Source organism: Carassius gibelio, chromosome B14 (assembly GCF_023724105.1).
Source record: "Carassius gibelio isolate Cgi1373 ecotype wild population from Czech Republic chromosome B14, carGib1.2-hapl.c, whole genome shotgun sequence".
NCBI classification, from domain to species: Eukaryota; Metazoa; Chordata; class Actinopteri; order Cypriniformes; family Cyprinidae; genus Carassius; species Carassius gibelio.
The window spans coordinates 9,265,467-9,772,839 of record NC_068409.1 but is presented as its reverse complement, the minus strand read 5'-3'; the positions used below and the strand labels follow the sequence as shown (position 1 = coordinate 9,772,839).

Here is a 507,373-nt window from a genome sequence, read left to right as displayed (position 1 = left end):
GCTTTTACTTTCATATTACAATACAATATGAACACAGTAAGTACGTTGTGCATATTTTTTTTATGTCATTACATTGTAGTTAAGGTCACTATAAATTGAGTTTTTACAGTTTACAGAATTTTACAGTGAAATATTACAAAATAAATAGCCATTTGCCATTTATTCATTTTTTATTTAGTAATAATAATAATAACTGATATTATTTAATTATTTTTTAAATATTATTTTTTACTCTATATATATATATATATATATATATATATATATATATATATTTTTTACTATATATATATATATATATATATATATATATATATATATATATATATATATATATATATATATATATATATATATATATATATATAATTCAAACATGGCTTTGACAAATGATTCCAGAAACTTTCCAGTGGTCATTTTGGTCTTTCACAACCTGATTATAATTGTATCAAAATAAATTTGATCTACATTCACTGAGGTCCATGCTAGGTCAAAGAACATCCACATATTCTGTTTGACTACTATTTATAATGTGCTATATGATTTGGCATGCACACATCCTAATCTTGCAACCTATTTAGGACAGATAGTATGCAAATGAAGATGAAGCTGGTGTTGGTGTGTCTGTTTTAAGGCTGTTCATTAATAAACACACATCTGCCATGTCATGACCCCACACACACTCTTGACTCCTCCATGAAAGACACACACAGACAGACTCACACAAAGAGACAGAGACACACCCTGTGCCCAACACTCACAAACACACAATATCACTTCATAGAGCCCAAACACCCACAGAGAAACACACAGTGTGCCAGATGTCCACAAAACACACAGACACACACACCTCTTATGTCCAGCTCACAAACATTGAGGCAGGACGCACCCTCTGACCATCCAGCCAAAAGAGCAACACACACACACACACACACACACACACTGATGCTGCTGGAGGAACAAAACCACACACACTTAATCATGTTAGACACACACACAGCAATCACATGCTCTGCCTCCAGACACTGTGTGAAGACTAGCTTATTTTAAGTTTCATTACCCTTATGATAATTATCTCACCCAGGCAGTTTGAATCTCTCACACACACAGCAGCAATAAAAAGTGTGATGAAATTGCATTTAAATTTAGCTTTGCATTGGAACAACAGAATGATCCTAAGGAAGCAAAGGAGGATGCAAAAGAGCAAAAAGATGAAAGCCGGGAGAATGCAGAGGCGGTTCAGATGAGAATCTGTCATTATGTGGCCCGTTTATATAATGTTTACGGTCTCTTGTTCATTCTCCTCTAATTAAAGAAGTTAATTAAACCACACAGCTGCTCATGTGACATGTCTCAAAGGAAACACGTCATCTTCAGATATTCTTTTATGGATGCATATGAGTTTGAGATGCATTCATGATCCTAATGATCCATCAGAAGACTCAGTCTTTTATTTATTTATCTATTTATTTAAGTTATTACGTTAGTATGACAGTGGTGGTCAACAATGACCAAGTGAATCTATTCCACTACCAAGGTTTTTTTTTGTTTCGTTTGTTTTGTTTATTTGTTTTGTCTTAACATTATTAAAAGAATTGTTATTTAATATTTTGCCTTATTTTCCATTGCAAATTTCAAAACATTATTAAATCAAGATTTATATAATTGAGATGCAAAATGCCCAAATGAATTATTTTCTGAAGAAAAAAAAGAAATTAGAATTAAAAAAAAAAAAACATCTGAATTTTGATACATTACAATAAAGTAATCATGCATTTAATGTAAATGCATCCTGATTTAAAACATTTTAGATATTTGACCTGAAAAATTAGTCAAAAATACTGAGGTGAAACAATGAACTATAACTAATTGAGTAAAATGAGTCAAAACTACCAATCTATTTTTTTCTGTCTTAACCAACACTATTAAAAGTAATGTTCTTTAATATTTTCTTATTTTTAATTACAAATATCAAAGCATGCTTAAATTAAGATATACATAGATATGCAAAATGTCTTAAGACTTATTTTATTTTTATTTGTTTACCTTTTTATTTATTTATTTATTTATTGACTAAATAAAAAACTTTATATTTTAATACATTTTATATTTTAATATAATATTTGATAATACTATTTAATTATTATTACTATTGTTGTTATTTAGAATGTATATTTTTCAGACCACACTGGCAGATATTCCAGCTTTTTAAAGAGGATCTCTCCTAATTTTTGATACATTACTTTCACACAGAAGCTAAAACAACACGTCTAATCATTTTGCATCTCGAAGTAAATGCATCCTGATTTAAAAAGGTTTAGATATTTGACCTGGAAAACTAGACAAAAATAGGTTAAAAATTGTGACAAATGACTGACTTTTTCGTGTTGTCTATTTATGATTCATATTATTCTGCAGTGAAATGTCATTGGTCCGAAATCCACGACTGTATATTAAACATCACACATTTTCCGATAAACTGTGATCTTCTTGTGCCTTTTAAATAAGAAACAACCAAACAAAAAATACTTATTTTTGGTAAACCTGTTTAGACTCGGTGTAGTAATAGAAAGTGGCCCTCATTTTAAAGCAGAAACAAGCCTTGTAAATTTTTATAGGGTCCCATCTGTCTGACACTGACAAACCAAAGCTACAAACACACCCATAACGACTTTTTCTCCCTAACAGACTCGGTGCTGTCCTTATCACAGCTTACACTGGACACCTGCTTGGTAATGTGTGTGTGTGTGTGTGTGTGTGTGTGTGTTCTCTAAAGCTCCGCATGCTTCATTACAGATGTTTGCGCAGAGATCGTTATCAGTGGCATTTGGGATTCTGCGTGTGTGATCACGGTTTCCTCTGCATGGTCTTGTTTTGCATACAGCCTGGAGAATAAGAATGGAATATTCTCCGACAATATTTTCCTATGAATGTGGCACCACAGGAGATTTGTTCTGCAGCTGTTACTGGAGTGTTTAACTTGCGTGTAAACTCTCGACTCTCTCATGATGTCCTAAATGTACCAACATAACTGCCAGCGCACGTATCTGAAGTTACGCAGCTGTCTCTTATGTCAGGATATCAGTCTGATGGTGTTCACAGGAATATTCCAGGTTATTTTCAACTTTAATGTGTGTGAATAGCATGTGCGGCACGCTTTAGATTATTACAGACAATGACTTCAACTCATCCCTCAGTTGTAAAACACATTCAGAGTAAAACAATTACAATAATACAACTGAAATTTTCGCATTTATGCTTTTAAACCTTTCATTCCATAAGCTTATTTTGGATTGTAAAATGTGTTCTGTTTTTCTAATTGAGAATATAACCTGGTATATTCATATAAACATGTAAGTTGTTGGTAGTTTTTGACTGCAGTGATTTAAACAATGACCTTTGAACTCTAACACCTGTGTCTGACCTCCCAGTGCTTTCCAGCTTGATGTTTGAATATCTTTTTAATTGCCCTTTCATTTATTATTTCACTTTCCGTTTCAGCCAACAATCGGAGAGGAGCCGGTCACGCCGTGACAAACATTCTCGCCAAAGAGCTTCTTCAAGATGACACCCCTCGCAGTGCCATGAAAAAGACCCGGTCAGAAGCAGAGGACAGGAAGGAGTCCACTCCGGAAGACACGGGCTCGCTGGAGGACCTCTTAGATGACGCTCCGTTACGATCAAATTAAGGACTTCCTCTTCTGATCCCAACAGTTAAAAGACATACTGTGTTTGGGGACCAAGTCTGCGAGGGCGGGGCTCTCGCTAAACCACACCCCTTGAGTAAGCCCACACTGCTTCCTATTGGCCATCACACTGGAGGAGCGGCCTCATCTCATCACTGTCACAGCCGTTTTCTAGCACTCTTTCTCTAAACACAGGGTTTCATCTGTCCGTTATCTCTATTGTCTGCATTTAAAACGATTCCAAAGATTTGCATATAGATTCCAGAACATTTTGTTCCATTCCAAGTTCATGTGAACATCCTCTTCTGGTTTTAAAACAAACATCTGTTCCTCTTTGAACATTTAGCTTTTTTCTTTTGCTCTTTGACTTTAAAACACATCACATGGCTGAAATAAGTTACATTGTTGTACTTGTAAGGCAACGTGCCAATAATGTCGATCCCATAAATGCATTTTCAATTACGTAAGGTGTTCTCACTTAGGTTCTGTAGCCATCACAAGGAGGTCTGGTACCTGTCCACAAGATTATTTCTCTCTCCTGTCCCCTTCTTTTTCTGGGTATGTCATTCTGTCCTTTTAAGTGAATGGTGTTGTTTAAATCTCAGAAATACTTTTTACAATAATTGAGCCTCATTCATAAAACCATTCTTGTATAAATCATTGCATGGAATTAAATGTGACAATTTATGCAAAAAAAATTCAAATAAAATTGATAAAACATAAGTAAAAAAAAAAAAGTGCATTGAATTAAATGCAAAAATCTACTTGACAATGGTTTTATGAATAATTTGTGTGTTGACTGCTGAACTTCCAAAATTTTCTGTACAATGATGATCCAATCTGTTGATGCATACATCACACAATTTACAGTAGAGTTTCATTGTCGCAAGATAAATAATTTTTCATTTTCTATCAGACATTAAGTAAAAAGTCGCTGTGAACTGGGCAAAAGTAACATTGACAAGTCCTTTGGCATTCATTCCTCTGATAAATGGTTTGATCAAGATACATCTGAGGGACTAAAGCAGCTGAAATGTCTGCACATAGATTTATTAATCTTTACTATTTTTCATTGCAGTCTTTAAAAGACAGTGAGCAAATGTCCCTGCCTTTATGTCGACTGATCACCAGCATATACTGTTTAACCTGTCGACTGTTGAGATTGTTCTCTAGGTTGTGTCAGTGATGCAGGCAAAATATGACCTCAAGAGTTTCAGCTTTTAAATATGACTTACCTGAATGTTGATGTTGGCTGAAAGTTTGAGGGTAGAGATCACTGTTTAAAGCAATAGCTCGGACTGCATTTGTCAAGGAATCCTGAGAACTTGTCTTCCGGATTGAACTATATTAAAATATATATGCATTTATGTAATGTGTGTAAAATGACATCAATGTTTTAGCAGTGGTCCAGGTCTCTAAATGCTGCCTAGAAACCAGCAAGTCCGAAAGAGCTTGAAAAAATGTTCAGTTTTTGAAGCCAAATTTCCAATTTTTGACATTTTAGAATTTCTGAGGGAATCAACAGATTCTGCTTCAAAGCTGATTGATCGTACTGATGGTTGTGCAAGTCAGTTTCACTTTATTAAAAAAAAAGTCTGGGTAAAGATCACTGGAAAAACAGACACTTTTTTTTTTTTTTTTTAAGAACACCATTTTTCATTGTCAATTTTTATTGTTGATCATTTTATTGTGATAATATAGAGATTGTATTGGTGGGATCCATTTGGTCAAATTGTGTACATTGCGTTTTGACTGTAGAGATGTTTATTATGGTTGTCTCTAAAACTACACCATTAAAATATCATGTTTAATACTTATTCCATATGGACTTTGTGTGTGTGTGTGTGTGCATGTATGTTTGTTTGACATATTTTTGCTATTATTAGATTAATGGAATATTTTTAAAATGCCCACAATATCAAAAGGTATGGATCTTGTAGTAACTGAAATTTACTTATGGAGCCCAAAGTATTTGGACACTTACAATAAACAGTATTAAATATAAAAAAAAAAAAAAATCATTAAAACACATTTGGAGAAATGTAGAATTAAATCACTTGCTCAGCAGTGGATCTTCTGCAGTGAATGGGTGCCGTCAGAATGAGAGTCCAAACAGATAATCAACACATCACAATAATCCACACGACTGCAGTCCATCAGTTAATGTCTTGTGAAGCCCAAATCTGTATGTACGAATCAAATCCATCATTAAAATATTTTTAAACATCGAACCATTGCTTCAGGCAAAATACAAGTCTTCAATGCTTAATAATGCTTCCTCTAGTAAAAACATCTGAATCAGGAGAGAAATATGCACAGATCAAGCCAAAACACTTCGTAACAAATATAGTGGTGGATTTTGCTATGAAAGGACAACTTTTTCATGAAAGCAAGCATTATTTTGGCTATTATATCTGGACTCATATTTTTGGCTAGAAGCAACAGTTTGAACTTCAAACACCATGATTGATTTGTTTCTTACAAACATGCAGCTTTTTTATGCACAAGACGCATTAGTTGATGGACTGGAGTGGTGTGGATTATTGTGATGTTTTTATCAGCTGTTTGGACTCTCAGTCTGACGGCACCCATTCACTGCAGAGGATCCATTGGTAACATGATCAATTTCTCCAAATCTCTTTCCATGAGAAACTAACTCCTCTTCATCTTAAAAGTCCTGACGGTGAGCGGGTTTTCAGCACATTTCTGGCTGAAATATTCTTGTAATGTGACATACATTTACAATTTATTTCAGTTGAAGAAGTACAGTTTAAGTACAGTATTGTTCAAAATAATAGCAGTACAATGTGACTAACCAGAATAATCAAGGTTTGTAGTATATTTTTTATTGCTACGTGGCAAACAAGTTACCAGTAGGTTCAGTAGATTGTCAGAAAACAAACAAGACCCAGCATTCATGATATGCATGCTCTTAAGGCTGTGCAATTGGGCAATTAGTTGAAAGGGGTGTGTTCAAAAAAATAGCAGTGTCTACCTTTGACTGTACAAACTCAAAACTATTTTGTACAAACATTTTTTTTTTTCTGGGATTTAGCAATCCTGTGAATCACTAAACTAATATTTAGTTGTATGACCACAGTTTTTTAAAACTGCTTGACATCTGTGTGGCATGGAGTCAACCAACTTGTGGCACCTCTCAGCTGTTATTCCACTCCATGATTCTTTAACAACATTCCACAATTCATTCACATTTCTTGGTTTTGCTTCAGAAACAGCATTTTTGATATCACCCCACAAGTTCTCAATTGGATTAAGGTCTGGAGATTGGGCTGGCCACTCCATAACATTAATTTTGTTGGTTTGGAACCAAGACTTTGCCCGTTTACTAGTGTGTTTTGGGTCATTGTCTTGTTGAAACAACCATTTCAAGGGCATGTCCTCTTCAGCATAGGGCAACATGACCTCTTCAAGTATTTTAACATATGCAAACTGATCCATGATCCCTGGTATGCGATAAATAGGCCCAACACCATAGTAGGAGAAACATGCCCATATCATGATGCTTGCACCTCCATGCTTCACTGTCTTCACTGTGTACTGTGGCTTGAATTCAGAGTTTGGGGGTCGTCTCACAAACTGCCTGTGGCCCTTGGACCCAAAAAGAACAATTTTACTCTCATCAGTCCACAAAATGTTCCTCCATTTCTCTTTAGGCCAGTTGATGTGTTCTTTGGCAAATTGTAACCTCTTCTGCACATGCCTTTTTTTTAACAGAGGGACTTTGCGGGGGATTCTTGAAAATAGATTAGCTTCACACAGACGTCTTCTAACTGTCACAGTACTTACAGGTAACTCCAGACTGTCTTTGATCATCCTGGAGGTGATCATTGGCTGAGCCTTTGCCATTCTGGTTATTCTTCTATCCATTTTGATGGTTGTCTTCCGTTTTCTTCCACGTCTCTCTGGTTTTGCTCTCCATTTTAAGGCATTGGAGATCATTTTAGCTGAACAGCCTATCATTTTTTGCACCTCTTTATAGGTTTTCCCCTCTCTAATCAACTTTTTAATCAAAGTACGCTGTTCTTCTGAACAATGTCTTGAACGACCCATTTTCCTCAGCTTTCAAATGCATGTTCAACAAGTGTTGGCTTCATCCTTAAATAGGGGCCACCTGATTCACACCTGTTTCTTCACAAAATTGATGACCTCAGTGATTGAATGCCACACTGCTATTTTTTTGAACACACCCCTTTCAACTAATTCAACTAATTGCCCAATTGCACAGCCTTAAGAGCGTGCATATCATGAATGCTGGGTCTCATTTGTTTTCTGAGAATCTACTGAACCTACTGGTAACTTGTTTGCCACGTAGCAATAAAAAAATATACGAAAAACCTTGATTATTCTGGTTAGTCACATTGTACTGCTATTATTTTGAACAATACTGTACCTCCAAAAAAGTGTGATATTTTACAGAATACCATAGTAAATTGCCATCATCGTGTTATCAATATGGTAAACTTTTATAGAAACACATGATAATATACCATGTTATTATTATTAGATTTTTTTTTGTCTGAGATATATGTATAAGAGAGAACATGCACAAAGTTATTATGACTGTACAGAACACAAATGTGTGGTAACGTTCATGGAACTTGTCTTGTGTAATTTGGTATGACTCGTACAGCATTTATTTGACATTCCAGTGTGTGCATCTGTGCGCTGGTTTTATGTCTCATGAGTGCAAAAAAATGCAGCTATGATTTGGAATTTCCTCTCAGCAAATCCCAGACTAACACACACACACACACACACTTCTCTGTTTTAGCTAATACAGACACAGGGAGAAATGTCTCTTACATTAAACACACAAAACATGAAGGTCACACAAAGTCTGATTTCCTGTTTGTGAGTTGTTTGGCACAGGGTGTAATTGGGTTAACAGTTTCTGCCGTGTGCTCTGACGTCCATCTGTCTTTCTCAGTGGTTTAATATGTGGGGGTTTTTAAGAGATGTTCAATGAGACGAGGAGTTGGGAGAAGGGTGGAATGTTTGCTTTGGAATCCCTCCATTCCCTGTAACCACGGTGATTTTTCCTCCAAGAATAGAATCAGACTCATCCACAGAAGCAGCTCTTGCAGGATGTGTTTCACTCACAGACTCCTGAAAACATATATGTGCTTGTTTGTTTTGTGCATCATTACTATCGTTTATTCTTGCCGTTAGGGGTTCGTTTAAATCACTAACCCTAAATATAAAGACCAATAATAGTGAATGTTGTTTTGTGAATTACAGTTGTTTAATGGAGTGTTTGATGTGCCAGCTGTCAGACAGAGTTTGACTCAGGTGCCTCTGTTTGCATCTTTAGAGATAGAGAGGGAGAGTGTGTGTGTGTGTGTGTGTGTGTGTGTGTGTGTTGAAGCATGTCATTGTTTCATGTCTCTGCCTTTGTGGCAGGTTTTTATTAAAGCTTGACCTCTGACCCCTGAGGGAGTTCATAAAACAGCAGCTCTCCGCATTCTTGCATCCTAACATCAGGCTTTGCGTCAGTGTTAAGTAAAACTAAAAAAATATTGACAACTGTTAAATGAAATACATCTGAATTAAAATATACAAATTAAAAACTTTAATAGATATTGCAAATGTTAGCTTGGCAACTAACGAAATAGAATAAAGTACTAAAATTACACTTTACAATAAGGTGTGATTTTGTTATAATAATGTTTTTACAGCATTTATTAACCTGAAGTTCAGTGCATTAGCTCATGTTAATAGAAACAACTTTTGATATTATAAATGTAGAAATTAATATTAAACTAAAATTAATAAATGCTGTTGAAGCTCATTGAATGCCCATTGTTCAGTTGTTCAACTAATGAAGTTAATTAATTAAAAAATATTTTTTAACTAATAAAACTGTAAAATGCACATAACAAAATTATTAAAACTTACAATAAAATTAAAATAGCCTGAAAATCTAAAAATTAAAATGAAATATTAATATCTACTGTGATAGTATTTAACTTATACAGAAATAAAACTGTGCCAAAATCACTCACATTTACTTCAATTTTTTTTTTAAAGGACAAGTGGAGCATGAATTTTAAATTAAATTAAATTAAATTAAATTAAATTAAATTAAATTAAATTAAATTAAATTAAATTAAATTAAATTAAATTAAATTAAATTAAATTAAATTAGAAATTTAAAACAATTATTAGAAAGACAATGAATGAAAAATGACTATTTTATTCAGTGTAAAAACCTAGATTTTCAACAGATAGAAAGTGAAGTGAAAGACGAAGAGAAAAATAAACATGATGAACTGATTAGAGGTCTTAAAGAAGATAAAAGCAGCTCAGAGTTCTTTTGTTCATGATGAGATGCTGTGTGTGTGTGTGTGTGTGTGTTGACAATGCGCATTTGCTTTCATTTAAAAACAGTTTAAATATAAATGCAAACAGCTCTTTGTTTATGTGTGTTTCTCATTACAGATCCTCTTTGTTTCTCGTTACATGGCTCTTGTTATATTTCACCCTCTGCTTTGCTTCATTATCTGGTTGTTTGTGTTCTTCAGGACAGACTCTTGGCCAGTTGGCTCGCTTGTGGCCAGACGGCACAATGACGGCCGCGTTGATGCTGAGAGCTGGAGCGGCCGGCCAATGGGAAGGCAGAAGTTGAGTTCTCAGGCAGCTGATTGGCTGGCTCAGTGTCATGGTGTCTCCAGGTAGCGAGTGAATGTGGGAGAGTATGTGGCTGTTTGTGGAGGGTGGAGTCAGAGAGAGAGAAGGATGGACTGCTAATTCAGCAGTCTTCATTAAGACTTTGGCAGGGAATTTGGACCATACATCCCAAAACATAATGTCTAAGAGTCTCTCATGCTCTCAGCAATAGTTCTGGCATCTCTTCCTATCTCTTAGCAAATGTCAGTGTCAACTTCAAAGTGCTCTGAATCTGTTTTACTCAAAATATTGCCAAATGATTGAGTTTCTCTGTACAGGAGATAAATGAAGATGATCAAAATGATTAGGCGTTATGATTGGTCAGGTCATCTGTCAGTCATTCTCCCTCCAAAGGGTCAATTGCGAGTAAATTTTGGAATGTCGTTTCAAAACTAGCATTTAACTTGAACAAGAGCAGTATAAGCATAGATATCCAGGTAGGTACAATATGCATCACATAACTAAATGTGTCATTATTTTAAAAAGATCTCTTTCAGTCCTGTGTGAGAGATGCTGATTATAAGAGACAGAGATGCTTTGATTACAGCTGATCTGAAGATAAGAAACTGACCTCAATCAGTCCTGCTGCTCTTCAGAGAGAAAGAGAAATTCTCTCCCATTAGTTAGATGTCCTCGATGTTGACATTCCTCTCTTTTTACAGGAAATAAATAGCAGACGGGACTTGATTTTGTCTATGAGGAACTGATGGATGCATTGTGAGTTCATGTTGACTTAAGTGAAAATGCTCTTCAGAATGGAACTTCAGTATATAACTAGAGGTCAGTATTTTTTTAACAATCATATATTTTTGTCAGTAAAAGTGTATTAAAATTTATCAAATGTGACATCAAATAAATGTATATTGATGTTACAAAAGACTTTGATTTCAAATAAATGCTCTCTCTTTTTTTCTCTCTCTCTCAGTGAGGGAGGGAGCGAGAGAGAGAGAGAGAGAGAGAGAGAGAGAGAGCCATGCTGCTGTGAGCCTCATCAGACTGTAGGTCATCTAAGCAGAGGGTAATTGCCTGAGGACATGACATGTCATGAGAATAACAAGTGACTTTTTGGTTGACTGATAAAGACGCATTGTTTCTTCTGTCTTAAAAGTGTCTGAACGATCTATACTGATCTATAGAAATGAACTTTCATATGCTGAAACTTTGAATTTAGACTCCTTGTCATTTTATTTTATTTTATATTATTTTATTACCATTTTTTTAATTAGTATTATTATTATTACTTTTTCTTTTTTTTGGAACAGGCTAGTTTCAATAAATGTTTGGGGTGGACTGGAGAGTGAGTTTTAAGTCAGGAATGTTATTTCATCAATAGTTTTCCATGATGTTACCCCTTTAGTCTGAGATGAGGTGACTTTTGCAACAGTCAGACAGTGTGATTAAGCTTATTACACACACAGACTTTTGCATGAGGAGTTTTGGTGACTAAAGGTGAAAATTCTGCAATAATTACATCATTCCTCCTCCAAAAACTCACAAGAAACTCTTTAGATCAGTGTGAATCACTTGTTTGCTCATGGCTGTGTGTGTGTGTGTTTCATGGGACCTGACACGTGTACAACAGAGTCACTCTTACATCCTGCTTTATTTATGATCCTGGTAACTGGGACAACTTTTTTTCCTGCACAGTCATTGTTCAAAACACAGATTTCCCTCATATTGTCTTCCTACAGCAGTTGGGAGGGACTGTGGCTATGTTTAGAATTGCATATCTACTACTTATACTATTTTTGAAGTAATTGTTGTGGTATTGATGGTTACCCAGCATGCAATTGTGGCTGGTGCCAAGTCAGAGTGATTTTGGTCTCTTAGTGCACTATACTTAGTATAGCATTACAAAGTATTTTGTGAGTAATTAATATTTAAAATGTGCCTTTTATTCCGGCTCACTTTTCCTAAGTTCTTTAGTCTTTCTGGACAGACTCAGAGGGAAGGATGTTGGCAGAGGGAATGTGGGTAAAGTAGGGCAGTAGATCTGTGATGACTTGACACTGTGAAGGAATTTTCTCTGCAGTTGGACTTCCTGCTGTTATTAAAGGAAGCTTTTGTTGCTGAATTGCTGGACTGTGTTCAGTCACTGTCAGAGTTCATTTGGGAAGAACACGGTCCAAAATAATCAGTGCAGCACAACCACATAACCCTCCTTCCCTCGGTCTGTTTTCACCATAAACATGCACCAGACCATTAAAGACATTTTGTATGTTTATATATAGAGCCAAATGCGCCAACACAACAGCATCAGTGTGTCTGTTCCTCTCTGGGATTTTAGAATATTCTGTATGTCTCATTCTTAGATTATTCCCATCCTGATCTTTGACTTGACAGAATGTTCCCACGGTTCTTTTTTAAAATTTAGAGAGCCAAACACCCTCAGCAATGTTTACCATGAGTCCTAATGAGTTTGTTGTTGATATATTTAGTAATGTTGAGCACACATTACTTACAGCTGTTGTGTCATTTCTGCAGCACTAGTGAATCCAGAGTTATTCCACTGTAAAACCTAAAAATGTTGTTAATAAAATATTTTAGTACCTTACTCAGCCTGCAGCAGTTATAGAAATCATTCACACAGTACTGTATGCCTAAGTTATTCAGAAAACCTTAGTTGAGTGAGAACTATTTTATATACTACAGTTGTTGTGTCACATGATGCAGTTTTAAGAGTTTTTTTTTTTTTTAGACAAGAATGTATTTGTTTAGACTTAAATATGTGGTTTGCTAATATAGATTGAAAATGTGCTTCAATGGTCTCGGAGATGTGAGCTCCAGGGCGTCAGTGGCTGTTCAGCACTCATGAGCTCTCTAAGAGTGTAATTCATTTTGGTAAATCTAACAGGCAGCTTTTGGTCTCATTTATCTATTATTTGTTTCAGAGCAAACAGTTTTGGCTGAGGGCAAAGTTTCATAACTTTATATTTTTGTATATCTTTAATGCTGGATAATTGAGCTGTCTTTGCACTTTTGAATGAGTTGCCTAGCAACTTTTGAAATGGTGGTTGTGGTTTATTAAATGTAATGATATTAAATAAATAATATATTTTACAAATGATAGAAGTAATAGTATTTGGTATTGAGAAGCTGTCTGTGTGTTAGTGATGGTGATTTTGTGATTTGTGATTTTGACAAGAGTCTGTCTTTATGAATCATGAGCAAAGACTAAAAAAAAAAAAATGACCTTGAGAAACCTCTTGTGTATTGACCACATTATCATGGTAAATTCCTGTAACAGTTTAAAGGATACTAAGACAAAGATATCGCTTTCCTCATTGGAAATTCAAAGTAATGTTTTGTTTTGAATATGTGATTTGATGCTGTATAAGATAAAGGTAATCTCGCTCAGGCCATCTCTCTCTACATAAAATAAGCTTTCAAGTTACTCAACATTCCTTCTATTTCTAAGGTGTTTTTTTTAATTAGCAGTGAGGCTTGGGCTCATCTGTCAACTTCAGATTTGAACCCGTTGCAGAAGGAAGTAGTTCCGAACACAAAATGTTTTTTTTTGGTTGTATCTTATTTACGTACCATGTGACATTGTTCTATATCAGCACTGCTTTTATTACAGCACTCGGATCACAGCTGTGCTAACACATCACTCATTTAATAGGATATTCATAAGTATTTTAATAATTGTATATATAGTTAAGGCAGTATGTTTGGGTGAAAATCAGACTGAAGCGGGGTTGCTCAGCACGATTATCAGATGATTTGTGACTGGATGTTTGTTGCATTCCTCACAATTCTATGTCAAACAATTTGGGAAACAGTATGAGGGCAACATCCCAGAATATCCTAAGCAGCTGCTTTATTGCCTTGACAACACCTGTCACCATGGTGCTGAAGTCTGAGTCTGCGTGTCTAATATACTTCGGCCGTCACGCTTTCACACACACACACACACACACACACACACACACAAACACATTCACTCACACGTGATGGTTCTTAAATCAAATTATCTGGTTATTCACTCTCTGTGTGACTTTAATATCGTAGTTTTTACAGACTTTAATCTGTCCTCCAGATGCTGTTCACTGCAAGACTCTAAAATTCAACTCATATCAGACAAAAAAATATAGAAAAAAAAAAAAAAAAAGATTTTTTTTATTTTATTTTATTTTTTTTACATTGGGTAAGAAGTAATCTTATATAAATAAATAATTGTTTGGACAAAGCATGGGGAATTATGAGGATGTGTACATAATGTTTATTTAATATAAAAAGATATTTGAGATAAACTTTGTGTTTTTCTTTTTTTATATATATTTTTTAATTATTTTTTCGGTCAGGTGCAACTATGAATGTTAGTTTATACTTGCACTTAAATGTGTAGATATATAAATGTGGATCAAAAGATCTGTATTTAAGGTTTAAAACTAGATTATTCTTTTTTTCTTTTTTTTTATAAAGGTGCCCAAAGAAGCATTTTTGAGTTTTGATGTTAACTTTTTATCTCCCACTTCTAATAAGGTTAACTCCTGTCTCTATAGTTGTTGGTTACTATCTTTACATGACATTGGCCGTTTTTAATAGTTTTCAGTTTTAGCAGTGGAGTGAATTATTACATTGTGATGAAAGATTATGAAGGCAGTATGGTGCATAGTTGAATGGTTCAGTATAACATCAGGAACATACGAAGAAAGTAAAAGATTTGACTTTGATATTTATTTGAAAGAGTTTGATAGATTTAACTTTAGTCACTGCAGTTTAAAATTTGTCATAGCAAATAAACATATTTAAATTGAACTGAAGAGTAATAATGTGTAGATTGTGGCCTCTTTAATCTACTTTGTGACCCAAGTAGTGATCAAACTGTTAAAAAGAGGATTTCCTCTGATTTGTATTCCTGATAATCCTTCAGGAAAAGCTTCAAGTGTGTCCTCTTCTCTGATCGGTGTATTTCAGTCCTTCCCCCACATCTTCACTTCTCCACATGTCTGCATGTGTTTTGTTGGTCTGTCCTCTTTTTTTCTTTTTTTGCTCTGTTTGGATTCTAAGCACTCCTTCTATTCGACTCTCTTGGAAAAGGAAGGTGTTCCCTTGGTAACGCCAGCTGAAGTGGAAAATAGTTTTTCTGTAATGGTGCTGATGCAGTGTGTGTGTGTGTGTGTGTCTCTGTGTGTGTGTTGGGTTCACAGATGGCCTTCCGTGTGTATTCTTTTTGTGCTTGACAACAGAGTGATTTTCCCTAGGGTTTTATGACAGAGAAAATGAAGCACACTTTTCTTTTTTTCTCTGCTGGATTTTTATTGCCATCTGTTAATTGTTTCGGGCTAAAATCTGTGACCCTAATCAAGCAGACTGTAGCAAAACAACTTTGACCTTTGACCCCTGCCGCTCTCCACATCTCCTACATCAGATCTGATCCTGATCACCTGTTTGAAACCAGGTGAACGTTCAGATGTTCATTAATGCAAATCAAACCCTCAAGTGACTATTGCGTTTTTCTTTTTTTTCTATTCATTTTTACTTATTTCTCACTCTTTTAATGCTTTGGGGTTTAACAGAACATTTATTATGCAAACTATTTAATTTACAAAGCTGGTGGGAAAACCATTTATGAAAAAGTCTTACATGAAAAAAATAAATATATATATATATATATTAGGGGTGTAACGGTTCACAAAATTCACGGTTCGGTTCGATACGATACACTGATGTCACGGTTCGGTTCGGTTCGGTTCGATACGTTTTAGATACAGCAAAATGTAAAAACATCTCAACTTTTCAGAATGCCGCAAGCGCACCGCGGGTCATGTGACAAGAACCAACCAATCAGCTTCATCCTTTCCCGTAACAACGTTGAGAGCTCAGCCAAGATGAAGGAACAGCTGATCATAGTTGTATATGGATTGCAATTTTGAAATAAATTTAGTAGCAGAGCTACTGCAAGCGATTTTTAGAGCTGCAAATCCATTTATCCTTCGCTGAAATTTCCGCGTCTCATGGAGAGAGCACGTCATTGTTGCTTAGCAAAGACAGACGCCTCATGAGCGCTTCTGCCCAAGCGCTTTGGAAAGGAGGAGAAAGACGCGCTTAGCGTTTTCCATGCGTTTTTAGGCACGATATGTGAACGGCCCCTAAGGCGCTCGCTCACTCAGCACGCGCTGAAGGCTCGTTGCAAAATGTCTAATGCATTTAACAGACCAGAAATATAAGATCCTAAAATAACCAACAGGTCTGGTGTTTGGGTTGGATTCCCTGTAAGCTATTCACCTTATTTTCCATGGCAACAACGGTGCCGCCATTGCGCTCGTTTTGTCATCTTACTTCCGGCTGAGGGACCGGATGTAACGTACCTAAGCTAGTGGCTGGCTAGATAACAGAACGCAGAACGAACAGAAGTATGATATATGCTCAGTTAGGGGCTGCATAACAATTGTATTAAAAAATAATTGCACCAACGATGTAGCGAACACATTGTGACGCGGTCGGAGTGCTGTGGTGCACTTTACAATTTACACCCACCACCTAAAGAAGAGAAGCACCTGAGGAAATGGATGAAGGCGCTAAATTTGAAGCGCCCACCCAAGCGCTCTTATGTGTGTTCGTACCATTTCATGGACGGGAAGGCGACTGACGAACACTTTTACCCCGAGAAATGGCTCGACTACGATGTCCCGTTAAAGAGGTCACGCCGGGGATGGAAAGGTTATCAGATTCGGGTAAGCTAACCTTAACTAGCTATGTGTTTGCTCGCCTAACGTTAGATTTATGAAGTCCGTTCTATGAATACATTTATGATCAGTAACAGGCAGTTAACAAAGTACAACGAATGTTCCATGATGACCATTGTCCACCCATTTATTTAATATTTAGGGTAGTACAAGATATTATAGTACATTACAATAGCTCACATTATTCCTGCTACAGAGATTGCAGGTGATAGCAGGCCAGCTAGCCTCATTTCTCATTCAGATACTGACCTACGTTTGAACACTACAGTTAATAGTGTGTATACTGTTTTGTCTCTAATGCATCTCTCTCTCACACACATACACACAGTTCTAAGTTCGGGTCACATAATATATTAATTTTCATGATATATTGTAAGTTCTAATGTAAAAATGTTGAATTATTTCCACAGATGTATCGATGACCGCCAGTGATGCAGTGGACAGCTGTGAGGGTGATCAGATCCACATGCCCCTGATCTTGCTGAAAGTCACCAGAAGTTACCTGCTGTGATAGTTATTTTTTATGAACCTTTACAAAGTCACCAAAAGTTACCTGCTGTAATAGTTATTATTAACCTTTACAGTGTCACCTGACATTACCTGCTGTAAATAGTTTTTATTTATTTATCTTAATTTGATCTTTTTTTCATCTTTAATCTCTGATTTGAAGGAATAACTCATGTCAAGTTTGCAAGTTAATTCCATCTTGGTTTATTACATATGGAAATTAAATGTTGAAATTTTATAGGATGGTCAGTAGAAGGTGTCTCTTGCTTCCTGAAAACAACAAACACTGATCAATACATCACAAATGATTTTATACAACTTATATTAAATGATCCATGTTCTAAAAAACAAATCACAGTCTGTCTCTTGTTTAACACAACTGATTTAAAACAACTTATTTGATATAGTTCTTCACCCACACCCTCTACACCCCACCCCAATTACCTAATATCCTATCCTTAACCTAATTATTCTCATTCCTGCTTATTTACAAAGTTGCAACTATCTTGTTGAAAGCAGCAGGTCGCCTGCCTGAAACTCATCTGACACGAGGAAGCATACACTTAAAATAAAAGGTTTGTAGTCTAGCTACAGTCTTGGCACAGAATTGCTGATTGTGCGGCACATGTAACTTGCTGTGATGGAACCCAGATGAGCAGCTTACAGGCCCTCAGCCCTGTACAGAACATGGCAAACCTAAAATACATTTCAAAGATTTCACAGTTGTCTTATTTCAGAATCATTCATTATTATTACACTTGACGTTTACCTTATTCATTGATTAGACTTGACGTACACCAACCAAATCTTACCTTTACCTTACCTTTTGCATATACACCGCAGAATTAAGAGGCAAGCTGATTTTCTGATCATATTTTTTTGGTAAAATGTACCAATTCCAAACCAATCTTAACTATTAATTTTGCATTTAATCTTTTATAAGTGATATATAATCTTTTTTTGGCTTGTTTTATCTGTAAAATAAAATCTGCCTAATAATTATGCATACCTGGATATAAGGCGTTTTTCACTTCCAAGTTCCAGCCTCCTCCTTTTCTAATGTGTAATTGATAAACGGTCACTTACCTTACTCCACTGTGCAATTAAGTTATTAGACAAAATACTTAGTCTGATGATGGTCATCAAACACGTTATTATACTTTTAAACATTTATAACTTCGTGTATATTAACATCACACACACACAAAACTAACCAGCACCACGCTGAGAGGTTTGGACTGCTCGACTGGCTGGTTGCACGTTCAATTTTAAAAAGACGAAAAAACCCTCGCTGTGTAACAGTACACGACCAACTGTCTCACTATGTAAATACTGGTAAGCCTCGGTACATTTTTTTTTAAAATCATTTTTCCTTGCTGCTCCATCAACTCCTCCTGACAGGGCAGTTAAATATATAGGTTAACTCTGGCCATTTCTTCATATCGTCTAACATTACCCACGTTAACAGCGACGATGGATGGGACAATTTGAGACCATTTGATCGTCGTAAGACGTTTTCATCGTGCTCCCAATTTATAAAATAACGTTCTTTGTCATTTCTCCACAGTTATAGCAAACTATAAACAATCGTACAACTACTAAACTAGTAACCGGACGTGCCGTATCGGTTTAGCGGAAGTCGGATGACAAAATGCGGAAATGCGAAGTATTAAAAGTGGGCGGGGCGGAATAAGGTGAATAATAGTGTCTAAATGCTGCAGGGATAGTTTGCTGCGTGCATGTTTCTCCTTTTTTTCGTCTTTTCCCAGATAGTACTGACGCATATATCCCAGATATTCCCGCTGGTTTTTTTTTTTTTTTTTTTGTAATCCCGCTGGTGTACCCTGTCATGTTGCAGATGCGACATACCGTTGTTTTTTTATCCACCACTCTCTTGCCATCACCATTATAGCTTAAAGGGAACCCAAAGTGCACCCAAACACCAGACCTGTTGGTTATTGGAGGATCTTCTCATTTCTAGTCTGTTAAACGCATTGGCTATTTTGCAACGAGCCTTCAGCGTGTACTGAGTGAGCGAGCGCCTGCTGAGTAGCCTAACATAAACATATAAGATGGTGTTTTTTTCTTCTTCGGGAGTGTCAGGGGCGTTGCCTGTTACGTTGTTTGGGTTATTGGGCTACCTTGTTGAACGCATATCATTATATTTCTTTCTCTCTCTTTTTTTTTTTTTTTTTCAAATATAATTAATTACTCCAACGAACCGTTCGGTATACATAATGCGTACCGCGTACCGAACCGAAAGCGTCGTACCGAACGGTTCAATACGAATACGCGCATCGTTACACCCCTAATATATATATATATTAATAGCATAATATAAGTGTATATATATGTGTGTGTGTACATATATACGTATGCATTAAAATTGCTGTTTAAACAGTTTTATTTCATGTGAAACTATAACTACTATTCACCCTTATACAGCTGTGCTTTGGTGTATAAATTCTGAAAAAAAAAAAAATTTCAACTGGACAAAAAAAGAAAAAGACAATTAATGATTTGAGAACTTTTTATTTGAAATGTCAGTGTTCAAGAAAAGAAAAAAGAAAAAAAAAAATAATAACACAGCAATATAAATATTAGCATAGAAAATGCAAGTAGCACACAGGGGCCGGGACTCAAAGCGTCTTATCAGAGATGTTACTGCAGGATTACAGCATCAGCACACACACAGATAATAGATCTATTTAGATTCTTCATATAGACATTAAGAAGCTTTTTTTACATGTGAGCACGACAAAGAGCACAAAATTAATGACGGAGGATTTTAGGTCTATTTGCCCTCCGTTTTGTGTCTTTTCATGGAAAAGTGACAGGAAAAGAAGACGACGAACACAAAAATATATGCATAACATCACAACTTCTAGACTAAGAGTGTGTCACTATTTATTTTTGTAAGTAAGTTAAACTCTTTATTTACAGGTGCGTTAGTTAGTTGGCCTTCATAGTACTAAAGAACTACAGAGTGTCAAAAGTGTTTTTTTTTTCTTCTTTTTCACAATTTTTATATTTTTGTGCATTTCTTTCTGTAAAATAAAATGACATTCCAGTAGTAAGCCATTCCTTTTGAGCTGAATATCTTGGGTTTTAAGGGCAAATTTCTATTTACAAAGGAACGCCATGCCAATTGTACGAGAATTGTTGTATTCAGAGGGAAAGTCAGCATTTGGATGGAATTTTAGCACTATAAGTATTTTCTAGAACCAGCTTTCAAAGATCTAATAACTGACTCTCTTTTGACCGTTACTGTGCTTGTTGTACATTCAATGAGTGCAAGTTGCCTCCTAAAACAGCATCAATCCTAACTGGTATTGGATTTTAACAGCATTCATATTCCATCTGTAATAACTTGAGCTAGATTGCTGCCTAGATCAGCAACTCACAAAGTCAGGAGGTTTTTGTGACCATCAAAACACCAGATGCTTACTGAAGGTATCATAACTAACCCATCTAATTACAACCAGCACTGATAAAGAGCTTCAACACCTAGGATAACCTGGAAATACTGAATACTAAGGACGATATGCCACTGCGGGAACTTGAGGACTTGTAACTGATTTTACAACGCTCCCATTATGGCTCGGACTTCACTAATGCTCCATGAACTTTGTTAACATTAAAAAAGCAACAACAACCAATCTCTGGCTCAGTGATACACAGGGGGGATCCGTTTCTTTAAAAGCAAATACAAATCATCATAAAAGCGGATGGTTTAACTGCTTAACCTCCACTGTGAGAGGGTTACATCGGTGTTTATAGATTTCAGGTGATATGGAGATTATCTATAGCGCAAAAAACAGCATGCAGCAATAATCACCTGACTTGCATCTACATCAACACTTCTTCTAAAAGGATCAATTAAAAAGAGTCCATAGTGGTATTTTAGCAAACAATAATAAAAGGTAGAGTAATCACCATGATGCATTTTACAAACATTGCGACAGCCACAGCACTGGACACTGTGTCTTTGTAGAAACGTGAATGTGATTGTTATAAGAAAGAGTACATTTCCTCTTTCTGTCCAGATGTCTGTTAAACATGATCACGGTAAAGTACTGTGTTAAATACATTATTGGCTTGATATACGCAGGAGTATAGTGTCACTTAGAAGTTGCATAAAGTTGGCAAACACAAGAATGAAAATCTGAAATATCTGAGCGTCCAATGAATCAGATTTTTTTTTTTTTTTTTTTTTTTTTTTACAGTACTTAAAACAAAATGCATGTGTGAAATGGACAAAGCGGTTAGAAGGGGGTTTACATTGACATACTGTCTTATTTTTACCCTAAATTTCTTTCTCTAAAGAAATACAGAATTCCAGCAAACCTCAAAAACAGCATAAAATGGAGTCGCCCAGCTATTTCAACCTCCCTAAACCTACGACTCTCTACTTCTTCTCTTTCTTGGTGGATTTCTTCTTGCTGGCGGGCGTCTGGGCGGCTTTGGGCGGCTCAGATTGGGCAGCGGCAGCAGCTATGGCGGCCTGTGGAGGCGGCAGGGCCTGCTGGGGTTGCTGCTGGTTGGAGGTCAGGGTGGCGGTGCTGCCGGGGATGTAGACGTTCTGCCGGTAATCAGGGACGTGCTGCAGGGTGAACTGAGGGCTGTAGCGGGTGCTCAGACCCATGGTGCCCGGACCCAGAGTGTTGGTCGCCTCGCTGACTTCTGCAGAGAGAAGAGAGGCTTCTGTTAGGTGATTCTGAGAGGATCTCACACAGCTCCTGAACTCTCTTTCAAAAGATTTGTTTCAATATTTTATGGTGAGAGGTAATATAATAGGAAATCACCAACAAAAAAAAAGGAAGTCACTTTGTTTGAAAGCATTTACTAAAAGAATAAACTGTTACTGCAAAAAATATTTATGTTCTTACTAATTATTTTGTCTTGTTCAAAATTACGTAGATATAAACATATCTCAACATTCTTAAATCAAGATAGCAAATTAATTGAAAATATTAAGGACTGTTTTCTGAAAACTGTTTTCTGAGTTCGTGCTTAAAATATATATTAAAAATATTGGAGCTATGGGGTCAGAAAAAATAAACTTAAACACTGAAAAAAAGGTATGTTTTGTCTTGTTTCCCAGTAAAAATATTTAAACATACTTAAATAAAGATATACAATCACATACTTTTTGGACCACAAAACAGTCTTAAGTAGCACAGGATATGTGTAGCAATAGTCCAAAATACATCGTATGGTTTTTTTTTTAAGGATTTTTCTTTAATGCCAAAAATCATTAGGATATACCATTACTGTATTACTGTATTACTGTTTTACTCTACCATGAAGATATTTTGTAAATTTCCTACTGTAAATATCAAAACAATTTTTGATTCATAATATGCATTGCTAAGAACTTTATTTGGACAGCTTGCTCAATGTTTAGATTATTTTTTTTGCTCCCTCAGATTCCAGATTTTCAAATAGTTGTATCTCAGCCAAATATTGTCGAATCCTAACAAACCATACATCAATGGAAAGCCCATTTATATGAAAAAAAGTCGACCCTTATAACTGGTTTCGTGGTCCAGGGTAACACATTAACTCCCAATAAACCATCTATGAAACAAAGCTTATTCTACAAGATTTCAACCTACAAAAAAGAACAATGTTAATGGAAAACTGCTGAATGTCTGATCTCAGAACAGTGCTGGACAGAACAGTGGAAACAGTGACGCTCTCCAGTGGGAAACACATAACTCAATAATGTCTGTCTCAGAGTCTTTGTGAACAAATATAAAATGATTTCACTTGTTCTCATGTGTCTGTGTGAATGCCTTTAGGATCTGGCCAAAACAATCTGCTCTAATTTGCTTTTACATAAGCTGATGGACACAGTTCAACAGTTAGGGGCAGAAATATTTCTTTCCCCTTTATTCAGCAAGAATGAAGTTCCAAAGGGAAAAGAGACAAGGACTTTTATAATGTTACAAAAAGAAAAAGCAGCACAACTGTTTTCAGCATTGAAAATCAGAAATGTTCTTCAGCACAAATCAGCAAATTAGAAGGATTTCTGAAGGATCATCTGACACCGAGTAATGATGCTGAAACATGTATTCTCATAGAATATTTCACAATATTAATGTTTTACTGTATTTTTGAGACTTTTTTTTGAGACCCCAACCCCAATCTTTTGTAATGCATGTGGTTTTCAGGCTACATACCAGTAAACATTTAGAGTTAGTCCGTGGTCGTAATTAGCTTTATGTAACTGGAGCATCCATCAAAATGATTAAGAAATACCACAGCAACTAAATGAATGTGTGGTGAGTCACTTTCTTTTCATTCCTGCTCAGTCACAGCAGCAGTGAAAATAAAGGGAAACATGAGATAGGCTGACGTCATGCTGCTGTGTGTCAACAGCTTTGATGTGCTTTGTTTAGATATGGGCCACTGAACTGTGTGTGTGTGTGTGTGTGTTCCCACATGGACATCTGTGACTGTGCATGAGCTCATTCAACATGATTGTCAATCATGCATGCAAGACAAACATATATGCAAAAATTCATCTGATAAAGATGTAAAGGACTGATTATTCAGATAGCATTGAAATAAAGTCAATGTTTGTCATGTTTTCTACAATACATATGCACATAGTGATGCTTGACACCATTAAAGTGCAAGTGAGAGATTCTCACCATTAGCAGCGGCCATCAGAGCCTGGAGTTGCTCGGCCTCGGTTGGGGGGTTGGGCCAAGGTCCTGTTCCCACGGCAACCTCAGGAGTGGCAGCAGCCCTGCAGAGAGGAAAAGGAAATCGAGTCAGCAAAACAGAGGCCGTTCTGTACTGCTGCTATCAGCAACAGCTGCAGTGAGTGTGAGGCGCTTTGTGCCCTAATTTAACACACACACACACACACACACACACACACAAAATCCTCCATGTTACTTTTAGCTATGTTGGAAAACATAAACGAGTGGAGAATGAGCAGTAACGGCTGCTGAAAACTACAGCACATGCACACCACACCACTGAACACTTCCATGTGCTGCTACTTGATCATCAAAGGCTTGCTTAAAAACATTGCAATTTGCATCCACGGTGAACAAAAGTCCTGGTCGCACTAAAATTCACCTCATTACACGCCAAAGCTTGCTTTGCTGTCGGTAACCAGGAAGAGCAATAAATACGCTTCCAATTTACCTCCATTAATTCCCCACGAACACAGGAGTTTACTTTTGAAGATTACAGCGCCACAAACAGCACATAATGTGTTAATTAAAACATTCAGAACTTTCCTTAATTAGTAAAGGCCACGTGAACAAAGGACAGAATCGCCGTTCCTCATAAAAAACATCCCGGATGTCTTTTCTCTGCGTGTGGGAAGAATAATGGAGGTTCTTCATCCTGTTCCCAGAAACATCAGGAAACACACTTCCCCTTCAGAATCAAGGATTAAATAAATATGTAATAATAATAATTAATATAAATGTTTGTGGAAGAAATGTCTTCTGCTCATTAAGGCTGCAATGAGCAGAAGACAGTAAACACTGTAATATTAAGAAATATATATATGTTTTAATAAAAAATATCCATGTTCTATTTGAATATAATATACTTTATTCCTGTGATACAAAGTTGAATTTTCAGCATCATTACTCCAGTCCTCAGTGTCTCAATTCTTAGAAATGAATCTAATATACTGATTTCCTGCTTAAGAAACATTTCCTATTATTAATTTCAAAAATAGTTCATATATAAAGTTATTGTTTGATTAATAGAACATTCAAAATAACATATTTTTTTTTTTGTAATATCATAAATGTCTTTACTGTCGCATTTGATCAATTTGATGCAATCTTGCTGAATAAAAGTATAGATTTCTTTAAAAAATAGTGATAATAATTAAAATCTTAAAGAAGCTTCGGTGTGAGAAAATTTAGGTCAGTTCCAATTGGGGAACAAATTACAGGAACTTAAAACTTAAAATGCATAACAATGCTTAACCGTTACAGTTATTTACAATAAACAAGCAATTAATAAATCACTAAGCTGAATAATTAGCTTATTACTGCTGCCTGTTTACTGTTCTGAAGCCTTTTATTTGGTTGAAAGAAAATTAACCCAGATGCTGGAAAAATCAGGTCGCAATGTACAGGAAAAATCACTGAACCCAAAATCTCAGTCTGTATGGATAAAATTCAAATCAGTATGAATTACTAACAAGCTTCTCTAGCACAGCGAAAGAATGAGATGCTAATGCTAAAAGCCATCTGTCTCTGAAGTCGGGGTCTCGTGGGGTCTCACTTCCTGTCTTAAATGAGCCCAGCGGCTGTAAAACCGTCTATCACCACAGACACCAGACAATCAACCGCAGCGGCACAGCACAACATCTGCATACAAGACACGACCACAGGACGGCTGGGAGAGGAGGATAAAACAGACTCAAAGACAGGAAAAGAAAGAAAGAAAGAAAGACAAAAAAGTGGAATTTAAGCATGTGGAGGAAAAATTGACAGAAAGAATGAAGGGCAGAAACACATTTGAAGAGGGAAAGACACTGTTTTTGCCAAGTATTTCAAAAGAGATGAACCCACAGTGCCAAGATGAGGGAAAAACAGGGTGATGTTGTTTAGGAGCGAACAACCCTAATGAGAAGCAGAGCAGTGATTTATTCAGTTCATACTGACAGTACTGAGATCAAACTCTCTTGAGACATGGGCCACCAGTTCAGATCCTCAACCACTTAACCCATGGCACTTTTAAACACAGAACAAAGCAAACTGGGTTAACTCGCCATATCCCGGCACAACACTTCAGGACAAAAGACAAGATTTCCTGTTTAGTAGCATGGCAATTAGACGCCTCATTTCTCCACAATCAGCGTCTCATTACACTCGCAGGAAATCAGACTTCCTGTGGTCAGCATTATCACATCCTGTGATCAGATAATCACTTACTACGGACCAGATTGTGAGCTGTATAAAAAATGAGAAAGTTATAGTCCAAGACTTCATTGTTTGAAGCTGTTCATTCATAAAACCCCTTACAAATGTTTACACAAAGGACATTGTGCAATACCCTTCACGAATCTAAAACCGTGGGATGCGCTGCAACAAGGTCGAAGCTACTAACCTACACCACTCTACACACTGTTTTCTATTCTATTCTATGAGCAGAACAGCCCCAGGGTCACTACTGGACACTAATGTAGCACCAGTAGTCTCAGAGGAGGAACCTGGACCTACGGGAACGAGCAGGGACTCTAGCTACACTTCAATACCTCAGCCTGCTCGGCGGCGTCCATCTCACATGTGTAGGCTGGAGCCTGAAGGAACTGAAACAAAAGACTGATATTAACTAATATTATGTGTTTTTTTGGCAGAAACTAGGGTTCAATAAGTTTAAAACTGAAGCACTGTGTTATTTGAGTATCTTTGAGATACTATTATTTTTTTATTCGTATTTAAAATGAGTTTTTATTTTATTTTTAGCTTACATTTTAGTATTTTATTTTTGTAGTTATTTATTAGTTTTATCTATCTATCTATCTATCTATCTATCTATCTATCTATCTATCTATCTATCTATCTATCTATCTTTTGTAATGATATTTATGTATTTAGATTTATATGAATTTATAATTTATATTTATGTAATTTTTACTTATTTAAGTCAAATGAAAATGAGAAATGCTACATTTTTAACTTGGTGGGTTCTTTTAATATTTTTTTTTTTTATTTCAGTATTTATTTCACTATTAAACTAAGTGGTTTTTTTATGGTTTTAGATTTAGTTGCCTATACCCTGAAACTTTGGAACGATTTTCAGTAAAAAAAAATTGCAAGAAAATACCCAAATAATTATAAAAATGACAAGCACGTAGGCTTCAAAAAGAACATTTTAAAGCATAAAGACTGACAAACTATTTTATTGTAAAACATACACCATTCCTTATTTGATACTGCAAAAAATTATTTTTTACAGTATCATAACCTTGCTAACAACACACAGATCTTTGGCCTGTGTGAAATATGTAGCGCTGCCAGTTTAAACTAAAGAAAAATATTTAATTTCTTCCAAATGGATTCTTTCAAACTGGGTCCTGTCAGGCTGGAATGTGTTGTGTAAGGTGTTGTGTTTATGGAAACCGATGAATCTGGACCCTATTGGCTGCCTGTAGCCCCTCCCCCTAAAGAGCATCTGATTGGACGAGTCGCTGTCAATCACACTGAAATAGTTAAAGCTCTTTGGCATCTTAATAGTACCAATCAGTTTCAGCACAATGCATGACTATAACAGGCATTAGCATGGCAATAAACCCCACTGTCCCGCTCTTTTTCTCTTTCTGGCCTCTCTCTCTTTCTCTTGGCAGATTGAAGGTTTGGGGGTGGAGGGGAAAGCGCTTGAGAAACAGCAGCCATTTTGTTAAGAGGAGAAGAACATTAAGATTCAGCACAGCTAGATTCTTTCTCTTTTGCCTTCTCTCTTTCTCTTTGGAATTGCATTAAACCAGTCTTACATATAAATCAACAGCCTTCTCATACACAAGCAAATCATCATGCAAATTCATTTCTGTATTTCTTCTATTACTCTATACACACACACACACACACATATATATATATAACGCACCTCATTTATTCAATGCAAATGTTTCTGCTCTCAAAAGAGGTGACTTTCTGCCTTTACATAATGCAAATCTTCATGAACGCGTGTGTGTGTGAGTGTGTTGCTCACCCGCTGGGCCCGGGCCTCTGGTTCTGGGTGAAACGCCAGTCAGCGCTGGGTGGTTTTTGCTGTAACGAGACAAAAGGAAAGCATGAGTAATGACATATAAAAAGAAAAGAAAAAGTCCAGCACCATTCATTTGCGAGTCTATTTGTGAGAGCTCGCTCTTGCCATGAGGACAGAGAAGTGATGTAAGAGCGTATCCTGTATGCGGTGACGGCCGTCAGTTTGACCTTGAGGACGCAGCATGTGACCAAACCACAAGAACGAGAGACTTGTTCACTTTATTACATAGTGCCAAAGGAAACATGAGTACGAAAAAGTCTAAATGCATGTCAGAAGCAGCTTTGACAAATGACTTCTAGAGAGGTTTCATTTGAAATGGACTGGTGCTCTACATGGTTATTCACAAATATACAGAGCAATTAATAATGATAGTGCGTCTGAAACAAGGCTGGGATGAGCAGGAATTCTAGTGTTTCAGTCTGAACACACACACACACACACACACAGAGAGAGAGAGTTCAGGTTGTTTCAGTGAGCGAGAAACAAGCTCTGTGACTAATTGGGCCAAAGACAGAAAGACCATTGTGATTCCATCCTCAAGACAGCACTCCTCACACACACACACCGCATTTTATCTCTTTTAACACATCACAATACCCCGAAATAAAAATACTTATATGATTAAAAAAACACCAATGATAAAAGCCTTTTCAGTTCTATAATTTTTGGATCCTTTTTCATCTGCATGCTCTTATTGTGCAGTGAAATGGAGCACTGCCAAATGAGCTAATCAAGATCAAATTAACCAACAAATGAAGTTTTACTTAAATTAATTAAATCACATTGAATTTAAAGCCCGTTTAGTTCCATATTCTCACATACTTCAACAAGAAAAAAAGGCCTGACCATGTACAAGAAACAAACAATACACGCACAGGAAATATTTGCATCAAAAGCAACACCCACAAATGCAAACATCAGCTGAGCTCAGAGAATACACACAACACACAACACACATATGCTTAATAAATTATATAAATGGGGGCTGACGGTTTTATATACATTTATACAAAATATTGTTTTATATAAAATGTTTATTTTTTTCTAAAAGTGCTAAATGTTCTCTCATACAGGTCATGTAATCTATTCATTTGTAAAATAATAATAATAATAATAATATAAAAACTGTTTAATTTACACAACTTTTATGGACAATTTTGGTTGCAAAGTAAACAAATAAACAAAACCTAATAACCTAATACCAACCCTGTATTTAAAGAAAAAAAAGTCTTTATCGTTTTAAGATTTTTTGTTATTTAAATTTTTTTTTTTTTACATTTGTAAACATCCTTACTTTTTTATTTTTTTTTCTGATTTAGACAACCTAACCTAACTAACCCGACCTGTATGAAACAAATAAAAAAAAAAAAAAAAAAATTTTAATGCATTTTCAGAAACAGAACACACACAAAACAACAACAAAAAAACTGTACTTCTGGGGACAATTGGGGTCAGAAAATATAGACAAGTAAACAACCTTAATTTCTTTGGTCTGATTTAGAAAACCTTATCTAATAACTACTAACCTAAACCCAAACTATATGAAAATGTATAAAACAAACCCCAATGAAAATTAAATAAATAAATAACACAGCTTACTCTCTCCAATTTAGACTATATAGCCAGGTAAACCAATGAACACACAATCATAAATGCAACAACTACAAGATTAACCTAAACTTACTTTATTTAGGTAATGTCTAACCAAAACGTATAGTTTATTTAAGTAACGCCTGTGTTCAACCACATCAGATTCATCAGAACAATCACAACATTAATCTGATTCAGGGTCAGAGTCTTTCAGACAGTAATGATTCCTGCATCTCCTCATGTGTACAAAACACTCATTCAGCAAGAAACAAAGAGTTCAGAGCGAGTGAGCATGAAGGTTACATCCGCCTGCAGGAATGTCAGAAACAAAGCCAAATCTTCCATAATGAGGTATTGACTCTCTTATGAGCATATGTTTGAAAACAGTATGCAGTTAAAACAATTAGGTTTCCAAACGGTACTGTTACATTGCTGCCGTAAGACTTCACAATGTTCCCTTTCTAATTCAAGCTTCACCACAGCCACGGTGATCAGAATGAGGTCACACAACTTGACCATGCCACATTAACACAAGGTCAAACCTGCAGGTGGGACGTGTCCCCTCACAAAATGATATTTACATACTGAATATTTATACAAATAACACAATAGATGTCACGCTCCCAAGCAAACACACACACACACACACACCAAAGGTCTGTGTGACATCTGTAAACATACTAATGCTCTGCACACACGCTGAAGCAGGATGAAGCACACCTACTGTATACATGAAAATATTTCAACTATTGCAAAACATGTGTGTATCAAATCATTCATGCTAAAACTTGAGCAGCAACAACAACAAAAAGTATAATAATAAAAGAATCATACTTATTCTCATTTCTAATTGAATGAGCCACATTCAAAGCCACTGGACTGTGGTAAAATCACACATTCAGTTTTGACCAATATAAGCTTTCATAGATGAATATACCTATAATTCATAACCCTTTAGTTTTAATATGTAGCTTTACATCTGGCACACACGTATGAACCAGAAGATCTGTGTCAGTATCAACTCTGAAAGATCCTGTGAGTTATCAAACTGGATTTATATAAGACATCCGTCCTCATAGATCACATGGAAAACATCTGTATGTGACATATATCCTGACCACACAATAGAAACATCCTCAACCACGCGTTTCTACACACTGGACAGGAATCTACCTGATTCCAGAAAGATCTATTTTTCTTTGTATAGCTTGTAAACACTTTGCAGGCCGCTCTCTGTATAAAGTGTACACACATTATCACTAGAAACAGAAGGGCAGATGCATATGTCTAGAAACCCTGAAAGACCTAATGTGTATCCTAATGTGCAACCACCCAAAACTTCCTAGTATAGCAACCACACAGCAAAACTAAAACCACTTAGTCCAACCAACCAGAGTCTGATTGCACTGATCAGGATGGTCACAGATGCATAGAATAAAAGTAGCACACTACAAGAGCTTCAGAGAAAAGCAATGGCAACACGATCAAAGTGAAATGGGTTTAACTAAAAACATGGACAGATTTGGCAGAAAGTCATGAAATATGTTTCCTGTCAGAAAGCAACAGAAAGACAACAACTACAGAAAGTAACAAATCTTTACACAGAGTGTTGGTCAGTGGGAGTTTAGGGCCTTTTCCAACAGATTAAGCTTAGAAAATTGTCTGGTATATATTCAGTTGGGGTTTTAACATAAACATAGCCATATAAACAGATTAATTTCCCATAAATTTGTCCAGGGCACATTACACCTTCAAACCAAAAGGTAAACATTTTTACATGAAACTTATTTCCAGCAGATTTATCATTACTGTCATATGTTTTGGATATTTTAATAGTGATTATTCTTATTTAATTCCAAATCAATATTTAATAAATAATAATACATTTCATGCAAAAAAAAAAAATGTGCATTACAATAATGAGAACTTGTAGATTATGCATTAATTATAATGAAAATGCAAGAGATTTTTGATTTCTAAAGAATTAGAGTCTAATTTTTCAAATTGGAACAAAAAGGTAAAAATAATGAATTGTGAATATTTAGGAACATTTTATATTTTTACAAATACAAATTACTGTAACTAAAATTCTGAGCTGAACTGAGTCATTGTCATTAGATTCTTATTCAATATTTTGAACTTAAAATTGAATTTACCTCATGTTTTAAGCAATACAATAATACAAAATGTGATGTAGACTGCACAATTGTCAAGAAAAGGAAAGGAATTCTTATTTCTTAAGCACAATATGATCTAGACATTTTTGACAGATTATGTGAGATTCACTCTTTAAAAGGTTAGAAAGAAAGTTGCTCAAAGGAAAATGAAAGTCAAAATATATTTTTGACAGGGTGAAAAAGAAAAGGCAAGAATCCATGAAAAGTAACTATCGCAGGATTACCAAAATCATTCTTGTAGGTGGGTCAAAGACGAAAAAGGGTTTAAGCATCAATCAATCAATTGAAAAACAATCAAATTTAATATGTGACCTTGAATTGTTTTATATATTTTAATTTACACATAAGAATAAGTATGTTGTTTAAATTTTTAAATACATTTAGCATTACAAATTTTGACATTTTATTCTCCAAAAACATATTTTAAACCTTAAAAGTAGACACTTTACTTACATTTATTGTGCTTTCTATGGACATAAAATCACTTTTGTAAATGTCTTTTTGATGCGGACATCTTAATGTCTTTGACCCAGGTATAGACTATGCTATGGACCAAGAGGACCACACACCCCGTCTCTCTGTCCTCAGGTCCATTAGTGATTCTTCCATCTCTATTGAAACTCACATGTCCGCCTCACACACACACACACACACACACACACAAACACACACAAACACACACAGAGAGCACGTGTCATGATAGCAGAGGCAGATGGCAGCCCAGCAACCCAAGAGACAGAACGACTCTCAAGAGACTTAGAGATGGGACATTAGGTCCTGAATGGAGAGAATGAGAGAAAGAAAGAGGAAAAACTAAATGTTTGTATAACATTTGACTAAAACTCTACAAATAACTGCTTGCCATGTTAAAGAAACACAGGGGAAACTGGCGATAAGAAACTGGCAAATGCTACACAAGCGCTCGTGTAAATGAGAACTGACTCAGTATGGGATATCCCAGATGAGGTCACGTGACTCAGACGTGTGGAATCAATAACATGAGTTCAGCACAACAGGAAGTCAGGGGTCAATGCATGACCTCGGGAATCCTGTTGCTCCTCCACATCTTTCTTCCACTACCTACTTCCTATTTCTCTCTCTCTCTCTCTCCATCCATCATATTGCCGCCTTTTCCTTCCCCCATTCAAATCTTCCTTTCTGTCTGTTGGTCTGTTCCTTTTCCTGTCCATCTGCTATCCATGTCTCTTTCAACCTCGCTTCAGAGTTTCTGTTCTGTGCACTCACAATGTCTGCTCCATATTTCTGTTCATATCTTTCATCTTAACCAGTGCACTCCAAAACTGTTTTTTTTGTTTTTTGTCTTGTTTTCCAGTACAAAGTAATTTATGTTTACTTGTGTACAATAAACAATTATGGTGTATCCACTTGATGGTGAATGTAAAATCTGGGTCTTGAAGCAAAAAAAAAGTTGAGAACCACTAATCTAGATGTTTTTCTCTCTGACAACCATGTTTCCAAGTCTAAAATCCCAAAGTTCATGTTATTCCAATACTCTCTAAGCCTCTTTCCTTACTGTGACTTAATTTTCTCCTCCCTTCTTGTCTGACACCATCCAGACTCGAAATGCTTTTATTTTTGTTCTTAATATATCTGCAGCCTTCTCCTCACATCTTCTTCCTCCCTCTTCCTGTTTAGTCACAGGACTCACACCCTGACAGTCTCTCGCTGCTTTTGGAAGCCAGTTACTAAATCATAAAAATGGCAGTATGATGTACACTTGAAACATATTTAACAAATCACCCAGCTGCTTCATATGAAACAAAACTATGCTCATAAAATATCAACAAACTCAGAGAACCCAGAGAAAACACAAAATAGGCTTCGACATGTGTGATAACCAGCTCTGAGGCTGAAACATTACCTGTACTACCGGTCAAAAGTTTGGATTAACAAACAAATGTTTAATGTATTTGAGAAATATCTCTTATGCTCACCAATGCAGTATATATTTAATAAAAAATGCAGTAAAAAGTAAATTCTTGTGATATGATGCTGAATTTTCAGCATTACTCAAGTCATCAGTGTCACAAGATCCTTCAGAAATAATTCTGATATCTGATTTGCTGGTCATGAAACATCTTTGATTTTTATCAGTATTGCAATATTGCTGCTTGATATTTTTCTGGAAACCATGACACACTACCATTTAAATCTTTTGAGTATTTAAGATAAAAGAAAAGGACCATAAAGACATTTACAATGAGACAAAATATCTATATTTCAAATAAATACTGTTATTTTGAATTTTCTTTTCATACAAGGATCCTGTAAAAAAATGATTTACACACAGATCAACACGATAATACAGCACCAAATCAGCATATTAGAATGATTTCTGAAGGATAATGTGACACTGAAGACTGGAGTAATAATTTAGAAAATTCTGCTTTGCATCAAAGGAATAAATGATATTTTAAAATAATAAAAAAAGTAATTTTTATTTAAATGAGTAAAAAAACGAACGGCAAAAAGCCTAATTAGATGAAATAAAAATCCAAACTTTTGAGAGGTAGTGAAAAAAATCCATTAGTGACTCCACAAGTGAAGAACCTGATTGGCTGTGGGGATGAGTATGCTCTCACCTCATTGGCTGAGTTCATTAAGTGCTTCCTAGTCAAAGTCATGTTTAGCGTGTTGTTATGACTCAATATGGGAGTCTTGACAAACACAAAGTCACTCCTGCTGGAGAGCGTTGAGTAGCAGGGCCTGTAGGTCCTCATGTGAGGTTCCTGAGGCCCTCCAACCACCTCCATATATCTAATGGGTCCATCAGTGTTAAGCTGGAGGTGAAGGTCCTTATGGGCTCTCTGCTGATAGGAGTGCCTGGAACGGAAGCCCGTTCTGGAGTAGCAGCACGTCGAACCGCCCTTGTGCCTGATGCACCGTACCAAGAACACTGTCATGGTCAAAAGTGACACCAACGTCACGCAGCCCAATGAGATGATGAGGTACAGAGTGACGTCCGTCATTCCCGTCCCCTTATGTGGCGTTATATGGAAGTCTGTAGATTTGTCCGGGCTTTTTTCTTCTATGGTAACCGTAACCGAAATGCTAGTGGACAGAGGTGGCTGGCCGTTGTCTCGCACAACCACTATGAAGTTATAAGCGGGGTGGGTTTTACCACCCTGTTCATCGTCCATGAGTTTCTGTGCGGTAAGCAGTTCACCCGTGTGCTGTTCGATGTGAAACAGTGATGAATCGTCTCCTGGAGCGATGCTGTAGAAGAGCCAAGCGTTGTGGCCACTGTCGGGGTCAACAGCGACGATCTTGTTAACACGATGGCCGACAGGGGCACCGTGTGGAACGGTTAGCTGGAGCCCTGCGTCTTCAGAGTGGGTTGGGTAAAGGATGACGGGTGGGTTGTCGTTCTGGTCGACCACAAAAACATGAACGGTGACGTTAGATGTCTGTGGTGGCGCTCCAGCATCACGTACCTGCACCTCGATCTTGAACGCGTTCATTTGTTCGTAATCCAAAGCTCGCATGGTGAAGATGTTCCCATTCTCAGGGCTGATGTAGACGTATGAGGAAATGGGGCTGCCGTGGATGATGGTCGGAAGGATGGAGTATGACAATCGGGCGTTGTCTCCGACGTCTGGGTCTGATGCCAAAACGGTTGCTATTGGAGTACCAGGAGCGTTATTTTCTGCTACATCTACTGAGTAGGAGTTCTGCGAGAACACAGGAGCATTATCATTAACATCTGATAAACGGACCGCAAAAGTCTTCTGAGAAGATCGTGGTGGCGAGCCGGAGTCCGTCGCAGTGACAACAACAGTGTACTCATCAATGACTTCTCGATCAAGACGTCCGTCTGTCACAAGTTTGTAGTGCTCTCCAAAGACTGACTTTAGTTTAAGTGGAAGCCCTTGGGATACTCTAAGTGTGAGTTTTCCATTATCTCCAGAATCTAAGTCTTTCGCACTGATTAATGCAATAACAGTGCCGGTTTCAGCATCCTCCCGGATGGGGCTGGTTAGGGAGGTCAATGTCACCTCTGGAGTGTTATCGTTCACATCGATTATTTCTACTTTAATGTTGCATGAGCCCTCCATGGCGGGAGAGCCTCCATCCCTGGCTTGAACTGTGATGTCATACTTATTGGCTTCCTCGTAATCCACATTCCCCACAACACGGATTTCCCCCGATTGAGAGTCCACACTGAACATTTTAAGTATTCTCTCTGGTGTATATTTACTGAATAAGTAAGATATTTTGCCGTTTACCCCAGAGTCCACATCAGTGGCATTCAGTTTAGTTACAAGCGTTCCCGGAGGAGAATTTTCCAAAAGGCTGATCCTCTTCACCGGCTCATCAAACACCGGCGCGTTGTCATTCACGTCCAGAATCTTAATGAGCAGGAGGGTGGTCCCGGATTTCTCCGGCTGTCCTCCGTCCACGGCCGTGAGCGAGAGGCGAAACGCGGCCTGCACCTCCCGGTCCAGAGCCTTTTCCAGGACGAGCTCTGGAAACTTACTACCATCGCTTTTAGTCTCCACTTTTAAAACAAAAAAGTCACTGCTGGAAAGGCTGTACGTGCGTAGGGAGTTAATGCCCACATCGGGATCGCGTGCGCTCTCCAGACGGAACCGCGTTCCCGGAGCGGCCGCCTCGGAAATCTCTAGTGATGAGTTCACGTTTGGAAACTGCGGCGCGTTGTCGTTTACATCCTCAATTTGAACAAGAACTCTGTGGATTTCTAAAGGATTCTGAAGAAGAATTTGAAGGTGCAACGAGCAAGCTGAACTTAAAGCGCAAATGCTCTCCCTGTCTATAGTCTCTTTAATAACTAAGAAACCGTTAGGATTTACCTCGAAATATTGCGAATTAGATCCCGACACGACTTCTAGGTTTCTTTCAGTAATCCTCAATGCGCTGAGACTCAAATCCCTCGCTATATTCCCAACGACAGACCCCGGTTTCTGTTCCTCCGGTACCGAATAATGGAGCTCACCGGACGCGATTGAGAGGTGCATGAGGTAGAGCGAGAGGCAGAGCGCGGGCCACGAGCGTCTCCTCTCCATTATGTGCGATCCGGGGAGGGGAAAAGTTTCAACGTTTTCGTCTTACAGAATCCATATTCCAATTAAAGTGGCGCTACGATGTCGCGCGTAACGCAATCCGATTTGCGCGGAGTGAAGGAAGAAGTTTAACACAATTCATGACGACTGTAAACCTTTCGGGAAACCACAAGAGAGGAAAAACAGTCCTCCATCTAGCTCTTCTCCAAAACTCCCTGAATTAGCTGCGCCTCTGCTGTGCAACAGGGCGGAGACTGAGTCACATAGAGGTCCGTCCTAGTGCTCGCACATACACACACACACACACACACACACATACACGGATCACACACACAGAGCGAGAGACACCCACACACTTCTCCTAGCGCTTGGAGAAACTTTCACAGCTCAGGTCGACCTGTTTCCAGCACACATGCCAGTGATCCCATGTGGTTTAAAACATTTACGACCCGAGATAAAGAACATTAGAGACTCAAAGGAACGCTGCCAATTTGTGAACACGGCCACAGGCCACAAAACCATTGAAAAATTCTGCTGACATCTCTGTCTGGTGATGTTGCATTACAAGGTAATTAGTATGCAATTGTATATTTTATAATGATACAATACTTAAGAGACAAAATACGTGAGCCATTTAAAATATACAATATTCTGTATTCAGTACTATTATACACACACACACACACACACACACACACACACACAAAATTCTACAAGTCGAAAGAAAATCACAACGATACGCCACTAGACGGCGCAGTTTCACCTTTTTACTATTTCAAAATATTTGAATAGTGCCCAAAATGTTTTAAATATTGCTTTTATTTCACGGCAGATTATTAGGATAAAAAAAAATGCATATTTCTTGGCTAAATCAAATTCCCACAATTTTAAATATGTTCTCAGGCTTTAAGACCTTAATACAGATGAATTACTCATCTGTCAAAACATTATATAATTCCAGTGGATCAAATACATTAAGCTTAGTGATATGGGTACCAATACTATATCTCATCCGCTGAAAAAACGCAAAAGGACCAAAAAACATGTATACTGATCATGTCTTTAAAGTCTGTGGTGCTGCTTGGACTTACGAAGGTGAATCTAGTGAATCCTCTGATAAAGTTCAAATCTGCCTGTATTTCATAAGACACAGAGGTACAACAACTACCCTGACAAGTATACAGAGATCTTTCACCAAAAATATATAAATATTTTTTACCCACTGCAGCTTCCTGTCTACAGATGTTACACAGAACAATGCAAATCATTATCTCTCCCTCTGACCAATGGTGAAAGGAAACTGGATGAATGTCTTGGTCTGTGCAGTTCTGCTGATTTGGAGTTATTATGAAAATGGCGCTGGTTGTATAAAATATTTTGCTATTATGTGTAGTCAATTATACCAACAAAAAAAAATTATAATAATGATAATGTAATAAAGACGAAATATTTGTATGTACCATACTTTTATACAGTTTCTGTATATGTAAATGGATGATAAAATTGCCTATTGTGCTATTGTTGCTATTGCTATTGCTATTGTGTAGTATTTATAACTATATACAATTATATGTATTTTATTATATTGATAATTATATTTATTTATAATGACAGCAATGTATTTATATGTATTAAAGATACAGAAGCTGCATAGTAGTCTAAAGGTTTTGCACTTTATCTTTCTATTTTAGAATGATGTAGATCACCTGTAACACATTTTTATTTGATTGTTGCTATTGTGTGTTTTTAAATGTGTTTTCTTTTTAAGATACAAAAACTGTATAAATATACTGCATGGTAACATTCCTTGTATTTGTCAATTATCATTATTATTATTAGTTTGGTGTTTTTTAAGTTTCTATAAATATAATGCCATATGCCATACTGATGCCATATGGTGTGAATAAATCTTTATTTGCGCATAGATGACATTTGTAGACCTCTTAAGAATGTATGCTAAATTATAGTCATGGTACTGACACCTGCACGTGTGTTTGTATGTTATCTTTACTGCCGGCCTGTGGTGAGTTTCATGAACTGCAGCTCTGATCGCACACCTTCAATAGCAGGAGGGGAGGGACGAGCGGAAAACACTGTACAGTACAACCGTATATACAGGCTTATGTATAAAGGACACAAAACAATACAAACTCTTTGTATTTGAACTTATTCAAAATACAAGGAAAAAAAAACAATGTTCTGAAATTAAAAAACGGATCTGAAATGTTGCTAACACAGACGCTGAGGAGGAGGGTGATGCAAGAGCCCGTTTCAGCACTAGAGCGGCGGACAGCGACACTCAGCTAAACGCCTGCTGCTGCACGCAGCCAATACACACACACACACACAGCCTCCATCTGTAATCCAATCAGCTCCCAGTAAACCAGTCAAGCAACCTCTTCATACAATGAAATTGAGTTCGATCCAGACAACAGTAGTCTTTTGGTATCACAACTATATAACATACTCAAACAGCTCTATCAACTGGAACAGCACCAGTCAAACTACAATGACGCTTAAAATCTTAAAGATACCACACATTTTCTAAAGTTAAATCAATTTCAGATGTAGGCTGGTCTACTTTATATACATCAGTACAGAATTCAAAAACACTCAGAAAAAAATATATACAAATGAATATAAGTGAATATAATGAGAAAATATGGCATGCTATAAGGTTTATAGGATTTGAGGTGTAATGAAACAGACCAGGTGATCTAGCCCATATAATTACTGTGAATATCATGTTTACTGCCAGTCAAATGTTTGGACATCCCTTATTATTGTTATTTTCTAAAACATTGAACAATACATTTCCTTAAGTATCCACTCAAGCAAACAAGCAACTAAACACAAATGTTTTGTAAAGACAATACATAGACCATTTGTCTACAAAACAAATTGCATGCTTTTAAGTAGAATTTTTTAGAAAATAATGATTGTAAGATAGAAAGAAACTTTGTGTACCCAAAGTGTACCCATTTAATCAACCCATTGACTAGCATCATATATTAAAGAATACAAAATACAATGCAAAATATGCGTGGCTATAGAAAACCGATCTATGTTTTTACCTTTAAAAGAGGAATAATACAATTTGTGTATGATTAGACTATTTAATAAAATAAACATAAATAAAACACAGCTTGGATGAGAAATGTGTGTGTGTGTGTGTCTGTGTGTTCTCCAATGTTTTCTTACCTTGATTTGCAGACACAGGTATGGATCAGACACATGAGCAGGAGGAGAAGATACCACAGCATCAGCAGCAACATGAACATGAAAAAGAAAAAGAAGAACAAGAAAAAAAAAATATTTCATTAGAGTGATGCAACAGCAGTGTGCAGGACCCTCATACTTACCAAACCCTTCAGTCTGTGACCTTTACCCGGTCTCAAGACACTTCAGCAAGAACAGAAATACATGATCATTTGTATGTTATTCAGAGATTGTAATGAAAGAAAAAAGAAAGAAAAGACAGAACATGTAAAGAAATACCTCTGATGAACAGCAGCTTCAGATATTAATAATTCAAACCTCCTTCATATTGCTTTCTTTATTTTTAACTCTCTCTCTCTCTCTCTCTCTTTCTCTCTCTCTCACACACACACACACACACACACACACAAATATCATCCTTCATAATTGCAGATGACATTGCAGAAAAAAAAGTATTGGAATGGCAAAGGTACTCAAAGTGTTCCGGAATTATCTCTAGTTATTTATTTGTAAAATGTAATTAGGCATGAAAATGTGAACAATGTAAGCAGATTTTCTTATTGTGAAAACATATGTTCAAAAAAATGAAACCAAGTAATTAAATAAATATATACTGTATTACACACCCACACACAATTTTCAAAATCACTATTTAAGTTTGCATTATGTTGATAAAATGGAAGTTAAGATATTATTAGAATTATTCAAAGAATCATAAAGAAAATACACTAGTTAATCAGAACAGAATTCCAACTCTCACTGAAACAATCAGGCTCTATATAAAAGCTCACACTTGTTCCTTCCCCCAACACATTAAGCCTAAAGCTCTGGCCATGTCATGTCTCCATCTATAACAGGGGTGTAAAAGGCCTTCAGCAGCACCTCACAACATCACATCCAGCTCTGAACCTTTCACTGCCCCCCTGTGGACTCAAGAATAATGGTACAGCCCTGCCCATGAGTCAGCCTGTTGCCGTGGCAACACCATCCCACCAAGGGATGGAAAATGGGCCAGAAGAGGAAAGGGAAAAAGAACCATGAGTGGAGCATTTATAAACATTTATAAACACAGAGCAAGGCATATTTATTCTCCACAAAAACAACAGAGGAAATGACCATCATCTCTCATTGAGGCACAAACATAAGCTCTCATATATCATACCAAACAAAGCTAGAAATATAATCAGTGTGACCAAGGCCAAAATATAAGGGCTTGTGGTGAAAAATATGTATGGTTCTGGTGTGTATTTTTTATTTATTTATTATTTTTTGCACACCGTCTGACCATCTGTGCATAAACCATAAATATATCAGACAAAGACTGCAGGGAGGTGCAGGCGGAGAGGGGGAGGGGAGAAATAAAAGACAGGAGGAGAGTAGGCGTGAAGGAAAGATAGCTTCCCATTTATAGGGATGATTCACTTGCTAAAAGTACACACATTATACATTAAGACATAAGATTACATTTAGTTTTTAGGTTTTTTTTTGTTTAATGTTAAGTAGTTTTATCTGAAATCAACAGAAAAAAAAGTCAAACATCAAAAATATGACCCACGTTCAGAAGTAACAGAACAAAAACAACTAGTATAAATGGCTTTGCGGCCATGTGGCTTTAATCTGTAGACACAGGTCACTATACATGTGTGTGTGTGTGTGTGTGTGTGTGTGTGAGTGTGTGTGTGTGTGTGTGTGTGTGTCCTACTGTCTCACTGGCCTTGATAAACCCTGTTTAATCCTCAGAGGATCAGTGTGCTGCAGGATGAGGACACACACATACACGAGGTGCAAAAACACACAAAACATTACACACATACTGATGCACATGGATGCCCCACACGAGCATGACTCTGTATGATCTGTGTGACGTATACCAAAGCATGTGCAGTTCAAATAACAGCATTCCTCTGGGAATCGACAGTCATCCTGTATTCATCTGTTCTGAGATCCACATCTCTTCACAAAGCACACGTGAGACAGATTTCTTAAGGAGAGATGCAGTGCTGCATCGAAGTGAGAAGTAAATAAAATAATTCATTTAAAGATGCTCAAGAAATAAACATAAAATGTTTTTCTAGCAAACAACAACAATATTAGATGCTTACCCTTCCCAAAAAAAAAATAAAGTAATTTTAAGATTTTAAACACCTGACTTTGATAGCTATACACTGTACTTTAGGAATAACACTTTCTAGATGAAGCCAAGTAAACATACATGGCGATTTTGACCATTTACATATAAAACAGTGTCCTTGAACTTTCATATTGACTTTTACACAATGGCGATGTGCCAATTAAGCATGCTTTGAAGCAAGAAGCCCATTTAAGAGATTTGTGAGGAAACAGCTCCCAAAGCTCAAGAGCATGTGGATTTATGATATACATTAAAGAAAAGGCACTAAGAAGTCCAGGAAATGAAGATTAGAGAAATGAGCGCCAGATGTGGGACACCCAAAGGCAAAGAGGGTAACAGTTCATACGGTCACAACCGATAAAAATGCAGATGTGCCCATCACACATAAACAACAAAAAAATGTCTGTGTGAATGATTGACTTTGCATATAATCATGCTAGACACTAAAGACATTTTTAGAGGCATTTTCATCTAAGAAAAATTACAGGGAAATATCACTAAAATGGTTATTTCAAGTAGCAACTTCCACTTTGCATACACAAGCCGTACATCTGACTACCACATGTCTGTTTTTTAATGTGCTGCAGAGAATAAAGGCTCCACAACAGATAATGAGTCTATTAAAGAGAAGTCAGTAGGTTACACTGGAAAATAAACTAAATTATACAAGCTTTAAAGTTGAAGTCAACCTGAAATGACTCCCGAGAAGCAAATTTACTTCCGTAATACGACGTATTTCAGAGTGAAACAGAACATTCATGTGAAGCTACAGCTAATTCATCATGTGCACGTCTGTTTACTCTAGAAACACATGGGTATTTCTAAGTCCCAAAGTGTGTTTCTGCATTTGTAATGGCTCATTTGAGATAGTTATGTTAAACAAGTTCAGCTATTTATTTTTTTTTTTTTTACATACATATAATATTTTACACATATAATAAAATGTACTCTTTTAAATAAGCTCTTACAAGCCAGTCACAATGTGTCATTTGTCATCATCTTCATATTCTAAACTGTGTCTGCATTGCCTGTAATCACAGGACTATGCAGCTTTATAGATGTTCTTAAAGTTGTTCTGTCTCAAAATGTCTACGTGCATCACAATACAGTGGTTTTATATAAAGATGCAGAGTGTCTCTCTGAATGCCTGCTTCAGCTGGTTTACCATTGAATATTTGGCTTTTCTCATGAAAATAACATACACTGTCTGTGAATAAGTATACATTTTAGTGCCACTGGGCAATAATAGGTGTGTGAAGCAGAAAATGGGTCAGTCAGGGAAAAAAAATAGTATGCCTTGTCCCTGTTCTTTCTGCAACACTAGTCCTCCTCTTCCTCCATCTCTCTCTCTCTCTCTCTCTCTCTCTCTCTCTCTCCTCTGTTTTGCTGCCCTTTGGACCATCTGAATGTCCTGCATGACACAAAATCTGATATATTTGAGAATGCAAAATATCAGAGCTGGCATTTAGATGCATGGCATGTTATTCTTTCCCTAATGAAAACAAAGATTCAGTTTGGATTTTGCTGCATTAGCCTCGACTCGCCTCTCAGCGCATAACCCCTCCCCCGCAACTCTGCAGTCTGTGAGATCAGAGCACATTTCCTGTTTTCTCCTCTTGACAACAGCTGACACATTCTAAAGGAGTGAGAGTGTTTATATGCCACTGAATTTTTAAATGAAAACACAGTTGCCACAGAAGCATTTAGTCACTAAAGTTCCACAAAAATCTATGAATGTCAATACACTTAATGACAAATATCATCATCTAAAAAAATAAAATAGCACCAGCACACTTTAAATCAGTAGAATTAACTGTTAAATACAACTTTGTGTTTGTGAAGCATTAGTGGATCATGTTCACAGTTAATGTGATTCTCTATTTCCGTGGTTCCTCTACTAGTACACCTGTGTGAACACGAGGAAAACCTACTTCTTACAACCATGCTAAAATGTGTCTAGTTGTAGTGTCAAACACACTAAGCAGACATAATGAAGAAGGGCAACTTAAGAAAGGAAAAAAAAAAAGATTCTGTATAAATATTTGGGGAAACTGTAAAGCAATACTGTAGCAGTCACATAAAGAAATCTCACCTCTGCACTAACGTCTTCTGTATTCCTGTTTTGCTTTGGCACAGTTCTTGTGCCACTCAAGTCAAAGTTTAAAACACTTTGACTAGAGGGCTGCAAAAACTTCAGATCACTCTTTCTGGAGTCAGTAGTGCCACACACCTCATAATTGTACACGTGCTGTAAAGTTCCTGTCCCCCCTACGTCTGCGTAAAGAGGTGGATAATAAGGAATAACTGGAAGATTCGCTCCAGATTTGTAAAACATCCGCTCGCGTCTCCATCTGTAGCATTTGACTGACAGTATGGCGATGATAGACACGATAAAGAGAAACGAAACTACAGCCAAGGCCAAGACCAGATAGAAAGTCAGGTTGTCGTTGTAGTCCTTGTCGTGTGTAAAGTCAGTGAACTCCGAGAGCACTTCAGGGAAGCTGTCTGCCACCGCCACGTTAACATTGACTGTAGCTGATCGAGAGGGCTGCCCGTTGTCCTCCACTACAACAGTGAGTCTCTGTTTCACAGCATCTTTATCTGTCACTTGGCGCACAGTTCTTATCTCTCCATTCTGTAAGCCCACTTCAAACAGCGCCCTGTCTGTGGCTTTCTGCAGTTTATATGAGAGCCAGGCATTCTGTCCAGAGTCCACATCAACAGCCACCACTTTAGTCACCAGATAACCCACATCTGCAGAACGAGGCACTATTTCAGCAACCACAGAAGCGCCTGACTGGACCGGATACAGAACCTGAGGCGCGTTGTCATTCTGGTCCTGAATCGTTATTTTCACGCTCACGTTGCTGCTGAGAGGAGGAGAGCCTCCGTCCTGCGCTTTCACTGTGATTGTAAAAGATTTTAATTGTTCATAATCAAACGATTTTGTTGCATAAACAGTCCCACTGTCAGAGTTGATAGAAACTAATGACGAAATTGGTGTGCCGTTCAAATCATTATCTGAAATAAAGTACGATACGCGTGCGTTCGCCCCCAAATCTGCGTCGTGCGCTTTAACGCTGAATAAAGACAGAGAAGGCGGATTATTCTCAATCACGTACGCATTATATGAATCCTGCTCAAACTGCGGAGCGTGATCATTTACATCAGTGATCTTTACTTTTAAAATATTTTTGCTAAACAATGAAGGACTGCCTCTGTCTTTGGCTGTGATGGTAATATTATACTCAGGAATGTCTTCTCTGTCCAGCTCGGAGTCCGTGACGATACTGTAATAATTAGTCAAAGATGATTCGATTTTAAACGGGAGGTCCCTATCAATAAAACAGGTAATCTTTCCATTTTCTTCAGAATCGCTGTCTTGTATATTTATCATGGCCACAACGGTTCCAAGAGGTGCATTTTCTGGTATATTGTTAGAAAAAGACATAAGCGTCATTTTTGGTGCGTTATCATTTACGTCTGTAACTTCTACAATCACCTCAGAGGAATCTGATAAGCCCCCCTGATCTTTAGCTTGAATTTGAAACTCATGAACAGCAGACTCCTCAAAATCAAGCTCACCAATCAGTCTTATTTCACCGCTGGATGGATCGACAGAAAACAGGTCTCGGATTTTGGGCGTGGTGTGCTCGAAATAATACCCAATTTGTGCATTTGAGACAGTATCCGCATCGGTTGCGTTAAGAGTAACAAGCAACGATCCCTTTGCGGTGTTTTCGGGGATAGATATTTTGTACGTGTCCTTTTGGAAAACCGGTGCATTGTCATTTATATCCAGAACAATTATGTGTATTTTCACCATGCCAGATCGCTTGGGGTTGCCTCCATCTGTAGCAGTTATAGTTAAATATAAATGTTCTTGTTTCTCTCTGTCTAAAGGTGTTTGCAAAACAAGCTCTACGTTTTTACTGCTGCCAGATCGAGTTTGTGTCTTTACAGTAAAATGATCAGTAGGATTAACTGAATAACTCTGAATACTGTTAATGCCGACATCAAGATCAACTGCGCTATCCACAGTAAAACGCGCCCCGGTTGAAGCAAACTCACTGATTTCTAATATAATTTCACCTCTTGGAAATGCAGGACTGTTGTCATTAACATCCAGTATTTCTATGGTGATGCGATAGAGCTCGATGGGGTTTTCTAAGATGACTTCAAAGCTCAGACTGCACGCGGATACAGCACCAGCGCACAAAAGCTCCCTGTCGATTCTCTCCTTAATAATGATGTGCCCTTTCTCCCGGTCCAGCGCAACATATTCGCGGCCACCAGCTGTAAAGGTCCGCGCTTTCCCCGTTGTCAGCCTTTTAAGCTCAAGACCTAAGTCTTTAACTATGTCTCCGACGAAGGAACCAGGTGTCATCTCCTCTGGCACGGAATAACGGACCTGTCCATACGCGCCACAGAGAAAGTGTACAAACAAAAGAAGAGCACACGGCGGCCATGCACAATGACAATCCTTCCTTCTCATGTTGATGGCGGTGCTTCGATTAATCTCTCAATAAAAATATATACAATATCCACTCGACAGCGCAGAAAAGACTTAAAAAATCTACAATATTAAAGTAAATATTAAATATGAGCCAGAGCAAGAACGCGGTGTCAAAAGCATAGTCCAGTTTTCGCGGTGCGCACGGCGTTGTACTAAATGCACAGCCCTTTCATGCGAAACTGGCACGGAAGGCGTGTATGATGCATAAAACCAGACAGATCTACCTTATCAACCAACAGCGACTCTTAGGGTTTAATCCAAGAACTGCAAAATGCTTGCCACAGGTGCTTTATTAGAGCTGTCTAAGAAAATGGTCGTACTGGAGTAGAGTGCAAGCCGCAACATCAACTTTTGCGCGCATCACTGTGAATTATTAGAACATTATTTCTTTTCAAAACACGTGAAATCATTATAATAACTTTTAAACAGACAAACGTATTTTGTGGAAATTTAAAGAAAAATGATCAAAACTCCACACACTCCTCTGCACTCGGTTCTCATTATGTGCGTATTTTTAAACAATAGTAAATAAGAGAATATTTCCAAATGCAGCATTGATAAAAAATAAATTAAGCAATTAAATTAAACACAATCTCATTCCACACACCTCACCTTATTTTCTGTATCTCTGGATATCTGTTTATGCTCCCGAATGTGTGTGAGTGTCTGCGTTCCATCGGCGTCCAAACTAATGATGCTCTGACTACATGGTCGGACAAATGTCAGATCACTCTTTCTTGAGTCAGTAGTGCCACACATTTCATAATTTAACACTTGCTTTAGAGTTCCTGTGCCCCCTACGTCTGCGTAAAGAGGCGGATAATACGGAATAACTGGAAGATTCGCTCCAGATTTGTAAAACATCCGCTCGCGTCTCCACCTGTAGCATTTGACTGACAGGATGGCGATGATAGACACGATAAAGAGAAACGAAACTACAGCCAAGGCCAAGACCAGATAGAAAGTCAGGTTGTCGTTGTAGTCCTTGTCGTGCGTAAAGTCAGTGAACTCCGAGAGCACTTCAGGGAAGCTGTCCGCCACCGCCACGTTAACATTGACTGTAGCGGATCGAGAGGGCTGCCCGTTGTCCTCCACTACAACAGTGAGTCTCTGTTTCACAGCATCTTTATCTGTCACTTGGCGCACAGTTCTTATTTCTCCATTCTGTAAGCCCACTTCAAACAGCGCCCTGTCTGTGGCTTTCTGCAGTTTATATGAGAGCCAGGCATTCTGTCCAGAGTCCACATCAACAGCCACCACTTTAGTCACCAGATAACCCACATCTGCAGAACGAGGCACTATTTCAGCCACCACAGAAGCGCCTGACTGGACCGGATACAGAACCTGAGGCGCGTTGTCATTCTGGTCCTGAATCATTATTTTCACGCTCACGTTGCTGCTGAGAGGAGGAGAGCCTCCGTCCTGCGCTTTTACGCGAATGTTAAATTCTTTTGTTTGTTCATAATCAAACGAACGAACAGCAATAATCTCTCCACTCTCTGCATTCACTGAAATAAACGTCGAGGCAGAGACACCATTCACAAGAATATCGTCTAGAAAATATGAAATACGCGCGTTATTGCCAGAGTCTTTGTCATGCGCTTTAACAGATAACACAGAGACTCCGGGTGAATTATTTTCCATCACATATGCGGTGTACGACTGACGCTGAAACACAGGGGTGTTGTCATTGACATCAGATATTTTCAGAGTCAGTGTTTTATTAGTAGAGTAAGAAGGCGAGCCCTCATCAATAGCTGTTATTGTGATATTATATTCAGGCATTTTTTCACGGTCTAAAATCTGATCAGTAACTAAAGTGTAGAAATTTGAGGAGGAAGATTTAATGCCAAATGGCACATCTGAATTAACTAAGCATTTAAATTGGCCGTTTCTACCGGAGTCTATATCTTTAATGTTCAGCATCGCTATTACTGTGTCTGGAGTGGAGTCCTCTGGAATGGGACTGGAAAATGAGATAATGCTGATAACAGGTGCGTTGTCATTAACATCAGACAATTCAATAAGCACTTTACTATTATCTGTTAGTCCGCCCTTATCTATGGCCTCGAGATTCAGTTCATATTGCTTCGACCTTTCATAGTCCAACAAGCCATTTACGCAGATTTCCCCAGTGTTCTGATCAATTCTAAAAAGGTCTAAGTCTTTCCCAGAGCTTTGTGAAAATGAATATGTTACCTCACCATTTGCTCCTTTGTCTTTGTCTGTAGCACGTACTGTTAGCACCCTTGTACCTATAGCTGCATTTTCTGCTAAAGAAACTCTGTACACTGACTGACTGAACACGGGTGTGTTGTCATTGACATCAATTACTGTGACATCTATTTTAATTGTACCAGATTTTTGAGGACTCCCTCCATCAAACGCGGTCAAGGTCAGTTTAAGTTCCTCTTCTCTCTCCCTGTCTAACGGCGATTGCAAAACCATTTCAACGTATTTTGTACCATCATTGCGCGATTGTTCTTTCAATGAAAAATAATCAGTTGGCATTAGAGTGTACCTTTGAAGTGTATTTAATCCAACATCAGGATCATGCGCACTGTCTAATGAAAAGCGAGCTCCGGGAACGGCAAACTCGCTAATTTGAAAGTTTATCTCTTTTCTATTAAAAACAGGTGCATGATCATTAATATCTAATATTTCTACATCGATTCTATGCAGCTCCATGGGGTTTTCTAGAATAATCTGAAAATGTAAGGAGCAGGGAGACACTTGGGCGCACAGCTCCTCTCTATCTATCCTCTCTTTCACTACCAGAGTCCCTTTATCTACATTCAGACCGATGTACTCACGACTGTCCTCCGTAAAGATCCGCGCTCGACCAGATTTCAACCTCTTTACATCCAAACCGAGATCCTGAATGATATTTCCCACCAGTGAGCCCTTAGTCATCTCCTCTGGAACAGAATAACGGACCTGCCCGCGCGCAACGCTCAGGACAAAGACGCACAGCACGAGAGGCTGCATTAGCCATGATGAAATCCGCGTCGAAGATGCGCCTCTTTGGGCGTAAGAATAACAAAGAACCCACATAATCCAAATCTTCTTTCACAAAAGGACTTCTTGGAAAATATGTAAAATATCAGTGATGTAAAAAGAAGAGTCAATCGATGGTTCAACCATCCAATTTGAGAAAGAGACCGTATGAAATGAAAGAGAGATTGTGCAGACTGTATGATGTCAGAAAGTGGAGGAGGATCTATGAAAGGCTGTTTAAAAAAGCTCCACATACTGACCAACAGCGGCACTTACAGTATGAAACAAACAATGCGTTGAACAATTGTTTGATATAGAGCAAATCATAATAAAAATGTAGATAAATAATAGCAATAATGACAATAATAATAATAATAATAATACAATTTTAACACAAATGTTTGATTGAATGACTTATTTACTTTATGACCTAAAAGTTCAGGTATGGCGTGATTCATTGGGACACACCTGTTTATAAACACAGACTTCCATATTAAGGAAATCAGAAAAAAGCTTAAATGAACGAAATGAATTAAAATAACGATTCTCTCGAGCTCACCTGATCAAAAGAATGCTCATCATTCAATTTTCCTCTCTGCGCATGTGTGAGTGTCTGTGTTCCGCTGGTGTCCAGACTAATGATGCTTTCACTGCAAGGTCTGCCGTATTTCAGATCACTCTTTCTGGAGTCAGTGGTTCTGCAAACCTCATAATTGTACACGTGCTGTAAAGTTCCTGTGCCCCCTACGTCTGCGTAAAGAGGCGGATAATACGGAATAACTGGAAGATTCGCTCCAGATTTGTAAAACATCCGCTCGCGTCTCCATCTGTAGCATTTGACTGACAGTATGGCGATGATAGACACGATAAAGAGAAACGAAACTACAGCCAAGGCCAAGACCAGATAGAAAGTCAGGTTGTCGTTGTAGTTCTTGTCGTGCGTAAAGTCAGTGAACTCCGAGATCACTTCAGGGAAGCTGTCCGCCACCGCCACGTTAACATTGACTGTAGCTGATCGAGAGGGCTGCCCGTTGTCCTCCACTACAACAGTGAGTCTCTGTTTCACAGCATCTTTATCTGTCACTTGGCGCACAGTTCTTATTTCTCCATTCTGTAAGCCCACTTCAAACAGCGCCCTGTCTGTGGCTTTCTGCAGTTTATATGAGAGCCAGGCATTCTGTCCAGAGTCCACATCAACAGCCACCACTTTAGTCACCAGATAACCCACATCTGCAGAACGAGGCACTATTTCAGCCACCACAGAAGCGCCTGACTGGACCGGATACAGAACCTGAGGCGCGTTGTCATTCTGGTCCTGAATCGTTATTTTCACGCTCACGTTGCTGCTGAGAGGAGGATTTCCTCCGTCCTGCGCTTTTACGCGAATGTTAAATTCTTTTGTTTGTTCATAATCAAACGAACGAACAGCAATAATCTCTCCACTCTCTGCATTAACTGAAATAAACGTCGAGGCAGAGACACCATTCACAAGAATATCTTCTAGATAATATGATATACGCGCGTTATTGCCAGAGTCTTTGTCATGCGCTTTAACAGATAACACAGAGACTCCGGGTGAATTATTTTCCATCACATATGCGGTGTATGACTGACGCTGAAACACAGGGGCGTTGTCATTGACATCAGATATTTTCAGAGTCAGTGTTTTATTAGTAGAGTAAGAAGGCGAGCCCTCATCACTAGCTGTTATTGTGATATTATACTCTGAGACCTTCTCTCGGTCCAAGAGCTCATCAGTGACTAAACTGTAAAAATTTGGGCTTGATGACTTTATTTTAAACGGTAAATTCTGAGCAATGTAGCACTTGACTATTCCGTTTTTCCCCGAATCTAAATCTTTGACATTCAGCATTGCTATTACAGTCTCTGGTGCTGAACTCTCCGCCACTGGGTTTGAAAACGAAATTATGCTTATTATAGGAGCATTGTCGTTTATATCAGTAATTTCAATATGTACTTTGCTAGTATCACTTAATCCCCCTTTGTCTGTTGCTTCAACGTATAATTCATATTTTTTTGATTTCTCGAAATCCAGCTGACCATTAACTATAAGATCTCCAGAACTGGAATCTATTTGGAAGAGGTTAGATAACCGTTCACTACTCTGTGAAAAAGAATAGGTAACATCACCATAAGATCCCACGTCTTTATCAGTTGCACTTACCCTTAGCACAGAGGATCCTTTAGGAAAATTCTCTGGAATAGATGCTTTATAGATTGACTGACTGAAAACAGGAGCGTTGTCATTTGCATCTAAAACAATAACGTTTATCTTGATAGTGCCTGTTTTTTGAGGGTTTCCGCCATCGAAGGCTGTTAAAGTCATTTGATGTTCTTCTCCAGTTTCTCTGTCAAGGGGTTTTTGCAAAATCATTTCTACGTATTTTGTATCATCGTGGTGAGCAGGTATTTTAACTGTGAAATGATCAGATGGGGTTAATTTATATGTCTGAATAGAATTTAGACCTACATCCGGATCATTAGCGCTATCGATTGAATATCGAGCTCCAGACAAAGCTGATTCGCTTATCTGAAAAGTAATCTCTTTTTTCATGAAAACAGGAGCATGATCGTTGATATCTAATATTTCGACATCAATTCTATGCAGCTCCATGGGGTTTTCTATAATGATCTGAAAATGTAAGGAGCAGGGAGACACTTGGGCGCACAGCTCCTCTCTATCTATCCTCTCTTTCACTACCAGAGTCCCTTTATCTACATTCAGACCGATGTACTCACGACTGTCCTCCGTAAAGATCCGCGCGCGGCCGGATTTCAACCTCTTTACATCCAAACCGAGATCCTGAACGATATTTCCCACCAGCGAGCCCTTTGTCATCTCCTCTGGAACAGAATAACGGACCTGCCCGCGCGCAACGCTCAGGACAAAGACGCACAGCACGAGAGGCTGCATTAGCCATGATGAAATCCGCGCCGAAGATGCGCCTCTTTGGGCATTAAAACCAGGAAGAACCGACATAATCCAAATGTTCCATTCAGAGAAGAAGAATATTTAAAAAGAACGAATGATTCAGAAAGGTTGTAAAACATAAAAGTTTATCCGAAAATACAAGGCAGAGAATGTCTCGATGCTTTAGTGAAAAGAGGAAAGAGATTCTGCAGAATGTGATGCCAGAAAGAAGAGGAGGATCTAAAAATTTATGTTTAAAGCCCCAACATACTGACAAACAGCGGCACTTAGTGCATCAGAGAAACATTACAACGAATGAAAGAATAAAAACTAATAAGCAATAAAAATAATGACATGCATTGAGACCATATTAATATACGTTGCGTTAAGGCAGAATTTTGCTAAAATATTAATTGATGCTTTCAAATGAACACTTAAAATATGATGTCAGGAAAATAATCAACAGCCAAGCAGAAAATATAATCTATCCCTCAATTAATCAGTTAAGTTTCAATGTGTACACAAATTAGCAAAATATAAAAGTTCTGAAAAAAATATATATAAAAAAGAAAGAACAAAAATAAAGTGCAACTGGCAAAATGAATATATATATATATATATATATATATATATATATATATATATATATATATATATATATATATATATGTATGTATAAAGCATAGAACGGTTACGGTTTTGATTTAAATTGTGATGTATAGTCACTTAAATATTATCGTAAATTTGATAAATAAATAAACTACAGTGCACAACCCTCTAAGCAATGAAGCCAGAAAGACAGCATTATATATAAATGGACACTAGAAAATCATATTCAGGGTCATTCACATCCGCTCACCTGATCAAAATAATGCTCATCATTCAGTTTTCCTCTCTGCGCATGCGTGAGTGTCTGTGTTCCGCTGCTGTCCAGACTAATGATGCTTTCACTGCAAGGTCTGCCGTATTTCAGATCACTCTTTCTGGAGTCAGTGGTTCTGCAAACCTCATAATTGTACACGTGCTGTAAAGTTCCTGTGCCCCCTACGTCTGCGTAAAGAGGCGGATAATACGGAATAACTGGAAGATTCGCTCCAGATTTGTAAAACATCCGCTCGCGTCTCCATCTGTAGCATTTGACTGACAGTATGGCGATGATAGACACGATAAAGAGAAACGAAACTACAGCCAAGGCCAAGACCAGATAGAAAGTCAGGTTGTCGTTGTAGTCCTTGTCGTGCGTAAAGTCAGTGAACTCCGAGAGCACTTCAGGGAAGCTGTCCGCCACCGCCACGTTAACATTGACTGTAGCGGATCGAGAGGGCTGCCCGTTGTCCTCCACTACAACAGTGAGTCTCTGTTTCACAGCATCTTTATCTGTCACTTGGCGCACAGTTCTTATTTCTCCATTCTGTAAGCCCACTTCAAACAGCGCCCTGTCTGTGGCTTTCTGCAGTTTATATGAGAGCCAGGCATTCTGTCCAGAGTCCACATCAACAGCCACCACTTTAGTCACCAGATAACCCACATCTGCAGAACGAGGCACTATTTCAGCCACCACAGAAGCGCCTGACTGGACCGGATACAGAACCTGAGGCGCGTTGTCATTCTGGTCCTGAATCGTTATTTTCACGCTCACGTTGCTGCTGAGAGGAGGATTTCCTCCGTCCTGCGCTTTTACGCGAATGACAAATTCTTTTGTCTGCTCATAATCAAACGAACGAACAGCAAGAATCTCTCCACTCTCTGCATTAACTGAAATAAACGTCGAGGCAGAGACACCATTCACAAGAATATCGTCTAGAAAATATGAAATACGCGCGTTATTACCAGAGTCTTTGTCATGCGCTTTAACAGATAACACAGAGACTCCGGGTGAATTATTTTCCATCACATATGCGGTGTACGACTGAAGCTGAAACACAGGGGCGTTGTCATTGACATCAGATATTTTCAGAGTCAGTGTTTTATTAGTAGAGTAAGAAGGCGAGCCCTCATCACTAGCTGTTATTGTGATATTATATTCAGACATTTTTTCACGGTCTAAAAGCTGATCAGTAACCAGACTGTAGAAATTTGAGGATGATTGTCTGATTTGAAAGGGTAAACTAGGATTAATAAAACATCTCACCTGTCCATTTTTCCCTGAATCTAAATCTTTGACATTCAGCATCGCTATCACAGTCTCGGGAGAGGAATTTTCTGGCAAAGGGTTTGAGAAAGATATTACATTAATTACAGGGGCATTGTCATTAACGTCTGTAATTTCCACCATCACTTTACAAGCATCTGTTAAGCCACCAATGTCTGTCGCCACCACATTCAGCTCATATTTCTTTGATTTTTCAAAGTCTAGTGGCCCAGTGAGTAATATATCACCGTTAGAAGGATCGACATTAAAAATATTTGAGATGCCTTTGCTACTTTGGGAAAATGAATAGGAAACTTGTTTATTTGTTCCCTGGTCTGCGTCAGTTGCGCTAACCTTTAATACTAATGTTCCCATCAGCGCATTTTCAGCTACGAGTGCTGTGTATACAGACTGACTAAAAACAGGCGCGTTGTCATTTACATCCAAGACAATAATGTTAATTTTCAAGGTTCCAGTTTTCTGAGGAGATCCACCGTCAAACGCGGTTAAAATCAGATTATACTCCTCCTGTTTTTCTCTGTCTAATGGAGTCTGTAAGACCATTTCGACATATTTAGTACCGTCAGTGTGAGACAAGGTTTTTAGTACAAAATGGTCGTTCGGATTTAATGTATAGGTCTGAAGCGAATTTAAACCCTCGTCAGCATCATAAGCGCTATCGATTGAATATCTGGCTCCAGGTAAAGCTAATTCACTAATTTGAAGATGTGTCTCTTTGTTTATGAAAACAGGAGCATGATCGTTGATATCTAATATTTCTACATCGATTCTATGCAGCTCCATGGGGTTTTCTAGAATAATCTGAAAATGTAAGGAGCAGGGAGACACTTGCGCGCACAGCTCCTCTCTATCTATCCTCTCTTTCACTACCAGAGTCCCTTTATCTACATTCAGACCGATGTACTCACGACTGTCCTCCGTAAAGATCCGCGCTCTTCCTGATTTCAGCCTCTTTACATCCAAACCGAGATCCTGAACGATATTTCCCACCAGCGAGCCCTTAGTCATCTCCTCTGGAACAGAATAACGGACCTGTCCGCGCGCAACGCTCAGGACAAAGACGCACAGCACGAGAGGCTGCATTAGCCATGATGAAATCCGCGTCGAAGATGCGCCTCTTTGTGCGTAAGAATTACAAACAACCCACATAATCCAAATCCTCTGTCCCAATACAGAAGAAAAGTCGAACAAACAAAAGATTCAGATAGGTTGAAAAATATCAAACTTCATTCGTGAACACAGGGAATGTCTCGATGCTTCAGTGTTAAACAGAGATCGTCTGAATGAAAGAGAGATTCTGGAGAATGTGATGTCAGAAAGTGGAGGAGGATCTAAAAACCAATGTTTAAATCCCAATCACACTGACCAACAGCGGCACTTAGTGCATCAGAGAAACATTACAAATATATATATTTTTTTGTTCGTTTAAGAGAAATAATAAAATAATAAATAAAAAAAAATCATTAACTGCAACTAAAGTATATGTTTTGAGTAAACGAATTTCCCCTTAAGTGCAAATAACAGCATGATATTAACCAAAGACCTTAATATGGCAAAAGGAAACAGTCGGAGGCAAAACAGAAATATAAAAATAGCCATTAAACAATGAAGGTACGATTTTTTGTTACTCCCTCATGCACGCACACGTGAGCACGCAAACACAGGCAAAACACACACACACGCACAGAGATAATTTTGTTTAAATATTATTAGTAAGTTTTATATGAAAACTGTGAAAAATGTATAGTCACAAAAATGCTATAGATACAGAAAATTCGTAAATCTCGCCAGTTTGCACTTTAATATATATATATAAAAAAAAAAAAAAAAAAACACAAATAAGTCAAAAAGAACTATTAAAATAAAACGACAAAGTCATATTCCTGCCCATTCTCTCGAGCTCACCTGATCAAAATAATGCTCATCATTCAGTTTTCCTCTCTGCGCATGCGTGAGTGTCTGTGTTCCGCTGCTGTCCAGACTAATGATGCTTTCACTGCAAGGTCTGCCGTATTTCAGATCACTCTTTCTGGAGTCAGTGGTTCTGCAAACCTCATAATTGTACACGTGCTGTAAAGTTCCTGTGCCGCCTACGTCTGCGTAAAGAGGCGGATAATACGGAATAACTGGAAGATTCGCTCCAGATTTGTAAAACATCCGCTCGCGTCTCCATCTGTAGCATTTGACTGACAGTATGGCGATGATAGACACGATAAAGAGAAACGAAACTACAGCCAAGGCCAAGACCAGATAGAAAGTCAGGTTGTCGTTGTAGTCCTTGTCTTGCGTAAAGTCAGTGAACTCCGAGAGCACTTCAGGGAAGCTGTCCGCCACCGCCACGTTAACATTGACTGTAGCTGATCGAGAGGGCTGCCCGTTGTCCTCCACTACAACAGTGAGTCTCTGTTTCACAGCATCTTTATCTGTCACTTGGCGCACAGTTCTTATTTCTCCATTCTGTAAGCCCACTTCAAACAGCGCCCTGTCTGTGGCTTTCTGCAGTTTATATGAGAGCCAGGCATTCTGTCCAGAGTCCACATCAACAGCCACCACTTTAGTCACCAGATAACCCACATCTGCAGAACGAGGCACTATTTCAGCCACCACAGAAGCGCCTGACTGGACCGGATACAGAACCTGAGGCGCGTTGTCATTCTGGTCCTGAATCATTATTTTCACGCTCACGTTGCTGCTGAGAGGAGGAGAGCCTCCGTCCTGCGCTTTTACGCGAATGTTAAATTCTTTTGTTTGTTCATAATCAAACGAACGGACAGCAAGAATATCTCCACTCTCTGCATTCACTGAAATAAACGTCGAGGCAGAGACACCATTCACAAGAATATCTTCCAGATAATATGAAATACGCGCGTTATTGCCAGAGTCTTTGTCATGCGCTTTAACAGATAACACAGAGACTCCGGGTGAATTATTTTCCATCAAATATGCGGTGTATGACTGACGCTGAAACACAGGGGCGTTGTCATTGACATCAGATATTTTCAGAGTCAGTGTTTTATTAGAAGAGAAAGAAGGCGACCCCTCATCACTAGCTGTTATTGTGATATTATATTCAGATAATTTTTCACGGTCCAGTAATTGATCGGTTGTTACACTATAAAAATTTGAGGCGGATGACTGTATTTTGAATGGCAAATTTGGACCAATATAACATTTAACCTGTCCATTTCTCCCTGAATCTAAATCTTTGACATTCAGCATCGCTATTACAGTCTCTGGCTCTGCGTCCTCGGGTATTGGGTTAGAAAAAGAAATTACGCTTATCAGGGGTGCATTGTCATTAACGTCAATTAATTCGATAACAACTTTACTGGAATCTGTTAAGCCACCTTTATCTGTTGCTTCAACATGCAATTGAAAACGTTTTGACTTCTCGAAATCCAGGTCACCGTTTACAATAATGTCACCAGTTTGTGAATCTATATTGAACAGTTCTAAAGCCTTTCCTGAGGTTTGTGAGAAGGAATACGTCAGTTCACCATTCGTGCCTTTGTCTTTATCAGTTGCAGTCACCCTCACAACATCAGTGCCCTTTGCTGAATTCTCTAATAAGGAGACTCTATACATGGGGAGACTAAACACCGGAGCATTGTCATTTGCGTCGATAACAAGAACACTTATTTTAATAGTGCCTGATTTCTGAGGACTGCCGCCGTCAAACGCCGTCAATACTAATTTATGCTCCTCTTGGTTTTCTCTATCTAGTGTTTTTTGTAGAATCATTTCAACATATTTCAATCCATCATCACCTAGCTGTTCTTTCAGTGAAAAATGATCAGTCGGATTGAGTGTGTATTTCTGAAGGGTATTTAAACCCACATCAAAATCTTGCGCATTATCTAAAGAAAATTTGGCTCCAGGAACAGCCAGCTCACTAATTTGAAAGCTTATTTCCTTTCTAACAAAAACAGGTGCATGATCATTAATATCTAATATTTCAACATCGATTCTATGCAGCTCCATGGGGTTTTCTAGAATGATCTGAAAATGTAAGGAGCAGGGAGACACTTGGGCGCACAGCTCCTCTCTATCTATCCTCTCTTTCACTACCAGAGTCCCTTTATCTACATTCAGACCGATGTACTCACGACTGTCCTCCGTAAAGATCCGCGCGCGACCAGATTTCAACCTCTTTACATCCAAACCGAGGTCCTGAACGATATTTCCCACCAGCGAGCCCTTTGTCATCTCCTCTGGAACAGAATAACGGACCTGCCCGCGCGCAACGCTCAGGACAAAGACGCACAGCACGAGAGGCTGCATTAGCCATGATGAAATCCGCGTCGAAGATGCGCCTCTTTGGGCGTAAGAATTACAAAGAACCCACATAATCCAAATCCTCTGTCCCAATACAGAAGAAAAGTCGAACAAACAAAAGATTCAGAAAGGTTGAAAAATATCAAACTTCATCCGAGAACACAAGGCAGAAAATTTCTCGATGCTTCAGTGTTAGCAGAGATTTTCCGAATGAAAGAGAGATTCTGCAGAATATGATGTCAAAAGGAAGAGGAGGATCTGAAAACAAAATGTTTAAAGCCAGAACATACTGACCAACAGCGGCACTTGGTGCATCAGATAAATATTACACCAAAAAAGGCTGTTAAAGAGTAATACAGAAAATGACATTAATTGCATCCAAAGTAGTTTATACTTTACATTAAGACGACTTTTGATGGAATATTAATACGATTATGTTCTGAATTGAACATCTAAGAATAAAAGCAAAGGAAATAGTCAAAAGCAAAAAAATAAATAAATAAATAAATAATAACTACAATATAGACCTAGTTATACAGACATGATTCAATGAGACTCGCTCATACGTGCAAACATACTCAGAACACAAATCTCTTAAAATAAAATTACTTTGTCTGCATGCAATTTCCTATAAAACATTTAAAAGTTAAGGTTTTAAAATGAAAAGTTTGAAAAAAGAATAGTGTAGACTGCTATCGGTACAGGAAATTCAAACTACTTTCATTATATATATATATATATATATATATGTATAATACAAATAAAACAACAATGCACTCCACATTGTTAAGCCAGAAAGGGATTAAATGAATGAAGATCAGAAGCAGAAGGTCATATTCATAGCCATTCACATCTGCTCACCTGATCAAAAGAATGCTCATCATTCAGTTTTCCTCTCTGCGCATGCGTGAGTGTCTGTGTTCCGCTGCTGTCCAGACTAATGATGCTTTCACTGCAAGGTCTGCCGTATTTCAGATCACTCTTTCTGGAGTCAGTGGTTCTGCAAACCTCATAATTGTACACGTGCTGTAAAGTTCCTGTGCCCCCTACGTCTGCGTAAAGAGGCGGATAATACGGAATAACTGGAAGATTCGCTCCAGATTTGTAAAACATCCGCTCGCGTCTCCATCTGTAGCATTTGACTGACAGGATGGCGATGATAGACACGATAAAGAGAAACGAAACTACAGCCAAGGCCAAGACCAGATAGAAAGTCAGGTTGTCGTTGTAGTCCTTGTCGTGCGTAAAGTCAGTGAACTCCGAGATCACTTCAGGGAAGCTGTCCGCCACCGCCACGTTAACATTGACTGTAGCTGATCGAGAGGGCTGCCCGTTGTCCTCCACTACAACAGTGAGTCTCTGTTTCACAGCATCTTTATCTGTCACTTGGCGCACAGTTCTTATTTCTCCATTCTGTAAGCCCACTTCAAACAGCGCCCTGTCTGTGGCTTTCTGCAGTTTATATGAGAGCCAGGCATTCTGTCCAGAGTCCACATCAACAGCCACCACTTTAGTCACCAGATAACCCACATCTGCAGAACGAGGCACTATTTCAGCCACCACAGAAGCGCCTGACTGGACCGGATACAGAACCTGAGGCGCGTTGTCATTCTGGTCCTGAATCGTTATTTTCACGCTCACGTTGCTGCTGAGAGGAGGAGAGCCTCCGTCCTGCGCTTTTACGCGAATGATAAATTCTTTTGTTTGTTCATAATCAAACGAACGAACAGCAAGAATCTCTCCACTCTCTGCATTCACTGAAATAAACGTCGAGGCAGAGACACCATTCACAAGAATATCTTCTAGATAATATGAAATACGCGCGTTATTGCCAGAGTCTTTGTCATGCGCTTTAACAGATAACACAGAGACTCCGGGTGAATTATTTTCCATCACATATGCGGTGTATGACTGACTCTGAAACACAGGGGCGTTGTCATTGACATCAGAGAGTTTCAGAGTCAGTGTTTTATTAGTAGAGTAAGAAGGCGAGCCCTCATCACTAGCTGTTATTGTGATATTATATTCAGACATTTTTTCACGGTCTAAAAGCTGATCAGTAACCAGACTGTAGAAATGTGAGGATGATTGTCTGATTTGAAAGGGTAAACTAGGATTAATAAAACATCTCACCTGTCCATTTTTCCCTGAATCTAAATCTTTGACATTCAGCATCGCTATCACAGTCTCGGGAGAGGAATTTTCTGGCAAAGGGTTTGAGAAAGATATTACATTAATTACAGGGGCATTGTCATTAACATCTGCAATTTCCACCATCACTTTACAAGCATCTGTTAAGCCACCAATGTCTGTCGCCACCACATTCAGCTCATATTTCTTTGATTTTTCAAAGTCGAGAGGACCAATAACTGTAATATCACCATTTGTTAGCTCAATATTGAATGTATCTAAGATACTGTCACTGCTTTCCGAGAATGAATAGGAAACTTGTTTATTTGTTCCCTGGTCTGCGTCAGTTGCGCTAACCTTTAATACTAATGTTCCCATCAGCGCATTTTCAGCTACGAGTGCTGTGTATACAGACTGACTAAAAACAGGCGCGTTGTCATTTGCATCCAAGACAATAATGTTAATTTTCAAGGTTCCAGTTTTCTGAGGAGATCCACCGTCAAACGCGGTTAAAATCAGATTATACTCCTCCTGTTTTTCTCTGTCTAATGGAGTCTGTAAGACCATTTCGACATATTTAGTACCGTCAGTGTGAGACAAGGTTTTTAGTACAAAATGGTCGTTCGGATTTAATGTATAGGTCTGAAGCGAATTTAAACCTACATCAGGATCTTTAGCGCTATCGATTGAATATCTGGCTCCGGGTATAGCTAATTCGCTAATTTGGAAGTTTATCTCTTTTTTTAAGAAAACAGGAGCATGATCATTAATATCTAATATTTCAACATCGATTCTATGCAGCTCCATGGGGTTTTCTAGAATGATCTGAAAATGTAAGGAGCAGGGAGACACTTGCGCGCACAGCTCCTCTCTATCTATCCTCTCTTTCACTACCAGAGTCCCTTTATCTACATTCAGACCGATGTACTCACGACTGTCCTCCGTAAAGATCCGCGCTCTTCCAGATTTCAGCCTCTTTACATCCAAACCGAGATCCTGAATGATATTTCCCACCAGCGAGCCCTTAGTCATCTCCTCTGGAACAGAATAACGGACCTGCCCGCGCGCAACGCTCAGGACAAAGACGCACAGCACGAGAGGCTGCATTAGCCATGATGAAATCCGCGTCGAAGATGCGCCTCTTTGGGCGTAAAAACAAAGAACCCACATAATCCAAATCCTCTGTCCCAATACAGAAGAAAAGTCAAACAAACAAAAGATTCAGAAAGGTTGAAAAATATCAAATTTCATTCGAAAACACAGGGGATGTCTCGATGCTTCAGTGTTAAACAGAGATCGTCTGAATGAAAGAGAGATTCTGCAGAATGTGATGTCAGAAAGTGGAGGAGGATCTAAAAACGTGTGCCTGTTACACAGAAACACTGACCAACAGCGGCACTTAGAGCATCAGACAACTATTACATTAATACAACTTTGTTAAACATAAATACAAAAACCCAATAAATAAATTACAAAAATATTTATCTTTGCTCAAATATATATATATATATATATATATATATATATATATATATATATAAGTTGTTAACCTTGGACCTCAAACATGATAAATGGAAACGTCAAAAAGCAAATAAGAAATAAAATATCCCTTTATGAAGCTATAGTGGGACTCATTGTGCACACACTCAACTATTGTAAAAAAAAGTTTGTAAATCCAACTATAAATTACCGTACAGCCTGATATATATAAACTCCCACGCAATTCAAATACACAATGGATCTGTATATTGTGCTTTGTTATTACAGATAATTATATTAAGATTGGCGGTAAAAACGGCACTTGGATGAGGGCAACATTTAGGTAAAATAAACAAATTGTCTGGTAACACTACTTTCTTCAAATCTGTTTGCAGAACATAAGGCTCGGAGATAATTTAAATAATCTTACACTGTTGTTGAAAATATTGAAAATAAATCTGGAAGATTTTCTATGCGTTCTTTTGTATAAATGTTTAGAACAGTTTGCAGCTCTGAATGATAAGACAACTCGTACCTGCAACCACAGGGTGCCATTTCGCTTTTTTCTTTCTTTCATCATTTTTCTTTCTTTCTTTCTACTTACAGATTGTTATAACAAATTTCTTACAGGGCGCACCAATACAAACGGGAAGACATGCTTAGAAAATAGCCGTTCAATACAAAACAATGTAACGATTGATTTAAAGATTTCATAGTATAGCAAAAACGTCATGACACTACCTTGGTAACATTTCAAACGAAAATAAAGACAACGAATATGAGGAACACTGAAGAATTTTGAATAATAAAAAAATGGCTATAAAATAATTCTCACCTGATCCTCACAATCATCGAAGTTCAGTCTCTCTCTCTGCGCATGCGTGAGTGTCTGTGTTCCGCTGCTGTCCAGACTAATGATGCTTTCACTGCAAGGTCTGCCGTATTTCAGATCACTCTTTCTGGAGTCAGTGGTTCTGCAAACCTCATAATTGTACACGTGCTGTAAAGTTCCTGTGCCCCCTACGTCTGCGTAAAGAGGTGGATAATAAGGAATAACTGGAAGATTCGCTCCTGATTTGTAAAACATCCGCTCGCGTCTCCATCTGTAGCATTTGACTGACAGTATGGCGATGATAGACACGATAAAGAGAAACGAAACTACAGCCAAGGCCAAGACCAGATAGAAAGTCAGGTTGTCGTTGTAGTCCTTGTCGTGCGTAAAGTCAGTGAACTCCGAGATCACTTCAGGGAAGCTGTCCGCCACCGCCACGTTAACATTGACTGTAGCTGATCGAGAGGGCTGCCCGTTGTCCTCCACTACAACAGTGAGTCTCTGTTTCACAGCATCTTTATCTGTCACTTGGCGCACAGTTCTTATTTCTCCATTCTGTAAGCCCACTTCAAACAGCGCCCTGTCTGTGGCTTTCTGCAGTTTATATGAGAGCCAGGCATTCTGTCCAGAGTCCACATCAACAGCCACCACTTTAGTCACCAGATAACCCACATCTGCAGAACGAGGCACTATTTCAGCCACCACAGAAGCGCCTGACTGGACCGGATACAGAACCTGAGGCGCGTTGTCATTCTGGTCCTGAATCGTTATTTTCACGCTCACGTTGCTGCTGAGAGGAGGAGAGCCTCCGTCCTGCGCTTTTACGCGGAACTGGAAATCTTTGATCTGCTCGTAATCGAAAGATCGCACTGCGTGTATGACTCCACTATCAGCACTAACGGACACTAACGAGGAGACAGGCACTCCGTTAACCGAAGAGTCCTCCAGTATGTAAGACACACGGGCATTCTGGTTAAAATCTGCATCTCTGGCTCTGACTGTGAATATGGAAAGACCCGGTGCGTTGTTTTCTTGAACAGAGGCCTCATATGAGCTCTTGTCAAAGACAGGCGCGTTATCATTCACATCTGATATCTGTAAGGAGAGAGTGACGCTGCTGGAGAGAGAGGGCACGCCTTCATCAGCGCACGTCACACTGATGTTATACTCAGACTCGCGCTCTCGGTCTAAATCACTGTCTGTCACAATACTGTAAAATCCATTAGTAGTTGATTTGATTGTAAAAGGAATGTTTTCATTTACACTGCAATGAACTTGTCCATTACTGTCAGAATCCGGATCGTTAACATTGACAATTGCAGTCACAGTACTCTGTGGAGAGTCTTCAGGTATTGCATTAGATTTGGACATAACTGTGATGACGGGAGCGTTATCATTTATATCAATCACGTCGACCATTATTTTGCTACACTCAAAAAAATGAATTTTCAGTTTTGTTCACTTTACCTGAACAATTCATGTTGAATTAATGCCATTTTGGCTATTTTTCATTTCAACATGATTGTGTCATGTTAAACTGACTTAAAACTGTCACTCGTTGGTTTAACATAAAGTTTTCATTTTGAAAGAACATGTTTCAATCAAGTACTTCAAAATAAGTTTTACGCTTCCCATCATGCTTTGCACAGGACTGGATATGGGGAGAGAAAATGTTGAAATAAAGTGTTATTTTATGCAGTTTTTAGTAAAATGTGATAATAAGGAGACTTTTTCATGTCTAATGCTCTATTATGTTGCCATTTTAAAAGACTTTATATTGGTGTATTTGGTGCGAGTTACCATTGTGGTGAAGTGTGGAGCTTGTGGTTGGGTTGAGGACCTGGTTAAAAGAAAGTCTAAAATACTTAATTTTAAAAAAGCAACTTTAATGAGAGTGCTAGTGTATGATGTACACATAGTAACATCCTTAAACTGCAAACAGCTAACATCATGTGTAAAGAAAAGTTATATCTTACTTGCTAATGTTTTTATAACTCTTTGGCTAAACTTGCATGGACAATGGTTCTACATGATGTAAACATATTATCTCTACTCAGATATTTCATGAAGGATGAACTAAAGCAAACTGAGTAAACTCAACTAAAAGTAGACATGTCCTTATAACTTGATTTATTCTTGTCCAAATAACATGGTACAAACATGTGGAACCACTGTCCATGAAAGAATCATGTTCAGCCAAAGAGTCATTTTTTTGAGTGTAGAATCAGACAGTCCGCCATTATCTACTGCTTCTATATCAATTTGGTAATGTTTAGATGTTTCAAAGTCAATTTTTCCGACTAACGTCACCAATCCATTTTCATCAATATGAAAAATGTCAGATACACCGTCACTGTTTGCAATTAAATAACTGACATCTCCATTTGTCCCTTTATCTGAATCAGAAGCACTAACAGTGATGAGTGGCGTGCCACTCTGGGAGTTTTCTGTAATTATCGCTTTATATATAGGCTTAGTAAAAACTGGAGCATTATCGTTTATATCAAGCACTGTGACATGAATCTGAACAGTTCCTGATTTCGGAGGTTCTCCGCCATCCATTGCAGTTAATATCAGAGACATGTTTTCTTGTTTTTCTCTGTCTAAAGGCTTTTGTAGAATCATTTCCACCTTTTTACTCCCATCACTCTGACCATGAAGTTTTAAATTAAAATGATCAGTAGGTTGTAGAAAATAGCTTTGTAGGTCATTTGCACCAATGTCTGCATCCATCGCTTTCTCCAGCATGAATTTTGATCCTACAATTGCTGATTCGCTTATCTCAAATCGTCTCTCATCTCTTTTAAAAACAGGAGAATTGTCATTTATGTCTGTAATTTCGACAGTTACCCTAAACAGTTCCATAGGATTGTCGAGAATAATCTGTAAATGTAGCGCGCAAGGCGTTGTCTGTCCGCATAGCGCCTCTCGATCTATTCTCTCTTTGATAAGGAGGACTCCTCTTTCTTTATTCAGCTCGATGTATTCAGAGCTGTCTCCTGTATAAATACGCGCTTTACCCGATTTCAGTCTCCTTAAATCTAAACCCAAATCCTGCGCTATGTTCCCGACTAAAGAGCCTTTGGCCATTTCCTCAGGAATGGAGTAACTGACCTGCCCGAGAGCCGAACTGAGAGAGACAAACCAAATAAACAGCAGTACTTGCCGCGCCATTGTTCTCTCCGACATTTTTCTTAAGTGCAAATAAACGAAGTCACGGTGTATCCAGTTCAGAGTCTCAGTATCTCCAGATTCCAAAAGGAATAAATCTAAATCTATTGGATAATTTCTAAGACAACGTCTAAACATGGATCCATAGGTGATTATATTATAGCGTCGACGTCTTCTGTGTTATGTCCCCGCATGTGCATTATGCAGGCTCCTCAGCCTCCTCCTCCTTAAACGTAGTTTGAGAGGGCGGTATTACTGGAATAATGCGCACTCAGTCGCATCTCCCTAACAAATAGCGGCACTCTGAGACCAATTTGAGCTACTGCAGAAATACACCTAATTTATATATAAAATGCAGATACTCAAAAGATATATACGCAGCGAGATAGAATAATAAAAACACAAAATTAAAACCTGAATTTCTATTTGTTTTATAATGAAAAAAAAATCTAAATTTGTCAATATATGTAACTGTAACAAAATCTGTTCAACAATCACAACGTGTTAGTTTGAGAATGATTAAAAAGTCCAGTATTTAATCAAACGGACAAAATTATCTATTGCCAGGCAAAAGCAATGCGAATTCAACAATACAAATTTTACACTACAGGACATCAGCATATTATTATTAAATAGCATTTGGTATGCCAGAGCACATGCTTGCTGAGAAGAAAGATGAAACGAAGGCAACAGATATTGATTCAGCACCTTGGACAGCGAAACGACTGCATCATTCATTTGAGAACGCTGACTGCTTATTTACAACTTGCTTAGAGATGTTGAATAACAACAACAATAATAACAAACAAAAGCATAAAACCGTTACTCTTTTCATAAATATGGGTATGAATTTCTTGAAAAAGAAAAATATCTAAAAGTCTGTTAAAAATATTCCTATAAAATGTAAAGAGGAGGTAAAAAAAGAAAAGAAGCAAAAAAGTTACACCTACTATACAAAAATAGTAAACCTCACCTTATCGGAATCATCAAAGTTCAGTGTCTCCATTTGCGCATGTGTGAGTGTCTGTGTTCCGCTGCTGTCCAGACTAATGATGCTTTCACTGCAAGGTCTGCCGTATTTCAGATCACTCTTTCTGGAGTCAGTGGTTCTGCAAACCTCATAATTGTACACGTGCTGTAAAGTTCCTGTGCCCCCTACGTCTGCGTAAAGAGGTGGATAATACGGAATAACTGGAAGATTCGCTCCAGATTTGTAAAACATCCGCTCACGTCTCCATCTGTAGCATTTGACTGACAGGATGGCGATGATAGACACGATAAAGAGAAACGAAACTACAGCCAAGGCCAAGACCAGATAGAAAGTCAGGTTGTCGTTGTAGTCCTTGTCGTGCGTAAAGTCAGTGAACTCCGAGATCACTTCAGGGAAGCTGTCCGCCACCGCCACGTTAACATTGACTGTAGCTGATCGAGAGGGCTGCCCGTTGTCCTCCACTACAACAGTGAGTCTCTGTTTCACAGCATCTTTATCTGTCACTTGGCGCACAGTTCTTATTTCTCCATTCTGTAAGCCCACTTCAAACAGCGCCCTGTCTGTGGCTTTCTGCAGTTTATACGAGAGCCAGGCATTCTGTCCAGAGTCCACATCAACAGCCACCACTTTAGTCACCAGATAACCCACATCTGCAGAACGAGGCACTATTTCAGCCACCACAGAAGCGCCTGACTGGACCGGATACAGAACCTGAGGCGCGTTGTCATTCTGGTCCTGAATCGTTATTTTCACGCTCACGTTGCTGCTGAGAGGAGGAGAGCCTCCGTCCTGCGCTTTTACGCGGAACTGGAAATCTTTGATTTGCTCATAATCGAAAGATCGCACTGCGTGTATGACTCCACTATCAGCACTAACGGACACTAACGAGGAGACGGGCACTCCGTTAAACGACGAGTCCTCCAGTATGTAAGACACACGGGCATTCTGGTTAAAATCTGCATCTCTGGCTCTGACTGTGAATATGGAAAGACCCGGTGTGTTGTTTTCTTGAACAGAGGCCTCATATGAGCTCTTGTCAAAGACAGGCGCGTTATCATTCACATCTGATATCTGTAAGGAGAGAGTGACGCTGCTGGAGAGAGAGGGCACGCCTTCATCAGCGCACGTCACACTGATGTTATACTCAGACTCGCGCTCTCGATCTAAATCACCATCTGTAAGGAGGCTGTAAAAGCCGTCAGATGAAGAATGGATGATAAAAGGAATGTTTTCATTTAAATCACATTTTACGATTCCATTTTGATTTGTGTCAGCGTCTTGTATGTTCATCATCGCTACAACTGTTCCTGGTGGGGAATTTTCTGAAATGTCATTTGATTTTGACATTATACTGATGACTGGCTTATTGTCGTTCGTATCTGTGACGTCAATAATTACTTTACAAGAATCAGTATGTCCTCCTTGATCACTAGCTTGAATCGCTATCTGATAATGTTTGTTTTTTTCGTAGTCAATATTACCAGTTAATCGGAGAACGCCGTCATATTGGCCAATGTCAAATAGAGTTGCGGACGCTGCTGAAGATAACGAATAAGTAACGACGCCATTAGAACCCTGATCTGCGTCTGACGCGCTGACTGTGGTCAACACGGTGCCTTTTGCGGAGTTCTCTGCTATACTGGCTTTGTATACCGACTGACTGCAAACAGGCGCATTGTCATTCGCATCTAAAACTGTAATGTGTATCAGCATTGTGCCTGACATTTGCACCTCGCCGCCATCGACTGCTGTTAACAATAAAGAAATATGGTCTTGTTTTTCACGATCAAGTGGTTTCTGTAAAACCATTTCTACAGCTTTACTACCATCGGCCAAACTTTGCGTTTTCACAACAAAATTGTCACTTGGTTTCAAAGTATATCTTTGAAGACCATTCAATCCCACATCGGTGTCAACTGCAGTCTCCAAATCAAATTTAGCTCCAGTCTGAGCCAGTTCGCTGATTTCAAATTTCATTTCATTAAGGCTGAAAATAGGGGCGTTATCGTTAATGTCTTGTATCTCAACTGTTACTCTGTATAGTTGCATCGGGTTTTCAAGAATAATCTGAAAATGTAGCGCGCAAGGCGTTGTCTGTCCGCATAGCGCCTCTCGGTCTATTCTCTCTTTGATAAGGAGGACTCCTCTTTCTTTATTCAGCTCGATGTATTCAGAGCTGTCTCCTGTGTAAATACGCGCTTTACCCGATTTCAGTCTCTTTAAATCTAAACCCAAATCCTGCGCTATGTTCCCGACTAAAGAGCCTTTGGCCATTTCCTCAGGAATGGAGTAACTGACCTGCCCGAGAGCCGAACTGAGAGAGACAAACCAAATAAACAGCAGTACTTGCCGCGCCATTGTTCTCTCCGACATTTTGCAGAAGGCCACGGAATGAAGATTCAAACAGAAAACAAATAAATCAATCCAAGAAGCTGCAGGAAATCATGTATAAATCCAAAGTGAAAAAAAAACGAAGAAAGTCTGTAATTCCAGAAGTATATTGAATACAGTATCTATGTGATTTGTCTTGTCTCTCTTCCTCAGACTGTGCTCTCAGCTTCTATCTCTCTCTAATAATATGGTGATGATGGGGGTGGAACTGCAGCAGATCTGATCTCTAAACTGACATATTGACCAACAGCGGCACTATGAGTCCAGTCTGATGAACTACAGAAATTTAAAAATAATAAACTTTTAATTTAGTAACAGATACATCCGAGAAAAGCAATTTTATTTTATTACATGCAAAGCATCCGGAAACTAATGAAAGAGTGTGTAGTTTAAATATAAACAGGACGAACAGCTACTGAAAGAAAAGAAAGAAAAAAATGAAAAAACACTTGAGGTAAAGAGATGCATTATTAGGGGACATGACCGCTTTGCTGTATTTCAGTCCCATGGACAGGGAAACCGAAGTTCTTTTTTACATGACAATGACACTTGAGTGAAAAAATAATAACAATGACATTATTATTAAATAAATATTCAATGATGATGATGATAATAATTGTTCGGAAAAAAATAAAGAAAATACAGAAAAATCTAATTCTACTTGACGTATCTAAGGGAAAAATGTCTGAATAAAAATACAAAATAGCGATCTGAGTAACGATATTGAAGAAAAGAAAACTACACAATGTGACCAAACCATACTAAAAGTAATAAATAAATAAATAAATAAATAAATAAATGTCCGTTTGTTAGATTTGCAGAAACAATTCGCTTCAGAAAAGTAATCAGCTCAACGGCTGAAGCAAAAATAACAAATCACGACAACCAACGTTTTAAATATATCATAAATTACCAAAAAAATAAATAAATAAATAAACAAATAAATCTCACCTGATCATCAAAGTCTTCATTAATTAATTTTCCTCTCTGCGCATGTGTGAGTGTCTGTGTTCCGCTGCTGTCCAGACTAATGATGCTTTCACTGCAAGGTCTGCCGTATTTCAGATCACTCTTTCTGGAGTCAGTGGTTCTGCAAACCTCATAATTGTACACGTGCTGTAAAGTTCCTGTGCCCCCTACGTCTGCGTAAAGAGGGGGATAATACGGAATAACTGGAAGATTCGCTCCAGATTTGTAAAACATCCGCTCGCGTCTCCATCTGTAGCATTTGACTGACAGTATGGCGATGATAGACACGATAAAGAGAAACGAAACTACAGCCAAGGCCAAGACCAGATAGAAAGTCAGGTTGTCGTTGTAGTCCTTGTCGTGCGTAAAGTCAGTGAACTCCGAGCGCACTTCAGGGAAGCTGTCCGCCACCGCCACGTTAACATTGACTGTAGCTGATCGAGAGGGCTGCCCGTTGTCCTCCACTACAACAGTGAGTCTCTGTTTCACAGCATCTTTATCTGTCACTTGGCGCACAGTTCTTATTTCTCCATTCTGTAAGCCCACTTCAAACAGCGCCCTGTCTGTGGCTTTCTGCAGTTTATATGATAGCCAGGCATTCTGTCCTGAGTCCACATCAACAGCCACCACTTTAGTTACCAGATAACCCACATCTGCAGAACGAGGCACTATTTCCGCCACCACAGAAGCGCCTGACTGGACCGGATACAGAACCTGAGGCGCGTTGTCATTCTGGTCCTGAATCGTTATTTTCACGCTCACGTTGCTGCTGAGAGGAGGAGAGCCTCCGTCCTGCGCTTTTACGCGGAACTGGAAATCTTTGATTTGCTCATAATCGAAAGATCGCACTGCGTGTATGACTCCACTATCAGCACTAACGGACACTAACGAGGAGACAGGCACTCCGTTAACCGACGAGTCCTCCAGTATGTAAGACACACGGGCATTCTGGTTAAAATCTGCGTCTCTGGCTCTGACTGTGAATATGGAAAGACCCGGTGCGTTGTTTTCTTGAACAGAGGCCTCATATGAGCTCTTGTCAAAGACAGGCGCGTTATCATTCACATCTGATATCTGTAAGGAGAGAGTGACGCTGCTGGAGAGAGAGGGCACGCCTTCATCAGCGCACGTCACACTGATGTTATACTCAGTCTCGCGCTCTCGGTCTAAATCACCATCTGTAAGGAGGCTGTAAAAGCCGTCAGATGAAGAATGGATGATAAAAGGAATGTTTTCATTTAAATCACATTTTACGATTCCATTTTGATTTGTGTCAGCGTCTTGTATGTTCATCATCGCTACAACTGTTCCTGGTGGGGAATTTTCTGAAATGTCATTTGATTTTGACATTATACTGATGACTGGCTTATTGTCGTTCGTATCTGTGACGTCAATAATTACTTTACAAGAATCAGTATGTCCTCCTTGATCACTAGCTTGAATCGCTATCTGATAATGTTTGTTTTTTTCGTAGTCAATATTACCAGTTAATCGGAGAACGCCGTCATATTGGCCAATGTCAAATAGAGTTGCGGACGCTGCTGAAGATAACGAATAAGTAACGACGCCATTAGAACCCTGATCTGCGTCTGACGCGCTGACTGTGGTCAACACGGTGCCTTTTGCGGAGTTCTCTGCTATACTGGCTTTGTATACCGACTGACTGCAAACAGGCGCATTGTCATTCGCATCTAAAACTGTAATGTGTATCAGCATTGTGCCTGACATTTGCACCTCGCCGCCATCGACTGCTGTTAACAATAAAGAAATATGGTCTTGTTTTTCACGATCTAGTGGTTTTTGTAAAACCATTTCTACAGCTTTACTACCATCGGCCAAACTTTGCGTTTTCACAACAAAATTGTCACTTGGTTTCAGTATGTACTTTTGAAGACCATTCAATCCCACATCGGTGTCAACTGCAGTCTCCAAATCGAATTTTGCTCCGGACAGAGCCATTTCGCTAATTTCAAATGTAATTTCTTTCAGGCTGAAAATAGGGGCGTTATCGTTAATGTCTTGTATCTCAACTGTTACTCTGTATAGTTGCATCGGGTTTTCAAGAATAATCTGAAAATGTAGCGCGCAAGGCGTTGTCTGTCCGCATAGCGCCTCTCGGTCTATTCTCTCTTTGATAAGGAGGACTCCTCTTTCTTTATTCAGCTCGATGTATTCAGAGCTGTCTCCTGTGTAAATACGCGCTTTACCCGATTTCAGTCTCTTTAAATCTAAACCCAAATCCTGCGCTATGTTCCCGACTAAAGAGCCTTTGGCCATTTCCTCAGGAATGGAGTAACTGACCTGCCCGAGAGCCGAACTGAGAGAGACAAACCAAATAAACAGCAGTACTTGCCGCGCCATTGTTCTGTCCGACATTTTGCAGAAGGCCACGGAATGAAGATTCAAACAGAAAACAAATAAATCAATCCAAGAAGCTGCAGGAAATCATGTATAAATCCAAAGTGAAAAAAAACGAAGAAAGTCTGTAATTCCAGAAGTATATTGAATACAGTATCTATGTGATTTGTCTTGTCTCTCTTCCTCAGACTGTGCTCTCAGCTTCTGTCTCTCTCTAATAATATGGTGATGATGGGGGTGGAACTGCAGCAGATCTGATCTCTAAACTGACATATTGACCAACAGCGGCACTATGAGTCCATTCTGATTAACTGCAGAAAACGTAAATATAATAAACTTTTAATTTAGTGACAGACACATCCGAGAAAAGCAATTTACTAAAAGTCGTATATATTTATAAATATATAAACTAGCAAATATCAATTGTAATTCAAATTTTTATTATATAAAACTATTGTACGCGTTTGTGTAAATAAGATTTTATAAAAATCTTGAAACAAATAAATGTATTGTTCCCTCAGTGTTTTGATCAGGTCTTACCTATGTGTTCTCTGATGAGAGAGACAGTGGGAAACATATAAAATACAATTAATCACATGCAAAGTAAACGAAATAGTAATGAAAGAATGGATAGTTTAAACATGAACAGGAAGACAGACCGATTAGCTGCTGAAAGAAAAAAAAAATAATAAATAAAAACACGAGGTAAAGAGATGCATCATGAGGGCAAATGAACGCTTTGCTGTATTTCAGGACCATGGTCAGGGAAACTGAAGTTCCATTTTACATGACAATGAGACTTGAGTGAAAAAAAAAAAATCACAATGACATTAATTATTAAATAAATATGCAATAATAATGACGATAATAACAATAGTTCGATTTTATAAGAAAATACAGAAAGTAACTCTACTTGACGTATCTAAAGGAAAAATGTATAAATAAAAAATACATAATTACCCGAGTAACAGAACTGCAGAAAACTACACAAAATTACCAAACCATACTAAAAGTAAAATAATAATAATAAGTCCGTTTGTCAGAATTGCAGAAACGATTCGTTTCAGAAAAGTAATCAGTTCAACAGTTGAAGCAAAAAGGACAAATCATGAGAAACAAACATTTTAAATGCCGATTAAATTAGTTAAAAAAAAAAAAAAATCTCACCTGATCATCAAAGTCTTCATTAATCAATTTTCCTCTCTGCGCATGCGTGAGTGTCTGTTTTCCGCTGCTTTCCAGACTAATGATGCTTTCACTGCAAGGTCTGCCGTATTTCAGATCACTCTTTCTGGAGTCAGTGGTTCTGCAAACCTCATAATTGTACACGTGCTGTAAAGTTCCTGTGCCCCCTACGTCTGCGTAAAGAGGCGGATAATACGGAATAACTGGAAGATTCGCTCCAGATTTGTAAAACATCCGCTCGCGTCTCCATCTGTAGCATTTGACTGACAGGATGGCGATGATAGACACGATAAAGAGAAACGAAACTACAGCCAAGGCCAAGACCAGATAGAAAGTCAGGTTGTCGTTGTAGTCCTTGTCGTGCGTAAAGTCAGTGAACTCCGAGAGCACTTCAGGGAAGCTGTCCGCCACCGCCACGTTAACATTGACTGTAGCTGATCGAGAGGGCTGACCGTTGTCCTCCACTACAACAGTGAGTCTCTGTTTCACAGCATCTTTATCTGTCACTTGGCGCACAGTTCTTATTTCTCCATTCTGTAAGCCCACTTCAAACAGCGCCCTGTCTGTGGCTTTCTGCAGTTTATATGATAGCCAGGCATTCTGTCCAGAGTCCACATCAACAGCCACCACTTTAGTCACCAGATAACCCACATCTGCAGAACGAGGCACTATTTCCGCCACCACAGAAGCGCCTGACTGGACCGGATACAGAACCTGAGGCGCGTTGTCATTCTGGTCCTGAATCGTTATTTTCACGCTCACGTTGCTGCTGAGAGGAGGAGAGCCTCCGTCCTGCGCTTTTACGCGGAATTGGAAATCTTTGATCTGCTCGTAATCGAAAGATCGCACTGCGTGTATGACTCCACTATCAGCACTAACGGACACTAACGAGGAGACAGGCACTCCGTTAACCGACGAGTCCTCCAGTATGTAAGACACACGGGCATTCTGGTTAAAATCTGCGTCTCTGGCTCTGACTGTGAATATGGAAAGACCCGGTGTGTTGTTCTCCTGAACAGAGGCCTCAAATGAGCTCTTGTCAAAGACAGGAGCGTTATCATTCACATCTGATAACTTTAAGGAGAGAGTGACGCTGCTGGAGAGAGAGGGCACGCCTTCATCAGCGCACGTCACACTGATGTTATACTCAGTCTCGCGCTCTCGGTCTAAATCACCATCTGTGACTAAACTGAAGAAATTGGCATTTGAGGACTTCAGCTTAAAAGGGATATCATCATTAATGGAGCATTGGACTTTTCCATTCTCACCAGAATCTGAGTCTTGGACATTCAGCATAGTCACAACGGTGTCTGGTTTTGAATCTTCGGAAAGAGTGTTTGATTTTGACATTATATTAATTACTGGTTTGTTGTCATTCACATCAATTACATCAACAATCACTTTACATGTGTCAGAGTGACGCCCAGGGTCTCTTGCTTGAACGTCAATTTGATAATGTTTAACTCTTTCATAGTCTAAATCGCCAGATAACTTTAAAACGCCATCATTTCCATCAATTTCAAAGAGGTTAGTGGTGCCACGAGAAGATTTCGAAATATGATATTCTATTTTACCATTCTGTCCTTGGTCAGCATCTGATGCTTGAACTGTAGTTAAAATTGCACCCTTTGGAGAGTTTTCTGCAACGCTCGTCTTATAAACAGACAGTAAGCAAACTGGCGCGTTATCATTTATGTCCTCAATTGTGATTATAATCGGAATTGTTCCAGACATCTGTGGGTCTCCCCCGTCCACAGCAGTGAGTAAAAGTGAAATGTGCTCTTGTTTTTCTCGATCTAAAGGTTTTTGTAAAATCATTTCAACATTTTTGCTACCATCCGGCATATCTTGAGTTTTTAAAATAAAATGATCCGCGGGATGTAATGAATAGCCCTGTACGCTGTTTAAGCCAACGTCATCATCCACTGCTGTCTCTAAAACAAATTTAGATCCTGTCGGAGATGATTCACTTATATCAAATTTTATCTCTTTGGCTGCAAAAACAGGAGCGTTGTCATTTACATCTATAATCTCAACTGTTATGCTATAAAACTCCATCGGGTTTTCCAAGGTAATCTGAAAATGTAGCGCGCAAGGCGTTGTCTGTCCGCATAGCGCCTCTCGGTCTATTCTCTCTTTGATAAGGAGGACTCCTCTTTCTTTATTCAGCTCGATGTATTCAGCGCTGTCTCCTGTGTAAATACGCGCTTTACCCGATTTCAGTCTCTTTAAATCTAAACCCAAATCCTGCGCTATGTTCCCGACTAAAGAGCCTTTGGCCATTTCCTCAGGAATGGAGTAACTGACCTGCCCGAGAGCCGAACTGAGAGAGACAAACCAAATAAACAGCAGTACTTGCCGCGCCATTGTTCTGTCCGACATTTTGCAGAAGACCACGGAATGAAGATTCACGCACAAAACAAATTAGTCCAAGAAGCTGTAGGAAATCATGTATATCCAAAGTGACGAGAACTAACAAAAAGTCTTCAAGTCAAAGAAAAGTATATTAAATACAGTATCTTTGTGATTTGTATTCTCTCTCCTTCCTCAGACTGTGCTCTCAGCTTCTGTCTCTCTCTAATAATATGGTGATGATGGGGGTGGAACTGCAGCAGATCTGCTCTCTAAACTGACATATTAACCAACAGCGGCACTATGAGTCCAGTCTGATGAAGTACAGAAAACTTAAAATGAATAAACATTTGTCTCTGTGTCAGACAAGTCTAAAAAAGCAATTTCCTTAACAAAGTACTTCAGTATAAAACTAGCAAATATCTATTACCATACAAACATCAAAGAGATAAAAATGATTGTATGAGTGTGTGTAAATAACATTTAAGGGCAAAAATTTAAGTAAATTCCTCCTTCCTTCAGTGTTTTGATCAGGCCCTATCCACGTGTCTATTGATCAGAGAGGAAGAAATATCTAAAATACAACTGAACACGTCTGAAAACTGTTGAAAACTGACACGTTGTATCGCTTAATTGTTAACAGGAGGACAGATTGACAGACTGCAGTAAAAAAACAAAACAAAAAAAAAACAAACAAACAAAAAAAAAAAAACTGCTGTAGATGCATCAGAATACATGGGTAAATTGTAAGCCTTGTTAGATTTCAGGACCATGGTCAGCGAAACTGTAGTTTTTCATTTCATGACAGTGTCAAGTATAACAGTCGTGCAAAAAATAAAATAAAATGAAATAAAATAAAAGTTAAGGTCAAATAACAAAACTGAAAATGCAATTGCATGTTAAATCGCTAGTCTATATATCAGTGACAGCGTGCCATTTTACACCGGCCGGACGAAAAATTAAACCAAATAAACAAAAGATAAAAACCAAATTATATAAAAAACTTATACTTAACGCACAATTTGTTCTTATTTTTTTCTTGCTAAAAAAAAAGAGATGTACAAAAGGATAAATAAGATAATTAAAAGAGAGTATAATAATTTGAGTAATAGAAAGGCAGAAAATAACAGACTCAGACTCTGTGTCACAAGTAAAAACTCTACCATCCACAAATTATCAAAACGAAGCGAAATATATCAAACTGCAACTGAGCTATGAAAGATAGACACATTGTCAACTACTAAAATGTATTAAATATATATATATATATATATATATATATATATATATATATATATATATATATATATATATATATATATATATATATATATATATATTTTTTTTTTTTTTTTTTATTATCATCAACTATACTTAATCACAGAAACTAATTATTTTCAGAAAACTAATCAGGGATACTATCAACAGGTAAAGCAAAAATAATAAATTATGAGATACAACGTTGCATATCCAATATATATCAAAATAAATTAGCCTTTAAAAATATTTCTTACCTTATCACAATCACCAAAGTTCAGTGTCTCTCTTTGCGCATGCGTGAGTGTCTGTGTTCCGCTGCTGTCCAGACTAATGATGCTTTCACTGCAAGGTCTGCCGTATTTCAGATCACTCTTTCTGGAGTCAGTGGTTCTGCAAACCTCATAATTGTACACGTGCTGTAAAGTTCCTGTGCCCCCTACGTCTGCGTAAAGAGGCGGATAATACGGAATAACTGGAAGATTCGCTCCTGATTTGTAAAACATCCGCTCGCGTCTCCATCTGTAGCATTTGACTGACAGGATGGCGATGATAGACACGATAAAGAGAAACGAAACTACAGCCAAGGCCAAGACCAGATAGAAAGTCAGGTTGTCGTTGTAGTCCTTGTCGTGCGTAAAGTCAGTGAACTCCGAGAGCACTTCAGGGAAGCTGTCCGCCACCGCCACGTTAACATTGACTGTAGCTGATCGAGAGGGCTGCCCGTTGTCCTCCACTACAACAGTGAGTCTCTGTTTCACAGCATCTTTATCTGTCACTTGGCGCACAGTTCTTATTTCTCCATTCTGTAAGCCCACTTCAAACAGCGCCCTGTCTGTGGCTTTCTGCAGTTTATATGAGAGCCAGGCATTCTGTCCAGAGTCCACATCAACAGCCACCACTTTAGTCACCAGATAACCCACATCTGCAGAACGAGGCACTATTTCAGCCACCACAGAAGCGCCTGACTGGACCGGATACAGAACCTGAGGCGCGTTGTCATTCTGGTCCTGAATCGTTATTTTCACGCTCACGTTACTGCTGAGAGGAGGAGAGCCTCCGTCCTGCGCTTTTACGCGGAATTGGAAATCTTTGATCTGCTCGTAATCGTAAGATCGCACTGCGTGTATGACTCCACTATCAGCACTAACGGACACTAACGAGGAGACAGGCACTCCGTTAACCGAAGAGTCCTCCAGTATGTAAGACACACGGGCATTCTGGTTAAAATCTGCGTCTCTGGCTCTGACTGTGAATATGGAAAGACCCGGTGTGTTGTTTTCTTGAACAGAGGCCTCATATGAGCTCTTGTCAAAGACAGGCGCGTTATCATTCACATCTGATATCTGTAAGGAGAGAGTGACGCTGCTGGAGAGAGATGGCACGCCTTCATCAGCGCACGTCACACTGATGTTATACTCAGACTCGCGCTCTCGGTCTAAATCACCATCTGTGACTAAACTGAAGAAATTGACATTTGACGACTTTAAAGTAAAAGGGATGTTCTCAATAACTGAACACTGAACTTTCCCATTTTCTCCTGAATCAAGATCCTGGACATTTATCATCGTTACCACCGTCTCAGATGCAGAATTTTCAGCTATCACGTTTGTTTTGGACATTATATTGATCAAGGGTTTATTATCATTGATATCAATTACATCAACTATAATCTTACACGAATCAGTAAAGCCTCCATGATCACTTGCTTGAACACGAATCTCAAAGTTCCGAGCTTGTTCATAATCAACTAGACCAATTAACCGTACTTTGCCATCAGTCTCGTTAATTTCAAATATATCTCGAACTTTATCTAACGTGTTTGTTATTGAGTAGATTATTTCACAGTTTACTCCTTGATCTGGATCCGACGCACTAACTGTCGTCACAATTGTTCCTCTTGGTGAATTTTCTGTTACAGACGTTTTATAAACTGACTGCGTGAAAACGGGAGCGTTATCATTCACATCTAAAACAATAATATGTATCTGAATATTACCAGACATTTGAGGATCTCCCCCGTCAATAGCTGTTAATGTTAAAGACATGTGCTCCTGCTTCTCGCGATCTAGAGGCTTTTGTAAAATCATTTCGACATTTTGTCCTCCCACTGGCTGGCTCTTGAATTTCAAGGCAAAATTGTCTGTCGGTTTTAATGTGTAGGTCTGCAAACCATTAATTCCAACGTCAAGATCTCTAGCAGGCTCTATCGTAAATTTGGTACCAGTTGATGCAGTTTCGCTAATTTTGAATAAAATTTCATTTTTTTCAAAAAATGGTGCGTTGTCATTTATATCAAGCACTTCAACATTTACACTGTAAAATTCCATCGGGTTTTCAAGAATGATCTGGAAATGTAGCGCGCAAGGCGTTGTCTGTCCGCATAGCGTCTCTCGGTCTATTCTCTCTTTGATAAGGAGGACTCCTCTTTCTTTATTCAGCTCGATGTATTCAGCGCTGTCTCCTGTATAAATACGCGCTTTACCCGATTTCAGTCTCTTTAAATCTAAACCCAAATCCTGCGCTATGTTCCCGACTAAAGAGCCTTTGGCCATTTCCTCAGGAATGGAGTAACTGACCTGCCCGAGAGCCGAACTAAGAGAGACAAACCAAATAAACAGCAGTACTTGCCGCGCCATTGTTCTCTCCGACATTTTGCAGAAGACCACGGAAGAGAAGATTCAAGTAGAAAACAAATCAATCAATCATTCCAAGAAGCTGGAGGAAATTATGTATATTTCCAAAGCGACAAGAATTAACACAAGTGTCTGTAATTCCAGAAAAAAGGGGATTATGAACTCAGTATTTCCGTGATTTGCCTTTTCTCTCTTCCTCAGACTGTGCTCTCAGCTTCTGTCTCTCTCTAATAATATGGTGATGATGGGGGTGGAACTGCAGCAGATCTGCTCTCTAAACTGACATATTAACCAACAGCGGCACTATGAGTCCAGTCTGATGAAGTACAGAAATCACCAAATAGATGCAGTTTTTTCTACTCTACAAGACGTTTTAGAATTATTCCACGTTGCAAAAATAATAAAAAATACTACCGCTGCAACTATCAATGAAAATACATTGATCTAACAATTAGTTATGATTGCACGATTTTCTTTAAACAAATTTAAAAGTAAATAATAATAATAATAAACGAAATAAAAAAAAGACTTGATATTGAATTAGCACAAACTTGTGTGTGCCCTTAACTGAATAATACAGAGAAACGTGAAATATATGAATGTGAACCAATATGAGACTTTTAATATTTTATAAAGGTATTGAGATACTGGAAGGACGTAGAAGTTGTATAATATACAGTACGCTTCAACAAACGGAGGTAGGGTAAAAAAGCAAGCAGCAAAACCCAAGACTGAAGCTTTCAGCACCATGGCCAGTTACCATGCATTTTAATTTGGTCATCACAAACATATATAAAAAAGACCCTCAAAGCAGGCTTAAAAACGCATTGTGATTTAAAACCGTAAAATATGTTTAAGGCAGATAAAACCACTTAACATTACAGCAGGAACACCTGAAATAATCATCCTTCCAAAGACTGCAAAAGGCCTTAACGTAGCAACACGAGAATCTTCAGTTAAAAAAAAAAAAAAAAAAAATAAACGATAAAAAAATCGATTTATATAATTAATGCAAATACACCTCACATAAAAATAACATTAACAGGAGAAAATAAAAAGCAGGGAAATAATTCAACCTACAGCTACGATTACATCATAAAAATAACAGTCTAATTAAGTGAGTATCAACAAGATCGAAAAATTATATGTAAAATTGGATATATGTGCAGACCAAAGTGTTGTATGCTGCTTCACAACGTGTAAATATAGAAATAAAAAACCTCACCTGATCATCAAAGTCTTCATTAATCAATTTTCCTCTTTGCGCATGTGTGAGTGTCTGTGTTCCGCTGCTGTCCAGACTAATGATGCTTTCACTGCAAGGTCTGCCGTATTTCAGATCACTCTTTCTGGAGTCAGTGGTTCTGCAAACCTCATAATTGTACACGTGCTGTAAAGTTCCTGTGCCCCCTACGTCTGCGTAAAGAGGCGGATAATACGGAATAACTGGAAGATTCGCTCCAGATTTGTAAAACATCCGCTCGCGTCTCCATCTGTAGCATTTGACTGACAGGATGGCGATGATAGACACGATAAAGAGAAACGAAACTACAGCCAAGGCCAAGACCAGATAGAAAGTCAGGTTGTCGTTGTAGTCCTTGTCGTGCGCAAAGTCAGTGAACTCCGAGATCACTTCAGGGAAGCTGTCCGCCACCGCCACGTTAACATTGACTGTAGCTGACCGAGAGGGCTGCCCGTTGTCCTCCACTACAACAGTGAGTCTCTGTTTCACAGCATCTTTATCTGTCACTTGGCGCACAGTTCTTATTTCTCCATTCTGTAAGCCCACTTCAAACAGCGCCCTGTCTGTGGCTTTCTGCAGTTTATATGAGAGCCAGGCATTCTGTCCAGAGTCCACATCAACAGCCACCACTTTAGTCACCAGATAACCCACATCTGCAGAACGAGGCACTATTTCAGCCACCACAGAAGCGCCTGACTGGACCGGATACAGAACCTGAGGCGCGTTGTCATTCTGGTCCTGAATAATTATTTTCACGCTCACGTTGCTGCTGAGAGGAGGAGAGCCTCCGTCCTGCGCTTTTACGCGGAACTGGAAATCTTTGATCTGCTCGTAATCGAAAGATCGCACTGCGTGTATGACTCCACTATCAGCACTAACGGACACTAACGAGGAGACAGGCACTCCGTTAACAGACGAGTCCTCCAGTAAGTAAGACACACGGGCATTCTGGTTAAAATCTGCATCTCTGGCTCTGACTGTGAATATGGAAAGACCCGGTGTGTTGTTTTCTTGAACAGAGGCCTCATATGAGCTCTTGTCAAATACAGGCGCGTTATCATTCACATCTGATATCTGTAAGGAGAGAGTGACGCTGCTGGAGAGAGAGGGCACGCCTTCATCAGCGCACGTCACACTGATGTTATACTCAGACTCGCGCTCTCGGTCTAAATCACTATCTGTGACTAAACTGTAGAACCCGTCTGGCGAAGATTGAATGACGAATGGAACATTTTCATTTAAGTGACAATTAACATTGCCGCTTTCATTCGAGTCTACATCTTGAATGTTTAATATAGCTAAAACAGTGCCAGATTTCGAATCCTCTGATATCTGGCTTGATTTTGAAATAATATTAATAGTGGGATTATTATCGTTTGTATCAATAACGTCAACAATGATTTTACACGAATCCGTATGACCGCCTTCATCTCGTGCCTGCACATCAATTTGATAATACTTGCTTATTTCGTAATCTAAAGACCCAATAAGCTTTACAACACCAGCATCAGGATCTATTTCAAAAATATCTGACGCTTTGTCCGCAGTACTTGAAATAGAGAATGATATTCTACTATTTGAACCTTGGTCAGCATCAGAAGCATCAACTGTAGTTAAAACTGTTCCTTTTGGAGAATTTTCAGATATGCTTGTTTTGTATACGGATTGTGAACACACAGGGGCGTTATCATTAGCATCTAAAACTTTAATATGTATCTTCATTGAACCAGACATCTGGGGCTCGCCTCCGTCGAATGCTGTTAAAAGTAAAGAGAGATGATCTCTTTTCTCTCGATCTAAGGGCGTTTGCAGAACCATTTCGATTGCTTTATTTCCGTCAGGGAGATTATGGAATTTCAAAACAAAATTATCTGTTGGTTCTAAAGAATAACTCTGCAGACCATTTCCACCGACGTCATGATCAACGGCACGCTCCAATATAAATCTGGCTCCTGCTAAAGACATTTCGTTTATTTCAAATGTCATCTCACTCTTACTAAACATCGGTGCATTGTCATTTATATCTGTGACCTCAACTGTAACGCGGTACAACTGCATAGGATTTTCGAGAATAATCTGAAAATGTAGCGCGCAAGGCGTTGTCTGTCCGCATAGCGCCTCTCGGTCTATTCTCTCTTTGATAAGGAGGACTCCTCTTTCTTTATTCAGCTCGATGTATTCAGAGCTGTCTCCTGTATAAATACGCGCTTTACCCGATTTCAGTCTCTTTAAATCTAAACCCAAATCCTGCGCTATGTTCCCGACTAAAGAGCCTTTGGCCATTTCCTCAGGAATGGAGTAACTGACCTGCCCGAGAGCCGAACTGAGAGAGACAAACCAAATAAACAGCAGTACTTGCCGCGCCATTGTTCTCTCCGACATTTTGCAGAAGACCACGGAAGAGAAGATCAAGGCAGGAAACGAATAATCAAAAAAAAAAAAAAAAAAAAACTGGAGGAAATCATGAAAATATCCAAAGTGAAAAGTAGCAATAAAAGTCTGTAAATCCTAAAAATTATACTCAATACATTATTTCTGGGATTTGCCTTCTTTCTTATCCTCAGACTGTGCTCTCAGCTTCTGTCTCTCTCTAATAATATGGTGATGATGGGGGTGGAACTGCAGCAGATCTGCTCTCTAAACTGACATATTAACCAACAGCGGCACTATGAGTCCAGACTGTTGAAGTACAGCAAAATATAACACGTAAACCTTTTTTATTATTATTTCAGAGGTCTAATGTTCCAATTGCGACAAATTAAAATAAAATCTAAAAATTAAAAATAAAAATACACAGATATAATAATAATATAATATATTAAATATATACACTAGAAATATATTAATTAACATACATTTGGACTGCAATAAACTTCTAAGAAATGTGCGGTTAGTCTTTAAATTGTCATGTTTGCCTTTAATGATAATTATTTTTTTATTTAAATATGAAAGATAAAAACATTTACGAAAAAATAAAATAACAAAATGTGTAAAATGAAAGCAACATAAGACAACTACACTGTAACGCTTTAAGGGAGAAAAGCGGACTGCCATAAGGAGGAACATCCAACTGACAGTGTTTCAGCACCATGGTCAGTGCATCAAGACATTTTCAACACAACGGTTTTAAACAATTAATATTACTAATATATCGTATGATAACTATCTAAAACGACAAAATGGGGTGTAGTGTCACTTTGTTGAGAATGACCTCACTTGGTACAAAAATAGCGTGTTTACAGAAAAGCACACAAACAACGCATGGACTTAACAATAGCCCCAGAAATATATGTCATATATGTACACACATGAACGAAAAAAAAAAAAAAAACTCTAACAAATACCAATATATAAATCTCACCTGATCAACGAAATCTTGATTGGTTAGTTTTCCTCTCTGCGCATGCGTGAGTGTCTGTGTTCCGCTGCTGTCCAGACTAATGATGCTTTCACTGCAAGGTCTGCCGTATTTCAGATCACTCTTTCTGGAGTCAGTGGTTCTGCAAACCTCATAATTGTACACGTGCTGTAAAGTTCCTGTGCCCCCTACGTCTGCGTAAAGAGGCGGATAATACGGAATAACTGGAAGATTCGCTCCAGATTTGTAAAACACTCGCTCGCGTCTCCACCTGTAGCATTTGACTGACAGGATGGCGATGATAGACACGATAAAGAGAAACGAAACTACAGCCAAGGCCAAGACCAGATAGAAAGTCAGGTTGTCGTTGTAGTCCTTGTCGTGCGTAAGGTCAGTGAACTCCGAGAGCACTTCAGGGAAGCTGTCTGCCACCGCCACGTTAACATTGACTGTAGCTGACCGAGAGGGCTGCCCGTTGTCCTCCACTACAACAGTGAGTCTCTGTTTCACAGCATCTTTATCTGTCACTTGGCGCACAGTTCTTATTTCTCCATTCTGTAAGCCCACTTCAAACAGCGCCCTGTCTGTGGCTTTCTGCAGTTTATATGAGAGCCAGGCATTCTGTCCAGAGTCCACATCAACAGCCACCACTTTAGTCACCAGATAACCCACATCTGCAGAACGAGGCACTATTTCAGCCACCACAGAAGCGCCTGATTGGACCGGATACAGAACCTGAGGCGCGTTGTCATTCTGGTCCTGAATCGTTATTTTCACGCTCACGTTGCTGCCGAGAGGAGGATTACCTCCATCCTGCGCTTTTATAGCGAAACTAAGCTGTTTAATTTGCTCATAATCAAATGAACGAACAGCATGTATTACACCATTCTCCGAGTTTATGGATACGTAAGAGGAGATCGGCGCTCCACCTATTTGAATATTTTCTAAAAAATACGACACTCTGGAGTTTTGATTCCAGTCAAAATCTCTCGCAGTTACACTACATATGGACAAACCTGGTTCGTTATTTTCAAGAAGGTATGTTGAATAGCTACTTCGATCGAAAACTGGTGCGTTATCATTGATGTCAGAAACCTTAAGGCGTAGTGTCGTTGAGCTCGACAGTGCAGGTGAACCTGAATCAGTTGCGGTCACTGTTATATTATATTCTGAGTGAGTTTCACGGTCAAGGAAATCATCTGATATCAAATTATAATAGTTAGAGAGGGATGATTTGATGCTAAATGGAAGGTTTTCATTAATAAAGCACGTAACCTGTCCATTTTTCCCAGAATCAAAATCTTTTATATTAACCACTGCAATTGTTGTACCTGGAGGCACATCCTCTGCTACAGGGCTCGAGAGGGACATGAGGTTGATTACGGGCACATTGTCATTTACATCCACTACTTCAATTACAAGCTTACTTGTACTAGTCAGCCCCCCTTGGTCTGTCGCTTTAACTCTAATTTCAAAACGTTTTTCTTTCTCAAAATCAATATTTCCTAAAACAGACACCAAGCCAGTGTTTTCATCAATGCCAAAGATATCTCTCGAATGTTCTTTCAGGTCAGAGAAGGAAAAGGTAATATGTCCGTTTGAGCCACTATCTGCGTCTGTGGCATTAACGGTAGTAATATAAGTGCCCTTCGGTGCATTTTCCATCACAGACGCTCGATAAATAGTCTGGTTAAACACGGGTGCATTATCATTCGCATCTAAAACGGTAACATCTATATTAACAGAACCAGATCTCTGCGGGTTTCCGCCATCAACAGCAATCAGCTTTAGAGACAGATTAGGATGCTCTTCCCGGTCTAAAGCTTTATCAAGAACCATTTCGACATACCTACTTCCGTCCGGATTTGAGTGTTGTTTTAAAACGAAATAATTGTTTCTTGTGAGGACATAATTTTGCAATGAATTCAATTCCACATCAGCATCATATGCACTCTCTAATGCAAAGCGTGAACCAGGAGTCGCAGATTCGCTTATTTCAAAATACATTTTGCTTTTCTCGAATACAGGAGAATTATCATTAACGTCTATGATTTCAACGGTTACCTGATGCAATTCAATTGGGTTCTCAAGAATGATCTCGAAGCTGAAGCTGCATGGCGTGACGTCGCCGCAAAGCTGTTCGCGGTCTATTCTCTCACTCACGACTAGAATCCCTTTGTCTGTTCTAAGCTCTGCGTACTGGGTGCTTTCTCCGGTAACGATACGCGCACGACCAGTTCGAAGCCTTTTCATATCGAGCCCCAGATCCTGTGCTACATTACCAATAATCGAGCCTTTACTCATTTCTTCAGGGATGGAATAGCGGATTTGAGAGATGGCAAAAGGAATGCAACACGAGATGAAAAACAATACTTGCCACTGCGTTTGGAAGAAAACAAGCCTTTGAGCGTATCCATTTCGATAAAAATCCTTAACAGCCATACTGATTAGCTAGCAAGTTTCCCATTAATATGCCTATATGACAGAAGAATATTCCAAGGCAGGATTACAAAAATGTTTTGTATTCGTTTGGAAGAAGAAAAAAAAAACAGTCACCCTCTCACCAACCAGTAACGAATGAAACAGAGGAGTCTGCTGCGTCACAGCACGCACTGATGGGGTGGTGCTATGGTTTACTGGGAGGCAAGCCCAGCACATAAAGTATTTCACTGACCAACAGCGGCCCTTAGAGTACAACATAAGCATTAACAGAACGCATATATTCAAATAAAAATAAAAATAAATAAATGATGTAAATCGACCACTGAGGAGGTGCTGAAATATATACAAACTCCACACACATGTAAAGACGAATGACTAAAACATTGCACAGGTCCAAATTTTATCACATTACCATTACCATACACAATAATAATTGGTATTGTTGTATTTTGTAAATATTTATAGTGTGCGGTAGATGCTGCGGATTGTATATATTGTTCTGTCTTTTTTTTTTTTTTTTTTTGGACCTTGAGTCTATAATAAAGATTGATGGATTAATTACTATATTACATTAACTGAGTACACAACAACAGCGACAACAACAAAAAAAATAATAATGATGATATCTCACCTCTACCGGCGAATCTAATTCATCCATTATGTTTTTCTCGCCGTGCTCGCGCTGCACTGTCAATGTAGAATTAGGATCCAACATCAGCACGTTCTGACTTGCAGGTCGGACAAACTTACTGTCACTCCTTCTGGAATCGGTCGTTCTGTAAACCTCATAATTATAGGCGTGCTGCAGAGCTCCACTGCCAATAGTGTCCGCGTAACGCGGTGGATAATACGGAATAACTGGAAGATTGGACTTGTAATACAGTCGCGATTGCCTCCACCTGTAGATTTTCACAGATATTATGACGACCAAACATGTTATGAGAAGAAATGAGACTGCAGCCAAGGCCAAGACCAGATAGAAAGTCAGGTTGTCGTTGTAGTCCTTGTCGTGCGTAAAGTCAGTGAACTCCGAGATCACTTCAGGGAAGCTGTCCGCCACCGCCACGTTAACATTGACTGTAGCTGATCGAGAGGGCTGCCCGTTGTCCTCCACTACAACAGTGAGTCTCTGTTTCACAGCATCTTTATCTGTCACTTGGCGCACAGTTCTTATTTCTCCATTCTGTAAGCCCACTTCAAACAGCGCCCTGTCTGGGGCTTTCTGCAGTTTATATGAGAGCCAGGCATTCTGTCCTGAGTCCACATCAACAGCCACCACTTTAGTCACCAGATAACCCACATCTGCAGAACGAGGCACTATTTCAGCAACCACAGAAGCGCCTGACTGGACCGGATACAGAACCTGAGGCGCATTATCATTCTGATCTTGGATGAAAATGTTCACGGTTACGTTGCTACAAAGAGGAGGAGAGCCGCCATCCTGAGCTTTAATTGTTATTTTAATGTTTTTGATCTGTTCATAATCAAAAGAGCGCACTGCGTGTACAACTCCGCTCTCAGCGTTAACAGAAACATACGTTCCTACAGGAGACCCGCCCAAGTCACTTTCTTCTAGAATGTAAGATATACGAGCATTCTGATTTTCGTCCGAGTCACGAGCTCTGATTGTAAGAATAGAAGCACCAGGCAAATTATTCTCTATCAAGTATGAATTATAAACACTCTCCTGAAAAACTGGGGCATTATCGTTAACATCAGTTACTTTCAAATAAAATGTTTTTCTGCTTGTTAGAGGCGGCTTTCCGGAATCAGTGGCGATGACAGTAATGTTATACTCTGACAACTTCTCACGATCTAAAATAGCATTTGTGACTAAAGAATAATAATTTCTTAAAGTTGATTTTATTATAAAATCTCCAGATCCGTCGATAAAACAATTGACTTTGCCGTTATCATCATTGTCTGAGTCCTTAATATTTAGTATTGCAATTGTGGTATCAGATGGAGCATTTTCTGATACTGTGCTCGAGAAAGACATTGAATTAATGACAGGCGCATTGTCGTTTACATCAACGACCTCTAATGCAATTTTACTCGAATCAGTTAACCCACCTTGATCCCTAGCCTCGACTGTAAGTTCAAATTTAGTATCTTTTTCATGATCAATTTCTCCAACAACAGAAACAATGCCAGTGTCGCTGTCAATATTAAATAACTGCGCAGCGGCTCCTTTTTGTTTGTAGAAATTGTACGTTATTCGTCCATTTAAACCAGCATCTGCATCTGTGGCATTAACTGTAGTTATGTAAGTGCCCTTCGGTACATTTTCCATCACAGACGCCCTATAAATAGTCTGGTCAAACACAGGTGCGTTGTCATTCGCATCTAAAACAGTAACATCTATATTAACAGAGCCAGATCTCTGCGGGTTTCCGCCATCTACAGCGATCAGCTTTAGAGATACATAAGGACGCTCTTCCCGGTCTAACGCTTTCTGTAAAACCATTTCCGCGTATTTACTGCCGTCAGGATTTGAGTGCTGCTTTATAACAAAATGATTATTTGGCGATAAAATATAACTCTGCAGTGAGTTCAAGCCTACATCGGGATCATCTGCGCTTTCCAATAAAAAGCGTGAACCCAGCGCTGCAGACTCGCTAATTTCGAATTGTAACTCTTTGTTCTGAAAGGACGGTGCGTGATCATTTTCATCCAATATTTCAATGGTAACTGGGTGCAGCTCCATTGGGTTCTCTAGAATGATTTCGAAGCTAAAGCTGCATGGCGTGACGTCGCCGCAAAGCTGTTCTCGGTCTATTCTTTCACTCACGACTAGAATCCCTTTGTCTGTTTTGAGTTCAGCGTGTTGAGTGCTTTCTCCGGTCACGATGCGCGCACGACCCGTTCGAAGCCTTTTCAAATCAAGCCCAAGATCTTGTGCTACATTACCTATGAGCGAGCCTTTCTTCATCTCTTCCGGAATCGAATATCGCATCTGTCCCCTTGTAGTGTAAATATAACAAGAAAAAAGCATCGACGACAGCCACATCATTTTCCATCGCCAAGTCCGATGACCCCACTGAACCATAATCACAAGGTTAACAAATTTTATATCCAATCAATTAAAAAGTTGAGATGTAGTCCAAGATGCCGTGAGGAACAATAAATACAATGAAAAAAAAAAAACGTATTCCAAACCTTCTTGCCTCGTGCACGCAACCCTGAATAAAAATGTCGCGGCAGCCTTGCCCTTATCTGCCACAATGCAAGAAAACGGCAGCAGCAGTCTCCAATGGGGAAGGGTGAAGACTGCTGAATGACAAATCACCTCATAGCATGTTTTACTGATCAACAGCGGCCCTTGGTGTTCAAAGTGAACCTTAGCACGTTGCGGAATATTTGCAGTATTACCAATTAATTTAATGACATCCTTATGTGTGTGTATGTGTGTGTTGCGTATATGTATACAGACACACACTTATACATATAAATCATATTCCTATCAAAGATAAGAATTATTGAAGCGAGGCTATACTTTTCAGCACCACGGACAGCGACACAGCAGTCGTTTAAACATCACTTTTAGCTATTTACAACATTGCAGACTACTAGTGTATGATGTCTGTGGGGGGGTTCACATTGTGCAGACTTACCAGTGTACTGCCAGCTTCGGTGCAATCGATGGTGCGGTTCTTCTTTGGAATTGTTTCGGTTCCACTTGCGTCAACTCTCATCAGACTTTGACCGATGGTTCCGAAATACTTAGCATCACTTTTCCTGGAGTCTGTTGTTCTGTAAATCTCATAATTATGCACGCCCTGCAGGGTTCCTGTGCCAACAGTGTCTGCGTAACGCGGCGGATAGTAGGGAATAACCGGGAGATTTGACTGAAAATACAAACGAGATTGTCTCCATCTGTAGATTTTAACAGATATTATGACAACTAAACACGTTATGAAAAGAAATGAGACTGCAGCCAAGGCCAAGACCAGATAGAAAGTCAGGTTGTCGTTGTAGTCCTTGTCTTGCGTAAAGTCAGTGAACTCCGAGAGCACTTCAGGGAAGCTGTCCGCCACCGCCACGTTAACATTGACTGTAGCTGATCGAGAGGGCTGCCCGTTGTCCTCCACTACAACAGTGAGTCTCTGTTTCACAGCATCTTTATCTGTCACTTGGCGCACAGTTCTTATTTCTCCATTCTGTAAACCCACTTCAAACAGCGCCCTGTCTGTGGCTTTCTGAAGTTTATATGAGAGCCAGGCATTCTGTCCAGAGTCCACATCAACAGCCACCACTTTAGTCACCAGATAACCCACATCTGCAGAACGAGGCACTATTTCAGCCACCACAGAAGCGCCTGACTGGACCGGATACAGAACCTGAGGCGCGTTGTCATTCTGGTCCTGAACGTTAATGAGAACTGTAGCATTTGAACCGAGAGGTGGAGACCCTCCATCTTGCGCTCTTACGTGTATTTTGAATTCTTTCATCTGTTCATAGTCCAAAGATCGCACCGCCTGGATAATTCCACTGTCTGCGTTAACAGAGAAATACGATGAGACAGGAGATCCGTTTACATCTGTATCTACCAGATAATACCCGATACGCGCGTTTTGCCCTGCGTCAGAATCTGTTGCTTCAAGAGACAGCAGAGAAACGCCGGGAGAATTATTCTCAAATATATATGCTTTATATTCATGTTGACTAAAGGCTGGAGCATTGTCGTTAATATCAGTAATATCTAAATTAATAGTTATTTTACTGAATAATGAGGGGCTGCCCTCGTCTGAAGCAACTAATGTAAGGTTAAAACTGGAAACCTTTTCTCGGTCTAGTGGTGCATCGCTGACCAAAGTGTAGTACTTACGCGGTGATGGTTTAATTGTAAAGGGAGACATTTGTTCTAAACTTAAGCGGACCTGTCCATTTTTACCGGAATCTAAATCTTGGATGCTTATTAAAGCTACAACTGTGCCGGGCGGAGAATCCTCTTGTATTTTACCCGAGAAAGATGTCATTGTTATAAACGGGCTGTTGTCATTAACATCTACAACATCAATGAGTAATCTACTCGCACCGGTTAGACCCCATGGATCTTTAGCCTGCAAATTAAGTTCATATTGCTGAACTGTTTCAAAGTCTAAATTGCCAGTGAGTGTTACGTCACCAGTGGCTGCACTGATCTGGAAGAGGTGCGCTGCGTCCTCTCCCATATGAGTAAATGAATACGTGACATTGCGATTGTAACCTTCGTCTGCATCAGATGCACTTACTTTAGTAATCAACGTACCTTTTACTGCGTTCTCAGCTACACTTGCTTTATATACTGTTTCGGTGAAAATGGGTGAATTATCATTGGCATCAAGGAGTTTAACGATTATTTTAACGGTCCCAGAACGCGGTGGGTCTCCACCATCAATAGCCGTTAAAATAAGTGAATGCTCGCTCTGTTTCTCTCTGTCCAGCACTGACTGCAACACAATCTCCGCATATTTACTGCCGTCTGAGCGACTGTGTTGCTTTAAATTAAAATTATCAGTAGGTTTCAGACTGTAGCTCTGAAGAGAATTCAAACCGACATCTGGATCAGTCGCTGTGTCTAACAAGAAAATAGTGCCTATAGGCGTGGACTCGCTAATCTCTAAAATTATTTCTTTCTTAGAAAAAACGGGCGCATTATCATTGATGTCTTGAATCTCGATTGTAATCGAAAAAAACTCGAGGGGATTTTCAAGCAAAATCTCAAGACCGAAACTACACGGAGATTTCTGTCCACAGAGCTGCTCTCGGTCTATTTTCTCTTTTACCACCAAATGTCCTTTGTTGCGGTTGAGCTCGACATATTGTCTACTATCATCAATAACGAGACGCGCACGGCCAGAAACCAACCTTTTTACATCCAAACCGAGATCCTTCGCCACATCTCCGACAAACAGTCCTGGTCTCATTTCCTCTGGAATCGAATAACGAATCTGCCCGGCCACGGTGTTCAGCACGAATAAAAGGAAAATGGAGAATTCTGCTTGCCATTTTACACACCGCCTCAACTGAAGTCCTTTGTTATCCTGCATCCTGCAAATTTAGTAATCCAAGCAAAATGCAGTCATACACGTCCAGTTTTCAAATATTCGAGCATTTAAACAATTCTCTTAAGTGTCGTTAAGATTCCAAACCGAGCCCTTCTAATTTACAAACAACAGCTCGACGTCTTTCTCTATGCCGTTTGATGCAATGCCTTCTGTACGTAGTTGATTTGCTTTGCTCACTGCTGTCTCCCTGTGCAACAGCACCTCTCACAGTGAATGAGCAGCAATGCCCTAGTGACAGCTTTTGTACTTTTATTTTTTGTTTCTGTTGGTTGTCATTGCTGATCAGAAATGCCATGCCTAGTAATTGGTGCTTCAAAAATCTTACATTGTGATTATCTCAGTGCAGGAATGAAGACATGAAATCAAATTACAATGCAAAATTACAGAGAGTGAATCCAACCAGAGTTTACCAAGTTAAGTTTATCGCCAACCAATAGTACCATTTCTATAGCATTTAACAAGATTTTAACAAGAATTTTAAGTGCATCATGCATCTAGTCCTGTACATTACACTAAAATCTCTTATTTAATCAAAATAATGGAATGTGTAAGATCAAGTCAGTTGTGATTCTAGTGTCTAAGCTAGCAGATGACCTACATTTGAAAGGATAAAAATAAGTGGAGTGTGATCTTCAAAGCGGACCGAGACAGAACAGTGTGCAGACAGATCTGATTGTCAAAGCCTTGTAGCAATCAAAAATAAATAAATTCATTAACACTATACAATATGGTTAAATCTGTCAACATTAGTTAATACACTGTATATACTGTATACAGTGGTGACCAGCACTTGGCATATTTATGAGGTTTCAGTTGTTTTTGTTGAATTGGCCAATACAAAACCTATTAAACAAACTATTGCTGGAACTACCTGAGAAGGAAGAAATCTGCTGGAACATTGAAATTGATGGGCTGGCCCTTTCAAAGTCAGGAACCTCAGCCCTATCAAGCAAGTTGGAAAATAAACAGGACAGATCTATTCTACACTAAAAGTAAAGACTTTGGCTTGCAGAAGGCATGGGATAACATTAGTGTTTAAGTTCTCAGGAAATATGTTTATACTATGCCAGAGAGATGTGCTGCTGCAATTGCTGCAAAAGTTAAAAGTGGATAAATATTTTGAGGATTTTCAGTATATTTTTAGATCTGTCAGGTGTTCTAACAATTTTGGCGATATATATATATATATATATATATATATATATATATATATATATATATATATATATATATATTCATACATACATATACACACACACACATACATACACTGTATATATAATCTAAAAATGCTGTAAAATTGTTAGTCCATTGTATCCAGTGCATTAACTATCTAAGCCTTATTAAAGTGTTACCAGAAACAGGATGTGTGTTATTGTGTCATATGTGGAATTGGACATTCCAGTTGATTTGAACACTTCAACTGTGTAAATGTATAAAACATGAGCAGCACTAAAGCTGCCATATATACTCAGTGTGATGAGATTGCATTATTCAGACCCTGTGTCCCATGATGCATTTTAATGCTGTAAAAGTGGGCCAGAGCCCAGCCTTAAAGCATAGTGACACACTACTGCAGCAGGAGAGGAGAGCCAGAGACCTATGTAGGGCACCCCCCCCACACACACACTCAACACACACACACAGTTTCAGCGAACCACCACAAGATGGAGCACAACACATACTGTATGATATCATGCAGTTACTGAACTATACATAACTAAACAGTTCATAAGAACCATGAAACTGTAAATGACAGAGAAATAGAAGCTCTCTGTGAATTGCCAACAACATTTTATTTAACAATACTAGTAAATAAAATATTTCTTACCTAAATGGAGATTGATTCGTTTCAATTCATTAGGATGGATATCAGTTGGTGGAGGGAAGAAAAGAGAAGAGAAAATAATTAAAAAAGTACATTTACATTTCCTGAAGAAAATGTGTTTTGTTTGAAGCACTTACACTGTACGGAATAGTAATACTGATGCTTTCTTTGGCACACAGCATTAATTAAAAAAAAAAAAAAAAAAAAAAGATAAATGAAAGAGAGACAAAAACAAAGTGCACATAAAACAGGTATAAAATACAGCTCAAACCAGAACTCTCTAACAACTGTATGACATAGCAACTGTCAGAATGGTGTCATCATGATCTCCATTTTGATCAAAACAGTGTGTACTGAGCATAGCAGGAGTATGTAGGGCATGTGAAGAGACACAGATTTCTCCCTCTGTCTTTAGCTTTTCATGAGGTCATCTCTGCCTTGTGTGTAAATCCACTAGCGTGACAATCAGGTTGGATTACAAAGCAAAACTGGATTTTAATATGGTCTGTGTATGTTTGAATATTTTGCTGTCCATTTTGTCTCATCCTCATACACAGAGAACCCTTCTTGCATGTGCAGCAGTGTACAGCAGAAGTAGGACTGCCTAAAGCAAAAATTGAACAACACATGGGTGAACATTAAATAGCATACAATCACTGGCTGGAAAATGTACAGTATTCTGTGGATACAGATCTGCAACACAGACTTGTATACCTAACATTTAAACACATACACTGTCAAAAAAAAAAAAAAAAAGGTACTTCAAGGTGGGGCTCGGCAAAGGGCCACACAATACAACTTAAGTCAACCAAATGCTTTACACATTGACTTAAATTAAATGAATCACGGGGTGTTAAATGAAAATGCTATTAAAGCGTCTTATATGTAAGTGTCAATGCATTTAAGAAAAGACAAAAAAAGACATTCATATCACTACTTTGCTACCTTTTGCTGAATTTTTGTATCAGAATGCATTTTGAAAATCTCACTGCATTTTGCTACAATTATCACACAGTATTATGATGAAAATGCAATCCCAATTTTTGCTTGGACATGTTAAACATATCTAATCAATCTGTGTAATATATTTTAATTTTAATTTTGCAAAGTATAAAGCATTCAAATATGTTTTATTTTGCATATTAAAACTAGTGTTTTAACAATTTGGGTAGTACATTTTAATTTTGCAACTCATAAAGTGTTAAAATATGTTTTTAATTTGCATATTAAAACTAGCGTAGAAAATGGCAAATGCAAATTATGTAACTGATTTTTCATTTTTTACAAAATTTTGGACACACGTATTGTAAAATGTTTCTGTAAAAATACAGAACTTCGTTGCCATTTGACATATTGCATTACCATTTTGCATATTTCAGATTGAACATTTCAAATGGAATTTTGCTACCTATAAGATTCCATATTTATCTACCATTAGGGTGTTCAATATTGACAAAAAAATAAGTAATTGAGTCATTTAATTGGTTGACTTTGTTATTGAAGTTGTGTAGGAAAGATTTAATCAATGTTTGGAGTGGCTTTCTGAATTTACAATGTTTTGTTCACAATTTCTTATTTGTATTGGTGATTCCAGATTGCTGTCAATCCAGAAGGTATCATTTCCTCCTCCATTGTGGCTGAGCTACACGTTCTCTTTGTTTTATTTTAAACATAAAACATCCAGAGGAGAATGGCACCTATGCTGGAATTCATACAAGCTTAAGGAACATATGTAATGAAACTATGTATGGAGCATTTTGTTATGTTGTGTTTAATTGAAAATAATCAAAGGGTTGGGTTATTCAAAATGTAAAATTCTGTCATTAATCACTCACCATCATGTCGTTCCAAACCATAAGACCTTCGTTCATCTTTGCATGAAGACGAAGGTCTTACAGGTTTGGAACGATATGACGTGAGTAATTAATGAAAGAATTTTAATTTTTGGGTTAACTTTCTCCTTAAGTGTTTTATAAAACATTGTTGACAAGATCACATGACAGATGCAATTGGAGACCACTGGAAATGCAAGTTTAGCAATTATAAACAATATTTGAACTTGAACTTAATAATTCAGTCCCAACCTGTTCTGCAAGTTACTCTATAATTCACTTTCAATCATTTAATTTGTGTAATTTACAGTCTTCCTGTGAAGTGAAGTGAACCTATGCTTTCAAGACTCATTTATGAACAACTTTAGAATCCATGTACAATTTAAGGTTTTATCAAATCTCAACATAGAACTTGGACTAAAACTACAGCAAAAGAAAAACAAAAGTAGTTTCTCCAAACTGGCACCTAGCAAGCCCTGCTCTTAATTTAGATTGTATAGTTCTATTATTTTCATATTGAAATGTCAGGCCTGAATGCATGGATCTTCGTTCTTCATTATATATACACACACACACACACACACACACACACACACACACACACACACACACATATATATATATATATATATATATATATATATATATGTGTGTGTGTGTGTGTGTGTGTGTGTGTGTGTGTGTGTGTGTGTGTGTGTGTGTGTCAATGGAGGGACAGAAAGCACAGAGATTTCATTAAAATATTATATATTTGTGTTCAAAAGATGAATGAAAATCTCATGGATACGGAATGGGTATGAGGGAGAGTAACTGATGACATTCACATCTTTGGATGATTTGTCATTTTAAATAATGTGTTCTCCTACATGAAAATGGTGTAAACATTGGAACATTTCACTTGAATATTGAATAGAAGTGAATAGAAGTGTAGCAGTTGTTATTAATGACAGCCCTGTCTTTTTATTATTTTCCCCATGTATTTGAAAATGTTTTTTTGACTGTTTCATAGTGAAGTTTATCTTTGTGACCACTGTTTGGTGCAACACCAATATTTTACAAGTGCCTTCTAATTTTTCTGCCTGTTGCGGTTTAAAACTAAAAAGTGTTCTACAATACACACATTTTCAATGGTGCTTTACACATTGTTAAATTAATTGATGCCATAATATTTATTTTGTCTTCATATGTTTAAGGCAAATAAAAGCTACTGAATGCTGTTAAGAATGTTAATGCGAGGTAAAAATAAACCATGTTTTTTTTTGTAAATATTGTGCTGGATTTATTTGCTACTAAAGATAGGCCTATGCTATCATTTTTTTTTTTTTTTTTTAATTTCTGCATAACGGATTGTCTGTTTATAGTACAGAAGAAAATTTAAATCTACCGAATTTTCAGTTTTAATGTTGAAGGAAGTGTCCATAAATTTAACAGAAAAAGAAACTCAGAGTGACACTTTGGGCAAATTATTTTGGGAATTCTTTACAGTCTCTCTTTTGTGGCCTTATTTTGGTGTAATATATGCTTATGTGTCAGTTGTTTATGGTCCAGTTAAATGCATGACATATGTCTCACATTGCAGATGAGCTCAAATGAGCACAAATGCACAAACATCTGGCAGTTTAAAGAAAACATTACTATCCATTTGAACTGCAGACATGCAGACCCGGCAAAAACCAATACACAGTTAACACGTGACCACACTAAATCATACTTTATCCTATATAAGAAGCTCAAATCATGAGCCTGGAGTCGAAAAAATATGGTTAGATGTTTGAGAATGATTCAAATCAATAATCAGCAATAAACTTCTACTTTTTAGGTAAATATCATGAATATTTTATGGCAAAGTATCTTAGTGCCAAATGCAATTTAAACAATTAAATTAAATTAAACGAATTCCCTGCATTAGACTTAACACTACGCTTAACACTAACCTAGACAATTTTACCCCCTGGGTTTAGCAAGTATTCAAAATAGTAATTTTAATCCTTGCAATGAGAATTCATGCTTTATAGCGAAACTGATGCTAACACCAAAGTATTACTAACTGAAGGCAGGTATGACGAGAGAAACTCTAGACTAGCCTTTAAAGGGAGGATACAATGGTGTTTCTTGTATTCAGAGTTGTTCACAGTGTTAAAGAGACGGAATCTCATGCTAAACATGGCCAAAGTTGTAAAAAATAATTAAGAAGAATGACTGACAATTTCTGCACTGAAAATCTTACTTCCGGGTTGGTACAAGTTTCGGCTGTTTTTTTCGATCTTGGATCTAATGACGTAGACAAGAGCGGAACTTAGAGCGAAACTCCTTATATGAGCATTTCTTTCGGAAAAGCGAACCCGTGTACTCGTTGGCCAGAGGAGAGCGAGACCGCTCACATCAACATGCTTCAAAATCGTCAACAACGCTGCGTAGGATTTGTTCGAGAATGCCTCCAAATAAGTGTGTTTTTGGATGTGAGGGAAAGTTTACCATGTTCAGCTTCCCCAAGAACCCAGCATTACATGAACAGTGGATGCAGATTGTTTTTTTCCGGGGCTGCAGAGACCCCATTCATGTAAGTACAATTGCATCAGATTTCTGTATTTTTTTGGAATTCCGCATATAAGTGAATATATGTTAATGGAAACAACACGAAACATCAGTATTATAGCTCCGCTCATGGGGGAGCTGAGCTTTTTCCAGAAAGAATCGGGAAAGCAGTATTTTTATTTTACAAATATGATAAAACTAAATACTTTATGGATATATGAAGGATGCAGTACTACTCTATAGGTACTCAAGATTAACATGGGATTAGGTGAAACTGTGTATGTTATGTACCCTTTAAAGTAATCCTTAAAATTTGAACAATTTGAAGATAAAAGGCCACATTACAATCTTATGTTACCAGGACTGAAAGTTAAGCATATGCATGAACACATCCTAACATCACACTGCTTATTAAAAGAGATAACATATCTGAGCCAAGACAAAATAAAAATCTCAAATTAAAAACCGGTCAGACATACTGGAACAGTGGGGAGGCTGTTGAATGTTGCATGTAGTACCTCCTTATTTCCCATTTAAAAGGTCCCCTTCTTCGTGATCCCATGTTTTAAACTTTAGTTAGTGTGTAATGTTGTTGTTAGAGTATAAATAATATCAGTAAAATTCTAAAGCTCAAAGTTCAATGCCAAGCGAGATATTTTATTTAACAGAATTCGCCTACAAAAAATGACACGTTTGGACTACATGCCTCTAGTTCCTGCAGTAATGACATCACTAAAACAGTTTTTTGACTAACCTCCGCCCACATGAATTCACAAAAAGGGGGGCGTGGTCTTGTTGCGCTCCAACGGAGAAGGAGGAAGAGCTATGTTTGTGTTTGTCGCCATGTCGTTTGAAACGCTGTTATTTTCATCTCCGAGTCCAATCATCTTTGTTTGGGCTTCCCAGGGACGCTGTACTTGGAGATTAATGGTTACAATTTATGTTTAAAGCGGTTCCGGAAAATTATAATCCACATGTAAAACTATGTGCAGCAAATTTTGCTGAGGACAACTTTCTCAATCAGTTTAATGCCGAATGCTGTCGAATCACAACACAGGAACCGCTGGCCCAATCAGAACTTGTTACGTATTTCTGAAGGAGGGATTTTATAGAACAAGGAAGACATCAGCCCGTTTTTATGACAGTGAAAACAGCGGTATACAGATGAATTGTGTGAAAAATACTGTGTTTTTTTACACGCGAAACATGAACACGTTATATTGCACACTGTAAACACAATCAAAGCTTCAAAAAAAGTGCGTAAAACGGGAAAAGGAAGACTCAGCGTGTGTTCCTTCTGATAAACTAATTTTATGACATAACTCCTTTTCTAGAACTGAAAGTCACTTTACAAAGCACATAATGCACATAAATAGCACTATTCAGAGAAAATGTTAAAAGAAATGGTAAAATGTATATCTGTATAAATAAGTACATGCATTGTTCATGTTATACTATGGTTCAAATGACATATTTATTATTTGAACTGTAAGTTTAAAGTCACCAGTAATAAACTGCACATACAATACTTAAATTTTACAATAACAGATAAAAATGGAGACAGCATGATACAAAAGCTTATGCATACCCCCCCCCCCCCCCCCCAAATGGATCTAGAGTACAGAAAGAGAATTGAAGATGAAACTAAATGTGATTAAAAGAGAGTGCTCATGTGAAAGTAGACATCCAAACAAACTGAAATGCTACTGATTTCTAAATAAAGTGATTAAATCTCCTTGCAAACTGTACACACACACACACACACACACACACACACACACACACACACACACACACACGTAGAGCAGATAAACATACAATAAAGTATCTTTTTAGCGTTTGTGTTTACAAGTGTAAAAAATCTTGTCACATGCTAAATTAAAGCGGAAAAGAACATACAACATTAAAGTGAGAAACGAATTGAAGACGTGCATTATAAGAATGAACATTTGTCATTTGTTTGATTAAAGGATTTTCAATACAATTTCTTGATAAGGTTTTTTTTTTTTATGTATGTCAGGGTCAAACCATCTGGGTTAGAGTTTATGTGGCACTAATAGCTTTGCACGTGTGGCGCTGTGGCCACCCACATGCAACAATGTCCCTCTTTTATTCATCATGTCCAAATCAACAAAGTCAGAGCCAAATCTGAAGTCCCCTTTCCATGAGCCTGTGGTTAAGAATGAATTAAATCGATCATCTTTCTGCAGAGTATTGAAGCGGCTCACGTCAGAGTAGCCCGGTGGTCCGTAGGTAGGAGGAAAAATGGGCAAGTTTGCAGTTGAACGGTACATGTATCGGTATCTACATAATCTCATATATACCACGGCGATGATGAGCACAAGGAAAAGACTCGACATGCCTGCAAGAGCCATTATTAAATATAAAGTAAGGTCACTGTGTCCATGTGACTTATCTGTGCCACGTGCAACAAGCTCATCGATGATAGGCAAGCCATCTTCTATCATAATATTGACAGTTGCAGTTGCAGACAAAGATTCAAGCCCATCATCACTTACAGAGATTATCAAGGTTTGTTTGATTTCTTCATCTTCTGCAAATGGCCTTAGTGTCCTAATTTCTCCACAGTGCAGTCCAATGGAAAACAAATTAGACTGTGTGGCTTTTAAAATTCGATAGGACAGCCATGCATTGTGCCCTGCATCTGCATCAATCGCAACAACTTTGGTGACCAGGTAATCTGCAGGAGCAGCTCGAGGCACAATGTCACGTGCAAGGTACCCATCCAGCTGAACTGGGTAAAGAACAACTGGAGCATTGTCGTTCTGATCTGCAATAAAAATCTGGACAGTGCATGTGCTAGTGAACGATGGCCTGCCTTCATCACATGCCATAACTTGAACATGAAAGTGAGTGGATGATTCGTAATCAAAGGGGCACAGAGTAAATATCTCACCAGTTTCTGCATTGATGGACAAATGAGAGGCTGCATCTTCTGAAATTGAATACAGAATTTTTGCATTCTGGCCTTCATCTGCATCATCAGCTCTGACCTTAATAAGCAGGGTTCCCTGAGGCTGATTCTCTTCAAATTTGATGCTGTAGTCACCGTGTCTAAAAATAGGAGGATTATCATTAACGTCTGTGACTGTTATGGCTACAGTTTTACTGCTGAATAAAGGGGGTGTGCCAGCATCCACAGCAGTTACGGTTATGTTATAGTGAGGACACTTTTCACGGTCTAAAACTCCATCAATCACAAGCATGAAGTAATTCTTTACCTCTGACACAAGTTTAAATGGCACGTCATCAGATATCTTACATGTTACCCGTCCACTAGTGCCAGTATCAAGGTCATAAATGTGCAGCAAAGCCACCATGGTTCCAGGTGAAGCATCTTCTGGCACAGTAGAAGTAGTTGATTTAACAGCAATAACAGGTAAATTGTCATTCACATCTATCACATCTATTATGAGTTTACAGTGAGATGACTGTCCGCCCCCATCTTTGGCTTGTACATCCAGCTCGTGAGAACTGGCCTCCTCATAATCCAATGCAACCATGACCTTTACCTCACCTGTCACGTGGTCGACCTCCACAACCCCCTTCGTCTTATCAGGCACGTGACTGAAAGAGTAACTAATTTCCCCATAAATCCCATTGTCTAAATCTGTTGCATTTAATTTAACCAACACAGTGCCTTGAGGTGAATTTTCCTGCGCACTGACTTTGTACACGCTTTGACCAAACACAGGAACATTATCATTGGCGTCCAACACGTGAATATGAATTGATGTTGTTCCAGAACGAAAAGGTCGGCCACCATCCACTCCACTTAGAGTCAGAAAATGATCTGCTTGGTTTTCTCGATCCAAAGGCTTTTTAAGAACCAGTTCTGGATATGCATTTCTGTCCAACTGGGTATTTACCTCCAAAGCAAAATATTCATTCTCACTGAGCTGGTAATGCTGAACTGAATTAACTCCTATGTCAGGATCGTGAGCACTTTCAAGTGGAAAACGCCTCCCCAGGACCGTTGACTCCAGTAGCTCCAGCTCAATCTGACCATTTTCAAATGTCGGACTGTTATCGTTGATGTCCTGGATGTCTAAGAGAAGACTGTACACTTTGAGCGGATTTTCCAGGAGCAGCTGGAATTGCTGGACACATGGCGCAGACTGCACACAAAGCTCCTCACGGTCCATTCTCTCAATCACCGACAGAGAGCCTGTTTCTGTGTTTAGCTCGCAAAACTGTCGGCTACCCTCAGCAACAACTCGAGCATTGCGCCTCACAAGCTCAGTCACATCAATCCCCAAATCTGTTGCCACATTGCCAATGACAGTGCCTCGCTGCATCTCCTCTGGAACTGAATAACACACTTCACCGAGAGAGCCGCACATGCAAATGAAGCAGAAATAAAGCTGAAGCCAGAAACTGGCCCAAACGCATTTTGTCAAACAAATCATGTTGTGAAAAATTAATGGCTATATTTAAATAAAAAAAAATAAAAAAATTATGTTGATCAAAGCAAATTCTGAACAGATCCTCAAATAGTTGGAGCAGACACTGCACTCTGATGACTGCTCCTGTCGGCTTAGATTTTTATTTTCATCTCTCCCTTCCCCTGCACGCCTACAACATTCCCCTCCCCATCTATCCCTCATTCCTCCCCTCCTCACTGTGTAACACTGATTACACTGAATCAGGGTACACAGCACAAATGAGATCACTTGCCAAGCTGTGTGTAACATAAGAGCGTCACCCAGAGACCAAAAGTGAGAGATGCAGAAACACCATCCACAAAATTGTGTTACCATGAAAAAAAAAAAAAAAAAAAAAAACACCACTAGATTTTTTTTTTCTTTTTAAATTAAGAACATATGGATATAACTAGTACTGAGATCTCAATATTTGATAAGTTATGGTTTAATTCAGGGGCCTGAGAAGTACTGGATATCAAGAACAAAACTTTTTTTCTGATACATTCTGAAAATGTATGTAACTAGCCACTATTTAGAATTTCAAATAAACTTCTAGGTAAAATGGATAGCTCAGTACATCACCTCATGACTAAGCCAGTTTTTTTTACCTTAACACATGATGATGATGATGATTTAACTAATAATAATAATCCATATAAACTTCATGATGAGTTGTAATTAGCAAAAATCAAGGAGACTGCTTTTCTAAAATTTACAATGCCATTAAACAAATATCTTAATCAGATTATATGGTGACAGCACTCATAAAACATGTGGAACTAATTTAATACCTTATTTTCAGAGGTAATGTCCCGCATTGCCTCTGCATCAAGCACTTCAAGATCATCCACAGCAGACTTTTTCAGAGTCAAGTCAGCAGTCAGCGTGTCTTCATTATAAGATCTGACGAACTTGAAGTCACTAGTGCGCGAGCCCGTGGTCAGGTACGCGTCATAATTGTAAGTGCTGCGGAGAGTTCCCGCGCCCTCCACATCTGCGTAATTTGGAGGCAGATACGCGCTGGGAATGGCTACAGCTCCATCAAACAACAGTCTGGGCTTTCTCCTGCGACAAAATCTCACGGCCAGGATGATGATGATGAAGGTCAGGAAGAAAGTGGAGACGGACACCAGCGCGATGATCAAATAAAACGTCAGTTTGGAGCTGCTCTCGTCACGAGACATGTCTTTCAGTTCTGGAACTTCAGCCAAGTTATCTGATATAAGTAAATACAATGCGCACGTGGCTGAGAGAGAGGGCTGTCCGTTATCTCTCACGGACACAATGAGGTTCTGTTTCATGTTGTCAGATTCAGAAATGTCCCGCTGCGTCCTGATCTCTCCGCTGTGGACACCGATAGTGAAAAGTCCCGGATCTGTGGCTTTAATAATGTGATACGAGAGCCACGCGTTCTGGCCAGAATCCGCGTCCACGGCGATCACCTTGGAGACCAGGGAGCGCGCCTGAGCAGCTTTGGGTACCATCTCGGTCATGAAGGAGTTTCCTTCCGGAGAGGGGTATAATATCTGAGGGGAGTTGTCATTCTCATCCGTTATGAAGACACTCACGGTCACGTTACTGCTCAGAGGAGGAGACCCGTTGTCTCTGGCTAACACGAGCACTTTGAAACTTTTCAGCTGTTCGTAATCAAACGACCTCACGGCATGAATGACTCCGGTGTCTCCGTTAATGGATAGAAAAGAGGACACCGGTGCGCCACTGAGATCAGAGGACAACAGAGAATAAACTACAGTGCCATTCTGTCTCCAGTCCGGGTCTGTAGCTGATACTGAACAAATAGAGGAGCCAGGTTTGTTATTTTCTTGAACATGAGCTCTGTAACTCTGCTCCTGAAATACAGGTGGATTATCATTCACGTCAGCTACAGTCAGGTGAATATTCTTAGTGGAAGATAAAGGCGGAGAGCCCTCATCAGTAGCAGTAATTGTAATATTATAATCAGAGAGCAGCTCGCGGTCTAATTCACCTGTGGTCACCAGAGAAAAGTAATTTTTGATTGAAGGTACGAGTTTAAATGGGACGTTTTGTTGAATGGAGCAGCGCACCTGTCCGTTATTCTCAGAGTCTCTGTCCTGCACATTAATGATGCCAACCTCTGTACCGGGTAACGCATTCTCAGGAATTGGGCTATTCAAAGACTTTACTATTATTATAGGGGCGTTATCATTAATGTCACTGACACTGATTATAACATTCGAGTAAGATGACAGACCCGATATATCTTTAGCTATTATTCGCAAACTAAACGTGGCTTCTTCCTCAAAATCTATTGGCCCCTTTATGCTGATTATACCGGTCTTTGAATCAAGGTAAAACGATTGTTTGTAGTTTTCCATAACGTGACTAAATTCATACATCACTTCTCCGTTTTGTCCCTCATCAGCATCAGTAGCACTCACTGTCACCACTACAGTATCTAGAGGAGAATTTTCAGGCAGACTGACTTTATAGACGGCCTGACTAAAGACTGGAGCATTATCATTAGCATCCAGCACAGTGACGTGTATGGCTACAGTACCTGATCTCGGTGGAGTCCCGCCGTCTACCGCAGTGAGAATCAATGTTACCTCCTGTTCGCGTTCGCGATCGAACTCTTTATTTAAAATGAGTTCGGCGTATTTCTCTCCAAGAGAGTTGCTTTGCACGGATAAAAGAAAATAACCATTACTTTGAATAGCATAGCTTTGTACAGAATTTTGCCCAATATCTGCATCATGTGCTTCAAGTAAGAAACGTTTGCCCTTATCTGCGGATTCTCTGATCTCCAAATTAATCCTATCTTTACCGAAATTAGGACTGTTGTCGTTCACATCTTGAACACGAAGACTGATACCATGTGATTCTAAAGGATTCTCCAGCACGAAGTCTTGATTTAAAACACATGAAGATTTCTTTCCGCATAGTCCCTCTCTGTCGATTCTCTCCGCTACGATCAGTTCTCCAGTATTCAGATTAATGTCACAGTATCGTTTTCTGTTACCTTCAGTATCGATTCGAGCCTTACGAGATGACAGTCTGCTCACATCGAGCCCGAGATCCTTTGCAATATTTCCAATCACAGATCCACGTTTAATCTCCTCTGGAAAAGAATAGCTCACGTCTCCATTAACAGCGTGCGCCATCAGCACGAAGAACAAAAGACCAAACATCTCACCAGCAATATAGAAGGTGTAGATTTTTTTTACGGAAACGAGAACTAATGTTACCAAGTTATCCACATGTAAAGAAAACCAAAACGACTCAATATGGCAGATAGACGAGGACAAAAGATAATGCTCTCACTGTTGGACAAGAAGATGAGACGTCAGTCCAGAATGACATCATGAACAGGGTGGAGAGAAACATCTACGTGAATGTCAACGACTAAACTGGTAAACAGCGACACTAAGAGTTGAGTTATGAAGCTGCAAGTACTATTATAACTCTAATATTAAATGGCTAAACTTGGATATAAGCACATTAAATTTCTTCATAACACAAAGAGCTCTGCACGAGGAAATATTCTCGTTAGATGTGAACAGAGAATAAGCTTAATTTTCTAGAGCATCCATGCATAAAATAAACAACTTGTACTTAGACAGACATACTAAAGCAAAAACCTCAAAAGCAACGGACACTGGCCCATGCAGCAGTGTGGAAATATTATAGAAATAGGCCGTCCCATTCTAAAACGTTTATTCGGTTAACTGAATTTTAAAATAAATACTGAAATACAAATGTCAAGAACTTCATGAACTTAGTTCAGACAACATGGTCAAATGTGCACGACTAATACTTAGGGACGGTTTCTCGTCGCGTTTTCTTAAAGGCATAATTGCAGCGGTAAGTGAAACTTTATTAAATTATTGAGAACCTCGGACGACTCTTTATACACGTGCAGTACTTTATTTATTTATTTATATAATCTCTTATTTACCAAAATGATTCGAAATAAACGATGTCAAAACGTTCAGATAGATCTCACATTGTCTTTAAGCTTGCTATAAAGTATTGGTAAAAAATAAAATAAAATAAAAAATAAAGAAGAAAAAAATAAAATAAAAGCTTCACATTTAAAATTATACCAAATAGTCTGTTTGTGGCTTTCTTTTTTCAATCAATGACTTCCTTTGTGAGTACAACCAACATAAGTCGAGGTATGAAGTTGTAAATTCTAAATGACGAAATTCAATTGAAAAATAAAAAATAAAAATTATAATAATAATCACTTTGCTTATGCGATAATTATCACTTATAATTCATATACATTTTAATGATCAATTAAGATATTTGAGCGTGTGTTGCATGACTACCATCCTCCGTTTCTCTCCTCCATATCTTGGTGCAAATATACGGAACAACCTAAACAGCGTAAAAGCTGATGCAGAACCATGGACAGCAACAGTAAAAAGTTACCATGTAATTTTCTAAACAGAATGTTGTTGGCTACACAATTAAATTTTCCTCATATGCTAAGTTCATAAAAGTGAGACATCAATAAGATAAAAACTAAAACAATGAAAGAAATAGGTTCGTAAAATATGATGATTTATGAATATATGACTATGTATGAAACACTTTAAATATAAGTACATTTCAGCCCTTATTCGTAGACCTGTGAATGTTTTAATGTCAATAGGCCCCGTTAATTTTATTTTTCTTTTCTTTTTTTTTTTTAGAAGACAGCCTGTCAAAACGTCCAAATGAGAACACAAATTCAAATTTAATTTCTAATCCCAGACCATCAACTATCTGTGGAAAACAGAGTTATTTAGTCCTACCTGAAACGAATCGCTAATTTCCGCATCAAGCCCTTCAAGATCATCCACAGCGGATTGAGTCTTTTTCAGAGTCAGGTCAGCAGTCAGTGTATCCTCATTATAAGATCTGATGAACTTGAAGTCACTAGTGCGCGAGCCCGTGGTCAGGTATGCGTCATAATTGTAAGTGCTGCGGAGAGTTCCCGCGCCCTCCACATCTGCGTAATTTGGAGGAAGATACGCGCTGGGAATGGCTACAGCTCCATCAAACAACAGTCTGGGCTTTCTCCTGCGACAAAATCTCACTGCCAGGATGATGATGATGAAGGTCAGAAAGAAAGTGGAGACGGACACCAGCGCGATGATCAAATAAAACGTCAGTTTGGAGCTGCTCTCGTCACGAGACATGTCTTTCAGTTCTGGAACTTCAGCCAAGTTATCTGATATAAGTAAATACAATGCGCACGTGGCTGAGAGAGAGGGCTGTCCGTTATCTCTCACGGACACAATGAGGTTCTGTTTCATGTTGTCAGATTCAGAAATGTCCCGCTGCGTCCTGATCTCTCCGCTGTGGACACCGATAGTGAAAAGTCCCGGATCTGTCGCTTTAATAATGTGATACGAGAGCCACGCGTTCTGGCCAGAATCCGCGTCCACGGCGATCACCTTGGAGACCAGGGAGCGCGCCTGCGCAGCTTTGGGTACCATCTCGGTCATGAAGGAGTTACCTTCCGGAGAGGGGTATAATATCTGAGGGGAGTTGTCATTCTCATCCGTTATGAAGACACTCACGGTCACGTTACTGCTCAGAGGAGGAGAACCGTTGTCTCTGGCCATCACGAGCACTTTGAAACTGTTCAGCTGTTCGTAATCAAACGACCTCACGGCATGAATGACCCCGGTGTCTCCGTTAATGGATAGAAAGGAGGACACCGGTGCGCCACTGAGATCAGAGGACAACAGAGAATAAACTACAGTGCCATTCTGTCTCCAGTCCGGGTCTGTAGCTGATACTGAACAAATAGAGGAGCCAGGTTTGTTATTTTCTTGAACATGAGCTCTGTAACTCTGCTCCTGAAATACAGGTGGATTATCATTCACGTCAGCTACAGTCAGGTGAATATTCTTAGTGGAAGATAAAGGCGGAGAGCCCTCATCAGTAGCAGTAATTGTAATATTATAATCAGAGAGCAGCTCGCGGTCTAATTCACCTGTGGTCACCAGAGAAAAGTAATTTTTGATTGAAGGAACGAGTTTAAATGGGACGTTTTGCTGAATGGAGCAGCGCACCTGTCCGTTATTCTCAGAGTCTCTGTCCTGCACATTAATGATGCCAACCTCTGTACCGGGTAACACATTCTCAGGAATTGGGCTATTCAAAGACTTTACTATTATTATAGGGTCGTTATCATTAATGTCACTGACATTAATTACAACATTCGAGTAAGATGTTTGACCTGAACCATCTTTAGCTATTATTCGCAGGTTAAATGTGGTTTCTTCCTCAAAATCTATTGGACCTTTTATGCTGATGACACCTGTCTTCCGATCAAGGTAAAACAATTGTTTGAAACCTTCCATAGCATGACTTAATTCATACATCACTTCTCCATTTTGTCCCTCGTCAGCATCAGTAGCACTTACTGTCACCACTACAGTATCTAGAGGGGAATTTTCAGGCAGACTGACTTTATAGACGGCCTGACTAAAGACTGGAGCATTATCATTAGCATCCAGCACAGTGACGTGTATGGCTACAGTACCTGATCTCGGCGGAGTCCCGCCGTCTACCGCAGTGAGAATTAATGTTACCTCTTTCTGCTGCTCACGGTCCAGCTCTTTATTTAAAATTATTTCGGCGTATTTCTCTCCAAGAGAGTTACTTTGCACTGACAAAACAAAATATTCATTATCTTCAATCGAATAGCTTTGTACAGAATTTTGCCCAATATCAGCGTCATTTGCTTCTTCAAGTAAGAATCGTTTGCCCTTATCGGCGGATTCACTGATTTCCATATCAATTACACCTTTACCAAAAAAAGGATTGTTATCATTTATATCTTGAACAAGTAGACTGATACGACGTAATTCTAAAGGATTCTCCAGCACGAAGTCTTGATTTAAAACACATGATGCTTTCTTTCCACAAAGCCCCTCTCTGTCGATTCTCTCCGCTACGATCAGTTCTCCATTATTCAGATTAATGTCACAGTATCGTTTTCTGTTACCTTCAGTATCAATTCGAGCCTTACGAGATGACAGTCTGTTCACATCGAGCCCGAGATCCTTTGCAATATTTCCAATCACAGATCCGCGTTTCATCTCTTCCGGAAAAGAATAGCTCACGTCTCCATAAGCGGTGTGCGCCACAAACAAGATGGAGAAGAAATGAAAGAACCTTTCCTGCATCATACTTGGGTGTGCACAAAAAGTCGGCTATTCGATAAAAAGGTCCGAGAAGTTGATAAGAACCAATAAATATCAGTTTGGACAGAATTCCATATTCTGCTCTTTCAACAAAGACTAGAGACCTTCTCTGTGCAGACACTGGACGAGCATCAAGCAAATAGCGCAAATGGGTGGAGATAACACAAATAAATGGGAAGCAAAGGTCAACAGCGACACCGTGAGGACTGAGTGAGATGTTAATTCATAGATTAATAAAACATATTGCCATATCTCATAAACACACCATACAATCTAAATCGTTCCTTTAATTAAATGAAAATAAGTAACTTCAGGTGTTGTCCAAGTACACTTAATACACGATTCGTGAATTGTGATAAAGTGAACGTTATAATGTTACACACTGAAACACAAAAACAAATCCAATGAGCAACCCAAAGAAAATCTTTCTTACAATACTTAACATGCTACAGTAGAGTAGATACTCCAACACATCAGCACCACGGACAGCGCCAGAGCTCTTAATTTAAAACACATGATGCTTTCTTTCCACAAAGCCCCTCTCTGTCATTCTCTCCGCTATGATCAGTTATAGTTATATATATATATATATATATATATATATATATATATATATATATAGAGAGAGAGAGAGAGAGAGAGAGAGAGAGAGAGAGAGATCGGATGCTATTGCTTCACATTAATGAATCAGTGGATAATAGATTACAGCCTTTCTAAATGTTAGTAAATCCAACAAGTGCATCAACAATAACTGTAAACAAAACCGGCAATGAACTTCTATCATAGTAATGATTCATGCCCCAATGCATGCAGTGAACACCAATATCTAAAATTAAGTAAAATAACGTATCTATACGAATATAGAAAAGCTTGATTAGCTGAGTTGAGCCAGTTATGAAAGTGAAAGTGAAGTGACATTCAGCCAATGGTGACCCATACTCAGAATTTGTGCTCTGCATTTAACCCATCCGAAGTGCACACACACAGAGCAGTGAACACACACATACACTGTGAACACACACCCGGAGCAGTGGGCAGCCATTTATGCTGCGGCGCCCGGGGAGCAGTTGGGGGTTCGATGCCTTGCTCAACGGCCCTTAAATCGTGGTATTGAAGGTGGAGAGAGAACTGTACATGCACTCCCCCCAACCCCCAATTCCTGCCAGCCCGGGACAACCCTTCGATTGGGAGTCTGACTCTCTAACCATTAGGCCACGACTTCCCTATGGTGTGTTTAAAGTGAACACATGACTGTACCGGGTCCATCTTACATTTTTACATACATTTCAGGATGTGATGCATCCTTTGAAATAATTACTTTGGATGTAAAATAAGCTGCTTTCAAAACATGGTTTTCCAAAAATAAATAAATAGAAGTTGTCTCTTGGCCCCAGTGATGGGTAAATTGAGCCTAGGTAGAGGGTAAGTTCCACCACATGGAGTTCAACAGTGCCACTGATTACAGTCATGGCCAAAAATATTGACTCCCTTGGTAAATATGATCAAAAAAGGTTGTGATTATCCATTCTTTTTTATTTTTTAATTCACAAAAGTGTATCCTTTCATTGGATAATAAGTATTTAAAACGGAGGGGGAAATAGCATTTTCAAATGAATGTTTTTCTCAAATACTCATTGGACACAATTATTGGCACCCCTAGAAATTATTATGAGTTCTCTGAAGTATATTTCCATTCATATTCACAATGTTGAGCACTCCAGCATGATTATAAGCATGAAATCATCCAGCTCTGGCTTCCTGTTTCACAGAAATATAGAGAGGAGGGAAAACAAAGCCCAAATTCCCTTAATCATCCATTACAATGAAAAAAACAACAACAACAAGATTATATTTCTGATGTGCAGCAAAAGATCATTGTGCTTCACAAATTGGTGAAGTGGCTTTAAGAAAAGAGCTAGAGCAGTGAAAATTCCCATTTCCACCATCAGGGCAATAATTAAGAATTTCCAGCCAACAGAAAATGTTACAAAACTGCCTGGAAGAGGATATGTGTCCATATTGTCCTAATACATGGTGAGAAGGAGAGTTTGAGTGACTAAAGATCCTCAAGAGTCACAGCTGGAGAATTGCAAAAAAAAAAAAAAGTTGAGTCTCTGACTCAGAAAACCTTTAAAAAAAAAAAAGTCAGACAGAACCTACATCAACACATCTTGTTTGGGAGGGTTACAAGAAATATTCTCCTAGCTCATTCAAAAACAAACTAAAGCATATTCAGTTATCAGCCATGACTAGAATTTTAAATGGGAATGGCTTCTATGATCAGATGAAACTAAAAAATGAGCTTTTTAGCAGCGAACACTCAAGATGGTTTTGGTGAACAGAGTAAAAAAGTACCCCATGTGTACAATGAAATATACTGCTGTATTTTTGATGTTGTGGGCCTATATTTCTGCTGGATGTCCTGGACATCTTTAAATACATGGCATCATGGATTCTATCAAATAACAACAGATAAAAAAATCTGTAAGTGACTGACTCTGTTAGAAATCTTATAAAGGGCTATGTTTGGATCTTCCAACCATACAATAACCCAAACACAAACCTCAAATGCTATGCTATAGCCATTCCAGTCCTCTGACCTGAACCCTACATAAAATGAGAGGATTGAACTGAAGAGGAGAAGCACCAACATGGAGCTGGGAATCTACAGGGTCTGGAGTGATTCTGGATGAAGAAATGGTCTCTGATCTCTTATCAGGTGTTCTCTAACCTCATCAGGGATTGTAGAAGAAAATGTAGACCTGTTAAACTGGCAAATGGAGGTTTGAAAAAGTATTGAATAAAAGGGTGCCATTACTTGTGGCCAATGTGTATTAGAGAAAAACATTTATTTCATGATATTTCACCCCATTTTAAATTCTTATTATCCAATGAAAGGACACATTTTTGTGAATTTTTTAAATAAAAGAACAAAAGGATTAACAATGCAGACAAATTTTCACAGCCTTCTTTGATCATATTTACCAAGGGTGCCGATATATTTGGCCACGACTGTATGCAGAATTAAAACGTTAAAATCTATGTATGAGCCTTGTGATGGACTGACCATCCATGTAGGGAGTTTTCCCACCTGTGGCTCAAGATGCTGGGTTAGGCTCCAGCAATACATTACCCTAATAAGGACAATAAAGTTTAAATAATATTATGGACGGATGGATGGATGACTGTTTAAAAGTTTTATTTAAAGACGTAGTTCACAACTATGAAGGCATTTTTCAAATTATGTAAAAATTTAAAAACAAAAAGTAAAAAAATATAAATATATAGACTACAATTGACCTTAAATTACTGGGCTAACAGTACTCAACATCCCACTTTCAAATGTGGCAGGGATATACAATTTCATAAAAAATTAAAATTGACAATTTTCATAAACAAGGCAAATTTAAACATTTTATGAACAAAATCTGGTTTAAAAAATATATATATATATTTAATGTGAATACAAAATAACATGAATAAAATAACACTTTACAATTATAAGAATGACTGGCCGCTGGCAAAATTACCCAACACTGTACTATTTAACCAACTTGTATCATCCAGCAGTTTAGAAAACATTGTGCTTATATTATAACATCCTAAAGCACAAAGACATGATTTTTTTTTTCAGATTTGACTCTAATTGTTCAGATGCAAGAAGCACGAGTCCTTGAACATAAAAAAATAAAAAAAATAAAATCACTTTGAACAGCAAAAAAAAATTTATTGAGAAAAAATATTCCGTGTTCCATATCTGTGCATTGCAAAAATTTGTGAATCTCTAGGATACATTGCTCATTTGAAGGTGAAATTAGAATCAATCTGTTAGGAGCTGTTTTTATTCAGTAGAATAATTATCAAAGTGTCAATGCCTTCCCAGTTGTATTTAAAGAACAGGGATCTATCAAAATCTGATCATGTTTGTGGAAATAAAAAATGGCAAAAACAAAGGAGATCTCCATGGACCTCAGACACCCCTGCATGTAAGAGTCTGCAAGGAATTCAGGGTATCCTCTCAGTAACTAAAGGCCTTTCTCTCATTGGCTAATGTTAATGTTCATGAGTCCATCATAAGGAGACTACTGAAAAGCAATGGTGTGCATGGCAGAATTGCAAGGAGAAACCCACTGCTCTCCAAAAAGAAAATTGCTCCCCGTCTGCATTTTTCCCACCGCATTCAAGCAGGTCCTGATAACCACACTGCTCACAAAACCTACATTAAACACAACAATTGCAGATAGCTACAGACCTGTCTCTCTCCTTCCATTCATAGCAAAAACACTTGAATTAATTGTTTACAACTCAACCTGGTAAAGACTGAGCTTCTTGTCTTCCCTGCCACTCCAACTCTACAGCATGATTTCACCATCCAGTTAGGTTCAACACCTCTCTTTATCTCCCTGCACTGGCTCCTGGTTGCAGATTGCATCAAATTCAAGACACTGAAGCTTGACCCCTCCACTCACTTTAAAGGGATCTACATCACTTCCAGAAACTGACATCTATGAGTGAGTAAAGCTTCGTGGTGTTATCACATAGTGGCACAAATTAACTTTCAAGAACTTTTTCATTTATCATTCCTGGCTGGTGGAATGAACTTCCCTCCCCTATCCAGAATGCTGAATCTCTTACAATTTTCAAGCGACACCGGAAAACTCATCTCTTTTGTCACTATTTGACTTCATCTTAAAATAATAATAATAATAATACTAATAATAATAATAATTAACTTTTCTTAATCGCTCCCTGTCTAGTTTAATCTGATGCATGAAACTTTATATTACAAGCACTTCCTGAATTTCTTTGCCTCTTTAATGACGAATCACTTATTGTATTCATCAATTGTAAGTCACTTTGGATAAATGCGTCTGTTGAACTGATAAATGTAAATGTAATGTAATGCCTGCAGCTTGCTAAAGATCAAGGGCTAGCCAGAGGTCTATTGGAGAAATATTTTGTGGACAGATGAGACCAAAAATATAACTTTTTGGTTTAGATGAGAAGTGTTATGTTTGGAAAAAGGAAAACACTGCATGCCAGCATATGAAACTCTGAAACATTGTGGTAGTATCATGGTTTGGCCCTGTTTTGCTGAATCTGGGACAGGACAACTTGCCATCATTGATGAAACATTGAATTCTGAATGCAGCAAATTCTAAAAGAAAACATCAAGACATCTATTTGAGAACTGAATCTCAAGAGAAAGCAGGTCATGTAACAAGATTTTTACCAGAGAATGATTAAAGAAGTTCATGTTTTGGAATGGCCAATTCAAAGTCCAAACCTCAATCCAACTGAAATGTTGTGGAAGGACCTGAAACAAGCAGCTCATATGAGGAAACCCACCAACATCACAGAGTTGAAGTGGTTCTGTACTGAGGGGCTAAAACTCCTACAAGATGTTGTGCAGGACTTAGGAGCAGTTACAATAAACTTTACCAGCAGTAATAGCTGCTAAATGGAGTCACACCAGATACTGAAAGCAAAGATGTGTAATAATGGATAGTTTTTCCTCAGTAAATGAATTACAAAATGTTTTTTTTTTTATGTTTTTTGCATATCTGATGATATTCTTCATAATTATGTAGAAATATCGAAAATTCTAAAGGCTTCACAAACTTAAGCAGCGCTGTAAATTTTTAGTCACATCATCAATTTTAAAGATGTCTAGAATCAAGTGGTTGCTCAACTTCCCCAGAGGCTATACTGCACATAAAGATTGAGCGAACTTAATGTAAACATTGCTAAATAGTTTCTGTTACATTTACTTAACCAAAGCCAAAGCAATAATACAAACAACTGCCGAAAAAAAGAACTGTTTGAAGATAAAAACATACCTGAGAAAGACACTCTATTTCCTCGGCAAAAGCATTAAGGTCATCGGCAGATTGAGACTTTTTCAGAGTCAGGTCAGCAGTCAGCGTGTCTTCATTATAAGTTCTGACGAACTTGAAGTCACTGGTGCGCGAGCCCGTGGTCAGGTATGCGTCATAATTGTAAGTGCTGCGGAGAGTTCCCGCGCCCTCCACATCTGCGTAATTTGGAGGCAGATACGCGCTGGGAATGGCTACAGCTCCATCAAACAACAGTCTGGGCTTTGTCCTGCGACAAAACCTCACTGACAGGATGATGATGATGAAGGTCAGGAAGAAAGTGGAAACGGACACCAGCGCGATGATCAAATAAAACGTCAGTTTGGAGCTGCTCTCGTCACGAGACAAGTCTTTCAGTTCTGGAACTTCAGCCAAGTTATCTGATATAAGTAAATACAATGCGCACGTGGCTGAGAGAGAGGGCTGTCCGTTATCTCTCACGGACACAATGAGGTTCTGTTTCATAGTGTCAGATTCAGAAATGTCCCGCTGCGTCCTGATCTCTCCGCTGTGGACACCGATAGTGAAAAGTCCCGGATCTGTCGCTTTAATAATGTGATACGAGAGCCACGCGTTCTGGCCAGAATCCGCGTCCACGGCGATCACCTTGGAGACCAGGGAGCGCGCCTGCGCAGCTTTGGGTACCATCTCGGTCATGAAGGAGTTTCCTTCCGGAGAGGGGTATAATATCTGAGGGGAGTTATCATTCTCATCTGTTACGAGGACACTCACGGTCACGTTACTGCTCAGAGGAGGAGAACCGTTGTCTCTGCCTAACACGAGCACTTTGAAACTTTTCAACTGTTCGTAATCAAACGACCTCACGGCATGAATGACCCCGGTGTCTCCGTTAATGGATAAAAAAGAGGACACCGGTGCGCCACTGAGATCAGAGGACAACAGAGAATAAACTACAGTGCCATTCTGTCTCCAGTCCGGGTCTGTAGCTGATACTGAACAAATAGAGGAGCCAGGTTTGTTATTTTCTTGAACATGAGCTCTGTAACTCTGCTCCTGAAATACAGGTGGATTATCATTCACGTCAGCTACAGTCAGGTGAATATTCTTAGTGGAAGATAAAGGCGGAGAGCCCTCATCAGTAGCAGTAATTGTAATATTATAATCAGAGAGCAGCTCGCGGTCTAATTCACCTGTGGTCACCAGAGAATAGTAATTTTTGATTGAAGGTACGAGTTTAAATGGGACGTTTTGCTGAATGGAGCAGCGCACCTGTCCGTTATTCTCAGAGTCTCTGTCCTGCACATTAATGATGCCAACCTCTGTACCGGGTAACACATTCTCAGGAATCGGGCTATTTAGTGACTTAATTAATATAACTGGGGCATTATCATTGATGTCAGAAATCTCAATAACAACAGTTGCATGAGATACCATTCCCAGTCCATCTGTGGCTTGAATTGGAAGCTCAAATGATGACTCGTTCTCAAAGTCAAGAGCCCCTGTTAATGTAATTTTGCCATTACCTGAGTCGATGGAAAAAACCATCATGTCACTTTCTGAAATATGGCCAAATTCATATGTCACTTCTCCATTTTGTCCCTCGTCAGCATCAGTAGCGCTCACTGTCACCACTACAGTATCTAGAGGAGAATTTTCAGGCAGACTGACTTTATAGACGGCCTGACTAAAGACTGGAGCATTATCATTAGCATCCAGCACAGTGACGTGTATGGCTACAGTACCTGATCTCGGTGGAGTCCCGCCGTCTACCGCAGTGAGAATTAATGTTACCTCCTGTTGTTGTTCACGATCTAATTCTTTATAAAGTACTAGCTCACCATACAACTTACCTATTGTTTTTGCAGCAACAGCCAATTCAAAATATTTATTCTGCCCTAAATTATACGTTTGAACAGAATTAGTCCCTATGTCTGCATCGTGAGCCTCCTCGAGCAAAAAACGAGCACCTTTTACAGCCGACTCTCTGATCTCAAATTTTATTATATCTTTTTTAAAGATAGGGGTATTGTCATTTACATCTTGAACGTTTACGTTAATGCGATGAGATTCAAGAGGATTTTCCAAAATCAGCTCCTGTTTTATTACACACAAAGCTTTCTTTCCACAAAGACTCTCTCTGTCGATTCTCTCCGCTACGATCAGTTCTCCAGTATTCAGATTAATGTCACAGTATCGTTTTCTGTTACCTTCAATATCAATGCGAGCCTTACGATATGACAGTCTGTTCACATCGAGCCCGAGATCCTTTGCTATATTTCCAATCACAGATCCTCGTTTCATCTCCTCCGGAAAAGAATAGCTCACGTCTCCATTAGCGGTGTGCAACACAATGGAGGCGAAGAGAAAAGCCCGCAGACTAAAAGAAACCAATAGCATCCAGTTGTTATTCATTTTCTCTTGAGAATGATGAATATGTTTGATTGAATATATCCTGTCCCACAAAATACTCCGAGGTTTCAGCACATAGATCTTCAAAACGAATACTCCCGAACATGTATACTGCGTCAATAATAAGTGGCAGTACAAAAGGGAATGGCAATAATTCAGGGTGGAGAAATAACAACCACTTTACTTTGCAGGTGCACAGCGACACCGTGAGGATAAAAATCTGTCAATTTGTATTTTATGCTACATTACATGAACAATACTGAAATTTTATGTAATACTTTTTAACATTATGCCTTTAAAATTGCCTAACTTTTTATCCCCCCCACAACACATTTTTATATTTTACCCTTTCAGAGAGACAATCTAGTTATCTAAAACATTCCCCCCATGTTTTATAGAGAAATACACTACCATTTCGAAATGATAGACACACTAAAAAGAAACGTCACATTTCAAGAGAACAATCGGCTAAAATTTACTAAACGACATGGGAGAAACAACTCTCTCTCACATTTTCCAAGTCATAAGCACTAGCTACAGTCAGTAAAGTGACATCATCATAGAGAACAGCTAGGCTACAGAGACAAGTAAAACAAACAAACACTTTAGTGGCTTAATTTACTGACAGTTGCACCGAAAGCCTAATTTAGCCTGTAAACTTACTGACAATAATAATAAAAAAAAACATCTACAAGATAACTGATGAGCCCAGACTCTAAGCTCAAAACGATAAAAGTTGTCTCTATTCTTTTTTTTCTATCAGAAAATGATAAATACAAGCAAAATTGGGTGTGAAAACAATATTGTGTTTATTCTCTGCAGCCCTTTATTTTAAACCTCAAACAAAGCTGACTATTCACTGAACCACAAATAACATTTTTTATTACCATGTGCCAAAATTATTGTCACCCCTTGAAATTCTTACCAGTAACGGAATTATATTGCTATTCTAGTTTTATTTTTTCTCTATGACTAGCCACAGTGATTAATGATGAGGTACACAAATCAGGAAATGGCTCTGTGAAAATAAAGGATGAAAATGCCCCATTTCTAATTCTGTTAATAAAAGCCAGTGAATAATTTAGGTCAACAAGTAAATTAAATAAGCTGAACATCAAATAGACGAAAAAAAAAAAAAAAAAAAAAAAAAAAAAAAAACTAAATATTGAATTATAATAATACATTTATTTTTCAAGTTTTTAATTTAAATGGCAAGGTTTGGGTTTTTTGTAAATATTTTGAATGAAAGAACAAGATATTAAACAGTAAAAAACTTCATCAATATTTAACAACTTAATTTAACTATGAAAAAAAAAAAAAATACAGATTAAGCACAGAACCAAAAGTAATCATTTAAAGACAAGCAGCCAAACACCTCAACCCCCCATCCCCCACCCAAATAAATAAATAACTCTACTCAATACTTTTTTTTTTCAGTTTGATAAATTTGTATTTCACTGTATCACTGCATATCTTTCGTGTTTTAGGGAAACACCTGCATATTTGAAGTAATCATGAATAAATAAATATAAACAGCAATCAGCTTTATAATGCACAATCATTATTTTAAGTGTACCTGGGAAGTTTCAGCTTCATTGCCAAGGTCATCCAGTATATTCTCAATAGACGGAGTCTTTTTCAGAGTCAGGTCAGCAGTCAATGTATCCTCATTATAAGATCGGACGAACTTGAAGTCACTAGTGCGCGAGCCCGTGGTCAGGTATGCGTCATAATTGTAAGTGCTGCGGAGAGTTCCCGCGCCCTCCACATCTGCGTAATTTGGAGGCAGATACGCGCTGGGAATGGCTACAGCTCCATCAAACAACAGTCTGGGCTTTCTCCTGCGACAAAACCTTATTGCGAGGATGATGATGATGAAGGTCAGGAAGAAAGTAGAGACGGACACCAGCGCGATGATCAAATAAAACGTCAGTTTGGAGCTGCTCTCGTCACGAGACATGTCTTTCAGTTCTGGAACTTCAGCCAAGTTATCTGATATAAGTAAATACAATGCGCACGTGGCTGAGAGAGAGGGCTGTCCGTTATCTCTCACGGACACAATGAGGTTCTGTTTCATGCTGTCAGATTCAGAAATGTCCCGCTGCGTCCTGATCTCACCGCTGTGGACACCGATAGTGAAAAGTCCCGGATCTGTGGCTTTAATAATGTGATACGAGAGCCACGCGTTCTGGCCAGAATCCGCGTCCACGGCGATCACCTTGGAGACCAGGGAGCGCGCCTGCGCAGCTTTGGGTACCATCTCGGTCATGAAGGAGTTTCCTTCCGGAGAGGGGTATAATATCTGAGGGGAGTTGTCGTTCTCATCCGTTATGAAGACACTCACGGTCACGTTACTGCTCAGAGGAGGAGACCCGTTGTCTCTGGCTAACACGAGCACTTTGAAACTTTTCAACTGTTCGTAATCAAACGACCTCACGGCATGAATGACCCCGGTGTCTCCGTTAATGGATAGAAAAGAGGACACCGGTGCGCCACTGAGATCAGAGGACAACAGAGAATAAACTACAGTGCCATTCTGTCTCCAGTCCGGGTCTGTAGCTGATACTGAACAAATAGAGGAGCCAGGTTTGTTATTTTCTTGCACATGAGCTCTGTAACTCTGCTCCTGAAATACAGGTGGATTATCATTCACGTCAGCTACAGTCAGGTGAATATTCTTAGTGGAAGATAAAGGCGGAGAGCCCTCATCAGTAGCAGTAATTGTAATATTATAATCAGAGAGCAGCTCGCGGTCTAATTCACCTGTGGTCACCAGAGAATAGTAATTTTTGATTGAAGGCACGAGTTTAAATGGGACGTTTTGCTGAATGGAGCAGCGCACCTGTCCGTTATTCTCAGAGTCTCTGTCCTGCACATTAATGATGCCAACCTCTGTACCGGGTAACACATTCTCGGGAATAGGGGTATTCAAAGATTTATTAAATATAACCGGTGCATTGTCATTAACATCTGTAATTTCTATTATAACCATTGAGTACGAAGTTAAACCTGCAGAATCTTTTGCTAAAACACGCAACTCATACACTGATTTTTCCTCAAAATCCGTTGATCCAATTAATGTTATATCTCCAGTGTTCCGATTCAGTAAGAATGAGGTCTTATCTTCTTCCGAAACATGACCAAATGCATACGTGACCTTTCCATTTTGTCCCTCGTCAGCATCAGTAGCACTCACTGTCACCACTACAGTATCTAGAGGGGAATTTTCAGGCAGACTGACTTTATAGACGGCCTGACTAAAGACTGGAGCATTATCATTAGCATCCAGCACAGTGACGTGTATGGCTACAGTACCTGATCTCGGTGGAGTCCCGCCGTCTACCGCAGTGAGAATCAATGTTACCTCTTTCTGCTGCTCACGATCCAGCTCTTTATTTAATACAAGTTCACAGTATTTCCCTGCTAAATCGGTAGATTTAACATATAAAACGAAATGATCATTGCTTTCCAATGTATAAGACTGAACTGCGTTGTTTCCTATATCTGGATCGTGCCCTTCCCCTAGTAAAAACCGTTCTCCTTTGTTCGCCGATTCCCTGATTTCCATTCTGATAACATCCTCGTCAAAATGCGGAGAGTTATCATTTATGTCATCAATGTGTAAACTAATTCGATGCAATTCTAAAGGATTCTCAAGCATAAGTTCTTGTTTCAGAACGCATGAGATTTTCTTTCCACAAAGCCCCTCTCTGTCGATTCTCTCCGCTACGATCAGTTCTCCAGTGTTCAGATTAATGTCACAGTATCGTTTTCTGTTACCTTCAGTATCAATGCGAGCCTTACGAGATGACAGTCTGTTCACATCGAGCCCGAGATCCTTTGCTATATTTCCAATCACAGATCCGCGTTTCATCTCCTCTGGAAAAGAATAGCTCACGTCTCCATAAGCGGTGTGCGCCATCATGACACAAAAGCAGAACGAAAGCTTTATAACAAATCCTGCGTTTCCCTTCATTCTTAAACGGTCTTATCCAGCGTTAAAAAAAAAAAAATATATATATATATATATACATATATATATATATATATATATATATATATAGTGCAGACCAAAAAGGTGCCAAAATCAGTGGAAAAACATCGAATTAGCAAAGAAATTAAATATACTATGTCGACTGGTCTCTCTTGTCTGCAACACACAGCATTTTATATATGAAAAAAGTGGGTGGGATAATAATATTGTCTTTGCTACAAAGGTATACAGCGACACCATGAGGCCGTAGGGAAGACTGACTGTATCTGTTAAAGCATTTCCTCTATAAATACATGGTGTGCGGTTTACAGAAAACATATTTATCGTAGACTCTAAAAAAATGTTTGGCAAAATACAACCCAACGCTGGGTAAAATATGGACAAACCTAGCTATTTGGTTGTTTTGTTTTGGGTTAAACATTTAACCCAACCGCTGGGTTTTTTACAGTATTATATATATATATTATATATATATATATATATTATATATATATATATATATATATATATATATATATATATATATATATATATATATATATATATATATATATATATATATATATATATATATATATATATATATATATCCAGAGCTACTATATGCAGTAATGGGGTAAGCAAGTACAGTATTTCAGACCCACAAACAGCAATATTAATGATTTTAACATAAGTTATTACAGAGAGGCATTAAAGGTCCAGGAGAAATAGATATTTTGATATTGCTTGAAATTCCATCACGGTGTAAGGATAAACTTAAATCCCTAATGGCAATCTCGCATACAAACAAAATGTATCATGAAAGGAAACAAAAGGCTACATTATATTTCTTTGCAAAACACCACTAATTTACTTTTATGGCTATATACCTGAACATGAACACAGAAGTCTGACAAGCACACATACTAGTTAAAAGAGAACCTATCACATTATGAAAAATAATATGTAAAAATAAAACGAAGAACTAAATTCAGCAAAGGCACTAAAATCTTAGAACAAATGGTAATTTAATGTTTATATTTCATTTTTGATGTCCATGTGTCAGGCAGGGCCCTTTATTATTCATTTATGTGTCTGGTGTAGAAGAATTTGACTGTAGTAGAACTTGACAATGACATCTAATGAAAAGTCTTCCCAGAAGAGCTGTTATTGCAGCAAAAGGAGGGAATAATTCTTTCAAAAATAAACTTTCAGCAAGACACAAAAGCATTACAGAGGTCATGCAGTGATGTTTGATGATGCTTGCAGATACACTGTTACAAAATGTATTGTTTCAGGTTTGGACTTTGTGAAGGCTAGGCAAGTTCTTCCCCACCAGAGTCTATAATGTCAATCTATGGTAAACTAAGATTTGTTTTCACTGTAATTACTATAGCATGACTAAACCTTTGTTTTCTGTTTTTTTTTTTTGTTTTTTTTTTGTTTTTTTTGGTAAGACATTTGTATGGTTGATTATTGAATTTGACTCATCTGATCTCATGAAATCTTGGAACTGTAATTCTTCAAAATATAAAACAGATTTATCACATGCCCTAAAATATTTTATGGGTAAAAAACAAAATGGATATAGCATGATGGACAATTAAATTAAATAATAATTTTCTCTGATCATGATTTTCAAATCCTAAAATTGAACAACATTTCTAACTTTTAACAAAAAGCAACTCTACTGCTCTGGCAAAAATGTGCACTGCTGTGTCTGTGATTTCTACTTTCTGATAACCTATATTGATTTGTTAATTACAAATTGCTAATATGAATACCATATTAATAGAAATATATATTTATTTTTTTCCAGGAAACAGTTCTTCAGGAAAAGTTTTCTTTTTTTTTCCCCTTACAAAATTAAAATAAACAAGAAAAAGAAAAGTTTGAGTAAACTAAAGATATAAGAGTAAAATTCTGACAAAAAACACTAATATGCTATTCACACTACAGGGGACTCTAAAAACAAAGACATTTAAGCAAAGACGCCCCCAAAAACATAAATCTATTAAGGACGAAATGAAAATGGCTACCTCTGAAAAAGGAATGCTCACACCATCAAGCCCTTCAAGATCATCCACAGCGGATTAAGTCTTTTTCAGAGTCAGGTCAGCAGTCAGTGTGCCCTCATTATAAGATCTGACGAACTTGAAGTCACTAGTGCGCGAGCCCGTGGTCAGGTATGCGTCATAATTGTAAGTGCTGCGGAAAGTTCCCGCGCCCTCCACATCTGCGTAATTTGGAGGCAGATACGCGCTGGGAATGGCTACAGCTCCATCAAACAACAGTCTGGGCTTTCTCTTTAATTTTGTTAACATACTATCTTGGAAGATAAAGAAAACCAGTTTTTAGCGCGACGTTACTCCTAAAACCCACTGCTTCAGAGTTACATGGAGAGAGAGAGAGGGAAACGCGATTCACACATTACTTGAGCAGCACCATGGACAGCAACATTGAAGAAAAAACACATTTCCATACGCAAGTGCACACCACACACGTTTCAAACGTTTGTGCAATGAAGTCTATACCCAAATGAAGATACTACATAAATAATTTCATATTAAGGCAACGAGAAACATTTGAAAATACTTGCTTTATCCTAAATATAAATATTTACAGATTTTCTCAATGATGTACTGAAAAATCTGAAAGAAACACAGAAATTAAAAGGACACTCAAATTTACATGCAAAGTTAAGATACAATCCACGATAGAAAAGTCATGAAAACTCTCTGAATGATATGCAAATGATTTTAATCTGTTTGAAAACGAGGCATTAATAACAAATGGAAAAAGTTTTCACCAAAAAAATCTTGCAACATTCTACATATATAACCCCTTTTACAAAGAAACATAAACCTAACCTCTAACACAGCTCATTTTTTATAATAATAATAGTAATAATAATAATAACAAAACAAAAAAAGTTAATTTATGAGAAAAATTCAAAAATAGTAAAAAACAAACAAACAAACAAACAAACAAACAAAAAAAATCCTTACAATTGAGTTCCACATCAGATCGGTAAAGGTCGCTGAATAGGGGCAAATTCTTATTTTAGGACAGTTTAGAATCAACTTGGCTTGCGATACGTGACATTTTTAAGAGCCTGCTGCAAATCAAAGCGATGAACTTTGAACAGAAATAGACATTTAATACGGAAGTCCACACCATTAACTAAACAATAAAACACTTTGTTAGCCCTACCTGAAACGGATCTTTCATTTCCTCATCGAGTCCTTCAAGATCATCCACAGCGGACTGATACTTTTTCAGAGTCAGGTCAGCAGTCAGTGTGCCCTCATTATAAGATCTGACGAACTTGAAGTCACTAGTGCGCGAGCCCGTGGTCAGGTATGCGTCATAATTGTAAGTACTGCGAAGAGTTCCCGCGCCCTCCACATCTGCGTAATTTGGAGGAAGATACGCGCTGGGAATGGCTACAGCTCCATCAAACAACAGTCTGGGCTTTCTCCTGCGACAAAACCTTACGGCCAGGATGATGATGATGAAGGTCAGGAAGAAAGTGGAGACGGACACCAGCGCGATGATCAAATAAAACGTCAGTTTGGAGCTGCTTTCCTCGCGAGACATGTCTTTCAGTTCTGGAACTTCAGCCAAGTTATCTGATATAAGTAAATACAATGCGCACGTGGCTGAGAGAGAGGGCTGTCCGTTATCTCTCACGGACACAATGAGGTTCTGTTTCATGCTATCAGATTCAGAAATGTCCCGATGCGTCCGGATCTCTCCGCTGTGGACACCGATAGTGAAAAGTCCCGGATCTGTGGCTTTAATAATGTGATACGAGAGCCACGCGTTCTGGCCAGAATCCGCGTCCACGGCGATCACCTTGGAGACCAGGGAGCGCGCCTGCGCAGCTTTGGGTACCATCTCGGTCATGAAGGAGTTTCCTTCCGGAGAGGGGTATAATATCTGAGGGGAGTTGTCGTTCTCATCCGTTATGAAGACACTCACGGTCACGTTACTGCTCAGAGGAGGAGAACCGTTGTCTCTGGCTAACACGAGAACTTTGAAACTTTTCAGCTGTTCGTAATCAAACGACCTCACGGCATGAATGACCCCGGTGTCTCCGTTAATGGATAGAAAGGAGGACACCGGTGCGCCACTGAGATCAGAGGACAACAGAGAATAAACTACAGTGCCATTCTGTCTCCAGTCCGGGTCTGTAGCTGATACTGAACAAATAGAGGAGCCAGGTTTATTATTTTCTTGCACATGAGCTCTGTAACTCTGCTCCTGAAATACAGGTGGATTATCATTCACGTCAGCTACAGTCAGGTGAATATTCTTAGTGGAAGATAAAGGCGGAGAGCCCTCATCAGTAGCAGTAATTGTAATATTATAATCAGAGAGCAGCTCGCGGTCTAATTCACCTGTGGTCACCAGAGAATAGTAATTTTTGATTGAAGGTACGAGTTTAAATGGGACGTTTTGCTGAATGGAGCAGCGCACCTGTCCGTTATTCTCAGAGTCTCTGTCCTGCACATTAATGACGCCAACCTCTGTACCGGGTAACACATTCTCAGGAACGGGGCTATTTAAAGACTTAATCAATATAATGGGGGCATTGTCATTAACATCTGTAATTTCTATGATTATTTTAGTGTCCGAAGAAAGACCAGAGCCATCCTTTCCCTCAACAAGCATTTCATACCTTATTGACAGCTCAAAATCAATGGGGCCTTTAACTTTAATCTCCCCATTGTTTTGATTTAGGGAAAATAGTACGTTGGCATTTTTCGATATTCGACTAAACTCATATGTGACTTCTCCGTTTTGTCCCTCGTCAGCATCAGTAGCGCTCACTGTCACCACTACAGTATCTAGAGGAGAATTTTCAGGCAGACTGACTTTATAGACGGCCTGACTAAAGACTGGAGCATTATCATTAGCATCCAGCACAGTGACGTGTATGGCTACACACCCGATTCGAACGTTATCACTCGATTGAATGGGGCGTTATCAGCGGTTATCAGCCCATAGAAATGGGCCAGGAGGGGCCTCCTGTGCCTACTAGTAGGCTCAGAAGGCCCTGATCATCCATCCAAATGGTTGATCACCCACAAATATACAAGAGAAGACTCCAGATCCAATCCCAGAATTCCTGCTCACCTGTAATCGGAAGTCTACTGGACGAATGCGGCAACGTTGCGATATTTCCTGCTTAATATTTTCAGGTAAGACTATTAAAATTATAAAACTGAGCATTTAAACTGTAATGGAAAACAATACATACACTCGTATTGCGTGTCATGATTGTTGACATGAGATAACCGTATTGCGATGTGTCTGCAAACGTTATCGCTAGATCATATTACGTTATTAGCGTGTCGTTATGTTAACGTTGCATGCTTTATGTGAGCATTAACGTTGCTAATATGAGTTTGTATTTACGTCTGAAGCTAATGGGGTAATTAAGTTTCTAGTTAAACTGTCAACATGACTTTTGCTATTGTGTATGCTCGATAACTCCTCACTGAAGCCAGATCATAGGCTTAATGTAACCCATATCGACTTCAGAGAAATATTAAACACAAGACGTATTTTACGACTGTTTGGAAACCTTGGGATCTTGACTAGAGTGTAAAATAAAGTTCTGTGGGTTTGAACAAAGCTTGGCTGGATTTGATCCCATATCAGGAAGCTTTGGATCTGTCTGTCTGTCTTTCTATCTATATACCTTCTCAAAAAAATAAAGGGAATACTTAACAACACAATATAACCCACAAGTGTTCCCTTTATTTTTTGAGCAGTTTATATATATAGCTAGCTAGCTGTGTATCTATCTATTTATATAATCTATCTATAGATATAGATCTATATATCTAGTTATCTAGCTAGCTGTATCTAACTATCGCACCAAATATCCCTCATCTGACTGCATCCCATTTTCACTCATGTGTTTCTGTCTTTTAGGCTGTGATAAGAAGTAGCCTACGGTATGGGTTGCACTTTGCTTTATGTAATAATTGTCAAATATTTGATTTCAGATATGGGAAAAGCTCTTAAGATGACCACACGTTTCAGGAACGTTAAAATTAAGTTGGTGAGGAGGTCTATCGCGGGCTCTGCAAATTTTTCTTACCTCGGTCAAGGTCTTCCCCAGCCCAGCTACAAACAGACCCACTCTTCAGACGCTTCTATTACATCTCAACCTTCTGAACCTGATGATGTGACACAGAGCTGTTCTGAGAGCGCATACAGTAAGGCAAAGAAGAGAGAGCTTCATGCCTGGGATGCAGTCAAGGATGAGATGCTTAAGGTGTCGTTTGAATGTTCGGCACCGATCACTACCCAGTGTGCTGTCTGCCGAGAACATGCTGATTATAGGTGCATTGAGTGCAGCTCCACTGCAGTGTTCTGTGAGGTTTGCCTGAAGAGGATTCACAGAAATTCACTGCATCTTCCTGAAAAGTGGAATGTAAGAACAATAGCATACCGTCTTACATTGCTATTGCTATACTTGCATACAGACAGCAAACTCACAGTAATCTCAACAGAATCATTAGATACTTCAAATTGTTTTAGCACTATGCAGTATCAACTGTTAGTGTCACAAGTTTGTTGTTTTAAAAACATTAGAGCTATCCATCTTTCTTACAGAATGTTTACTATGAGCCATCCTCCCTGGGGTTATTCTTATATTTACCTGAAGCCCATGGCACCCATGCTGTGTACACAAAGGACATGAAGGTCATTGTCAGCACAGGTTTGTCATTTTACCTGATACAAAATCTTAATGTATTTAATTTTATTGACAGGTTAAGGAATTCAATCCTATTACATGTGGAGTAATGATTTCCTTTAAGGAATTAATCAAATTTGTGATGCAATAAAAAAAAAAAAAGTTGTTTGTTGATTCCAATAATTACAAACATTAAGTTATATGTGACACACTCAAGTGATTTAGTCTATACTATATAAACTAAATGTATAGTTTTACTATCATGATGGCTAAAAATGTATAGCCTGAATCCACTGTAAGTTGCTTTGGATAAAAGCGTGTGCTAAATGCATACATTTAATTTAATTTAATTTATACTGATATGGTAGTCTCTATAGTAGTACTAGGTTATGTTTTTATGTTATTTTGCTCTTTATATTTGGCAGGACGGCTCTGCACCCTTACAGTGCGTGTGAACCAGAAACCTGTACTCTGCTGAGATATGGGCTCCGGCCAGCAACAGCCACAAGCCCCAGACAGCCTTCTCCATCCCTCTGCTAGAGCTTTCTGTTTCTCTGTCACTGGAGTGTCAGGTTTCTGTTGAGGGTTTTTGCAACACCCCATATCCCATTTTAGGCATCACCACTTCCGACAAAGAGGTTTGGTTGATATTTGCCCACAATTAAATGATGGAACCATATGCCCAGCATATCCAAAGGTTGGTTTTAATTCCAGCATGGTTCTTGTTTGATTAAACTAATGGCATAGAATTAAAATCTGAATTAATATCAAACTAAGTTAATTTGTGTATGTAGTATTATAATAGAAGTAATAGTATAAATGTATAAACCTGGTGCGGGTACAAAACCAGTGACTGTAAGTGTTTGTTTTCCAGGCAGATGGAGATATGATTGTAACATTGGATGCAAACTTTGGCCTTGTGAGGAAGCAAAGCTCTGGTACAAGTGCGGTTGATCAATTACACAGAACCCACATGTTTGTTGATAAAAAGGATGTAGAGGAATACCTGCTATCACATCTTGACAGCTCAAAGCCTCAAGAGGTTAATCATTGTTGCAGAATTTCATGGCCTGTGTCCATGAAATATTAATTAAACTTGTGAAAAAAGATCACTATTCCTCTCATAAATCTATCTTTTCCTTAAATCTTTAGGACTGCAATACGCTGCTCTCATTCAAGGTATCCAACAGATATATAATATAATATAATTATAAGGTCTGATCTATTTTAAAGCTTAGGCACTGTATTTAAGCATACATATCACCACTAGTCTGTCTGTATGAGTACAACATAAAAAAATAAACTGTCTATAATTGTTACTGTACAAGCACAGTAAAATATTTCTATAAAAATATTGCACTACTGTTATTTTGCATAGAATACATTGTTCAACAATATTTTTGCACACTCATCCAACTGCATTTATTACCACTGTTCTCACGTTCCTGCTGTTCATAATCTATATATAATCCTTCATTGCTCTGTTCATAATGTACATACAATCCCTACATTGCATTCATATTTATATTCTGTATATACTCTGATCAATATTGTATATAGCAACTCCACTGTACATTCTGTATATCATAGCTTTACTTACTCTGCACTTTTATGTATATAAAACACTATATTCTTGCACTTCTGGTTAGATGCTAACTGCATTTCATTAGCTCTGTACTTGTACTCTGCATAATGACAATAAAGTTGAATCTAATCTAATCTAATCTAATCTAATCTAATCTAATCTAATGTGTTTACCATAATGTAATATGTTATTTACTGTAATGTACAAATGTGGTCAATGTGTGGGAGGTGTTTTGTTTTTTGTGAGCTCACCATCAAAATCCCCTTCGACTGAGTTGAAATGAAAATAAATGATTGGATCTTGAATCCTCTGAAGCAACTATGAGTTTGTAAAAAAAATAAAATAAAAGGGAACATAGTATTGACTCTACGAGTTACAGACATGTTTTTAGCCATGGTGCTTTGCACTTATTCACAGCACATTTAAAGTCAATGAAAAGTAATTTACTTAATAAATAACATACAATGAATTTACAGTCATAATCCGTATGTGACAGTGTGCCACATTCAGTATGTTCCTACATAACTGTTATTGGCTTGATATTCTCCAGATCCAAGTCTATGTAATTGAACACATTTTTTCTCTTCTTCACATTGGCTGCTTTCATTTTATTTTCACTTTCTTCGTTCAGTGAATGTATATTACATTTAGTTTGTTCATTGTTCGTTGCCATAGTGGTTACGCTGCTATCGCTGAAACCACGTGGCTTGCATAATGTATTTCCGCCCAAAAGTATTTTATTCACAAGACACTTTTTTAAAATGATGAATTCAACATTTGTCCACGAAAAAACAACAACAAACAGATAACTCAACAATACGATATGTTAATATAACTTTTGCACATTTCTCCTTCGATTCAGAGAAACGCATTTTTGGTAGCAGAAGGTTACAGAAGTGCATTGTGTTGTGGGCGGGGTTTGCGGGTTCTACATTTCGGCTAAAAAGTCTTAAATAAACAAATATATTTAGATTTTCTTAACGTAAATCATCTAGATGCAGCGTAATTAATAGATTGGTTGTACTAGATATTTGATATATTCAGTAGATATATCTTTTTACAACCCTAATTCGCAAACCAGATAAACTACAACTTCAGTGCTTGATTTGTATCAAGCTGCACTGAGTAGCTATAGGGAATTGTAGTTTTTAACAAATTCGTGTATTTCTTAGAATTGGATATTGCAAATAGTGAGTTGAGAGTACAGTGTGGAGTTTGGGCGGATTGTAAACATATCTATGTAATCAGATTTTAAATGTCTAAATTTTAAATGGGTTCAAATTACTTTTAACCAGATTTGACAATATCCCAAGCTGTTGACTATATTCACATCATAAATGAGGACAAGAGCTCTCTACAACAGTTAGTCCCATGTGTGTAGCCCTTTTTATTGCTTAATTATAAGCCTTCAAATATGCACCAAGGTGATGTTTCAAAGGTCAGTATTTCAAAACAGGAGCCATGTAGAATCTTCATACTTACATATGTTACTCTCTGGGTCAAGACCTTTCTAACAATGTATGTGGTTTAGCTCTACGACAAAGTTTTAATTTTCTCATTTCACATGCACAAGCCATGTCGGGTTTCAGAGAGCTATTTGAAGGCTCAAAAGTCATAGCCTATATAAAAAGAAGCTATTTTCTTGTTTGTTTGTTTCTGACTTTGTAAACAGATTTATGGACCCACAACATGACAAATACCCTGTCCGCACACACACACACACACACACACACACACACACACACAGAGAGACTCATTTTGTATTTCTGTTTGGTACACACATGGCTTATATATATATATATATATATGCTAATTATGGGATGGTTCACCCAAAAATGAAAATTCTGTCATCATTTACTCACCCTCATGTCATTCCAAACCTGTATGAGTTGCTTTCTTATGTTGAACATAAAATAAGATAATTTGAAGATTGCTGGTAATGGCTGGTAAAAGTTAAAGTTTTTACAAGGTTTCTGAGCAGAACATGGTTAAATGTTTTCTCAGTCCATGTTACCAAAACTCATGTGTCATTTAAAAAGCATGTTTGAAAGCATGTCAATTAATTTCTTTGCATTCATCTAGATGCAATGTAATTAATAGTTTGGCTATACTAGATATTTTATATGTTCAGTAAATATATAATTTTACAACCCTAATTTGCAAACTAGATAAACTAATCAGATTTTAAATGTATAATTAATTATATATAATAAATATAATTGTGACCGACAGCACTTTGAATTGAAATGTAGTCTACCCACGGCAGACAACTGCAAACAAAAGTGGAACACACCAGTCCTCCCTCACATAAACTGACAATAAACTTTACTTATCTGAATCCAAGGAGAAACAATTGATATCCTTAACACAGATAAAATGATACCCTTCACATTTTCTCTTAAATGTTTATCATTAAAATAAAAGCGTAACAGTAATTGTGAAGAAAATACTTCAGAGTGGAAGTAAGCAATGCCATAGAAACCATTTAAATTTAAAATAAATAAATTGTAGTGTTCAGCTGTATACCAAAGTTTCTACAAGTACCAGTAACCATCTTTTCAATATATTTTTGTGCCAAGCATCTCCTAGTGACAGCAAAACTGTGAAAAAATGTAAACTTATGTGAAGCATCTAATCATAACATGAAATCATACTCTGACCCACTGTTGTGAATATTATGGTGAGGTCCTTGCTAAAACCCAGCCCTACTGAACCAATTTTGAAACAGGTGTATATATATATAAAAATAACATGTAGACTCAATTAAGTACAATTTAACTTTATTGGTCCCCACATAAGTCCTATATAAAGGAGACCACATTGATGGTGCCAACAAACAACAATAAATAAAAATTGGGGTGAATGAAAATAACAAAAAGATCACAATTTTCTTCTTATGTGTGAAGTGTGGTCATTACAATAAATTTGCAGCATATGTATGTATTGTGTGTGTGTGTGTGTGTGTGTGTGTTTGTATGGATGGGTTGGGGGCCGTCAACACAGTAAAACCAACCCAAACAAGTAACAGATAGACAGATAGATAAAGATACATCTTCAGGGTGTTAGCATGGTGTCTTCACATTGGCAGTGAACGCACATGTTCTTTTTAAAGCCACATGCTGTGTGTGACCATGATTGGCACACAGTGCACTGAGACCATGAATGCCACTTCTTTCTTGCATTCTTCTTCTTATCATCATGGACGTGGCAGACACAGCACAAACTGCCTCCATCTACCAAAGGAAAAACACAAATATTTTGAAAGTCAAGCCAGTTAGTTTAAATCATACTCATCACTATATTTAAAGCAACATCTCAAAGGCAGCGTGTTCATTTTTAACTGTTGCCAAAGGAACATGTGGGTATTGCACATCAATTGATCTCAGATCTTGCTGATAATAAATCATAAGATAAAAGCAGGTTTTCCTGAGTTCCATTTCAGAAAGTGGCTTTAGGAAAACTCTGGGTTTTTCGTTTCAGAAATGGATGTAAATCAAACCTGAGACAGAGGGGTAACTAAATTTTAATTTAAGAAATCTCATGACCACTTTGTTCTTCAGCTGCTTCCAGTTTGAGATGGTGGTATGAGTCTTTGACAATTTCTTCAATGTGAGAGAGAATATTTGATTGTTGATAGCCTTGGAATATTTTTGTAACAAACTCATTTGAAATTATGATAAAAACTAGACATAAACTATCCAGTTTTCTAACACAATGTTTTGCTCACACCACAATTGCTGTTGATCACCCTTCAATCTAATACTTTAAGAATACCACTAATGCTTAGCAAATGAATCCTGTTTCCAAACCTCTAACTTCAGCTTCTTTAAGTCCATTGTAATTTGGGCATCCCTCACCTCAGGGTTTAGGTCCCTCAGTGCTGCTGCCGCTTGAATGTATTTCTGCTTTGCATCTTCCCCCAATGTGGCGCACCTGCCCTTAATATCATTCATTGTGCCTGAGGAAAAAATAGATGCACAGAAAACTTTACCCATTAGAGTCAGCATCTCCTTTTTAAAGTAAATTCATACAACGCAATCAGTACTTGGGTTGTGAAAACCATTTATCTGTAAAAACTCTGTAAAAACAAGATAACGTGTAAAGTAGATTACCTGATGATTCTTTTCAATACACTCAGCATTCTTAAACTGATGAATGCAATTTGTGTGAGTGAAGTACTTCCCAAATACTATCATGAAAATCTGTTTCATGACGCTTCATGACCCTCATAAACCTTATGTCAACAAGGCCACCATGTATGAAAAGAAACAATTCAGTATAAAAAAAATAAAAACAGTCTTTAAATTTTGTTTCTCACCTTTGTTTTTGAATATGTCCCTATAAAAATGATTGTAATCCGACAGCTCTCTAATGTGAACTTTGGCCTTTGATGGACGGGCTCAGACGAAGCATTAGTCATTTGTGATCTTTTGTAATTACCAATCCAGTTCTGAAAAACAAAAAAATAGCAAAAGGGTATTACAGCAATTAAACCGAATATTAACAAAACACATCATTTATACAAACAGTGCAGCAGAATGATATATTTATTTGACATGATGTTTGTTAGTGTGGCACAAAAGTAAACCTTATTTCTACGACACCGGTGTCCAAACCAGTAGTTGATGCAGCTCTTGGTATTAATTCAGAACAAACTCATGTCATTCCATCCTCAAAAAATGATTTCAGGGTTTCCTTTTGATTCCCATTAATGGGAGTTCTCTCTTGTTGCATAACAACAAATAAAGAAATAGATAGTCAGTAATAAATCAGTAATAAAAAAAGACAGTGTTGCAGATCACACTCTTGCCTAATGCTTCTAGATCAGCAACTGTAAGGCTTATCTCTCTCGGCCATCTTCAACCTAAAACATAAACAGAGAGAAACTTGCACAAGACAGATTTGTGAACAATAAATTCTAAACAGCCCAAAACCAAATTTTGGATAGTTCAACAAAGACATAGTAATAAAAGTAATAAAGTTGCCACAGAAGTCCTTGCAACCAGCTGGAAATGTATGCTGTAAAGGGAAATGTATAAATGTATGCTGTATATATATATATATATATATATATATATATATATATATATATATATATATATATATATATATATATACACAGCTAGCAAGCTTTAGAGAGTGAGAGAGAAAGAGAGAGACAGACAGACAGACAGATAGACAGATCCTAAGCTTCCTGATATGGGATCAAATCCAGACAAGCTTTGTTCAAACCCACAGAACTTTATTTTACACTCTAGTCAAGATCCCAAGGTTTCCAAACAGTCGTAAAATACGTCTTGTGTTTAATATTTCTCTGAAGTCGATATGGGTTACATTAAGCCTATGATCTGGCTTCAGTGAGGAGTTATCGAGCATTCACAATAGCAAAAGTCATGTTGACAGTTTAACTAGAAACTTAATTCCCCCATTAGCTTCAGACGTAAATACAAACTCATATTAGCAACGTTCACATAAAGCATGCAACGTTAACATAACGACACGCTAATAACGTAATATGATCTAGCGATAACGTTTGCAGACACATCGCAATACGGTTATCTCATGTCAACAATCATGACACGCAATACGAGTGTATGTATTGTTTTCCATTACAGTTTAAATGCTCGGTTTTATAATTTTAATAGTCTTACCTGAAAATATTAAGCAGGAAATATCGCAACGTTGCCGCATTCGTCCAGTAGACTTCCGATTACAGGTGAGCAGGAATTCTGGGATTGGATCTGGAGTCTTCTCTTGTATATTTGTGGGTGATCAACCATTTGGATGGATGATCAGGGCCTTCTGAGCCTACTAGTAGGCACAGGAGGCCCCTCCTGGCCCATTTCTATGGGCTGATAACCGCTGATAACGCCCCATTCAATCGAGTGATAACGTTCGAATCGTGTATGGCTACAGTACCTGATCTCGGCGGAGTCCCGCCGTCTACCGCAGTGAGAATTAATGTTACCTCTTTCTGCTGCTCACGATCCAACTCTCTTTCCAACACTAACTCAATATTTTTTCCACCATCAGCCTTTGTACTTACAGATAAAATAAAATTTTCATTCTTTTCAATGGTATAGCTTTGTACTCCATTACTTCCTATGTCTGCATCATGAGCCTCATTCACGCGGAACCGAGCGCCTTTATCAGCACTCTCACTTATCTCAAGCTTTATTACATCTTTAGAAAATGCTGGTGTATTGTCATTAATATCTTCTATTTGTATCGTCACACGATGCATCGCCAACGGGTGTTCTAGAACTAATTCGAAATTAAGAGCACAGGAAAGCCCCTCACTACAAATCTCCTCTCTGTCGATTCTCTCCGCTACGATCAGTTCTCCAGTATTCAGATTAATGTCACAGTATCGTTTTCTGTTACCTTCAGTATCAATTCGAGCCTTACGAGATGACAGTCTGTTAACATCGAGCCCGAGATCCTTTGCTATATTTCCAATCACAGATCCGCGTTTCATCTCCTCTGGAAAAGAATAGCTCACGTCTCCATTAGCGGTGTGCGCCATCAGCACGAAGAACAAAAAGGCAAAAATCTGACGATTAAGCCAAAAGCTTTGAAAATCCATTTGGAAATATGCTTCAGAAACACAAGATGCAATGCAAACCGTATATCTGAATACGACAACTACAATAATACACAAAAGACTCGAAAAAACGTAGGCGTCGACAATTTTCCATGAAACGATCTAAAAGCACTGTTCATGACAGCACCAACAGGGTGGAGACAAGGAAAAAAAAATCCAATGATATTACAGGTGAACAGCGACTCTAAGTGTTTAAACAAGAAATTGCATATTCAGTGCTCTAGAAGGAATAAGTTACGGTAGCATGACTGAAGAACAGCGATCACAGTATGACTTCATAACACCAAGAGTCTTTAATTTTGTTAACATTCTATCTTGGAGGATAAAGAAAACCAGTTTTTAGGGTAACGTTACTCCTAAAACCCACTGCTTCAGAGTTACAGGGTATGAGAGAGGGAAACGCGATTCACACATTACTTGAGCAGCACCATGGACAGCAACATTAAAAAAATACATTTCCATACGCAAGTGCACACCACACACGTCTCAAACGTTTGTGCAATGAAGTCTATATACCCAAATGAAGATACTGAAATAATTTCATATTAAGGACACGACGAAACATATGTGAAAATACTTGCTTTATCCTAAATATTAATAATAACAGATTTTCTCACTGATTTACTGAAAAATCATAAAGAACCACAGAAATTAAACGGATACTCAAATTTACATGCAAAGTTAAAATAAGTTCCACGATAGAAAAGTTCTGAAAACTCTCTAAATTATATGCAAATTATTTAATCTGTTTGAAAACGAGGCATTAATAACAAATGGAAAAGTTTTCACCAAAAAAAATCTCGCAACATATATAACCCCTTTTACAAAGAAACATAAACGTAAACTCTAACACGGTATCATTTTGAAAAAAAGAAAAAAAAGAAATAAAAAGTAAATTTAATATATGAGAAAAAAAATCAAGAATAGTAAAAAGAAAAAAAAAAAAAAACAATGATAACATTACAATTTAGTTCCACATCAGATCGTTAAAGGTCACTGAATAGGAGAAAACGCATTACTTTCAAATACATTTAACAATAAATAAATAAATAAAGGGGCAAATTCTTATTTTAAGACAGTTTAGAATCAGCTTGGCTTACGATACGTGACATTTTTAAGAGCCTGTTGCAAATCAAAGTGGTAAACTTTGAAAACAAATAGACATTTAATAGGGAAGCCCACACCATTAACTAAACGATAAAACACTTTGTTAGCCCTACCTGAAACGGATCTTTCATTTCCTCATCGAGTCCTTCAAGATCATCCACAGCGGATTGAGTCTTTTTCAGAGTCAGGTCAGCAGTCAGTGTGCCCTCATTATAAGATCTGACGAACTTGAAGTCACTAGTGCGCGAGCCCGTGGTCAGGTATGCGTCATAATTGTAAGTGCTGCGGAGAGTTCCCGCGCCCTCAACATCTGCGTAATTTGGAGGAAGATACGCACTGGGAATGGCTACAGCTCCATCAAACATCAGTCTGGGCTTTCTCCTGCGACAAAACCTCACTGCCATGATGATGATGATGAAGGTCAGGAAGAAAGTGGAAACGGACACCAGCGCGATGATCAAATAAAACGTCAGTTTGGAGCTGCTTTCCTCGCGAGACATGTCTTTCAGTTCTGGAACTTCAGCCAAGTTATCTGATATAAGTAAATACAATGCGCACGTGGCTGAGAGAGAGGGCTGTCCGTTATCTCTCACGGACACAATGAGGTTCTGTTTCATGCTGTCAGATTCAGAAATGTCCCGCTGCGTCCTGATCTCTCCGCTGTGGACACCGATAGTGAAAAGTCCCGGATCTGTGGCTTTAATAATGTGATACGAGAGCCAAGCGTTTTGACCCGAATCCGCGTCCACGGCGATCACCTTGGAGACCAGGGAGCGCGCCTGAGCAGCTTTGGGTACCATCTCGGTCATGAAGGAGTTTCCTTCCGGAGAGGGGTATAATATCTGAGGGGAGTTGTCATTCTCATCCGTTATGAAGACACTCACGGTCACGTTACTGCTCAGAGGAGGAGAACCGTTGTCTCTGGCTAACACGAGCACTTTGAAACTTTTCAACTGTTCGTAATCAAACGACCTCACGGCATGAATTACCCCGGTGTCTCCGTTAATGGATAGAAAGGAGGACACCGGTGAGCCACTGAGATCAGAGGACAACAGAGAATAAACTACAGTGCCATTCTGTCTCCAGTCCGGGTCTGTAGCTGATACTGAACAAATAGAGGAGCCAGGTTTATTATTTTCTTGCACATGAGCTCTGTAACTCTGCTCCTGAAATACAGGTGGATTATCATTCACGTCAGCTACAGTCAGGTGAATATTCTTAGTGGAAGATAAAGGCGGAGAGCCCTCATCAGTAGCAGTAATTGTAATATTATAATCAGAGAGCAGCTCGCGGTCTAATTCACCTGTGGTCACTAGAGAATAGTAATTTTTGATTGAAGGTACGAGTTTAAATGGGACGTTTTGCTGAATGGAGCAGCGCACCTGTCCGTTATTCTCAGAGTCTCGGTCCTGTACATTAATGATGCCAACCTCTGTACCGGGTAACGCATTCTCAGGAATTGAGATTTTAACAGATTTACTCATTATTTTAGGTGCATTATCATTGACGTCAAAAATATCAATTAATACAGAACAATGACTGGCTAATCCTTGACCATCCTTGGCTTGAATTGGCAATTCAATCGAACTCTCATCCTCATAATCAATGAGCCCTGTTAATTTAATTTCTCCAGAAAACGAGTCGATAGAAAATGTGTCCATAAGGTGTTCTAATAAATTACCAAATTCATACGTCACTTCTCCATTTTGTCCCTCGTCAGCATCAGTAGCACTCACTGTCACCACTACAGTATCTAGAGGAGAATTTTCAGGCAGACTGACTTTATAGACGGCCTGACTAAAGACTGGAGCATTATCATTAGCATCCAGCACAGTGACGTGTATGGCTACAGTACCTGATCTCGGTGGAGTCCCGCCGTCTACCGCAGTGAGAATTAATGTCTCCTCCTGTTGTTGTTCACGATCCAACTCTTTATTAAGAACTAGCTCTCCATATTTTCTTCCATTTGCACGCGTTAGTACACTAAGAAGAAAGTGTTCGTTTTCTTGCAACATGTATGACTGCACTGCATTCATACTAATATCTGCATCATGAGCCTCATCTAATAAGTAACGAGAACCTTTAAGTGCCGATTCCCGTATTTCAAATTTGATAACACTTTGTTTAAACTGTGGTGAATGATCATTTATATCCTGGACATTGAGAATAAATCGATGCAGCTCTAACGGATTTTCCAGCACGAGTTCCTGTTTAATAACACATGAAGCTTTCTTTCCACAAATCTGCTCTCTGTCGATTCTCTCCACTACGGTCAGTTCTCCGGTGTTTAAATTAATATCACTGAATCGTTGTCGGTTATCTCCATTATCAATTCGTGCCTCTCGCCCTGATAGTTTGTCTACACTGAGCCCGAGATCTTTTGCTATATTTCCAATCACAGATCCGTGTTTCAGCTCCTCCGGGAAAGAATAGCTCATGTCTCCAGTAGCGGTGTGCGCCATCAGCACAACAAAGAAAAATCCAACCATTTCAGCAACAGCACAGAAGGTTTTGATATCTACGCGGAAACGAAGACAAAAGTAACCACGTTATACACGTGTAATACAGAACTGGAACGACTGAATCTAGTTCGTAGTCGATACAAGATAATTATAGATGAAGCAACGCCATTGACGATTTCCTACAGCGAGCTGAGATGTCAGAATGACATCATGAACAGGGTGGAGAGAAACAGTAATGTGAAGGTCAACGGTTGCACTGGTGAACAGCGACACTAAGAGTTCAATTTTAAAATTGCGAAAACTTTTCTGATATTTAATATCTAAACTTGGATTTATGATTTATCGTGCACATTAAATTGGACTAACATAACTAAATATTTACGTCGCCTTTTTGCTGTCTGTAGCCTAAAAGTTTTTATTCTGCTATTAATGTCCACCAGCCCATGGCCTCCCTCTTGTATGGGCAGATAAAACACCCATACTTTAGCCAATGCTGACCAGACCAGAAAAAAAAAATCACTAGATGCTTTTGAAAATTTTCTACCAGTTCCTTGGGAGGTTCTAAAACAGTAATTGTGTGCCAAACGGATGAGGCTACTAGATTGTTACAGACTAAAACTCTTCCCCTGTACGATAGCTTGGGGAGCAGCTAATGCCAGCGAGATAACAAGCACGCACCTTGTCCACCAGACCCTCCCAATTAAGCCTCTTATACTCTTCTTTTCCTAAAAACACCCCCAGATACTTTAGCCCAGAACTTCCCCATCTGTAATCTACCTAGTCTCGGACTACAATCTGAATCACACCATAGGGCATCACTTTTGTCCTAATTTACTTTGACAGTTTTTTATTTTGAAGCTTTCCCATATCTCTTCACAATATCTGTTAAAACTTGAACATCATTTTCATTTCTTAAAATTACAGTGATATCATCAGCATATGCTGAGATTTTTACATAATCATTACAGTTTGGACCATTTATCTGTAACCCCATTAACTTTTCTCTCAATTTACAAATAAGAGGTTCAATAGCCAAACCATTAAGCTATGAAGATATAATTTATGTCCAAAACCAAAAGCCTTTAAAACTCTAAAAGGAAACTGATGATCATCTCGATCAAATGCCTTTTCCTGATCTAAATATAAAATTCAAAATATTAATATTTTTTTAAGGCATGCAACAACATCACATACTAAATGCAACTTATTACTGATACAGCTATCCTTTATACAATATGATTGATCTTTGTGTATACATGTGTATAAACACTTTATTTAACTTATTAGCCAAACACTTTGCTATAAGTTTATAATCGGAACACAGAATAGCAACTGGTCTCCAATTCTTTATTAAAGTAAGATCACCTTTCTTGGGAAGTAGTGTTAAAACTAGTTTTTGATAATGTTTAGGAAGGAAACCTAAATGAAAACTTATTGTAGAACTTCATAGAGATCAGTTCAAATTAGGTCCAGAAGTGCTTATACAACTTCCCAGGAAGCCCATCAATACCTGGAGTATGACCTGAGGCAAGTTCTGATACTGCTGCACTTAATTCTCACCAAAAGTAATTGGCGAGTCCATAGTTTGTTTATCATTAGTGGTCAAATGAAGAGGTTTTTGCAAAAGTCAATTTTGGTTCTTCTCATCTTTGTTTTTAGTAGAATATAACTTATAATAAAAGTCAACTGCCAATCTGTGCATCTTTTTTTCAAGCTATACAATTTTTTTTTCTTGTACACGTTTGTTCTCCAAGTTTAAAAAGAATGAAGTAGGACTAACCATATATTTTTGTGATAAAAACCTACTTCTCACAAGAGCAACTTTCATTTTCTCACTTAGAATGGAACTCAACTTTGACTTTTTAAGACATTCCAAAGTCCATTTTAAACTCAAAGTTGAATAATACTTGTATGGTTGACAAAATTCCCGTATATGCGTTTTACCAATTTCCCACCAAAGAAATACATTTCTATATCAGGTTTTTTCACTCCTCCATGTTTCCCAAAAATGTTTAATCTTGGAATAGCTTTAGATTGAAATGCCATTAAGAACCCTTTTTTCTTCTAGATATCAATGTGCAGTCAATAGTAATAAGCTTGTAATCAGAAAAATATGTGGGGACAATAGCTGTATGTAAAACTCTGCTTTTCATTTTGTTTGATAAATACAATCTATCTAAACGTAGCTGGAATTCTCCCCTTATTCACCTTTACCCAGTAAATTGTTTTACAAAGACATTATTTTCTCTCCAAATATCTTTAAAATTAAAAGATTCAATAATATTAGCTAAAACAGCAGGTGAGCAGAAATTTGGTTCCTCTCCATTCGTATCAAAAGATGGATAAAGTGTACAGTTCCAATCCCATAATAAAACTATTAAATCTTTAGAATGGTTCTGTTTAAAAAAGTAATAATAATAAATGAAAATAAATGTATTAAAAGTATTAATCCTACCCAAACCACTATTTGGTGCATATATATTAACAAAAACAACAAAATGACCATTAATTTCAACTCTAACTGCCAATAACCATCCAGGTTCAATTTATTTTTTTAATCTTGGTGGCTGGAGAGAAAATAATTGCAACTCCTGCACTCAAGATTTTCCCACGACGAAGAACACACTCATCGCCACACCACATTCACCAGTCAATTTCATCGTTCACATCACTATGAGTCTCTTGCACAAAAGTCACATTTAAATTTTTTCAACCTGATAATTTGTGTAATTGTTTCTGCCTTCTCTCATCCCTTATCCCATTAACATTCAGGGATCCAACCTGTAACCTCTCCATAAGAGAGAAATATAAAAGAAAACAGACAAGAAAAAGGATATTAACCATTGTGACTAGTTAGTTTTCTCTCCTCGTTGGCCTAGTTTTTCTTTTGTCAGACTGCAGTAATATGTTTCTTCAGTCTAAAATCTTTCTCACCGTTTCTGCTGTTTAGCTGGTAAAAACTACACTGTGTGTACTTATAACTTTACTGTTGTCATATTTCCCTGTTTAAATAAACAGGACATACAAAAGGCTAAAAACAATAATAGATTGTATTTTTTACACTATGCAATATTCTGTTTATCAAAACAAATAAATCTTATCAAGTTACTGTTTTTAAATTGAAATTGATTTATATATATGATGATGCATTCTACATACCAACAAGCAGAGGAGCACCAAATTAAATCCTTATACAAAGCTGTGTGGCCAGAAAGTTCTCCAGCAGAAATGTTCACTTTTATATTTGGAAATATTTATTTTATTTTATTTATTTATTTATTTTTTTAAATGTTTTGAACAGAAATGGTTGATAAAGCAAAGTACAAAATCTTCACCAGATTTGAGGAAGAATGAGTCATCCCTCAGGATAATAAGTATTTCGTATTTATATTTTTGTTGTAGTATGTCAGTAAATATCAGTTTGCATTTCCAAACATTATTTTTTCCATTAATTGTAATAATCCAGTGAGATTTTTGTTTGTACAGAGATTATGACAACAGCCAGTGCTCCACAGAGAGATCTGATCTCACTATCATGCAGTCTGTCTGGAATAACAAAGAAACAGAACAAACTGAGACAGATTAAATCCAGAATAACTGTGGCAATGTCTCCTAAACACACCACTGCTTATGTGTGTTCTTTATGTGAGAATGCTTATGCAATTTATTGGGGTCATATTCTGATCGCATCTGCTTGCTGATATATAATATACATCATATATTTTATTTAAAAATAAAACCATGTAGTTTACAGCAGAAATGGCGACAAGCGATCATGACTCCTGGCATGAACTCTGACTGCTGATACATTAATAATACAATTGCGGGAACTTTGCATCATCATTGAAAAAATAAAAATAAAAAAATCACTGCACGCCACCAAGAACAGTTTAGTTTTTACCGAGAAAACAGAAGAAACGGCGAGAAAGACCGTGGCATCTGCCATGAGCTCTGGCAGCTGCGGAAGTGGTGCTGCGACCTGCCGCTGCCAGAGAGAGCGCCAGCCCCTGCTGCAAATTTCCACATTCAAAGCACTTGAGGTTGTTGGTACTTGCATACACCATGTAAGAATTTTCTCCATGACTCACGCAGAACGAGATATTTAACATATGCTCAGGTGAAGTAAGAAACATCAAAACTTACATCCTAATGGGATCATTCTTACTGGATTTTCCAAATCGTGTCAGCTCTTTAGTAATGGCGTTGTTTGATATGAATGGTGGCACATTGTATATTGTTACTTTAATAGCTGGAGTCGCTAAAGGAGTTACCGGCACAAACATTTTTTTAATCCAAATTCCACTCTCCGTCAACTGATTTACTAACTGTTCTGTTTTCAAAAACAATGCAATAGCCTTATTTTATTCGTGATGCTGAGAGAACGTTCTCAAAATCAACCGATTCTTACACCACCACAAGTACCTCCTCCATGCTAATGCCTGGTTCGGGCACACACCTGCACCAAATTCGCATCGACAGGTGAGGATTTACCTGTACAGGATCAGATGCCATTCCGTCACGAGACAAAAGCCACGTGCATTTGAGAATAATAATAACTGAGAAAAAAGGGGAAAAGAACAAAAAAATTATAAATGGGAAAAAAAGAACAGTTTTCCACGCTCCCTCTAACGAACATCTTCACACCACGCTCGCAGTCCAGTCCTTTCACTAAGTTCCTCTAAGCTCTTGGTCAAAATATGTCCCAGCTTTGTACATCCTGCAGCAGTGAAACATGCACGCAAGCTGGGCCCAGACACAAGTTTTGACGGTAGAAAGTCATTAAGAAAAAGTGGCTCTTCAAAAAGCCATAATCCAGCATGTGTGTTCGGTGTACATGAAATGGGGAACACCTTCCATGCTTCCGGACTGATAGAAAACAGTCAAATTCACACAGTCCTCATTCTGGAACGCCATTAAAAACAGATGTTAAAACCCATACCTCTGACCCTCCTGAGAAGAGCAGAAGCCGTCTTAATCCATGAAGCATCCGTGTGATACAACAGTCTCCGAGTTGCTTGCAAACGGAAAGCCATGATTCTGGATCTGATGTCATTCAATCCTTGGCCTCCCTCTTGAACTGGAAGGTATAACGCAGCAGCACAAATCCAGTGTTGCCCAGACCAAAAAAAATTCACAAATTGCCTTTGAATCTCCACAATAAGTCCAACAGGTGGCTGTAACAGTTATTTTATGCCACAGGGTAGAAGCAACCAAATTACTGGTGACTAAAATCCTCCCCCTATAGGACAACTGCCGCTGCAACCATTTCCATTTAGACAACTTGCTGCACACTTTCTCCTCTAGCCCCTCCCAATTTTTCTTTAGATAATCATTTGACCCCCAAAAAATGCCCAATAATTTGAGTCCCTCTCTGCCCCACTTTAGATCTCCAGGTAACTTTGGGAGACTCTCAAACTCCCCTTTGCCAGCCCCAAAAGCTCAACTTTTTGCCCAGTTCACTTTAGCTGATGAAGCTTTCTCATAAAGTCTAAGTACCTCAGATAGACAGTTAATATATTCAGCATTGTTTACAAAAACTGTAATATCATCAGCATAGGCAGAGAGAGACATTCTTGAATCTAAAGAGAGACCAGGCACATTAAAACCTGACAGTCTTTCTCGAAGTCTGAAAAGCAGGGGCTCAATTGCTTAACAGTATAGTTGGCCAGTCAATGGACAGCCTTGCCTAATACCCCTTAAAATAGGAATTGGCCGACCTCAACGTGCCCCTATCTTAACCATGCATGATGCACCATTATATAATAACTGAATCAAATTAAAAAAAAAGTTTCTCCAAAACCAAAAACCTTCAATACTTTAAAAGGTAATTGTAATCCACACGATCAAAAGCTTTTTCTTAATCCAAGTTAATAAACCCAACATTTACATTGAAACCATTACAAGTATCCACAATGTCTCGCACTAAAAACAAATGATCCATAATGGACCGTGTTGGAATGCAATATGACTGATCCTTGTGTACAATCAAACCTAAAACATTTTTTTAATCTATTTGCCAGACATTTTGAGAATATTTTATATTCTGTTGTAAGAAGGGCAACAGGACGCCAGTTCTTTAAAAGGGCTAAATCCCCCTTCTTTGGTAACAGTGATAAGACCGCATATTGACAGGAAGTTGGTAAAACACCTTCTCTTAAGGATTCACATAAAACCTCAAAAACTTTTATAAAGTCTGCTGGTAGTCCATCTAATCCAGGGGATCGTCCTGAATTAAGTTGTCGCACAGCAGCAGTAACTTCCTCAAATGTCATACCAGCATCCAGGACAGTTTAAGAACCAGAGTCCAGCTAAGGAAGACCCTGAAGAAGCTGTGTCATACAGTCACTGTTTTCACAGTTTTCTGCAGCATAAAGGCTTGAATTAAAATCCAAAGCATGGTTTCTCATTTCTACAGTCTTAGATGTTATCCTCCCATCAGGGAGTTTAAGACATGGCATTTGTTTTTGTTGAGCCGCCTTATATTCCAGGTTGAAGAAGAAAGAAGTTGGGGCATCCATTTCTGCTAATGACATGAAACGGGACCTTATCAAGGCTCCTTTAACTTTCTCATTTAAGACTAGACTAAGCTCTCTCTTTTTTGTTTGCGAATCATTGTACATTATAGAATTATGTGCATTAACCAACTGCAATGCCATTAAATTAATTTGCTTTTCAAGTGTTTCAATCACATTCTTTATTTTACTACTACGGTTAAATATTAAAAGCCTTAATCCATGTATACTGTCTCTCATTTGGGTATTCAATTCTCCAAATATCCAAAAGCTGGAAATCTTTAATAAGTTTTGACAATGCACTTGAGGACTGTATATGAGGTTCCTCAGTTCCTCAAACGAAAACGCTTCTTCTCACAAAGTTCATCAACTTCAACAGTCTTCTGATAGAAACTAACAGAGTGAACAAACTTGTCTACATCTGAGAATAAATATTTTGTTATTTTGTTTACCATACGTTTCGACCAAAAAATGATTGAAAACTCATGAAAAAACTGTCTGAGATTTATTAAATACACTACCATAATTTTCACACATAGAAACTCAGTATCATCAGACTGATCATCCTCCATTTCCTCATTATTCAAGACGGTGGAAAACAATTCATTTCCATCATTTACACTCTCCCCCGTTTTAGTAGGCCACCACTGTTACTAGCTACTTCTTTATTGTTAACATCAGAAACAACTAGATCAGTTATGCTAATCTCTGGGGCTACAATAAGCAACCACATCCTCATTTTCAGTGTCAACAGCCGATAACACAGCATTTGAATTAACATCACTCACCTCAACTAATGGAACAACCTCATCTTGGGCCGCATCAACGCTATTGTTTGCGCCCTCGTCATCTGCTCCTGCCGCGTTTTGTGCACCTGTTTTCTTATGTGGACACAACAGGCGTTTGTGTCCGCTGTCTCCACACACGAAACATATTATGCTGCCAGTAGTTGCATACACCATATATAATCTTCCCTCGTGTTGCACGCGAAAATTTATATACATTGTATTCTCAGGCGATTCAAGCACCATGTAAACGTCTAAAAGACGCGACGTGATTCACCGCCGGATGTTTACATCCAAGCGCAACAGTTTAAAAGGGACTAACAATTTTTCCAAAACGCGCTATCTCACGTTGCAAAACGTAATTTGATACGAAAGGCGGGATATTTTAAATTGTAACCTTTGTTGTGGATATATACATTGGAGAAAATTGCACGAAAGCATCTTTAACAGTAAGGCCATTTACAATTAAACGATTCCCTAAAATTGGTTCCTTCAAAAAACACCGACAGCCTGATTTAAGCAGATAGAATGTTCTCATGACCAATTTGATAGCCAACTGCAATTAACACATCCTCCACTGTGGCCTTATCATCAGGAACACATCCAAAACCATTGCGGAGTGATAATGGTAATCCTCGCCCGCTTCAAATGTCACAACCGCACACTATATTTACAATTTGTTTCCTTAACCATGTATTTTCTGGAAGGAAAAAAAGGAAATGTAAATAAGAAAACTCAAGAAAGTTCTCACCCATCACACAACAGCTCTCACCACCACCACACTATCCCCACCTCCCAGCATACATCAGAGAGAGAAAGAGAGAGTATATCCATAATTTTACTTGGATAGGAAATTTGAAAGATTAGTACTGACGTCTGTATCTGAATCTCTTTATACGCTAATTAAACAAATGCAACATATCGATAAAAATAAATGCAAAGCAATACGCAAACAACAAATAAGTCACGGATTGAAATACAAACTAGAATCGCCATGTTAACACAAACTGATGTGAGACACAATGTTGAATGAACTTAACAAAGAATCAATAGAATGAGACACATTTCGCAGTAATTTCCAAAAGACCACCACCACTCTTTAAACTCTTAAACAAATTAAAAACAACAACAACAACGAATTCCTGGTAGCATGTCACATGACTGAGAATAAGCAGAGATAGTAAGCAGAATTACATAAAAAAAAAAAAAAATTAAAAAAAAAATACCAGACTGACCTAGTCGTGGCCTAGTGATTAGATAGATTAGACAATTAGATAGAATTAGAGAGTTTGACTTCGAAGCCTATAAGGTTGTGGGTTCTAGCCTCGGCCGGCAATACCACGCCCTTGAGCAAGGCACTGAACCCCCAAATGCTTCCCCGGGCTCTTCAGCATAAATGGTTGCCCACTGCTCCGAATATGTGCGCACTTTGGAAGGGTTAAATGCAGAGCATGAATTCTGAGTTATGAGTGGGTCACCATGCTTGGCTGTATATATATATATATATATATATATATATATATATATATATATATATATATATATATATATATATACATATATATATATATATATATATATATATATATATATAACTCACATGTGTGTTTATTCATGTATTTTGCATATGATTTTGTTTGAAGTGGTTACATGACCTTTTAAAGAATATCTTGTTTCAAGCAGACAACTTACAACTTAAAAATCTAACTTGTAAACCAAGGCCATTCAATTATTTATTATTTATAGATAAAAAAAGAGTATATATATATATATACATACACACACACACACACAACAGTCCTACCTGAAAGGAATCACTCACTTCAGCATCAAGTCCTTCAAGATCATCCACAGCGGATTGAGTCTTTTTCAGAGTCAGGTCAGCAGTCAGTGTATCCTCATTATAAGATCTGACGAACTTGAAGTCACTAGTGCGCGAGCCCGTGGTCAGGTATGCGTCATAATTGTAAGTGCTGCGGAGAGTTCCCGCGCCCTCCACATCTGCGTAATTTGGAGGAAGATACGCGCTGGGAATGGCTACAGCTCCATCAAACAACAGTCTGGGCTTTCTCCTGCGACAAAACCTCACGGCCAGGATGATGATGATGAAGGTCAGGAAGAAAGTAGAGACGGACACCAGCGCGATGATCAAATAAAACGTCAGTTTGGAGCTGCTTTCCTCGCGAGACATGTCTTTCAGTTCTGGAACTTCAGCCAAGTTATCTGATATAAGTAAATACAATGCGCACGTGGCTGAGAGAGAGGACTGTCCGTTATCTCTCACGGACACAATGAGGTTCTGTTTCATGCTGTCAGATTCAGAAATGTCCCGCTGTGTCCTGATCTCTCCGCTGTGGACACCGATAGTGAAAAGTCCCGGATCTGTGGCTTTAATAATGTGATACGAGAGCCACGCGTTCTGGCCAGAATCCGCGTCCACGGCAATCACCTTGGAGACCAGGGAGCGCGCCTGCGCAGCTTTGGGTACCATCTCGGTCATGAAGGAGTTTCCTTCCGGAGAGGGGTATAATATCTGAGGGGAATTGTCATTCTCATCCGTTATGAAGACACTCACGGTCACGTTACTGCTCAGAGGAGGAGAACCGTTGTCTCTGGCTAACACGAACACTTTGAAACTTTTCAACTGTTCGTAATCAAACGACCTCACGGCATGAATGACCCCGGTGTCTCCGTTAATGGATAGAAAGGAGGACACCGGTGCGCCACTGAGATCAGAGGACAACAGAGAATAAACTACAGTGCCATTCTGTCTCCAGTCCGGGTCTGTAGCTGATACTGAACAAATAGAGGAGCCAGGTTTGTTATTTTCTTGCACATGAGCTCTGTAACTCTGCTCCTGAAATACAGGTGGATTATCATTCACGTCAGCTACAGTCAGGTGAATATTCTTAGTGGAAGATAAAGGCGGAGAGCCCTCATCAGTAGCAGTAATTGTAATATTATAATCAGAGAGCAGCTCGCGGTCTAATTCACCTGTGGTCACCAGAGAATAGTAATTTTTGATTGAAGGTACGAGTTTAAATGGGACGTTTTGCTGAATGGAGCAGCGCACCTGTCCGTTATTCTCAGAGTCTCGGTCCTGCACATTAATGATGCCAACCTCTGTACCGGGTAACACATTCTCAGGAACGGGACTGTTAAGAGAACTTACTACTAATATAGGGGTGTTATCATTGGCATCAATAACGTCTATTATTACTGTACAATGACTGGCCAGCCCTTGACCATCTTTAGCTTGAATCGGCAGTTCTATTGAACTCTCCTCCTCAAAATCAACGAGTCCCTTTAATTTAATTTGTCCAGACATTGCATCAAGGAAAAATAATTGCCGGACAATTTCAGATAAATGACTAAATGCATAAGACACTTCTCCGTTTTGTCCCTCGTCAGCATCAGTAGCGCTCACTGTCACCACTACAGTATCTAGAGGAGAATTTTCAGGCAGACTGACTTTATAGACGGCCTGACTAAAGACTGGAGCATTATCATTAGCATCCAGCACAGTGACGTGTATGGCTACAGTACCTGATCTCGGTGGAGTCCCGCCGTCTACCGCAGTGAGAATTAATGTTACCTCCTGTTGTTGTTCACGATCTAACTCTTTATTCAACACAAGCTCGCCATATTTTCTTCCAATTGCACCCGTTACTACACGAAGAAGAAAGTTTTCATTTTCTTGCAACACGTAAGACTGCACTGAATTCATACCTATATCTGCATCGTGGGCCTCATCTAATAAGTAATGAGATCCTTTTAGTGCTGACTCGCTTATTTCAAATTCAATAACACTCCCTGTGAACTGTGGTGAATTATCATTTATGTCTTCAACATTAAGAATAAAACGATGCAGTTCTAAAGGACTTTCAAGGACAAGCTGCTGATTTATGACACATGAAGCTTTCTTTCCACAAAGCCCCTCTCTGTCGATTCTCTCCGCCACGATCAGTTCTCCAGTATTCAGATTAATGTCACAGTATCGTTTTCTATTACCTTCGGTATCAGTCCGCGCTTTTCGAGATGACAGTCTGTTCAGATCAAGTCCGAGATCCTTTGCTATATTTCCAATCACAGATCCGCGTTTCATCTCCTCTGGAAAAGAATAGCTCACGTCTCCATTAACAGCGTGCGCCATCAGCACGAAGAACAAAAGACCAAACATCTCAGCAGCAGCACTGAACATTTGGAATGCTTCAGATATGAAGCAAAAATTGAATACAATAATATAACAATCTTAACGCACAAGAAACCAAGCATATATCACGATTTAGAATAACAGACGTAGATTACAGTTTGCAGTCAATGTCGACGATTTTCTATAAAGAGATGAGATGCAAGCCCTATATGACATCACAAGCAGGGTGGAGAGATGTGTACTGAAGACACACATTTTTTTGCAGGTAAACAGCGACACTGTGAGTTAAATGTAGAAACTGCATAATATTCCATTTGACAGGATTATGTGTGGGTTATAGCCAAAATCGTTTAAGCAAACCAATGGCCGGCAACAACATTGCCAGATGACTGGGAGATAAACACCACCACAATATTTATAACATTACCTGAATGAATGAATGAATGAATGAATAAGCAAGCACATAGCAAGATTGTGATCTACATCACATAAAAATACACTAAATATTTACCTGTCAGATCACAGACAGCAACAAGAAAACATGCTCTATGACAATTATAATCAGACTAAAATAACTTTTTAAAAGTTTATGATATGAGAAAATCCTTCTATAAGCCAATTTCACATAACTAATAAGTCGATGAAGAAAGATCACAAAACAGCTTCAAACGTAAAAATAATAATAATAATATAAATAATAATAATAAAAAGACAGTTCGCCTCCGTATTAAACCCTTCAAGATCATCCACGGCAGACTGAGCTTTTCTCAGAGTCAGGTTAGCAGTCAGCGTACCTTTATTATAAGATGTGACAGCTATATTGAAATTAGTCACAAGCTTTAAAAATCTATCTCACGGCAGATATAGTTCTTGTTGACAAGTAGTTAACAGATAAAATGTCAACTACTTCTAAAAAAATTATAAGGATTCCTTCAAATACGCATAAACAGCGACTCATGAAACACAGTTCATGACTTAAAATTCACGAACAACTCCTTAGACTTAAAAATCAACTTCAAAATCTGCCAGAGCCTATTGTCAGTGAAGGTAGTCTATTAAAATACCAATTGCATCTGTAAGGTTAGAATATTACTAATACACCAATGGTTAATTCGTCATAAAAAAAAGAAGCACTCATGTGACCAAGTCCAAAAATCACAAGACCACAATTGTGACCATTTTATAAACAGTCCTAATTCATAAGAAAACCTAAATTTGTGAATAAAGCTCATCCATAAACTCTTATTATATGTCAAAACATGAATATAACACTTTGTTGAAAATGAAATGAGGGCATAGAACAACCAAATATTATCTGGGAATTTGAAAAGAGAAACGGCTCAATTACTATAAAATTTGCTCCTTATATGTAAGTCTCAAGCAAAACGTCAGCAGCAACACACACGCCTGTTCAGCACCATGGACAGCTAATATAAATATACCCTTTTTACTAAAATCCAAGTAAACTGAGATTTAAAATTGAATAAGAATTTAAAGTAGTTCATGAAATAGTTTCAGGGAACAGTCAACGTGAGGGATGCGAGAAAGTTAGCATTAATAAAACCATTAGAAAGCAAGCTGTCAAGACAAGCAATCTGTAACCTCAAAATATTAAAAACATATTTTTTTAAAGAAAGACTTCTTCAGTCCTACCTGAAAGGAATCGTTCATTTCCGCATCAATTCCTTCAAGATCATCCACAGCGGATTTAATCTTTTTCAGAGTCAGGTCAGTGGTCAGTGTATCCTCATTATAAGATCTGACGAACTTGAAGTCACTAGTGCGCGAGCCCGTGGTCAGGTATGCGTCATAATTGTAAGTGCTGCGGAGAGTTCCCGCGCCCTCCACATCTGCGTAATTTGGAGGAAGATACGCGCTGGGAATGGCTACAGCTCCATCAAACAACAGTCTGGGCTTTCTCCTGCGACAAAACCTCACGGCCAGGATGATGATGATGAAGGTCAGGAAGAAAGTGGAGACGGACACCAGCGCGATGATCAAATAAAACGTCAGTTTGGAGCTGCTCTCGTCACGAGACATGTCTTTCAGTTCTGGAACTTCAGCCAAGTTATCTGATATAAGTAAATACAATGCGCACGTGGCTGAGAGAGAGGGCTGTCCGTTATCTCTCACGGACACAATGAGGTTCTGTTTCATGTTGTCAGATTCAGAAATGTCCCGCTGCGTCCTGATCTCTCCGCTGTGGACACCGATAGTGAATAGTCCCGGATCTGTCGCTTTAATAATGTGATACGAGAGCCACGCGTTCTGGCCAGAATCCGCGTCCACGGCGATCACCTTGGAGACCAGGGAGCGCGCCTGCGCAGCTTTGGGTACCATCTCGGTCATGAAGGAGTTTCCTTCCGGAGAGGGGTATAATATCTGAGGGGGGTTGTCATTCTCATCCGTTATGAAGACACTCACGGTCACGTTACTGCTCAGAGGAGGAGAACCGTTGTCTCTGGCCAACACGAGCACTTTGAAACTTTTCAACTGTTCGTAATCAAACGACCTCACGGCATGAATGACCCCGGTGTCTCCGTTAATGGATAGAAAGGAGGACACCGGTGCGCCACTGAGATCAGAGGACAACAGAGAATAAACTACAGTGCCATTCTGTCTCCAGTCCGGGTCTGTAGCTGATACTGAACAAATAGAGGAGCCAGGTTTGTTATTTTCTTGCACATGAGCTCTGTAACTCTGCTCCTGAAATACAGGTGGATTATCATTCACGTCAGCTACAGTCAGGTGAATATTCTTAGTGGAAGATAAAGGCGGAGAGCCCTCATCAGTAGCAGTAATTGTAATATTATAATCAGAGAGCAGCTCGCGGTCTAATTCACCTGTGGTCACCAGAGAAAAGTAATTTTTAATTGAAGGCACGAGTTTAAATGGGACGTTCTGCTGAATGGAGCAGCGCACCTGTCCGTTATTCTCAGAGTCTCTGTCCTGCACATTAATGATGCCAACCTCTGTACCGGGTAACGCATTCTCAGGAACAGGACTACGCAAAGATTTCACTCGTATCTCAGGAGCATTGTCATTAACATCTGCAAGTTCTATTACAACCTTAGCATCACTGGATAAACCAAATCCATCTTTCCCTTCAACTAGTATTTCGTAATTGGCTTCGTCCTCGAAATCAAGTGCACCTGTAACCCGAATTTCACCTGTACTTTTATTCAAGTAGAAAAGCTTTCTTGCTCTTTCAGAGATACGACTAAATTCATACGACACTTCTCCGTTTTGTCCCTCGTCAGCATCAGTAGCACTCACTGTCACCACTACAGTATCTAGAGGAGAATTTTCAGGCAGACTGACTTTATAGACGGCCTGACTAAAGACTGGAGCATTATCATTAGCATCCAGCACAGTGACGTGTATGGCTACAGTACCTGATCTCGGTGGAGTCCCGCCGTCTACCGCAGTGAGAATTAATGTTACCTCTTTCTGCTGCTCACGATCTAACTCTTTTTCTAGCAGTAATTCAAGTTTTTTTACTCCGTCTGCTTTTGAATTTATACTCAATTGAAAATTATCATTCTTCTGTAAACTGTAACCCTGAACTGCATTCTGTCCTATATCAGCATCATGAGCCGCATTCAAACGATAGCGTGTACCTCTAACAGCAGATTCCCTAATTTCAAATGTGATCAAATCCTTTGAGAAAATAGGCGAATTGTCGTTAATATCCTGAATTTGAACAGAAACATGATGCAGCTCTAATGGATCTTCTAGCATGAATTCAAATTTTAAAACGCATGAAAGCCTGTCCCCACAAATCTCCTCTCTGTCGATTCTCTCCGCTACGATCAGTTCTCCAGTATTCAGATTAATGTCACAGTATCGTTTTTTGTTACCTTCAGTATCAATTCGAGCCTTACGAGATGAGAGTCTGTTCACATCGAGCCCGAGATCCTTTGCTATATTTCCAATCACAGATCCACGTTTCATCTCCTCTGGAAAAGAATAGCTCACGTCTCCATTAACGGTGTCCGCCATCAGCACGAAGAACAAAAGACCAAACATCTCAGCAGCAGCACTGAACCTTTGGAATTCTTGAAATATTAACCAGAAATGTATTCATGTACTATGACAAATGCCATGTACGAGCAAACATGTATAAAATTCAATTTAGAATAACGGACGTAGCTTATATCAGGCAGTAAATCGGCGTCAAAGATTTTCTATGAAAAAAAAGACTAGATGAAAGCCCTATGTATGACATCACAGGCAGGGTGGAGAGATGTGTACTGAAGACCCACTGTTTTGCAGGTAAACAGCGACACTGTGAGTCAAAAGATGAAATCGCACAATGTTCATATATCTGACAGGGTTATTTCTGGGTTATACAGTTAATATAGTTTAGCGAAATTACAGCCGCAGCAACATTACCTGATGAGTGGGAGATAAACACGACTACAATATTTATAATATTCCGAGAGAGAGAGAGAGAGAGAGAGAGAGAGAGAGAGAGAGAGAGAGAGAGAGAGAGAGAGAGAGAGAGCGAATGACAGAGCAGCACAATGGACAGAAACGGGAAAACTTGCTTTATGACCGTTCTAAAATAAGTAAAGGGCGTTCAGAAACTTGCTGACATACGAAATTGCTTTTATAAACCAATTTCACAAAAATACCGATGAGGAGAACGTTAAATTACTTAGAAACACCATCGTTTGTTTCAGATCCCGTTACATTCTGATGTCGCAAAAATAAAATTAGTTTGAAATCACTATTAGACAATAGAACGAGATATCAGATTTCTTTCTTTAAGAGATCACCAAACAGCTTAAAACATTTACAATCTAACAAATTACTAAATACGTCACAGTATTTGGCATTTATCAAGGCAGACATAATTATCTAATTGACAATGTGGGGCAGTCACTTCAACATGATTTATATTAAGAATTCCTTAACTAGCAATGAAAAAAATAAAAATAAAAAACAGTAATAAACTCGTGAATCAGGATTTATAACTTTAGATTATTTAAAAAAAAAAATTTGGTATGGTCTTGTTTAAGCAATTTTAAGAGATAATATAAATAAAACATCTACTTATAAGCCTTCAAAATGAGCTTCAAAATCTTTAAGAGCCTGTTATTAGTGATGGCAGTCCATTAAAATAAGCACACTTATGTAATATTTAAGGTTAGATCATTAAATAAGTAAATAAGAAAAGATATGTTAAATCGCAGAGAAGCACCCATGTTAGCAAAAAGTCCTTCACAAAAAATAAATACATAAAAAAACAATGAATACAAAAACAATCACAAGATGCACAAATGTAACGATGTCATAAAGAATACAGCAGTAACAAACACGGCCTGTACAGCACCATGGACAGCTAATCTTAATATGTATTTTCTACTAAACTAGTGAACTGGGATTTAAAAATAAATATGAAATTGAATTAGTTAATAAATTGTTTCACAGAACAGACAAGGAGATGGATGCAAGGATGTTAGCATTCCTTAAACCATTAGAAAGTATGTTGCCAATAAAAGTAATTTGCAAACCCATAATATTAAAATTATTGCTTTGTCAATCCTACCTGAAAGGAATCGTTCATTTCCACACCAAGCCCTTCAAGATCATCCACAGCGGATTGAGTCTTTTTCAGAGTCAGGTCAGCAGTCAGTGTATCCTCATTATAAGATCTGACGAACTTGAAGTCACTAGTGCGCGAGCCCGTGGTCAGGTATGCGTCATAATTGTAAGTGCTGCGGAGAGTTCCCGCGCCCTCCACATCTGCGTAATTTGGAGGAAGATACGCGCTGGGAATGGCTACAGCTCCATCAAACAACAGTCTGGGCTTTCTCCTGCGACAAAACTTCACGGCCAGGATGATGATGATGAATGTCATAAAGAAAGTGGAAACGGACACCAGCGCGATGATCAAATAAAACGTCAGTTTGGAGCTGCTCTCGTCGCGAGACATGTCTTTCAGTTCTGGAACTTCAGCCAAGTTATCTGATATAAGTAAATACAATGCGCACGTGGCTGAGAGAGAGGGCTGTCCGTTATCTCTCACGGACACAATGAGGTTCTGTTTCATGCTGTCAGATTCAGAAATGTCCCGCTGCGTCCTGATCTCTCCGCTGTGGACACCGATAGTGAATAGTCCCGGATCTGTCGCTTTAATAATGTGATACGAGAGCCACGCGTTCTGGCCAGAATCCGCGTCCACGGCGATCACCTTGGAGACCAGGGAGCGCGCCTGCGCAGCTTTGGGTACCATCTCGGTCATGAAGGAGTTTCCTTCCGGAGAGGGGTATAATATCTGAGGGGAGTTGTCATTCTCATCCGTTATGAAGACACTCACGGTCACGTTACTGCTCAGAGGAGGAGAACCGTTGTCTCTGGCTAACACGAGCACTTTGAATTTTTTCAGCTGTTCGTAATCAAACGACCTCACGGCATGAATGACCCCGGTGTCTCCGTTAATGGATAGAAAGGAGGACACCGGTGAGCCACTGAGATCAGAGGACAACAGAGAATAAACTACAGTGCCATTCTGTCTCCAGTCCGGGTCTGTAGCTGATACTGAACAAATAGAGGAGCCAGGTTTGTTATTTTCTTGCACATGAGCTCTGTAACTCTGCTCCTGAAATACAGGTGGATTATCATTCACGTCAGCTACAGTCAGGTGAATATTCTTAGTGGAAGATAAAGGCGGAGAGCCCTCATCAGTAGCAGTAATTGTAATATTATAATCAGAGAGCAGCTCGCGGTCTAATTCACCTGTGGTCACCAAAGAATAGTAATTTTTAATTGAAGGTACGAGTTTAAATGGGACGTTTTGCTGAATGGAGCAGCGCACCTGTCCGTTATTCTCAGAGTCTCTGTCCTGCACATTAATGATGCCAACCTCTGTACCGGGTAACACATTCTCAGGAACAGGACTACGCAAAGATTTCACTCGTATCTCAGGAGCATTGTCATTAACATCTGCAAGTTCTATTACAACCTTAGCATCACTGGATAAACCAAATCCATCTTTCCCTTCAACTAGTATTTCGTAATTGGCTTCGTCCTCGAAATCAAGTGCACCTGTAACCCGAATTTCACCTGTACTTTTATTCAAGTAGAAAAGCTTTCTTGCTCTTTCAGATATTCGACTAAATTCGTACGACACTTCTCCGTTTTGTCCCTCGTCTGCATCAGTGGCACTCACTGTCACCACTACAGTATCTAGAGGAGAATTTTCAGGCAGACTGACTTTATAGACGGCCTGACTAAAGACTGGAGCATTATCATTAGCATCCAGCACAGTGACGTGTATGGCTACAGTACCTGATCTCGGTGGAGTCCCGCCGTCTACCGCAGTGAGAATTAATGTTACATCTTTCTGCTGCTCACGGTCTAACTCTTTTTCTAGCAGTAATTCCATTTTTTTTACGCCATCTACTTTTGAATGTATACTCAATTGAAAATTATCATTCTTCTGTAGACTGTATCCCTGAACTGCATTCTGTCCTATATCAGCATCATGAGCCGCATTCAAACGATAGCGTGTACCTCTAACAGCAGACTCACTAATTTCAAATGTGATCAAATCCTTTGAGAAAATAGGCGAATTGTCGTTAATATCCTGAATTTGAACAGAAACATGATGCAGCTCTAATGGATCTTCTAGCATGAATTCAAATTTTAAAACGCATGAAAGCCTGTCCCCACAAATCTCCTCTCTGTCGATTCTCTCCGCTAAGACCAGTTCTCCAGTATTCAGATTAATGTCACAGTATCGTTTTTTGTTACCTTCAGTATCAATTCGAGCCTTACGAGATGAGAGTCTGTTCACATCGAGCCCGAGATCCTTTGCTATATTTCCAATCACAGATCCACGTTTCATCTCCTCCGGAAAAGAATAGCTCACGTCTCCATTAACGGTGTGCGCCATCAGCACGAAGAACAAAAGACCAAACATCTCAGCAGCAGCACTGAACCTTTGGAATTCTTGAAATATTAACCAGAAATGTATTCCTGTACTATGACAAATGCCATGTACGAGCAAACATGAATAAAATTCAATTTAGAATAACGGACGTAGCTTGTATCAGGCAGTAAATCGGCGTCAAAGATTTTCTATGAAAAAAAAAGACTAGATGAAAGCCCTATGTATGACATCACAGGCAGGGTGGAGAGATGTGTACTGAAGACCCACTGTTTTGCAGGTAAACAGCGACACTGTGAGTCAAAAGATGAAATCGCACAATGTTCATATATCTGACAGGGTTATTTCTGGGTTATACGTTTAATATAGTTTAGCGAAATAACAGCCGCAGCAACATTACCTGATGAGTGGGAGATAAACACGACTACAATATTTATAATATTCCGAGATAGAGAGAGAGAGAGAGAGAGAGAGAGAGAGAGCGAATGACAGAGCAGCACAATGGACAGAAACGGGAAAACTTGCTTTATGACCGTTCTAAAATAAGTAAAGGGCTTTCAGAAACTTGCTGACATACGAAATTGCTTTTATAAACCAATTTTACAAAAATACAGATGAGGAGAACGTTAAATTACTTAGAAACAGCATCTTTTGTTTCAGATCCCGTTACATTCTGATGTCGCAAAAATAAAATTAGTTTGAAATCACTATTAGACAATAGAACGATATATCAGATTTCTTTCTTTAAGAGATCACCAAACAGCTTAAAACATTTACAATCTAACAAATTACTAAATACGTCACAGTATTTGGCATTTATCAAGGCAGACATAATTATCTAATTGACAATGTGGGGCAGTCACTTCAACATGATTTATATTAAGAATTCCTTAACTAGCAATGAAAAAAATTAAAATAAAAAACAGTAATAAACTCGTGAACCAGGATTTATAACTTTAGATTATTTAATTTTTTTTTTTTGGTATGGTCTTGTTTAAGCAATTTTAAGAGATAATATAAATAAAACATCTTCTTATAAGCCTTCAAAATGAGCTTCAAAATCTTTAAGAGCCTGTTATTAGTGAAGGCAGTCCATTAAAATAAGCACACTTATGTAATATTTAAGGTTAGATCATTAAATAAGTAAATAAGAAAAGATATGTTATATCGCAGAGAAGCACCCATGTTAGCAAAAAGTCCTTTACAAAAAATAAATACATAAAAAAACAATGAATACAAAAACAATCACAAGATGCACAAATGTAACGATGTCATAAAGAATACAGCAGTAACAAACACGGCCTGTACAGCACCATGGACAGCTAATCTTAATATGCATTTTCTACTAAACTAGTGAACTGGGATTTAAAAATAAATATGAAATTAAATTAGTTAATAAATTGTTTCACAGAACAGACAAGGAGATGGATGCAAGGATGTTAGCATTCCTTAAACCATTAGAAAGTATGTTGCCAATAAAAGTAATTTGCAAACCCATAATATTACAATTATTTCTTTGTCAATCCTACCTGAAAGGAATCGTTCATTTCCACACCAAGCCCTTCAAGGTCATCCACAGCGGACTGAGTCTTTTTCAGAGTCAGGTCAGTGGTCAGTGTATCCTCATTATAAGATCTGACGAACTTGAAGTCACTAGTGCGCGAGCCCGTGGTCAGGTATGCGTCATAATTGTAAGTGCTGCGGAGAGTTCCCGCGCCCTCCACATCTGCGTAATTTGGAGGCAGATACGCGCTGGGAATGGCTACAGCTCCATCAAACAACAGTCTGGGCTTTCTCCTGCGACAAAACTTCACGGCCAGGATGATGATGATGAATGTCAGGAAGAAAGTGGAAACGGACACCAGCGCGATGATCAAATAAAACGTCAGTTTGGAGCTGCTCTCGTCGCGAGACATGTCTTTCAGTTCTGGAACTTCAGCCAAGTTATCTGATATAAGTAAATACAATGCGCACGTGGCTGAGAGAGAGGGCTGTCCGTTATCTCTCACGGACACAATGAGGTTCTGTTTCATGTTGTCAGATTCAGAAATGTCCCGCTGCGTCCTGATCTCTCCGCTGTGGACACCGATAGTGAAAAGTCCCGGATCTGTGGCTTTAATAATGTGATACGAGAGCCACGCGTTCTGGCCAGAATCCGCGTCCACGGCGATCACCTTGGAGACCAGGGAGCGCGCCTGCGCAGCTTTGGGTACCATCTCGGTCATGAAGGAGTTTCCTTCCGGAGAGGGGTATAATATCTGAGGGGAGTTGTCATTCTCATCCGTTATGAAGACACTCACGGTCACGTTACTGCTCAGAGGAGGAGAACCGTTGTCTCTGGCTAACACGAGCACTTTGAAACTTTTCAGCTGTTCGTAATCAAACGACCTCACGGCATGAATGACCCCGGTGTCTCCGTTAATGGATAGAAAGGAGGACACCGGTGCGCCACTGAGATCAGAGGACAACAGAGAATAAACTACAGTGCCATTCTGTCTCCAGTCCGGGTCTGTAGCTGATACTGAACAAATAGAGGAGCCAGGTTTGTTATTTTCTTGCACATGAGCTCTGTAACTCTGCTCCTGAAATACAGGTGGATTATCATTCACGTCAGCTACAGTCAGGTGAATATTCTTAGTGGAAGATAAAGGCGGAGAGCCCTCATCAGTAGCAGTAATTGTAATATTATAATCAGAGAGCAGCTCGCGGTCTAATTCACCTGTGGTCACCAAAGAATAGTAATTTTTAATTGAAGGTACGAGTTTAAATGGGACGTTTTGCTGAATGGAGCAGCGCACCTGTCCGTTATTCTCAGAGTCTCTGTCCTGCACATTAATGATGCCAACCTCTGTACCGGGTAACGCATTCTCAGGAACAGGACTACGCAAAGATTTCACTCGTATCTCAGGAGCATTGTCATTAACATCTGCAAGTTCTATTACAACCTTAGCATCACTGGATAAACCAAATCCATCTTTCCCTTCAACTAGTATTTCGTAATTGGCTTCGTCCTCGAAATCAAGTGCACCTGTAACCCGAATTTCACCTGTACTTTTATTCAAGTAGAAAAGCTTTCTTGCTCTTTCAGATATTCGACTAAATTCGTAAGACACTTCTCCATTTTGTCCCTCGTCAGCATCAGTAGCACTCACTGTCACCACTACAGTATCTAGAGGAGAATTTTCAGGCAGACTGACTTTATAGACGGCCTGACTAAAGACTGGAGCATTATCATTAGCATCCAGCACAGTGACGTGTATGGCTACAGTACCTGATCTCGGTGGAGTCCCGCCGTCTACCGCAGTGAGAATTAATGTTACCTCTTTCTGCTGCTCACGGTCTAACTCTTTTTCTAGCAGTAATTCCATTTTTTTTACTCCATCTACTTTTGAATTTATACTCAATTGAAAATTATCATTTTTCTGTAGACTGTATCCCTGAACTGCATTCTGTCCTATATCAGCATCATGAGCCGCATTCAAACGATAGCGTGTACCTCTATCAGCAGACTCACTAATTTCAAATGTGATCAAATCCTTTGAGAAAATAGGCGAATTGTCGTTAATATCCTGAATTTGAACAGAAACATGATGCAGCTCTAATGGATCTTCAAGCATGAATTCAAATTTTAAAACGCATGAAAGCCTGTCCCCACAAATCTCCTCTCTGTCGATTCTCTCCGCTAAGATCAGTTCTCCAGTGTTCAGATTAATGTCACAGGATCGTTTTTTGTTACCTTCAGTATCAATTCGAGCCTTACGAGATGAGAGTCTGTTCACATCGAGCCCGAGATCCTTTGCTATATTTCCAATCACAGATCCACGTTTCATCTCCTCCGGAAAATAATAGCTCACGTCTCCATTAACGGTGTCCGCCATCAGCACGAAGAACAAAAGACCAAACATCTCAGCAGCAGCACTGAACCTTTGGAATTTTTGAAATATAAACCAGAAATCGGATCCACTACTATAATAATTGCCATGTACAAGAAAACATGTATAAAATCCAATTTAGAATAACGGACGTAGCTTATATCAGGCAGTAAATCGGCGTCAAAGATTTTCTATGAAAAAAAAAGACTAGATGAAAGCCCTATGTATGACATCACAGGCAGGGTGGAGAGATGTGTACTGAAGACCCACTGTTTTGCAGGTAAACAGCGACACTGTGAGTCAAAAGATGAAATCGCACAATGTTCATATATCTGACAGGGTTATTTCTGGGTTATACAGTTAATATAGTTTAGCGAAATTACAGCCGCAGCAACATTACCTGATGAGTGGGAGATAAACACGACTACAATATTTATAATATTCCGAGAGAGAGAGAGAGAGAGAGAGAGATTCAAAATCATTTATTACAAAAAACATTGTCCAGTCATTCAACACACTGTAAAAATAAAATCAGAACAGACAAGACACAATTATCTTAAGAGGGATGAAAAATGAAGATTATCATCAATAATTTCACACAAAGCCCCCTTATTGCACCAAATCTGATCAAAAGAAACAAGGTCATTCATAGTTTTAAAATATTGAAAATCAATTAAAATTCTAGATTTCACTGAATTAAAAAACACTGCCTCTAAATTATAACTTGTGTCTTGTTCAATCTTATGTTTCCTGGTATTATATATAGCCATTTTAGCTTGGCCTAACAAAAAATTCAGAAGTTGACACCGAAAACGGTGTTTCCTAACATACTTAAAACCACAAATAAAAACTCCAACAGAAAAGGATTCACCAAAACAAACAAATAAATTCTGTAAAACAATAAACAATGACTTCAGTCTTAAACATTGCATAAATGCATGGAACACAGTCTCTCTCATCAAACAAAAAGGACAACCATGACTAACACCAGGGTTTAAAACTGAAATAAAAGCATTAACTGCGACTGCCCCATGTAATATTCTCCACTGTAAATCGCCAATTTTCTTAGTTAATGGTGACTTGTACAGAGCTCTCCATTCTGGTTTTGTGCCTTCTCCCATCTGTAGGATGGTACGCCAGGGTGTATCTACTTTATTATCTAAAAACCTTTTATTCAAAGACTTGATACAACTTTTATACAAGGCTTTTCCAGAGGCCGGCTCTGAACCCATTAATGACACATTTTCAGAATACAAAAAAACACCTTTGCATTCTTCTAAATTAGGTGATAGCAGCAAATTAGGAAACGGATCCCTGCGATCCGGAATAATCAGTCCCTCAGAGTAGTCCTCCAGCAGTTTACATTCTTCTGTTGTAAGAGCAGATCTCCACTTTTCAAGGAGTTTAGTCACCACACGTGTGGATCGAATGCCCAGATGTTCTCCTACCAAATCAACATTCTTAAAGTTTGTTCCTGCGAGCTGTACTAGATGTCCAAGGGTTATCACACCAGAACGGAGTAAAATTCCTTCAAGTGCTGGGAAAGGTCCTTTACTTGATATGTCCAAACCAGAACCATGAATCAAGGGTTCTTGTAACAACCAGTGCAAGGAATCTGTATTACTCAGTCTTTGCACTATAAACAATGACCAAACTTTAAAAAAATTACGATAAAAAATGGGTAACTTGGACAAGTTCATCTTTTTATGATTAAACCAGAACAAAGCTTTGTCCAGGCCTAATCCTTCAAACTTCTGAAGAACTGCAAAAGCTATGGATTTCCAGCTTGAGTCCACTGGTCCAGTTAAAAGTCTCTGTGCAAACTGGAGTCTGAAAGCTGCTGTTCTGCTCTGTAAATGTATGAGTCCATGCCCTCCTTCTTCTTTTGGCAAATACAAAACAGCTTTTGTAACCCAGTGCAGCTTATCCCAAAAAAAAATCTATTAAAATTGACTGAATTTTTAACAAAAGATCAGGTGGAGGATCAACACAAATTAAGCGATGCCAGAGAGAAGATGCCACCAAGTTATTAATAATCAATGTGCGTCCTCTATATGACATTTTTGGAAGCAAATATTTCCATTTGTTGAGGCGACCTTTTATTTTTTCAACAACTCCTTCAAAGTTTTTTTGTACCATTATTTCACTTCCTAAAAACACTCCAAGGTATTTAAACCCTTCCTTAGTCCAGGTTAAACCATCTGGGAGGTTTGGTTCTCCCCTTAACCATCTCCCAACCAGTATCGCTTCACTTTTTAACCAATTTACCTTTGCAGAAGAACACTTTTTAAAATCTTTTAATATTTTGATCAACAAATCGACATCTTTCTGACAATTAATTAAAATAACAACATCATCAGCATATGCTGATAATTTAAGTACATTTAAACAATTTGAAATATACACTCCATGCAAATCTGTCCTTAACTTGTTTAAAAGAGGCTCTATTGACAAAGCATAGAGCATACCAGACAAGGCACACCCTTGTCTAACACCTCTAAAAACTTTAAAAGGAGCGCATAAGTCACCATTAACTTTCAATATACTTTCAACTTCACAGTACAAAACCTTTATCATAGAAACAAATTCAGGTTTAAAACCAAAAGCTGCTAAAACATTCCATAAATAATTATGCTCAACTCGCTCGAAAGCCTTTTCTTGATCTATTGACACTAGTCCAAAATCTAAATTGAGACTCCTACCTAAATCCAAAACATCTCTAATAAAAGAAATGTTATCAGAAATTCGTCTACCAGGCACACAATATGTCTGGTCAGGATGGATAACTTGTTCCAAAACATCACCCAATCTATTAGCCAAAACTTTTGAGAGCAATTTATAATCACTGCACAGCAAACTCACGGGTCTCCAGTTTTTAATATCATTTAAATCTCCCTTCTTTGGTAACAGAGTGAGAACCGCTCTACGGCAACTTATGGGTAGCCGCCCATTGGCTAAGCTTTCCCCAAGCACCTCCAACAAATCTGGACCCACCTCCGACCAGAAGGACTTGTAGAAGTCGACTGGTAGTCCATCTACTCCAGGTGCTTTGCCACACTCCATACTTTGGAGAGCTCTTTCCAACTCCTCCAATCTTAAAGCTTTACTGAGCCCAGCATTAGCTTCTTCGGATAGCTGAGGTAAATTATTAAGAAAGTCATTACCATCAGTTTGTTCATGTGTGAGTTCACTTTTGTACAGTTCTTTATAAAAACAAATTGCTCTTCTTCGAATATCAGAAGGATCTGACAGCAAGACTCCAGTTTCAGAGCGTAAGGCATGAATAAACCTTCTCTGTCCATTTTTTTTCTCCAAATTAAAGAAAAATTTTGAGGGTGCATCCATCAATTCTACGTTTTGGAAACGTGATCTGACCAGAGCTCCTTGTGTTACTGTGTCTAGAAGTTCAGCAAAAGAATTTTTCTTTTTATTAAAAATTTCAAAATGAGTCAAATTTCCTGTATCAACACCCCCCTGAAGTTCCATTAATTCATTCTCTAATATTTTCATTGAACTGGTTATGTCTCTCGTGAAATTGCAAGTATATTGTTGGCACAACTGCTTAATCTGAACTTTTGCAATGTCCCACCACTGCTGTAAGGACTTGAAAGAAGATTTTGTAGTTCTAAAAGAAATCCAGAATTCTTTAAAAATATCTTTAAAATGATTGTCACATAATAAATTATTATTAAAGTGCCAGTAAGCACTTTTTGGCTTAATGGAGCTCAAAGACACAACACACTGTATCAAGCTATGATCAGAAAAGCTTACTGGAACAATTGAACAGCTTCTGAAAAAATTAAGCTGGTGTTTGAAACCATAAAACCTATCCAACCTTGCTAAAGAAATTAAATTATCGTAAGCATGAGTCCATGTGTATTGCCTCTGATTACCATGAAAATTTCTCCAAACATCAACAATCTCATGTGATTTCAATAACTGAATGAGCCGCTTTCGTGAAAGCATATGCGGTTCAACATGATTTCTATCTAAAATGTGCTCTGTGCAATTAAAATCCCCTCCTAGAAATAATAAATCCTCAGAATTGCAATGACATAAAACATCACTCAGTGTCTCTAAAAAAATCATTCTTTCCAATGCATTATTTGGGACATACACACAAATAAAAACAAAAGAACGATTTTCAAAGGAAGCTATAACTTTTAAAAGTCTACCTTTTATAATTTCATCTACCAACAGGGAATAAAGTTCTTGGAGAATAAAATGGCAACTCCACCACTGGTTGTGGTCAAATGACTTAATACAGATAAACCATCAAATTCTCTTGCCCAATCAGAAGAATTTAATACGTCAGTATGCGTTTCTTGAGCAAACAAAACATCAATTTTCTTTTGTTTTATTATCTCAAATAATTGAAATCTTTTTCTTATATCTCTTGCCCCATTTATATTTAGAGAAGAAACACAAAATTATCCCATAAATATATAGAGAAAGAACCATAGCAGGAACAACAAAAAAACAACACACAGAGAAAGATGATATTTACGCATTTTCATTACTAACAATGAGTCCAGGTTGCGAATTAAGTTTTGCAAGAATTTTTTTCAGACGATACACTTCCTGATTAGTAAAACCTCCATCACTCTTAAAAGTCTTTGCTTTCTCAATAAACTGCATTACATCTGGGAAATATTCATCAACCCGAACTTTTCTCGCATTTTTTGTCACTTTGAGAAAATACTTTATATCTTCTACCTTATACGATCGGCTGGAAAATCCACTCTGAGGCAAACTGCAGGAAACACAACATTCAGAAAAATCGCTTTCACTCTCTGTATCAGTCTGACTCAAATCACAATCATCCATTTTTTTCGCTTGTTTGCCAACATCATGACATTGTTTTAGTCTTCTCTTTTGAGGCGTTTTAAATGTACAATCTTCTGAATCAATCACAGAACAGCGATCCTCCTCTATACTGGCTAAAAGTTGCTCAACTGCAGCGGCCGAGCCGTCGCTGTTTTGTGACTCATTCGCCTGACCCGCTGGAAGATCCCTCGCACGGGCGCGGATACTTCATCTTCCTCCGTATCAGCGGCACCTGCACTCTCCCCTGCAGTAGTCTTATCTATCAGTCCAAACTCTGGTACTTTTTCAACGTCTGCTACTGGTTTCTGAGCCATACTTGTTCCAGGCACCTCAGCATCAGTAGTCAAAACAGCGGAACCATTCTGCATTTCCTCATCACGCACAACGCTATTTTGCTCAACACTATCGACTGGTGGAGTCTTATTCAATCTGACTGGACACGCACGGATGAGATGATCTGTGCCACCGCAGCCGAAACATTTCATAGTATTTGTTGTGGCGAAAATTACATAGTTAAAATCATCATGACGAAAATTTAGAGACAAATCTAATTCGTCCAAATTGTCTTGGAGGACCATATAGACATAACGCCTAAATGACACAATATGCTTCAAAAGTGGTGACTTGCACCATATTGGATTCATTTTTATAGGAGAAACCAATTTTCCATAACGAGAAAGCATTCTGGTCAAAATTTCGTTTGAAATAAAAGGCGGCACATTAGAAAGAGTCACTTTTTTTGAAGGAGTAGAAAGAGGGAGCACTTGGGTAAAAATACCATTGAGCTCTACTCCAATTTCTACCAACTGATTCGCTAAATCAATTGTCTTCACAAACACAACAGCGCTGTTCATGCGAGAAGCAGACAGAATGTTCTCAGGCCCAATCACTTCTCCAACAGCCAGGCTACAGTCTTCTATACTAACCGCTGAGTCTATTTTTACACCATGACGGCGCGTCAAAAAATCAAACCTTCCGCTACCTGGGCCAGCCATGCTCCCAGTACAAAACCGGGAGCAGACGCCCTAGAGTATTCTTTATACCTCCTTACCCTCCCAAATAAATGATAAAAACAAAAACTAAATTTTAATCACCCCGAAAAATGATACAATAACATAAAGAAATAGAAAGATAGAAAAAAGATTACCTGACACACACCAAACACCCAGCTCACACTCAAAGCTCCGCCCACTCACTCAGTCAGCACATGCGCACAGAGAGAGAGAGAGAGAGAGAGAGAGAGAGAGAGAGAGAGAGCGAATGACAGAGCAGCACAATGGACAGAAACGGGAAAACTTGCTTTATGACCGTTCTAAAATAAGTAAAGGGCGTTCAGAAAATTGCTGACATACGAAACTGCTTTTATAAACCAATTTCACAAAAATACCGATGAGGAGAACGTTAAATTACTTAGAAACAGCATCGTTTGTTTCAGATCCCGTTACATTCTGATGTTGCAAAAATAAAATTAGTTTGAAATCACTATTAGACAATAGAACGAGATATCAGATTTCTTTCTTTAAGAGATCACCAAACAGCTTAAAACATTTACAATCTAACAAATTACTAAATACGTCACAGTATTTGGCATTTATCAAGGCAGACATAATTATATAATTGACAATGTGGGGCAGAAACTTCAACATGATTTATATTAAGAATTCCTTAACTAGCAATGAAAATAATAATAAAGAAACAGTAATAAACTCGTGAACCAGGATTTATGACTTTAGAATATTATTATTATTATTTTGGTATGGTCTTGTTTGAGCAATTTTAAGAGATAATATAAATAAAACATCTACTTATAAGCCTTCAAAATGAGCTTCAAAATCTTTAAGAGCCTGTTATTAGTGATGGCAGTCCATTAAAATAAGCACACTTATGTAATATTTAAGGTTAGAACATTAAATAAGTAAATAAGAAAAGATATGTTAAATCGCAGAGAAGCACCCATGTTAGCAAAAAGTCCTTCACAAAAAAAAAAAAATAGAAAAAAAAACAATGAAAAAAAAAAAAAAAAAAATCACAAGATGCACAAATGTAACGATGTCATAAAGAATACAACAGTAACAAACACGGCCTGTACAGCACCATGGACAGCTAATCTTAATATGCATTTTCTACTAAACTAGTGAACTGGGATTTAAAAATAAATACGAAATTAAATTAGTTAATAAAATTGTTTCACAGAACAGACAACGAGATGGATGCAAGGATGTTAGCATTCCTTAAATCATTAGAAAGTATGTTGCCAATAAAAGTAATTTGCAAACCCATAATATTAAAATTATTTTTTTTTGTCAATCCTACCTGAAAGGAATCGTTCATTTCCACACCAAGCCCTTCAAGGTCATCCACAGCGGACTGAGTCTTTTTCAGAGTCAGGTCAGTGGTCAGTGTATCCTCATTATAAGATCTGACGAACTTGAAGTCACTAGTGCGCGAGCCCGTGGTCAGGTATGCGTCATAATTGTAAGTGCTGCGGAGAGTTCCCGCGCCCTCCACATCTGCGTAATTTGGAGGAAGATACGCGCTGGGAATGGCTACAGCTCCATCAAACAACAGTCTGGGCTTTCTCCTGCGACAAAACCTCACGGCCAGGATGATGATGATGAAGGTCAGGAAGAAAGTGGAAACGGACACCAGCGCGATGATCAAATAAAACGTCAGTTTGGAGCTGCTCTCGTCACGAGACATGTCTTTCAGTTCTGGAACTTCAGCCAAGTTATCTGATATAACCAAATACAATGCGCACGTGGCTGAGAGAGAGGGCTGTCCGTTATCTCTCACGGACACAATGAGGTTCTGTTTCATGTTGTCAGATTCAGAAATGTCCCGCTGCGTCCTGATCTCTCCGCTGTGGACACCGATAGTGAAAAGTCCCGGATCTGTCGCTTTAATAATGTGATACGAGAGCCACGCGTTCTGGCCAGAATCCGCGTCCACGGCGATCACCTTGGAGACCAGGGAGCGCGCCTGCGCAGCTTTGGGTACCATCTCGGTCAGGAAGGAGTTTCCTTCCGGAGAGGGGTATAATATCTGAGGGGAATTGTCGTTCTCATCCGTTATGAAGACACTCACGGTCACGTTACTGCTCAGAGGAGGAGAACCGTTGTCTCTGGCCATCACGAGCACTTTGAAACTTTTCAGCTGTTCGTAATCAAACGACCTCACGGCATGAATGACCCCGGTGTCTCCGTTAATGGATAGAAAGGAGGACACCGGTGAGCCACTGAGATCAGAGGACAACAGAGAATAAACTACAGTGCCATTCTGTCTCCAGTCCGGGTCTGTAGCTGATACTGAACAAATAGAGGAGCCAGGTTTATTATTTTCTTGCACATGAGCTCTGTAACTCTGCTCCTGAAATACAGGTGGATTATCATTCACGTCAGCTACAGTCAGGTGAATATTCTTAGTGGAAGATAAAGGCGGAGAGCCCTCATCAGTAGCAGTAATTGTAATATTATAATCAGAGAGCAGCTCGCGGTCTAATTCACCTGTGGTCACCAGAGAAAAGTAATTTTTAATTGAAGGTACGAGTTTAAATGGGACGTTTTGCTGAATGGAGCAGCGCACCTGTCCGTTATTCTCAGAGTCTCTGTCCTGCACATTAATGATGCCAACCTCTGTACCGGGTAACACATTCTCAGGAACAGGACTGGTGAGAGATTTAAGTATTGTTATAGGGGCGTTATCATTGACATCAATAACATCTATTAATACGGTGGAGTAACTAGCTAAACCTTGACCATCTTTAGCTTGAATGGGAAGTTCAAATGTACTCTCTATCTCATGATCTATCTGCCCGGTTAATTTAATCTCGCCAGATACTAAATCGATGAAAAATAGTTGCTGGACCTTTTGAGGTAAATGACCAAACGCATACGTTACATCTCCGTTTTGTCCCTCGTCAGCATCAGTAGCGCTCACTGTCACCACTACAGTATCTAGAGGAGAATTTTCAGGCAGACTGACTTTATAGACGGCCTGACTAAAGACTGGAGCATTATCATTAGCATCCAGCACAGTGACGTGTATGGCTACAGTACCTGATCTCGGTGGAGTCCCGCCGTCTACCGCAGTGAGAATTAATGTTACCTCTTTCTGCTGCTCACGATCCAACTCTTTATTCAGCACGAGCTCACCATATTTTCTTCCATTCGCCCTGTTTAGTACATTAAGGCGAAAGTGTTCATTGTTTTGAAGTGTATATGACTGCACTGAATTCCGATCAATATCTGCATCATAAGCCTCTTCTAGTATGTATGGTGAACCTTTGTCTGCTGATTCTCCTATTTCGAATTTAATAACACTTTCTTTGAACTGAGGTGAATTGTCATTAATGTCCTCGACATTGAGAATGAAGTGATGTAGCTCTAAAGGATTTTCCAGTACAAACTCATTTTTAATTACGCAAGCAGCTTTCTTCCCGCAAATCTCCTCTCTGTCGATTCTCTCCGCTACGATCAGTTCTCCAGTATTCAGATTAATGTCACAGTATCGTTTTCTGTTACCTTCAGTATCAATCCGTGCTTTTCGATATGACAGTCTGTTCACATCAAGTCCGAGATCCTTTGCTATATTTCCAATCACAGATCCGCGTTTCATCTCCTCCGGAAAAGAATAGCTCACGTCTCCATTAACGGTGTGCGCCATCAACACGAAGAACAAAAGACCAAACATCTCAGCAGAAGCACTGAACCTTTGGAATTCTTGAAATATTAACCAGAAATCGGATCCAGTCATGTAATAATTACCGCGCACAAGAAAACATATAGAACCAAACTGAGAATAATAGACGTAGATTATATCATGCAGTCAATGTCGACGATTTTCTATAAAGAGATGAGATGCAAGCCCTGTATGACGTCACAAGCAGGGTAGACATATCTGTACTGAAGACACAAATTGTTTTGCAGGTAAACAGCGACACTGTGAGTTAAATGAAGAAACTACATAATGTTCATATATCTGACAGGATTATGTGTGGGTTATAATCATTTAGCAAAACAACAGCCTGCAGCAACATTCCCTGATGAGTGGAAGATAAACACGACCACAATATTATTTAAGTCAACAATTCAATACATACATACATATACACAAGCACAGCGCGAGAGCGTGATACAACACGTAGAAAAAAAGACAAAAAATGTGAATTGACAGTGCACCGACAGCAAAAGGAAAACTTGTTCTACGACATTTATAATCAAACTAAAAGAACGTTTAAAACGTTTTTGACATACGAAACTGATTTTATAAGCCAATTTCACGTAACTAAGTCAACGATGAAGAAGAAGAATCACCAAAAGGCTTTAAACTTTATGAATATTCAATAAATAAATAAATAAATGGGCAAGAATTCGTTCACTTCGGCATCAGTCACTTCAAGATGGCAAATTGGGTCTTTCTTGGAGTCAGGCTAGCAGTCAACCTACCTTCGTTATAAGATGTGACAAAGTTGTTTTTAAATTTGCCATAAGCTTATGACAATTTATATAAAGGATTATTTAGCAAGCGAAGAAAAAAATCAAATACGTAGACGATTCGTGCAACAGGATTATTAGAATTGCTCAAATATGAACAGCAAAATCTAAAGATACATTATAGAAAATAGAAAAACTACTCCTCAGACTTAGAAATGTCCGCATCAAGTCCAAAAATCACAAGACCACAAATATAACCAATATATAAAGAATTTATCTTTAAAAGTCTATTTAAATGTGTGTATATAGCTCGTCCATAAAGTCCTACATGTCTGACATTAAATGACAAAACATGAATATAACACCTTTGTTGAAAATAAAATGACTAGAAGGCCATGGAACAACCAAACATTATCTGCAGATGTGAAAAGAGAAACACATAAGTTATAACATTTACTCTTACTAGGTCTTCATCAAAACTTCAACAGCAACACACACGCCTGCACAGCACCATGGACAACTAATAGAAATATTCCCTTTTTACTAAACTGCAGTGAACTGGGATTTAAAATGAAATAGGAATTAAAAGTACTTTATAAAAATGTAAAACATCTGTAAACCAAACAACAACAAAAAAAAATTACAAACATTTATTAAAGAAAAACTTCGTTAGTCCTACCTGAAAGGATTCGTTCAATTCCGCATCAAGCCCTTCAAGATCATCCACAGCGGACTGAGTCTTTTTCAGAGTCAGGTCAGCAGTCAGTGTATCCTCATTATAAGATCTGATGAACTTGAAGTCACTAGTGCGCGAGCCCGTGGTCAGGTATGCGTCATAATTGTACGTGCTGCGGAGAGTTCCCGCGCCCTCCACATCTGCGTAATTTGGAGGAAGATACGCGCTGGGAATGGCTACAGCTCCATCAAACAACAGTCTGGGCTTTCTCCTGCGACAAAACCTCACGGCCAGGATGATGATGATGAAGGTCAGGAAGAAAGTGGAAACGGACACCAGCGCGATGATCAAATAAAACGTCAGTTTGGAGCTGCTCTCGTCACGAGATATGTCTTTCAGTTCTGGAACTTCAGCCAAGTTATCTGATATAAGTAAATACAATGCGCACGTGGCTGAGAGAGAGGACTGTCCGTTATCTCTCACGGACACAATGAGGTTCTGTTTCATGCTGTCAGATTCAGAAATGTCCCGCTGCGTCCTGATCTCTCCGCTGTGGACACCGATAGTGAAAAGTCCCGGATCTGTGGCTTTAATAATGTGATACGAGAGCCACGCGTTCTGGCCAGAATCCGCGTCCACGGCGATCACCTTGGAGACCAGGGAGCGTGCCTGCGCAGCTTTGGGTACCATCTCGGTCATGAAGGAGTTTCCTTCCGGAGAGGGGTATAATATCTGAGGGGAGTTGTCATTCTCATCCGTTATGAAGACACTCACGGTCACGTTACTGCTCAGAGGAGGAGAACCGTTGTCTCTGGCTAACACGAGCACTTTGAAACTTTTCAGCTGTTCGTAATCAAACGACCTCACGGCATGAATGACCCCGGTGTCTCCGTTAATGGATAGAAAGGAGGACACCGGTGCGCCACTGAGATCAGAGGACAACAGAGAATAAACTACAGTGCCATTCTGTCTCCAGTCCGGGTCTGTAGCTGATACTGAACAAATAGAGGAGCCAGGTTTATTATTTTCTTGCACATGAGCTCTGTAACTCTGCTCCTGAAATACAGGTGGATTATCATTCACGTCAGCTACAGTCAGGTGAATATTCTTAGTGGAAGATAAAGGCGGAGAGCCCTCATCAGTAGCAGTAATTGTAATATTATAATCAGAGAGCAGCTCGCGGTCTAATTCACCTGTGGTCACCAGAGAAAAGTAATTTTTGATTGAAGGTACGAGTTTAAATGGGACGTTTTGCTGAATGGAGCATCGCACCTGTCCGTTATTCTCAGAGTCTCTGTCCTGCACATTAATGATGCCAACCTCTGTACCGGGTAACGCATTCTCGGGAATGGAGATTTTTACAGATTTAGTCATTATGGTAGGGACGTTATCATTGATATCAGTAACATCTATTAACACAGTGCATCGACCTGCTAGACCTTGACTATCTTTAGCCTGAATCGGCAGTTCAATTGTACTCTCCTCCTCATAATCTATGATACCTGTTAGTTTAAGTTCACCAGACACTGCATCGAGATCAAATATTTCCAAAAGACTTTCTGATAAATGACTGAACTCATACATCACGTCCCCATTTTGTCCCTCGTCAGCATCAGTAGCACTCACTGTCACCACTACAGTATCTAGAGGAGAATTTTCAGGCAGACTGACTTTATAGACGGCCTGACTAAAGACTGGAGCATTATCATTAGCATCCAGCACAGTGACGTGTATGGCTACAGTACCTGATCTCGGTGGAGTCCCGCCGTCTACCGCAGTGAGAATTAATGTTACCTCTTTCTGCTGCTCACGATCCAGCTCTTTATTAAGAACTAGCTCTCCGTATTTTACTCCATTTACCCCCGTAAGAACACTGAGAAGAAAATGTTCGTTGTTTTCTATTGCATATGACTGCACTGAATTCACACCAATATCCGCGTCGTGGGCCTCATCTAATAAATAGCGGGATCCTTTGTATGCTGATTCACGTATTTCGAATTTGATTATATTTTGTTTGAACTGTGGTAAATTATCATTGATGTCCTGAATATTAAGAACAAATCGACGAAGCTCCAAAGGATTTTCTAGCACTAGCTCCTGTTTAATAACACATGAAGCTTTCTTCCCACAAATCTCCTCTCTGTCGATTTTCTCCGCTACAATCAGTTCTCCAGTATTCAGATTAATGTCACAGTACAGTTTTCTGTTACCTTCATTATCAATTCGTGCATCACGACTCGACAGACTCTTTACATCGAGGCCAAGATCCTTTGCTATATTTCCAATCACAGATCCTTGTTTCATCTCCTCTGGAAAAGAATAGCTCACGTCTCCATCAACGGTGTGCGCCATCAACACGAAGAACAAAAGACCAAACATCTCAGCAGCAACGCGTAAGGTTTTAATCTATCTATATTAAAATCAACAAAAAGTTATTGAAGTTATCAGCATGTATAGCCAGATAAAATTACTTAATTTAGTTCATGGTCGATATAAGAGAACAATAGAGGAATGCACGCTCGCCGTCGACGATTTACAGCGAGCTGAGAGGTCAGTTCTTAATATATGACATCATGAACAGGATGGAGAGAAACAATATGAACGTCAAATATTGCAATGGTGAACAGCGACACTATGAGTTCAATTATACAACTGCAGAAACTCTCATAAACCTTCTGACAAGTACAACTTGGATATTACACTTAAAGTGCACACAAAATGGCATGTTTATAGTTTAAAACTTACTTGTAGGATATCAAGAGAGAAGAAGCTAAAATTTAACATTTACAAGATACTTTATGGTTTGCCCATGGCATGAAAAATGTATTCTACATCACAGACAATAAGTTAAAATGCATCAAAGCCTACATTTGAATACTGTAGTCATGGTATGCCATCTTAAAATAAAAATACTAAATCCAGTTTGCAAGTCATATTATGCGAACTTATGGCAGTTTTCACAATTAAACAGAGAGCCCTTTTTTCGTTGTGAATTTTAAATGAGTAAATTTGTGTTTTCTGAGTACAATTCTTTCTCTTACTTTAATCCCTGTGTCAAATCCACTCCAGCCTCTGTAGTATGACATACTATAGTTAGTTATTCCCCAGTGTTTAGACCTCCAGTCAGACGCTCTAATAATTAACCAAATATTTGTTTTAAGTAATTAGTAAGAGCTCATTATTTGAGGGGAAAAACTGAAATACACTAACTTAACACACCTGAAATGTTTCAAAGCAACTGTGCAACTGGAAATATCACACTATTTTAAAATTGACCCAGGAGAAAATATTATATAATGTGCATGTTGAAGCACGCCTTGAACCACGAATGTTTATAAAAAAGTGCTTCGTGCTAAACGTCAGTCTTGAATTGCGCCATGGAAATGAAATTATCTCGATCATGAATAATTCACAAATTATTTTCTTACTTAATTCAGAAGCAGAAACGTTTAATGAAATGACAGGGTTACACAGGACTAAATTGAGAAAAAATAGAGAGATAGAAAAAAAAGAAACTATAACCGGCAAATGGGTCTCAGTATAACTTTTTTCTCACTGTCGATAATTTCATCATTTAAAAAGGCGAATCACTCTATATGTAAATTTTCAGAGCATAAAAATACACATATATCAGAGAAAGGCCTGCATGGTCTGTTTCATTAACAACAAATGGACTATAAACATGTACTTTCCTATTCCTTTCAAAATACATCAAATTCAAACATAACGTAAAACTACGAAGGAATAAAACAATCACAAAAACAGCCATAAATCATCCTACCAATTTCGATTAATCAATTTCCCTGCGGAGGCACAGAAACATGATCTCAATATTCATAGTATTTCGAAAATAGGACATAGATTACATTACTTATGTAGGAGCAACAATCCTCAGAACAGTAAAAACCAGTGCAGCACCATGGACAGCAACAGAAGAAAAATACGCTGTGCCATCTCCAATCTGACTGAAACGGATTTTTAAAGGATTTTGCTGGCCAAAATTGTACTGGTAAATGAGTTTAATTGACTTTATTAACTTCACATAAATGAAACGTAGATGAGAGAAATACAAAACACAGAGAGACACAAAAATGGAAGTTAGACAAAACGAAGACCCTGTAAGAACTATTATTTAGCACAAGACAGACTTTGATTACTATGCAAGGTCACCAAACAACAATTTGTGAAAGATTGCTTAAGTAATAATTGCTCCAACCTGACCATGCATATATAAAAATAAATGATAAAAGGTCCAGAACGCTTTCAGATTACAAATTGTCCTTTAAAAATGGTTTGTGTCTTAAATAAACATCTTATATGTGTCACGATTTTTTTTTACGAGAACAGAGTCTCTTTTTATTGAAAGTCTATTTACTACATGAACAAATTTAATCTGTAAACACACACATTATTTTAAAAAGCGATTTATTAGTCCTACCTGAAGCGAATCGATCACTTCCGCATCGAGTCCTTCAAGATCATCCACAGCGGATTGAGTCTTTTTCAGAGTCAGGTCAGCAGTCAGTGTATCCTCATTATAAGATCTGATGAACTTGAAGTCACTAGTGCGCGAGCCCGTGGTCAGGTATGCGTCATAATTGTACGTGCTGCGGAGAGTTCCCGCGCCCTCCACATCTGCGTAATTTGGAGGAAGATACGCGCTGGGAATGGCTACAGCTCCATCAAACAACAGTCTGGGCTTTCTCCTGCGACAAAACCTCACGGCCAGGATGATGATGATGAAGGTCAGGAAGAAAGTGGAAACGGACACCAGCGCGATGATCAAATAAAACGTCAGTTTGGAGCTGCTCTCGTCACGAGACATGTCTTTCAGTTCTGGAACTTCAGCCAAGTTATCTGATATAAGTAAATACAATGCGCACGTGGCTGAGAGAGAGGGCTGTCCGTTATCTCTCACGGACACAATGAGGTTCTGTTTCATGCTGTCAGATTCAGAAATGTCCCGCTGCGTCCTGATCTCTCCGCTGTGGACACCGATAGTGAAAAGTCCCGGATCTGTCGCTTTAATAATGTGATACGAGAGCCACGCGTTCTGGCCAGAATCCGCGTCCACGGCGATCACCTTGGAGACCAGGGAGCGCGCCTGCGCAGCTTTGGGTACCATCTCGGTCATGAAGGAGTTTCCTTCCGGAGAGGGGTATAATATCTGAGGGGAGTTGTCATTCTCATCCGTTATGAAGACACTCAAGGTCACGTTACTGCTCAGAGGAGGAGAACCGTTGTCTCTGGCTAACACGAGCACTTTGAAACTTTTCAACTGTTCGTAATCAAACGACCTCACGGCATGAATGACCCCGGTGTCTCCGTTAATGGATAGAAAGGAGGACACCGGTGCGCCACTGAGATCAGAGGACAGCAGAGAATAAACTACAGTGCCATTCTGTCTCCAGTCCGGGTCTGTAGCTGATACTGAACAAATAGAGGAGCCAGGTTTGTTATTTTCTTGCACATGAGCTCTGTAACTCTGCTCCTGAAATACAGGTGGATTATCATTCACGTCAGCTACAGTCAGGTGAATATTCTTAGTGGAAGATAAAGGCGGAGAGCCCTCATCAGTAGCAGTAATTGTAATATTATAATCAGAGAGCAGCTCGCGGTCTAATTCACCTGTGGTCACCAGAGAAAAGTAATTTTTGATTGAAGGTACGAGTTTAAATGGGACGTTTTGCTGAATGGAGCATCGCACCTGTCCGTTATTCTCAGAGTCTCTGTCCTGCACATTAATGATGCCAACTTCTGTACCGGGTAACACATTCTCAGGAACCGGACTGTTAACTGATTTAAGTATAAGAATTGGGGCATTGTCATTTATGTCAGTAATTTCTATTACAATTTTTGAGTCTGAGGAAAGACCATATCCGTCCTTAGCCTCAACAATAATTTCATACCTTGATTCGTCTTCAAAATCTATTGGGCCTTTCACGGCAATTTGTCCAGTTTGATGATCCAATGAAAATGTTTCTTTTGCAGATTCAGATAAATGCCCAAATTCATATGTGACTTCTCCGTTTTGTCCCTCGTCAGCATCAGTAGCACTCACTGTCACCACTACAGTATCTAGAGGAGAATTTTCAGGCAGACTGACTTTATAGACGGCCTGACTAAAGACTGGAGCATTATCATTAGCATCCAGCACAGTGACGTGTATGGCTACAGTACCTGATCTCGGTGGAGTCCCGCCGTCTACCGCAGTGAGAATTAATGTTACCTCTTTCTGCTGCTCACGATCCAACCCTTTATCAAGCAACAACTCGACATTCTTGCTTCCATCTGTTTTTGAATTCACCGCTAAAACAAAATTATAATTTTTTTCTAATATATATTTTTGTACTGAATTGCGGCCGACATCAGCATCTCGAGCCTCAATGATACGAAAGCGAGCACCTTTAATGGCATTTTCACTTATTTCAAGCTTGATTACATCTTTGGGAAATATTGGCGTATTGTCATTAATGTCTTGGATTTGTAAAACAACACGATGCAGTTCCAAAGGGTTTTCTAACACAAATTCGAAATTAAGCGTACAGGAAAGCTTCTCCTTACAAAGCACCTCTCTGTCTATCCGATCGGCCACTATCATTTCTCCCGTTCTCAAATTAATTTCGCAGAATCGTTTTTTGTTACCTTCAGCATCTATGCGAGCTTTACGAGATGTAAGTGTGTTCCCATCAAGCCCGAGATCCTTTGCTAAATTTCCAATTACAGATCCGCGATTCATTTCCTCCGGCAAAGAATAGCTCAAATCTCCATAAGCGGCGTGCGTAATGACTATAATCAGAGAAATGCCCACAATCAGACAATGCGTCGGAAAGAATCTGCGATCCATATTTCCTATGCAGGCTAATATTAAACAAAACCAGCATATATCCGAGCATTAAACGAAAGCAAAATGAGAATCTAGAAACCTCGCTGAGGCGGATACAATAGACGCGACCAGTAGCCAGAGTCGAATAACATTTCAGTAGAGCTGTTTTGTCTTTACAAGGAATGACATCATAAACAGGGTGGAGAAAAAAATAACATTATGTCTCAAATCCTCTGCAGGTAAACAGCGACTCTAGGCGTTAAAATGTGAAAACTGCAATTTATGATCTCAACAGATGTGGGCCATGCACAGGAAAGGCTCAACAAAAAGAGTACAATTAATGTGTCAGACAAACAATAAATAAATAATTGAACATTGAAACTGTAGTTATCGAAGTGTAAATGAATACAACGCTGAACAGAAACATCAGAAAACAAATATTAATTTCACAAAAAAAAAAAAAAAAAAAAAAAGTAACGAAGAGAAAAAAGATGCTACTATTATATTCTAATCTGACAAAATGTTAAATGCCAAGAATATAAAATGCTGAAAATGTAAATTATTTGCAAAAATAAAGACATTTGAAATAACGGATGATAAAAAGATATACAAGCTTACATATCACTGAACAAATAATGGTCTGCTCACATATCAACTGGAAAGGAAACCTCACTTAATTGATAAAAAAAAATAAAAAATAAAAAAATAAAAAACACTTCTGCTCTCAGTGAGTTAACATATGCGTTGGTGTCATTTTTAACAAAATATGTAAATAACAATACTGCAGAAAAGAAAATCCTGAGTTCAATGAATGCACATCTGGATTTACAGTGGTGGCCACAATAGTATAACACTAGTATTGAAAATAGTTTGAACTCAGTTATTTATATATTTTGCTTTAGTGAGTTGGCTGAAAATATCAGTTTACATTTCCAAACATTCCTTTTGTCATTAATTACAATAATCCAGTGAGATTTTTGTTTACATAAGGGGTCTGACAACAGCCAGTGCTCCACACAGAGATCTGATCTCAGCCTCATCCAGTCTGTCTAGAATGACAAGAGGAAACAGAATAAATTGAGAACTGTGGCAATGTCTCCAAGATGCATCAAGAAACTTGCAAAGCTACCTGAAAAACAATGCACAAGTGAACCAAAGGTTGCAAAGGATGGTCACACCAAATTTTCATTTAATTTAGTTAATATAAGTTAATTGATAAAAACAAATATTTCTGACATTATTTTTGACAGCATCCTAGTTTTACAGCATTTTTTACACAAATGCCTAAAACTTTTAACAGTACTGTAGCTTTGCAGGTTTCTTTAAACATCTTGGAAATGCTGCCACAGTTCTTCTGGATTTAGTCTGTCTCAGTTTGTTCTGTTTCTTCATGTCATTCGAGACAGACTGGATGAGGCTGAGATTAGAACTCTGTGTGGAGCACTAGCTGTTGTCAGACTCCTTGTGCAAAATAAAAATCTCACTGGATTATTACAATTAATGTCAAAATGAATGTTTGGAAGTGTAAAATGTTTATTTCCTACTGACAATACAGCAAAAGATGGAAATGACTGATGTATTTTTTATTTTTTATTTATTTATTTATTTTTTAGCTGGTGAGAATAATGTTTTAATAATTTTGTCCAGCAGTGTAAATCCATGCCTAATAAAAAGGAATACATTCAAAATAAATTAATATTAATCTTACCTCATTTGATTGTGCATCAAGTCCTTCAAGATCATATAAAGCTGTCTTTTTCAAAGTCAGGTCAGTGGTCAGTGTATCCTCATTATAAGATCTGACGAACTTGAAGTCACTAGTGCGCGAGCCCGTGGTCAGGTATGCGTCATAATTGTAAGTGCTGCGGAGAGTTCCCGCGCCCTCCACATCTGCGTAATTTGGAGGCAGATACGCGCTGGGAATGGCTACAGCTCCATCAAACAACAGTCTGGGCTTTCTCCTGCGACAAAACCTTACGGCCAGGATGATGATGATGAAGGTCAGAAAGAAAGTGGAGACGGACACCAGCGCGATGATCAAATAAAATGTCAGCTTGGAGCTGCTCTCGTCACGAGACATGTCTTTCAGTTCTGGAACTTCAGCCAAGTTATCTGATATAAGTAAATACAATGCGCACGTGGCTGAGAGAGAGGGCTGTCCGTTATCTCTCACGGACACAATGAGGTTCTGTTTCATGTTGTCAGATTCAGAAATGTCCCGCTGCGTCCTGATCTCTCCGCTGTGGACACCGATAGTGAAAAGTCCCGGATCTGTCGCTTTAATAATGTGATACGAGAGCCAAGCGTTCTGGCCAGAATCCGCGTCCACGGCGATCACCTTGGAGACCAGGGAGCGCGCCTGAGCAGCTTTGGGTACCATCTCGGTCATGAAGGAGTTTCCTTCCGGCGAGGGGTATAATATCTGAGGGGAGTTGTCATTCTCATCCGTTATGAAGACACTCACGGTCACGTTACTGCTCAGAGGAGGAGAACCGTTGTCTCTGGCCAACACGAGCATTTTGAAACTTTTCAGCTGTTCGTAATCAAACGACCTCACGGCATGAATGACCCCGGTGTCTCCGTTAATGGATAGAAAGGAGGACACCGGTGCGCCACTGAGATCAGAGGACAACAGAGAATAAACTACAGTGCCATTCTGTCTCCAGTCCGGGTCTGTAGCTGATACTGAACAAATAGAGGAGCCAGGTTTGTTATTTTCTTGCACATGAGCTCTGTAACTCTGCTCCTGAAATACAGGTGGATTATCATTCACGTCAGCTACAGTCAGGTGAATATTCTTAGTGGAAGATAAAGGCGGAGAGCCCTCATCAGTAGCAGTAATTGTAATATTATAATCAGAGAGCAGCTCGCGGTCTAATTCACCTGTGGTCACCAAAGAATAATATTTCTTAATTGAAGGCACGAGTTTAAATGGGACGTTTTGCTGAATGGAGCAGCGCACCTGTCCGTTATTCTCAGAGTCTCTGTCCTGCACATTAATGATGCCAACCTCTGTACCGGGTAACACATTCTCGGGAACAGGACTGCTAAGGGAATTAATCACTATTATAGGGGCGTTATCATTGATATCTATAACATCTATTATTACTGTACAATGGCTGGCTAGTCCCTGACCATCTTTAGCTTGAATCGGCAGTTCTATTGAACTCTCCTCCTCAAAATCCACGTGTCCCTTTAGTTTAATCTCTCCAGACACTGTATCAAGAAAAAACAATTGCCGGACAATCTCGGATAAATGACTAAATGCATATGTCACTTCTCCATTTTGTCCCTCGTCAGCATCAGTAGCACTCACTGTCACCACTACAGTATCTAGAGGGGAATTTTCAGGCAGACTGACTTTATAGACGGCCTGACTAAAGACTGGAGCATTATCATTAGCATCCAGCACAGTGACGTGTATGGCTACAGTACCTGATCTCGGTGGAGTCCCGCCGTCTACCGCAGTGAGAATTAATGTTACCTCTTTCTGCTGCTCACGATCCAACTCTTTATTCAGCACGAGCTCACCATATTTTCTTCCATTTTCCCTGGTTAGTACATTAAGAATAAAGTGTTCACTATCTTGAAGCGTATATGATTGCACATAATTCCGACCAATATCGGCATCATGAGCCTCATCTAATAAGTAACGAGATCCTTTGTCTGCTGATTCTTGTATTTCGAATTTAACGACACTCTCTGTGAACTGTGGTGAATTATCATTTATGTCTTCAATATTTAGAAGGAAGCGATGAAGTTCTAGAGGGCTTTCAAGGACAAGCTCCTGGTTTATGACACATGAAGCTTTCTTTCCACAAAGCCCCTCTCTGTCGATTCTCTCCGCCACGATCAGCTCTCCAGTGTTCAAATTAATGTCGCAGTATCGTTTTCTGTTACCTTCAGTATCAATTCGAGCCTTACGAGATGACAGTCTGTTCACATCGAGTCCGAGATCCTTTGCAATATTTCCAATCACAGATCCGCGTTTCATCTCCTCTGGAAAAGAATAGCTCACGTCTCCATTAACGGTGTGCGCCATCAGCACGAAGAACAAAAGGCCAAACATCTCGCAAGCAACGCGGAACCTTTGGAATTCTTCAGATATTAAGCATTAATTAAGCCCAACAACAAAACGACAAATGTAAAATCAAAATAAGACAAATCGAAAGGAGTACACCATAAGACGATCAGTCACTTTCGACGATTTTCTACAACGAAAAGAGCTTGAAGCCATGTGTATGACATCATGAACTGGGCGGAAAATGTGTGTTAAAGACACACATTGTTTCGCAGGTAAACAGCGACACCATGAGTTAAAATAAGAAACTGCATTACGTTCTTGTCCAATATAATTGAATGCCATCACACACACAAAGGGTATTCTTAGCAAATAATTTTATTGTTATGCAACTGTGTAGCAAAACTAAAGCCAGCAGCAACATCCTTTTAAAAGATTAATTCACCCAGTAATGAAATTTTCTTGTCATTTACGCACCCATATGTCGTCCCAAACCTGTATAAGTTTCTGTCTTATGCTGAACACAAGAGAAGATATTTTGAAGAATTGTTAAGTGCCAAACAGTTGTTGATCCTTACTGACTTGCATAGGCAAAGAAATATCACGGAAATCAATGGGGTCCATCAGCTGTTTGATTACCAGTATTCTTAAAAATATATTCTATCATGTTTTACATGAGAAAGAAAATCATACAGGTTTGGAACGACATGAGGGTGTGTAAATGATGACAAAAAAAAAAAAGGGTGAACTATTAAAGTGCGAGAGATAAAGAAGACTTCACTATGTATGGTATTAAAATCAAACAAACAAACAAATATAGAGGGATAGAGAGCTATACATACAAAATACACAAAACCAATAGTAAATAGCAGTGCAGAACCATGGACAGCAATACTGGAAACCTGTGCTATGTTATTTCCTATCAGATTAAAAACAAGTTTAAAAGATTTAGCTCAAGGGAACGTTACTAACATATGAACTTAATTCTCGTTCTAAAGTAACTGCATATAAAAATGACAAAGACACAAGTAAAACCATTTAAATAGCAATGTCTTATCACAGACAATCACAAATTGAAGACTCTATAAGGACACCCATACTGATGACTGACATGTTTCTGCTAAGGCATTCGTCAACGGAATGAGACGGAAGTCCCTGAAATCATTTAAAGACGACTAACAAACTACTTTTACAGCTTGACTTCAAAAGAAGTCAAAACAAGTGGCAAAAAAGAACTACCGCATTCATGACCAGATGAAGGGTAAAAAAATTCACTTATACCATCAATATGTTGTAACTACAAACTGACCCTATTCACGTGTCTACAATCAAGCATTTGACAGAGCCATGTAAACCCCTAATAAATAAATAAATAAATAAATAAATAAATAAATAAATAAATAAATAAATAAATAAATAAAGCTTGCTAAAGAAATCAGTTAGATGAAAACACAAATATAAAAAAAAAAAAAAATCCACCCAATTATTTTTAAAGAAATATTCAAGTCCTACCTGAAACGAAGCGCTAATATCCGCATCGAGTCCTTCAAGATCATCCACAGCGGATTGAGTCTTTTTCAGAGTCAGGTCAGCAGTCAGTGTGCCCTCATTATAAGATCTGACGAACTTGAAGTCACTAGTGCGCGAGCCCGTGGTCAGGTATGCGTCATAATTGTAAGTGCTGCGGAGAGTTCCCGCGCCCTCCACATCTGCGTAATTTGGAGGCAGATACGCGCTGGGAATGGCTACAGCTCCATCAAACAACAGTCTGGGCTTTCTCCTGCGACAAAACCTCACGGCCAGGATGATGATGATGAAGGTCAGGAAGAAAGTGGAAACGGACACCAGCGCGATGATCAAATAAAACGTCAGTTTGGAGCTGCTCTCGTCACGAGACATGTCTTTCAGTTCTGGAACTTCAGCCAAGTTATCTGATATAAGTAAATACAATGCGCACGTGGCTGAGAGAGAGGACTGTCCGTTATCTCTCACGGACACAATGAGGTTCTGTTTCATGTTGTCAGATTCAGAAATGTCCCGCTGCGTCCTGATCTCTCCGCTGTGGACACCGATAATGAAAAGTCCCGGATCTGTGGCTTTAATAATGTGATACGAGAGCCAAGCGTTCTGGCCAGAATCCGCGTCCACGGCGATCACCTTGGAGACCAGGGAGCGCGCCTGCGCAGCTTTGGGTACCATCTCGGTCATGAAGGAGTTTCCTTCCGGAGAGGGGTATAATATCTGAGGGGAGTTGTCATTCTCATCCGTTATGAAGACACTCACGGTCACGTTACTGCTCAGAGGAGGAGAACCGTTGTCTCTGGCTAACACGAGCACTTTGAAACTTTTCAGTTGTTCGTAATCAAACGACCTCACGGCATGAATGACCCCGGTGTCTCCGTTAATGGATAGAAAGGAGGACACCGGTGAGCCACTGAGATCAGAGGACGACAGAGAATAAACTACAGTGCCATTCTGTCTCCAGTCCGGGTCTGTAGCTGATACTGAACAAATAGAGGAGCCAGGTTTGTTATTTTCTTGCACATGAGCTCTGTAACTCTGCTCCTGAAATACAGGTGGATTATCATTCACGTCAGCTACAGTCAGGTGAATATTCTTAGTGGAAGATAAAGGCGGAGAGCCCTCATCAGTAGCAGTAATTGTAATATTATAATCAGAGAGCAGCTCTCGGTCTAATTCACCTGTGGTCACCAAAGAATAGTAATTTTTGATTGAAGGCACGAGTTTAAATGGGACGTTTTGCTGAATGGAGCAGCGCACCTGTCCGTTATTCTCAGAGTCTCTGTCCTGCACATTAATGATGCCAACCTCTGTACCGGGTAACGCATTCTCAGGAACAGGGATTTTGAGAGATTTGATCATAATTATAGGGACATTGTCGTTGATATCAACAACATCAATAACCACAGCAGAATAACTGGCTAAACCTTGGCCATCTTTAGCTTGAATTGGCAGTTCAATTGAGCTTTCTTCCTCATAATCAAGGAGACCTGTTAGTTTAATTTCACCAGACAATGAATCCAGCGAAAATGTTTTCATATGGGTTTCAGGCAGATGTCCAAATTCATATATCACTTCTCCATTATGTCCTTCGTCAATATCGGTTGCAATTACTGTCACCACTACAGTATCTAGAGGAGAATTTTCAGGCAGACTGACTTTATAGACGGCCTGACTAAAGACTGGAGCATTATCATTAGCATCCAGCACAGTGACGTGTATGGCTACAGTACCTGATCTCGGTGGAGTCCCGCCGTCTACCGCAGTGAGAATTAATGTTACCTCTTTCTGCTGCTCACGATCCAACTCTTTATTAAGCATGAGTTCGCCATATTTTCTTCCATTTTCCCGAGTAACTACGTTTAAAATAAAGTGGTCATTGTTTTGAAGTATATATGTTTGCACCGAATTCACACCAATATCCGCATCATGGGCCTCATCTAATAAGTAACGAGATCCTTTGACTGCAGATTCCCTCATTTCGAGATTGATTAAAGTTTGTTTGAATAAAGGTGAATTATCATTTATATCTTGAATATTAAGAATAAAGCGATGCAGCTCCAAAGGATTTTCCAACACGAGCTCCTGTTTCATAACGCATGAAGCTTTCTTTCCACAAAGCCCCTCTCTGTCGATTCTCTCCGCTACGATCAGTTCTCCAGTGTTCAAATTAATGTCACAGTATCGTATTCTGTTTCCTTCCGTGTCAATGCGAGCATTACCAGTTGAAAGTCTGTTCACATCGAGACCGAGATCTTTTGCTATATTTCCAATCACAGATCCGCGTTTCATCTCCTCTGGAAAAGAATAGCTCACGTCTCCATTAGCGGTGTGCGCCATCAGCACGAAGAACAAAAGACCAAACATCTCAGCAGCAGCGCGTAAGATTTTATGTCTCTCTATGTAAATGAACGAAACAACTATTCGAAGGTTAACCACATGTAAAGGACAGATGACAGTACAAAATCTAGTTCATGTTCGGTATAAGAAGACAAAAGAGCAAGGCACCGCTCACCATTGACGATTTTTACAGCCAGCTATGTCAGTCTTGAATATGACATCATGAACAGGGTGGAGAGAAACAGTAATGCCATGGTCAACGGTTGCACTGGTGAACAGCGACACTAAGAGTTCAATTATGAAACTGCATAAACTCATGCCTCTCATATGCAAAACATGGATATAATACTAACAATGCATAGGCTTATAAAATGACATATCTGTAGTTTCATACATACTTTTAGGATGTTACAAGGGAAGAAGATAAAAATTCACATTTACAAGATACTTCGTAGTCTGCCCATGGCATGAAAAAAAAAATCTTACATGACAGACAATAAGTTAAAATGCATCAATGCTTACCTCCAACGTATGGTATGACATTTTTAAATCTAAATCGCGAAATCCAGTTAACAAGACATGTGTGACCATGTGACAGTCTTTACAGATAAACAGATATAATATGCTCCAGCCTCTGTAGCATTAAATACTATAGTTAGCTATAGAACAGTGTTTATATCTCCAACCAGACGCTCTAAGAATTAACCAAATATTTATTTGTATGCTTACGTTATAATTATAAGACATCATTAAATGAAAAAAACAAAACAAAACAAAACAGCTTGACTGGTATAGCCTACAGGAGTTTAATAACAGAACTGAAATGTTTCAAAGTGGAAAATATCACATTTCAAATTTAACAAAGAAGTAAATAAAATATAATTTGCATGCTGATGCACACCTTGCACCACGAATGCTTGGAGAAATGTACTAAGTGCCAAACCACAAATGTCCAACAAAGTTCAACAACACTGCACTGCATGATCCGTCAATCTTTAAGTGCCATGGAAGGGATGATCTCAATGGTAAATAATTCACAGACTATTTTCTGATTTCATAAATAAATAATGCTCGAGCGGTTAATGAAACAGGGGTTACACAGGACAAAAAAAAAAATAAATAAATAAAAAACTAATGCTAAAAAAAGGGGACATAAACATTATCTCAATATTAATAGCATTTCGAAAATAAGAAACATAATACAGATTACATTTCTTATGTAGGACCAACAATCCACAGAACAGTACATCCCAGTGCAGCACCATGGACAGCAACAGGGTAAACCTAAGCTGCCATTACCAATATGTCTTAAAAAGAGTTTTAAAAGATTTCGCTGGCCAAAATATTATTGGTTTCTGGATTTAATTTACTGAATTGGTTAACTTCACATAAGTGATGCATCGATAAGCGAAACTACATAAATACACCACAATCAATTACAAACGGCAGAAACTAGAAAGACACACAAATTGATGTTAGAAAAACAATTAAGGATGATCCAGTAAAGGGAATTAGTTTATCTGAAGGCAGATTTCGATAACTGTGCAAGCTCAGCAAAAAAAAAAAAAAAAAAAAAAAAATCGTGAAAGATAACAACTAACAATTGCTCCAAAATGACCATACACATCAAGAAATAAATGATAAAAATACCAAAGTAGGACTACTTTTAGATTACAAATTGGCCCTTAAATGTTAATTGTATAAAATAGTAAATTTAGTACATAACCACATTTGATGTAACTTACATTATGGTATACTTTTTAAAAAGTGATTTTTAGTCTTACCTGAAACGAATCTTTCATTTCCGCATCGAGTCCTTCAAGATCATCCACAGCGGACTGAGTGTTTTTCAGAGTCAGGTCAGCGGTCAGTGTATCCTCATTATAAGATCTGACGAACTTGAAGTCACTAGTGCGCGAGCCCGTGGTCAGGTATGCGTCATAATTGTAAGTACTGCGGAGAGTTCCCGCGCCCTCCACATCTGCGTAATTTGGAGGCAGATACGCGCTGGGAATGGCTACAGCTCCATCAAACAACAGTCTGGGCTTTCTCCTGCGACAAAACCTCACGGCCAGGATGATGATGATGAAGGTCAGGAAGAAAGTGGAGACGGACACCAGCGCGATGATCAAATAAAACGTCAGTTTGGAGCTGCTCTCGTCACGAGACATGTCTTTCAGTTCTGGAACTTCAGCCAAGTTATCTGATATAAGTAAATACAATGCGCACGTGGCTGAGAGAGAGGACTGTCCGTTATCTCTCACGGACACAATGAGGTTCTGTTTCATGTTGTCAGATTCAGAAATGTCCCGCTGTGTCCTGATCTCTCCGCTGTGGACACCGATAGTGAAAAGTCCCGGGTCTGTCGCTTTAATAATGTGATACGAGAGCCACGCGTTCTGGCCAGAATCCGCGTCCACGGCGATCACCTTGGAGACCAGGGAGCGCGCCTGCGCAGCTTTGGGTACCATCTCGGTCATGAAGGAGTTTCCTTCCGGCGAGGGGTATAATATCTGAGGGGAGTTGTCATTCTCATCCGTTATGAAGACACTCACGGTCACGTTACTGCTCAGAGGAGGAGAACCGTTGTCTCTGGCCATCACGAGCACTTTGAAACTTTTCAGCTGTTCGTAATCAAACGACCTCACGGCATGAATGACCCCGGTGTCTCCGTTAATGGATAGAAAGGAGGACACCGGTGCGCCACTGAGATCAGAGGACAACAGAGAATAAACTACAGTGCCATTCTGTCTCCAGTCCGGGTCTGTAGCTGATACTGAACAAATAGAGGAGCCAGGTTTATTATTTTCTTGCACATGAGCTCTGTAACTCTGCTCCTGAAATACAGGTGGATTATCATTCACGTCAGCTACAGTCAGGTGAATATTCTTAGTGGAAGATAAAGGCGGAGAGCCCTCATCAGTAGCAGTAATTGTAATATTATAATCAGAGAGCAGCTCGCGGTCTAATTCACCTGTGGTCACCAGAGAATAATATTTCTTAATTGAAGGCACGAGTTTAAATGGGACGTTTTGCTGAATGGAGCAGCGCACCTGTCCGTTATTCTCAGAGTCTCTGTCCTGCACATTAATGATGCCAACCTCTGTACCGGGTAACACATTCTCGGGAACAGGACTGCTAAGGGAATTAATCGCTATTATAGGGGCGTTATCATTGATATCTATAACATCTATTATTACTGTGCAATGGCTGGCTAGTCCCTGACCATCTTTAGCTTGAATCGGCAGTTCTATTGAACTCTCCTCCTCAAAATCCACGAGTCCCTTTAGTTTAATCTCTCCAGACACTGTATCAAGAAAAAACAATTGCCGGACAATCTCGGATAAATGACTAAATGCATATGTCACTTCTCCATTTTGTCCCTCGTCAGCATCAGTAGCACTCACTGTCACCACTACAGTATCTAGAGGGGAATTTTCAGGCAGACTGACTTTATAGACGGCCTGACTAAAGACTGGAGCATTATCATTAGCATCCAGCACAGTGACGTGTATGGCTACAGTACCTGATCTCGGTGGAGTCCCGCCGTCTACCGCAGTGAGAATTAATGTTACCTCTTTCTGCTGCTCACGATCCAACTCTTTATTCAGCACGAGCTCGCCATATTTTCTTCCATTTTCCCTGGTTAGTACATTAAGAATAAAATGTTCACTATCTTGAAGCGTATATGATTGCACATAATTCCGACCAATATCGGCATCATGAGCCTCATCTAATAAGTAACGAGATCCTTTGTCTGCTGATTCTCGTATTTCGAATTTAACGACACTATCTGTGAACTGTGGTGAATTATCATTTATGTCTTCAATATTTAGAAGGAAGCGATGAAGTTCTAGAGGGCTTTCAAGGACAAGCTCCTGGTTTATGACACATGTAGCTTTCTTTCACCCGATTCGAACGTTATCACTCGATTGAATGGGGCGTTATCAGCGGTTATCAGCCCATAGAAATGGGCCAGGAGGGGCCTCCTGCGCCTACTAGTAGGCTCAGAAGGCCGTGATCATCCATCCAAATGGTTGATCACCCACAAATATACAAGAGAGGACTCCAGATCCAATCCCAGAATTCCTGCTCACCGGTAATCGGAAGTCTACTGGACGAATGCGGCAACGTTGCGATATTTCCTGCTTAATATTTTCAGGTAAGACTATTAAAATGATAAAACCGAGCATTTAAACTGTTATGGAAAACAATAAGCACACTCGTATTGCGTGTCATGATTGTTGACATGAGATAACCGTATTGCGATGTATCTGCAAACGTTATCGCTAGACAATATTACGTTATTAGCGTGTCGTTATGTTAACGTTGCATGCTTTATGTGAGCATTAACGTTGCTAATATGAGTGTGTATTTATGTCTGAAGCTAATGGGGGAATTAAGTTTCTAGTTAAACTGTCAACATGACTTTTTACACTCTTACAAGCTATTGTGTATGCTCGATATCTCCTCACTGAAGCCGGATCATAGGCTTAATGTAGCCCATATTGACTTGAGAGAAATATTAAACACAAGACGTATTTTACGACTGTTTGGAATCCTTGGGATCTTGACTAGAATGTAAAATAAAGTTCTGTGGGTTTGAACAAAGCTTGTCTGGATTTGATCCTATATCAGGAAGTTTAGCATCTGTCAATCTGTCTGTCTGTCTTTCTATCTATATACCTTCTCAAAAAAATAAAGGGAATACTTAACAACACAATATAACCCACAAGTGTTCCCTTTATTTTTTGAGCAGTTTATATATATATATATATATAGCTAGCTAGCTGTGTATCTATCTATTTATATAATCTATCTTGCAATCTATATATCTAGTTATCTAAGCTAGCTGTATCTAACTATCACACCAAATATCCCTCATCTGACTGCATCCCATTTTCACTCATGTGTTTCTGTCTTTTAGGCTGTGATAAGAAGTACGGTACGGGTTGCACTTTGCTTTATGTAATAATTGCCAAATATTTTGATTTCAGATATGGGAAAAAGCTCTTAAGATGACCACACTTTTCAGGAACGTTAAAATTAAGTTGGTGAGGAGGTCTATCGCTGGCCATGCAAAGTTTTCTTACCTCAGTCAAGGTCTTCCCCAGCCCAGCTACAAACAGACCCACCCTTCAGACGCTTCTATTACATCTCAACTGACTGAACCTGATGATGCGACACCGAGCTGTTCTGAGAGTGCATACAGTAAGGCAAAGAAGAGAGAGCTTCATGCCTGGGATGCAGTCAAGGATGAGATGCTTAAGGTGTCGTTTGAATGTTCAGCACCGATCACTACCCAGTGTGCTGTCTGCCGAGAACATGCTGATTATAGGTGCATTGAGTGCAGCTCCACTACAGTGTTTTGTGAGGTTTGCCTGAAGAGGATTCACAGAAATTCACTGCATCTTCCTGAAAAGTGGAATGTAAGAACAATAACATACAGTCTTACATTGCTATTGCTATACTTGTATACAGACAGCAAACTCACAGTAATGTCAACAGATTCATTAGATACTTCAAATTGTTTTAGCACTATGCAGTATCAACTGTTAGTGTCACAAGTTTGTTGTTTTAAAAACATCAGAGCTATCCATCTTTCTTACAGAGTGTTTACTATGAGCCATCCTCCCTGGGGTTATTCTTATATTTACCTGAAGCCCATGGCACCCATGCTGTGTACACAAAGGACATGAAGATCATTGTCAGCACAGGTTTGTCATTTTACCTGATACAAACTCTTAATGTATTTAATTTTATTGACAGGTTAAGGAATTCAATCCTATTACATGTGGAGTAATGATTTCCTTTAAGGAATTAATCAAATTTGTGATGCAATTAAAAAAAAAAAAGTTGTTTGTTGATTCCAATAATTACAAACATGAAGTTATATGTGACACACTCAAGTGATTTAGTCTATACTATATAAACTAAATGTATAGTTTATATACTATCATGATGGGTAAAAATGTATAGCCTGAATCCACTGTAAGTCGCTTTGGATAAAAGCGTCTGCTAAATGCATACATTTAATTTAATTTATACTGATATGGTAGTCTCTATAGTAGTACTAGGTTATGTTTTAATGTTATTTTCCTCTTTATATTTGGCAGGACGGCTCTGCACCATTACAGTCTAGATGTGTGCGTGTGAACCAGAAGCCTGCACTCTGCTAAGATATGGGCTCTGATTAGACAGCCTTCTCCATCCCTCTGCTAGAGCTTTCTGTTTCTCTGTCACTGGAGTGTCAGGTTTCTGTTGAGGGTTTTTGCAACACCCCATATCCCATTTTAGGCATCACCACTTCCGACAAAGAAGTTTGGTTGATATTTGCCCACAATTAAATGATGGAACCATATGCCCAGCATGTCCAAAGGTTGGTTATAATTCCAGCATGGTTCTTGTTTGATTAAACTAATGGCATAGAATTAAAATCTGAATTAATATCAAACTAAGTTAATTTGTGTATGTAGTATTATAATAGAAGTAATAGTATAAATGTATAAACCTGGTGCGGGTACAAAACCAATGTTACTGTAAGTGTTTGTTTTCCAGGCAGATGGAGATATGATTGTCACATTGGATGCTAACTTTGGCCTTGTGAGGAATCAAAGCTCTGGTACAAGTGCGGTTGATCCATTACACTGAACCCGCATGAGTAATACCTGCTATCACATCTTAACAGCTCAAAGCCTCAAGAGGTTAATCATTGTTGCAGAATTTCATGGCCTGTGTACATGAAATATTAATTAAACTTGTGAAAAAAGATCACTATTCCTCTCATAAATCTATGTTTTCCTTAAATCTTTAGGACTGCAGTAAGCTGCTCTCATTCAAGGTATCCAACAGATACATAATATAATATAATATAATTACTTTACTGCATTACTTGTGCAGACATGTTGTTTTACTAGGTCTGATCTCTTTTAAAACTTAGGCACTGTATTTAAGCATACATATCACCACTAGTCTGTCTGTATGAGTACAAAATTAAAAAATAAACGGTCTATAATTGTTACTGTACAAGCAGAGTAAAATATTTCTATAAAAAATATTGCACTACTTTTATTTTGCATAGAATACATTGTTCAGCAATATTTTTGCACACTCATCCAACTGCATTTATTACCACTCATACTGTTTATATAATCCTTCATTGCTCTGTTCACAATGTACATACAATCCCTACATTACATTCATATTTATATTCTGTATATACTCTGATCAATATTGTATATAGCAACTCCACTGTACATTCTGTATATCATAGCTTTACTTACTCTGCACTTTTATGTATATAAAACACTATATTCTTGCACTTCTGGTTAGATGCTAAATGCATTTCATTAGCTCTGTACTTGTACTCTGCATAATGACAATAAAGTTGAATCTAATCTAATCTAAAAAAAAATGTGTTTACCATAATGTAATATGTTATTTACTGTAATGTACAAATGTGGTCAATGTGTGGGAGGTGTTTTGTTTTTTGTGAGCTCACCATCAAAATCCCCTTCGACTGAGTTGAAATGAAAATAAATTATTGGATCTTGAATCCTCTGAACCAACTATGAGTTTGTAAAAAAATAAAATAAAAGGGAACATAGTATTGACTCTACGAGTTACAGCCATGTTTTAGCCATGGTGCTCTGCACTTATTCACAGCACATTTAAAATCAATGAAAAGTTATTTACTTAATAAATAACATACAATGAATTTACAGTCATAATCCGTATGTGACAGTGTGCCACATACAGTAGGTTCCTACATAACTGTTATTTGCTTGAAATTCTCCAGATCCAAGCCTATGTAATTGAACAATTTTTTTCTCTTCTTCAAATTGGCTGCTTTCATTTTATTTTCACTTTCTTCTTTCAGTGAATGTATATTACATTTAGTTTGTTCGTTGTTAGTTGCCATGGTGGTTACGCTGCTATCGCTGAAACCACGTGGCTTGCATAACGTAGTTCCGCCCAAAAGTATTTTATTCACAAGACACTTTTTTTTTAAATGATGAATTCAACATATGTCCACGAAAAAACAACAACAAACACATAACTCAACAATACGATATATTAATATAACTTTTGCACATTTCCCCTTCGATTCAGAGAAACACATTTTTGGTAGCAGAAGGTTACGGAAGTGCATTGTGTTGTGGGCGGGGTTTGCGGTTTCTACATTTCGGTTAAAAAGTCTTAAATAAACAAATATATTTAGATTTTCTTAACGTAAATCATCTAGATGCAGTGTAATTAATAGATTGGTTGTACTAGATATTTGATATATTCAGTAGATATATCTTTTTACAACCCTAATTTCCAACCCTAATTCGCAAACCAGATAAACTACAGCTGCAGTGCTTGATTTGTATCAAGCTGCACTGAGTAGCTATAGGGAATTGTAGTTTTTAACAAATTTGTGTATTTCTTAGAATTGGATATTGCAAATAGTGAGTTGAGAGTACAGTGTCGAGTTTAGGCGGATTGTAAACATATCTATGTAATCAGATTTTAAATGTCTAAATTTTAAATGGGTTCAAATTACTTTTAACCAGATTTGACAATATCCCAAGCTGTTGACATCATAAATGAGGACAAGAGCTCTCTATAACAGTTAGTCCCACGTGTGTAGCCCTTTTTATTGCTTAATTATAAGCCTTCAAATATGCACCAAGGTGATGTTTCAAAGGTCAGTATTTCAAAACAGGAGCCATGTAGAATCTTCATACTTACATATCATGGGTCAAGACCTTTCTAACAATGTATGTGGTTTAGCTCTACGCCAAATTTTTAATTTTCTCATTTCACATGCACAAGCCATCTCGGGTGTAGTTTCAGATAGCTATTTGAAGGCTCAACAGCCATAGCCTATATAAAAAGAAGCTATTTGCTTGTTTGTTTGTTTCTGACTTTGTAAACAGATTTATGAACCCACAACATGACAAATACCCTGTCCGCACACACACACACACACACAGAGACTCATTTTGCATTTCTGTTTGGTACACACATGGCTTATATATATATATATATATGTGCAATCTAATTATGGGATGGTTCACCCAAAAATGAAAATTCTGTCATCTACTCACCCTCATGTCGTTCCAAACCTGTATGAGTAGCTTTCTTATGTTGAACATAAAATAAGATAATTTGAAGATTGCTGGTAATTGCTGGTAAAAGTTAAAGTTTTTATAAGGTTTCTGAGCAGAAGATGGTTAAATGTTTTCTCAGTCCATGTTACCAAAACTCATGTGTCATTTAAAAAGCATGTTTGAAAGCATTGAAATTAATTCCTTTGCATTCATCTAAATGCAATGTAATTAATAGTTTGGCTATACTAGATATTTTATATGTTCAGTAAATATATAATTTTACAACCCTAATTTGCAAACCAGATAAATTGACCGACAGCACTTTGAATTGAAATGTAGTCTACCCTCGGCAGACAACTGCAAACAAAAGTGGAACACACCAGTCCTCCCTCACATAAACTGACAATAAACTTTATTTATCTGAATCCAAGGAGAAACAATTGATATCCTTAACACAGATAAAATGATACCCTTCACATTTTCTCTTAAATGTTTATCATTAAAATAAAAGCGTAACAGTAATTGTGAAGAAAATACTTCAGAGTGGAAGTAAGCAATGCCACAGAAACCATTTAAATTTAAAATAAATAAATTGTAGTGTTCAGCTGTATACCAAAGTTTCTACAAGTACCAGTAACCATCTTTTCAATATATTTTTTGCCAAGTATCTCCTAGTGACAGCAAAACTGTGAAACATGTTAAGTTATGTGAAGCATCTAATCATAACATGAAATCATACTCTGACCCACTGTTGTGAATATTATGGTGAGGTCCTTGCTAAAACCCAGCCCTACTGAACCAATGATGAAACAGGTGTGTATATATATATATATATATATATATATATATATATATAAAAACATGTAGACTCAATTCAGTACAATATAACTTTATTGGTCCCCACATAAGTCCTGTATAAAGGAGACCACATTGATGGTGCCAACAAACAACAATAAATAAAAATTGGGGTGAATGAAAATAACAAAAAGATCACAATTTTCTTCTTACGTGTGAAGTATGGTCATTACAATGAATTTGCAGCATATGTATGTATTGTGTGTGTGTGTTTGTATGGATGGGTTGGGGGCCGTCAACACAGTAAAAACAACTCAAACAAGTAACAAGATACATCTTCAGGGTGTTAGCATGGTGTCTTGACCCTGACAGTGAAGGCACATGTTCTTTTTAAAGCCACATGCTGTGTGTGACCATGATTGGCACACTGTGCACTGAGACCATGAACGCCACTTCTTTCTTGCATTCTTCTTCTTATCATCAAAATGGACGCAGCAGACACAGCACAAATTGCCTCTATCTACCAAAGAAAATACAGATATTTTGAAAGTCAAGCGAGTTAGTTTAAATCATACTCATCACTATATTTAAAGCAACATCTCAAAGGCAGCGTGTTCATTGTTAACTGTTGCCAAAGGAATATGTGGGTATTGCACATCAATTGATCTCAGATCTTGCTGATAATAAATCATAAGATAAAAGCAGGTTTTCCTGGGTTCCATTTCAGACAGCGGCTTTAGGAAAACTCTGGGTTTTTCGTTTCAGAAATGGATGTAAATCAAACCTGAGACAGAGGGGTAACTAAATTTTAATTTAAGAAATCTCATGACCACTTTGTTCTTCAGCTGCTTCCAGTTTGAGATGGTGGTATGAGTCTTTGACAATTTCTTCAATGTGAGAATATTTGATGTTGATAGCCTTGGAATATTTTTGTAACAAACTCATTTGAAATTATGATAAAAACTAGAGATAAACTATCCGGTTGTCTAACACGATGTCTTGCTCACACCACAATTGCTGTTGATCATCCTTCCATCTAATACTTTAAGAATACCACTAATGCTTAGCAAATGAATCCTGTTTCCAAACATCTAACTTCAGCTTCTTTAAGTGCATTTTAATTCGGGCATCCCTCACCTCAAGGTTTAGGTCCTGTGACTGCCCATGTGCCCTCAGTACTGTACTTGAATGTATTTCTGCTTTGCATCTTCACCCAATGTGGCGCACCTGCACTTAATATCATTCATTGTGCCTGAGGAAAAACTTAACGCATTAGAGTCAGCATCTCCTTTCTAAAGTAAATTCATACAACGACAATCAGTACTTGGGTTGTGAAAACCATTTATCTGTAACAACTCTGTAAAAACAAGATAACGTGCAAAGTAGATGACCTGATGATTCTTTTCAATACACTCAGCATTCTTAAACTGATGAATGCAATTTGTGTGAGTGAAGTACTTCCCAAATACTATCATGAAAATCTGTTTCATGACACTTCATGACCCTCATAAACCTTATGTCAAAAAGGCCACCATGTATGAAAAGAAACTATTTAGTATAAAAAAAATAAAAACAGTCTTTAAATTTTGTTTCTCACCTTTGTTTTTGAATATGTCCCTACAAAAAAGATTGTAAGGTGACAGCTCTCTAATGTGAACTTTGGCCTTTGATGGCCTGGGCCCAGACGAAGCATCGGTCATTTGTGATCACCAATCCAGTTCTGAAAAACAAAAAAAATAGCAAAAAGGGTATTACACCAATTAAACCGAATGTTAACAAAACACTTCATTTATACAAGCAGTGAAGCAGAATGATTTATTTATTTGACATGTTGTTTGTTAGTGTGGCACAAAAGTAAACCTTATTTCTATGACACTGGTGTCCAAACCAGTAGCTGATGCAGCTCTTGGTATTAATTCTGAACCAACTCGTGTCATTCCATCCTTAAAACATGATTTCAGGGTTTCCTTTTGATTCCCATTAATGGGAGTTCTCTCTTGTTGAATAACAACAAAGAAAGAAATAGATAGTCAGTAATAAATCAGTAATAAAAAAAGACAGTGTTGCAGATCATACCATCGTTCTCAGAAAACTCTTGCCTAATGCTTCTAGATCAGCAACTGTACAGCTTACCTCTCTCGGCCATCTTCAACCTAAAACACAAACAGAGAGAAACTTGCACAAGACAGATTTGTGAACAATAAATTCTAAACAGCCAAAATAGTTCAACAAAGACAGAGCATGGAAGTAATAAAACAAACTTGCCACAGAAGTCCTTGCAACCAGCTGGAAATGTATGCTGTAAAGGGAGACAAAAAAGTTAGGTAAAGAGACATTAATGTAACACAGGCAGGCAGACAGACAGCTAAACAGACAGACAGACCTTTGGGTTTTATTTTTCAAGTTCAAGTTCAAGATATATATACATATATATAAATATATATATATATATATATATATATATATATATATATATATATATATATATATATATATATATATATATATACATATATATAAATATATATATATATATATATATATATATATATATATATATATATATATATATAAATATATATATATATATATATATATATATATATATATATAGATAGATAAATTCTATAAATATATACACAGCTAGCAAGCTTTAGAGAGAGAGTGAGAGAGAAAGAGAGAGAGAGAAACAGAGAGACAGACAGACAGACAGCTAGCTATATATATATATATATATAGATAAATTATATAAATATATACACAGCTAGCTAGCTAGTATAGAGAGAAAGAGAGAGACAGACAGACAGACAGACAGACAGACAGACAGACAGATAGATAGATAGATAGATAGATAGATAGATAGATAGATAGATAGATTCAAACCCACAGAACTTTATTTTACACTCTAGTCAAGATCCCAAGGTTTCCAAACATCCGTAAAATACATCTTGTTTAATATTTCTCTCAAGTCAATATGGGCTACATTAGTCCTATGATCCGGCTTCAGTGAGGAGATATCGAGCATTCACAATAGCCTGTAAGAGTGTAAAAAGTCATGTTGACAGTTTAACTAGAAACTTAATTCCCCCATTAGCTTCAGACATAAATACACACTCATATTAGCAACGTTAATGGTCACATAAAGCATGCAACGTTAACATAACGACACGCTAATAACGTAATATTGTCTAGCGATAACGTTTGCAGACACATCGCAATACGGTTATCTCATGTCAACAATCATGACACGCAATACGAGTGTGCTTATTGTTTTCCATAACAGTTTAAATGCTCGGTTTTATCATTTTAATAGTCTTACCTGAAAATATTAAGCAGGAAATATCGCAACGTTGCCGCATTCGTCCAGTAGACTTCCGATTACCGGTGAGCAGGAATTCTGGGATTGGATCTGGAGTCCTCTCTTGTATATTTGTGGGTGATCAACCATTTGGATGGATGATCACGGCCTTCTGAGCCTACTAGTAGGCACAGGAGGCCCCTCCTGGCCCATTTCTATGGGCTGATAACCGCTGATAACGCCCCATTCAATCGAGTGATAACGTTCGAATCGGGTGTTTCTTTCCACAAAGCCCCTCTCTGTCGATTCTCTCCGCCACGATCAGCTCTCCAGTGTTCAAATTAATGTCGCAGTATCGTTTTCTGTTACCTTCAGTATCGATTCGAGCCTTACGAGATGACAGTCTGTTCACATCGAGTCCGAGATCCTTTGCTATATTTCCAATCACAGATCCGCGTTTCATCTCCTCTGGAAAAGAATAGCTCACGTCTCCATTAACGGTGTGCGCCATCAGCACGAAGAACAAAAGGCCAAACATCTCGCAAGCAACGCGGAACCTTTGGAATTCTTCAGATATTAAGCATTAATTAAGCCCAACAACAAAACGACAAATGTAAAATCAAAATAAGACAAATCGAAAGGAGTGCACCGTTAGACGATCAGTCACTTTCGACGATTTTCTACAACGAAAAGAGCTTGAAGCCATGTGTATGACATCATGCACTGGGCGGAAAATGTGTGTTAAAGAAACACATTGTTTCGCAGGTAAACAGCGACACTATGAGTTAATATAAGGAACTGCATTACGTTCTTATCCGATAGAATTGAATGCCATCACACACAAAGGACATACTTAGCAAATAATTTTATTGTTATGCAACTGTGTAGCAAAACTAAAGCCAGCTGCAACATCCTCTTAAAATATTAATTCACCCAGTAATGAAAGTTTCTTGTCATTTACGCACCCTTATGTCGTCCCAAACCTGTATAAGTTTCTGTCTTATGCTGAACACAAGAGAAGATATTTTGAAGAAATTTTAAGTGCCAAACAGTTGTTGATCCTTACTGACTTGCATAGGCAAAGAAATATCACGGTAATCAATGGGGTCCATCAGCTGTTTGATTACCAGTATTCTTAAAAATATATTCTATCATGTTTTACATGAGAAAGAAAATCATACAGGTTTGGAACGACATGAGGGTGTGTAAATGATGACAAAAAAAAAAAAATGGGTGAACTATTAAAGTGCGAGAGATACAGAAGACTTACTATGTATGTTATTAATATCAAACAAACAAACAAATATAGAGGGATAGAGAGCTATACATACAAAATACACAAAACCAATAGTAAATAGCAGTGCAGAACCATGGACAGCAATACGGGAAACCTGTGCTATGTTATTTCCTATCAGATTAAAAACAAGTTTAAAAGATTTAGCTCAAGGGAATGTTACTAACATATGAACTTAATTCTCGTTCTAAAGTAACTGCATAGAAAAATGACAAAGATACACAAATACACAATCACAAATTGAAGACTCTATAAGGACACCCATACTGATGACTGACATGATTCTGCTAAGGCATTCGTCAACGGAATGAGACGGAAGTCCCTGAAATCATTTAAAGACGACTAACAAACTACTTTTACAGCTTGACTTCAAAAGAAGTCAAAACAAGTGGCAAAAAAGAACTACCGCATTCATGACCAGATGAAGGGTAAAAAAATTCACTTATACCATCAATATGTTGTAACTACAAACTGACCCTATTCACGTGTCTACAATCAAGCATTTGACAGAGCCATGTAAACCCCTAATAAATAAATAAATAAGTAAAGCTTGCTAAAGAAATCAGTTAGATGAAAACACAAATATTAAATGTAAAAAAAAAAAAATCCACCCAATTATTTTTAAAGAAATATTCAAGTCCTACCTGAAACGAATCTCTCATTTCCGCATCGAGTCCTTCAAGATCATCCACAGCGGATTGAATCTTTTTCAGAGTCAGGTCAGCAGTCAGTGTATCCTCATTATAAGATCTGACGAACTTGAAGTCACTAGTGCGCGAGCCCGTGGTCAGGTATGCGTCATAATTGTAAGTGCTGCGGAGAGTTCCCGCGCCCTCCACATCTGCGTAATTTGGAGGCAGATACGCGCTGGGAATGGCTACAGCTCCATCAAACAACAGTCTGGGCTTTCTCCTGCGACAAAACCTCACGGCCAGGATGATGATGATGAAGGTCAGGAAGAAAGTGGAGACGGACACCAGCGCGATGATCAAATAAAACGTCAGTTTGGAGCTGCTCTCGTCACGAGACTTGTCTTTCAGTTCTGGAACTTCAGCCAAGTTATCTGATATAAGTAAATACAATGCGCACGTGGCTGAGAGAGAGGACTGTCCGTTATCTCTCACGGACACAATGAGGTTCTGTTTCATGTTGTCAGATTCAGAAATGTCCCGCTGCGTCCGGATCTCTCCGCTGTGGACACCGATAGTGAATAGTCCCGGATCTGTCGCTTTAATAATGTGATACGAGAGCCACGCGTTCTGGCCAGAATCCGCGTCCACGGCGATCACCTTGGAGACCAGGGAGCGCGCCTGCGCAGCTTTGGGTACCATCTCGGTCATGAAGGAGTTTCCTTCCGGAGAGGGGTATAATATCTGAGGGGAGTTGTCATTCTCATCCGTTATGAAGACACTCACGGTCACGTTACTGCTCAGAGGAGGAGAACCGTTGTCTCTGGCCATCACGAGCACTTTGAAACTTTTCAGCTGTTCGTAATCAAACGACCTCACGGCATGAATGACCCCGGTGTCTCCGTTAATGGATAGAAAGGAGGACACCGGTGCGCCACTGAGATCAGAGGACAACAGAGAATAAACTACAGTGCCATTCTGTCTCCAGTCCGGGTCTGTAGCTGATACTGAACAAATAGATGAGCCAGGTTTATTATTTTCTTGCACATGAGCTCTGTAACTCTGCTCCTGAAATACAGGTGGATTATCATTCACGTCAGCTACAGTCAGGTGAATATTCTTAGTGGAAGATAAAGGCGGAGAGCCCTCATCAGTAGCAGTAATTGTAATATTATAATCAGAGAGCAGCTCTCGGTCTAATTCACCTGTGGTCACCAAAGAATAGTAATTTTTGATTGAAGGTACGAGTTTAAATGGGACGTTTTGCTGAATGGAGCAGCGCACCTGTCCGTTATTCTCAGAGTCTCTGTCCTGCACATTAATGACGCCAACCTCTGTACCGGGTAACGCATTCTCAGGAACAGGGATTTTGAGAGATTTGATCATAATTATAGGGACATTGTCGTTGATATCAACAACATCAATAACCACAGCAGAATAACTGGCTAAACCTTGGCCATCTTTAGCTTGAATTGGCAGTTCAATTGAGCTTTCTTCCTCATAATCAAGGAGACCTGTTAGTTTAATTTCACCAGACAATGAATCCAGCGAAAATGTTTTCATGTGGGTTTCAGGCAGATGTCCAAATTCATATATCACTTCTCCATTATGTCCCTCGTCAGCATCAGTAGCGCTCACTGTCACCACTACAGTATCTAGAGGAGAATTTTCAGGCAGACTGACTTTATAGACGGCCTGACTAAAGACTGGAGCATTATCATTAGCATCCAGCACAGTGACGTGTATGGCTACAGTACCTGATCTCGGTGGAGTCCCGCCGTCTACCGCAGTGAGAATTAATGTTACCTCTTTCTGCTGCTCACGATCCAACTCTTTATTAAGCATGAGTTCGCCATATTTTCTTCCATTTTCCCGAGTAACTACGTTTAAAATAAAGTGGTCATTGTTTTGAAGTATATATGTTTGCACCGAATTCACACCAATATCCGCATCATGGGCCTCATCTAATAAGTAACGAGATCCTTTGACTGCAGATTCGCTCATTTCGAGATTGATTAAAGTTTGTTTGAATAAAGGTGAATTATCATTTATATCTTGAATATTAAGAATAAAGCGATGCAGCTCCAAAGGATTTTCCAACACGAGCTCCTGTTTCATAACGCATGAAGCTTTCTTTCCACAAAGCCCCTCTCTGTCGATTCTCTCCGCTACGATCAGTTCTCCAGTGTTCAGATTAATGTCACAGTATCGTTTTCTGTTTCCTTCCGTGTCAATGCGAGCATTACCAGATGAAAGTCTGTTCACATCGAGTCCGAGATCCTTTGCTATATTTCCAATCACAGATCCTCGTTTCATCTCCTCTGGAAAAGAATAGCTCACGTCTCCATTAGCGTTGTGCACCATCAGCACGAAGAACAAAAGACCAAACATCTCAGCAGCAGCGCGTAAGATTTTATGTCTCTCTATGTAAATGAACGAAACAACTATTCGAAGGTTAACCACATGTAAAGGACAGATGACAGTACAAAATCTAGTTCATGTTCGGTATAAGAAGACAAAAGAGCAAGGCACCGCTCACCATTGACGATTTTTACAGCCAGCTATGTCAGTCTTGAATATGACATCATGAACAGGGTGGAGAGAAACAGTAATGCCATGGTCAACGGTTGCACTGGTGAACAGCGACACTAAGAGTTCAATTATGAAACTGCATAAACTCATGCCTCTCATATGCAAAACATGGATATAATACTAACAATGCATAGGCTTATAAAATGACATACCTGTAGTTTCATACATACTTTCAGGATGTTACAAGGGAAGAAGATAAAAATTCACATTTACAAGATACTTCGTAGTCTGCCCATGGCATGAAAAAAAATCTTACATGACAGACAATAAGTTAAAATGCATCAATGCTTACCTCCAACATATGGTATGACATCTTTAAATCTATATCGCGAAATCCAGTTCACAAGACATGTGTGACCATGTGACAGTCTTTACAGATAAACAGATATAATATGCTCCAGCCTCTGTAGCATTAAATATTATAGTTAGCTATAGAACAGTGTTTATATCTCCAACCAGACGCTCTAAGAATTAACCAAATATTTATTTGTATGCTTACGTAGTAACTAGTAAGAGCTCATTAAATAATAATAATAATAATAAAAAAAAAAACACACACATTGACTGGTATAGCCTACAGGAGTTTAATAAGAGACCTGAAATTTTTCAAAGTGGAAAATATCACATATTTCAAATTTAACAAAGAAGTAAATAAAATATAATTTGCATGCTGATGCACACCTTGCACCACGAATGCTTGGAGAAATGTACAAAGTGCCAAACCACAAATGTCCAACAAAGTTCAACAACACTGCACTGCATGATCCGTCAATCTTTAAGTGCCATGGAAGAGATGATCTCAATGGTAAATAATTCACAGACTATTTTCTGATTTCATAAATAAATAATGATCAAGCGGTTAATGAAACAGGGGTTACACAGGACAAAAATAAAAATAAAAATAAAAATAACCCAGAGGGACAAAAACATGATCTCAATATTAATAGCATTTCGAAAATAAGAAACAATACAGATTACATTTCTTATGTAGGACCAACAATCCACAGAACAGTACATCCCAGTGCAGCACCATGGACAGCAACAGGGTAAACCTAAGCTGCCATTAATCCAATATGTTTTAAACAGAGTTTTAAAAGATTTAGTTGCCCAAAATATTACTGATATCTGGATTTAATTTACTTAATTGGTTAACTTCACATAACTGAGGCATCATCGATAAGTGAAACTACATAAATACGCCACAATCAATTACAAACGGCAGAAACTAGAAAGACACACAAAATGATGTTAGAAAAAAAAAAAAATTAAGGATGATCCAGTAAAGAGAATTAGTTTATCTGAAGGCAGATTTCGATAACTGTGCAAGCTCAGCAAACAACCAATAAATAAATAAATAAATTAATTAATTAATTAATAAAAAAAAAAAAAACATGAAAGATAACAACTAACAATTACTCCAAAATGACCATACACATCAAACAATAAATGATAAAAATACCAAAGAAAGTTGGACTACTTTTAGATTATAGATTGGCCCTTAAAGGTTAATTGTATAAAATAGTAAATTTAGTACATAAACACATTTGATGTAACTTACATTATGGTATACTTTTTAAAAAGTGATTTTTAGTCTTACCTGAAACGAATCGACCATTTCCGCATCAAGCCCTTCAAGATCATCCACAGCGGATTGAGTCTTTTTCAGAGTCAGGTCAGTGGTCAGTGTATCCTCATTGTAAGATCTGACGAACTTGAAGTCACTAGTGCGCGAGCCCGTGGTCAGGTATGCGTCATAATTGTAAGTGCTGCGGAGAGTTCCCGCGCCCTCCACATCTGCGTAATTTGGAGGCAGATACGCGCTGGGAATGGCTACAGCTCCATCAAACAACAGTCTGGGCTTTCTCCTGCCACAAAACCTCACTGACAGGATGATGATGATGAAGGTCAGAAAGAAAGTGGAAACGGACACCAGCGCGATGATCAAATAAAAAGTCAGTTTGGAGCTGCTCTCGTCACGAGACATGTCTTTCAGTTCCGGAACTTCAGCCAAATTATCTGATATAATTAAATACAATGCGCACGTGGCTGAGAGAGAGGACTGTCCGTTATCTCTAACGGACACAATGAGGTTCTGTTTCATGCTGTCAGATTCAGAAATGTCCCGCTGCGTCCTGATCTCTCCGCTGTGGACACCGATAGTGAAAAGTCCCGGATCTGTGGCTTTAATAATGTGATACGAGAGCCACGCGTTCTGGCCAGAATCCGCGTCCACGGCGATCACCTTGGAGACCAGGGAGCGCGCCTGCGCAGCTTTGGGTACCATCTCGGTCATGAAGGAGTTTCCTTCCGGAGAGGGGTATAATATCTGAGGGGAATTGTCATTCTCATCTGTTATGAAGACACTCACGGTCACGTTACTGCTCAGAGGAGGAGAACCGTTGTCTCTGGCCAACACGAGCATTTTGAAACTTTTCAGCTGTTCGTAATCAAACGACCTCACGGCATGAATGACCCCGGTGTCTCCGTTAATGGATAGAAAGGAGGACACCGGTGCGCCACTGAGATCAGAGGACAACAGAGAATAAACTACAGTGCCATTCTGTCTCCAGTCCGGGTCTGTAGCTGATACTGAACAAATAGAGGAGCCAGGTTTGTTATTTTCTTGCACATGAGCTCTGTAACTCTGCTCCTGAAATACAGGTGGATTATCATTCACGTCAGCTACAGTCAGGTGAATATTCTTAGTGGAAGATAAAGGCGGAGAGCCCTCATCAGTAGCAGTAATTGTAATATTATAATCAGAGAGCAGCTCTCGGTCTAATTCACCTGTGGTCACCAGAGAATAATATTTCTTAATTGAAGGTACGAGTTTAAATGGGACGTTTTGCTGAATGGAGCAGCGCACCTGTCCGTTATTCTCAGAGTCTCTGTCCTGCACATTAATGACGCCAACCTCTGTACCGGGTAACGCATTCTCGGGAACAGGAATGTTTACATACTTAAGTATTACCATAGGGGCGTTATCATTTACATCAATGACATCAATTAATACAGAAGAATGACTGGCTAACCCTTGACCATCTTTGGCTTGAATTGGCAGTTCAATTGAACTCACATCCTCATAATCAATCAGCCCTGTTAGTTTAATCTCTCCAGATAAGGAATTAAGAGAAAATATTTCCAAAAGCCGTTCGGATAAATGGCCAAATTCATATGTTACTTCTCCATTTTGTCCCTCGTCAGCATCAGTAGCACTCACTGTCACCACTACAGTATCTAGAGGAGAATTTTCAGGCAGACTGACTTTATAGACGGCCTGACTAAAGACTGGAGCATTATCATTAGCATCCAGCACAGTGACGTGTATGGCTACAGTACCTGATCTCGGTGGAGTCCCGCCGTCTACCGCAGTGAGAATTAATGTTACCTCTTTCTGCTGCTCACGATCCAACTCTTTATTCAGCACGAGCTCGCCATATTTTCTTCCATTTGCACGCGTTAGTACACTAAGAAGAAAGTGTTCGTTTTCTTGCAACATGTATGACTGCACTGCATTCATACTAATATCTGCATCATGAGCCTCATCTAATAAGTAACGAGAACCTTTAAGCGCCGATTCCTGTATTTCAAATTTGATTACACTTTGTTTAAACTGTGGTGAATTATCATTTATGTCCTCAATATTGAAAATGATGCGATGCAAACCTAAAGGACTTTCAAGGACAAGCTCCTGGTTTATGACACATGACGATTTCTTTTCACAAATCTCCTCTCTGTCGATTTTCTCCGCAACGACCAGTTCTCCAGTGTTCAGATTAATGTGGCAGTATCGTTTTCTGTTACCTTCAGTATCAATGCGAGCCTTACGAGATGACAGTCTGTTAACATCGAGTCCGAGATCCTTTGCTATATTTCCAATCACAGATCCGCGTTTCATCTCCTCTGGAAAAGAATAGCTCACGTCTCCATTAACGGTGTGCGCCATCAGCACGAAGAACAAAAGACCAAACATCTCACTAGTCGCGCCGAACCTTTGTACTGCCTCAGATGTTAAAAAGAAATTAAATCCAGAAATATAACAATGCACATGTAAAGCAAACCTACGCTTAAAACTAAACAGAAAAAAATGAGCAAAGCCAGTCAGTCAACGTCATGGATTCTTTATCACAATCACAGCTTGAAGTCATGTGAATGACATCACAAGCAGGGTGGAGAGATGTCTACTAAAGACACACATGCTTTTGCAGGTGAACAGCGACACAGCGAGTTGAAATACGAAACTGCATAACATTGATATTTACTAAATTATTAAGTGAGAAAACATAAAAATGGTGCGTGTGTGTGTGGGGGGGGGGGGGGGGGGGGGGGGCATGTTTTTGTGACATATCATAACACAACTTTGTATAATGACATGGGTATGACACAGGTATTACAAGGAGAGGGTGACTTATGAGGACATAACCCATTCCCCCATTTTTCAAAATGCTTATAAATCATACAGAATTAGGTTTTTTTGAGAAAGTAAAATGCACAAAGTTTCCTGTGAGGGTTAGGGTTAGAGGTAGGGTTGGTGAAGGGCGATAGAATATACAGTTTCTACATTATAAAAACCATTACGCCTCTGGGATGTCCCCACTTTTCACAAAAACAAACATGTGTTGTGTGTGTGTGTGTGTGTGTGTGTGTGTGTGTGTACTTATTATTATTATTATTATTATTATTATTATTATTATTATTATTAAATGTAGCTCAGATCTTTTTTTTTAACCACTTACTTTAAAAACATTTAACATATATATATAACATATATATATATATTGTGGGACAATAAAGTTCACCTTAACCTTATATATATATATATATATATATATATATATATATATATATATATATATATATATATATATATATATATATATATATTCAGTGTAGTAAATTATCCTTATCTGAAAATGTAACAATGCAAATAGATTTATGTTTAGGGTTTTGGGATAGAAAATATAGTTTGGTCAGTATAAAAGTAATAAAAGCCTATGAAAAGTACCCACAATTCACAGAAACGAACGTGTGTGTTTGACCTTTCCAGTGCGAGTAAGAGAGCGATTAAAATAATTTGCTGAACAGAATATTACCAACATTACAAATGAATTCCCTTAAACAGCTTACTTCACATTAAGGAAACGTTGAAGAGAGAAACACAAAACTCATTAAAATACCAACGTTTTAGGACAAACTTCATTACAAACAGCACACTATATGTGGACACAACCAGGTTTTAGACAATATGGTAAATTAAGCTTTACAAGAGGCACACATTTCTTTGTCCACTAAAAGGCCAAACAAAATTCAAATTCACAATATAAGAAATAAACAAATAATTGTATTTTTCGTGAAACAAGCCTCACGCCTCCTCATACATACCAAAAAAGTGCAATGTTTAAAATCGGAAGTTACGATTTCAAACTGCCCTTCAAAATTGTAAATGTGTCTGCAGTTATAAAAAAGCAGTGAACATAAAACTCAGATACGCTTTAAATCAATAAGTTCAAAATAAAATAAAATAAAATGAAGACTTATTCCTACCTGAAACGAATCGCTCACTTCCGCATCGAGTCCTTCAAGATCATCCAGAGTCTTTTTCAGAGTCAGGTCAGCAGTCAGTGTATCCTCATTATAAGATCTGATGAACTTGAAGTCACTAGTGCGCGAGCCCGTGGTCAGGTATGCGTCATAATTGTAAGTGCTGCGGAGAGTTCCCGCGCCCTCCACATCTGCGTAATTTGGAGGCAGATACGCGCTGGGAATGGCTACAGCTCCATCAAACAACAGTCTGGGCTTTCTCCTGCGACAAAATCTCACGGCCAGGATGATGATGATGAAGGTCAGGAAGAAAGTGGAAACGGACACCAGCGCGATGATCAAATAAAACGTCAGTTTGGAGCTGCTCTCGTCACGAGACATGTCTTTCAGTTCCGGAACTTCAGCCAAGTTATCTGATATAAGTAAATACAATGCGCACGTGGCTGAGAGAGAGGGCTGTCCGTTATCTCTCACGGACACAATGAGGTTCTGTTTCATGCTGTCAGATTCAGAAATGTCCCGCTGCGTCCTGATCTCTCCGCTGTGGACACCGATAGTGAAAAGTCCCGGATCTGTGGCTTTAATAATGTGATACGAGAGCCACGCGTTCTGGCCAGAATCCGCGTCCACGGCAATCACCTTGGAGACCAGGGAGCGCGCCTGCGCAGCTTTGGGTACCATCTCGGTCATGAAGGAGTTTCCTTCCGGAGAGGGGTATAATATCTGAGGGGAGTTGTCATTCTCATCCGTTATGAAGACACTCACGGTCACGTTACTGCTCAGAGGAGGAGAACCGTTGTCTCTGGCTAACACGAGCACTTTGAAACTTTTCAACTGTTCGTAATCAAACGACCTCACGGCATGAATGACCCCGGTGTCTCCGTTAATGGATAGAAAGGAGGACACCGGTGCGCCACTGAGATCAGAGGACAACAGAGAATAAACTACAGTGCCATTCTGTCTCCAGTCCGGGTCTGTAGCTGATACTGAACAAATAGAGGAGCCAGGTTTGTTATTTTCTTGCACATGAGCTCTGTAACTCTGCTCCTGAAATACAGGTGGATTATCATTCACGTCAGCTACAGTCAGGTGAATATTCTTAGTGGAAGATAAAGGCGGAGAGCCCTCATCAGTAGCAGTAATTGTAATATTATAATCAGAGAGCAGCTCGCGGTCTAATTCACCTGTGGTCACCAGAGAATAGTAATTTTTGATTGAAGGTACAAGTTTAAATGGGACGTTTTGCTGAATGGAGCAGCGCACCTGTCCGTTATTCTCAGAGTCTCTGTCCTGCACATTAATGACGCCAACCTCTGTACCGGGTAACGCATTCTCAGGAACGGGGGTATTTAAAGACTTAATCAATATAATGGGGGCATTATCATTAACATCGGTAATTTCTATAATTACTTTGGTGTCTGAAGAAAGACCAAAACCATCCTTTCCTTCTATAAGCATCTCATATTTTAATTCCTCCTCAAAATCAATGGGGCCTTTAATTTTAATCTCCCCACTGTTCTCATTCAGAGTAAATAATGCTTTCGCACTTTCGGAAATACGACTAAATTCATACGTCACTTCTCCGTTTTGTCCCTCGTCAGCATCAGTAGCACTCACTGTCACCACTACAGTATTTAGAGGAGAATTTTCAGGCAGACTGACTTTATAGACGGCCTGACTAAAGACTGGAGCATTATCATTAGCATCCAGCACAGTGACGTGTATGGCTACAGTACCTGATCTCGGTGGAGTCCCGCCGTCTACCGCAGTGAGAATTAACCTCAGTTGTTTTTGCTGCTCCCGGTCCAGCTCTTTTTCTAAAACTAACTCAATATTTTTGCCACCATCCGCCTTTGTACTTACAGATAAAAGAAAATGGTCATTATTTTCAATGGTATAGCTTTCTACTCCATTGCTTCCTATGTCTGCATCATGAGCCTCATTCACGCGGAACCGAGCGCCTTTCACAGCGTTCTCACTTATCTCAAGCTTTATTACATCTTTAGGAAATGCTGGTGTGTTGTCATTAATATCTTGTATTTGTATCGTCACACGATGCATCGCCAACGGGTGTTCTAGAACTAATTCGAAATTAAGAGCACAGGAAATTCTTTCATTGCATAGTCCCTCTCTGTCGATTCTCTCCGCTACGATCAGTTCTCCAGTATTCAGATTAATGTCACAGTATCGTTTTCTGTTACCTTCCGTATCAATTCGAGCCTTACGAGATGAGAGTCTGTTCACATCGAGTCCGAGATCTTTTGCTATATTTCCAATCACAGATCCGCGTTTCATCTCCTCTGGAAAAGAATAGCTCACGTCTCCATTAGCGGTGTGCGCCATCAGCACGAAAAACAAAAGACAAAACATCTCAGCAGCAGCACTGATGCCTATTAAACCCTTATTGGGGAGAAAAAATACAACGAAAAATACTTGTTATAAAATCAACATGTAAAATAAAACATTTGTCTGAACTATATTTATAAAACTAGATGGTAAATAAAGAGATTAGAGACTGTGTCTACGTTTTGCTACTATGTGAGCTAGAAGCCCTAAACATGACATCAGGAACAGGGTGGAGTATGAAGAACAAAATGAAATAAAATTATTTTAATGGTGAACAGCGACACTGTGAGCTAAACTGAGAAACTGCATAACGCTCATAACTTTAATGATAGTGACAGTGGAGGAAAACTCTGGATTCTATGATATAGATATAAAATTAACAAACTGATATTTAACGTGCTAGATAGGTAAAAACAAAACATAAACTGTCCAGAGACAGGCTTTCTATTAAAAGTCATTAATTTTTCGTTTTTTAAGTATTGTGCTGAAGTGAAAGCTACTAACGTGAGAATTTGAAATCTTAAAAATATTCAATATAACATCGTGGTGAGGAATACAAAATGTCCACCCATTAAAACTGTTTAATGCATATACATTTTGCTATAGACATAAGGTGAGACGAGACAGGTAATTTAACTGGAATTGGATGCACAACTTTAAAAACAATATGAAAATATAACAATATAAGGAAAACAAAAATATCAAATTAAAAAGATAATATAAAAAAAAAAGAAAAAAAAAAAAGAATGTATAAATCTAAATCTGAACAATTACTTATCGATACTCAAGAACACAAATCCCAGTCTTGGAGATTCAAATGCCACGACGGTATAGAGCTGCATTATAATAAAATAATGATTCACTGTGCAGAACCATGGACAGCGCCAAGCGCTGGAAGTTAATTCAATATTAATAATATTGATGAGAATACAAAACTGGACCAAAATATAAATAACAATATATTCTCTCCAACGGTGAATTACAGTCTGAAATGTAAACTGGCAAAGTACAGTTTACTGACATTAGAATTTACAGTGCAGTAAAAAAAAAAAATCGGATAAAAGCTTATTTTTGCCACATACTTTATAAGACTAATTGCTCGATGATTTGAGAAACACTTTTGTTATTTGAAATTGGCATACAAACAAACACATACCTACTTTCATTGCTCTGCCCTCAAATTCATAAACATGCATTGTAACACAAGCAAATAATAGGCACATCAGACAGCTCTCCAGATACTAGCTAATATTACAACAACAGCATATATTGGTTATGTGAAGCACAGTAAAACCAATTTTCAGGTGTGGAATAAAATATATATTGCAACAACTCTTTAATATGAGCAACAAGCCAATTATTAATGAATAGCCTGCAGCATTTAAAATACAATGGAAAACGCATATAATAAGCCTTCTACACAATATGAAACTATAAAACAATACAGCAAACTATGAAAAGACGTTTTACCTGAAACAAATCTGCTTACTGAAATTTTAAGCGTCAGGTCTTGGGGAAAGACAGAAATGATTCCTACTCCGAGAGTAAATCGAATAGACGGTACATTTGTTGAAGTTATTCTTAGTACTGTTTTAACTCACAGGGCCGGCCGTTTCACTGCATTTTGGATTATTTTGTTAAAATACATAAGCTATATTTCACTACTGACCATATATCCTGGCTGTTCCACTTTTGAATAGAGGAGCAGAGAGCAGATGGAGCAGAGCAGCGGCGCGCAGTGAGTCAGGCTAGAATTACACGTTAATCTCCTGCATCTCACGTCAAACAGTTCATACACCTGCATGCCAGATGTAGAGCGAGGCTGAGCCTGAACACAACATTATTATAATTATTATGCAGAATATTTATTACACAACTGGTTCTGAAAAAAAAAAAAAAAAAAAAAATTCTGGCGAATCTGGGATACTCTGTAAAACAGAAAATGTGTGTGGATTTATTGCTAAAAGAAAACGTTACGTTAAAAAAATTACGTTACAGTATAGGTTGATGATAATCATCCAATATATATATATATATATATATATATATATATATATATATATATATATATATGTATACACACACACACACATATATACCTTCTAAAATACCTATATAAAAACTTTTATTTTAATCATTTCAAGAGAAAAACTGTGTGTATGTGACCAAAAGTTTTGCAACACAATGCAGTGACATTCCAGAGAAATGTATAACACAAACAAACAAAAAAACAAACAAACAACACCGATCATTCAAATACAGCATGCATCACAACAGTAATATTATTATTTTAATACTAATGCTAATTAACAGTAACCTACTGTACTTACCTACAAATCGGGAGTAGGGGAGTATAGGCTTGTGTGTTTAACTCGTTAATTACCCCAAAGAATGAGTAGACGTATTTATTTGCTAAAATACACAGAAGCAATAAATAAATAAATAAATAAATAAATAAATAAATAAATACATTTAGAAGTTTATTTTAAAACGCAAAGTTAATTAATAAATAGATATTTTTAAGCACGTGCACTTTCCCAACACTAGAAACGCCAGGTAATTAAAAGTTCTAGACAAACGTGGTCTTGCATGCTCACTAAACACTTGGGTCTCATACAGGAAACGTGATCAAACACCGACGTCATTCTGTTTTGAGGACCTGCAAAATGAAATTATCTAAACTATATCATTAGTAAAAACTCATCTCGTATGTCAAAACATGTTGGTCCCAGTTTTGTATGATAAACTGTATGCATTAAAGTTAATAAATAACCGGCCTAATCTTTCCCACTTAATTATTTATTTTATTTTATATTGTCATTTAAGTATAGGACAGTTGTATGAATTGTCATTATTTCTGTTTTCAAATTCCGTACTTAATAATAAAGGTATAAAACAAGATATATAGGACAGGATAGCCTCACATTTCATTATTCTGAATTCATAACTTCAAACGTGTATGTGAAATGCTTACAGGCAGTGGCGCTGTTTAGCCGCACAGAAATATAAGCAAACTCAGTATCTCAATGTGTGTGTTTCAGTCTCACTGATATAGATATCACATGCTGAGAAGGGGGTTAAAAAGAAAGGAAATGTTCATTAGTTATGAACAAAACTCATAAAGGCACACAACACTGAAGGCTGAGATTATGTCATCAGTTAATAGTGGTTTCCTGAACAGCTTACAGTATCTTTTTGATCGACATCCATGCCCATTTTGACAGCCTAAGAGATGTGATTATTTACGTTGAATCTGTATTAGTTAAACTGATTTTTAACTTTGTAACTTATTTTATTTATTTTTTTACATTTCAACAAAATGCATATCCATTTGTCTATGTCCTGTCCATTGAAATTCAGATTTTCTCAGTTTTACAGACTTACAATGCATGCCTATTTTGTGCATCTCATAATCTTTAGTAAACACCTTTAGTAAGCAATCAACTGAAGTGGGGTTCATGACACTTTAAGCTAGTTGCTGTTAATGAGTTTAGCTTTAATATGAGTAGAAGTATAATATATATAAAAAAAAGCTGCAATCAATAGTTTTCCTTTGCGCTCTTAAATTTACACCAGATTTATTTCTCTTCAGCTTTTCTTCCTAGGGAACCCACAATTGTACATACACAATACACTTGCATAGCCCTCCTGTTCTAACTCCTGTTGTGATTGAGAGTGCACATCAAGGTAAATGTTCTAACTTGTAGTTTTATTCTGTTCCCTGTGGTGGATGGCAGTTTATGCAAGAGATGCAAGAATCATCTCTGATTTGTGGCAACCGTTCATTTAGCCGTCACTGTGTCTTTGATTTGCAAGTGCATAGTCTCAGCAGGATATGCATGCTGAGTCATTCAAGCTTAAAAGAGCAGAACAGAAGAAACAAAAACACTCACCTCACCTCACCTCACCTTACCTTACCTCACTCCCGATGAACTGTTATAGACAGGCATCCCATAGTCTTAGCTGTTAACTTACACAGTGTGTGCTGCTGAAAACAAGCATAAAATCAAGGAAACCTCACTTCAGAAAACAGATGTGAATAAGTCATCAATGGGCCTGATTAATTAAATTAATACATACAGACGAGTATTAATGACCACACTGAAATGTTACACCTGGAAATAAATAAACTGTTTTAGAAATTTAGGAATTAAGAGAAAAGTGAAAATAAATAATAAATATTTAAGTATATATATATATATATATATATATATATATATATATATATATATATATATATATATATATATATATATATATATACTTGTATTAAAAATATACTTTTGATATCATAAATGTATGATACTTTGATATTAATTTGTAGTTTAGTTCCAGAATAATCTGTATTATTATTATTATTATTATTATTATTATTATTATTATTATTATTATTATTTGTTTAATAATATATTGTCCTGAATTTCAGATTATTATCTATTTTAGTTTAGTTTAAGTTTTAGTTTTAGTTCAACATCTATTTATTACTGCATTTGTGACCTGCTGTGCTGTAATGCCGCTCTACTGCCTTTGGCCATCACTAACTCATTGTAATGTTGTTTGTTTTTTTGTCACCACAAGCAGCCGAAATTAGAATATATTTAAAACACAAACTGGTCACGACCCATAAATAACTGCTTCTGGGTGTAGTATACAGCTCCCATGAGAACAACTCTAGTTTATGAGGTTAAATGGGTGGAGCCTCTAGAACTCTTATGAAGTTATGAGACTGTCAGCAATAATAGCACAGTCTGGACCAGTACCTCTCTCTACATATTGTCACCTTTATGTCTTTTCAGACACTCAATTCTGAATTGTTGCCATGGAAATTCACCACATCATTGTAGTAACCATAGAAACAGCCTCCAAGATCAAATAAAAGAGAGGGTGCTGAGAATTTTTTTATTTTTATTCTTTTTAGTTGGCAAATTTACAAGCTGAACTCTTGAACCTCCCCCATGCACCAACACAGATACACACTCACTCACCCACTTTCTCTGATGGTAGATTAAAGCGGATTTTGAATATACGGGACAGAACAATCATCATAACTTTTTCTGAGATGTCATGTTTTAAATGGTTGGAAGTAGCATCAAATCAAAGAAAGATAACAAGCAATGCATAAATGGTACACACATTTATACTATGACCTTCCGTTAACCTCCAGAGGTGCTGGAAACAGTACCGTCATTAGCATGAACAGCAGACACTCCTGGAAAGACAATGATTTCAGAGCTAGATGTCTGCATTAGGAAATCTCTCAGTGAATTCTAATCATGATCACTGTCATCAAAGAGGAACACTTAGGGGCAGATGAGTAGAGAGAAGTGTGGTAAATCTGAGCCTTCACACTTATCTAGTTTGTCGGCTGAGAAGCTCTGCTTGTCAAAGCTGATATAGATTAAATGTCTGTCTGTGGTGTCGTAACTGCATCACAATCTATATCTATATCTATATCTATATCTATATCTATAGCCATTCTATATTGTTGGGTATATTTCACATCAGAAGAAAGGTATTAAAACAATATGTCTTCTCATTAACTGTTGGTTATTGAAAACTGTTGGTTTCAGTTGAAAAATTGTATTGGTGTAACCTATCTTCTAGTTGCCAATATTAATTATTAATTAAACTTTGATACTACAAAAGTAGTTTCCCTAGTGGTGATTTTATCAGCTATGTTATGGACAAGCTGTGTGGGTTGACAGGTAACAATTTTACCATTTTGACTTAAAATTTCAATGACAGGCCTTATCTGGCTAACCAGATGTCTTGATCAGGCTAACCTCAAATTTTAAAATGTATTTGAATTAAAAATCATACAAATATTGCAAAGCATAGCAATGTACCCAACATACATGATGGACAGTTAATATACTCCTTGACAATACAGTAAATCATTGGAGAAAGAAAGAAAGAAAGAAAGAAAGAAAGAAAGAAAGAAAGAAAGAAAGAAAGAAAGAAAGAAAGAAAGAAAACTGAGAGCTCATTTTGCATAATGTGTTCAAAATGTCCACCACGTGATGCTGGTCACATGATTTTCTGATAAACCATAATTATTATTATTATTATTATTATTATTAAAGTTTCAGAGGGTGTGACAGAATTTTTGTGAACATGAGTACAGTTAAATATTTTCTCATTTGAAATTAATTAATTTAGTATTTAGATAATACATTAGATAATACATTTCTAGAAATTAATTTAATATAATCTCTACTTTAACAGTTTTTATTCATTATTTTGAATTCTGTAGCTTTAGGTTCTGTAGCTTAAACTATACAAAGGCAATTTCAAGCAAACCAAGAAGTATTCTGAAGAATCAGAAAATAAATAAATAAAATAAATGACCCAAATATCAAGCCAGAGCAAGTAGGGTTCTCGCTCTCTCTCTCGCTTCTCCAGACTTCCTTGCAGTAGAAGATGTTCTAGTAGTTCCTTGCGGTCCTTGGTTCTCCATTGTACACCAAAACCATTTATTTTTGGCTGCTGACACAAATACCACCAGCTAAATGTTCCTGATTAAAGCATATCATTATAAATGTAACATTTGGCTCACAGACACAGAAACAGACAATAATGTCACATTCTTAAGAAAGAAAAGTTTATTTAGTGATTTATAAACAAAACACATCACCACTTTTCCATCATAATGAAAAGAATAAAATAAAAAAATAAAGAGAAAAACGAAAGAAATGGAGGTCACTAAATCACCATCACATATTGATGAGCACGTGTACAAAAGAAGAGGGTTTTACAACAGATGAGCGCCATTCAGTTTGACAGCACAGCGCCACCTACTGATCACCACCAGACAATACGAAAGAATGACAGCATGAACGCTCACTAGACACAAGCATACATTACATATATTGTATTTTACATCAGGATGTGTTTTTTTTTTCAGTTTTTTCTTTTTTATTTCTTTGTCAAAGAAGTGAAAGAGTAGGGATTAGAATCATCATACATAATTTAGCTACAATATACAGTGCTAGTTTGATCGGTATGTCAAAGCCAAACACATTTTTTTATCTCATAAACAAAAATGAAAACAATAGGATTAAAACGAGAGCTTCAGGGCATCACACTATAGAGCATTAACAAATACCAAGGTTTAGTAAGGTCATAACTGTCCACTGTAAGTCGGTGCAGAGGTGTCAGTATTCAAAAGGCTCAGAGACGGTACATACACAAATCTTGTGTGTGAATAATGAATAAAAACTATAAACAAAAATAATAAAATCATAGCCATCTATATCTATATTCATATATATCTCTATATAGTAAGTGTTTTCTTTCTAGTAAGGTCATGCAGCAGCCACGTTTGAGTAATTGTGACATCGGTTTGAGATGTTTTTGTGTGTGTGACAACAAGATAGCAGGCAAATGAGGGAACCAATAGCATCAGAACACAGACGTGTCACTGCCGCTGTAATCAGACACTAGACGGCATGGGGTGGAGACAACAGTCTAATTTTTGTAGTGTTTTATTGATGCAAAATGTTGTATTAGCATTAATGAATAACACTTGATTGTTTTTCATAACTGTACAGATGATTTGTGTTATTTTTTTGAGGTTTAGATACTTGTGTAAACAGTGGATGTTTCATTGAAAACTTTGCTCTGTTTGTTTGAGCAACCCAATCAACCTGACACAGCTCTAAACCAATGGCTGGATCCATTAAAGGCAGACGGGGGGAAAATCTTTTTGGTGCTGCTAATAGCACAGAAATTACACACTTCACTCTCAACATTGGTTCAAACTGGCAAGCCACTATTTTCACCCCAACGTCCTTCTCTACTAATCTACATCCCTTGCCTAAGCTGCACATCTTACTTTTCCCATTCCTCCTCTGTCTGAGAATGAAGCAGAAAATACAGTATCTTTTACAGAGACAGAGCTGAGGTTGATTGGACTGAGCTGGATCATTAACATATGTCAGAGCTGTGGGAGGGGCTTCTGTCCTCTGCAGGTGGGTGGGGGATTTGACAGGCATCGTCTGCATTTCTCCATACTACATGAGTACACCACAATGTCTAGAGCTAGCCTACCCAGCAGAGAGATCAAGAAAGAGACAAACAGACAGAACCTCTGTACATTAGCAATAAATTTCACTTAAAGCTTATAAAAACATCACACAAAAAACCCCTCCCCTTCGAATTTGAAAAGCCCCAGCTAATATGCTGTGTTCTTTGCTCTTGGGGTGTTTTGGCCCTCCAAACAGCAAGCAGAAGGGAGGCGACTAGGTTTTGTGTATGACATACTGAGCTGAGAAAGCAGGCACAAAATTAGGGTTGGGATGACAGGGTCAAGGGCAGTAGGGAAACTACAGCTATGAGGCAATGCCACAGAAAAAAATCATGGCATAATCCCCATGCCTTTTCTACAGAGGGTATTTAAGGATAGTTTATTGGATCAAAGGTGTTTAAGGTCAGGTGAATCAATAGTAATACTGTTCATAATGCATAAACATTCTCTCAGCCAGCCCTATAAACAACAGAGCACATAACCAGGCTCCCGAAGAGCTGATTTCTCATGAACTTTACATGATATTGACTTGTTAGCGTACTTCTCCAACTGTTGGTTAACCAAAAGGCCAACCAGGCTAGAAAAATCTCAGACCTGGTGAGGTTTTGGGAGTCGCTATACTGTAGAGATTCACTGATTGTTGACCCTGTTTACTAGATGTGTGTGTCTACATATGTGTATATATGGGACTACTTGGTCACATATATACTATGCCTTAGAGAACATTTGCTGGTAACAAAATTAAAGCAACAAAATAAAAGTGCATTCCATCATTCGGTGTCCTTTTTTTTTTTTTTTGGTTTTTTTTTTTTTTTTTATTTTTTAAATTTTTTTGGGGATAAAACACTGTTTTGAGATTTGCTTTATAAGTGAAAATGTTTCAAAGTCTCTTGTTTTGAAGGATTATTATTCAATCCCACACCAGGAGAAGTGAATGAGCAAAAGCGTTAATTTAGCGTATTTACTGCTTTACATACAGCGGTGCCCAACCTGCGTATTTACACCAGTGTGTGTCCTGCTTCATTCTCTTTTTTACCACGAAAGCACATGTGAAGCGGCACACAGCTTACAAACAAATCTGATTTTGTCTCCCTATTAATAAGATTGGAAAACAAAAACCAAGAGGATGAATAAGACAGACGTACCAACATAAGTCTGAAGGACATTTTCTGAGGAATAATGGCTGAGGCATGAGAGAATATTAATCAATAATATAACATTTCATCAAGGTGAGATTAATCAATCATTTAATTAAAAGGAAGGGGAAGCTACCTTCTTAAAGCCAGATCTGATGTGAAAGAAAATCAATCCAAATTTATCAGTTCGATCCAACATAAAATGTTTGCTTGAGCCTCAAATGTGGATTTTAGAGTTAATAAAACATGTTTTGTTCTACAGACTTTCGTTGAGACTTCTGTCTTAAAAAATCAGCTCTTTCTTTAACTCCTCCTCTCTCTCTCTAATCATCATCATCATCTTTCCCTTTCTCCCGCTTATCCTTCTTCTCCTTCTTCTTTTTCTTCTTTTTCTTGGCCTCCTCCTTTTTTCCAAAGGTAATAAAGTCGCTCTTGTCGTCTCCGTCTCCTTGTCTGATGGAAATAATGGCTGGAGAACCAGGGATGATGAAGGCTTCAGGAGGAACCTCACCGGGTTTCAGATGTGGAGGGCCTCCCGGACCGGGTCCGTATCGAAAATGCCAACTGTTGCTGTCCACTCCAGCACCTACGGGGGGAGAGACCTCTCCACCTTCATTATCTATGAGAGAAAAAGAGATCATCAATTACAATATATAATAATATCTGATGACAATTAGGAAAAACAGAAATAAGGAAAAGCATTATTTAACAGTTAATGTGTGTGATAAAAACATTAAGAGGGACCTTTCAATGTTTCAGTTATGATAAAGGACCCTGGAATAAGCATGGTGGAAGACACTTGTCCTTCTATAAACATAAATTATCTTCACTGTGCTGCAGTAAAGAGCTCCAGAGGGCACACAATGAATCAGCAATGTTTAGCCTGGGAGAAAGAATGCGCTTTGCAGTACTGCTGGATAATCAAAAATTACAACTAAACCAATCTGTTCATATTCAATTAACTTGAACCCCCAACCCTCCAGCCCTCTTTCATACAGAGACAAAATTCACCATTAATTCCCACCACACATTTTTATCTTGTAAAATCTCACTCATAAAAATGGAACAATAGGAAAGAATGTAATACAGTGAAATGTACTCATCTTTAAATGTAAATTAGTTGGTGTGATCTATGTCTGAAATCCCCGTGCACTGCTGAAAATCTCTCTCTCTGTGTCTGATGAGCAAGTAATCTCATTTATAATGACACTGAATCACCACAACATCACTTAATTTAATACAGACACCTTTGGCATCATATCTGTGTGCAGGTCTTTGTTTGCACTTTGCCTTTTGTCTATAGCTTATGTTGCGGTGGAGATTAAGATGGATTACAACCTCGGAACAATTCTGACTCCAATATCTGAAGTGAAAGAAGGACTGTATTCACGATTGTGGGTGTGAAATAAGAACAAGAAACAGGCAGCATCCATTATGAGTCCTCAAGGAACTGACAACCTTTCCAAATCCCTCAGCAACACAATAACTAAACGCCCAAATGCTTTGTTTTCTCTCTTCTCCTTTTCACACATACTCTTTCATCACATCTAATCTTCCTATCTCCATGCCCTCCCATTTTGTTTCCGCTCTTTCTTTAGTTATCTTCTGACATCATAAAGCACAACATCCACTAGTGCCAGGGAGTAACTAACTAAAAGTAGTAATGCTTTCGAGTTCAAAAGCACAAAAAAAGCTGGAGAACTAAAGAAATTGTGGGAGCTGAAGGATTTTTTTCTGAAGAACAGCAGGCAGTTTAACTCTTCAGGAAAAACAAGGGACTCATGAACAAGTATCACTAAATAAAAACCAAGAAAACAGTTTGGATCATTCAGGTAACACAGTATTAAGAATCAAGGGAATGTAAACTTATTTTATCGTGTGGACTATATGTACACATATTTTATGTGAAATATCTTATTTATTACTAAATAAACAATAATGTGCATTTTGTGTGATCCCTCTTATTTTGGTAAAATATTTAAAATAATTAACATTTTGCAGATTCTAAAAGGGAAGTGTAAATGTTTGACCTCAACTGTATATAGATTAATTCTTAATTATTTCTACTGATTGCTTTAACTGTTTTAAACTGGGAGTAGCTAGTATCTTTTCAAAATACAGATCAAGAATAATTTTCCAATAGATTTACACTGACTACAACATCCTCTGCATATCTCCATCTTGCCTTGACCTTTCATGTAATGCAGTCTTTGACAAACATGTCTGGCCAGCAGATAATGGCACAGGTTTAATAAGCTGCATGACAAGGCCATGATTATTATGACCAGTGAAAGATCCAGCTCATAAAAAGATGATGGGGAGAAAATCGAATCGTCTCATCAAGAAAACAACATGAATCTGCTGACCCCCTCCCATGTACTCTCTATATATCTCTATATCTCTCTCCTTTCTCAAGGAGGAGTGGAGTGCATCTTACATAATGCAGAAGATGAGGTGAGGAAGGGCAGTCTGAGGATGAAATATGAGCCAAACCTCAACAGTAAACTCCTGAAGGAGCAGATTTCTGAGCACCACTGCAGAGCCAAGGAATTATGGCTTTGTTTAGATGAGACCACACCACTTTTGAAGCAGTATGTGTATGTGTTTGCGTAACCGCAGATGACAGCAGATTTGTGTTCATGCTTTTACTGCATGAAGCACAGAGAATTGGCTGATTGAACATATAACAGCTAGTCTGAAGATTAACAAAATGTTAATCTATAATATGAAATAAATTTGGATGTTTGGTAGCTCTGTCTATTTATAAATCACAGTTCACAATTTGTTATTTATGATCTGTGTCTGTAAATTGCATGTTTTCACATTAAATATTTAACTGAAAATTGTATTTACTTTCATTAGCTGTGTGTGTGAATAATAAAGCATGTTTGGGCATACAATATTTAATAGGTAGGTGCATGTGATACTAATTGTCTGTGCAGAATTAATATAATCACACTGTAGTTTGTGTGTGTGTGTGTGTGTGTGTGTGTGTGTGTGTGTGTGTGTGTGTGTGTGTGTGTGTGGCACACCTTAGTACGTCAGGCTCTAGTAATCCTGATAAATTATGTGCCAGATGGCACCACAAGCTTTCTCATGAGCCTGCCAAGACAGCAGTGCATGTGTGTGTTAAGGACAGTTCGGCTCTCTGTAATAACAGCATGTTTTGAGAATAATGCTGTAATTTTCATTAACCCTGAAGTACAAATACATGAATGCACAAATAATGCAAACATAAAAACATTATTAATAATAATAATAATAATAATAATAATAATAATAGTAATAGTAATAGTAATAATAATAATAATAATAATAATAATAATTATTATTATTATTATTATAAAAATGAATGAGTGAATGAACAAACCAATGAACAAACAAATGAATGAATGAATCTCAGCCTCATTTTTGAAAACCTAAAAAAAATAAAAAATAAAAAAAGATATGGAGACAATCACTGACACAGAAAGAAAGAGAGGGATTGTCCTCAGTTTACCCTTTTGAGCTGACTAAAGCCCCTGGCGTGTTCTGGAAAATTCCACTAGACCTACAACACACAAACACTCTCGCACAGCCTTCCCTCTGTGTCACTGATTGACTGAAGTGAGTGATAAAATCAAAATAATACAATTACAACAAACCAGCTTTATGCCAATAAAATACAGGCATGTTGCATTGCAGGTACAGTAAGAGCATGCATGTCAGATTGTGAGTATGAATGTGCATTGGATTGTGGGCAAGTGTTTCTGTGCCAGTGTTAATTTCGTTGACGAAGACTATGACGAAAAATATTCGTCAACTAACCTTTTTCACGGACGAAAACTAAATAAAAACTAAATAGAAAGTCAGATATGATGACGAAAAACGTGACGAAATATAACTGACACTTTAGTCAACGAATAAAAATGAGACGAAAATATATGGGAGGGACGAATGGAGTGGAGAAGAGATCCAATCAGAGCGAATCTTTGAGGGTAGGTTGATCTATGCAGAAGCAGCCGAGCCATTTTAAAAAGCCGCGGCAAATGCAAGCGCAACAGCTAAACAAAGCAGCAGTTAAACAGAAAAGAGAACAAAGATGAGTTTGCAGAAATTCGCACAGTTTCGAGGACGTTTTCATAACAGTTAAGTTGTTTACACAGGGAACTACACTGCAACCTTTTGAAATGCCATTGCGACCCAAATTTTTATGGGGTCGTAAATGTATCACTGATTATTTTTGTACCTACTTATGTGTAATGCTATGTTTTAATATGAGCATTTACTAAAACAGAAATGTGTATTTTAAGAATACGTTTTATAACGTGCTCCAAGCATGCAACACATCAAGTTGGCTTCAGCCCCGCGCTGCGGGAAAGTTGAACTGAGCAGAGCAGCTGGTTACTCGCGTAACACTGAACCGAGCTCTCTTTCAGGACGTTTGCGTCCTCCTGCACCCTGAACGAACAAATACAAATCGCATTTTAAATAAACATAAGAAAAAGAGCGAAAAGTGAAAGAGCTCAATTCAGCAGCGCGGTGTTCAGGGAGCAAGCAGAGACGCGTCTCAAAGTCTTCTTGCTTTTGTACCGACAACAAATACATACTAAATATGTCGAAATACCCGTCTTGGAAATTGTGTTCGAAAAACTCTGTAGTTATGTCTTCAGTGAAAGTAAAGCGTTGGAAAGAAATCGGATGCGTATCTTTATAATGGATGCATTTGTCTCTTAAAGTGACCGCGCCTAATTTACTAGCTCTGCTGTCAGTGTATTTAATGTATGAAAATGAAAGTAAATCACTCACTGCTCTTGATTGAATTACTTTGTAGTTTTAACAAGAATTTATCCAAAGTCAATCCGAAAATCAGCTAGAATAGATTATATTGTTTTACTAGTGACTAAAAAATAATTAAAAAAAATATACAAAAAAAAATTATTAGGGACCTGAGCATGTTTTGCTTAAGTGTTTCTTTCTTTAATTTCTAACGCAACCTTTTCACACCACAGACTGAACCAAATTAAGCATTGCATCAGACATTATCAAGATGAATTTGTTGTTCTGACAGTTTAACCCTGAGTTATTGTCATATTTTATTACCAATTTCTAAACTACAGCAAATAAACTGTGATATTGTAAGAAACGTTGAAGGTGTCTGAATACATTTTGGTTTGATTGTGTATTTTATTTTACAGTGAAGACTATGCAGTGCTATTTTAAATGAACAAAAACAAACTTAAAAAAAAATGTAAACTTTGTGTAAATAGCACAAATAAAGAAATAGAATGAACATACAATGCAAATATAATATAGGTGGTTGTCTATTTCAATAATACTGTACTTCATCTTGAATGTCATATGCATAGCATATCATTCAGGACGAATGCATATCTTTTTCAGAGAGCATTTATATTTTTCATTGAGAGCAGGCCTTATGTTTATTTTATAAATACCATTCCATAACAGACTGCTGGAAACATTTAGTCAAGTAAACTAAGTTGACTTTGTTCTACTAAAAAAAAACTAGACTAAGACTAAAAGACTTAAGACTAGACTAAGACTAAAACTCTTATGATATTTAGTCGACTAAAACTAGACTAAGACTAAAACATTTCAGATGACTAAAATGTGACTAAAACTAAATAGTGTGTTATTCAAAAGACTAAGACTAAGACTAAATCCGAATTTGCTGTCAAAATTAACACTGTTCTGTGCGCCATATGTCATTGTAGCTGAAACAAGACTGTGGGCTGTGCAGGTTAGCCCACCTATAGAGATGATCTTTAAACAGACAGATCAGGATGGGTCACACTCATCCACCCATCTATTTATCTCTCCATTCATCCATCTTTACCCAACCTGCTATAACTGAAACAACACATTCACAGTAGAAAAAATATTTCTCTCTCAATTCAAATAGCTTTACTGAGATGACAAAAGTAAGAAAAACTCTTATTCCTCTGTTTTCTCATCCATCTGTCCCCATTTCACCTGTCCTCATCCTTCTTAACTTCCTTCTTCCCCTTGCGTGCACAGCTTTATCCATTTGTTCTATTTTATATGACGTTGTTAACTCTCATTCAGCCACACCTCTCCTCTCTTTCTCTCTCCATTTTGCATTTCTCCTTCACTTGTTTCTCTCTCACCCTCCCTCTACTCTTCCAGCACCCAGTTCATGGTATGAATGGTTGCCGTGGAAACTGCCTCCTCCAGTGAAATCTGGCTGTGGCAGAGACACTGATGGAAACTAATACAGAACGCTCTCTCTCTCTCTCTCTCTCTCTCTCTCTCTCGCTCTCCAATGGCCAAATACTTCTCTCCCCTAGCAACAGAGGCAACCACAGCCTCATCCTCTCTGTATCTCTGTTTTCTCTTTCACTCTCCCCCTTGGTCACCTTTTTCCCCTCATTGTCACTCTCTCAATCCCTCTTTCCCTCAGGCTGTCTACCTGCCCTCTGCCATCATACTGTTTCACTATAACATTTTACCGCATATATAAAAAAAAAAAAACAACTGGAAAATGTGAAGAAGAAAAAAATAATTAAAATAAAGAAATTGTGACTGACACAAAAATGAAAAGAGAGTTAGATAAAAACTGAGACAGACAGCATGCTTTATCCTATTTTCATTACTTTAATTCTGTAGATCTATGCTTCAGTAGCATTGCCCATCTGTTTCACACGCAACAAAGAGACAGAGAGAGAGAGAGAGAGAGACAGGGGCGTTGGTTTCTCCAGTGTTTTGCACGCTAGAGCTCAAAACGAAGCTCATAAAAATGCAGAACATAAAACAAACCAGCACTATTTTACACCTCCACAGACCTACTGAGCATTACTACCTAAACTACCGATTCTCTTGCTGCTGACAACAAAACTGACGGTGTTGTCTGATTCATGTATGTAGTTTTTCTCATCTTATACCATATACAAGGCTGGTTCAGCCAAAAATCAACATGCCATAATTTACTGATCAAGCTCTCTGTCCATCTGTCAAGGTCCAAATCTCAAGCACAATACACAAAACATATACACTGTAAATTCTATGTTAAATAAATCAAGTCTTGGTTTACATAACTTTGACTTATCAAATTAATTTAAACGTTTTAATTCATTTAGGTTATATGAGATTCAGGTCATGTTTTAAAACCGCTTTAATATAATTTAAGTTAAAATGAATCACGTACATTCTACAACCGACTGAGATGCATTTCTTTTTCTTTTTCTTTTTAATGAAGAGGCATTTTGCCATATTTGATTCTAAACATCTATAGTTTTTTATGTTCCACATGACTGATAAACATTATTGAACAGCCTTGAACCTAAGAATGTAAAACTACAGCAGTGAGAAAGGTTTCGGTGAACAACAACTGTTTTAGCCAGTTTTACCACACAAAGATATTATATAGTTTCAGAAGACATATAGGCAAAGAATAGTATGAATACACTTATAATTTCTTTTAGGAGCTTAATATAATTAAAACTTTGCTAAATTTCTTCTTGGTCTTTTATGGAAGAAAGATAGTTTGGAACAAAGAGATACAGTATGTACATTAAATAATAATAATAATAATAAATAATTTTCCATTTTGGCTGAAATAATACATTAAAAAGCTGAGCAGCATCTCAAACTTGGACTCTTGTGAAAGATTTGTAAACGAGACAGATAAACAGTGAACAGGAGAAAGAGACAGAAACAGAGAGAAAGAGGGAGAGAGAGAGAGATCTAAAAAGGCTTATTTCATTCATTTCCAGTCTTTGCTTTTGCCGTCATCATCAGAGAATTAATTAGAACAAATTGCTCTTTCATCACCCGAGTAATTGCGCCCGTTTTGTCCTCTCTCCCTCCTTCTCTCCCTTTCATCTTATTGAAACTAAATTACTTTCATTATTTCAAACACCTCCAGAAGTCACATCATCATTCCATCCAAGAGGGTCGAGCCTCAACCTAGACATCCATGACCCTCAAGCGGAGTTAATTAGGAAATTAAATATTCATTAATTGTATCCGGGTTCCTACCTATGACCTTGTGACCCATGAAATGATCCCAGACAAAATGGTAGAGAGGTTTATTGCTGCCTTCGTGTCATGTACATCATACGCCACCAACAAGAGCTGTCTGTTTTGATGTAACTCTAAAATTCATCACTTTTGTGAAACGGATGTTTATTTCCACAACATAATGTTCTACAATACACCACATCAATATTATATGTCTACAAACACCAGCCTACAGCATGACACAATTTGTTATTCTAAGCATATTCTATTCTGACCTAAAACGTATTTTATCTTAATATGTTTTGCCCTGACGGTTGTGGTGATCCATTTATGGGTGCTTTAGAGTGTGTGCAGACATCTCTGATTAATAACCAAGACTCTGTCTTCTACAGAAAGACAGGTGATTCTTCAATTATTTGGAATGCGAGAAAGAAACTAGATGGGCAAAATAGGAATGGAATCTAATATTGTGGATTAATTACCATGAGCGGACATCTCCACAGCAAGGGGAAAACAATGTGTGTGTGTTTGTGTTGAAATACTCTGAGCTGACCATTATTAATATTCATCTCCTAATCGAGTCATCTCTCTGTGCTTTCATCACGCTCTCTCGGTCGCCGCTTTGTACTGAGCTTCTCTTTCTCGCTTTTGCAGATAACCTTCGCATCCCCTCTGACTGTGTCATTTCCTCTTTTAGGTGATAAACTGGATTTATGCTTGATCTGGTCAGAGCTGTGGAAATCGGTGTCAGTCTCTTCTTCATCACTTAGCTGTGATAGGCCACCTGAGTGAGCTAAACGCATATAATCCAACATTAAAACCAATGGATTACACTGTGATCAGACTGTGGGAAAATGTGCAGTATGTACAATAGCAGTTTTAAGTTTGTACTACCAAGCTGCAAAAACAGAAAAAGTGCAACAACAGTAGTTTATCTACTATATATTACCAATGTCCCCCAATTTATTCCTATAAATCTCCAAAATAATGTTATTATTTATAGATCATGTTTCCCTCCAGGCCAACATGAGGATGAGCAAATGATGATGAATCTTAATTTTGGGTACATTGACAACATTTTTGAGTGGGTTGCTTCCATTATGAATACATATTTACTGTTACTACTCAACATAGCACAAAAAAGGCAGATTGTGGTATCACTAATGTATTGCAGTGGTTTCTGAGTTGCTCACTGAACTACTAGTTAGGTTTCCTAAAGAAGCCTCATGTAGGTCATATTCCTTATATCCTGCATGACTGCAGCAGCTCGGCTCAGCAAAAGAGGCCAACACAGAGGAGACTGCAGGGAAAGAAGCATGCAAGTGAAAGAATGATGTGAGACAGAAAAGAAGAGAGTGATAGTCTAGATCGGGACAGGGATTGATAGAGTGATAGATGGTCCTGCAGCGTAATATCAGTGAAACTGTGAAAGGCAGTGTTATATTCCTACCAGGACACCCAGAGGAAAATTGCATTGCTCAGTGGTTGCTCTAGATCTGAAGACTTAATATGGGTTTTCAGTTATGTTTCAACATAGACTAAACTGTAAAAAATGATTGTGAATTTAATAGTAAAAGACTGTAAAAATGCTACTGTAAAAACCTGTTAAACGGTTAACGGTAGATTCCCCTACTATATATGGATTTTAAAATATATATATATTTTACTGTACTATACTGTTTATGAAAGCAAAAAAGACTCTGAGGCTGTGGCTGGTATAATTAACATAAAATAACCATAAATTGACATTCCCATAATTCTATGCTTAACATTTCAAATTTGATATGTCTGTGTGTGTTTTTTAATAACTATGTTTCTTCTTAGTTTTTTCTTATCAGTTTTGTATATAAGGGTTGTGTGTTACACCTAATGGTGTTAAATGAATGTGTATTGCATTATTTCAGTTTCATGTGGGTTACCATGATGGTGTTTAGTGTTTGTGTAAATGATACTGTGCATCCTCTATATGTGTTAACATTTAAAAGCTGCTTGTGATGGGCATTGGTTTACCGTGTGACATTCTCATCACCACCTGCAAATGGTGGTTATCTGTGTATTACAAAGGTACAAAACAGATTTCAGTACTTCAATAGGTTGTTATATTTTAACATCATATCAGTTAATTATCAGTTTTTTTTTATGGTATTTAACTGTTAAAATCATAAAACCTAAAATGTTGCTACCATATTTTTTTAGTATAAAAGCCACAGCTTTTTTTTTTTTTTTTTTTACACTCTTAAAAATAAAGATGCTTCAAAGATGAACGATTTTTGGTTGTTTCAAATCGTCCACAGATGAACGATTTTTGGTTCCACAAAGAATCATTCAGTCATATGTTCTTTAAATAGCCATCTTTTTCTTACCTTTGTGTAATCTGAGGAAGTGAAAGTGACATTCAGCCAAGTATGGTGACTCATACTCAGAATTTGTGCTCTGCATTTAACCCATCCGAAATGCACACACACAGAGCAGTGAACACACACACACACACTGTGAGCACACACCCGGAGCAGTGGGCAGCCATTTATGTAGCAGTTGGGGGATCGATGCCTTGCTCAAGTCGTGGTATTGAAGGTGGAGAGAGAGCTGTTCATGCACTACCCTCACCCACAATTCCATCCGGCCCGAGACTCGAACTCACAACCCTTCGATTGGGAGTCCGACGCTCTAACCATTAGGCCACGACTTCCCCTTGCAAAGAATAATGTGTGAAATGATGTTAAAGGTTCTTGATGGAATCATTTAGACAAAAAAGGTTCTTCTATGGCATTATGAAGCACCTTTTATTTTTAAGAGTGTAAGAGGTTGAGAGTATGAGAGTATAGAGCTACTCTATAGCAGCTCAGATCATCACAAATTTAACTGTGGTTCAATCTCTTCTCAAGGCAAAACTCAAGAAGAGGAAAAAGAGAAGCATTAAGAAAGTAAACAACTCTATTTGATATCAATCTGATTAGAGATACAACTAAGAAATAAAATATCTCATTTAAAAAAATATATTTCTTTAAGAGTGTGCCATAGAGAGTTTAGATTCTTACCAGGAGCACTGGAGACGGTGGGCCAGTTCTGAACAAGAACTCCTTGAGCACCCTGCATCACGGATGACTCCTCCATATGGACCGAACTAAACACAAACAAAGGAGAATGTATTTTTTTTATTTTTTTAGTTTTTTTTAGTTTTTAAATAAATCAGTAAAACATTTACATTTTTGTGAGCTTTGTTAAATTAATGCTAATAAAAATGTTTCAAGACTACTACTACTATAAAGGATAGTTATTTATAATTCTGTTCTATTCATGGGTTTCTTACATAAAAAAATGAGATATTCTTTATAGTAATGCACTTTTTTTCATACTCAAAATGTCTCAGATCCCAATATATGAGGAACGATTAGTCTGTAGAAAATGTCCTAGATTATAAAGGACAAAGTGTGGCATGAAAGTAGGGTTTATGTTTAACCTGGGCTGAATGATTGAGTGTGGGTATATGCAGGTCTTCTGTGAGAACTGGAATCTAGAGGCTTGGATTAGAGATTAAGGATTAGGCCATGCTCCTCTCTGCAGTCACAGTACCTCTGAGATTAAATTTTACAGTCCTGTGCAAATTTCACACCAAAGACATACTCTCTCTCTCTCTCTCTCTCTCTCTCTCTCACACACACACACACACACAGTAATTTGTGCAGTTGATCATCCTGCTTCAATTGGAAATACGCCATATAACGAAAATAAAATGTAATGCGAACTCCATTTTATGTTGACTCTATATACACCCACATTTGTGTCTGCATCAGAAAAAAACAAAAAAAAAAAACACCAAAAATTCACCAGTGGCAGAAAATCAAACCAAGCAAGAGATTTCTGTTACTCTTTAGAAAAGGGTGTTATCACTTGGTATGTTCTCCCTGTTGCTCTGTGTGTAGCTGCAAGTGTGTTAAGAAAGGATTAGCTCACTGTGCTCAGTGTCTGAAAACATGAAGCACTTAGATTTGTTGCCAAACATCACAACATCATAACAAATTGGTGGAGAAGTGCATTTCAGAAGGTAGCTGTTGAATGTTTCTTTTGATTTGTATATGGGTCTCTCTATCACGTTGCCAATTGATTTATTTATTTAGCTCATTTTAGATTGTATACGCTAATTATGGCATACTGATATCAATAAATGTATTATGTACACTAAACTAATAATTACAGACTTGGTAAAATGGTAAAAATTGTTGATTGATTTATTTGATCAAAAATACCGTAAAAAACAATATTATTACAATTTAAAATAACTAGTTTTTACTTGAATATATATTTAAAAATGTAACTTATTCTTGTGATGTAAAGATCTTTCAGCATCCTTACTCCAAGTCTTCAGTGTCACACGATCCTTCAGAAATCATTCTAATGTGCTGATTTGCTGCCTAAGAAACATTTCTGACTATTTTCAATGTTGAAAGCAGTTTTGCTCCTTCATACTTTTTGTGAAAACTTTTCATCTTTTCCAGATTATTTGAAATAGAAAATTCAAAAGAACGATGTCTACTCAAAATAAACAAAATCTTTAATAACATTATACATATCTGTACTGCCAATTTTTAATATAATGCATTGTTAGAAATTTATACTTTTTAACTTTTAACACTTTGTAACACATTGCATTGTTATATTGTTAAAAGATAAATAACATTGCTAATCTCCTCTATTTTATTATTTTAGCATGCCAGTCACTGTTTGTGGATAGATTAGTATGAAAATAAGAGCAAATTCACCAGTCTTTGGTATCTTGCATAACAGAACAGAAATGTGTTATTTTATATGTGAATTTTAAAATACAAGAATTAATATGTCGTGACATTTCTAATATATGCAATCAACCAGTAATCAGGTAAAACCCATACAAAATGATCCAAGACAGAAAGGATGCAGAACAGAGGGGGGTGGGTGGAAAACCACCATTTTAGTTGCCCCCTCTCTCTTCTTCTCTGATGAATGTTTGCAGTCCAAGGTCAGGCGGTTACTGCTGCTATTACAAGCTGTGTATGTGTGTGCATGCGTGTGTGTGTGTGTGTGTGTGTGTGTGAGTGTGGAAGCCATTTTAAAGAGCTGTGAAGCAGCAGTCAGTAAGGCTAATACATTATTAATGAGAAACACTGGACCAAATACATGATCCTAAGCTAATGTTCAAACATCCCCTTCTCGCTTTATCTCTGTTTGCCTCTCCTTCCCCTGCTCATTTCTGCCTGCATATCAATGTCATTGCTTTTGTTCAATGATAATTTATCTGTTTAACATGAGAAACCATAAGTATTCTAATTTTTTTTGACATGCAAAATAGTTTGTGACATGGCCTGTGGCCATGTGGTTATTTATATAATAAGTAATAAGAATGTTTTTTTTTTTTTTTTTTTTTAAGATTCATAGGGTACATAAACCTGTTTGACTTTGGTGTAAATAAATAAATTTAGGAGAGTAATGATAAGATAAAGGTAATGTTTGCCCTTGCAAATCTCAATCTGATTGTCTTTAATGCATTGCTATGAGGTCACTATGGTGTTACATTTCTTAAGTCTTAAGACAGAGAAAGCAAGAGCATCATAAATGTGAAATTAATTTTGCAGCGCTTTCTCTAAGCACATAAATTGTGAGACAGGAATCTGATTTAATGGATGGATGTGATTTGCGTAGCTACATTAGTTCTCATTTAACCTTGCTGCAATTAGGAGGGAATCAGTGTACCACTAATGAAGATCGGAGGTCATTCAGTCACACACACATAGCCCTGGCATATGTGAACATGCTGCCCAGTCTGTTGTCTACAATGTCCTTCATTGCCATCGTTTTGCCGACATGGCTACAGGCAGTACTTCAATCACCGCATGTGACCTACTTCTGCTTCCACGGAAATTGTTGCTATACAGCTGTACTGGTCATTCAGTGGCTGCTGCATCTATATCAGACCATTGGTTGATTCACAATGAGTGGTAGATAACTATATGCTACCCAGCACAGTCCAGTGGTTTATGGGTAATGTAATGTCTGTGCACATGAGTTTTCATGATCGTATCAACATCTGTTGTTTTCATAGGTAAATACGTTCATAAAATGTCTGGAAATTACTGTCTTGTAATACGTCTTTCTTGCCTTCCATTCATGAGATTCATCCATTTAAAGATGATATTATTATACATTTTATGTAGTCGTTTTCCTGTAGTCAACATATCTTGTGTCAAAACAGAATTAATGTAGTTTGTGACAATTCCTCCCCAACTTTTGAACAATGAACACAGGAAAGCAAATGTACTTACTATGTATTCATTTACCCCTTTAAAGTAATAGGGTTTTTCAGCAGATGAAAAAAATTAATAAATACAATTTAGAAATAAATAAAAAAAGACAACACAACCATTTAAGTCTTACCTCTGCATTCCTGCTCTGAGGGACGCTGAATATCTCCAGTCTGTATTGGGACCTTTAGGCTGAGAAAGACAAAGACAAAAAGAGAGAGAGAAAGAGATGACATTAAGCACTGGAGTGGATCAAAAAACCAATATCATCTCATTAATTAATCATGCTGGAGTGCAGTCATATGGTCATGATGGCTGCAGGACTCTGGCTTTTGAGGAAAGGGTTAGCGTTGGGTCAAGATTTCATTCATGTCTTAAACATACACATACACAATTACAATTTGAGATGCTCATCATCCAAAACAAGGTTTCAATCAACCATTCAAAAAACTGAGATGAATCAGGCTCATAAAACCCTAAAAGGAGCAGTAACAGGAGGGGGAGATCAGTTTGAATGAGTCTCTTCAGGGAGAAGGAAACTGATGCATATCGGCAGAAAAAATGCACAAAGGTGAGTGAATGTCATGAAACCTTTCAAGAACATGTCTAGGTCACATTTCATTCCAAAACCAAAAGAACAAAAATGATAAGCTGCATCTTGCTTAAAGGAAATGAAGCTTATTTTAGTACCATAAAGACTTGGCAAAATTATTGTCAGCAATAAGAATATGGAGGAAATGCTGGCTTTTGGTTAAATGTCTCAAATTAATGCAAAGAAAAAAAAAAACAGTATGGATCATAAAACAGAAATTCATGAGTCACTCTCCATAAGTACACAGTTGAAAATGCTAAATAGATTTTCTTTATGCAAAATTGAAATATAAAATACTAAAATATTTGTCCCTTCAAATGTTAGGGTGAATCTTTGTTTACCCCTTTACAATCAATGTAAAATCTCCTTGCATTTACAAGGCACAGCAGGACATTTCAGCTTGTATTATGCTGCCCAGATCCTTTTGTCACCCATTTTCCCTCTCAGAAACATCTCCTGGAGGACATTTATCAATGTGAAATCCAATTCAAAATGTAATCAGCAGGGCCTGCTTTTCCTCCACACAACACGCAAACACACACATCCATCATACAACCCTGCAAGACAGCTACTATACACGCCAGCTAGCAGTCACGCACAAAAGCATCACATACTAACACTGGTGTTCAACCTAGCACAAACCTTTCATAGATGGCATACCAACTGTCAAATAAAACATTTTATAAAGAAAGGTTGAATATTTCAACCAGTTTCAAAGGGTTCAAATGTATTTAACCATCTGATACACAAACTGTTTTACAGTAAGCATTTGCAGGAGGAAAAGTTTTGAAAGATTCTTGGGTTAAATCCTTTGAAGAAATTAAAGAAACACAAATAAAGTGAATATGACAACAGTTGCTGAGCAAAGAAACTGGTGATCTGATTTGAATTCACCTCACAGGTCTTTGATTTATCCGTGTGTGTGCGTGTGTGTGTGTGCGTGAGAGAGTGTGAAGCAGATAATGAGTTCAGTCTGATCTCGTCTCACTGGCAGTTCCTTACTTCTCTTTCTCTCTCTCTCAGTTCCCTTCTGAGTGGACACACCTAGCCTAGATACAGCATTTGCACCACTGCACCAACCAATCAAAATCCTCCCGTCCTTTTCTTTCCAAACCAAACCAGCCAATAAGCTACCAGAAACACTGAGCTCAGCTCCACTGCCACTTAATCACACAGGGAGAACAAACATCACTGACATTTAATGAGAACAGCTGAAATGAGCCAGTAATTACTTCACAAATAAGAGGCGCTCACACAGTGAAACTGCTTTCCCATCCAGTAATCCTTGAAACACTCAGAACCCAATCAACAACACAACTTAAATGCGATTATGACGGTGGTTTTGCACAGCTTCTCAGTGAACTACGGCTCTGTGTAGTAAATGCTGCTCCATCTGAAAGCACGCACATGATGGAGATTTACCACTGATTGCAGAACTGGCTTTACTGACAAGATGCGCATGAATATCGATTCAAATGCGATTTATTTTGCAGGCCTAATTTACAGTGGAAGCTATGGTCAATCTAACAGGTTTAACAACACAGAAAGAGAGTGGTTACTTCACAAAATGAAACAAAACATCAAATCTTTAATTTCTAACCATTATTCTGGACAGTGATTATTTTTGGATTAGCTCAATTTTCCTGAGATTTGCCCATAGTAAGTCTGTATGTGTACAATGTAATATTCAAAGGAGATCTTAACATATTTGACATGCAAAGAAAATCAACCAACCTTATACAAAAGAATGACTATGTATCTATCTATCTATCTGTCTGTCTGTCTGTCTGTCTGTCTGTCTGTCATCAGATAAGCAATCATGCTAACCTGTGTTCACAGATTAAATGCCTATCAGTTGTTTTTTGTGGATGATGGATGATGTCCAACATGAAGCTTTGTAACTTAACTGAAGCTAGACGGCAAAGTCTCTCTAGAGAGATTTACGTGTGGGTACAGAGAAACTAGAGTGTTGTTTGAGCTTCACACCTCTAAATATAAACACACCCAGATGTCCTGAAACAGCGCACTGCAGAACAGGCTGGAGAGAGGGAGGGAAAGTAAACAAGTGCGAGAGCCGGAAAGAGAGGAGAAAAAGAGAGCTACAAGTATGATGCCAAGATAACTAAACCGTGAGGCCACTGTCCGAGCAAACAAAGAAAAAGAACTCATATGAGAATCAACATCTGAACGCTTTCTCATTAGGTTAACATCCTCAATAGTTCACTGTTGATCTACCATTTCTGTTTCCTTCGGTCACTCTCCTCGTCTCTCGCCTCCACTCCTTATAAGCTAAAAAAAAAAAAAAAAAAAAACACTGACCAAAATCAAAGTCAAATGTGAAACAATCATTGTTGGGGGTAATGCATTACAAGTAACACAAGTTACATGATCAGCTTACTTTTTTGAAGTAACTAGTAAAGTAACACATTTCTTTTTAATTTACAAGACTTACTTTTTCAAATAAATAATAAAAGTTATTTTTTTATTATTATTATTTACTGATTGATAGCTCTCCTTACCCCATGTTGAGAAATCAGAAGATGTTAATGTTAATCTAAAATAAATATGAATATGCATTAATCTCACTCACAAAACAAAAGAAAAACACAGATTCCGTAATCCTCAAAATGAATAAAAAATAATGCAACTCAGAATATGATGCAAACCTGCAATAATTAAATGTTAAAACAACACAAATATCCTGTATGTATTTAATCACATTCTATTAACCAATGTCTTTGCTTCTGACCTTCGATGATCCAGTTCAGCCATACTAATAAGCAAAAATTACTGTAGACAAACATTTGTTTGTCTTTTTTTTTATTGCTGAAGTGTGTTGAAATTTCTTCCTCTGCATTCTACTGTACGGATGTACATTTACTTTCCCTTCAGCCTGAGGCTTATTCATTTCATTTTTGCTGTGAAAAGGCTTTTATATTTGCCAAAAATATATTTTATATTTTTTTATTTTAAAAACAATCAAGCCCTTTCCAGATTTAAAAAGTAACGCAAAAGTAACGTAACACATTATTTTCCATAAAATGTAATGAAGTAACGTAATTAGTTAATTTTTTTATGGAGTTACGCAATATTGTAATGCATTACTTTAAAAAGTAACTTTCCCTAACATTGGTTCTAATTAATTTTTGGTATCTTTTTATAGGTCTTAGTGCTTGTAAAAAAAAAAAAAAAAAAAAAAAAGGGACCCCCCCCCCCCCAACTCTCTCTCTATTAAACCTTAAACATCATAGTAATGGAGGGCAAATTTTTAAATAAAGGTAAAACACCAGGTAAATGCTTCTAAAATCTTATTGGAATATGTTTTATATGACTGACCAATTAATAAAATTTGGAATAATGTTGATTCCCTGGTGAATAAATTGTCATGTTTAGATTCATCCTGAATTACACTGAAATTATTTTCTCAAGTAGACAAAGTGAAGGTTTATGTAACCGTAAATCTGCATTCAGTGTTCAGTACATACTAGATTTCAGGTTAGATAGAGTAGGTGGGATTCTTGATTTCTGACAACTGCTTGACATGCTAAGCTGTTATGCAGTTGCGTTCACTGTAGGTGACTAGACAAAACTACTATTGAATTAAATAGCAAGCATGGGCACATACAATTATATTAGTCTTAACCTCTGGTTCATGATGAGACTGGTGAGTTTGCAACCATGAGATCTATGTTAATAGCAGTGCAAGACATTGAGCAACATATATTCCTAATAAACTAGTAACATATTAAGTAAAGAAAGAGTTAAATAGAATGATCAACTATGTATCTAAAATGTATTATCAAAAACTGATGTGTAAAAGGAAATAAAAGGAAAGACAGAAACACACAGGAATCCTTCTGCCACGCCAACGACAACCATCTTTGGACAAGTGGGTGGTCCCTACAGAGCGCTTTTCTCTAACTTCATAACTGATGAAATGCAATTTGATGACAGCTGTAATCAAGTGCCAAAAGAGTCTGATACCCTAAATCATCAAAACTGCACACGCATACATTCTGCAGTTCACACTGAAGGCTACTGCTGTGAATTAATGAGGCACAAAAAGCAAAAGCAAAAAGGCTCCAATATAACAGGATCTATTACTGAGCCCTGGTATACACCAATCAAAACACTTGTTCTTTCCACTGCTGAAACAGGCCTGTAGTGTTAATGCAAAAAGTCAGCAATACAACTAACAACTTCACTAAACTCTATGAAAAAAATAAAATAAAAAAATAATAAAAAATGGAGTATGTTTACTTGTGTCTCCTTATAATAAATTGTGAAACTGTCTAGCAATTTCTACAGATATTTTGTGTGTGAGTGTGTGAATATTTAGAAACAAAACAAAAAATGTTGGGGCTGTTCCTAAATCATCAACACATCTGAGGGTGAAAAGGTACCACATTATGGAAGAGAAGTGAATTTCTCCACTCTTTATGCATGGATGAGGTGGATAGATGGATGAGTCACTTAAAGGATGCTATAACAGCGTGGGCACTGCACACACCTGTATTGCCGTAGCGTCGGGCATGCTCAGTCTGCGCACAAACTGCCCACTCTGTCCTGTGAAGAAACGGTCTGCCCCCGAGCCCCAAGTCCCACTCAACGGACGCCCCGTATTGTAGAACATAAAGGTGTCACTTCCTGAGGTGGCAGTCAGGCAGGTCTTATAGCAGTATGTTTTGGTTAAAGAGCCATTTCCTCGGACCTCAATGTAGTGTGGTTCCACTTTCAGGTCTCTCCGCATCACCGCGGACTGTTGCTGGACTGTGACCCCGCCAGCAGCGCCACCACCTCCACCTGCGGCTCCACCTCCTCCGCCACCTGCAGCCACACTACCACTTCCACCGTCTTTGGGTACCTTCTTCATTGTAGACTTCTTTTTCTTCTTGGACCCACAGCAAGGTGAGCAGGAGCAGGCATCTGGCTGGCTGCAGTAGGCATGGCAGCGAACAATTACTAGGACAAAGACGGTGAGCAAGAAAACAAAGATGGTTGCAGTCAGGGCAATGATAAGATAGAGGGTTACATGGGAGAACATCATTGCTCCATGTGGCCTGATAATGCGTTTTGGGTCTGGGGCCACTTTGGGTGGGAGCTCCATAACGGCAATGTTAATTGTTGTAGATGCAGAGCGGGGAGGCAAACCATGATCTCGTACATGCACTGTGAGGCTAAAAACAGTAGCATTATCCTCATTTACTCGCCGTGTTGTGCGGATTTCTCCTGTGTACTCATGCACCTTAAACAAGTCCAATTCCAGCGGGTGATGGAGGCTGTATAGCAACCAGGCATTTTCTCCAGCATCTAAGTCCCAAGCCAGGATACGTGAAACAAGGACCCCTGCCTCTGAGTTACGCAAGATAGTCTCTGTGGAGTGTGAGCCGTTTGCCGCTGGGCGAACAAATTGTGGGTTGTGGTCATTGGAGTCCATGATGTAAATATAAACTGTTGCCACTCTGCTCAAAGGCGGCACACCGTTGTCTTGAGCTTTAACCTGGAAATGAAACTCACGCAACTTCTCAAAGTCAAACGATAGCAGTGCATACACCTCACCTGAGGCAGGTTTGACAGAAACATATGATGCCACTGAAATACCATGGTTGTTGTCATTTAGGACAGTGTATGTGATGCGAGCATTCTCACCAGCATCAGGATCTGTTGCCTTGACAACGCACAAAGGTGCACTGGGTGCATTGTTTTCTGAGACATAAACAGTGTATGAAGTCTGTTCAAAACGTGGTGGATTGTCGTTTACATCTGCCACTTCTACTCGTACTGTCATTGACGATGAAAGAGGTGGCGTTCCACCATCCGTGGCTGTAACTGTGACGTTATATGATGCTATTGTCTCCCGGTCCAGGAAGGCAGAGGTAACAATAGTGTAATGGTTTCGGATTGATTTGATTTTAAATGGTAGATTTGGGGGGATGATGTCCAAGCTGACCTGCTTGTTTTGTCCAGAGTCTTTGTCATTTATGCTTATTAAAGCCACCACAGTGTCTGCACGAGCGTCTTCCCGAACTGGACTGGAGAGTGAGGAGACCACAATCTCAGGAGGGTTATCATTCACATCCAGCACCTCCACCACCACTTTACAGTGCACTGCTACGGCCCCTTGGCCTCTGTCTGCTGCCTGGATATACATCTCATAGCTGCTGGTTTCTTCAAAGTCTACATTGCTTTTAACTCTAATTTCTCCACTGTCTGTGTCTATGGAAAACACCTGTCTCACTCTATCTGGCGTGTAAGAGCTAAATGAGTAATACACCTCCCCATTGGAGCCCTCATCTCTATCTGTGGCGTTTAATTTAATTACCAGCGCGCCAACAGGAGAGTTTTCCCGCAGTTTCACTTTGTATACGGAACTGCCGAAGACTGGCACGTTGTCATTGGTATCCAAAACTCGCACGTTGATTTTGGCTGTGCCTGAGCGCGGGGGAGATCCACCGTCAGTAGCGGTGAGAAGAAACTGGTGTGACTGCAAAAGCTCACGGTCGAAAGGCTTTTTCAGGACGAGCTCTATGTGTTTTCCGTCAGCAGGTGGTTTGGTTGAATCGAGCGCCAGGTGTTCGTTTGAGGTGAGGCGATAATGGCGCACGGAATTTGAGGCGTCGTCAGAATCCTGCGCGCCCTCAATGGAAAACCGCGCTCCTGGCTGTGCGCCCTCGGAGATCTCCAACTGGTACTCGTCTCGCGGGAAAAGCGGCGAGTTGTCATTTGCATCCAAAATCTCAACATCCACGTTGTGCTGTTCAAATGGGTTTTCCAACACCACGTCGAGACTAAGCGTGCAGGTGCCGCTGATTTCACAGAGCGTTTCGCGGTCAATCCGGTCGCTTATAACAAGCTTACCAGTTTTGTGGTTGATGCTGAAGTATCGCCTCGCACTGTCGGAGCTGATTCTGATCCGACGAGCCGAAAGCTTTCGCAGATCCAGCCCGAGATCCCGAACAAGATCGCCAACGACAGTGCCGCTCTCCAGCTCCTCCTGAATGCTGTAGCGAATTTGTGCATTTGTAAGGACACTTAGTAGAACAATGAAGAAACAAAAACAAAGAGGCACGTTCTCTTTTATGCAGCTACATCGCCCTGCAACAGCCATCGCAAGCTGGCAACATCCACAGACGGTTTAAAAACTGCTTTCCGCCTTGAAAGCTCCCCGCGCAACAGCTCCAAATCACGGCATCCAAAAAAACGGGCGGACTATGTGCAGGATGACCAAAGCCTCCGCTGAGCTGCCTTTTTAATCAGACATTTTCCTGCTTCATCCATGTTCTCTCTTTTGTTTGCGCCCCAGCTCTTTTTTTCCTTCTCTCCTCTCCGCGAAGCTGACTCTTGTTTCCCACTCACAAGGGTGCTGCCTATCGCTCCCTCTCTCTCTCCTGTCCCCCTCCCTTACCCTGAGCTGTAAAGGCGGGGGATGGGAGCAACGCGCTCTAACCAGCGCAGCTCACTGCATTTCAGCACCTCCGAACAAAAACATCGACAAGCCTATTAACAACCAGAGACGCCACGAAGAATAAAATAACACTAGTATAGTAAGAAGATGATCGTTAGCTCTCACCTTTTACAGCTTTCGTCTTGTTTTCTAAAAATTCTCATTAATATCGATTAAAAACACGGCTGTATTCAATCACAGAGACCGTGCCACCGCCCTTTTCTCATTGTCTCGTCTTCTTAGCGCACAGCTGAGGTGACTATGGGATTGTGTACAGACGATTGGTCACATTAAATAAATGACATCAGCATACGAACGACGAATTATATTCTATCACAACAACATATTTGATTTTTGAAAATATAAATTTGATTTGTAATGCCCGACTGGTTTGTTCTCGCCTTTCATTATAGAAAGCCATCTCACTTCTCACTGTCTATACATTAGATACTGCTGACAGCCTTTATAGTTAGCCGTCAGCATTCTCTCGCAGGCCACTCACTCGTTCTCCCTACTGTCCCCAAAACTGACAGATTAAATTGTCACCGATTACAAATGGAGCATCTCTGACTGCTTTGCCTCACCCACACATTTCCCTCCACTCTCTCTCTCTCTCTCTCCCTCTCTCTCTCCCCACTTTTGCTTTTACCATGGGACTCTTTTTTTAATGTACAAAACAGGTTCAGGGATAAACGTTCTGATGCAAGCTAGCCCACCAGCATAATGCCACTTTCCTCTTCTGTACCTCTGAACAAGAAAAAATTTACACTACGTGCAATTTAGCCATATTTTATATATAATAATGGCAACGCAATAAATTGAGAAATGCTACCATACAAAATTACAGGAGAAAAAAAAACTCCAGCTAAAATAGAGCTAAAAGAAAGTATAAAAAAAATAAGCAGGATTAAAAAAAAAAAAAAAAAAGAGTTGCTTATTGTAAAGATTTGAGAAAGTGATTTTGAGCCATGGGGCGCCACTCATTCACCAAACGGAGGCTTCTTAGGTGCAAGGTTTGTAAAAGTGAGTGGAGATAGGAAGGTGCAGAACCAGTGGTTGTTTTCTAAGCAAGAAATACATAGTTAAAAAAAAAGTCATTATAATATTAATGCATTATTAGTTTAAGACATCCAGAAAGCCATAACAAATCATAGATATAAAAAGCAAATTAAAATACCGCACATTCCTAAAATGGCTTGTGGGTCCAGTTCTGTTGCAGACCTTTTGATGCCAAGTTTAAAACGAATAACAGTACCTCACAGGAGCCAACACAACTCTTTAATTAATCAAGGCCAGGCGGGAAGTTACATCAGACCGCCAACAGTCCTGACACGATCTATTAATGTCCACTGGGGCTATTATATATCAATTGGAAGCTATAAACTCTGGGCAGTGTATTTGGCTTTCTCTCTCTCTCTCTCTCTCTCTAGTCAGACATTAGCAAACATCTCACACATCCGAGCCGCCAGCTCATGCTGTCTCTGGGCAGAAGTGACCAGATTTTCACAGTGTTTTGCAATGCGACCACGATTGACGGCTAATGATGACTTGAAATGATGATGACCTGAGCTCACGTAAATTCAATTCAAAACGGGAATTCGATTCAATTATAATATTACTTTCTTCTAATGTGGTAAACACAATGAGTATAATCGCCTAAGGCGATCCTAAGCACCTGCCTACCTTTTGTAGCCAAGACTTGATGCTAGTCATGCGACTACACAGAAATAAACCTTTCCTGACAAATATTTACTTGATTAAAAAATATGTGACAACTAGTGGTGCGACAAGTGATGTCTGGCAGGCTTTGCTGTACAAACAGCAGTGCTATGTTTAGGATGATGTTTAGACGGAATGACCTAGAACAACTTTTGAGTCATCATGCCACAGGGCGAGTAAAAGCTCCCCCACATTCCACCCTCTCTCTGTGTCTAGAGAATCCGCGCGCCCACGACAAGACAGACCGCAGCCACAAGATCTGATCAGAACTAAGGTGTTAAAGAGAGAGAGAGAGAGAGAGAGAATTTTGTATTTTTCTAGCAACTTAACAAAAAAAAAATAAGGTTCATTTTCAATAACAAAACACAAAGCTCTTCTATGATACCAAATTCTTTCAAAATTAGAAAATATTTAAAAAGTCCATAGCTTTGTAAAAATGAAAATCAATTAAAAGCCTTTATTTGATATAGCTGTAAACACCCTTTCAACATTATATTCTTTTATTTTTTATTTTATTTTATTATTTTTGCCATTTTGGCCATTTTGGCTTTACCCAAAATAAAATGTAACAACTGACAATCATACTTTCAGATTTTAAGCCCAAAATAAAGTTTGTACAGAAAACTTCTCATTTAAATAAATAAAAATAGTTTTCAAACCTCAGTTTCTCAGAGAGAGAGAGAGAGAGAGAGAGAGAGAGAGGTGGATATTTAATCAAAAAAAAAAAAAAAAAAGCAAAGTCACAGAACTTGAATGTCAGCAACAAATTCTCAACACTGCCAGTTGACTTGTACAATGAATTAGAGCTATGTATACTGCAGATGAGGCTTGCCTTATATATATATATATATATATATATATATATATATATATATATATATATATATATATAGGAAGAGGATGACAACCAGGGAATGAGAAAAACCTCAGGAGACAGAAACACTCTGGCAGAGGAATAAATAACAGAGGAAGTGAGCGAGCGATCCTGGTGTGTGTGTGTGTGTGTGTGTGTGTGTGTGTGTGTGTGTGTAATTGTAATTATATTAAAAAAGGAATCTATAGCATTTAATGCAAACTGTGAAAAGAAAACCATAGGACACTTTTCAATTTACAAAAAATATTTTTTTCCACATTCAAAGTTACGAAATGTATTGTTTTCTATTTTGCTCAGCAAAGGTGAGCTCAGACTGCGCTGCCCTGACATTTCACAAATGCTCCCTGCGGGATACACACGGCTGTTTACGCCCATTTCAAAGAGGAGGAAGAAAAAATTCAGCAATAATCTTGCCAATTATGCACGCAAGCTGATCCAAACACCTGGCCTTTCCCTCGAGGACTGTCTAGCATGGACACACACACACACACACACACACACACACACACACACGCACACACAAATTCTCTCTCACTGTCGTGTTCTGTCTCTCATTGTGCTGTGATGCATTTGTACAACATTGACATCTCCCTGTCTTACCTGTTGGAACTGCATCCATCTGCTATCTGGTGCTAATTGTTCCTCCTCTCTCGAGGTTTCAAATGAAGTTATCTCTCCTACTTTCTGCTCAAACGTACACTTGTCAGACTCTGCTCCAAATCAGTGTCTCAAATGTTATGCGGTTGCTGAATATATCTGTATTTGGAGCATTTTAGCAACAAATCAAACCCTTCGTTCTACAGTTCTTATCAACCACCCTACCATTTATTCACTTACTCTGAAATTTTTCTGTACAATGTTACATTTTACACTTTAACTTCATCAGATTTTCTTAGCTATTCTAGATGTAAACAGGACATACGCACATTTGCATGCAGTAGATCTCATCACCTCACTGTATCAGAGTCTCACCAGAGTTACTGTTAGATATTAATTTCCAGCTCTACTCACTCATTATAAACGACTTTGAAATATTAATGCTGGATCATTACAGTGCAGTTATTGCACCATTAAAAAAAATCATTAGACTGCAATAATGATTGTTATGAAGAGGAGAGCTTTGCAGGCCCAGCTTTGAGACTGTCAGACAGTTGTTATAGGTGAGTCTGTGTAGAAACATTTATGAAAGTGACTTCTCTATGTTCATGTGCTGAATTGTCCTCACGTATCTTTATAAAATGAGGGTCATTATGGGAGTGTGTGAGTCAGTTTTGTCGGTCTGAAAAAAATGTGTGTGAGTCAGTTTTGTGACTTGTTTGACTGGGGCTTCCCTTTTCATTGTCACACTGCTCTGGGCCACGAGTGATGACCTCACTGCACTCATCATTCATAGTAAATGATGACATCATCAGAAGACCACAATGCTCTAAACTATTCATTTATTTATATTTACCACTATGTGTATCTAATTTATATTGTATTTGTATTTGTATTGATTAAAGCTTTGCAACGGTATAAGCTATATGAAAATATCAAGCCATAAATGCTTGTTATATAAATATATTATTTTAACATTTTATTTTTTCTTAAAATGTCAAATAAATGTTTTATTAAAAATAAAAATACATTTATGTTTAATTAAAAATGTATGAGGTACTCTATAAATATTATTTTATAGATATATAGAATTCTGTAACAAATATCTATTTAAATTCTACATTTGTATTGTACTATTGAATGTAAACAACCTTGGATATTTGTACAGATTAAAACTTTACTACATTATAAGCTACACATCAAAATATCAAAATCACGTTTAATAAAGTTCAACTTTTTCCCTTCCTAACATTTTATTTATTTAATTATTTTTGTCATCATCCTTTACTATTTTATTTTTAGGAGACCTGAATATTAATTAGATATAGGCTGAAAGACCAAGAAGCAGAAGAAAATACTCTGGGTGTGTCAGCATGAATTAGACGTTGTTGAACAGAGGATGGGTAAAGTCAGACCTCTATGGGTAAAATGAGGAACTGCAGGTCTGTTTAATTAATATCAGAATGCATGTCATCATGAGGCAAAGCAGCAACAGGATGGAATTTAAATAAATAAATAAATAAATAAAAATCTATTTTTGAAAATGTCATCTCTAAACATTATGCTCTTATCCTCAATACTTATATCTGCCAGACATTTCCATGTTTCTCCTGCAGTGTGGTTAAAACAACCTAATCTCCCTTCCCATTAACATTGGTTAGCTACCCTTAAATAAAGGCTTTACTGTAGAATAAACTGACCAATTATGAAACTATTCAAATTTACATTTAAATGATCATTTAAAGTGAGTGAGAAGGCAAAATATATGCATCTTCTTTCTACACTGGTAAACATCAGAGTATGCACACACACACACAAAAATGTATATATATATATATATATATGTGTGTGTGTGTGTGTGTGTGTGTGTGTGTGTGTGTAGAAACAATTTGCATTCAGAAATTGTTAGCAAATTTGACAGTAACAAAGAAACACCAAGACGCTAAGCATTACATTAAGTAGAAAAAAAACTGAAACTGTATCTTATTGTAAAACATACTCAAATAATCTGTTTTATTTACAAATTCAAGACAAATTATTTTAAAGAATTAATTAAATTGAATAGTTGTCAGAACAAATATTTACACTCTAATAATTAAAACTCCCAAGATAGGCATTACTAATCATGGTCTAGATTTTCAAAAACAAAAAAAGCTCTAGTACTTCTAGTACATCTCCAAAAGGACATTTTAGGGACAGCAGAATAAATAAAACATTCTGTATTCTCGGTTATATTCTCTGCAGGCAGATTTAAATGTTAAACACACCCAAAAAGCTCTCTGCTTCTGTAAACCAACATGATTCCCAGATCTGTGATCCCAAAGCGTGTGTAATTTCTCCTCGATTACATTTCTCTGTCAGAGAACAGTCCATGATTTTACGAAGCACAAAACAAGTCAACCTCCGGGACCTTGATAAACCCTGCTGCCTCCGCACTGGCTGCACTTCAGAAGCCTGATTCTAAAATAGACGCCTGTGGAGGTGAAACAAAGCTATCAGCTAATGCAGACAAGCCTCAGTAGTCCTCTGCAAAGACAGAGCTGCAAAGCCACAACTGAGAACCCCATAAATGCTGTGAAGGCCAGCATAAATCAAGCAGCCAGGTTTTCCGTTATTTTTCTCTTTTCTTTTTGCTGCTTACTATACAAGGACTGTTCTAGAGACAGTAGACATTCGGGGCTTAGGACAGACAAATAACATTTATATTTATATATATATATATATATATATATATATATATATATATATATATATATAGGGGTAAAATGAAGAACTGCAGGTCTGTATAATTAATATCAGAATGCATGTCATTGTGAGGCATTTTTAATCTTGTATTAATCTTTGTATTCATGTATTTAAAAAATAAAATAACAAATAAATTACTAGTAAATTTAATAATTACAAAAACTAAAAAAAAAAAATACATTGATTTAAATTAGATTTTTAAGTAAAAATACTAAAATAATACTTTATCTCAAGATGGACTCCTAAATTTTTATTTAAAGTCTTGAAAAACTCTTTTTGAAAAAAGTTTTGTACATTAACAGAACCAAACACATAACAGTTGGGTTGCTTCAAGATTGTTGTTTTATTCTGAAGGTTGTAAAATGAGTGAACTAGAAAAAAAATAGCTGCTTAGTTTGCCAACCTTTGCAAAGTTAATTACTTTGTAGCTTTCAAAGGTTTTGCAAAGACAAATGTCCAGGTCAGTGTGTCCTTCAATTAAAACTCCTTCCAAGCACAAGCAAATATATGCACCAGACATGGCATTTAACACTAAATCTAAATTACAATACTGGGGCACATCATTTATGTTTTTGTTAACAACAAAATTTAGCCACTCTGTGAGAAAGGAGGTGATTAGGTGTTGTAAAAAATTAGGGCTTACATCCTGAAAGCACCACTGGTGCCGCCCATGTTTCATCATCTTTCCCTGCTCCTTGTCTCTCCCTCTCTTTCTTCCTCTCGGTCTCTCAATGAGAATATGATAAATTCTGTCATGTTTAATCAGTGGCCAAACTCCCGGCGGCTGCTGTTTCTCCACTCACACTCCCGAGAGTGAATTAATTCAGGAAATCAGGTTTTTATTGTCTCCCCGACACCCTCATTTGTTTGCCTGGTGCCACCTGCTTCCCCTCTTATTCTCTCTTTTTCATGAACATGCTCTAAATATACTCTCTCTCTTCTGTTCAATTACCATATCAGTTCACCACACCCTTTATGTTCACTCAGACTCTGCATGCTCTTTCCCTCTTGTTTCCCTCTGTCTCTCTCACTGTGTGTGGGTGTGGCAAAATGCAGCATTGGCTGGTTGTAAAGAAACAGAGCCTGGTTGCTATGACAACCTGAAGATGAAGGGATAATAAAAGAAACCAAGTGCCAAGATCGCAATATAACATCATTATGGCGTGTGTTTGGACAGGAAGTGAGGGAGACAGAGGAGTAAAGGGTAGAAAAGACATGTTACTTGATTAACAACTGGTGAATGATTGTTCCAATTAATCATGTGCTCTAGCTCATAACTCTAGGCCATAACTATGAATGGTTAATGATGGAGCAAAAAGATATTCCATATTTGTTGGTTTATTTTGCTCTAAACTCACTTCAGGGAGTCAGGGGAACCATAACCCAAACCAAACAGCTATTATTGCTAATTGTATTCAAAATTTTTAATGCTAAATACAATACATATGTGCTAAGATAATCATGCAATGCATTTTTTTAAATGATGCTGCAAACGAATTGTTAAATCTGAGTAACAAATTCATTGATTTGAACTGATTGATCTACAAAGATTTGAGATGTACCAATGCTAACATTTTAGCAACTAACATTTGCATTACAGATGCAATTCTAAATTATTTGCTTTAACGTTCTCATTTTTGCAAGTCATGATAAAATAAAGAATTGGAAGTAGATGTTCTAATGACATGGTCTTGAAAAAAAAAAAAAAAAAAATGTTCCACTGCAAAATAATATTTTGTGAATAATAAATCTATCCTGCTGCAGCACAAATGTTGAATTGAGTTTCTCTTCACACGAGTGGACCTCTTTGCATTAAGGCACATTGCTAAAATGTAAATCAATTAGGTGAACTGTATCTTGGTAATGTGCTTAAGGGATCAATTTAATGCTCTGTAAAAGCCAGAGTCAGTGCAGGACCGTAATGAAACCAATGCTGCCGACACTCTTATTCATACTGCTGGTCAACAAATATCAAATGCGCAACCTCTGCTCATATAAGCAAACTATCAAAAACACACACATATACCACTCACTCTATAGACAGCATGACTGTGTTTGTTGTCACAGTGCTTCTTGTCCTCAGCAGAACTGGAGCACAGGGTGGGGCTTTGGTGTGACTGACAGTGATGATGTCAGAACTATGAGCTCAGCTTGCAAACCATGGGCTCCAGCAGCAGAGCATGGAAAATTACCAGCCCCTCCCCCACCACATGTCCCGTCATTCTCCCTCTCTTTGAATTTTTCCCTCTACCTTTTATCCCATCTCTCCTTCCTCAACACCCACACTTTCCTCCTTTTCTCTATCCCTCTTCTTTTCTCTGTCCCATCCCCCTCTCGTTCTCCCACACAGGCAACATGCATCAGCTTAGAAGGAAAATCCCAGCCGGTGTAGAGACAATAATAGAGCTGAATTCTGCTTTGTGTGGTTCTGCTTAACGCAACAAAACCCAACAAAGCACAAACCTGCAGATGTACTGTAAAACAGCAGAATAGATAAAATTAAGATATTTAGATATACCATACAGTGTGTATATATATATATATATATATATATATATATATATATATATATATATATATATATATATATATACACACACACACACACACACACACACACACACACTTTGTTTAACCACAATATGACCAGTGGTAGAACATTCATTGTTGCTTAGAGACCATCTAAATAATCCTCATGCATATAACTGATGAAATCAACCTAATCAACCTAAAAGCATAGGGATGATAGAGAGAAGGCATCCGACTAACCATTAACAATATCAAACCATGCAAAAAATAAAATACAGTTTTAATTTGCGAATGAGACAGCACTACTTATAGGGATATAGACAGCCCTTCTCCAAATTACAAGCTGTAGAAATTATCTGTATTGCTCCCACCCTGATGAGCCTCAGCTGTGAGGAGAGACAGTGCATGGATAGACTGCAGTTAAAATACTAATCTACTGAACCCTGTTTACAAAGTGAATTTAAAAGAAAATACAAATGGGAAATAGCATGTAAAATGATCGGAAGGCACACAAAGAGGTTGAAAAGGAGCACCACCAGTAATGAGTACTGCCTGCAGTAGGTAAAAAAGAAAAGAAAAGAAATGTAAAAAATAGGTAAAAGGCTTGTGTTCCGTAAAATAGCACTGGCAAATTTAAGCCCAGTAGTAGCATCCTTTTTTGCTGTTTATGTGCCAGAGATCATCCAAGGGGACCACAGAAGCTGGGCATGGCCTCCTTAACCAAAATGACGCAGGCAGAGACAAATCCGTTCCACGTGACAGCTGTTTAACTCATGTTCAGACCTAGAAACAAAAGTAGTAATCTCTGCGTAATACAAGTACAGAACTGGGGAGAAAAGTAATAAAGGAAAAAATAAATAACAATAACAATAAAATAAAAGCTGTTTGGTATTCCATATAGGTACCATTAAAATTACTGCTCAATTCCGTACACTGCTGCTGGAAAGATTCAAACTACAAGTATCAGTGTGTTTCAGCACCATGGAGAGCTCTCAGTCTCAGGCAATCTAAAAAGGCCCATGATTATGAAGACGTGTCAGGATTTATGTACTGTAAAAGCACACATAGAAACTAAAAAATAAAATAAATAAATAAATAAATAAATAAATAACTTGACAAATAGAACCCCCCTAGAAAGTCTTACCTTTTCTTTATTAGGAAGTGTTTGTGTTCTTGTAAAAGTGTCTCCTTCATTAATACTGATCAGTTCTGCATCTGCAGGCGGAAATGACGCAGGGAAAACTACTACGTCACTCTTCAGTGTGTCGGAGCTAAAACACACGTCATACTGCTGAGCAGATTTGGAGTAAGACCAGCTCCCATCAGGGTGAGTGGTGATCATCGGGGCACTGTACCTGTCCAAACTGCTGTCTGTCCTGTGGCATTTTACAGCTATCAAACTGATGAGACTCAGGAAAAAGATGACGGACACGCACACAATGGCGATCAGTAAATACAGATTTAAATCCGAGAAACTCTCCTCCTTTATCGGCGCGTGTCTGAACGGAGTCTTGACGTCACCTGCGCTTTCAGCAACCACAACATCAATAGACACAGTCGCTGACAGTGAGGGCTCTCCGTTATCACAAACCAAAATGACCAGCGGGTGAGTTTTCAGGTCATTGTCACTCATTCTCCTCTTAGTCCTGATCTCCCCGCTGCTGGTTCCGACTCGGAACAGATTGTTTCCTTTGGGTTCAGAGATGTGGTAAGACAGCAGTGCATTGTAACCAGAATCTGCATCTACAGCCCTGATCTTGGCCACAAAGTAGCCCGCATCAGCAGAATAGGGAATGTTCTCCGTGTTAACGGAACCGAGCTCGGAATAGGGCGCGAGAATCCCGGGACTGTTGTCATTCTCATCCAGGATAAACACATTGACAGTCACGTTACTGCTGAGCGGAGGAACACCAGAGTCTGTGGCCTGGACTTTAAACTGAAACGTTTTTGTCTCCTCATAGTCAACTGACTTTAAACTGTGTATAACTCCACTAACAGGGTTTATACTAACAGCAGAATATGTATCTCCAGATTTAAGAAGTGGTTCAAATAATCCATAAGTAATTTTGGAATTTTCATCTAAATCTGGATCAACAGCTGAAAGAGTGTAAATTATCTGGCCTTTAGGGCCATTTTCTTTTACAAAGATATTTACGACAGGATTTGGGAAATGTGGTGGATTGTCATTAACATCAGATACATATACTGTAAACACACGAGTGGCAGAAAGAGGCGGAGTCCCTTCATCTGACGCCATGATTGTGACATTATATCGATCAACACGCTCTCTATCCAACGGCCCATCCACTACAAGAGAATAATAGTTTTTATACGACGACTGTAATTTAAAAGGAACATCCCCTACCACTTTCCCATGCGTATTCCCATTCTTTCCCGAGTCTTTGTCCGATATCGTTATCAAAGCAACCGTTGTTTCTTTTTTAGCATCCTCCCTTACTGTGTTCACTTGTGACATTAATGATATTTCTGGCTCATTGTCGTTTATATCTAAAACCTCTACTAATATTTTACAGTGCGCAGATCGCGGACTCGACCCTTTGTCTTTAGCCTGAGCATGAATCTCATATGCATTGTGTTGCTCAAAATCCACATTGCCCTGCACTGAAATCACGCCGGTGGAAGAGTCCATTTTAAAAACGCTGTTTGCTTTGTCATCGCTGTCTTGGTGCACTAAAGAATAAATAATTTCACTATTCACACCCTCATCTAAATCAGTGGCATTTAGATGTATGATTAATGTTCCCACTGGTGCATTTTCAACAAGCCGCACTTTGTAAAGAGCTTTGCCAAAAACGGGTGCGTTATCATTCACATCTTGCACATTTATGACTATCTGCATTGTACCTGATTTGGGAGGGTTTCCTCCGTCTACAGCAGTCAGTGTGAGGTGAATCACAGGCTGTTTTTCTCGATCTAAAGCTTTCTGCAGTACTAACTCAGACGACACACTCTGCTCTCCTCCGCGTTGTACATCCAGGGAAAAGTGCTTGCTTGGACTCAGCTTGTAATTTTTAACCGAGTTCGCTCCAACGTCAGGGTCAGACGCTCTAGGCAGCTGAAATCGGTCTCCAAAAATGGACAATTCTGAGATATTAAATCGCTTAGAATTAATACGAAACGACGGAGCATTGTCATTAATGTCTAAAATTTTTATCTCAATGCGAAACATGTTTAACGGATTATCGACAATGGCTTCTAAATTTATGGAACATTGCGGTGAGGCTGGACAGAATTCCTCTCTGTCGATCCTTTCGCTGACAAACAGAACACCGGTTTTCAAATTAACCTCAAAATATGTCCTTCCCAAAACTGCGGGGATATGAAACCCGCGTGATTCCAGTTCTTGAACATTCAAATTAAGATCCTTTGCGATATTTCCAACAAACGTCCCCGTATTCACCTCCTCTGAAATGGAATATGCGATCTGGCCTGAAGCTATAGGCACTAAGCCCAGCAAAACCAGACAAAAAACGGTCCCACCAAGAAGAATTATCGGAGCCATTGCGCACCTATTCAGTAAATATTAATAACAAATGTTAATTTTTTTGGTTAAGTTATCCATTCGTTTCAATGCTAACAGCCATACATAAAGACAAAACACATCAAAGCGCATAATCACGCGCTCAAATGAGACTGAGGAGGAGCCAAAGTGGGCGCGAACAAAATATGCAAAACACTTCAATACTGACACCAAGTGGCTTCAAAAAAAAAAAAAAAAAGATAACATGACAATATCAGTTAAAACATACCTTTTCTCATAATCTGTACATTTAAGAAATATGGCAAAAAAATTGTTTTAAGTTATTTTGTATTTTTATTTTTGGCATTTCACAATAGTGTCTGAAAAAAAAGAAAAGATTTATATGTTATATCTTACCTTTTCTTTATTAGGAAGGGTTTGTGTTCGTGTAAAAGTGTCTCCTCCGTTAATACTGATCAGTTCTGCATCTGCAGGCGGAAATGGCGCAGGGAAAACCACTACGTCACTCTTCAGTGTGTCGGAGCTAAAACACACGTCATACTGCTGAGCAGATTTGGAGTAAGACCAGCTCCCATCAGGATGAGTGGTGATCATCGGGGCACTGTACCTGTCCAAACTGCTGTCTGTCCTGTGGCATTTTACAGCTATCAAACTGACGAGACTCAGGAAAAAGATGACGGACACGCACACAATGGCGATCAGCAAATACAGATTTAAATCCGAGAAACTCTCCTCCTTTATCGGCGCGTGTCTGAACGGAGTATTGACGTCACCTGCGCTTTCAACAACCACAACATCAATAGACACAGTCGCTGACAGTGAGGGCTCTCCATTATCACAAACCAAAATGACCAGCGGGTGAGTTTTCAGGTCATTGTCACTCATTCTCCTCTTAGTCCTGATCTCCCCGCTGCTGGTTCCGACTCGGAACAGATTGTTTCCTTTGGGTTCAGAGATGTGGTAAGACAGCAGCGCATTGTAACCAGAATCTGCATCTACAGCCCTGATCTTGGCCACAAAGTAGCTCGCATCAGCAGAATAGGGAATGTTCTCCGTGTTAACGGAACCGAGCTCGGAATAGGGCGCGAGAATCCCGGGACTGTTGTCATTCTCATCCAGGATAAAAACATTGACAGTCACGTTACTGCTGAGCGGAGGAACACCAGAGTCTGTGGCCTGAACTTTAAACTCAAACGTTTTTATCTCTTCATAGTTAAACGACTGTAAACTGTGTATATCTCCATTCTCAGAGTTTATGTTGATCATGGATGTTACTGGGCCGCTTTTTGAACTTTCCAGTAAAGAATATGTTATCCGAGCATTATCACCTACATCTGGATCAAAAGCAGATACTGTATGAACAACAGCTCCAATCTGACTGTTCTCTTTCACATAAACATTAATGACGGGCTCTGGAAAGCGCGGCGCGTTGTCATTCACATCAGAAACGTGTACAGTAATGACACTGGTGCTAGAGAGAGGCGGAGTCCCTTCATCAGTAGCTGAGATAGTCACGTTATACTCAGACGCGAGCTCTCGGTCTAAAGGACCATTAACAACTAGAGTATAATAATTCTTGTATGAGTTTTGAACTTTAAAAGGAGCAGATCCCTGAATCTTCAAAGTTACCTGTCCGTTTTTACCAGAATCACTATCAGTTACAGTAATCATTCCAACCATTGTGTCAATCGGAGCATCTTCTTTTACACTGTTAACCAAAGACGTCACAGATATCTCTGGTTTCACGAGTTCACATCTACGTATATTAATACCGTAAGTTTATGCGTATTTGGCGTGCTGTCCGGGTGGAGGGCTCCGAGCTCGGGAAGTGGCCCGAACCCAGAGTACTCCCCCCGGTTGTGGTAAGAGTAGATGGATCTATAAGTGAGGAGAAATGGGGTGGAGGAGGGATGCTGAAAACGGTCAATGAACAGAGATGGGTTCTGCTGTCATTTATACCTTGTCATGAGTTGATTACTGATTGGTCTCCACTTGTGTTAATCAGGTTAATGAACTGCGACTGTTCCTCCCGAACTTTGTTATAAAACAGCATTTCACGAGTTCACATCTACGTATATTAATACCGTAAGTTTATGCGTATTTGGCGTGCTGTCCGGGTGGAGGGCTCCGAGCTCGGGAAGTGGCCCGAACCCAGAGTACTCCCCCCAAAACAAGAGAGCAAAAGGACAGCCGCCGGACTACGAACCCCCCAAAACGCAGAGATTTGGCGGGCTGACGTTTTTTGAAGTATGGTCGTTGACCAGGAGATCTCGCAATGCCTCTGGCAGAAGTAGAGGAGCAGGCAGGTCCTGTTGGTTAATAGTTGAGGAAGAAGCGGTTACGATGTCGGGAAGACAAGCTCCACCGTCTGCCTGCGAGGTGTAATGATATATTGACTAGATGCGTAATGTGTCCTCTGGGAGGCTGAGGCTCGCTGGACAGATAGAGGAAACAAATTATATTCCTGCATCACCCGATTCGAACGTTATCACTCGATTGAATGGGGCGTTATCAGCGATTATCAGCCCATAGGTATGGGCCAGGAGGGGCCTCCTGTGCCTACTAGTAGGCTCAGAGGGCTGTTATCAACCATTCACATGCTTAATCACCCACACATATACAAGTGAAGACTCCAGATCCAATCCCAGAATTCCTGTGCTCACCTGTGATCGGAGGTCTACTGGACGAACGCGGCAACGTTGCGATATTTCCAGCGTAATATTTTCAGGTAAGACTATTAATATGATACAACTGAGCATTTAAACTGTTATTAATTAGCCAGTAAGGGAAAATTGCGTGCCATGATTGTTGGCATGAGATAACCGTATTGCGATGTGTCTGCAAACGTTATTGCTGACGTTAGGCCATATTACGTTATTAGCCTGTCGTAACGTTAACGTTGCATGCTTTATGTGTGCATTAACGTTGCTAATAAGCATGTTTTTACGTCTGAATCTAATGGGGGAATTTAGTTTCTAATTAAACGCAAAGTTAAACTGTAAAAATGACTTTTTACACGCTTACAGACGTATTGCTTATTGTGCATGTTCGATAACGCCTCACTGAAGCCATATCATAGGCCTAACCTATGAAACGTCTTCTTTAATAATCAGCAATAATCAGTCAAATTTGCTAGTACGTTCAGTGGCATTGTTTACGTTCTGTGCCTCCAAAATGGCCGACTTCCGGATTGACGATGCGTCCGTGAAAAGCCTCTATTGAGTTGAGATAAATATTAAACACAAAATGTATTTTACGGTTTGGAAACCTTGGGATCTTGACTAGAATGTAAAATAAAGTTATGTGGGTTTGAACAAAGCTTTGCTGTATTTGATCCCATATCAGGAAGCTTTGCTTTGATCTAGGCTATCTATCTATCTATCTATCTATCTATCTATCTATCTATCTATCTATCTATCTATCTATCTATCTATCTATCTATCTATCTATCTATTTATGTACTCTGCTCCAAAAATAAAAGGGAATACTTAACAACACAATATAACCCACAAGTGTTCCCTTTATTTTTTTGAGCAGTTTATATATGTAGCTAGCTAGCTGTGTATCTATCTATTTATATAATCTATCGATCTATATCTAGCTAGATGACGTGTAAAATATCTATCGATCTTGCAATCTATCTATCGCATCAAATATCCTTCATTCTGACTGCATCCCATTTTCACTCATGTGTCTCTGTCTTTTAGGCTGTGAAAAGAAGTACGGTATGGGTTGCACTTTGCTTTTTGTAATAAATGCCAAATATTTTGATTTCAGATATGGGAAAAGCTCTTAAGATGACACGTTTCAGGAACGTTAAAATTAAGGTGGTGAGGAGGACTATTGCTGGCCCTGCAAAGTTTTCTTACCTCAGTCAAGGTCTTCCCCAGCCCAGCTACAAACAGACCCACCCTTCAGACGCATTTATTACATCTCAACCTGCTGAACCTGATGATGTGACACAGAGCTGTTCTGAGAGCGCATACAGTAAGGCAAAGAAGAGAGAGCTTCATGCCTGGGATGCAGTCAAGGAGGACATGCTTAAGGTGTCATTTGAATGTTCAGCACCGATCACTACCCAGTGTGCTGTCTGCCGAGAACATGCTGATTATAGGTGCATTGAGTGCAGCTCCACTGCAGTGTTCTGTGAGGTTTGCCTGAAGAGGATTCACAGAAATTCACTGCATCTTCCTGAAAAGTGGAATGTAAGAACAATAGCATACAGTCTTACATTGTTATTGCTATACTTGCATACAGACAGCAAACTCACAGTTAATGTCTACAGATTCATTACATACTTCAGATTGTTTTAGCACTATGCAGTATCAACTGTTAGTGTCACAAGTTTGTTGTTTTAAAAACATCCATCTTTCTTACAGAATGTTTACTATGAGCCATCGTCCCTGGGGTTATTCTTATATTTACCTGAAGCCCATGGCACCCATGCTGTGTACACAAAGGACATGAAGGTCATTGTCAGCACAGGTTTGTCATTTTACCTGATACAAAATCTTAATGTATTTAATTTTATTGACAGGTTAAGGAATTAAATCCTATTACATGTGGAGTAATGATTTCCTGTAAGGAATTAATAACATTTTTGATACAATTAAAAAAAATTGATTGTTGATCCCAATAATTACAAACATTAAGTTATATGTGACGCACTCAAGTGATTTAGTCTATACTATATAAACTAAATGTATATTTTATATACTATCATGATGGCTAAAACTGTATAGCCTGAATCCACTGTAAGTCGCTTTTGATAAAAGCGTCTGCTAAATGCATACATTTAATTTAATTTATACTGATATGTTAGTCTCTATAGTACTACTAGGTTATGTTTTTATGTTATTTTCCTCTTTATATTTGGCAGGACGGCTCTGCACCGTTACAGTCACCATGTGTGCGTGTGAACCAGAAGCCTGTACTCTGCTAAGATATGGGCTCTGGCCAGCAACAGCCGACAAGCCCAAGACAGCCTTCTCCATCCCTCTGCTAGAGCTTTTTGTTTGTCTGTCCCTGGAGTGTCAGGTTTCTGTTGAGGGTTTTTGCAACACCCTGCGCTGGAAAAATAACCTCACACTTGCAGAGGTAAGTCAGTTTGCAGAGGTCAGTTTGATGTCTTGTCTGTTAAGTGAAAATTTCCATTACTGTCGAGTCCATATTGACGTGAAGATGACACCTTTTTCCTTGATTGTACTACATCATTATCAAAACTAAAAGTAAACATTTATGGAACCATCTAGGATTGTACATGCAAAAGTATGATTTATATTTTCATATAAAATAACTTCTTAGTAAACCACCATCACCAGATGTAAGTATACGAAACAGTAATGTTTTCACTAACTTCTGCTTATACCATAGGTTAACACACTCTACAGAGCCCTGGTGGGGGAATCCATATCCCATTTTAGGCATCACCACTTCAGAAAAAGAAGTTTGGTTGATATTTGCCCACAATTAAATGATGGAACCATATGTCCAGCATGTCCAAAGGTTGGTTATAGTTCCAGCGTGTTTCTTGTTTGATTAAACTAATGGCATAGAATTCATATCTGTAAACTTAGTTAATTTGTGTATGTAGTATTATAATAGAATAGTAATAGTATAAATGTATAAACCTGGTGCGGGTACAAAACCAGTGTTACTGTAAGTGTTTGTTTTCCAGGCGGATGGAGATATGATTGTCACATTGGATGCCAACTTTGGCCTTGTGAGGAAGCAAAGCTCTGGTACAAGTGTGGTTGATCCATTACACGGAACCCGCATGTTTGTTGATGAAAAGGATGTAGAGGAATACCTGCTATCACATCTTGACAGCTCAAAGCCTCACGAGGTTAGTCATTGTTGCAGAATTTCATGCCCTGAGTCCATGAAATATTAATTTAACTTGTGAAAAAAGATCACTATTCCTCCCATAAATCTACGTTTTCCTTAAATCTTTAGGACTGCAGTAACTTCAAGGCTGGCAACATGCTGAGGTCACAAAAACAAGCAAAGAAGCTTGATGTTACAGGAGTGTTTGGAGCCTCTTGTCGTCATGAAATGCCCCTTATGTTTGTTAACATGAGCCAAGGCGAACGGCAAGTCTATACCACAGTATATCGACATCTCTGACTATTGACCCAGTGTTCCAGAAAGATAATTCCCCTGTTTGATTCAATCTATTTATAAAATGCTTAGAATAGCATAACACTAGAATAAGCTAAATTATTATATTTTTTTCAGTCACCAAATATGAACCTCCTTGAATGTATATGGGAGATTCCAAAACATTACAAAATTTGAACTTTACCACCCTTCCATAATCTTCACCATTATAAAAAAACATGAAAATATTTTGGATAATTTTGAGTGGCCTTATTGAATGCCCTTATTGAATTTGTTGCTGGAGATTGTTTGTATAATTATTTTTTACTTTTACTAAGCAAAAAGTCATGGTCATCCTTCACATTTGTGTTGAAATAGATTAGCCTATCCACTGTATGTCATCAATGAGCTACTTCGAAAATGTGAGGATAAGAACATACACCTGCGAGTAGTCTACGACATTGCCTGTGTTGTTGCATCACATTTGCATGTAAGTACTTTCTTTTTTCTGTGTAAAACTGAATTATTGTTTTGAGAAAAGACCCTGACACATCTACTCAAAATTATGCCATACTGTGTTCAATCAGAAATCAGGGGAGGGCATACCACACAACCTCTCCTTGGCCGTACCAGCATTTCATGTTTATGGACACAAATTGCCATGTCAGGTAATTACATGACTTTATACAGACATCTGGACCTGTGTCATACATCGTTCACTCCCTGTTTGGCCTCCATTTCCTGTCTATAAACTGCTCATCTGAAATGAAGTAGATGTGTCTAAAAGTAATCTTTATTCTAGTATTTTTCCTACCTGGTGTTTATCTAAACTTGTTTCAGAGATACACTGTTTATAGGACAGTAAAGTGGAAACCACTTATCTCACATTTGTCTGGGTCAAATCACTATAAGCAAATGATTGTTATAACCAAATGTGTTTCCTTTTTTATGCAGATTACTATCTAATTTGTACAATTATTACATAAATATCTAGTAATAAAATGTAATATATAATAATATAAGCTAGACCTAGGCCCTCTACTGCTGAATGGTCAAGGTGAAAGAATAACATTGCACTCAAGTAACATAGAGTAGACTTAACTGCTGCTGTGAGAGACCTGGGATGATACACAATAAAAGTCCCAAAAAAGCCAGCAGAGCAGGAACAGTAGGGCAAAATAACTTGGTAGACCACAACAACACACTGTGTATGTGCACTTGCTGTGCGCAGTTACGGGCCATGTGATGTTTTCCTTTACTCACACGGCCCGTAACTACGCACAGCAAGTGCACATACACACACACACACACACACACACCAAACACACACAGTATGAACACCGTAAGCAGACTACTTGATTACTATAAGCAAATAATTTACACATCATTTCTATAGGAATGATTCTGTCCCAAGTTTTTTGATCCATATAAGTCGTTGATTACTGTAACCGTGATCACTATAAGCAGTTTCCACTGTAGTAGGATCATGCTCCATTTCAGTGTCTGTGATATTTTACCACTTTCCTTTAATCACAGATCAAGTACAGCACTAGACGGCTCAAAGGGTTTGGGCTCACAGACGGGGAAGGAATGGAAAGGCTGTGGTCATTTCTCAGAAGATTTGCCAGAGTCACAAAAGAGATGACTCCATCTCACCGCCTAGACCTGTTGACTGATGCCCTTTTGCATTATGGACGGAGGAAATCAACTGACCTAGGTTTGTTCACTGTCTAATGCATAATTTTAACCTGTCAAAATTCTGTGGCTGTGGTTCACTGTTTATACATTTTATATTTTCTGGAGTGAAGCTGATCGCTCACTAATTGGTCAGTATAAGTCTATTAAACTGTCTTTGCAGAGATGCAGCTACTGCAAAGACTAGAAAAAGCAGAGAAAATATCGATTCTTGCTCAAGAAGAAATCTCATCTGTCATCAGAGAGGCACCAGGTAAATAATGCACATAGGAAATCGGTAACAATAGTTTTAAATGGGAGAATTTTAGATTCCATTAAAGGAACACTACACTTTTTTTCGGAAATAGACTCACTTTACAACTCACCCGAGTTAAACAGTTGAGTTTTACCGTTTTCGGATCCATTCGGCCGATCTCCAGGTCTGGCAGTACCACTTTTAGCATAGCTTAGCATAGATCAATGAATCAGATTAGACCATTAGCATCTCTCAAAACAATGACCGAAGAGTTTCAATATTTTTCCTATTTAAAACATGACTCTAAGACCAAAGGAAAACGAAAAGTTTCTAGGCTGATATGGCTAGGAACTATACTCTCATTCCTGTGTAATAATCAAGGAACTGCTGCCGTACATGGGTGCCGCAGGCACAATATTACGCAGTGCCTAAAAATAGTCCCAAGCCAATCCCCAGCTAGATAACTTCCAACGTGACCGGAACTAAGTTTGTGCTTGCAGAGTAGTAAAATGAGCCTATTTCCGAAAAAAAGTGTCTTCCTTTAAATGCATTTTGCACAGAGAATGAAGTATTGATGTTGTCTTGTTTCCTGTTATTATTATTTTTTTCTAGTGTTGGTTTCTGAAAAGGACATGGAGAAATGGAAGGAAAGGGAAATGGAGCTAGCCCAACAGAAACAGAAACCAATAAGTAAATAACTGAAGTCAATGTGTGAATGTCTTGAATACTGTATGAAGGTCATGAATATTATTAGCAAAGAATATTGCAGATATGTTATACTTACCTTTTCGTGTACAGTAATGTAATACAGTACATTACAATTACATGAAATGAAGCACTTTATTAGAGAAGTAGTAATGTCTTTATCTGTTCTCCAGACACTGTCTGTAAATGGAAAAGGGACTACATTATCAAGCTGATTCAGTTCTACAAGTTCAAGTAAGAGTTAAATGTGTTTATTACATTCTTCTTTAAGTGCCCTGCTAATGTGCTTAAACATGATCACCAAGGCCTCCCTTATAAATATATATATATTATATATACTGCTACTATTATATTAATAGTACTATATTACAACAGTAATGCTTGGTAGCTACTGGATATTTGTGCTGTGTGTTTTTATATAGATCTGGAGCTCGTGGGGAGTCGTACATGGAGTGTGAAACAGAGTAAGCAAGCAGTAATCTGTCTGTCACTGTTTTCTAAACAAGTGTGTAAATAACAATAAGATTTATTTGCTGACCATTGTAGACTTGGGGACTCTTTGCTGAACATGGAGAAAAAACACCGGATTGAGAGAAGATGGCAAGAATCTGATTCAGACTTTCAGGCTACCCTTAAAGATGTTGACAGTGAACTCAGAGGCCAGCTGATCTGCAAGGCTAGAACTGAATCAAGGGAGAGAGCAGTCCTCCTCCATTTGAAAAGAAGATATCCAGGTATTTAACTGTGGATAAGTAGAGATATAAAGATATTATGATGAACTTTGAAAAAGACCATAATAAAAGCTAAAAAATGTATTTATCTCCATGCGTGTTTCCTAACTTTGCTACAGATGGGCAGGGCATTGCCATTAGACTGTCCAAGCAGGTAGCCAGCTCCAACAAGAGACTGAGACAGGCAATAAAAGAATACAACAGCATTCAGTGGCCACCTCAGATGAGCATCTTCCCTGCAACAATCGATTTTCAGGAAGCATGCGATCCCTCTTGGCATGTCTACCTCTGCTTTGAAGACACTGTAAGTATAGTTACTTAACCCTAGTAACCACACAGCAGTCACTCTAGTAACAATCTGACAACCGCTTACTAACCACAACTACCTGCCCATCATTTTAGAACCCACCTGATAACATGACATAGCACTTTTTATGTCTTTTGTCTTTAAGATTGAAGAAGATAATGTTTCGAGGAGTCTAAAAAGGCGAGGGATTGATGCCTTACATATGAAGACTCGGGCAGCTGAGGAAAAGCGCATGCTTTACCAGGAAATGAGAACTGTAACTGAACACCTCCATCAGCAGCATGCCATTCTGAGCTCTGCCATCAATGAGACAGATCAGCCTGGTGCAAAAGCTGCTCTCATTCAACGTCTCCAACAGCTGGAAAGAAAACGACATCAAGCCACTGTGATGTTTCACCCACATGTACCAGACATTGTTCCTGCAGACAACCCCTGCTTGTGTCAAGTCCTCCCCATGTCAAGCATACAGACACTGGTATACAATGATGATGGGGATTATGATGAGGATGACAATGAAGATGACATTGAGGATGACAATGATAACTAGGACTGTAGGCATTGATATGACAGGGCAGGGCCTGTTTTTACAAAGCTTCTCAAAGTAGAAAAAGTCCCAACTGGCCTAAAATCCTCAGAGTGTATATTTGAACCTGTTTTTGGCTGAGGTTCACAAGCACTCCATAAACTTTTTAAGTTCAAAGAAATGGTTCTGATGTTGTTGCAGATCATATAAACCTTCCATTGTGGTGGAGGAATATAATTACTTTACTGCATTACTTGTGCAGACATGTTGTTTTACTAGGTCTGATCTGTTTTAAAGCTTAGGTACTGTATCACCACTAGTCTGTCTGTATGAGTACAAAATTGTTTACCATGATGTAATATTAGTTATTTACTAGTTATGTAATAAATGTCAATGTGTGGGAGGTTGTTGTTTTTTTTTTTTTTTTTTTTTTTTGTGAGCTCACCATCAAAATATCCTTTGACTGAGCTGAAATGCCAATAAAGTATTGGATCTTGAATCCTGTGAAGCAACTATGAGTTATTAAAAAAATAAATAAAAGGGAACATAGAGGTGTATTGACTCTACGAGTTACAGCCATGTTTTCAGCCATGGTGCTCTGCACTTATTCACAGCACATTTAAAGTCAATGAAAAGTAATCTACTTAATAAATGACATACAATGAATTTACAGTCATAATCCGTATGTGACAGTGTGCCACATACAGTAGGTTCCTACATAACTGTTATTGGCTTGAAATTCTCCAGATCCAAGCCTATGTAAATGAACACATTTTTTATCTTCTTCAAATTGGCTGCTTTCATTTTATTTTCACTTTCTTCGTTCAGTGAATGTATATTACATTTAGTTTGTTCGCTGTTCGTTGCCATGGTGGTTACGCTGCTATCGCTGAAACCACGTGGCTTGCAAAACGTAGTTCCGTCCAAAAGTATTTTATTCACAAGACACTTCTTTTTAATGATAAATTCAACATTTGTCCACAAAAAAAAAACAAAGCAAAAAGATAACTCATCAATACGATATGTTAATATAATTTTTGCAAATGTAGCCTTCGATTCAGAGAAATAAATTTCTGGTGGCAAAAGGTTACGGAAGTGCATTGTGTTGCCGGGGGGAGGGGGTGGGGTTGCGGGTTCTACATTTCGGCTAAAATATCTTAAATAAACGAATATATTTAGATTTTCTTAACGTAAATTACCTAGATGCAGTGTAATTAATAGTTTGGTTGCACTAGACATTGATATGTTCAGTAGATATATATTTTTACAACCCCAATTTCCAACCCCAATTCGCAAACCAGATAAACTACAACTGCAGTGCCTGATATGTATCAAGCTGCATTGCGTATCTATAGGGAATTGTAGTTTTTAAAACATTCGTGCATTTTCTTATAATAGGATATTGCAAATAGTGAGTTGAGAGTACAATGAGGAGTTTAGGCGGATTGTAAACATATCTATGAAATCAGATTTTAAATGTCTAATTTTTAAATGGATTCAAATTAATTTTAACCAGATTTGACAGTATCCCAGCTGTTGACTATATTCACATGATAAATGAGATCAAGAGCTCTCTATAACAGTTGGTCCCATGTGTGTAGCCCTTTTTATTGCTTAATTATAAGCCTTCAAATATGCACCAAGGTGATGTTTCAAAGGTCAGTATTTCAAAACAGGATATACTTGCATATTTACATATGCTACTCTCCAGGTCAAGACCTTTCTAACAATGTATGTGGTTAAGCTCTAGGACAAAGTTTTAATTTTCTCATTTCACATGCACAAGCCATCTTGGGTGTAGTATCTGAGAGCTCTTTGAAGGCTCAATAGGCATAGCCTATATAAAAAGAAGCTATTTGCATGTTAGATTGTTTCTGGCTTTGTAAACAGATTTATGAACTCACAACATCACAAGTTCCTTGTATACACACTCACACACACACACACACACACACACACACAAAGACTCATTTTGCATTTCTGTATGGGACACACATGGCTTATATACATAGGCTATCTATTTATGGGATGGTTTACCCAAAAATGAAAATCCTGTCATCCTTTACTCACCCTAATGTCATTCCATGTCATTCTTATGTCGAACATAAAATAAGATATTTTGAAAATTGATGGTAATTGTTGGTAAAAGTTGGTGGTTCTCATTGACTTCCATAGTATTTTTTTTCCTAATATGGAAGTCAATTGGAACCATTACCAGCAATCTTCAAAACATCTTAATACAGGTTTGGAATGACATGAGGGTGAGTAAATGGACTATTAATTTGCTTCTTGTATGGACATTTGCTTCTTGTATCTCTTCAAAAATTTAGCATCTTTTTTCCAACACTGAATCTAGTACTACATTTATTTAACTATGCAAAATGTGTATTGATCCATCTCAGGCAACTTAAAGTTTGTACAAGGTTTCTAAGCAGAAGTTTGAATGTTTTCTCAGTCCATGTTACCAAAACTCATGTGTCATTTATAAAGCATGTTTGAAAGCATGTCAATTAATTTCTTTGTATTCATAGATGCAGTGTAATTACTAGTTTGGCTGTATTTATATTTTAGATGTTCAGTAAATATTAAATTTTACAACCCTAATTTGCAAACCAGATAAACTACAACTGTAGTGCTGATTTGTATAAAGCTGCATTGCTTACCTATATGGAATTGTAGTTTTTAACATCTGTGTTTTTCTTAGAATTGGAGGTTGTAAATAGTAAGTTGAGAGTACAATGAGGAGTTTAGGCGGATTGTAAACACATCTATCTAATCAGATTTTAAATGTATAATTAATTATAAGCCTTAAAAAATGTACCACGGTGATGTTTCATGGTCAGTTTTTCAAAACAGTAGCCATGTCCATGTTAACAAAACTCATGTGCCACTCATGAGCATTTTAAAAATGTCAATTAATTTATTTGTAATCACCTCAAGAATGTGTTTAAAAAAAAGAAAAATAAATGAATGGTTATTTGTTGAATTAATTAATATTTGTGAAAATATATATATATAATTGTGACCGACAGCACTTTGAGCGGCTGCAGGAGCGCCGATGAAGACACAGCTGTTTCACGATTGGCCAGATTCAGCACATGACAAATGATCACGTGTGTTTCGGGTTAGACGAACCTTTTCAGCTCTAATAATGGTAACAAATCTGAGTTTTTACAATAGTAAAAGCTCTGAAATGTAGTTGCACTGTTGTATCGAGTCCAGTTTATCATACAAGACTGATAAAAGCATATATGCCCCACTGTATTAGTATTTAAATAGTATGTTTATGTTTAACTTGAAAATATGGCGCTGCTTATATCGAAAATATAAGCACTGCAGTATGTAAAAACAGTTTCTGTTGCTCATGAAAACGTTTCTAACACGTCTGTTTATTTTACAGATATTGTATTTAATTAAAATAATCTGTGATAAAGTATGCAAATACCACGTGGGTTGTCTACTCACGACAGAAAACTGAAAACAAAAGTGGAACACAACGGTCCTCTCACATAAATTGAAAATACACTTTATTTAATCTGAATCCAAGGAGAAACAATTTGATATCCTTAACAAAGATAAAATGATACCCTTCACATTTTCTCTTAAATGTTTATCATTAAAATAAAAGCGTAACAGTTTTTGTGAAGAAAATACTTCAGAGTGGAAGTTAGCAATGCCATAGAAACCCTTTACATTTAAAATAAATAAATTGTAGTGTTCAGCTGTATACCAAAGTTTCTACAAGTACCAGTAACCATCTTTTCAATACATTTTTTGCCAAGCATCTCCTAGCGACAGCAAAACTGTGCAAAATGTAAAGGTATGTGAAGCATCTAATCATTACATGAAATCATACTCTGACCCACTGTTGTGAATATTCAGGTGAGGGCCTTGCTAAAACCCAGTCCTCCTGAACCAATGATGAAATATATATATATATATATATAAATAAATATAAAAAACAACAACATGTAGACTCGATTCAGTACAATAAAACTTTATTGGTCCCTACGTAAGTCCTGTATAAAAGGAGACCACAATGATAGTGCCAAGAAACAACAATGATAAATAAAAATTGGTATGGATGAAAATAACAAAAATATCACAATTTTCTTCTTATTGTGAAGTGCAGTCATTACAATAAATTATGAGCATATGTTTGTATCGTGTGTGTGTGTGTGTGTGTGTGTTTATGGGTTGGGGGCCATCAACACAGTAAAAACAACCCAAACAAGTAACATGATACTTATTCAGGGTGTTTGCATGGTGTCTTGACCCTGGCAGTGAACGCACATGTTCTTTTTAAAGCCACATGCTGTGTGTGACCAAGATTCGCACACTGTGCACTGGGACCATGAGCGCCACTTCTTTCTTGCATTCTTTTTCCGATCATCAAAATGGATGTGGCAGACACAGCACAAATTGCCTCCATCTACCAGAGGAAAAACACAAATATTTTTAAAGTCAAGCCAGTTAGTTTAAATCATACTCATAACTATATTTAAAGCAACATCTCAAAGGAAGCTTGTTCATTTTTAACTGTTGCCAAAGGAATATGTGGGGTATTGCACATCAATTGATCTCAGATCTAGCTGATAATCAATCATAAGATAAAAGCAGGTTTTCCATTTCAGAGAGTGGCTTTAGTATAACCCTGAAATAAGGCAAACTCTGGGTTTTTCATTTCAGATATGAATGTAAATCAAACCTGAGACAGAGGGGTAACTAAATTTTGATTTTAAAATCTCATGACCACTTTGTTCTTCAGCTGCTTCCAGAGCTTACCTTCACATTGATGCAGGTTTATGATTATTAACTGTAAGGCCATAACTGATATCGAAAAGTTTGCATTGTTAAGAAATGTACCGGGCATCATCATTTGCACTCTCAATATATTTTTATACGATACAGAGATTGAAAAAGGCTGTTAATTTATTCTGTAGAATATGCCTGGAATCTGAACCGTGAAAGACTTAAAAGTGAATCTAATTAAATGCAGTTTAATCCTAAATTAAAAAATTGGACACCATTTTGTCAGTTTGTCACTCTAACAGTCGTCTTTTTAAAATGTTCTATTCCATGCTTCTGTTTACATATCTGCTCTTATTGTAGTATTGTAATCTGTTGAAACAGCCTCTTTTTTTATATCTTTGCTGCCAGGTTTACTATCAGTAAGAGCTCATTTGTCTCAATGGGACTTCCTAGTAAATAAAAATAAACACAATGTGGAGAGATACAGTACCTTTATCTTCAGTCATCACAATGGCTACAGTGGTGGCTGTTTCTGAGGACTCTTCCATCTGCTGTACACCTAAAGTACATAAAACAAAACAACTTAATTACAAATTCATAATTCAACTTGTCAGCATTTATACTGTCAACAGTTAATTACTAATAATTATTTGCATATTAATTCAATTTAGTTGATTCAAATTGTAAAATTATCATAATATCAACCTTTTATATGCTGTTTAATGTCACCTGGATAAATATTGTATTTAAACATTTTAATTTTCAAACAAGTGAGCTTTTCTCTTTGTGTCAAAAGTCAATGGCAGACTTCTCAGAACAATTTTTTAACTAAGCTCGAACTTAAGCAATACCAAAAACTGATTTGTAGCCTTTGGTAAAATGACTAACAAATAAAAGAAATACCATTTTCACACACGGCCTCTAAAATTTCCTCCACTGCCTTCGGCTGGATGCCTTCTGCTGTGTCTGGTGATATGAAAGCATTACACATCACACAAAGGTGAAAATGTCATCTTTTGATTTAGTATTATTACAATAACGTATACCGTTGTTAAATGTACTGTGCAAATGAATACTAGATACGTAATAAGTTACATAGCTAGTAAACTATGCTTCTTAAGTTTAATGTTATACATTTATTTTAAGATAAAATAAAAACAACTCAGCGTACCTTCTGCATCCATTTGCTCGGGCATTCCCTCTGCATTCCCCATGTCAGTGTGGCTACATTGTGATGCCTCTGATTGATATTTTTAGGGAAAAACAAAACAAAAAAAACAATTGTGTAATATGAGCAAAACAAAAAAATGGCCTTCATGCATTACTGGCGAAAAATAATGAATCACACAGCAGTATCAATGAAGGAATGTTATTTGCATTTAGCATTAAAAATTAAAACCATTGCTAAGGGCCAGTTACTAGTCACATTCAACTAAACAGCTATATAGGATATTCTGGAGAGGTGCCTTTTTATAAATTGTGTTGCATTATAATGACAAAACTAGAAAGAGTGTCACATCCCTTACAAGCTTTCAAAGACACATACAGATTTTCTATAACCAGAATCAATTTCAATTAAATTTTGTTTATATAGCACCAATTCATAACAAAAATTATCTCACAGCACTTTTTAAACAAAGTAGGTCTAGACCGTACTTTTATAATATTATTAACAAGGATCCAACAATTCCCACGATGAATTAATGTTAACATGTAACCTTATCAATTAGAGCCCGAATCTGATGTTGCAGATGACCAAGCTGATAGATCAACTTTGCCAGTGCGACTCAGACCAGAATGTATCAGATTGGTAAGTTTGCATTTGTTATCGTATAAAAGAAAAAGACATAGAAACAATCTGTGCTCTCTGAGATGCTAGAATCAGTCCTCAAAATGTTCTGGAACAGCCCTTGGAAGGCCAAACAAAATAGTTTGGCTTTTGAATGAAAAACACGGCGTCGGCGAGAAAAAAGTTACATCATCTTTCTTTGCGTATACACACACACTGACATAGAGATGTGGGGGCTTGTTTAACTGAAGTGTTTTAGGAAGGTGTGGCTGAGCAGTAACTTTTACAAAGAATATCTCTTTGGGTTTGAGACTTTGTAACTCTACAGATCTTATACTTGCACTAACAGCTACATAATACACTTAAGAAAGAGGAAAACAAGAAATTGCATCATATGATCCATTTACTAAGAGGCAGAGGCAAACCTCAAGAAAAAACATGGCTCAGGGTGAGAACCTGGGCGGCCATCCACCTTGACTGGTTGGGGTGAAGGGACAGAGATGCAATGGCCCAACACTATACAAAGACTTATATTAGGCCTTTTTTTATTCTTTAGTTAACTTATTTTCAACACTTTGCATAGAGCCAAATGGTCTGCCAAAACACAAGTGGAGGAAGACAACCACTGGTAATGTCACTTACCCATTTCAAATGTAATCTCATCTGCAGCTTGCAAAATTCCAACCAATTGGTTCCTTCCATAAAAGGAAGGCTTTTTCAGGGTAAGGCTGTTGGGCAGTCCAGAAACTTTAATAGTCAAGCCCTGATTCACTAGGGACTGGTAGGGGAGCCTTCCGGTACCTCCGGCCTCCTCTGAAAGACATGGGCACACATATACATGTTACACAATGTTACACAGTTGGACAATTTTGACTCTCCCTTCTAGTTGATAGCCAGTGTAAAGGCTGCAAACATTGATTTTTGGTAAGATGATATAATCTAATGGTTGATGGGCATATTAGATAATTTCTTCATTTGATAACAATGCCATGGATTCATGAAAGTACATTAGGTTATCAAGTTTAGCAGTTTTTTAATATCAGTTTTAAAAGTATTTGAACTTATGCTTACTATATTTTCTGTTGAATAGATCTTTCACTTTTCCTACCAGAACACTGACATGTTCTCTGGTACAGGGTGTTGCGGCTGAGGAGCTGGCTACAGATGAAACAACAGACAACAATTAATTTCATAAAACTCTATTATGTATATATGCACTATTATGGGATTGAGTCCATTTCTGTGGATTTTCATATAACCAATACCTTTGAAATGCAGTGCAAAGTTGTTCACTGTGTCTGTTGAATCGAGAAAATCAGTGGCTCCTTTGCTGCTCAGTTCAAACACCTCTAATGAGGACTTCTTGCGGTCAAATGATAAAATGGCGGTTTCCACACCCAAATCCTCAAGCTTGGACACCTTTACAATATTTGGATAAAGACGACAACCACAAAAATAGTAAATAATTGATTATACACAAAATACACAAAACCTACTTTTAAAAATCCAACACACACTGAAGAAACAACTCATAACAGAGCTTGGCAATATATAAAAACAGTATTGTTGTACGTGGCAAATAAGTGGTCAGGGACCAGCAGGGTTACATTACAGGGTTAGTTCACCCAAAAATTTGGTCATTAATACCTCATGTCGTTCCAAACCAGTAAGCCCTTCGTTCATCTTTGTAACACAGTATAAGATATTTTAGATTTAGTCCGAGAGCTCTCAGTCCCTCCATTGAAGCTGTGTGTACGGTACACTGTCCATGTCCAGAAAGGTCTAAAGGACTAAATCTAAAATATCTTTGGAACTGTGTTCCGAAGATAAAAGGAGGTCTCACGGGTTTGGAACGACATAAGTGGGAGTTATTAATGACATAATTTTGATTTTTGGGTGAATTAACCCTTTAACAATTCATTAGCTGTGTTTATATCGAGTCCAAATGCAACTAATAATTTAACTCATAGCCATTTGTGACTACTAATGCTTTAATTGACCACCTTGATCTGAATAGACTAGCTCAACCAGTAGGAATTTAGTTTGAGAAGGTGGTATGATTCTTTGACAGTTTCTTCAATGTGAGAATATTTGATGTTGATAGCCTTGTAAACAAAAATCAGCTGGAATATTTTTTTGTAACGAACTCATTTGAAATTATGATAAAAACTAGAGATAAACAATCTAGTTGTCTAACACAATGTTCTGCCACAATTGCTGTTGATCATCCTTCCATCTAATACTTTAAGAATACTACTAATGCTTAGCAAATGAATCCTGTTTCCAAACCTCTAACTTCAGCTTCTTAAGGTGCATTTTAATTCGGGCATCCCTCATCTCAGGGTTTAGGTCCTGTGCCTGCCTATGTGCCCTCAGTGCTGCTGCCTCCTGGATGTATTTCTGCTTTGCATCTTCCCCCAATGTGGCCCACCTGCCCTTTATATCATTCATTGTGCCTGAAGAAAAAATAGATGCACAGAAAACTTAACGCATTAGAGTCAGCATCTCCTTTGTAAAGTAAATTCATACAACGACAATCAGTACTTAGGGTTGTGAAAACCATTTATCTGTAACAACTCTGTGAAAACAAGATAACGTGTAAAGTAGATGACCTGATGATTCTTTTCAATACATTCAGCATTCTTAAACTGATGAATGCAATTTGCATGTGTGAAGTACTTGCCAAATACTATCATTAAAATCTGTTTCATGACCCTCATATGTCAACAAGGCCATCATGTATGAAAAGAAACAATTTAGTATAAAAATTTAAAACAGTCTTTAAATTTTGTTTCTCACCTTTGTTTTTGAGTATGTCCCTACAAAAAAGATTGTAAGGCGACAGCTCTCTAATTTGAACTTTGGCCTTTGATGGACGGGGCTCAGATGAAGCATTAGTCGTTTGAGATCTTTTGTAATTACCTATCCAGTTCTGAAATACAAAAAATAGCAAAAGGATATTACACCAATTAAACCGAATGTTAACTAAACACATCATTTATACAAGCAGTGCAGCAGAATTATTTATTTATCTGACATGTTGTTTGTTAGTGTGGCACTAAAGTAAACCTTACTTCTACCACACTGGTGTCCAAACCAGTAGCTGATGCAGCTCTTGGTATTAATTGTGAACCAACTCGTGTCATTCCATCTTTAAAAAATGATTTGAGGGTTTCCTTTTGATTCCCATTAATGTGAGTTCTCTCTTGTTTAATAACAGCAAAGAAAGAAGTATATAGTCAGTAATAAATCAGTAATAAAAAAGATCATACCATCGTTCTCAGACACTCTTGCCTAATGCAATTGTAAGGCTTACCTCTCTGGGCCATCTTCAACCTAAAACATAAACAGAGAGAAATTTGTACAAGACAGATTTGTGAACAATAAATTCTAAACAGCCCATAACCAAATTTTTGATGGTTCAACAAAGACATGGAGCAATAAAACAAACTTGCCACAGAAGTCCTTGCAAACAGCTGGAAATGTATGCTGTAAAGGAAGATAAAAAAGTTAGGTAAAGAGCCACTAATGTAACAAAGACACCTAATGTAAGACAGACAGCTAAACAGAAAGGCAGTCCTCAAATAAAAAACGACCATAAACGACGTTTGTGTAAGCACCTTGACGAAGCGTTGCGTCTGTCGTCATGAAATGACGTGTTACGTCATTACCAATCAAAACGCAGGTTTATTTAAATGCAATGTGTGGACTATTTACACCGATCTCACAGTATTTCGTACATATTTTACTAGGTGGCTTATTCGTTCGAATGACCACATTTAACCCCAACCCCTAACCCTCACTGAAATCATGCTAAATTATGATTTATTGAGCATATACATTTTCGTGCACTTGCGTTCCCTGGGATCGAACCCATGATAGAATGATTACATATCAAGGTATAAGGCAATAATCTACCAACTGAGCTACACGAAACGCAAATCAGAGTGCAAATAAAACAGTACATATGAAACATTAATATGAAAAATAACTTTTGCCGATGGGGCGCAATTGTAGTATACGCTCTGATGCAGTGGTTCTCAAACTTTTTTTCCAGTGGGTTGCACTGCTGTCCAAGTGCAAGTTTCGCGTGCCGCACAAATATAATTTACATATTACGTCACCAATACAAACAAACCGAATTTATAATATTATAGCCTAAATATTATATCTAATCTATTACATTTATTTAAATAAATAAATTATATTACTCCCCATAAATAAAACACATAATGCTGTCAGGCGCTAACCAATTATGTGAGATTCAGCTCGAAAGGAGTAACAGCACAAAGAAGTTGCGTTTGTACGTAAAAACATGCTTATTAGCAACGTTAATGCACACATAAAGCATGCAACGTTAACGTTACGACAGGCTAATAACGTAATATGGCCTAACGTCAGCAATAACGTTTGCAGACACATCGCAATACGGTTATCTCATGCCAACAATCATGGCACGCAATTTTCCCTTACTGGCTAATTAATAACAGTTTAAATGCTCAGTTGTATCATATTAATAGTCTTACCTGAAAATATTACGCTGGAAATATCGCAACGTTGCCGCGTTCGTCCAGTAGACCTCCGATCACAGGTGAGCACAGGAATTCTGGGATTGGATCTGGAGTCTTCACTTGTATATGTGTGGGTGATTAAGCATGTGAATGGTTGATAACAGCCCTCTGAGCCTACTAGTAGGCACAGGAGGCCCCTCCTGGCCCATACCTATGGGCTGATAATCGCTGATAACGCCCCATTCAATCGAGTGATAACGTTCGAATCGGGTGCCTGCATCCACTGGGAGACTGAGGCTCGCTGGACGGGTAGAGGAAATGAATAGGTATTTACTGCGTCCGCTGAGAGACTAGCGCTCGCTGGACAGACATGGGACACCAATAGATATTTCTGTGTCCGCTGGGAGACTAGTGCTCGCTGGACAGGCAGGGGAAACTAATAGATATTACTGCATCCGCTGGGAGACTGAGGCTCGCTGGACAGATATGGGAGACGAATTATGTCCCTGCGTCCGCTGGAAGACTGGGCTTGCTGGACGAAGAACAGGAAGAGATGGATGCATACTGCGTCCGCTGAGAGACTAGTGCTCGCTGGACAGGCAGAGGAAAAATAGGTATTTACGGTGTCCGCTGGGAGACTGATAGCCTGACTACGACAGACTTCCTACTTCCGCTCAATTTTATTTCGCTTCTGTACTCAGTCTGATACAGCGTCAGAGCTTTCGGTTTGCCACCGGTCTGGAAACAGCCGGGCCAATCAACGAGCAGAGGGCGGGCTGAGAGCCGTGACGTAGATGTTAAGCACAGAGTTTTAAATCGTAGGTTAGAGAAATCGAAAACTGAAACGACCGCGGAAATGGGAAACGAGACACGGGATGCAATTCGCTTTGTTATGGAGAACATTCAACTCTTTTTCAAACTGAAGCCAGAACAAGAAGAGTGTTTAACAACAGATTTACAGTGGAAGTTCAATCATAGATTTGAGTTCGATGCATGATGTCTGTGCTTCGATGCGGCTGTACAGGCGCATAACATACGTCATAACTAAACGTATCTGATTGGCTTACGGGTAACCAATGATTTTAAACTTCAGACAAGTGCCCCCTAGCGAGAGAGAAAACACTTCTCTATTATGCCATTGCAGACTCCGCTACTTCACTTTGCTTCGTAGACAGAGTCTGGTATTACCAGGCTAGGAGACTGAGGCCCACTGGACAAACAGAGGAAAAATAGATGTTATTGAGTCCGCTGTGAGACTAGTGCTCGCGGACTGATAGAGACATAGGTATTTTCTGCGTCCGCTGGGAGACTGAGGCTAGCTGGACAGACAGAGGAAAGAAAAATAATAATGAAAATAGATATTTACTGCGTCCGTTGAGAGATTTGTGCTCGCTGGACGGACGGTGGAAACGGATCAATATTTACTGCGTCCGCTGAGAGACTGGTGCTCGCTGGACGGACAGTGGAAACAAATAAATATTTACTGCGTCCGCTGAGAGACTGGTGCTCGCTGGACGGACAGTGGAAACGGATAAATATTTACTGCGTCCGCTGAGAGACTGGTGCTCGCTGGACGGACAGTGGAAACGGATAAATATGTACTGCGTCCGCTGAGAGACTGGTGCTCGCTGGACGGGCGGTGGAAACGAATAGATATTGACTGCGTCCGCTGAGAGACTGGTGCTCGCTGGACGGACGGTGGAAACGGATAAATATTGACTGCGTCCGCTGAGAGACTGGTGCTAGCTGGACGGGCAGTGGAAACGAATAAATATTTGCTGCGTCCGCTGAGAGACTGGTGCTCGCTGGACGGGCAGTGGAAACGAATAAATATTTGCTGCGTCCGCTGAGAGACTGGTGCTCGCTGGACGGACAGTGGAAACGAATAAATATTTACTGCGTCCGCTGAGAGACTGGTGCTCGCTGGACGGGCAGTGGAAACGAATAAATATTTGCTGCGTCCGCTGAGAGACTGGTGCTCGCTGGACGGACAGTGGAAACGAATAAATATTTGCTGCGTCCGCTGAGAGACTGGTGCTCGCTGGACGGGCAGTGGAAACGAATAAATATTTGCTGCGTCCGCTGAGAGACTGGTGCTCGCTGGACGGGCAGTGGAAACGAATAAATATTTGCTGCGTCCGCTGAGAGACTGGTGCTCGCTGGACGGGCAGTGGAAACGAATAAATATTTGCTGCGTCCGCTGAGAGACTGTTGCTCGCTGGACGGGCAGTGGAAACGAATAAATATTTGCTGCGTCCGCTGAGAGACTGGTGCTCGCTGGACGGGCAGTGGAAACGAATAAATATTTGCTGCGTCCGCTGAGAGACTGGTGCTCGCTGGACGGACAGTGGAAACGAATGAATATTGACTGCGTCCGCTGAGAGACTGGTGCTCGCTGGACGGACAGTGGAAACGGATAAATATTGACTGCGTCCGCTGAGAGACTGGTGCTCGCTGGACGGGCAGTGGAAACGGATAAATATTGACTGCGTCCGCTGAGAGACTGGTGCTCGCTGGACGGGCAGTGGAAACGAATAAATATTTGCTGCGTCCGCTGAGAGACTGGTGCTCGCTGGACGGACAGTGGAAACGAATGAATATTTACTGCGTCCGCTGAGAGACTGGTGCTCGCTGGACGGGCAGTGGAAACGAATAAATATTTACTGCGTCTGCTGACAAACTTGTGCTCGCTGGACATGCGGGGGAAAACAGAGCAGATAATATATGTATAATATATATATTTATTTATTTATTTATTTATTTTTTATTTTTTTTATTTTATTTTTTTTTTTTTTTTCTTTTTTTTTCAGCGCGTCCGCACCGCATCGAGTTGAAAATATCTCAACTTTTCAGAATGCCGCAGCGCAAGAATATCAGACCTGAACCAGGAAGTTGGTCACCAGATCACAGGGTAACCAGTTAAACTGCATGGAGACACCGGAGAGCGCCTAGATGTTTTCTCTGAGGTGCTCGCTCATCGCAGTTGTGCTGCCGTGGTACACCATATCGGTTTTGCAAAGGGAACAAAGAGCCATTTTATTTGTCCTCTGTTTAAAGTATTCTCATACTTTTAATAACAGTGGTCTCGGTTTGTGAAGAAAGTTGCATTCTATTATTCGCAGTATGCCATTATGCGAGATGTAAACAGTGTGACGCGTTCACGCATTTCACACGCGTCAATGTATTTTGTAGTCGACGTAAACGATGATGTCGACGCGTCGTTGCAGCACTAATTAGTGGTGGAAATTATGATTCTTTCTAGAGATTCGTTCATTTTCAGTTCATTCACCAAAATGATTCATTCAGATTCGTCCAGTGATGATTTCTTCGTTTTACGCAAAATGTGCCACCAGGCGGAAGAAAAAAGAGTGTATTATGTCTTAAGTCAACGAACGCGTTCACTTGTTACAAAAGCTGATCTGGCTTTATTAAAATGTGTGTGTAATCGCATTCAATATATAAAGTCTAATTGAGTTGTTCAGATGAACAAAGCACAAGGTTTCTTGCCTAATTAGCATTTTAATTGTTTGGTCAAACAGTTGTATATTATAAATTCACATCCATAAATCGGGGATTAAACCTTTCTTTTACGGTCTATGGATTAAACGTGGAGTTGCTAAATATCAAAACGAGCGTATGTGCACAGTACTGTACCTATAACTGCGCTTTGCATTTTCGAGATTGACATGCTAAGTAGCAGACTAACCCGGTTTACTCTAATTTCGTTCACGAACAAGGTAAGCTATGTGCCAGTTCATTTTCATTCACGAACGACATGTATCCGTTCATTCAGTTCGTTCACGAATGACATGTGTGCCAGTTCAGTAATTTCACTCACGAACGATAAGATCTCTAGATCTAGTTCAGACTCATATGAAACTCGTTCATTGAAGGGCGTATTCGTTACTACATTCAACGAATCACATACTCTGTCACCTCATACTCGAAGGCTATCGGCTCGAGGTTGAGTAATTCTTTGACAGGATGAAATGGTTGTTACCCGGTTCACTGAGCTGCGCATGCGCTGCTTATAGCGCCGCGCTGCTATGGAGGGAGAAACTTCATTGAACGAGAAATATGAGTCAGTGGATAACATGAGCGATTCGTTCACCTAAAAGATTCGTTCAGCTAAAAGATTTGTTCAAAAGAACGATTCGTTCATGGACGACACGTCACTAGTCCTAATGGATACATTTGGAACACTGGTTTCACGTTGTAGTATAGACTGTGGAAACAGAGGCTTCTGAAAACTATGAATGTCATTATACAATGAATATCATTATGTCTGTAAAACATACCAAGACATGATTATGGCAATAACATTAATTGCAGTTATGTGCTATTCACTTCCAAGCAATTCTAAAGATATTTACTTGCATGCTTTTCATATTACAGTCCTAGAAAGACAACAGAATTTTACTCACACTGCTGTCCTGCGGCAAAACGAGGGTAGTGATCACGCCAGTAGATGGTGAAATATGCCCCTAAATAAATTGGTCCTGCCAGAATAATTGAATGAAACTTATGTCTGTAAAACCTCAGTGAGGTTTAAACGTGCACGGTAAGGCAGGTAATATCTTTGGACATTTCCGTGTGGATGATGACTACGTCATAGCCTCATTTAACAACTTTAAGCCTCCTTTCCACAGCACACGGCATTTGGAAACGATTGTCGCATACTGGTCGTGCAGCAACTGTTCCCTTGACGTGTTCAACATGGTAAAATTAATAATCAGTGTTGGGCAGTAGCGTCGCTACAAGCAGCGAAGCTAGTTTGACTACATTTCTCAGTAGCTTGGTCGTAGCTTCGCTACTTTCTGAATCGAATAGCTTTTCAGTAGCGAAGCTACTTTTACCAAGTAGTGCGGTAGCTTCCACACAAGCTACATTTCGCAAGCATTTCTGAAGCTCAAACTCAAATCGGGAAATACAACTGCTAATATCGCTGATCCTGGATCAGTAGTGACGCTCTTGTTCGCGTTTAAGGTGGATAGCAACCAATCATCTTTATGATGCATTACCGCCACCTTCTGCTCCGGATGGTACGACTCCTTGGCCAGTCACGCAAAAAAATATTTGATGAAATGATGGCATAGGATGAGGTCGGAGAACATTTAATCCCGAGGAGTGAGTCGCCGTGGCCGTACCTCGACAAGTACATGACACTGACCGAGATAACAGAGAGAAAATATGTTTTCAGATGCTGCTTGTAAAAATTAACAGGGTCCCCCTTACGATTATTGTGATATATTGTAATATATTTCCTTTTTATTTCTAATATTTATAATTTAAATACATTTAATAATAGTTAACAAGATATAGGTAATTCTGACCTCGCACCGATAGATCTGATTAGAATACATCACATCCGGTCGGGCGTTCGCCCACGGTCTAATCGTGGAAGTGTAAATATTTGTACGCATCCGAGACTCAATTTGGATCTGAAATTCCACATGCGTATGTGATCGAATCTCCACGCGGCTCCCGCACTACTTTCTAGCCGAAAATCTGTATTTAGCGTCTTCACCTGAAAATGTATTAATTTATGATGCACGGTCTGTGCCGCTAGAGGAGGCGGCCACAAACTGCGCCTCGGCCGGAAAAGCCGCGGTGAAGGGCTGAGCCGCGGCGGGAAGTGAGAGAGGCCTGCTGCTGCTGCAGTAGGAACTGAGGAGCGGGCTGGTTGGGTGCCTGCTGGAGCTGCGATTCCAGCGCTCAAAGAGAGCCCGGTCTTGATCGGATCGAGCGTGGTGTCGAGCGAGGTAAGCTCGGCTTGCACGGTCTATTGGCCACGACGTGTGGCTTGGGGAGAAGAGCAACTGTCGCGATGACGTTTGATGGTGCTCAACTGCCGTGTTTAATGATCATGGGTGTCAGAAAAAGTAGCATTTCTGAAAAAATCCCCGGTATGGATCTCCTTGCTGGAAGGAAAATCGGGTCTGTGATGAGAAGACAGACAGCGCGAACCGGGATGCTGAAAACGGTCAATGAACAGAGATGGGTTCTGCTGTCATTTATACCTTGTCATGAGTTGATTACTGATTGGTCTCCACTTGTGTTAATCAGGTTAATGAACTGCGACTGTTCCTCCCGAACTTTGTTATAAAACAGCATATGTTGTCATTTATATCCACAACCTCGACCAATACTTTACAGTGTGCTCCTCTCGGGTTGTTACTTTTATCTTTCGCTTGAACTCGAAGTTCAATCGAACTCTTCTGCTCATAATCTATATATTTTTTTACAGTAATTTCACCCGTTCCTGGATTTATCAAAAAAGAATCTACATTTTTATCAGTATTGTGCTTGACAATTGCATAAATTATTTCACCGTTTACGCCCTCATCTAAATCAACAGCTTGAACAGTTATCACGTGAGTACCAGGCGCCGCATTTTCGGTAATTTTAGCTTTATACAAGGATTTACTGAAAACAGGAATATTATCGTTAACATCCACAACGTTAACTATTATCTCTGTTGTGCCAGATTTTGGAGGTTTTCCTCCATCTACAGCGCTCAGTGTAAGATGAATTACAGCTTGTTTTTCTCGATCTAATGCTTTCTGCAGTACTAACTCTGCGGACACACTCTGATCTCCTCCGCTCTGTACATCCAGAGAGAAGTGTTCATTTGGACTCAGTTTGTAGCTCTTTAAGGAGTTACTCCCCACATCTGCGTCAAACGCGCTCTGCAATGGAAATCTCTCCCCTGAAATAGTTGATTCGGTAATGTTCAGATGTGTGACTGATGTCTGAAATGCGGGTGCATTGTCATTAATGTCAACAACATTTATCTCAAATCTGTAAATGTTCAATGGTGAGCTAATCATGGCTTCTAAAGGCAGAGAACATTTAATATGCTGCTCGCAAATCTCTTCTCGATCAATTCTCTCTCTGACATGGAGAATTCCAGTTTTAGTATTAATATCGAAATACCTCTTGTTCGGTCCCGGAACAATATGAAACCCTCGAACCTCAAGGTCCTGAATATTCAGATTTAAATCCTTTACCAAATTGGCAATTGTAGTGCCTGTGTTTGCTTCCTCCGTCACTGAATACAACAGCTGTCCGCCCGCTATACTCCAAAGCCAACACAAAAAGTACACAGAAATCCAAACCCGGAATCTTGATTGCCTTTTGGATGCCATTGTCTCTAAATCCTCTGAATATGCCAAAGTCATGTAAATCCAAGAGCATAGTATCTGAGTGTTCACCCGGAATCACGCACTATAGCACCTTCCAGACATAATGGCGAATTCTGAACAAAGCATCTCTGCTCCGGAAGCTACAAAATGAGGCGGAGCTTAATGGAGTCATGTAAAATTATTGTGTAAAATGAAAGGCTAGTGACATCGTGTGGACATCTGCAAACTTCACTGTCGGTTATAGGAGCATGCATTTAAAATAAAATTGATAATGCCTAGAATGGAGGAAGCGTCCACATTGCTATCTAATTATAACTGCCACTGAAAAATATATATATTTGATATAAATATTTTATTAATTTAATGGAATTTTTGCATGCTTCGTTTTTTTTTTGTAATTTTTTTTACATATATGTATATATATATAACAAAACAAATAAACTAAATAAAACTCAAAAGCATCATTAAACAATAAACTTCACATTTCAGAAAAGTATGAGTCAAAATTATACATAATAAGCATGCTACTTTATTATTGAAGTATTGACATTTCTAGAATGCACATTACTTTTCCATCTTTAAGTTAAGGTTCACAACAAAATGTTGGCCCAAATTTCATATAGGTCTGAACAAAAACAGCAGACAAGCTAAACAATAAAAAAGCTTCAATCCACTGTCTGACCGCAGGTGCTATGGAACTTAGAAATGGTGATGTTTCTACGGTAACCTCTGTAAACAAAGCAGCACTGCTCTCATTAAGCTGGGGACACACTAAATGACTAGCTGAAACAGACTGACCTCAACACACTTAAGGACTGTTTCCATCGACTGGAGCAGATTTAAGTCTTTGACAATGGCAATGGAGCACAAACCTAATGACTGAGTCATTCCGCTCCACAACACACTTAATGACTGGCGCATCACAACTGGAAAAATTCTGCCAAACCAAAAAATAAAAAAATAATAACTCACGAAAACACTGCAGACAACACAGGTGCTTTTACTTATTGAAACGTTAAGGATTGTTTTACTTATGACCTTAATCTAACAGAAAACATTAGTCTGCTATGTTGGTCATCCAAATAAATGTCACAGCAATGTGTCTTGAATAGCTAGGCTATGTTTGGCATTAAGTCCGATGCTACCCTTTCTTTTTGGAATTATTGCTTGAGTATATTTCATAATGTCTTTTCAAATGCCTAGGCCTATGTTTAATTCCCTTAATTATACAATTGCTTGCACAGTCTACACCCCAGTGCCCCAGTGGCACAAAGCAACAAAATACCTCATTATAATCAGTGATGCTGTCTACATTACACATATATATATAACTGATCACAGAGATTCAGCTCCTTGAGAGCTCTAATGTGCTGGAAATCTGGTCCAATATTTTACATGGGTCCTACTTCTTGGATTATGCCTTCTTTTGTTCGCAGATATTTTCCTATATTTTTTTATTTTTTTATCCGCAATCTCTATCTTTCTGTTGCTTGGCTCTATCAGTCCTGTACACACACTCTCTCCTCCACATCATGAGTAGACACGCCCTTTACTGCTGATTAGGTACATGTTTGTTTTGCTACTCGGCCGACTGCAAACAGCATCTGAGCACATCTGGAACAGACCAGGTCCGACTGTGCACGATCCGTCCTCAAGACCAAATTTCATTTATAATCGGCCTGACAATAGTGTAGTGTGTAGACTACTATATTTACACATTTAAACCTTAAATAAATACATTTAAATAAATGCATATTTTGATCATCCAATTCTTATGTAATAAAAATTGCTTTTTCATCAACTCACGAACATACTGTATGCGTTTTCAGCACCATGGAAAGAGTAGGTCAGTGCAGATGCTAAAACAGAATTTTAAACCTTTGTGCAACCACAGTAGATTATGTTAGGTAGAAATAAGGTAACACTGATTCTTATTTACCCTCCAAGTCTATATAAAATCACCTGAATTAGCGATATAAAGCGGGTCAAATAACCATCGAACACGTCACCATTTTGCTAATATATTTAAAAGATGCTGTTGACTTTAAATTTTCACAAGATGTCAGTAACAACCCAAATTATCCACATATACAAAGAAAACAAAACAAATAAATTATGTGTAATAAAATGTAATGACACAGGGAAAAAGTATTGAACACGAAGAAAGGGAGGTGACAAAAGGCTTGGAAAGTCAAGACACCAGCTGTAATCTTTCAGTAACTAGAAATCAATCCTGCGCCTTGTAAGTGGAAATTAATATTAACTGGTTCAGTCCAAACACCTACAGCACCAGGATGATGAAGATGAAACAAGGGTGTACATTTCACTGAGACAATAATCCCAAACACAGCAAAGAAAACTGTCAATTGATTTCAGAAAAAAAAAGAAAAGAAAATAAAGCTGCTAGAATGACCCAGCCAATCAACTGACTTGAATCCAAAAGAAAATAAGAACAGAGTTCATAGAAAAGGTCCACAGAACCTTAGAGCTTCTTAGAGCTGTCATTATCAACAAAGGCTTGTGTACAAAGTATTTAATACATTTTAGTAGTTGAATATGTTGTTCCTGTGTCATTACACTTTATTATGCATAACTTAATATCAGATTTTTTTTTTTTTTTTACATGGATTACTATGGTTATTACCTACATCTGGTGAGAATGTCATGTCAACAGCACTTTAAAAACATTTACTATTAAAATTGGTGAAGGGTTCAATACTTATTTTACTCGCTGGGTAGCATGAGAAAAAAAAATCTAAGTAGAAACAGCAGCTCCAATTAAAGCATTTTCTTCACCTGTAACAAAATGAAAGAGCTCTTGGACAATCTAAAAAGGTCCATGATTATGCAGAAGTGTCATGAAATACTTGGAACTACACTCACCTAAAGGATTATTAGGAACACCATACTAATTCTTTGTTTGACCCCCTTTCGCCTTCACAACTGCCTTAATACTACGTGGCATTGATTCAACAAGGTGCTGAAAGCATTCCTTAGAAATATTGGCCCATATTGATAGGATAGCATCTTGCAGTTGATGGAGATTTGAGGGATGCACATCCAGAGCACGAAGCTCCCGTTTCACCACATCCCAAATATGCTCTATTGGGTTGAGATCTGGTGACTGTGGGGGCCATTTTAGTACAGTGAACTCATTGTCATGTTCAAGAAACCAGTTTGAAATGATTCGAGCTTTGTGAGATGGTGCATTACCCTCCTGGAAGTAGCCATCAGAGGATGGGTACATGGTGGTCATAAAGGGATGGACATGGTCAGAAACAATTCTCAGGTAGGCTGTGGCATTTAAACAATGCCCAGTTGGTCCTAAGGGACCTAAAGTGTGCCAAGACCTTCCCCCACACCATTACACCACCACCAGCAGCCGGCACAGTGGTAACAAGGCATGATGGATCCATGTTCTCATTCTGTTTACGCCAAATTCTGACTCTACCACCTGACCGTCTCAACAGAAATCGAGACTCATTAGACCAGGCAACATTTTTCCAGTCTTCAACTGTCCAATTTTGGTGAGCTCATGCAAATTGTACCCTCTTTTTACTATTTGTAGTAGAGTTGTTCCGATTCCGATACTAGTATCGGAAATATCTCCGATACCACAACAAATTCTGGCATCGGCATCGGCGAGTACATGAACCCATATACCGATCCGATACCATTTTCTTAAAAAATACCTAGTTATGACCGCAAGCTTTGCCTAACCGCTGCACGGTTCTTCTTCGCTGCTCAAAATGCATTGAAAACACAGGAAGTTGTGCTGTGTTGCCACAAGCAACCCCTGTATAGAGCAGCGAAGAAGAAATGAAAACGCGTTAGCAGCCCTTATCTATATATGACTGGATCACTCATCACATTCTAAACTGCCAAAAGACAGTGAAGCCGCTACTATATTATAGATCAGTGGTTAGCAGTATGTCTCTGTAGTACCGGTAGTTACAGACTCTCGAGTATATTCAGTACCGGCAACTGCGTTCAGTCGCTTCCGTGTAAGTCAAAACGCAGGGCTCCAGACAGTAGCCGAATATATACTAGTGTCTGTGAATATTAAACTGCAAAATACTATTTAAATATTACTCCCGCAAAATCTACATCTCTGTGGGTGACTGGCACAGATGCGCGAGAGCTCGCTGTTTTGTAGTCTCTGCTGTGTGTCATGAGGACACGAACGCATAAACCGTCACTTCATGAGAATTTACCGTTTCATTTGAGAATACTGTCATATCATAAACACAGACACTCAAAGATCTTCATGGCAGCCCATTAAAATAAATGTTTGGTTTACATGAGTAAATTGACAATATATAAAGCTACTGTTGTAGCCTACAGTAATAATAATACATCTCTATAATAATAATAATTATGCCTAGATGGTTGCTTGTTTTTTACTTGTTTTTTACTTGTTAGAGATTATCTGATTAATAGATCTTTTTTTATATTCCTAGACTTATTTGTTGCAGTTTTTTTATACAGTTATATTGTAAAACTTAAATACCTTTTTTAGTTTGCGGTGTTAGATTTTTGGCTGCATTTGAAGTTCTTTTTTGCATAAGAAAATAAATAATACTGTCAAATTCATGTTAGATAATAAAAATACTGTAATAAATACAGTAGTTCACCATGTATTTGTTCATGTTTTATTGAGGGATCTGTCTGAAGCACACCATAAAAAAATTCTAGCAATTTACACAGGGCTAGTAGTATATACAGCTGTATATACAGATATACACCCAGGTATCGGATCAGTACTCGGTATCGGCCGATACCCTGAGCCCAGGTATCGGAATCGGTATCGGGAAGAGAAAAAGGGTATCGGAACATCTCTAATTTGTAGTGGAGATGAGTTCTTCTGCTGTTGTAGCCCATCCGCCTCAAGGTTGTGTGTGTTGTGGCTTCACAAATGCTTTGCTGCATACCTCGGTTGTAATGAGTGGTTATTTCAGTCAAAGTTGCTCTTCTATCAGCTTGAATCAGTCGGCCCATTCTCCTCTGACCTCTAGCAGCAACAAGGCATTTTTGCCAACACAGGACTACCGCATACTGGATGTTTTTCCCTTTTCACACCATTCTTTGTAAACCCTAGAAATGGTTGTGCGTGAAAATCCCAGTAACTGAGCAGATTGTGAAATACTCAGACCGGCCAGTCTGGCACCAAGAGCCATGCCACGCTCAAAATTGCTTAAATCACCTTTCTTTACCATTCTGACATTCAGTTTTGGAGTTCAGGAGATTGTCTTGAACAGGACCACACCCATAAATGCATTGAAGCAACTGCCATGTGATTGGTTGATTAGATAATTGCATTAATGAGAAATTGAACAGGTATTCCTAATAATCCCTTAGGTGAGTGTATATGAAAGCTCACATAGGAACTTATTAGGGAGAAAAAAAATTAATATATATATATATCTTAACTTACAAATAGAGCCCCCCTAGAAAGGCTTACCTTTTCTTTATTGGGAAGTGTTTGTGTTCTTGTAAAAGTGTCTCCTCCATTAATACTGATTAGTTCTGCATCTGCAGGCGGAAATGGCGCAGGGAAAACAACCACGTCACTCTTCAGTGTGTCGGAGCTAAAACACACGTCATACTGCTGAGCAGATTTGGAGTAAGACCAGCTCCCATCAGGATGAGTGGTGATCATCGGGGCACTGTACCTGTCCAAACTGCTGTCTGTCCTGTGGCATTTCACAGCTATCAAACTGACGAGACTCAGGAAAAAGATGACGGACACGCACACAATGGCGATCAGCAAATACAGATTTAAATCCGAGAAACTCTCCTCCTTTATCGGCGCGTGTCTGAACGGAGTCTTGACGTCACCTGCGCTTTCAGCAACCACAACATCAATAGACACAGTCGCTGACAGTGAGGGCTCTCCATTATCACAAACCAAAATGACCAGCGGGTGAGTTTTCAGGTCATTGTCACTCATTCTCCTCTTAGTCCTGATTTCCCCGCTGCTGGTTCCGACTCGGAACAGATTGTTTCCTTTGGGTTCAGAGATGTGGTAAGACAGCAGTGCATTGTAACCAGAATCTGCATCTACAGCCCTGATCTTGGCCACAAAGTAGCCCGCATCAGCAGAATAGGGAATGTTCTCCGTGTTAACGGAACCGAGCTCGGAATAGGGCGCGAGAATCCCGGGACTGTTGTCATTCTCATCCAGGATAAAAACATTGACAGTCACGTTACTGCTGAGCGGAGGAACACCAGAGTCTGTGGCTTGAACTTTAAACTCAAACGTTTTTATCTCCTCATAGTTAAACGACTGTAAACTGTGTATATCTCCACTCTCAGAGTTTATGTTGATCATGGATGTTACTGGGCCGCTTTTTGAGCTTTCCAGTAAAGAATATGTTATCCGAGCATTATCACCTACATCAGGATCAAAAGCAGATACTGTCTGAATAACAGCTCCAATCTGACTGTTTTCTTTCACATAAACATTAATGACGCGCTCTGAAAAGCGCGGCGCGTTGTCATTCACATCAGAAACGTGTACAGTAATGACACTGGTGCTAGAGAGAGGCGGAGTCCCTTCATCAGTAGCTGAGATAGTCACGTTATACTCAGACGCGCGCTCTCGGTCTAAAGGCCCGTTAACAACTAAAGTATAATATTTCTTGTATGAGTTTTGAACTTTAAAAGGAGCAGATCCCTGAATCTTCAAAGTTACCTGTCCGTTTTTACCAGAATCACTATCAGTTACAGTAATCATTCCAACCATTGTGTCAATCGGAGCATCTTCTTTTACACTGTTAACCAAAGACGTCACAGATATCTCTGGTATGTTGTCATTGATGTCCACAACCTCGACCAATACTTTACAGTGTGCTCCTCTCGGGTTGTTACTTTTATCTTTCGCTTGTATTTGGAGTTCTATTGCAGTACTCTGCTCATAATCAACGTTTTTTTGCACAGTAATTTCACCTGTTTCAGGGTTTATCGAAAATGCATTTACATTTTTGTCATTGTCGTGGTTGACAACTGCATAAATAATATCACCGTTTACGCCCTCGTCTAAATCAACAGCTTGAACAGTTATCACGTGAGTACCAGGCGCCGCATTCTCACTGATTCGAGCTTTGTACAAAGACTTACTGAAAACAGGAATATTATCATTAATATCCACAACATTAACAACAATCTGCATTGTACCAGATTTGGGAGGTTTTCCTCCGTCTACAGCGCTCAGTGTGAGTTGGATCACGGGCTGTTTCTCTCGATCTAAAGATTTCTGCAGCACTAATTCAGCAGACACACTCTGTTCTCCTCCGCTCTGTACATCGAGAGAAAAGTGCTCATTGGGACTGAGTTTGTAGCTCTTTACCGTATTAACTCCAACATCACTATCAAATGCTCTGTTTAACGGAAACCTCTCCCCCGGAAAAGCGGATTCGCTGACATTCAGATGTGTTACTGATGTCCGAAATACGGGTGCATTATCATTAATGTCAATAACATTTATTTCAAATCGGTAAATATTCAATGGTGAGCTAATCATGGCTTCTAAAGGCAGAGAACATTTAATATTCTGTTCGCAAATCTCCTCTCGATCAATTCTCTCTCTGACATGGAGAATTCCAGTTTTAGTATTAATATCGAAATACCTCTTGTTCGGTCCCGGAACAATATGAAACCCTCGAACCTCAATGTCCTGAATATTCAGATTTAAATCCTTCACCAAATTGCCAATTGTAGTGCCTGTGTTTGCTTCCTCCGTCACTGAATACACCAGCTGTCCGCCCGCTATACTCCAAAGCCAACACAAAAAGTACACAGAAATCCAAACCCGGAATCTTGATTGCCCTTTGGATGCCATTGTCTCTAAATCTTCTGAATATGCCAAACTCATAAAAATCCGACAGCATAGTATCGGAGGAAACGTTCACACGAAATCACGCATAACAGCAGCTTCCAGACATAATGGCGAATTCTGAACAAAGCATCTCTGCTCCGGAAGCTACAAAATGAGGCGGAGCTTAATGGAGTCATGTAAAATTATTGTGTAAAATGAAAGACTAGTGACATCGTGCGGACATCTGCAAACCACACTTTTTCTAACTGAAATATTTTGATTTGATTAAATTATTGGTTATATGAGCATACAATATATTTAATGTGTCCACATCATACTGGCTATCGTAAAAAAAAAGGGGGGGGGGGGGGGGATGTGTACAAGACAGGTTAAGAAGACCAGAAACAGATATATTAGTTCTTTTGCAGGGGTTACCAAAAGGTTTGTTGTTGTTGTTGTTGTTTGTTTGTTTTTTTGCCAACTGAGCACTTTGGCTTTGATTATTTACTTAAAATAGCCCCTGCGATTTTAAGTAAACATTTCAATAACCCAATGGCACATTTTGTTGCATTTCCATTTCAAAACCATTTATTTTATTAACAACTTTAAAGTTTTTTATCAGAATAAGTTTACATAGGTATTGGTATTCGAGATTCAAAATGCCATGAAAATTTAATCACGATTATAGTAACCAAAATGAACAGAGTTATCAGTATTATCACTGTATTGTTCAAATGGGCTGGAAATGTTTAAGTACTCACACACAGAGAATTTTTCTGAAAATCAACAGATTTTAAACAAATAAAAAATAATGGTTTGGTGACTTGCAGCATAAAATGTATTCGGCTAACATTTATCACGTTCAAAAATAAATAAATAAATAATATATATATATATGTATATACAATTTCAGGCTTTATATATATATATATATATATATATATATATATATATATATATATATATATATATATATTTATTTATATTATTATTATTTTTTTTTCAAGAAAAGGATTAGTCAAAATTATACATTGTAGGGATTTTATCTGCTTCATAAACAATTCTACATACTCTATTATTACAGCATTTAAATTTTTACACTGCATATAAGTTTGTTTTCCATTTACAAATTAAGAGTTACATAATATTTTGGTCCAAAACCACCAAACAAAAAACATCAGACAGGCTGAATAAAAGCTTATATTCACTGTCTGACAGCAGGTGATTATGAAATAGCAGAAAAAGAGCGGTTTTCATCTAACATTTGCTAACAAAGCAGCGTGATTTTTTCAAAATGATTTATTAAATTATATTATTATGATTTATTTATTTTTAATGAATAGCTTTTCAAACACTTAAGAACCCCCTGATGAACAGTTCGTAGATACGAACATATGCGTTTTCAGCACCATGGACAGAGTTTGTCAGTAGGCTACGAAAGATAAAACTGCAGTTTAAAACTTTACGCAACCAGAGTATATTAATTTAGGGAGAATAAAGTAAAACTAATTCTTATTTTCCATCAAACCTTAAATAAAATCCCCTAAATAAGCAATACAGAGCAAGACAATGTCGAAGTAGAAACAGCAGCTCTAAATAAAGCTCACATAATATAATTATCTTACCTTTTCTTTATTAGGAAGTGTTTGTGTTCTTGTAAAAGTCTCTCCTCCATTAATACTGATCAGTTCTGCATCTGCAGGCGGAAATGGCGCAGGGAAAACCACTACGTCACTCTTCAATGTGTCCGAGCTAAAACACACATCATACTGCTGAGCAGATTTGGAGTAAGACCAGCTCCCATCAGGATGAGTGGTGATCATCGGGGCACTGTACCTGTCCAAACTGCTGTCTGTCCTGTGGCATTTTACAGCTATCAAACTGATCAGACTCAGGAAAAAGATGACGGACACGCACACAATGGCGATCAGCAAATACAGATTTAAATCCGAGAAACTCTCCTCCTTTATCGGCGCGTGTCTGAACGGAGTCTTGACGTCACCTGCGCTTTCAACAACCACAACATCAATAGACACAGTCGCTGACAGTGAGGGCTCTCCATTATCACAAACCAAAATGACCAGCGGGTGAGTTTTCAGGTCATTGTCACTCATTCTCCTCTTAGTCCTGATCTCCCCGCTGCTGGTTCCGACTCGGAACAGATTGTTTCCTTTGGGTTCAGAGATGTGGTAAGACAGCAGTGCATTGTAACCAGAATCTGCATCTACAGCCCTGATCTTGGCCACAAAGTAGCCCGCATCAGCAGAATAGGGAATGTTCTCCGTGTTAACGGAACCGAGCTCGGAATAGGGCGCGAGAATCCCGGGACTGTTGTCATTCTCATCCAGGATAAACACACTGACAGTCACGTTACTGCTGAGCGGAGGAACACCAGAGTCTGTGGCCTGAACTTTAAACTCAAACGTTTTTATCTCTTCATAGTTAAACGACTGTAAACTGTGTATATCTCCATTCTCAGAGTTTATGTTGATCATGGATGTTACTGGGCCGCTTTTTGAGCTTTGTAAAGAATATGTTATCCGAGCATTATCACCTACATCAGGATCAAAAGCAGATACTGTATGAATAACAGCTCCAATCTGACTGTTCTCTTTCACATAAACATTAATGACGGGCTCTGGAAAGCGCGGCGCGTTGTCATTCACATCAGAAACGTGTACAGTAATGACACTGGTGCTAGAGAGAGGCGGAGTCCCTTCATCAGTAGCTGAGATAGTCACGTTATACTCAGACGCGCGCTCTCGGTCTAAAGGACCGTTAACAACTAAAGTATAATAATTATTGTACGACTTCTGAACTTTAAAAGGTGCAGAGCCCTGAATGTTCAAAGTTACCTGTCCGTTTTTACCAGCATCACTATCAGTTACAGTAATCATTCCAACCATTGTGTCAATTGGAGCATCTTCTTTTACACTGTTAACCAAAGATGTTACCGAAATTTTTGGAACATTATCGTTAATGTCAACAATTTCCAGTAGCACTTTACAAAGAGCAGCTCTAGGTTTATGCCCTTTATCTTTTGCTTGCACACGGAGCTCCACCGCATTTTTTCTTTCGTAATCGACATCACCTTTCATTGTAATCTCGCCAGTTTCAGGATTTATCGAAAATGAATCTACATTTTTATCATCATCGTGGTTAATTAAACCATAAACAATCTGACCATTTACACCCTCATCTGGGTCACTGGCCTGAACTGTAACAACAGAAGTACCGGGTGGCGAGTTTTCATTTACGCGAGCTTTATACAATGATTTACTGAAAACAGGAATGTTGTCGTTGACATCTTCAACATTTACAATAATTTGCATTGTTCCTGATCTTGGAGGTTTTCCTCCATCTACAGCGATGAGTGTGAGCTTAAAAAATGGCTGTTTTTCTCGATCAAATGCTTTCTGCAGCACTAATTCAGCAGACACACTCTGCTCTCCTCCGCTCTGAACATCAAGAGAAAAGTGTTCATTCGGACTGAGTTTGTAGCTCTTTACCGAATTACTGCCCACATCTGCGTCAAACGCGCTCGGCAGTGCGAACTGCTCCCCTGGAAAAGCTGATTCTGAAATATTTAGTGTTGTCTTTGAGGTACGAAATAATGGTGGATTATCATTAATATCTAGTACGTTTACCTCAAATCTATATATATTCAGAGGCGAGTTAACAATTGCTTCTAAAGGTAAAGAACACTTCACATTCTGTTCGCATACCTCCTCTCGGTCTATTCTCTCCTTAACGTGAAGAACACCCGTCTTTGAATTCAAATCGAAATACCTTCGGTTGGATTCCGAAACGATATGAAATCCACGTCTTTCAATGTCCTGTAAATTAATGTTAAAATCCTTAGCTAAATTTCCAACTGCCGTGCCAGGGTTTACCTCCTCCGTTATGGAATAAACAATCTGCCCATCTGTAATAATCCCGAAGCGAAGAAACGCACTGAAAAATATCCACACGTTCAAAATATGTCCCTCTGTTAAAGCCATTTTACCAAAACATTGCCGTGTATGGTAAATCACCGAAATTCTTCCGCATGACTGTAAAACGCTTTCTGCTAAATTCACGAGTGGACTGTTTCCCAGAACAATGGCGTACGACTAACAAAGCACTTATCCAGGAAGACAGAACGTGAAAAATAGGAGGAGCCCAATCTTGTCAGGAATGCAAAAACAACGAGCAGATACTGACATCGCGAGGATAAAACTGAGCATCACATCAAGAAAGCAAAAAAAATAAAATAATAATAATAATAATAATAATAATAATAATAATAAAATAATAATAATAATATTATATATATATATATATATATATATATATATATATATATATATATATATATATATATATATATATATATATATATATATCAGACAGACAGGCAGACAGACAGACAGACAGACAGACAGATAGACAGATAGACAGATAGATAGACAGATAGACAGATAGACAGATAGACAGATAGATAGATAGGTAGATAGATAGATAGATAGATAGATAGATAGATAGATAGATAGATAGATAGATAGATAGAAATACAAGTCAAATGTCTACTCAAACAGCGGAAACGGGAAGGAAGCAAAGCCAAATTAATGCAGACGAAAAGTGGCTTTAAAAAACTTGATACGTGTGTAAAGAGAAAGTTTGCTGCAAGCCTCTTACATTAAACAGTTTACATTCAGCTAAATGTATCCCCTCGTACGAAAAAAAGTAGACTGATTGATTGTTTGTATTGCATAATTAAAATTAAATCTTCAGTTCCAAGATAAAAACGCATTACATGTGTTATAAGACAGGACAATAAACTGTTACCTTTGGATGCAAGGTGTTCAGCAGCACGATGAGCTCCCGTTATAAACAACAATAAACAATGTAGAACAATGCAATGTCCATAATGTCCATCTTGTTTCATCTGCACTCAAATAAACTAAAACCTACAATATTTTGTAACTATACACTAGATTTTAAATAATCAAGACAGCAGGGAGAATGCCAATTAGATATTTAACTCAAAACCATAAGACTTAATTCACCAGTGAAACGAAACATGTAATCACTTATCTTACCTTTTCTTTATTGGGAAGTGTTTGTGTTCTGGTAAATGTGTCTCCTCCATTAATACTGATCAGTTCTGCATCTGCAGGCGGAAATGACGCAGGGAAAACCACTACGTCACTCTTCAGTGTGTCGGAGCTAAAACACACGTCATACTGCTGAGCAGATTTGGAGTAAGACCAGCTCCCATCAGGATGAGTGGTGATCATCGGGGCACTGTACCTGTCCAAACTGCTGTCTGTCCTGTGGCATTTAACAGCTATCAAACTGATGAGACTCAGGAAAAAGATGACGGACACGCACACAATGGCGATCAGCAAATACAGATTTAAATCCGAGAAACTCTCCTCCTTTATCGGCACGTGTTTGAACGGAGTCTTGACGTCACCTGCGCTTTCAACAACCACAACATCAATAGACACAGTCGCTGACAGTGAGGGCTCTCCGTTATCACAAACCAAAATGACCAGCGGGTGAGTTTTCAGGTCATTGTCACTCATTCTCCTCTTAGTCCTGATCTCCCCGCTGCTGGTTCCGACTCGGAACAGATTGTTTCCTTTGGGTTCAGAGATGTGGTAAGACAGCAGCGCATTGTAACCAGAATCTGCATCTACAGCCCTGATCTTGGCCACAAAGTAGCCCGCATCAGCAGAATAGGGAATGTTCTCCGTGTTAACGGAACCGAGCTCGGAATAGGGCGCGAGAATCCCGGGACTGTTGTCATTCTCATCCAGGATAAAAACATTGACAGTCACGTTACTGCTGAGCGGAGGAACACCAGAGTCTGTGGCCTGGACTTTAAACTCAAACGTTTTTATCTCCTCATAGTTAAACGACTGTAAACTGTGTATATCTCCACTCTCAGAGTTTATGTTGATCATGGATGTTACTGGGCCGCTTTTTGAGCTTTCAAGTAAATAATACGTTATCCGAGCATTATCACCTACATCAGGATCAAAAGCAGATACTGTATGAACAACAGCTCCAATCTGACTGTTCTCTTTCACATAAACATTAATGACGGGCTCTGGAAAGCGCGGTGCGTTGTCATTCACATCAGAAACGTGTACAGTAATGACACTGGTGCTAGAGAGAGGCGGAGTCCCTTCATCAGTAGCTGTGATAGCCACGTTATACTCAGACGCGAGCTCTCTGTCTAGAGGTCCATCCACCACTAGAGAATAATAATTTTTGTAATTCGTCACAAGTTTAAAAGGCACTTTGTTGGACACAAGGCAATTAACCATACCGTTTTTGCCGCCGTCCCTGTCAATCACTGACACGAGAGCGACAGCAGTGCCAATACTGGCGTCCTCTTTCACTGTACTGAGGAGTGACGTCACGGTTATCTCTGGCCCGTTGTCGTTAATATCCAGCACCTCCAGCAGGACTTTGCAGTGCGTGGACATCGGAGGCTGTCCTTTATCACTGGCCTGTGCGCGGATCTCAAATGCATTGTTCTCCTCGAAATCTATATTGCCTTTAACTGTGATAACACCAGTATTTGGGTCAATATCAAAAATCTGTAGAATTTTATTCTGATCTCTTTTAATTATAGAATAAACAATATCGCTATTAGTACCTTCATCCAGGTCTGTAGCATTTAACACCACAATTGTCGTTCCGATGGGCAAATTTTCTAAAACGGTTGTTTTATATAAGGGCTTACTAAAAGCGGGAGTATTATCGTTAATATCTAAAACTTTAATAATTATAAGAGATGTGCCTGTCTTAGAGGGTGTTCCTCCGTCTACAGCGGTAAGCGTGAGCTGGATCACAGGCTGTTTCTCTCGATCTAAAGCTTTCTGCAGCACTAACTCAGCAGACACACTCTGATCTCCTCCTTTGTGCACAGCTAAAGAAAAATACTCGTTCGAGCTAAGTTTGTAAGTATTTATTGAATTTTTTCCAACATCTGCGTCTGTAGCATGATGGAGAGAGAACTTAACACCAGGCAGGGTGCTTTCTGCAATTTCTAGCGTTTGTGATTTCTCACTAAAAGATGGGGAATTATCGTTTACATCCACAATATTAATCTCTATTTGAAAAAGCTTCAGCGGATTGTTGATAACTGCTTCTACACTGAGAGTACATTTAGGTGCTTTAGCACAAAGCTCCTCTCTGTCTATTCTTTCGCTCACATACAAGAAGCCAGTTTTCAGGTTTACCTCGAAATATTTTTTCTTGGATCCCGTGACAATCTGAAACATGCGCGACTCCAGTTCCTGAACATTAAGGTTGAGATCCTTAGCGATATTTCCCACTGATGTTCCCGGATTCACCTCCTCTGGAACAGAATAAGAGAGCTGCCCTGACACCGCGTCCCAACAACACTCCAAAACAACGAGCACGATACAGGCCACAATAGATTTCCTTCTGTACGGCGAGAACATTTTTACATCCAGTGTATCCCGTGAAATGATCCGCGAAATAAAAGACGGTATTCCGAGTTCAACAATGCGAATTAAGAAATATTAGACAATATTCAATTTTTGAGACGAGAAAAAAACGAGGCCTCCGTACTCTCTTATACGTCCAGTCTGTCTGAAACAAAGCCCTGTGAAATCCCCTCCCCACTAAAACCGGGAGGGGCTTCCAGACATGGTACACAGTTCGAGATTCAACGGGCTATAGTGACACCACGCGGATTTATAAATTGATATCCACCAAAAACCTTAATAATATCACAAACAGATCATCATATACAATTGTAGTTATTCATCATTTTTAAATAAATTCTACAAGAAAATACTGAGATTTTTCTTTGAATCCAATATATGAGAGGATATTGGGGCATTTTCGTCATCAAAACAAAAGCCAGTTTGCATTAGCATATTATGTATCCATATTTCATCTCAATATATATATATATATATATATATATATATATATATATATATATATATATATATATATATATATATATAATATATATATATATATATATATATATATATATATATATATATAATATATATATATATATATATATATATATATATATATATATATATATATATATATAATCTGAACTAGATTTCACTATGGGAAACATGCAGTTCTAATATCCATCTCCCTTAGATTACTGTTCAGGATGACTTTGTATAAGTAAATTATACAGTAATAAATATATAATAACTGTCAAAATTTTATTAAAATCTATGCGCATTACAATTATTCACTCGTACAGTATAGCTATCATTCCACATTTAGCACAATAAATAAATATTTTTTTTGCATTATTAAACAGGAGAAACATTAGCAATTGCAGCGAAGTACATCAAAAAGACCACGTCCAATTCAGAACCACGGACAGCTCCACAAAAGCACTAAAAGTTGGCCGTATGTAGCAATGATAATTAAACTATTGTAATAAGTCTGTTTAATTAAACCAAAGTAATAATAATAATAATAATAATAATAATAATAATAATAATAATAATAAAACATTAATCCACTTTCAAAAATGTAAGTCTCACAAACTTGTAATTGCCAATAAGAAGAGGTCAATGACAGGAAACACCAGAAGTCACACCGACTTTACAAAACGAAAACAAATAATTGCAACTAAAATGATTTAATCCCTTACCTTTTCTTTATTGGGAAGTGTCTGTGTTCTGGTAAATGTATCTCCTTCATTAATACTGATCAGTTCTGCATCTGCAGGTGGAAATGGTGCAGGGAAAACCACTACGTCACTCTTCAGTGTGTCGGAGCTAAAACACACGTCATACTGCTGAGCAGATTTGGAGTAAGACCAGCTCCCATCAGGATGAGTGGTGATCATCGGGGCACTGTACCTGTCCAAACTGCTGTCTGTCCTGTGGCATTTTACAGCTATCAAACTGATGAGACTCAGGAAAAAGATGACGGACACGCACACAATGGCGATCAGCAAATACAGATTTAAATCCGAGAAACTCTCCTCCTTTATCGGCGCGTGTCTGAATGTGGTCTTGACGTCACCTGCGCTTTCAACAACCACAACATCAATAGACACAGTCGCTGACAGTGAGGGCTCTCCGTTATCACAAACCAAAATGACCAGCGGGTGAGTTTTCAGGTCATTGTCACTCATTCTCCTCTTAGTCCTGATCTCCCCGCTGCTGGTTCCGACTCGGAACAGATTGTTTCCTTTGGGTTCAGAGATGTGATAAGACAGCAGCGCATTGTAACCAGAATCTGCATCTACAGCCCTGATCTTGGCCACAAAGTAGCCCGCATCAGCAGAATAGGGAATGTTCTCCGTGTTAACGGAACCGAGCTCGGAATAGGGCGCGAGAATCCCGGGACTGTTGTCATTCTCATCCAGGATAAAAACATTGACAGTCACGTTACTGCTGAGCGGAGGAACACCAGAGTCTGTGGCCTGGACTTTAAACTCAAACGTTTTTATCTCCTCATAGTTAAACGACTGTAAACTGTGTATATCTCCACTCTCAGAGTTTATGTTGATCATGGATGTTACTGGGCCGCTTTTCGAGGTTTCTAGTAAAGAATATGTTATCCGAGCATTATCACCTACATCAGGATCAAAAGCAGATACTGTCTGAATAACAGCTCCAGTCTGACTGTTCTCTTTCACATAAACATTAATGACGGGCTCTGGGAAGCGCGGCGCGTTGTCATTCACATCAGACACGTGTACAGTAATGACACTGGTGCTAGAGAGAGGCGGAGTCCCTTCATCAGTAGCTGAGATAGTCACGTTATACTCAGACGCGAGCTCTCTGTCTAGAGGTCCATCCACCACTAGAGAATAATAATTTTTGTAATTAGTCTCGAGTTTAAAAGGCACTTTGTTGGACACAAGGCATTTAACTGCACCATTTTTGCCGCCGTCCCTGTCAATCACTGACACGAGAGCGACAGCAGTGCCAATACTGGCGTCCTCTTTCACTGTACTGAGAAGTGACGTCACGGTTATCTCTGGCCCGTTGTCGTTAATATCCAGCACCTCCAGCAGGACTTTGCAGTGCGTGGACATCGGAGGCTGTCCTTTATCACTGGCCTGTGCGCGGATCTCAAATGCATTGTTCTCCTCGAAATCTATATTGCCTTTAACTGTGATAACACCAGTATTTGGGTCAATTTGAAAAATGTCTAAAATGTGATCTTGATCTGTCTCTCTAAGTGAGTAAACGATCTCACTATTTGATCCCTCATCTTCGTCTGTTGCGTTTATAATTATTACCGTGGTACCAATTGGCAGGTTTTCAACAAGACTAGCTTTATACAAGGGGCGACTAAATTCAGGAGCGTTATCATTAATATCTAAAACTCGAATAATTATCTGAGACGTGCCTGATTTTGGGGGATTTCCTCCATCTGCAGCAGTAAGCGTGAGCTGGATCACAGATTGTTCCTCTCGATCTAACGCTTTTTGCAGAACCAGCTCCGCAGAGACTCTCTGATCGCCTAATTTGTGCACAGCTAAAGAAAAATAGTCATTTTGGCTTAATTTATATGTGCTCACAGTATTTTTTCCTACATCCGTATCAGACGCATAAGAGAGAGGAAATTTTACGCCTCGTAATGTGTTCTCGGCGACGTCTAAATACTGAGTTTTAGCACTAAAAGATGGGGCATTATCGTTTACATCCAGAATATTCATTTCTATTTGATAAAGCTTCAGTGGATTGTTGATAACTGCTTCTACACTGAGAGTACATTTAGGTGCTTTAGCACAAAGCTCCTCTCTGTCTATTCTTTCACTCACATAAAGAAAACCAGTTTTCAGATTTACCTCGAAATATTTTTTCTTGGATCCCGTGACAATCTGAAACATGCGCGACTCCAGTTCCTGAACATTAAGGTTGAGATCCTTAGCGATATTTCCCACTGATGTTCCCGAGTTCACCTCCTCTGAAACAGAATAAGAGAGCTGCCCTGACACCGCGTCCCAACAACACTCCAAAACAACGAGCACGATACAGGCCACAATAGATTTCCTTCTGTACGGCGAGAACATTTTTACATCCAGTGTATCCCGTGAAATGATCCGCGAAATAAAAGACGGTATTCCGAGTTCAACAATGCGAATAAAGAAATATTAGACAACATTCCATTTTTGGGACGAGGAAAAAACGAGGCCTGCGTACTCTCTCTTATACGTCCAGTCTGTCTGAAACAAAGCCCTGTGAAATCCCCTCCCCACTAAAACCGGGAGGGGCTTCCAGACACGGTACACAGTTCGAGATTCAACGGGCTATAGTGACACCACGCGGATTTATAAATTGACATCCACCAAAACCCTTAATAATATCACAAACAGATCATCATATACAATTGTAGTTATTCTTCTTTTTTTAATTTATTAATTCTACAAAAAATAATGAGATTTTTTTTTTCTGTGTATCCCTTATATGAGCGAGTATTGGGACATTTCTGTCATCAAAACAAACACTAGTTTGCATTAGCATATTCTGTGTCTTTCTTTCATCTCAATATATATTCTTAAGACTTGACTAGATTTCACTATGGGAAAGATGCAGTTCTAATATTCAACTCTCTTAGATTACTGCAAGGATGACTTTACATAACTAAATTTTGTATGTAACAAATATAGAAATACTGTTATAAATTAATTTTAAACTAAGATCATTTCAATTATTCATTCTTACAGTATAGCTATCATTTCACACTTAGCACAGTACATCAATAAATGTAGCATTATTTAAATTATTAATTCTTACAGTAAAGCTATCATTTCACACTTAGCAAAGTACATCAATAAATGTAGCATTATTTAAATTATTAATTCTTACAGTATAGCTTTCATTTCACACTTAGCAAAGTACATCAATAAATGTAGCATTATTTAAATTATTAATTCTTACAGTATAGCTTTCATTTCACACTTAGCACAGTACATCAATAAATGTAGCATTATTTAAATTATTAATTATTACAGTATAGCTATCATTTCACACTAAGCACAGTACATCAATAAATTTAGCATTATTGAATAGAAGAAACATACGTAGTTGCAGCGATGTTCATCAAAAAGACCACGACAAGTTCAGAACCACGGACAGCTCCACAAAAGCCCTAAAATTTGGTCTTGTGTAGTAATGATAATATATTAATCGATTGCAATAAGTCTGTTTACTTCAGAGAAAGAGAGATATAGAGAGAGAAACCTTAAGCCACTTTCAACATTTTAAGTCTCAGAAACTTGTGGTTGTCTGCCAATAAAACAAGGTCAATGCGAGGAAACACCAGAAGTCACACCGACTTTACAAAACAAAAACAAAGAATCGCAATGAAAATCATTTAATCTCTTACCTTTTCTTTATTAGGAAGTGTTTGTGTTCTTGTAAAAGTGTCTCCTCCGTTAATACTGATCAGTTCTGCATCTGCAGGCGGAAATGGCGCAGGGAAAACCACCACGTCACTTTTCAGTGTGTCGGAGCTAAAACACACGTCATACTGCTGAGCAGATTTGGAGTAAGACCAGCTCCCATCAGGATGAGTGGTGATCATCGGGGCACTGTACCTGTCCAAACTGCTGTCTGTCCTGTGGCATTTTACAGCTACCAAACTGACGAGACTCAGGAAAAAGATGACGGACACGCACACAATGGCGATCAGCAAATACAGATTTAAATCCGAGAAACTCTCCTCCTTTATCGGCGCGTGTCTGAACGGAGTTTTGACGTCACCTGCGCTTTCAGCAACCACAACATCAATAGACACAGTCGCTGACAGTGAGGGCTCTCCGTTATCACACACCAAAATGACCAGCGGGTGAGTTTTCAGGTCATTGTCACTCATTCTCCTCTTAGTCCTGATCTCCCCGCTGCTGGTTCCGACTCGGAACAGATTGTTTCCTTTGGGTTCAGAGATGTGATAAGACAGCAGCGCATTGTAACCAGAATCTGCATCTACAGCCCTGATCTTGGCCACAAAGTAGCCCGCATCAGCAGAATAGGGAATGTTCTCCGTGTTAACGGAACCGAGCTCGGAATAGGGCGCGAGAATCCCGGGACTGTTGTCATTCTCATCCAGGATAAAAACATTGACAGTCAAGTTACTGCTGAGCGGAGGAACACCAGAGTCTGTGGCCTGAACTTTAAACTCAAACGTTTTTATCTCTTCATAGTTAAACGACTGTAAACTGTGTATATCTCCACTCTCAGAGTTTATGTTGATCATGAATGTTACTGGGCCGCTTTTTGAGCTTTCTAGTAAAGAATATGTTATCCGAGCATTATCACCTACATCAGGATCAAAAGCAGATACTGTATGAATAACAGCTCCAGTCTGACTGTTCTCTTTCACATAAACATTAATGACGGGCTCTGGGAAGCGCGGCGCGTTGTCATTCACATCAGAAACGTGTACATTAATGACACTGGTGCTAGAGAGAGGCGGAGTCCCTTCATCAGTAGCTGAGATAGTCACGTTATACTCAGACGCGAGCTCTCTGTCTAGAGGTCCATCCACCACTAGAGAATAATAATTTTTGTAATTCGTCTCAAGTTTAAAAGGCACTTTGTTGGACACAAGGCAATTAACCATACCGTTTTTGCCGCCGTCCCTGTCAATCACTGACACGAGAGCGACAGCAGTGCCAATACTGGCGTCCTCTTTCACTGTACTGAGGAGTGGCGTCACGGTTATCTCTGGCCCGTTGTCGTTAATATCCAGCACCTCCAGCAGGACTTTGCAGTGCGTGGACATCGGAGGCTGTCCTTTATCACTGGCCTGTGCGCGGATCTCAAATGCATTGTTCTCCTCGAAATCTATATTGCCTTTAACTGTGATAACACCAGTATTTGGGTCAATATCAAAAATCTGTAGAATTTTATTCTGATCTCTTTTAATTATAGAATAAACAATATCGCTATTAGTACCTTCATCCAGGTCTGTAGCATTTAACACCACAATTGTCGTTCCGATGGGCACATTTTCTAAAACAGTCGTTTTATATAACGGCTTGCTAAAAACGGGAGTATTATCGTTATTATCCAAAACTTTAATAATTATAAGAGATGTGCCTGTCTTAGAGGGTGTTCCTCCGTCTACAGCGGTAAGCGTGAGCTGGATCACAGGCTGTTTCTCTCGATCTAAAGCTTTATGCAGCACTAACTCAGCAGACACACTCTGATCTCCTCCTTTGTGCACAGCTAAAGAAAAATACTCGTTCGAGCTAAGTTTGTAAGTGTTTATTGAATTTTTTCCAACATCTGCGTCTGTAGCATGATGGAGAGAGAACTTAACACCAGGCAGGGTGCTTTCTGCAATGTCTAACGTTTGTGATTTCTCACTAAAAGATGGGGAATTATCGTTTACATCCACAATATTAATCTCTATTTGATAAAGCTTCAGTGGATTGTTGATAACTGCTTCTACACTGAGAGTACATTTAGGTGCTTTAGCACAAAGCTCCTCTCTGTCTATTCTTTCGCTCACATACAAGAAGCCAGTTTTCAGGTTTACCTCGAAATATTTTTTCTTGGATCCCGTGACAATCTGAAACATGCGCGACTCCAGTTCCTGAACATTAAGGTTGAGATCCTTAGCGATATTTCCCACTGATGTTCCCGGATTCACCTCCTCTGGAACAGAATAAGAGAGCTGCCCTGACACCGCGTCCCAACAACACTCCAAAACAACGAGCACGATACAGGCCACAATAGATTTCCTTCTGTACGGCGAGAACATTATTGCATCCAGTGTATCCCGTGAAATGATCCGCGAAATAAAAGACGGTATTCCGAGTTCATCAATGCGAATTAAGAAATATTAGACAATATTAAATTTTAGGGACGAGAAAAAAAACGAGGCCTCCGTACTCTCTTATACGTCCAGTCTGTCTGAAACAAAGCCCTGTGAAATCCCCTCCCCACTAAAACCGGGAGGGGCTTCCAGACACGGTACACAGTTCGACATTCAACGGGCTATAGTGACACCACGAGGTTTATGAATCAAAATCCATAAAAACCCATACAGTATCATAAAGAAATGATCATATACGATTGCAGTTATTTGCCATTTTTTATTAATAAAATATTTAGATGTGTGTTTGTGTGTGTGTGCGCGGGTCCAATATATGAGGGTATATGGGGGCATTTTCGACATTTCAAAACTTGCATTTGCATATTTTATTTTAATTTTTCATATCAAGAGATATTTTTAAAAGCCTTAACTCGATTTTACTACGAATAACATGAAGTTCTATAATATCCAATTCACGAATATTACTACAAGGATGACTTTTAATGATTAAACAATTAAATCGATAACATAAATATTGTTTTAAGTGTGCATTGAACAATAATTCATTTGTACAGCATGGCTATAATTACACATTTAAGCAAGTTATTATTTATTATTATTATTATTATTATTATTATTATTATTATTATTATATATTTTTTTAAGTTATAGCAACAGGAGAAACAAAAATATTTTCAGCGATGTTCATCAAAAAGACCACGACAAGTTCAGGACCACGGACAGCTCCACAAAAGCGTTAAATTTTGGTTTTACTATGTAATAATATATTAAGTCATTCCTATAAGTCTGTTTACTTTAGCAAAACACAATTAACCGTTAAGCCATCTTTGAAATGTAAAAGTCTCAGAAATTAGTAATGCAATTGTATTGTATTTCAATAAAAAGAAGAAACAATGTCCAACTAATAAAAAAAAATAAAATAAAAATAATCGCAATAAAAAACCTTTAATCCCTTACCTTCTCTTTACTGGGAAGTGTTTGTGTCCTGGTAAAAGTGTCTCCTCCATTAATACTGATCAGTTCTGCATCTGCAGGCGGAAATGGCGCAGGGAAAACCACTACGTCACTCTTCAGTGTGTCCGAGCTAAAACACACGTCATACTGCTGAGCAGATTTGGAGTAAGACCAGCTCCCATCAGGGTGAGTGGTGATCATCGGGGCGCTGTACCTGTCCAAACTGCTGTCTGTCCTGTGGCATTTTACAGCTATCAAACTGACGAGACTCAGGAAAAAGATGACGGACACGCACACAATGGCGATCAGCAAATACAGATTTAAATCCGAAAAACTCTCCTCCTTTATCGGCACGTGTCTGTACGGAGTCTTGACGTCACCTGCGCTTTCAGCAACCACAACATCAATAGACACAGTCGCTGACAGTGAGGGCTCTCCGTTATCACAAACCAAAATGACCAGCGGGTGAGTTTTCAGGTCATTGTCACTCATTCTCCTCTTAGTCCTGATCTCCCCGCTGCTGGTTCCGACTCGGAACAGATTGTTTCCTTTGGGTTCAGAGATGTGGTAAGACAGCAGCGCATTGTAACCAGAATCTGCATCTACAGCCCTGATCTTGGCCACAAAGTAGCCCGCATCAGCAGAATAGGGAATGTTCTCCGTGTTAACGGAACCGAGCTCGGAATAGGGCGCGAGAATCCCGGGACTGTTGTCATTCTCATCCAGGATAAAAACATTGACAGTCACGTTACTGCTGAGCGGAGGAACACCAGAGTCTGTGGCCTGAACTTTAAACTCAAATGTTTTTATCTCTTCATAGTTAAACGACTGCATGCTCTCGATCTCTCCTGTCAATGAGTTTACTTTAAGAAGCGCTGAAACAGGTGTACCAGTGACAGAGCTTTGCAGTAAAGAGTATGTTATATGTGCATTCTCCATGATATCTGCGTCACTGGCCGTCACTGTGGATATAATGGAGCCCACTTTACTGTTTTCGCGCAGATATGCACAAACTACAGAATTTGGGAAGTGAGGCGCATTGTCATTCACATCAGAGACCTGCACTTGTATTACTTTAGCTCTGGACATTGGCGGTGAGCCTTCATCTTCAGCAATGACTGTAATGTTATAGGCTGTGACGTTTTCCCGATCCAGCACACCATCTAAAACCAATGAATAGTAGTTCTGAAAGGAGGACTGTAATTTGAATGGATTGGAGCTGGTAAGGCGAACGCGCACTGCTCCGTTTTTACCCGAGTCTGGATCTGAGACCATCATTAGGGCAATTACTGTTCCCTTTCCCGCATTTTCCTCTACTGGGCTAAGAAGTGATGTAACACTCACATCTGGAGGGTTATCATTAATGTCTAGCACCTCTATTAAAAGCTTAGTATGACCTGACATAGTCACTTGACCTTTATCGGTGGCTTGAACTCTAATTTCAAAAGCAGCATTCTCTTCATAATCAATATCACCCTTAATTCGGACATCTCCACTTTGCACGTCAATTTCAAACTTCTCCAAAATGTTTTGGGGTGTTCGACTTATAAAGGAGTAAACTATCTCCGCATTCAATCCTTCATCTAGATCTTGAGCTTGTAGTCTGGTTACTGTGGTGCCAATTGGCGCGTGCTCGACTATGGAGACTTTATATAAGGGTTTCTTGAAAACTGGAGCGTTGTCATTTATATCTATCACATTAACTTCGATCCTTACGGTTCCAGTCCTGGCAGGCGATCCGCCATCAACCGCTGTCACTGTGAACTCGAGTCGCGGAGTCTTCTCTCTGTCCAAAGCCTTCTGAAGCACTAACTCAGCGGATATCGTCTTATCACTATGAGTTTGTACGTCTAAGGTGAGATAATCATTAGATGTAAGCTTATAGGTTTTTACTGAATTCACTCCAATGTCTGCGTCATGCGCACTCTCCAATGGAAAGCGCACACCAGGAGCGGTGCTTTCACTAACATTAATCATTACAGAGCTCATAGGAAACACTGGAGAGTTGTCATTAATATCGAGAATGTTTATTCTTATCCGGTAGAGTTGTAGTGGGCCGTTCACTACGGCTTCCAGATTAACGGAGCATGATATTACGCCTGTGCAAAGCTCCTCTCGATCGATCCTTTCGCTCACCTGCAAAGCGCCCGTCTCTATATTTACACTAAAATACTGCTTTTTAGGACCTGACATGATACGAAAGCCTCTGGATTGCAGATCATTTACTGAAAGGTTAATGTCTTTAGCTATATTACCGACTGTGGTTCCCTGTTTCACCTCCTCCGATACACTGTATGAGATCTGTCCGGTTACAGCCTCCAAGAAATGACAGGTCAAAGCAAATGAGAAGCAGGCTAGTAAATGCCTCTGTGTAGATATTAACATGTTTGCTTTTTTTTCTCAACAATAATTCAGAAAATTGGCAACAAAAATTGATGAAAGTTAAATTTCAGTAGAGCAAAGGATCCGCTTCGGGCTACCAAAGACAAAAGAAAACAGCCAAAGATCCCTTTTCAATCCTCAAGACAAACCCATAGTGACAATTAATCCAAGAGCATGGAAGTTTTGCATCCTTCAAAAATCCTCTAAAAGGGTCCAAATCCGCATACAATATTCCATAAACATCAATATTCCATCACATCTGAACCCGACGTTCCATAGTGAAGAGGCTTAATGCAAGAGATACATGAAGGAGAGGGTGAGAGAATCAGAGAGAGCAAAGAGAGAGAGGGGGCTGGTCATGATTAGGAGGAGGAGAGACACGCCTTTTACACAGCTAGTGGAACAAGAGTGACACATAGTGGCCTCTATATTAACTGCAGTTTATGATTCACTAAAAGCTGCAGAGGTTTAAAACACTTGAGGATTTGCACTGATATACAAGTATTAATTTGAGATATTTGTACTTTATTTGGGTACTACTGAAACTAAATAGTTTTTCTCTTATATATATTACCAAGACAAAATAATTAGTTCTGCTCTTTACAATTTCATGTAGACAACAGTTTGTGGTCTGATAACAAATTACACCCTATTTTTCATAACTCTTACCAACAACAGTCAAATACATTTCTGTGTAAAATCTCACAATGGCCATGCATCCTTATAAAGACATTTTAATCACAACACACTCTAAGCAAAACATTTATAACATTGCTGAACATATCTATGATCAGTCTATTGACATTTTTTTTTTTATTTAAACTTAAACAGCCACTGTTTAGTCAGAATTTGTATGTCATGTTTCAGGATTTTCAGTTTAACATTTGAATTTCTAGAACCTTACATAAAAACAAAACAAAAAACAATTAAATTAGACAAAAGTTTTGCAAGTAACTTGTTAAAAACTGTCACTTGAGAAATTCTCCTCTCTCTTGAGTTAAATTGTATAGTCAAGAAATAAAGTTTACTGTTTATTTATACATTCATACATATCAATTCAAATGTGGAAATTTTCAAGATAAGCACTTCTCTTGCATTTATAAACTTGTGGTTTTCTGCAACATTGTCTATAAGGGCAAGAATACTTTAATTAAATAAATAAACTCCAACAATAAATAAATACAACATGATAACTAATGTTTGCTAATATTTCAATACAATTGAATACAAGAAGAGAAAATATAATTTTTAAAGAGAATGCATTGTGGAGGAATCAGTTCTGATGACACTACTACTGTGTAGTAAACAACACGTTATTTCTTCTAGTATAAGGATAAAATAATAATAATAAACATAATATTTTTTTTTTCTCTACATGGAGGTATAATTAGTACTACAAAGGTTGGCTCTTACTCTCTTGTTGATGTAAGATGCTAAGAATAAATATGACATTTTATCATAAATAAATACATAATATTAATATAATAAATAATAATGTTCACAATAATAATAAAATGTAATACATACATATTAACTTAGTAATTAATAAGCTTACCTGTAGAGAAGAAACTCTGCCCTTATGAATAGGTATCACCACACATTAAATTAGGATAGGATAAAATATTTTAGAAAGGAAAATAAGCACTAAATCTCTAAGTTACTCAAACTCATATAAATGGTTATTGATTGCCCTCTTTGATGTAATTTAAATTGAAGGATAGAGTCCATCAAACTGGATAGACTTTGTGTAAAACAAAAACAAACAAACAAACAAGAAAAAAAAGCATTTACAAACATCTGAATAATGCAGTTTTTATTGTGTTGCAATTAAACATTATTTGGATAGTAATGTCATAATATTAAAGAAAAAATATGATGTCATGGTATTTATTTACAAAAAATAAAAGCAAGTGCCTGTATACTGCACAAGGTTTCTTTTTAAAGAATTAAACATACACAATGAGTGTGCATTAAGGTTAAACTAAGAATCAAACCAAAGCTTGTGCCTAGCAAGAAGCCTATGCACACTCTCTCTCAAATGACTTTTTTCACTTACAATATGTAATCTTTTCATTTTTTTTTTATTTATTTATTTATTTTTTTACCACCACCATGCAAACACATACCTACACGTACAATTTTAGAATACCAATTGAAACGTCACTATAGTTTACAAACAAATAATATTCTAATTTCTATGATTTTCTATATGAATAAACGAATTTATAAACGAGTATGCATGTGAAAAAAAACATGTAAAAGTGGGGCATTTTTGCTAAATATTTCACCGCATGATTCCTGAAGATGTGTGAGTGAGACAGAGGATAGAGAGAGATACATATAATTAGAATTTACGTTCAAATTCTGTGTAATCCAGGGATTAGCTTCTGCTGGCAGTCTCCCATGCCCTATTTTTATTCCCTCAAAATGATTTCAAATATTAATAATCATAATCTCCTGCACTGGTAACAAAAATATAAGAGCATCACACTTGGTCACAGAAATAACAAGTCTTCTTAGACAATACAGGTAATATAGCAAATAAACAATGGCACCAGCCCTCAAATGCTGCAGAATCTTTTCTCAGAACTAAATTCACTTTTCTTTATTTTATCAAATATTAAAAATAAATAGGTCCCCTGATAAGAATACGCTTGTTTGTAGTGAAAGTTGCACATTTTAAAATAAGGTGATTAACATAACTTATAATAAACATAATCCAGTTTTATTGTTTGTTTGTTTGTTTATTTATTTATTTATTTTGCTCAGATTAAATATAGAGGAAGACACTTATTAAAAACATAATAATAACAACAATAATAATAATAAAATAAGGAAAGCTTCATCCTATAACATTTTCAGTTAATATATAAAATCACATACTTGTTATGACACTGTGAATGAGGACTGGAATAAAAAAATCTTGATGATTATGAAACCAGGAGAAAAAAAAAAAAAAAGAGGAACGCTTACTTATAGTAAATATTTATATTACTCAAACATGGTTCAGGAAACACACCATAAACTGTAGGTGTACTGAGCTAAAATGTGCCTGTTCAATAATGGAGTATTAAAACTGTGACACTTGAACCTGCAAGTGTAGAAACATTAGTGAAATTAAGCATACTTAACGGATAATATAGAATTTGGTCATACTATGGCATGCTCATTAACCAGAGGCTGAATCTGACCTTTCTGTGTCTGTTTGTGCATGCATTAAGAAAAAAAAAAAAAACGCCTAAGGATGCATGGAAGCACAGTGAACACCAGAGGGGGCGGTTAGATAGTGTGTGTGATATCATCAAGGGTGGGGCTGCTGTGTGTGTGTGTGTGTGTGTGTGTGTGTGTGTGTAAGGGTCTTCAATATCTAAATGTGGTAAAGTTATATTATAAAGAGACAGAAAGAGAGGATGGTGTGTAAACCAGCATTTCTATCAGACAATCAGGACTTTGTAGGAGGTAAGAAAAGGTAGGTATAGCTCTGTAGGCACAGTATATGTATGTATATGCCTGGGAAAGAGAGACAGGAGAAAGGGGGAAGGGTGATATTGCCAAGCAGCAGAACACGCTCTGCAGAGTACCCCTGTTGCCACGGAAACTGCATTACAGCATGAGGGTTTTTTTTAAGAGACCCCATTCTGCTTTAAGTGAGAGTGAGGCAGACGGGTGATACTAGGGACAACTGATCAAAGGAGCTATAAATCACAGTGTTTCATTACTATCTTATGAATATTAACATCATTAATATGACAGACAGATGAGGAAGTTATAATGAGTCTCTTTGCATTTCTCTCTCTGGAACACTCACTCACACACACACAGACACACACACACACACACACACACACACACACACACACACACACACACACACTACGTTCTGGAGAGCAGGTCATCTCAAGCAGTGATGTGTTGCTACATCAGTAGAGAGACAATGTCCTGCTGACTTCTGTCACCTCCCCCACAAACACGCTTCTGCAACGAGCCCAAAATGCTGCTAACACACCCTTCTGCGCATTAAACATTCAACAGATTACAGTACTGGTACACCTGACATTTGCAATATAAATAGAGTAGATAAAAATAACTCCCTACCACCCAAAAAAAAAAAAAAAAAAAAAACTATTATTGGAGTATATTTTACTAGAAAATAAAATTTCAGACTTTCTACTTCAAAATGCCATGTTTACTTACTGTTTCTTGTGTAATTATTTGTAAAATATACTAGCAATTTGATAACGTGCCCAGCATGGAATCACAATTTAACCCAGTTTATGTGAATTTTTATGTGATTTAACCCAGGTGCTCATGTGAATTATTCATTGGTGCACATTAGTCCTAAATTCCAAAATGTTTCTCTTTATAATCTTTTACCAAAATGTAGCAAATGTGTCTTGTTGAATGTGTCAGAGTACAGAAGATGGGTATATGTTGTATCTGTATATATATAATTTTAAATCTTGTATAAAAATGTGTATTTACTAGTAGTTGTGGAGCTGTTTCTACAGAAGGGAGCATGCATACTCCCACAGGGCAATGACAGTATGTACTTAGTTGAGGAGCTGCTGCAAAAATATGATTTTCTCCTGATTAAGAGCATGATTTTAAGAGGATCTAACCTTTCAGTAAAAAATCTAGTACTGACACACTAAATATGACTAGACTACGGGGTCTTAGAAAGAGACAAATGCAGCTGCCTTCTCAATATCATAGACATGTTTGTGAGGATAAGGAAATAGTTCAGTTGTTCGTAATATTAATAAGCAGACAAACTGGATGAAATTGTGACTAACACTTAGATCTGTTATAAGGTATATTTTATGTTTTATATACGTTTTCTGAAAAACCATTCCTCCCACAGGCCACACACATTTACAATCCATTTTATCTCTCTCTTTTTTTCTGTTCTCCTTTCACATTCTAATTTAGATTCAGATTAAATTCTGGTTTTGATAAATTTTTAATCAAAAGCAAATTAATTCCACCATGTGTTAATATAAACTGAGCAGATGCCATCAAACACGCACACAATGTGTGAATGACATCTTAAGAAAGATGAAACTCTGAGAAAATTTTAATCCAACTAAAGTTTAATCATTCATTTCTAAATCTGTTCTCAGATTTCTTTACACAGTTGCTCTGATGGAAATGGGACAGGGCAGGATGAGTCTTCCAGTCACAGAGACAGTTACCAGGCCAGGCACATACAGTACAGTGATGACCACAGAAATGTGTGGCACACCACAGTCAACTCTAATTTGGATCAGAATTCATTAATATCTAATTCACTTTCACGCCAAAATCCCAATGGATTCTGAGAGAAAAAGGCTTAGACAATAAAATAAGACCCTTACTTTTTAGAAAACCATTTTATCTCTCAGAACGCAGTGCTCAACAACTGCATTAATCATTCAAACCTTGAATGATTTAATGCTTATACGCATAAAGACTAGGCATATTAAATCATTTTTATTGTCACATCATAATATATACATAATGTTACAATAAAAAAGTTATGTAATATATGCATTTACACATAGTCTAAAAGAATGAACAGCAACAGCATGCTTCATTGTTTGCGAATTCGGTATAAAAACAAAGAAATAGAAAGAGAAAATGTTTTTGTTTGTGCATGAAAAATAAAATCCATTTTAATCTCATAAATAGGCTTTTGAGGTAATAAGGCTAAAGCAGCATGTGATGAAACAGCTTCTGCTGAAAGATGCTCTGGGCTCACATTGACCAAAAGATCTGATTGGCTCCTGACGCACTGCAATAACCATTTCATTACCTGATTGGTTAAGCACACTCTGTTTGATGCTCCTGTCTATTTGATTGGATGAGGTGTTACTGTGCACAGCTCTGCTGGTGAGAGTGGTGATTGAAGCAGATTTATGTCTATCAGATTCTCAAGAGATTAATCGACCAATGAGGTCAGAGTATTGATTTACATTTCTGCCTGGTTTTGTTCACAGATGTAGGGGCCACACCCTCAGAGAAACCAGCAATGAGGAGAGGGTGTTTCACAAGGACAGATGACACATAAATCACAAACACACACACATACACACTAGCTGCTGTAAATAGGTCATCACCTATTAAACCAAATCAATTCTGACACACTAACACATATTGGGACAGAAAGAATGAATCAATAATTGACAAACACTGCTAAAGTGTAAACTGGTGGCAACCTTCTGTATACAAATGCTAGTGCAAACACACACTCTCTCTCTCTTTCTCTCTAAAACACACACACACACACACACACACACACACACACACACTTAAATACACCCAAAACACACACCACACAACATTACACTAATCCGCCACCAGATGGAGATTTTCATTTGTGAGTCAGATGTGAAACAAAGAAACCAAGGCTCTCTCACACACACTTAACACACACACACACACACCTCTCACACTACATGTCAGAGGAAATGAAAATGCAGCTGGCAATGTTAGCACAGAAGAGAATCCACGCAGTAAAGGGAGAGCAATCTGATATCACATACATGCATACACATATCACAATTCTAGGCTGAAATGTTTATCATATCATACATTATTTGTACAATAGAGTTATTTAGTCGCCTTTTGCATGTTGCATTCATACAAGTTCTAATAAAATTAGTTTCAGATTTAGGAATGATTTCACATAATTAATTTGTAGTGACACTCATGTGTGTATATAGAAAGGTGATGGCATACAATGCCACAGATTATTGTATGCTTTCTTTCGTAGAGCCCCCCCCAATTTTGTCACCAAACTATAGCATATATTCATTTAAGTAAACCCACAAACATTGTTGTAATCTAGTGACCAGCTGTTATGACGAACCTATTTGACCCCTTTTCTTCCATAATCCATTAACCTGCAAAACTCACACAGAAAATATAATCCACCCATGACCTAATTATTACAACAAAATGAAAATATATAAAATGTATGTATACCCACAGTGGTTTATGTTTTTGAGTGTGTGACTGAGGATTTTATTTAAACAGTGGTGGGCAGATTTATATGAAAAGGTTAACGAGAAAGAATAGATAGATGTATTAGAGCTGCAGGTGTGTGCTGCAGAATGCCATCAGCAAGAAATAGACTGAAACAGAACCCAGTGTTCCAAAAGTTCTGTTCTATATTCAACCTTCTCTCATACAAACACAAGCTAAACATCATATTTCACTCTCCTCATCAAAACTTAATAATTTCACTTGGTCTCATGCATTATCAAGAGCTTCACAGCCTAATTCTTTAAAAACCACTTTAACTATCTTCCTTCAAAAAAATAAAAAATTAAATAAAATAAAATGTCATGGTCTTACCTTGAGTGTTCTCTGGGGACACAGCATATGCATGGAGAGCACAATAAAAAAAACAAAGAGAAGAAGAGAAAAAAGTAGAGGTTAGTACTTTACTTTTGTTAAAGCATTATCTTGCAGTGTACACATTTCAAACTCAAACAGATATGAGATCCGGTCAGAGGCCCAGCTGTGCTGAGACACACAGATGGACACTTGGAGTTTCCCTGAAGGAGACCTACAGGTACAAAAAGACAACAATTGTTTATCGTATTTAGATTAAATATGTGACCCTGGACCACAAAACCAGTCATAATTGTCAATTTTTCAAAATTAAGAAAAAAAAAAAAAACTTTCCATTGATGCATGGTTTGTTAGGATATGACAATATTTGGCTGAGATACAACTATTTGAAAATCTGGAATCTGAGGGTGAAAAAAAATCTAAATATTGAGGAAATCGCCTTTAAAGTTGTCCAAATGTAGTTCTTAGCAATGAATATTACTACTCAAAAATTAAAGTTTTTATACGTTTTTGTTAGGAAATGTAAAAGATGTCTTCATGGAACATGATTTTTACCTAATATTCTAACATTTGTGTTTTTTTTTGGCTATTGCTACAAATATACCCCAGCGACAAGACTAGTTTTGTGGTCCAGGGTCACATATGGGTTAAAAATGCACGTTATACCAGTTTAAATGAAATGTATGATATGAGATATTTAGATTTAATCTTCCAGGACACCTAAGTCGAACAATGTGGCAACCATTTACTTATCATTGTTAGTGTACTTACCCTTGTTATTTTACATCTGTAAATAATGCACCGTATTACTGTATTGTACCATATTCAATTTATTTGTTTGTTTTTTTAGAAATACAATTATTGTTATTGATTCTGATTCTATATAAAGTTTTTTTTTTTTTTTTTATGTATCTGAGATGGGCATATAGATGTTTTAAACTTCTAGACTATTGGGAAAGCATTAATAAAAGGTCAAAGCAACTACACTAAGAGGCTCTAAATATGCCAAACCTTTATATAAACATATACACATTTCAGCCTCCTAGCACCCTGGAAAGTCTTCCTGGAAAGTAAATGTTTTCGTAAACAATTACAGCAGATGTGAAAAGTCTGCATACTTGAAAAGCCACTGGTGCAGTTTTCAGCCCCAAAACAAATATTCATTATAACAATAAACCATGACAGTAACCAAAAAAAAAAAAAAAAGAAAAGAAAAAAAAAAAACTTTTAGGGCAAAGAGTAAATGCAACATCAATATTAATGCCTGTGCCTCTCAGAGTTAAACTGTGCATGTAAAAATAAAACATCCAAGGCCAGAGAGAGAGACATGATTAACAGCATGACGAAAGGAAGTAATGAAAATGGAGCAAAAACAGCAAAAAGAGAAGATAGACTGAGTGAGTGGACCAGTCATAAGGACAAAAAAAAAAGAAGAGCAGCATAAAAGAATGGGGATTGTGAGGGAGTGAATTAATGAAAGATAAAGGAAAATTAAACAAGGATTAAGAGGTGGAGAAAGAGTGAGTGTATTGTAATTGTAACAGTTTTTAGTGGCTCCTAATGGACTTTGTAAATGTATGTACATTGCACGTGTGGATGACAGGTCTTTTGCGTGCTGGGTAAAGTTCTTTCCCCCTTCAGACCACTGTAAAGATGATGCCTTTCCCCTGTAATCCCATTAGAAAGCTAGTAGTTGGATTACTGTCTCCCTGGTTATTCTGACAGGCCTAATACAACAGCACACATCAACACCACTGGGACCACGGCAATCGTGTTGGACCAGATTAACCTCAAAACACCTGAGCTACACAATGCATGATTCAGACTCAGCCATAAAGAATCTCTCCAAAGCGATTCTGAAAATATCGACACTTATTGTGTGGCAGAGGGATTCTGAAGAGCACAAGGTCACAGCTAACTTGCATATTCCCTAATGACAGTTCAAGCACGCTAAACACAATTTGTCACATCAGTGTTCATTATTAACTGACAGAATGAATTAAATGCTTTTCTGTCTTCTTGATAAGGCTTAAAATAACATTGCTGCAGTGTTTACTGCAGTTTCTTTATGTTCAACAGAAAGAACAAAAACTACAGTAAGTATAAGATATTTTAGACCAGACATTTTCAGCCTCAATAGACCCAGTATTAATAGACTATCAGTGAATGTACATTTCTAATAACTGGAAATGTCCAGACAATCATTTATTTTATAAATCATTTAAAGATCCCAGATGGTCTGCAGACATGGCCAGTGCTATTGAGCCTTTGGACCAAATATTTGGTGTTTACATAATTCAAATTATATGCAGTTACAGATGTGTGTCTTATACACTCACACACGCACACAAGTGGAAAGTTTAGATCTACACAATGAATTTAACAATGGGAACAATGAGAAGCAGAGTGATAAAACAAAATGAAAAAAAGTTTTACAAAATGAAGAAAATATAATGGATAAATGCAAATCTGACACTAATTCAGAACCCGAGCTGATCTGAATGTCGTTCATAGCTGACACACACACAATGCTCTCTTTCAGAGGGAGCAGCTGCAGAAGGATGTGGCGGGAATCACTCTCAAGTCTAATGAGCACACACACGTCCAGAGAGCATCAGACACAGAAAAACCATGTTAATTCCTTGCACAGAACAGAACTGTGTGTGTCTTGTGAAATTAAGAACATTGCATCTAGAACTACTTCTCTTTGTTTATGTCTATCACGACTCATACAGGTACTGGGCTACTCCACAGCTGTTCCACCAATACCAGCCTGAAATAGTCTGAATATAAAAATGTATTATAAATGTACTATAGTGATTCAGGATAAGCCAAAAACATAGTTTGGAAAATGGATTCATTATGTACTTGCTCATTATATTAATTTTGTAAATTTAAACACAAAAAAATAGGTTACAGACTGCAGCTTTAAGCAGAATTAACATACTAGATTTCACATTTTCCATCCCAATAGTTCATTAATAAAATATTCTGAATAATTCTGATGATAGTTTCAGCGACCAGTAAGAGTGTCGTACTGTCAGCTGTTTAAGCCATTTCACTACATTTAAATTCATGCAGTAGAATTCCATAGATTTTCCGTTAAAATCAGTGCACAAAACAAAGTCGGCAAATTCTGTCAGGATGTACAAAAAAGACATTTAAAAGCAATATAAAAAGCACATTCAAACTAATACATTTTCTTTTTAGTCATTTACTAAAACAACATTTAAATTGTATTAAATACAAAAGTACAATCAGTCAACAGACACATTAAAAGAATAGCTGTATCATAAATGCATTATAATCAAGCTGAGATGTATATATTAATACAACTTCTTAATTCTTGAAAGTAAAAAAAAAACTATTAAAACAAAACAAAAAGAACAATTAAATAAATTCTAATAAATAAATAAAGAGATGCAGCTTGCAAGGTTATCCACACAAAACCTCTTATTTAAAAAAAGAAAGAGAGCGAGAGAATTCAGCCATATTTAAGCTGCAGTCAGTGAACAGACTAAATTATTCACATCGTGCTGGCCTACATCTTCCAGGCAAATGTCTGTATGTGTGTGTGTTCATGTGTGAGGGATGCAAGAATGCAGTTTCGGACTCAAACATGCTCTTTAATTCACAGCGACATTAAAAGCTTCTGTGAAATCCTCAAAACAACAACTCTATCAACAAACCACAACAATTGTGTATAAACCTTTGCAAGGATTTCAACTTGAAAGCCTTCACACAAATTTGGGCAGATTTCAAACAACCACACAAGTATATAAAAATACACACACCAGACCCTGTGCAAAGTTTATGTTATAAATCCCAAAGGGCATGAAAGTGTGGATATGCCCAGTTTTATACATAATGTTTTCACATTACATTCTCTTACATGAACACAAACGCATGAGATGCACAATGATGAGACATCCATGATGTCCCTGCTGCTTACATCACTGATACACACCCACACACACAAGGCTTGAATTTGACATGCATGAGTGAGTCACTGTCCAAATGTCTTTGCCACTCACAAAATAGACATACCCAGATGACCACGTAAACAGCATTGCCTGCCATTTTTATGTTCTTCATTTGTACACAGCATCTAAGATTAACACTAGGTAAGTGCCAAATCAGAGTAAAATTGCTTTGGTGATTACATTATTGCAGGAATGTTAACTGGTTACTTTATCAGTAAGGATAATAAACATTAGAAAAAAAAATTGTCACATCGTCACTCTCACTTTCTCTCCAATATCTTCTGTGTGTGTGTTTTTTTTTTCTTTCCTTCTGCATTAAGAATTTACAGTATGAGAATAAAGCTAGTTGTGTGCACTCATGCATGCACATGCACATTCAGAAGCACACAATTCACATGACACAGTGAATTCGTGTTGTTTCTTGGAGTATTTGCTCTAAAGCCCCTCACTCAGGGCATCAATCCAAAACACACAGGATCCTGTTTGAATGGAACTAAATGTAAGAAAACGTTTTGCATGCTGAATAAACTGTTTTTGCGTGGAAACAGCTTTTCATATAAAACACTGACTGTCTGTTAGCTCATCTTTAATGAGACATGATATCTAGACGCTGAGGTTGCCATCTCCTTTAATAAAAGCATATCTTGTTGTTCTATGAATACTTTCAAAATGGCTGCTGTCTCTGAAGAACACACATATATGAACTTGTTTTTAGCACATGCGCACACGCGCACAAACACACACACACACACACTGCTGTCTCTGAAGAACACACATATATGAACTTGTTTTTAGCACACACGCACAAACACACACACTGCTGTCTCTGAAGAACACACATATATGAACTTGCTTTTAGCACACACGCACAAACACACACACTGCTGTCTCTGAAGAACACACATATATGAACTTGCTTTTAGCACATGCGCACACACACACACACTCACATGCGCACACACACACACACTCACATGCGCACACACATGCACACACACATGCGCGCCCACACACACACACGCACATACGCACACACATGCACACACACATGCACACACACACATGCACACACACACACACACACACACACACACACACACACAGTTCGACTCAAATGGAAATGAGTCACTGCTCCTCTTCCTCCTCCACGCTTTCACATCAAGTCTCTTCCTTGCTATCATCCTGAATATAACTAAATATATTAATGAGCTTTTAAAGAAAACTTTTAAAATTTAATTATTTCATCATCATTTTCTGGATGCCAAAAAAATGAAACAAATTACTTTTTATTTAATTGTAACATATTTTGAGCTAGCCCATACGGAAATCTGATATTTGGCCTTACATGGACATATGTATACATTTATTCATTTAGCAGATGCTTTTATCAAAAGCGACTAACAAATGAGGACAGTGGAAGCAATCCAAAACAAACAAAAAAAAGAGCAATGATATATATATATATATATATACACAGTACAGACCAAAAGTTTGGACACACCTTCTCATTCAAAGAGTTTTCTTTATTCTCATGACTATGATAATTGTAGAGTCACACTGAAGGCATCAAGGGCTATTTGAGCAAGAAGGAGAGTGATGGGGTGCTGCGCCAGATGACCTGGCCTCCACAGTCACCGGACCTGAACCCAGTCGAGATGGTTTAGGGGTGAGCTGGACCACAGACAGAAGGCAAAAGGGCCAACAAGTGCTAATCATCTCTCGGGGAACTCCTTCAAGACTGTTGGAAGACCATTTCAGGAGACTACCTCTTGAAGCTCATCAAGAGAATGCCAAGAGTGTGCAAAGCAGTAATCAAAGCAAAAGGTGGCTACTTTGAAGAACCTACAATATGACATATTTTCAGTTGTTTCACACTTTTTTGTTATGTATATAATTCCATATATAATTCCACATGTGTTAATTCATAGTTTTGATGCCTTCAGTGTGAATCTACAATTTTCATAGTCATGAAAATAAAGAAAACTCTTTGAATGAGAAGGTGTGTCCAAACTCTTGGTCTGTACTGTATATACATTAACAATGGTTAATATTTGTGATGATATATGCACACATTTGTAATTCAGATGTTTGCTGGAGACATATATGATAAAGTACTGTATAAAGTGTAATAAACATATTAAAATTAAAGACCACTTAAGTATACTTAACAGAATATAATTTTATGACTGTTACTCAACACTTTATTGCACTTAAAACAATGAATTTTGTAATGACATCAAAGCTAATTAAATGTACATTTTAAACAATACTTAGAAGTGCTTTAAAGAAGAAAATGCATTTTTATGTATTGACTAATATACTAAAGCACCAGCAAAATAAATGATTCAGTCTTAACTTTAGAGGGTCCCACTTTATATTAGGTGGCCTCAACTATTATGTACTTACATAAAAAAATAAGTACAATGTACTTAATTTGTTCATATTGTATTGTAAAACACTTTTGCTGCTATTGAGGTGGGATAGGGGTAAGGTCAGGGAGAGGGTTGGAGGTATGGGTAAGTTTAAGGGTGGGTTAAGGTTTAAAGTATGGGTCAACAGTGTAATTATAAATGTAATTACATAAATTAAATACAGATGTAATTACATTTAGTTTATTTTTATGTAAGTACAATGTAAAAACATGTACACAATAAGTACATTGTACTAAATTATTAATTGAAATGTAAGTACATAGTAGTTAAGGCCACTTAATATAAAGTGGGTCCCTTTAGAGTGTCACCAATATTACATTTGTTAATATATTATAATTTATTGTTTATTGTATAACATATACTGTGTACAGGCTTCTATTATGCAATATCCTGCGTCCATTTCCATTTGCACTTGAAGTTTATTTTTTATTTTAAACTTCAGTTTAGTTGCTTGAATGGTTCTGCTGCAGAAACCCTTTTGCTCAGTTTGGATATTGAGATTTTCATCACCAGCTCCTGCTCAATTAACATATATTTAAGAGTGTCAGCCTACATAATATATATATATATATTTTTTTTTTTTTTTTTTTTTTTTATATATAGTAACATACACATTAATAATCTTACAGTCCGAAAAAAATATAAATTATGGTCATTCCTTTATATAGTCTAAAACATTTTTTTAAACATTTTCATGCATCAATGGTACAAGGTTAAGCCTTATTCAGTAGTGCTGTTTTACATTCACAAGTCTCTATTTTAAGGAGGCTATGAATCCAGAATGTTTTTGCACATGTGCGGAGTACTCCTGGACTACCTGCTCCACCATGGCCTCATGGACTACCTGTCATTTATGTCAGTGTTGTGGACTTGTGTTTCCTTACATAAGCAACCAAAAGTTAAAGCTGAAAGAGACTGCTGATGTTTCAGTTGGGCTGGAGGATCATATCATCATGCATGAGCTAGGAGATGTAAAATGTCATAATGTTCAATTATGCCTCATGTTAGTGTTTTAATACCAAGTACATTCGTATCAAAAACATAACTGTCACTTTTGAAACTGAATGAAATAGCATTCTGAATGCTTTTCTATGTCTATAATTCATCTTTACATAGTACTGCTATAAAATAGAAACTTAAAGCAAGAGTTCACCCATAAATGAAAATTATTTAATCATTAGCTTGGAACAATTAGTCACCCTCAAGTTGTTCCAAGTAAATGATGACAGAATTTTCATTTTAGGGTGAACTATATATGCTGTCAAATATTATTAACATATATCTCAAACTGTACTGTACTGTGCAGTTTGAACTGAACAAATTATGTACTGTAATATTTAATAATTAATAAAAACATGAAACATAACCACTGTTCTGTATTTATTTGCAATTTATATTTCAAATGTTAGTTCCTAAATATTTTAAACTTATGTTAAATTTAAATATATTCACATATATTTGTTATAAATACAAAATAATGAACATCCTTACCCATATTGAAACATGCATGTAATATTTTGAAATATGTGATGCATATATGTGCAAGTATCTGACATATATTTTTATATCTGTGAAATCCATACATGAACAGATTTCTGATTTCTGTATGGGGGTGCAGGATGTAGATGCATCAGCCAATGAGTAACAAGGGAAATAAACAAAACACTTGCTTCGTCATTTCACAGAATGTAAATTATTCACTTATGGGGCAATGTAAACTTTTTCAAAACGTATACATTACTTTTTGATATTCTTATTGATATCTATACATTTCAAAAGTCAGTGTCATTAATGTAAAATACTTTCAATTATTCTGTTTAAAATAGTGTCCGAAACTTACATATAATTCATGGAATTATATAACATGACATTACATAACATTAACATTACATATTAAAGGTCCCGTTTTTCGCGCTTTTTTGAAGCTTTGATTATGTTTAAAAAAAAAAACAGTATTTTTCACACAATTCATCTAGCTGTATACTGCTGTTTTCACTGTCATAAAAATGGGCTGATGACTTCCTTGTTCTATAAAGTCCCTCCTTTAGAAATACGTAACGAGCTGTGATTGTACCAGCGGTTCCTGTGTTGTGATTCAACAACAGCTCAGAGCACGCTGCCCTCAGCAAGCTGTGCTGCACATAGTTTTACATGTGGATGATAATTTTTGGGAACTGAGTTAAACATAAATTGTAACCATTAATCTCCAAGTACAGCGTCACTGGGAAGGCCAAACAAAGATGATTGGACTCCGAGATGAAAATAACAGCGTTTCGATGACATGGCGACAAACACAAACGCAGCTCTTCCTCTTCTCCGTTGAAGCGCAACAAGACCACGCCCCCCTTTTTGTGTATTCATGTGGCCGGAGGTTAGTCAAAAAAACTGTTTTAGTGACATCATTACTGCAGGAATTAATAGGATGTAGTCCAAACGGGTCGTTTTTTTTTTTAAGCGAATTCTGTTAAATAAAATATCTCGCTTGGCATTGAACTTTGAGCTTTAGAATTTTACAGATATTATTTATACTCTAACAACAACATTACACACTAACTAAAGTTTGAAACATGGGATCACGAAGAACGGGACCTTTAAACAGAAAAATAACATCACTAGTAACAACATTCCTCTTCCTTGCCAATTCTGGAGGACCATCTCACCTTAAGGGTATAATTTTTTCTTTTTACTTCAAAATATAAACTATAAATTTCATCATTAAAAAAATTGACACACACACACCTTATTATCCAACAAAATACAGATTTCCAAAGACACAAAATTACATAAGTTAAACTTAAATACCCCATAAAACCATGTTCTTTTTTTACTTGGATCATGCTCTGTATTTCCACATTATTCCATGCTTCTTTGTTGCTCTCAGGATTAAATTACATAGAACAGAGTGGAAACAAGAACTCTGACAAAATGCTGACTTGCAAAACATTTAATTTTTCATATGATTAAATACTACCCAGAATGCCAAACAGTACAGAGACCACAGGGGAGATATGACCTAACAGCTCAGAACTCCAGAGACCATCTATAAATATGCCTAGAAACATGGATACCATAAGAGATACACTTGTTTCCTGCAGCATGGTTTTACCCAAATTTAATTTAGGATTTACACATCATAATACTTGCAAATAAAAATCTCACATATAAGACAAGCAGCACAGACTTTCTAAAAATACCACTCATATCGCTGACTCCACCCACATTCAGCACACAGCTCTGCTCTTAGTCTATGAGATCTCTTGTGGGCTTTATAGCACTTCACCAAGCATAAACTGAAGCTTTAAAACCATGTCAGAATCATCTATGTTACAGTCATCAAGCTATGTGTTTGGAATAGCATGCTAACTCTTTCTGCAGTACTATGAATATTTGTTCACAAAATGTAATTTTGCTTTATATATATATATATATATATATATATATATATATATATATATATATATATATATATATATATATATATATGCATGCAATATCTGAATGACTTTACAGCATTTTTTCTATGCATATGCAATCAGAGCACAATCAATGCATGGAAATATGTATCCTACAATACACTTAAATTAACCTTAAGTAATATTCACTTTCTAAAGACAACAAGGCATTTTTATACACATCTGTATTCAAATGCAAAACAGCTAGCAACACTGGCAGCCATAAACATGTAATCTGATGAGGTCATGTGACAGTATACAAATACGACTATTTGTAATGTAATGCATCTGACACACACACTTGCATAAAGAAACAAGAGTATCCTGAAGTATTGTATATTCTATCTAAAGTATACTAATACTAGTAAATGAACAAAGACAGACAATAAAGACATTATACATATCATTATAGACCAATGCATCTAATAATAATAATAACCGTCATCATTTAAATTAATCACTTCTAAAGCTGACATGACCGTTTCTGTGACCATTAGAAGAGATAGAGTTCAGAAGATAAATGAAGACTTAAAGTCAAAGATTATATAAATGAGAGTGATGCACTTGAGACCAGCTGCAGACAGAGATATAGAGGACAGAGCTACTTATAACCACATGAACCAAAAGCAGAACTGATGTGACCCACTAAAGTACTGAACCACTGCAAAATGGACCTGACCTGCTCTCATGCACATACATTCACAGAGATGTCTGCCCTGTCATGCCATTGTTGTGTTTCCTGCTCAAGCCATTTGTACATCTGCACAGTAAATTTTGTGTAGCATGTTGCAGTTGCCTTAAAGCTCATCTGTATTGATCTACCAGAGCTATAACAACATATGTCAGTGCACAGACCTGACCTGCTAATAACAGACATTAAAATGATTATAATTTTGAAAAAAACTCTGAAGTGTGAATGTGGAATGATAATGCATTACTAAAGAAACTATTCCAACACAGTCCTTTCCAATTATCATACATATATATATATATATAAATATATAAAATATATATATATATATATAAGATGATATAGGTTAGGAAATATGATTATGGCAACACACAATTTAGAGCTAGCAAACTAAATTGTCCCGTTGTCAGAGTTAAAATTAATGAAAGATGCATATTTGTTTTCATCTCCAGGGTCTCTCCAAATGTTATAGTGTACAACAGCATTTTCATCGGAGTCAAAATCAGAAGCAAACACAGAAAACAAAGATTTTCCTGGAATATTGTTTTCCATCACATAAAAATCATAGGGTGATAGTGAAAATGCTGGACTATTGTCATTTACATCCGATATCTGCACAGTTATAGTTTTAAATGAAGACAAAGGTGGCTGCCCAGCATCTTTGGCTACTAATGTGATGTCATAGTGAGGCACAGTTTCTCTATCAAGAGATGAGGCTGTAACCAGTGCGTAAATGTTATCCTGGGATGATGGCGTTAGCCTGAAAGGTACTTCTTCAGTTATGTAACACAACACTTTCCTATTTACACCAGAGTCCAAATCACTGACGCTGATTAAAGCCACTGTAGTTCCAATTTTAGAGTCTTCAGGCACTGCACTTGAAAATGATGTGACTTCTATCTCAGGCACATTGTCATTTACATCAATGATTTTAATGGTTATACTCTTATCTGATGTGAGGCAATTCTGTTCTGCATTAAGAGAGAGAGAGAGAGAGAGATACCAGCTGACTTGGATCCTGGATGATCTGTCAAAATCAACACAGTTCTTTAAAAAAACTCTAAATTGTGAATGTGGAATGCTAATGCATTACTAAAGAAACTGTACCATGGATAAATATTCCAATACAGACCTTTCCAATTATCATATAAAAAAAAATAAAAAAAAGATGATTATGGCAACACACAATGTAGTGTCTGACAGAGCAAACAAGATGAATTATATATTTAAAAAAAGATTTATTAGCGTATATATATATATATATATATATATATAGAGAGAGAGAGAGAGAGAGAGAGAGAGAGAGAGAGAGAGAGAGAGAGAGAGAGGGCAAAGCTATTATTTTTATTTAAAAGACTACAAAAACAAACCATTTCCCCTCAAAATGACATGCATCGATAATATGACCATGAATATGCATTTAAGATATGCATCAAAAAAATAAAACACCGGCAGCAGAGCAGTGGTTAAATCCAAATCACACACAGGTAACAACAAAACCACACTTAGCAGAATGTCCAGCTAACAGACAAATAAACAAACAAAGCTTAATTGTTTCACTTTTAATGTTATCTAAAAAAAAAAAAAAAAGAAAAAAAATCAGTTACTCCAAAATAGCTGCAAAAGGCCTTTCTGTTACCTAAGCAACTGGAATCAGTAAACAAAGAAAGTGTTCTAGCTCTGCTGTTACCATAGCAACTAGGGTGGGCAAAAAACATGTCACAATATCTGCCTATGTTTCTTTTATAAAAATGTAAAATATTTGCACAATCTAATATTGTGAAATCATTTGAACTGTTATTTTGTACAGGCTGGATGTCAGAGCATTGATAAATCGACTGCAATGCTAAATAATTAAAGAGTGAATTTAATTTAACTTAAATCCGAACCAAAGATGAGCGTTTACAACAGTGACCACCTGAATAGATTTCCACTGTTATAAAATCCAAGGTTTATATCCAGACTAGGAAAAAAGACTTCAAATAGTAAATGCTGCAGCAACTTAATGAGATGCTGAGCAGCAACCTAGCTGGACAAGTCTATGATCAGTGTGTGTGTGTTTTTGCTGGATCAGACTCAATATTCTGCTGATCTCTTCAATACATGATTAAACCTGCAGTTCAGTACTCTCTGTGCAGCAGGATTTTATTACAGCATTTAAAAACCTGACTCATCCCAAAATTATATACACAATACTGATTTAATTTAGGCAAATTTATTACTATAGTAGTCCACAATAATTTGTCTATATTAATAGTAATAATAATACAGACAGACAGACAGAAAATTAAAATTACAAGTGAAACAAAAAATAGAGGAGAGCGAGAGAAGATAGAATAGAAAAAAAAAAAAAACCTTAAGAAGAGACATGAAAGCACTGTGGTTGTGAGAGCGCAGTGTGTGTTCAGCAACATGGAATAAGGCCAATCCTGTCTGCTTGATGGACTAAAATACACTTGAGTAACAGCCTGAGGTGTTCAGCACATAAATAAACTCCAATAGATTAAAAAGAAAAAAGAAAAAAAAGTAGTCTGTCATCTGCTGTCATCTGAGCACTACATTAAAATTAGCAACCTCATTTATATGTTTATTTACATAAAAACAATCTTATTAACCCAAAACAAACATGACAGCACAACCCACTACACACACACAGAGACACACAGAAAGAGAGAGAACACATAACTGAGACTGCCTCCCACAATCAAACACATATGTCTGTGTGTCCTCTTCAAAGGGGGATGAATCTGTTGACACCATCTGCTGACTAAATTACAGTATCAGCTTCTCCATTTAAATCCATTTCTTGTAATAAACCCAGCTGTTAAAAACCCAGCAAGCTGACCAACCAATGTATTCTGTTAATCTCTCTCTGTTTCCATTTCCTGTTCATGTTTCCTTTTCTCAGGATACTGAGTGTGTTGGATTCAAGACAGAGCATGAATGGGAATCAGAATGTGTATTGTGATGGAACGTTAATGATGACAGAATTTGTCATCGCATCTGCCAGCATAAGTGAACAAGACTGAAGAAAATTCACAGATACAGATAAGGTCATGGGAAATAAGTGATACATATAAGTGAGAGAGAGAGAGAGAGAGAGATTTTCTACCTTATTTTCATAAATTTAAAAATGGAACATGAAATACTTTGAAAAATAATAATAATACATCCTTGCATCTTTTGCAGCAAACCCTCTATTGGAGTTATTGAGATAATCTAGTGAGACACTAGACTTCATACTTCATATACTTACAATGGCTAACAAACACTACATCAAAGATTATATGTAAACATACTGAATTTTCAGTCCCTAGGTCTGAAATTTTCATAATCTTGTCAATCAGATTTAGGATATTTCAGTCTGCTGAACAATTTTATATTAGAGATCAGCTTCTCTTTCTAGGACATGAACAGTTATGTGTTTATTTATAATGTACTTAAGATGGTGATGATATGACAGTTAGGCTAAACAATATAAAAAAACACAGAAACCATTAGAGATCAAAATTGTACCTCTCCAGAACCTCTCCTCCTGCGATCTGGGATCACTAGAGTATTTCCATTACTGCCTGGGACTATAGTAGAGCCGATACTCATTCTGGGTCCAACTAACATGTACCGTTTGTCTCCAGATCTGTACTGGATGCTGTGACACAGAGTCCCGTCATAATTTGTATCCTGTAAATACTTGGATGAGTAGTCTGTCGATTTAGAGCACTGCATTACAATCAACACGATGATGCTGATGACAAAAAGCACTGAAACCGAGCCCAAAGTGATGATCAAATAAAATGTCACGTTGTTTTCCTCCTCATCTTTTACTGTGTTTTTCACATCAGAAGATGCAAAAGCCTCTTTGGGCTCCACAACTTTGACAATCACAGTCGCTGTTGCTGAGAGAGAAACATTCCCATTGTCTTTGACCAGTATGATCAGTTTATGCTGGGCCTCGTCTGTTTCTGTGAACGAGCGAAGGGTCCTTATCTGTCCTGTGTAGCGGTCCAAACCAAAGAGACTGTGGTCACTAACTTCCTGCAGTGAAAATAATAACCAGCCGTTGTATCCTATATCTGCGTCATAGGCTCTGACTTTAGTCACCAAATGACCTGTGTTGACATTACGGGGAATCTCTTCCACACCCTCAGCAGAACCGTTAGCGCTGACTGGATATAAGATCACTGGAACATTGTCGTTCTGATCCAGAATAAACACGTTCACTGTCACGTTACTGCTCAGAGACGGAGTTCCAGAGTCTGTAGCGAGAACATGGAACTGGAACATTTTAACAGACTCAAAGTCAAAGCTTTTTAGTGCATAAATCTCTCCATTTTCAGAGTTAACATTAATGAAAGATGCATATTTGTTTTCATCTCCAGGGTCTCTCCAAATGTTATAGTGTACAACAGCATTTTCTTCTGAGTCAAAATCAGAAGCAAACACAGAAAACAATGATTTTCCTGGAATATTGTTTTCCATCACATAAAAATCATAGGGTGATAGTGAAAATGCTGGACTATTGTCATTTACATCCGATATCTGCACAGTTATAGTTTTAAATGAAGACAAAGGTGGCTGCCCAGCATCTTTGGCTACTAATGTGATGTCATAGTGAGGCACAGTTTCTCTATCAAGAGATGAGGCTGTAACCAGTGCGTAAATGTTATCCTGGGATGATGGCGTTAGCCTGAAAGGTACTTCTTCAATTATGTAACACAACACTTTCCCATTTACACCAGAGTCCAAATCACTGACGCTGATTAAAGCCACTGTAGTTCCAATTTTAGAGTCTTCAGGCACTGCACTTGAAAATGATGTGACTTCTATCTCAGGCACATTGTCATTTACATCAATGATTTTAATGGTTATACTCTTATCTGATGTGAGAGGAACTGGTCCTTTGTCTGATGCTTGGATATCTATTTCAAAGTTATTTATCTCTTCAAAATCTATTTGACCGATTACAGTCATTTCTCCAGTCCTGGAGTTTAAATCAAAAAGATTTGTAAGCCTACTGTCTATATCCTTACCAAACGAATAAATCATTTCTCCATTTGGACCATCATCCATGTCAGTGGCATTAACCTGTATAACAGTTGTGCCCACGGGGACATTTTCTTGAAGCATTACAGTGTAAACTTCTTGTGTGAAAACTGGCATATTGTCATTAACGTCCAAAACGTCAACTATTATATCCATTGTTCCAGACTTTGGGGGTCGCCCTCCATCAAGCGCAGTGAGGACTAGCTTGTGTCTACGGCTTGTTTCTCTATCCAAAGGCTTTTGAAGAATTAAGAGGGGCATTTTGCGATCTTCTCCGCGATCTTTAACCTCTATGCGGAAATGATCATTATGACTGAGTTTATATTGTTGAACAGAGTTCATTCCGCCATCGGGATCCCGCGCAGCCTGTAATTGGTACCGAGCTCCAGGTAAGGCTGATTCCGATATTTCCAGCCGCTTTTCTTTTTCCGGGAAGGTCGGGGCATGATCATTGATGTCAACAATTTCGATCGACACGTAGTGGATCTCTAAAGGGTTATCTAGTGCGATTTTTAGATTGATGACACACGAGCCGCTTTTCTCGCACACCTCCTCGCGATCTATTTTCCCATGTACACTTAAAATCCCGTCATTCTGATTTACCGTGAACAGCGAGTCGCCTGAGGTTGAAACGATCCGAAATCCTCTCTCCTTTAAAGTTCTGGTATCGAGACCTAAATCCTTCGCAAGGTTTCCAACCACAGATCCTTCTTTTTGCTCCTCAGAAAGAGAATATCGTATTTGCGCGCATACCTCTCTCCAAAGCAGCATTCCCAATGCCATGAATATAAGTCTGTGGCGCCATGACGAACGTGCCCTTTGTTGCATTTTGCGCGAAATTAAAACGGCGTTTAAAGATGTTCCACTCTAAAATTCTAACCCATAACAAAGTTAAGCGCTGATCATAAAAATCATGGTTTATGTTAGAAAATCCTTACGTACGAAGCAGGTAGCTCTTGGCGAATGTGAAGGCAATGTCCACGGCGTTCTTACCGATCTGATGGAGAGAGCGAATGAAACTGCCAACACACGATGCTTCGTCAGGTCCGAATTTTTGGTGTGCACTGACACCATGCGAATTTATTTTTCACTGCAAACGAACTTAACTGAGAAATTAAAACAATAAACAGGCTAAGTTGAAAAACCAGGTTTACTATCTGATAAAATGATAAACACAGAAGTGAATAGAATAGTTTACTCCAGTTATATGTTCAGCCAAACCAATCCACATTTATAGCTCAGACCTACAATCGTGAACGTTAACTTGTGATCTTATAAACAAGCTATCAATGGAATTAGAAAGGAGTTCTTAGTTTATTGGCATCAAAAAGAAGTTAACTATATTACACATACAGGTAGTAGCTGGATCACTGTCACTCACTAAGTATGTGAACTTGAAGCTTATTATCAAACAATCTAATTGAATACTTACATTCTAAAGCCATCATAGAATGACATGGAGTTGACAAAACATGTGTAAGGCCAATAATTCTCAGAGTAGCGACTACTGTATGATGCCCTTCCCTTACTAAAAATGATTTTATAATATTATGATTTATTTTTAAATATAACTAATTTAAATATAACTAGACTTGAATTGTATGTGTAGGGGGAAAAAGTGTATATACAGTAAATATTAATAAACATCATCATAATCAATCAATGAATCAATCAATAAACAGATGGATACGATACATATCACGATACAGGGGTTACAATACAATATATTGCGAAACACAATATTTCCTATTTTAAGAATAGTTTATATTGTAAGGAAAGCTGTCCTTAAGAACACCACCAAATGCAAACCTTAAATACCTTAAGCTTAAATAATTAAATAAAAATTGTTTAACTATAACACAGTGGGATCTGCATTTGTAATAATCAGTCCCTGCAACATTCAATGTTACTGAACCACTTTTTGTGCAGTATGAGTGAAGGGGGATAAATTAAAGTGCTTGCAGGATCATTTAATAAAATAAAACGATATGAAAAACAATAAAAGCATAATCTGAAAAATCAAGCCTTGTGCATTATAAAGAATATAATACAGTTGGTTTGATACTTTTATCTCAAACGGTGTCAAGTTTAATTTATTTAAGTGGTTACAGTATATAAAATAGTTGAAAAATATGGATTCAATAATGTATATAAAAACAATAAAGGCATAATCTAAAAAACTATGATTATTACGGCAGCATGGCAGGGTTTGGTAAATGCGGTTATAGATTGATGCCCCAAAGAACAGACGCAGAGAGGTCCACCTGAGCCTGGCCAAATGTTCTCTATTCCCCAGACCTCGGCCCGTCTGGACATGACCACCTTGATGGCCTTCTTCCTTAATAGGGAATTACCTTCCTGTTCCATAACCAGAGCCTGGACTCATGTCCAACCAATGTCAGAATAACCCCATGAATCTTAGCGGTGGAGAGCCAATCTAATTGCGATAGCCTTTTTCTACCATGTGCAGGACACGTTGAGATACATTTGGCAGTAGTTTCCACGCTGCTAAATAATCTACTAAGGGAATCAGTCTCTCGAGACTGACCTCTGGTGTTCTTGAGGCAGCTAGATCAGTGCCCTGAAGCAGAGGACCGGCAGGGAGCAACCAATCTAACTGTTTTAGAGACCTCCGAAGGGGTAGCGAGCCTCTCAGCTCCACTACGCTCGTGGGCAGACGAAACTGAGAGCAGTGCTTGCTGGAAGTGTGCCCTGGAGCTCTGGCAGGGTTGGAAGACCGACTTCCCAAGGACACTGGAGTGAGATAGGGCTGTGTGATGCACCGTACCCCGCTCTACTCCAGTAGGGGCCACCCTCTGAAGTGCTGATCCCCTCATGTAGAGAGTTCTTGGCCAATGACTTATTAGTTTCAATAAATGCCCTAAGATCTAATTTGGGCTTAAAAGTCCCCAGCCCAGATGCGACGCTCTGTATTTGAGCCTCTCGGTATGAGGAGCTGGTATGTGGAGGGGCATCTCCCGCCCAGATGCCCCATGAGAACAATGAGGGAGGAACTTTTGGAATGCCGCCACTTGCTTGCACGCCCCCTGGTACCTGTCGATGACTGAGTTGACTCCTGTCACCGAACATGCAAGAAGGCTGAAGTGGGGCATCCATAAGGCAGACCCTGTCCTTCTTTTTTTATATCGGACAGGGTCAGCCATAAATGCCTCTCTGCGGCCACCATGGCTGCCATTGACCACCCGATGGTGCGAGCCTTCTCTTGGCACAGAGGGAGAGATCAGCGGTCCGCCTTAATTCAGTAATGTCTTTGGACTTGATCTCATCTTCCTCATCCAGCTCTTTTAGCAGGTTGGCTTGGTATACCTGTAACACCTCCATAGTGTGCAGACACACACCAGCCTGACCTGCTGCCGCATAACCTTTGCCCACCAAAGCCAAAGTTTTTTTTCTGAGCGGCTTGGAGGGCAACACTGGAGCCTTCAGAGATGATGCAGCCCTGGGGAGACAGAGAACTCGCAAGCATCTGTTCCACCCTTGGAATCTCTCTGTAACCATGCTCTCCCAGCTCCGCCACATTGCCATAATAATTTGATGTGGGGATGAAGAGGAGGGCTGAAAATGTCTGGTTCCACGATCTAGTGATCTCATCATGCAGATGGGGAAAGAAAAGTAGGCTCAGGGCCTGCTCCGCCAGACTTCTCAACAGCTTTTTCCCCCAGGCTGTGAGAGCCCTGAACTCAAATCACCCCACCGTCCTCTGAAACCCCACACAAGCCCCCTATCGTCTGAAACATGGACCATTTCTTCTCCCCCACCCCCCAAACACCAAACACCCCCTAACCTTGCCACATCACAGAAAAACTGTCTGAAACATTGTTTTTTGTGTGTGTGTGTACAATTCAAATTAGTTGTGCGCAGCTCTCCTCTATGCACACTAGACAGTTTTCAAACATGCTGCTCTGCTGTATGTACAAAATCCCACAAAAGTAATGTGTTTACATGCTCATGCACTAAAAATCATCTTGCACTGTTCCCCAGCAAGCTGCTTGACTAATGATGTTTCACTTTGCACATGTACAGTACTATGTGAAGTATTCGTATAGTCTATATATTATTTTTCAGTCTATGTATAAGTAAACATTTATATCTAGTATATTCATATTCAAAATCTGTCAGTAGGTTTGTTGTGTATATACAGTAGGTTCAGTGTTTATGTGTAACATTTGTATAGATTGTATTTTTTAGTTTATGTATAGGTAAACATTTATATATAGTATATTTAAATGAAAATATCTCAGTAGGTTAATTGTGTATAGTATTATGGGAAACATTCATACAGTCTGTATTTTTTTTTGCTTAGGTATAGGTAAACATTTATATATAGTATATGTATAGTCAAAATCTGTAAGTAGGTTAGTTGTGTATAGGTTTATACAATTTTACTAAACTGTTGTCTGAATTTATGTAGCACCATGGTCCTGTGAGGCACAACATTTCATTCCACAGTATGTCCGCTCATGTATCAGAATGACAATAAAGCTCAACTTGAACATGAACTTGAAAATTAAACACTAGCGAGTATGTCTTGCACCTAGCAACCATTTCAACATTAACTATTCTGATCCAATCCCATGCAAAGTTTGTTGGGACCCAGGAATCCACTATCCAGATCCATTAATGCATGTCTAAGAGTTTGATGCAACTCTTTCACTGTGATCTATATCTCAATGGTAATGGGCATAAAATATATATATATATATATATATATATATATATATATATATATATATATATATATATATATATATATATATATATATATATATATATATATATATAAAGGAAAATATATCATAACTTAAATTTCTTACCTCCCCAGAATCTCGCCTGCGATCTGGTATCACCAGAGTGTTCCTATTACTTCCCGGGACTATAGTAGAGCCGATACTCATTCTGGGTCCAACTAACATGTACCGTTTGTCTCCAGATCTGTACTGGATGCTGTGACACAGAGTCCCGTCGTAATTTGTATCCTGTAAATACTTGGACGAATAGTCTGTCGATTTAGAGCACTGCATTACAATCAAAACGATGATGCTGATGACAAAAAGCACTGAAACCGAGCCCAAAGTGATGATCAAATAAAATGTCATGTTGTTTTCCTCCTCGTCTTTTACTGCATTTTTCTCATCAGAAGATGCAAAAGCCTCTTTGGGCTCCACAACTTTGACAATCACAGTCGCTGTTGCTGAGAGAGAAATGTTTCCATTGTCTTTGACCAGTATGATCAGTTTATGCTGGGCCTCGTCTGTTTCTGTGAACGAGCGGAGGGTCCTTATCTGTCCTGTGTAGCGGTCCAAACCAAAGAGACTGTGGTCACTAACTTCCTGCAGTGAAAATAATAACCAGCCATTGTATCCTATATCTGCATCATAGCCTCTGATTTTAGTCACCAAATGACCTGCGTTCACATTACGGGGAATCTCTTCCACACCCTCAGCAGAACCGTTAGCGCTGACTGGATATAAGATCACTGGAACATTGTCGTTCTGATCCAGAATAAACACGTTCACAGTCACGTTACTGCTCAGAGACGGAGTTCCAGAGTCTGTAGCGAGAACATGGAACTGGAACATTTTAACAGACTCAAAGTCAAAACTCTTTAGTGCATAAATCTCCCCATTTTCAGAGTTAACATTAATGAAAGATGCATATTTGTTTTCATCTCCAGGGTCTCTCCAAATGTTATAGTGTACAACAGCATTTTCATCTGAGTCACAATCAGAAGCAAACACAGAAAACAAATATTTTCCTGGAATATTGTTTTCCATCACATAAAAATCATAGGGTGATAGTGAAAATGCTGGACTATTGTCATTTACATCCGATATCTGCACAGTTATAGTTTTAAATGAAGACAAAGGTGGCTGCCCAGCATCTTTGGCTACTAATGTGATGTCATAGTGAGGCACAGTTTCTCTATCAAGAGATGAGGCTGTAACCAGTGCGTAAATGTTATCCTGGGATGATGGCGTTAGCCTGAAAGGTACTTCTTCAGTTATGTAACACAACACTTTCCCATTTACACCAGAGTCCAAATCACTGACGCTGATTAAAGCCACTGTAGTTCCAATTTTAGAGTCTTCAGGCACTGCACTTGAAAATGATGTGACTTCTATCTCAGGCACATTGTCATTTACATCAATGACTTTAATGGTTATACTCTTATGTGATGTGAGAGGAGCACTCCCTTTGTCTGATGCTTGGATATCTATTTCAATGTTATTAATCTCTTCAAAATCTATTTGACCGATTACAGTCATTTCTCCAGTCCTGGAGTTTAAATCAAAAAGATTCATTAACCTACTGTCTATATCCTTACCAAACGAATAAAAAACTTCTCCATTTGGACCATCATCCATGTCAGTAGCATTAACCTGTATAACAGTTGTGCCCACGGGGACATTTTCTTGAAGCATTACAGTGTAAACGTCTTGTGTGAAAACTGGCATATTGTCATTTACGTCCAAAACGTCAACTATTATATCCATTGTTCCAGACTTTGGGGGTCGCCCTCCATCAAGCGCAGTGAGGACTAGCTTGTGTCTACGGCTTGTTTCTCTATCCAAAGGCTTTTGAAGAATTAAAAAGGGCATTTTGCGATCATCTCCGCGATCTTTAACCTCTATGCGGAAATGATCATTATGACTGAGTTTATATTGTTGAACAGAGTTCATTCCGCCATCGGGATCCCGCGCAGCCTGTAATTGGTACCGAGCTCCAGGTAAGGCTGATTCCGATATTTCCAGCCGCTTTTCTTTTTCCGGGAAGGTCGGGGCATGATCATTGACGTCCACAATTTCGATCGACACGTAGTGGATCTCTAAAGGGTTATCTAGTGCGATTTTTAGATTGATGACACACGAGCCGCTTTTCTCGCACACCTCCTCGCGATCTATTTTCCCATGTACACTTAAAATCCCGTCATTCTGATTTACCGTGAACAGCGAGTCGCCTGAGGTTGAAACGATCCGAAATCCTCTCTCCTTTAAAGTTCTCGTATCGAGACCTAAATCCTTTGCAAGGTTTCCAACCACAGATCCTTCTTTTTGCTCCTCAGAAAGAGAATATCGTATTTGCGCGCATACCTCTCTCCAAAGCAGCATTCCCAAAGCCATTAATATAAGTCTGTGGCGCCATGACGAACGTGCCCTTTGTTGCATTTTGCACGAAATTAAAACGGCGTTTAAAGATGTTCCACTCTAAAATTTTGACCCATAACTAACGTAAGCGTTGACCATAAAAATCATGGTTTATGTTAGAAAATCCTTACGTACGAAGCAGGTAGCTCTCTTGGCGAATGTGAAGGCAATGTCCACGGCGTTCTTACCGATCTGATGGAGAGAGCGAATGAAACTGCCAACACACGATGCTTCGTCAGGTCCGAATTTTTGGTGTGCACTGACACCATGCGAATTTATTTTTCACTGCAAACGAACGTAACTAATCAATTAAATTAATAGACAGGCTATAAGTCGAAAAACAGGGTTATATGTCAAAATTATAAACATTCTAAAAAAGAACATAAAACGGAATACATGACCATTTAAATAAGTCATATTTAAGACAATAGATTTGTCCAAATGGCGTACAGAAGTGATTGTAATTGTTTACAAGCCACTGCATTAGTAATGTAGTTTTATATACCATGCCAACCATAACAATCCCCTTTATGTAGCCTAGACCTAAACATTGAACTTTTAAACACACAATGGCATAAGAAAGGATGCTAGTTCATAGTTCATTGGCATTAGAAAGTAATTCATTTTATAACAAACAGGTAGTAGCTGAATCATTGTCACTCAATAATTATGTGAACTTGAAGCTTATTATCAAACATTATAATAGTCATTCACATTCTAAATCCATCATAGCATGACATGGAGTTGACAAAACATGTGTAAGACCAATAATTCTGACTGTAGGGACTATATGAAGCTCAACTTTTACTAAAATTTATAGTACAAGAATCCTATAACAATTATTACTCATTTTTAAATTAAATAATTTTTGACACTTACATTTTATATGTAGAGAAAAAAGTGTAACCCACCATACTAAATAATCATAAGGATAATCATCATCATCAAGATAAATAGATAGATAGATTCATTAGAATCAATAAATTTTTGATTCAAATAAATCTAGCACATGTCATTTTCATATGCAAATAGAATCTTAATAAATATTTTCAACTAATTGTAATGCACAAGAAGAGTAAAAAAGAAAAGAAACTTCACTTGCATGTGCACTGCTGCTGTATATTTAGTGAAAAAACACTATGGTCTTCGTTGCAGCACACAATCTCAATATCCATGCTTCAGCACAATAATAATATTAAAAATGGCAACAACATGAACACTTAGAAAACTGAAAATAAGACACTAGCGAATATGTCCTTCAATTAGTAACATTTCAACTTTTACTATTCTCATCCAATCCCATGCAAAGTGTGTTGGGACACAGACATTCACTGTCCAGTAATGTTTGTCTAAGAGTTTGACCCAACTGTTTCACCACAATCAATATCTAATTGCTAATGAGCATAACAATAGACTTTAAAATATATATATATATATATATATATATTATATATATATATATATTAAACCATAAAGTTTCTTACCTCCCCAGAATCTCTCCTTCTGCGATCTGGGATCACTAGAGTATTTCCATTACTGCCTGGGACTATAGTAGAGCCGATACTCATTCTGGGTCCAACTAACATGTACCGTTTGTCTCCAGATCTGTACTGGATGCTGTGACACAGAGTCCCGTCATAATTTGTATCCTGTAAATACTTGGATGAGTAGTCTGTCGATTTAGAGCACTGCATTACAGTCAACACGATGATGCTGATGACAAAAAGCACCGAAACCGAGCCTAAAGTGATGATCAAATAAAATGTCATGTTGTTTTCTTCCTCGTCTTTTACTGTTTTTTTCACATCAGAAGCTGCAAAAGCCTCTTTGGGCTCCACAACTTTGACAATCACAGTCGCTGTTGCTGAGAGAGAAACGTTCCCATTGTCTTTGACCAGTATGATCAGTTTATGCTGGGCCTCGTCTGTTTCTGTGAATGAGCGAAGGGTCCTTATCTGTCCTGTGTAGCGGTCCAAACCAAAGAGACTGTGGTCACTAACTTCCTGCAGTGAAAATAATAACCAGCCGTTGTATCCTATATCTGCGTCATAGGCTCTGACTTTAGTCACCAAATGACCTGCGTTCACATTACGGGGAATCTCTTCCACACCCTCAGCAGAACCGTTAGCGCTGACTGGATATAAGATCACTGGAACATTGTCGTTCTGATCCAGAATAAACACGTTCACAGTCACGTTACTGCTCAGAGACGGAGTTCCAGAGTCTTTAGCAACAACTTGGAAGTGAAATGTTTTAACGGTTTCAAAATCAAAACTCTTAAGTGCATAAATATCCCCATTTTCAGAGTCAATATTAATGAATGATGCATATTTGTTTTCTACACCATCTCTCCATATTAGATAACTGACTACACTGTTTTCACTTGTGTCTTTGTCAGAGGCAGACACAGAAAATAAAGATTTGCCAGGAGCATTATTCTCCATCACATAAAATGAATAAGGAGAAAAAGAAAACTCTGGAACATTGTCATTAACATCTGATACCTGTACTGTTATAGATTTAACAGAAGACTGTTGTGGCTGACCAGCATCTTTGGCTTCTAATGTGATGTCGTAGAAAGAAATTTTCTCTCTGTCGAGAGATGATATCGTCACTAATATGTATGTATTTTCTTGTGATGATGGCATTAATTTGAAGGGTATGTCTTCACTTAATGAGCACGTGACTCTCCCATTAATTTCAGAATCTAAATCAGAGACACTTATTAAAGCCACCGTTGTGCCGGGTTTGGAGTCCTCAGGAATAGCACTTGAGTATGATGTTACTTCTATCTGAGGAGGATTGTCATTCACATCAGCAATTTTTATAGTTAAACTTTTATCTGTTGTTAGAGGAACAATTCCTTTGTCAGATGCTTGAATATCAATCTCGTATTTATCTTTAACTTCAAAATCCAAAAGACCAGTCACAACGATTTCTCCTGTGATTGGATTAACATTAAAAAGTTTACGCAGTTTATCATTGACATCATGCCCTAATGAATAAACTATTTCGCTGTTCTGACCTTCATCCAAATCAGTTGCATTCACCCTGAAAATTGTTGTGCCAACGGGTGTGTTTTCATTTAGCACTACAATGTAAGCTTCCTTGGTGAAAACAGGTGCATTATCGTTTATATCTAATACATCTATTGTTATCTCCATATTTCCAGACTTTGGAGGTTTGCCTCCATCTACAGCAGTTAGCTGCAATTTCATCCTTTTTATAACCTCTCGATCGAGTGGCTTTTGTAAAACCAGCACTGGAATTTTGCCGTCTTCATCGCGATCTTTAATTTCAATACGGAAATGATCGGTGTGGCTCAGTTTATAAGTCTGAACTGAATTACTGCCACTGTCTGGATCTCGCGCTGCCTGAAGCGGAAACCGCGCACCGGGAATCACCGTTTCACTTATTTCTAAATGCTTTTCCTGCACTGGAAATCTCGGAGCGTGGTCATTCATGTCTATTACATCAACAGTCACGTAATGAATCTCTAGAGGATTTTCTAATGCGATTTTCAGATTGATTAAACACTGTGTGCTACTTTCGCACACCTCCTCTCTATCTAATTTACCGTTCACATACAAGACACCGTCATTCTGATTTACTCTGAACATTGACTCGCCTGAAGTCGAGACGATACGAAATCCTCGCTCCTTTAAGGTTCGGTAATCAATCCCTAAATCCTTTGCAACATTTCCCACAGCAGCTCCATCCTTTTGCTCCTCCGAAATCGAGTAGCGTATTTGTGCCCAAACTGTTCTGCCGAAAACAAGCGATATAACAATTAAGACGATTTTCACATTCCGCTCAGGCCACTGCTCAAGTCTTCTTTGTCCCATTTTTGCAACGTATAGGTTCCAAAACAATTGCACAACGACTGTGAATATATTAGTCCAATGACCACATTAAAGATGTATTAATCCTCAAAAGATATTACAAAGAAAAGCAAAGGACAAAACCACCGAGCAAGCCACGCCGTTGAAGGAAGAGATAATATACAATTCTAAACGATGAGCAAAAAAACAGGGTGGTACTCTTACGTTATGAGTTTCACTTCAGGTTTACACTGACACCTGGCGCTCTTTCACTGCATTGCCATTCATTAAAAGCTGCAAATTCATAATGAAACAAATTAACAATTTTTAATTTCTTGGAGTTTCTCTAATACAACTAAAATATGCACAGAAAATAAAGAAAGAGACAATTTGCAGAACAGAAAGCTGTATCATGTATTCAGCACCAAGGACAGCGACTCTCGCTACCAGAGTTACTTTTAGTTTGTTCTGTCATTGGAGAACATGAAAAATTGTAAGATAATTAATTCAAATGCATGTGTAGCTATAACATGTACATAAAAGCACTAAAACGTATTTAAAAATAATAAAAGAACAATGCTGGCCATGAAAGCAATATAGCACAACGCTAGTCCTTTTCTTACCTCTCCAGAATCTCTCCTCCTGCGATCTGGGATCACTAGAGTATTTCCATTACTGCCTGGGACTATAGTAGAGCCGATACTCATTCTGGGTCCAACTAACATGTACCGTTTGTCTCCAGATCTGTACTGGATGCTGTGACACAGAGTCCCGTCGTAATTTGTATCCTGTAAATACTTGGATGAGTAGTCTGTCGATTTAGAGCACTGCATTGCAATCAAAACGATGATGCTGATGACAAAAAGCACCGACACCGAGCCCAAAGTAATGGTCAAATAAAATGTCAAATTGTTTTCCTCCTCGACTTTAACTGTATTTTTCACGTCAGAAGCTGCAAAAGCCTCTTTGGGCTCCACAACTTTGACAATCGCAGTCGCTGTTGCTGAGAGAGAAATATTCCCATTGTCTTTGACCAGTATGATCAGTTTATGCTGGGCCTCGTCTGTTTCTGTGAATGAGCGAAGGGTCCTTATCTGTCCTGTGTAGCGGTCCAAACCAAAGAGACTGTGGTCACTAACTTCCTGCAGTGAAAATAATAACCAGCCGTTGTATCCTATATCTGCGTCATAGGCTCTGACTTTAGTCACCAAATGACCTGCGTTCACATTACGGGGAATCTCTTCCACACCCTCAGCAGAACCGTTAGCGCTGACTGGATATAAGATCACTGGAACATTGTCGTTCTGATCCAGAATAAACACGTTCACTGTCACGTTACTGCTCAGAGACGGAGATCCAGAGTCTGTAGCAACAACTTTGAACTGGAATTTTTTAACAGTTTCAAAGTCAAAGCTCTTCAGCGCAAATATCTCCCCATTTTCAGAGTTAATATTAACGAAAGATGAATATTTTTCTTCGCTACTTTCTCTCCATATTTGATAACTAACTATAGCATTTTCATTTGCGTCTTTGTCAGTAGCAGATACAGAAAATAAAAATTTGCCCGGGACATTATTTTCCATCACATAAAACGCATACGGGGAAATTGAGAATTCCGGGGTATTGTCATTTACATCTGATATCAGAACAGTTATAGTTTTAACAGAAGACAATGATGGCTGTCCCATATCTTTTGCACTTAATGTAATGTCATAGTGAAATTTCGTTTCTCTATCAAGTAATCCAGAAGAAACTAAAGAATAAGTATTAACTTGTGATGACGGCATTAGTTTAAAAGGTATATCATCGGAGAGTGAACAGGAGATTTTTCCATTGAGTCCGGAGTCTAAATCGGTGACGCTTATCAAAGCCACTGTAGTACCAGGTCTAGAGTCCTCTGGAATGGCGCTTGAAAATGATGTGACTTCTATTTCCGGTGCATTATCATTTACATCAACTATTTTTATGATTACACTTTTATCCGTCGCAAGAGGAACAGTTCCTTTGTCAGACGCCTGAATGTCAATCTCATATTTATCCTTGACTTCAAAATCCAAACGATCTGTCAAAATAATTTCCCCAGTAATTTCATTAACTTTAAAAAGTCTGCGTAAATTATTCTTGACATTATTGCCCAATGCATAAACTACCTCTCCATTTTGACCCTCGTCCAAATCAGTGGCATTGATCTGTACAACTGTTGTGCCCACAGGTGCGTTTTCGTTTAATGTCACAGTGTAAGCGTCCTTCGTAAAAACAGGCACATTATCGTTAATATCCAGCACATCAATAAATATTTCTATTGAGCCAGACTTAGGAGGTCTCCCTCCATCTAAAGCAGTCAATTCTAAGTTTAAGTGTTTAGTCACTTCCCTGTCAAGCTGCTTGTGTAAAATCAGAATAGGAATTTTACCATCCTCTTCTCGGTCTTTAACTTCAAGACGGAAATGGTCGTTATGGCTGAGTTTGTATGTTTGAACGGAATTGCTTCCACTATCAGGATCATGCGCTGCCTGTAGCGGATATCGCGCGCCTGGCAGAACAGATTCCCCAATTTCCAGCCGCTTTTCCTTCTCGGGAAACCGTGGACTGTGATCGTTTACATCTAATATCTCTATAGCGATATAGTGGATTTCTAGGGGGTTGTCTAAAGCAATTTTCAGATTGATTAAACACGGTGTGCTTCTCTCGCACACATCCTCTCTATCTATTTTACCGTTAACATATAAGACACCGTCATTCTGATTCACACTGAACATTGACTCGCCTGAGGTCGAGACGATGCGAAATCCTCTTTCCTTTAGTGTTCTGTGATCAATGCCTAAATCCTTCGCGATATTTCCCACAGCAGCTCCGTCCTTCTGCTCCTCGGAGATCGAGTACCGTATTTGTGCCCAAACGGCTCTCCCAAACAACAGCGATACAGCAACGAAAGCGAGTTTCGCATTCAGCTCCATCTGATGAGAGCGTCTTCTTTGTTCCATTTTTCTGAGATTACAAAAACCAGTTACAGCGGAATTTCAAGATAATTCTACAAATATGTGTTGTCGTTGCTCACATTTACGCTGTAAACCAGTCAGACAAGACAAGGACACTGTGCTCAATCCTGACAAATCTTAAAGCACCGGTGCTGAAAATGAGAAAACACGAATAAACTGAGAAGGCGGAACAAAAAACCTATGACAACCGTTTGACGTCACGAGTATTTCTTTAGGTTTACACTGACATCTCGCGATCTAAAGCATTAGTTGCATTGCAGCTTCCAAAAAAAACATTTAACTGAAAATGTCATATGCAGACCAAGTAAACACAACCTTGCCATAGAGATGAACAGGCACAGACAGATAGCATATAAAAGACTGCACTTAGTGCACATAAAATGAAATGAAAACAGAATGGCAATTTATCAGCATGCACCAATTATACATATATTAAAGAAACAATTTTCCTTGCTTCACAAACCACCACAATAACTTTAATTAGACAGATAAAAAGATCAAATTTCCATTGCCACTCAGAAATACATTGCTGTAAAATATGAAAGGCCTGTTATGACAATAGAGCAATAAAACAACCATGGGCTAGGAAATTATGCAACATGCATAAAAGGAAAGCAATGACAAACTGCTCTATTCCTATTTTATTAGTACTTTATATACAGTACAGACCAAAAGTTTGGACACACCTTCTCATTCAAAGAGTTTGCTTTCTTTTCATGACTATGAAAATTGTAGTCACACTGAAGGCATCAAGGGCTATTTGACCAAGAAGGAGAGTGATGGGGTGCTGCACCAGATGACCTGGCCTCCACAGTCACCGGACCTGAACCCAGTCGAGATGGTTTAGGGGTGAGCTGGACCACAGACAGAAAGCAAAAGGGCCAACAAGTGCTAATCATCTCTCGGGGAACTCCTTCAAGACTGTTGGAAGACCATTTCAGGTGACTACCTCTTGAAGCTCATCAAGAGAATGCCAAGAGTGTGCAAAGCAGTAATCAAAGCAAAAGGTGGCTACTTTGAAGAACCTAGAATATGACATATTTTAATTTTTTTCACACTTTTTTGTTATGTATATTATTTCATATATAATTCCACATGTGTTAATTCATAGTTTTGATGCCTTCAGTGTGAATCTACAATTTTTATAGTCATGAAAATAAGGAAAACTCTTTGAATGAGAAGGTGTGTCCAAACTTTTGGTCTGTACTGTATATGTGAACATACAGTTTTGTTCAAAATTACTCAACCCATCAGAGACTGCAGTACTTTACAAATACAAGCTTTTCTGAAGATCCAGGATAAAATAAAAAATGTATCTATAACAGTTCACTGGCATATTAAAAGTGATATTGTCATTATATAATGTAATACTTTTGAGTTATAAGATTTTTTAATAATACTGCTATGTATTATTAATATTATGTATATTATGTACATAATTATTCAACCTCTATTCAACATTGCTGTTTTTAAATCACTTATTTGCATGGTGGGGAATAAAACAGTCTCAAAACACAATTAAGCTTTTAGAAACTCTATTAAAAACAGAATTAGCTTGAACCGTTACACATACAGTTAGCCCATGCATGTGTTGAAGTTGAGTAGCAACTTCTCTTGAGTAGCAACCATCTCCATCCTCAAACTTGGAGGTGGATCAGTCCTGTTATGGGGTTTCTTTACTGTAGAACGAAGTGGAAATCATGACTGTATGAAGGACATCATGAATTCTTTAAAGTGTCAGGCCATTTTGACAAGAATTGTGATGCCTTTGGTGCAAAAACTGAAGCTGATGATCAATGGACTTTCCTGCAGGCCAGTCATACCAAAGTACACACCCAAATCTACTACTGCTTGGTTCAGGGATCAGTCATAGAATGTACTTGAGTGACCTGTTCAGTCTCCAGGCTTAAATCTCATTTCAAATATCTGGTTGAATTTGAAGAAAGCAGTGGCAATGTGAAAACCAAAGATTATCAGTGATCTGAAAGCTTTTTCAGGTGTTGAATGGGTCAAAACTGTAGTAGAGAGGTGACAGAAGCTTCTAAACACTTACAGACAGCGTTTATTGGAGATTTTAAAGAATAAAAGATTCTGCCCAAAGGGGGTTGAATAAGTGTGGACATGAATGTTTAGAGCCAATTAGAATTTTATCATGATTCATCAATGTTCCATTCTCAGAATCACTCAAAAGTGTATTAACAAACCTTCTTAAATTGATTTCATAAAATGTTATCCTCCACAGCAAATTGTCTTGCAAGTCAAGGGGGTTGAATAATTTTGAACACAACTGCCCTCCTTGTATATATATATGTATATACAAGGAGGGCAGCCAACTACTGCCTTAAGGTTGTTTGGTAGAACAAATGCACAAGTTATTTGCTTACCTCTCCAGAACCTCTCCTCCTGCGATCTGGGATCACTAGAGTATTTCCATTACTGCCTGGGACTATAGTAGAGCCGATACTCATTCTGGGTCCAACTAACATGTAGCGTTTGTCTCCAGATCTGTACTGGATGCTGTGACACAGAGTCCCGTCATAATTTGTATCCTGTAAATACTTGGATGAGTAGTCTGTCGATTTAGAGCACTGCATTACAATCAACACGATGATGCTGATGACAAAAAGCACCGACACCGAGCCCAAAGTGATGATCAAATAAAATGTCACGTTGTTTTCCTCCTCATCTTTTACTGTGTTTTTCACATCAGAAGCTGCAAAAGCCTCTTTGGGCTCCACAACTTTGACAATCACAGTCGCTGTTGCTGAGAGAGAAACGTTCCCATTGTCTTTGACCAGTATGATCAGTTTATGCTGGGCCTCGTCTGTTTCTGTGAATGAGCGAAGGGTCCTTATCTGTCCTGTGTAGCGGTCCAAACCAAAGAGACTGTGGTCACTAACTTCCTGCAGTGAAAATAATAACCAGCCGTTGTATCCTATATCTGCGTCATAGGCTCTGACTTTAGTCACCAAATGACCTGCGTTCACATTACGAGGAATCTCTTCCACACCCTCAGCAGAACCGTTAGCGCTGACTGGATATAAGATCACTGGAACATTGTCGTTCTGATCCAGAATAAACACGTTCACTGTCACGTTACTGCTCAGAGACGGAGTTCCAGAGTCTGTAGCGAGAACATGGAACTGGAACGTTTTAATTCCTTCGAAATCAAAACTTTTAAGGGAATGAATAACCCCTGTTTCTTGATTTATGTTCAACGATGAGGTTATCCAGTTTTGTGTCCCTACACCTCTGTTTATTTGATACGATATCAAGGCATTTTCATTCACGTCTTTATCAGATGCTCTTACTGAAAATATGGAGGCTCCAGGAGCATTATTTTCAAATATGTAAAGCTCAAGGAAATTACTAGAAAATTCTGGCTGGTTGTCATTCACATCTGCTACTTTGATGCTTAAGGTTTTGATAGATGATAAGGCCGGCTGACCTAAATCTGTTGCTGTAATTGTGATGTCATAATGGGGCACAAGTTCACGATCCAAACGCCCCTTTGTCACCAGCGAGTACATATTATCTTGAAAAGATGGTTTCAGCTCGAAAGGAACATTCTTTGTGGGACTACATACAACTTTACCATTAACATCAGAGTCTTTATCTGTGACACTAATCAGCGCAATTACTGTTCCAGGTGTAGAGTCTTCAGCAACAATATTAGATAATGAAGTCAGCTCAATTTCAGGCTCATTATCGTTTATATCTTGTATTTTTATAATAACTCGACCTTGAGCAGAGAAAGGAGGCTGGCCTTTGTCTATAGCCTGCACATCCAGTTTGTAAACGTCTGTTTCCTCAAAGTCTACCTCGCCTTTCACCGTTATTTCGCCTGTAATGCGATCCAGTTGAAATACGTCATAAACTTTGCGCTTTAAAGTTTTACCAAGCGAATACTCAATTTCACTATTTGAGCCCTCGTCGCGATCAGTTGCCGTTATTTTAATCACAGTCGTTCCGACCTTGGCATTTTCCTGTAAACTGACAGAATATGTGTCTTGACTGAACACCGGGCGATTATCATTAATATCTAATACGGTAACGTTGATGCTAAGGTTACCTGATTTTGGAGGGTTTCCACCATCGAGGGCTTTTAAAATTAGCAGGTGCTCTGACTTATGTTCGCGATCGAGTGGTTTCTTCAACACTAAAAAGGGGATTTTTTCCTCATCGCTGTTTCTGATGTCTATCTCGAAATTTTCATTCTGACTCAATTTATACAAACGAACAGAATATGGTGAGGCATCCTGGTCTCGTGCTGCGTGCAGCTGGAAGCTCGTTCCTATAGGGGTGTGTTCTGCAATCTCGAAATGTTGACTCTGTTCAGAAAAACTAGGATGGTTGTCGTTTATGTCTGTTATTTCTACTGCAACGTTGTGAATTTCTAAAGGATTTTCGACCGCAGTTTTTAGATTTAATACGCATGCACCGTTCCCTTCACAAAGCTCCTCTCTGTCTACGCTTTTATGAATATACAATTCGCCATTGTTCTGATTTACCTGGAAAAACGCGTCTTTAGAACCAGAGACTATACGGAACCGTCTGTCTACCAATGTACTCACGTCAAGTCCAAGATCCTTAGCAATATTTCCCACAACCGATCCCTCTTTCATTTCCTCTGGAACGGTGTATCTTATCTGAGCTGAAACCTGCGGTCCAAAGCAGAGAAGAAAATAGACAAACAAAGCAATCCACCAGTTCTCCCATCTGCGCCTTTGTTCATCCATCGTAAAGAAATCCTTTAAAACAGCTTAAAACAAGTAACGATGGTATTCAGTGGAAATTTTCTATTTCCAGATGCATCATTCTTGATTGATTAACATCGATAACATTTTAGAACATTTCCTATATTTCCACTTCTCGCGATATACTCGTCAGCTGATGTCACAGTTAAACTGACCGACACAGCTATGCGCACCACACATTGATAGGCAGGGTCAAAGCTTTACTTTATATCCTAATGTAACACTGACACCACATGGTATAGAAGGAGAAATAGTAAATCTAAACTGTCACGTAAAAAAAATAATGCTGATCAACTCAAGCCATAAAATTAGAACAAAATGCACAACAAGCCATCATTATGCTTCGACATGGTGGAAAAAAAAGTCAAATATTTATATAAGTATTTTTACAAACAAACTAAGAAACGAAAGAATTGCTGCTAGGCAAATGTGATACATTTCAGCACCATGGACAACGAATATCAACAATTACAATTCGATGACAACACGCCTGGGGAAAGTTTTGTTTAATATATTTAATGTATTCTTACCTCTCCAGAATATCTCCTCCTGCGATCTGGGATCACTAGAGTATTTCCATCACTGCCTGGGACTATAGTAGAGCCGATACTCATTCTGGGTCCAACTAACATGTACCGTTTGTCTCCAGATCTGTACTGGATGCTGTGACACAGAGTCCCGTCATAATTTGTATCCTGTAAATACTTGGACGAAAAGTCTGTCGATTTAGAGCACTGCATTACAACCAACACGATGATGCTGATGACAAAAAGCACTGAAACCGAGCCCAAAGTGATGATCAAATAAAATGTCATGTTGTTTTCCTCCTCGTCTTTTACTGTGTTTTTCACATCAGAAGCTGCAAAAGCCTCTTTGGGCTCCACAACTTTGACAATCACAGTCGCTGTTGCTGAGAGAGAAACGTTCCCATTGTCTTTGACCAGTATGACCAGTTTATGCTGGGCCTCGTCTGTTTCTGTGAACGAGCGAAGGGTCCTTATCTGTCCTGTGTAGCGGTCCAAACCAAAGAGACTGTGGTCACTAACTTCCTGCAGTGAAAATAATAACCAGCCATTGTATCCTATATCTGCGTCATAGGCTCTGACTTTAGTCACCAAATGACCTGTGTTGACATTACGGGGAATCTCTTCCACACCCTCAGCAGAACCGTTAGCGCTGACTGGATATAAGATCACTGGAACATTGTCGTTCTGATCCAGAATAAACACGTTCACTGTCACGTTACTGCTCAGAGACGGAGATCCAGAGTCTGTAGCGAGAACATGGAACTGAAACTTTTTAACAGATTCAAAATCAAAACTTTTAAGCGCATGGATAACGCCACTTTCATGGTTAATACTGAGAAACGAAGACATGTCACGCTCTGTTCCATTTCCTCTAGCTATCTGATATGAGATCGCGGCATTTTCATTCAGATCTTTGTCTGACGCGCTCACGGAGAATACTGATACACCAGGAGTGTTATTTTCCACTAAATACAGCTCGAGGGGATTTTTGACAAACTCTGGTTTATTATCATTAACATCAGCCACCTGCACAGTAACAGTTTTAAAAGAAGAGAGAGGTGGCTGACCTAAATCACTTGCTTTGATTATTATTTCATAATCTGTGATTAATTCCCTGTCCAAGCGTTCTTTAGTAATTAAAGAATACATGTTTTCCTGAACAGATGGCTTTAACTCGAACGGAACATTGTCTGAAAGACTACAAACAACCTTCCCATTAACACCAGAGTCTTTATCTGATACACTAATCAGAGATATTACAGTTCCAGGTTTTGCATTCTCTGAAATTGTGTTAGAAAGGGACGTGACGTCTATCTCGGGATAATTATCATTTTCATCTGTGATCTTTATAATGACTCTGCAGTCAGTGGTCATCGGCGGCTGACCCTTATCCGTGGCCTGGACGGTCAATCTATGTATCTCGTTCTCCTCAAAATCGATTGGCTCTTTAATCTGAATTTCGCCAGTTACGCTATCAAGGCTAAATATTTCATGAACTTTTCGTCTACTGGTTTTTCCTAGAGTGTAAATAACCTCCCCATTTAAACCCTCATCAGAATCAGTGGCGTTTACGCGTGCCATTACGGTCCCTATAGGTGTGTTTTCTGGAAGCGTTACTGAATATATATCTTTACTACATAGAGGGCGGTTATCGTTGATATCAAGAACAGTAATAGTAATATTCAATGTACCTGACTTTGGGGGGATGCCTCCATCCACAGCAGTCAACACGAGTCTATGCTCTGAATTTTGCTCTCTGTCTAAAGGCTTAAGTAAGACTAAAATCGGATTCTTTTCCTCTTCGTCACCGTCTCTCATTTCTAGCTCAAAAAAATTACTCTTTGCTAATTTATAAAACCGAATAGAATGACTTCCAATGTCAGGATCTCTTGCAGTTTGGAGCTCGAAACGTGCACCTTCAATCGTGTTTTCAGCCATTTCAAAATGCTGTTCTTTCTCGGGAAAACGAGGACTGTGATCATTCACGTCTGTGATTTCTACTCCAATATAATGTATTTCAAGTGGATTTTCAACGGCGATTTTCAGATTTATCAGGCACACGCTATTTCCATCACACAACTCCTCTCTGTCAATGTTCTTACTCACATACAATTCACCGTTGTTCTGATTAACTTCAAAAAGAGCGTCTTTAGATCCAGAGACGATTCGGAAACGCCTGTCCACCAGAGTATTCACATCAAGACCCAAATCCTTTGCGATATTTCCCACAGCAGATCCCCCATTTACCTCCTCTGGTATAGAATATCGTATCTGAGTTGAAACTTGCAGCCCGAACCTCAGCAGCAAAGAGAAACACAAAGCAATCCACCAGCACTCCCATTTGCGCCTTTGTCCTGCGGCTTCCATCGTTTAAATATTTCTTTAAAAAATAATAATAATACAATTTCAGATCGTTTGCACGAGTGAACTACTCAGCGTGTATTCATTGTAATATAGTCGCTTTAAAATAAAAGAGGAAAATGGTCATATCCAGCTTCTCGTGATATATAGCTCCCATTGCAGTGAAAATGAACAGAACAGCCATGCGCACCACATATCAATGGGCAGGGCAAAAATCTCTCCCGAATATCCTTATGTAACACTGACACCTCATGGTACATACAGGTAAGCATGAATTGTTATATATGCCACCGAGGGAGACCATAAAATGACTGCCCGTCACTTACAGAAAGGTCTGAACGAAATGTTTTAATAAATGACGCATATCCTTATCGCAACGTGTCTATTATACAATGTTTCAAATGGTAAAACTAAATAATGAGATTTGCACTTTCCCGACAAACTATGATAGGAAAGATTATTATTCTACAAAGGTGAAAAATTTCAGCACCATGGACAACGGATATTCATTCCAACGTTGAAAACTTAATTCCAAAGCAGCAATAAATAAAGTATGCTCTTATTTGTCAGTATATAAAATAACACATAGTATAAATATATAACCCGATAAATAAATAAATAAATCACATTTTGAGGACAGTAAGCCTGAGAAGGTGTTGTTTAATATAACTCACATACTCTTACCTCTCCAGAGCCTCTCCTCCTGCGATCTGGGATCACTAGAGTATTTCCATTACTGCCTGGGACTATAGTAGAGCCGATACTCATTCTGGGTCCAACTAACATGTACCGTTTGTCTCCAGATCTGTACTGGATGCTGTGACACAGAGTCCCGTCGTAATTTGTATCCTGTAAATACTTGGATGAATAGTCTGTCGATTTAGAGCACTGCATTACAACCAACACGATGATGCTGATGACAAAAAGCACCGACACCGAGCCCAAAGTGATCATCAAATAAAATGTCAAGTTGTTTTCCTCCTCATCTTTTACTGTGTTTTTCACATCAGAAGCTGCAAAAGCCTCTTTGGGCTCCACAACTTTGACAATCACAGTCGCTGTTGCTGAGAGTGAAACGTTCCCATTGTCTTTGACCAGTATGATCAGTTTATGCTGGGCCTCGTCTGTTTCTGTGAATGAGCGAAGGGTCCTTATCTGTCCTGTGTAGCGGTCCAAACCAAAGAGACTGTGGTCACTAACTTCCTGCAGTGAAAATAATAACCAGCCGTTGTATCCTATATCTGCGTCATAGGCTCTGACTTTAGTCACCAAATGACCTGCGTTCACATTACGGGGAATCTCTTCCACACCCTCAGCAGAACCGTTAGCGCTGACTGGATATAAGATCACTGGAACATTGTCGTTCTGATCCAGAATAAACACGTTCACTGTCACGTTACTGCTCAGAGACGGAGTTCCAGAGTCTGTAGCAATAACTTGGAACTGTCCAGTTTTCATCGTTTCAAAATCAAAACTTTTCAGCGCATGGATAGCTCCAGTTTCAGAATTGACATTCAGGAATGACGATAAATCGCCTTTTGTTCCATCATCCCGAATTATACGATATGAAATAACAGCATTGTCGTTTATGTCTTTGTCAAGTGCGCTAACGGAAAACACTGATGCGCCGGGTGGATTATTTTCAAATAAGAAAAGCTCGATAGGATTCTGAGGAAATTCTGGTTTGTTATCATTCACATCTGAAACCTCAATGCTTAAAGTCTTTACTGAGGACAGAGGAGGTTGCCCCATATCACAAACAGTTAATAAAATGTCATAATGAGCAACCAACTCCCGATCTAAAGCCTTTTGCGTCACAAGCGAATACATATTTTCCTGGAAAGAAGGTTTTAGTTCAAACGGAGTACCCTCAGAAAGACTGCAGATTATTTTTCCGTTAGCACCCGAGTCTTTATCTGATAAACTAATCAGTGAAATAACAGTTCCTCGTTTAGAATCCTCGGGTACTAGATTAGATAGAGATGTTACCTCTATTTCTGGTTTATTATCATTTACGTCAGTAACTTTTATTACTACTCTACAGTTTGTAGTCATAGGAGGCTCTGCGCTGTCTGACGCTGTGACGTCAGCTCTGTATACTTCTGTTTCCTCGTAATCAACATCACCTATGACACGAAGTTCACCTGTATTCTTGTCTATTTCAAATGTGTCATACACCTTTTTCTTTAAGTTGCTCACAAATGAGTATATTATATCACCATTCTGTCCCAGATCTGCGTCTGTGGCATTTACTTGTAGTATGAGACTCCCAACGGGAAGATTTTCAGTAATTGTAACTGAGTAAACATCTTTACTAAACACAGGTCTGTTGTCATTAATATCAATTACATTTATGGAAATGTTCATAATGCCTGATTTCGGTGGATTTCCACCGTCTAGAGCTGTTAACACTAAGTGGTGCTCACTATGTCGCTCCCTGTCAAGGGCTCTCTGCAGTTTAAGAATAGGGATCTTGTTGTCCTCTCCGCTATCTCTGACTTCTAATTCAAAATGTTCGTTATGACTCAGTTTGTATGTACGAAGGGAATTTGCTCCAGAATCGGGGTCGCGAGCTGCAAGCAACTGAACATCAGCACCAATTAAAGTATTTTCTGCTATCTTTAAATCCTGTTCTTTCTCGGGGAAAACCGGTGCATGATCGTTGATATCTGTAATCTCAACGCCTACATAATGAATTTCTAGTGGATTTTCGATAGCAATTTTCAGATTCACATAGCAGACATTACTGTCTACACAAAGCTCTTCTCTGTCGATTCTGTTTTGAACATACAACATGCCATTGTTCAGATTTACCTGGAAAGGAGCATCCATTGATCCAGAAACGATACGAAATCGCCTGTCCACTAATGTACTGACATCAAGACCCAAATCCTTAGCAATATTTCCTACAACGGCACCCTCTTTGACCTCCTCTGGAACAGAGTATCGTATCTGAGCTGAAACCTGCTGTTCGACGCAAAATAGAAAAACGAGGCACATAACAATCCACCAACACTCCAGTTTGCGTCGTTGTCTTTCATTCCCCATTGCGAATATTGGAATGATTTGTCCAACAGCTAAACAGCACATTGAATGGCGTGCATTTCATGTGTTGTACAGACCTGGAAATCTAACCAAAAATATGGCCCTGCTCTTTAACACCAACGTATGTCCGTGAGTCTATCTTCTGAACAGCACGCTCACACAAGCCTCTCCAAGTGAGGAACAATGCCTTTCACGTCATCACAAGCAGATCGGTTCTCTCGCAACATTGATGCAGCACTGACACCAGGCGGACTTAAGTGTATAGCACATTCTTAAAGAGATACTCCGAGCACTATCGAAGAAAAAACTCAGAAAGAAAAGAAAAATGAATTATAACACAACCTGGAATTAAAAGAAAACAATATAAAAATATATTATTATCACATCTTACCTCTCCAGAACCTCTCCTTCTGCGATCTGGGATCACTAGAGTATTTCCATTACTGCCTGGGACTATAGTAGAGCCGATACTCATTCTGGGTCCAACTAACATGTACCGTTTGTCTCCAGATCTGTACTGGATGCTGTGACACAGAGTCCCGTCGTAATTTGTATCCTGTAAATACTTGGACGAATAGTCTGTCGATTTAGAGCACTGCATTACAGTCAACACGATGATGCTGATAACAAAAAGCACTGAAACCGAGCCCAAAGTGATGATCAAATAAAATGTCACGTTGTTTTCCTCCTCATCTTTTACTGTATTTTTTACGTCAGAAGCTGCAAAAGCCTCTTTGGGCTCCACAACTTTGACAATCACAGTCGCTGTTGCTGAGAGAGAAACGTTCCCATTGTCTTTGACCAGTATGATCAGTTTATGCTGGGCCTCGTCTGTTTCTGTGAACGAGCGAAGGGTCCTTATCTGTCCTGTGTAGCGGTCCAAACCAAAGAGACTGTGGTCACTAACTTCCTGCAGTGAAAATAATAACCATCCGTTGTATCCTATATCTGCGTCATAGGCTCTGACTTTAGTCACCAAATGACCTGCGTTGACATTACGGGGAATCTCTTCCACACCCTCAGCAGAACCGTTAGCGCTGACTGGATATAAGATCACTGGAACATTGTCATTCTGATCCAGAATAAACACGTTCACTGTCACGTTACTGCTCAGAGACGGAGTTCCAGAGTCTGTAGCGAGAACATGGAACTGGAACGTTTTAGCAGTTTCAAAATCAAAGCTCCTTAAAGAATAAACTATTCCTGTCTCGGAATTTATATTTAAGAAAGATGACAAATCATTATGAGTTCCGTCACCTCTAATCATGTGATAAGATATCACAGCATTTTCAGCTGTGTCTCTATCAGAGGCGCTTACTGAAATTATTGAGGAACCGGCTGCATTGTTTTCCATTAAGTAGAGATCTAAAGGATTTATTAAAAAAACCGGTGCATTATCATTCACATCAGAAATCTGAACGTTTATAGTGGTCGATGCAGTTAAAGACGGCTGTCCTAAATCAGAGGCAGTTATTGTAATGTCATAATGTGAGCTCGTCTCTCTGTCTAAACGATCTTTTGTCACTAAAGAGTACATATTGTCTTTGAAAGAAGGCTTTAGTTCAAAGGGAACATGTTTGTTTAACTGACAAATTACTTTACCATTGATCCCTGCATCGTTATCAGTCACACTGATGAGAGAAATTACCGTTCCAGGCTTAGAATCTTCAGGGATGTTCTTTGAATGTGATGTAATCTCAATCTCAGGCCGGTTGTCATTTACATCAGTAATCTTAATAACAATTCTAGACTTTGTAGACATTGGTGGATGCCCTTTATCTGAGGCTTGAATATCGAGTTTATAAACTTCTGTATCTTCAAAATCCACTTCCTCCTTTACACGTATTTCACCTGTGACCTGATCTAGCTCAAAAACGTCATGCCCTTTGCTATTTAACGTTGCAAAACTGTATTCAATATCACTGTTTGTGCCCTCATCCATATCAGTTGCATTTACTCGAACAACCATAGAGCCAATAATAGAGTTTTCCGACAGGGTCACAGAATATGTCTCTCGACTAAATACAGGGCGATTATCATTTATATCTAAAATGCTAATTGTAATGTTAAGGGTGCCAGATCTCGGAGGATTCCCTCCGTCAACAGCTGTTAAAAGCAGCTTGTATGTATTCGTAATCTCCCTATCAACAGCCTTCTTAAGGACTAAAAATGGCATTTTATCCTCATCACTCTCTCTAACTCGAATTTCAAAATGATCATTAGGACTTAACTTATAGGACCGGATTGAATTCGTTCCAGAATCTGGATCTTTGGCAGCCTGTAACTGATAATCAGCGCCAGGGAGCGTATTTTCATAAATTCGCAAGCGCTGCTCTTTTTCAGGAAAACTAGGGGAATGGTCATTTATATCTGATATTTCTACCTCTACATAATGCATTTCCAAAGGGTTTTCAATAACGGTTTTTAAATTTACCATGCAAACACCACTGCCAGCACATAAAGACTCTCTGTCGATTTTCTTATGAACGTACAAAACGCCATTTTCCTGATTTATCTGAAAAAGCTCCTCCTTAGATCCAGAAACGATTCGAAACTGCCTGACCACCAAACTACTTACTTCAAGACCCAAATCCTTTGCAATATTTCCGACATCGGTCCCTTCTTTCACTTCTTCTGGAATCGAGTATCTTATCTGAGCTGAGACTGGCTGTCCGATGCCAAGAAGAAAATAAATACACAAAGAAATCCAGCAGTACTCCCATCTGCGCCTTTGTCCTCCAGCTTCCATCACGCACGATTAACAAATTGTTTCTCCAGGATCAACCTCTTATACCCTCGATTATTTGAAGTCGTAGTTTGATGTTTATGGCAAGTACATGATGAGAAAATGAGAAACATATAATTGTTTTTTAAGCACTGTCAGTACGTTCAAGCATCCAAAGCCATTGTGTGTGAAAAAAAAAAAAACAGTACAGCCTACGTCATCATCAGGGGCAGGATTCAATATTCTAAATAAATCATGGAGCAACACCGACCCCAAGTGGTTTCAAAACACTTGAACATTTTTTGAAATAAACCACTGTCAGTCCAAAAAAAATTATAATAATAAGTCATCAATTTAACATAAAATTATATTTAAGTGTACACAAAAAATGTCAAAGTAAGCTACATAACGAAACTTTGCGCTATGAAATCATAAGTAAAACAAACTATTGGGTATAAAAATTATTAGAATTAATCTGCTATTCTTACCTCTCCAGAACCTCTCCTCCTTCGATCTGGGATCACTAGAGTATTTCCATTACTGCCTGGGACTATAGTAGAGCCGATACTCATTCTGGGTCCAACTAACATGTACCGTTTGTCTCCAGATCTGTACTGGATGCTGTGACACAGAGTCCCGTCGTAATTTGTATCCTGTAAATACTGGGACGAATAGTCTGTCGATTTAGAGCACTGCATTACAATCAACACGATGATGCTGATGACAAAAAGCACTGAAACCGAGCCCAAAGTGATGATCAAATAAAACGTCACGTTGTTTTCCTCTTCATTTTTTATTGCATGTTTAACATCAGAAGCAGCAAAAGCCTCTTTGGGCTCCACAACTTTGACAATCACAGTCGCTGTTGCTGAGAGAGAAACGTTCCCATTGTCTTTGACCAGTATGATCAGTTTATGCTGGGCCTCGTCTGTTTCTGTGAATGAGCGAAGGGTCCTTATCTGTCCTGTGTAGCGGTCCAAACCAAAGAGACTGTGGTCACTAACTTCCTGCAGTGAAAATAATAACCAGCCGTTGTATCCTATATCTGCGTCATAGGCTCTGACTTTAGTCACCAAATGACCTGCGTTCACATTACGAGGAATCTCTTCCACACCCTCAGCAGAACCGTTAGCGCTGACTGGATATAAGATCACTGGAACATTGTCGTTCTGATCCAGAATAAACACGTTCACTGTCACGTTACTGCTCAGAGACGGAGTTCCAGAGTCTGTAGCGAGAACATGGAACTGGAACGTTTTGACTGTTTCAAAGTTAAAACTTTTGAGAGCACTAATTACGCCTGTTTCAGAATTGATGTTAAGGAACGAAGTCATGTCGCTTTGTGTTTGATCGCCTCTTATAATATGATACGTAATATGAGCATTTTCATTTTTGTCTTCATCAGTGGCGCTCACAGAGAATATGGACTGTCCGGGTGGATTATTTTCAAAAAGGTAAATCTCAAAGGGGCTGTGGGGGAATTTCGGTCTATTATCGTTGACATCGGACACCTCTATGCTCAGAGATTTTGAAGCTGAAAGAGCTGGGTTTCCTAAATCAGTAGCTGTTACTGTAATGTCATAATGGGAAGCAACTTCTCTGTCCAAATTATCTTTGGTTACTAGAGAATACATGTTCTGCTGAATATATGGTTTCAACTCAAAAGGTACACTCTCTGACAAGCTGCATACAACTTTACCATTAATTCCTGAATCTTTGTCCGTTATGCTAATAAGAGAAATGACTGTCCCGGGCTTTGAATCCTCCGAAACAGTATTAGAAAGTGACGTGACCTCAATCTCTGGTTCATTATCATTGACATCAATGATTTTAATGATAACTCTGCAGTCGGTGTTTGATGGAGGGCGCCCTTTATCAGAAGCCATGATGCTCAGACTAAAAATGTCATTCTCCTCAAAATCTATTTTGCCTTTGACACGGATTTCACCAGTCACCTTGTTTAGTTCAAATACATCATGCACTTTTCGCTGCACATTCCTACCGTAAGCATATTCAACTTCTCCATTAAGGCCCTCATCTGGGTCAGTTGCATTAACAAATGTTACAGAAAAACCGGGAGAAGCGTTTTCTTTTAATGTAATAGTGTATGTGTCTCTGTTGCATACTGGACGGTTGTCGTTAACATCAAGGACCATGACAGTTATATTTAAAGTGCCTGATTTTGGTGGATTTCCACCATCGATGGCAGTCAAAGTTAAGACGTGCTTGTCCCGTATCTCCCTATCTAACGGTTTCTTTAAAAGAAGAAAAGGATTTTTATCCACGTATTCACTGTCTCCTATCTCTATATCAAAATGATCATTTTGACTGAGTCGATAGGAACGAATGGAATGTATTCCAACGTCTGAATCTCGTGCGGTTGGTAGACCAAAACGAGTTCCCTTTAAAGTGTTTTCCGCTACTTCAATCTGCAAATCTTTTTCTGGGAAAGAAGGGAAGTGATCATTAACATCTGTTATTTCAACCTCAACATAGTGCACTTCGAGTGGATTTTCAACTGCAATCTTTAAGTTTAGCAAGCATGCGCCATTGCCATCACAAATCTCCTCTCGGTCGATTTTCTTATGAACATATAAGATGCCATTGTTTTGATTTACCTGGAAAAAACCGTCCTTAGATCCAGAAACAATACGGAATCGTCTGTGCTCTAACGAACTCACATCAAGACCGAGATCCTTAGCAATACTTCCCACTTGTGATCCCTCTTTCACCTCCTCCGGAATAGAATATCTGAGCTGTGCAGAAACAGGCTGATCACAATGCATCAGCAGACACAAAGCAATCCAGCAGCATGCCCATCGGCATCTTTGTCTATCCTTATCCATCGCGAGGAATTATAACAAAAGTGTTATTCTCTCAACAAGATAATCCGTGTAATAACAGAGATCGGGAAACGAAAATTATGTCCTACGTCGCATCTTCAGTCTACCGCAAGCACTATAATTTTATTCGACTCACAGTGGCTCCTAAAATGTACTGAACAATGTAGCATTGCGCATGTCACCATTTAGGGCAGGTTATAATCTCGCCATCGTATCACAGTGTAATACTGACACCTTGCGGTCTACTGTTCATTTCAAACAACCAATCTCTAAAATATTTTGAATGATTCTAAACTCTGTGTCGTGCAAAGTAAAGTGTTACATCCTCTGTCGAACCCATTACAAAAATTTAAATACCATTCAAAATTTAAGTCACTGAATTAAAATATAGCAATTTAAACAGATCATGGACATAAATACATTCAATTTACACAGAAAAGACAAAATGAGTGATTGCTTAAGAATGCACATAAAATAAGCTAAAATAAACAGTATGAAATACATATCTAAAAAAAATAGCAATTATGGGACTTCAGTTTACATACTTTCAGAACTTTCAAACCACTGAGTTTATTTTATTTATTTTTTTTATTAAAAAAAATGGGGAAATGAATTTCAGCACTAGCGCAATGAACAGCTCCATACAATCCGCGGGTTCTTACAATACGATCAGTCTATAAAAGCTTTCAACTACTGAAAATGTTTGTGTGCTGTATAATCATACAGTAACTACTTTAAGGCATAACATATTGCATGAACAACTGTTAGGTTTAACAACAACAAAACTAAACGGTAGCTGTAGCCTAATTAGAATGAATCTGCTATTCTTACCTCTCCAGAATCTCTCCTCCTGCGATCTGGGATCACTAGAGTATTTCCATTACTGCCTGGGACTATAGTAGAGCCGATACTCATTCTGGGTCCAACTAACATGTACCGTTTGTCTCCAGATCTGTACTGGATGCTGTGACACAGAGTCCCGTCATAATTTGTATCCTGTAAATACTTGGACGAACAGTCTGTCGATTTAGAGCACTGCATTACAATCAACACGATGATGCTGATGACAAAAAGCACTGAAACCGAGCCCAAAGTGATGATCAAATAAAATGTCATGTTGTTTTCCTCCTCATCTTTTACTGTGTTTTTCACATCAGAAGCTGCAAAAGCCTCTTTGGGCTCCACAACTTTGACAATCACAGTCGCTGTTGCTGAGAGAGAAACGTTCCCATTGTCTTTGACCAGTATGATCAGTTTATGCTGGGCCTCGTCTGTTTCTGTGAATGAGCGAAGGGTCCTTATCTGTCCTGTGTAGCGGTCCAAACCAAAGAGACTGTGGTCACTAACTTCCTGCAGTGAAAATAATAACCAGCCGTTGTATCCTATATCTGCGTCATAGGCTCTGACTTTAGTCACCAAATGACCTGCGTTCACATTACGGGGAATCTCTTCCACACCCTCAGCAGAACCGTTAGCGCTGACTGGATATAAGATCACTGGAACATTGTCGTTCTGATCCAGAATAAACACGTTCACTGTCACGTTACTGCTCAGAGACGGAGTTCCAGAGTCTGTAGCGAGAACATGGAACTGGAACGTTTTTACAGTTTCAAAGTCAAAGCTCCTTAAAGAATAAACAATACCTGTCTCGGAATTTATATTTAAGAAAGATGACAAATCATTCTGTTTTCCATCTCTAATTATGTGATAGGATATCACGGCATTTTCATCTGTGTCACGATCAAAGGCTCTTACCGAAATGATGCCCGAACCGGCTGCATTATTTTCCATTAGATATAGATTAAGAGGATTTATTAAAAATTCCGGTGCATTATCATTCACATCAGAAATCTGAACGTTTATAGCGGTCGATGCAGTTAAAGACGGCTGTCCTAAATCAGAGGCAGTTATTGTAATGTCATAATGTGAGCTCGTCTCTCTGTCTAAACGATCTTTTGTCACTAAAGAGTACATATTGTCTTTGAAAGAAGGCTTTAGTTCAAAGGGAACATTTTTGTTTAACTGACAAATTACTTTACCATTGATCCCTGCATCTTTATCAGTCACACTGATGAGAGAAATTACCGTTCCAGGCTTAGAATCTTCAGGGATGTTCTTTGAAAGTGATGTAATCTCAATCTCAGGCCGGTTGTCATTCACATCAATAATCTTAATTACAACTCTACAGTTTGCAGACAGTGGTGGATGTCCTTTATCCGATGCCTGAATATCGAGTTTATACACTTCTGATTCTTCAAAGTCAACTCTCCCCTTTATACGTATTTCACCTGTGACCTGATCGAGCTCAAAAACCTCATGCAATTTGCCGTTTAAAGTGGCAAAACTGTATTCGATTTCACTATTAGGACCGTCATCTATATCAGTTGCATTTACTCGAACAACCACCGTGCCAACAGCAGAGTTTTCCTGTAATATCACAGAATACGTCTCTCGACTAAATACAGGGCGATTATCATTTATATCTATAATGGTAATTGTAATGTTAAGAGCACCAGATCTCGGAGGATTCCCTCCGTCAACAGCTGTTAAAATAAGATTGTATGTATTTGTAATCTCCCTATCAACAGCCTTCTTAAGGACTAAAAAAGGCTTTTTATCTTCATCATTTTCTCTAACTCGAATTTCAAAATGATCATTAGGACTTAATTTATAGGACCGGATTGAATTCGTTCCAGAATCTGGATCTTTGGCAGCCTGTAACTGATAATCAGCGCCAGGGAGAGTATACTCGGAAATTCTAAGTTGATTTTCATTCTCAGCAAAACTAGGAGAATGATCATTTATGTCTGTTATTTCTACTTCTATATAATGGATCTCGAGAGGGTTTTCAATAACGGTTTTTAAATTTACCATGCAAACACCACTGCCAGCACATAAAGACTCTCTGTCGATTTTCTTATGAACGTACAAAACGCCATTTTCCTGATTTATCTGAAAAAGCTCCTCTTTAGATCCAGAAACGATTCGAAACTGCCTGACCACCAAACTACTTACTTCAAGACCCAAATCCTTTGCAATATTTCCCACAGCGGTTCCTTCTTTCACTTCTTCTGGAATCGAGTATCTTATCTGAGCTGAGACTGGCTGTCCGATGCCAAGAAGAAAATAAATACACAAAGAAATCCAGCAGTACTCCCATCTGCGCCTTTGTCCTCCAGCTTCCATCACGCACGATTGACAAACGGTTTCTAGGATGAAATGTATATATCCTCCAGTATTAGAGGCCGCAGAAGGATATATTTTGCAAGTACATAGTAAGAATATAACCAGGCCTTAATATTAAATCGTTTTTTAGGTTCCGTCAGTGCAGCATGTAGCCCATGCATCCAGAGCAGTGTATGTGAAAAAAAAGCAATACAGCCCTATTCGTGTCATCATGAGGGGCAGGACTCAATGTTCTGCAAAAATGCTGGAGCAACACCGACATCAAGTGGTTTCAAAACATTAAAAACTATTAAAATACACTACAGTCAGTCATAAAAAAAAAACTCAAACCGTATACATAAACAAAATAATTATATTTAATTTACATCCATCCAGTATTTTTGACGTTTTGAGAACAGAATATTTTTCACATAATTAAAATAAATAAGAATAATAATAAATAAATACTAACAAAATTATAACACAGCGGACAGTAATTATTTCAACACAGGGGACAGCGCACTGCAAGCTTCATATTGTTACTTACAATATGAAAAGATAATCAAAATTGTGTCAGACTTTGCACTATGAAATCATAATGTAAAATAATATAATTTTGCAATCATATCGTAAAAAAGCAGTCCAACACGTTGATTTCAATTATAATTAATCTGCTATTCTTACCTCTCCAGAATCTCTCCTCCTGCGATCTGGGATCACTAGAGTATTTCCATTACTGCCTGGGACTATAGTAGAGCCGATACTCATTCTGGGTCCAACTAACATGTACCGTTTGTCTCCAGATCTGTACTGGATGCTGTGACACAGAGTCCCGTCGTAATTTGTATCCTGTAAATACTTGGACGAATAGTCTGTCGATTTAGAGCACTGCATTACAATCAACACGATGATGCTGATGACAAAAAGCACTGAAACCGAGCCCAAAGTGATGATCAAATAAAATGTCATGTTGTTTTCCTCCTCGTCTTTTACTGTGTTTTTCACATCAGAAGCTGCAAAAGCCTCTTTGGGCTCCACAACTTTGACAATCACAGTCGCTGTTGCTGAGAGAGAAACGTTCCCATTGTCTTTGACCAGTATGATCAGTTTATGCTGGGCCTCGTCTGTTTCTGTGAATGAGCGAAGGGTCCTTATCTGTCCTGTGTAGCGGTCCAAACCAAAGAGACTGTGGTCACTAACTTCCTGCAGTGAAAATAATAACCAGCCGTTGTATCCTATATCTGCGTCATAGGCTCTGACTTTAGTCACCAAATGACCTGCATTCACATTACGGGGAATCTCTTCCACACCCTCAGCAGAACCGTTAGCGCTGACTGGATATAAGATCACTGGAACATTGTCGTTCTGATCCAGAATAAACACGTTCACTGTCACGTTACTGCTCAGAGACGGAGTTCCAGAGTCTGTAGCGAGAACATGGACCTGGAACGTTTTTACAGTTTCAAAGTCGAAGCTTTTCAGCGCGTGAATAACACCAGTCTCAGAATTTATATTCATGGCAGATGCCATGTCGTTTTGTAACCCTCCACCTCTAATGATATGATAAGTAATGACAGCATTTTCATTAATATCTTTGTCTAAAGCACTAACAGAAAATATAGAAGCGCCTGGAGAATTGTTTTCAGTTAAATAAAGCTCTAGAGGATTTGATGAAAATTCTGGGATATTGTCGTTTACATCTGACACTCGAAAAAATATAGTTTTATAAGCTGATAGAGAAGGGTTGCCTAAATCTGTTGCTGTTATTTTTATATCATATTCGGAAACTAACTCCCTGTCTAAGCGTTCTTTCGTTACAAGAGAATACATGTTATCTTGAACAGAGGGTTTCAACTCAAATGGCACATTGTCAGATAGTCTGCAAACAACTTTTCCATTGATTCCAGAATCTTTATCATTTACACTGATTAGAGAAATAACCGTTCCAATATTTGCGTCTTCCGAAACTACATTTGAAAGAGATGTTACTTGTATCACTGGATTATTGTCATTTACATCTTCAACTTTAATTATAAGCTGACAATCGGTGTTCAGAGGAGGAAGACCCTTGTCTGAGGCCCTTATCATTAAGCTGTAGATATCATTTTCTTCGAAATCAATCAAACCTTTAACTCGTATTTCACCAGTCGCCCGATCTAATCGAAATATTTCACGTATTTTTGGTTTTGTGTTTCGGCCATATGTATATTCTACTTCACTATTTAGACCACTATCAGCATCACTTGCATTTATAATTGTCACTACAGTGTCAATAATTGCATTTTCACGCAGTGTTATCGTTAAGGTATCACTACTGCATATGGGTCGGTTATCATTCACATCCAGAACAAAGACAGTGATATTAAGCATACCCGATTTTGGTGGATTTCCGCCATCTACTGCAGTTAGTCGTAACCCGTGTTTTTCAGTAATTTCCCTGTCTAATGGTTTCTGTAATATTAGGAAAGGGGTTTTATCTCCGTATACACTATCTTTAATTTCCAAATCAAAATGAGCATTCTTGCTTAGATGGTAATGTCGAACTGAATTAGCGCCCACATCCAGATCTCGAGCAGTTTGAAGTTCAAATCGTGTTCCAGTTACAGTGTTTTCTGCAACCTCTATACCGAAGTCTTTATCCTGGAAAGAAGGCGAGTGATCATTCACGTCTGTGATTTCAACTTCCACATAATGGACCTCGAGGGGTTTTTCGACAACTATTTTCAAATTAATCAAGCAGGCGCTATTTCCATCACACACTTCTTCTCTGTCAATGTGCTTATCCACATACAAGATGCCATTGTTCTGATTTACCTGGAAAAGAGCGTCATTTGATCCAGACACAATGCGAAACAGTCTGTCCACCAATGTAGTAGCATCGAGACCCAAATCCTTAGCACAATTTCCGACAACAGATCCCACTTTCACCTCTTCTGGAACGGAGTATCTTATCTGCGATGAAACCCGCTGTCCGAAGCACACAGGCAAAGAGAAACACAGAAAAATCCACCAGCGCTCCCTCCTGCGCCTTTGTCCTCTTGCTTCCATTGCGACTGTCGGCAACGTTATTCTAATGATCAGTATTATTCTAGATGATTAGATTCCATGAATGTTAGATACATCATGCGAATCAAAATGGATCCGCTTTAAATACAGTTAACACAGCCTGTAACCGTTATAATGTCCATCAGCTCCTGAATGTTTCATCATGAATGTGAGGAACAATACAATCCGTTTCGCGTCATCAAGGGCAGTACTTAATCTGCTACACAAATACTAGAGCAACAGTGACATCGAGTGGTCTACAGGAAGACAAATTCTCAAAAGTTTTTCATTAAAACACACATATAATGTAGAAAAACAATTAATACATTGCATTGTGTGGCCCATTATACCTACACGCTACTTAATTTCATAAAGTGCATAAATATCAAGCAAAACAACTCACGCAGATGAGTGTGAGAGCACAGTAAAGCCAGTAAATCCAGTCCATTCTAAGAGAACCGCAATTCATTTCAGCACCAGCGGAGTGGACAGCTCCCGCTACGCTGTCACAACTTGGAACAACAGCAAACTTTTAGACATCTGGTAAAGCAAGGACACTGTGCTTTTTGTAATGCAAACAACTATCAGAAATTCTTCACTTGAAATTAGCTCAACAGTTTGATGAGAAAAATATGTTGTAGTCTGTATGTGAAGCGGATGGGTTAATAATTACATAAAACTCATAAACTCAATAAATAAATAAATAATCGACATTCTTACCTCTCCAGAATCTCTCCTCCTGCGATCTGGGATCACTAGAGTATTTCCATTACTGCCTGGGACTATAGTAGAGCCGATACTCATTCTGGGTCCAACTAACATGTACCGTTTGTCTCCAGATCTGTACTGGATGCTGTGACACAGAGTCCCGTCGTAATTTGTATCCTGTAAATACTTGGACGAACAGTCTGTCGATTTAGAGCACTGTATTGCAATTAACACGATGATGCTGATGACAAAAAGCACCGAAACCGAGCCCAAAGTGATGATCAAATAAAATGTCAAGTTGTTTTCCTCCTCATCTTTGAATGTGTTTTTCACATCAGAAGCTGCAAAAGCCTCTTTGGGCTCCACAACTTTGACAATCACAGTCGCTGTTGCTGAGAGTGAAACGTTCCCATTGTCTTTGACCAGTATGACCAGTTTATGCTGGGCCTCGTCTGTTTCTGTGAACGAGCGAAGGGTCCTTATCTGTCCTGTGTAGCGGTCCAAACCAAAGAGACTGTGGTCACTAACTTCCTGCAGTGAAAATAATAACCAGCCGTTGTATCCTATATCTGCATCATAGGCTCTGACTTTAGTCACCAAATGACCTGCGTTCACATTACGGGGAATCTCTTCCACACCCTCAGCAGAACCGTTAGCGCTGACTGGATATAAGATCACTGGAACATTGTCGTTCTGATCCAGAATAAACACGTTCACTGTCACGTTACTGCTCAGAGACGGAGATCCAGAGTCTGTAGCAAGTACGTGGAAGGGAAACTTTTTGACTATTTCAAAGTCAAAACTTTTGAGAGCACTTATTACGCCTGTTTCAGAATTAATATTCAGAAAAGATGTCATGTCACTTTGTGTCCCATTTCCTTTAATAATCTGATATGAAATCGCAGAGTTTTCATTTAGGTCTTTGTCAAAAGCACTCAGCGTGAGAATGGGCGCGCCTGCAGCGTTGTTTTCAATCACATATAATTCAATTGGATTTAGGCTGAATTCAGGCGGGTTGTCATTAACATCTGACACCTGCACGCTTAGAATTTTATATGAGGACAGTGGAGGTTGACCCAAGTCTCTCGCTGTTATTGTAATGTCATAATGTGATACAGTTTCACGGTCCAAGTTCCCTTTAGTCACTAACGAGTACATGTTTTCCTGAACTGATTGTTTTAATTCAAATGGAACATTTTCTGAGAGAGAGCACACAACTTTCCCATTAACACCAGTGTCTCTGTCAGTAACACTAATGAGTGAGATTACAGTGCCAGGCTTGGAGTCTTCAGGTGCCATTTTCGATAGTGACGTCACATCAATGATCGGCTCATTATCATTTAAATCAAGTATCTTTATAATTACTCTACAATCAGTGTTCAAAGGCGGCTGTCCATTGTCAAATGCCTGTATGTCCAGCTTATAAACACTGTTCTTATCAAAGTCAACCTCTCCTATAACGCGGATTTCCCCAGTTAATCTATTCAGGCCAAATATATGAAATATGTTTTCGTTGTTGTCCTCTCCAAAAGTGTAAGACACTTCACCATTTGGACCGTAATCAGAATCAATTGCCTTAACTTTTATTACTAATGTTCCAATTTCCACATTTTCGGGCAGAGTTGAAGAATAAACATCCTGACTAAACAAAGGACGGTTGTCATTTACGTCAAGAACAAATACGGTTATGTTTAATGTTCCTGATCTCTGCGGATTGCCTCCATCTATTGCTGTTAATATTAAATTGTGTTCAGCTCTGTGCTCACGGTCAAGGGGCTTTTGCAAAACCAGAAAAGGCAGTTTATCTTCTGCCCTGTCCCTTATTTCTAAAGCAAAATTCTCGTTTTGACTCAATTTATACAAGCGCACAGAATTGGATCCAATATCAGGGTCACGCGCCACTTGCAGCTGAAAACGCGTTCCTTGCGGAGCGTTTTCTGATATTTCTAATCGCTTTTCTTTTTCTGTAAATGTAGGGGAGTGGTCATTTACATCAGTTATCTCAACGACAATATAATGAAGCTCAAGTGGATCTTCCACTACTATTTTTAGGTTAATCAAACATGCTCCAGTACTATCACATAGCGCCTCTCTGTCGATTTTTCTTTGGACATATAAAACGCCATTGTGTTGATTTACCATGAAAAGCGCTTCATCTGACCCGGACACAATTCGGAACCGTCTGTCCATCAAAGTGTTCACATCAAGTCCTAAATCTTTAGCGATATTTCCTACAACATATCCCTCTTTTACCTCTTCTGGAACAGAGTATCTTATCTGAGCTGAAAGCTGCTGCCCAAAACACAGAAGAAAACAAAGAACCGTTCTCCAGTGCTCCCTTTTGCGCATCTGTCCTCCAGCTTCCATTGCGAACGACAGAGAAATCCAGAAGTAAGTGTCGCTACCTGGTCAGATTATACATATATATTCATTTTAAACGAACAAATAAAGGTGACGCGCGAAACTTACAAATATCCAACGTTACGCAGTTCTGTCTTTGGCCATCTTCAAACAAAAATAATCCTCTCTGCGTTGAACAAAATGTCTGTTGCAAGCTAGATATGGGGGCAGGGTGAATAGATGCTTTCTCTGTACAACAATGACACCATGAGGTTTGTTAAGAACGTCACATAAGCAAAACCGCTCTGGCTGAAATAACAAATAAACACTTATTGTTTTATTCCTTTTTTTTTTTTTTTTTTTTTTTTGAAAAAAGTTGGAACCTCTCAATTGAATATTCCCGGAATATATGGAAGCAGGGGGAAAAAAATATAATAACGGTATAATAATATATTGAGATAAAAAAATAAATAAATAACAGTAAGGCTAAGTTAATGATAAAAAAAAAAAGCTCAAGTTCAAAATAGTCGGTTTTGCTCAATTTATAAATCAAAGAATTCATGCTGTAGGGTTAATCAGGATCCTCTCTTTCTTGCTTAATGTCTTAACATAGAAAATATTCTGCTTTTTCTAGCAGCATATATTTATCAGAAAAATATATATTTTATATGAATTTTCAACAACAGTCTCAGACATATCAAATAAGCAACAATTCCTTTACACAACGCATACATCTATTAAGATTACTGGGGAAAAATTGAGAACTTCATTGGCTGGAATATCAAGGAAATAATCTCTAATTTTTAATTACATAAGGCAGAAGAGCAATAAGCAAGCTCCACAAGCAAAATGGCACAGTAAGTGCTTTTGACTCTCAAATCTATCTTGACATCAGCCCAATATTTTATAAACAATGACAACAGCCATGCCAAAAAAGTATGAAATGACAAGTGTAAGGGAGAAGGAGAACGTCAAAAACGTCATATGTAAATGACAAAGGAAAGTGCATAAAGAGTAAAACAGTTAGTCTTACCTCTCCAAAATCTTAATCATTACTACTCTAAGGCATAACATATTGCATAAATAACTATTAGGTTTAACAATATCAAAACAAAACGGTAGCTGTAGCCTAATTAGAATGAATCTGCTATTCTTACCTCTCCAGAATCTCTCCTCCTGCGATCTGGGATCACTAGAGTATTTCCATTACTGCCTGGGACTATAGTAGAGCCGATACTCATTCTGGGTCCAACTAACATGTACCGTTTGTCTCCAGATCTGTACTGGATGCTGTGACACAGAGTCCCGTCGTAATTTGTATCCTGTAAATACTTGGACGAACAGTCTGTCGATTTAGAGCACTGCATTACAACCAACACGATGATGCTGATGACAAAAAGCACTGAAACCGAGCCCAAAGTGATGATCAAATAAAATGTCACGTTGTTTTCCTCCTCATCGTTTACTGCGTTTTTTACATCAGAAGCTGCAAAAGCCTCTTTGGGCTCCACAACTTTGACAATCACAGTCGCTGTTGCTGAGAGAGAAACGTTCCCATTGTCTTTGACCAGTATGATCAGTTTATGCTGGGCCTCGTCTGTTTCTGTGAATGAGCGAAGGGTCCTTATCTGTCCTGTGTAGCGGTCCAAACCAAAGAGACTGTGGTCACTAACTTCCTGCAGTGAAAATAATAACCAGCCGTTGTATCCTATATCTGCATCATAGGCTCTGACTTTAGTCACCAAATGACCTGCGTTCACATTACGGGGAATCTCTTCCACACCCTCAGCAGAACCGTTAGCGCTGACTGGATATAAGATCACTGGAACATTGTCGTTCTGATCCAGAATAAACACGTTCACTGTCACGTTACTGCTCAGAGACGGGGAACCAGAGTCTGTAGCGAGAACATGGAACTGGAACGTTTTAGCAGTTTCAAAGTCGAAGCTTTTCAGCGCGTGTATATGTCCGTTGTCTGGATTTACATTGAGGAAAGAAGACATATGACTTTTTGCTCCATCTTCCTTAATTATTTGATAGGTTATAGCAGCATTTTCATTCATGTCTTTATCGAATGCGCTAACAGAGTATATGGAGGCTCCCGGTGGGTTATTTTCCATCAAATAAAGCTCTAACGGATTGTGAGAAAACGCTGGAGCGTTATCGTTCACATCTGATATCTGCACTTCCAGTGTTTTGACTGAGGAAAGAGAAGGCTGACCAAGATCTGTGGCTGTTATTGTGACAGCATATTGAGACACAAGTTCTCTATCTAATTTTGTTTTCGTCACAAGAGAGTACATATTTTCTTTAAATGACGGCTTCAGTTCAAAAGGCACATTGTCAGATATTCTACAAACAACTTTGCCATTGACGCCCGAATCTTTATCAGTAATACTAACAAGTGAAATGACCGTTCCTGGTTTTGAATCTTCGGGAACTACATCAGACAGTGAGGTAACTTCTATCTCTGGTCCATTATCATTTTCGTCAATAATTTTGATGATAATCCGACAGTTGCTTGTCTTCGGTGGTTGGCCTTTATCTGACGCCATAACACTGACTCTGTAAACAGTATTTTTTTCAAAATCCAAATCGCCCTTCAGCCTAATCTCACCAGTCTTGTCCAAATCAAAGGTGTCATGAACATGTTTTTCGATATTCTTTAAGAATGAATAAACAATTTCTCCATTCTGACCTTCATCTAAATCAGTGGCATTCAATTTAATGACAAGAGTACCAACAGGAGCGTTTTCTGGTAATGTGACGGAATAAAGCTCTTGACTGAATTTTGGCCTGTTATCATTATCATCCAGCACAGTGACATTAATAATGATACTCCCTGATCGTGGTGGATTTCCACCGTCAACAGCAGTCAGTATTAGACTGTGACTGACCTGATGCTCCCTGTCAAGCAATTTACGTAACTTCAAGACGGGGACCTTTTTCTCTCCCCCATTTTCGCGGAGCTCAAGTTCAAAATACTCGGTTTGGCTCAGTTTATAAAAACGAACAGTATTTATGCCTGAATCAGGGTCCTTTGCTTCCTGCAATTGAAAGTCCTCTCCCGGTAGTGTTGATTCTGCTATTTCTAACAGGACGTCTTTATAAGCAAAATTGGGTGCATGGTCATTTACATCGACAATTTCTACTTCTACATAATGAATTTCGAGAGGATTTTCAACAACAGTTTTCAGACTTATCAAACAAGCAACATTTTCATCGCACAGCGCCTCTCTGTCGATACGCTTCTCCACATACAAAATGCCATTGTTCTGATTTACCTGGAAAAGGCCGTCATTTGATCCAGAAACAATACGAAAACGTTTGTCCACCAAAGTACTGACATCAAGGCCCAAATCCTTTGCAACATTTCCCACAACGTATCCTTCTTTTACTTCCTCTGGAACAGTGTATCTTATCTGCCCTGAAGCCCACTGTCCGTAGCACTGCAAGTACAAACACAGAGAGATCCACCAGTATTCCCATCTGCGCCTTTGTTCTCCAGCATCCATGCTAAAAGCCGTCGTCTGATGAGCAAGTGTAAACTGATTCACCTCACAGTCACCGCATGAATTTATTCAAATGATTCGAGGGCGAACATAAGAACATATTTTGCTCAAATCACTGAACTAAGCTCTTGTATATGCTCCCGACTGAAAAAGCACTGCGCTCTAGCCTGATTTAGCATGATGCAAACCAGATACCTGCCCCAAAAAACGTTTTCTTGTGTAATACTGACACCACGAGGTCCACTGCAACATGTCAATATTTTAAATAGACTTCCATGCACTTAAGATAAAGCATACCGAGAGCAAATATTCGACCCATATGGCAGATATGGCTGTATTAAATACACATTAATATATAGCACATATGCATGTTTGATTTTTAGCTACAAAATAAACATACACCTTGAAACCTTTCAATCCAAAATGTCACAGCAAATTTCAGTACCACTGACATAGACAGTTCCGCGCGAGTAAGTAGCTGGCAAGAAACTCCTAATATTTCTTATTACTTAAAATAAATTTTATTAAAGTCTTTGTGCTGCTATGAACTCATGAACTAATTAATTTGATCACCTTTAATAGTAGGATTTTTTTTTTTTTTTCATCAAATGTAAAATGGTGAGCAAAATAAAATAGTTCAAGAAATACGCGGTCCTGAGCCATAAATTACTCTATTTTTTCCAGAACAAATTAGACAGATGATTAGAATACCGTATAATGTAATGCATTATTTTCCCATAAGAGCGTTTGTCACCAGAGCCTCAAGCATGAATATCGCAGAGAGGCTGTAAATAAACAGGGCATAACTAACAAATAATTATATTAAATAATAATAATAATAATAATAATAATAATAAATAAATAAAAAACATACATTAGCTCTCCAGCACATTGTGTATCAGATTCAATCATCTCATGCAAAAAAAAAAAAAAATATCGCCAGCTCTTAAATATTTCCAATAGTTATCCTGGGTCCAATTAACATATAGGATCATGTTTGATGTGACACAGAGCTCGATACTGAATCCAACAAGATTATTATAATTTCCTTAATACAGCATTAATGGTTTGAAGAAAAAATAGTTTATTCGTCTACATGGATTCGTACAGCAAAGAACAATACGTCACAAATCTACTTTAGAACCAGCCCAAACCACACCATATACAAAAGACAGTTTAAAATCACACAGGGCTAAAATAACGAATAAACCATTCTTACCTCTCCAGAATCTCTCCTCCTACGATCTGGGATCACTAGAGTATTTCCATTACTGCCTGGGACTATAGTAGAGCCGATACTCATTCTGGGTCCAACTAACATGTACCGTTTGTCTCCAGATCTGTACTGGATGCTGTGACACAGAGTCCCGTCGTAATTTGTATCCTGTAAATACTTGGACGAACAGTCTGTCGATTTAGAGCACTGCAATGCAAGCAACACGATGATGCTGATAACAAAAAGCACCGAAACCGAGCCCAAAGTGATCATCAAATAAAATGTCATGTTGTTTTCCTCCTCGTCTTTTACTGTGTTTTTCACATCAGAAGCTGCAAAAGCCTCTTTGGGCTCCACAACTTTGACAATCACAGTCGCTGTTGCTGAGAGAGAAACGTTCCCATTGTCTTTGACCAGTATGATCAGTTTATGCTGGGCCTCGTCTGTTTCTGTGAATGAGCGAAGGGTCCTTATCTGTCCTGTGTAGCGGTCCAAACCAAAGAGACTGTGGTCACTAACTTCCTGCAGTGAAAATAATAACCAGCCATTGTATCCTATATCTGCGTCATAGGCTCTGACTTTAGTCACCAAATGACCTGTGTTGACATTACAGGGAATCTCTTCCACACCCTCAGCAGAACCGTTAGCGCTGACTGGATATAAGATCACTGGAACATTGTCGTTCTGATCCAGAATAAACACGTTCACTGTCACGTTACTGCTCAGAGACGGAGATCCAGAGTCTGTAGCGAGCGCGTAAAATCGAAAGGTTTTGACAGTCTCAAAATCAAAACTTGTAAGTGCATAAATTGCTCCCGTCTCAGAATTAATATTTAGAAAAGATGTCATGTCTCTTTGTGTCCCATTTCCTTTAATAATCTGATATGAAATCACAGAGTTTTCATTTAGGTCTTTGTCAAAAGCACTCAGCGTGAGAATGGGCGCGCCTGCAGCGTTGTTTTCAATCACATATAATTCAATTGGATTTAGGCTGAATTCAGGCGGGTTGTCATTAACATCTGACACCTGCACGCTCAGAGTTTTATATGAGGACAGAGGAGGTTGACCCAAGTCTCTCGCTGTTATTGTAATCTCATAATGTGAAACAGTTTCACGGTCCAGGTTCCCTTTAGTCACTAACGAGTACATGTTTTCCTGAACTGATTGTTTTAATTCAAATGGAACATTTTCTGAGAGAGAGCACACAACTTTCCCATTAACACCAGTGTCTCTGTCAGTAACACTAATGAGTGAGATTACAGTGCCAGGCTTGGAGTCTTCAGGCACCATTTTCGACAGTGACGTCACTTCAATCTCTGGTTTATTATCGTTTGTGTCAAATATTTTTACAACAACTCTGCAGTCTGTTGTCATAGGGGGCTGGCCTTTATCAGATGCTTGAACATCAAGTTTGTAAATAGATTTCTCCTCAAAATCTACATCGCCTTTAACACGAATGTCACCACTCAGTTTATCCAAACTAAATAACTCATAAACCTTTGGGTTCTGATCGCTGCCAAACGCGTAGGTGACCTCTCCATTTGAAGCATAATCTGCATCACTTGCTTGAACCTGAATTACTAGTGTTCCAATTTGTATATTTTCCTTTAAATTTGCAGAATACATATCTTGGCTAAAAACAGGTCTGTTGTCATTTATGTCCAGGACGTTAATTGTAATATTTAGTGTCCCTGATTTTTGAGGATTCCCTCCATCTACAGCCGTTAAAACTAAATTATATTCGTCATTGATCTCGCGGTCAAGTGATTTTTGTAAAACTAAAAATGGCAGTTTGTCTTCTCCCTGATTTTTGACTTCTAGATCAAAGTGTTCATTCTGAGTTAATTTGTAAATACGAACAGAATTTACCCCTGCATCCGGGTCATGGGCGGCCTTAAGCTGAAAACGCGTCCCTTGAGCAGTCGATTCTGAAATCTCCAGTCGTTTCTCGTGTTCAGTAAAACTGGGCGAATTGTCATTTACATCGGTTACTTCCACTGCAATATAATGTATTTCAAGAGGATTTTCTACAACTATCTTCAGATTTATCACACATGCGCTATAACTATCACACAGAGACTCTCGGTCGATTTTCTTATGAACGTGCAAGACGCCGTTCTGATTTACCTGAAAAATATCGTCACTGGACCCAGATACAATACGGAACCGCCTGGCCGACAAAGAACCGACATCAAGGCCCAAATCCTTTGCAATATTCCCAACAACGGTTCCATCTTTTACCTCCTCTCGAACAGTGTATCTTATCTGAGCAGAAACATGCTCTTCGAAACACAGCAGAAAAGAGAAACACAAAGCGATCCTCCAGCTCTCCCACCTGCGCTTTTGTCCTTCGTGTTCCATTATGATTCAAACGCTTATCAGAAAACAAATTATAATCCCCCTTGTGATTTCTTCATGAGTGAATTCTCCGAGATGCCATAAAATGTTGAATATTTCTTTGTAAAACAAATTCACCATAATCCACACAGACAACAAGGTTGTATGTTGTATGTTTCAACAACGCAGAATTGCGCTTTTGGTGGAAAGGAGCAACTGTGTGACGTCTCGAAGAGGAGGGACATTTTAAAAAGGTTTCCTTGTATAATACTGACACCTTGAGTCTAACTGCGAATATAGACGATAATAAAGAGTTTCAGTAATAGGAAACATGAAAACCATGTCAACCAACAAACACTCACTAGTTTCTCTGATGGGTCTCTATCTCTCTATCTCTCTCTCTGTGTGTGTGTGTGTGTGTATAGATGGTTGTGTTCAATACCTTTTTTTAACCCATCGGTGCCCAATTTTTTTCTGAATGATTTCATGCATATAGTCATGTCAATAGTGTCCTATATGAACATGTTCTGCATTTATTTTCCCCAGGTTTTAGTTTATTTTCTTGAAAATCATATTTAAATGTGCGGCAATTATAGTTGCCGATGGGCAAATAAATAAATGAAAATAAATAGAATTAAGAAAATATTACATCTATATATAATAAAAAAAGGTATACCTGAAAGAAAATTAGGCATTTTTTAGACCAATAGTACTCAGTGGCTAACTGTAATAGGTGATTTCATATCATAATGTAAATTCATTACTTGTTTGAATTTCAGCATTACAAATGAATCATAAGCTACTTGTCATAAAATGAATTAGGGTACTTGACAAATTAGAATGAAACGCATCGAAAATGGATAAAGGGGCCTCAATATTTTGCCCCTTACTAGACATAATTTCATAAAAGGGTGAAAAACATCAACATCAATTAATCCCATGTGTTAGCTCATTATGTTTCCATTCTTGCTTTTGTGTGACTGACTGAAGTTAGTAAACTGCTGCTGTCATCCCCCATGGCAAAAACAGAAACAAAAGAGGGGCAGTAGAGCTGTGGAAAGATTGCTCTCTCGTCTCCACCTTTTGACAGATTTGTTCTACTGTACAGTAGAGATGTCAGTTAAAGGGTTAAGTTATGTTTTAGGTGGGATATTATGAAAGGAAAAAGCACTAAACAAGACCAATAACCTTGATTTATTAACCTGTTAACACAGTATACACCATTTCCCCATGACATGCAAGTTATTTGCCCACTGGCAACTATAGTTTCCTCTTGGACATTTGACTAAGTTCACAAAAAACTATAGATCTCCTGGAAGATTTGTTTTGTTTGGATGATTCTAAAGACCTTCATGATTATATTGATATATATATCAACAATAAAAACGTATTAGTAATATGAAAAATAAATTTCTTTGGGAGTGTTTGCCCTTAGCCATGCTTCCTGGAAGTAGGGATAGAAAGTTGACAGCCTCATGTGACAGGATGGAAGTGGATACCTTATTATTATTATTTTATTTTATTTTTTCTTGAAATCCTTTATTTGGTTGTTTATTTGCATGTCATTGAGAAATATAACATGGATAACATCTAGAAAAATACTTACAAAAGGAAAATGACAATTATAAACTGCGGCAACTATAGTTGCCAGTGGGCTTATCGAGCCACTATGATTGAGATTGAGAGAACTTTATGAGATAATTAATGTTTCTTTGTTTGTTACCAAATATTGAAATGTCACTTTCTTTGAAACTTGTCATTTTAATTTGGTACATTTGTGTTTTACTTCAATCTGTTGAAACTCTTACATTGCATCATAGTCATTATTGGCCAAAGATAGTTGTCTATTTGGCTATTCACAACAATGGATAAAGGTATTTGCACAATGTATGTTTTCTACTGATGTGACTTTAAATAATGATGTCAGTGGTTTGTGCTAAGTAGATGTTTTTTTTCTTACAACAGTAGCATACAACAGATGCTAAATAATATATATATATATATATATATATATATATATATATATATATATATATATTATTATTTTTTTTTTTTTTTAAATGATCATGTTATCAACTGGAACTGATCAATTTGTTACTAAACTCATATGTACATTCATTTAAATGAACCACAAATTATTATCAGAATTATTGTCACACACTTTAGTCAGTGTCACGTATTTTATTACCTTCTGGTTTTAGAAGTGACCGAATTGGTCACTTTTTATCAGAAGTTTGCGTTTAGCTTTTTATCCACCTTAATTTCAGCACCACGGACAGCTCTTCGACAAGGACACACCAGGGCTAGTCAACTCCTGATCTGCATAGTTTACTTCCAAGACCTGTTCATAATTTTTAAATAGCATTGAATACTTTGATTATCTAGATCAGGTGTGTTTGATTAGGGTTGGAACTAATTCTACAGGACACCAGCCCTGGAATACACACACGTGCAATCTTATAAAGATAACTGTTATTATTGAAGATGCATCTTACCTCTCCAGAATCTCTCCTCCTGCGATCTGGGATCACTAGAGTATTTCCATTACTGCCTGGGACTATAGTAGAGCCGATACTCATTCTGGGTCCAACTAACATGTACCGTTTCTCTCCAGATCTGTACTGGATGCTGTGACACAGAGTCCCGTCGTAATTTGTATCCTGTAAATACTTGGATGAATAGTCTGTCGATTTAGAGCACTGCATTACAGTCAACACGATGATGCTGATGACAAAAAGCACTGAAACCGAGCCCAAAGTGATCATCAAGTACAATGTCACATTGTTTTCCTCCTCGTCTTTTACTGTGTTTTTCACATCAGAAGCTGCAAAAGCCTCTTTGGGCTCCACAACTTTGACAATCACAGTCGCTGTTGCTGAGAGAGAAACGTTCCCATTGTCTTTGACCAGTATGATCAGTTTATGCTGGGCCTCGTCTGTTTCTGTGAATGAGCGAAGGGTCCTTATCTGTCCTGTGTAGCGGTCCAACCCAAAGAGACTGTGGTCACTAACTTCCTGCAGTGAAAATAATAACCAGCCGTTGTATCCTATATCTGCGTCATAGGCTCTGACTTTAGTGACCAAATGACCTGTGTTCACATTACGGGGAATCTCTTCCACACCCTCAGCAGAACCGTTAGCGCTGACTGGATATAAGATCACTGGAACATTGTCGTTCTGATCCAGAATAAACACGTTCACTGTCACGTTACTGCTCAGAGACGGAGATCCAGAGTCTGTAGCGAGAACATGGAACTGAAACTTTTTAGTAGTTTCAAAATCAAAGCTCTTCAAAGAGTAAACGGCACCATTCGCCTCATTAATACTCAGGAAAGATGTCATTGTTTGGTCTGAATTCATTCGATCAATTGAATACGATACACGTGCGTTTTCACCCTCATCTATATCAACTGCACTTAATGAGAAGACAGCAATTCCTGGTTTGTTGTTTTCAACCACGTAGAATGTATATGGGCTTTGAGCAAATGTAGGGGTGTTGTCGTTAACATCAGTTACATCGACGTGAATGGATCTTGTTGATGTTAACGACGGAGTTCCTAAATCTTTAGCTGTTAAAGTGATATCATATGACGATTTTGATTCTTTGTCAATGTATTCTTTAGTCACCAAAGAATAAAAGTTTCCATCAGGCGACGGCTTGAGGTCAAAAGGTATATCCTTAGGCAGAGAGCAAACTATCTTTCCGTTAATACCTGAATCCAGGTCTGTAACTCCCATCAAAGCTACGACAGTCCCAGGAGGCGCATCCTCGGGAATGTGGCTGGATACTGAAGTGACGTCAATCTCAGGTCTGTTGTCGTTGACATCCTCAACATTTACAAACACATTACACTGTGTAGACAAAGAGACGGCTCCCTTATCCGCAGCCAGTATCTTTAGCTCATAAACCTGCCTTTCCTCAAAATTTAGCCCACCTTTAATCTTTAATTCCCCCGTCAAACTATCTAAATCAAAAACCTCGGATGCCCCGTTCCTGAACTTGTTCCGTAAAGAGTATTCAATATCTCCGTTTAGTCCTTCATCTAAATCTGAAGCATTGACGCGGAGCAGAAATGTACCTTCGGGTGCATTTTCTTTCACAGTCACTGTGTATTTTTGTTTATCACAGACGGGAGTATTATCATTAACGTCTGACACAATGATTGTAATATTTACAGTAGCTGATTTCTGTGGCTTGCCACCGTCTGTCGCAGTTAATATTAGATCATGTCTTGCGCTTTTCTCTCTGTCAAGTGTTTTTTGTAAAATAAGGACAGGTATCTTACCTTCGTCTCCCATGTCTTCCGTTTCTAAACGAAAATAAAGATTTTGGCTCAGTTTATATGATTGCAAATTATTTGAGCCTATATCCGGGTCGTGCGCTGTTTCTAATTGAAATCGTGCCCCTATCATTGCAGATTCAAGTATTTCCAATTTATAGTTTTCGTCCAAAAAGCTCGGTGGATTATCATTGACGTCGATAATGTCAACTGATACCTGGTGCATTTCGAGTGGATTTTCTATCACTGCTTTCAGATGAATGAGACAGGGGTTGGTTTTAGCGCACAGCTCTTCTCTGTCTATCCGCTGGTTCACAAACAAAGCGCAGTCTTTATGATTTACCCGAAAGAGCTCTTGCTTTGTCCCAGCAACGATACGCAAATTCCTGTTTTCCAATAAAATCGGTTCAAATCCTAAATCCTTTGCGATGTTCCCTACAATGACTCCGGTTTTCGATTCTTCTTGAATGGAATAGTTTATCTGGGCAGCATTTCTTCCGGATATATACAGCAGGCACATCAGATAAATCATTTTGCTCACCCATACTATTTTATTTTCGCTCGCCATGTTTTCTCTGAACCCCGCTAAAAATAGTTTTAGCAAATGCGGCCGACTCATCTATGCTATTGCAAATTACAGTTTAATAGACATATCTAAAATCCTCCTGGTTGCTCATTGTTCAAAGCCATAGTCATGTCTGACAAGACAGCCCACGATGTAAATCTGCTGAACACGACTGTCAGAGATGATTGGTATTGTAGCGCCACTCACAGCGACTTTGTAGAACTGCATCATTTCTTTCACAGTGCATCTTATTGTGATGTTATTGTGGACCAAAAAAGAAAAAAAGATATTGTTATTATTATAAATAATATTATACCATTTACAATTATACAGTTTATAATTATGCAAGTAAGGCATCACAACACCCATTGCACTACTATACTAAAAGAGAATGGAATATCTCATTAGATAATAAATAAATAAATATATACATACATACATAATGTAAAAAAAAATGTTGTAAAAAATATCCCTTTCTTGAAATATGCGTTTAAATAATGATTTATCATGTTTTAAGAGAACTAACTAGAATTAATAAGGAAGTGGTCTGGTGTCTAACTGCATGGTGAGCAGTGACACCTTGTGGTTGAGTTACACAAATCACGTGACATACTCGGCCCCACCAGCCTCATTTGTTCTGCTCTCCCTCTCATCACAGCTGCTTACGTATGAGCTTTCCCATATCTGCACAAACCTCATTCCAGACAGAGGCACCAGGGGGCAGAGCGAAGTGACTCACATCTAAGGCTCTTTTTTTATTTTTATTTTTATACAGACGTTTTTTGTGGTAGTAGAGATCAAAATACACATCAATCACACATGTTCTCATTTCATACAAAGGCGATCAGATTTTTATACATTTCTTTGTTTACAGTGTGTGTGTGTTTGACATAGACTGCCCGGATCTGGCGAGCTGAGCCTCTTCTCTGTGCATCAAATTACAGGCTGCAGCATCATGCACCTCCTCCCTGCCCCCAGTCCGTTACCGTGGCGACGGACATTTGGATAGACGTGTCGCTGTCCGTGGTGCTGAACAATGCGGTCCCCAGAGGAAAGCGTTAAAAAAGGGAGGGGTTTGGGAGGATATAAGGAAGATCAAGTAAATGAATCGCTCATGAAAGAAATCTCACTGAAAACATTGCTATTTATTGACTGACTGACTGATTAAATGAGTGACTGAACATATTTACATTTTTTATCAATCCATACAAAATGCTTTTCTCCTGTGTTCTGTGTCCTGTCTTCCTCCATCTGTCTTTTATTCGGTCGCTATAGAGACAGGCTCCAGTTGCCTAGAAACCAGCAGTCAGCTGGATTTCTCAGATTGAGGCCTTTTTCCTCTGCAGTGTTTCAGTAAAGCATGGTTGTTTTGATGGTGACGTAGTTAGCTGAACTGTGCTTTAGAGAAGGCCTATACAGGGATGTTTGTTTGTGTGTGTGTGTGTGTGTCGGGACCTTTATGATAAAATGCTGAGGACAAGCGTGTAGGACGAATCAAAAGTGTGTGTGTGCGTGTGTGTGTCTGCTGCAGCAGTTTTTAATAGTGCTGCAGTCTCTCTCTGTGCTGTTAGGCAAGATGAGAGAAATCTGGGTCAGGAGGAAAAGCAAAGAGCAGTTGCTTTTTTTTTTCTGTTTGTTCTGACCCATATCACAGAACCAAAACCAGGCGGTAAGCCAGCCAGGGAAGTGGTTAATGCTTTATTAACATTTGTTAGAATTAACAGAAAGAGAGAGAAAAAAGGTTTGTAATGAAAATACATGTGTAGTTGTATAGTGAGTGTTACATCTAAATGAAAATGCAGATATGAAATGTGGTCTACCTGATTTTTTCAATGCATTACATCTTCTGCAGTGATGACCTCATCTTTACCCACCCAAACAAAAGCATGCTCTCCTACCACCCCACGCAGATGAGAATCATGCAAAGAAAGAAGATTAATATTGGTCACTTTTACTGATCTGATCACTGATGATCAGAAGGTAGATAAGTCATAATCATAAACACTGTGTCTTTCTCTTCCCTGTTTAAAAGTTAATCATAAAAATATACTGTACAAACAACTTCTTTTAATTTTATTTATTTATTTTACTCCAGTGCGTGTATTCAATTGGGATACAGGTTGATTGCTACTTACATACTGAGAAGTCATTTAAAAGCTGAAATCATATTACAAATGCAATGTCCCATCAAGTTATGTACTTCTGAAATACACAGAAAATTACAGAAATCACAATTTTTTTTAACTCAGTTTTTATCTATTGTAAACATGAAATACAAATACATCAGTAGATACTCATGAGCAAAGAGGGTCTGGTAGTTTCTCTGAGGCACATCATGTATGTGTTCAGTTTTAAGTAGGCAGCTGGTCTGCTTTAGAGCACAAATGCTGGTAGAAAATGAATTAGAAAAACATTTGCTTGTCTGTATAAAGATTAATTGGACAGCAGGGGAAAGAAAAATAAACATGGACTACAGGGCAGTGCTGTATATAGGTAGTCCATTTTTATATCACAAAATTTTGTGATAAATTAATTAGACACTTTTCTGTGCAGAGAGAGATGAGTGACATACTTACAGCTGCTCATACTGACAGATATACTATTCCTTAATATTTTATCATTTTACTAAAATGTATCTTTCTTTCCCTCTGATTGTCTCACATAATGTTATCTTACAACACTGGTCATGTCTGAGCATCAGCCAATCCTCTGAGACAACTAAGCCTTAAAATGATTACTTCCTGTTTAAAATACCACACGTAAACATCCAGCATTTGTTTCTCTAAAACAGAAAATCAAATTAGAACTGGGCAGATGTATTTTGTAATTCAGCATTGCTTTGACAAAACACACATACTGTGCATTACAGAGCGAGCCAGTCACTGAACTGACCCCGTGACACCTTGACCTTTTGACCTGCCTGGGAAAACTGCCATACCCTCAGGAAGTTAGGAATAAATGACACCCCAGAAAGGCTGGAAACTATCAGAAAAACAACAATACCATATTGTTCACTGAAATAAAATATTGATGTCCATATATTGCACAACTGACATAGCCAGCAAATACAAAACATCAGCAATAAAAAAAAAACAATATGAAAGTTTATATTAATGCATGAATATTAATACATAATATTAACACCAGGAATTGAAAATAAACATGTTAAAAATAAAGGGAATAAATAATATTTGGCTAGTGCACTTCAATGCACAAAGCAATGTATTTTCATTTTTTCCCCAAAGCATTTCCATAAATATTAAACACATTTCATAATACTGGATAATTATACGGTTGATAAGTAAACATTAGCAACTTTTCTTGTTTTAAAGCAAATAAAACCCATCACCACCTTGAGTGCTCTTTACATTAGCCTTATTTCAAAGATTTAATGAAGTCTGATGGTTGATGCAAGTCTTTACCTCTGAAATATTGTGGTCTTTTTATAAAGGACAGAATGAAGGAACTCACTGTTTAACAGTCTCTATTAGAAGTCAGTGGGGTTTTATCGGAGACAGAAATCTTAGGCATCGGGAGAGGCTACTGAATCTCCTAAACTCATCTTAGAAACCTCTGTGACCTTCAGATATCTGAATCTGCACTATGACATCACTGTGCTGTGTTTGCGTTTGTGCATTCATGAATGTCACCAGACACCACAGAGGAAGCAGTCATGGTGATTTTACAGCCTCCACTATACTCTATCATATTAAGAGAGATCATAACTACAATGATACTCTACACTTTCTGAGTCAGATCAGTCCTTAGATTCAGCTTAAATTCTTTACATACTGAAATGTAAAAATACTGACACAAACAGCAATACGGACATAATACAACACTACACTACATTGCTGTGACCTCTTCTGAATACACTGGATAATACTAGCATTATTCTGATAGAAGTCTTTATGAGTTCCAAGAAAACACATAAGAAAGGCTTTATACATCCATTGCAGGTAAAGAGAAGCTTTCAGTGTCCAAATTCAGTCTAGCATAAGCTCCAAACTCCATCTTTTAACTTGACTGAATCATTTAATCCTCTTTGTGCTTGGTTACTATAATTCACATTGCAAAAAAAAAAAAAAAAAAAAAAAAAAAAAAACATTTGTCATTAGTATCTACTGATTAAGATTTTTTTTTTTTTTTTTTTTTTTTTTTGCAATTCAGTGTCCACACAAGTTTATATGAGAATATTTTGTTAATAGTTTCTCTCCCCAATGTCTTTACCAGTTCCTAAATATAACGAAGATAGCGTGTAACTCTAAGCATGCAAACACAAGCATACTGTTTTTGCAGAACAGTTTCTTTGATAAAGACATAAGCTGTGCTGTTTGAAGATATGCATGTGTGTGTGTGTGTGTGTGTCCTCACAGATCCAGTCCAAGTCCAATCTTGAGCGTTCAGATTTAAGAGTATCTCTTAATATCAGAAGCAAAAGATCTTCGTCAATCCTCTGGTCAGTCCTGGGCAAACTCTCCGAACATTGATGTGAAGATGTAGACATCGTTCAGGGTTGATTTCATCTCTGCAAGATGGTGCAGGGGAATATGATGGATACAGGTGGACAGACATGCAGGCTGATGGAAAGGTTTCAATACTCTGCTCTGGCAAAATGGTTGGGAGGATCCTCAAGTGGAGCTGCTGCTGGTGGTGGTGGAAGCCTGTCAATGAGAAAGAGAAATTGGACGTAAGAGGCTAGACTTCAGAAATTACTCACTTAGTGAGAGGCCAGAACCTGAACACATCTCATGCAACCAAGGCCTGTCACTTAAAGGCTTCAGGCAAAACAGAAGGTGGAACCTTGGTTTGATTGACAGGTGATGGGGGGGGTGGGTTGATCAATGAGAACCATGCTCAGATATCAGGTGAGGGTGGTTGGGGTGATGGAAGGGAAGTGAGCTGAAAACTGTGTGGTTGTAATTAGTTTCGCATCACTCTGATTCATTGGTGAAGAGAATTCAACAGAACCGGTATGTGCAATTGGAATCCACCAGTCAATTCACCAACCATTCAAACACACAAGTAGACAAACCATCCAACAAACAGGCTGAGGAGCTCATAATGATGTTTAGTAGATGAACAGACAGTACATATATCATTAAAAACCAGATCATGCACTAGAGCCATATTTCCTAAAAATAATCTTCCTAATCAGTGTTGTAAGGAACATTATTCTGCCATTTACAAACCCATCTATCATTTCAAAACTTTGACTTTGACAAAAAGAAAACAAATGTCATAGATGCTTCTTTTTTTTCAAACTATGAAAGTGAATGAAATCAGACACCATAAAGAACATTTAAAGATAAGAATCACTTGGTTTTTAACAATTTGGGGGAGATTTGATAGCCTCCATTCCTTGTCACTTCCATTGTAGAGAAAAAGAGCAGCAAGAAAATTTTCCCACAAATCAAAGAAAATCATCTGAGTTTGGAAAGACATGAGGGTGAGTAAATAATCACGTTTTACTTCTGTATGAACTTTCTTTAACTGAATGCATTTTGGCAGGAAAAAAAATTATATGAACAACACTTTCACCCCCAGCCACTGTCAATCAAACCACAGAGAATCAGTTATTATTAGCATTTCTGCTGGTCACAGGTGTCTATAAAAGGTGGGGTTTATGATGCTGAATAACAGAATTTCCTAATTGAGTTCCACAAGTTGGAAAATAATAAATAAAGACCGCAAAGTTTAAATCTAGCAGCATTTACATCTAAAAAGCTCAGAAGACCAGGTGAAATGTCAAACTGAGTGTTGATGTTGACCAGTTGAACCATTTATCTGCATCTAAACTGAACGAAACTTATTTGAATTCAGTTGTATAAATTGGCTCCTTGGCTCCTCCTACAACAGGACAAGGCAAACTCCACTGACAAAAAACACCAACCACAAAGAGAAACACACAGTCACATATATTTCAGTAAAGGTCAATGGGCCCTGGGACCAGGCGCTCCAGAAATCGAGAGAATGGTGTAGTCAGGACTGCATACCTCCAGCGGGAAAGGGGACCTCGTTCATTTTGAGTACTTTAAAACGGAAACAAAAACAGAGACATACATTTCAATATTTCGCTTTCAGCACAATCATTTTCATGAATTTCATGAATCTCACTGAACACATTTCTGTCATCAAAACCAGAATTCACATTAATCTTTACTTATTACAGTAATACCAGTCTAAGCTTGCTTTTGTTTTGTTTTTTTTAGATCTACAGTGCACCAAAAAAAAATTAATCAAGAAAAGAAAAGAAAGATCAAATTTTCTTTTGTCCTCATTTAAACATTGTTGTCTGAGACAGGGACTCCAGGTAACCTGTGACAAAATGTGAAAAAATGTTAATGCATATCAAAGGAAGCAAAACAAATAACATTTTACAATTCACTAAGAAGCACTAAGAATGAGAGAATGAAAGGAGAGACAAATTAAAATACATTATTTACATGAAAAAAGGCTGCACAAAAAAGGGAAAAGTTAAAGACTCTCTCATTCTGTCTTTGAATGACTTACCTGTCCGTCAGGTAACACTCTCTAACAGAAAAGAACAAGTTAAACAAATGCAAAAGAAAAGAAAAAAAATCATGATCATACAAATAAATAAAGCTAAATAAATAGCAAGTGCCTAATCAAATTCAAGTGTATCATGTTCAGTAAATTAAACGATAATTATCTATATTCACTCCATTTACGGAAAATAAATCAAAACGAAAATAAAAAGTTATATGTTGCTTGACCTCACACGTGTTAATGCAAGGGATTTATGCCAATGCTAAGAAACACAGTGGACCCAAATGTTTTTGGATATTTAAGCCACAAAACTTGACAAAGGGTTTTTTTTTAAGGGTAAAAATGCACAAAGTCTCCTGTAAGGGGAACGTTGTGTGTATGTCTGTCTGTGTGTGTGTGTGTGTGTGTGTGTGTGAGCTTGTTTATGTGGTTAATGAAGACACAAATTTGTGGAATATGAGAGACAAAGAGATTTTAGCACAAATTTATCACAACATGGTCTTATGAACATCAGAACTGCACGTGAAGTAGCAACAGCAGGTCAGAAAAGTAGGTCATCCAGTTCTGAGAGAGAAGCAACACATCACGCAACATGCTTGCACAAATTTACATTTCATACACGCACAGGCAATCTCTTTCACTGTGGCAGCTGGCTCAGCTGGAGGGAAGCTGAGAGTATATGTACAACAGGTAAGATATATGAGGCTATAGAATTGTAGATTTAGATCAAGCACAGCAAAAAGACACAAACATTTTCAAGAAGGCAATGTTCACTTCTGTAATTCTGTCTGAACAAATATAAAAGTAGGCCTATATATAAAAGTGTATGTGAACTTTTAAGAAAAGAAAATGAAGTGTAACTGACTGTAAAAAAAAAAAAAGAAGAACAGTACTGGAATGAGTCCAGACGAAAGAGGAAAGCGAAAGAGAAAAAAAAGCACATATACAAACTCTTAAGTTCAAGAGAAGATGTGCTAAGAACCACTGAAAACACTCCCTTTTGAACTTTAGCATAACTTCACAAGATGGGAAAATATATAATATAACGTAAATGTGCACTTGAAAGGCACAAGATAAAGATAAGCATCTCAGAGAGAATAGTCTGGGCTTAAAAGCTGTAAAGTCAAACTGCATACACTGTCGTATGGCTTATTTGAAGAACCAATTCACCTGTTGACAAGCCTACCTGTAGAGTAGAAGCAGCTGAGTCGCTGGTCTCGGTCAGTCCTGTGCTCCTCGGTAAACTGGACACGACATATCTCGCTCCCTTTGGCACAGGCTGTCTGACCACCAGCTTTCCTTTCCTGGTCTCTGCTAGAAATAAACTGTACCAGTAGGCATCGTTGGAGACCAGAGTGGAATCCGCGATGGTCGAGTTCCTCTCGCTGATCACACTGTTCCTGCACGGAGGAGCCGCTTTGCTGGGCTTCGTTTTCTGACACTTCAGCACGATGGTGACCAAAATAGTGATGAGTAAAAGAAATGAAACGGAGCCCAGTCCGATCACCAGATACAGGTTTAAATCGGAGAAGATGTCATATCCCAAAGGCACCTCAGTCATGTCAGCATAGGTTTTAAGGGCGGTCTCCACCGTGGACAGTTTGATGGTGACTGTAGCAGAGAGCGCGGGCTCTCCGTTGTCCTTGGCGATCACAACCAGCTGCTGGTGGCGCGAGTCTCTGTAACTGAACATCCTCATGGTCCGGATCTCTCCGTTATATTGATCCAAGCTGAATAATGTGGCGTCAGTGTTGTGGAGAAACTGGTACGTGATTCGAGAGTTGTGCACTGAATCAGAGTCTATGGCGATGACTTTGGCTATCAGAGTCCCTTTATCGGTGGATCTCGGGATCTTTTCCTCCACCACCGAGCCGTGCGCGCGCCATGGAGACACTATAAGCGGCGTGTTGTCGTTCTGATCCATGATAATAATGTGAACGGTCACGTTACTGCTGAGCGGAGGAACACCAGAGTCTCTGGCCTCGATGTGGAAAAGAAACTCCTTCTCTATCTCATAGTCAAACGTCTTTAGCGCGTAAAGATTGCCGTTCTCTGGGTTAATGGAGAACAGCATGGACATGGAGGTGTTCACTATTTCCTTCTCTATGATAAAGTAAACTAGATACTGATTTTCATGGAGATCTGGGTCTATAGCAGTTAAAGAGCTCAGTAAAGCTCCAGGCGCGTTATTCTCCATAACAGGTATCGTGTAGAAGGTCTGCGGGAACTGAGGAACATTGTCGTTAATGTCCAGCAGCTCTAAAGTTATAGTTTCATTATCAGATAACGGCGGGTTGCCCCTGTCAGTCACGGTAATAGTGATGTCATATTCCGGAACCTTTTCACGGTCTAACGGTTCTGAAACTAATAATTCATAATAATTATCAGACGATTCTTTGAGCGCAAAAGGTAAATCATCAGAAATATGAATATCTACCTGCCCATTTTCTCCTGAGTCTTTATCACTCACACTAACAACTGCAATTACTGTATTTACAGCTATATCCTCTTTTACTGGACTTGTGAATGATTTTATAGAAATTTCAGGATGATTGTCATTCATATCTGTGATTAAAATCTTTACTTTACATTTCCCAGAGAGACTATTAGCTCCTTTATCTGTTGCTATTATTTCCATATCATAGATCCGGAAATCCTCATAATTAATCATCTCTTTCACTCTGATATCACCATTGTCAGGATTCAGACTGAATGCCTGTTGTGTTTTCTCTGATGTATACAAACTATAAGAGTAAATTATATCTGAATTGGACCCTTCATCTCTATCTGTCGCGTTTAATTTCACGACAAGGCTTCCAATCGGTGCATTTTCTGTCAGGTTTATAGTATAATTGTCTTTATCGAATTGAGGGGCGTTGTCATTAGTGTCCAGAACGCGCACAATAATACTAGCAGTGCCAGAGCGCGCGGGGACTCCTCCATCCACAGCAGTGAGTATCAGATTATGAACGGCCTGCTCCTCGCGATCTAATGCTTTTTTCAATATTAAATCAGCAAATTTTGAACCATCCCTCCCTGTCTGTATTTCAATATCAAAGTTTGCACTCTCACTCAAATAATAACTTTTAATGGAATTTGAACCAATATCAGGGTCAACCGCATTACTTAGAGAAAACCTCTCGCCAACAGCAGTAGATTCAGAGACGTCCAAATTAATCGTATCCCTACGGAAGTAAGGCGCATTGTCGTTAATGTCCATTATTTCCAATTCAATGTTAAATATACGAACAGGGTTCTCAAGAATGACTTCCATTTTTAAATAACAAACTGTTTTTGATATGCAAAGGTACTCTCTGTCAATGCGCTCCAAAATAAACAGATCTCCGCTGTCTTTGTTCACATCCAGGTACTTCTTACTTGCAAGGATATCTAACCTGATTTTTCGTCTTTCTAACGTTTGCACATCGATTCCTAAATCTGCAGCCAAATTCGCAACCACAGAGCCTACCTCCATCTCCTCAGGAATAGAATAATGGGTGACAGATGACGCCGTGTAAACCAGCGCTGAAAGCAGAAGTAATGTTGCGACGTACTTCATCACTGTAGGCTGCGCATCCATTCTGTCTGCTCAGCTTTGTCGTCTTTGCGAGCCCAAAAAACAGCTGTCCTTAACAATGATGATCGCAAATGCAATGCATTCAGCAGATTACAATATTGGTTTAGTATCAGCCTGCGTTATACAGAAGTGTCACAGTGCAAGTCAATGCAGAAAGCCAGCAGAGAGGCACTCGTATCCCCACGCTTTTACAAAGACTCGCTGGTGAGCATGAACTGTCATGGCGACTACAAAATAAATAAATAAATGTAAATCCTCGTTTTTGTTGGGGCACAGCGACCCGTTGCGTATGTTTTGAAGAATTACCAGAAATATATAAAATAAATTCAAAATAACATTCGTAACAAATTTTCATGATCAGAGCGGAAATGTGTCAATTAAAAAATATGAGAACACAATCAAAATGAAATAACAGATCACTACGTTATTTTAAATAAATACTGAACTTAAAATTTGAATGTAGGCTGTTTTTATGCAAATTAAGTTACCTGTAGAGTAGAAGCAGCTGAGTCGCTGGTCTCGGTCAGTCCTGTGCTCCTCGGTAAACTGGACACGACATATCTCGCTCCCTTTGGCACAGGCTGTCTGACCACCAGCTTTCCTTTCCTGGTCTCTGCTAGAAATAAACTGTACCAGTAGGCATCGTTGGAGACCAGAGTGGAATCCGCGATGGTCGAGTTCCTCTCACTGATCACACTGTTCCTGCACGGAGGAGCCGCTTTGCTGGGCTTCGTTTTCTGACACTTGAGCACGATGGTGACCAAAATAGTGATGAGTAAAAGAAATGAAACGGAGCCCAGTCCGATCACCAGATACAGGTTTAAATCGGAGAAGATGTCATATCCCAAAGGCACCTCAGTCATGTCAGCATAGGTTTTAAGGGCGGTCTCCACCGTGGACAGTTTGATGGTGACTGTAGCAGAGAGCGCGGGCTCTCCGTTGTCCTTGGCGATCACAACCAGCTGCTGGTGGCGCGAGTCTCTGTAACTGAACATCCTCATGGTCCGGATCTCTCCGTTATATTGATCCAAGCTGAATAATGTGGCGTCAGTGTTGTGGAGAAACTGGTACGTGATTCGAGAGTTGTGCACTGAATCAGAGTCTATGGCGATGACTTTGGCTATCAGAGTCCCTTTATCGGTGGATCTCGGGATCTTTTCCTCCACCACCGAGCCGTGCGCGCGCCATGGAGACACTATAAGCGGCGTGTTGTCGTTCTGATCCATGATAATAATGTGAACGGTCACGTTACTGCTGAGCGGAGGAACACCAGAGTCTCTGGCCTCGATGTGGAAAAGAAACTCTTTCTCTATCTCATAGTCAAACGTCTTTAGTGCGTAAAGATTGCCGTTCTCTGGGTTAATGGAGAACAGCATGGACATGGAGGTGTTCACTATTTCCTTCTCTATGATAAAGTAAACTAGATACTGATTTTCATGGAGATCTGGGTCTATAGCAGTTAAAGAGCTCAGTAAAGCTCCAGGCGCGTTATTCTCCATAACAGGTATCGTGTAGAAGGTCTGCGGGAACTGAGGAACATTGTCGTTAATGTCCAGCAGCTCTAAAGTTATAGTTTCATTATCAGATAACGGCGGGTTGCCCCTGTCAGTCACGGTAATAGTGATGTCATATTCTGGAACCTTTTCACGGTCTAACGGTTCTGAAACTAATAATTCATAATAATTATCAGACGATTCTTTGAGCGCAAAAGGTAAATCATCAGAAATATGAATATCTACCTGTCCATTTTCTCCTGAGTCTTTATCACTCACACTAACAACTGCAATTACTGTATTTACAGCTATATCCTCTTTTACTGGACTTGTGAATGATTTTATAGAAATTTCAGGATGATTGTCATTCATATCTGTGACTAAAATATTTACTTTACATTTCCCAGAGAGACTATTAGCTCCTTTATCTGTTGCTATAATTTCCATATCATAGATCCTGAAATCCTCATAATTAATCATTTCTTTCACTCTGATTTCTCCATCTTCAGGATTCAGACTGAATGTTTGCTGTGTTTTTTCTGAAGTATACAGACTAAAGGAGTAAATTATATCTGAATTGGACCCTTCATCTCTATCTGTCGCGTTTAATTTTACGACAAGGCTTCCAATCGGTGCGTTTTCTGTTAGATTTATAGTATAACTGTCTTCATCGAATTGAGGGGCGTTGTCATTAGTGTCAAGAACGCGCACAATAATACTAGCAGTGCCAGAGCGCGCGGGGACTCCTCCATCCACAGCAGTGAGTATCAGATTATGTGAAGCTTGTTTTTCTCTGTCTAATGACTTTTTCAGTATCAAATCAGCAAACTTAGATCCGTCTCGTCCAGTCTGAATCTCAATGCTAAAATGGTCGCTTTCACTGAGATAGTATGCCTTTACGGAATTTGAACCTGTATCAGGATCCACAGCATTAGTGAGGGAAAATCTCTCTCCTATTGCTGTTGCCTCTGAAATATCTAAATGCATTGTGTCTCGTCGGAAACGTGGCGCATTATCATTTATGTCCATTATTTCAAGTTCAATATTAAACATTCGAATAGGATTCTCTAATGTGGCATCCACTTTCAGCAAACAAGTCGTGACCGATTTAATTGGGCATAAATTCTCTCTATCAATCCTTTCTAAAATGTACAGCTCCCCAGTATCTTTGTTAACGTCAAGATATTTTTTATTTGCGACGACATCCAAACGTACTTTACGTTTACTAAGGCTTTTCAAATCCAGTCCCAAATCAGACACCAAATTTGCAACCACAGTCCCTTCGTCCATCTCCTCTGGAATTGTGTAGTGAGTAACGGCAGATGCTGTCTGAAATACAGCCGCAAGGAATACAAAGATCGAGACGTACCTTAACCAAAGCCTTGCTTTCGGTTCCATTGTTTTGATTTCCTTATGTTGCACACAGAAAGAGGGTCCAAAGATTTCCAAAACGTGGATTTGTTTCAAGAAAATAATTCGCGCAATGACATGCAAGGAAATGCAACTGGATCATTAAATGAAAGTGCGAATAGTCCAGCCAGAAAGAAAGACTGCAGTGTTGCCCACAAATGAAAATCAGCAATGGCGACGACGACGGCAGTATGTCTAGAAAAGTATTTTCTTGGTGTACAGCGACTCTATGCGCGCAGGAGCGAGGAGTGCAGTGTAGAGAGACAATAGAAATGTGTAACATTAGAAAAGTGTTTTAAAATATTTCACGTTGGTTAAGGTATGAACTAAAAACTTTAAAATAAAATAAGATTAAAATTTGAATACCTATAATAAAGCGTTTTGTATATGCAAACAAAATGACAATTGCAACTCGGGTAATTAAAAAAACAGTTTGCGAGTATAAATGGTTTATGTCACAGGTAATTAACGCAAGCAACAAGTCTCCCAACTGAACGCGACAAAAGTTTAGAATTTAAATGCAGCTGAATTATCTGAATAACAAATAACTGCATTGGAATGCGTTAGACTGAAGCATAATATTACTTTTCTCCTGAGAGGATTTATTGACAAATACAAGCAAAGTTGAACCTAAAATATATACTTCACCAGGAAAAAAAGATCAATAGATTTGTTTCGACTTTTTTATTATTATTATTATTATTATTATTATTATTATTATTATTCACTATGTGTCAGTGCTTACCTGTAGAGTAGAAGCAGCTGAGTCGCTGGTCTCGGTCAGTCCTGTGCTCCTCGGTAAACTGGACACGACATATCTCGCTCCCTTTGGCACAGGCTGTCTGACCACCAGCTTTCCTTTCCTGGTCTCTGCTAGAAATAAACTGTACCAGTAGGCATCGTTGGAGACCAGAGTGGAATCCGCGATGGTCGAGTTCCTCTCGCTGATCACACTGTTCCTGCACGGAGGAGCCGCTTTGCTGGGCTTCGTTTTCTGACACTTCAGCACGATGGTGACCAATATAGTGATGAGTAAAAGAAATGAAACGGAGCCCAGTCCGATCACCAGATACAGGTTTAAATCGGAGAAGATGTCATATCCCAAAGGCACCTCAGTCATGTCAGCATAGGTTTTAAGGGCGGTCTCCACCGTGGACAGTTTGATGGTGACTGTAGCAGAGAGCGCGGGCTCTCCGTTGTCCTTGGCGATCACAACCAGCTGCTGGTGGCGCGAGTCTCTGTAACTGAACATCCTCATGGTCCGGATCTCTCCGTTATATTGATCCAAGCTGAATAATGTGGCGTCAGTGTTGTGGAGAAACTGGTACGTGATTCGAGAGTTGTGCACTGAATCAGAGTCTATGGCGATGACTTTGGCTATCAGAGTCCCTTTATCGGTGGATCTCGGGATCTTTTCCTCCACCACCGAGCCGTGCGCGCGCCATGGAGACACTATAAGCGGCGTGTTGTCGTTCTGATCCATGATAATAATGTGAACGGTCACGTTACTGCTGAGCGGAGGAACACCAGAGTCTCTGGCCTCGATGTGGAAAAGAAACTCCTTCTCTATCTCATAGTCAAACGTTTTTAGTGCGTAAAGATTGCCGTTCTCGGGGTTAATGGAGAACAGCATGGACATGGAGGTGTTCACTATTTCCTTCTCTATGATAAAGTAAACTAGATACTGATTTTCATGGAGATCTGGGTCTATAGCAGTTAAAGAGCTCAGTAAAGCTCCAGGCGCGTTATTCTCCATAACAGGTATCGTGTAGAAGGTCTGCGGGAACTGAGGAACATTGTCGTTAATGTCCAGCAGCTCTAAAGTTATAGTTTCATTATCAGATAACGGCGGGTTGCCCCTGTCAGTAACGGTAATAGTGATGTCATATTCTGGAACCTTTTCACGGTCTAACGGTTCTGAAACTAATAATTCATAATAATTATCAGACGATTCTTTGAGCGCAAAAGGTAAATCATCAGAAATATGAATATCTATCTGTCCATTTTCTCCTGAGTCTTTATCACTCACACTAACAACTGCAATTACTGAATTTACAGCTATATCCTCTTTTACTGGACTTGTGAAGGATTTCAGAGAAATTTCAGGATGATTGTCATTCATATCTGTGATTAAAATCTTTACTTTACATTTCCCAGAGAGACTATTAGCTCCTTTATCTGTAGCTATTATTTCCATATCATAGATCCGGAAATCCTCATAATTAATCATCTCTTTCACTCTGATTTCACCATTGTCAGGATTCAGACTGAATGCCTGTTGTGTTTTCTCTGATGTATACAAACTATATGAGTAAATTATATCTGAATTGGACCCTTCATCTGTATCTGTCGCGTTTAATTTCACGACAAGGCTTCCAATTGGTGCGTTTTCTGTTAGGTTTATAGTATAACTGTCTTCATCGAATTGAGGGGCGTTGTCATTAGTGTCCAGAACGCGCACAATAATACTAGCAGTGCCAGAGCGCGCGGGGACTCCTCCATCCACAGCAGTGAGTATCAGATTATGTGAATTTTGTTTTTCTCTGTCTAAAGGCCTTTTCAGAATTAAATCAGCAAATTTTGACCCATCCCTTCCTGTTTGTATTTCAATGTCAAAATATTCGCTCTCACTCAAATAATAGGTTTTGATCGAATTTTGTCCAATATCAGGATCCACCGCATTACTGAGCGAGAACCTCTCCCCCGCTGCTGTAGATTCTGATATGTCCAAACGGATCGTATCCCTCCAAAATTTGGGAGCGTTATCATTGATATCTGTAATTTCAATTTCAATATTAAACATTCGAACCGGATTCTCGAGTATCACTTCCATTTTGATAAAACACGTCGCTGTTTTAACACTGCAGAGATATTCTCTGTCCATCTTTTCTAAAATAAAGAGCTCTCCTGTTTGTTTGTTGACATCCAGATATTTTTTACTAGATCTAATATCGAGTCGCATTTGTCGGCTGCTCAGTGTTTTCACATCCAGTCCCAAATCGGATGCCAAATTCGCGACAACAGAGCGTTCCTCCATTTCTTCTGGGATGGAATAGTGTGTAACAGCGGACGCTGTGTCCAAAATACCGGAGAAAAGAAGAAGGAACGTTACATACCTCCACAACTGTGATTTTACGCGTCCCTCCATTCTGCAACTTTCAAGATATTTATATTCCTTGCGATCATGAAATTGGCTGAGAATCGAATACCACACAGAGCGAAGCTCTTGTCATGGCGCGCTCTTTGTGCGCTTTCCCCGTATGGAAATATGTCAGGGGGAATTTGATTATGAACAAAAGCGTTTTCTTAGAGAACAGCGACGCTCAGTGAGTTTATTACGAACATACAAAATAAGAAAGAAACAGCCTTTCTTACAATACGTTTTTTTCCCGCGTTATTTTAACGTTATAATTATTTTTCCTGTTTTAATGGACGTAAAGACAATATGCTATAATAGATAAAGAGCCTCAAAATATAAAACAAAAATACTGATAATAAGAAATAAAATAAAAATAAAAACTATTAAAATATAAAAAGGAAAAATGTATCTTGTATGTTCTCAGTCAGATAAACTGCAGCATGACTGAACCACGTCTAATTTAACATCCTGAAAATAAATTGTGCGTGAACCGTCATGAAAATCTCTCTTAGATTATTGAACGGATTATTTTACCTGTAGAGTAGAAGCAGCTGAGTCGCTGGTCTCGGTCAGTCCTGTGCTCCTCGGTAAACTGGACACGACATATCTCGCTCCCTTTGGCACAGGCTGTCTGACCACCAGCTTTCCTTTCCTGGTCTCTGCTAGAAATAAACTGTACCAGTAGGCATCGTTGGAGACCAGAGTGGAATCCGCGATGGTCGAGTTCCTCTCACTGATCACACTGTTCCTGCACGGAGGAGCCGCTTTGCTGGGCTTCGTTTTCTGACACTTCAGCACGATGGTGACCAAAATAGTGATGAGTAAAAGAAATGAAACGGAGCCCAGTCCGATCACCAGATACAGGTTTAAATCGGAGAAGATGTCATATCCCAAAGGCACCTCAGTCATGTCAGCATAGGTTTTAAGGGCGGTCTCCACCGTGGACAGTTTGATGGTGACTGTAGCAGAGAGCGCGGGCTCTCCGTTGTCCTTGGCGATCACAACCAGCTGCTGGTGGCGCGAGTCTCTGTAACTGAACATCCTCATGGTCCGGATCTCTCCGTTATATTGATCCAAGCTGAATAATGTGGCGTCAGTGTTGTGGAGAAACTGGTACGTGATTCGAGAGTTGTGCACTGAATCAGAGTCTATGGCGATGACTTTGGCTATCAGAGTCCCTTTATCGGTGGATCTCGGGATCTTTTCCTCCACCACCGAGCCGTGCGCGCGCCATGGAGACACTATAAGCGGCGTGTTGTCGTTCTGATCCATGATAATAATGTGAACGGTCACGTTACTGCTGAGCGGAAGAACACCAGAGTCTCTGGCCTCGATGTGGAAAAGAAACTCCTTCTCTATCTCATAGTCAAACGTCTTTAGTGCGTAAAGATTGCCGTTCTCTGGGTTAATGGAGAACAGCATGGACATGGAGGTGTTCACTATTTCCTTCTCTATGATAAAGTAAACTAGATACTGATTTTCATGGAGATCTGGGTCTATAGCAGTTAAAGAGCTCAGTAAAGCTCCAGGCGCGTTATTCTCCATAACAGGTATCGTGTAGAAGGTCTGCGGGAACTGAGGAACATTGTCGTTAATGTCCAGCAGCTCTAAAGTTATAGTTTCATTATCAGATAACGGCGGGTTTCCCCTGTCAGTCACGGTAATAGTGATGTCATATTCCGGAACCTTTTCACGGTCTAACGGTTCTGAAACTAATAATTCATAATAATTATCAGACGATTCTTTGAGCGCAAAAGGTAAATCATCAGAAATATGAATATCTACCTGCCCATTTTCTCCTGAGTCTTTATCACTCACACTAACAACTGCAATTACTGTATTTACAGCTATATCCTCTTTTACTGGACTTGTGAATGATTTTATAGAAATTTCAGGATGATTGTCATTCATATCCGTGACTAAAATCTTAACTTTACACTTTCCAGAGAGACTATTAGATCCTTTATCTGTTGCTATAATTTCCATATCATAGATCCTGAAATCCTCATAATTAATCATCTCTTTTACTCTAATTTCTCCACTGTCAGGATTCAGACTGAATGTCTGCTGCGTTTTCTCTGAAGTGTACAGACTATATGAATAAAGTATATCTGAATTTGAGCCCTCGTCTTTATCTGTCGCGTTTAATTTCACGACAAGGCTTCCAGTTGGCGCGTTTTCTGTTAGGTTTATAGTATAATTGTCTTTATCGAATTGAGGGGCGTTGTCATTAGTGTCCAGAACGCGCACAATAATACTAGCAGTGCCAGAGCGCGCGGGGACTCCTCCATCCACAGCAGTGAGTATCAGATTATGAACGGCCTGCTCCTCACGGTCCAAAGCTTTCGTCAAAATTAAATCAGCAAATTTCGATCCATCTCTTCCTGTCTGTATTTCGATGCTGAAATGACCACTATCACTTAAGTAATATGATTTCACAGAATTGCTTCCAAAATCTGGATCAAAAGCATTGTTCAAAGAAAACCTCTCCCCAGCTGAAGTAGACTCTGATATATCCAAGTGCATTGTGTCTCTCCTAAAATGCGGTGCATTATCATTGATATCAATTATTTCTATTTCGATATTAAACATTCGAACTGGGTTTTCTATTGTAGCATCTAGTTTCAAAAAGCAGGTTAATTTGGAATTGCAGATGTGTTCTCTGTCTATCTTCTGTACGACATACAGCTCTCCGGTTTCTTTGTTAATGTCAAGATATTTTTTAGATGCGATCGTGTCCAAACGCATCTTCCGTCTGTTTAACGTTTGCACATCCAATCCGAGATCAGCTGCCAGATTTGCAACCACGGATCCTTCCTCCATTTCCTCAGGTATAGAATAGTGAGTTACTGTAGACACATGCTTTAAGGATTCGGAGAGAATAAGACACATCCAAACGTACCTTAAAATCTGGTTCGGGGCTCTCACAAAGGAATCCATAGCTTGTGAGCTCGGTGTAGACCTACTATTCCGGGTTCAAAACGTAACCTGTCTTTAAAACTGACTTAGAACTGTTAAGTAAATAGAAATAATGAAGTGTTCAACCTTAAAAGAAAGAACGGATTGTATAGCGATCGATGTCTGCAGCGTTGTCTGTACAATAAACAGTCATGGCGACGATGGGTGTTATATATTGTAGTCAGAAATGTTTTAAAGGTGAACAGCGACTCTCTGCGCACAAAGGAGAGGGATGCACATTAATGCGCACAGGAACGAATTGCATCCAAGAAGAAAGAATAATCTATATTTTAAAAGTGTTTTAAAATGAACTGCACATTACTTAAAAAAAAAAACGTTTTAAAAACGCAATAATTTCTCTCTGTTCTTTCCTGTAAAAGCTAAATTTAAAGATAACCACAACTCCACGTTTAATTAAAAATATAAGTTAGAATTAGAAAATGTTTAGAAGTGCCGCAACAATAAGAAAGGGTTAAATAATATGACAATTAACTGAAGAAGAAATATATATATATATATATATATATATATATATATATATATATATATATATATATATATATATATATATATATATATCTGAGCCTACCTGTAGAGTAGAAGCAGCTGAGTCGCTGGTCTCGGTCAGTCCTGTGCTCCTCGGTAAACTGGACACGACATATCTCGCTCCCTTTGGCACAGGCTGTCTGACCACCAGCTTTCCTTTCCTGGTCTCTGCTAGAAATAAACTGTACCAGTAGGCATCGTTGGAGACCAGAGTGGAATCCGCGATGGTCGAGTTCCTCTCGCTGATCACACTGTTCCTGCACGGAGGAGCCGCTTTGCTGGGCTTCGTTTTCTGACACTTCAGCACGATGGTGACCAAAATAGTGATGAGTAAAAGAAATGAAACGGAGCCCAGTCCGATCACCAGATACAGGTTTAAATCGGAGAAGATGTCATATCCCAAAGGCACCTCATGTCAGCATAGGTTTTAAGGGCGGTCTCCACCGTGGACAGTTTGATGGTGACTGTAGCAGAGAGCGCGGGCTCTCCGTTGTCCTTGGCGATCACAACCAGCTGTTGGTGGCGCGAGTCTCTGTAACTGAACATCCTCATGGTCCGGATCTCTCCGTTATATTGATCCAAGCTGAATAATGTGGCGTCAGTGTTGTGGAGAAACTGGTACGTGATTCGAGAGTTGTGCACTGAATCAGAGTCTATGGCGATGACTTTGGCTATCAGAGTCCCTTTATCGGTGGATCTCGGGATCTTTTCCTCCACCACCGAGCCGTGCGCGCGCCATGGAGACACTATAAGCGGCGTGTTGTCGTTCTGATCCATGATAATAATGTGAACGGTCACGTTACTGCTGAGCGGAGGAACACCAGAGTCTCTGGCCTCGATGTGGAAAAGAAACTCCTTCTCTATCTCATAGTCAAACGTCTTTAGCGCGTAAAGATTGCCGTTCTCTGGGTTAATGGAGAACAGCATGGACATGGAGGTGTTCACTATTTCCTTCTCTATGATAAAGTAAACTAGATACTGATTTTCATGGAGATCTGGGTCTATAGCAGTTAAAGAGCTCAGTAAAGCTCCAGGCGCGTTATTCTCCATAACAGGTATCGTGTAGAAGGTCTGCGGGAACTGAGGAACATTGTCGTTAATGTCCAGCAGCTCTAAAGTTATAGTTTCATTATCAGATAACGGCGGGTTGCCCCTGTCAGTCACGGTAATAGTGATGTCATATTCTGGAACCTTTTCACGGTCTAACGGTTCTGAAACTAATAATTCATAATAATTATCAGACGATTCTTTGAGCGCAAAAGGTAAATCATCAGAAATATGAATATCTACCTGTCCATTTTCTCCTGAGTCTTTATCACTCACACTAACAACTGCAATTACTGAATTTACAGCTATATCCTCTTTCACTGGACTCTGAAATGACTTAATCGAAATTTTGGGGTGATTGTCATTGACATCAGTAATTGTAATGGATAATTTACATTGACCGGATAATGGATGAGTTCCTTTATCTGATGCTATAACCTCCATATCGTAAATTCTAAAGTCTTCATAATTAACCATCTCCTTCACTCTAATTTCACCACTATCAGGATTTAAACTGAAAGCTTTCTGTGTCTTCTCTGATGTATACAGACTAAATGAATACACAAGATCGGCATTAGAACCCTCATCTAGATCTGTTGCATTTAATTTAACAACCAGGCTGCCTATGGGTGAGTTTTCAGTTAAATTGATGGTGTAGCTCTCCTGATCAAATTTAGGGGCGTTGTCGTTTGCATCCAACACCCGAACGATGATACTGGCCGTACCTGAACGAGGAGGGACTCCGCCATCCACTGCTGTCAGTATCAGATTATGAACTGCTTGGGTTTCACGATCTAGAGCCTTTTTTAAAATTAAGTCCGCAAATTTGGAACCGTCCCTCCCAGAGTGAATATCAATATCAAAGTGCTCGTTCTGGCTCAGATAATATGTTTTAACCGAATTGGAACCGACATCAGAATCCACTGCATTACTGACAGAAAATCGCTCTTCAGCTGGTGTAGATTCAGTGATATCTAAATTGATTGTGTCTCGTCGAAATTGAGGGTTATTGTCATTGATATCTGTTATTTCTAGTTCTATGTAAAATATTCGTACGGGATTCTCCACAATAACCTCCAGTTTTAGAAAGCAAGTCGTACTCGTTTTGAGAGGACACAGATGTTCACGATCAATCTTTTCTAGTATGTACAGCTCGCCTCTGTCTTTGTTTATTGCGAGGTATTTCTTATTAGCAATAACATCTAATCGTGCGTTTCGTTTAATCAAAGTCTGTTCATCAAGTCCCAAATCAGTGGCTAAATTTGCCACGACAGATCCAACTTCCATCTCCTCTGGAATAGAATAGTGAGTAACAGCCAGAGCCGACTGAAGAAACACCGATACAAGAAAAGACAGCGCCACATACCTTCTCCATGACCGGGTGTTCAAATCAGAATCCATTGTCTGATCAAATGCTTATGAAGCAAGAACGAAGCAGTTCATGTAGCAACAAAGAATTGGATCTGATTTCAAAAATGAGTTGCAGAAAAAAACTGTTAGTAAAGGGATAAAACATAAAAAGGTTCCTCGATGTAAAATGCAATGTTTTGTCTAAAGCCAGACAGACGCAGAAAAGAAGGCTTCGTTGCAAAATGGCCAACTGTGACGTTGAAATTGCACTTGCAGTGATGTACAATTTGTGAGACTACAGCGCCACTTGGTGCAGACACACTGAGGTGCCTTGAAAATTGTACAGAGGTTACGTTAAAATATTAACCCCATGTTATGAAAGTGCGCATAAATAGTGCGCCGAAAAAAAAAAAAACTCGTGATATTGATTCGCAAAAATACGGACTTTGGCATGTATATGCTACGAAAATTGTTAGGTTTATGGTTGTGAGGTAGATACGTAGCCTATAATATGTACGCTACACCTGCGTATCAAATGCACGCCAACATTTCTCCTATCACGATGAAAAAAACTCTGTAGCCAAAGACGTGCGTATAATACACACGCCAAAGTCAATTTTTGCTTATCAATACCACGAATTTGTTGTTGTTGTTGTTGTTGTTGTTGTTTTGGGTACTATTTATACACGAGACTGCGCTATGTATTATTTAATGTTTTTTTTATTTTTTATATAGCCTAAAAAATAAAAGTGCAATTATTAAAACACGCTTTCCTCAGAATGTGTGCTTCATAAGTCATAATACATGTGCAAAAAAAAAAGAATCAAAATGTGGACTATAAACGTGATCTCACCTGTAGTGTAGAAGCAGCTGAGTCGCTGGTCTCGGTCAGTCCTGTGCTCCTCGGTAAACTGGACACGACATATCTCGCTCCCTTTGGCACAGGCTGTCTGACCACCAGCTTTCCTTTCCTGGTCTCTGCTAGAAATAAACTGTACCAGTAGGCATCGTTGGAGACCAGAGTGGAATCCGCGATGGTCGAGTTCCTCTCACTGATCACACTGTTCCTGCACGGAGGAGCCGCTTTGCTGGGCTTCGTTTTCTGACACTTCAGCACGATGGTGACCAAAATAGTGATGAGTAAAAGAAATGAAACGGAGCCCAGTCCGATCACCAGATACAGGTTTAAATCGGAGAAGATGTCATATCCCAAAGGCACCTCAGTCATGTCAGCATAGGTTTTAAGGGCGGTCTCCACCGTGGACAGTTTGATGGTGACTGTAGCAGAGAGCGCGGGCTCTCCGTTGTCCTTGGCGATCACAACCAGCTGTTGGTGGCGCGAGTCTCTGTAACTGAACATCCTCATGGTCCGGATCTCTCCGTTATATTGATCCAAGCTGAATAATGTGGCGTCAGTGTTGTGGAGAAACTGGTACGTGATTCGAGAGTTGTGCACTGAATCAGAGTCTATGGCGATGACTTTGGCTATCAGAGTCCCTTTATCGGTGGATCTCGGGATCTTTTCCTCCACCACCGAGCCGTGCGCGCGCCATGGAGACACTATAAGCGGCGTGTTGTCGTTCTGATCCATGATAATAATGTGAACGGTCACGTTACTGCTGAGCGGAGGAACACCAGAGTCTCTGGCCTCGATGTGGAAAAGAAACTCCTTCTCTATCTCATAGTCAAACGTCTTTAGCGCGTAAAGATTGCCGTTCTCTGGGTTAATGGAGAACAGCATGGACATGGAGGTGTTCACTATTTCCTTCTCTATGATAAAGTAAACTAGATACTGATTTTCATGGAGATCTGGGTCTATAGCAGTTAAAGAGCTCAGTAAAGCTCCAGGCGCGTTATTCTCCATAACAGGTATCGTGTAGAAGGTCTGCGGGAACTGAGGAACATTGTCGTTAATGTCCAGCAGCTCTAAAGTTATAGTTTCATTATCAGATAACGGCGGGTTGCCCCTGTCAGTCACGGTAATAGTGATGTCATATTCCGGAACCTTTTCACGGTCTAACGGTTCTGAAACTAATAATTCATAATAATTATCAGACGATTCTTTGAGCGCAAAAGGTAAATCATCAGAAATATGAATATCTATCTGCCCATTTTCCCCTGAGTCTTTATCACTCACACTAACAACTGCAATTACTGAATTTACAGCTATATCCTCTTTAACAGGGCCAGAAAATGATTTGATGGAAATTTCCGGATGATTATCGTTCATATCTGTGATTAAAATACTTAGTTTACATTTCCCAGAGAGACTATTAGCTCCTTTATCAGTTGCTATTATCTCCATATCATAGATCTTGAAATCTTCATAATTAATCATCTCTTTAACTCGAATTTCACCCGTTTCTGAATTCAAACTGAACGTCTCTTGCGTTTTCTCGGAGGTATATAAACTGAATGTGTATGTTATTTCGGAATTTGACCCTTCATCCAAATCTGTTGCATTTAACCTAACAACAAGGCTTCCTACTGGATAATTTTCATTTAAATGTACAGTATAGCTGTCTTCATCGAACTGTGGGGCGTTGTCATTAGTGTCTAGCACTTGGACAATAATATTAGCTGTCCCAGAGCGCGAAGGCACCCCGCCATCTACAGCAGTAAGTATCAGATTATGAACTGCTTGTTCTTCGCGATCTAATGCTTTTTTCAGTACTAAATCGGCTAGTTTAGACCCATCTCGGCCAGACTGTATTTCGATAGTAAAATGATCACTTTCGCTAAGATCGTAAGTCTTAATTGAATTAGATCCAATGTCTGAGTCCACTGCATTGTTCAGTGAGAAACGCTCGCCGGCTGGGGTCGATTCAGAAATGTCTAAATGCATGACATCTCGTCTGAAGTGGGGTGCATTGTCGTTGATATCTAATATTTCTAGTTCAATATTGAACATCCTGACTGGATTTTCGATTGTAGCGTCGAGCTTAAGAAAACAAGAATTTGTAGTTTTGGATGGGCAGAGATATTCCCTGTCTATCCTTTCGACAATAAATAGCTCTCCTGTTTCTTTATTTACATCCAGATATTTTTTATTTGCTATCACATCTAGGCGCATCCTGCGTTTCGTCAGACTCTGTATATCCAAACCAAGATCAGTGGCTATATTTGCAACAACAGATCCTACCTCCATTTCCTCTGGAATAGAGTAGTGAGTAACGCCAAATGCTGGGTTTAATAAGTCAAAAATAATCAGAAATAACAAAACGTACCTTCTCATTTTCTGTGCGTTCACACACGGTTCCATTTTTATATATAAGATACAAGTCCAATATAATCCAAGCAAGCAATGGAAACTGACAATGAAATACGCGGAGGAACAAAGAGACGTGCAAATAGAGGATCACTCTGCCAGCTGCAGACTGTGACGTTACATTATGGAGACCAATAAGTAATTTCCATCGTGTGTATTGCTAGACAACAGCGACACTTTGTGCATGATCTAAAAACAGTCACATTTAATATTGAGCTAGCTCATCTGAATTGGATTATAGCAAAGAGTGAACATTGGACATATTATTCTTGGGAATCAGATATGATTAATATTATAAATTGTATTTGTCACCTTGATTTAAAAAGCATATACAGCGAAATAGTAGGTATAATTAAATTTTCATTAGTTTTACTACAGTTTAATAGTTTTTCTTACCTGTAGAGTAGAAGCAGCTGAGTCGCTGGTCTCGGTCAGTCCTGTGCTCCTCGGTAAACTGGACACGACATATCTCGCTCCCTTTGGCACAGGCTGTCTGACCACCAGCTTTCCTTTCCTGGTCTCTGCTAGAAATAAACTGTACCAGTAGGCATCGTTGGAGACCAGAGTGGAATCCGCGATGGTCGAGTTCCTCTCGCTGATCACACTGTTCCTGCACGGAGGAGCCGCTTTGCTGGGCTTCGTTTTCTGACACTTCAGCACGATGGTGACCAAAATAGTGATGAGTAAAAGAAATGAAACGGAGCCCAGTCCGATCACCAGATACAGGTTTAAATCGGAGAAGATGTCATATCCCAAAGGCACCTCAGTCATGTCAGCATAGGTTTTAAGGGCACCCGATTCGAACGTTATCACTCGATTGAATGGGGCGTTATCAGCGGTTATCAGCCCATAGCTATGGGCCAGGAGGGGCCTCCTGTGCCTACTAGTAGGCTCAGAAGGCCGTGATCATCCATCCAAATGGTTGATCACCCACAAATATACAAGAGAAGACTCCAGATCCAATCCCAGAATTCCTGCTCACCGGTAATCGGAAGTCTACTGGACGAATGCGGGAACGTTGCGATATTTCCTGCTTAATATTTTCAGGTAAGACTATTAAAATTATAAAACTGAGCCTTTAAACTGTAATTGAAAACAATACATACACTCGTATTGCGTGTCATGATTGTTGACATGAGATAACCGTATTGCGATGTGTCTGCAAACGTTATCGCTAGATCATATTACGTTATTAGCGTGTTGTTATGTTAACGTTGGATGCTTTATGTGAGCATTAACGTTGCTAATATGAGTGTGTATTTACGTCTGAAGCTAATGGGGGAATTTAGTTTCTAGTTAAACTGTCAAAATGACTTTTTACTCTCTTACAGGCTATTGTGTATGCTCGATAACTCCTCACTGAAGCCAGATCATAGGAATAATATAACCCATATCGACTTGAGAGAAATATTAAACACAAGACGTATTTTACGACTGTTTGGAAACCTTGGGATCTTGACTAGAGTGTAAAATAAAGTTCTGTGGGTTTGGATCTATCTATCTATCTATCTGTCTGTCTGTCTGTCTGTCTGTCTGTCTGTCTGTCTCTCTCTTTCTCTCTATACTAGCTAGCTAGCTGTGTATATATTTATATAATTTATCTATCTATCTATCTATCTATCTATATATATATATATATATATATATATATATATATATATATATATATATATATATATATTTAGCTGTCTGTCTATCTGTCTGTCTCTCTCTTTCTCTCTCACTCTCTCTAAAGCTTGCTAGCTGTGTATATATTTATATAATTGATCTATCTATCTATCTATCTATCTATCTATATATATATACATGAAGCGTCATGAAACAGATTTTCATGATAGTATTTGGGAAGTACTTCACTCACACAAATTGCATTCATCAGTTTAAGAATGCTGAGTGTATTGAAAATAATCATCAGGGCATCTACTTTACACGTTATCTTGTTTTTACAGAGTTGTTACAGATAAATGGTTTTCACAACCCAAGTACTGATTGTCGTTGTATGAATTTACTTTAAAAGGAGATGCTGACTAATGCGTTAAGTTTTCTGTGCATCTATTTTTTCTTCAGGCACAATGAATGATATTAAGGGCAGGTGCGCCACATTGGGGGAAGATGCAAAGCAGAAATACATTCAAGAGGCAGCAGCACTGAGGGCACATGGGCAGGCACAGGACACTAAACCCTGAGGTGAGGGATGCCCAAATTACAATGCACTTAAAGAAGCTGAAGTTAGATGTTTGGAAACAGGATTCATTTGCTAAGCATTAGTGGTATTCTTAAAGTATTAGATGGAAGGATGATCAACAGCAATTGTGGTGTGTGCAGAACATTGTGTTAGACAACTGGATTGTTTATCTCTAGTTTTTATCATAATTTCAAATGAGTTCGTTACAAAAAAATATTCCAGCTGATTTTTGTTTACAAGGCTATCAACATCAAATATTCTCACATTGAAGAAATTGTCAAAGACTCATACCACCATATCAAACTTGAAGCAGCTGAAGAAAAAAGTGGTCATGAGATTTGTTAAATTAAAATGTAGTTACCCCTCTGTTTCAGGTTTGATTTACATCCATTTCTGAAACGAAAAACCCAGAGTTTTCCTAAAGATCTGAGATGAATTGATGTGCAATACCCACATATTCCTTTGGCAACAGTTAAAAATGAACAAGCTGCCTTTGAGATGTTGCTTTAAATATAGTGATGAGTATGATTTAAACTAACTGGCTTGACTTTCAAAATATTTGTGTTTTTTCTTTGGTAGATGGAGGCAATTTGTGCTGTGTCTGCTGCGTCCATTTTTATGATAAGAAGAAGAATGCAAGAAAGAAGTGGCATTCATGGTCTCAGTGCACAGTGTGCCAATCATGGTCACACACAGCATGTGGCTTTAAAAAGAACATGTGCGTTCACTGCCAGGGTCAAGACACCATGCTAACACCCTGAAGATGTATCTTGTTACTTGTTTGAGTTGTTTTTACTGTGTTGACGGCCCCCAACCCATCCATACAAACACACACACACAATACATACATATGCTGCAAATTTATTGTAATGACCACACTTCACACGTAAGAAGAAAATTGTGATCTTTTTGTTATTTTCATTCACCCCATTTTTATTTATTATTGTTGTTTGTTGGCACCATCAATGTGTTCTCCTTTATACAGGACTTATGTGGGGACCAATAAAGTTATATTGTACTGAATTGAGTCTACATGTTTTTATATATATATATATATATATATATATATATATATATATATATATATATATACACCTGTTTCATCATTGGTTCAGTAGGGCTGGGTTTTAGCAAGGACCTCACCTTAATATTCACAACAGTGGGTCAGAGTATGATTTCATGTTATGATTAGATGCTTCACATAACTTTATATTTTTCACAGTTTTGCTGTCAGTAGGAGATGCTTGGCAAAAAAATATATTGAAAAGATGGTTACTGGTACTTGTAGAAACTTTGGTATACAGCTGAACACTACAATTTATTTTAAATTTAAATGGTTTCTATGGCATTGCTTACTTCCACTCTGAAGTATTTTCTTCAGAATTACTGTTACGCTTTTATTTTAATGATAAACATTTAAGAGAAAATGTGAAGGGTATCATTTTATCTGTGTTAAGGATATCAATTGTTTCTCCTTGGATTCAGATAAATAAAGTTTATTGTCAGTTTATGTGAGGGAGGACTGGTGTGTTCCACTTTTGTTTGCAGTTGTCTGCCATGGGTAGACTACATTTAATTCAAAGTGCTGTCGTTCAATTATATATATATATATATATATATATATATATATATATATATATATATATATATATATATATATATATATATATATATATATATATATATATATATATATATATATATATATATAATTAATTATACATTTTAAATCTGATTAGTTTATCTGGTTTGCAAATTAGGGTTGTAAAATTATATATTTACTGAACATATAAAATATCTAGTATAGCCAAAGTATTAATTACATTGCATCTAGATGAATGCAAAGAAATTAATTGACATGCTTTCAAACATGCTTTTTAAATGACACATGAGTTTTGGTAACATGGACAGAGAAAACATTTAATGATCTTCTGCTCAGAAACCTTGTAAAAACTTTAACTTTTACCAGCCATTACCAGCATTCTTCAAATTATCTTTTTTTTATGTTCAACATAAGAAAGCAACTCATACAGGTTTGGAATGACATGAGGTTGAGTAAATGATGACAGAATTTTCATTTTTGGGTGAACCATCCCATAATTAGATTTGCCACATGGGAACCAAACAGAAATGCAAAATGAGTCTCTCTCTGTGTGTGTGTGTGTGTGTGTGTGTGTGTGTGCGGACAGGGTATTTGTCATGTTGTGGGTTCATAAATCTGTTTACAAAGTCAGAAACAAACAAACAAGCAAATAGCTTCTTTTTATATAGGCTATGGCTATTGAGCCTTCAAATAGCTCTCTGAAACTACACCCGAGATGGCTTGTGCATGTGAAATGAGAAAATTAAAACTTTGTTGTAGAGCTAAACCACATACATTGTTAGAAAGGTCTTGACCCAGAGAGTAACATATGTAAGTATGAAGATTCTACATGGCTCCTGTTTTGAAATACTGACCTTTGAAACATCACCTTGGTGCATATTTGAAGGCTTATAATAAAGCAATAAAAAGGGCTACACACATGGGACTAACTGTTATAGAGAGCTCTTGTCCTCATTTATGATGTAAATATAGTCAACAGCTCTGGATATTGTCAAATCGGGTTAAAAGTAATTTGAACCCATTTAAAATTTAGACATTTAAAATCTGTTTACATAGATATGTTTACAATCCGCCTAAACTCCACACTGTACTCTCAACTCACTATTTGCAATATCCAATTCTAAGAAATACACGATTTTTTTAAAAACTACAATTCCCTATAGCTACTCAGTGCAGCTTGATACAAATCAAGCACTGCAGTTGTAGTATCTGGTTTGCGAATTAGGGTTGGAAATTAGGGTTGTAAAAAGATATATCTACTGAATATATCAAATATCTAGTACAACCAATCTATTAATTACGCTGCATCTAGATGATTTACGTTAAGAAAATCTGAATATATTTGTTTATTTAAGACTTTTTAGCCGAAATGTAGAACGCGCAAACCCCGCCCACAACACAATGCACTTCCGTAACCTTCTGCTACCAAAAATGTATTTCTCTGAATCGAAGGAGAAATGTGCAAAAGTTATATTAACATATCTTATTGTTGAGTTATCTGTTTGTTGTTGTTTTTTCGTGGACAAATGTTGAATTCATCATTTTAAAAAAAGTGTCTTGTGAATAAAATACTTTTGGACGGAAGTACGTTATGCAAGCCACGTGGTTTCAGCGATAGCAACGTAACAACCATGGCAACGAACAACGAACAAACTAAATGTAATATACATTCAATGAAAGAAGAAAGTGAAAATAAAACGAAAACAGCCAATGGGAAGAAGAGAAAAAATGTGTTAAATTACATAGGCTTGGATCTGGAGAATTTCAAGCCAATAACAGTTATGTAGGAACCTACTGAATGTGGCACACTGTCACATACGGATTTTGACTGTAAATTCATTGTATGTTATTTAGTAAATTACTTTTCATTGACTTTAAATGTGCTGTGAATAAGTGCAGAGCACCATGGCTGAAAACATGGCTGTAAATCGTAGAGTCAATACACCTCTATGTTCCCTTTTATTTTATGTTTTTACAAACTCATAGTTGCTTCAGAGGATTCAAGATCCAATAATTTATTTTCATTTCAACTCAGTCGAAGGGGATTTTGATGGTGAGCTCACAAAAAACAAAACACCTCCCACACATTTGTACATTACAGTAAATAACATATTACATTATGGTAAACACAATTTTTTTTTTTAGATTAGATTAGATTCAACTTTATTGTCATTATGCAGAGTACAGTACAGAGCTAATGAAATGCAGTTAGCATCTAACCAGAAGTGCAAGAATATAGTGTTTTATATACATAAAAGTGCTGAGTAAGTAAAGCTATGATATACAGAATGTACAGTGGAGTTGCTATATACAATATTGATCAGAGTATATACAGAATATAAATATGAATGCAATGTAGGGATTGTATGTACATTATGAACAGAGCAATGAAGGATTATATAAACATTATGAAGAGCAGGAACGTGAGAACAGTGGTAATAAATGCAGTTGGATGAGTGTGCAAAAATATTGTTGAACAATGTATTCTATGCAAAATAACAGTAGTGCAATATTTTTTATATAAATATTTTACTGTGCTTGTACAGTAACAATTATAGACAGTTTATTTTTTAATTTTGTACTCATACAGACAGACTAGTGGTGTATATGTATGCTTAAATACAGTGCCTAAGCTTTAAAATAGATCAGACCTAGTAAAACAACATGTCTGCACAAGTAACGCAGTAAAGTAATTATATTATATAATATTATAATACCTTGAATGAGAGCAGCTTACTGCAGTCCTAAATATTTAAGGAAAACATAGATTTATGAGAGGAATAGTGATCTTTTTTCACAAGTTTAATTAATATTTCATGGACTCGATTGAAATTCTGCAACAATGATTAACCTCGAGGCTTTGAGCTGTCAAGATGTGATAGCAGGTATTCCTCTACATCCTTTTCATTAACAAACACGCGGGTTCCGTGTAATGGATCAACTGCACTTGTCCCAGAGCTTTGATTCCTCACAAGGCCAAAGTTGGCATCCAATGTGACAATCATATCTCCATCCGCCTGGAAAACAAACACTTACAGTAACACTGGTTTTGTACCCGCACCAGGTTTATACATTTATACTATTACTATTCTATTACAATACTAACACAAATTAACTTTTAAGTTTGATATTAATTCAGATTTTATTTCTATGCCATTAATTTAATCAAACAAGAACCACGCTGGAATTATAACCAACCTTTGGACATGCTGGGCATATGGTGCCATCATTTAATTGTGGGCAAATATCAACCAAACTTCTTTGTCGGAAGTGGTGATGCCTAAAATGGGATATGGGGTGTTGCGAAAAACCCTCAACAGAAACCTGACACTCCAGTGACAGAGAAACAGAAAGCTCTAGCAGAGGGATGGAGAAGGCTGTCTAATCAGAGCCCATATCTTAGCAGAGTACAGGTTTCTGGTTCACACGCACACATGTTGACTGTAACGGTGCAGAACCGTCCTGCCAAATATAAAGAGGAAAATAACATAAAAACATAACCTAGTAGTACTATAGAGACTACCATATCAGTATAAATTAAATTAAATGTATGCATTTAGCAGACGCTTTTATCCAAAGCGACTTACGGTGGATTCAGGCTATACATTTTTACCTATCATGATAGTATATAAACTATAACTATCATGACTTTTTTTTTTTTATTGCATCACAAATTTGATTAATTCCTTAAAGGAAATCATTACTCCACATGTAATAGGATTGAATTCCTTAACCTGTCAATAAAATTAAATACATTAAGATTTTGTATCAGGTAAAATGACAAACCTGTGCTGACAATGATCTTCATGTCCTTTGTGTAAACAGCATGGGTGCCATGGGCTTCAGGTAAATATAGGAATAACCCCAGGGAGGATGGCTCATAGTAAACACTCTGTAAGAAAGATGGATAGCTCTAATGTTTTTAAAACAACAAACTTGTGACACTAACAGTTGATACTGCATAGTGCCAAAACAATTTGAAGTATCTAATGAATCTGTTGACATTACTGTGAGTTTGCTGTCTGTATGCAAGTATAGCAATAGCAATGTAAGACTGTATGCTATTGTTCTTACATTCCACTTTTCAGGAAGATGCAGTAAATTTCTGTGAATCCTCTTCAGGCAAACCTCACAGAACACTGCAGTGGAGCTGCACTCAATGCACCTATAATCAGCATGTTCTCAGCAGACAGCACACTGGGTAGTGATCTGTGCTGAACATTCAAACGTCACCTTAAGCATCTCATCCTTGACTGCATCCCAGGCATGAAGCTCTCTCTTCTTTGCCTTACTGTATGCGCTCTCAGAACAGCTTGGTGTCGCATCATCAGGTTCAGCAGGTTGAGATGTAATAGAAGCGTCTGAAGGGTAGCTCTGTTTGTAGCTGGGCTGAGGAAGACCTTGACTGAGGTAAGAAAACTTGCAGGGCCCACCATAGACCTCCTCACCAACTTAATTTTAACGTTCCTGAAACGTGTGCTCATCTTAAGTGCTTTTCCCATATCTGAAATCAAAATATTTGACAATTATTACATAAAGCAAAGTGCAACCCGTACCGTACTTCTTATCACAGCCTAAAAGACAGAAACACATGAGTGAAAATGGGATGCAGTCAGATGAGGGATATTTGGTGCGATAGTTAGATAGATCCAGCTAGCTAGATAACTAGATATATAGATTGCAAGATAGATAGATAGATAGATAGATAGATAAATAGACATCGAGCTAGATCTATATCTAAAGATAGATTATATAAATAGATAGATACACACCTAGCTAGCTATATAGATAAACTGCTCAAAAAAATAAAGGGAACACTTGTGGGTTATATTGTGTTGTTAAGTATTCCCTTTATATTTTTGAGAAGGTATATAGATAGAAAGACAGATCCAAAGCTTCCTGATATAGGATCAAATCCAGCCAAACTTTGTTCAAACCCACAGAACTTTATTTTACACTCTAGTCAAGATGCCAAGGTTTCCAAACAGCCTTAAAATACGTCTTGTGTTTAATATTTCTCTCAAGTCGATATGGGTTACATTAGTCCTATGATCTGGCTTCAGTGAGGAGTTATCGAGCATACACAATATGCAATAAGCCTGTAAGAGTGTAAAAAGTTTTTAAATGTTTACAGTTTAACTTTGCGTTTAACTAGAAACTAAATTCTCCCGTTAGCTTCAGAAGTAAATACAGCAACGTTAATGCTCACATAAAGCATGCAACGTTAACGTAACGACATGCTAATAACGTAATATGGCCTAACGTTAGCGATAACGTTTCACTATATGGTTATCTCATGTCAACAATCATGACACGCAATACGAGTGTATGTATTGTTTTCCATTACAGTTTAAATGCTCAGTTTTATAATTTTAATAGTCTTACCTGAAAATATTAAGCAGGAAATATCGCAACGTTCCCGCATTCGTCCAGTAGACTTCCGATTACCGGTGAGCAGGAATTCTGGGATTGGATCTGGAGTCTTCTCTTGTATATTTGTGGGTGATCAACCATTTGGATGGATGATCACGGCCTTCTGAGCCTACTAGTAGGCACAGGAGGCCCCTCCTGGCCCATTTCTATGGGCTGATAACTGCTGATAACGCCCCATTCAATCGAGTGATAACGTTCGAATCGGGTGTTAAGGGCGGTCTCCACCGTGGACAGTTTGATGGTGACTGTAGCAGAGAGCGCGGGCTCTCCGTTGTCCTTGGCGATCACAACCAGCTGCTGGTGGCGCGAGTCTCTGTAACTGAACATCCTCATGGTCCGGATCTCTCCGTTATATTGATCCAAGCTGAATAATGTGGCGTCAGTGTTGTGGAGAAACTGGTACGTGATTCGAGAGTTGTGCACTGAATCAGAGTCTATGGCGATGACTTTGGCTATCAGAGTCCCTTTATCGGTGGATCTCGGGATCTTTTCCTCCACCACCGAGCCGTGCGCGCGCCATGGAGACACTATAAGCGGCGTGTTGTCGTTCTGATCCATGATAATAATGTGAACGGTCACGTTACTGCTGAGCGGAGGAACACCAGAGTCTCTGGCCTCGATGTGGAAAAGAAACTCTTTCTCTATCTCATAGTCAAACGTCTTTAGCGCGTAAAGATTGCCGTTCTCTGGGTTAATGGAGAACAGCATGGACATGGAGGTGTTCACTATTTCCTTCTCTATGATAAAGTAAACTAGATACTGATTTTCATGGAGATCTGGGTCTATAGCAGTTAAAGAGCTCAGTAAAGCTCCAGGTGCGTTATTCTCCATAACAGGTATCGTGTAGAAGGTCTGCGGGAACCGCGGTGCGTTATCATTGACATCTAGCAAATGGACCGTTATAGTTTCATTATCAGATAAGGGAGGATTCCCTTTATCCGTCACAACCAACATGATCTCATATTCTGGGACAATTTCACGATCTAACGGTTCTGACACCAATAACTCATAGAGGTAATCAGAGGTTTGGTTTAAAACAAATGGTAAGGATTTGTTCATTGTCAGATTGACCCTACCGTTATCTCCCGTGTCTCTGTCACTGACACCCACCAGAGCTATAACAGAGCCGACTGGGATGTTTTCATCCACTGTATTCTTAAGAGATTTTATGGTTATCTCTGGATAGTTATCGTTCATATCCTTAACATACACAGTCACTCTGCATTGACCGGAGAGTTGAACGGGGCCATTGTCTTTAGCCTCAAGAAACATCTCAAATATTTTCATATCTTCATAATCAATGGTGCCCTTAACTGCAATTTCGCCAGTTTTTGAATTCAGCGAGAACATCTCCTGCGTTTTCTCAGAAGTATAAAGCGTAAATGAATATGTAAGGTCAGCGTTTGGGCCTTCATCAGCATCAGTAGCGTTTAATTTAACAACAACAGTGCCGGCTGGAGAGTTTTCGCTCATATTCAGAGAATAAACAGCTTGATCAAACTGAGGGGCGTTGTCATTTGTATCTTGCACGCGCACAATAATACTAGCTGTGCCAGAGCGCGCAGGGACTCCGCCATCGATGGCAGTGAGTATCAGATTATGAACAGCCATCTCTTCCCTATCTAAAGCCTTCATAAGAACCAAATCGACATATTTTGTACCGTCACTACCAGAATGTATATCAACAGTGAAATGTTCACTTTCACTTAATTTATAGGTATTGACTGTATTGGCACCAACGTCTGGATCAAAGGCATTGGGCAAAGAAAATCTTTCCCCCGGTGTTGCGGACTCTGAGATATCCAATTCAATCTTATCTCGCCGGAAATGAGGAGCATTATCGTTAATGTCTGTGATGCCCAATTCAATATTGAAAATACGCAATGGGCTTTCGATTATCAGGTCTAATTTTAGAAAACATGTGGTGGTTTTCGTAGGACACAGAGTTTCCCTATCAATATTATTAACAATAAATAGCTCGCCAGTTCTTTTATTAATATCAAGATATTTGTTGTTATGGAAAATATCAAGTTTTACCTCTCGCTGTGCTAGTCCACTAACATCCAGCCCTAAATCAGTGGCTAGATTTGCAACGACGGACCCGCGCTCCATCTCCTCCGGTATGGAATAACGCGTGACAGACAAAGCCGTCTCCCATGATGCCCAAAGTACAAAGAAAAACGGAACCCACCGTCCAACGGTCTTCATCATCAGTTCCAGCAGAAGACACAAAATTACTAAATCTATTATCAGTCAGATGGAGCTACTACTCGTGTTGCTCCTTAAAATATCCCTTGTTCAGTCTGCCTTGTAAAAAATATCCCTGTAATGATTTAAAAACGCTCCTGGTGAAAAAGATGCTGTTCCCAGGACCACCGTGTTTCTGGTAAATGACAGCGTCCTATTTAATGAAACCCGTGTGTCATTTACTGGCCAACAGCGACGCGCTGAGACAGAAACAAGAAATGAATATTCACTGGAATAAAATAATAAACAAGACATGATCTTGCAAATCGTTTAATTGTTTTATATTGTTCATCATCGAAAAATATCTAAGCCATTTGTCTGTTTTAAACATAGATCAGTCAACTTCTCTGTGTCTCTCCCTCTGTGTGTGTGTGTGTGTGTGTTTGTAGCCTGTATGCTTCTCTTTATTCTCCCTTTCTCAATTTCATTATGGTGACACTGGATAAAATGTTATGAAATGCTTTGCATACTTGGCATCTGTTATTATTATTATTATTATTATTATTATTATTATTATTATTATTATGTTTTTAGGTATTATTATTATTATTATTATTAGTAGTAGTAGTAGTAGTAGTATAGTAGTAGTAGTAGTGCTGTTAAATGTTTAATCACGATTAATAACATCCAAAATATTTTTTTTTGTTGACATAATGTATGTGTGTATACTGTGTACATTAATAATGTATATATAAATACAAACACATGCATGTATATATTTAAGAAAAATATGTTGTTTATATTAATTATATTTATATATAATATAAAATCTAAGAATATAAATATATAAATGTATATACAAAAATATTTCAAAATATATACTACATGTGTGTGTTATATTCATAATAAATACGGTACATATACATATACATATATTATTTAAACAAAACTTTTTTGGTATGTGATTAATCATGATTAATCATTTGACAGCACTAATTATTATTAGTATTATTATTGTTATTAATTATATTATTTGACAGGGATGCTACAGAATAACAGTTACATCAGATTTCATGTAACAAAGGCTCAGCACAGACTAGTAAATGATTTTACAGTGATTCATTTTTTTACATTTCTTATCCATCAGTGCATGTCTGTATAAAAATGTTCTGGTTTTAATAGATGATTAATTTAATTTAATCTGAAATACACAAAATACTTATTATTATTATTATTATTATTATTATTATTATTATTATTATTATTATTATTATTATTTTGCAAAATAGAGCAACATCATTTCAGCTGCAGAATCTCACATGCCTGCAGCTGCTAAATTAACTTCTGCTAAGTACAGTGCCTGACAAAATATATTTTTACTCTCCTCTCTTTCTGTGAACTGTGGCTGTTTCAACATGTCTTCTTTTCTCTTTCTTCTAGGACTGGATGCCAGTCAGATGAATTTTTGCTTCCTTGAAGATTTTAAGATCAATGGACCAGAGATCTGCACGGGAATTAAATTATTGTAATAATAATTTTTTCTTTGGCAATTCAGTTTCCCTCTGCAAATAGACATTATTATTAATAATAACAATAATAATAATAATAATAATAATAATGTCACTGTAACTTGTCATTGTATTTTAATTTAAAGTGAATTCTCTGAAAGTAATTACTCTAAAATTAACGTTCATGATGAGTGTGTACTGAAAGACTGAAATCTTGTGAATAAAATGTCCCAGCAACTGTAATTTCTGCAATGTTGCATCTGCACTGCTTCTTACTGTAAGCTTGTAGAGATGTGGTGCAGGCGACCTCTAGTGGTGTTTTATAAGACTGATTCTTGTGACATGGGACAACACATGTCCAGAAATTTGTAACTGCTTTTATATTTTGAAATATTTTCAATTGTAAGTGTTATGAGGAATTAATAATAGAATGTATTTAACACAATTATGCCCCTTCAGTTTAATGTTATAATTACTAAATCAAATAGTCTTCTCATTTTATCTAAAACAGTGTGTCCACAGTGAAGAGTTTGATCATTTATATGCTATAAAATGGTTAATAAATTGTTATTATTATTAAAAATACTTCGTTTGATCAAAAGCAACACTTAATAATATCTCATATCAAAACAAGGTTATTTTTAAGGACACATGGTGTTTCATGAGGCTTTAAAGTTGTAAGTTATCCACACTTTTTGTCAACAACTTCAGACATTAAAATGTAATGAAATCAGGTAACATCAGCAGCAGCTGTCACTCTGAATGACCCCATTGCCACCTCTGAAGAGTACAAGTCGACATTCAACATGAAAGTCATCATATTTTTGTGGTTCAAAAATAAACTAATTTTTAATTATATTAAATATAAAATACTGTTATATTTTTTCTAATAATGTATATGATCATATATTTCCTGATAAGTTTAAAGTTAAAGTAGCAATAAATAAAATATAAGGAACTGATTTATGGCTAATACGGAGACAACTACTTAGAAATGCAGCTATTCTGACCCCACTCTATTTGTATTTATATTTACCAAAATGCATACGTATATTGTAGTTCATATGCACATATATGATATTCAATAATTAATATTATAATTATCTGTTCATTTGCATATGCAAAAAGACAAATATTATCACTGGACAGCTCCATGTCTCATAGGCAAAGATATAAGAGAGTGAAACATCTTAGATTAATGGAATTATGACAAGCCAGAATAAATACTAATCTACAAAACCTAAATTTATGGGGGGAGTAAAACTCATCACTGTCCATTTAACTTCATAATGCAACCCAACAGCATGGGTGCTGGCAGACTATGATGTCATAATATCAGACAGAGCAGCTCTGCTCCTGGTTTAGAACCAGACAGGATGGAACAAAGAGAGAGAGTTTGGACTGGTGTTGTCATAGAAACAGCTAGAGCTAACACATCCTGGCTAGGACAAAGACAAGGTCAAACTGGAGATGCACTTACTTACTAAATGTCAAAGGTGAAGTCCTAAACAGTGTACATCACAAATACAGACATTCAAAATTACCATTTCATCTTTATAGTTCAGTTGTGTTTGAACCTTTAATGCAAGGAACTTCACAGTAATGACCAATAAAATGACTTATTACTTAGATTTAATTACAGCTTCAACATACAGTTATTAAGATTTTTTTTCTTACACATAACAAAAGAATAATAAACATTAATAAAATAATTAACATATATGAGCAACTATAGCTACTTAGCACATTCTGTCTTTCAGCCAGTCAGCGAGGAACACGGTTTAGTCACCTAATTAATATTCATGAGCGAAGTTTTGAAGTTTTCTGTGGGCAGATTGTTCCTTCTTCTCGAAAGGGTGTCATTGCTTGAATGTGTCTCTGTGAGGTAAAAGCGGAGCTCTAATTCCTGATCTGTAGTCTAGAGAGGGACATGTCTAAATTGCTCATCTCCTCACCTCCGGTTCACGGGCCCTCAGAGAGACGAACTTCGATTTAGAGAAGTGTGTTAGCACCATGGAGACCGTTTCTTCATTAACGTTTGTAATCTGAAAGGACAACCTAATTACCCCTCTCAACTGGGCGATACTCATCTATTGACATTCTGAACTCATTTCCCGGGGAAATTAAAAATGGAAAGGGCGCGGGGGAGATTGCATTCAGGTGTGGCATTTTCAGGGGGAGCCCAATTCCCCCCACGGGCCCGTCTGTTTTCCCGTCCTTAATTAAAATGATATTTAGACGATGGAGTTTTGTGTTTGTTTAGTTAATGAACCAAGTATATTCTCTGTGGGAGTTAAAAGGGAATATAAGAAAGCTGATTAGCATATGTTAGCATTTGCAATGTTTATTCGGTGCATGAGAGAGAGTGGCCTGAGTCATTTTATTTTCTTTGTGCCGAGAAATGTCTTTTCAAGCGACTATGTAAAGATAAGAGCTGATGAGAATTAATTAAGACAATAGAGCTGTTCAATTTCTAGTCCTTAAACCTGCAAGACATTTTGCATTTTGAACCATGCAGCATTGTATTTATTTATTTATTTTTATTTAGTGGTAAATATTACTTTCACGTATTTGTTTTTTATTCTGCAACAAATGCACAATGTACTTTGTAAATGCATTTTGAAGCACTTTTGTTACTTTAAAAAACAGAAGCTGCTTTTATTTTTAGAGCACAAAATGGTTTCAAAATTCACACCTGAGAATATGACTGTGCAAAATTTATGTTGTATGCCTTAAAAAATGAAACACGAAAGACTGTTGAAGTAGCATTGACCAGAGAACTTCTTTTACCCACAACTGAAAAGGCTGAATACAAGAAAAACTGAATAAAACTGAAACTAAACTGCAAAAATACTGAATTAAAAGGCAAAACAATAAATTTCTGATATAACTGGATGCCACTCCTGTGAAAGTGAAAAAATAATAATAATACTTACCGTTTGAAACATTCATTGATACAAACTGCATGTCTTACTGTTTTTACAAGTAAGCAGTATACAGTGTTTATTGCTCAGTATTCATTAAGCAATTGGCTTGTAACATTTTATTATCCTTATGACCTGTAAAAATATTAATCACAGCACTGCAGTTTTATTTCAGAAAAAAAAATATTTAATTTTCATATTTGTATGTACATATTTGGAATGAATGGACTCACATCCTGTTCTCTTGTATGAGGCAGTAATGTGTCTCTTAAGTGCGGATCCAGTCATTCCTACATGAGTAATCATATTGAATCGATGAGCATCCACCTTCTCCTAGCCCATAATTCAGTCTCATCATGACCACTGTATTGATTTATATGCTCACATGGTGTGCAAAAGACGGGTAATAATCACATTTTGGCTGAAATGATTGTCAAAGTAAGAACAGTAGTAAAATATAAAAATAATAATGATATTCAGGACTGTATTAAATCTCAGGCCTGGCCTCGCACTGCTTCTCTAGTGTTAATGACCTTTGACCTTTAGGCCCAGTGTGGCCAAACTAACCAAGCAGATGCAGTTACAAATAATAATAGTACAGATTATGGTGATATAATAGATATGATATAACAGGACCAGCGATTTTCTCAGCTTCACTGGGATCATAAAAAACTTGCCTCACTCCTATCCAAAGGAACAGAACCTCAGTAGTTAAGTACAATAGGCTCCAATGACAGGACAGACAGTATGTCCTATGAGCAGGCCACAATGATGTACCACAAACACACACTACTGTATATGAGTGAAAGTGCATGTTTGAGTGAGTGTGAGAGGTGACAGACAGACCCATCACAGCATAGCGGCACTGTGACATCATAAAGGTCATCAAGGCCTGTCACGTGTCAAGTAGTCTCAGACTTGCAGCATAAAGTAGGTTTGCTGCTCATTCTGCCTGATTCACATTTAAAGCAAATAAACACTTGTTCTTTTTTTGTTGTTGTTGTTGTTGCTTTTTTTTACATGCCATTTAGTCATGGTTTTATATTAAAAATAGAGTGCAACAGTTGGTTCCAGAAGTAAAAGCTCCATTCATTATCTCCCCAGGGGAAAATAACAATCACTGATAAATCTTCAAAGACAGACCTATTGTGAATGACAGGCTTGTTAATTGATGTTAAATGGTTTTGTTGAAGCTATTAGTTTGCATTTTTTCAAGTATTTGTGTTTAACATCATAATTCCACGTGAAAAACCCATGATTATGCAGAGAAATCTTTAAATTTAATTAAATGTAATTTAACATTAGATTAATAGTTTTATGATTTTCTGTCAATTTTATTTTTATTATGTAATTCCAAACACTTTATTGATTTTTTTTTTTGTTCATATACCTTCATTAAAGTTCATAAAGTACATTATTATTATTTCTTTTTTCAATCTTTAAATAGTTTTTGGCTCCTAATCTAAGTTTGTAATGTTGTGATTAAATTCATAACTGGTTGGTTAGTTTATGGCTTAAAACTTTTTAATGAAGACTCTTTTTCTTTTTCTTTTCTTTTTTATCCTAATGGGAAAAATACTTCTGGAACCAAATCCACTGAGGAAGTGGTCAAGCACTGTTACACTCTATAATCTCTGCAAAACTGTTAAATCAGAAAAAAAATAAAAAATAAAAAGGTGAGGCATTTTCAGACTTTGTGATAAGAATTTCTGTCCTGCTAAACAAGTTCACCGAGAGAAAACAGTTCTGCTCCTGAATAACTTTCAAAGATTTGAAGCCACGATCCAGGCAAAATATGGCAAATCCAGTTTTGCAGTTGCATTGTATGTGCAATATGCATCAGATGGTCAATGAATGGACTATGACGGGCCATCTGAGGCTGAGACTACATAATGAGTGCTATGCTTTGGTAATAAGTCACTCTTTTTGTTCATCATCACAACATAGGTCCTTTTGTCTTATTTCATTCATTATATAAGTCATTGTTGATGACCTCTGCCCCCGTGTCGTCATGCGGGTCGTAGCTGCTAGGAGAGATGAACCTACGCTTCTTGCCGAAGGTGGAGAATGAGTTGTGGACATCGAGCTCACTGCGGTAGCTGGGCCGCAGGGTGCAGAAGCCGGACGGTGTGCCGGGGATGTAGACGTTGTGCTGGTAGTCCGGCGGGGGGTGTGAGTGGACCTGTGCTGTGGGCTGCTGCTGCTGCAGGTGGTGGGTGGGGTTGTGTTGGGGCGTGTAGTGAGGAGTCCAGGCCCTCTGAGAAACACTACCGGCTGGAGAATGCATCCGGTACTCTGAAAGGGTTAAAAAGAGAGGGAGAGAAAGAGTAGAAGTTCTTTAGATTAAATAATTAAAAATGTTTAATGTTTAAAATAATTGTGCTCACCAAAGATGCATTTATCTGATCAAGAATACAGTAAAAATTATATACTTTATATTTTGAAATATTTCTACAATTTAAAATTACTATTTCGTATTGCAATATATTTCAAAATGTTATTTATTTCTGTGACGCAAAACTGCATTTTCTGCATCATTACACTTTTTCCAGGATTCTTTGATGAAGAGAAAGTTCAAAAGAACAGCATTTGTTTGAATATAAATCTTTTACAATATTATACATTGTAAATTTCTTTACCGTCACTCTTGTTCAGCTTAATTTGTTTTTGCTAAATGAAAGTATTTTTATTATTAATTATGTTTATACTCAAAACATTTGAATGGTCTCTGGCTACTAAAGAAATATTAAGCAGCACAACTGTTTTCAACATTAATAATAATCAGAAATTTTTTTGAGCAGCAAATCAGCATATTAGAATGATTTCTGAAGGATCATGTGACACTGAAGTAATGATGCTGAAAATTCAGCTTTGCATCACAGGAATAAAATACGTTTTAAAATATATTCAAAAGAAAAGAGCTATTTAAATTGTTATACAATATAAAAATATTACTGTTTTACTGTATTTATGATCAAATATTTGCAGCTTTACTGAGCATAAAAGTCTACTTTGAAAATATATATTTTTAAATCTTCAGAATTTGAAACTATTGACTGAAACTGAAACACATTCGGAGATGAATCTCTTCAAGTAATGTCTTATTTACCAACAAATTGAACTAGGCCAAATTAATATATGTTTCACTATTGCACAGAAATAAAAGACATTCAAAGTCTGGACCTTGAATCTGAACATTAATCACATATTAAAAATCTGTAATTTTCTGTAGTAGTGCCTAATAACACCCATGTTTTTTTTTTACATCTATAATTTCAATCTTTTTAACAGGCTGATAAAATGAACCAACACTTTTTCTTTGTTGATTATCCTGTTTCACTTAGAAATATGTCAGATAATTTATATATATATATATATATATATATATATATATATATATATATTATAATTACTAATAATAATTTGATTATATTGATAAAATCAAATAAGCAGTATCAAATAATGGGACATAAAGTATAGTTGTACCTCTCGAGCGGGTTCCCCAGGTCCAGTACTGTCCGGCAGCCATTTGACCCACATAATTCTCTGGTTCGGCCTGCATGGCTTTACGCATCAGAGTGCCATCCATGTTTATAGAGTTGCAACTGCAAACAGATGATGGGAAATTAGGCCAATCTGAGACAATGTAAGGATATATTTTGATACTCCAGATTTCATGCATGAAAGATCATTGTCTGCCAGGTTTTGTCATTAAAAAGGAACTAGGTACTATTAATACACTTGTTTTTTTTTTTTGTTTTTTTTTTAAGGTTTTGACTTCTAGCATTTACATTTATGCATATGACTAGCAATCCCTGGAATTCAACACAAGACCATAGCACTGTTAGCACCATGTGCTTCTGTTCGAGCTACAGAAACAATGTACAATGTGCTTTACCTTTTCAGAGAGGAAGTTTGATTTTTGGTGAGGGCCCAGTCAGTGTTTGCTTGTTTCAACTGCAACACAGAACAATAATAATTAAATAATTACAATAAAAAATAACTGATTATAACACATATGTAGGATAAATGTTTATTTATCTTTTCGATCTTTTTCGAAAGTTTTAAGAGTAACAGAATGCTAGAGACATCCTCAGGCATGAAAGTAATCTTGTACGCCTCCCTGTGGCCAAAAGTGTGGATCGCACATCATTTCTTTGGTAGCTGTGGTGCCTTGAGCAATGACTAGTGTCAGTGTCTTCTCTTTCATCCTCAAAGATGCTGCGGGGGTGGAGGAGGAGGAGGAGGAGGAGGAGGAGGAGGAGAATGGGGGTGTTATTTATTCCATGTCAAAGGGAGAGAAAGTAGGGATTCCACGCTCTATTAATTCGCTTGGAGACTTTTATAAGAAGAGCACCATGTAAGCTTATTATTAGAACCGTTCTTCAAAATACATTCTGTAGATAATTAGAACACCGACACACGATTTTAATCTTCAAAGGAAACCGCGGCGGGCAGGAAATTAATTTCGAAAACCCATTTAACTGTCCGATGAATTCAGTTTAATTTAATTTCTCGTTTTATTTTAGAACTCTCTTGCGTTTGCATTTTCCGCTACAGCTCTGCTGAATTTATGCAAAAGATTTCCAGTTTTAATATATTCCCAGAAGAGATCCTGTAAGTAGCCCTGACTGCACGCAAAAGTTGTACATTTGTTTGAGGTTTTGTATACCCTTAAGGGCAGAATTTGTCCAAAATGTGTTGGCCAGTGAGGAAAATCAGGGGTATAAAAGAGGACTTCACATCTATTCTATATGAGACCTAAGGGCGTCAGATTCTTTGAACATTACAGTTCGCAGTTCCCTCAGTGGACGAGTTTATTCTTCAGCGGCGGTAAGAAGTTCACTGACCCAAGGCAAGGTCACACCTGGCTCTCCAACAGGTCACCCTGACAACTGAATGATAACCAAAGTGAGCACGTTTACATTTTACAGCCTGACGTTTCCACCTAGTGGATGTTAACAGAACACGCGCGCGCACAAACACACACACACACACACACAGTTTCTCCCTCGTTCTATGAGGGCAAAGTGGCAGAATCTACAGGCGCGACACGTCTCCATCGGCTCCTGCTCGCTCCCTAATGCTTTCATTTCCCCAGCCCCATTATGGAAGAAACCAGTCCGCGTCCTTGTGCCATTGTGTACTGGATAATTAGCTTGTGTATGTGTGTGCGCGCCCTTGATATACAGTTGACAAAGAGTGTCTGTGCCTAAATGCAATAGCAAACTGAAAAGCTTCTGGTTAGAAGGTTAGAGACAGACCACGTTGATATATTAAGCTGACCACATTAACAACACAGAAGCATAAAAACATTTAATGTTTTGTTTTGCAACATTTTAAATATATATATATAGAAATAGAGAGGGGGATAGAATGCGCACATAAACAGAAGAACTTGAGACAGTAATAAAAGACGCACGTTGTCCTCGGTTTCTCTGGTAGATGCGGCTGTCTAGAGGCGCAAGTTCACTCTCAATCAAGGTCACTGATTGACTGAGAGGTATTAAATATTTATTGTCAAACAATTAGCGCCCTGTAGTTTTGCTTTTGTGTATTTATTGATAATCGATAGCCAAATCATTTTGTTCAAACACATATTTCACACTTATGTGCACAAGTGATACCCTTCACCAAAGTGACTCAAACATAAAGATCGCCTGACCAACTGAATGAAGCAAGTGTTTACGAAAGAGGGTGAATGCAGTTTTACCTCGTTCGGTGTAGTCGCTCCGTTGTTCACGGAAGAGCAGCGGCTCTGTGAGCTCAGCGCCAGGTTATCCGCTCCTCTCGCTGCGTTATTTCTCGGTGTGCCGGGACTGCAAGGCTTGAGAAACATAAAGTCGCTCTTTGCAGATTCGGGCGTCAAACACACTTTGTAGCAGTAAGCTTGAGAGAGATTTCCAGGATTGCTGTTTACCTCCACGCAGTTCGTGGGCACTTTGGCGCCGGTGGAGATCTGCAGGTTGAGATTAGACTTTTTGAACACCTCGGCGGGCGGCTCCGTTTCAAAGCTGCAGCAAGCGGCACCGAGCGAGGAGAGCGCGTAACCGCCGAGGGAGTCGCGGTCTTTGTAGCACTTCACGGCCGCCAGGACGATGATGGCCACGAGGAAGATGAGCGAGACGGTGCTCAGTGACACGATTAAATAGAGCGCGAGGTTAGACGGGGGCTGGGGGCTGAGCGAGAGGTCACCGAAGTCGGACAGCGACTCCGGCATAGAGTCCACCACCGACAGAATGATGGACACGGTGGCCGAGAGCGGCGGCTGCCCGTTGTCCTTGACAAGTATGACGAGTCTTTGCCTGATGGCATCTTTGTCTACAAAGCGACGGATCGTCCTGATCTCTCCGGTGTATAGAGCCACGCTGAACAGCCCGGGATCCGTCGCTTGCAGCATCTGATATGACAGGCGAGAGTTTTGCCCCGCGTCCGCGTCGAGCGCTGTGATTTTAGCCACAAGGTACCCAGCGTCCACCGACCTGGGCACCATTTCAGTAGCAACAGAGCCGTTTCTGGGCAGCGGGGACAGGATGACAGGCGCGTTGTCATTCTGATCCAAAATGAACACGTTGACGGTCACGTTGCTGCTGAGCGGAGGGAAACCGGCGTCCTGCGCCTGGACGCGAATCTGAAAGTTCCGGAGCTGCTCGTAATCGAAAGAGCGCAGTGCGTAGGTGTTTCCGTTATCAGAATTGATGGAGACATAAGTGGACACCGGCATGCCCTGGATCTGACCGTCAAGGATGGAGTAGGACAAATACGCGTTCTGATTAGAGTCCGGATCGAATGCGGTCACCGAGCAAATGGAAGCGCCCGGGGCGTTATTCTCAGTCACATATACAGTGTACGAGGGCTGAATGAAGCGCGGCGGGTTGTCGTTAATGTCAGACACTTGAACCAGAATCGTCTTCTTGGTGGACAGGGGAGGCGAGCCCAGATCTCGCGCCGTGAGGGTGATGTTGTACTCCGAGACAGACTCTCTGTCGAGAAACTCGCTGGTCACGAGTGTGTAATAGTTTTTAAAAGAGGAATGCAGCTGGAACGGCACATTTCCGGGGATCTGGCAATCCACAGCTCCATTCTCTCCGGAGTCGCGGTCCATTACACTGATCACAGCTATCACCGTTCCCGGAGGCGCGTCCTCCTGAACAGGTGTTGACACAGAGGTTAATATGACCTCGGGCGCGTTGTCGTTCACGTCCAGAATATCGACCAGCACTTTGCAATGCACGGCCACGGCTGAGGGACCCTTGTCTTTCGCCTGCACGTAGAGCTCGTACACGCTGGCCCTCTCGTAGTCCACGATTCCCTTCACCCGGATCTCACCCGTGTGAGAATCCACGCTGAACAGCTCGCGCACCTTCAGAGGTGCGTGCCCGCTGAACGAATAGGTGATCTCGCCGTTTGCGCCTTCATCCAGGTCCGTGGCGTTCAGTTTGAGCACGAGCGTGCCTCTAGGCGCGTTCTCCACCAAGCTGACCCGGTATACGGAGCGGTCGAACACCGGCACGTTGTCATTCGCGTCCAGCACAGTTACCGTGATCTGTGCCGTGCCCGAGCGCAACGGGGAACCACCGTCCACGGCCGTGAGCACCATCTCATGTGTCTTCTGCTGCTCTCGGTCCAACGGCGACTGCAGAACGAGTTCTGCAAACTTGCTGCCGTCGTTACGCGTCTGAATGTCTAGCACAAAATGTTGATTGGCGCTCAGCAAGTACGAGCGGAGAGAGTTCGAGCCCACATCCAGGTCCTGCGCGCTCTCCAGTGGGAACCGGGAGCCCGGCGCAGCAGACTCTGTGATCTCCAGATTAAACTCGCTCCACGGGAAACTGGGAGCGTTATCATTCACGTCCAAGATCTCCACTTCTACCCGATACAGTTCCAAAGGGTTCTCGATGACCACCTGCAAGTGTAAGAAACAAACGGGACTTTGTTCACACAGCTCCTCGCGGTCGATCTTCTCGTTCACAAACAGAATTCCGTTCTCCAAATTCACTTCTAAATATTGTTTTCTAGCCCCGGATACAATCCGGAATCTCCGTGAGGACAATTTGGCCACGTCCAAGCCCAAGTCCTCTGCGATATTTCCAACGAAAGCCCCGTGCTCCAACTCCTCGGGAACTGAATAGCGAATCTGCGCCAAAACCCGGTCCAGTGCGCACGCACACAGGAGTAGACACACAACCTGCCCTGTCAACGTCCATCGCCTCCTGTGAAGCCTCCAGTCCATCTTCAGAAAAATCTGATCTTTTTAGCTGCTTTGGCAGAGAAGACTCATGTTCAGATGTGAAAGATTCAAAGTTTTTGGAAAACAATTTAGGTACACAAAACACACTTACATTCTTATCCAAAGTGGAATAAAAATAATTGAAAAAGTGCATGTGTTGATTTACAACAGAGATTGAAATTCGCAGCAAACTTGAAGCCTCTTGGATTGTGTCCCTCTTTGCGCGCAGCTCAGACAGTGTGTGAGCAGGAGGTGCGAGCGCTTTGATTTTCCAGTGGGTTAGACGCTTTGAGGAGTGTGTGAGACGAGAGAGGGAGGTGATGGGGGGGGGGGTGAAATCGTATTGGCGGACGGCGACTTGAAGCACGGAGCATAATCACAGTGGAGACGAGTTTAACTCGCAAGCTACCGGGCGCGAGTAATCGCTCTGAAATAAACGAGACAGTAAATCAACGAATTCATATCTAATTTCTCATAAGGAAATGTAACTTTCTATTTCTGAAAAGCACCCGTCCATAGTTTGTAATTCTAAAACAGCGGCCTTCTTAATAGGGTTTTTTTTTTTTTTTTTTTTTTTGGTTTTGAACGCAAGCCAGTAAATAAATACACGAATAAAAGAATACGTATAGGATTTGTGACCAGATAGTCTTGTCAATTCTTGTAAGAAGCAGCTATACTAATACCGACATATTTTCACATATGTTCGTATGCAACAAACCAGATCGAGTGACTTATAAGATTATGGATTGTGGAAGTTATTGTTTTGATGGGACAAATCCGAATCGTGTCTTTAGAAAGAGTAACACATGTTCGCCCAAAATTAATCTTTAATTTTCATGGATAATCCTCACCAGTCGATGATGCGCGCTCCCCGCGAGCATCCTCAGAGGAATGTTCTAATTACGAACGCGCACAGCTCTCTCTCTCTCTCTCTCTCTCTCTCTCTCTCTCTCTCTCTCTCTCTCCTCATAGCAGGTCTACACACACACACACACATTATTGGAGATTGCCGTTTACTTTGGGCACATCTTGAGGGATGGAGGAACAATCCTGTTGGACGAAAAAGGTCAGATTAGACTAGACCAGGTGAATAGCACCTTGACCAGGCCATCATAAACTAACTGAGAACAGCAAACCACTTATTTCTGTCTTACTTTCTTTCTTTCTTTCTTTTGTCGACATCTCGGCCTCCTCTGACCCTTCTTATCTCTACAGAGAGGTGAAATCCTCCACCCAGGTTTAAATAACCGCAGAATACAATCTGCTGTCAGACTTAACCTCCAGCAGATGTTAAAGCTCCAGCAGAAATGATTACATTTGGAAAAAAACAGGAGTTCCTCCGCTCTCGACTTCTTTTTAATTAACGGAGAGACGGATTAGTGCTCGGCTATCCGGGATCAGCCGTTCTTCAACAGAAGAATACAAATGTTTTTGGATAAATAATCCCCGGCGCATTTCACGGTGCCCGTCCCATTAACATGCATTACACGAGCCCTTAAGCCCCGTTTCATCCGCCGGCTTATTGTCCACGGGGCACGAGAGTGCCATTACTTTCACCACAAGCTCCATTTAAACTCACTCACGGTAACCTTGCACAACCCCTGTCTGTCTCTGTTGAATACTTTAGTAAGATGACAGACAGACGAAAAGAAATGATGAGAGAGAAAGATATGGCCTTTGTAGGCTACATCTTACATCAATATAGAGAATAAAAAACGCAGGGACTGAAAAGGATGAAATCACATTTACAAAAGACTCCAGAATCTAGTAATATATGAGTCTAGACTGTGTCGACAGTGTTGTAGGGAGATTTCAACCATTTCAGTCTACTTTAAAAATAATACATTTAAGATAAATAAATAGCTGATAAATGAAGCTGTGTAAATAGGTCGTCAGTAAAATGTCTAAAATAAATTTGGGAAATTCAAGTATTATAATTAAACCTCTTTTTTCTATTCAGTTGTTTGGACTTTCAAAAATGATCTTTGAGCTCCATCTGCTGTTCATCTCGGGGTGTTACAACAACGAGAAGTGGAAATGTAAGGCTAAGTCTGCATTCTAAACATCTAAAATACGACAACCTACCAAAATGAGCAAGTTATCGTGGCACCAAACATGAAAACGTTGGACAGAGCCCGAGGTTCGATCCCGGTCAGCGGTTTCCCGGCTGCCCGGAGAAAGGGATTTGGCAACAATCGGAAGTAACCACTGAGCTAAACCAACGCAAATATTTCCTGTGAAAACTTCTTTAAATAGTAAGTAGTTTAACAGCTTATTACAAATTCACAGCAAATGTGCAAAAGGAAACATTAAATAGCAAGCCAATCTATGATAAATACATTTTAAAGTTTTTGTTTGGAACATGTAAAGCACAACAGTTTACTTGTTTGGAGTTTGGAGTTTCAAACGTGATTTTTGAGCTCCATCTGCTGTTCATCTCGAGGTGTGACAACAACGAATTTCAAGTGTGCTTTTTTTCAAATATAGGTTAAAATAGCAACAGATTCATATTATGGCAATTAAAATAGCCCATCCCCTGTCTTACATTTAGATTTGACCTCAATTTAGATCACAATGAGAACCTGTCAAGAATCACACTATAGCTACGATTGGTCAGCATTTTAAACATCTAAAATACAACAGCTTGCCCTGATTTGACATATGAACGACTGGTCCCGACAACACAGTTCAAAACTTGTGTGTATAACTAGACTTCTGAACCTTATTATAGATTTTGTGACAACTAGCCCCGATCTGGCCTACAGTGTGAGATTATTGTAACATTTAAACCTAATAATGACACTAATAACTCTGTACAGTAAGAGCTATTCATAGTTTTACTCTTCTTGCATATAATAACATGTAATAAAAAATGGCCAACAGTTTTCTAGTACACAGCATGACATTGACCCTTCGATCCGTGCGGTCAAAAATATTTGAAATTAGTGAACAGAAAAGTAAGATTTAAACTGCACAAAAAAAAAAAAAAAAAACGCAAAACGCTGGACAGAGCCCGTGGTTCGATCTCTGGCCGTCGGTAACCGTCAGCCGTGAGCTAGTTTTTGCTTGAGGAAGTAACCACTGAGCTAAACCAACGCGAGAAAACCTGGACTAAACAGGTACTTTAACTAGAATCACTGAACACACGGAAGTCCAGCACGAACAGAAAATGAAACTACGAAACTGAAGGCAGGAAGCATATTACAATAAAACAACAAGACCCATCAAAACCCATGGTAATAACTCAGATGATTAGGTATATTTTAAAACCTATACAGGTTTTAATAAAACTTCTGTTTTAATACGATAGATGCGCACAGGGCACAGTACACGGTCTCGGTGCGCCATCTAGTGGACATTACAGCTTAATAAAACATTTTTAATGTAGAAAATAAGAAAGTACTACATATTTCAGTAGAAAAAAATATATTCCTAAATATTATTACAATTCTAAATAGCTTCTTTTCAATTTGAATATATTTTAAAATGTAATTTATTCCTGTTAAGCAAATATTAATTTTCAGCATTATTTCTTCAGTCTTTCAGTCTTCAATATGCTTATTTGCTACTCAAACATATCTGATTATTATGAGTCTTGAAGCAGTTGTGTGGCTTGCCATGCCAATCAGCTAATCAACTCAAAACACTTGCAAAGGTTTCCTGAGCTTTCAAAATGGTCTCTCAGTTTGGTTCATTAGGCTACGCAATCATGGGGAACACTGCTGAACTGACAGTTGTCCAGAAGACAATCATTGACATCGTTCACAAGGGGAGTAAGCCACAAACATTAATTGCCAAAGAAGCTGGCTGTTCACAGAGTGCTGTATCAAAGCATGTTAATAGAGAGTTGAGTGGAAGGAAAAAGTGTGGAAGAAAAAGATGCACAACCAACCGAGAGAACCGCATTCTTCTGAGGATTGTCAAGAGAAATCGATTCAAGAATTTGAGTGAACTTCACAAGGAATGGACCGAGGCTGGTTTCAAGGCATCAAGAGCCACCAGAAGTGTCAAGGAATTTGGCTACAGTTGTCGTATTCCTCTTGTTAAGCCACTCCTGAACCACAGAAATCGTCAGAGGCGTCTTACCTGGGCTAATAAGAAGAAGAACTGGACTGTTTACCGGCCAGCAAACTCACCAGATCTGAACCCCACAGAGAATCTATGGGGTATTGTCAAGAGAAAAATGAGAAACAAGAGACCAAACAAAGCAGATGAGCTGAAGGTCACTGTCAAAGAAACCTGGGCTTCCATACCACCTCAGCAGTGCCACAAACTATTCACCTCCATGCCATGCTGAACTGAGGCAGTAATTAAAGCAAAAGGAGCCCCTGCCAAGTATTGAGTACATGTACAGTAAATCAACATACTTCTCAGAAGGCAAACAATTCACAAAAAAAAAAAAAAAGTTTTTATTGGTCTTATGACATATTCTAATTTGTTGAGATAATGAATCGGTGGGTTTTTGTTAAATGTGAGCCAAAATCATCAAAATTAAAAGAAAAACTACTTCAGTCTGTGTACACTGAATTTATTTAATACACCAGTTTCACAATACGAGTTGAATTACGGAAATAAATGAACTTTTCCACGACATTCTAATTTATTGAGATGCACCTGCATATATTCTATATTTTTTTCAGGTTTTATATATATATATATATATATATATATATATATATATATATATATATATATATATATATATATATGGCTTTTGATGTAAATTCATCAACGTAAACATTGTTACAGTGTAAAAGTCCTGCACTAAAGACTTGTAGAGAAGAAAGAAAACCTGTGCAGCATTTAACACTTTATATTTTGTTATCATATGCAAATGCATTCATGCATTTTAAAATGTAATTCAAATATGCACATAATTCCTGGGGCTACTATATACCACAGTAATACAGTATCACCGACTAATACTGTATTTGCAAAGCTAGAAATGAAAGTTTATATTTAACTTGATAATAATATATATCATTATCCAAAAGAGGGCAGCAAAGACCACAGATTATCAGCAGAACCTACAGACACAGATGCTAAGTTTCCTGTTAGCTGTTGTTTTTCCACAAACCTATATGAAATAATTCTTCAGACAGCTGATTTGTTTGACACTCTCAATTGCTTGCCAGTTCTTTGAGAACGAGACAGATTCCTCACAGACCCGAAATCTGTAAAAGAACATTAATACATGCTTTTGTCTGAAGTGATATGTTCTATATTCAAGATATACATGTATGTTTGCATTCTCAGGGAGTCAAACCTGTCCTTGGTGTTGACAGTGTGAGCTACAGAAACTCCCACAATCTAAAATAAAATGTCAAATTTTAAGAAACATTTTCTTTCCTTCGGGGAAAAAAAAAAACATATCTTAAAGAGAAACAGGCGTGTATTAGTTAATTGTTGACATACAGTCAGACTTATATTATCTTTGAGTTTATATTAAGAGCTCAGGTTTTTTTATTGCAGACTTTAGTATCTAGTTAAATCTGAGCACATTTTGAGATTTACTGAGGAGAAACATAAGTAGGAGGGAGCAGAAAAAAATCTCCATTAAATCTAATTTCTGCTTAGAAGGAAGATATTAAAGAGATCTCATTTGTGATTTTTCTTTCCTACGGGTACATGAACCAGAAAGTGGCCTGTGTGTGTGTGTGTGTGTGTGTGTACTTGAACACCCCCTGTGGGGTGATAACCTGTAATTACTGCACCAGATGTGAACGAGTAATGGGGAGAGACAGAAAGAGAGAGACATACTATAAAATATTGCAAAGATGGAAAGAGAAAGTTTCTGTTCCAAAACATACTTGTCTGACTGTCTCCTGTTACACAGGTAGTTTTGGGTTTTTTCAGAATTGAATTTTATATAATTGACATTTCTTTATCTCCATCCTATTTTTTTTTTTTTTTTAACTAAGCTTACTGTAATGTATTAGACGTTAGAAACAGACCAAAATTAGGTAGCGTATTCATGCTTCCTTACACTGCAACCTGTAACTTTCTTTAGTATTTTGCTTTTCTTCCCATTACAAATATCTATATATTCTTACATTAATATATATTCAGTTCTGAAGACAGATTTTAAGTCTTGTTTTCAGAAAATTAAGCAAGCTTATCCTTAAAATAAGAACAATTACATGCCAGTGAGGTCACCTTTGAATTATTTTTAAGTAAATGTATGTTTATTTAACAATGGTTAGATGTTTTACTGGGAAACAAGACAAAAATGCAGTGCACGTATGTAGGTAGAGCTCAGGGATTCAGAACCAAACCAAAGACTATATGGGGAGGAAAATGGGGAAAATACTCTTTATTAGAGTAAGAATTTGACAGCAAGACAGAGTAAATTAATTCATGACAAACAGACAAAGAAAAGAGTGGAGATAGAAATGGTGGGTGTGGTGAGACAAGAGGTGTTTCTGTCTGGGAGAGGGTAAGATGGAAGAATAAAGACAGAGAAAAAGAAGAAGAGAGTTTCTTACACATGTTATTCAGCTGTGTAAACGGGCGTAAGGCAGGTCTGGGGTCTCGGGTTGCCAGTGAAAAGGGCTCATATTTATAAGAGACTGGCAGCCCCGACACCTCTTACACACACGTTAATATTATTATTATTACTGAGCACTCAAAAATGGAAAATGGCAGCAACCTGAGAGGCACATGTGTGTTCGTGAGAAAACGCAAGTATGTCTGTGAGAATATGTATACATAAGAGTCAGAAAAAGAGAGGGATAGAAAGAGTCCCACTGGAAAAAAAAAGGGGGCAGAGAAAGAAAAAGAAAGGTTGCAGAAAGAGAAGTTTGGCACGAGTAGATGGATAGGGAGAAAGTGTAACGTGATCTACTGAACATATTAGTGCTGTCAAAGAGGGGAACGAGAAAAAGAAGGAGAAAAAGGGTGTCAGACACGAGCATGTATTCCAGGACAAGATTATAAAATTCCCGCAGAAAGAGCATGGACATGTTGCAACAGACAGACAGACACACGCGTATTGAGCAAAGTAAATTCTTAGCAGGTGGGTGGGGCCACTCATATCAATGACAGATCCGTAATTTCCCTCAGGGTCATATTTAACCAATCACAGATCTGGTTGCATAACCAGATCACAGGGCCGTCCAGCGGTGTCACTGTATACTAGTCAAAGTTCACAAGGTCCAATGTAACATTCCCAGATTTCCTACGAACAGAAAGAACCGTTACCGGCACATCAGTGAGGCACAGTCTGTGTGCTGTAATGAAATGCTGGCACGTTCAGAAGAGAATACTAGCGCTTGCTGCATACTGTATACTGTATCTGATTTTTTAATAAATATTATTTTAAAACAGCATGCAATAATAAACAGTAGTATGATACATTAGGGTGGCCATATGCCCCCTATTTCCCAGACATATCCTGGCCAGGATTTCTAAATGGCCTAAAGTGTCTGGGTTTTGGCTTTGTTTCTGTATTGTTTTCATGTTGAAGGTGCTGATTGAAAAGTAGTTCGCAGGAATTAACACATTAGCAACATAACTGACAAATCATGAAAAAATGCGATCCACAGTGAACGGTCAAAGCAATGCGAATACTTGTACATATGATGTATGATGACTGAGAGCACATCAATAGGAAAACAAAGCCAAAATTCAGACGTTTTTGGCCATTTAGAAATCCTGGCCAGGACATGTCTGGGAAAAACAAAATGTGTGGCCATCCTATGATACTTTGTTGGCACATGCAACATTAAATTGCATGGCTTCCAGGTAGAATCTGGAAAGCAAATAACAGTCAGTTTGCATTTCAAATTTGTGCAAAGGTGCAGTGTGAGAAACAGTCTTAGACTCCTCAGAAAGTCAAAGTTGTTTAATAGTTAAACATACTGAAAGTGAAACTGAAGTGAGCATTAAACACTCAAGATTCATATTTTTTATTTTTTGTCTATGTAGTGCGCTCTACTACACATTTAACCTACTGTAGCTGGTAATATGTGTAATTCATGCATACAGAAAATCCATGCACATTATGCATAATGCATTAATCATATTTGTAAGTACATCATTCTGGACATACCTGTTGACAGACTCACGTGGTACCACTGCTTCCCTGAAGGAGGCAGCACTCTCTGGTGGTCTCTTCACTTGAAGTTGATTTGTATCATCAGCCTCTTCGTCCTCATCATCCTCACCAGCACAGCACATTCATCAGTGAGAAATGAGCACAAGAGCTGATGAACAGAGAAAAGGAGATGAGGAGAGATGGGAAAGCTCTGTGACCTGCCCGTGTGTGTATTCCCTGGTGTGTTCGGGTGATAACACACAGGACAGACCTGTAGATTTAATGAGAGTAAAAGCTGGTGATTAATAAAGAAACGTGGAATGAAAGTGCTGGAGATTGATGAGGACGAGGCCAAAATGTGTGTTTTTACTTAGCTATACTTGAGGGGAAAATTAGTCGCCAGAATTGAGCTAAATCTGACAAAATCTCCCTTGTGCAGACATTCAGGAACATTTGGAAAAATTGCACTTGATTGGAAAAACGATTCATTAATGAAATAAATGTTTCTTTTTTTCTCTCTCCCTCGCTCTCTCTCTCTCTGTATATGTAAATGTTTTCTTTTAGGATTAGCACTTGGTGTGTAGTCATTATAATTAGCTTTATTTAAAAACAAAGGAAGTCTACAATATGTCCTCATTGATCTATGTAAATGTGGGCATCTGGACCGTTTGTTTAAATGTGAGAGGCCTAGAAACTCAATAATCTTGATTCAAGTTGCTGATGGATGCTGGTTCAGATGTAACCGGTGGATGTTTCCATCTAGACCTGTCGGAAACTGAGTCTAAATGACGCAGTCGGTCTAGGATCGGCCTAGAAAAGAGAGAGATGACAGATGGTTTCTACTGGAGGGAGTGACAACAATTACGGAAAGAAGAAAAACAAATTGACCCAGGGGAAGACCAGTCCTGCTCATTTTCTGCTGAGTAAACGCAACACGTAATCATGTTTTCTCTGAAATGAATTAATTAACAACCGCAAGCCAACTATGAGACCGAGAGTGAATTATAAGTGGTGTTTGCTTTAAACAAACCTCTAATGCCGAGCATAAAAGTTCAATTGTTGAAAAGTTGAAAAACAAGTGAAAAAAATCCCATTGAAGAAGGAAGCAGAGCCACATCGAGATTACAGATATTCACATGAGACAGTAAGAAAACATGTGGCAATGCACCTAGCAACTAATGAACGCCCTAGCAACGCCCTGGAAACAACCCAAAATCACTGTGGTGAGTTTTATACAGAGATTTAAACAAGTATTTATGCAGTATACTATTTTACATTTTCTGAGAACAGAAAACGTAAAATCTTTCTATTCAAAGTCTACATAAGGCAAAAATTATTTTCTAAACAAGCATTTATTTTTAGATATTTAGTCTTGTTTTCTGAAAAATATACATTTAAGTGACTTTATGCTTAAACAAACCAATCATTTCAGTGAGATTTCTTTAGAGAAATGTAAAAAAGTATTTGTTTAATATGCAATTTCCAGCTTTCAAAAAAAAGGAAGGAAGGAAGGAAGGAAGGAAGGATGGATGGTTTTTCAAATAACAATTCTTCAGTCAGGATTAATTTACTTGAGAAGCAAAAATGACAAAATACACACACACACACACACACACACACACACACATATATATATATATATATATATATATATATATATATATATATATATATATATATATATACATTTATTTTTTTCTGAAAGAATATCAAACAGCTTTTTTCATGCTTAAAAAAAAGCACACATATCTACCAGTGGGGTCACAAAATAATCTTGTTTTCACTTTGAATCAAGTTAATTTTTCGGATCCTATTGGCAGATATTTGTTCTCATCCAAGTAAATGTCATTTTTATACATTCTTATTTTTTGATACATTCTTATTACCTCAAGTCCTATTGTATCTCAAGTAAATGTATCTTGATTTAAGAATGTTTCGATATTTGTATCAGAAAACAGGACATGATTCGCACAAGACAATAAGAAACCATCTAGTGACCACCTTAGCAATGCCGTCAACAACCCACAACATCACTGCCCTGAGTTTTGTACAGACATCACTCATATTCTCCTCAGAAAAAGTAAAAACCTAATTTTCTACTCCAAGCTTATAGCTGCATTCACAACCGATTTTTCCCAACTCCTCTCTTTTCACCTTTCCTCTTCCCTCTCTCTCAAAATCGCATGTTATGGCTAAATGCCCAATGAGTCACAACTCTGGTAAAACCATCAGAGAGGAAAGAAACAAAGGGGGAGCAGGAGAGAGAGAAAGAGAGGGCAGAGACCAGGGTTCATTCTCCACTTCCAGTCCAGTAGTTCATGCGTGCATGTCACTAGCGTTTAATCTTCAAAGAGCAGCGCGCACACACACACACACACACACACACAGAGCCAAATAACATTAGAGTTCTGTATCACCGGTACATGCCCTACCCATCACTCCCTTCTGGTTGCCAGTGGAAACCACACAAACAATCCCTCTTGGGCAATAGCAGGAGTCAGCAGAGGATGCAATGTTCTCTCTCTCTCTCTATTGTGTGCTAGACGGCATGCACATAAATATGCATGCGTCTGTGTGTGTGTGTGTGTGTTATTGTCTGGATTACATTTTAATTCTTACATTTATATGAAGTGTGTGTTTGGCCTCAGAAATGTGATGATGTCACATTCTCTGGCAGAGCTGAACACTTTAAAACTGTTTGAGTGCATAAGCGAGAGAAACCTTCAAAAACTGTGCAAAGCATCGTAATCTGACAATCAATTTGACAACATCAGGGATGTTAACAAAATGTTGAACAAAGAGCGCAGCTTCCAGCGAAGTGTGTGTTTATCTAACGCACATGCAGGGCCAGTGAGTGACCCACACACAGACAAATTACCATCAAATTACTTTCCAGTGTCCAGCAGGCCGTATCATTCAATCTATTTGTTTTTCCTTTCAATAAACTGAACCATCTGCCTTGATTTGAGCCATTAATAAACCATGAAAACCATATTGTTTGGATTTCTGTTCAAGTGTATACACATAATGATTATTGTCTCTTTTTGTCATCTTCAGTGGTTTTGGCTACACTGGACAAATTGTACATGGTGTAGGCAATAAAATTATTAGAAAATAACAGTAGTGACAGTCTGTGCAAAAGTCTGAAGAACACCCCGCCTCAAAAAAAAAAAAAATATTAAGACGTGTTTTCATTACAAAACTCAATTTCTTTTTTGCAGTTTTGTTGAATACAAGGTTAGAGTTAACTAAGTGCGAGCAGATTTTCCTCCAGAAAGCAGACGAGAGGAAGAGGTTGTTTTCTCTCTTAAAACCTAATTATGTGCCCCCTACGGCTTCACTACTACATATCTGCACCAGTTCAGAGGATATAAAGCTTCTTTTAAGATCACATTTACCAAAATCAACCCTAAACCTCTTCTTAAATGGATAGTTCACCTCAAAATGAAAATGAATGAAGTCTGGCGTCAGTAATGTTTTGGAAGAAAAGTTTCTTCTGCTCAAGGCTGAATTGATGTATAAAATATACAGTAAAATCTATAATATGTCTGAAATATTATTATAACTTAAAATAACTGTTTTCTATTTGAATATATTGTAAAATGTAATGTACTTCTGGGCAAAGCTGAATTTTCAGCATTATTAATCCAGTCTTCAGCATCACATGATCCTTCAGAATTTATTCTAATATGCTGAGTTAACACTCAATATATATATAATTATTATGATTATTATTATTATTATCAGTATTGGAAACAGTTGTGCTGCAATATTATTATTATTTTTTTTATTTTATTTTTTTCTGTAGAAACCAACATGCATTTATCTTTGATGAATAGAAAGTTTTTAAAAAACACTTTATTTGAAAAACAAATCTTTTGTAACATTATAAACGTCTTTAGTGTCAAAAAGCAACATATTTTTAACAATAGTGTACTTGAAAATCATATACACTTTTATAGTGCTTTTTACTCTTTTTGAAGCTCAACAACCCTAGTTTCAATTCATTTTTGTTGTATGTAAAAGAGCTGCTTCGGTTTCAAGCAACACAAGGGTGCTTAAATGATGACGCAATTAAGCATTTTTGGTCGGACTACCGCTTTAATGTCACTTAAGTCATTTGCTCTCATAAGAATCATACCAAACCCTTAGCTTGACCTCTGACCCCTCCATCCACCTCAAAGGGTGATTTGAGCGAAACTCCAAGCCTAAATAAACTATTTCTAAAATCGCAGTACCCACGCGTCCTCTCTCACCCCGGGGAGGATGCAGCTCAGGATTCAGGCCTTCCCAGAAACTCGAGCAGAACTCCTCCAATACAAACACTCATCAATAAGTAGTCACATCGCATACTGGACGCGCTGCGACACTCCGTAAGACCTCATCTACATGAGAACATTCCCTCCACGCCTGTCAGCACGCATATGTGTGTGTGTGTGTGTGTGTGTGTGCGAACAAAGGCGAAGAGGGGTCGAAAAACAATTACGGTAAAAAATGACTAATATGTCACAGACGTGCTGAAGTACTTTTTTCCCTCTCTTCATTCGCTCTTTTTATCCTTTCTTTTCAAAGTCAGTATAATTACAAACAAAAGGGTTGATTTCTATCCAGCTCTAGGAATGATAATGGAGAATCTAGTGGGAATCAAAGATACGGACACACACACATGCATCAACGCAAAGTGACGAGAGGTTTACACAATGCATGCACACACTGTAAACGTATGTGTCTTCTCGTGTACTTGTTTAAACACAGCTGCTCTTAGTTGGTAACAGAAGACACAGTGAATCAATACACTTAGAACTTGACATGCAGGCATAAGTCTTTTTGCGAGCAACAGTGCAGGTGGTCGTACGGGGTAAATTAAGCACTGTAAAAAGTATTGTCGTTTTACAGTAAAAATATTGAAACAATTCTAATTTTAGATGCATTTACCGGACAAGCACAATTGCTTAAGATGTTACTTTGTATTTTTTTCTTTTTTTTTTAATGAACATTTGGATCATCTGCAGTGAATGGGTGCAGTCAGAATGTGGATCCAAATAGTATCAATTGATGGACTGGTGTCGTGTGGATTACTTGTTGATTTTTTTTATTTTTTTTATTAGCTGCTTGGACTCTCATTCTGACAGCACCCATTTACTGCAGAGTATCCATTACGGAGCAAGTGATGCAGTGCTGAATTTCTCCTAATCTTTTCTGATGAAGAAACAATCTTTATTTTTTTGGATGAACTCTTTTAACTCATTTTCCTTCTAAATGTATCTTGACTTAAGATTTTTTATGTTTTACTGGAAAACAAGACAAAAATCATTATTTGCAGTGAGGCTTTGACAACCCATCCAGTGACAGAGGAGCAAATCCTGCTTGATCCAGCAGTTAGGGAGAACATTTGGTCAATTCAAACGAGCACACACAAACGCTGTAACACAAGTGCAAGCACACAAGCGCACAGCATGCATCTGAATTTCATCATCGGTGCTGATGCTGATGAGATGCCAAACAGTAATGACACCCAGATCACCTACACATGACTGCCAAGTGTGTGTGTGTGTGTTTATGCCCAACATTACCCATGGATTAACAACACACGTGTTTGCATGGAGTGTGGCTGCAATGAACCCAGCTGCTAATGAACATGTCAAATGTGTGTGTTGTGTTTGTCAGTGTATTTGTTTAATGCTTCGCCACAACTTGCAGGACTGATATGTATGTGTGTGTGTGTGTGTGTGTGTTTCAGACCAGAGATTAGAGCATCTGTTCTAAAGAGAGGAGCGGGTATTTTCGTCTTTCGCTCGTCATATGCCCCTGTCATCCCTCCATTTTCCATTTTTACATGCAGCTCCAGATGTTGAAGAACTGAAATATTAAATTACAGAAATTGGCTTGTTTCTGCACTTTTGGCTATATCAAAACAGCCCTTCCCTAATGCAGTCTCTCTGTAAGACGAATAACATACCTTAAGCAAGTATTCAGACACAGTCGTGAATGCTTTGGTAATGCATTACAATTGTACATACAGTAAGATGTTTCTTAAAACAAATTTTAAACAATGCTTTTATTAGGCAATGATGCATTAAAAAGATTAAAATGATCTAAACTTCAGTAAAGTAATTTAGATTGTTTCAAATATTTTTATTTTAAATAAATGCTGTTCTTCTGTTATTCAAAGAATAATGAAAATAGTAATTTATCACAGTTTACTCAAAAATACTAGGCAGCACCAATGTTTTAAACATTGATGATGATAATAATAATATTTAAATAAAAATATATTAAATTGTTTCTTGAGCAGCAAATCAGCATATTACAATGATTTCTGAAGGATCATGTGACACTGAAGACTGAATTAGTGGTTGCTGAAAATTCAGCTTTGCATTATTATATTGTAATATATTTGCATAAAATTTGTGAATTTATTACTGTATTTAAAAAATATATTTTGAAAAACACTGCAGTGGCTCCACGCCTCCATACCAGAGACTCTTTAAAATGTCTCTGTGTCCTTAAATGTGTTACTAGTCAAGTATTTATATAAGAACAGTTTAAATAACTTTAACTTGCTAGCTGACCTAAAAGAGAAAGTGAAGTTAATGTTAATGCCCGCACTGCGATTGCTAAGCGTACTACAAATTGCACAACATGCGACTGACACATTTCAGAACACAATATTGCCTGAAATTTTGCAAGAAATTTAATTCCTACTGGTTCAGATGCTATATCATCTCTCTCCTTAATCGTCCAGACTGGTGGTTCTTGCTCCTTCTGGTTCTAGGTGTGTTCTGCTGCACGGCTGTTCTGGATTAATTCTGGATGATTGTGGAGACTCCTGAAGGTTCAGACATTTTCTGGGCCAGCTGCTCAGAAACATTACAAAAGACATTAGCTTACCCATAAATTAGGGCCCAGCCACATCAGCAGATTGTTAATTCACTTTGAGTTCCCTGTAACCAGGTGCAAAAACAAAAACAAGGGGCCTAAAACAGAGCCCTGTGGGATGCCGAGGTGCTCACTTACAGAAGTCTACTGAGAGATGACTCAAGCCTCTGAACATTCACACACAACCTCACACACACACACACATATACACAAACTACCTGTGGCCATTGTTAAAGAAAGAAATGTTTTCCTCACTTTGTAAAGCATGTATATGGATTTATAAGGCAGTTCAGTGGTTTGTGTCCAAAACAGAATGATTAAACTATGTGTGCGTTTTTCTTGTATTCATATGTTTATGTGCGCATTTGCAGTGAAGTGTGGAGACTTACGTGTGTCAGATGTAGGTTTATGTGTATGTGTGTGGCACGTGCAGTGACTGCGTACGTCTGTTATGTATATGTGATGAGTGTGTATGTGTGTGTGATTGATATGTGATGTGTGTGTGTGTGTGTGTGTGTGTGTGTATATATGAGCCCGTCTGCTCAGGGCATTGGTTGAATTGTTTCCACATGTGTCTTAATGCAGTTCTAGGCGCAATGGGTGGGGGAGAAAATGTGTGTATGTGTGTGTTTTGAAGGGGGGGCATCAGGTTTCATAGCGCCACGAACCACATCTGGGCCTCCGTGAGCAGAGGTAAAGTTCCCACGACTAACCACACACAACACACACATGCATGGACATATTGCATCAAAAGATGCAAAACATGATGTACACACATGAAAACCACATGGCACAGGTTAACAAGTGAGCAAACACACATGCACCCGCATCATGCACATGATGTAACAAATATCCAGCAGCGACAATCAAAAACACCACACACACACACACAAACACGCAGCACACACCCTGGTTCGCTGGCACGGCAGTTCTCTCTGCCATGGGCACACGGGCGTTTCACTGGCATTAAACACATGGTAGGAAAATGTGAATGTATTCGGTAATCGCTCCTCTATTACACCCAGTCTCATTTACACAACAAACAGAAAAATGAGGGAGGGGAAAAAAAAGAGAAAAAAGAAGAGAAAAATTCTAATAGGCTGCAGTTGGGCATGTCTGGACTGAGATTAAAGAGAGGGAGAGAGGAGAACAAGAAAGAGAACATGAAAGAGGGAGAAGAGGTGTGAGGGGAAATGAAGGATGGATGAATACAAAATATGTAACAATAAATACAAAATTAAAATGACAATAATTAACAAATATACAAATGCTACAATACAAACTGTATAGCTTGTTTGTTCAGAGTTGTAATGCAGAAGAACAGCTTATAAAAACCGAAATTAAAGCTAATAAAGACAAATAAAAGCTGTTAATATGTCTGGATGCATGAGCATTTTTTCCCCCCACCGATCTGATGTTCAACAAATATTTGAACAAAATGTATATTTTAGTGCTCACTTCACACTGTTGCACTCTATGCCAAATGTTTGCAACTCTGTCCATGCATCCACTTCAAATCACAGCTGACACAGAAATTTCCAACATGAAGAAAAGTGAACTTTGTGAAAAGACGAGATCATGCCACATACAGACACTTGCTTTGATATTCTCAAGTGTCTCGAAACTTTTCAGGGCCACTGTTTGGTTTTGTGCATGCATGTGGTTAAATAAATCTAGATCTAAATAAATCTAAAACACAAATCACACACACACAAATAGATCCCAGATTTGTTTACAAGCACTTGACCGGATTTACAAAACTACTGTGTAACTGAAGAGCCGGTTCTGATTTACCAACAGATAAGCACTTTACAAAGAGCGCGAGAGAAAGAGAGAGAGGATTGTTTAGTTACTGCAATTCATTAATGAGTTCAGAAACCTTTAACACACAGTGAGCCAGCAGTCAAACATACACACACACACACACACACACACACACAGTCACTTGCGCAACAGACCAACAGAGTCCAGGAAAACATCATTTTTACCAAAACATGCACATAACTACACACACATGAACGAAAATCTTAGCTCTTAGCATTCTATTTACGCAGTAATTTTGAATGCATTAGCTGTGAATACGGTATGACCTGTTATTCAGAGAACCAGGGAGATTCTGTGATACTTGGAACAGGTTGGATGAAGTGTGGAGAACTGATGTGATGAAGAAAGAGATAAACATGACAGAAAGAGAGGAAGGTGATGAAAATGAAAAAGGGAGAATCGAGGGGAGGCAAATAAATATTAGTGGCCAAAAGAAAGAATAATGAGAAAATGCGGAATGTAGCAATGAGGGAATGTGATGGAAAAAAAGAAGGTGAAAGGTGAAGACGAAGAGCGTGAGAGAGAGAGAGAGAGAGAGAGAGAGATGACATTAGAGGGAGGAGATACAAAGCGTCTCAGATGTTTCTCCTAAGAAAAAGACCTCAGTTATCTTACACGCATCTCCTCAAATGATTTAAGAGATGTCAAGAATGTTTTTACCACATTAAAGTCTGCAGTTAGCAGATATCTCAGTACACTGCAAATTGTGTTCTTACTCTGTATTTTCATTTTGTTTTCCAGTACAAATATCTAAACATTCTTAAATCAATTTACGTTTACTTGGGAAGCAAAATGACTTAAATATCATGCCTTGTTTTCTGAACAACTACATCAAAATGAAATGGAAATTTGATGCATAAAAAAAAAACTAACACCTGCCAAAGGGGTCTGAAGAATAAACCTAAATATTATACCATTAGCAGATATTTATTGAATCCAATTTCCACCAAAATAAAAATAATAATAATAATAATCTCACAGTCTGTTTTTCTCATAGTTCTGAGTTTACAGATCACAATTTTGATTTTTTTTTTTTTTTCTTGCAACCCTCACCATGAAATAAAAAAAGGTAATTGTGACAAGTTTCCATAGATATTTGTTCTTTCTTTAAGACTAAAGTCTCTTAATTTGTATCCATTTTTCATTCAGTTGTTCACATTTTTTCAGAACTCAAGACTTCAACTTATGTCTTTTTGCTTCTCATGTAAATATATTTTGATTTAAGAATGATTAGATATTTTTTACTGGAAAGAAAAGAAAGACAAAAATATTAAGTAAGAAAATTTATTTTGCATCAAACTTCCAAACTGCTGCAGGGTCACTATCATCACTGTTTTAATGTGTTTAATTGTGTTCAGCTGTTGTGTTTGTGGTTTTGAGATGTGCTGTATGAAGTCCTCTTCAAGTTCACACAGGGGTAGAGAATAACATTCACTATTAACACGATCCACTAACAAACAAACACAAAACATAACAGTATTTGTCTTCAGTTTGAATCCACCTATGTGTCTCAAATTCCACAATTACACCAGACACGACGGCACAAGAAAAGAGCAGGTGTGTAGGGAAAAAGAGAAATCTAGACTTCTCTCAAATTCACAGATCTCGCAGTTTCTACTTTTCCATAAGCTTCAGCTGAAGGCAGAAAATTGTGTTGATGCTTTTAAGTTTTACTGTTATAATTTTGGGCAGTTAAGGCATTAGGAATCACTTCAGGCTGCTAGATTTCTCTCTCTCAGACTGTGGTGGTGAAGCATCAGCCAGAGAAAGACAAGTGCAGCTCTGTGGTGTGTGTGTCTGCCTCCTGTTTGGCAGAAATTGGCCGGGACAGTCACAATTACCCTGTGGCCGACCGAAGCATTTCCTGGGTAAGTGTGTGTGCTGGGATGCTTTGCTGTGGTGGCCTACATCACTATTAACTGCTTGCTTTACTGAAACACCAAAAACACAGGGCTGTCAGACCACATCCACATCAGCACAGAACATCGCCACAGCATTTTACGTCTTAAGTCTCATTCTTATCGATATTTCAGCTACAAAAATTAGCAAAATGTTAGCTTTGCTCACAGTGAGAAACAACAACAAGACATTAGCTACTTGACGGACATATAATCTGCTAACATACACTTTATGCTTTAACTTAAAAGACTAGTTTACAAACTAATTAGTAATTTTGTAATCATCTTCTCACACCCCTGTAGCTTAATTTAAATAAACAATTATATATATATATATATATATTTCTACACAGTTTTTTGAAAACAATAATAATAATAACACTCAGAAAGTAAATTAAAAATGGAATATTCTTTTTTCATCTATTAATCAAATATGATTAAAAATGTAAAGCATTTAAAAGCAATTTGTTTTTAATTATCTTTACATTTTTATTAAATATCATTAACATTATACTAAAAATAATTAATATTATATGTTTTTATAACAAAATACAAATATAATTTAGTATATTATAATAATGTAGCAAAGTAATTTTAAATAATACTTTCCATTAAATAACAAAAAGAAAACTGTTAAAAACCTTAATTTTGGGATTTCAAAACTATGACTTCAGAACAATCTGCACTAGTCTGATTAACTAGTTTTGGCATTTAATTTTTAATTAATTTATTTATTTTTAATATGTTTATTTTGAAGTTTGACAGCCGTAGTCACCATCTAATTTCAGTATGTTGAGAAGAGCAGAGTGAACATTCTGCTAACTGATTCCTTTTGCGTCACGTGTAAAAATAACACCACTTCTCACTCTCATGTGCTATTAATCCACTTGTTTTCTTTTTGGGTAAACTATCCCTTTGAAAGAGGTTCAGCTGGACTTCATTGCATTTGTTTGTATTTGCAACTGAATCTGAGTACCTGGTACAGCCAAACCGCATTCGCCCTCCTTCTGTATTCGGAAGATCAGAGACGTCTGCAGGTGAGATGGACGGACTGGTCGTGAAAAACAGCTGCAGACAGGAACACCTGTCACCATGACACACACACCAGAGAAAAGAGGGAATTAGAAGGGGAAAAAATGTGCGTCTATGTGTGCATTGGTTTTGCTCCACTCCTAAGCAGCCTAATAGCTTCAATAAGACTGTGGTTTACACACACACACACACACACACACACACACTTCTCACTGTTTTGCTTCTCCAGGAAAAAGAACCCCAAAAACAGCCATTTATTTACTTTCAGCTGCATGTCTGTGGTATCAACCCTGCCAGAGAGCAAGAGAGAGAGCGAGAGAGAGAGAGAGAGAGAGAGGCACAGAGGAGCAGACAGGTTTGCCTAATTCGTTTTAAGATGATTTGTTATGTTGCTGTTGATCTTTCATTATCGTTTTGGACACTTGATTGTTTAAGGACTCATACGATGATAAATGTTCCTTTATTGGCAGATGCTTTTATCTAAAGTGACTGAAGGTAAACCTTATAGATTAAATGGTTGGAGGTCACAGAGTGGCTATGCTGTTGCTCACTAACAGACGCTCAAATTCTGTTGCAATATCCAAATGAATCGTTGCCAGCTCTCACTGAAAATGAATTATAAGCAGTCGCAGGGTATCGGTTCTTAAAGGTGCAGCTGCACAAACAGTTTTATTTATTATCATTGAAATACTACTGCATTTTTATTAAGATTTTTGAATTATATTTTATTTTCTTCTCTTTATTTTGCTTTCCTTTCAATTGTAGTTAAAGTTTTAGAAATGTAGTTGTTTTTTAAAATGTCTATTTTAATTAATGCTTCGCTTTTTTGTTGTTTTAGTATTTGTTATAAAAAAGTTAATTTATTGTATTTCAAGTTTCAGTGGTAAAATATATATTTTTTTGTTTTTGGAACAAAATACTTGACAAACATCTTTACAAAAAAAAACTAGATTAAAAAGATCAAATATATTTAAAACATGACATGAACCCTTTAACCTTCAGCTGGTTTAGTTATCTTAGTATTATTTCTATACTAGTGTAGTCATTATTAATCATTTGAACTGGATTTTATTTATATATGTTTGGTTTTCATTTCAATTTGAATTATTTCATATTTTAATTAATTATTTTTAAGGTTTATGCTTTTTCATCATAAATGTATATTGTATTTGATTTCATCTTAATTGCAATTACAAAAACAGTTTCTAATAGTTTTCATTTTAGCTGCGCTCAACACTCTGCTTGGTCACCACCATTAATGTTCTTACATGTAGATTGTGTTTGTTTCTGTGCATAACTCCGCCTCCTGCATCACCTGATCCCCCGGAGACAGACGTTACCTCGGTTACCTGCTCCCTCATTACTGTCTCTCTCACATTTCTCCTCTCGCTCCCTCCCTTCTTCTCCTCCACTAATCTATTCCAGAGCATTCTGTGATCACATGGAAAAAACATAGCAAGTGCACATATTTCTTCTGAAGCCAAGAGAGAGAGAGAAAAAAAAAACCTAGGGGAGGAGAGAGAAAAAGAGGGGGAGAAAAAAATAGAGAAAGAGAAGGAGGGGTAAATAGTTTATTCAGTCTGGGCACAGAGCCCTTTGTTGTGGTGGAGACCTGTCTTCTATTAGCAGCCTGTGCTGTCTTCAAAGACTGGAAAGACAAATGACAAGCCAAGAGTGAAGGAATACACAAGCCCACGAAAGAGAAGGGTTATGGAAGGGAGTACTAGTCATGTGTGCTGGCGTTTAACTAGGGAACACGCTTCACTGGTCAGCAGGGACAGAGCAAGCTGCAGGTGGTTTCTGAAAGAAAGAAAGAAAGAAAGAATCTTAATTAGTCAAACCATAACATCAGGTGGCAATATAATATATGCAAATTAAAGCATCCTGCTTCCAGTAAAGATGACCAATCAGCAAAGTGGCAGTAAGGAATGACATCATCACAGCTGCACCCCAAAAATGCATTGTGTGTCTGTGTGTGTGTGTGTGCAGTACTAAAAATAAAAGGCAAAGAATAAACCAAAGTATGTTTTACATGTAATTGGGTCTCTAAGTCAAAAAAAAAAAAAAAACATCACTTGCTCACCAATGGATCCTCTGCAGTGAATGGGTGCCGTCAGTACGAGAGTCCAAACAGCTGATAAAAACATCTCCAAGCAATCCACAAGGCTCCAGCCTATTAACGTTGTGAAGTGAAAAGCTGTGTGTTTGTAAGGAACAAATCCTTCCAGAGAATCCAATTTTTTTTTCCAAATAATCCATAATCCATAATATTGCTTTCTTCAGTGAAAACGTCATCCTGTCACTCTGATGGCACCCATTCACTGCAGAGGATCCATTAGTGAGCAAGTTATGTAATGTTATGTTTTTCCAAATCTTTTTCCGTTACGAATCAAACTCATCTACATCTTGGAAGCCCTGTCGGTGAGTACATTTTCAGAAAAAAAAAAAAAAAAATTGGGGGGTGACCTACTTTAAGAGTTGATTTTGATGTCATGTTAACATTTATATGCAGAAAACATAAGTGCAGTGACAAAAATCTGCATTTTCTCCAATGTGCTGCTAAACTTCCTATGACTGTACTGGCACTGACACACAGAAAAACGGCACTGCTTTCATTAGACATCAGTTATTTTAATAAATAGTATCATCTGCTCTCACAGCACAGAACAGCCAAACCAGCAGCATGGAGTTCTCTCAAAACCAACTCTGTGTGTGTGTGTTTGTGTGTGTTGGGTGTGAAAAGATTTTCCCACTTTTTTGGTCATCCAAGCAGGAAAATTTTGGTCATAAACAACATACAGCTTTGAACACTGACATGTGTAGAGCTGAAGACTGTTTAAGGGCTAAACCAACTGACAACACACACACATCTGCAGCGTGCATTTGATCACAAATGAGTTCTCTTTAATACCTCAATAGTTGCCCCTAAACAGCAATGAGTTTAAATGATGGAGATCATATGAAGAAATGTCCTGCTTCATTCTCAGATGTTTCACCTAAGAAAAAAAAAACAAAAAAAAAAAACTCCTGATAACTGACTTTGACTTTGCATCTGTTTAGAGGAACTAAGTTGATATTCAAACTGTTCAGAATGAACCACGAACACATCAGATCTCTGCACAGAAAGAGGTAATGCACACACACTTTTCTGCTTCTAAAAACCCCATCATAGATCAAACCCTGATCACAAACAGACCCTCAGATAGAGATGCAGCCATTCTCACGCATGCAACTATGACGCAACTGTGATCTATTCAAATAAAACTACAGCACACGCCAAACATACAGCAGGTCTGAAGCCAGCACACGCCGGCCCTAAGGCCAAGAACTTGTATGTGTGTGTGCACGTTTTAACAAAACGATACTGCAACATATCTGTATCAGTAACATACTGGCATTTATCAGAACTCTACAAACTACAAATGCAACCTTAATTTTAACAAAACTACTCCTGCTCTTAATGAATCAAGCATGTGATATTAAAACTAACCCTGTTTGCTTAATTACTTCATGTAGATGAGTTTGTTTCGGATTTGGAGAAATTTAGTATTACATCATTAGCTCAACAATGGATCCTCTTCAGTGAATGGGTGCCGTCAGAATGAGAGTCCAAACAGCTGATTAAAACATCACAATAATCCACAAGTAATCCTCACCACTCCAGTCCATCAATGAATATCTTGTGTTTTGAAAAGCTGCATGTCTGTAAGAAACAAATCCGTCATTAAAATGTTTCTAAGACGTTACTATTGAATGTGTCTAAAACGTTTTAACTTTAAAGGGGTCATATGATGCTTTTTTAAAGAACATTATTTGGTGTATTTGGTGTAACAGAATATGCTGACATGCTTTAATGTTCAAAAAACAAATTATTTTTTCAAACACTGTACATTATTGTAGGTCCTCTATGCTCTGCCTCTCTCAACTGCATCATTTTCTACAAAGTCCCTCCTTCTGACAAGCACAGTCTGCTCTGATTGGCAAACTGACCCACTGCATTGTGATTGGCCAAACACCGCAAGCACTCGTCGGAAATGTAACGTCCCTTTCCATAATTGTGAGCTTCATCTTTCATAATAATTGTAAAGACAGTTAATAATGTCCTTAGTTTTACCCTAATTTCAAGCTTGAAAGAGGAACAGAGTTACGTGACAGACACAGTGATGAAGATCGTATGTGTTTGTAGTACACAAGCCACGGACGGTTAAGACACCTGACTCCACTGGGTGACCCTGTCTCTCTCTCTCTCTCTCTCTCTCTCTCTCACACTCACACTCACACACACACACACACACACACACATGCAAAACTCCATTTAAACATTCAATAGCAAATACTTAAACTAATAACAAAACATACAGTAGCTGATTCAGAAGCGCCAGATTGTTGTAGCAAAGTCAGAATTACCTCCTCTCCTAGGTTCACGAAACAGTCATCCATAAAATGCTTTACTATTCTGTTGTAAGTAATCTTAAAGATTCCTAAATGCATTTACTTTCAGAAGGCCAAATAAAGTGCTTTTGCTTTCTCCTAGATACACACAGCATCTCTGTGACATGACTGCATCAACACTAACTGTGGTTACTGAAACCTGCCTTCTTTCTTTGTGTGAACATTTGGGCAGAATTATGCAATTATTTTCACATAATGATGTAGATACGTGGGGGCGTGTTTGAATGAGCCGTTTAAGTGGGGCATGGCAGAGTCTTAACTTTGATAAACAATATCAGTTTGGATTTGAGACTTTAGTCTTTGCAACTTTACAGATCTTCTTCATGCACAAAGAGCTTGTAACACTCCAAAGAGAAAAGAAAATGTGAAATCACATCATATGACCCCTTTAAACTGTTTCTTACAGAGGAAAAAGTCCAGCTCCTGTTGTCCTCAATATAAGTTTTAGCTTGTAAAGTAGTGCTTAATCTGTAGGCTACATATTTCTCATAAAAGTCCTGAAATGTCCCTTTCACACAGCAACATACAGTAGCATCTTAAATATTTTCTGTATGAACGTGCAACAGGTGTCAAGCCATGCGTTTGTGCAGTAGTGTGCTGCTGTGTGAATGTGGCCATGATTCGGCCAAGGATTGTTTATTACAAACACTCAGATTCATGTTGTAAATTTCCTGAAAATTTTCTTTTTTGGGAGGTGAACTATGCCAATTGTAATTGAATGTTGTTATAGAAATAAACCTTATTGTAAATTTTATGGCAATGACAAGAACAGATTTGAAATAAAAGCCATTACAATCGAGGCAAATGAAGATGCTCTGAAGAAAACTGTTATAACATTATGGCTAACATTCATTTCAAATGTAAAACAGCTGTTTTAACTTTTGCAAAGAGGTGCATCTTCTGATCAGACTTTAAACAGGATCCTCATGCAATCATAAAACTGTTCAGATACTTTGTATAAGGCTGCTCCAGAAACACAGGTTCAGAATTTGTGCTGGTTGGCGTTGAGGCTAGACTTGGCAAACAAATATTCTGTATTCGTGTGAAGCTTCTGGGCTGAATTATCCTCATCATTACAGTAAGAACAATGATATTTGACCTATGACCCATGACTCACTTCTGAATGTCAGACGAGCGCATCAGCTGACAGACTGGAGGGAAAACACATTTATTTTGCCATTTAAAAGAGGACAAACTATATATATATATATATAAAATCCATGCACCACCCTGCAAACCCCCCATAATACTCCTACCACATACACACACTCATAATAAGTTTTCAACACCTCATTTCTCAACACTCAGATTATTCCCTAACGTGTTTAAAAAAGTTCTCTGTCTGCGTTTCATTTTCTATTTCTCTTTCTGTGTCTCATTCCCACATATTGTTCCAGAATTCTGTCATATTCCTTATATCCATAGTTCTATAAGGTTCTGATGGTATTCCAGAACTCTATCACCGTTCCTTTTTTGTCACTTTCTAAAATTCTGCCACATTCCAGATGAGCGTCGGCCTTCGTATCGCTGTCGCATCTTATATTCCCAACTCACTCCAAACACAACGTGACAAACTATCCAACTAAGTGTGTGTGTGTGTGTGTGTGTGTGTGTGTGTGTGTGGAAAAACCCCATCGGTGACACTAAAGGGGAGAGAGTGATGGAGGAGGTGTCATCGGATTTGCACTTGTTTTTTCTCGCCATTTCTTTTCACTTTCTGAAGAAAGAGCGAACAGATGGATAATTGTGCCAGAATCATTTTACCAGAAGCATATATACAAAAAAAATAATAAATATAATCAATAATAATAATTATGATAATTTTCTGTAATTAATTCATATTTTATGTATATTTTAAACATTTGTTTAACAGTATATTTTTACTAAGTACTACAAAACCAGTATCATGGATAGCAGTACTGATTTTTATGCCTCTAAATTTATTTAATTGATTATTTTTATTATTATTATTGTTTGATAAATTTCTGGGGTTAAAACGAGCCACATTTTGTAACATTTAATAGACCTAAACAACTGTTACACAAAACAAAAAAGATCTTAATTGTAATTTTCATAACAAACTTCATATAAACCAATTATAATAAAAGCCGTACAGACAGACAGATAGATTTGGAGATACTTGGTATTGAGTTCAGGTGAAATTGGAGTTGACAAAGGGCCGTGTGCTGCTGGGGGGTCTGGGGGCATTATGACCCAGGCCGGGCCAAACCGCACGGGGCAAGAGGGAGCTCACGGCAGCCCCTCCAGATGGAACACGTTATAGAGCCGCGCTAATGAAACACAGACGGACATCAGGCTTCACGCCCGGCTATTCTAATGCTGCTTAATTTGTTGTAATATTTGTGTACAAACGAGAGCTCTCAGATCTCTGGGGGCAGGGGTAAAGATTCAAAGGTCATGGGGTGGAGCGTGGAGACATGTCTAAAGCCCAGGGTTACGAGAGTGATCAGGAACATGTTTAAAATAACACCCTGAGAATTTTGCTTGATCCAGTTTTAGAGCCTTGACAAGCATTGTACGGTACTTTAGATCCCAGCTGTGTTGACGGTAGAGAATTGCGTCCAGCCGTCAGCGAGCAGAAAGACGGACTGAAAGAGATCCACATTAAAGCCCCTGTAATCTGTGGAGTGGTAAGTGATTGTGGAAGAGCCAGTGAAAGGCACACGTGTCATGCGCACACGTTTACTTAGTCTAAATGGGGAAATTACATAGACTTTTATTGTTTTTATATACAGCTAGGTAAAAATATTATAGCCCAAACTTAATCTTACAATCTTTCACAAATTTGTCCTCAAAATGTGTGTAGATACACACATGCACACCCCCCCCCTACCCCCCCCCCCCCCCCCCGGCCATTTTATTGGGTACACCTGTTCAATTGCTTGGTAACACAAATTGCTAATCAGCCAATCACATGGCAGCAACAGTGTGCATTTAGGCATCTAGATGTGATGAAGGCAACTGACTGAAGAATGGGGAAGAAAAGGGGTTTAAGTGACTTTGAATGTGGAATGGTTGTTGGTGCCAGACGGGCTGATCTGAGTATTTCAAAAACTACTGATCTACTGGCATTTTCACGCACATACATCTCTAGTGTTACGACCTTTCTTTAGCTCTTAACAATCTAGGGATTGAGAAGGGGAACATTAAACCAGTTCGGGCACCTGTCAACCATATCACTGAATGAAATGAGAAAACAGAGAGACACGAGAATCACATAAAGTTAATTTTAATAATTGTAAAATCATAACCATTTTACATCAAGAAAACCAATATTTAAACAAAGATAATTTTTAGGAACTGAGGAGGACAAAGGGGAAACCTGGATTGTGCCAAATAAAACAAATCAAAAAGGAAACTAACTAAACCATTTCCATCTACTCCTAAACTAAAAACAAAAGATCAAAGAAAAAGTCTTCAACGTCCGTGACGTCGTAACTAAACTACTCTAACTAATCAAACCAAAAATACAGAGGGTGGCACAAATCCCTAAACTAGTGTGCATAGACAAAATTAAATCTAAATGTGTGCAAATGTATGTCACGGGACATGCTTACCTAAACCCCTTTTCTCCTTCCAACTTAACTCAGCTTTGAAGAGTGATTTAAAACTTCCAAAGCTCACACATAAGGAGTCAAATCACAACAGGTAATATTCACATGACAAACTCACTTAACAAAAGGCACAGCACAAACAAAATCAAAGCAAAAAGTCTCTCTCTTGCACTGGCAGTAGCATCTCCCTTAAATAGCTCTTCTCCAGGTGTCAAGCGTTGGGATGATTAGGATCACGCCCTCACAGGGCACACCCAATCAACTCGTCACAGATGATTGACAGGCCAAACAGCAAATCAGCAACGGCCTGTTAGTGACAGTGAAAGAGAGGCAAAAAAGACACAGAAAAGAGAAACAAAACACACAGAAATGCTAACCGTCCCTAAGGACGTAACACCCCCACATTTAAAATCAAACTCATCGTTTGATAAAGAAAACAAAAAACACTAAACAAGGGAATTCCTATCATACCCACATACCTAAAAATCAACCCCTAGAAAGAGCATCGGCAAGGATGTTCTCCGAACCTTTCTTGTGATGAATTTCCAAGTGATAATTCTGAACAAACAGAGTCCAACGCATCAATCGTTGGTTTGCATTTTACATGCGAGACAGAAACACAAGGGGATGATGATCAGTAAACACAATTGTAGGCAAACTGGAAGAACCCAAATAGACTTCAAAGAACTGTAAGGCTAGTAGCAAGGCTAGGGTTTCCTTTTCAATGGTAGAATAATTTGTTTGATGTTTATTGAATTTACGAGAAAAAAAACAAACAGGATGGTCCACACCATCTTTACCCTCCTGAATAAGGCTTGCGTCGACCTCCAGCTTGAACGCACAATCAAATTGAGGAGCCACCAGAACTGGACTGGTACACATCAAAGCCTTAGCATTCTCAAAGGCCACCTGACACTCTTCAGACCACACAAAAGTCTGATTGGGGCTGAGGAGGTTAGTAAGAGGAGTTACTACTGTGGCAAAATTCTTACAAAAACCTCGGTAGTAACCAATCATACCCAAAAATCGTCTTAACTCTCGCCGTGTAACAGGTACAGGAAACTTAGTAATAGCCACCACTTTTTCTTCTACCGGCTTTACTTGCCCATTTCCTACCTGCTTTCCTAAATACGTCACAGTGGCTTGACCGAACACACACTTAGCGAGGTTAAGTGTTAAAGATGCATGTTTTAAACGTTCAAACACCATACGCAACAATGACAAATGCTCTTCCCAGTCATTAGAAAAGATCACCAGGTCATCCAAATATGCCTTACAGTTTGGTACCCCAGCAAGGACGATCTGAATCAATCGCTGGAACGTAGCAGGGGCATTTTGTAACCCAAATGCCATAACCTGATATTGTAAAAAGCAATCCGGAGTTACGAATGCAGATATGTTGGATGCCTGTGGGGTTAATGGAACCTGGCAGTAGCCTTTAAGTAAATCAAGTTTGCTAACAAACCTGGCAGAACCAATACTGTCGACACAATCCTCCATTCTAGGGAGCGGATAACAATCAGGCACTGTGATCGCATTGACTTTTCGGTAATCTGTACAAAAAAGAAAAGAACCATCAGGTTTCTTAACGAGAAGACATGGGGAGCTCCACGGACTATAACTATGGCGAGCTAAATCATTCTCTAACAAATAGTACGTTTCTGTCTTCATAGCAGTTCTCTTAATCTCGTTAACTCTATACGGATGTTGTTTTATCGGTTTCGCACCTCGAACATCAATATCATGCTGTAACACCCTAGTCTGGGAGGGGACATCAGAAAATAGAACGGGAAATGATGTGATGAGAGCTGCCACATCATGTCTTTGCCCATCAGGTAGAGAAGATAACTGAGAAGTCAGATTGGATAGAATAACGGAGTTATCCAGTTTACTACACTGTTGAGGAGTATTTCTCACCACCAATCCATCCTCATCAGCATTCATGTCACCTTCTACAACAGACAAATCTTTTGATGTTATCAATACGGCTGAATTGTCAGTGACCAGCTTAACAGGTTTACATACATCCCGATCATGGTATGCTTTAAGCATATTAATGTGGCAAACACGAGTCTTGCGCCGCCTTTCGGGAGTGCATATAACATAATCTGTAACACTTAGTTTCCTAACTATGTTATACGGACCGGTAAATCTAGCAGACAATGCAGACCCTGGTATTGTTAATAATACCACCACCTTGTCATCGGGTTGACAAGACCGTGCAACAGCGTGTCTGTCAAATCGAGCCTTCATCTCCGACTGCGCATTTTTCAGGAACTTACATGCAAGATCACATGCACTATGCAGTTTCTCTCGAAATCGACTAACGTAATCGAGGACATTCGTTCGTTTCTCCGTTTTACTCTCTGTCATCTGTTCTTTTAAAACCTTTAAAGGTCCCCGAAGAGTATGTCCAAAAACCGTCTCAGCCCGACTAAAACCAAGCGATTCATGCACACTCTCACGTACAGCAAACAATACTAAGGGAATTCCTTCATCCCAATCTCTACTTGTGTCCATACAGAATTTTCGAAGCATGGATTTTAAGGTCTGATGAAACCTTTCGATTGCACCCTGGCTTTCTGGGTGGTACGCACTAGAAACCCGATGTTCAATAGACAAAGACTTTAGTGTTTGAGTAAAAACTCGCGACAAAAAAATTGTACCTTGGTCTGTTTGGACAACTTTAGGAAGTCCAAAGTAGAAAAGAACTTAGTCAAAACTTTCAAAATGACAGGAGCCGTAATCTTCCGCAATGGAATAGCTTCAGGAAATCTGGTCGCTCTACACATTATCGTACATAGATACTGATTACCTGCTTTCGTTTTCGGTAATGGTCCGACACAGTCAACCAGTACCTCTTCAAACGCTTCTCCTATAACCGGGATAGGAGACAGTGGAGCGGGTGAGATAACCTGATTCGACAAGTACGACACGTACAACAAAATTTTGTGACGTCCCGCTTCAACCCAGGCCAAAAAAAAAATGCTGAAGAATACGCTGGTAAGTTTTCATTACCCCCAAATGTCCAGAGAGCAAATGTTCATGCGCCACACACAATACATGAGAACGATATTTATTTGGAGCTACCACTTGATATACCACATTCCAGTCCAAATCCTCCTCAACCTTAGAACACCACTTCCGCATAAGTAAACCATTGTCTATGAAGTATGCAGTCTCGGGGCTAATTACAGCTGATAAACATTTACTCAAAGAGGGATCACCGTTCTGTGCAATAACGATTTGAGAACGAGTAACAGGCAGATCTAATGAACTACAACTTTCAAGTAAATTATCAGAATTTTTCACCTTAGAAACATTTTCACCATTTATCTTAGTTCCACAGGGTTTGCCATCACCTGCTAATGCCGATCCCATCAGTGAGTCAGCCAAATCAACTTCGTCCAATCTTTTACCTGACTGAGCACGAGTAACTGCACAAGCAGAAAACACATCAGGATGCAAATCAACCACATCAACAATTGGACAAACCTGCGGAACATCAGTCACCTCTGGAGCTGGCAACACTTTGCCTCCAGCCAAATCGTTTCCTAAGATGAGTGTAATTCCTTTTATAGGGAGTGAAGTACGAATTCCAACTCGCACGACACCTGAAACTAGTGTACATTGTAAATGGACACTATGTAGAGGTACAGACACTACCTGCATTTCTATCCCACGAATCAAAGTGTTTGAGCCACAATAGGATTCATCCGAGAACGGTAATACATCAGACAGCATGATTGACTGCATAGCCCCTGTATCTCGGAGAATGCAGATTTCTCTCCGATCCTCTTCCTTTCCAGATAACGAAACAAATCCTGGCATAACAAAAGGTTTATAATTTGTGTCACAAACATCAGTACAACATGAGAATTCAGACGGTGGTAAAGTCTTCACTAATGCAACACTCTTGGGGTTCTTAGACTGCTGCTTACGTATAAGCACCGGGCAATCAGCAATCAAATGTCCGGGTTTATGGCAGTAAAAACAATCCCTTAGCTCTTTCGATTTCGACATCCCAGACTTCTCCCGAACACCCTGAGTTTGAGATGGACTAACAGTCACGCTCTTTTCAGTGCGTGTCACAAAAAAGACACCCTTATGAGTGAGCATGAACTCATCTGCTAAAACAGCAGCTTGCGACAACGAACTAACCTTCTGTTCATTCAAATAGACAACCACACGTTCGGATAAACATCCCTTAAATTCCTCAAGCAGAACTAATTCTCTTAAGGAATTAAAATCATCAGTTTTAGTTGCACTACACCATTTATCAAAGAGAAGTGCCTTCTCTCGGGAGAATTCAACAAAGGTTTGAGAAGAATTCTTCTTATGGCCTCTAAACTTCTGCCGATATGCTTCTGGAACTAACTCGTAGGCACGTAGAATTGCTAATTTTACAGTGTCATAGTTCAAACTGTCCTCTAAGGAAAGGGTAGAGAAAACCTCCAATGCTTTACCACATAAGCGACATTGCAATAACAAAGCCCAACATTCTTTTGGCCACCGAAAAGACATAGCAATGCGCTCAAAGGCACTAAAGTATGAATCTACCTCAGTCTCACGAAAATGTGGCACTAAGGTAATATTTTTACCAACATCGAATGACTCTGTTGCTACGGATGAAGCAGACGTCGGGGCAACAGTAGGAGTAGGCACTACAATGGGAGAACGTTCAACAGTGGCAGGGGGACTAACTCGAGGGAGATCTGGTAACATAGCGGACCCTCCCACAATTCGCATTGCGTCAAGCTCTTGCTGTCTCATTTTTACCTGCGTCTCTGCCTCGATTTCAAACGTACGAATTTGTAACCGCAAATTCATCTCTGCCTGCCGAGCCTGCACCTTTTCCTTTGAGTCAAGTTGCAAACGGGCCAAACGGACCTTAAGTCTCGTTTCCTCTTTTGATCTGACAGACATAGGGGAGAATGGTTCAAATGGAGGCAACCCCTCTCTGACCTCAGCCTCCGCCATAGGCGTTAGCTCCTCCTCACTCACATTCTCACTCCTACCAAAAATATCCACCTCTACACTGTTCCCAACTGTAGCATTCTCCGGCAACACAAGCACATTCAACTCCACTAATCGATTATATACCACAGACTTAATCTCTTTTTTAAGAGCATTTTTATTTACTGAAATCTGAAAATGACTTGCTATCATCACCAAGTCATCCTTCCTACAACTATCTAACTCTTCTAGCGAGGGACTTTCAAGAAACCTTTCCAAACTAAACATAACCATCCTGATGACGCTGTTCAACCGCCATAAAATTCTCAATACACACAGTGATACAAGAGACGGTGTCATGAACTGGTTCCTTATTAATTCAGTTGTATCCCGGACGAGCCCCCATTATGTTACGACCCTTCTTTAGCTCTTAACAATCTAGGGATTGAGAAGGGGAACATTAAACCAGTTCGGGCACCTGTCAACCATATCACTGAATGAAATGAGAAAACAGAGAGACACGAGAATCACATGAAGTTAATTTTAATAATTCTAAAATAATAACCATTTTACATCAAGAAAACCAATATTTAAAAAAAGATAATGTGGCGAGTGGGGCGGGGCCAAGAGGCGTGGGAACGAGGAGTGAGGCCAGGTGTAGTGATTGGAGATGAGCTACACCTGCGCCCCACCGCCAGTATCGAGTCCCACGTAGGAGATGGAAGGATATAAAACTGGAGTGACGACCGTTAAGGACGAGAGAGGACCAGGCCTGGGACATTATTTTATGTGTTTGCTTTTTATTTGTGCGCGTCAGTCGCCGTGAGGGGCTGACGCGCTGTTTTGTTTATTTTTGAATTATTAAAGTATTTTGATTGTGCGCCGGTTCCCGCCTCCTTCTTCCCGATGAGTATGGAGTATTTAATATCGTTACAGATAATTTTTAGGAACTGAGGAGGACAAAGGGGAAACCTGGATTGTGCCAAATAAAACAAATCAAAAAGGAAACTAACTAAACCATTTCCATCTACTCCTAAACTAAAAACAAAAGATCAAAGAAAAAGTCTTCAACGTCCGTGACGTTAAATAGCTCTTCTCCAGGTGTCAAGCGTTGGGATGATTAGGATCACGCCCTCACAGGGCACACCCAATCAACTCGTCACAGATGATTGACAGGCCAAACAGCAAATCAGCAACGGCCTGTTAGTGACAGTGAAAGAGAGGCAAAAAAGACACAGAAAAGAGAAACAAAACACACAGAAATGCTAACCATCCCTAAGGACGTAACACTAGGGTTTACAGAGAATGGTCCCAAAAAGAGAAATATCCAGTGAGTGGTAGTTGTGTGGACGGTAATGCCTTGTTGATGTCAGAGGTCAGAGGAGAATGGGCAGACAGGTTAGATATGACAGAAAGGCAACAGTAACACAAATAACCACTCGTTACAACCAAGGTATGCAGAATACCATCTCTGAACACGCAACACATTGGACCCTGAAGCAGATGAGCTAAAGCAGCAGAAGACCACACCAGGTACTGCTCCTGTCAGCTAAGAACAGGAGGATACAATTCACACAGGCTCACCAAAATTGGACAATATTAGATTGGAAAAACGTTGCCTGGTCTAAAGAGTCTCGATTTCTGCTCTGACATTCAGATGGTATAGGGTCAGAATTTGGCGTAAAGAACATGAAAGCATGGATCCATCCTGCCTTGTCTCAACAGTTCAGGCTGCTGCTGGTGGTGTAATGGTGTGGGAGATATTTTCTTGGCACACTCAAATTGAGCATTGAGGATTGTTGCTGACCATGTCCATCCCTTTATGACTACAGTGTACCCATCTTCTGATGGCTACTTCTAGCAGTATAATGCACCATGTCACAAAGCTCAAATCATCTCAGACTGGTCTCTTGAACATGACAATGAGTTCACTTTACTCAAATGGCCTCCACAGTCATCAGATCTCAATCCAATAGAGCAGCTCTGGGATGTGGTGGATCGGGAGATTTGCATCATCGATGTGGAGCCGACAAATCTGCAGCAACTGTGTGATGCTATCATGTCAATATGGACCAAAATATCTGAGGAATGTTTCCAACACCTTGTTGAATCTATGCCACGAAGAATTAAGGCATTCCGGAGGCAAAAGGGGGTCCAACCTGATACTTGCAAGGTGTACCTAATAAAGTGGCCAGTGAATTTAACATACACCAAATGTCAACCTAATTTAAAACTAGGATATTTCAATTTATGTAATATATATATAAATAAATACGGTTCTGTTTCAACTTTCAGAGAATCCTGAGAAAATATCTATTATGGTTTCCTCAAATGAAGTAGCACAACTATTTTCAACATCAATAATAATCAGAAATGTTTCTTGAGCAGCAAATCAGAATGTTTTCTGCAGGATTATGTGACACTGAAGATGATGCTGAAAAGTCAGCCTTGTAAAAAATAAATTACATTTAGAAATATATTTAAATTGAAAAATTGTTATTTTAAATTGTAATAGTTTTTCAAAATATTACTGTTTTTATTGTATTTTTATTAGTCCTGTCAAACGATTAATCGTGATTAATCGCATCCAAAATAAGTTTTTATTTACATAATGAATGTGTGTGTATTGTGTATATTTATTATGTATATATAAACACACGGACGTGTGCACACACTTATTAAATATATTTATCACATAAATTATATGAATGTAAATATATGTAAATGCATGTAAATAGTTTCAAAATATATGTATGTTTGTGTATTTATATTTACATAATAAATATACACAGAACACAAAAATATATTTTGCAAACTAAACTTTACTTTGGATGTGATTAATCATTTATAAAAAAAAAAAAATACAAAAATTCAAATAGACGCAGCACGGGTGAGCATAAGAGACCTTTCAAACACACACACACACACACACACACACACACACACACACACACACACACATATATATATATATATATATATACACTTATTATATACACTGCTCAAAAATAAAATGAAGGAACACATTTTAATCAGAGTATAGTATATCAAGTCAGTTAAACTACTGAGATATTGAACTGGTCAGTGAAGTAGCAGAGAGGGTTGCTTATCAGTTTCAGCTGCTTTGGTGTTAATGAAATTAACTAGATGGGCAACAATGAGACGACCCCCAAAACAGGAATGGTTTTACAGGTAGAGGCCACTGACATTTTTTTCCCTATTCATCTTTTCTGATGGTTTTTCACTAGTTTTCCATTTGGCTAGGGTCAGTGTCACTACTGGTAGCACAAGGTGATACCTGGACCCTACAGAAGTTGCACAGGCAGACATCAATATGTGCCATTGCCAGAAGGTTTGCTGTGTCTCCCAGCACAGTGTCAAGAGCATAGAGGAGATTTCAGGAACCAGGCAGTTACTCTAGGAGAGCTGGACAGGGCTGTAGAAGGTCCTTAACCCATCAGCAGGACCGGTATCTGTTCCTTTGTGCAAGGAGGAACAGGATGAGCACTGCCAGAGCCCTACAGAATGACCAAACAATCAGAAACATACTTCATGATGGTGGTCTGAGGGCCCGGCGTCCTCTAGTGGGCCCTGTGCTCACTGTCTGGAACCGTGGAGCTAGACTGACATTTGCCATTGAACACCAGAATTGCCAGGTCTGCCACTGACGCCCAGTGCTTTTCACAGATGATAGCAGGTTCACCATGAGCACATGTGACAGATGTGAAAGGGTCTGGAGAATCTGTGGAGAATGTTATGTTTTTTGCCTGTAACAAAGGTTTATTGCCTGTAACATCATTCAGCATGATCAGTTTAGTAGTGGGTCTTATAGTTTAGAGAGGAATATCCATGGAGGGATGCACAAACCTCTGGAGGCTATAGACAATGGCAACCTTACTGCCATAAGATATTGGGATGAAATCCTTGGACCCATTGTCAGACCCAACATTAGTGCAGTAGGTCATGGGTTTCTCCTGGTGCATGACAATGCCTGGCTTATAGGAATATGGAGCCATACAAACTAATTTTTTCACTTAGATTGTTGGGTTGTCTTTGAATTCAGCCCTCTGTAGGTTGATTGATTTCATCCTCATAATCATGTAACACTTTAGACTGAAGAAATGGATGCTGAAAATAAACCAAAAGAAAAGAACAGGATTTAAAGAAGCTGGAAAAGTCTTACACTTATTCTTAAGTCAAACCTTAATGAAGTACTACTCAAATACAGTAGGTCTAGCTATGTAAGATCAATATCAAATGTCACTGCATCCCAAAACATGCCAGAACACAATACTCAACAAGGGGCGCTGTAGTAGACGTAGAGTAAACCATCTTGTGAAGAAAATGTTTACTTAATCATAACTAACATTTGTATGCTTTTGAGAACAAAATGTACCAACACTTTAGCCAAAGTTAGTTAGTGTGTTCCATAACAAACCATGACTTGAGTCACAAGTAGAAGTAATAAAAAAACTAAATTTACTTTGCAAAAGCACGACAGGGAGTGAGGGGATCATGTAATGAATCATGTAATCTTTGCAGCTTAGTAGAACACTAAAGATCTTAGTCTCAATTAGTAGTGTTAAAAAGGGATGAGACGTTGTTCAACTCAACAAGGTGTCACTAAAGAGTGTAATTTTGTAGACTTAGTTGAGACTTTCTACATCTTTCTACCACAGTCTTCTACTATGGTTGAGCAAGTCAAAGTTAGTTCCACTGTTGACTTGTTGGCAGTCCGCAATGACAACACATCTGGTTTAATTACAGACATCTGATAGAAACTCTATCAGCCCCTTGAGTACTGAGGTTTGTTACCACCGCTGTAACACGTTAAGCGCCTCATGCCTGCAACGCATTGGTCAAGCGTCATGTCTGAGTGTTTGTTTCTGGCCTCATTCTCCCTGGTGATTATAAGGTGCTTTATTGATGTGACTAATGAAGGAAGCCGTAGCCAAGAGTAATTACACAGCACATTAAACGCTTTCATAAACAGTACAGTTCCTCCTCTGCAAAGCAGCGAAATGATGGAGAGGAGAGGAAAAAAACCAAGGTGAAAAAAGGAGGAATAAAGTTGTAACCTGACAGACGAAGAGGGAAGCAAAAAAGGTGAGGAAGAGAAAAAAAAACCGACATCCAGAAAATTCTGAATCCAACACAAACCACATCTGCTCTCGCCATCAGCAAGGTCTGAAAACCTGACCTCATATTCCAAATATACACAATCATACCATACACCTTACACACACACACACATACCTTACACACATGTCATCACAATCCACACACCCGTCTCATAACAAACACACATATGTCAGGACAATCTGGAACGGGTTGACACACACACACACACACACACACACACACACACAGGGTCATGCAGAGGAGACGGCATCCGCTCCTGCTCCACTGGCATTGGAACGATGTGAAAAGAGTGAGAGAACAGGTTATAAATCTTCTCAGCATGGCTCTTAATTAGGTGACGTAATTGATTTGCTGACAGTCAGGTAAGTGGCTGCTCATTATGGCAGGATTACCGCTTGCTCATTTGTTCAGTTTATTACTGATGCATTCGATTTCTGAGGTGCTGTCAGCGGTTTTGCGAACTTCTGATAGATTAGCACAGAAGACAAATCTGAGAGTCACAAAGCAGAGAAAACAGTCCCCCTTCACACGTGCAATTAAAATGCATTTTGCATCCGGCTAGTATATCGATATTTTTTGCCTTTTATTGAAATTGAAATGTATGTTAGGGTGATCTAATAGGGATCTAATAGCATTTATCATGCAAAATCCAAAACTTACAGTTACATTTTTTTTTTTTACGTAATGGGGCACTAAGTTACAACTTATGCACAACTATATAATTTGCATTGCACCATTTAACTTAGTTGATAAGTAACTATGTATAAAATAAATATTTATGGAAGCGACCTGGAATAATGATTGGAATTAAATAACAGATTAAATAGAATCAATACTATAAGCTTTTGCTTTTCCTGTGAGTCATCAATAATGATGTTGAAAGAATTATGTGAATAAATTATGTTAATGCCTGTGTGTACATCAGTCCATGTCGTGCATGCCAAATAAAAACAATCATCATAAATAAATGTTATTTCCTATGTTTTCGTATCAGTATATATTTATTGATCCTTACCAATTTCAAATACTGTCCGAATTTTTTATATATATATATATATATATATATATATATATATATATATATATATATATATAAATATGTTATTCATTATTAAGTTGTATCATATTTCAATGGAAATGTATTTTTACTGTCAATTACGTGAGGCAAAAAAATTGGAATTAATAATAAACTGAGATTCACTGAATTTCAACACAACTGCTTCACGTATTTGAAAGCTGCTATTGGATCATTGAGGATAAACATCATATTACGCGGCTACACATTACTTGAATTATCGCTTACGACCTACAGCGCTTTGAACAATGCTGCTAGGAACGAGTGATTCAACCGAATAAAGTACAGAGTTAGCTATACATCAACAAGTAGTTGCTAAGCTTCTAGTGTAGACTTGCATTCCAATTCAAGAAACAACTTATGAACTTTAACATGGTAAAGTGCAATCCAGTCGTGATCCAATAACTAAAAAATGCCAGGTCGTCCCCTTGGAATTATAAGGTTCTATCTGCGTTCTGAGTAGTTTTGAGATATTGAGCTTTAAAATTTTTGTGTTCCATAGACTTCTGTAGATAGAACCTTTTTGTTTTTTCAATAAAAAATCCCAAAATGTACACAACTTAAAATAAAACATCACATAATGTAAATAAATTGTCACAGAATAAGATTATGTGAATAACTCAATTTTGACAAAAATGTCAGATAGAACCTTATAATTCCAAGGGGACGAGGTGTAAACAATATATCTGTCATATAGCAAGGATATTTTTTGCATGCCATTGCAAGAAAAGAGCATCTTCATGTCTTTGAACCACAGTTAAGAAAATCTGAAACTTTAAAATATAATGATTCTCTCCCAAAACATTAGCGGTGAACATAGAAACTTATAAAAGTATTACTACATGCTATAGCCTGCTTGTGTCATTTGTTAATCCCACCCCAGACATTACCAATGAAATGGCTGAAAGCTTAAAAATTCAATAAAATATTTGAGTACTCATATGGTATGTATGAATTTCCAGGATATGATCTCCTTCCCCGAATGCGTCGCCGGGAAAGAAGCAATTGCACGAAAAAATGAGTTTCTCCGTTCCAGCAAAGGACAAATGCTTCCATTTCAGCTGTGGAAGGGCAAGACGATGATGTCAGTTTGCTGTTTCTGTCAGTGGACACATGTCAGAGTCAGTCAGCCATTCAAAAACAATACCTGCTGCTAATTATACAATTACCTGTTAACCATCTCTGCCTGTGCTTTTCCTGCGAATCGAGGAGAACGAGTTCCAGGATCTGAGCCCTGCAACCCCCTGCGTACTGACCCCAAAATCCCTCCAACAAACACCAACAACCGCCGCGCTCCTGGGCTGCAGTGCCATACCTGTTAGTAATTGTTGGCAGCGTTTGCTGTGTTTTCCTCCATTTAGACAAGTTCATTTGGCTTGTCACTCTGTTTTCTAAAGCCAGCGGCAAACATTAGAACTCTTGTGTTTGCTGGGGAATGTTGGCTCTCCCGCGCCAGGAACTTCAGGAATAAATTTACTCCAGTTGCTGGTATTTGCGGCGAAAAGATGTTAGCACTTGCTAACGGAGCTTTGTGAATTAAACTCATAGCTGACATTCATTGGTCCTGGCAGCACAAGTAAGCCACTACCTGCAAGGACACACTACTGCTGTCAGATTTGCGCCAATGTCCAAAGGCTTTGCCGACTGGGTCTTTGGTCCCATTAAACCAGTTAATCTGCATTTGCATCATTTGAACCAAACACACACTGTACTGTACATAATATACAAAGAAAGGTGCTACTGCTCAAACGTTGCTCTTCCGTAGCTCGGGAGACTTAAAAGTATAAACAAATTAGATGTGAGATGCCCTAAAATTCCTTGGGAGAAATAAAGAGACACAAATGGGTCACTAGTTGTCCCAGTAAGAGTCTAGAGATGAGCAATGAATTCGGAGGAGCATGGATCATTTGATGAGAAATGTTGGAGTTCAGATTGAGATCTCTGACCTTTGATTGGAGACTTTGGTATCTCAGCAAATCTGAGCACAGATTATGACATTATTGAAATCTTGTCTCTTCTTCACAGTAGAAAGCATGAATCTTTATCAAAAGTCTTCGATTTTACTCTCACAGAGAAAAAAGCGGTGTAAATTGGTGTTTTCAGACCATTTGGCTTCCATAAAGTGACATATTTCCAAGTGGTAGATCATTTTTAATACTTATTTAGGTATCTTGGCTTGACTTCATAGAAAGTGTCTTTATGGGACAGGTGACATGCTCCAGATTGGGTTGTTGGTCATGCTGAACCAGATGATCTGCATTTGCCTCATTTATTCCAAAAACACACCATACTATACAAGTATACAGTTGTGATATCCCAAAGAAATGTGTTACTGCTATGAAGTTGCTCTTTTGTAGCTTAGGATGCTTCAACAAAATGTTTTTCCTAACATTCCTTGGAAAAAATAAAAACAGACCCAAACGAGTCTATAGTTATCATACATAATGTGTCTAGGAGCTGTAAAATGAATGTAGATTGAGATCTCTGGAATTTTATTCCAGGCATTGGTATCTTGGCAAATGCAAGCACAGATTGTGATCTTTATTGAGATCTTCTCTCTTTTTCACAGAAGAAAGCAGGGATCTCTATCAAAAGTCGTATTTATATTTAGTTTGGGACTTGACTTGTTAAAAAATGTCTCTATACGACAGGTGGTTAAAAAACAAGAGTGACTTAAAAAGTCAACTTAAAAGGAAAGTTATAACATACGGTAAAAAAACAAACACTTAAAATATAAATTTCAATAATTTTCTTTAGACCAGATATGTGTTACTTATGACTTCATGGCTGATGCATGCAATTTCAGCACCACTTAGTGTTGGGGTCTCCAACCCTGCTAATGGAGAGCTACCTTCCTGTACATTTCAGTTCCAAGCCCAAACAAACACACCTGAAGTAGCTAATAAAAAAAAAAAAATTGCAAAAATGAGGGTTTTCGAACAGGTTTCCCAAACATTTCCACCATTTCCCACTGGTTGGCAAACAGACAGTCCCATCCCAAACTAGCGCCTTTGGTTGAGTCAGTGTTGCTGTGTCAGGCTTCTCAAACAAATGAAGAGACATTGTGAAATCAGTGATACTCGAACTTAACCGCCAAATGCCTTACAGCTGTTATTGCAAATGAAGTTGAGGGCAATTACAAAAGTAAGCTTTATGTGATTTTCTGGCACATTATCTAAGACCTATCCTTATCTATAAATACAGTATTGACTGTAACAGTCAGTGAAAGAGCAATGCTTTAGCAGCACTTGAGGGAAGCCTATGCTGCACTATCTCACCAGTGTCATGTTGAAGTGATCACATTCAACATTTCGCACTCTTTTTACAAGAACTGCACTGTGGCGAGAAAAGTAAAGTTATCCCTCATCACCAAGACAGCTGTGATGGATTCCAAACTCGAAGCGAAGCGCAGATTGATCTCCTAGCACAAGAGTCGGCACCCTGCCACCTACATCGTTGCTAATAAAAACAATATTTCATCTCTTATTCTTGCTCGCTCACCCCAGTCTCCTTCATCTCCTCGTGGTGATATCACACACACACACACACACACACACACTGCTTGCTTTAATTAATTCCTGACCCGTTCCCCTCACAGCTGTCCTCGCTTGCGGTACAAGTGGCTAACAGGTTCTCATTTCAAAGCTCCGCGCAAATTCCGCAGCTCTGCGGCACTTGACGGTTTCGCCAGGGCCCGTCATCAAAGACACTCAATAATGTGTCTCATACATTTACACATTGGGGAACGGTTTAGATTTAGTGAGTCACTGATAAAAGGGGTTTCATTGCAGATAACGACTTTATGATGAGATGTGACGAGCTAGTTCAACAGCCTTTCTATCAAGAGTGCCCCTAATGAGAAACATGAGACTGTGGACTACAATCACTGCGCTGCGCTGGAACGGTGCAATACTACAACCCCCCAAAAACCACAACTGTGGCACAGATCTTAATCCAGTTTAGCTCAGGTCAGACAGGTTAACCGAGAGACCAGAAGGTTTGTAATCACTTTGCATTAATGTAAGCCCAGATTCGTCCAATCTGGTTTTATATCTATCAACCACAGATCTTTAAAAAGACACGTGCGGTTTCCTTGTGCGGTTTAAAAAGCTCTTTACTGGTAACCTGCGGACTAACCTCACCACAGAGGGACTGTTATTTCCATACCAGACCCACCATGTTCATCCTGGCCTGTGAAAATCTTACAACCCAGACCGTGAAGGTGCGATGAAACTGAGATGTTTCTCCTCTTTGAAAATATGAGAGGACATTGGTTTAGCTTTCTTTTTTTCTTTTTTTTTTGATGCAAGATTCATCCTTCTTATTTTTACCTGTGAGAGTTTGTCCGCTAAAAACCATCAGAACAAAAACATACAAGAAAACCAACATAATATACATTTCCTGTGAGGAAACCAGGGTAATTTGCAAAGTTCAGAGTTACAATGTGGATCTTAAAAAGTTTGATTCATCAGTCTGAATGTAATGAGTATAATTGTATAATCGCATCATTTTTCTTCATTTACACGGGCGATGTGTTTAACCATTACAAAAACAAACTTAAGAACTATTTACACTTTCTAAAACATTAAATTATTTATGATTTTGACATTTTCAATGGCCAAAAGATGGCCTAGTACCAAAACTCTTCCTCCTCCTCCTCCTAATTCAAAACATTATTGCTTACTTACACATATTACGTGTTATTGAACGTATTATGAATAAAATTTACTAAAGTCACACAAGAGAGTATAAATATTCAAAATATACACAAATTAAAGGGCACATTATATACCCCTTTTTATAATATGTAATATAAGTATCAGGTATCCCCAGAATTCATCGGTGAAGTTTCAGCTCAAAATACTCCATAGCTTATTTATTATGTTATTTTGAAAATGCCAATTTTAAGTGGAAGCAGAAACATGATGTTTTCGTAAATGTCTCTTTAATTGCAAATGGGATGCTGCTCCCCGCTTCCTTTTCCAGAATAGGGCTGTGCCTTTACAGCTGGCAGGCGGCAAGGAAGTCGACCGGAAGTTGAAGTCGGCCGGGTGCCGCCATCTTGTAGCAGAACTTCACTTGCGTTAGCATTCCCATTGACTCCCATTAATTTTGGCGTCACTTTGACAGTGAATAACTTTACATCTGAGGCATTTAAAGACTCCGTTTGTCCATTTTTTATTTCTAAAGATACACGACAATGTATTAAGGGCTCCATTACCTTCTATGTTACATTATGGCCCCGTAGAAACAGTTTTTGTAAAAATAGGCTAACGATTGCGTCATAACCACGCGACTCTCTGTCGCATTACCGTACAGACAGGAGGAGAAGCTCGCAGGCAATTAACTTAATATGGCGTACTGGAGTTACATTTTAAAACACTATACAAAATAATTAATCAGAATATTTACTCCTGCTCACTCACGCCAAAGCACTCCCCGCTCAAGATCGCCGTCTCTGCATGATTAACGATGGAAGTTTGCACGCACAGCTACTAGAAGATTTACATCTGTCAGAGAGGTTGCTGACATCATCAAGCTTAGTTTGAGTCTGCGCGTCAGAAACGGAAGTGCTAAAAAACGCTAAAAAATCATGTGTATCAAGGCAAAATCATGTGTTTTAAATCAGTTTAAATTTCTCATGTACGTTTTTCTGAGCACACACATCCGAAGCATGCGCACAGAAAGCGGCTGTCACATGGCATGTGAGCACTAAACTAAGTTTTTCATTTCCTATTTATTGTCTCGTTCATGTCTTATTGAGCTTAAACTGTCAAATACACACCAGTTTGTTAGAAACACACAAGTTACAAAAACACTGTCAGTTATGTCTGTAAAGGTAAACAGCTGGGGAAGAAATCACATGTTTATGTTAGATTGGTGTATTAAGTAACAGCAGCATAATATCTATAAATAACCCAAACAATAAAATAAAAACATAAAATCACTTACTGATCTTGAAAGCATAATTTCTGTAGCTCTAATAAGAAGACATTTCTTACTTGAATGCTGCTTTTAATTGCTCTAGCGTGAATATAAACATGGCGGATTGTGTTCTGGATCACTCAGGGCGGGCTCTCTGCTAATACGCCAGTGTCTGTCAACAGTCGTGGGTGGGGCATGTAAATTGTGAACATGTGATTTATGGGGATTAAAAAAAGTTGTGGGTGGATTTGTATCATTTTAGGGTGGTTGTCTATGCACTGCCAACACACATTTAAGTTCAAATAACATGTTAAATTTTGGATAATGGGTGCCCCTACAATATATAAAAATCACACTTAAAATCCAGAAAAATATGTTATTACAATGTAACAATGTAAAATGGACTAGACAAAATGCCCAAATAAACAATCCTTGCTGGAGAGTAAAATGCAGTGATTTCCTATATGCAAGCACAAACACCCATAGGGTACATAATGCTAGATCTGATCTAACAAGTCAAAACACTGTGATTTTTACAGTTGCTGACATGTCAGATTGATTCAGCCAATGGTGGATGTTTGGGACAGGACTATCTGTATTGTTGACACTTAGATTGACCAATGGTTGATGTTTGAGGCGGGACTATTGTTTTGCTGACTAATGGAAGATGGGAAATTGAAAACAGTCATTATTTTTACAATTCTGCTTGGTGACATTAGTCCGTGCCTAAATTTGCAATATAAATCTGCAATATGCTTGACATATTAATATTAGTGTGTATTTTGTGATGCAGAGAGCATGTTGAGAAGCCAAGAGCCCACATGTGCACTCACACACACACACACACACACACACACACACAGCTGGTCTCGAGTCTTTGTCTGACTCAGACTGTATTGAGCTGCAGTGATTGATGTTAATTGTAGAACAGAATAGAGGTATTAAACACAGAGAAACTCACAGCCAAACACATTGCCAAGACAGACTCATTAACCCACACCTCTCGTACCATCTCAGAGCAAGCCATCTCAAACAGAGACAATACGAGTGTGTGTGTGTGTGTGTGTGTGTGTAGAGCCTCAGCCAAAGATCAATAGCCCAAAGCTGCAAAAGCAAAGACATGGGCAATCAATACTGCTGCTACAAGCAGCGAGCAGGGACTGAAGAGAAAGAGAGGGGGAAAGACGAGAGAATGAATTAAAGGGACAGGACAAAAAGAAAAACAATCTCCACAAATCAGCCTTAAAATTCAGAGCAACAAAGCCAAAGAATCCAAGAGTTGTACACTTAGCAAAGGGATCTCATACTTTTTTGACCAATGAATTTCCATGACTTTTCCATGACCTTTCCAATCGTTTGTGATTACTGGATGAGGATTCACTAATTAATCATGCAGAGCAATTTGTGAATCAGTGTGACTAATTCATTGAAAAGAAGCAACTCAAAAAGAACAATTTCGCACACAAATCAGACATCACTATGGCTCATGAGCAAGCTTCACTTGATACAAGAACAACATCTACCCGATGAAATATTTTAAAGCATAATTAGTGCACAGTGTGCGTTTACTATAGAAATTTCCATGACGTTCATGATTCATTTCCATGGCCTGGAAAGCATGATTTTAACATTCCTCAATATTTCCAAAATTTTTGTGATTATGGGAACTAAATAAAACAAATCCTTCGTTAATTTTACAATGTTTCACCTGAGTCTGAGCGCATCAGGACATATACATGGAAAAATATAAAAAAATATTTAATAACTGTAATAATGACATATTACACTCATTAGATTTTAATATAATATTAATATCTAAATGGGGGAGTTGTGGGCTAGTGGTTAGAGAATCTGACTCCCAACCCTAAGGTTGTGGGTTCAAGTCTCGGGCTGGCAATACCACAACCGATGTGCCCTTTAGCAAGGCACTGAACCCCAAACTGCTCCCTGGGTGCTGCAGCATAAATGGTTGCCCACTGCTCAGGGGGTGTGTGTACTTTGGATGGGATAAGTTCTGAGTATGGGTCACCATACTTGGCTGTATGTCACTTTTTAAAATTAAATAAACGAGCCAGTTTTAATCTAAATCTGTGTGGAACTGCTTCCATTGTATAATGCATATTATGTCAGATTTACATAATATGCACAGTATGCATACCATGCATTATTTTTTTATATAACGCAGAAATAAGAATGGTATGCTACTGAAAAATCAGCTTAGGGTGAATGAGGCCAGAGGTCCTACAAACACCCTCTAGTGGAAGCACAGCACAAAACACCAGAGGAAGCTGGATGTTGGAAGTGACGGACGTTGGGATGACCGGAGGGAAACAGTCTCTAAATGTCAGGTGGATTAATAATGGTTCTTATCTGCCTCTTCTTTCCTCCTCTCCTTCCCTCCTTTCCTCTCTCTTCCCCTGAAAAACAACTTTCTTTCCAATGGCACATACTTCACAAGGTGGGAGAGATTGAACAAGAAGCAAACATGAATGCATTTCTAGGGAAAAAATTTGATGTGTGTGTGTGTGTTACAATGGGTGGAGGGGACCAAAGGGATGACCTGCAAGTCCATATCACTGACTAATACTGACCCTCGTATCCCACTATTAATAATTGTCTCCCAGCTCACACACACATGCATGACTGTGTTGTGTGTATACTTAGTTATACTTTGAGCTCAAAAAATGTTAGTTAAAAAGATAGAAGACATGCTGAATTAGACAAATGAGTCCTAAATATGGTTTTAATTGGGTACCTGCTTATAAAAACAGTCTAAGCATGATTAGGCGGATCTGTTCTAGCTTGATTTGGAGAGGTTTACAGCCAGTCATGCTGAGAGACCAGCAAACCCTCTTATGCTGGTTTAAGTTTTTCAAGGGTAGGGAGGGTTTGGTTAGTTGCTTCAAGTCTATATAAAAACAACAGATGTCTATGGTATGTCCTCATTTAGATAGCGAAGTAAAAACGGTGTGTGTGTGTGTGAGAGAGAGAGAGAGAGAGAGAGAGAGAGACGAGTGGAGGGGGTTCGGAGAGGGTGGGTGAGTGTTGGCTTGGCTGACCGTCTGCGGTTCTGTCGCGGTGCTGAGAAATGTTCCTTTTGGATCGGACCGTGAGCTTTCATACCTTCCTCTCGCTTTCAAGCGAACCGTCTTTCTTCACTCTGCCCTCTTGAGTTTTACAGTCATGAAACGAAGACTTAAAATGCATCAAAAGCACTAAACTTCTGGAAGCACCGTAAAGCGATCTGGCTGATGTTGTGCTGGTCCCGGTTTACGCGAGGTGGGGGATTTGGGTTTGAACCCGTGGCAGATTTTTACCCTCTTATAGCGGCTGACCCGGCCTGGGCTTGAGGCAGGGGCGCAATGCGTCCCGGTGGGACCGCTGGCGCGTGCGCGTGTGCTCCTTTGTTGCGCATGGTGACATTGGCGAGTGTTTTCGCTGTAGTCGGGCGGCATCACACAGAGGCTGAGTAATCTCGTTTGGATCCAATAAGTGTGTGTGTGTGTGTGTGTGTGTGTATGAGGGGGGAAAGCAAGAGGAGAGGGAGCGAGGGAAAGAGAAGGGGGGCTGGGGGAGGGAGGGTGGATTGATCTGAAATCTTGTTCTGTTTTTTTTTCTTCCTCTTCTTCTTCTTGGAGTGATTTCTGCGCTCTGCCGTGGAGCTTCAGAAGACAAACGAGAGGAGAGGAAACAAGCTGCGCAAACGCTTTCCAGCGTTGTTAGTTTTCAATCCAACGTTTTACGTGAATTTGTGAATGAAAGCGGCTGAGGAAGAGGAGGGGGCGCAGGTTAAGTGGACGCTGCTTCCAGTGCACGGATCGCTTGCTTTTAATGCGCAAAAAGAATACGCGTTTTCCCTCACAGATCGAAGCGCTTTCGTCGGGGAGACTTTTGCGCTGTACTGGGGGGGAGCTGCAAACTTTCTTCATTTTAAAAATAAATAAAAAGCTCAGATTGCATTCTTTCCCCCTTCAAACATTTTGGAGGTGATGTCATCGGCCCGTGTCTTGGCTGCTGTTGCGCTGGAGCTCCAGAATTGAATCCGGGAAATCAGGTGCAGGGAGCTGCGAGCGTGTGCCGCTTTCCTTCTGCTTTCAATTTCTCCCCCTCATCTGACCTGGACCGCGCCGCCGTCTCTCCGGCGCAGCAGTCATGACTGAGCACGCTCCGCGGTACCCGGAGTCCAGCTCGCCGCCGCGTCTTCATCTCTCCATACCCGTCCAGGTGCTCTGCCTCCCGCAGCGCGTCATTTCGCCCGTAGCGGACCAGCAGTGACGAGAACTCTCATGCGTGCGCATGCACTCGACGGAGTTTTAATCCTTATCTGTGCAAAGACATTTTCAGCAGGTAAAGTTACGCTTGGACTGCTTGAAAAACACTTGGCGCGAACCTTTCGCTGGCTGTCGAAAAGTTTTTACGAGCGGAAACGGCGCATAGGTGTGGGTCGCGTTTGAACTTCGCTTCACCTGTTCCTCAGACTCCGGAGGATTCAGCTTCGCCCCGCCTCCTGCCCGTTACTGACCGCGCACCGCAACCATCCGTGTCGAGTGCCGCGGCGCGCTCACACCCCGCTGACCCCTTTGCCGCCCGTTGACGGTGAAAAGATGCAATCCACCGGCCCCAGCGGGAACATACGCGGACCCTGCATTCAAACGGATTAAACAAACTGGAAAGACGTGAAGCTGTGACCCCAAGAGTCGTTTCGCAAGCGCGCAAGGAGCCATAAGGACGCGGAGGAAGCGATGTGGGCCTTTCTCTCCACGGTGGCTGTCTTGTAAGTCATTTGTGAATGAGCTCATGCAGAATCACTCTTAATGAATCGTTGCTTAAGTTGTAATGCGCAAATTCTTAATCAAAAGCAGTCTGTGTGCCACACGCTTCACTTGACGTGACAAATTCCAAGTCTTGCATACATAATGATCTCATGACATCACCTCTCTGGGTTGCCATAGACACATGTCAATCACACCCAGCTCAGGTAAGGCCCATTCCAATGAAAACAGGTCACTCCACTCACTTTTGGTTGTGCACACATGGCAGTCATCTTGAGATGGTTATCATTCCTTTCCAAACCTGCGGATGGGACCAAAGGGCCTCTGATAATCCACTCTGCCCAGAATCCCGACGCTCCCCCGGGCAGGCAGAGTGGCTGTCTGGTCCTGTCCCGCCAAATTACTAGTAATAACGCCCAAGAATGGTTGTTCTAGCAGGCATGGAGCTGGCATCTTATCTGCTGTCTGGATAGAGTGGAGTGCCTGTGACCTTCTCCGACAGGAAACTGCAGTTTAGAGACAGAAAAACATCAAACGGAGCTTAACATTCTCAGATTGTTGTGCAGAATTAGCAGGGAATTGTGCAAGTGAGACAAGATCGTGTTTGCCGTCTAGTTCTCAAGGCTGGTGTCATTACAGGCTGATAATAGTGGTTTCGGTGGTTCAGGGTCTGGGGAAACAGAAGATGACAGCAGATGCTGATGTGTGAAGGTCTTATTTTCCTGTGTCAGATGCGTTAGTTGACGTTTCTCAGACACGTTTTATTCAAAGCTTTTCTCAGTGGTGCACCTGCGGTTCAGTCACAAGCTCAAGGCCATAGCGATAAGCAGCAGACAATGGAAAATGATTTGATTTTGTGCACTCATGCAATCAGAACAGAAATTTACAAGCCACGTGTTCTTCAAAAAGAAAGACGAAATGCATGGAGTTGATCCTATTTACAAACCAAGCAATCAACTCAACTGACACATTTCTGAGTTTAAAGTAAATATTACACCCAGCATAAATTTTATTGCTAGCTCATCCATTTCAAGTTTATATCTCACAATAATGACTTGAGTTTTTTTTTTTTTTTTTGCAGTATTGAGAGTTTATATCTCCATTCTGAGAAAAAAAAAGTGAGATATGTGAATTTTCAATCCTGAGTATAGTTTTATAGCTCACAATTCTGACATTTCTTCTCAGAAATCCAAGTTTGCATCTCAGAATTTTTAATTTAGCTCACAGAATTAGCAATTTTTAAACAAACTTGTGAGGAAAAAGTCAGAATTTTGAGTTAAAAAGTCACAATAACCTTTTTATTTTGTGGTGAAAATAAGCTCCCATAGCTTTAGTGCTGGTCTGGCAAAAGTGCTGCTAAACCACAGTGATTTTTCTGATGCATCTGGTGAGCAAGGAAGTCTGACTCTTACTGGTTTACACTGAGGGGAACGTCAGCAAGCATAGATGCAAAACAGGTTTGAAATGAATCATGTGAACTTTAACAGAAGGAGTGAAAACCTAGGAAAAGACATTCCCATATCAGGACAGATACAGTGACCTTGAGTGAGCGCTGTGGAAACCAAAGCTTTTACCATGACATATGTAACATGCAAAAGTCCACAGATGGGACTTTCTGTTCCTGTAGATCTTTCAGAGAACATTAATCTTGAGCGCCGACCCGACTCGCAGCACCTACAGCCCTGACTGCATTTCTCTCCCCTTCCCTGTGCTGCTATATTGTTTAAACTTGGCCAGCGGTGTAAATTGTGCTTGAAGGGTGTGCGGGGTGATTTGGGATACGACTCCACCTCTCTGTGCTCAACTCTACACACGAACGCCTTCAGGAATCGTTCTGTCTCAGGTTTGATGATGTCATCACCCTGCTTGTTTTGGCCACCGACAATAGCGCTTAGTGGAGTAAAGCTTGCAGCTACTTTCTTTCTCTCTTTATCCCTCTCTTTCCCCTTTTCCCCCACCTTTCTCTCTCTCTCTGGCAGGCCGCAGACTCGTTGCGGTTTGGGAGGGATATGGAGAATCCGAGGTTGCAGTGAAGTAGGGTTTTTTTTTTGCATTTTCTTTCCCCCTCACTCGCGCTCTCTCTCAGTGAAACACTACTGTTTTAACAGCTGAGAGTTCTTACGGGACCCAGAGCCAGTCTCACCTGCGCAGCCAGGGTTTGGCAACTACACCAACTGTACGTGCACAGATCCACAGCCAGCAATGCTGATCTGCAGCCAGCATGCACAGATCTGCAGTTTGCATGTGCATACAGTGTGTGCAGAGCCACTGTGCATGCATGATCTCAGAGAAACAAACATTTGTAAACACGTATGCCATCAAAGCTCACTAAAGCACTAAATATACTCAATAACATTCATAAGACCTTATTAATGACCAGATAAAATGTTTGACAGGCACAGAAAATGGAAGCTATATGTCTATTAGCTATTGTATAGATGGTACAGACAATACCATTCAAAAAGTTCTTTTTCTGGATTTCTGGAGGATAACATGACCCGGAATTCTGGAGTAATGATGCTGAAAATTCAGATTTGATCACAGGAATAAATTAAATTTTATAATATATGCATATAGAAAACCAGTGATCAAATAAATGTAGCACTGGTGAGCGTAAGAGACTTTTCAAAAGAAATGTTACCAACCCCAAACCTTTGAACTGTATTGTTCATTTGTTTAAACAGCTTCATACATATTCACATCAGAAATGCAGACAGCGTACATCAGTGCACAACGGGTATGCATGGATTAAAAAACTGCACATAGGTGTTTATGTGAGCAGGTGCACACACATAAACACACATGAGAACCTGGTCAGCACATGCACATCTGCTCAGTTATTATGCAAAGTGTGTGGCCGTTCAGGGACTCGGGTACGAAGGGTCAAAATGCAGGTGTGTGCCGGCCAGACGGGTGAAGTCTGTGCATTTAGCATCAGGATATACAGAGTGTCTCTCTTTCATTTACATTTTAAACACAGACAAACACACTTGCTTGTGTAAATATTGGGCCAGTATGAGTGAAGAAAAGGGCCTTGTATCTGTTATGGAGTGAGATGCTCATTTTACATTTTCCTACATCTTGTTTCTCTTGACGTGGAGGAGTTTAGTAGTGGAGGGAACTGTTTTGAGAGTGTGGTGACACCTGTGTTTCATGACTTGTTTTATGTGCTGATTGGATGCCAGGAAATGAAAGAACAAAACGCCAGATCATCTCCAAAAATCTGATTGGTTGGAATTGCTCACAGATAGTTCAGCATCAAGGGCTTTTCCTAGTTAGCATGATCTTGTAACTAGACCATCTTGATGTAAAAACCATCCAAAGTAGTAAACGCTTTTCCCCTAATCACTCTGGAGCTGCAGGGAAATTATATAAAAACCTTTTGTGGCATAAATCCCATATACACTGTAAGAGCATTTAATGTAAATGGAATAATATTAACTATTAATCACAGCACAGGGTTTGGAATCATGGCTGCATCCAAAATCGCACACTTCCCTACTATGTAGTAGGTAAAAAGTGTTTTTCTGAAGTGCACATCTCATGGAGACTTTACTATCCCATGAGGCCATAGGAGAGGATTTGTCAACTGTAGTAAAGCATGGTAGGCCACATGACAATGACAACATAATGAATGAAGTAGACTCATTAGTCACATGGCATGAGTGGCTCAGGTGACTGGCTCACAAAACCTGTATTCAAAATAAAGGATGGCAGGTTTGCATGCACTTTTTATTCTGAATGGGAACTCTAACAAGTTGCCTTTAAAAGCTTTAAAAGTATCTCAGTCCCTGAGAGGTTATAGGTGACAATGGATATATCATAGCAAACATTGTTTTTCTTGTCCTTCGAAATAAGAATTTGCTGTACTATGCAGAGACTCTAACAATCACAATGGAAACTAAGTTACAAAACCGACTTGTTCAGAAATCATCATGGTTTTGACAGTTATGGCATTTACATATCAAAGCCTATTTTCTGAGCAACCCACCAACTATTCAGCGCTGTTCAGCAACTGAGCCTGCCATAGAGAATGACAGCCTGAGCCTGGATAACAGAGAACGTTCTCGGAACATTGTTGGAAGGTTCTCTCAAAGTTATGAACAAACATGCTTCCAGTAATGTTAACAGAATGTTTGTGCATGTTCTCAAAATGTTAGTACAGAAACGTTATTTATGCATTATTTTGCATTATTTATGCAAAAAAAAAAAAAGGATGTTTTCATAACTTTATGGTAAGATCAGCAAAATGTTCTTACTGGAACTACAGCAGTACTCAGAGGTTAGTCAATAATAACAGATACAAATAGACATCTCTAATAATTGGCACATTTATCATTTAAAGTCTTCCTCCTAGGGACTTGCACTTTTGTGGTAGTTTAGTAAAAATGCAGACAAGTATATGATCATAAGACAGAATTTTAGTATAAATCATGTGAGGGTAGTTGTAAAGCGTACAGCAGAGGTGAACCTGGGAAATGTGGTTTTTGTACATTGTGCAGCTTTTATTGGGTGTGTGTTCCTGTGGTTTGTTGTTTAATGTAGGGAGTGTGTAACTGACGTGCACAACACATTTAGTGAATGAAATGTCACACACTTATTGCATTATGTGACTATATTTTGTATGCAAATGTGCAAATGAAGCTGAATACAATATATACATAGCTTTATGTATAAAGTAATAATGTGATTTACTTTTTTCTTCACTATATGTGTCCAGGTAAGGTTAGTTATATTTAATATACTAATTATTAATTAATTAATTTTAGTTATTAATGTACCCACAGAAGGTACAATAATAGCTTCAGCCCAAAATTAATATTCAGTTAATATTCAGTTATATAAAAATCTTAAATACAAAAAAAAAAAAAAAAAAGATGAGATGTTGCTTTTCATGAAAGTAGGCATGTAAATAAGTAAATAAATCACTTTTTTAAATGACCATAACAGTAATCAATTTGACTCGTGCACTACATTCTAAGTATTCTGAAATCATATGTTTTGTATGAGAAACAAATTCATAAAATAAAAACAAATCTAAAAATGTAAATATTTATTTTAATTTATATTTTATATTATTTAGCAAAAGATTGCATAAACATAGTTTGCTTGAGGGTGAGTTAATAATTTTTTTTTTGAATGAACCATATTAGAAGGGTTATTTTATACATGTATTATATATATATTTTTTTATTTGATAAATATGTCTATATAGTTTTATTTTTAATTATTATTTTTATTATTATTGCATTTATATTAGTTTTTCATATTTAATTTCAATTAACATTTGTTTTATTTCAAGTAACAAAAATTATTTTATGGTTAAATTTTTAACTAATAATCCTGTCCTTGATCATTCCTTTAATCGTGTTGTTTTGTGATGCAATATGGTGCGTTATGAACATGTGTATGTTAAGTGTGTGTTGACAGGCATGATGTATGTGTGTGTGTGTGTTTGTGTGTGTGGTTGCAGCTGTCAGCTGGTTAAATGCTACCCCTCTCTCTCTCTCTCTCTCTCTCTCATATCTCTTCATAGCTGAGGCAGTGTGGGGGAGTTGTTCAATCTCTACTTCCAGATAGGGAAACAAGAGAGAGGAAGGGAGAGAAAGAGCGAGGGATTAAAAACGACGATGAGAAACACTCTCTCAATTCCTTTCCTATCTCCTCCATTCCTGTCTTTTTCCCCTCTGGCGTGTTTTCCTCTGTTTGCGGCGCCTTCATTGACCCCGCCAGTGATTTCATTTGCGAGCTGAATTTTTGGGATGTAAACAAGCGATGGGCTGCAGCTGAATCATCCGGAATAAATCAAAAACTACCGTCTTATCGCGATCGACGGAATATTAATGTCGAAAAGAGCCACAACCCTGCCACAATTCTCACCGTTCATAACATCAGCTGGAGGAAACCTCATTGACTGGGAATCTCACAGAATGAGCTCAGCGATTCGCTGTTACATCAGAGGTCAAAGGGCATTTCTGCCATTGATCGTTTCAGAATCACTGGAAGCGTCTTGCTTCTGAAAATATAATAGTATATAAATAATCGTATTTAAGAAAAATAACACTGGTGCTCACATTCTAATCATTGTGTGAAATATCTGATAGACATATTTAAAAAGCTTCACATACAATCTGGACATCTGATGAATGTATCTGAAAAATCCTCCAGATAAAAATACATAAATCCAGTTAACATTAGCATATGCTTTCAGGAATTTGTCATACACTAAAACCAACCCTCACACGAGCCTGCTGCTGACATTAACAGCCGATTTACAAAACATACCAGTAGTTGGCTTAAAAGTCAACTATTAGCGAGAACATTTTTGACTAGCATTTTGGCCTCACATGTATGGCAAAAGTTGTCCACACACCCACACACTCATGATCTCAGACATTCGGTCATGAAGAGGTCGAGGGGTCACTGGCGAGACGATAAGGAGGAAGTGATGTGTTCTTCTTGGTTCCCACCCACTCTCAGCTTCTCAATGAGTGACATAACACTGACCACACCCACACCACCCAGAGAGAGAGAGAGAGAGAGAGAGAGAGGAAGAGAGAGAGGGAGGGAGAGAGGGGGGGGGGGGGAGAGATGGGACAAAAACCCGATTGAAGCCCTGCATGCTGAGTTCTGTAAGAGTATCCTCAGAATATAGAGGCTAAATAGAGACTACACAACTGCAGATTATCTGAGTACAGTGAAAGACTGTAAATTAAGACAGTTGAGGAGGTACAGACTGAGCAGTCATACTCTGAGTATAGAGACGGGCAGATATCAACAGCACTGGTTGCCCAAAGAGAGCCGTATCTGCCCTTACTGTAATCATGGGGAAGTGGAGACAGAGCAACACTTCTTCACCAGCTGCCCCAACTATGGAGATATTAGAAAGACATTCTATCCCAAATTTGTAACACTTTGCCCTGACTTCAAAACGTTAAACAAGAAAACACAACTTCAATATTTATTAGGTGAAAAACAAGATTGTATCTTACTAGCAGCAAGATACATTGATGCCTTTCACAAAAAGAGGGAGGAGTCAACAAATCAGTGATGCACCCACAAACACACACCGCATTGAATTTTTAAATGTTCATAGAATTCTAAAATGTTGATTAGTTCTACTTTTTAAATGTATACATGCATGTTTTTGCTGCAGAAGATGGAGAAGTGTGTGCATTAGCTGCAAGAGAGAATTATTGGTTTATTAAATTATTGGTTTATTATTAGATTATATTACATTTTGTTTGTATATTATCAGTTTTCTTTTTAACTGTAGTAACATTTATTTAATAAAAACAAGAAACTTTCAATCAGAAGACAGAAGGTATTAGTAGATTGTGTCCAACAGCAACACTTTGATCATGTTGATCATTTAGCCGTCAGAAATGTAAAAATAAAAATATGAATCTGTAGGATCATAGGGTTAATAGCTACACAGGAAATCCTTGCTGGAGACTCTGGCCACTCAGATTCATCCAATATTACATGATCTGAGCTAATGTTAGTTAGTTAATGTTAATAGCTCCATACTCTTAGTGTAGACAGCGTTGAGTCATTTCTGTCTAGTTTTATTTCTCATAAGAAGGAATTTTAAGAAACTGCATTGTGATACAATAGTGTCATCATTCAGCTCAATGTAGTTCAATGTTGTTTCAATTTAGTTTAAATAATGCTCCGAACTCAAGCCAATGATTGATCAGATGTTTCTGTGTGCCGGGAAGCTGAAACAGTCTGTCTCACAGAGTTGAATCAGCCGACAAATGGTTTACTTTTAGTTGTCTCTGCATATTAAGCTGAGACAGGAGAAAGTGTTTTTACATCAGAGAAATTGCACACGTCATCGTCAAGCGTCTCTGAGCAGAAGTGAAATCTGTTCCTCCGCTGGTGTCTGACGTTTGAGTCCGCAGCAGGCGTTAGTCCCGTAGGGGGCTGTGGTCTCCTCGTTGGCTGTCATAACATCGGACTTTTCACACTGACTTATGTTGAGCAGACGCACTGATCCGTCCTGCGGGCCTGTTCGATTTCAAAGTGGCGGTCCCCTGCCAGAACAGGGCCTGTGGTGATGGAGAAGTTTAGCGTGGGCCCTCATCCACTCGCTCTTATACGCTTAAAATCTTACTCACACCCACGGCCTTCCAAGTTTCCATGAAAATGTGAGTTATACTTCAAATGTCAGGGTTTTCCCTTTTCCAGCAACATGTGGCGATTAAACCAAGAAGGGAAAGTAGTTTAGAATTGTCATTCAATTAAAATTCACATCATCGATTTTCTAAATGCATGCTATTGTGAACAATTTATCTGTGCATGTTTCATTTCTTTAAATAGTGTTTTAACCTTGTTTAATAAACAAAAATATGTTCTAAGAACGATTTGTTAATGTTCCTATTAATTTCTCAAAGGGATAGTTCACCTAAAAATTTAAATTCTGTCATTAATTACTCACCCTCGTGTCATTCCAAACCTGTAAGACCTTAGTTTGTCTTCAGAACACAAATTAAGATATTTTTGATGAAATCCTAGAGATTTCGGACCCTCCATAAACAGCAGTGCAACTGACACATTCAAGGCTCAGAAAAGTAGTGAAGACATTGTTAAAATAGTCCATGTGACATCAGTGGAGGGTCAGAAAACACACGGATTTCATCAAAAATATCTTAATTGGTGTTCTGAAGATGAACAAAGGTCTAACAGGTCTGGAACGACACGAGGATGAGTAATACATTTTTGGGTGGACTATCTATTTGATTTATTTTTCCATTCACATTCTGAGAACCTCGTTACTGTGAAAAGGCGTTACTGTGAAAATGTACATCACAATATGAAAAACAAAAGTTCTGTCACTACCTCTACTGCATTGTGACTTATTTGAATTGTCACCTACACATGGAAACGTAGTATTCTGATTGGCCAGTGACAACTTTTCTGTTTTCATTTTGTATAAATGGCCAAAGAATTGCATAATATCCCTGACGGGGGTTTTTTTTTTTTGTTAAATGCTGCACTAGTTTAATTTCTCTTGAATCACTCTGTGCGCATTTTCTCATCGCATTTTAAAATAATTGAACTCAAACCATAATTTCTTATTAATGCATTTTATATTTAATAAGTACAAGATTGGAATTTTAATGGTAAATAAACCCCTCTAGCTTGAAATAAGACCCTTCTAATTTTTTTGTTTCTAACTCTACATAATCCTTTACATAAACTATGATACTCAGACTGGAGGATGGTGTTCATCATTTTGTCTTCACATTCCCCGAAGACCGGATCCGTCAGCAGGGCTTTGGGATGCTGGGTGGAACTGTTTGTGTTACCATTGTAACACTCACCTGACCTTGATTGCTCTCTCTGTCTTTCTCTGGTTTCTCAGGTATATTCAGATGATGCTGGTCATGTGTAATCCTCTACAGGTGAGTTAACCTGAAATCAAAATGGTCTTATTGTGCATGATTCAATCAGTGCATGTTAACTCATGCATGTTAACATACTGCTGGGTATTGTAAAGTGTTACAATTATTTAAAACTGTCAAAAAAAATTACAGCTAGTATACATGTAAAAACTCTGGAGGCTGAATTTAGGCCATAGATCATCCACAATCCACTGCAAACTCACTTTCTGATATGAAATACCTGCTTTAACAACAACACACCATAAATTCAACCTAGGCTTATACCGTAGTACTTCTCTTAGTAGAGTTTTCACAATGAGTTCACTTGAGAAAAATGTCTGAATATAACGGGAAATAAAGACTGGATGTGTGTGGTCTGTTGCCTGCAGGTGTTTGGAGTGGACGGGGTGAATTTCAGCGTGCACGTGGAGAATCAGACTCGTGCACGAGACGCCATGAGCCGGAGACATCATCGCGTGTACCAGCTTTACAGCCGCACCAGTGGGAAACACGTCCAGGTGCTCGGACGCAAAATCAGTGCACGAGGAGAGGACGGAGACAAATATGGTAACAACAGATACACACATAAGAAAGACCACCCCCACACTCCACACACACACACACACAGGAAACAGGAAAAGACAAAGACTCGGCTACTGCTGATACAGTGATTCACAGACAGAGAAAAAAGAAGCCAATGAATTCTGGTTATGTGTTGACAGTCACATCATGTAATATAAACCTATAACCTTAGATTTGAGCCACACCACCATTATTCCCACTGGTGTCAGTTCCAACATCTACAGCACATTTTCACTAGATATCAGTATTGGTGACTGGAAGACCTCTGTCAGTCAATCGGTATCTTCGTTTACCCCCCTCCCATCCATTCATCCATCCCCCTCTCCTCTTCTGCACACAATCAATGGATGTGAAAGTTGAAAGAGGATATCGGCACTCATATCTAACAATGGGCCTGATTTATTCATGGGTGGATCTCACAAAAACATCCCAATTGCACAGAATGAATGAATTAATTAATTAAGAATTTTTGTATTTTGAGAAATAATTTTCGGAATACTTAAGCATGTTTTTAACTCAAAGTCTTATTATTGTAATGCATGGATACTTTGTTATATTACAAGACTTTAATAAGCAGGTTAGTAGCAGTGTATGATAATTAATGAAAACTAAAAATGAAAGCAATAAAACATTCATTAATTGAAATAAAATAAACACTAACGGAAATAAAATGTAAAAAAATTGATAATTTCCAAAGCAACGTTTAGCAATTTTCATTTACTGAAATAGCTAAGATATAAATAAAAATACACAAATTACTAAAAATTTTAACTAAAATTTAAACCATAATGGGAAATACAATTCTAATAGTATGTCCGAATGTAACTGAATGAGAATGCCTTGAAAATAGAATTAATTATTGTGCAAATATTGTTAGAATTTAGAAGATCTTTATTATATATATATATATATATATATATATATATATATATATATATATATATATATATAAAATCTACTACTTTCCTGTAAGAACATATGACTTGAACACGATCTTGACAGTTTTTGTGAGATTCAGCCTCATAATTCTTTCATTCTTTATGGTGAAAATATTATTCAGAAAGCTTCCAGAGAGCTTGAGGTTTTGTGATCGCCTCTCCTCGTCAGGAAATAAAGGGAAGAGAAAGACCGGGAGATGGGAAGAGGGTGAGGATGAATGTATTTACTCAGCGAGTCAGGGATGTCTGGATCAGGAGAGATTGGAGAAAGACAAAGAGGTTATTGATCTCTTGTGACCCCTGCGCTCATAAAGGTTACGCAGGAGCCATTTCAGAGCTTCAACTGCCATATCCTGAAACACACACACACACACACACACACACACACACACACACACACATGGGCTGAATGACCTCACTAGAGGCTGACAGTGAATTGTAGCTGGAGGCTTTTATAATGCAGTGACAGAGAGGCTGATCAGAGTAGCATACTGCTAATATTATTTTTACAGCATATGTTCTGCGTATTGACCCACCATTGCCAAAAAAAGTCTCCCATAATGCCAGGGCCCGGATTAAGAATTAAATTGCTGATGTGACTTATATTAAGCTTGATTTGGTTTTGAACCATCAGGTTTTATCAGGCCTCTGTCTCTTTTGAACTGTTATTAATAGTGCCAGTCAAGGCAGCTGCTCAAACAGATCCACTGCATCAAATTATAAACAACGTCATTGTAAAACCAGAGCTCACAGTGATATTTTAGTAACGTCTGTCTGTCTCTCTGCCTGTCTCTTTACAAGCCCAGCTCGTAGTGGAGGCAGACACCTTCGGCAGCCAGGTGCGAATCCGAGGGAAGGAAACCAATTATTACCTGTGTATGAACCGCAGAGGGAAACTCGTAGGCAAGGTGAACTTCACTGCTGATTTCTTTCACTTTCTTTCTTCCTGTATCACCTGTTGAAACAAATTTGAGCCAGGATATGAATATAGATCTTGTCATGTTTTATAAGTGGCCATTTCTTTCTTCTGTGAAAATAAAAAAAATATATATATATATTTTGAAGAATGTTGGTAAACCAATGGTTTCGAGTCCCATTGAATTCGATATGGACAGAAATGCCATGAAAGCCAATGGGACCTGAAGCTATTTGGTTACCAACATTCTTCCGAATATCATCTTTTGTGTTCCACGGAATAAAGTCAGTAATACAGGTTTAGAAATAACATGAGGGTGAGTAAATGATGCATATTTTTGATTGTCAGGTGGACCATCGATATATATAAAAAATAAAATAAAATAAATTTAAAAAAAAAACAGCTAATCCCTAATTACTGTTACCTTAACAAGTGTATTTTTTTTATTTAAGAGCCAATATATTTTCTAGTTGTGACAAGAGCTAAAATATTTTATCAGGTATAAATGGCTGAGAAATTGCTGTTTTGAATTAAAAAAAATAAATAAAAATAATTTTAATTGATTTTTTTTTTTTTTTTTTACTTGCGGAATTATTAAATTAAATTCAAATGAAAATTAAATTATTATTATATCATGTAGAAATGACTAAGAAATTTAAATTTAAAATCATTTTTAAAAAATTGCAAAAAGTTATGAAAAATAAACTTAAAATCCTGTAGTTGTGAACTACTGAAAACTCAATTTTGAAACTTGTGGAATTAAATAATCAAATCATCATTATTATAATTATTTAACTATTTTAATATGTTAGCACTCATACTTTTTGTATAAACAAAAAGGAGCGAATTTGTCAGATACAGCAGAAGTAACAAAAAAGATACTGGTAATTTGCTGTTTCTAAGTTTAAAGACATTTCTTCACCCTAACACAGTGTAATGCACTCATGTGAAAAATCAATCAATTGTTCTTCATTTTAACACAATACATATTACACAAGTCCTATTTTACATTATGTGTAATATTAGCCTACATGGAACCAAAAATATTTAGAACAACTAATGCAGATAATCTCAAATCTAACAAACATATTTGTGAATTTTTTTAACATACAACGTTTATGGTCAAGCTAACACATTTGTCTCCATGTGTGTGTATATGGACTTTTTGGTCTCCCCAGAAGGCCAGCAATCGTAGTGCAGACTGTGTCTTCATCGAGAAAGTCCTGGAAAACAACTACACAGCGCTAATGTCGGCACGCTACACGGGGTGGTACGTGGGCTTCACCAAAAGAGGGCGCCCTCGCCGTGGTCCGCACACGCTTCCCAACCAGCAGGACGTCCACTTCATGAAGCGTTTCCCACCCGGAGAGCAGCCGGATTTACCGCCGTTTCGCTTCACCACTGTTAGCAAGAGGAGCAAGAGAGTCCGAGCGGCGCGACCGCGCTAACGCTGAGGCCAATGTCCCACTGCTAACATTTACATGAGGACGAGGAACAAACCAAAAGAGAGTCCCAGTGAAAATGACACTGCTAATGCGAAGCAGGACCGTCTTGTCTTATTTGAACAGTGACAGCATCACTTTATATTCCACTGGGTTGGACCTCTACAACCCTAATAATAAATTCTAGCTAAATTACACCAGAGCTGTGGTCAAGACAGCTTGCTTCAGACACGGAGATGACTAACCAAAGCAAACGTCTGGCCCAGTGGAGGAAGCATTGGGCTGCGCATACATTGAGCGGCTCACAATGAAGACACGAAACAAAACACAAGCACACAGGCCTGTAGACGCCGATCGTGTGGCAACTTTTCTAAGACAAGACTTGGACGTGATTCCGCCTAAGGGAGAGGAGTGGAAATCCCTGAACCTGCGGAAGAAAGAAATGGACACTGACTGGAAACTAAGACAGAAGGGCTGTTATATGGGAGCTCCTGGGATCAGACCTGCCTTAAACGATGCCCTCAGACAAAAATGAAAGTTCGGGCATCATTTACTCACTTCAAATCACTCCAAAGGCATATGTTTGTTTTGTTTTGTTTTTTTTTGGGGGGGGGGGGGGGGGGGGGTTTCACTGCAACAGAGAATAGCACGCATGTTTTCAGACAACAGTTCATAGTTAACATGTCTGTCAAGCTCTCGAAAGGACTAAAAAAACTAAACAAAAAGTTAATTTTGACACATGAAACAGCTATAAGTTATTATTAATTGTGACCCTGGACCACAAAACCAAATTAAGCTAGTTTAAGATTTATACATCTGAATGATGAATAAATAAGCTTTCCATTGATGTATGGTTTATTAGGATCGGACAATGTTTGGCCGAGATACAACTATTTGAAAATCTGGAATCTATGGGTGCAAAAAATACTGAGAAAATCGTCTTTGAAGTTGTCCAAATGAATTCTTAGCAATGCATATTACTAATCAAAAATTAAGTTTCGATGTTTACCATAGGAAATTCACAAAATATCTTAATGAAAAGAAAACTTGATAATTTTGACCCATACAATGTTTTTTGGCTATTGCAAAAATATAGCCTTTAGTGATTATTAAACAAGAAAAAATATAGGGTGTAGACTTGGTTCTATGCATCGGTTGCTGACGGGATGTCGAGATGTGGGTGTGGCAGTCAGGAAGGGGTGGAGTTTAAGCAGACTAAATCATTGGAGCATCCTGCATACATCAGCAGAGCGAAATCAGACGTTTCACTGGAAGATCCAGTTATAAAACGATTAAACATTACAATGTGAAAAACAGTTTAAAAAAAGGCATGGATGAATCTTTTATCATAAGACCAATACATAATCATCAAACAATATGACTTCAAAGATTTAGTGCACTAGTCATGTGGACTACAGTTTTAGTGTTTCATTTATTTTTGGAGCTTGACAGACTCACTATGAACTTTAATTTTGAGGTGAGCAAATAATGACGGAATATTAATTTTTGGCTGAACTATGCCTTTGAAGCTAATGAATAAATGAATGTAATTCTGTATAAGTGTGTGTGCATGTGAGTGCAATGGCGTATTTCAGGTTGCATTAAAGACCGTGAGGGATATATTCATACGTGACTTATTGCTGGATGGACAGGATTTAGCGGAACTGGAATGTAAAGGATAATAAAGAGGAAACTCTCTTAAAGCTGCACCAAATACAAACCAAACCAAAGACAAGTGGTGACCAATGACAGAGACAACCTGAACAGCTCCGATCCCACGAGAGCACAGGACGGGTCGCCACGAAAAATGACACGAGGAGCAACGTTCCTGTTTGGATTTTAATGTGGAATGCTGCTACTGGGAAATATAACGGAGAACCAAAGTCTTATACCAGCTTATTAAAGGAAAAACATTACAAAACTTTTTTTTAAATATAAATATATATATATAAATAAATAAATATATATAGATTAATGCTGACTAAGTGATATTACTTTGACTGCTACTATCATTGTTGTTACTATAAAAGAATTCCACTTATTTATTTTATCTCTGTGTATGGCAAAAACCTTTCCAAAGCCAGTAAACTCTACAGAAACCTGTCTGTGTTTCAAAACATACATGTTGTGTGAGTCGTCATTATCATCAATCTGCTAACAAACATATGGTCAGGAATTTATGTTTTATGTAACCCAGGTCGTATCTACATTCCATAATCATTCCAGCAACCTTAGTGTAGAAAACTATAACAACCACATAGCAATGTCCCAGCAATCACCCAAACATTTTAGGAACCTCAAAGTCACGTGGGAAACTTTGTCAATCACATGACAATGTCCTGGCAACCACCCACAACATTCTAGCAACTCCCTGGCAACTACCCACAACATTCTAGCAACTCCCTGGCAACCACCCACAACATTCTAGCAACTCCCTGGCAACCACCCACAACATTCTAGCAACTCCCTGGCAACCACCCACAACATTCTGGCAACCACCCACAACATTCTAGCAACTCCCTGGCAACCACCCACAACATTCTAGCAACTCCCTGGCAACCACCCACAACATTCTGGCAACCACCCACAACATTCTAGCAACTCCCTGGCAACCACCCACAACATTCTAGCAACTCTCAGGCAACCACCCAGAACATTTTAGGGCCATTCTAATGTCGAAACTTATACGTTTTCGTTTGAAAACCCCTCTTTTTCTCTCCGTTTTTATGGAGGCATATTTATCAAGGAAAATTGAGCTTTTCGAAAACGCTCTCCAAAGTGGATAAATTTGAAAATGCCGTTTTCGCGTTGTAGTGTAGACTGTGAAACTGAGGCTTTTGAAAATGGTGATGCAAGTTTAGAGTAATGGGACGCATATTATACCAATAAATATCCGTGTTTATACTGGTATGGTGCACGTTATGTGCTATGCACTTTCACACTATTGCAATAGATGTGTTACATTGGACACACATATCACAGTCCCGCAAAGATGAAAGCAAATTTTCCCGCGATCGCTATTTGCGGCAAAACATGAGGGCAGTTGAGTTATAGATCAGACATAAAATCATGAGTGTGTGCGACCTGGACGCGTGTGTGAATGCTGAGTTCTTTACATAAATAAAATTTCCTTTCAGAAAAACTGGATGAAAATGTCTCATGTCTGTTTCATGTGTATCATCCATAGTGAGATCAAAGTAACGCGGGAAACTTTAGCAATCACATGGCAACGCCCTGGCAACCACCCAGAACATTTTAGCAACCACATAGCAACACCCTGGTAACCACTCAGAATATTCTTGGAACCTCAAAGTGGTGTGGGAAACATAATGATTATTGCTTTTATTTCACTTTATAGTTTTTTTTTTTTGTTGTTGTTGAAAACATGAAGAAAATAATGTCAAATAAATATTTGAAATAAAATAAAATCTAAACCTCGAAGGAATGCCCTAAATATTTCTAGATGTGGACTTGTTGCTTATAACTGAAGCACTGAACACACACACACACACACACACATTACTGTCACCAACAACCTGTAATCCCGGCAGTCTCTACCCAGCTGAGTCAGCGGGAAAAGCGAAGGATTCCGAGAGAGAAACAGACTGTTCTGGAGGCGAAGTGGTGGAAAGATTTGTCGGCCAAACCCAGAGGAAGGTGTATGGTAATGCTGGAGAAGGAAAGAATGCAAAATATGTGCGTGAGAACACAGGGGTGACCTGAGACCGGCTGGAATTATGGGAAAATATATATCCCACCGACCCACAGGAAACACTCACACCCTCCGTCTCTCACACACACACACACACACACACTCACGGTCAGTTCCAGGCAGACACGCAGAGGTCATGCTCACACACCCTCAGTATGACACACAACGAACACGTCTGACACACAACACACCCTCAACCAGATGGACGCGCAGACCCGCTCAAGTAACGGGGCAGCTTCACACACAGATACAATATTGTGTTATATGTGCTTAATTAGCTAAGAGCGAAAAACAGATGAATCACACAAAACTGGGAAAAACCTGCCAAGGATGTATTTCACTTCAAAATCACACAGTATTCTGCATAAAATAAAAATTAAGGCTATTTTTAGGATTATTATAATTTTTTGCATTATGATATTATGATTAAACACATTGCACCCCAAAATTCTAAAGACAAATTATTTTAATTAGTACTAGAATAATAAAATATTTCCGCATCATCAGTGGAACGTTCTATTTTTGTGAAATGTGGAATTTTTTATTTCTCCTGATTTTTATAATAATAATAATAATAATAATAATAATAATAATTATTATTATATTATACAAAGAAATAAAAAAAGTTATAGAAAGTTAATAGATTGTTTTTACTTAATTGGTTTTACAATGACACAAACGCAAATAAATATTATTATTTAGCATTAGTATTCAGACATGACATATTACACAATTTTTCACATTACGGTCCTATTTTCAAAATATAAAGATTTGTGAAAATAAAAATAAAAAACATGTCAAAAAGTAATAATAATTATATATATATATATATATATATATATATATATATATATATATATATATATATATATATATATATATATATATATAAACTATGCATTCTTTCAAGTATTCAGACATATTATATTAATAACAATTAACGTTATAGTTATAATAATTTTGGAAAATACAATAAAATAATGTCAAAGTAAATAATATTAATAATAACAATAATAATACATATTATTATTATTATTATTAAACTAATCAGACATGATGTGTTATAGTAATGACAGTATTTTATTTTCACTTTATAGTCATATTTTTCTAAATAAAAAGATTTGAGAAAATTAATTACAAATTGTAAAAAAATTTATAATATATATAAAATAATATATTTAGAAACAATGTTATTTAAGTATTCAGTGTATTTATTATGTATTATTATTATTATGCTAACTTACATAACACAAATATCATTTTACCTTTGCTGTTGGAGTGAAATATGACCCAGACATTTGCTAATGACAGTCAAACACTCACACATCTAACTTTTCTGTAACATGGGTAACTTTTAGCCCCAAATATTCACTACTAGAAGGCCACTAATACCGCAGCGTAGAGACTGAATCCAGGTCATACTGCTGTGCAGCGAGCAACCACAGCTCCATCACACACACACACACACACACACACACACTTTTCAGCACAGCAAACCACAACGAAACTGACGTGCCGCAGCCAGACCCACAATGTAAAACAACGAGCATTAAGGGCTCCTTCTCTCTCGCCGACACCACAAACAAATTACTTCTGACACACATTCTCTCTTTCCAATCCGTGAAGACGCACAGGCCCACGCCGATAAAACTCTCCAAAGACAAATGCCCTTTCTGAAGATGTGTTTGGCTGAAATGGGCTGAATCGCCTCAACATTCCCAGACAAACATTCTCATGTCGGCCGCTGGCTGTAAAGACGGAGGAATTGTTTGAAATGGGGGAGAGTCTCGAGGTGCGCCAGGAACCACTAACAGGTGCAGCGTTTTGGGATTGTTTGTGTTTGTTTGGGATTGTTGGGGAGAAGACGGCTTGTGGCCTCTTCTGAACCTGCCTGTGCTAAACTGTGCACTCTTCTCGCTGGTTTGTTGTGAACTTTTCCAATCTAATCTGGACGAGTGACATTTATGCATTTATATGCTTTAGTTTGCCAAGGAAAACCCATTGAGGACATATTAACATTTCCAAGCATAAGTCCACCCAGGGGTGAAGGTGTTTGGC

General features: G+C 38.4%; 35 protein-coding genes, 5 long non-coding RNA genes and 5 pseudogenes across 106 annotated transcripts in view; 5 read left to right on the top strand and 40 right to left on the bottom strand.

Moving 5' to 3' along the window:
- Positions 1–5,503, top strand: part of LOC127971203 (protein diaphanous homolog 1-like) — a 106,546-nt gene extending 101,043 nt beyond the window's left edge. Inside the window, 1 exon segment of the mRNA XM_052574043.1 lies at positions 3,502–5,503. Within this exon segment, the coding sequence (XP_052430003.1) occupies positions 3,502–3,689 (188 nt within the window). The 3' untranslated portion in view covers positions 3,690–5,503.
- Positions 5,504–16,590: 11,087 nt separating this feature from the next.
- On the top strand, positions 16,591–17,924 carry LOC127971242 (uncharacterized). Its single transcript, XR_008156773.1, has 2 exons — positions 16,591–17,053; positions 17,476–17,924. It is a non-coding gene; the product is annotated as an uncharacterized LOC127971242 (long non-coding RNA).
- Positions 17,925–20,088: 2,164 nt separating this feature from the next.
- Positions 20,089–88,278, bottom strand: LOC127971206 (protocadherin gamma-A1). Of its 14 annotated transcripts, none has more exons than XM_052574071.1 (6): positions 86,449–88,278; positions 47,886–48,349; positions 44,582–44,840; positions 28,274–28,332; positions 24,232–24,329; positions 20,089–22,255 (listed from the first exon to the last, which is right to left on the bottom strand). In XM_052574071.1, exons 1-6 carry the CDS (start codon positions 88,153–88,155, stop codon positions 21,981–21,983), a joined length of 2,862 nt encoding a protein of 953 aa, XP_052430031.1. In that variant the 5' UTR covers positions 88,156–88,278; the 3' UTR covers positions 20,089–21,980. The 14 variants fall into 14 exon arrangements, with proteins under 14 accessions (XP_052430031.1, XP_052430029.1, XP_052430023.1 ...); XM_052574069.1 differs by having other exon boundaries at positions 44,582–44,929; positions 47,975–48,349; XM_052574063.1 differs by lacking the exons at positions 44,582–44,840; positions 47,886–48,349 and adding an exon at positions 56,992–57,723.
- LOC127971212 (putative protocadherin beta-18) lies at positions 56,872–62,880 on the bottom strand. The gene is made up of 2 exons (XM_052574105.1): positions 60,223–62,880; positions 56,872–56,991 (listed from the first exon to the last, which is right to left on the bottom strand). Exons 1-2 carry the CDS (start codon positions 62,659–62,661, stop codon positions 56,962–56,964), a joined length of 2,469 nt encoding a protein of 822 aa, XP_052430065.1. The 5' UTR covers positions 62,662–62,880; the 3' UTR covers positions 56,872–56,961.
- LOC127971236 (protocadherin gamma-A12-like) lies at positions 63,814–65,231 on the bottom strand. Its single transcript, XM_052574137.1, is given in 2 exon segments — positions 63,814–63,985; positions 63,988–65,231. Coding segments are annotated over 2 exon segments (1,266 nt in total). The 5' UTR covers positions 65,222–65,231; the 3' UTR covers positions 63,814–63,953.
- LOC127971237 (protocadherin beta-16-like) lies at positions 65,278–67,939 on the bottom strand. Its single transcript, XM_052574138.1, has one exon. The coding sequence runs from the start codon at positions 67,109–67,111 to the stop codon at positions 65,933–65,935; it is 1,179 nt and encodes a 392-aa protein (XP_052430098.1). The 5' UTR covers positions 67,112–67,939; the 3' UTR covers positions 65,278–65,932.
- Positions 67,956–70,569, bottom strand: LOC127971232 (protocadherin gamma-A10-like; annotated as a pseudogene).
- LOC127971230 (protocadherin gamma-A5-like) lies at positions 74,856–77,912 on the bottom strand (annotated as a pseudogene).
- On the bottom strand, positions 78,740–81,579 carry LOC127971229 (protocadherin gamma-A11-like; annotated as a pseudogene).
- LOC127971231 (protocadherin gamma-A5-like) lies at positions 82,350–85,685 on the bottom strand (annotated as a pseudogene).
- Positions 88,279–88,406: 128 nt separating the features above from the next.
- LOC127971211 (protocadherin gamma-A12-like) lies at positions 88,407–91,379 on the bottom strand. Its single transcript, XM_052574104.1, has one exon. It carries the CDS (start codon positions 91,202–91,204, stop codon positions 88,727–88,729), a length of 2,478 nt encoding a protein of 825 aa, XP_052430064.1. The 5' UTR covers positions 91,205–91,379; the 3' UTR covers positions 88,407–88,726.
- Positions 91,380–91,609: 230 nt separating this feature from the next.
- Positions 91,610–95,162, bottom strand: LOC127971213 (protocadherin beta-11-like). Its single transcript, XM_052574106.1, has one exon. It carries the CDS (start codon positions 94,185–94,187, stop codon positions 91,725–91,727), a length of 2,463 nt encoding a protein of 820 aa, XP_052430066.1. The 5' UTR covers positions 94,188–95,162; the 3' UTR covers positions 91,610–91,724.
- Positions 95,163–102,010: 6,848 nt separating this feature from the next.
- LOC127971221 (protocadherin beta-15) lies at positions 102,011–104,963 on the bottom strand. Its single transcript, XM_052574123.1, has one exon. The coding sequence runs from the start codon at positions 104,828–104,830 to the stop codon at positions 102,437–102,439; it is 2,394 nt and encodes a 797-aa protein (XP_052430083.1). The 5' UTR covers positions 104,831–104,963; the 3' UTR covers positions 102,011–102,436.
- Positions 104,964–105,216: 253 nt separating this feature from the next.
- Positions 105,217–217,359, bottom strand: LOC127971208 (protocadherin beta-15-like). Of its 29 annotated transcripts, XM_052574086.1 has the most exons (5): positions 174,353–175,668; positions 152,685–153,094; positions 141,021–141,234; positions 127,745–128,109; positions 121,625–122,131 (listed from the first exon to the last, which is right to left on the bottom strand). In XM_052574086.1, exons 1-5 carry the CDS (start codon positions 175,520–175,522, stop codon positions 121,840–121,842), a joined length of 2,451 nt encoding a protein of 816 aa, XP_052430046.1. In that variant the 5' UTR covers positions 175,523–175,668; the 3' UTR covers positions 121,625–121,839. The 29 variants fall into 29 exon arrangements, with proteins under 29 accessions (XP_052430049.1, XP_052430050.1, XP_052430060.1 ...); XM_052574089.1 differs by lacking the exons at positions 121,625–122,131; positions 127,745–128,109; positions 141,021–141,234; positions 152,685–153,094; positions 174,353–175,668 and adding exons at positions 105,217–106,501; positions 110,486–111,368; positions 119,612–119,660; positions 138,520–139,929; XM_052574090.1 differs by lacking the exons at positions 121,625–122,131; positions 127,745–128,109; positions 141,021–141,234; positions 152,685–153,094; positions 174,353–175,668 and adding exons at positions 105,217–106,501; positions 110,486–111,368; positions 119,612–120,076; positions 124,059–124,297.
- On the bottom strand, positions 117,702–166,124 carry LOC127971215 (protocadherin beta-15-like). Its single transcript, XM_052574108.1, has 4 exons — positions 165,996–166,124; positions 157,097–158,222; positions 128,324–128,733; positions 117,702–118,728 (listed from the first exon to the last, which is right to left on the bottom strand). Exons 2-4 carry the CDS (start codon positions 158,201–158,203, stop codon positions 117,804–117,806), a joined length of 2,442 nt encoding a protein of 813 aa, XP_052430068.1. The 5' UTR covers positions 158,204–158,222; positions 165,996–166,124; the 3' UTR covers positions 117,702–117,803.
- Positions 135,315–138,462, bottom strand: LOC127971243 (uncharacterized). Its single transcript, XR_008156774.1, has 4 exons — positions 138,203–138,462; positions 136,870–137,570; positions 136,409–136,509; positions 135,315–135,784 (listed from the first exon to the last, which is right to left on the bottom strand). It is a non-coding gene; the product is annotated as an uncharacterized LOC127971243 (long non-coding RNA).
- Positions 176,588–179,695, bottom strand: LOC127971249 (protocadherin beta-15-like). The gene is made up of 2 exons (XM_052574146.1): positions 176,882–179,695; positions 176,588–176,617 (listed from the first exon to the last, which is right to left on the bottom strand). Exons 1-2 carry the CDS (start codon positions 179,255–179,257, stop codon positions 176,588–176,590), a joined length of 2,406 nt encoding a protein of 801 aa, XP_052430106.1. The 5' UTR covers positions 179,258–179,695.
- LOC127971245 (uncharacterized) lies at positions 201,558–203,653 on the bottom strand. Its single transcript, XR_008156776.1, has 2 exons — positions 203,077–203,653; positions 201,558–201,999 (listed from the first exon to the last, which is right to left on the bottom strand). It is a non-coding gene; the product is annotated as an uncharacterized LOC127971245 (long non-coding RNA).
- LOC127971214 (protocadherin beta-15-like) lies at positions 206,553–209,256 on the bottom strand. Its single transcript, XM_052574107.1, has one exon. The coding sequence runs from the start codon at positions 209,089–209,091 to the stop codon at positions 206,638–206,640; it is 2,454 nt and encodes an 817-aa protein (XP_052430067.1). The 5' UTR covers positions 209,092–209,256; the 3' UTR covers positions 206,553–206,637.
- Positions 217,360–223,758: 6,399 nt separating the features above from the next.
- On the bottom strand, positions 223,759–374,578 carry LOC127971204 (protocadherin alpha-C2-like). 13 transcript variants are annotated; one of them, XM_052574054.1, is made up of 6 exons: positions 372,845–374,578; positions 357,859–358,024; positions 349,603–350,195; positions 240,730–240,788; positions 237,360–237,445; positions 223,759–226,960 (listed from the first exon to the last, which is right to left on the bottom strand). In XM_052574054.1, the coding sequence occupies exons 1-6, from the start codon at positions 374,447–374,449 to the stop codon at positions 226,665–226,667; spliced, it is 2,805 nt and encodes a 934-aa protein (XP_052430014.1). In that variant the 5' UTR covers positions 374,450–374,578; the 3' UTR covers positions 223,759–226,664. The 13 variants fall into 13 exon arrangements, 12 of the variants coding, with proteins under 12 accessions (XP_052430014.1, XP_052430007.1, XP_052430008.1 ...); XM_052574047.1 differs by lacking the exons at positions 349,603–350,195; positions 357,859–358,024; positions 372,845–374,578 and adding exons at positions 258,241–258,451; positions 261,206–261,926; positions 295,484–296,994; XM_052574048.1 differs by lacking the exons at positions 349,603–350,195; positions 357,859–358,024; positions 372,845–374,578 and adding exons at positions 258,241–258,617; positions 261,372–261,926; positions 295,484–296,994.
- zgc:113176 (uncharacterized protein LOC554708 homolog) lies at positions 274,875–282,168 on the bottom strand. 2 transcript variants are annotated; one of them, XM_052574136.1, is made up of 13 exons: positions 281,961–282,168; positions 280,890–280,923; positions 280,751–280,770; positions 280,509–280,639; positions 280,234–280,366; positions 279,724–279,890; positions 278,700–278,853; positions 278,506–278,592; positions 278,077–278,247; positions 276,817–276,885; positions 276,549–276,611; positions 276,136–276,204; positions 274,875–275,325 (listed from the first exon to the last, which is right to left on the bottom strand). In XM_052574136.1, the coding sequence occupies exons 3-13, from the start codon at positions 280,761–280,763 to the stop codon at positions 275,144–275,146; spliced, it is 1,239 nt and encodes a 412-aa protein (XP_052430096.1). In that variant the 5' UTR covers positions 280,764–280,770; positions 280,890–280,923; positions 281,961–282,168; the 3' UTR covers positions 274,875–275,143. The 2 variants fall into 2 exon arrangements, with proteins under 2 accessions (XP_052430096.1, XP_052430094.1); XM_052574134.1 differs by having other exon boundaries at positions 280,751–282,168.
- Positions 288,008–289,392, bottom strand: LOC127971238 (protocadherin gamma-C3-like). The gene has a single exon (XM_052574139.1). It carries the CDS (start codon positions 289,124–289,126, stop codon positions 288,008–288,010), a length of 1,119 nt encoding a protein of 372 aa, XP_052430099.1. The 5' UTR covers positions 289,127–289,392.
- On the bottom strand, positions 301,979–304,496 carry LOC127971223 (protocadherin alpha-3-like). Its single transcript, XM_052574124.1, has one exon. The coding sequence runs from the start codon at positions 304,367–304,369 to the stop codon at positions 301,979–301,981; it is 2,391 nt and encodes a 796-aa protein (XP_052430084.1). The 5' UTR covers positions 304,370–304,496.
- LOC127971218 (protocadherin alpha-8-like) lies at positions 305,554–308,288 on the bottom strand. Its single transcript, XM_052574120.1, has one exon. It carries the CDS (start codon positions 307,945–307,947, stop codon positions 305,554–305,556), a length of 2,394 nt encoding a protein of 797 aa, XP_052430080.1. The 5' UTR covers positions 307,948–308,288.
- LOC127971219 (protocadherin alpha-3-like) lies at positions 309,252–311,784 on the bottom strand. The gene has a single exon (XM_052574121.1). It carries the CDS (start codon positions 311,643–311,645, stop codon positions 309,252–309,254), a length of 2,394 nt encoding a protein of 797 aa, XP_052430081.1. The 5' UTR covers positions 311,646–311,784.
- LOC127971220 (protocadherin alpha-3-like) lies at positions 312,666–315,324 on the bottom strand. Its single transcript, XM_052574122.1, has one exon. The coding sequence runs from the start codon at positions 315,057–315,059 to the stop codon at positions 312,666–312,668; it is 2,394 nt and encodes a 797-aa protein (XP_052430082.1). The 5' UTR covers positions 315,060–315,324.
- LOC127971228 (protocadherin gamma-A11) lies at positions 336,454–338,979 on the bottom strand. The gene has a single exon (XM_052574131.1). The coding sequence runs from the start codon at positions 338,818–338,820 to the stop codon at positions 336,454–336,456; it is 2,367 nt and encodes a 788-aa protein (XP_052430091.1). The 5' UTR covers positions 338,821–338,979.
- LOC127971248 (protocadherin beta-15-like) lies at positions 340,654–345,435 on the bottom strand. Its single transcript, XM_052574145.1, has 3 exons — positions 342,815–345,435; positions 341,177–341,375; positions 340,654–341,068 (listed from the first exon to the last, which is right to left on the bottom strand). The coding sequence occupies exons 1-3, from the start codon at positions 345,177–345,179 to the stop codon at positions 340,654–340,656; spliced, it is 2,979 nt and encodes a 992-aa protein (XP_052430105.1). The 5' UTR covers positions 345,180–345,435.
- On the bottom strand, positions 346,622–349,146 carry LOC127971224 (protocadherin alpha-3-like). Its single transcript, XM_052574125.1, has one exon. The coding sequence runs from the start codon at positions 349,001–349,003 to the stop codon at positions 346,622–346,624; it is 2,382 nt and encodes a 793-aa protein (XP_052430085.1). The 5' UTR covers positions 349,004–349,146.
- LOC127971227 (protocadherin alpha-10-like) lies at positions 354,192–356,880 on the bottom strand. The gene has a single exon (XM_052574130.1). It carries the CDS (start codon positions 356,715–356,717, stop codon positions 354,351–354,353), a length of 2,367 nt encoding a protein of 788 aa, XP_052430090.1. The 5' UTR covers positions 356,718–356,880; the 3' UTR covers positions 354,192–354,350.
- On the bottom strand, positions 360,149–362,807 carry LOC127971247 (protocadherin beta-15-like; annotated as a pseudogene).
- On the bottom strand, positions 362,961–365,556 carry LOC127971246 (protocadherin alpha-3-like). The gene has a single exon (XM_052574144.1). It carries the CDS (start codon positions 365,415–365,417, stop codon positions 362,961–362,963), a length of 2,457 nt encoding a protein of 818 aa, XP_052430104.1. The 5' UTR covers positions 365,418–365,556.
- On the bottom strand, positions 365,619–368,360 carry LOC127971225 (protocadherin gamma-A11-like). The gene has a single exon (XM_052574126.1). The coding sequence runs from the start codon at positions 368,237–368,239 to the stop codon at positions 365,864–365,866; it is 2,376 nt and encodes a 791-aa protein (XP_052430086.1). The 5' UTR covers positions 368,240–368,360; the 3' UTR covers positions 365,619–365,863.
- LOC127971760 (protocadherin alpha-10-like) lies at positions 369,044–371,597 on the bottom strand. The gene has a single exon (XM_052574980.1). The coding sequence runs from the start codon at positions 371,420–371,422 to the stop codon at positions 369,044–369,046; it is 2,379 nt and encodes a 792-aa protein (XP_052430940.1). The 5' UTR covers positions 371,423–371,597.
- On the bottom strand, positions 372,068–381,152 carry LOC127971226 (protocadherin alpha-8-like). 2 transcript variants are annotated; one of them, XM_052574128.1, is made up of 2 exons: positions 379,245–381,152; positions 372,068–372,678 (listed from the first exon to the last, which is right to left on the bottom strand). In XM_052574128.1, the coding sequence occupies exons 1-2, from the start codon at positions 381,007–381,009 to the stop codon at positions 372,068–372,070; spliced, it is 2,376 nt and encodes a 791-aa protein (XP_052430088.1). In that variant the 5' UTR covers positions 381,010–381,152. The 2 variants fall into 2 exon arrangements, with proteins under 2 accessions (XP_052430088.1, XP_052430089.1); XM_052574129.1 differs by lacking the exon at positions 379,245–381,152 and adding an exon at positions 375,760–377,796.
- Positions 381,153–382,198: 1,046 nt separating this feature from the next.
- Positions 382,199–384,888, bottom strand: LOC127971270 (protocadherin gamma-C3-like). The gene has a single exon (XM_052574165.1). It carries the CDS (start codon positions 384,581–384,583, stop codon positions 382,199–382,201), a length of 2,385 nt encoding a protein of 794 aa, XP_052430125.1. The 5' UTR covers positions 384,584–384,888.
- A 2,052-nt stretch (positions 384,889–386,940) lies between these two features.
- On the bottom strand, positions 386,941–389,434 carry LOC127971269 (protocadherin gamma-A11-like). Its single transcript, XM_052574164.1, has one exon. It carries the CDS (start codon positions 389,404–389,406, stop codon positions 386,941–386,943), a length of 2,466 nt encoding a protein of 821 aa, XP_052430124.1. The 5' UTR covers positions 389,407–389,434.
- A 2,031-nt stretch (positions 389,435–391,465) lies between these two features.
- LOC127971216 (protocadherin alpha-C2-like) lies at positions 391,466–408,694 on the bottom strand. 10 transcript variants are annotated; one of them, XM_052574117.1, is made up of 4 exons: positions 407,318–408,692; positions 403,139–404,389; positions 395,400–395,435; positions 391,466–394,067 (listed from the first exon to the last, which is right to left on the bottom strand). In XM_052574117.1, the coding sequence occupies exons 1-3, from the start codon at positions 408,470–408,472 to the stop codon at positions 395,424–395,426; spliced, it is 2,418 nt and encodes an 805-aa protein (XP_052430077.1). In that variant the 5' UTR covers positions 408,473–408,692; the 3' UTR covers positions 391,466–394,067; positions 395,400–395,423. The 10 variants fall into 10 exon arrangements, with proteins under 10 accessions (XP_052430077.1, XP_052430076.1, XP_052430071.1 ...); XM_052574116.1 differs by lacking the exon at positions 403,139–404,389 and adding an exon at positions 399,979–401,229 and having other exon boundaries at positions 407,318–408,681; XM_052574111.1 differs by lacking the exon at positions 395,400–395,435 and having other exon boundaries at positions 407,318–408,694.
- Positions 398,612–404,964, top strand: LOC127971244 (uncharacterized). Its single transcript, XR_008156775.1, has 2 exons — positions 398,612–398,752; positions 404,792–404,964. It is a non-coding gene; the product is annotated as an uncharacterized LOC127971244 (long non-coding RNA).
- A 717-nt stretch (positions 408,695–409,411) lies between the features above and the next one.
- LOC127971268 (protocadherin alpha-C2-like) lies at positions 409,412–411,816 on the bottom strand. Its single transcript, XM_052574163.1, has one exon. The coding sequence runs from the start codon at positions 411,482–411,484 to the stop codon at positions 409,412–409,414; it is 2,073 nt and encodes a 690-aa protein (XP_052430123.1). The 5' UTR covers positions 411,485–411,816.
- Positions 411,817–412,268: 452 nt separating this feature from the next.
- On the bottom strand, positions 412,269–414,791 carry LOC127971267 (protocadherin beta-16-like; the record flags this gene model as incomplete). Its single annotated transcript, XM_052574162.1, has 1 exon — positions 412,269–414,791. A coding segment is annotated over one exon (2,523 nt), but the record flags the coding sequence as incomplete, so codon positions are not given.
- Positions 414,792–415,287: 496 nt separating this feature from the next.
- Positions 415,288–417,909, top strand: LOC127971241 (uncharacterized). The gene is made up of 3 exons (XR_008156772.1): positions 415,288–415,748; positions 416,769–416,888; positions 417,466–417,909. It is a non-coding gene; the product is annotated as an uncharacterized LOC127971241 (long non-coding RNA).
- A 2,566-nt stretch (positions 417,910–420,475) lies between these two features.
- LOC127971234 (protocadherin alpha-C2-like) lies at positions 420,476–426,300 on the bottom strand. 2 transcript variants are annotated; one of them, XM_052574133.1, is made up of 5 exons: positions 423,875–426,300; positions 422,498–422,993; positions 422,276–422,381; positions 421,688–421,951; positions 420,476–421,506 (listed from the first exon to the last, which is right to left on the bottom strand). In XM_052574133.1, the coding sequence occupies exon 1, from the start codon at positions 426,131–426,133 to the stop codon at positions 424,016–424,018; it is 2,118 nt and encodes a 705-aa protein (XP_052430093.1). In that variant the 5' UTR covers positions 426,134–426,300; the 3' UTR covers positions 420,476–421,506; positions 421,688–421,951; positions 422,276–422,381; positions 422,498–422,993; positions 423,875–424,015. The 2 variants fall into 2 exon arrangements, with proteins under 2 accessions (XP_052430093.1, XP_052430092.1); XM_052574132.1 differs by having other exon boundaries at positions 422,564–422,993.
- Positions 426,301–430,705: 4,405 nt separating this feature from the next.
- LOC127971012 (protocadherin beta-15-like) lies at positions 430,706–439,008 on the bottom strand. Its single transcript, XM_052573751.1, has 4 exons — positions 436,255–439,008; positions 434,440–434,498; positions 434,028–434,146; positions 430,706–432,836 (listed from the first exon to the last, which is right to left on the bottom strand). Exons 1-4 carry the CDS (start codon positions 438,772–438,774, stop codon positions 432,505–432,507), a joined length of 3,030 nt encoding a protein of 1,009 aa, XP_052429711.1. The 5' UTR covers positions 438,775–439,008; the 3' UTR covers positions 430,706–432,504.
- Positions 439,009–487,161: 48,153 nt separating this feature from the next.
- Positions 487,162–502,195, top strand: LOC127970889 (fibroblast growth factor 18-like). 2 transcript variants are annotated; one of them, XM_052573593.1, is made up of 5 exons: positions 487,162–488,338; positions 497,707–497,746; positions 498,115–498,292; positions 500,047–500,153; positions 501,343–502,195. In XM_052573593.1, the coding sequence occupies exons 1-5, from the start codon at positions 488,307–488,309 to the stop codon at positions 501,607–501,609; spliced, it is 624 nt and encodes a 207-aa protein (XP_052429553.1). In that variant the 5' UTR covers positions 487,162–488,306; the 3' UTR covers positions 501,610–502,195. The 2 variants fall into 2 exon arrangements, with proteins under 2 accessions (XP_052429553.1, XP_052429552.1); XM_052573592.1 differs by having other exon boundaries at positions 501,340–502,195.
- Positions 502,196–507,373: the final 5,178 nt, after the last annotated feature.

Coding starts and splice junctions, on each gene's coding strand:
- LOC127971214 (XM_052574107.1), bottom strand. CDS start 209,091: ATGTTTGGTCTTTTGTTCTTCGTGCTGATGGTGCACAACGCTAATGGA.
- LOC127971269 (XM_052574164.1), bottom strand. CDS start 389,406: ATGGCGAGCGAAAATAAAATAGTATGGGTGAGCAAAATGATTTATCTG.
- LOC127971760 (XM_052574980.1), bottom strand. CDS start 371,422: ATGGAAGCTGGAGGACAAAGGCGCAGATGGGAGTACTGCTGGATTTCT.
- LOC127971012 (XM_052573751.1), bottom strand. CDS start 438,774: ATGGACTGGAGGCTTCACAGGAGGCGATGGACGTTGACAGGGCAGGTT. Junction 434,499..436,254: donor GAGCGACTACACCGAACGAG/GTAAAACTGCAT, acceptor TCTGTGTTGCAG/TTGAAACAAGCAAACACTGA. Junction 432,837..434,027: donor CTGGGGAACCCGCTCGAGAG/GTACAACTATAC, acceptor TAACCCTTTCAG/AGTACCGGATGCATTCTCCA.
- LOC127971215 (XM_052574108.1), bottom strand. CDS start 158,203: ATGTTTGGTCTTTTGTTCTTCGTGCTGATGGCGGACACCGTTAATGGA. Junction 128,734..157,096: donor ACTCTGAGAATAACGGACAG/GTGCGCTGCTCC, acceptor AATAACGGACAG/GTGCGCTGCTCCATTCAGCA. Junction 118,729..128,323: donor GGGGTCATTCATGCCGTGAG/GTCGTTTGATTA, acceptor TCATGCCGTGAG/GTCGTTTGATTACGAACAGT.
- LOC127971225 (XM_052574126.1), bottom strand. CDS start 368,239: ATGGATAAGGATAGACAAAGATGCCGATGGGCATGCTGCTGGATTGCT.
- LOC127971208 (XM_052574072.1), bottom strand. CDS start 183,725: ATGGATCGCAGATTCTTTCCGACGCATTGTCTGATTGTGGGCATTTCT. Junction 174,401..182,633: donor ATGTGTTACCCGGTACAGAA/GTTGGCATCATT, acceptor CCCGGTACAGAG/GTTGGCATCATTAATGTGCA.
- LOC127971227 (XM_052574130.1), bottom strand. CDS start 356,717: ATGGATGAACAAAGGCGCAGATGGGAGAACTGGTGGATTGCTTTGTTT.
- LOC127971246 (XM_052574144.1), bottom strand. CDS start 365,417: ATGGAAGCTGGAGGACAAAGGCGCAGATGGGAGTACTGCTGGATTTCT.
- LOC127971238 (XM_052574139.1), bottom strand. CDS start 289,126: ATGACTTTGGCATATTCAGAGGATTTAGAGACAATGGCATCCAAAAGG.
- LOC127971237 (XM_052574138.1), bottom strand. CDS start 67,111: ATGTTTAGACGTTGTCTTAGAAATTATCCAATAGATTTAGATTTATTC.
- LOC127971204 (XM_052574044.1), bottom strand. CDS start 248,296: ATGGCTGTTGCAGGGCGATGTAGCTGCATAAAAGAGAACGTGCCTCTT. Junction 240,789..245,698: donor CCGACGCTACGGCAATACAG/GTGTGTGCAGTG, acceptor TGTCTTTCTCAG/CCTAAAGGTCCCAATACAGA. Junction 237,446..240,729: donor CTCAGAGCAGGAATGCAGAG/GTAAGACTTAAA, acceptor GTTTGTGTTTAG/TTCGGTCCATATGGAGGAGT.
- LOC127971234 (XM_052574133.1), bottom strand. CDS start 426,133: ATGATGAAGACCGTTGGACGGTGGGTTCCGTTTTTCTTTGTACTTTGG.
- LOC127971211 (XM_052574104.1), bottom strand. CDS start 91,204: ATGGTTCAGTGGGGTCATCGGACTTGGCGATGGAAAATGATGTGGCTG.
- LOC127971213 (XM_052574106.1), bottom strand. CDS start 94,187: ATGCAGGATAACAAAGGACTTCAGTTGAGGCGGTGTGTAAAATGGCAA.
- LOC127971248 (XM_052574145.1), bottom strand. CDS start 345,179: ATGCAACAAAGGGCACGTTCGTCATGGCGCCACAGACTTATATTAATG. Junction 341,376..342,814: donor TGGGGAGGTAAGAAATTTAA/GTTATGATATAT, acceptor TGGTGGGCAAAG/GTTATGCGGCAGCAGGTCAG. Junction 341,069..341,176: donor GGTGGTCAATGGCAGCCATG/GTGGCCGCAGAG, acceptor GTTCGGTGACAG/GAGTCAACTCAGTCATCGAC.
- LOC127971249 (XM_052574146.1), bottom strand. CDS start 179,257: ATGTTTGGTCTTTTGTTCTTCGTGTTGATGGCGCACACCGTTGATGGA. Junction 176,618..176,881: donor AATTGAACGAATCCTTTCAG/GTAGGACTAACG, acceptor TCACATCTGCAG/ATAATGTTTGGTTGTTCCAT.
- LOC127971220 (XM_052574122.1), bottom strand. CDS start 315,059: ATGTTAATATCTACACAGAGGCATTTACTAGCCTGCTTCTCATTTGCT.
- LOC127971268 (XM_052574163.1), bottom strand. CDS start 411,484: ATGGATTCTGATTTGAACACCCGGTCATGGAGAAGGTATGTGGCGCTG.
- LOC127970889 (XM_052573592.1), top strand. CDS start 488,307: ATGTGGGCCTTTCTCTCCACGGTGGCTGTCTT. Junction 488,339..497,706: donor CTCTCCACGGTGGCTGTCTT/GTAAGTCATTTG, acceptor CTGGTTTCTCAG/GTATATTCAGATGATGCTGG. Junction 498,293..500,046: donor AGAGGACGGAGACAAATATG/GTAACAACAGAT, acceptor TCTCTTTACAAG/CCCAGCTCGTAGTGGAGGCA.
- zgc:113176 (XM_052574134.1), bottom strand. CDS start 281,033: ATGGTCGTTTTTTATTTGAGGACTGCCTTTCTGTTTAGCTGTCTGTCT. Junction 278,854..279,723: donor TTAAGAAGCTGAAGTTAGAG/GTTTGGAAACAG, acceptor AATATTGTAAAG/GTGTCCAAGCTTGAGGATTT. Junction 276,205..276,548: donor AGAGGCCGTGTGTGAAAATG/GTATTTCTTTTA, acceptor TATGTACTTTAG/GTGTACAGCAGATGGAAGAG.
- LOC127971226 (XM_052574128.1), bottom strand. CDS start 381,009: ATGGATGCTGGAGAACAAAGGCGCAGATGGGAATACTGGTGGATCTCT. Junction 372,679..379,244: donor TCCCCGTAATGTGAACGCAG/GTCATTTGGTGA, acceptor ATGTGAATGCAG/GTCATTTGGTGACTAAAGTC.
- LOC127971270 (XM_052574165.1), bottom strand. CDS start 384,583: ATGGAACACGAAGGACAAAAGCGCAGGTGGGAGAGCTGGAGGATCGCT.
- LOC127971223 (XM_052574124.1), bottom strand. CDS start 304,369: ATGTTCTCGCCGTACAGAAGGAAATCTATTGTGGCCTGTATCGTGCTC.
- LOC127971212 (XM_052574105.1), bottom strand. CDS start 62,661: ATGTGGGTTCTTTGTTTTTACGCCCAAAGAGGCGCATCTTCGACGCGG. Junction 56,992..60,222: donor ATGAGCATTCTTTTGATCAG/GTGAGCAGATGT, acceptor TATTTTGATCAG/GTGAGCTCGAGAGAATGGGC.
- LOC127971219 (XM_052574121.1), bottom strand. CDS start 311,645: ATGTTCTCGCCGTACAGAAGGAAATCTATTGTGGCCTGTATCGTGCTC.
- LOC127971218 (XM_052574120.1), bottom strand. CDS start 307,947: ATGTTCTCGCCGTACAGAAGGAAATCTATTGTGGCCTGTATCGTGCTC.
- LOC127971206 (XM_052574058.1), bottom strand. CDS start 59,433: ATGTGGGTTCTTTGTAATTCTTACGCCCAAAGAGGCGCATCTTCGACG. Junction 28,333..56,991: donor ATGAGCATTATTTTGATCAG/GTGAGCTCGAGA, acceptor GTCTCGTTACAG/CAAAAACCACCCAGCGCTGA. Junction 22,256..24,231: donor TCTGATGGCCGCTGCTAATG/GTGAGAATCTCT, acceptor TTCTCTCTGCAG/AAGTCAGCGAGGCGACCAAC.
- LOC127971221 (XM_052574123.1), bottom strand. CDS start 104,830: ATGATTTGTTTGACAAAATGCGTTTGGGCCAGTTTCTGGCTTCAGCTT.
- LOC127971228 (XM_052574131.1), bottom strand. CDS start 338,820: ATGCAACAAAGGGCACGTTCGTCATGGCGCCACAGACTTATATTCATG.
- LOC127971216 (XM_052574111.1), bottom strand. CDS start 408,472: ATGGATTCCTTTGTGAGAGCCCCGAACCAGATTTTAAGGTACGTTTGG. Junction 404,390..407,317: donor ACTCAGGAGAAAATGGGCAG/GTAGATATTCAT, acceptor GAAAATGGACAG/ATAGATATTCATATTTCTGA. Junction 394,068..403,138: donor CAGCTGCTTCTACTCTACAG/GTAAGCACTGAC, acceptor TCTCATTGACAG/GCTTCCACCACCACCAGCAG.
- LOC127971224 (XM_052574125.1), bottom strand. CDS start 349,003: ATGGGACAAAGAAGACTTGAGCAGTGGCCTGAGCGGAATGTGAAAATC.